The sequence below is a fragment of the Cervus elaphus genome, chromosome 5 (assembly GCF_910594005.1).
Source record: "Cervus elaphus chromosome 5, mCerEla1.1, whole genome shotgun sequence".
Lineage (NCBI taxonomy): Eukaryota > Metazoa > Chordata > Mammalia > Artiodactyla > Cervidae > Cervus > Cervus elaphus.
The window spans coordinates 124,025,567-124,593,661 of NC_057819.1; the positions used below are offsets into that span (position 1 = coordinate 124,025,567).

The 568,095-nt window shown below is 49.7% G+C and overlaps 12 protein-coding genes and 1 pseudogene across 32 annotated transcripts; 5 read left to right on the plus strand and 8 right to left on the minus strand.

The window, feature by feature from the left end:
• Positions 1–5,875: 5,875 nt before the first annotated feature.
• LOC122695419 (E3 ubiquitin-protein ligase RNF213-like) lies at positions 5,876–127,412 on the minus strand. Of its 5 annotated transcripts, none has more exons than XM_043905273.1 (69): positions 127,305–127,412; positions 124,909–125,100; positions 115,949–116,109; positions 112,119–112,268; positions 99,997–100,518; positions 99,603–99,725; positions 98,848–99,017; positions 98,148–98,306; positions 97,616–97,815; positions 96,530–96,813; positions 95,383–95,639; positions 93,875–94,072; positions 89,021–89,243; positions 88,448–88,503; positions 87,194–87,347; positions 84,148–84,324; positions 80,530–80,619; positions 79,413–79,535; positions 78,334–78,514; positions 76,568–76,741; positions 76,032–76,181; positions 72,956–73,545; positions 72,463–72,625; positions 70,617–70,834; positions 69,628–69,768; positions 69,355–69,522; positions 67,640–68,795; positions 66,781–66,974; positions 66,166–66,321; positions 61,928–65,533; positions 59,685–59,821; positions 59,184–59,279; positions 48,935–49,053; positions 46,785–46,904; positions 46,136–46,278; positions 45,447–45,582; positions 45,039–45,177; positions 42,242–42,433; positions 41,354–41,499; positions 39,676–39,830; positions 38,284–38,490; positions 37,768–37,949; positions 35,421–35,541; positions 32,610–32,710; positions 32,319–32,501; positions 31,091–31,260; positions 30,895–30,994; positions 27,478–27,589; positions 26,670–26,883; positions 26,234–26,424; positions 25,295–25,417; positions 24,393–24,503; positions 23,182–23,421; positions 22,772–22,853; positions 21,910–21,944; positions 20,029–20,123; positions 17,808–17,967; positions 16,310–16,478; positions 14,786–14,877; positions 14,049–14,300; positions 12,933–13,065; positions 12,501–12,584; positions 11,915–12,095; positions 11,439–11,640; positions 10,307–10,384; positions 9,249–9,443; positions 8,730–8,819; positions 8,458–8,636; positions 5,876–6,897 (listed from the first exon to the last, which is right to left on the minus strand). In XM_043905273.1, the coding sequence occupies exons 2-69, from the start codon at positions 125,042–125,044 to the stop codon at positions 6,744–6,746; spliced, it is 15,699 nt and encodes a 5,232-aa protein (XP_043761208.1). In that variant the 5' UTR covers positions 125,045–125,100; positions 127,305–127,412; the 3' UTR covers positions 5,876–6,743. The 5 variants fall into 5 exon arrangements, with proteins under 5 accessions (XP_043761208.1, XP_043761209.1, XP_043761207.1 ...); XM_043905274.1 differs by lacking the exon at positions 127,305–127,412 and adding an exon at positions 126,893–126,971; XM_043905272.1 differs by lacking the exon at positions 127,305–127,412 and having other exon boundaries at positions 124,909–125,894.
• An 11,307-nt stretch (positions 127,413–138,719) lies between these two features.
• On the minus strand, positions 138,720–156,455 carry SLC26A11 (solute carrier family 26 member 11). The gene is made up of 17 exons (XM_043905291.1): positions 156,332–156,455; positions 155,033–155,256; positions 154,292–154,484; positions 153,867–153,952; positions 151,831–151,910; positions 150,616–150,758; positions 148,009–148,184; positions 147,495–147,567; positions 145,227–145,277; positions 144,115–144,175; positions 142,720–142,775; positions 142,385–142,525; positions 141,705–141,832; positions 141,275–141,374; positions 140,705–140,838; positions 140,324–140,396; positions 138,720–139,562 (listed from the first exon to the last, which is right to left on the minus strand). The coding sequence occupies exons 2-17, from the start codon at positions 155,252–155,254 to the stop codon at positions 139,471–139,473; spliced, it is 1,809 nt and encodes a 602-aa protein (XP_043761226.1). The 5' UTR covers positions 155,255–155,256; positions 156,332–156,455; the 3' UTR covers positions 138,720–139,470.
• A 30-nt stretch (positions 156,456–156,485) lies between these two features.
• SGSH (N-sulfoglucosamine sulfohydrolase) lies at positions 156,486–163,639 on the plus strand. 3 transcript variants are annotated; one of them, XM_043905292.1, is made up of 8 exons: positions 156,486–156,643; positions 157,763–157,923; positions 159,406–159,511; positions 159,720–159,870; positions 160,219–160,375; positions 160,736–160,817; positions 161,302–161,505; positions 162,303–163,639. In XM_043905292.1, exons 1-8 carry the CDS (start codon positions 156,547–156,549, stop codon positions 162,860–162,862), a joined length of 1,518 nt encoding a protein of 505 aa, XP_043761227.1. In that variant the 5' UTR covers positions 156,486–156,546; the 3' UTR covers positions 162,863–163,639. The 3 variants fall into 3 exon arrangements, with proteins under 3 accessions (XP_043761227.1, XP_043761229.1, XP_043761228.1); XM_043905293.1 differs by lacking the exon at positions 156,486–156,643 and adding an exon at positions 158,470–158,551 and having other exon boundaries at positions 157,786–157,923; XM_043905294.1 differs by lacking the exon at positions 157,763–157,923 and having other exon boundaries at positions 156,509–156,643.
• Positions 163,597–201,975, minus strand: CARD14 (caspase recruitment domain family member 14). 9 transcript variants are annotated; one of them, XM_043905282.1, is made up of 23 exons: positions 201,904–201,975; positions 192,422–192,558; positions 186,587–186,777; positions 184,318–184,545; positions 182,985–183,122; positions 181,741–182,066; positions 179,507–179,674; positions 178,432–178,551; positions 177,674–177,799; positions 177,047–177,202; positions 175,946–176,053; positions 174,905–175,047; positions 174,724–174,818; positions 173,021–173,081; positions 172,654–172,846; positions 170,970–171,096; positions 170,560–170,797; positions 169,454–169,517; positions 168,620–168,734; positions 167,403–167,576; positions 165,313–165,434; positions 164,493–164,608; positions 163,597–163,878 (listed from the first exon to the last, which is right to left on the minus strand). In XM_043905282.1, the coding sequence occupies exons 4-23, from the start codon at positions 184,526–184,528 to the stop codon at positions 163,683–163,685; spliced, it is 2,997 nt and encodes a 998-aa protein (XP_043761217.1). In that variant the 5' UTR covers positions 184,529–184,545; positions 186,587–186,777; positions 192,422–192,558; positions 201,904–201,975; the 3' UTR covers positions 163,597–163,682. The 9 variants fall into 9 exon arrangements, with proteins under 9 accessions (XP_043761217.1, XP_043761218.1, XP_043761223.1 ...); XM_043905283.1 differs by lacking the exons at positions 192,422–192,558; positions 201,904–201,975 and adding an exon at positions 188,895–189,596; XM_043905288.1 differs by lacking the exons at positions 192,422–192,558; positions 201,904–201,975 and having other exon boundaries at positions 168,620–168,731; positions 174,724–174,815; positions 186,587–188,340.
• A 64-nt stretch (positions 201,976–202,039) lies between these two features.
• On the plus strand, positions 202,040–213,907 carry EIF4A3 (eukaryotic translation initiation factor 4A3). Its single transcript, XM_043905295.1, has 12 exons — positions 202,040–202,301; positions 204,275–204,347; positions 204,969–205,035; positions 205,817–205,879; positions 206,695–206,827; positions 207,032–207,112; positions 208,322–208,463; positions 209,305–209,443; positions 210,067–210,182; positions 213,131–213,238; positions 213,336–213,463; positions 213,646–213,907. The coding sequence occupies exons 1-12, from the start codon at positions 202,133–202,135 to the stop codon at positions 213,660–213,662; spliced, it is 1,236 nt and encodes a 411-aa protein (XP_043761230.1). The 5' UTR covers positions 202,040–202,132; the 3' UTR covers positions 213,663–213,907.
• Positions 213,908–216,795: 2,888 nt separating this feature from the next.
• On the minus strand, positions 216,796–232,689 carry GAA (alpha glucosidase). Of its 2 annotated transcripts, none has more exons than XM_043905297.1 (20): positions 232,570–232,689; positions 229,296–229,817; positions 227,931–228,076; positions 226,825–226,990; positions 226,646–226,742; positions 226,028–226,147; positions 225,836–225,954; positions 225,620–225,751; positions 224,588–224,698; positions 224,003–224,116; positions 223,821–223,905; positions 223,258–223,375; positions 222,745–222,878; positions 221,490–221,641; positions 221,178–221,326; positions 219,861–220,005; positions 219,318–219,461; positions 218,723–218,887; positions 218,289–218,441; positions 216,796–217,887 (listed from the first exon to the last, which is right to left on the minus strand). In XM_043905297.1, the coding sequence occupies exons 2-20, from the start codon at positions 229,800–229,802 to the stop codon at positions 217,828–217,830; spliced, it is 2,817 nt and encodes a 938-aa protein (XP_043761232.1). In that variant the 5' UTR covers positions 229,803–229,817; positions 232,570–232,689; the 3' UTR covers positions 216,796–217,827. The 2 variants fall into 2 exon arrangements, with proteins under 2 accessions (XP_043761232.1, XP_043761231.1); XM_043905296.1 differs by lacking the exon at positions 232,570–232,689 and adding an exon at positions 232,303–232,507.
• Positions 232,690–233,861: 1,172 nt separating this feature from the next.
• CCDC40 (coiled-coil domain containing 40) lies at positions 233,862–279,208 on the minus strand. The gene is made up of 21 exons (XM_043905298.1): positions 279,099–279,208; positions 277,367–277,487; positions 275,814–275,877; positions 273,221–273,643; positions 270,169–270,301; positions 268,795–268,958; positions 267,946–268,029; positions 267,649–267,868; positions 261,374–261,531; positions 261,059–261,181; positions 257,890–258,011; positions 247,722–247,965; positions 247,460–247,642; positions 243,051–243,296; positions 241,864–242,077; positions 241,276–241,445; positions 241,082–241,173; positions 239,560–239,680; positions 237,321–237,509; positions 235,624–235,782; positions 233,862–234,667 (listed from the first exon to the last, which is right to left on the minus strand). Exons 2-21 carry the CDS (start codon positions 277,393–277,395, stop codon positions 234,422–234,424), a joined length of 3,384 nt encoding a protein of 1,127 aa, XP_043761233.1. The 5' UTR covers positions 277,396–277,487; positions 279,099–279,208; the 3' UTR covers positions 233,862–234,421.
• Positions 278,212–366,947, plus strand: TBC1D16 (TBC1 domain family member 16). 6 transcript variants are annotated; one of them, XM_043905302.1, is made up of 13 exons: positions 278,212–278,325; positions 291,148–291,287; positions 297,584–297,832; positions 300,107–300,704; positions 350,977–351,138; positions 352,210–352,357; positions 353,315–353,482; positions 353,965–354,113; positions 354,721–354,855; positions 355,625–355,811; positions 357,873–358,052; positions 360,633–360,779; positions 361,586–366,947. In XM_043905302.1, exons 3-13 carry the CDS (start codon positions 297,646–297,648, stop codon positions 361,832–361,834), a joined length of 2,310 nt encoding a protein of 769 aa, XP_043761237.1. In that variant the 5' UTR covers positions 278,212–278,325; positions 291,148–291,287; positions 297,584–297,645; the 3' UTR covers positions 361,835–366,947. The 6 variants fall into 6 exon arrangements, 5 of the variants coding, with proteins under 5 accessions (XP_043761237.1, XP_043761236.1, XP_043761238.1 ...); XM_043905301.1 differs by lacking the exon at positions 291,148–291,287 and having other exon boundaries at positions 278,256–278,325; XM_043905303.1 differs by lacking the exon at positions 291,148–291,287 and having other exon boundaries at positions 278,257–278,325; positions 297,588–297,832.
• Positions 291,311–291,995, minus strand: LOC122695431 (annotated as a pseudogene).
• Positions 366,948–433,865: 66,918 nt separating the features above from the next.
• On the plus strand, positions 433,866–440,138 carry CBX4 (chromobox 4). The gene is made up of 5 exons (XM_043905306.1): positions 433,866–434,144; positions 434,293–434,336; positions 435,488–435,553; positions 437,641–437,707; positions 437,952–440,138. The coding sequence occupies exons 1-5, from the start codon at positions 434,076–434,078 to the stop codon at positions 439,359–439,361; spliced, it is 1,656 nt and encodes a 551-aa protein (XP_043761241.1). The 5' UTR covers positions 433,866–434,075; the 3' UTR covers positions 439,362–440,138.
• A 35,578-nt stretch (positions 440,139–475,716) lies between these two features.
• On the plus strand, positions 475,717–478,546 carry CBX8 (chromobox 8). Its single transcript, XM_043905307.1, has 5 exons — positions 475,717–476,092; positions 476,463–476,506; positions 476,692–476,757; positions 476,887–476,953; positions 477,403–478,546. Exons 1-5 carry the CDS (start codon positions 476,024–476,026, stop codon positions 478,288–478,290), a joined length of 1,134 nt encoding a protein of 377 aa, XP_043761242.1. The 5' UTR covers positions 475,717–476,023; the 3' UTR covers positions 478,291–478,546.
• A 5,774-nt stretch (positions 478,547–484,320) lies between these two features.
• CBX2 (chromobox 2) lies at positions 484,321–493,756 on the minus strand. The gene is made up of 5 exons (XM_043905308.1): positions 493,595–493,756; positions 493,480–493,523; positions 492,360–492,425; positions 489,877–489,982; positions 484,321–488,698 (listed from the first exon to the last, which is right to left on the minus strand). The coding sequence occupies exons 1-5, from the start codon at positions 493,664–493,666 to the stop codon at positions 487,394–487,396; spliced, it is 1,593 nt and encodes a 530-aa protein (XP_043761243.1). The 5' UTR covers positions 493,667–493,756; the 3' UTR covers positions 484,321–487,393.
• Positions 493,757–528,133: 34,377 nt separating this feature from the next.
• On the minus strand, positions 528,134–535,399 carry ENPP7 (ectonucleotide pyrophosphatase/phosphodiesterase 7). Its single transcript, XM_043900974.1, has 6 exons — positions 535,147–535,399; positions 532,436–532,581; positions 530,693–531,319; positions 529,773–530,058; positions 529,061–529,175; positions 528,134–528,260 (listed from the first exon to the last, which is right to left on the minus strand). Exons 1-5 carry the CDS (start codon positions 535,397–535,399, stop codon positions 529,093–529,095), a joined length of 1,395 nt encoding a protein of 464 aa, XP_043756909.1. The 3' UTR covers positions 528,134–528,260; positions 529,061–529,092.
• Between the last annotated feature and the right edge of the window lie 32,696 nt (positions 535,400–568,095).

Consider the following 568,095-nt stretch of genomic DNA (forward strand, 5'->3'; position numbering starts at 1 on the left):
TGTTAAATAAAAAGTTATGCTAATTTCATGTTTGTTTTTATATTCTTTAATACTGTTACTTGAAACGTTAAAATGTCACATTGGGACTGCATCGTCTGTCGGACAGTGCTGTTCTACATCACCATCATCTGTGTAGTCAGGGCTCCACCAGCTGCTGTAACAGCAGACAGTCGGAGCTTACTTCTGGCCCATGTAACAATGCTGGCCAGGGCTCAGCTCAGGAGGAGCCCTCCTTCACTCCACTGACCGAAAAGCTTCACAGGCCTTTCTCTGCAGCTGTGGAGCCCCTCCAAAGGCCCTGATGGGATCTGAAAGTTACACTGAAAAACACAGATCTGCAGGAGAAAAGCATGTGTATACATTTTACTGAATTTCTACATGTACAAGGGACCTTTCACTGGAGAATGGAAACCTGAAGAAGTGATCAGAGCAGGAAGCTTTATATTTAAGAAAAAGAAACAATGAATTTTTTAAGGCAGAGATTGTTTGGGCTGTGGGAAGTAAATGGTGAAACCAGATTGAGGTTTGCTTATACAGCCTTCTCGGCCCTAAAAGCCCGCCTCTGGTGATAAGAATTTCCCTCTCCCTCCTGGTACAGGGAGGGGACCTTTCACCTGGAAGAACTGGAGTGAAAAATGGGAGAAGCGGGGCATCTCCAATGGCTCAGCAGGTCAAGAATCCACTTGCCAATGCAGGAGCCACAGGAGACACAGTTTCAATTCCTGGGTCAGGAAGATCTGCTAGAGGAGGAGATGGCAACCTACTCCAGTATTCTTGCCTGAAAAATCCCATGGACAGAGGACCCTGGTGAGCTCGAGTCAAAAAAAGGGTTGCAAACAGTCAGACACAACTGAGTGACTAAGCACACACTTTCGAGAAGCAGGAATGACTTTGCTGCTTCTGCTGTTGTCTCCAATTTCTCCAGCTTAAGATCAATAGGGCAAGGTGCCATTTTGGGGGGTAGTGTGTCCTGAATGCCATCACCAAGCATCTTCCATTTACATGATACCTTGATCTCAGTTTCAGTGACTGTTTTTGAGGACAGAACACAGTACTTAGTGGGTCCAGGCTCAAATTTGACTCTGTGGATCTTGGTGAGCAGAAGGACAAATAGGGACAACCTGTGGAGCACTGACCCCTGCCTGCCCATTGAGTGAATAGTGATTGCATTCTCTTTGTGCCAGGTGTTGTGTGAGATGATGGGGTTGCAACTTTCTGGTGGTAGAACTGCAGTTGTGTTAAGTACTGGCCTGAAAATAATACGGGAGCCTATTTAAACTGGTAGTAAGAGGAGACCTGATGGGTGAGTATGAGAGCATTTCAGGCAAAGAAACAGCATATGTAAAGGGCTGAGGCAGGAAAGAGGTTGGTTTATTTGATGTACTGAAAGGCAGCCAGCTAGGCTGAGGTGTAGCAATTTGGCCAGTGGTTTATGTTCTACTAGGGGAATACAGAGAAGTATCTGATAAGTAGTCTGAATATAGACCTCAAGAGGAAAATACAGGAGACTAGAACTGGAGTCTGAGTTTTGGGAAAGGCTTCATATGGCATTGACCACTGGTGGGTCTGGAGATGTAAGTTTTCAGCTGGGAGAGGGGATGAGGACTATTTCCTGAGCACTCAACAGCAGACCAGGCACTGTGTTGCGATTTACCCGCGCCCTCTTATTTCTCACCACAGAGCTGAGAGGTATTTTACAGATGGGGAAATTGAGGGGCAAAGAGGTCAAGTGGCTGGCCTGAAGTCAGACAGCAGACAAATGGGAGGGCCAAGAATTACTCTGGGGTCCACCTGGGCCTTACTGTGTCAGCCTTGTCGTGTTATAGAGCAGACAGGATGCAAAGGGCTTTCAATCTGGTAATCCGGAGCCATTCACTGGCCTGTGGAGATGGAGACAGTTCTGGGGTGCTGAGGAGAGAGCAGTGGTCTGGATGGAGGTTCTGATGTGCTTCAGGGTATAGGCGTGGTGATGGGAGGGAATGCTGGGGAAAGTGGAACACCCCAAGTGGGTCTCGGTGTGAAGGAAGGGGAGCGGGGTTAAAAGCAGGCCTTTATAGGATGTGCAGTCACAGGGGTGGTTTCCGTGTGCTCCCATTGTGGCCTTTCCTCTCCAGGTTCTCTCTGCTGTTGCCCCAGATGGCTTCCTGAAATAATCCCAGCTCCTCAGAAGGAAGCACAGCCCTGCTATCCTCAGAATACACTTCAGTCTGATGAAGTGTGAATCTTGTCAGCATTTGCTTTCTTGGGAGAAGGCACATTCCTGGTGTTTTTCCAGTTGGAAATGGGATTCATGATGTTTGAGCATGGGACTAATTAATAACTAGAGGAATTAGAAAAAGCGAAAAGCAATATAAATGCAAATCATGGCATGGATGGATGGTTCTTCAGTTCAAGGCCTCAGGCTTTCTTCTTCTATTCATATGTCCTCATCTAGTGTCTTTCCAGGTCCAGCTGATACAGCAACCTTATACTTGGCATATTAAGAGATGTAGCAGTGCCCCTGTGTGGGGCTGGACATGGGTAGCTTTACCTACTGAACAAGGCCCTTTTTCACAGTGATTGCTTATCAGTAGAAGTTTGTTTCCGAAGTGGAATTGCCTGAATCTGGGAGGAAATGAAATGGCTCGTGACTGTCTCAGTTAAAACACGATGAAAGCCTATAGTCATTACTGTTACTTAGTCGCTAAGTCATGTCTGACTCTCTGTGACCCCATGGACTGCAGCATTCCAGGCTTCCCTGTCCTTCAGTATCTCTGGGAGTTTGCTCAAACTCAATGTCCCTAGAGTCGGTGATGCCATCCAACCATCTCATCCTCTGTTATCCCCTTCTCCTCCTTCCCTCAACCTTTCCCAGCATCAGGTATTTTACAGTGAGTCAGCTCTTCCCCATCAGGTGGTAAAAGTATTGGAGTTTCAACTTCAGCATCAGTCCTTCCAGTGAGTATTCAGGGTTGATTTCCTTTAGGACTGACTGATTTGATCTTACTGTCCCAGGGACTCTCAAGAGTCTTCTCCAGCACCACAATTTGAAACCATCAATTCTTCAGCACTCAGCCTTCTTTTTGGTCCAACTCTCACATCCATATATGACTACTGGAAAAACCATAGCTTTAACTATGTGGACCTTTGTTGGCAAAGTAATGTCTCTGCTTTTTAATATTCTGTCTAGGTTTGTCATAGCTTTCCTTCCAAGGAGCAAGCGTCTTTTAATTTCATGGCTGTAGTCACCTTCTACAGTGACTTTGGAGCCCAAGAAAATAAAATCCACCACTGTCTCAACTTTTTCCCCATCTATTTGCCATGAAGTGATGGGACTGGATGCCATGATCTTTGTCTTTTAGATGCTGAGTTTTAAGCTAGCTTTTTCTCTCTTCTCTTTCACTCTCATCAAGAGGCTCTTTAGTTTCTCTTCATTTTCTGCCATAAAGGCTGTATCATCTGCATATCTGAGGTAGCTGGTATTTCTCCTGGCAATCTTGATTCCAGCTTGTGATTCATCCAGCCTGACACTTTGCATGATGTACTCTGTATATAAGTTAACTAAGCAGGGTGACAATATATAGCCTTGACATAATCCTCTCCCAATTTTGAACCAGTCCATTGTTCCATGTCCAGTTCTAACTGTTGCTTTGGACCTGCATACAGGTTTCTCAGGAGACAGGTAAGGTGGACTGTTATTCCCATCTCTTCAAAAATTTTCTACAGTTTGTTGTAGTCAACAGTCAAAGGCTTTAACATAGTCAATGAAACAGAAGTAGATGTTTTACTGGAATTCCCTTGCTTTTTCTATGATCCAGCGAATGTTGGCAATTTGATCTCTGACTCCTCTGCCTTTTCTAAATCCAGCTCATACATCTGGAAGTTCTCAGTTCATGTACTGCTGAAGCTAGTTTGAAGGATTTTGTGCATTACCTTGCTAGCATGTGAAATGAGCACAATTGTACAGTAGTTTGAACATACTTTGGCATTGCTTTTTGTTGGGATTGGAATGAAAACTGACTTTTTCCAGTCCTGTGGCCACTGTGGAGTTTTCCAAACTTGCTGACATATTGAGTGCAGCACGTTATCAGCATCATCTTTTAGGATTTGAAATAGCTCAGCTGGAATTCCATCACCTCCACTAGCTTTCTTCATAGTTATGCTTCCTAAGGCCCACTTGACATGGGTGAAAGGTAAATAATTTATACACATAATAAGGTCATAGAAAGAGAAGACAGTGATCAGTTGTGAAGCTTTTCAGGTTAAGTCACCATCATCCTAGTGACTGTTTCTGATTGGGCTGAAAGCAGAAGGAACTGTGCAGTATGTGAAGTCCAGAAAAATGAATATGAATGGAAACAAGAATGAGTAGGCTAGAGGGGAAGGTCAGGCAGGGTCAGTGGGAAGCAACGGAGGAAGGGAAGGTGGGTGGACTTGACAGACTGGGGGCAGCAGGGGGCACATCTGTGAACCAGCACCTCCTCTTACTATGGTTCCGGACCATGGGTTCTCTCCTGGAGGCACCCCTTCTTTTTAGAAGAGAAAATGCAGTTTTCCCCTAGTGCAGTGTTTTGCCAATTGAATGAAAGTGGGCTGCTGGAACCTTATTGTTTCTCGCTCATGTGTCTTAACTTCCTTTTCCCGAGGAGATGCTTCCCCAAACCACAATCCAGCTCCCTGCCAGAGTCAGCGCTTACTCTTTATTGGCTGGAGCTCTGCTTCCTCCTGGAAAATCCTGTTAGGCAGGGAGTGAGAGGGAAGCCTTCTAGGGTGAAGCTTTGGCTGCTGAGCCTGCAGACCAGGGAGCAGTGTGAAGCTCCACGTCAGCTCTGCTGTCATTTTCTCCAGAGGAAGTTTACCCTGTTACATTCTAAACCAGAGCATATGTTTTCTGTCCAGAACCTTCCACTTTTTGGACACCCCTGCAAGGACATTTCCACAAACACATGGAACCATTCCCCAAAGTCTCTTCCCCAGAGAGGATTCTTTAGCAAGTTTATTGAAACAGGTATGACAAGTATAACAAAATTTACATCTGCCTGTGCTAGACCAGTATATTTCTGTACAAACAAGATAGTGTTAGCTAATGACAGTTAATATTTTGAAAATATAACATACAAAACAACATATCTTCTTCACCACCCCCCCCAAAAAAAACCCTTCATAACAGCGGGGAAAAAAATTCTCCCCTGACCCCCAAAGGAGGTGTTCACGGGTTGGCCAGCTCCATCCCAATTCTGAGGTATCAAAGGAGTTCCAAGTGCAAACTGAAGTGATGAACAAGCAACTCCCCCACTCCCACATCCATTAAACACACAATCTAGGAAACAGATGTCCTCATGGAGTGCCTTTGCATAGAATTATTAGATAAACATAGGTTACTATATACAAGTGCATACGGTACCAGATCCTAGGTCCCTGTGCTCCCGTTCCTCAACCACAGTGAAGAGAAACCACAATAATGAAAATGGAGCACAGACTGTTCTACAGCTCCCTCCGGTGGTGCTGAAGGGCCTACGTTGTCCTTGGCAAGCGTTTTCTATTTTTTAGCTCTCACCATTCTGTGGCCTCATTTCAAGCTGACTGAGACATCATCTTATTCAGGATGTGTATGAAAGACATTTACCTCTGACTTGTAAACAACTGTTGTCTCAGGGCTAACAGGTGCCGAGCTACCCAGGAACAGGAATTAGTCCAGAGAGGTCAGAAGCACCAAGCAGATTTTGAAAAAACGACACAGCACTTAGAGTGAGAACAGCAGCACAAGACTGGGGTGCGCTGACTATTCTCTCTCCTTTATCAGAAACTTGACTGGCGTATATTCTGAGTCTGTTTCTGTGCCTTGACTGAGACCCAAAGAAAGGACCAGTAGTCATACACTTGGGGACATCAAGACCACGCTAAAAACTCACGTTTATTTAGCAGAATCCTACAGAAGCAAAAACTTCCCCCAGAAATGCCAGAATGCCAGAACCATGCCTTTGATCCAACTTTACACTGATCAACTTTCACTTAGAATTTACTAGAATACTAGAACTGGCAGGAAATCTGGCCTTCACTCCAGTCCCTTCATTTTGTAGATGTGGAAACTAAGTCACCAACAGTGTCCTTGACTCTTGGCCCAGCACTCTTCACAATGAAAGCTTTGGGGCTCTGACCCTTGAAATTTGGCAGTGAATCATTTGTGGGCATGGGTGAGGGCTGGTTAGTTTGGCATCAAGGCACTCGCAGAATGGCCTGACTTGTATTTGCATCTTCTTGGAGACCTAGAAGTACTTGTACAATTCTCTGAATTTAAAGGAATGGAACAAGGAAGAAAGCCAGCTTCTCTTTTGTGACTGCAGAATAAACTAGAAAAGAAGACAAAAATTAATAACCTTATTTTCCGGTCCCTCTCAGCACGCAGTGGTCTGAGGAAGAAGGGGCTGGTGTGCTGGGTACGCGCATGGTAAGACACAGGACACCTGGGGCACAGGTTGTATGTGTGAAGCTGAGAAGCTATTTTTCGGTCTCTCCCAGAGGACGGTGCTTTATTCCAGTTCCATATAATCTTCAGTTCTCACCTCCCAATGAATGGTATTCAGAATATGAGGAGATAAGTTTCTGAATGTTCCTGAAACAGTTTGGCTCTCAAGAAGCTGTCAGCCAGCACAGCACATCTTGGTCTCAAATTTAGTGCTGTGCCCACAGCTTTCTTTCTAAGCACCCACCCATGAGGGAAAAGCCTTCTCTGCCCAAGTTCCCTGTAGAGACAGGAAACAATTCTATCTCATCTGTCGATTCCGTTTCAGTTCAGCAGCCATTTTCCACACAGCGACACAACTGGAAAGCAGTATCTCTTCTGGGAACTGAGATTCCATTTCAGGAGGAATTTCACTGTCTTTAGTCTCCATGTAGCTCACCAGTGTATCTCTCAGGCTGAAAAACCAAGGAACAATAGACAGCGTTAAACAGTCATGTGACATAAGGAGTCATGTGATCACTGGTCAGTTTTTCAGGTCATCACAGGACTAAAGTGCTCATTAAGGCCGGTAATACTGAGAGTCAGTTTAAAGACAACTAACTGCTGGCTCAGTGGTTAAGAATCTGCCTACAATGCAGGAGACCTGGGTTCAATCCCTGGGTTGGGAAGATCCCCTAGAGAAGGGAATGGCAACCCACTCCAGTATTCTTGCCTGGAGAATTCCATGGACAGAGGAGTCTAGTGGGACACAGTCCATGCGGTCGCAAAGAGTTGCACACGACTGAGCCCGTGCAGCTGATCCGCTGAGTTACTGACCTGGCACTAGAATCCCGGCTTCAGGGATTTAGTGCATCCCTGCTGCTCCCCACCCTGGACTGCACATACTCTACAGGAAGGATCTCCCCTTGATAAGGGCCCAGCCAGATGGTTCTAAGAGCTCTAGTAATACATCTGCTACACAAAAAACAAAGCCTCACCATTCAAACAAAGCTTCTAGTCCAGTTCATGATTTGTTTAACAAAGATCATAAATTCTCTAGGAAGAGATATTCTTTCCTTACACTAAAAATTCTGGGATAACAAAGATTTCTTAAATAAGTTCAAAGAATACAAATATAAATAGGCATATGCTACATAGCATAATGGAGGAAAATGGCAATTATGAAGCCCTATGTCAATGAGGAAAACTGGAGTTTATCTATTTAGAAAAACAATAAAGTGAAAATCCCTTCCTCAGACCACACATTAAAGCACAAGGAAAAAACGAGGGAGAATATTTTATAACCTTGGGACAGGACCCTTAGAGGTACATCTTCCTAGAGTCCTCATAGGAAAAATCTCTCAGATTTGGCTTTATAAAATTAAAGACTGAGATAGAGCCTTTGTAACATACCAGATAAAATATGAAGAAAAATACACATAGTCCAAAAGAAAACTAATCAAGAGGCAGTTTGGAGGAAGATACACAAATGGCTGATAAATATTTTCAGCCTTACCAGTAAATGGGAAAATATAAGCAAAAATGAGATACCATTTTGGGGCCATTAGATTGTTAAAAATACGAAAGATGGATAATATCCAGTGTTGGATATTCTTTATACATTGGTGTAGCTTTTTCTATCAAAGTTAAAATGCACATCTCTCTGACATAGGGAGACCACTACTCATAATGCGAACATAGGACTTTTGCAGTTGATAATGGTTAATCTGACTTTCCTGATGGCTTGGGGTAAACAATCTGCCCGCAGTGCAGGAGATGCGGGTTCAAGAAGTGGGAAATGACAACCCACTCCAATAATCTTGCCTGGAGAATCCCATGCACAGAGGAGCCTGGCAGGCTACCATTCATATGGTTGCCAAAGAGTTGGACACGACTTACTGACGAAACAACAATGGTATATCAGCAGGAAACCAAATTCTGCAGTAAGACAACAATTTCCATGATTATGGAAGATCTTGGGAGACATGGCAGAATGTTGTATGTGTGCCTTGCTTGGCAGCCTTGCAAGCCCCTACCTCCACTCAGGGTTGAAACTCTCTGCAGTCTTGGGGTTCTTTAGCTTTAAGATCATCATTTCATGAAGCTCCAGGAGGAAAGCATCCAGGCCAATCTGATTTAGGAAGGTGTTGAGCAGCTTAGCATTTTCAGGGCTGAGATCAGCTTTGTACCTTGGGATGATTTCCCCAAATGGCTCCTGGAATGAAATAAGAACAAATGATACATGGAAGCCTGGAAAGGGAACGTGCGGCTCCCTGGGTCCAGGCGGACAGGAAGAGGCCAGACTCACTTTTCCCAGGCGAAGTAGCTGTTCAGACTTGTGGGCAGAGAGAAACTGCCAGAGGGCGATGGTATGTTTTAACTGGCATCTGTTTAAGGCCTGAAAGAGAACAGAACTCTTGAATATGAGGCCCTGCTTTCATTTGGCCCTGCACTGATTCCATCTCCTTCACTACGGAGGCCACCTCTGCTTCGTCCACTAATTTCCTGCCTCGACTCTGAAAGGTCTCTGAAAGCCTTCTCCCACCGCAGCATCTCAGGGTCCACCAGCAGCATGCAGTCTGCACGCACACCTCAGCAGACTTGTGCTTCCAAACTCTGTACATTCCGAGTACATCTCTGCATCTCCTGTCACTGTGTTCTGTTTACAATGTAGACTGGCTGGGGAACGAGGTATTTTCACCTCCCCTCCTTTTCAGGGGCTGCCTAGATTGGTACTCCCTGGGGCGTGGTATCCCAGTAGGAAGTGGGGAGACGCTAGAGGGGACAATGCTGATTTCCTTTGGAAGAGGCCAGACACGAGACCTACCTTTGAAACCAGTGAGGTCGGATCACCCATCTTCAGCATGTCTTGGATATACACATTTAAATGCATGTTTGGATCCCCACCAGCTGTGCTCAGAAACCCCAGCGTGACTTCTATGGCAGACAGAGCTTCACAGGCGTCACTGTAGGACTGCAGTTGTCCTCTGATGGCAGTGATGGCCGCATTGGGGAGGGGACTCTAGGAAGTCAAACGCAGGATAGGGTCCACAGTTGGGGCATGCTGTGCACCGCCACCCTGTAAGTCTTATCTTCATCACTGCCAAGGCCACAGAATGGGACAGGCTCTCTGACAGCAGGAGTCTGCACTTGGTGCTTCTTGAGTGTCAGCAACATTCAGGTATGTTACAGAGAGAGAGATGAACTCACTGAATGCTCAAATCAACTTCGTGAGGATATGCATGTGGACACACACATACACAGATACACAGCCCCCACAAACTCACACAACGCACATAAATCAGAAAAGCAGGAATAAGTAAGTTCTCTGGACCTTTGCCTCAGCATACACAGTCATGACAGCACTACTAAAAAACTACAAGCACAAGATTTCAACCTGTTAATGCTCAACGAGAAAACTTCTGCTGGGACTTCCCTGGTGGTCTGGTGGTTAAGAATCCTCCTTGCAATGCAGGGGATGTGGGTTCTATCCCTGGCTAGGGAACTAAGATCCGACATGCCACAGAGCAACTAAGCCCGCCTGCTGCAACTACTGACTGCGTGACAGGATCTCGTGTGCCACAACCAGTGAGTCTGTGCACCGCGGTGGGAGTGCCTTCATGATACGGTGATGGTCCCACATGCTGCAACTAGCACCCGAGGCAGCCAAATAAATAAATACTTTAAAAAGATTTATGGGAAAAAAAAAAAAACTTCTGCTGATCCTGTGTGCCCTCTAGAAATATCACGGTGCTCAGAACAAAGGGAAGCCCTGAAACTCTTTGGTGCTCATGGCAAATGCCCTGAGTGAAGGCGGAAGAGTCCTAATATGGATGGAAACACTCTGGTAAGACAGAGGCACACGCAAATAAGGTTGATCATCACCTGTTGCATTTTGTTCTTGATGTCCATGAAGAGATGCTCATAGTTCCAGTCACGTCTGTATACCAGAGTGGGTATTCCCTAAAGTGAGAAAGAAAAAGACTGGAATGGAATTCACCATGGAGGTTTCCATCAGATGACAGTATATGCCTGAGTTGAGACTTGGTTGTAGTCCCAGGGATTTCAGTGCATCATCGGCAAGGCAGGCAGCTCCTTGTTGCCTCGTGATGTGTGTTTACCCTGTAATCTATGGAAACAGTGACAGAATGAGGAACCCAGCCTGCCCCCCAGGACCAAGCAGATACTGTCACATGGTATTCTGTGGCCCTCAGACCACCAGTGGGAGCAGGCCGTGAGGACATCGTGCTGACACAGTGAGCACAGACCGTGAACGAGGGGGCACGCAGCTGACAGAGCAGAATGAATTAAGGCTTGAGCTCAAACAGTTCACCGCCTAACTGCAGGCAGGGAGGAAGCATAAACAGAATGAAGTGCCACACCTTTGGACGTGGAAGCAACAAGCACAGCGCAGGTAAAGAACGGAACTGCAGGCTGCATTCAGGGAAGGGAGAGTGATCCAGCCTGTGCAGTCATGGGATTCAGTGCAGGGAAGTGGATGGAGAGATGCAGATCTGGATGTCAGAAATGTGGGCTAAGGAGCCTGAAGCCGGGGACTGGTTGGGAGCTCCTGCAGCAGTGGAGCTTAAGGACAGATGCTTTGAACTAGAGCAGCGGGCTGGTTGGTGAAATGGAGGCGCCTGATGGTAGAGATGACAGACTATGTTTGCAGACTAAAGGAAAAGGGGGAAAACAATGAGGTTCAGTGTGGGTGGCTGGTGGTGCCATTAACTACGGCAGAGAAATGTGGACTAAGTCCACTGAGACCTGCAGTCACCCTTGGGGTGCTGAGGCGTGGATCGGACGTATAGACAACTCTGCAGAGCCCTCAGCCCTGCATGCAGGCGTGGTCACAGATACTGGGAGTGTGGATGAAGGGTCCAGAGCATCCCTCCTCATTCTGAAACTGCTGTGATCAAAGCCACACTTGAGGCAAATTTTTCAAGACAGACACACAGACCACAGACATGTGGACCATGGACACGTGGGCCATGTCAATACAGCAGGTCAGCCTTGCCTTGAGGGTCAGCCTGGGCTTGCCCTGCAGGAAGCGGCTGATGATCTGGCGCTGGATCTTCTCCAGGTCAAACTCCTGCAAGGTCTCCCCGCCCTGCTGCACGTGGTACTGGCAGTTGGAGAGAATCAGTGGAATCAGGTCCCGCTCCACTTCGTAGCTGATGACGTGCAGGTCAGCAATCTCAGAGGCATCGATGGAGTAGCTGGAGACAGACAGACAGAGTTCAGGGTCCCAGTGAGATGCACATGGCCTGTCCATGCAGAGCCAGCTCCTGTCTGATGCCGCAGGCTGTGCAGGTGAAGGGACATGCATATCTGTGACACTTGTGAGCGTAGCTGAAGGGGTTTCTGTTCAAGAAGGACCTGAAGCCTGGCTTGCTGTCTCTAGGTCTGGTGACCCTATTTCCCTGTTAGTTCCCCTCAGAAATGACTTCCTGCGCTGAAAGGGCATCCCCTGTTATTGGCCTGCATGCTTACCTGTTATCTTCTTTGGAGAACTTCTCCACCGCATAGACAATTTCATTGTGCAAGTTAATCAAGTAGCTGACTAAGGCGGTGGAGCAGAGGCCCCGGCCCTGGCGGCGAGGCAGGATGACTTCCAAGTCAGTGTCCAGATCAAGGTCGGAGCTGCAGTAGTCTTTAGGTAGCTTGATCTCACCTTTAAATGACAGAGGGGCAGTCACCTCCCTGCTGTTTCTTTCATAGCATCAGGACTGGGAGCCCACCACGGTGGGAAGGGGGGCAACGCAGAAGCCACCTCAACAGAACAGAGCTGGGAACCAAAAGTGCTTCTATCTCCCGCCTCTTTTATGTGCTGAGAAGTTTCAAATAGTCTCAGCTCCTTTTTGATACTGAATTTGTAGACTCAAGAGGACTGAGGGGTTGCTCTTTCTGAAATGTTATGCACTCATCTCAGACACCCTCACCAAGAGTCCACAGATCCAGCATTAGAGACACTCAGCCTGGTGCTGTGCACACACAGAACAGACAGAGTCAGGCTGGAGAACACAGGCCTGCAGAGAGGTGCTGCTGTAGTGTTGAGTATAAAGGGGATTTGACTTACCGTTGGTCTCCAGCGATCGCCTCAGCTTGTTCCATGTTGACAGAAAGACAGTGACTCTGCTGCGGGCTAACTTCTTCAGTCCATCTAGCAAACAAAACACTTTTTAAGAACTCCAAGATAACACCTAGTCCCATCTAGGTCAAACCAACAGAATTACTTGCTCTTTGACCCCCCACCTTCATATCATCACCAACACACTCTAAATGCTGTTTAAACTAAAGCTGAGTTTGAGGAACCAGAGAGAGAGAGGGAGATTCTGGACTGCTACAGCAAAGCCTCTAATGTGCCCAGGCATTCACAGCACCCACTGCTTCATGCTACAAACTTAGGGAACAGAACACACATTAGCCCTGACCTGGAGCCCCCGAGTTGGACCAATTCTTTGTACCACAACAGGGGTAGTCCTGATGCTCTGTGAGAGCAGAGCCTTACCTGAATCGTGACTGCTAATGAAACTTTGGATGGATCTGTATTCAGCTTCTGAAACATTCTGGAATCGTTTCACTAGATTCCTTTGCAGGGCCAAAATCTCGGGCAAGAATTTCACCAGTCTCAGCTCTGCCTCCTAGAGAAGGGAAGACCGCCAGGAACACTTTTTTATTTTTTTTTCTAGGAACACTTTTTAATGCACCTAAATAATGTTCCTGGGAATCAGACTTTGGGGCTGGCTCAGGCCATGTATTTGTAGTTTAATACGGTCAATGTGCCATTTTACATAACACATAGTACTTGAGAATGGTGAAAGGCAAGTACCTTTCACTTCCTTCAGCAAGTACTTAGCGACTGCTTACAATGTGTTGGCCAGTGTTCTACACTTCTTCAGTGTAATGGACCTGAGCACACCAGTGACAGATTACAGTGTTATCACGATGGCCTTCCCACCGGGAATCCATTTTCATTAACTGACCCACCAAAATTTCTGCATCATCTTACTTCTTCCTAGATTGCAAATACTGGTGCATGGAGGAAATGATTAGAAAATGTGTTTTAGAAAATAAAAATTCAAATGGATTAAAGTTAGGAAGAGTGTGTAATTCTGGCTCTGAAAGATATGATGCACACGTTACTGCTCTGTTCCCCTCCAATCCTACCACCAGCCTCACTCTGAATGGTTTAGGAACAGGGAAGACTTTTTGTTTGATTTCAGTTATGCATCCCCAACTGAAGTTTTTTCATTCAAGAGACACTCATTGGTGACTAACTGCTGCAGGCAGTGGGGGGGTGAAGTTGAACAGATAAATGAAAGATATTATTCTGTTCTTTCTTGCTGAGTGATTGGGAGAAACCCTCCTGGCCAAGTACTTTGCAGATTCCTACTAATTCCAATGCGTGGATATATTTCACCTGTGACTTTATGCTTCAAATGACTCGTACAGATGGATGTGTTTGGAGATCTCTACCCCTGGGTCTTCTGCCAGAGACATTTTATTCAAAAATCAAAGTAGTTTAATGGCTGTCCCACCCTCAGGACTGATCAGATTAAATGAGAGCAGGGTCTCCAGGTCTCCCGGGGACACGTAGGTGGCGGTCACAGTGAAGCAGCCGCACCTTCTGCAGAAACTTCCAGAGGATGGGCACTGACTCTTTGCCGTTCTTCTGCTCCACGATGTGCTGGAGGTGCTCGATGGTGATCCTTTTCCTGCAGCTCCACATCTTAGAGCAGTGAACCATGCTATTCTTGGGCAGGTGGGGCAGGAAGGTCACTGGGTCACCATACACGATTCTGGCCACAGGGTTGGAGCTGATGCGCTCATCTTGGCTGATCTGAGCGTTCACTGCCAGGAGGGTTTTATCTAGATGCTAGGTGAGGAAAGCGACATGGGATCTGAAGTGAGATGCTAGGTTTTTGTCTCCTCAAACAGAATAAGTCTCAGACATCTATATTTTATTACCGTTATTTTAAATACTTGCTGACTTATATTTCCCAATGGGCTTAGTTACTCTCAGTAACATTCTTATCTGACAGGGTTTATTTCTCTGCCTCGTTTGCACATTCTGCTATAAAAAGTAGTGGAGAGAAAATGACTGCCTGCGCCTTCTGGATTCCCAGTAATTCCTCAGCTTGATATACCAGCCTGCCTCGGGAGGGGACAGGATGGGGAAGGGGGCAACAGGAGGGTGGGGTGACTAAATAGAGAACACCTAAATCTGTGACTTAGCCTAGGGTTTCTTTCTCCAAGGGACACTTCCAGAACGGACAACAGAGCAAGTGCTCAGCAGAGGCTGTGGAAACCCCTTTCCGCACCTTCCCAGAGAAAGTAGCCCCATAGCAACTAATCACTTACCTCTAGTTCATGCAGAATAAGAGTCTGAATAAGCTGTTCCCAGCTGTTCCTCTTTCCCCTGGTTGACAATTCTGCATCAAAATCTAAAGACCCTACAAAGAAAAATGTGTATGTTACCCAAGAAACAAAAACCACAGCATTCTACATAAAACACTGAAGAAATGTTTAATTGAAAGAATGCTCCTTTTGGGAGCAGGGGTTGATATATTTTCCGAAAGTAACCTGAGCATTTAAAAATGTTTCCTGCTGCTACCACCAAACTCATGATCTTTGTGAAGATACTTCAAACTCTAAAATCTCTAACCCATGTAATTATCATCTTAAAGCCATTCTGAACAAAATTACTGAAAAGACAATACTTTAAATCAGAAGCCCAGGGGCAAAATAACAGTGACTAGTGGTACCACAGGTCTCAACTGCTGCCACCTGGGCTTGAAGACAGAGGCAGGACCCTGTGGGTGCATTTGATGCAGAATGCCATAGAAACTGTCAGCGTGCTTCTAGAATTTGGTCACTTTGTCAGTGTGATACTTGCTGAGCTTACCTAGTGTGAAACCACTCCAGAATGAGAAACTTAAAATCAGATTTTGCTAAATGAAAAATATATATGGATGCTGAGTGAGCGAAAGTCGCTCAGTTTGTCCGACTCTTTGCGATACCATGGACTCTACAGTCCATGGAATTCTCCAGGCCAGACTACTGGAGTGGGCAGCCTTTCCCTTCTCCAGGGGATGTTCCCAACCCAGGGATTGAACCTAGGTCTCCTGCATTGCAGGCGGACTCTTTACCAGCTGAGCCACAAGGAAGCCCATACGGATGCTGGTTTCTGACAAAAAAAGCTCCTGAAGAGGGAATGGATTTTCTTGTCATGTCACAGATCTTTTTATTGCCATTGTTATTTTAAATAACATTGTCATTAGAGTGGTAATTTAAAAAGATTTTTGCAGATAACCTAAAAGAAAACAAAACTATTCTTCCACCACTCGGAGACAGCCCTCTCACTAACTTGTCTTACAGACCTTTTCTTTCTCTGTGGACTTTAACTTTAAAACTAGAAAATGAGCTTAATAGTTGTTAGCCTACTTTTACATGTGACAAATTGTGGATGCATATACATATTAAGTCAGTCCACGAATGAAGTATTGTTCTAGGAAAAGAAGATGCTCCCCCCGCCGCGGGAAACAAACCAAAACAGATATCCAACAGAAAGAGACCAAGTTCCAAGCGCTTGTCAAACATTAGTCTCTTTGATGTTTCTTTAATGCACGTTGCTTCTTTTGGATGCCGTATGTTCCCCATGCAGTGGCTGAACTACATCCAAGGCTGACTTTTGAAACTAACGCCTCCCAAATACACTCGCACCAGCAGAGGGTCAGTGGAAAGGCCAGGCAGGGGCTCCCCTCCCCCACTCTCTGGAAAGTGCAGGTCTTCCTGCTTGCCCCTCATCTCCTCTGGGGTCGAGGAGTGCCCTGCTCCCCCCGCTGGCTTAGCCCCAGGCCCCCGGCCCCGGGCCTGGCTCCTCACCGCGGCCCTGCTCTCGGAGAAGGCGGCGCAGGACAAGGTGCACCACGCTGGCGGCCTCGTCCGCGCTCCTCCCCAGCGTGTCCGTCAGCTGCTCCAGGTCTCTCTGGATGTGCTGCTGCAGAAACCCTTTTGGGTCCCATACCAGAGGTTTGATGATGTTCATCAAGTCCTGTGGGGGCAAGAGGACAAAATGTCAAGCAAGGTCTTGTTTGTGGAGGGGACGGCAAGTTCAGGAGAGGTCAGGAGGGGTGAAGAGCCAGTTCCGAGCCAGAGGACAGTCTCTAGGAGGGATGTCAGCGTGATTCAAACAGTAGAGGCGACAGAAAACCGAGGAGCAGAAATGAATGTGGTCTGAAAACGACTGCCTTCTATATTGTCAATGTGAAATAAAGAACTTTAAAAACCTAAACTTTTTGCTCTCATGGTTAATTAACTTAGATAAAATGCAACATGCTATTTCTTTCTTCCCCAGAGTCACAGCAAAGACACAGGTAAAATCACGGTGATTTCAGCCTCTCCATTCTCAGGTGTGGACCGGAGACACTTAGCTATTCAGAAAAAACTGACTTTATATCATCTGACAAGTAGTTCCCCTTACCACCATAGGCCACAGTGGGAAAAATTAGGATGTGTGAATTTTACATTATGTTCTGCATTAGGTAACAACGACTTACTCAAAATCCACAGGGGGTGGCTAGGTCTTTTAATTTTATTTTTTCAACTATTAAAAATGATTTATTAAAATTTTTCATGATTTATTAAAATTTAAAAGTCAATGTACAAATTACAAGAATGACAAAAATTGAGACTAAAATGGTATAAATAATACTAAATTTTTGATTTCAATTTTTATTTTAATTAAACCTTTTAAAATATTTTTATATAAATTTGTAATTCTAATGTTTGATATCCATCTAATTGTCAAAGAATTGGTATCAGGCTTCAATACGTTTCATCTAGACCTACATGCACAAAAGTAGGTTAATAAGATTTGTTTTATATTGTAAAGCATTCTTCATTTGTTACTACTGCCAATACAATTACTAATTCATGAGAACCCTGGGAACCACAAATTGGAACTTCAAAGAGGAGTAAGAAAATAGTTCCTTATTTCTACTGGGAAAGGATACTTAGTTATCAGAGAAGCAATATATTCATACTCTCTGAAAGGAAAGAGTAGACAAATTCATTGATCTGTCTATCCCCTTATCCAAGTACTTCTGCATTCAGATCTTCCCCACACTCCCTAAGTAGTTTCTGCTTCTGATGTCAGTAAGGGCACAACACACAAACCTCACAGCATGCAAACACAGGAAGCAGTCTTGTGTTCCAAGGGGCAAAATCAGAGAACTCGAGCGGAACAGGGTTAGCCACAATGAAACCAAGCAGGACCCTGCAGGGCCTTCCCAGGAACTGGGTAGGGTTTTTTAGATGAAAGGATTCACTATGAAAAACTACCATAGAAACCAGTACATGATTGGGCAGTACAGTGCACTACCTGGGGACTCTGGGTGGCTCCCAGAAGCATCGCCAAATGAGTGAGTAGCCGGATGAGAAGGAAGACCACGGGGGACATCTCTCGGTCAGATACCACGGCCACACCTCTGGGTGGTGGGCTTCCCAGCACATGGCCAGTTTGAGTTCTGTCCGTGGTGTCACTGGAAAGGACAAGAGAAGACAGGATGAAGGCTGAAGAAGACCATTTCTTCTGCCTCTAGGGGCACACTTCAGAGTCTTAGGACCTAGAGACCAGGTTCACGGTTTTGAAGAAAATGATGCTGAAATTTATTTATTCTATTAAGCCTAGACCACTTTTCTGAGGCTTCTTCTTTATAGACAGGCCCTTCTGGCTGACCAAAATTCCACAACAGTGTAAAGTGTTTGTGACACTAGCCGGGGTGGGGGTGGGGGTGGGGGGGTGGGGAGGGGCAACATAATGGTAGGCGGTTTGAGGTACAAACTATTATGTATAAAATAAGCTACAAGGATATATTGTACAACACAGGCAATATAGCCAATATTTTATAACTATAAACGGAATATAGCCTTTAAAATCATGAATTACAATACCGTACACCTGTAATTTATATAGTATTGTACATCAACTTCAGTAAAAAAAATAAAATAAGCTTTTCTGAGAAGCAGCCCTGAGGTGACCTCTAACATTAGTTCAGCATTCACTTGACCCAGAAAACCCCACAAAATCATGCAAATCAAGATTCACTTTAAGAACATTGGTGAACCACCCCGACCGTTGAGGGGATGCGTATCTGAAAAGCCACCAAGTATCCGAGGACGTCACTTTACAGAAGCAGTGGGTGCCATCCCACTGTTACAGTGGGGGAGCTGGTTGGTGTGCAGAGGACAAACGGGCTGAAGGCAGGGTTGGTGGCCCAAAATCAGTGCTGAATTTTTACTGCACGTGCTCAAAAATGCAGAAAGTGATGCTGAACTGAAGGACTTAGATGTAGATTATCTTGCTTATTGAGCACAGCCAGGTGAACAAAACCCCCAAATGCGGCACAGGACTTACAGAGCTCAGGGTTGGATCAACCCCTCCATGAGCTCTCCCCGCCACTTTGAGATGATCCTTTCTGAAAAAGAACAGACTGTTCCTAAACCAGAAGAGGGGGTTGCACAGAAGAAAAAGATATCCCAGAAGAACCTGAAGAAACAAAAACTTAAGGTATGGGAATAAATGCTGCAAAAAATAAATGCAAATAATAATAGTGAAATAAAATCATTATCAAAACTGACTGTTTGTGCTATTCCTGGGGCCATATGTCAGGATGGCGGTCTGGACCTGCTTCTTGCCCTGAATCAGTGGGAGAGCGGCAGGCAGGCAAAGGACAGAGTCTGGAGTAGCTGACATTAACATGGAAATATATACACACTGGTCTCCTTCTCCCACATTAAAAACTAGGATCCAATCTCTGCAAAGGATTTGACATCACACCCAGATGACAGGTGCACTGTGATGGCTATGTTCAGTTGAAATGATACTGGAGATTCTAGGACATTCTAATAGTTTATGGAGATAACAGGTTAGAATATTTTAAACTGTAACAGCACCAAAATAGCTAGACTATAAGATCAATGTAGAGAGGTCACACCTCCTATTAAGGGAGCATTTACAACCATACTTGTCTAATGAGCAACTGTGGGATTATGAGATCAGACTTTTAGCTGGATTCTGAAGTATTTGATAAGATTGACTAGGTCTCCTCTATTTTTCTCAAAAGAAAAAAAAAGTAAGCTAAGACTTTGTAAGTGACAGATTTAAACTTCCCTCTGAATTTGGTCACCCTGTTTATGTCAAGCAATTTCTACAGGGGTTGTAACCAAGGTTCAACTGGAAGATATTTGAATCCTTTCGGGTGTATTTTGCTAAGTGAAACTTGTTAAATTTTTTTGTTAACTAAATTTTTTTCTTAAAATAAAAAGACTTTTTCACAAAAAAAAAAAGTAAAAAAAAAAAAAAGTATTAATATTAATAAGTATTAAGGTATGGTCTGTTTTTGCATTAAAAGCCCAGTTAGCCAGTGACAGATCAAATGCCTCACTACCGAATGGCCACAGAGACCTTGGCATTGATATCCAACATGACCCAGATCCAAATGTACTATCGTAATTGATAATATATTTAGTATTGATTTATCAGCTGGAATAGAAACAGTCGCAAAGTACATTATTTAGAAAGGAAATAGAAAATTACATACTTGATAACATGAAACCCCGCCTCCGGAATGTGATTAATCCCTCCAATTGGAGCATGACAGTCAATACAAAAGCTCTGTTCCATCGGCCTGCCACACTAGGAGAAACACAAATGTGCCCAGATCAGTTTGGACAAATCCCGAAGTATGAGCACATACTTACCACAGAAGGTACTAGATGCCACTAGGATTGCTTCCTTTGGTGTATGCATATGTCAGGTGGGGCTGCAGGAGCCCTGGGAGACAGGGCAGGCACTCCATGGCAACTGTGCTGTGTGTGTGTGTTAGTCGCTCTGTCGTGTCCATCTCTTTGAGACCCCATGGACTATACCCACCGGGCTCCTCTGTCCAGGGGACTCTCCAGGCAAGAATACTGAAGTGGGTTGCCATTTCCTTCTTCAGCCAACTATGTTGTGTGTGGGCAAATATAGACTTTTTTAAAAATAGAGGCTATTAAGTTTTATTCCCAGTCACTTTATAGATAAATATATAAAACTCAATCTTTTATTTTCACATTCATCACTGTTTTCCATTCATTCTCCTATGAGTTTAATGCTTCATTATCTAACACCAGGAATACTACAGAGCTTCCAAACTGATTTCCTTAAATGGCATTTCCTTAATAGCATTCCTTAAAGCCATTTAGAATTTTTTATTTTTAAACAATGTCACCATATGATTTACTACTTCCAAAGGTTCATTTTTCAAAATCAGATTGTGTGCTACTATAAATACACTAATAGTCTATAACAAACCAAACCAGTTTCAGATTCCTGGACCACAGAATTTCACTACTGGGAGCAGTCTTAGAAAGAATCTATTTTAATCCCATTTCATGGACAATGAAGTGAGAAGCTCAGAAATATACGGTGCGAAGCATGTCTCAGGTTTATCCTCCATGCTGCTTATTTACTGTATTAAATAACATTTGTCTCTTTCAATTCAATAGCCTGTTCTGAGCAGGTAGAGATGACACTATGAATGGCCCTGGCTAGATGCTTTGGGATTCAGAGATGAACAACACAGGCATCTTCCCCTCACAGGCTTACAAGGCGCGCATCTCCTTTTCCTATCCTTCGGTGTCTAGACCCTATCTTTGCTGGGCAAGTAATCCAGCCTACAGTCAAGTCAACACCTTGTCATCACATAAAGACCTGAGTCACTGACTCCGTACTGCAGTGGCCAGGGAGGACTGCCAGCATGGTTCCAGCCCTGCAGTTTTGTCTTGCAGGGGACCTTGAGCAACATCTGGAGGCAGTTTTATCTGTCACACTGTGCAAGACAGGATACTACTGCCATCTGGTGAGTTGAGGCCAGGAATGCTTGTAAACCTGCAAGAATGCCCACGCCAGCCCCACAATAAGGCCTTATGTCCACAGGGCTGAGGTCAAGAAACCCAGGCTGGAAAACCTTCATACCATTTGGAGGTTTAGTCAGAATACCTAGTGAAAGTGAAAGTCACTCAGCCATGTCTGACTCTTTGCAACCCCATGGACTGCACCAGAATACTGCAGTGGGTAGCCCTTCCCTTCTCCGGGGGATGTTTCCAACCCAGGGATCAAAGCCAGGTCTCCTGCATTGCAGGCAGATTCTTCACCAGCTGAGCCACAGGGAAGCCCAAGAATACTGGAGAGGGTAGCCTATCCCTTCTCCAGTGGAGCTTCTCGACCCAGGAAATGAACTGGGGTCTCCTGCATTGCAGGTGGATTCTTTACCAACTGAGCTGAGGGAAGCCCCATAGAACAGCTGTCAAAACGAGTCTGTGTTCTCCCCAAAGGTCCAGTCTCTCATTATCCTCCTCCCTCATGGGCCCCCTCCTCGGACCTGGAGGAGGAACACACATTCTGAACCCCCACAAACCCTATCCCAAATACCAAGACTCACCTCTCCTACAGCGCACATGTGACCATTGGGACATCCTGTTGAAAGAACAGGACACATGTTGGCTGGTGAGGCTTTGCCTAATGACCCACCATTAAACAGGAAACCTAACTCCCTGCTTTCTGGTCTAACCAAATAATGACGTGGACTTGATGTCCTGAGCATGTTACCAGAAATCTTAAACTCTGCTGGTTTACTAATAGATGTTTGACACATACCAGGAGCTCAACTTGTATCAGTGAAAAATAGTGTCTGCATTTAATTTCACAAAGCAGAGAGAAACCAGATTACAGGCTCATACCAGGGGTTATTTTTGGAGGCAAAATGGATAGTATTTTATACCCTCCTATTTATTCTCTTTGACTTTTTTTTTTCTTTTTGCTGTGAGCAGATTTAATAACAACTTTTAAAACTACTTTTAAAAGATTATCTACTCAAGACAATGGCAAAATTTACATCAGGTCATGGGTTATATTATTTCCTCCCTCAGTCCTATATTTCTAAAAGAACTATCTTTGGATCAAAACCTTGGTTGTATTGTGAGCTAGCCCTAGACTGAGCTTCTGATGTGGTTCCCAGTGCCCCCTTCTCCCCCAAAGGGCATATTCCAGGAAACAGAAGTGCATCTGAGAGGACCCTTTCCTTGGGACTACGAAAAAGAATGATGTGCATCATCCACAGCCAGCAGGTACCAATTCCCGCAAACTGTTCATGTTCTGCACAGGCACCCATGGCAGGAGGAGGCAGGCACCTTGGACCCTTCAGGCACAAACCCATGTACCCCAATTCTATACCAATGTTTCCTGTAGTTTTAGGTTGCTATTCAGAGCTCAGGAGTGGGATTCCACCACAGGCCAGCACTTACTGTACCAGAGGACTCCTTCCAGACCCTTCCAATTCTTAGCTTGAGCCAGCAAGTCTTCAGGCATCGTTGGAAGAAAGGCATTCTGAAAAGCCAAAAAAGCAGAGCTGGCTTTAGCTTAGTGAACACATCGATTCACTGTCGCTGCTCAGCAAGAGGCCTTGAGTAAGAACGTGACCTTGGTTTTCTTTCTTCTCGACCCCAAAAGCTCTCTATGAAGAACACAGAACAGCTCTCTGTGAAATGACAAAGGGCAAGGCAAGTTTTTCACCATGACTGTGGACTAAAGCATCAAGTGAGAAAGAGGATGATGGCAAACCTACAAGATAAACAGGTTCAACGGTTTCTGAGGTACCAGCTGGGTCTCTAATGTTTTTCCTGTGAATGCAGAAGAAATCATATCCCAGTCTTACCACCATGAGGTGTGGGAAGAAGGCCAAATTCTTCAGGGGTCCTAAGACTTGGCTTTGTCCACAGAGAAGGACGGTTGCAGCATGAACAGCCATTTCTATTACTGGCCCTTCCAGGTTGCTGACCCCAGGACCTGTCCTCAGCAGGGGTAGTTCATTGTTCACAAGGGATATTGCAAAAGGTCTGATATCAGGAGACAAGGTCTTGCTTTTCTCAATGAATTTCTCCATAGCCTCACATTGCTGACAGGAAAGAAATTAAAATACATCAAATAAAAATATTATATGAAAAAAAAATATTATATGAACAGCAGAAGAAAAACCAAAGGTTTTCTCTTATGGTAGTCATGCCTTCTGATCCCAAGAACTTATCAAATATCTCCTTAAGAGGAATTCTCTGGTGGTCCAGTATTAGGACTGCCACTTCCACTGCCGAGGACCCGAGGGCCAATCCCTAGTTGGGGAACTGAGATCCCTCAAGACACAGGGTGCAGCCATAAATAAATAAATAAACAAATAAAGTTAGTTGCATTAAAAGACTTTTAAATCAAGGTTAGAATGGCTAAATGATTACTTCCTGAAGGGGAATTATCCAGAGAAATCTCCTCTACAAACACAGAAACCACATATGCAAGCACTAGTTTTGATCATTCTGTTTTGGAAAACATTATTGTATGTCCTTTTTTAAGACAACTTTATTTTTATTTATTTATTTTAAATTTATCTGGCTTCAATGGGTTTTAGTTGTGGCATGTGGGATCTAGTTCCCTGACCAGGGATTGAACCCAGGCCCCCTGCACTGGGAGTGCAGAGTCTTAGCCACTAGACCACCAGGTAAGTCCATGAATTACTGTTTTGACTTTAGTTTTAACTGTTACTCTAAAAGCTTTGGGTGAAACAGAAAGTAGTTCCTCTTCATAAGAATGCTGAAAACCTCCATCCAAGATTTTTTAAAATTATGGGCATTATTGGTGTTCATGACTTTCTTTTTAAATAAATATTTATTTATTTATTTGGTTGCATCCAGTCTTAGTTGTGATATGTGGGATCTATTTCCCTCACCAGAGATTAAACCTGGGCCCCCTGCATCATGAGCACGGAATCTTAGCCAGTGGACCACCAGGGCAGTCCCGGTGTTTGTGAATTTTACCTTTATTCAAAAAGTCCCTTCAAATCGTGAGACTATGAACACAGCCCTGGAGGCTGATACTCACCTGTGGCTTAGGATGGAGGTCTGCATTGTCTGATCTGTACAAAGTGGTGACCTCTCTAAAAAGTGCTAACAGTAGGTAGACAGCCTTCTGAGTTGCGGAGCTCCTACAGTCCTGAAAAAGCAAGGGCATCAAGTGAGACTTTTAAAAGTTATACAGATATAGCTCAGGGCCAGAATCTCATGTGATCTGTATGTGAATAAAGAATGAGATCAGTACTAAAGCCTTGGAGAGGATGAGGGAGCCTTTCTTAATACCATAGGCACCTGGAACCCTGCACCTTAGGACCATCTTCCAGAAAACAGCTCTTCAAAAACATTCTCATATTAAATGTAATGTATATTTATTAAACAGCTTAGAGCAGAAGTAACAGGGATCACTATCTTTTCTCTTTCTGACTACACCCCTGGTCCCTTTAGGGAACTTTTGCTGAACTAAGATATTTATTTCCTCTTTTTCCAGCAAAGCGCCAAGGTAAATAAGGACTCGGAAAGAAAATAAGAATGTAACAATTTAAAGATTGTATTTTTAAAAGCCTGCATCTATTAAAATAAACACGTGCATGTGTCTCTATGGGAACTATGAGGTTTTGCTTCCCATGTCATCGTATCTCAGAGCAGAGGAATCCTGGAGGAAGCGGCTTTTCAGCAGGGTCTCAAAGAAAATAATGGACCTAAATAAATCAGAAAGGAGCTGCTGGTGTCCTCTCACAAACCCAGCAACCCAAATCAACCGTTGCCACTCCCCTGTTTGCCAGGCGAGCTCATGAGGCCATGGACACAGGACTTCCAAGGCAGGATGTCACCCTGTGGGGCGTCTCCCATTGCATCATTTGATCCTAACAAGACAAGACTTAGGCTGTGAGGGGCCACTGTGTACACAGAGCAGCCGCCAGCCTGGCCTACCTCCAGAGCTGTCTCAACAGCCAGGGGCTTGGATTCCAGAACGGCTTTTCCCACTGCATCTCGGACAGCCTTGTAGTCGTTCCCATGCACCAGATACCGATCCATCTGGCCTGGATGATCCCTCTGCAACCCCAAGAACACAGGGGTTAACCACGGTGGGTACAGTTTGGGAAATATTGAGCAAAGAACCTTCTTGATAGGGAAAGGAACCAGGCAATCACTGAAGGTTTAAGGGCAGTTGAACCAGGTTTCCAGGGTAGACTGAGGCATGACAGCTCACTGCTGTTTGGGAAGCACCTCCTCCTCACTGGATGAAGAGTGGGCGGAAATCTAGGGGAGGTGATACTGTAGCTACTTGCCATATGAACTCAGAGTAGAGCACCAAAGACTTACGAGTCAGGCCTAAGTTCCAGGTGGGAGGAAAAATAAGCAGGATTTTTAGTGCCATTTTTCTAACCTCAGGACAGTGAAAATTCATTCATTTCTGGGCTCTAGGAAAGGACAACTTAGTAGTCCTGGAGCCAAAATGACTGCAACTCTGTCATCCTTAGTCCTTTCCTGTCTTCCCTGCTGAAGATAAAAAGGGCTTATTTTACAGGATGAATGACTTTTAATTTGCTGAAGGCCGAAGCCACAGAATCATTCTTGTGCTTTTCCTGCGTTGAATACCATCAGAAGTGATGCCTACATATGCTTTGCAGGTAGATGACAAACCAGAAACAAACACAGACACACCTTTCCCCTAGGCAGATAACTGTGATCACAAGCTGGGTCAACTGAAATCCAGACAGAGGACCAGACCAGACCAGATGCAAGCATTTTCCCGGATGGATGTGGGAGAAAGTCAGGGAGGGATGGAGGAGCAGCAGCCCTCCTCCTGGGGTGGGGTCGGACAGGGGAGCTGAGACAGCACTGGGGCTGCCAGACTGCCCTTCTCACCTGCTGTGCGATGACTTCCTTAGGAAACACCCAGTGGGCCGGATGGCCCTCTTTGGAGAGGCTCTGCACAAACGCCATCCCCTGCTGGCTGGTGAGCTTCCTCACCAGGTACACTCGGTACCAGTCATTCTGGACCCGGGCACAGAAGCGCTTCACCTGCTGCAGGTAGTGATGCTTCTCCTCCGCCATCTCTGCAGAGCCAATGAGAAAGGCCGAGTGATGGCTGAGGGTACTTGTCAGTTAACTCTCTGCAACAGAGGCTAGTAAAAGCTCTGCACCTACCCTTCGGGAATTCACACTGAGAGAACTAATCTAGAAGAAAAGGGATATGGTACAGACCAGTATTATCCTGAGAACCAGCTTCCCACACTTCCTGAATTTCTAAATCATGGGGGCTCCCAGCCTGTGGTCAAGAAAGGTTGGGAAGAAGACCTGCCTGAGCCATCCTGAAACTCGGCGAGGATCTCAGATGCCTTGTCAAGACAGAGGCGGATGCGGGCCATCTTCTGTAGGTGCTCCACTGAGGCCTCACCAGCAGGCCATCGGCTGTATCCCACTGGCTGGTATGTCGTAAGGAAATGGCCTTCCTCTCGCAGGTATTTCAATTCATCCCTTATGAAGAAAGCATTATTCTTCTCATGTATTGAATCCTAGGGAACATAGAACCAGAAAGAAAGGACATTATTGTTTTTTATTTACAAGACCCCATCTTTGAAATTTCACCAGTGTGGTCATGGACAGTGTAGTAAGGATAAAGAACAGTGTTGTAGCTTTGAGTGGATATTTTGTGAATCATGAAAAACTAACACCTCTTTTTATTTTTATTTTAGGGAACAGAAGGAGGGAAAAAAATAAAAGGTATAATGAAAAAAAATTTTTTAACCTAATCTAACTTTTCATATGCATTGTAAGATTTTTGGAAGAAACACAAATACAAAGAGAATAAAAATTAGAAGTATTCACAACCTCAGCACCCACAGAGAGGCATCATCAACTTTGGTGGCATATTCTTCAATGCCTTTTTCCCCCTCATGCACATGTACATAATGCCAACATATGCAATTTCTGAGGACAGAAGTAACAATGTTTCTGAAACATTTTTCCCCCTAAATGGAGTACAGCATCCGTTAATGTCACCACATAAATTATATTCTGTAAATTTTCAGAAAAACACTATTCCATTGCATAAACCATGTGGTTCTGAGAGCCTGCAAAAGAAATGTAGTGAGTGATAGTCAGCTTACCTCCAGGCAGTTGCTAAAGAGCATGTACAGTTCGGTTTTATCTTCAGCCAGGAATGGTTTCTTTTCTAACTCGGACAAATAAGTCTGAATATACTCTTTCACATCACAGAAGCTAGGGAAGGAGAAATATTATATACACCTAGTTAGCTAAGGTCTGGAAACCCATTTTGTCAAAGCAAAGGTTTGAAGTATTTATTTGCCTATTATTCATTTCCTGCTTCCTGTATACTTATATATATACATACATACGTAGCTGGGAAGATCCCCTGGAGAACAGAATGGCAACTCACTCCAGGATTCTTGCCTGGAGAATTCCACGCACAGAGGAGCCATGGGGTCACAAAGTGTCAGACACTACTGAGCAACTAACACTTCCACTTTCTCACATACATAGATGTGTTTATATAGTTTATAACATGATTTTATGAAGAATATTTTAGCACCAACTTGGAGGAATATAAAATTCCATATTTTAGATGGGCTTCCCAGGTGGTTCAGTGGTAAAGAACCTGCCTGCTAATGCAGGAGACTCGGGTTTGATCCCTGGGTCAGGAAGATCCCCTGGAGGAAGAAATGGCAACCCACTCCAGTATTTTTGCCTGGAGAATCCCATGGACAGAGGAGCCTGGCAGGCTATAGTCCATGGGGTTGCTAAAGAGTCAGACATGACTTAGTGACTATATAATAACAATTTTATATCAGCTGTTCTCAAACTTCTGGCTCCAGGACTCCTTCACAGACTTAAAAATTAATGAGAACCACAAAGAGCTTTTGCTTCTATTGGTTATATCTTCTGATATTTACCATAATAGAAATTAAAACTAAGAAAAATTGAAAATATGTATCAATATTCATCATTTAAAATAACCGTACTAAACTCATCACATATTAACATAAATAATATTTAAAAAAATCTTTTCCAAGACAAAATTTCATTAGTTAGAAGGGCATTGTTTTTCAATCCTAGAAATCTTTTTAATGCCTGGCTTAACAGAAGTTCACTGGATTCTCAAATCTGCTTCTGCTTCTAGTTGGTTGCACTATATTATATGAGCAAAATCTGGTCTCATACATTCTGTAGTTGGAAAAGGGAGAAATATTTCAGTAGTCTTTTCAGGTAAATATGGATACTGTCTTTTGATGCTGCACCAAAAATGATAGACAATAATTTCTAAAGGTTAGTTTCAATGTGCAATCTGAAACCTTATCAATGTACTTTTCATAGTTATTTACATTAAAATCAAATGATCTGCCTTGCAATCAGATAGATTGCTTTTTGATCAATGCACAATTCTGACATCAAGAACCAGTTACTTCATAAATACTGGTTTGCTGAGCTGTGCAAATTTTGCAAACATTGACACATTTTTATTGTATATTTTACAAAACCTCACATTCATTAATATGTTATCAAAAAGCTTGTATTAGAAAGCTGACAAGCTCACAGTGGAGGATACAAGTTTTCCAACATTTTATTTTATTGTTTTTTAATTTAGCCATGCTGAGACTAGAAGGATCTTAATTACCTGACAGGGATTGAACCTGGATCTTCGGCAATGAAAGCGTGCAGTCCTAACCACTGGATTGCCAGGGAATTCCTCCAAACCTTTAAATATCTGCTTATAAGCTTGAATTTTATAATTAGCAACAAAACTCTCAGTTTGTGATAGGCTCACCTCACTTTTTTTCAGGAAAACGCCTGTCACCTAACTGCCCAGTTTTCAGTGTCATTTGTCAGCCATTCTTTCAAGTACAAGTGGTATTTCACAAAAAAAGCAGCCAGATCAGGACGTAACTCAAAAACTGCAGGAGTGGTTTTCCTTGAGACAGCCTTGTACCTTGGTGTGCTGCTGGAGGCTTTGGGTGTATCTCTCATTATAATACAACATTATCAGTCATATCCTTAAGAGTGGGGATTTAGTAGAATTAATAATTTTTATAGCGTCATCAAGGACATTATGTGAAACTGGCATTTTAAAAAATTACATGTGCACGGTGGTGACAGAAATAATGGCTACTACCAGGGTCTTTCTCATGCTAAGATGCTAGCAGCTTTATCTTTCATCACTTTAGTAACATCAGTGCAAACAAGTTGAAAAAGTCAGATGCCATCTTAGTGTTATTTGCAGTCTGGTCAACACTGTCCCATGCATGGGTCTGCCCAGACAGCAGGTGCCATAAAGAATGTAAGTCCAGTCTGATTCATTCTTAACACACAAAAGTACACGAAACACAAAGAGCAATGACAGAAGCAAGTATTTTTCAACCCAGGGAATAACCATTCATATTTTTACACCGTGTTTATGTCTCAAGTTTTTATTTCAAAATCAGTTCTGTAAAGTTTACTCTAAATATTCCAGAACAAAGCATTTACCTTTGAGTTTAGTTTATACTCATAATAATGTGTCTACACTTTATGTCAAGAGATATACATGTCAATGACACTTTTCCCTTTCTCTAAGCAAGGAGATTCACATGAATACAGATTTCACACATTTACCAAAATTAATGAAAATCACAGAATAGCAAGAGGCCCTTTTCATATCTCAAGGCAACTGTGTCTATATATGCCTTAAGAGCCATTTTCAGGTATAGTAAGAAATGTATTTTAAGAGTATTGCATTTGAAAATCCTGTTTGAAAAGGCTATTTCATAAATAATGGGGGGGGGGGGAGGCACCAAAATAAAATACAAGACTGCAGTGGATCCCTGTTTTAAACATAAATCTAATCTCTATCTTAAGTCACATTTCGGACATTTAAGTTGGAAGTAGTTGTGTCTGTTGGAACTTTCCCTATAGCATCTTGATTTTGCCATCACCTCAAGGTGAACTCTCTCAAGGTAGGACACAGGTTGAGAAACAGAGTATACTCCAAAAGACATCTTCTGAATACAGATCACCTTTCTAAGAATTGTTAAAAATAGCATAATTCGACAAGCCCATTGAGCTGAGGCGCCATATGGGCTTCCCTGTTCATTTATAGAATTGGAGAAACTTAAGAGCAGCAAAACTTAGACAACATCAAGTGCAAGGAGGTTGAGTGTAGATTCTGTTATGGTCCAAGAAACCACAAAACTTTGTAGCTGTGGAACTGAGATGAGAACTGCAGATTCCTGACTCCCGACTTCCTGCACCCACACGTCTCACAGCACTCTGTGCCCTTCCCTCAAATCTGTCTTCTTCTTCCTAAACACGTGCTTGTGGCCATACTGAACTCATGGCCAGCATGTAATATGCCAAGGATACAACCCATGCAGATAAAGGAACCAGGGCGTCTCTTGCTAAAGAAGCTTTCCCAGATACTGAGCTAGCTACCAGTTCTGTAAAGAATGCTTTGCGGCAAAGAAAAAGCCATGAGGAGAGAAAAAAAAGAAGTCAAAGTGTTTCAGAGGCAACTCCATGTTCATGGTGCTCACCTGTATTTTAAAAGCAGTTTCAATACCACTGAGCGGATCACGGGGGTCTTATCCACGACATCATCAAAAGGAGAAAGAGACTTTGTGTGTTCACGGCATCCTAAAACCAGGAGAAAGGCAGATCATTGTTCACATCAGACATAAAAAGTGAGATGAAGAACTGAATTTTTAACTCTATTGGAAGACAGCCACTCACGTTGGGGAGCCTCTCGAAGGAGCTCCTTCTCTACAAAGAGTAAGGATAGCAGGTCTTTGACCACTTCCTTCTGAGGTGGAGAATTGTCTTTGAAGCACATGGTAGAAACCAGGTCCACGAAGAAACTATTGCACATCTGCCGGAAGCGGGCATGTTTCTCAATGGCCTCCCTTGGGAATGGTTAAAAACCATGGTTAAAAGTCTTATAAACTGTGTTCCAGAATCCCTCCCTACAGAGTGCTTTGGGATTTGGATAGCTTTTTTTTTTTTTAATTAAAAGATGCAAGTATCTCCATATATTGATTAGAATCAGTCTCCAAAGACAGACAGTACATACATTTGGCTCTTTTGAGAAAGACCTTGATCATTTGGACCATCTAGTAACAGCCTTTATATCCCAAGAGTTTCTCAAAGCTCCCATCCACTGGACTTGTCTTGTGCCCCACTTTTAGAAGGCATCAGAAGGGAAGAAAACCACTGCTTGGGCTATTTTAGTCAGTGCCCTGAAGGCACTTAGCCAGACAAGAGTTAGCTTTATCCTCAAATCATAGAACATGGATGGCATTTACACATCAAGAGGATAAGCCAGTTGCATCTAAATTCTTTGGGTACTTGTGATGGCTTTACTTAGTTTACAACTTCCTGGGTTTTTTCCTCTAATTTTTCAATCTCCCTCTTCTGTACACATGCATGTCTTGGGGAAAGGATAATTTTCAGACACTAGGTGTTTATAAAGGTACATAAATAATTAGTTGTCTTTGTTAGGACACTTTGCTTTGAGGCTTTCTAAGGTCAATAGTATATTTTAAAAATAATTTTGTTTATTGTTGGCAGTGCTGGGCATTGCTGTGCAGGCTTTTCCTCTAGTTGGGGTAAGCAGGGGCTACTCTCTAGTTGCACTGCTCAGGCTTCTCATTATGGTAGCTTCTCTAGTTGCGGAGCACAGGCTCTAGGGTGCCTGGGCTTCAGTAGTTGCGGTACATGGGCTCCATAGTCGGGGCTCACAGGCTCTAGAGCACAGGCTCAATAACTGTGGTGCACAGGCTTATTTGCTCCGCCACATGTGGGATCTTCTCGGATCAGGGACCGAACCCACGTCTCTAGCATTGGCAGGTGGATTCTTTACCACTGAGCCACCAGGGAAGCCCAATATTATATTTTTGAATACTGTTATTTGCAAAAAAGGGAGAAAAAGGTGGAAGCTTTCTCAAGAGAAAGGCTGTTTTACCCGTGCTCCTGGGACACAGTTGCAGAGTATCTGTCTGGTAGGTCGGTTAAACACAAGGGGCACCCCATGTGCCCTTGGGTGAGGTTAACGTCAATGCAGCGCAGACAGAACACATGGTCACAGGGCAGGCAGACAGGATCCTGTGCGTCTCCCAGGCAGATGGGGCACGGCTGAACCCCAAACCTAGAAGCCAAGAAGGTGGTCAGCTCTAAAGCAGGGAAGTGGGACATGAGAAGCAAAAAAGAAGCTTCCGAATTCTCAACCTTGCGGATCCCTAACCCAAAATCTCACCTGGTCAAACTCTCGCTGACCTGGTCCTTACATTTACGAAGAGTAGTCATCACCGCCATGAAAGGCCTATGGGTCTTCATGTCAGAGTCCTCCAGTAGGCACTGAAGGAGAAAGGCGTTGGCAGGAGGGCGGTGGGGCAGAGAGGGAGAGCAGAGGTCAGCCAGGCCAGAAAACATGGCGTGCCCTCTGCCACTGGCGGAGCCAGACAGTTACGGCTCTGCTGTCTGCAGTGCAAGGCTTTTTAAAATTTTGTTTAGCAATTTCTTTAACTTTGAATGTCCTATGGGACTATGCTGTTTTGGAGAGAAGACCAATATTCTCAGCTTTAGATTTTTCCTTTCTTCCACTTTTTTTTTTTAAGGTCTACCCCCTCTTTCTATTATATTTCAAATTATAAATGATAATATAGTGACTATCTGTGTATCCACCAAGCTTTAAGTAATCTTGGCATTTGTTTGAATATTTGCTTTATCAGTTTCTGAATAACCAAATGCTACACGTATAGTTTTGACTTCAAGTATATCCCTTTCTACTCCCAGGCCCTGGGAACCATATTCCTGAATTCCCACTTCTACTAGATTTGCACGCATGCATGCATGCATGCAACTCTGTTTTAGGGACATCTCACTATACCTAAGCTTGGCAACTTCCAATTTTCATTGATAAACGTAGGTTCAGATCATTCATGTTTACTACTGCATGGTACTTCGTGACAAAGACACTGGTCACCTATTTTCCTGTTAATGAACAGTTAGGATGTTCCCAATTTCTTGCAATTACAAGTATTTCTGTACCCAACATTCTTCCATGTGTTGGAGTGGAAACAGGAAAATTCCCTATATATATATATGTGTATATACACACACATATATTTAGAGTATATATTTAGAGGTGTATATATATATATACTTAGTATATATTTATATATATATTTAGAAGTATATTTTTAGTATATATTTATATACTAAAATTATATATTTTATATATATTTAGAAGTAGAGTATATATTTAGGAGTATATATTTAGAAGTAGAAACACTGTATCTTAGGAAAGACATATCTTTAATGACATAAGATAGTGAGTTTAATTGGTATGCTTAGGGAATTTTCTGGTTAGATATGATGCTTGTTATAGGTGTTTTTAAACACAATATAGATATTATGTATACCCATGACATTATCTGCTCAAGGAAATTTCCTTTCTATTCCTAATTCAGCAAGAGTTTCTTTTTACCAAATTATATATTTTATGAAAAGCTTTTTTTGTATCTTTTGAAATAATCATTTGCAGTGTATTGTTTGATTTGTTATGTAACTGATGACATTTATAGGTTTTTTAACTTTGAGCTATCCTTGAATTCCAGGACTAATCTTACTTGGAAATTATGAGTTTTTAATACCCTGCTAAATTTGATCTGTTAAATAAAATATTCAAAAGTGGCCAAAGGACTTGAATAGACATTTTCCAAAGAAGTATACAAACGGGCAATAGGCACAGGAAAAAATACTAACATCGCTAGTCACTAGGGAAATACAAATCAAACCACACTGAGTTGGTGCTCTGTGATGACCTAGATGGGTGGGATGAGGGGAGGGGAGCCTCAACAGGGATACATGTATACATATAGCTGATTCATGTTGCTGTATGCAGAAACTAACAAGATTATAAAGCAATTATACTCCAATTAAAAAAACCCAACACCACAGTGAGATACCACTGCATACCCATTGGGAGGGTTGTTATGTTTAAAATGGAAAATAACAAGTACTAGTAGGGATGTGGAGAAATTGGGGCCCTGGGTCATTGCTGGTGGGAATGTAAAATGGTGTGGCAGTTGTGGGAAACCTATGGTGAGTCCTCAAAATGCCAAACATGGAATTACCATGTGACCCAGCAATTCTACTCTTAAGTATACACCCAAAAGAATTAAAGTAGTGACTCAAATAGATACTTCTATACCCAGGTTCATAGTGGCATTATTTACAATCACCAAAAGGTGGAAACAACCCAAGTGTCCATCAACAGATAGCTGGATAAACAGAATGTGCTCTATCCATACAGTGGAATCTTACTCAGCCTTAAAGAGGAAGGCAATTCTGACACCTGCTACAATGTGGACAAACCTTGAGAACATGAAATATGCTAGTTAAAAAAGGACATGTCAAAGGCTACACAGCAAAGCTGCTGGCAGTGCTTGTGTGAGGTTCCCAGTAGGCAGAGGCTGTTTTCCCTGTTTCCAGAGGCAGTGGCCCTGAGAGGCCATTGATGCTGAAAGGACGGTCACTTTTTCTGCAGGGTATTATTCTGTGTGGCACCAACTTTATAAAGGGTGTCGAGGGGCAGAGACATGGGCCTTCCTGTGCCCTTGGTCCCACCAACAGCACTGTGTTTGGAAGTCCACAAGTCCAGTGGCATTCCCTTACACTGCCGTCTTCCTGATCATGGCAGTGGCAAGCTGCTCCCGCTGTGGACCAGGCTGCTGGTCTTTCTAGGGCCACTGGAGGCCTGGTTGGAGCCTACCCTTCAGTCCTCCCAAGCAGATTTGCTGCACTGATAGTTCCTTTTCCTGCAAGAAACCCTAAATGACATACCTTGACTTACCACTCAGGAGAGGGTAAAAATTAAACCATTAAATGCCACAAATAGAGCAGCTTATGTGATGAAATCACTTTCCTTACTACAACCAGATAAAACTGTCAGAGCAGAAAGGGAATATACCACCTCGCTGACAGAGGTTGGGTCAAGCTTTAGTTGTGCTTCGTCTTACAAAGAGGTGGACCTCTGCCTGCTAGGCCGAACCTTTGCGCTCACCTTATTCAGCAAGGAGACATAGCCGGTCACCAGCTTGAGCAGCTCAGGAATCTGACTCTCCGTCTCCAGCAGCACGTGCTCCACGAAGAGCGAGATGGAGAAAATGCGATTCCAGTGGGTTCTGTCAAGAGAGGGGTTCCCTCACTCAGCTCTGACACAAAGCATCTGAGACAGAAGGCAGAGGCGCAGGGAGGTGGTTTCAAGGCACAGAAGTTGAAAGTTAAGAAAAGGAGCAGATCTTAAAGTATTGAAATTAGAGAGAGACTGTTCTCTTATCACTGTGGAATTACGTTAGAAATCCATATCAAAAGATATTTGAAAATAACCCACATATTTTCAAGTGCAATGTGACATTTATTAACAGAGATCTTTGACTTAGCCACTGAAAGTCTCAGTAAAGCTTGAAGACTGAAGAAACACAGGGTGATTGCAGAGAAGAAAAGATTTAAGTGAGAAATATCAAAGTGAGAAATTAATGTCAAAGATACTTTAAAGATACTTTAAAAAAAAAATTTCCATGTATTTGGAAATTAAATGTCCACTTTTAAATGGTAGGTGTATGCAAGAAGCTATAACAAGGAATATTAGAAAAGATCTGTGACATAATAAAATTGAAAAGAGAATTTCTCAGAATTTGTTGTATGCAGCTGAAGCAACTGAATACAATGTGGAATCTTGAATAAGATATGAAAACAAATAATGGATACTAACATAAAATTCTGTGAAATTTCAACAAAATCTGTACTTAAGTTAATACTGTATCACAACTTAATTTCCTGCTTTTTTTTTTTTACAACATGGTCTTTCTTTATATTCTCAGAATGGGATTAGAAGTTTCAAGCTTCATTCAAAAAAATTTAACTCACTAAGATAATAAACTTTCTAATCTTTAAGCAAGAATATTAGATGCCAAAATACATGGAAGTATATCAACATTATGGTGAAAATAAATTAGTGGAATCAAAATGTCATACATTTTTTTTGCTAAGCAAAAATTCATGTCTCTAAAATACATATTTTAACTATACATACTATGTTTATATATACATATACATATCTCTGTATGTACAAAAGCTTTCTCACTAGCCTAGATAAAGGCTTCAGAAAGAACAATAAACAAGAAACAGAAATTGGAAAACATAAACTAAATGAAATGGGAGCACAGAATATGAAATAGAAAAAGTGAAACAAACTAGACAAAAAAAAAAAAATCATCATACAGTCCAATTGTTTTTAAGCATGGATAGTCATTAGAAACACATCTGAACTCTGGAGAAAAAAAGCAAAATATGGGCATTTGTATTTTTCAAAAAATTCCAAGATAATTCTGATATGCCTCTGGATTTTAAAAACTATTACAGGTTTTTCTATTAAATGGTACTTTTACTGATATAGAACTATATTATTTTCTGTTGACCAATCATAACAATGGTATGAAGTGAATAAATAATAGTTATATAATCACAGTAGTAAAAGGTATTTACAGTTTTCATGTTTCAGTACCTTTAGACCATGAAGCTTTCACACCTTGCATATGTTCTAATGTCTCTTAGTTTACAGTCTATGCCAATTTGAATAGAACTTGTATCCTTCTGTTGTGTGAAAATTGTAAAAAAAACTTAATTATGTTGAATTGATTCATGGTGCTTTTCAGATCTACTGCATTTTTTTTTACTTTTCTGTATATTCAATCTATTAATTTTTGAGAGTTTGATATAAAATTACAACTAAAAATCTTAAATAATCTACTTAAGAAATAATTGTAATATATGGTGGAACTACATGTAACTCTGTTGGGTATCTTCCAAGTCTCCTGTAAATGTGTTATCATACTTTCATAATTTAAAAAATAAAAAAGAAAGAGGAAAAAAAGGAGCAGGAGAGAAGGTAAGTGAATTAGGTAGAAGCCCTTTATGATGTTCTCCCTGACCTCTACCCACTTCCGTCTTTCTCCTCCTCCCCACAGACTCTCAGCTCAGACAACTCAAGGTCGATGCCTCTGCCCATGTCTGGTGACTCCCACCTCGCCCGTGAAGGCCAGCCCAGGCCTGGTCCTCTGGGAAGTCTACCCCGAGTGCACGCCCTTTCTCTGTCACCCTGCTGGGGGCCTCTGCAGCTGCTCCTTCGCCGTCGGGATCACAATAATTTCTGGTCACCTCCGTATCACCCCCATCACTCTGTGCACTCCCCGAAGGCTCAGCTCTCGCCTGTTTCTCTAGGATCATTGAGATGCCTGGCGTTTAAGTAGAGTTCCACAGATGTTAAAGAGTGATGAGGAAAGGCCCACTTCCAGCGGTAGGAACATCTGCCCTCTCTCTCTGATGTACCTGGGCCTCCTGGGTCTTACCTGACACCCCTGATGACCTCTCTGGTCTTCATCCCACAGGCCTGCATGTACCCTTCTGAGCAGAGGAGCTCCAGGGGCATGGAAAGATTCTTCACCGTCCGTAACCAAGCTTGGGGACTGGGCTTCAGGAGGTTTTCCGTCAGCATTTCAGCACAGGCCACTGCTGCCAACACATCCAGACTCTGGGGAGCAGAGAACAGGCCCGTGACTGAGCAGTCTGTCCCCTGGCCCTCATTGGGCTGGTCTAAACCTTAAGTCGGAGGTCCTGGGTGTTTTTCTTGTGTCCCAGGCTTGGAGCTTCCTCTTTCATTGTCTTGGGATCTAGGGGGCATGAGTTGGATGTATTCTAACTGAGAAGCCGCACTGACGTGTGTGCTGGTAAAGATGTCTCCCAGTTGGAACAAGGCCCATAAGCTTTCCCTTGTCGGGGAGGTGGTGGGAGCGCCCCTCCCTCCACACTCGCTTGAGGAGGCCAAGCCTGCTACAGGCATGAGAGATCCCTAAGAGGGGCCATACCATCTCACGTCCAGCCCAGTTGTGGTTCTGTGTGCCTTTCATAAGGCTTGGTAGAATTGGAGGGTGGATGGTCAAGATCCTGGAGAAGTTCTGTAGCCGGCTTCTGAAGTGGTGGTAGGCGAGGTGCACTGATGGTAAGGAGGCCTCTTCCTCTGGCCTTCCTGCATTCAGCTGATTGACGCAGGACTGCAGAGCCATTTGCAGAGCCTGGGAGGAAAAAAAGCTTTTATTATATTGTTTGCAAAGTATTTTTTAAAAAGCTACATTTTGCTCGAGGAAAATGAGAACCATACAAAAATGACAAAAAAGAAAATGAAAAACCATGCACACTACTAGTATCCCACATTTACTTTTTGGTGTTGTCCCTTCTAGACATTTCTAGATCCACACCTCTTCTCCCAGTGGTCCCCAAATTAGGGTCACAATGCATTCCTGATCTTTTCCCACTTTACTTTACAAGCATTGCTCTATCACAAGCACACCAGAAGAACATTGTTTTTAATGGCTGCACAATAACAATCAAATGACTGTACTTTAACTTGTCCAACCCTTACGTTTTGATAAGTAAATTGTTCCTAATTTTCCATTTTTAGAAATAGAACTGAAAAGAACATTCCTGTGAATAAAGTATTTGTCCACATCTCTGATAATGTTCTCAAGATCAAATCACCAGTTCAGATTTTATTCAGAAGTTCTCCATTCACCCCGACGGTTTACAGAACCACCACACTGTTCACACCACCTTTGGCAGTGGAGGAAATTCTGGCCATTTTTTAAAAACCAGTTTTGCCACATGGACAAAAATGTCGGTAGCTGAAAGTTGTTCATGCCTTGTTGATTTACTAGTGAGGCTAATTTTCCTCTGTTTTCTGGACATCTGTATAATTATTCTCTTAATAGTCAACTTATAACTTTTATTCGTTTTTAAAAATTAGGGGATTTTCTTATTGATTCCTAAGAACACTTTATTAATCCTTAATCATGCTGGGTGTATGTTCTCAAATCTGCCAGTTTCCGTTTTTATGTACCAAAGTTTGAAACCTTCAATATTTCCACTGAAATTTCAGTTGCTCTTATCATTAACTTGCTGTGGTCAGTTAAATATTTACCTAGTTTTCTTCAAGAAAAACTAAACATTTAAAAAGAAAGCATCACAGGAAATTGGAGGTCTTCTTCCTGTTACTAAAATCTCCATGTTTTAGGGGTGCTGAGAGGCGGAGTAAGTGGCCAGCCTCGGGGGTTCTAAAGGTGTCAGTGGCATTTTCTCACAGCACTCTCCTCTTGGGACACATTCTGTTCCACAAACATTGCAGCTCCGGCAGTGGAGGAAGTTCCATGTTGGTATTTTGTCCACTTACGCCAGCCTTGCCCTGACCCCGAGTCAGTACTTACGTTTAACTGTTCCCAAGTGGACACTCTCATGGTCAAGAGAAGGAAATCTTTCAGGTAACACTGAAGAAGCTCCTGCCGCTGGTCTACTGTGAGCTGAGCAAGAAAACTGCCCAGTGGGGTCTTCTGAAAGAGTTCTAGTAACTTCTCTGCCAGTCCTGAGGGGCAGGGCAGGGGGAGGTGGGGCAGAGAGGGAGACAGAGATCCACTGGGGTGAAGATGTTGACCATGACTCCCCTTACTCACCAAATGCCTTTTTATTTTCAATTCTGGACACTTCAGATATTATCCCAGTGAAATAACAGAAACAAAGTCAGAAGGAATGCTCTACTCTGGCCATAAAAGCCTGCGTGTGTGCTAAGAAGTCGCATCAGTCATGTCTAACCTTTGCGTCCCTATGGACTGTAGCCTGCAAGGCTCCTCTGTCCGTGGGATTCTCCAGGCAAGAATACTGGAGTAGGTTGCCATGCCCTCCTCCAGGGGATCTTTCCAACCCAGGGATGGAACCAATTTCTCTTATGTCTCCTACGTTGACAGGTGGGATCTTTACCACTAGCGCCACCTGGGAAGCTCCCATAAAAGCCTAGCTAGCCCTAAAGAGAATACAATCTGAGATAGACCAATGTTTCCACAAGACATAAAGTGCTTAGGGAACCCAGAACCAACATGAACCAGGAACAAGTGGTCTGCCTGCCGGGAGTTGGGTCAAATGCTGCTCAAACCAAAAAGACCTGCCTTCTAGCAGATCGGGTACTGGCCCCCAAGTCATGTGCTACCATAGAAAAGTAGGGTCAGTTTTTGATAGGGTATGAAAAGAGAAATACACTCTCCTCAAGAGAGAGATTGTTTTGAGTTTGTTCAGAAAGAGTGGCAGAAAGCTTATCTAGAAATCTAAGTTCATCTTCAAGTTATTTTGACATGTATTTTTAGAAAGATGGTAACGATAACCCTATATGCAAAACAGAAAAAGAGACACAGAAATACAGAACAGACTTTTGAACTCTGTGGGAGAATGTGAGGGTGGGATATTTCAAAAGAACAGCATGTATACTATCTATGGTGAAACAGATCACCAGCCGAGGAGGGATGCATGAGACAAGTGCTCGGGCCTGGTGCACTGGGAAGACCCAGAGGAATCGGGTGGAGAGGGAGGTGGGAGGGGGGATCGGGATGGGGAATACGTGTAAATCTATGGCTGATTCATATCAATGTATGACAAAAAAAATAAAAAAATTAAAAAATAAAAAAAAAAAAAGACATCTGGCCTTTATTTAAAGATTGATCTGTAGTTGATGTACCATGTTACTTTCAATGATCTGATGTCTGCCTATCTTATGAAATGATCACCAAAATTAAAAAAAAAACAAAGCTATACATAAACTTTGAAAAGACTACTTCATGTATGAAAGATGACAGTCCCAAAAGTGGTGTCTGACCATTGGGGTTTTCCTGGAATGCCTGTGGCCAGATGACTTGGCATATGACAACAGAGCAAGGGAGGACAATGACGGCTCAGTGTGGGCAAAGGTACTACTCGGGTCACTGGCACTTGCTGAGAGGGGCTCAGAGACATCCTACTGTCCTAGTTTTCCAGGGGATTCAAATGGAGGTGATGACCTATGACAGGGTATCAGGGTCTCCTCCTGTAGAACACATCCCCTCCCACCATTGCTGGGCTCACCCGCATCTCCTGTGATGTACTGAGTGTGGACCCACAACTCCTCCAGATAGTCCTTGATTCTCCAGCTAAATGGGACACTATTGGATGCCTTCTCTGAGAGGTTCATGTAGTTCTGCACCACGATGTAGGACATCTCTCCTTTAGACCTGCAACAGGCCAAACAAGGACCAAGAATTAAGTGGTTAGTGAGATGGCACTCAAGATGCAAGATGAGATCTATTTCTGATGCCAATTCCTCTCCATCTTCAAGTACTGGGAGGTTAGTGGGCTGCAAAGACAGTCCCCTGGTCTACTGAATAGCTCATTTTTATACTAGAAAAGAACTGAAGGATGATCTTATATCATCACTGGGTTTCACAGACAAAACAAAAACAAACCACGGTTGCAAAACTGCTTGAAGACTTGGGCAGAACCAGTCTGGTGATGTCTGAACCCACTCTTGCCCTATACCTGTGCAGAGAATCGGAGCCACCTGAAAGCCAAGCAAGGTTTTGGCAGGCCAGCTGAGCTTGAGTTACATAAGATCGGGCCTAGGGACAGGCTCTGCGGTTCCCGCCATTGGCTGGAGGAACAGGAAAATCAACATAAATGCTCCCTAACATGCAGCTTCCCCAGTGCAGATGAGGTGGAAGTAGGCCATTTTAACTGCAAAGGGTGCTCTGAGCACAAGGAAGTGAAGAAAGTCAAGAACGAAGCAAGAATTTTTCAGAATTGTGTCAACACTTTGTTACTGTATTGTCATGCCCTTGAGGCTACAAAAAGGGCCAACTTCAATGTGATTCTAAAGTCCATACTAATATTTCTTCAAACATCTGGGAGGGCCTATGAAGTTTGCTGCTATGTTATGGGTTTATATCCCTTCCCAAGAAAAGAAAGTCTTCTATTCACCTTGTATCAATCGTCACAAGAGGAATGTTCAGAAGTTTAACGTCACTAAAAATAAACATCCAAAGGTCTCTCGCCCAGGACGGAGAGTGTGGGTTGACCAGTAGCTCAAGATTGCCATCCCTGTCGACACAGGAGATCATGCTCGCCAGGAGGGGAGTCACAGCGCCCTGGACCCGCTTCCAGAGGGTCTGCCTGTGTAGGGGAGAGATAGGTCCGCTCGGGTTAGAAGGACCACAGACCATACTGGGAGGCCCACATCCTTTTCACATTTTGTGCCTTCATGGCAGTAACAAAACATCTGCTCTACTATTCCCACATTACAGCTGTGTTTTTCATGTTTTTACATCATTTTTAAGGACTAGAAGAGATTAAATCAAACAAAGATTAGAGGCAGGTCAGGAAGCAACAGTTAGAACTGGACATGGAAAAACAGACTGGTTCCAAATAGGTAAAGGAGTACGTCAAGGCTGTATATTGTCACCCTGCATATTTAACTTATATGCAGAGTACATCATAAGAAATGCTGGGATGGAGGAAGCATGAGCTGGAATCAAGATAGCCGAGAGAAATATCAATAACCTCAGATATGCAGATGACATCACCCTTATGGCAGAAGGTGAAGAAATAAAGAGCCTCTTGATGAAAGTGAAAGAAGAGAGTGAAAAAGTTGGCTTAAAGCTCAACACTCAGAAAACTAAGATCATGGTATCCAGTCCCATCACGTCATGGAAATGAAACGGTAGAAATAATGGCTGACTTTATTTTTCTGGGCTCTAAAATCACTGCAGATGGTGACTGCAGCCATGAAGTTAAAAGATGCTTACTCCTTGGAAGGAAAGTTATGACCAACCTAGACAGCATATTTAAAAGCAGAGACATTACTTTGCCAACAAAGGTCCATTAGTCAAGGCTATGTATGGTTTTTCCAGTAGTCATGTATGGATGTGAGAGTTGGACTATAAAGAAAGCTGAGGGCCAAAGAATTGATGCTTTTGAACTGTGGTGTTAGAGAAGACTCTTGAGAGTCCCTTGGACTGCAAGGAGATCCAACCAGTCCATCCTAAAGGAGATCAGTCCTGGGTGCTCATTGGAAGGACTGATGCTGAAGCTGAAACTCCAATACTTTGGCCACCTCATGCAAAGAGTTGACTCATTTGAAAAGACCCTGATGCTGGGAAAGATTGAGGGCAGGGGGAGAAGGGGACGACAGAGGATGAGATGGCTGGATGGCATCACCGACACAATGGACATGGGTTTGGGTGGACTCCGGGAGTTGGTGATGGATAGGGAGGCCTGACATGCTGCGGTTCATGGGGTTGCAAAGAGTCGGACACAACTGAGCAACTGAACTGAACTGAAGATTAGAGGCAGAACTTGAAAGGTCCTTAATTTTACCTCTAATAAACTGGAATTGGTTCATTGAAAAGGCCCAGTAGTATTGTTTTATTTTGTTATATATCTGTTTTCCAGAACAAATCACCTATGCTCTATAAATAAATCAAAGAATGACCAAATTCACTTGAAAAGTATGATATTTGAAGAAAAAAAATCAGTTGTGAATAGAATATAATAAAGAAACCAAAGTAAATTCATTTCAGGTTACATTAAAAAAGAAAGCATGTCTTTATCTAAGTTACTTCCGTTGAGTATGACTTTTTGTGACCCTATAGACTGTAGCCTGCCAGGCTCCTCTGTCCATGCGATTCTCCAGGCAAGAATACTGGAGTGGATTGCCACGCCCTCCTCCAGGGGATCTTTCCGACCCATGGATCGAACCTGCATCTCTTATGTCTCCTGCATTGGCAGGCACATTCTTCACCACTAGTGGCACCTGGGAACCCCTGTGAACACCAGCATATGTAGTTCAGTAAGTGAAGGGGTGGTGTCAAGGACATAGAAAATATAGATTTTTAAGAAGCATTTATCTAAAATCCATACAGAGGAACCAAGAGAAACAAAAATAATTCCAGGTCCAAATCTGATCCTTCAGAAGGTACAACTGGGAAAGAAATGAAAAATTATTAGAGAAAAACACAGAAGCAGAAAAGCCCTACAGTTACAAAACCAGCCATCAGGAAGCTCACATGGTCCATTCAACCTAGATGTTCCCACATGTCCTTCTTGAAAACAGTGCGGAGATACATCCCCGCCGAATCCAAGCCTCTGGATGAGTTGAGTGTTCTCCTGGAGTCAAAGAAACTGAGGGCCAGACTGATGAAGTCTCAGGTCTTAGACGACCTTGCAGATGGGGTGGGCGGCATCCTCCACTGCCCACCGTGGGATGCAGAGCAACACCCTCTCCCTCAACCACACAGGTTGTCATGGGCTAGTCTTGAGAACAGCATCAAGGTTTGTAGAAAAAGCACCAGGGACAATAAGTGAATACTTTGGGTCTTATTTTCGTGGTTATCAAATAACTTCATGCAGGAGGTCTAGGAAAGCAGCTTTCTTCCCTCCCGTACATATTTATCACCTCTTTAATTTACCAACCTAAAACGGCACCCATGTCTATGGTGATGAACATGGTGATAAAAGTTTACATCTGACAAGAACAGATGTTCTGGGTTTTGTTTGTTTTGGTTTTCACTATGAAAAAATTTAAAACACACAAAAGTACAGAAAAGAGTCAAGCAAACCCCATACAACTGCCACCCAGACTATCCTGTGCTCTCCGGGCAAAAAAAGTCGATGGCTCTGAATTTCTCAGAGGTTTGGAAGGAAGCGGCCCCTCAGCTCGGAGAGCCATGCGCCCTGCCCCCAGTCCCCCACCGCCCCGGGTTTCCTTTCCTGGCGGTACCTGAACGTGCCAGCCTCCTGTAGAGCGTCCTGATTGGAGGCCTCCCTCACCACCCAGTCCTTCACATTGCAGATAGAGTTCTCTTCCTGCTTCATTAAAAGGACGTAGAGGCGCATCTTAGCGACCAGCAAGAAAGTGGCTGTGGAAAAGCAGAGCAGACGTGCATTCAGCACATCCCTGGGCACCGAGCGGTGGGCTCGGCATCCCTGACACATCCCAGCAGGAAGGGAAGCCCGTCTCCTTTGGCCAGGCCAAGTCTACAGAAATCCCAGAGGTGCGTGTAGGTTGCCAGAGAGCCAGCTGCTTCTGGGAGCCATGGAGACCTACAGCGGGGGGATGATTCATGGACCGAAGGAGAAGCCCAGGCTGGGGTGTGGACAAGAGGGGCTCCCACACCTCTGTACTCACCATCTTCCTCTAGGAGGCTGAGGAGGATGGAGACCCTCCGAACACTGCGCTGACAGTCCTCATTCTGGTCTCTGAGCATGCCCACGGCACCCTGAATACAGCTTTTCAGCAGCCTGGTGGTGTCCAGGATCTGCGTCTGTCGACAGACAATCAAGCCTTCCATTTCTGCCACTTACACGTCAAGAAAAGCCAGGTGATGCCAGGGACATAAGGTCCAGGCACTGCATGCAGGGGGCACAGTTTTCCTCCTGCCCAAGTTCCTACCACATGTCCTTGTCAAGTTCCCCTTAGAACCACTGTGAGGGAATTCCCTGGCAGTCCAGTGGTAAAGACATTGCACTTTCACTACCATGGGCCTGGGTTCAATCCCTGGTCAGGGAACTATTAACAAGACCCTGCAAGCCACGTCGTGTGGCCAAAAGAAAAAAAAAATCTACTACAAGACAATCCTATGTGCCTGGGGACCTTGTCAGGGGTCAAGCAACAGAGCAAAACTGACTAGGGGACACCAGGAAAAGCCAAGGTCAGATCTGCTCCTGGTGATCTCACCTGCACTCATAGAGGCAGGGAGAGGAGGGCTGGGCTGAGCCCTGCCAGCTGACTCCACTCCTCGGACCCCTGGGTGTAAGTCTGAGGAAGGGGAGCCCACAGCTCGAGGGCTTAGAGGGCCAGAAAGAGTGAGAACTTACATCATGTTCTGGTCCGAAGCCTGGGCTATCATTTGTCTCAGGACTTTCTGTCTCCATTTTTACCTCTACCACTTGCTGCGACGTGACCGCCTCAGTTTCCATCAGCTCCTCACCATCTTCTTGGGCTCGGTGGCCCACCTCCACTGCAAAGAAGTAAAACAATGGAGCTACTGTTCAGAGGCAGAAGTGGTGGTGGGGAGCGCTGGCAACATCGTGTGCGTTGTGTGCTGGGGATCTGTCTGGGTTTCCCTGGCACCAGCCCCAGGAAGGGGCCCCAAAGGAGAGACTGTCAGTCACATAGATCAGCCTCCATTTGCCCACTTGACGTGGTCCACCAGTGGCAACCCGAGCTTCCATCCTGGGTTCAGATGGCTGATCCGGAAGCCAGGGTAAACAGAATCTGACATGTTCCACAGGCACCTGCAAAGACCTTGTGGAAATACTGCCTTCTCCTGGCCTTGGAAGTAGGAGACAGTGCCCTGGATTCATCAATACTCAGTTCAGCAAATGTGTCCCAAGCTCTTGCCAAGGGGCAGGTGTTGGACTTGGGGGACAGTAGCCTGAGGACCTGTCCTCGCGGCAGAGTGCACTCCTCCTGGCTTCCGCTCCCACCATCCTACCTCCCCAAGGACCTTTTCTCCAGACTCACCCTTAGGGGGATCTTCTGGTTTAAACAGCTGGCTGATGGCCACATCCTGCAGTTTAGTTACGTCTGAAACCATGACTGTGGATCTCCGGAGGTCGTCGATGTGCACAGAATGCCACAGCCCTGGGAAAACAAGCCCCAGAATCTTCCCTGTGTCCGCTGGTTTCTTCCTGACAGTTGTAAGCAGGGATACACCACTGTCCTGACAGTTTAACATACTCTTGAATGAATGATTTGTATCCTAAAGTCTAATCCCTTGAATATATATGGGAAACATATAGATGTCACACTATAGATGTTAACAACCTTAGCATGAAAATCAGTTTTAAGAACTGACATGACTAACAAAAAAAGTATTTAAAGAAGGCTTATTATTCTTCTATAGCTGTATTATTAAACTTTCTGTATCGTAATCAGTAGAGGGGTGTGAGACACCAGCAAGGTTTGCCTCTTATTAACTACTAAATTATTAAACTAAATTATTATTTGCCCGTTTCTAGAATACCAATTTTCTCATACAGCAGATTCCTTGGAGATTCTTTAGGATCAGGTCCCAACAAAACAAATATTACAATAAATCAAATCACACAAGTTTTTTGGTTTCACAGTGTCTATAAAAATTGTTTATACTACACTGTATTTTATTAAGTGTGTAATAGCATTATGTCAAAACACGACATACATGCCTTAATTAAAAAATACTTGGGACATTCCTGGTGGTCCAACTGTAAACAATCCACCTGCCAAAGCAGGAGACACAGGTTCAGTCCCTGGTCTGGGAAGATTACACATGCCTCAGGGCAACTACGCCTGTGCATCACCACTACTGAGCCAGATCAGTGCTCTGCAATAAGAGAAGCCACCGCAGTGAGTCTGAGCACCACAACTAGAGAAAGCCCAAGCATAGCAATGAAGACCCAGTGCAGCCAAAAGTACACAAATAAAAATACTATACTGCACACACACAAAATAAAACAACCCAAAATACTATATTGCTGAAAAATGCTAACCATCGTCCTAGCTTTCTTCTAGTCGTAGTAGCAACACAAAAGGTCACTCTGATCACAGGTCACCACAGCACATATAATAATGAAAATGCTTGAAATAGTTTGAGAATTATCTCAAATACTTGAGACAATTCAGAGACATGACGTGAGCAAAGGCCTTCAGAAAAATGGCACTGAGAGACTTGGCACAAGCCTTCAATTTGTAAGAAATGCAGTATCTGTGGAGTGCAATAAAGCAAAGTGCAATTAAACAAGGTGTGCCTATGTAGTAAATATTTGGTGAGTCTTCCTCAGAAAAAAAAGAGAGATTTAAGATAGCATTTTCTGACCCCAGGAGCAGGCATTAAGTATCCACACATTCATAACAATGCCAGTGGGAAATATCTTTCTGCATTATCCATATAGTAAAAGGGGAGGAACCAGAGATTAATCAAGCATTTATCAACAAATACTGAAATGAAGTACTGTAGGTTGCAGCAGCCAGTCTGAAGATGAAGTGTTTTTGTTTTTCGCATCAATCAGCTTTAAGAAATCTAATTGCATTTGAAACAAACACAGTTGAGATTATGTGTGTGTGCTCAGTCACTCAGTTGTGTCTAACTCTTTGTGACCCCATGGACTGTAGCCTGCCAGGCTCCTCTGTCCATGGAAATTTTCCAAGGACAGAAATTTTCTGGAAATTTTCCAGGCAAGGAAATGGAGTGGGTTGCCATTTCTTCCTCCAGGCCATCTTCTGAACCCAGAGATGCAACCTGCATCTCCTGTGTCTCCTGCATTGGCAGGCAGATTCTTTACCACTGAGCCACCTGGGAGGACCACTGAGATTAACATTAATCTTCTAATATCAGACTTTGTACATCATAGGACCAAACAGTGGCTTGGGGAAAGAATCCACCAACAATGCAGGAGACTGTCTGCGATGCAGCAGATGTAGGTTTGATCCCGGGGTTGGGAAGATGCCCTGGAGATGGAAATGGCAACCCACTCCTGGAAAATCCCAGGGACAGAGGAGCCTGACGGGCTATAGTCCATGGGGTCACAAGAGTTGGACATGACTTAGTGACTAAACCACCACCACCGCAGGACCAAATTAGAAATAACTTAAACATTATTATACAAACATATTCACAAATATTTTGGTCCTACCTCCATGGAATCCTACATAGGACGTTCCACTTCCCATCCGAGACAGTTTTGTGATAAAATAGACCAAGATATGGTTCTTATTTCCTTGTATCTTGTTGATTTCATTTATAGCAGAATACCTATTTCAAAAACAAAAAAAGCAAAGACAGAACAAAACAAAAAAGCTAAGAAAAAACAAAATGAACACTGCAAAATGATTAAAGGGTGTCCTCAAAGAGGTCAAGTTTCATCTCACTTTGTTTTTTAACTGTACATAAATTTCACACCTTCATGCTTGTTATCCTCTCTTACAAGAGAACAGGGGCAAGACTTCTCTAAATAGTCTCATTTCTTTCCCCTATTCCTGTGTTCCTCTCCTTTGAAATGGCATTTTTTAATTGGTCAGGAACCCTCTCTTATAATGCTTAATAAGCTTGGCCAGATGCTACTAAGGGTAAGGGTAGTGCTCTTGTCCATTTCAAAAAACAGAGTTCTGTGAACAGACAACCAAAGGACAAAGATAATCATGATACTAAATATAGCTTCCAATGCTTTGGAAGGTCCAAAAATTACTTTTACTTTAACATCAAGTAATAAGGGGATGCAGTTAATTCTAAAAGCATCAAATTTCCACTACAAACAATTTAAAGCTGTCAAATAAATACAACTGAAAGCATTTAAATGCCATTAATGCCTCTGAACTTGCAGTAAATTCATATCATGTAATTTAAAATGAATAATGACCGGGAGGAGGAGCCAAGATGGCAGAGGAGTAGGACGGGGAGACCACTTTCTCTCCTACACATTCATCAAAAGAATATCTGAACGCAGAGCAAACTTTACAAAACAACTTCTGATCGCTAGCTGAGGTCATCAGGCGCCCAGAAAAACAGCCCATTGTCTTCAAAAGGAGGTAGGACAAAATATAAAAGATAAAAAGTGAGAAAAAAGAGCTAAGGACGGAGATCCTTCCTGGGAAGCAAGTCTTTAGAGGACGTTTCCAGACACCGGAAAACCCTCGCACTGGCGGGCCTGGGGGAAGTGTTTGAATCTAGGAGGGCAACCTGACTGGGAGGGAAACAATAAATAAAACCCACAGATTACCTGCCTAAAAGCAACTCGCAGCTGAAAAGTACCCCAGACACCCGCATCCGCCACCAGCAAGTGGGGACGGCGCGGAGAGGAGCGGGCAGCATTGCTTGAGGTAGGGTCCGGGCCTGAGTGCCCTGAGGACAATCGGAGGGAGCTTTTGTGAGTTGCCAACTTGAACTGTGGGACAGCAAAAGAGAGAAATTTAACCGGCCGGAACACGCTGCCGGCCGTTCGCAGAACAAAGGGACCGAGAAAGTCCAGAGAAGAGCTCGCAGACTGAGGACCGGCCCAGACACGCCGGAGGCGGGAGCAGGTCGCGGCGAGACACAGGGCGCAGGCACCTGACCGGCGCTGGCGGGGACTGGGGCTGGGGACGCGGAGGGCAGAAGGTGCATGCACCCGACTGGCGCCGGCGGACTGGCGCCGGCGGAAACCGAGATTGGGACCGTGGAAGGGAGTGGGCGCGCCGCACCCGGGGAAAGTGCGCCTGTCAAGCCCCTGGCTGCCTGGACCGCTCTGACTGGGAAGGCACAAGAGAGGAAGCAGCCTTTTGTTCCGCGCTTTTGTGGAACACCGGAGGGCTGGAGCTGCGCGCAGCGCGGGGCGCGCTCCATATGGAGCAGCCTGGAGCCTGAGCAGCGCAGACGGAGAAAGCAGCGCCAGCCTCTCCCCGCTGCGCCAACTCCTCCCCACAGCGCCAGCCCCTCCCCGCAGCGCGACAGAACTAGCTACCTGAATAAGAGTCCACCTCCGCCCGCCTGTGTCAGGGCGGAAATGAGGCTCTGAAGAGACCGGCAAACAGAAGCCAAATAAACAAAGGGAACCGCTTCAGAAGGGACCGGTGCAACAGATTAAAATCCCTGTAGAAAACACCGATTACACCGGAAGGGGCCTGTAGATATCGAGAAGTGTAAGCTGGAACGAGGAGATATCTGAAACTGAGCTGAACCCACACTGACTGCAACAGCTCCAGAGAAATTCCTAGATATATTTTTACTTTTTTTTTTTAAGTAAGAAAAAAAAATTTTTTTTTAAATCTTTTCTTTTTTATTTTTTCTCTTTTATTTTCCTTTAAAATTCCCTATTACTCCCCCATTACTCCTTAACTTTCATTTTCATAGATTTTTATGATTTTTTTAATTAGGGAAAATTCTTTTTTTTTCTCCTTTTTCTCTTCTATTTTCTATTTTTCTTTTTCTCTTATTTCTTTTAAAGTCCTCTAGTACTCCTCTACTACTCCTTAATTTTCATTTTCAATACACTATAACCTTACCAAAAAAAAAAAAAAAAAAAGAGAAGCCCTATTTTTAAACTGAACTTCATATATATTTTTTAAATTTTTTGTGTGTGTTTTGGTTTTTGTTTTTAATATAGTATTTTTAAGAGTCTAACCTCCACTCTAGATTTTTAATTTTTGTTTTTCAGTATATGATATAAATTGTGAACATTTAAGAATCCAATATTCAGTTCCCATTTTTATTCAGGAGTGTGTTGATTATTCTCTCCCAATCTTGACTCTCTGTTTTCTACCTCAGAACACCTCTATTTCCTCCTTTCCCCTTCTCTTCCCAATCCAATTCTGTGAATCTTGGTGGGTGTCTGGGCTACAGAGAACACTCTGGGAACAGACAACTGCATAGATCTGTCTCTCTCCTCTTGAGTCCCCCTTTCTCTCCTCCTGCTCATCACTATCTCCCTCCTCCCTCTCCTCTTCTTCATGTAACTCTGTGTACCTCTCTGGGCGTCCCTAACGGGGGAGAATCTTTTCACCATTAACCTAGAAGTTTTATTATCAGTGCTGTATAGTTGGAGAAGTCCTGAGACTACAGGAAGAATAAAACCAAAATCCAGAGGCAGGAGACTTAAGCCCAAAACCAGAGAACACCAGAAAACTCCTGACTACATGGAACTGTAAGTAATAAGTGACCGTCCAAAAGCCTCCATACCTACACTGAAACCAACCACCACCCAAGAGCCAATAAGTTTTAGAGCAAGACACACCATGCAAATTCACCAGCAACGCAGGAACATAGCCCTAAACGTCAACATACAGGCTGCCCAAGGTGACACCTAACACATAGACCCATCTCAAAACTCATTACTGAGCACTCCATTGCTCTCCAGAGAGAAGAAATCAAGTTCCACGCACCAGAACACCTACGCAAACTTCCCTAACCAGGAAACCTTGACAAGCCAATCATCTAACCCCACCCACTGGGTAAAACCTCCACAATAAAAAGGAACCACAGACCTCCAGAATACAGAAAGCCCAGTCCAGACACAGCAATCTAAACAAGATGAAAAGGCAGAGAAATACCCAACAGGTAAAGGAACATGAAAAATGCCCACCAAGTCAAACAAAAGAGGAGGAGATAGGGAATCTACCTGAAAAAGTATTTAGAATCATGATAATAAAAATGATCCAAAATCTTGAAAACAAAATGGAGCAACAGATAAATAGCCTGGAGACAAAGATTGAAAAGATGCAAGAAATGTTTAATAAAGACCTAGAAGAAATAAAAAAGTCAATTAAAAATGAATAATGCAATGAATGAGATCAAAAACACTCTGGAGGGAACCAACAGTAGAATAATGGAGACAGAAGATAGGATAAGTGAGGTAGAAGATAAAATGGTGGAAATAAATGAAGCAGAGAGGAAAAAAGAAAAAAGGATCAAAGAAATGAGGACAACCTCAGGGACCTCTGGGACAATGTGAAACGCCCCAACATTCGAATCATAGGAGTCCCAGAAGAAGAAGACAAAAAGAAAGGCCATGAGAAAATACTCGAGGAGATAATAGCTGAAAACTTCCCTAAAATGGGGAAGGAAATAGCCACCCAAGTCCAAGAAACCCAGAGAGTCCCAAACAGGATAAACCCAAGGCAAAACACCCCAAGACACATATTAATCAAATTAACAAAGATCAAACACAAAGAACAAATATTAAAAGCAGCAAGGGAGAAACAACAAATAACACACAAAGGGATTCCCATAAGGATAACAGCTGATCTATCAATAGAAACCCTCCAGGCGAGAAGGGAATGGCAGGACATACTGAAAGTAATGAAAGAAAATAACCTACAACCTATATTACTGTACCCAGCAAGGATCTCATTCAGATATGAAGGAGAATTCAAAAGCTTTACAGACAAGCAAAAACTGAGAGAATTCAGCACCACCAAACCAGCTCTTCAACAAATGCTAAAGGATCTTCTCTAGACAGGAAACACAGAAAGGTTGTATAAACGTGAACCCAAAACAACAAAGGAAATGGCAACGGGACCACACCTATCAATAATTACCTTAAATGTAAATAGGTTGAATGCCCCAACCAAAAGACAAAGATTGGCTGAATGGATACAAAAACAAGACCCCTATATATGCTGTCTACAAGAGACCCACTTCAAAGCAAGAGACACATACAGACTAAAAGTGAAGGGCTGGAAAAAAATATTTCACGCAAACGGAGACCAAAAGAAAGCAGGAGTCGCAATACTCATATCAGATAAAATAGACTTTCAAATAAAGGATGTGAAAAGAGACAAAGAAGGACACTACATAATGATCAAAGGATTAATCCAAGAAGAAGATATAACAATTATAAATATATATGCACCCAACATAGGAGCACCACAATATGTACGGCAAACGCTAACGAGTATGAAAGAGGAAATTAATAGTAACACAATAATAGTGGGAGACTTTAATACCCCACTCACAACTATGGATAGATCAACTAAACAGAAAATTAACAAGGAAACACAAACCTTAAATGACACAGTGGACCAGCTAGACCTAATTGATATTTATAGGACATTTCACCCCAAAACAATCAACTTCACCTTTTTCTCAAGTGCACACGGAACCTTCTCCAGAATAGATCACATCCTGGGCCATAAATCTGGTCTTGGAAAATTCAAAAAAATTGAAATCATTCCAGTCATCTTTTCTGACCACAGTGCAGTAAGATTAGATCTCAATTACAGGAAAAAAATTGTTAAAAATTCAAACATAGGGAGGCTAAATAACACGCTTCTGAATAACCAACAAATCATAGAAGAAATCAAAAAAGAAATCAAAATATGTATAGAAATGAATGAAAATGAAAACACAACAACCCAAAACCTATGGGACACTGTAAAAGCAGTGCTAAGGGGAAGGTTCATAGCATTACAGGCTTACATCAACAAACAAGAAAAAAGCCAAATAAATAACCTAACTCTACACCTAAAGCAATTAGAGAAGGAAGAAATGAAGCACCCCAGAGTTAGCAGAAGGAAAGAAATCTTAAAAATTAGGGCAGAAATAAATGCAAAAGAAACTAAAGAGACCATAGCAAAAATCAACAAAGCTAAAAGCTGGTTTTTTGAAAAAATAAACAAAATTGACAAACCATTAGCAAGACTCATCAAGAAACAAAGAGAGAAGAACCAAATTAACAAAATTAGAAATGAAAATGGAGAGATCACAACAGACAACACTGAAATACAAAGGATCATAAGAGACTACTACTAGCAGCTCTATGCCAATAAAATGGACAACTTGGATGAAATGGACAAATTCTTAGAAAAGTATAACCTTCCAAAACTGAACCAGGAAGAAATAGAAGATCTTAACAAACCCATCACAAGCAAGGAAATCGACTATAATCAAAAATCTTCCAGCAAACAAAAGCCCAGGACCAGACGGCTTCACAGCTGAATTCTACCAAAAATTTAGAGAAGAGCTAACACATATCTTACTCAAACTCTTCCAGAAAATTGCAGAGGAAGGTAAACTTCCAAACTCATTCTATGAGGCCACCATCACCCTAATTCCAAAACCAGACAAAGATGCCACAAAAAAAGAAAACTACAGGCCAATATCACTGATGAACATAGATGCAAAAATCCTTAACAAAATTCTAGCAAACAGAATGCAACAACATATTAAAAAAATCATACACCACGACCAAGTGGGCTTTATCCCAGGAATGCAAGGATTCTTTAATATCCACAAATCAATCAATGTAATACACCACATTAACAAATTGAAAGATAAAAACCATATGATTATCTCAATAGATGCAGAGAAAGCCTTTGACAAAATTCAACACCCATTTATGATTAAAACTCTCCAGAAAGCAGGAATAGAAGGAACATACCTCAACATAATAAAAGCTATATATGACAAACCCACAGCAAGTATCACCCTCAATGGTGAAAAATTGAAAGCATTTCCCCTGAAATCAGGAACAAGACAAGGGTGCCCACTCTCACCACTACTATTCAACATAGTGTTGGAAGTTTTGGCCACAGCAATCAGAGCAGAAAAAGAAGTAAAAGGAATCCAGATAGGAAAAGAAGTGAAACTCTCGCTGTTTGCAGATGACATGATCCTCTACATAGAAAACCCTAAAGACTCTACCAGAAAATTACTAGAGCTAATCAATGAATATAGTAAAGTTGCAGAATATAAAATTAACACACAAAAATCCCTTGCATTCCTATATACTAACAATGAAAAAACAGAAAGAGAAATTAAGGAAACAATACCATTCACCATTGCAACAAAAAGAATAAGATACTTAGGAGTATATCTACCTAAAGAAACAAGACCTATACATAGAAAACTATAAAACACTGATGAAAGAAATCAAAGAGGACACAAACAGATGGAGAAACATACCATGCTCATGGATTGGAAGAATCAATATTGTCAAAATGGCTATTCTACCCAAAGCAATCTATAGATTCAATCCAATCCCTATCAAGCTACCAATGGTATTTTTCACAGAACTAGAACAAATAATTTCACAATTTGTATGGAAATACAAAAAACCTCGAATAGCCAAAGTAATCTTGAGAAAGAAGAATGGAACTGGAGGAATCAACCTGCCTGACTTCAGACTCTACTACAAAGCCACAGTCATCAAGACAGTATGGTACTGGCACAAAGACAGAAATATAGATCAATGGAACAGAATAGAAAGCCCAGAGATAAATCCACGAACTTATGGACACCTTATCTTTGACAAAGGAGGCAAGGATATACAATGGAAAAAAGACAACCTCTTTAACAAGTGGTGCTGGGAAAGCTGGTCAACCACTTGTAAAAGAATGAAACTAGAACACTTTCTAACACCATACACAAAAATAAACTCAAAATGGATTAAAGATCTAAATGTAAGACCAGAAACTATAAAACTCCTAGAGGAGAACATAGGCAAAACACTCTCCGACATAAACCACAGCAAGATCCTCTATGACCCACCTCCCAGAATATTGGAAATAAAAGCAAAACTAAACAAATGGGACCTAATGAAACTTAAAAGCTTTTGCACAACAAAGGAAACTATAAGTAAGGTGAAAAGACAGCCCTCAGATTGGGAGAAAATAATAGCAAATGAAGAAACAGACAAAGGATTAATCTCAAAAATATACAAGCAACACTTGAAGCTCAATTCCAGAAAAATAAATGACCCAATCAAAAAATGGGCCAAAGAACTAAACAGACATTTCTCCAAAGAAGACATACAGATGGCTAACAAACACATGAAAAGATGCTCAACATCACTCATTATCAGAGAAATGCAAATCAAAACCACAATGAGGTACCATTACACGCCAGTCAGGATGACTGCTATCCAAAAGTCTACAAGCAATAAATGCTGGAGAGGGTGTGGAGAAAAGGGAACCCTCTTACACTGTTAGTGGGAATGCAAACTAGTACAGCCGCTATGGAAAACAGTGTGGAGATTTCTTAAAAAACTGGAACTAGAACTGCCATATGACCCAGCAATCCCACTTCTGGGCATACACACTGAGGAAACCAGATCTGAAAGAGACACGTGCACCCCAATGTTCATCGCAGCACTGTTTATAATAGCCAGGACATGGAAGCAACCTAGATGCCCATCAGCAGATGAATGGATAAGGAAGCTGTGGTACATATACACCATGGAACATTACTCAGCCGTTAAAAAGAATTCATTTGAACCAGTTCTAATGAGATGGATGAAACTGGAGCCCATTATACAGAGTGAAGTAAGCCAGAAAGATAAAGAACATTACAGCATACTAACACATATATATGGAATTTAGAAAGATGGTAACGACAACCCTATACGCAAAACAGAAAACGAGACACAGAAGTACAGAACAGACTTTTGAACTCTGTGGGAGAAGGTGAGGGTGGGATGTTTTGAAAGAACAGCATGTATATTATCTATGGTGAAACAGATCACCAGCCCAGGTGGGATGCATGAGACAAGTGCTCGGGCCTGGTGCACTGGGAAGACCCAGAGGAATCGGGTGGAGAGGGAGGTGGGAGGGGGGATCGGGTTGGGGAATACGTGTAAATCTATGGCTGATTCATATCAATGTATGACAAAACCCACTGAAAAAATAAATAAATAAATAAAGGGAAAAAAAATAAAATAAAATGAATAATGACCAAATCATGTCAGCTAAAATATGTTTCAAGGATACTCTCTTATATCCTGCTAACATTCTGTTATTTATACTTCTTGCATATGGCTATTTTTCCGTTCTTAAGAGCCTTTTCGGGACTGCAAGGAGATCCAACCAGTCTATCCTAAAGGAGATCAGTCCTGGGTGTCCATTGGAAGGACTGATGCTGAAACTCCAGTACTTTGGCCACCTCATGTGAAGAGTTGACTCATTGGAAAAGACCTTGATGCTGGGAGGGATTGGGGGCAGGAGGACAAGGGGACGATAGAGGATGAGATGGTTGGATGGCATCACCAACTCGATCGACACGGGTTTGAGTAAACTCTGGGAGTTGGTGATGGTCAGGGAGGCCTGGCGTGCTGCAATTCATGGGGTCGCAAAGAGTCGGACATGACTGAGTGAGTGAACTGAACTGAACTGAACTGAACTGAAGAGCTTTTTCTCTCTTTGCTTCTCTAGTCCATATTTAGGGGAATGAAAATGGAGAATAATTTTTATTTCTATGTTTATTCTGATACTATACAATTTTTAAAGAAAAAATTCTTTAGGAGCGCCTGAATAAATTTGGGGTATCCTATGGACATGGAACAACAGACTGGTTCCAAATAGGAAAAGGAGTGTGTCAAGGCTGTATATTATCACCCTGCTTATTTAACTTATATGCAGAGTACATCATGAGAAACGCTGGGCTGGAGGAAGCACAAACTGGAATCAAGATTGCCAGGAGAAATATCAATAACCTCAGATATGCAGATGACACCACCCTTATGGCAGAAGGTTAAGAGGAACTAAAAATCTCTTGATGAAAGTGAAAGAGGAGAGTGAAAAAGTTGGCTTAAAGTTCAACATTCAGAAAACTAAGATCATGGCATCCAGTCCCATCACTTCATGGAAATGATGGGGAAACAGTGGAAACAATGGCTGACTTTATTTTTCTGGGCTCCAAAATCACTGCAGATGGTGATTGCAGCCATGAAATTAAAAGATGCTTACTCCTAGGAAGGAAAGTTATGACCAACCTAAACAGCACATGACATCTGGCCCCATCAATTCATGGCAAATAGATGGGGAGACAGTGGAAACAGTGTCAGAATTTATTTTTTGGGAGGCTCCAAAATCACTGCAGATGGTGATTGCCGCCATGAACTTAAAAGATGCTTACTCCTTGGAAGGAAAATTATGACCAACCTAGACAGCATATTAAAAAGCAGAGACATTACTTTGCCAACAAAGGTTCATCTAGTCAAGGCTATGGTTTTTCCAGTGGTCATGTATGGATGTGAGACTTGGACTGTGAAGAAAGCTGAGCACCGAAGAATTGATGCTTTTGAACTGTGGTGTTGGAGAAGACTCTTTTGAGAGTCCCTTGGACTGCAAGGAGATCCAACCAGTCCATCCTAAAGCAGATCAGTCCTGGGTATTCATTGGAAGGACTGATGTTGAAGCTGAAACTCCAATACTTTGGCCACCTCATGCGAAGAGTTGACTCATTGGAAAAGACCCTGATGCTGGGACGGATTAGGGGCAGGAGGAGAAGGGGACGACAGAGGATGAGATGGCTGGATGGCATCACAAACTCGATGGACATGAGTTTGAGTAAACTCTGGGAGTTTGTCATGGACAGGGAGGCCTGGCGAGCTGCGATTCATGGGGTCGCAAAGAGTCTGACACGACTGAGCGACTGAACTAACTATGTAGTTTCTGAGAAAAAGAAAAAAGACATACTTTGCTGAGGCGATGAGCTGAGCACTGTGACTTCCATCTTCAAAATCTGTTTGAATAACCAGAATTTTACACCTGGCTGTGTGAGCTAAGCAGTTTCTGAAAGAAAAAGGAAATTATCCAAGTGAGTTTTCTGTCCTAAAAGTTGGTGATAATATTCTCCAGAGTGATGGGAACCATAAGGGCTATATAGGAAAACTATTCAAGTGGGATTTTCCTCTGAAAGGTGAGTAGACATTCCAGTGGAGAGAGAAAAAAGCACCAATAGATGCCTCCTAATGAGACATAACGATGCTTGAGTCAGAAAAGATGTTTTCAGAGAGGACAACAGAGATCAGGACACTTGGAAAAGTAAAACGCATCCTTTTCTGAGTCACATGTTCTCAAGGTTCACTAAGGAAAGCTGGTTAGAGAACACCAGTGGTTAATAGTCACACATATGAAATACAAAGTGGTTGATCCTAAGGAGGGAGAAGAGAGGGAGGGGAGGGCAGGGATCCTCACCGAACTTCCTTGAGGAAAGAGTACTCGGTGTCAAACTGTTGCAGTGACAAGACGCTGAGTTTCACAGTCCAGTTCTTTACTTCTGATTCTAAAAGTTCACAGTCATGACTGGTTAGCAGCCTGGAGAATGTAGTGATCTACAAAGGCAGGAAATTAAAATCATTCAGTGGAATGCAAGAAAGCGTTGTCTCCTAGATTTAGATCCTAGAAACATGAGGATGCTCAGCAAATAGCTTCTATGGGCTCATCATTGTGCAGTTGGTACACAGACCCAACTGGGAATCCAAACCCAGAGGAGTTTTCTAACATGAGGTGGTGCTGAGGCAAACAGAACCTACAGGATCAAAGGTATTGGAGAGAAGACTCATCCGCCCCTAAGATGCCTTTGAATCTTCTTCCTAGATTCCAACATCTTTTCTTGCTTTGAACCCTGCTTGTGATGATACCTTAGCACTCAGAACAAATACCATTTGTCCTTTGCAATCTTACTTCAAACTTTCCGTGGAGCCGGCTATCTTCCCCACAGCTGTTAACCAAATCTTCCCTGCTACTGGATCACACCACACAGTGCAGCCAGTACACTCTTTAAGGGCACGCTGCTAGGCCCTGAATCATTATCTCCAGGCTGGCCTTATCACTGAGCTTCCTATTCCTATCTCCAATTGATGACAGACTACCTAGATGTTACAGGAACATCAAAGCCCATCCCAAATGGAATTCATCATTGCCTCCACCAGACTTGTTGCTCATAACCAGTTTATCATTGGCAGGAAAGCTATGACAAACCTAGACAGTGTATTAAAAAGCAAAGACATCACTTTGCCAACAAAGGTCTGTATAATTAAAACTATGGTCTTTCCAGTAGTCACGTATGGTTGTGAGAGCGGGACCATAAAGAAGGCAGAGTGCTTTAGAATTGATGTTTTCAAACTGTGGTGCCTAGAGAAGACTCTGAGAGTCCCTTGGACAGCAAGGAGATCAAATCAGTCAATTTTAAAGGAAATCAACCCTGAATACTAATTGGAAGGACTGATGCTGAAGCTGAAGCACCAATACGTTGGCCATCTGATGCGAACAGCAGATTCACTGGAAAAGACCCTGATGCTGAGAAAGATTGAAGGCAGAAGCAGAAGGGGACAGCAGAGGATGAGATGGTTGGATGGCATCACCGATGCAATGGACACAAAGTTGGGCAAACTCCAGGAGATGGTGAGAGACAGGGAAGCCTGGCATGCTTTAGTCCATGGGGTCACAAAGGCAGACACAACTTGCTGACTGAACAACAACAGAGATGTGATTAACCAAACTTCTGGTCAACCAAGGAAGAAACCATGGAGTCATCCTTAGCCTCCTCCATCTCCCAGAGCCCCTGTACAAAATCAATCTTTATCTCTGCCAATATGAATCCTTACTATGTCTCAATTCCACCCATCCATCCTTTGACTGAACTGGTACTGCAGCCTCACTACTGGTGTATCTTATCTGTGAGTCTTTTATCAGACTTTTTCCCTCTTCCTCTCTCAGGTAGTGGGACACATTTCCACACACATTTCTCCATCACTCCCCTTACACAAGAAAGCAAAGCTCCTTGGTGCCACTGAAAAGACCCTCCATGAAGTCTGTCTGGCTATATCTCACTCCCATCTCTCAGAACTTAGGGCCTTGAGCTTTAGGCTTCATCAGTAATTAACTCCTGGTTTCCTGCAAAGACTGGGTTTTTTAAACCTTGACATCCTTGCTCAAGTAGGACCCTCTGCTTATAATACCTTCCAAACCATACTTTACAATCAGCTTGATGGTCACCTCTTAAAGATGAGTTCGTGAGCTCATCCTGACCTGTGTTGCTCCTCTTCACCTCTATGGATAACACTATCATAGGATATCAACAGTACCCATTCATGAGTGTCTTTCAACCTTACACTGTATGCTGACCAAGGACAAGCCCTATGCCAACTCATCTTTATATCCGCAGTCCTCAGAGCAGTACTCGAACGTGGTATTTCCCTGGATGAACGGAGCACTGTACACAGCACTGCCAAAAATGGGCACTCAACACCTGGTAACACTAACCGTCAAGATATGTAGGTCTCCTTGCCCTTACCACGCAGAGGAACCAAAAGTCTCCACACGTTCATTTACGGTTCCGATACACTGATTTGCAAAGCATCTTGAATTCTTTATGCTAGGAAGTCAAGGACCCAGAGGTGAAAGAGGAAAAGGGTAAAATACAGAAAGATAATAACCTCTGTGAAGATGGCATGGCGTTCTGAATCCATCGTGCAAAGGTGAGCCCGGAGGAAGTCTGCAAAGGAGTTATGCTGCTGCCTGTAATAGTATTCTTCCGACAGGGACTGTGCAGTGAACTGGCCGAGTGAGGAAGCATTCAGCCGCACCACAGCATCAGGGGTGGCACAATCCAGCAGCACTGACTTGGCCTGCGCAGAGACTTTCTGGTAAAGTTCATCAGTCAAGACCTTGTGCCCGACCTGCTCTATGACCTGGAGCACTACTGAGGCACATGTGTCTGAGTGGTACCCAATGAAGACGTCAGAAGGGCTGTATTTGGGTCTGGCTAGAAACTGCTCTGCTTTCACATCTATAAACTTCTCCACCCACACCTTGAGCTCTTCCACGATATTCTTCTGCCATTTCTCCAAAACGGTGTTGATGTCCAGATAGTGCTTCTCCAGCCGGTTAATGAGGGGGATGGGAAAATGTTTGTAGACGACATCTTTCTCCTCAATGACTATCAAGCGGAAGTCTGGGTGAACTCGACATTTGACCCGATGGGTCCCCAGACCCAGGTCCACGTACTTCTGACCGCCAAGGTAGACATAGTATTGATTGAGTGCGTCGTAGAGGCTCTCATAGAGGTTCTGCAGGTTGAGCAGCACCACCATCTTGCCGGTTTCCATGCAGATCTTTACTCGGTTGATATTTCGGCAGATCTGGTTGTACTCTTGATCTTTGGGAAAACTGGATCCAAAAATAATCTCTGGTTGGTCTGTAATGAAGAATGCCTGCTGGAGGATCTGCAGGGCCACGTAATTTCTGGTCAGCACAAGCAGGTAGCGGGACTCGGAGTCATCCAGCTCTCTGCCATGCATCGTCTGAAGATGGCCGTATAAGTTCTGGTAGATCAGCTGCATGGTGCTGACTTCCTCTGTGTACTTTGCCTCGGGTAAATTGGCTGAAAAGATGTCCAGGGCACGAATGTCGTCTTTGCCACTGAAGTTCCGAAGGACAGCTTGTGCGATGTCTCGAGGGGAAGGCTCCTTATTAGAAGCTTTGGCTGCAGCAAAGACCATTTTGATGAGGCTGTAGTAATCACGAAGCCCAAAGAATTCCTTGTCCTGCCTCTTACACACTGTTTCGTAGGCTTTGGCAAAGGATGTGAAGTATCCTCGGATTCTTTCTTGGACGAGGGGCTCTGAAGCACAAATTCCCCTGGCACTCTCAATGAGCTCTCTTTTATTGGGGCTACCACGTGACACAAATATACCCCGGTTCATCTTGGCAGGATCCAGGGCCCAGTTGGAAATGCCTATGAAGCCAACTTTTTTGTGGGGGGCAGGATCATCTTCAATGCATCCATCTTCCAGCAATGGGTGCAGTGCCTTCAGGGGCATTTTGGGTGAGTCTTCTGCTAGTCCAACCTCATCTAACACCACCACGGAGACATACTGCTCGAGGTCCTTCCCCTGCTGGAAACGGGCACACTGCTTGAAGGTGCCTATGATGCCCTGTGGGGTGGAATGTGGACTACACTGGAATGACACCAAATGGACCTCCTTCAGGTGCCGGAAGAGGTCCGAGTGTGCAGCCTGGCCTTGCATGGCATCTGCCACGATGGTCTTGGCGAGAGATTTGGAGCTGCCGGGCTTGCCCACCAGGAAAAGAGGAATCTTGAGCTCGATGCAGATAACCATCATGAAGACGTTCTCCTTCAAAGCCAAGTTCCTGGCGATTGTTTTCCTCAGAGACACACCATGCAGAAAAAGATCCTGGGTTTGCGTTATCTCATCCAGGATAACCCTGCTGTCATTATATGGTGCTGGAAAGAACCTGCAAATAGCTCTCCGATAAGATTCCTTCTCCTCTAAAGAGGCGTGGTAACAGACCCCGACGGCCAGAACCAGGGACCAGAGGACAGGATCTCTCTCAAAGTCATTTTGGATGACCCCAGGCTCAGAGAGAAAGGAATCCAACTTAGACAAGAGCATCTCACTGTGGTCGTAAAACCATTTGAAAACTTTCACACAGCGTTCTACATCCCTGAGGCTGACAAAGCTGCACTCATTTTGTCTTTTCCTCATGAAACCCTGAGAGGCAGAAAGCACTTCCGTGATTACATGAGTCTCACTCTGCACCATCACGATGGACTTCACCAGTCTCTGGACAATCTGATGGATGTAGAGTTTTTCTGCAGAGTCATTCAATTGTCCAAAGTCCCACACCAGGGGGATCAGGCTCGGCGGCAGAGCGTGGACACGGTACACCAGCTGCCTCAGGGGGATGGAGCCAAGCCTCTCGGCCGTCTCTTCTGCACTAACCCTGTACCCCAATCCGGCTGACTCCAGACGGCAGATCATCTCCTGGGTGTGCTTCCGGTAAGGGTTGCAGGCTGCAATGATATGCAAGCCAGAATCCTTAGCCAGGGGCTGGCCACCCACTGTGTGGTCGCACAGGACCTCTTTGATGCAACTTATGGCCTCCGTGGTGTTGGCTTCATCAAAGAACAAGATGGTGTCCAACTGATACTGGGCCTTATTGATGTGGGCCAGCTCTTCAGCCTCCCTGACCTTGGAGTAGATCATGTCGGCAGTTGTTCCTCCGTGGACCTTGACCAACTTCATGGTTTCAGCATCAGCACCCTGACGCCGCAGGTCACTAAGGAATTTAATGAGTCTGGTTTTCCCACAGCCGGTTTCTCCCATGATGATGACGGGGATGCCACACCGGAAACGCATCTCAATGGCAAGGATCTTAAGCATGTTATCTGTTGTAAGCTCATATGTTTCATCAGGGTCACTGGCCCACTGGATACCCAATGCCAGGCACAGTTTTTCAAGTTTCTCATGTCTGGGCAGCTGGTCAAAGTCAACGTTGAAGGGCACCCTCTGAAGCAACAGCCCCTGGTACAGTTGCACTGTCATAACATCCTTCTTGATTACCTTCCCACTCAAGCGGTCTATGGCATCAACACCACCGTTCTGGTTGGAATGGAAATGGAAACCTATGAACGTCATGGATGTGTGGTCACTGTTGAAAAAAACATATGGGTGGGGCTCCGACTCCCACCTCTTCCGGAGAGTGAAAGGGGCGAGGTCTTCTTCTTTGACCCCATCCATAGTGAGCATGTACTTTCCTGGACTTTGGTCAGATGTGAGAAGTGTAGGTGTGGCGAAATCTCGGGCCATGAAAATCATGAAGGTGACCACAAAGTTTTTGAAACCCACCAATGTGTCTCCAACAAAGGTGGGATTACAGAAGAGTGAGGCCTCACAATCTCGGAGCTGGTAGTTCAGGAACCGAGCAAAGTTCTGAAGTTCTGACCAGGACGGGTTTATCACCCCGCAGTAAATCAGGAGGTGCTGGATGCATTCGCCAGGGCTGCCCTCAACAGAACCTTTTTGGTACTGGAATGTGTCTAGGTTTTCTTTCTGATGGAACCGTCTTAAATATTGGTAAGGTCTCTGGAATATTTCACTACGGAATGCTCTCTGATCCATTCCTGGCTCTTTGTAGCTCTGCTGAGGATCCAGCTCCATGTTGATCACTTCTTTGGGAGGTCTGCAGGTCACTTTGGGGAAGATGTCTAGAAAATTGAACTGGGGGACAAGTGCATTCTGGAAAGGAGAGACACAAATGAAATGAGTTATGGCTGAATTTCCCAAAAAGTGCTTTTGTGTTTTAATCCTCAACATGGTCTAGACTGCATGGACCTTTATGAAAAACCACTTTTTATGAAGAGATTTCTGTAGATAACTCTTTGCATGAGGTATTACCTTCTGCACATTCAGGCATGGTGTGAGCTGCACTGTAAATAACAAAGCCCTTTTCTACTCAGCCTCTTGGAACTAAATCTCTCCATCAAGCACATACACGCGTGTTTGTCTGTGCATACGAGCATAAAACTCCCTTCAGTTAAGAAATTGATATAACGGAATTCTCTTTCCCATGTTGGCTGTCATTAAGAAAGATGGTGCTTCTCCTAGCGAGTGAAGTTCCTGCATTCCAATCACCACTGGCATTTAACCCAAACACACAGCACTTACCCCAAAGAGGACAAATCTAAGGTACTATTCATTAATAAAAGAATCTTTGTATTCCATATTCCATGCATTATTTAAAAATAAGCTTAAAGATTCTTCTTTACTAACACTGCACTCAGTTACTCTGCTAAGGCAAAAGTGGGGAGTCACAAACATGAATAAAAGCCCCTGCCCCGACAGCAGCATGAGAGTACCCTGATACACACCAGCTTCGAAGGCCTTCGTGGCAATGTCGAATTCCTTTCTAGGATTTCAATGATATATAAGTGGCAGGGGTTCCGAAACCACATCTTCCCATTTATGTCCATTAAGTAATGGAGAATGAGGAGTTTGAAGAGAAACACCCAAATACCAGTCCGCACCTAAGGATACAATCATGTGGGTCTGTTAATACTTACACAGAAGACAGCAGTCCTCCCAACCCTAAGGGCCTCCTTATTCTGCTCTATTTTACAATGATACTGAGTATCAATGAATGTAGAAAAAAGAAATTCTTTATACTGGGGATAGGGTAGGGCAGGATGTGGAAGCTGTGTCTTTCTCTACCCAGCCACTCAGCTAGAACCTGGGGGCAACTTACTGAAGTGAAAGTGAAAGTGAAAATGTTAGTCGCTCAGTTGTGTCTGACTCTTTGCGACCCCATGGACTATATATACCCTGTCAGGCTCCTCTGTCCATGGAATTCTCCAGAATTCCAAAAATACTGGAGTGGGTAGCCATTCCTTTCTCCAGGGGATCTTCCTGACCAGGGATTAAACCTGGGTCTCCTGCATTGCAGGCAGTTTCTTTACCGTCTGAACTATCAGGAAAGCTCGACTTACTGAAGAGGTCACGTCAAAGTGGAATATTATGGGTCTCCTCTGATACTGGGCATCCAGGAAAGGCAGAAGGGACCCCAGGACTTCATTCTCATCCACCTGAGGGTCAATCAATCGAATAACTTTTCGAGTCACTTTTGCTCCATTAAACTGCATTTTCAGCTGGCTGTGCAACCTCTTCACAAAGAGAGACCTTCCTGTTGACATGAACACATGAAAATTAGATGCCAGGGCTGAAGATCAAGAATGAGAATGTCCAGAAAATCACTTCTCTTTGTACAAAATTCAAAACTGATGCAACCTAACATCAGCTTAAAGAATACATACTTGAGCCATCAAATTTCCTTGCTGTCACCCACCCAATGGCCCTGCTGCTTCCTGGGACTAAGTCTGAGAACTAAGTCTGAGGTCAGGACAGCAGAGCTCGCTTCATGGGGGAGGGGAGCGAGTGTCGCTGGACAGAAGGGAGTACCAATAAAGGGATGCAGTCAACAGAATGGAAATCACGATGGCGACTGAAGGTGGAGGCATTGTTTCTTCTCAAGACACAGGAAATATACCTTGTCCTGCTCAGAACCCACATCAACCCCAAAGTAGTCAATGGACTTAAAAAAGAGAGAAAGAGAAAAAACAGCAGAGAAGCCAGTTTAAAGGAGGAAGATGGCTCAGCCAAGCTGGGACCAGGTGAAAAAAGTGTCCCGCTCCAGTGCGGGGCCTGATCTGTAACTTCAGGTGAGTCAATCCTCCGGAGACTCAGTTCCCCACCTGCAGAAGGGCTTATCTGAGCTCACCTCACTCCCCACTGGACAAGGAAGGGCCATCAGATGGTCCCTGGGACCGGGGACTCAGCAGCCATTATTACCTATGCCCGCTCTCTCCGAGGCTACGATCCCAACACACATGCGGTCCTGGAACACGGCGGCAGCTGATGGGGTCTGTTCCGGGACTCGGAAGTGGTGAGCCAGGTAGGCCTGGATGTCCTTGAGGGGCGCCTGGGGGGTGACGAGGACCTTGTGCTGGCTGAAGGCCGAGGGGAGGTAGCAGTGCTCCCGCTCACAGTCACAGACCATCACGAGCCGGTAGTGCGTCCGGTGGGGCTGCATGCACAGCCTCCGGAAGAGCGCCTCTGCCCGGCAGGCCACCTCGTAGCTCAGCTGGTCCGCATACAGCAGGCTATAGACCCCGAGTCCCTGGGAGCCTGGGGTCAGGCAGCGACGCAGGAGCAATGCCACCTCCTCGAATGTGGTTTCTGGGGTGCAGAGCAGCACTTCATCGTAGGTGGGCAGGGGCTGGTGTGGGGTCCGCATGTAGATGGCCAGGGCGGCTAACAGCACCTCAGAGTGGCCACAGACGATGAGGTTGGGCTGGCCCTCCTGTAGGCCGTGGGGGAGCTCCCGCTGCACAGGGGGTCCAGCCATCCTCGCCAGGTGGGCCAGACAGTGGCCAAGGGCGTCCAGGTCCAGGCAGTGAGGCAGGAAGGCACTCATGCATGTCATCGAGCATTTCATGATGACCCTCAGCTTGTCCACCAGTCTGGGCTCAGAGAAGAGCAGCAGTGGCAAGTCTTCCACCACTGTACTCTCCTGGTGGCTGCTGGCCCTTCCGCGGGGCCCCCTGCAGGCCTCCGAGACATCCCCTGGGGTGCAGCTGCCTTTGATGAAGGACAGCATAGTGAGGGCAGCGGCGCTGGGCGTCTGCCCCCCGAGCTCCGAGCCCAGGTAAACCAGCTGCTCAGCGGTGTAGTAGTTGAGGTAAAAGTGCTCAGCTCGCTTCTCTGCCACGAATCTCTCCCAGTGGCCCAGGAAGTCCTCCAGCTGCTGGCAGAGGGCTTCCAGCAGCTGGACGACTGGCCCGCCCTCCACCAGTGGGCCCACTAGCCTCAGACAGAAGTCCAGCCGGATGGAGACACCCTTTAGGGGGGTGCAGTACACCTCGGCTGACCAGGCCCTGAACAGCAAGTTTCCAGCAGAGTAAAGGTTTATAAACGACTGGACAAGCCTCTGAACGTTGCAGAACACCTGCAGAGAGAGGACATGTAGTCTAGAATAACACAAACAGAGTTATAATTTGAAGGGCTGGGCTTCATGGCCCTCCGTGGTTCACCGTGGGATCTCAAGCATGAGATTGATCATGCAAGGTCTCCCTTTCTTATTTCCATAATCTCTTTCTCAGGAAGCAATATGTTGTGAAGATAAAGGATATCATTTATAAAGCACAAATGAACTTTACAGAGTAAAAACTCATAATCAAAAGGAGAGACTTACATAAACCAATATGCCTTTACCATTGTGGTTAATGTGGATTTTGATGAACGATGTCCAACTACATCTTTAAGTATTTGGGGATGCTTGCTGATTTACGGAGCAAATGGACATCTCTTTGGGTCATGAATTCGAAATACATGCACTCTGCAAGACCCACTGGCTCTACTCCCCACAGTTTTAAAAGCAGAGTGATTCCTATGAATTAAAGACAAACTCAATCTCTTCTGACTTCCCAGGCACCTCAGCAGTGAGAGTGCTCAGCCCAAACAGATGGGATTAGGACACTTGCTCCAACATAGATACAAATCCTTACCTCGGAAAATACCTCTACGACTTCAGCATTGCTGTGTTCTTTCTTGCCAGACATCAGCATCAATTTGTTCAAAAGTTCTTTCAGCTCTTCTAAAGAGTACTCTCGCTTCTCCTCGTGGCCTCCCTGGCCCTCGGGAAGGATTAAACGAAGAACTGTGTCTGGGGAAATCTGTGGAACAGGGCACAGTCAGAGGTCGATTTGGGGAGGCAGAAACCCCCCGACGACAGCAGCCCTAAGAGCCTCCTGCAGCTGTGCCTGCGACGTGAGGCTCACCTTTTGGCCATGCGTGGGAGCCTTGATCACATAGATGCCTCTGCTGTTGATCGCTGTCGCCAGGGACAGGGACGAGAGCTCCACAGACCCATGACTCTCCTTCACTGTCTTCAGCCACTCGAGGTTCCGGGCAGAGTCACGCTGTCAGGACAGAAGGAGAGAAAATGGGCTGAAGCTTAGGCGTGATCTTCTTCCTGCCACTCTCCCCACCTCTGCCTCCCAGGGACAAACGCCTCCCCTTCTCTGGCCCAGAATGCCGTCACCCACAGGGGAGGCCTCCCTCATCTGCTGCCCACCACTGCCACGGGCTTTGGCTCTCCCTCCTGGGTCATGTGCTTTTGCTACAATGGACTGTTCCCCTGTGTTCCCACCCAGTGCCCTGGATCCGTGGATGGGGAGCGAGAGGCATGAACTCAGCTCTCTGTGAGAAGGTGGCTGTCAGCCGGGCCCTAACCGGGGTAGTGCTGACTGAAACAAGCATGTGAGCTGTGTGTGCTCCTGCCGTTCCTGTTCCCTCCCTCACCCCAGAGGGGCCTCAGCCATCTTGTTGGGCAAGTTATAAACTACAGGCTTACTGGAACCCTGGTGCAGCTGATTTATGTACATGGAAATGTTTACTTTTCTGATCAAAAATGAATCTGTGCCAATTGTGGAAAGTATGGAAAAATACCAAAATGTATAGCATATTAACTAACAATTACCTCCATTCAGAGAAAACCACTGGTAACATTTTAGCACATTTCCTTTCAATCTTTTTTCCCATATATTTCCACCAGAGAGATCACTCTTATTTACACGCAGTTTTATATCCAGTTTTCTAACAATAGGACAGAGAAAGTGCTTCCATATGGGAAGAAAAACTGTTTTCAAACATCCTTTTAAAAGGCTGCATTAAAAGCCTGCCATGTGGGTGTGCAGTCATGCCGCTAGTGTTTCTAAGTGACACTTTATTAAACTTAACCTGCTCTGGAGCCAGAAATAAGACTCACCAGTTTCGTGGGCAGGTTGTGGTCATTATCCAGAGCCTTCCACAGCTCTCTCAGGTGTTGCATGAACTCATCAAAACCCGCACTTGTGTCCAGCTCATAGAGCAGGGGCGCGTAACCCTGCACAGCATCGTGGAAGCAAGCCACCCGGTCCACGTCAATGTCGTTCTCCCCCGCAGAGATGGAGGCCAGGTCCACGAACACCTTCAGCTCGGTGATGCCTGGGGCAGGAGGGGTAGATGAATGCAGGGCCACCCTCTGATGCCAGGAGCCCCCAATCTGGAACAGTGCTCCTTACTGATGCTATACCTGGATAGTGGACTTTTAGGGTTTTCCCACTCTGCTTCAATAAGAACTTGGGCACTTTTTCTTTTGCCATTTATGTTGTTGTTTAGTGGCTAAGTCATATCCAACTCTTTTGCAATCCCATGGACTAGCCTGCCAGGTCCCTCTGTCCATGGGATTTCCCAGGCAAGAATACTGGAGTGTGTCGCCATTTCCTTCTCCAGGGGATCTTCCCGACCCAGGGATTGAACCCTACTCTCCTGCTTGGCAGGCAGATTCTTTACCACTGAGCCACCAAGGAAGCCAAATCATTTATGTTGATACTACTGAACAAGACCTGACCTTACTGAACAACACCAATGTCTGGGCATTGCATGGGTTTTTTTGTGTGTCTTATTTCACGCAATCCATGTAATATTGCCATTTCATTATTAAAAGTAAGCTTAGCTGGTGAATAACATGTTGACAGTCATCTACAATCAACAGCTGCTTACTAATCAAACGAAGCAGTGAAGCTGGGATAAGATAAGCATGCAGCCCATCCCCTGTCCCTGGACAACAAGACCATCCATCTTCCTTCTTTCCTGCCTCCTTCTTCCCTCCATGCATTAATTCTGCCAAAATCACCCAAGCCACAGAGCTAAAAAGACTGCCAAGCCTGTGCACAAGGATAAGTAGGTGCAATTACATCTAGAAGACAAGGCTGCCTTGGCTTCTAGTAAAAAAAAAAAATCAACCAAAGGAAAAAACTAAAGGGACATAATTTTTAAATGATCGCCTGCTGTTCACAGCATGCATCCAGAGTGAGAGGGGAAAAAAAAGTAGCCAAGAAAATGGCTTTTACACCAGCAAATGAGTGATACTATCTTGATATAAATTCTATGTACAAACCTAGGCACACTTTGCACATTTACCTAATGAATACAGATGAAAATTTGCTAAGAGACTAGATTTTAATCATTCCAATCACTAAAATAAAAGGAGAACTATGGGAGGTGATGGAGGTCTAATTATAGTTACAATGGCAATCATAAGATATAAATGTATTAAAGCAATGTGTCACGTACCTTAAGTTTACGTAATGCTACAAGGAAAATAGTGAAGTGAAAGTCACTCATTCGTGTCCGACTCTTTGCGATCCCATGGACTATACAGTCCATGGAATTCTCCAGGCCAGCATACTGGAGTGAGTAATCTGTCCCTTCTCCAGGGGATCTTCCCAACCCAGGGATCAAACCCTGGTCTCCCACATTGCAGGTGGATTTTTTATCAGCTGAGCCACAAGGGAAGCCCAAGAATACTGGAGTGGGTGGCCTAGCCCTTCTCCAGCAGATATTCCCAACCCAGGAATCGAACTGCGGTCTCCTGCAATTGCAGGCAGATTCTTTACCGACTGAGCTATGAGGAAAGCCCTTAGGTGTAAAATTCATTTCAATTTAAAAAGTTTGAATGTAAAAAATGCAGAACATGATCGAGGGAGTGACTGCCCAGAAGTTCAGGAAGACCACCCCGTAAAGATCTAAATACTCTCCAGCCTTCTGGCCACCAGAGTGATGGACTGTACCTCTGAGAGCCTCCTGGACCCAACTAATGAACTCCTTTCTCTGGGACAGCTCCTTCAGACACTGACACCGAGTCTCATCTATATCCTGCAGAAGCTTTTTGGCATGGATAATTTGCTGGTTGATACGGTCCAGTTTTTCGTGGCGAAAGTTGTCCAAGACAGTCTAAGAAAGTCATCAGAGAAAGCTGTCAAAGACAGTCTGCAAGACAAGGCAGTATGTGGGCTGAAACTGGCTTCTGAACCCCCAAACAGAACTATGCTGACCATCCCAATAGTCCCTCCTACCAAACTTCTAAAACTGACACTAGCAGTCACACTACTGGTAAGCAAAGGTAAAAACAAAGCCCTTGGCATATTCAGGCATTGAATAGAATACAAATAACCCTGAAGGAAGCTGTGAAATCATCTTGCCCAGTTTTTCAAAGCCAGAGATCTGGGATCTCACCCCTACCGCCCCACCCCCAACCCCAGGAGTCCCCAGTAAATGACTCACAAAGCTTAGTAAGGTGTGGAGAACACTGAAGTCACCAGTCAGGCCCAAAGTCTCTTTGACCTTCCAGATGACCTTGGCTGAGTCGACAGCCTGATGCAGGTGATGGTATTCCTTGATCTGCTGGACTCGCTCCTTGATCCAATCCTTCTGATCTCTGGGATATAGAGCACACATGGTCTGGAGGTCTTCAGTTAGGGCACTGTAGTTATTCACAAAGTCCTTGAAGATGTCATCAATTTCCCCAAAGGTGACCTCCCCTGACTTCAGATCCTGATACAGTTTTGTAAACCTTCTGAAACAAGGACAATATAAACATTCATACACCTCTTCAGGCTGAAATATCTCCCTTTCCAAGTTCTCTTCTGGCTCACTCAGCTTCTGTGCGGCTTCTGCCCAGAAGATCTGGAAGATGTGACTGTCCTTTAGCAAATATGCATTTTTGGCCATTTCTTGGACTTCAGGGCTCAGGTTATAATGTGTTGTCCACTTTGAGTCAAGGGAGGTGGCTGACAAAGTCACTGTCACAACTTGGTTTAACTTTTTCCCATGGAGGTCTTCCGAATGTCTTTCAGCAATCTCTCCAAAATCCACTTTTGAAACCATAAGAGAATGTCAAGTCAAACTCTACTCACAATATCATTTTGTTTTACTTTCCCAGTTTTCACTCCCCTTGCTGCTCTTAAGGAAATGCAAGAGAACACACTTGCTGCCATTTGTTCTCAGTGAGTGTCCCTAAATCTCCACCCTCACCTTGCTCATCAGTTTTCATGACAAAGAAGGCTTTGCAACTTCTGGGTGAAGATGACAGTTTGAAATCTACACATGTTTCCACTCCCTCCCCAAATCCTGCTGCAATGACAGAACTGAGATTGTTTTTCAAAAGCCATAACGCAACAGGGCTGGGAAGTATAGAAAAGGAGACCACAGCAACAAAACTTTGGAACTTGAAAAGCAGATGTGCTGGGGGTAAACAATGTTTCAAGCCTGAGAACTTGGGGTCTTAGCCCATAGTGGGGAAAGCTGAGATTCTGCCAGGTGTCTGTCATCACAGAATTTCCCACATGCACAGACCCTGGCTGCACAGATGCTGGAATTTGGGAGGTGGTGATGAGATAAGGAGGACTGGGCTGAAAGTCTGCATAACAAGTCATCCAACAGGCTCGTTTTCATCCCAACCCATTCCATCAGCAGGCTGAAGGCACCTCCTCCACCCTGGCATGCAACAGGTAGTTTATATTCTAGAGAGGCTCTAGAGGGCTCACAGACGGCTCTCTGGATTGGGGGGGGGGTCTCGGGTACACGGCAGAACAAAGGCATTTCCAGACACCTACCGTTCGTCAGGAAGCTAACGGTTGGTATGTGCCACTAAATTTGAGAAGCTAGAAAGGAGAAGAGAGGACACAGGGAGTAGAAGGAAGGACTGGCGCTAGATACGCATCTTAGATGCTGAGAACCCTCCAGCCCTCATTTCTGTCTTGACTCCTAGAGACCTAGCAGGCAGCCCTATATCTTCCAGGCAAGAGACTGGTGATCTGAGTAGCCCAAGAGAGAGGCGCTAAAGATACAGGCTATTTCAAAGCCTAGCCACCCCACCCTCAGAATCCCCCACCAGGGCATTAGTCCCCTCTCTTAATATAAACAGATCAAAAAGAATTCTAGACAGAGGGGCAAAGCCTTAAACATGAAAAATAGACATTAAAACATACCAAGAGATAAAAGCAACTTGGAGGAAACAGGAAACTATTTAAGAAAAAGAAAATCTCTAAATCAAAAATATAAAAAATCTCAGAAAGATATGATACTATAACCATGAACCAGAACAGAATAGTATGGAAAAAGGATCGCTCAAAGCAAAAAGAGTTCTTCTAAATTAAATACAAGTAAGAAGAAAAAGTAAAAAATTTAATGGCAAGGTTAGAAAGAAAACTTAAGAAATTGTTCAGAAAACAGAACAAAAGACATGGAAAATACGAGAGAAAATGTATGGACATTAGATGACTACTCCAGGAGGTCCAATATCCAACTGTGGATTCCAACAAGAGAAAAAGTAATCACTTAACTAACACAAGAAGTTTCCCCAGAACTCAAGGACTTAGATTTCTAGATTAAAAAGACCCACTTAAGTATGCCCAGTACAGCAGATGGGAAAGAGATCCATTCCAAGGAACATCATTATGACATTTCAGAATAAGGGGGACCAAAAAAAAAAAAAAATCTCAAGAGCTTCCAGGGCGAGAATATGTCATCCACAAAGGATTAGAATCCCAACCGACTCTAAACAGTGACCCTGCAAACACAATGGAGCCAGGAACCCCAAATCCTGAAGGAAAGATCTGCACCAACAACAGATCTCCTATGAGGGCAGATGTTTTCAGACAAGCAAGAACTCCTGGGCCCCTTACTCAGGAGAAACAGAGTGTGTATTTCACTAAAACACAGGAGTGAGAGCAGGGAGCCATGACAGCCAGGATACAGATCCAGCCGAGAAGAGAGGCAAGGTACCCCTAGGATAGCTTATCTCTGGTTTGGCGAGATTTTATCTGAAAAAGCAAATGGATCTCCTTTTGAGGAAATTCAAACAGTTGGTAGAGTCTGGCATTGAATTAAAAAAATAAATACATTGAAAACAAAGCATAGGACAAGATAAGAATTTTAAATCTAGAGAAGATAGTTTGCATAAGAAGTGGGAGAAAATAATGGCTCGGGGGAAAAGAGTGCATTTACATAGTTGTGACATTTAAACCCTGAGGGTTGATGAAATTATGATAAAATTGGAGGGAGGTGAGATTGAAAAGGCTATGTGTATAAGACAGAAATTGGAAAAACAAGGAAATCTAAATCCTAATTTTCCATAAATGATGTTTAAACCTAAAAAATCAAGAAGCAGGCTATTTACAGCTATGTCAGTAATTAACAGAAAATTTTTAACTTTATTAAAAATTAACACATTAGAAAAAGCCTCCCCCCTCCAAGATGAAGGGCTTCTATTCTGATATGTTTTTAATCATATTCTCCTTTGACCCTTCTCCCCTGAGGACCTTTCAATTTTGTTTATTTTAATGTTTTAGAATATCACCTTTTATCACGTCTTTTACCCTGCCACACAACTTCAGGAGAGAGTCAACATTTGTCTTCTCTTTCTTTAGAGTGAATAGTTCATTCTTCCTCAGACTCAGCACTTCCTTCATAGTTTGTTTTCTGTCTTGGATTAAAGAACTTTTACTCTCTGGGAAAAAAAAGAAAGGAAAGGAAGTCAGTAGAAATAACAAATACCCATTTTGTGTCAAGCCATTTCTCGAACCTCCCGTGAACGTGCTCCACATGCTGGGCTGTGGGACGGTGATGCCAGAGGCTGTATGCACGGCTACTCCAAGACGTCCCGTGTCAGTCAGGAGGAATAAAAACAACCAGTATTCTAACGTGGTCAGTATTTTATCACTTCCCCTAATTTTCCTGAGGATTAGAAGCCGTCCCATGACAACTTCCTGGAGAGAGAAGCCATCATAAAGATGACAAAGTTCACCTCTCTATAAGATACACAGGCAAAGAGAGACGCTTCTGAGCTTGCAACTCCTCAGGAGTCTGAAGTCCACATCTCAACGTGATACTTACGTAACTGCCAAATGTCGAGGAACTGATCCATGTGTTCTAGGATCAGCTCCAGGTGCCCAACTAAAATTGTTCCATTGATGAGGTCATTTGTAACTTTTGTCAACACAGAGTCCGCAGTGGCCATCAACTTCTTGCCTTCCTTGGTAATATTTGCTAATATTTCCTCGTTGGTTCCTGACCAAGGTAAGAAGAGAGTTAAAACGGTAGGTACCCCACTTCCTTCCCACATTAATGGATTTCCAGTAACCTCCTATTGCTCTGCCCCAACTTTCATATAATAAAGCAAAGTCATTCTGTATTCCTAGGTATATTTCTCACATTCTTTAGAGGGCAGGATTTTCAAACATACTTAGTTGAACCACCAGAAATTTTCTTTCCCAGTAATATTAGGATCATACATTTGGGTCATGTCATTAAAAGCAAATATAGAGGCTTTATTCACAATTGCAAAATCTTGGAAGTACCCAAGATGTTCTTCAGTAGGTGACTGGACAAACCATAGTCCACCACACAACTGAATGCTATTCAGTGGTTTAAGAAGTGAGCTACTAAAAGGAACCTTTGATGCATATTGTTAAGTAAAAGAAGCCAATCTGAAAAGGCAACAGAGAGTATGATTCCAACCATATCCCTTTCTGGAAAAAGGCACAACTGTATAGGAGAGGAGAGGGAAGTGATGAACTGCTGGAAAACAAGGAAGTTTGAGGGCAGTGAAACTGTTCCGTAGGATATGGTAATAGTGGATGCACAGCGTTATTTAAACATTTGTCAAAATCCACAGAAAGTACAGGAGTAAACCCTAATGTAAACACTGGACTTTACTTACTAATAACATATCAATATTGGCTCATTAGTTATAACAATGGTACTGAAGCAAGTCATTAATAATAGAGAAAATTGTGTGTGTTGAGTGGGTAGATACGGGAATACTCTGTACTTTCTGCTTAATTTTTCTTTTCTTTTTTTTTTTCTGCTTAATTTTTCTGTCAACTTAAAACTGCTCTAAAATATGAGGTCTGTTAATTTAAAAGACACAAATGGAATATTTTCAAGTGAGTAGCTTTTAACAGACAACAATAGAACAAAAAGAGCCAAGTCAATCTTCTTATCTGATCACTACAAAACTCTGGCATGAGAGGAACATGGGTATTTTTTTGTTTATTTTTTTAAGACCGTCTCAGTAATTTGATGAAATTGACACTCACAATAATCTGTGGTGCTTGTCCATTAGATCTGAACCTATGACTCACACATAAACCTGAATATAACATTTTTAGGGCAACACACGTTTCCCCTCTTTGGTCACAAACTCTGGGGTCATGGAGGGTAGGGGTGCAAGAATCAGGCAGTACTTAGTTTTTGCTAAGGTCACCAGTACTGGACTGGACATTTTCATGGATCTCAGAATAAGAAAGACAGGGCTTGAGATACAGACACACTGGGTTTGGATTTCAGTCCTTAACACTTATTATCAGTGAGACCTTAGGTAAATCACATTACACTCTCCACCTCAGCTCTTGGTCTGAGGTTACTATGTCAGCCCAGTAGCTGGAGTATAGCAGGTATTCCATGAATGGTGGCTTTCAGTGTTAGTTCTCAATTATAATACAAGATACTCTGAGCCTTCCTGGGTCTGTCCGTCCAAGCTGCTTCTTTTGACAAACATCAACCCAATCTAATGGACTAACAGGTCAAACACTCTGCTGCCACTCTTGAGTCAGGAAGTGCCACTGAACAGATGCTCCCAGCACCCTCCATGAACATACCATATAACTTGAAGAGGTGCTTGATGTCTGGCCATGTGAGCAGGTGATTCAAAACCCCACCCAAGTCGTCTACAAACTCCCCTCTACTTGTTGGCCAGGACTTGGTGATCACAGCAGACACAAGGTTGCCACATTTTTGCAAGTCATTATAAGAGATTTTCCCAAGGATACTGGTTTGAGACTGTAAAAACATGAATAAAGAGAGGGATATTTAGAAGGTTATATGGTTGATTTATTTTTTAACAAAGAAGCAAATTACCTACCCAACAGCATTTCAGAAGTCTCTCATAACTAGTTTTACAATGCCTCAAAAAGCCAAAAGAGTAAATAAAATACTTAACTTTTCTGAGGGCATTTCCATTTTCCTGTCCACTGTCTCCTTAAGATTGAACACTGGGGATGTGGAAACAGGTACCCACAGAGATACTGACACAACCCACAAATTACCCCCTTTTCTCTTGCTCAGTGCCATTTTTCTTGGAACTTTCACATTATTCAAAACATCAAACATAATACAAGTAACCATTAATATTGGTACTTTGGTATTATTAACTGTAATTATTTTATTTTATTTTTTTAATTTTTTATTAGTTGGAGGCTAATTACTTCACAACATTTCGGTGGGTTTTGTCATACATTGATATTTTAAAGTTGCCTACAAACGACACACACATTTTAATTCTCTTCCTAAGTGAATTGATAAAATCTTTTCAACTCTGAACATTTTTCTTCCATAATGCTTTGTTAACCTTTGGGGTCCTTTACTGCATGCTAACCAAGGGATAATACCAAGGGTGGGTGAGTGGCAATGATAATAATGAGGCATTTAGGAAAAACCTGCAAGATTGCTGGAGGTTACATGTGAGCTGCTTGATGCAAAACAATAGCAGGAAGCTGAGCGCACTTTACAGAATGGGTAGAGAACACTGGATTTCAGGGTGGGGAGGGGGATGCCCAGAGCCCATTCTTTGCTTGGGTGCAGAGTCTCGGAACCAGCAGTGCTTAATAGGCTTTGGTTGGTGATGTCAGAAAGCAAGCGTGCATGCAAATGCAGTTCCTGAGTGGGAAAGGTTGTTCACCTGGCAGACCGAGCCCACGGCTTCAATGGCACACATCTCAAAGCATTTCGCCACACTGTCTTCTGCACCTGCAGCAACCCAATTAGAGTTGCAGAAGGCAGAAATCTGGAAGAGAGGCCTCTCCTGCAAGACGGGAAGACGAGGGTGTGAGAGGTTAGGGGTGCCACACTCTCAACCCTGTGCAATGAAAACACCCTAGTAATTTTCACTTTCCTAGTGTTGTATCAGCTCCCCATTACTGTGGCCTTCTTCCCATCCCACGAGAAGCATGTCCTCCCCGCCTCTAACCATTAGACCAAAAAGGCCAAAATACCTACTTAGCAGAAAAAGCATCTGGCACAGCAGCTTGCAAAAAACAGGTGAAACTGAAAGTGAGAGTCCAACTCTTTGGGACCCCATGGACTACACAGTCCGTGGAATTCTCCAGGCCAGAATACTGCAGTGGGTAGCCTTTCCCAAGGGATCTTCCCAATCCAGGGATCGAACCCAGGTCTCCTGCATTGGAGGCAGATTCTTAACCAGCTGAGCCACAAGGGAAGCCGAAGAAAACTGGAGTGGGTAGCCTATCCCTTCTCCAGGGGATCTTCCCGACCCAGGAATCAACCCGGGGGCTCCTGCATTGCAGGCAGATTGTTTACCAACTGAGCTATCAGGCAAGCCCGCAAAACACAGGTAAACTTTTTGAAAAGATTTCTTCCTTGCTTCTCTTTTCCTAAAAAGACCCATTTAACAATTACACATAAGCCTCTCATGTGTTTTTAAAAAGCTGAATCTTCTAGGGTCACAGGCCTTAATTAAAAATGGGGAGCACTTTCGTGTTTCCCCCAGTTGTCACTGGGTTTAACAAGGCTCTTGTCACCAACAGGCCACTTAGAGCAAAAAGCACATAGGCTTAGTTAGTGCCTATCTGAACTTCACACAAGCAAGGGTTCCCCTGGTGGCCAGAAACTGTGCCCTTATTCTTTTCTGGGATACCATCTATGGTCAAACTATTAAGGCTGAATCAGAAACAGAGTCACCTGAACCCCATGCCCTGTCCATTCAAATGCAGGCATCACATGTACTAGCTAGTCCATGTGGTCTGGTTCCAAAAAGAACATCCCCTGCCTTTCAGTACCTGTTTGAGCCTCCCTGCCATGTCCCTCAGCAAGGATTCCTTCCAGTCATACTCCGTGGGGAAGTTTATTTCCACCAGTCGCCTCCAGACCTGCAAAATCCACAAATAAGGGACAACCACTAAGACACCTAGATGCCACCATGGATTTCTATAAAAGAAGGCAATTACAGTCAAAGAGCACAGTGCTTTGAGGACACGTGGGTTCAGACTCAGTTTTGTCCAGTTGTCTGCTGTGTCACTGGTAAGTCAGGGCAACCCACTTTAGCCCCATAAAACAAAGGGTCCTGAATGATCCAGGTCACCATTATGGTCCACTACTGCTCTTCATCCAGAAAGGATTTACCTCCATTGTTTTAATTTCAAAAAATTTCAAACTTAAGAGAAAGTTGCAATAACAGCATAAGGACACCCATATACTTTCAGCTAGACTCCCCAACATTTAAAGTGGCTGCTCTATCTCTTTCTCTTCTGTGCTCCCTTTAGTCTATCTAGAAACAGGCATTGTCTCCGCTGAACCAGAGTTGCAGATGCCGTGCCCCTTGGCCCATAAGTCCTGCACAGGCATTCCCAACCCCATGGCCCTTCTGCTACACACAGTAGTTCAGGTGTCACTCTGAGGCCCGTTCACTCGGATTGACATCTTTCTCATCTTTCTCCCTGCCCACATTTTGCCACTGTTCACTAATCAACTAACTGGGTACAGGGTCCAACTGAGGGACACATGGCATTATCATGTCTCCTTTCTAGGGAGTTCTCCAGCCTTTTCTTTCTTCCTTTATGACAGTGAAAACACTTTTTTGCTTTCCCATTATGGTTTATTGCAGGATACTGAAGATAGTTCCTTGTGCTATATAGTAGGATCTTGTTGTTTATCTGTTTTATACGTTAATAGTTTGTATCTGTTAATACCAAACTCTTTAATTTATCCTTCTCCCACCTCCTTTCCCTTTTGGTAACTAACAGGTCTATTCTCTATGCCTGTGAGTTTATCTCTGTTTAATAAATAAGTTCATTTGTGTTTTATTTTCAGTTCAGTTTAATCGCTCAGTTGTGTCTGACTCTTTATGACCCCATGGACTACAGTACACCAGGCTTCCCTGTCCATCACCAACTCCTGGAGCTTGCTCAAACTCTTGTCCATCCAGTCGGTGATGCCATCCAACCATCTCATCATCATCCCCTTCCCCTCCTGCTGTCAATCATTTCCAGCATCAAGGTTTTTTCCAATGAGTCATCGAATCAGGTGGCCAAAGTATTGGAGCTTCAGTTTCAGCATCAGTGCTTCCAATGAATATTCAAGTCTGATTTCATTTAGGATTGACTGGCTTGATCTCCTTGCTGTCCAAGGGACTCTCAACAGTCTTCTCCAACACCATAGTTCAAAAGCATCAATTGTTTGGCATTCAGCTTTCTTTCTGGCCCAACTCTCACATCCATACATGACTAATAGAAAAACCATAGCTTTAACTATATGGACCTTTGTTGGTAAAGTAATGTCTCTGCTTTCTAATATGCTGTCTAGGTTGGTCACAGTTTTTCTTCCAAGGAGCAAGCGTCGTTTAATCTCATGGTTGCAGTCACCATCTGCAGTGACTTTGGAGCCCAAGAAAAGAAAGTCTGCACTGTTTCCATTGTTTGCCCATCTATTTGCCATGAAGTGATGGGACTGGATGCCATGATCTTAGTCTTTGGAATGTTGAGTTTTATGCCAGCTTTTTCACTCTCCTCTTTGACTTTCATCAAGCGGCTCTTTAGTTCCTCTTCACTTTCTGCCATAATGGTGGTGTCATCTGCATATCTGAGGTTATGGTATATGTGTTCTATTTTAGATTCTGCATATAAGTGATAGTATTTGGTATCTGCCTTTTTTCATCTGACTTACTTCACTTAATATGATAATCTCCAGTATAATACTCTTCTGGCCATTACTCATTTTCATATTCAGATTGCCTCAGATTTGGCTAGTGAGAGCCCCTGCAGGCAGCTTCTGTTGCTTTTTAAAAAAAAAATGTAATCATCTTAGATGAACAGAAATATCGCAAAGATAGTACAGAGAGTTCCAGTTAACCCAAGTGCTAATACTTTACGAAGCCATAATACAGTTGTGAAAACGAAAATTAGCATTGATAGATTACCATCACCAAAACCACTAACTCTATTTGGATTTCACCACTTTTTCCCACAATCATTCTTTCGCCCTCCAGGGTATAACCTAGGACATCACCTGGGTCCTGTCTGCTTGTGAAATGTCACCACTTGGTTTCAAGTACTTTTACTTTATGATAATACAAGGTGTTTCAGGCTGGCCATGCACTTCTTCAGCCCCACCTTTAGAATCTGCTGTTCTTTCCAGAAGCACATGGATTTTTCTGTTTTGTTTTTTAGAGGGAATGGCATTTAGAAGTCATGGCTGGGTGTGCTCACAGACCTGGGTGTCACCATCTCTAGGCCCTTTCAGTGGATGGAGCTAGGAAATGTTGCTTTTAAAATCATGAGTTCACACTTCACCTCTAGCTCTTTTCAAACCATAGACCTCCTTTCCCCTCCCCTGCTCCATATGTTCCCTCCTCCAATGAGAAAGAACCCAAGCTTCCAATAGCAACAACACTTGCGTCCCTCTGCCCAGCCTTACAGTACACACAACATAGCTTCAGACTTGCTACATTCCACTGCCAGCCACAAAACTTCCAAATCAAGTTCAAGATTTATGTGTTTTCTCTGTTTTGACCTTAGACTCTGTCCCTGTGAGGGTGAGTGGTCAGAGTTCTGGGCTCTGAAGTGAAGTGTTAGTTGTTCAGTCATGTCCAACTCTATACGACCCCATGGACTGTAGCCCACCAGGCTCCTCTGTCTATGGAATTCTCCAGGCAAGAATACTGGAGTGGTTGCCATTCCTTTCTCCAGGGGATCTTCCCAACCAAGAGATCAAATCAGGTCTCCTACATTTGCAGGCAGATTCTTTACCATCTAAGCCAGAATACTGATGTTCTGGGCTCTGGGTGTTTGGATCAATGATCCTCTCCCCCTGGTGTGGACAGGTAATATGTCTGAATAAGACTGAGATGTAGTGAGAGTTATCTGTTTTTGTTCATGCACAGTTTCAGGGATGTGATTTTATGATGATCTCATTAAAGTATCCCTGGAAGACAACAGCCTAAGTCAGAGGGCCACATGCTTGGTTTGTTCATGTCATTTTCTAGAACTTTGTCCTGGAGCCAAGTCTTTAGGCCCTTCCTCCTCCTCCTTCCCAGCATAAGATTCTGTCCACATCTCAATTTCTGGAAGCTCTCCCTGCCTCCGTACCTTTTGGGTCTGATTTCTAATTTCCTCACGTTCAGATGCTGCTCGGCCCAGTTTCCCTTTTATGGAAGCCTTGTTCTTATCTTATTTTCTACGGTCAAATCATAACCTGAGCACCGCATTAGACGTGAATGCCCTTCCCCACCGGTCACCATGTCCCAACAAGCTCTGTCCCCCCATCCCGCTGCCTCACCACTGATGTGGGGACCACAGTCCACCCGCCAGGGAGTCCATGCCCTCAGTCCCCTCAGCTGTTAGGGGAGCAGCTGTCCATTCTGCAGAGGAGACCCCAGTGTCCCCTGCACTGGACTGGCTTACCTCAATCTCCTCTCTGTAAGTGAAGGTGACAGGTGAAAAATAAAAATACCCAGTCTGGAACATGCTCTTTTTAAAAATTTTCCGAAGCCAAGATTTTGTAGCAGCGAGGGTCCCCTGGAAGACCGTTTTTACTGAATTCTTCTTTCCAGTTTCATCTCCTGGCCCTCCTGCTGAATCCTGTCACCGCAAGAGAGAGACGGAGTTGAATCGACCCCACATGGCAGACCCAAAGGATCATCCAGATACTTCTCCACCCGCCTCCGCGGCTGATGCCACCTATGCACACGGCAGAGCCTGCATATTCACAGCACTTTCATTTCCCTGGCATTTCAGCTTCACTCTGGGTGAACAGCATGGGGGTCCAGGTAGGAGAAGCAGTGGCATGAACGCCCCCTCAAGTGACCCCAGGTAACTGTAACAGAGGCGATGCTGCCTCACCAACCAGTAACCTCCTGGTTTTTGAGCCGACAGACAAGGGAGAAGGGTGCACCACGGGCTCAGAGCTTCCAGCAGCTCAGAAAGCCAAGCTCATGTAAACCCTGTTCCCGAGTGACATGCTAGGGCCCGGAGGAAACCCAAATCCCTACCCTGGTGCTCTTTCCTTGCGGTTCTCCATTCATTCCCACCCCCTGAAAAGCCCCTTTTCCTGGGGGTCAAGGGCTCTAGGGATGGGGATGCCTCTTTCCTGCTCTCCTTCCCTTTCTCATCAGAAGCATCTTTACCACAAAGTGGATTCAGCCATCAGCCCACTTAGAAAGAGGCCTCTCCCAGTTCTGATGTGTATTCTCTTTTGCTTCAACCGAGTCCCACAGATTGTGTAAGTGTCAAGGCCCCCCAAACTGGATCTCTTGTGTCACTCCCTCCTTCCGGAGACGGTTGGCCCAAGGGCTAGAGACATCATAGTGAGGCGGCTGCCCAAGGAGCTGATCGCTAAGTGGGAGACCAGTACAATCAGTAAACAGGGCAAGTAACAAGATAGGAAAGGCACATAATGGGTGCTGGGGATTTCCCTATAGCTCAGATAGTAAAGAATCTGCCTGCAAAGCAGAAGACCCAGGTTCGATCCCTGGGTCAGTAAGATCCCCTGGAGAAGGAAATGGCAACCCATTCCAGTATTCTTGCCTGGAGAATTTCATGGACAGAGTAGCCTAGCGGCTACAGTCCAGGGAGTCACAAAGAGGCGGACAGAACTAAGCAACTAACACACAAAGGGTGCTGTACCCAGTCTTGGGTGTGTGTGTGGAGGGACAGGTTCTCCCCTGAAAGATTCAGGGAGCTCTGGGCAGAGTGTGAGGGGTAGGCTGGGTTATGTGTGGGCAGGGGTACAGCTATGCTGGCAGAATAGCACACAGGATATGGGTGGTATGGGTCAGCAACAGTTCTCAGCTGAAAATGGGACATGCTGGCCCAAAGTGAAAGTCACCAAATGGGCCAGCAACTTCTCGAATGATCCGGAAACTTTAGCAGGGTGTGCGTGCCATCTGCAGTCTGGCCTAGCCTAGACCCAGGCTCCATCTCCAGCCATGCTAGCCTACCTGCAGAGCAGCAGGATCCTCTCCTCCCTGACACGCACACGCTGCTCTCTCATTCTGTGGGAACGCCAGCCCCTCCAAAGGCCCCGTGTTCCCAGGGCACCTTATGGACACACCAGTTTAGTATTAACCCACTGTGCTGCAATTATGTGCTCACTGGACTGCCCCCTCCTATGCACCCCTGCTGCCACGCACCTCTCTTCTCCATCTGGGTGTGCCCTGCAACCAGCAGATGATGGGCTGTAAGTGAACAACCCAAGCCTAAAAATCTTCTCTAGAACTTTCGCCTTTCCTCCTTGTTTTTCTCCACCTGATATCCTGTCAATCCTATCAACCCTTTATGTTGGCACATAACCAAAAGCTTTTCAGAACCTCTTCATATACTTTGCTTTTATTTAATTTCAGTTTTGCAAAGCTTTTTCTTTTTATGGCACAGGTAGAGAATTTGGACCAGACTGTGGTTACACTAATCTGCGATCCCAACCAACATTCAAGATAGTTATTTCTGCAGGGACATATACCGTAAGTAACTAACAAATTTCACATTTCTTGAACACAGTTTATCTAGAAGTTGGCACCTGCATAGGATGGTTTAAATAATATCCACTTCAGGAAAAAGCAATCATCCTACCAATGTTTATTTTTAAATGTTCCCTTGGTATTTTTTTAAAAAAGAAAAGCTAAAAGGAACAAAGATAAAATACACACTTAATTATATCACTAACATCACAGTTATGACTTGTCAAATGGTCGGTCTAAATAGGAAATCACCTATCGCCTTCATGTGGAAGCTCAAACTCAACCGAGTGAAGATCACACAACAATGGGAAAAAATGAGCTGTGGACACATGCAACTGCACAGATGGATCTCAGAGATGCGCTGAGCGATGAAAGCCAGACACAAAAAAGGACAGAGTTCCAAGACAGGTAAAACTGACTTGTGATGGTACTAATCAGGAGAGTGCTTACCACTGGGAGGTATGGAGGGAGGGGGCACAGAACTCTGGATTGTTCCTACAGCTTGATTCGGGAGGTGGTGCTTGTGTGGAAAGGCTCTGAGGTGTGCACTGGGGTGTGTGGACCTTGCTACTGTATTTGAGTTTCAGTGAACAGGAAAAAGGCCCAGGTGGGAAAGATTAGGCATGAACATGCATTTGGGTGGGGAGATTCTTGCTTGAAGTCCTGGCCACTTGAGGGCTCTTGAATTTACCCAGTCACAGCTGATACTCTACACTTGAACTTCTGCACTGCCTCCTTTCTCCGTTCTTCCCTCTAACGTAAGCCCTGGGGGCAAGCATGCAGACCCTGGCTGACCAAAATAGCCTCATGAGCAGAACAAAACCCGCATCAGGTATGTACTGACACACCTGAAGGCGGAATCAGCCGTTCTGTCATCCCACAATCCTAGACTCAGCCTAGCTCCTTTTTTTTTTTCTATCTCCTTTTTGAATAGAGGATGCCTCAGGTTCCATAGTTCTGCTGGGTATGGCATTATGTGTACATGTTCCACTTACCACTACAGGTTTAAGTATAATAATTCTGCAAACAATCTCAGCAGATAAGGCAGGCATCTCATAAAACGTGTGGGCTTTTGATATTCTGCAGGTAGTTTCGTGAAGTTTCAGGCACACAGTCAAGTAGGACTGTATCAAGGGCTCCTCAAGAATCCTAACCCACAAAGAGTTGAGAGAAATGAATGAAGTAATTTAGGAGGAATTCGAAAACAGTACCCATTATTCATGACAAGTTCCTTCCCTTTAAAACGCCTACAAGGAAGGCATGTACTTGATCCCATATAGGATAACATCCAGAACATTTCCATTAATTTTGAATTTGTGACTAAGATAAAAAGGAAAAAAAGTCTTTTGGTATGCCTCCATGGTCTGAACTATTTTAACAAAAGCAAGTTAAATTATTTCCAAGTGCATTCCTTTGTTTGAAAATAATCTTAAGGATGGATATTACCAAAGATTCAAATACCATACAATTTTTAAAAAAGAATCAGTAAGCTACAGGGAGGGAAAAAAAAAAAATGCTAGAAGCATATGTCTTGTGCATGAAATTTCTTTCAGCTCTGAGTGGACCTGCTTATTGGCTGATACATGACCAGAGCTGAAAGGTAGGGAGCTGATCAGGAGGGTTTAGAAGGTGGCAAGAGACAGGAATTACTGGGGTGATTCTGTAATACACAGAATTAGATGGGGTCCATGAAGTCCCAGGTGCTTGGCGTTAATGCAGATCTGACACTCCCACCTCCATCCTGAACACTCTAAGAATTCAGGTGAGGCGATCCTGGCAGTGCTCTGAGAAGCTAAAAAGTTACCTCCCACATTTGTTCATTTTGTACACTGTGCCTCCAGGGTGTCAGAGCTCACACATATTTGCAGGAGCAAATGATTTCAGATCATTACGGAAAGCTACCTTTGTATTTATTTTCAGCTTCTCTGACTTGCAAAAAAAATCTGAAGACTAAATGCTGATAAGATGCAGGACACAAGCATGAATATGTAATATGACGATAATCACTTAAAAATAAATGACAAAAGTGCACAGGAAAAAAATCAGATGAAAATAAACTGAAATGTTAGCACCTGATTTCTATACTTTTCCCTTTTTAAAAAAGTAGGATGATTACATCAATACCTTGAAAAAAGAAGTGGAATATATATTAATTTATGGCCTTACATTAATGACAGCAACTATGGCATAAACCCAATCATAAGGGATAACCTTGTACAAGAGAGATTACCTTTTACTTTTCTACTTACTTTTCCTGATAAATTTCCAGAAGGCACAACAGCATTTTCAAAGTATTCTCAATACTCTAGGGTGGGGAAGAAAAGAAAAAAGGGAAGATTTAATCATGATGCCACTAATCTTTGTTAAAACAGAACCAAAAACAAAACAAAAACACACCCCAAAATAATAAGGCATAATAATTTTCTTTCTATAAACAAGCTTTAAGGGGCTCAAGTACTAATCTTATATCTCTTACAAATAAAACTTAGGATTTAAAATTAAACCATTTTTTCCTCCCCCAAATGGGAAAGGACAATAGCAATTCGGAAGTGGACCAGCATGCAGAATAACTTCTAACCCTGACTTGCACAATCTCACATATCCAAAGGCTGTTGTTTTATTGAATTTTGTTTACTGAAACAGAATAAACTCAAGTAAATTAACCCCTTACCCTAAGAAATATTGACCCTTCCCAGTTCTCTTATATCTAAGTGCTTTACCAGGTCAGGTTTTCAGAAAAGGAGAATCACAAACTCTGACTGATTAGTTTTTGACCTGCTTTTGTTAAGCAAGGTCTCAAGAGCTGATTCCAGACAACAAACCTCGAGGTTTCTTGGAGAGATTTCCTGAAGTCCGTCCAGACGGTACCAAGTCCCTAGAAGACAGTCCAGGACACGAGAGGGACACTGACTCAGGTAATCGATGAGGTGTTCCATGTAAGGAGCCAAGTTACTCAGAGGAAGCAAACTGAACCAGGATCGGAATAGATACTTATCCACATTCAGCAAATATCTGTTTTTTTCCATTAGCTGGAGTAATTGTATCCTTATAAGGGAAAATTGGAACAGAAAAAAAGGGCAGCAGGGAGATAGGTAAAAGAGACAAAGTTAATTAAAATTATGTTAGAAGGGATCTAGAAAGTTCTGATTTCAAAAATAACTGAAATGCCAACAACTCAATCAAATAAGAAGTAAACAATAATATACTAAGAATTCAGCAACATGGATGAACTCTGAGGACAAGATGCTCAGTGAAATCACCCACTCACAAATGAACAAATAATTTGATTCCACTTATGTGAGGTCCCTAGAGAAGTCAGATTCATAGAGACAGCAGAGTAGTGGGGACCAGGGACTGGTGTTGGTGGGAGAATAGACTACCGACTATTGAGAACACAGTTTCAGTTTTACAAGATGAAAGGTTCTGGAGATGAATGGAGGTATTGGTCGCACAAGAGAGTGAATGTATTTAACACCACTGTTGTGGTGGTGTACACTTAAAATGATTAAAATGGTAAATTGTAGGTTCTGTATATTTTACCACAATAATAAAAAAATTCAGCAAAAATTAAGCATTTTCAATACATGTATATGTATGGCTGAGTCCCTTCACTGTTCACCTGAAACCATCCCCACACTGTTAATCTGCTATACCCCAACACAAAATAAAAAGTTAAAAAAAAAGAATTAAGGATTTTCCAGCTTTATTGAAATATGGCATATGACACTGTAAGTTTAGGGTTGATTTGATATACTTACATACTGCAAAATGATTACCACAGTAACAATACTTGATACCTGCATCCATTGTGTCATATAGTTACCATTTCTTTTCTGTGATGAGAATCATTAAGATTTAATCTCTGAGCAACTTTTAAGTAAACAATATAGTATTGTCAACTAGAATCACCATGTTGTACATTCAGTTCGGTTCAGTTCAGTCGCTCAGTCGTGTCAGACTCTTTGCGACTCCATGAACCGCAGCATGCCAGGCCTCCCTGTCCATCACCAGCTCCCGGAGCTTCCCCAAACTCATGTCCATCGAGTCGGTGATGCCATCCAGCCATCTCATCCTGTTGTCCCCTTCTCCTCCTGCCCCCAACCCCTCCCAGCATCAGGGTCTTTTCCAATGACTCAACTCTTCCCATGAGGTGGCCAAAGTATTGGAGTTTCAGCTTCAACATCAGTCCTTCCAATGAACACCCAGGACTGATCTCCTTTAAGATGGACTGGTTGGATCTCCTTGCAGTCCAAGGGACTCTCAAAAGAGTCTTCTCCAACACCACAGTTCAAAAGCATCAATTCTTCAGCGCTCAGCTTTCTTCACAGTCCAACTCTCACATCCATACATGACTACTGGAAAAACCATAGCCTTGACTAGATGGACCTTTGTTGGCAAAGTAATGTCTCTGCTTTTTAATATGCTGTCTAGGTTGGTCATAGCTTTTCTCCCAAGGAGCAAGCGTCTTTTAATTTCATGGCTGCAGTCACAATCTGCAGTGATTTTGGAGCCCAGAAAAATAAAGCCTGACCTTGTTTCCACTGTTTCCCCATCTATTTCCCATGAAGTGATGGGACCAGAAGCTATGATCTTCATTTTCTGAATGTTGAGCTTTAAGCCAACTTTTTCACTCTCCTCTTTCACTTTCATCAAGAGGCTCTTTAGTTCTTCTTCACTTTCTGCCATAGGGTGGTGTCATCTGCATATCTGAGGTTATTGATATTTCTCCCGGCAATCTTGATTCCAGCTTGTGCTTCTTCCAGCCCAGCGTTTCTCATGATGTATTCTGCATATAAGTTAAATAAGCAGGGTGACAATCTACAGCCTTGACATACTCCTTTCCCTATTTAGAACTAGTCTGTTGTTCCATATCCAGTTCTAACTGTTGCTTCCTGACCTGCATATAGGTTTCTCAAGAGGCTGGTCAGGTGGTCTGACATGCCCATTTCTTGAAGAATTTCCCACAGTTTATTGTGATCCACACAATCAAAGGCTTTGGCATAGTCAATAAAGCAGAAATAGATGTTTTTCTGGAACTCCCTTGCTTTTTCGATGATCCAGCGGATGTTGGCAATTTGATCTCTGGTTCCTCTGCCTTTTCTAAAACCAGCTTGAACATCTGGAAGTTCACAGTTCACGTACTGCTTGGAGAATTTTGAGCATTACTAGCTTGCATTACTACTAGCATTACATCACTTTACTAGCATGAGAGATGAGTGGTACATTAGCTCTCAAGAATTAATTTTTCCTCAGAAATAATGACGTTTGTACTCTTTGAGAAACATCATCACTTTTCCCCACCTCCCAGCCCTAGTAATCACCATTCAACTCTCTGCTCTTGTGAGTTTCACTTTTTCAGATTTCACATATGTGATATCATATCTATAGTATTTGCCTTTATCTCCTTTATCCCACTTAGCATAATACTCTCAAGGTCTATCCATGTTTTGCAAGTGGCAGGATTCCCTTGCTTTCGTGACTGAAAAATATTTCATCATGTATTCATATACATGTATGTGTATATATGTATATATACACATACATATATATGTATACACACATACACACCAGTTCCTCTTTATCCATTCATTTACTGACGGACGCTTAGGTTGTTTCCATATCTTGGCTATTGTGAATGATGCCGCAGTGAACATAGGGGTGCAGATATCTCTTTGAGATAATTATTTCATTTCCTTGGGAAATACACCCACAGGTAGGATTGCTGGATCATATGGTAAAAGTTCTTGGTTTAACTTTTGATGCCATTTTCCACTGTCAGTGTAACAATTTAAGAACTAAGCATGTTGATGCATGATGCCCTGGATGCTACATGAACCCAGTTCAGGGAAGGTCTTTAAATTACTCTGTTCTGTAACACTGCCTGGACACCCAAAAAGATGACAATGTGAAAGAAAATACTGTACAGCAGAGTGCCACAACTGACAGAGGTTACGAGAAACACGTGGATAAAGCTTCACTACATACTAAAGGCCGCTTTTGCCTGAAAGGCACAATATTTAAGACCAACGCTAATGTTTGTCATTTGCCAGCAAGACTGTCTAATTTGGCTTTAATTTCAAAAGATCTCAATAATAGTGAGGAAGCAATAATTTAATTTAGCTTGCTCACTATTTCAATCCCTAAAATCCTATAGGCTAGATCCTATTGGATTGGGGAGAGCAGATGAGACTTGGAATAGCTTCTTTGACAAAAGACAAAGTAAATGGGAGATGGTATCTGTGCTTTGTAATAACTGCTAATATTAATTTTTGACTGAATTTGTATTTTTTATTTAATTTTTGTACTTAAATTTGATTTACCATTTTTCTTTTACAGACTGTGCTTTCTGTGTCTTCTCTAAAATCTTTGCTTACCTCAAAATGATACTTCACTGCATACCTACAGAGTGCAAAGCCACTGGTCTTTTTCAATTCCACTTTCAGGAATTTATCTTGAGGAAATAACTGGACACGGAAAACTACAAGAAGTGCATCAAAACATGCTTACAAAGCAAATGTGCAGAAACAATCCAAGTGTCCAGGAACAGAGAACTAGCTAAATAAAATTTGCAACACTAAGCAGTCATTATAATAGGTGTGTGTTTACTGACAAAAATAAAATCATTCATACAATTGATACAATACACTGTTAAGTGAAAAAAGAAAGTTGGAAAACAGAATGAAACAAGATAAATGATCTATTATAGAGGCAGGGAGTGGGGAACAATTGGACAAAACCAGACAAAAGGCACAAATTTCCAGACATAGATAAGTGCTAGTGATGTAACATATAACATGATAAATATAATTAACAGTACAGTGGACTGAACTGAACTGACAGTGGATTATACATAAAAGTTGTTAGGAGAGTAAATCCAAAGAGTTCTCATCAAAAAGGAAACATTTTTGTCTGTTTCTTTAATTTTGCACCTATGGACGATAGATGTTCACTAAACTTCAGTTCAGTTCAGTTCAGTCGCTCAGTTGTGTCCGACTATTTGCAACCCCATGAATTGCAGCACGCCAGGCCTCCCTGTCCATCACCAACTCCCGAAGTTTACTCAAACTCATGTCCATAGAGTCGGTGATGCCATCCAGCCATCTCATCCTCTGTCGTCCCCTTCTCCTCCTGCCCCCAATCCCTCCCAGCATCAGGGTCTTTTCCAAGGAGTCAACTCTTCGCATGAGGTGGCCAAAGTACTGGAGTTTCAGTTTCAGCATCAGTCCTTCCAATGAACACCCAGGACTGCTCTCCTTTAGGATGGACTCTCTAAACTTATTGGTCATCATTTCATGATGTAAGTCAAATCATTATGCTATACTTCTTAAACAGTGCTGTACCTCAATTATATCTCAATAAAACTGTAAGAAAAATAAATAATCTATCTTTTGTGGTTTATTTTTAAATATATAAAGCACCCACATATCCACATTTGGACACAACCCTGCAAATACATAGGCCAAAGTGTATGATTATCTCTGTGGTTGCAGGCCATTTTTGTAGCTTTCCATTTCTTGCATGTTCAAAACTTTTTAAGGAAGTAATTTTAAAGGAAGCAATATATTACTTCCATCACTAGAAGGAGAGGTAAGTGGACACTGGAAGTCCACTGGAGATCTTGGAAGCACAGTTATGATTCTAAAATTTACATACACAAGTGCAGGTCCAAAACTTACTGATCTGGTCTTGCTTCCCGAAACTCCGAGAAGGAGATGCCTTCAAGGGCTGCCCAGGTGTCCTCAGACTGCACAGCTGAGCCCGGGGCTGGCGGGGACAGGTCCATGCAGTGGTGCAGCACAGGCAGAGCACACACCCAGAGGTCAACCTTTTTGCCCATGCACATTCGGCACAGGTTTACCAAGGACACTCGCCAGCTAGAAAGGGAACAGAAACAGACATCAGTTCAGGATGGCCAATGTGAGGCCCACCTGGGGGTCTGACATCCATTAGGGAAGGGACAGCTCCTCGCACAGAGCAGGAGAACACTCTGGGTATCTGACCAGGGAGAAACCTCAGGGCCCACTGGGCACCCAAAAGTGTCAGGCACTGAACAGGCCCTCTTGCAGCCCCAGAGCAAACTCCCAAGGGCATCCTTCCATTCTCTATGACAGTGGGAGAGACAGAGGTTCAAAGAGGCTTGTGATATACAAAAGGTCCCTGGTGTCAGAGCTGGGGCTTGAACACAGGTCATCTGGCAACAGTAAATCTAAATACGAAGCAACTTTTTGCATGTAAGTGGGGAGCCTATAAATAATACATGCCATGTTCCTTACAAACACATGTACATTTGCCAGCATTTCTTTTCTCTTTCAAAATTTTATTAAATCCTGTACAGGATTTAACTGGATATTTAAAATTTGTAAAACCAGGAGGCAAGTGTCCGTTAAGACTGGCTGCTCAGAGAAGGCTACCCAATATTATTCTTGAGTTCAATTCAAACAGCTACAGAAAAAAGACCTGGGGATCATCAGAGTGTTCTGGGGAGGCGCCTCCACCCAGTGAAATATAAGTGCCTTCGGGACAGGCCGCAGCCTCCACACTACCAGTGCTCCCAGCCTAAAGCAATGGGCACAGCAGTGGCTCCTAAACTGGGAACGACAGTGGCCGAGGCCACAGTGAGGGCATCCACAGTGCTTCCACAAACATCCTCGAGTCCAGCTTCATTGTCTTACTATGACCCAGCCCCCCAAACACAGGCCCACGGGGTTAAGACATGATACATCTTGCATGTGTTCATGCTTAGGCGCTTCATTTGTGTCCAACTCTGCTACTGTATAAACTGTAGCTCACCAGGCTCCTCTGTCCATGGGATTCTCTAGGCATGAATACTGGAGTGGGCGGCCATGCCTTCCTCCAAGGGATCTTCCAGACCCAGGGATCAAACCCATATCACCTGCATTAGCAGGCAGATTCTTTACCACTGCACCACAGGGGAAGCCCATGATATACCTCAAAGCGTCTCAAAAGCAAGTATTCAATAGAATATGTAATAAAATGAAAAACAGTACATAGACTAGAAAAAGGCTAGACTGATAAACACTGAAATGACAATAGTGAGTGGTAAAATTATGGGTCATTTTTTTCTTGTATGTTTTCATCCATTCTATGACAAGCTCTTATTTTTATAATCAGATAAAACCCATTAGAGAGCTAGGAAATCTTTACACACACACACACACACTACCTCTGAGATGCTTCAAAGATGTGTTTCAGGTCCCGGCAAAAGGCATCTGGTGATGTGGCCTCTGAGTGAAGGAGGTGACAGAGTGAGGCCAGGTCTTTTTCCACTAAGAGGAAGTTGAATTTTTCCACTAAGAAAAGGACAATCATGCCCATTCCCAATTTACTCTTCACTGGGCAGTCCTCAGGCAGACGGTCCCCACTGGTTTCCAGAAATGGTGCCATTTTCTTTGTCAAGCACTCCCATAGGTGCTTCCTCACCTGGTCCCCAGAGAAAAGGAAAACACATAACCATGGCGTTGAACCCACCAGAGGTGTCAGGACCTGCCCATCACTGAGCTTCGTTTCCTGTGAGCTGGGTAGGGCCTGAGGAATGAGGGGCAGGGAAATCTTTGGGGAGCAGTCGCCCTCTACCTGCCTCCCCACTAAACCCTGAGTGTCCCCTTGCCCTGGGACTTTGGGAGGTACCACCAGTGGTACATCCAGAGGCCTCAGCATGCTGGAGAGGATCTCAGGTTGGGGTCCTGAGCCTTATAAGAGTTCACTAGTCATCTCAGATGTGGCTCCAGGTCTGTCTCAAAAATGCTTAAGCCATACGACACAGTAGCTGGAGATGACATGGAGGAGGATGCCAGTCTTCTTGTCGTGGAGGGAAAGGGCAGGTGAGGAGGTGGGACCAGGTACTGGAGGGAAAGGGTGGGACCAGTAATGGAGGTGGGTCTAGAGGAGTTGAAACTGAAAGTGTGAGTCCCTCAGTTGTGTCCTAGTCTTTGCGACCCCATGGACTGTAGCCTGCCAAGCTCCTCTGTTCATGGGATTTTCTTGGCAAGAAAACTGGAGTGGGTTGTCATTCCCTTCTCCAGGGGATCTTCCCAACCCCAGGATTGAACCCAGGTCTCCTGCATTGCAGGCAGATTCTTTACCATCTGAGCCTCCAGGGAAGCCCTGGTGAGGACATGGGAGGAGTCAAAAAATGAGGAGGACAAAGAATTCCCTAGAGGTGGCGCTAGGAAACAAGAGGCTGAAATAGCCTGCCCCCATCCACCTGTTCACTGAGTCTTGGAGTCATCTGGCCACTAGATGGTGAGGTGATGCTGAATGCCCAGGAGACAGAAAAGGGAGATGTTGCTGACACCCCTGAGATCTGGTACCTTCTTCTCTTCATACTGTAGAGCACTCCATGGCTGTTCTTCTCCTTCATAGATCATGGGCACACGAATGACATCATAGAACTGCTGGAACTGGATGAAAAAGTTCTTTAAATTGATGGCATTCCAGGTTTCAAGAATGCTGAAGATGCGGTCCAGCATGACTGCAGCTGAGATCTGCTTCCCTATCACCACATTTTTCCTCGTACCATCTGTTATATGATCCATCCATTTCTGAAATGTCCCAGGGGGCTTCATACAAATTATATCATCGTACTGATGCCAGTCTAAGAGTAAAGAGAACATTATACTTAGGGGCATCGGAACCCACTAGACCTGAACACTCCACCCTGGAAGGTTGATCTTGACCAGAAGAAGCAAGATGAAGGAGTCAAAGAAGGGAATGAAGGAGCCAAAGAAGGGATGAAAGACAGGAAAATTACAGAATGTGGGAAATAGAAGGCAGCCAGCACTCACTCCATCCAGGTACCCAGCCGCAGATGAGCAACATGGGGCCTGACCCCAGAGGTAGCACAGATGTTTAGGACAAGTAACCTAGACACCCCTCAAGTACCCTTAAGTACTTGAAACATGCTTTTGTTGAACCAGATGGCTCAGCATACTTGGTACGTGAGTTCCTTAGAAAATTACCACATGAATGCACCCCCAAAAAACAAATAAACAAAATAAATTACCTGGTCTTGGTGACAGACTGGTCCATCTCTCTCAAAAGCTGACAGATCAATCTTTTTAAATAAGAACTTTAATATTAGGTAGGCTTTATCTAATAGTAGCTCAGATGGTAAAGAATCACTGCTGCCTCTCCATGCCCCAGTCCTCTCACTTCTCAGCAGATCCACCCTCTCTTCTTTCCCTTAGAAAAAATCCACTACCCTGTTTACTCTTGTGAGTGCTTAAGTTACACTGATCAGAAACATGCTGCCAAGCTCAGGCTTAGAAAACATAAAGCCAGGAGGTATGGCAGGGCCAATGGCAAGCAAAGAACACCCACAGAGGACAAGGAAAGCCTTTGTTCCAGAGAGGAACATCCAGCCTCAGAGGCTGATCGATCAAGAGTCTTCGGCTTACCTGCAGAGTCCAGAAGGGAAGATTTCACCCGCAGACAGCGGTTCACATGCTCGCCTTTCTTTGACGGTTCTTTGTAGATGAACTCATACTCAGGGCTCCTGCCTCTGCAGATGACGTACTTGTAAGGAATGGGTTTATTCACGTGCTGCTTGGAAATGGTGGTGCTGCCTTCAATGAGGGACCCGTTCTCATGTAAGTCTCTGTGAATAAACAGGAGAGCAGCTGGATGTGTGAAAATCCTCTCCCAGAAATGCTCATTCTTCTCAAACACAACGTGGAGTGCAGACCTAATGCTGTAAATCTATGCTGAGAGAGAGTATGCTTCTAGAACAAGGCTCGCTTCCACACGGAGACAGAAAGACGACCAAGATGAAGTATGACAAAGAACTGCATTATAGGGAAGAGTTTTTTGAAATATTTATCTTTCAAAAGTTCTAAGAATTAATCAACTTGATCAGAATTATGATTTCAATATATTTCAAAGACTGGACATTCTGTACATTTCCTTATGGGCCAACTGGGATATACTCACTTGCTGTAGTGCATTTCACAAACATTATGATTCCATGCAGGCTTCCCGAATTCTTTTCCACCCCTGACATATACTTTGTGTTGATCAGGGTTGAATCCAAAATGTTTAGAAATGATTGCATGGAAGTATACCATGATTCCTTCCGTGGAGCTCAGCAGGCTGGGGGAAAGTCACAGAAGGAAACACTGATTAGATCTGGTCTCTCTACCCCCTGCCCATACACATACACAAGCATACATGTGCACACACGATCTTGTTTCTGGGCGTGCACTAACACACACACCAGCAAAGTGCAAAAGAACCCACACTTCAGATAGACTGCCCACCATGTGGGTCCCCTTGGCTCTCCCTCTACTGTGGAGGAGGACAGTGGGCACAGGCTGGGGTGATCTCTGCCCAGCTCCAAAGACCTGGGGGTGGTGGGAGGGGGTGACTGAGTACTCTGGGGCATGACTGCCTCTCTCCTGACTTCCGTAAGGTCCACGCTGCTCAGGTCCCCAGAGACCATGTGATGGCGCATTTCAACCAGTCAAGGAATTGGGACAGGTGCCCCTCCCTGCCTACCTCCTGAGCGTTGCCTTTTGCCCTGAGAGTCAACAAACAGGCAGCCTGGGAATCTCCTCTGGGGTGGCGTGGCCCTTCCCAGCCCCAGTGCTGGGTGGGGGCCCGGCCTCTGCCTCCCTGAGCCAGTTGCACCCACCTCTCCTTAGCTCGCTGTGTGCTCTGGTTCCTTTGCTCCTTCTCATTTTTCACAGGGGCGGCATTATTTCCGTTATTCCCCTCTGGCTTCTTCAGGTTCTTTGGCTTGGCTTTCTCATTTTCACCTGTTTTCCCTCCAGGAACAGCCGTCTGGTCCTTGGTTGCAATTTCCTGGAACAGGCACCCAAACCCCAACCTTTAGACCAGGCTCCATGCTTGCCACATACACGGGACGCTTGTCATAGTCACGAGACTGGTCACATCCCTTCCCTGCTCAGAACCTTCAAACGGTTTCTGGTCCACCCACCACAGGCTCCAAGGACTCCTGTCCCAACCCCAGCCTCTCTTCCCTTCACCTGCTCTTGGAAGAAGCAGCTTTCCCGCTGCCCCCTAAACAAGCCCACCACACTCTCCCTTGCGGCCTTTGCATGTCCCCAGATAGGCACGTGGCTTGCCTGTCACTCTTTCAGTTCTCCTTGGAGAGGCCCTGACTGGCACCCACTTCAGTCCCTTGCCCTATTTCTCTCCAGGGCACTTCGCACAGTCTGGCTTTGCATGTCTTTCTCCCCACTGGAATGTGAGCTCCGAAAGGCAGGAACTGGTCTCATTCATGGCTATACCCCCAGCACCTAACACAATTCACCAAATGACTAAGCCGTGGAAGGAACGGGACTAAAAGGAGCAGCCCATGGGATGGACAGCAAGGATGGGGAGGGTGTCCTGGAGAGGCGACCAGGCAGGCACGAGACGCTTTACCTGACGGTGGTCTCGGGAAGCAGGGATGCTTGTGGGCAGCTCTTTCGTTTCCTCAGTCTTATCTTTAACATCTTTCTCAGCTCCTTCCACTGAACCAGCTGGCTCAGCTGCAGCATCACTTGCCTGGAAGAAATAAAGTCCCCAAACATCAGGGCCAAAATGACAAAGTGCACAGGGAAACTTGGACTCAGTGGCATGAGGGTCAGGCTCTTCCACCAGCCCAGGAACAGGGGTCAGCGGCTCAGGGTAGAGGCATAGCCCCTCCCAGAGCCCCCCTCCCAGGAAGCAAGTCCCAGTGTATGCCCTGCAGACAGTGAGGTGTTGTCAGATCCGCACTGCACAGCAAGGTGCTGAGACCAGGCAGGCCAACCCTGGCATCACTCCCCTAACTCACCCCAGAGGCAGGAGCCCTGGCCAGCTGCCCGGTGGTCTGCAGCTCTTTCCTGGACTTGGAGGTGTCCGCCTTGGGCTCAGGCAGCAGGAGCTCCTGGGCAGTATCCTTCTCCCTAGGAGAGCCTTCGCTGGCAGAAGTGGGGAGATCTTCACCCTTGGAGGGGCTCAAGGACTGATGGTCATTCCCTTCTGGGAGGGCTCCTCCCAGAGTCTGGTCCTGAGGTGCTGGGCTGCTCAGAGACTCGGTGCCCGTGGCTGCTTCTGCCTCTCCTGCAGCCTCGCCTTGCAGAGGGTGGCCCATAGCCTCCAGTGGTATTTTGCCCACACTTGGAGGCTGGCCTGGCTCGTGAGAGGGACTACCCTGCTGAGCTGGGCTTTGGCATGGAGCTGTGTCCTGGAGCCCAGAGTTTGCAAGCGAACTCAGACTACAGGGCTCCAATGAGGAGGCAGAAAAGGAATCCAGCTCTGCAGATGTGGAAGTATTCTTCGAATTCCTTTTCTTCCTTTTACTCCTGCTACGCCGCTAAACAGAAAAAGAGACACTCATTTCATTTTGTTTCTCAGGTTTTCTATACTCTCACCAAAGGTTTCCTCCAATTTCCTTTCAATTTCTGAAGTACATCAGCATAGCCCAACCCAACCACCTTACAACTGCTAAATCTGCCATTCCTCTCTCTTGGAAAGAAGGAAACTGAGCACGAAGTGAACGGGGGTGGTAAACAGAGTTGAGGGACAAGTGGGGAGCAGTGATGGTCACACACTTTGCTTTGCCCAATCCAAGCTGAGACCCTCATGTGGAACACCTTCCAATGGGAGGGCCTTGTAAAGACGGCTTTCATATGTTAGAAAGTATGCACAGGCCCCGGCATGTTACACTCTTATATGGTATGTATTACATACAAAATAGAGATGGAAAAATGAGCAGAAATCTAAGCTGTTCCTTCCTGCTCTTGCACTGGCACATTATGCTTCTGCCTGCAGATCCTCACTCAAAGGCAAGAATCCTCAGCTTCGGAATCAGACGAGCTTGTAGAAGCAGTTGTGGCAGGCCCCTGCGAGGACCCCGAAGGGCTGAATGTCCTGCATGCAAGGCAATCTTGGTCTGCAGCAAAATATTGATTAGGTCCTTAAGTGCCAGTAACCTGTGATCCTCCCTGCCACTGAAGCCCAGTGTGGGCCTAGGGCTTGGCATCTTGCCCCTTGCCTGGGCTGAGTCCTCGGGAGAGGGAGATGGAAGACCTTGGGCTTTATCTGCACATGGGGTGGGACATCTTGTTCTGGGTCAGCTTCCACATTTTCTCTAAGAAACCTGACCAAACTTCCAGCCCATCTGCTTGAAACAAGCAGCACAATACACAGGCTGTCCTGAATGGCAATCTCCCAGTCTGACATCAATACCAGCTAACACTGTGGTAGAGAGAAGGAAGGTCATTCAAGGCGGTCACGTCCCCAACTTCCAGGGCATATAGATCTCTGAAGATTTTGCCAACATACTGATGGTGATTCAGCGCATCTGGGGGACCTCAGGTCCTGCATTTCCATGCAGCTGCTGCCAGTCCAGGCTTGCTCTGTGAGCACTACCACCAAGCAGTTCCCCACTCCAGGCACCAGCATCTCCATTAGCTTTCCTGGTGGTCCTGAAGTCTCACTGGGAACCACAGATCAGACCAGCAGGAAGCCTGACGTGGTTGTCCTGAAGTCTCACTGGGAACCACAGATCAGACCAGCAGGAAGCCTGACGTGGTTGTCCTGAAGTCTCACTGGGAACCACAGATCAGACCAGCAGGAAGCTGTATGCAGACCCCACAGCCCCAAGCCCTTTGCAGATTCTCTTCCTTTTCGAAGGCAAGGCTGGCTTAAATTAAGTCGCTTATGCTGATCTACCAAAAGGAACCTGGAACTCTGTCCTAAGCACAAGGAACAAGAAAGTAAGACGAGTTCCTCCCCCATAAAACTGATGGTTTACTGGGAGAGAAAGACTAAAACCAGATGGTTTTAGCTTGTTAGTAGGACTTAGAGGCTTACAGTGAAGAGGCTTAGGTTGAGTCTGAAAGTCACTGAGAGCCAAGAAGGCAGTTTCATCAATCAGCAAAGATTACTGGGACCTGTGCATCTGAATGTGGCCAAAGCCACAGGCCACCTTCTAGGCTGACCTGCCCACCCAGAATCAAAGCTCATGCTTGGCTGGAAGACCCCACATGACTGGCCCTCACTGTCCGTCAACCTCATCCCACCCTAGTCCTGCCCTGGCCTCCAGCATCAATCCTGATTTTTACTCTCTGTACTTTAGGATGTTTCGGCATTTGGGGGGACCTTGCTCATCCTGGAGAGACTGCCCCTCCCAGGGTTACTAATACCCAGAGAGAGGTGGTGACTCTCCACAAGCACATCTTTCATCTGCCAATCAACCAACACGGAGCTCCTCCCGCCACCCACCGCCCACCTCCTTTATCAAACGCTCCCTCCACGCCAACATTTCCAGCTCCAAATCACCACAGGGCCAAGTACAGGACATCTAGACCACCCTACCGCCCAGAGTCCACCAAGAGCATTCACACTAGCCAATTCTGAACCTCCTCAAACCTGCCTGCCCTGCCCCACAAGGCAGACTCGGGGCCACTTTCTCCCCTTGCTCCTTCCATCTCCCCTGCGGCCCTTCAGACATGGCCCCTCCTCCTGGGAGCTGTGAGGAACACTGACCTCCCATGTCATCACTAGGCACAGAATCAGGGAGCCTCAGGCTTCCAGTTCCCTCTTTCACCAGACACCTCCTTCACTTTTCACTTTGTCCTCTGCCCCATACCCCTCGACAGACCACCTGGACACTCCCAGTAGGAAAGCAAACGTATGTAGCCCTGCACTTGCTTTATTTTGTTCCTCAGAAACCGTCAACTAAACATGCCTTTTATTTTTTCTTCCCTCCAGGAAGGAAGTCTCTGTTTTCTTCACTGCTGCATCCACAGTGTCTAGAACAATCCCTGAGCCCCGGTAGGTGCCTAAATGCTTCTATCTCATTATATAAATTCCTCAGAAAGTCCCGTGTCTCCCTGCAGCACCAACATGTTCCCTCTTCCCCTGGGATGCACCCACCTCAGTCAGGTCTGTGATCAGACCCAAAAACAAAGGGTTTTGTATCAAACTATTAGTGAAATGAAAATCAAAACTACAATGAGATATCACCTCACACCAGCCAGAATGACTGTCATAAAAAAAAAAAATCCACAAACAATAAACACTGGAGATGGGTGGAGAAAGGGAACCCTCCTACACTGTCGGTAGGAATAGAAATTGGTACAACCACTATGGAGAACAGTATGGAGGTTCCTTAAAAAACTAAAAATAGAGCTACCATATGATCCTGCAATCCCACTCCTAGGCATACATCTGGAGAAAAACATGATCCGAAAAGAAAAATGCACCCCGGTGTTTACTGTGGTACTGGTTACAATAGACAAGGCATGAAAGCAACCTAATGTCCGTTAACAGAGGAATGGATTAAAAAAGCTGTGGTACATACATACAATGGGATATTACTCAGCCATTAAAAAGAATGCAATAATGCCATTCGCAGCAACATGGATGGATCTAAAGAGTGTCATACTGAGTGAAGTAAGTTAGACAGAGAAAGAGAAATATCATGTGGCATCGCTTATATATTGAATCTAAAAAGAAATGATACAAATGAACTTACAAAATGGGAAGAGACTTAGAAAACGAACTTATGATTGCCAGGGGAAGGGAGACTTAGGGAGTTTGGCATGGTCATGTACGCACTGCTATGTTTAAAATGGAAAGCCAATAAGGACCTGCTGTATAGCACATGGAACTCTGCTCAATATTATGTGGCAGCCTGGATGGGAGAGGAGTTTGGGGGAGAATGGATACATGTCTATGGATGACTGAGTCCCTTCAGTATTCACCTGAAACTATTACAACATTGTTAACTGACTTTACAACATAAAATAAAAAGTTCAAAAGAAAAAAAAAGAGAGTTTTGGTTTCTGATTTGCAATTTGCCTTTCTTCTCTTTATCTCCCTTTCTCGTTTTTTTTTTTTTTTTTAAATCCCTATTCAATTGTGCTTTTTATAAGCTGCTACAAAACCCTTAGAATAAGACTCAGATTTCACACAGGCAACTTAGTTCTCTCAATACACATCAATGGGGCCACACGAGTGTCTGGCCCCTCACAGGTCTACAGGCAAGGCACGAGGCTAAACTCTAAACTCTTCCTTGACAAAAATCAAGCCTATATATACATGTTACATATTTATGTATTCCTCATTACTGTGGTCTGTCACTCTGAACTCATTAGTCCGGAATATGTACACTAAAACTAAACATTACTGATTAGGAATCCAGACCTGGTCACAAACTCTGGGTGTGGGCAGTGGATGGGGGTGGTTGGGAGGAGACCCCAATACTTCTGATGATGTCTTTGTTGACGATGGATGGTAGGGGATGAGTATCCACTAAGATAATCCGGCATCTGTGTTATACATACTCTGTAGGGTGGGTGTAATACTTAATTAAAACATTTGTTAAGTGCATAGTTTATTGACTTGGAAGGGATGCTAGAGAACTTTCTGGGGACTGAATGTCCTGTTATTGGATCGGGTAGGGGTGACAAAGCGGTACACACAGCAGAACATCCAGGGGGCTCTACCCTGAAGGCCTGTGTATTTCATTCAATACCAATTATACCTCAGTTCAAAGGCTATAGACCAGCTCTAAATGCATACAGAAAGGCTACACCTATTTCTGCCTAGAGAGAATTAGTGAGAAAAAAGTAACAGTTTGCTACTTCTTGGAGGGAAGGTGGGTTAGTCAGAATACATGTCTGATTTTATATTTCATAATGAGGGTCCTCAGAGAGCAGAGAGATCTCAGTTCTGAGGAGGGCAAGGCAGCCCTGTTCACGCCCCTGAACACTGGGTCAGGAGCACACGGAGGGGTGGGGTGTGTGCTGGGGACCCTGAAAAGGCACATATGGCAGGAAGCGGGGGTGACAGGTGAGAACACGGACTAGTAGGAGAGAAAGTCTGTGAAGGTTTTGACAAAGGCTGAAGGGTTGGAGGCTAGCTGGGCCTGCAGCCCTGCCCAGACTCCCAGGGGTCCTCTGCCTCATTCTGCACTGGCAGTGATTGGGGTAGAGTAGGATAGTTAGTTAGTTTAGGAATCACTCTCGGGGATTAAGAATGTAACAGGAATTTTTGTAGGCTAATGATTACTCAAGAAAAGAATCCAGTAACCTAGCAACAATCTACACTATCTTGAAGGAAGACCAAGCATCCAAGCATCTGGCACATTCAGGCCACAAGTTCTGATGATTAACGCACAGGACAGTAGATACGGTGTCCGAATCTTGTTACATGAAGTCAGGGAGTTAACGGTCCTTAAAGAGTAACATTTTGTAGCTAAAATGGGAACATAGGAGAAGGGGGAAAGAAGCTAAGTGAAAGAGGACATTATACGGAAACTTAACCCAGCCCAAGCTCATTCTCCTGGCTGCACTGACAGGTCAGTAAATCAGGAGATGAGTTGTTGGAACAGGGAATAATGATTTTAATCAGAAAGTTAGCAGACTGAGAAGATGGCAGCCTAGCGTCTCAAAAAACCATCTTCTCACAGTTCAAATTGGGCTCCTTTTATACACAAGGGGGGCGGAACCCACTTAAGCACTGACCAATGGCTGAGCAGGACAAGTACCAGTCGCTGGTTTGACATGTGCTAAGTTATTTCACTTGTTGTCCAACTCTTTGCAACCCTATGGACTGTAGCCTGCCAGGATCCTCTGTCCATGGGATTCTCCAGGCAAGAATACTGGAGCGGCTTGCCATGCCTTCCCCCAGGGGATCTTCCCAACCCAGAGATTGAATCCATGTCTCTTCTGTCTCCTGCATTGATAGGCAGGTTCTTTACCAGTAGCGCCACGGTCACTGGTTGACAATTGCTCACTAACAGTCACTTGTTTCAGGGAGGGGCCCACTTTGGGGGCACTGAACAATGGCTGAGCAGGACCACTAACTGGTCCCTGATTGACCGTTTCTCATTTTGGGGGAGAGGGAAACCACTGAGGCACCAATCAATGGCTGAGTGGGGCTGCTATAGCTCCTGCCTGCCTCACCACTATTCCACCTTGAGTAGAAAGGTGCGACACCAGAAAGCAGCCAGGTCTGAAGAAGTACCTGGTGGCCCTCACAGTGGCCTCCAGCTCTCAGTGGAGTGAGACGCCCAAGCAGCAGAGACTGCGGTTGATGGGATCGTGGTCTAAGGTGGCAGATGCCATGGGCTCAGCCCACCACTCGCTTCAGTGGTCAGATTGTGCCCAATGAGATGACCTGGGAGCTGGTGCCCCAGAGCAGAGCTTCCACCTGTCCACTTTCACCGTAGATGGCTTCCCATTTGGCACTGGTGGTAAAGAACCTGCCTCCCAATGCAGCAGACATGAGAGATGTGGGTTCCATCCCGGGTCTGGAAGATCCCTTGGAGAAGGGCATGGCAACCCACTTCAGTATTCCTGCGTGGAGAATCCCTTAGACAGAGGAGCCAGGTGGGCTACAGTCCACAGTGTCACAGAGAGTCAGACATGACTGAGGTGACTTAGCATGCATGCATGGGTGGCAGGAACAGGGTCCCTTCTGGTGGGTTAGCGGGCTAGGTGTGGCTGCCTAGAAAGGTGTGGTGAGCAGTTCCTGCCTTAAGGGCACCAGGGAGACAGGATGGAAGGGCCCAACACACTTTGGGTTCCGGTTTGGCCTGCGGAGTCCGCAATTACAAAACCTGAGATGAATTGCCATATTTTAGTATATGTTACCACCCTTTTGCTAACATACATATGATTTAAATAAAGCCATGACAGTCCCAGCTAGGCCATATAGAGTCAAAGGAAGAACTAATGATGTAAGCCTTGATATCTACTCAAAAATGAGGAAGAAGGTGGTCTTCTCCCCTCCCCACTTTTGCTTTGATTATAAAAATGAAGCCCTTTTTGTTGTTGGGGCAACGCTCCCTTGCCTGCCTGCTTGTATCTGTCGTAAGTGTCCTAGGCTAATAAACTCATTCTTTGTCTATCACTTTGCCCTCACGCTGAATAATTTCAGTGATGAGACAAAAGAACCTGAGCTTCAGTAGGTCCTGACACAAGGTGAGGGGTTTTAGGTAAAAGACAGTGGGTTTGGACTTTTCTCGTGGTCCAGTGGTAAAGAATGCACCTGCCAATGCAGAAGATACAGGTTTGATCCCTGGTCCAGGAAGATTCCCTATGCCAAGTGTAAACTAAGCCCATGTGCCACAACTACTGAAGCCCACACACCTACAGCCTGTGCTCCACAACAGGAGAAGCCACCATGATGAGAAGCCCACGCACCACAACAGAGTAGCCACTGCTCGCCGCAACTAGAGAAACAGCAACAAAGACCCAGGGCAGCCAATAAAAAAAAAAAAAGAGTGTGTTCAAGTCCTCTCCTAAGTCAGGGATCATGGATTGAAGTCCCAGCCTGTGGATACAAGTCCCAATCCGAGTTTGGGTTGAGTTTAAGTCCCATCTGAGAAAAAGCATGGTTTCAATAGAAAGTACTGTGCCAGTTCAGGGAGGACAGTGTCACCTTTCCACTGGCATCTGATCAAGCACTTCCTTCTAGCAAACAGGCACTGTCCAAGCTCCCTTCTCTGCAGCTATCCTTCCTGCCATCTTTGGACCCAAAGAACCTTCCTCAGCTTCAGTTTCCTCTTTTGTAGAACTTGGATGACACACATGGACAGTACTTTGATGGGGGAAGAGGGATGGGGGGGGTCCATCCACAAACACAAGGCGGGCTTTGCAAAAGCAACAAGAGAAAAAAATCTGGGATGAGAACTAGAAATATCAAATTGAACCCCAGCCTGACACATTCCAACTAGCAGTGTCATCATTAGGACCAGTGCCAGCCTCTCAATTACACACTATACACTTGCAAAAGGGAACAAAGACTCCACAGTAGGGACTGCCAAGGAGGAAGTGAGGGGCCATCAGGAAAAAGATGTGGCAAGAATTTCACTAAGGGCACCACGAGATTCCTGGATTTGCTGAGAATGGGAGGTTCAAGGGATCCTGGAGTCTTGGAGAGATGCTCAGACCACCCCTTGCCCCACAAGCTGCCTGGCGCCCTGTTCCCACTCCCCAACTCCGGGAATGATGCCTTGAACCTCCCATTCTCAGTCGAGTGGTTCCAGCAGGATTAACTCTACTCCAGCTGCAGGGTCAGGACAGCACCCTGGCTTGTTAGGAATGGGGACGTGTCCCAATCAGAGCCACTGAGATTTGAGGACAGCTTCCCCTGGGAAAGAGATGCTTCCTCTTTCTTCTCTGGAAGCCCACCAAGAGGCATTCTCTTATTCCTCTAAACAACGCAGTGGGAGGTAGGTAACCTGTGGAAGCGTCCAAGGTGTTGGAGACTGTTGAGAGGCCAAGGAGCTAACTGACATGAGGAAGGCAGTGCAAAAACAGAGAGAGCTACCTGGACTTTGGGAATATCATCTAGGTGCCCGGATTAAACCTTGTCTGCAAGTAGATGCCCGGATTAAACCGTGCTTGCAGTTAGGTCTACCCAAGGACTTCTCAGTTACATGAGTGACAGATTCCCTTTATTATATTAATTAACCTAAACTGGGGTTTCAACTGTTGGCAAGCAAAAGATTTCTAATGGTTAAAACAAACCTCAAAGGAGATCGTTTCCTTTTTTATGGAACTTCAAAGTAGGTTGTTTCCTTTATACAGAACCCCCAAATAAGTCAAGGCAATCAATGTTCTAACAACTTTGGTGGCATAAGACGTCAGGCTCTGGTAGATACACCCAGGCCACAACATCCTCAGGGCTCCAGACCTCTACACCATGGCACAGTCCAGGAGGACCCCTCTGTGACACATGCCCACCCCTCTGGTCACTACAGAAGGTTTGGGGGCTTTGGATCCCATGAACAGGTACCAGCTGCCCTCTCCATGGAACCTGGATCATGTGTGCCTTCTAGAAGGAGTGCTGTCAGCAGGGTAAAAATCAAGAAAGCACACACCATAGCGAGGGAAGTGACCCTGCAGAACCAGGAGGGCCTGGGAGGTGTAGCTGTGTAAAGTGGCAGTAAATGAAAGATGGACCCCTGGAGAGACATGACCCAGTTCCTGGAAGACAAAGACTATGGGAAGGGATGACAGGATGATAATAGCCCAACACGTGGATCCCAAACCACATCCCAGCCCCCAGCAGCAGACTGGTAGACATCACCACACACCTGAGGTGACAGCCACCAGCCAAACCCTCTTTTTAATGGAACCAAACCTGGGAACCTAAAAACATAATAGAAATGAACTTATTTACAAAACAGAAATAAACCCACAGACATAAAAACAAACATGGCTATCAAAGGCAAAAGCGGGGAGGGATAAATTAGGAGTTTGGGATTATCAGATATACACTACTATATATGACGCAGATCATCACCAAGAATTTACTGAATAACCCAGGGAATTATATTCAATATCTTGTAACAAACTATAATGGAAAAGATTCTGAAAAAGAATATATATGTAATATATATATATTTTAACACATGTATAGGTGTATAGTATCACTTTACTATACACCTGAGGTATTGTAAATCAACCACACTTCAATTTTAAAAATTGTAATAAAATAAGTAAATAAAACCAAGTCCCACCTAACCGAGCGGCGACAGGGCAGTCTCTGGACGCTGATCATGTGCTCTGCTCTTGTCACCCCTCGAGGGGAACTCCCCCACGTTTGCTGCCCACTTATCCCTTTCTCATGGGAACTGCCTTTTACATCTTGCACCCATTGCCCTGTTAGTACATGGATGTCTTATTTCTTTGAAAGACTTACTTAGGTATTCCAGTTGTATACCCTCTGTCATCATATGTTGCAAATGTTTTCTAACCATCTGCTTCTCGATAGCATTGCTGAATGGTTTCCTCTAACCCAGAATCTGGGATATTTTATGCATCCCTATCCACATTTAAGGGGTTGTTTTGGTGAGGCTCAGGAATATCCACATAATTTTATAAATAGTCATCTATATTTTCTAGAACTCTTAGGGTGTCTTTTACATTAGTCAACCAATCTGGTATATATCTTAGTGTTTGCTATGAGTAAAGAAGGGCTTCCCTGGTGGCTCAGTGGTAAAGAATCCACCTGCCAATACAGCAGATGTGAGTCCTATCCTCACATGTGGGTCACATGTGGGACCCTCAGATGTGGGTTGGGAAGACCCCCTGGAAAAGGGAATGGTAACCCACTCGAGTATTCTTGCCTGGGAAATCCCATGGACAGAGAAGCATGGCAGGCTATAGTTCATGGGGTCACAAATGAGTTGGACAGGACCCAATGACTAACCAAAAACAAGAAAAAAATCGTTTTCTCCAAATGGTGAGCCACCGTTCAAACGCCCCTTACTTAACACAGTGTTACTCTCTGATACATGATACCACCTTTATCACCTGCTCAACTGGCATATATACTCACATCTGCATCTAGATGTTCTATGTCAACCTAATGGGTCTCTGTTACTCCATTAGGATGTTCTGTTGCTTTATATTGCTATGCTTGTAGCTTACAACACATTTTGATGTCAAATCTCCCATTTATTGTTGTACTTTTCTACATTCTTTATAGGAACTCTCACCAATTTATACTCCAGATGGACTTCAGTGTCTTTTATCAATTTCCAAAAACAAAACAAAACAAAGCCACCGGAAGCAATACTCCCTTTACACATTAATTGACTAAGTGGATGTACACATCTGAGGAAAGAACTGACATCTTTACAGTATTAAACCTTCCGTTTGGGAAAATCTATTTGCAGTTTGTTTCTTCTGTTTTTAGATCATGCAGGGGCTCTCCACATCCACTCAATATTTTCTATCAGTGCTCATGCACTGCTGTCCTCTGTGTTTACAAGGTGCCTTGGGGTTTCTGTTTTTTGTTGCACCACATGGCTGGTGGGATCTTAGTTCCCCAATCATGGATTGAACTCAGGCCCCAGCAATGAAAACACCGAGTCCTAACCACTAGACCGCCAGGGAATCCCCAAGTGCTTCTGCTCTGAACTAACCAGTAGATCGAAACCCAGAGGCAAGACCACACCTCATTTACAGCCTTCCACCCGGCACCCAGTGCCCCCACATGCAGCAGCTGCTCAATAAATCTTTGCTAAATGACTCAATGGCCATCTTACTCAGGAAAAAAGTCACCATTCTGTGAAAGGATGATAGTTAAACACCAAATCACTCTTCAGTGTCTGAAGCCTCACTGCTTTTCCTCACAAGCAAAACTACTTTCATTACATATATTAGCTAGTCTCACTTTTGATATTATTAGTAAACCCTCAAGACTCACAAATGCTATAGACAATGAAAGAAGTCAGGACTAAATTCAGCAGGCTTCCACGGCACAACCAGGGTTCAGAACATGAGCGCATAATCTCAGATGCTGGCAACTGCAGGGGCTGGGTGCATTCTCCAAGCCCCAGTAGAGGTTTAGCCTGGACCCCCACCAGTCTGGTCCCAGCCCCCAAGGGAGACCCAGGCCTCCCTGCTCTTCTCCATAAAGAGAATCTTGCATGGCCTGTGGAGCTTTCAGGGTAAGTTTCCCATGTGCCAAAGGAGATAGCTACACAAGAAATTAAAAGATGGATGGAAAAGTAGGGATAGGGGCCACAGGGGCTTCCCTGGTGGCTCAGTGGTAAAAAATTTGCCTGTAATGCAGGAGATACGGGTCCGATCTTTGGGTTGGGAAGATTCCCTGGAGGAGGAAATGGCAACCCACTTCAGTGCTCTTGCCGGGAACATCCCACAGACAGAGAAGCACATGGGGTCCCAGAGTCAGACACAACTAGGTAAACTGAGCACACACAGCACAGGGGACCACACACAATAAAGCTGAAATTCAACATTAGCAGAACATCCTCAGAGTCACAAGAGCTAAAACCCAAAGGCATGGCTACTGTGTCGACCAGCCTGAGTAGGAGTGGAAAAAGCCTCCCAGCAGCCACCTTCAGCATCAGAGAGGGTGTGGGGCTCGGTCCCATGCAAGCCTTGGCAGGGAGCATCGTGGGCCACTATTAATGCAAACTACCTGCTCAGAGTCTGGAGCGCACGTGTCAGTGACCTCAAACAGGGTTGCATCTTCTTTTCTTCTTTTGCAGGCAGAGTAACTAACAGCTTCCAGCTCATCAGATGTGGATGTGCCATCTGCCGCATCTACAAAACCCTCGGACACAACTCCCTGTTGAAACATGATCCCCTTCAGACAGAGCAGGGTGACCACAGGCACTGCTCCATCAGGGTCTAAGAGACCCCTAACAAACCCAAGTGGGGACGCTCTCGAGTGAGGATTGAACCAGTTCCCAAGGCCCCCTAGCATCCATGCTCAGCAGGCACAGGGTCCCTGGTGTTGGGGACAAAAGAAAGGGTTCTGCAGGTGGCAGGCAGAGCAAATCCATGCAAGCAAGCTGCCCCATATTAGAGTTGATGTCTGAAAGCCTCGGCACATCTGACCTTCCATACAAGCAGGCCTGGAGCCTGGTTTTCTAAGCTCCATCCCAATGCCCAGGCCGGTACTTCCACACAGATGCAGCTGTGGGGACATTCCTGGAGGAGCAGGGAGCCCAGCATCTGAGGCCAGTTCCCTGACCAGGAAAGTTCCTCCCTCACATCTTAAATATTTGGCGGAAATAACAGCTGGAGGCCACAGTACTTTCTGCTATATGGATGATACAAATGACACTCTCCAGGGTGGAATACTCAGGTGGATTCCAACATTTGGCCATAAAACACTAAGGCTGGGACTTCCCTGGTGGTCCAGTGGTTAAAAATCTGCCTTGCAATACAGGGGACACTGGTTCGATCCCTGGTCCAGGAGGATCCCACATGCCACAGGACAGCTAAGCCTATGAGTCACAACTACTGAGCCCATGTGCTGCAACTTCTGAAGCCCTAGAGCACATGCTCTGCAACAAGAGAAGCCACTGCAACAAGAAGCCTGTGCACCGCAACTGGAGAATAGCCCTGACTCTCTGCAACTAGAGAAAGCCCGTGCATGGCAACAAAGGCCCAATGCACCCAAAAGTAAATAAATAAATACTAAACACACAGACACACACAGACACACACACACAGACACACACACACACACACACTCTAAGGCTGTGATAAAATCCTCTACTAAACCCTCACATGCTTAAGGATATTTTCTTATAATGACAGCAGAGAAGCAGAACAGGTCAAAGGGTACCTGCTTTACTAGGGGTCCTACCACATGACACTCACATGTAGCAAAAAACCTACCCCATTGTTGCAAATGCTGACTTTTAATCCATTTTTTAATTTGATAAGTTTAATATAAAACCTTTCAGCTCTTTTAATTTTGAGTGTTTGATTTCAGAGGTGGGACAGTTGTATGTTTAATGGCCATTTCTATCTTCTCTATTGTGGACTATATCAATTGCTAGTCATCTTTCTATTGGGTAGGTTACTGTTTTCTATTTGATTTCTAAGAGCTTTTGACATATTAAGGCAACTCACTCTTAATTTTAAAATATTTCTATGTAAATACAAATCTTTTTATGTGCATGTGCATGCTAAGTCATGTCATTTCAGTCATATCCAACTCTTTGTGACCCTATGGAGTGTAGCCCACCAGGCTCCTCTGTCCATGAGATTCTCTAGGCAAGAAAACCGGAGTGGGTTGCCATGCCCTCCTTCAGGGAATCATCCCAACCCAGGGACTGAGGCTCCGTCTCCTGTAGCTCCTGCATTGCAGGCAGATTCTTTACTGCTCAGCTACCTGGAAAGCCCTTTTAGTTACATACAAATATGTAAACGCCTATTTTCCTAAACTGTTTACTCTTCATTTGTGCTCATTATACAAAGTTTTTAATTCTTTTAAGACTTTTTCTATAGTCAAATATACCAATCTTTTGTTTGTATTTTTACCCTTTGCTTTAATTACTAGAAAATCTTCCCCATTCATGGGTCAGATAAATATTTATATATATTTTTTCCAGCTGTCATTATACACATTAGGGTCTGTTTCTGGGTTGCATTTCTGGTACATTGACTCTTCCCAAGAGTCACTGTTTTAATGACTGGCTTTGAAACATGTTTTTGTTCATCTAATACAGCAAGTCCCACTTTAGGCATTTCTTTTTAACAGTTTTCTTGGTTATTCTTGCCCATTTTTCCTTCCAACAGAACCTTAAACTTACTCAATCAAGGTTTAAAAAAGCTCTAATCCTGCTGGGCTCAATACTGTTTTCAATCACAGTGTCAAATACTTCCTAATAGTGTGTATTCCTTGATACTCACTTTTAAAGTATTTACAACAGCCAGGATATGGAGATAACCTCTAGGACTATTGACAGGTGAAAGGATGAGGAAGACGTGGTAGAGATATACAATGGAATACTACTCAGACACGAAAAGGAACAAAACTGGGTCATTCCTACAGGTGTGAATGGACCTAGAGTCTCTTATCCAGAGTGAAGTAAGTCAGAAAGAGAAAAAGAAATATTGTTACATTAATGCATGTTATGTAGAATCTAGGGAAATGGTACAGATGAACCTAGTTCCAGGGCAGGAATAGAGACACAGACGTAGAGAATGAACACGGGGACACAGGTGAAGGGAAGCGGAGGGCGGGATGGACTGGGAGACTAGATTTGACAATAAATACACTACCCATGTGTAAAACAGATCGCTAGTGGGAACCTGCAGGCTAGAACAGGGAGCTCAGCTTGGTGCTCTATGATGACCTAGATGGGTGGGAGGGGGGTGGGTGGGAGGGGATATATGTATACATATAGGCGATTCCTTTCATTATACAACAGAAACTAGTACAACTTTGCAAAGCAATTATACTCCAGTAAAAAAAAAAATTTTTAATAAATAAAAAATAAATTTGAAAAAGGAACTACAAAAAAAAGTTTACCCAAAATTTGTGTCCCACGTGGCCCAGGCTCAAAGCTGGCCATCCTGCTCTGGACAGGATTAGTGTCCAAGGAGAATGAAACACTCACACACACTCACAATTACCACACACTCACAATTACCACACACACTCACACATGCATATACCACACACATACTTTGTGCACACACACACTCGAACATGTGCACATTCTCACACAGGCATGCACACACACCCACAAGAGGCCACAATACTGCCAGCTGCAGCACCTCCCCCACCACCCAACAACAAGGAACAACAAAGGACCACATAGGAAACTAGCCCAACTAGGCAGAGAGACAACGTCCCTCTCAGTCCTCCAAGAAACCTGGGAACAGAGCCGGCTGCTTAGGTCTGGACAGACTGGACTGTGGCGTGGGGAGCTCTCGCTCATCCAAAAGGATGAATCTGTCTTGAATCTGTCAGGCAACTCTCTGCAAGACTCACCTGGGCTCCTGCCTGGCCACTCACTCAGGAGACACTCTCTTTGGGTCTGACACTTATAGGGAGACAAGACGGCTCAGCTTCCCCATTGAGGAATGGCAGCATTTCCAGAGCACCTCCGTTTCCCCAGAGCCTGGAGGCACCTTAGGAGCTGTCTGGTCCATGCAAAAAGCCCAGAGCAGAGACAGACACCCACATGGCAGAAGCTCAGACACCCAGATGCAGCCCTGCCACAGCATCTGGGAGACACGACATGCTGGGTATGGTGGGAGAAAAAGGGAGGGGGATGCAGAGACCCTACACAAATCAGGCACAGAAGGGGCTCTCTGCCGCAGCCCAGCATGCAGGGGCCAACACCTGGGCAGCAGTGAAGTGAAGCTGTGCTGGAGAGGATGCTGTAGGGACACTTGTTCAGCCATTAATGAAACCACAGCAGGAAACAGCGTCCTTGCAAAGCTAGGAGATGGGCAGAACCACACCTCCCAGACCCACTTCCCCAGGGGCCAGACACTCACTCGCTTGGTTTGCCGTGAGTCATTCGAACGGGGCTCATCTGGGTTTTCTTGCCAATCACCTGAGCCCAGGGACAAGGAGGAGCTGCTTTCTTCCTTCAGCTCCTGTCCACACTCCATTTCTCCCTCTGGGGCCGATGTTTCCTTGAGGTTGCTCTGAGGACCTACAAAGGCAGATGCACATGGGTCACATCTCAGAAAAACAAGTGAAAGCCCCAAGGGAAAACTTGGACTCCTCCCATGACCGCTGTTCAAGATTAGTCCTCTCCCCACTCAAGGTGCTGTCTTGGCTACAGTGAGCCAAGCCTGGTACAATTTCTGCTGTCGGGTGGGCAAGAGTGTACACCATGCGAAATGCCAGGCTGGATGAAGCACAAGCTGGGAACAAGACTGCTGGGCGAAATACGAATAACCTCAGATATGCAGATGACACCACCCTTATGGGAGCAAGTGAAGAAGAACTAAAGAGCCTCTTGATGAAAGTGAAAGAGGAGAATGAAAAAGTTGGCTTAAAACTCAACATTCAGGTAACTAAGATGATGGCATATGGTCCCATCACTTCATGGGAAATAGATGGGGAGACAGTGGAAACAGTGACAGACTTCATTTTGGGGCTCCAAAATCACTGCAGATGGTGACTGCAGCCATAAAATGAACACTTGCTCCTTGGAAGAAAAGCTATGACCAACCTAGACAGCATATTAAAAAGCAGACAGGAGACATTACTTTGGCAACAGAGGTCTGCCTAGTCAAAGCCATAGGTTTTCTAGTAGTTATGTATGGATGTGAGAGTTGGACTATAAAGATAGCTGAACGCCAAAGAATTCATCCTTTTAAACTGTGGTGTTGGAGAAGACTCTTGAGAGTCCTTTGGACTGCAAGGAGACCAAATCAGTCAATCCTAAAGGAAATCAGTCCTGAATATTCATTGGAAGCACTGATGCTGAAGCTGAAACTCCAGTACTTTGGCCACCTGAGGAAAACTGACTCATTTGTAAAGACCCTGATGCTGGGAAAGATTGAAGACAGGAGAAGGGGATGACAGAGGATGAGATGGTTGAATGGCATCACTGACTCTATGGACATGAGCCTGAGCAAGCTTCGGAGTTGGTAATGGATAGGGAACCCGGGCGTGCTACAGTCCATGGGGTCGCAAAGCGCTGGACATGACTGAGCGACTTAACTGAACTGAACAAATATATTAAACATCTACAAACATCTAAGGTTCATCTACAAATGAAACTTAAGGCCAAAGAACTAAATAAAACTGGGAGGATATTTGTAACACACGACAGCGAGGGCCACTGTCCTTTGATAAACTGTGGGCATGCTGACCTCCTCTCTCTTCCACCAGCCTCCACTGCAGGGGGTGGGGCCCCCATTAGACTGATCCAATCAGAACCTGGCATTTCTCCAGTTCCAGTCATTGGCAGAAGTACAGCAGGGGTCCAGGGCTAGTTAATGTGGTTTCTGACCCATCAACTCCTTCCTTCTGGTCAGACAAACAGACCCTGTGCTTGGAATCAACTAGTTTGCCTCCATGAAGGCAGCAGCCTGAGGACAAAGCAGGGCCGCCGGGACCTGAGACAGATGCAGAGCTGTGCAGAGACCTGACTCCCTCAGTCTGGAAGTGAGTGTGTGAGGCCCAGTGCACGCATCCCGCTGAGGAAGCGGGGAGCTGGGTGTCCGGTCATCTCCAATACAAACAGCCCCAGTGACTGAAAAATCAATAAGAGTAACTTTAAAAAAAGGGAATTCCCCAAAGAACACAGGTAGTTCAAAGAAAAGGAATTATAAGTGAGCTCTTAACCTTTGAGAAGACACTTATTTACCCTACCAATCAAGGAAGTAGCAATAAAACCCAAGAGGTACCCCCTTTGACCAATCTGACTGGCCCAAAGCTAGACACGCTGGTGTGGCTGGAGATGAAACCTCGAAGAGCCTGCAGAGGAGAGGCTGGGGGAAGCCTTGTGGACTTGAAGGTTTCCATTGTAAATGCACAAGGCTGCTCCTTGGAGCTTGTCCTTGAGACACACTGGCACCAGGGGCAGACCCCTTGCCAGCATCCAGCCCAGCCATGTGCATTTATGGCAGAACAGGAGTCCAGGATAGGACTGGCTCCTGCGTGGCAGAGGTGAGGCCAGTCTCACTAGAGGCCATGGCACAGTGCCACATGATGGAAGCAGGGCGCATCAGTTTTCCACCACGTGGAGGAAACATCTGGAAGGTGACACACCAAACAGTTAAGTGTTGTGTTCATAAGGGTGTGAAGGATCTGGGCTGGGGGTAAGCTGAGGGGGTTACCATTTTTCATACCCTCCCGTCGTAACATATGGGTTATTCATACCAGCATGTATTACTTCTACACTTATCAATATAAAAAGGAAACTAGCCGGATTCAGTAAGAGCAAAACTTAAGAATCTCTTCTGAGCACTCTGCATGTTAACCCATCAAGTACTCACAGCCACGCTGTGACCTTCTCAGGCCCCCAGTTGGCAAGGTGGGGAGCAGGATTTGAATCCAGGCTCAGAGGCCAGGATAGGCCCTGGGGACAGTGACATGGCCACCGTCCTTTCCCCAGGACTGTGGCTGAACCAGAGAAAATTCCTGTCCCTGCCTCATGAAGTACGGGCTCACGGGGTGCATGCACATTAGGCAGCATGACCCACCCTGAAGCATCCCTGCAGACGGATGGGAACAGACACACAGGTGTCCAGACAGTGCTAAGGGAGTCAGATCCCCAAATCTGGTTAATGGCTGATCAACCCATGAATGGGGGAGGAGGGCAGGGACCTCATAGGCAGCCTGAACTCACTGCTACAGAAATAGTTCAACCTAAATCAGTCAGCTGCACAGACTCCACTTCTGGGCTCCCAAATGAACCCCAGCAGCAGCTCTGAGTCTGCTTCCCCCACCCTCCCACAGCAATCCCCACCCCTCCCTGCAGCTGCCTTGTCCTGAAGCCTAAAGAAAATTCCACATACCTCAAGCTTTCATATGAGGTTCCCTAGAGCAGTCACAGCAGAGCAGTCAAAGTCACAGGGACAGAAAGTAGGATGGCAGATGCCAGGGGTTGGGGTTGGGGGAGGGAGGTTAGTGTCTAATGGGGACAGAGTTTCTGTGTGAAAACAGGAAGAAGTTCTAGAGATGGATGGTGGTGACTGGTTGCACAACAATGTGAATGTGCCTAATGCCACTCAACTGTGTCAACTGAAAAAAAATATTCAAAACCTTGAAGTTCCCTGGTGGTCCAGTGGTTAAGAATTCACCTTGCAATGCAGGGGATGCAGGTTCTATTCCTGGTTGGGGAAGGAACATCCCCACGTGCCTTGGAGCAACTAAGCCCACACCACAACTACTGAGCCTGACACAGCCAAATAAATAAATAATCTAAAAAATAAAAAAAGTACTCTAACCTAAATATTGAGAGTTATGTGTTTTATTCAGTGGGAATTCTTAGGACTTCAAGCCCCTGAGACAGGATCTCAAGTTGTCCCACGAGAACTGCTCCAAGGAGGCAAGGGGAGGAGCCAGGTGACACAGAAACTTTGCAACAAAGGGCAGGGAGCCTCAACATCAAAAGATTATTGCTAATTAAAGAAAACCAGGTAACCCAAGTTAAGAAATTTAGCACTTTTCTATATATGGGAAGATGCAAATATCTGGGCTCACTGAAATCATTCATTTGATAGGTGACTCAGCATCTGGGGCCAGTATCTTGTTTTCACATCCAGAGTTCCTCAGGGCCCACCGCAGGGAGTGGCTACAGTCTGATGGCTGCTGTTGCTGCTGCTTCTAAGTCGCTTCAGTCCTGTCCGATGATGGCTGCTAGGTAGCAGGTATTCTTTCCTTCCTGGGTTCCCTCAGGGCTCACCAGCTCACCATTCACAGTGGCTGCAACTGCTGGTGACTGTGACTTCTTTATTTATGTCAGGAAATATTCCAGTCATATTTCTCAATTGTCCACTTAAAATATGTTTAATTTGGTAAATTTTGTGCATCAATGCAAATAATAATCAATCTATAATAAGGAATTGTTGTTGTTCAGTCACTACGTTGTGTGCAACTATTCTGTGACCCCATGGACTGTAGCCTGCCAGGCTCCGCTGTCCATGGGATCTCCCAGGCAAGGATACTGGAGTGAGTTGCCATTTCCTTCCCCAGGGGACCTTCTCTTCCCAACCCAGGGATTGTGAATCCATGTCTCCTGCAATGGCAGGTGGATCCTTTACCACTGAGCCACCGGGGAAGCCCTCTAGAAGAGAGTTTTATTCAAGCAAAACTAAGGACTACAGCCCAGGTGGCAGCCTCTCAATAGTTCTGAGGAACTGCTCCGCTGAAGCCTGGTCTTCAGTTTTACACCTTGTCAGAACAAAGGACATACACCAAATATGAGAGGGGACATCCGTGAAGGAGGTTATCACGTACACAGCAAGTCAGCATGACCCCGGTGTCTGTAAAGGGAACCTCAAGTTTGTGGGCATTGTTGACGTGGACACCACAGCACAGGGGGCATTGATCCCTATCTTCAAAGCATTGTTCCTAACAGTTAAAGCACATGTGTGAGGCATGTTTGACAGGCCATGAGTCAGGCTGTTCCAGTTCACACAGAGTTCAGGCTGAATCATGCATAAGCCGCAATGACTTCCCCATATCTCAGTTTGTGATCATCTCTCCCATCACTTGTTTTTAAATATTTTATCACACTTAAAAAAAATAAAACCACTACATAGAACAATGCAATTCTCCCAGCCCACCCACTCCTCCCACCACCTGACAGCCCCTGGGTCAGATGTGGTGGACATTGAAGGGGAGCAGAATTTCCCACCTCAAAACAAGCTACTTTAGCATCCAGGGTTATTTCCTGCTGAAGGCAATGAAAACTCAGCAGATTTAAGAAAAGCTCTTGAACTCCCCCTCAGTGTTTTAAATTTACATCAGAAAGGGGGTCTATAACAGGAAGAGAGCCATTACTATAGACAGCTTTTAACCAAGAAACTTATCTACATAACAGAGCAACCTCTATTTTCCAAAAGTCTCTTCTGCCTCCCAGTGAAAAGCCCTCTTCTTTGCAGCCCCAGATCCTAGCAGGCTCCTTAAGTCAGGATGTTATAGAAGCTCTAATTACCTGGCTGCCTTTTGGGTCTCAAATTTTTATGGGGCTCCTATACATATGAAATGTGAATCTGTCTCTTATCAATTTAATTGTTGAACAGCCAAAGAATTTAGGAGGGAAGAGGGAGATGTTCTGCTCCCTTGCAGCACAAATTCGACGGCCAGTGCAGGCAGCCACAGAAACCAAGTGTGGCCACATCTTTGGACCCACGAGTGGTGGCAGGCAGGTGGCTCTTTCTCTAACCAGTGAGCCCTCCACAGTCACACCCGAACCCCAAGGGACTGACCCTCTCCCACAGCGGCTGCCTCTGGAGCTTCCCCAGTGGCTCTCAACCCTTCCCGGACTCCTGTGGGGTCTCGGGCTGCTTATCTTGTTGTTTTCTGTTATAAAAACATCAACAAGAAAAACTTGGAAATGCAGAAAATATAAGGAAAAATACATTTCCCAGAAACCACGTCCCTTCCAAAAAATAATCTTTTAGCACTCAAGGAGGAAGTCGCACTTGCATACCCTGGGGCACCTGTGAGAACAGTGGGGAACTGGGGTGGTGGGGGCCTCCTGACCACCTGCTACCCACTGCCCTGTTGGACCTACTGACATTGGAAGCCCTCCACCGCAGACCAGATACACATCACCCTTGGCAAAGTCAGCCACCCTCCACCTATGCCCAGGGTGGCCCCGAACTCTTCACACACTCTCCTTTTGAGGCAGAAATTGTTAGACAGTATAAGACTTTGAGACCTCAATTTCTCTTCTCTTTTTTTTTTTTTAAATTTCAATTTTTCTCTTCTCAAGTACGCGTCTCACTCTTTGTTCCAATTTCCAGGCATTCAGAGGAATGCCTCCCTGGTCTGGAGGATCACAAAACCTTCAAATCCAGGACAAGACAATCATTAACTGCTGTCCAGTTTATTTAGAAGAAAAACTCCAGGTAGACAATTAGCTCGTAAACATACATCTAGCCCCTAAATAATGGTCAGGGGTCTTGAGAAAGGGTCGAGGGATGGTGCTGAAATGTCTGGAAAAACTGACAAACTGGGGGATCCAAGAAAGCTATAAAAATGACAAACTGGACACTGTGCCATTTAAACTAATTGGTCTGAAAGGACGTATATTAAAGTCATGAGCCAACAAAAAATGTACAGATCAATACTAGTAAAGATATGAAACTGCTGTAATCCTTGCCTTTTGGGAGGTTCTTCACCCCCTCTCAATGTCTATGATGAGGGCTTTGCATCTCTGTCTTCTAAAAATAAACTTTGCCTGTATGATTTTGCTAGTTTGCAGAATTCATTCTTTAGCTCCATGAACAGAACTTGGGTTTCATGTTTCACTTTCACATCCTTATCTAGGCGGCCTCTCACTCCCCTCAGATTCAGTCGTCCTGGGTACCTCCAGGAAGCTGCACCACAGCTTCTGGCTCCAAGCTCTGCTCAAGTTCGCGAGGAACTTGCACCCGCAGCACCAGAGGGAGGCCAGTGTCCAGGATGCCCAGAGCTCCCGGCCTGGCAGACCTACAAATGGCTAAAAGGTGGAGATAATCCCTTCAGCAGCCAAGCCTCCTAGCAGTGTGGTTTCAGTTTCCATTCCTGTATGTATGGAAGAGGCTTGGCTGGGTGAGAGAAGCAGAGAAGCCGGCAGGAAGTGGGTGGGGGACAGGAGAAGGAAACTGACAATCTCATTCAACACCCAGGTCCTCAGCCCTACTGTGTGCCCCACAAGAGTGACCACGGCCCAGGTCCTCCCCTCCCACCCCCAGCGATGGGTGAGGGACCACCCCCAGTGACCCAGCCCTAAGGACAATGGCCCTGTTTAGCACTCACTGTGCTCACAGAGGATAAGCAGGCAACCTAGAAGCCGACCAGCTCCCAAAAGCTCTCACAGCCTTTGCCCCTGGGACTGGCAGAGATGCCAAGCATCTCAGAGGTACGGGCTGTCCACTTTGGTAGTGACCAAGCCCTTCTAAGGGTAGGGGCTCCAGAATGACCTCTGACTGGGCCGAGGTGGACAGCTGTCTTGCCTGCTCTCCCTACCTGCCTGGATATGCAAGATCCTAGATGACCTGGTGTTCTCAGATAAGGCTTTTTTTCCCCTATTGTGTTGGAAAACACACCAATTGCTCTTAGCAGCCCTGTGAAAGCCCCTCGCACAAAATTGAAGGGAGGCCAGGAGGAGTGAGATTTCCTGTTGACTTTCCCAAAGGGGTGAGTCTCAGGAGGCGCCAGCCACAGGACTTGAGACTCAAAAGAAGCCCTAATTTTCTCCTGTTAATCCATCTCATATCAATTTAATTCTTAGACAAGCCAAAAGGACCTAGAAGGGAAGAGGAAAACTCCTTCCCCGACGATGCTAAGGCCAACAAGACCTCAACCACAACTTCCTTCTAGGGAACTGGCTCTGGCTCCTGAGTTCTAAATCTTTTCTCTACCAGTTGCTAGCTGTGGGACTGTGAACAGTTACTTAACCTCTTCTTGCTTCACTCTTGGCATTTGTAAAATGGGGATTGATGATAGCTCCTCCCTCAATATTGAGCATAGCACTGGGCAAATCACAGGTTAGCTGATTGGTATTGGTTTTATTTGTGCTTTTAGTTTCTGAGGTCCCAAAGACCCCTCCTCCCAAGACCCCCTAGTCAGGCAGATGTTCTAGTGACCAGGGTGGGGAGCTCTGGAAGGTGGGAAATTACAACTGGATACCAAAACTTCAGCCATGCCATGCCATGCCATGATTCAACATCTGGACCAGGAATTGATCAGAGTGAACACCTGGCTGCCCACCAAGCTCCTCCGAAAGGATTAGCAACAAGAAGAAATCAATTAAAAAGGCAACAACAAAAAGTGCAACAAAAAGTGGCCACCTCTCCATACCTCTCACAGTCCAAAGAGTGCATCTGTAACAGGAGCACTTTGTACAAATGCAGCCAAAACAGAACCAATTAAAAGAACTGGGGGGCGTCTATCTCACCCCTGATTCAAACTGCACCTTCTTCAATTCACTCAGCAATTATTTATTGAGCACCTACTATGTTCCAGGCAACATTCGGGAGACTTGGGAAAAAGCAGTGAATGAGACAGCAAAGGTCTCTGAAGACCCACCATGGTGTCATCCAAGTGCCACTGGGACAAACAGCCTGGGGAAGTGCAGTTCGGAGTGAAGGGGCAGGGCAGGCGCAGTTTGCAACTGGGTGGTCAGAGTGGGCCTCCAGAAGAGGAGACACTTGAGCAAAGATTGGAAGGCAGGGATAGGGGAAGCTGTGCTGCCCTCTACGAAAAGGTGTGTTCCAGTCGAGGGACCAGGCAGTGCAAAGGTCCTGTGGTCAGAGCATGTCTAGCATGTACTAGAAGGAGCAGGGAGACAGTCCAATGTCCCAGGCATCAAGAGAATCAAGGACCCACCAGAGTCAGCAGGTGAGGGCCACCTGACACGGGTCCTCCTTCATGCGCCCATGAGCCACCCCTCATCAGGAAGGCGCCTGTGCAAGCTGCGGGGGCCCCTCCCCCACCAGGGGGGCCTGGGATGCCACTTTATACAGCATCCTCTGAAAACCGCTAAGATCCCTCAGCTCAGCCCAACACTTGTCATTCCCTAAGGAGAAAGGAAACTCCAAGTTCTCTCCAAGAAATGAAACTGAAATTCTTTAAAAAGTGACAGATGCTTTCAGCAAAGGACTAGATAAAACTGTATTTCTAAGGAAAGTTTCCTCTAGAAACAATTCTCTATCACAGAAGACCTGCTAGCCTGGGCTGCCTGCTGGTCAAGGTCTCCACTTCTAGGGATGGAAGAGGGACTGAGCTAACTGCCCTCCCCACCACCTGCACCAGGCTCCCAGCCCCATCGGAGCCTTACCTGGTACTCCTTCGGGGGCTGCAGGAAGCAGCCTCTGTCCACACTCACTGCAGAACTTTGGGGCTTCCTCTTTGGAGATATGCCGACAGGAAGGACATTCCATACTTCCAGGGAGAGGAATTCCTGGGGCCGGCATGCTTCTGCAGATCTGGAAGCTAGAGGCTTGAGGCTGCCAGCTTTATACCCCGCCACCTGTCACGTGACCACAGCCTTGCTTCAGTTTCATTTTCTGAGAAAGTGAAATTGTGGTGGCCCAGTTCTCCGTGCTCAATTGAAACCTAGTCTGATCACCGCCCCAGGGGTTCTCCAGTCTGCCTCATCCCAACCTCCCCTTCCATGTGGCTGCAGCACCCACTTCCTTCTCTGCTGCCCCCACCAGGGCCAGGCTTGCCCCTCCCAGCCTCCTGACATCACTCAGTGAGCCTAAAAACGTCCCCATCCAGCTGAGACTGGGAGCCAGTTCAGCTGAGCCAAGTTGAGTGGAGACTAGGGGTAGTAGGGGAGCAGGCAGAGACTGCAGATACCTGCTGTATGCCCTAGGCAAGGGACTCAGACTCTAACTGGCTCACTGCAGAAATGCTGGCAGCAAATGGCTGAGTCAGAGCCTGCCAAAGGAACCAGCCTGCACAGGGCAGCCCAGGGCTACAGGGGATGGCAGTCAGGCCTCTTAATAACGGGGCCAGTGGTCAAGATTCCTAATAACAGGAATTGCCATCTACTAAGCCTACACTCTTCTTACGGACCATCTGGCCCTCTGAACACCCTCCGTGGGGGTGGCAGCAAACCATGGTCAGGGTCATGTGCAAGGTCAGGACTCAGGCTGAGAATCTCCAGCTTTCAGAGACCACTGAGTTCATCCATGGTGAGAGTGGAGACACGTATCTTGGTTCTTGAGGCACAAAGATCCACCTGTCACCCTTTTCTGTTGGCTTCAGACCCAAGAATTCTGCTGGAGCAGCAGCCCAGTCGGCTCCTTCCCCAGCTGGGAGGGCAAGCAAAGGGCCCCATCAGACAACAACTCCCTGTCTGCCAGCCTCCTGCGGCCCCTGCGTCTCCTCACTTCATCTGACACCACCAACTTGGTCTCCCTCTGATGGTGGGCTAGGCAGGGGGAGAGCAGGACCAAAAGCACCCAAAGTGTGCGGTTATCCTCAGGGTCCTGATCCCCACCTCCCTTCTCCCCCTCCCAACGCCCCCTGAAACAACCATCACTGTACTCTCGATGACTCCCCAGGGCCCAGTCCTCTCTCCTAAGGTGCTTTCCCTCTCTCCAAAGCTCTGCTTCCACACAGACCAGAAAACTCACAGCAGGGATCAGAATTCCTCACTCGAGTGTCCTACTGTTTCTCCCCAGCACCGCGGGCTTATGGGTTACCGCAGGTACCAACACTTCTCTATTCTCTGTTTCCTTTTTTCCTTCCCCCTTTTTCCAGCCACATCCCCCCAACCACCACCAAAGAAAACCAGGTGGTGGCCCCCACCTAACCCTCCCCCATTCTCAGCCTTCCCTGGCTTCCCCCAGGGCCACCTCCCACTCCCAGTTGTCAAGGCCATCACCCAAGAGGTGCCAACTTGGCCTTCAGCCCCTGGCCACAGACAACCCTGATGAGTCAGGCAACCCTGATAAGTCAGGAGCACCCTGCTCTCTGAACGGCCCGGTGATGTGGGCAGTGATCCCGGTCTCGTAAAAGTTACTGTGAAATAAAAGATAAAGGGCATTTTTCCCAACATCACTTTCCCGTTGTTGCAATTAGTGAAAGCCCAGGATTCAGTTCTGGGTACAGGCAGAGGCCCCCCCGGTCTGGAGGTCTCCGTCCGCTATCAGCCCCGGCCGCGCCCTCTCCCAGACTAGGGTGCTCTTGAGTTCAAAGCCGGAGCCCAGCACTCCCCCGCAGGGGGTCCAACCAGATGCTGGGCGCCCCCCCCCCCCGCCCCCGAACATCACTGGGGCCCGGGGAAAGCGCTAGGGCCCCGCCGCGCCCACCTGCTGCGCGCGGCCAGAGAGCAGGGTCGGCACTGTCCCGCGGGGCCGGGATGGACCGGGAACCCGCGGAGAAACCGAAACTTGGCGCCCGGATTAGGAGGGGGCCGGCCCAGACTGCGGCCGGACACGACGCATCAGGGCGCAAGCGCCGCTCCCCGGCAGTGCCTCGGGCCCGGCCGCCGCGACCCAGGACCAGACTCGGCGGGACCCCTGATCCGTGGGACCCTCTCGCACCTAGAGGAATGGCACTCTGACCAGTGGGACAGCTCGTAACCGGGGTAACTTGCGCCCTGCACTCACGGAAACCGGCATCCCTCCCTGTAACCCGCATTCCGCCCCTCGAGACCTGCAGCCAAGGTGCCCGCGCCCGGCCCTGCAACTGTGCACCCCAGCCCGGCCTGTCAGCTCTCACCTAGGCGGCTCCCGAGCCCACGCTGCCGCCTGTAGGCAAGGTTTCGTTTCTGTAGTCCTGGGTCCCGCCCCTCCCGCTTCGGCAGGCTCTGCGGAGCTCACGTGGGTGTGGCCGGAATTCCCGGTCGAGTGGCGCCCTCCAGTGGACCCGGAGCCAGGCCCTGTTCAGTTTAGTTCAGTTCAGTTTCAGTCGCTCAATCGAGTCCTTTTGCGACCCCATGGACTGCAGCACGCCAGGCTTCCCTGTCCATCGCCAACTCCCAGAGTTTACTTAAACTCATGTCCACTGAGTCGGTGATGCCATCCAACCATTTAATCCTCTGTCGTCTGCCGGGGTCCAGCCTCAGCAGGATCCAGGGGTACCCTCAGGATGAACGGCGTCGGTGAGAGAGAGACAGAGACAGAGACAGAGACAGAGAAACCAGACTAGGGGTATGCAGCAGGGTCTGGCTGTGCTTTATTTTTCAACATATACCCTAAGTTAGTACATTTCTAAGGGGAAGGTAGTTTAACATTACATCAGCTTGTCCTTCATGAAACCAGGGTTTTTCTGCATACTTCTTTGTTTATGAGAGTCTTGTACATTATCTTCTGGCCTGGAGGCCTATTGACATTTTATGACCTAGGTGAATGCAAAGCTGTTTTCCGTAATCTATTCTTTATTGAACACAAAGGTCAGTCCTTTTGCAGAAGTTCTCAGCTAAATTTATCTAAAAAGTTTACCACACAAACACTCTGCGGCTCCAGTGAGGCAGCCTCTGCTTAGCACTCTTGGTTAAAATTAACAATTCTAAACTCTTATTTTTCTAAATCTTTAACTATAACCACTTTTAGAATAATATTTTTGTGTTCTCTAATACGGCTTCCTCACCCCTGAAGGGCTCTGTGCCTATTACGGCCTTTTGTGTGATCAGGTTCTTTATGCTGTTTATGATTAAGGTGTTGTGAGCAGTCATGTGCATTAGTACGCATTTGCCAAGCAGGCTAGAATGCCAGCAAAGGGGTCTAAATTCAAACACTTGCTTCATCCTGGATAATCTTATAGGATACCACCGTCCGGGGGACATATTGATTAAAGTTCTAAGTTGATTCTGTTTGGAGAGAGATCGGGGAAGGCCTTCTACCTGTGTCACAGAAATTAGGGAGTAGTCTAATATAGCAAGCATCAGAAAGACAGAGATCATTTTTAAGGTTAGTGCCGGGGCAGCTTTTCGAAATCCCTGAAGTCCTGATCTGCCTTGCTTGTCAGGTCTTCTCCTCATGACCTTGTCATGGGTGGGATCTCGTGTGCTGGCTCCCGTTCTCCTCCCGCCTTCAATCTTTCCCAGCATCAGGGTCTTTTCAAATGAGTCAGCTCTTCCCATCAGGTGGCCAAAGTATTGGAATTTCAGCTTTAGCATCAGTCCTTCCAATGAATATTCAGGACTGATTTCCTTTAGGGTGGACTAGTTGGATCTCCTTGCAGTCCAAGGGACTCTCAAGAGTCTTCTCCAACACCACAGTTCAAAAGCATCAATTCTTTGGCACTCAGCTTTCTTTATAGTCCAACTCTCACATCCAGACATGACTACTGGAAAAACCATAGCCTTGACTAACGGACTTTTGTTGGCAAATTAATGTCTCTGCTTTTAAATATGCTGTCTAGATTGGTCATAACTTTTCTCCCAAGGAGCAAGCGTCTTTTAATTTCATGGCTGCAGTCACCATCTGCAGTGCTTTTGGAGCCCCAAAATAAAGTCTGTCACTGTTTCCACTGTCTCCCCATCTATTTGCCATAAAGGGATGGGACCAGATGCCATGACCTTAGTTATCTGAATGTTGAGTTTTAAGCCAGCTTTTTCACTCTCCTCTTTCATTTTCATCAAGAGGCTCTTTAGTTCTTCTTCACTTGCTGCCATAAGGGTGGTGTCATCTGCATATCTGAGGTTATTGATATTTTTCTCTTGGCAATCTTGATTCCAGCTTGTGCTTCTTCCTGCCCAGCATTTCTCATGATGTACTTTGCATAGAAGTTAAATAAGCAGGGTGACAATATACAGCCTTGATATACTCCTTTCCCTATTTGGAACCAGTCTGTTGTTCCATGTCCAGTTCTTTTTTTTTTTACCATGTCCAGTTCTAACTGTTGCTTCCTGACCTGCATATAAGTTTCTCAAGAGGCGGGTCAGGTGGTCTGGTATTCCCATCTCTTTCAGAATTTTCCACAGTTTATTGTGATCCACACAGTCAAAGGCTTTGGCATAGTCAATAAAGCAGAAATAGATGTTTTTCTGGAACTCTCTTGCTTTTTTGATGATCCAGCGGATGTTGGCAATTTGATCTCTGGTTCCTCTGCCGTTTCTAAAACCAGCTTGATCATCTGGAAGTTCACGTTCACATACTGTTGAAGCCTGGCTTGGAATCTCACACAACGTGGCCTTTTCAGGGTGATCTTCTTTCACTGTGCATCACGTTTCAAGTCCTATCCGTGTGGTAGTGTGTGTCGGGACTTCATTGTTCTTTATGACTGAATAAATATGTGAGAGTTGGACTATAAAGGAAGCTGAGTGCCAAAGAATTGATGCTTTTCAACTGTGGTGTTGGAGAAGACTCTTGAAAGTTCCTTGGACTGAAAGGAGATCCAACCAATCCATCCTAAAGGAAATCAGTCCTGAATATTCATTGGAAGGACTGATGTTGAAGCTGAAACTCGAATACTTTGGCCACCTGATGCAAAGAGCTGACTCATTTGAAAAGACCCTGATGCTGGGAAAGATTGAGGGCAGGAGGAAAAGGGGACAACAGAGGATGAGATGGTTGGATGACATCATCAACTCAATGGACATGAGTTTGGGTAAACTCTGAGAGTTGGTGATGGACAGGGAGGCCTGGCATGCTGCGGTTCACGGGGTCGCAGAGAGTCGGACATGACTAAGTGACTGAACTGAGCTGAATAGAGACACAAGAGAAAGAACTTGTGAACACAGGGAGGTAAGGAGAGGGTGGGGTGAATTGAGACAGTAGCATTGAAAATATATACATTACCATGTGTAAAATAGATAGCTATACAACACAGGGAGCTCAGCCTGGCACTCTGTGAGGACAGAGATGGGTAAGATGGGGGCAGGGGCTGGGAGGGAGGCTCAAGAGGGAGGGGCTATGTGTATACTTACAGCTGATTCACATTGCTGTGAGGCAGAAACCAACACAGCATTGTAAAGCATTTGTCCTCTAATCAAAATTTAAAAAAAATTTTTTAAATCAAAAAAGGGGGCCCAGGGTTCCCACCCATCTTCTCCTTTCCCACACTCAGCAGACACAGTGTCCTTCCTCTGGGCTGAGAACAGCAAGCTCTGTCCTTTCTGGGGTTCCCCTCCTGCAGTGCCTGCCTCCTGCAAGGTTGACTTCTCCCAGCCATTGAACCCCAGCATCTTTGTCTGAGCTCAGGCAGTGCTTAAGGATTTGGGGGAGGCCAGCAGAGCTTGGTTGGGCTGTCAGTGTGGGGACCGGTGAACCCTGCCGGTGCCCATAGCAGAACCCTAGGCCAGCCCCGAGGTGATCCAGGGCGTTTCTAAGGGACCAACAGAGTGGGCGCCACTGTCCGGATAGTGCACAGGTGAGGGCAGAGGGAACACATCACGTGGCCTGAGAAGACACATTTACCTGCCAGATGCAGCATCTTTAGTTTTAAAACCCAACTCAGGGACCTCCCTGGCGGTCCAGTGGTTAAGATCTCATGCTTCCACTGCAGGGGTCAGGGGTTCAATTCCTGGTCAGAGATCTAAGATCCTTACACAACATGTAGAGTGGCCAAAAATATGAGAGAATAAAACCCAACACAGTCTTAAGGAATTTGAATTCTTCCAGTGAGAGACCAAGCCCTACAAAGGAGTTGTCTTTAGGCCATTTGAAAGCCCTCAGAGTCATCTTCCCTCCACCCTCTTCTCCATGTTCTCGTCCATTCCTTACAGGACTCATGAAACAGTAAAGGGATTTTTAAAAATCCAGCCTTGGAGAAATGGGAGTGGGCTGGTCCACTGTTCTGCCTTCAGTTTAGTTTGTGGTTCAAGATAAATGTGGGACAAGCCAGCTGGAGTTTCAGGTCACCTCCTCTGGCGAGTCTTCCTTCAGCCTGGACAGTCCAGTGTTAGCCTGGCTGCTCAGGGCGCTCCCAGGCATGGAGTTCAGAGTGACATCAGAACACTAATCTCTCCAGCACAGGAAGCCACTTATAGCAGGAGGCCTTGGCTTCCTACTTTATGAGAAGTCAGCATGTGGGATTGTCAGTGTGAATATTCTGTCTTGAAGGTGTTCCAAAGTAGATCGAGGTTCTGGACACTGGCCACGTCCAGGTGCTGAGGACTAGTGGGAAGTGGCCCTGTCAATGTGTCAGCTAAACCAGAACGATGGTTAACAACCCAAAGAACCGAGTCAAAACACACAGACCAAATCAAATAAAGACAGAAAAGATGGAGAAGCCAGGTGTTAGGAGCCCATTTTGAATACTCACAGAGAAAACCCCTCACATTCCCTATTCTGTATCAATGAAATAAATGTAGGCATTGAAACGTGCACAGAATTTTTTTTTTTGGCTGCATCGGGTCTTAGTTGGGGTGCACGGTCTCAGTTGCAATGGGTGGACTTAGTTGCCCTGAGGCATGTGGGATTTTAGTTCTCTGACCAGCAATCAAACCCATGTCCCCTGCATTAGAAGGCAGATTCTTAATTATTGCTTTGGAAGGCAGATTCTCAACCATTGGACCACCAGGGAAATCCTGTACCGTTTTTAAAAGTAAAAAAATAATATAACTTTAAACAATGTGCAATATATGATTCAACAAAATTTGAAAATAAGGTTGTTGTTGTTTAGTGTCTAAGCTAGTCCAACTCTTTTGTGACCCCACGGACTGTAGCCTGCCAAGCTCCTCTGTCCATGGGATTTCCCAGGCAAGACTACTGGAGTGGGTTGCCACTTCCTTCTCCAGGAGATCTTCCCCATACAGGAATCGAACCCGTATCTTCTGCACTGGTAAGTGGATTCTTTACCACTGAACCATAAGGGAAGCCCAGAAAATAAGATAGAAAATAACAGAATATGAGAACAGTGGTAGGTGCGATTTATTTTGTGGGGCTGAGGCAGGCACAGAGAGAGATCAATTGGGTGGAGGAGGATGGTGGGGTGTTAGGATGAAGGAAGAAGGGGACGAGGAAGCCAGAGTACTTGATGAACAGTTTCAGATGGCATCACCTCCCACTTTGTCCCTAAAAGATGGTGCTCTGGACATTGCTGGCTTCAGTCTGGACATCTTCTCTTTCTGGTCCAGTGTTCACAAAGGGACTGGCTCCTCCACATAGAAGATTTCCTTGTGGCAAGTCTGCTAGTCATTATTCCCCAGGTCAGCTGCATGAGAGGGGAGCCCCTGGACTTAGCTCCACAGCCCACCTGGCAAAACCCAGTATAGAGTATCTTCCTGATCCCTTCGATATTGGATCATTCGAAATTTCCACTATCTTGTTGTAACCACCAGCATGTTTAGAATGGATTCGGTTGGGCCCCAAACACATTTTGGGGCTGGTCTTGCTCCTTGCCTGCTTATCTGATAATGCTGGGGTCGTCCGTAGGCAGGATGCTCTCCAGGGCACAGTTTGCTGGGAGGGTAAGTGTGGTAAGAGGTTGTAACAAGGGACCTTGTTGGGAAAGGTAGGCCAGGGATGTGGTTCTGCCCTGCTGAGCCGCATAGCTCCATGGCCCTGCTCCAGATGAGAATGTTCAGACGTCTCAAGAAGGACCTGTGTGACCGAGCAGGCGAACATAACGCTGCCAGTAAATCCAGAGCTGTGCAGAACAACAGGGGCTTGTGTTTCCTGGCTTCGCTTTGCATCTATTTCCCAGCCTCCCTTCCGATCTTCCTTTCAGCTGTTTTTCCCCAAGGAAAGACAGGAGCAAGATCTGCAGTTAAGTTTCTCTCGAAACAGGCTTTGGAGTTCCACTTGGTTAAGGCAAAGTTTGACTGATGGAAGTCAGTTTTCCGGGCCTGGGTATTCTTGCCTGAGGATCATGCTGTTTGGACCCCGTGGAGTAAAAGCTGTCCCAGGGTCAGGTGTTTCCCAAGTTAAAACAGTGAGGCCCAAAAGTTTGGTCCTGGGTCAGCACTAGGTTAGTTCATCCACCTTGGGCTGGCAGGCCTGCTCAGACAGAAGAACAGCCCATAAAGAACCGTGGTTCCTTTCTTATTTAGGGAGGCAGGAGGGGCAGAAGTGAGAGGAACACAACAAAATAACTTCATGGCTCCCAGGACGGCGCCTCCCTGTACCTGTGTCTCTGTCTTCTTATTAGGATGCCACGCAAGTCCAGTATGACATCATCTGAACCTGGTTAATTACATCAGCAAAGATCCTATTTCCAAAGAAGGTCACAGTCACAGGTGCCTATGATCAAGAATATAACTCTTTGTAGTGGACACAATTCAGTCCCCTACAGGCACCAGCTCCACGGGCTTTGCCAGAAGTCTCTAGAAGATTCAGCCATCAGCACTGCACAAAGATTCATAAAATTTAGATGAACTTGGGTCCTTTCAGAGGATTAAAATTAGTTTAAAAGGAGGGGAGGGAGAAACAGGCTCTTTGCCAACATCAGCAGCAGAATTTACAAAGGTAGATAAATCTATGCAAAACATATTTTATAAAAATAATCATACTTTAGGCAGCAAAGGGTTTGCTATTCACTCCCGGGTTATCCCAGGTTAGCTCTGCTCCTGGTTGACTTGATCTTTTTTTTTCTCTCCCTCTGGGAGGCCTACAGGATCCCAGTTTTCTGACCAGGGATTGAACCCAGGCCATGGCAGTGAAAGCATCAAGTCCTAGGTTCTGGACTGCCAGGGAATTCCCAGGTAGACTTTATCTCAAAAAAGACAGAGGTCCCTACCCGACTCCAGCACTAATGGGGAAGTCCACTGCTCCCGACCCCTATTAGCTCACAGAGCACCCTCAGCCTCCCCTGCCCACTGGGTGTGGGGTCTGCAGGGATGTGGCTACAGAGCCCTCAGCTGCTACCTTTTGGGGCTGGTGGCTCTGAGAGCATTGCTCCTGGACACCATGAGGCTACAGAGTGGGCTTGACTCCAGTCATACCAGATCCCCAGCATCATTTCATTTTTGAGTAAATGAATTACTGGGGCTTGGGCAAGACATGATTGCTGGCATTGCAGCCTGAGTCCTAAATCATTCCCCTTCTTCCTCCTATTCAACTTCCCTCCATCATCAGAGTTCTGTATCAAGCAGCTTCCTTCCGAGGTCAGTTTCCCCAAAACTGAATTTGTTTTTTATTCCAAAACTGAATTTTTAATAAAGCCAGACCCTGAGGGTGAGCTGCCTGACCTGCACTAGACACTTAGTTCATGTGGGAGAGGGTGAAAACAGAGGAGGGTCAAGCAAATAGAATTTGAGGAGGTTCAATTCATGATAGCAGTGACTACTTCTTAATTTGCCAATTATACATATACCCCAAGCCTCCACTCTCCTCTTCAATTTAACCTGTGCAACAAGCCTTTGGAAGATGTGGAAACAAAGGATCAGAGAGAGTAGACAAGTTACCCGAAGTCATGCGTTGAGAAATCAGGACAGCCTGGGCTCAAAGACAGTAAGTACGCTTTGTGCCCACCCACACCATGCTGCCTCCTCGGTCGTGACTTTCAGAGTTTCTTGCCATTATCTGCAGAGTTCCAGTAGAGACAGACACAGGCACAGGCTCCGGAGAACGTGAGGCTTCCTAACCATCTTAGATTTGAACATTCTAAACCCACATCATCAGACACAGCAGTCAGGAGGCATTGAGCACTCCACCTGTGGCTGGTTCGAGCTGAGATGTGCTGTGAGGGTCCAGGTCACACCAGGTCTCAACGATTTAGGATGAGAAAAGTAACATAAAATATTTCATTGGTAAATTTTACATAGATTTCATGTGGCACTAGGGCACTAGTGTTAAAGAACCAGCCTGCCAATGCAGGAGACGTAAGAGACGCAGGTTCGATCCCTGGGTTGGGACGATCCCCTGGAGGAGGAAATGGCACTCCATTACTGTATTCTTGCTGGGAGAATCCGATGGACAGAGGAACCTGGTGGGCTACAGTCCATGGGATCACAAGGAGACACTACTAAGTGTCTGAGCATGTTGGAAATATTTATTTTAGATAAATAAGAGGTATGTTAATTTCACCAGTTTGTTTTTACAGGTTTTAGTACAGCTACATGTTAAAATGGCCCAGGTGGCTCGCATGGGGGCTTCACTACTATAGTGCTCTATGGCATCGTCTGTTGGACAGCGCTGTCCTACATCACCATCATCACCACCATCTGTGTAGTCAGGGCCCCACCAGCTGCTCTAACAAGCGGGCATTCAGACCCTACTTCTGGCCCACGTAACAGTGCTGGCCGGGGCTCGGCTCAGCTCAGCCAGGTGCCCTCCTTCACTCCATTGACCGAAACTCTGCCACTCACAATATGTGGCTTGCACAGGGCCCCTAGAAGATCATCTCCATGCCAGCCAGCCAGAAACAGGGAGAGTACTTGCAGGAAGGAGAATGGAAGGCTTCTACTGGCCAAGTTAGAAATGGCACACACATTCCCCATGTACTGTGTTAGTCTGCTAGGGCTGCTGTGCCAAAGTGCCACAAATGGGACAGCTTTTTTTTTTTTTTTCCAATATATTATCTTGGCCATGCTGCACAGCATGTGGCATCTTAGTTCCCCAACCAGGAATAGAACCTGCACCCCTTGCTTTGGAAGCATGAAGTCTTAACCAGTGGACCGCCAGGGAAGTCCTGGAGCAGCTTAAACAACAGAACTTTACTGTCTCACAGTCTATGGGTCAGAAGTCTGAGATCAAGGTGTTGACAGGAAGAATCTGTTCTAGGCCTGCCACCTGGATACTGGTGGTTTGGTGATGGCTGGCATTCTTGGCTTGTAGAAGCATTACCCCAATCTCTGCCTTCATGTTCACATCATGGCCTCCCTGTATATGCATGTCTGTACCAAACCTCCCCACCCCTGTTTTCTTTAGCAGTGTTGCATGGTTTGCAGGATCTCAGTTCCCTGACCAGGAATTGAACCTGAGCCACAGTAGTGAAAGTCTGGAATCCTATCCACTAGGCAACCCTCCCCTTTTTTAAAGGACACAGCCATATTGGATCAGGGCCCACCCTACTGCAAGTATGAACTCATTTTAACTAAATACATTTGCAATGACCCTATTTCCAAGTAAGGGCTTCCCAGGTGGCACTAGTGGTAAAGAATGTGCCCATCAATGCAAGAGATGCAAGAGATGTAGTTCCCGTTCTTGGGTCAGAAAGATCCCCTGGAGGAGTAAATGGCAACCCATTCCAGTATTTTTGCCTGAAAAATTCCACATACAAGAGGAGACTGGCGGGCTACAGTTGATGGGGTTGCAAAGAGTTGGACACGAGTGAACACACAGTATAGCTCACTTCCAAATAAGGTCCCATCCTGGGTACTGGGGGTTAGGACATGACGTGAATTTTGTGAGGCAGGGGGCACAATTCAGCCCACAAGAGACACTATTGACTTGATCTTAGTCATGTGGCCACACTCACTACAGGTGAGGCAGGAAACTGCAGTGGTGTTGGTGATGTCACACCAGTCAATGGTGAAAGTCAAAGTGAAGTCGCTCAATCATGTAGACTCTGCAACCCCATGGACTGCAGCCCACCAGGCTCCTCTGGCCATGGGCTTTCCAGGCAAGAATACTGGAGTGGGTTGTCATTTCATTCTCCAGGGGATCCTCCCAACCCAGGGATCGAACCTGGGTCTCCCACATTGCAGGCAGACTCTTTACCATTTGAGCCACTAGGGAATCCTGTCAACAGTGAGGAAGGGCTTAATCAACTGTGCCATCAGAACAGTCACATGGCTCAGAGAGCTTATCTAGCTGATGAGCCGGGATGATGGAACCCAGCCCCGCATCTTCTGACACCAAATTCTCTCCATACCTATCTTTTTTAAAATTCATTTTTATTATAATTTTCAATGTGCTGTGCTGTGCTTAGTTGTTCAGTTGTGTCCGACTCTGCGACCCCATGGACTATAGCCCACCAGGATCCTCTGTCTGTGGGGATTCTCCTGGCAAGAATACAGGAGTGGGTTGTCATTTCCTACTCCAGGGGATCTTCCCAACCCAGGGATCGAACCCGGGTCTCCTACACTGCAGGCAGATTCTTTACTGTCTGAGCCACCAGGGAAGCCCTATAATTTTCAATATGTCAATGCAATGTTCTTTGAAAAATTAAACCACACAAATATAGTTACTTATCTACTCAAGGAGGAAACACTGCCATGAGTTTGATCTTTATCCTTCCAGGACTTTACAAAGTCTCATACATGTATCACAGAATCGTTTACAGAGTGTATGCACACAAATGGTTATCTCAAGATTGGTATCACTCTGCAACTTGTTTTCACTCAAACATCTGTTAGTATCTACACCACCTCATTCCTTTAACTTCCATGTGACCTTCCACAGTCTTCATGTTCTGTGGTCAGGATACTTAGGTTGCTTTCATTTTCCAAAATTGCTAATGAGGTTGTGATAAATATCCTTGGCCTGCTTCCCAGGAGATGGGCTTGTGTTTCACTAGAGTGGCTTCTGAGAACTGGAGCTGCTGAGTCATAGATGGTGAGGGTTTCCAATAAAATTGTTCCCACCCGAGTATATCAATTTGTTCAGCCCTGTGAATTGGATGATCTCTGGGTTCCAGAATGGGTGGGCTCAGTATGTGGGCACAGGCCCAAAAGGGACCACACCTCCATCCCAGATTTGGGCAAATGTGGTCCAGTGGGCAGCTTCAAGACACCCTGGCCTTCCCCTAGACGGGAGAGGTTGGGGGAGAATGGATACATGTACATGTATGGCTGAGTCCCTTCGCTGTTTACCTGAAACTATTACATTGTTTGTTAATCAGCTATACCCCAATACAAAATAAAAGTTTTTTGTTTTTTTTTTTTAAAAAAAAGACAGTTGGCCTTGTAGAAAAAGAGAAAGTGCCTAAGGTAAGGAAAGGTGATGTGTGGCTGGGAGTAAACCATTTAGCTGGCTGGTCAGGGGCCTAGAAGGAGAAACACCAGAAGATGGAAGACAAGGAATCTGAAAAGGATTGTGTACTATGAGCAGGCCTGGACCCTCACTCTGCTCAGATACTGGCCACGATGGCCTGGGCAGAACACTGGTGGCTCTAGAGCACCCCATCCAGGGCCATCTCACAGTGAGTTCTTTCTCAAACAGAGTCCAGGGACATAACCTCCCTCAGCTGGGATTTACCACTAAGGTAAATTGATGGAAGTCAAATTCCAAACAGGCAAGTCTGTCTAGACGGTTTGCTAGGTAAATTATGATGCATCTATAGAATAAGATACCATGGAGCCATTGATCATCATGTCTTCTCTATTTATTATCACAACGAATAATTCACAGCAATGACCGCATGAAAATGTGGGTCACAGAGCACCACGGATGAAATGATCCCATTTACATGACTGTAAACACACATCCACATGCTAACGTACACACATGTACGTGTACGGTGGAGGGAGGAGGTCGGGAGCTATCGCCAAAGTGGATGGGGGAGGGGAGGATTTTCGGTAGTTTTTACACTAAGCATGTATGGTTTTTACAAAAACACCAAAGCTATCACTTTTTTAAATTTAGAAAACACAACAAAGTTACTTTTCATAGACACTTTAAGTCTTTTGGCAAACCTTGGTTTTCCTCTCAACAACAGCACAGCCGCCGCCATCAAGAAGGGAACCCACCTGAGAGATGCCCGCCCTCCCCATTTCCCCGAAATCCAGGAAGGCGCTGGGGCGAGAAGAGGGCTCCTCTCCTAGACCAGGCTGAAATCCCTGCCCTTTCCTTTCTCACCTGGTCTGCCATTCTAGAAGGCTCTCTCTTAACCACTCTAAAAAAAAGAGTTTGCATACAGGGAAGAGCAGGGAGGTACCTTTTCAGTCACCTCAGAGGAAGGGGTGAGTCCCACCTGTGGACTCCACACCATTGCCCTCCCCCTCCTCCGGGTCACCTGCTCAGGTTTCTCAGATCCATCTGCAAGGCGGCATCCGGCATCACAGTGACAAGAACCTTCCGGGAGACCCTCTGATGTCGGGCGCCCCTCGGTGGCCCACTCAGGCCTTCAGCAGGGCAATCTTGTGTTCCGGAACAGAGTCTTCATTGCCGTTGTAGGGCTGGGTCCCTGGTTCTTGCTTCAGGTATTTCTCTGTAGAAAACACAAGGTTTTTAAACACTAAAAAAGCAAAGTGAGGATGGGTCAGTTCATGGAATGGGATTAAAGGCTGGCATTTTTGGGGACCCTGAGTGCAGAGAGTTAAGGTCCCTGGGCTGGTGCCCCAAGCCCTGGGCTGGTTTCACCTAAGTCTCCATCATCATCCTCACCACTCTCAGTGCCATGATAACCCTCCTTATTGCCAGGCGGGTTCCATGGTGTGGCTTGGCCCAACCTGCTTATCCAGCTCCTGCGGATCAGCTTCTGGCTGCTTCTAGCAGCAACATGGATGTATCTCACAGATACCAGGTTGAGCCAAGGAAGCCAGACACAGAATCCTTCGATCCCACTACACGAAGTTCTAGAAAAGGCTATGCTGACTGATGGTAGAAGAAATCAGAGCAGCACTTACTCCCAGTGGCAGTCAGGGGAATGAGGGAAATTTCTGGAATGATGGAGATGATCTCCACCCTAACTGGACATCCACTGCATTCATCTGTCAGGACTCAAACTCATACTTAGCTTCTGTGCATTTCATGTGAACTGTGCCTCACATACAATGCTAAAAGATAAAATCTCAGAGCAGAAAGGTCCCCTGACAACCTGCCCATTATCTCACTCTCGTTGGAGTGCTCCCCACTCTCAGACTCAAGCCCTGACCCTCCTGTCTCCCAGGGTTTCAGTCCTGTGGTCCTGGCCCCCCAGGGCGTGGGCAGTTGGGCTGCTGCAGCTCTATGATGACTGGCCGCACTCACCTGCTTCTTCCAGGGTGCAGAAGTATAGGACTCCCTTCAGGTCAGCGGACAGCAGGACACGGAGAACAGGGACCTGTGGGACAGACAAGCGGTGATTCCAGGTGGGAACACGCTGCCTCACAGCTCCGTGAGAGGAACACGCCCTAAGTGAATACTCTCTGGAGGACAAGGAGACAAGTGCTCTGCAAAAACAGGTCATAACGGATGCAAGCAGAGCTCTGCAGCCCAAGGCCACAAGACAGGAGGCTGGCTGCCTTCCTCGCTATGTGTCACTAGACAAATCACTCAGCTTCTCTGGGCCTCGGTAGCCTCATCTTGACGTGGGAAAGGTGACAACACAGACCTCACCAGGCTACTTCCAGAGTGGATGCCAACACCCACCTGCAGGCCGATGAGGGCAAGGGTGGCGCCCCGCTTGTGGAAGTCCTCCAGAAGCTCCCCAAGCCCCAGTACCACCGTGTAGTCAATGCTGCAGATGTGGGTGCAGTCCAGGGCCACGGAGCGCGGCGGGGATGCTGGGGGGAAAGGAGAGGTCACACCGGGTGCAGGCCACCACAGGAGGCCCTGGCCAGGGGCCTGGGGCCATGTAAGGCCATCAAGAGCACCTCCCCAGTGTGAATGGGAAAGGGAAAGGACAAGGACCCAAGCCATTAGCTGTTTCCTTCACAGGGCAGACAAACAAGCCCCTTTCTCCCCTAAATACCAACTCCCAGAAGCAGTGTGCCCTTAGGGGACACATGCTGGGGACCTGCCACCCTTACTGCATGCAGATAGCGGGGGTGGGGGTTTCACTGGACAAAATTCTGAAATGCCTGAGACTCCCTGGACCCAAGGGCAGGCGAGCTCCTTCCTGACAGTCGAGGGCAGGATCTGGGGTCCAGCAGGAGCCAGGCTGGGTGCAGAGAAGGTGGTGGGGAGCTGGGGGTGACCGCAGCCCATGTGGCCACGTACTTTCCAAAGCCCGGCTCAGTAACGCCTCTCGGAGGGTCTCGATCGCAGGGAAGTGCAGGCCGCTCGCTGGCTGCAAGACTAGCATCGGACCCTCTGACACCTGGGGACAGCAGGAGAAGCCAGTGAGCCCTGGAGGCTGGTTCCACAGGGCAGCTCTGCCAGGCTTCTGGTGGATGGGGAGTGCAGAGCTGGCAGGAGCCCGACCCATGGCCCCACCACGGCCCCATGCACTGCAGGAGGTTAATGCAGTTAATGCAGGAGGGTCACACCATCCACCAGGTGAAAGGTCACTCGGCAGTGCCTCGGGCCACAGTCACACCGAGAGCCAAAGTGTAAGATGGTGGGATCAAGGGGTCCACCCCACGGCATACTTCACCCCCCTGGGCCCCCTGAGGCAGGTGGGTCCCCCTCAGGGAGGCAGATGGGCTACCTGTATTTTGGGTCTGGCCACGGAGTGCAGGAGAATCAGCACGGACACCAGGGTGCCTGCCAGGATGCCGTACTGGACTTCCCAGAAGCAGAGCAGGAACGTCACGCAGAGGGGCAACAGGTCCAGCCCTGGGAGAGGGGGTCCAGCTGAGAGGAGGACCCTCGTCGGCGAGCCCAGCTCCTAGCTACCTGAGCCCTCCAATGAGGACGCCTCATGTATGGCTTTCATGTAATGAGTAAAGGTGTCTTGGACCCCAAGCAGCCCCCAAGGGACGCCCCCCCGCCAAGGACTTGGGGACTGATGATGCTGACAGGCCATGCCAGCTCAAGGATGTCAAAGGCAAGAAGTCCCTCCCTGTCTGGACGACCTGGCCCCCGGCCCCAGGAATGAAGCCACAGTGGGCACTTCTCAGGGGACCAAGGATAAAGGGATGCAGAAGTCACGTAAATCCCTCAACTCCTTTGAGAAACAAAATAGAGTAAAAACTTGTTATAGTAAATGAACTGCAGGTTCAGGGGACCTGGAGCTGAAATGACGGTGGAGAAGGGAGGCTGTGACGTGGGCACTGCTGGTCATCCCAAAGCCACCACCTCACCCCAACTGGGCTGGTGTGGGAAGCGGCTGACAGCAGGGGCAGGATCATTGATAAACCTCAGGGCCGACAGACAGGAGACACATACTCTTCACTCGCCAGAGCGTCCTGACGATCTTGGTGTCAAACAGGGGGACCACAGCCATGATAATGACGGCAGCCAGGGCAGACTTGGGGATGTAGTAGAAAAGCGAGGTCAGGTAGTCCAGCGACAGCAACACCAGGGCTCCTGTGGGGGTGTGGGGGCACCGTGACCTCGTGGCCCTGCCGCCCGACTCCCACCCAGCAAGGAGCCCTCTGGGGGCACAGAGCTGGGCGCCAGAGCCAACAGCACCCGCACCCCAGGCTCCTTCCTCTTCTTTCCTCCCATCTCACTGCCATGGACACAGGAGAACATGCTGTGTGTGTTCGAGGGGTGCTCACCCGTCATCAGGCCCCCTGCTGGGGTGCACACTCCCGACTGGGCATTCACGGCCGTCCTGGAAGGTGAGAGAAACCCATTAGTGGCTGTCAGTCAGACAGGGAGAGCAGGGGAGGTCCACACAGCTATGGCTGGTGTCCAGGAATGGGGGCTCCCGTGGCGGGAGGTGGGCAGTGGGGGAAATGGGAGCCCTCAGCAACGTCGCCACCTAGTGGAGAAACTTAGACATTGGCACACTGGGTCCTCTCACCAAGGGGGGACTCCTGGGCCTTCTCAACCCAAAATAACAGATAGGCATGTATGAGAGAAGCCTGGTTGTAAATCCAAATGTTCAACACTGTATTTGTGCTAGATATCAGGGGACATAAAATATGACCTTAACAGGTTCGCAACCCAGTTATGCCAACAAGAGCATATAAAAAGTTAACCTGAAAATTGGTTAGAGGTTTTACTTCATGAATGCTAGTATAGCACCTACGAAGTCACCAGCATTGTTCTACGTGATTTTCTTTAAACTCTCTAAATAATTTGCTGAGACAGGCCCTGTCATGATTCTACCTTACAGATAGGGATGCTGAGATGTTGGAGGTCGGGCCATGTGCCCTGCGCCTCCTTGACACAAGGGTTTGGGGTGTCAGGAAGGTTTAAGCGCTCAGACAGTATTGGGTTGGGTTCCAGGACTTGGCCTGAGGGCTGGGCACTGATGCCTCCTCTTCTCTTTCCAGCCACGGGCCACCCTCTCACCCTGCCCTTCTGCTCTTCGGGGGTTTGTATGGTGACCCCACCTGACAGTCTGTCCCTCCTCAGGCAGAGCTGCAGTCTTTCCTGCCCCCACTATCTTTCAGGAATTAACTCAAGCAACAAGACGCTAGGAACATTTCCATGCATGGGCATCTTTTTAATGTTAAACTGCAAAACTGTGTGTGCATGCTCAGTCACTTCAGTCGTGCTGACTCTTAATGACCCCATGGACTGTAGCCCACTAGGCTTCTCTGTCCATGGGATTCTCCAGGCAAGGAATACCGGAGTGGGCTGCCATGCCCTCCTTCAGGGAATCTTCCCAGTCTAGGGACTGAACCCATGTTTCTTATGTCTCCTGCATTGGCAGGCAGGTTCTTTACCCCTAGCTATCACCTGGGAAGCCCACAACACTGTGTACTATTGTAAAGAAAACCAGCCAAAGAGGTGAGGGAAGCAGATGGAGTGCCCCCATCCTGCCTCCCTGTGAACTCTGTCAGAGCTGACCGAGGGAGAGAAGACAGATAGGGAGAACCATGAAAACGGCCTCAGGACATGGGAAGGATTCCGCAGGGGAGCTGGTTCTTCAAGTCAGAAGACCTTCTGTCTGAGGCTGGGACATCCCTGGAGACACAGAGAGGGAGCATGTGGTCACTCACCGTCCAAAGCTGCCTGTGACCGGGTAGGAGGAGAAGAGGGAGCCCAGGATGTTGGTTAAGCCTAGGGAGAAAACAGAAGGAAAGGGTTCATGCAGGAGAAGGATCATGAAACAGAGAGGAAAAGGAGATATGAAGGCAGGACACAGAAACCAGAAAGAAACAGAAGACAGGAGGTGGGGGCAGCCTGTATCGGGCTGTCCCTTCCTCTAGGATGGACAAGGCAAACCACCGTCTGCCCAGTGTGCTGAGGTTGAGTCCAGCTATGAAGCAATTCTGCCCCCGGCCTTGCCCGTGTGAGTTAGATATGCCTTTTCCTGTGTTTAAGAACAAGGAATCCCACTGCTCAGAAGTGGGGGGTAGGCGGGCGGTGGCTGAACAGGGCAAGTGTGCACAGGCCCAAAGTGCCCAGTCCTGCTGGGGTCCCTCATGGTCTGAGTTCCTTCAAAGCCACACTCCTTTCGTGAGATGACTGGCCAAAGTGAAGCCTTTGATTAATCTCTACTGGACATACCCATGCCTGGAGCCTGGCTGGGAACTCAGAATGGAGTTAATCAGCCCACATTCATCACCCTGGCTTGTCAGCAGCCTCCTCAGCCAGTGGCCTCCACAAAGATGACCACAGCCTCCTTGGTTCCGCAAAACCCACAGCCAGTCATAGGTTCAAGGCCTGTTCTCAAGATAGCGCAGATGACACTCAAGATACAGCCCTCCACAGTCAGGAAGGCTGGGGCCAACTTGAGTCCTAACTCATCCACAGGGTGGAGCAAAGGCAGCCAAGATCCTGCAGGATCAGCAGGCTCACCTGAGATTGTATCTGGCCACATTCCTCAGCCATCTGATCCTCATCCTGGAAAGCCCCTACCCCCAGCCCAGGAGGAACATTCCAGGTGTTTCTCGACACAGAACAGGCCACGGCCCTCAGAGTCAGGTACACAGCAGGTGCTCAACGAGCCTCAGTCAGATTGGACACCAGATGTCGGTAGCCTACTCATAGCAATTAAACTGAATCACCTGAGATGGGTGCAAGGGCCCCACTCGGGCAAGCTGTGCACCCTGCGTGTCAGCTCCACCACCACCCAGCCCCCGAGAGCCGCCCGCTGCTGGAGTCTTACCAATGGCCAGCAGCTCCTGGTTGGAGTTAATTCGGTAATTATTTTGAGAAGCTAAAGAGAATGGACAAAACATTGTTACTAGATATATATCATAGGAAAAATGTTTGTGAAATGATAAAACAGGATACCAGTTTCTCCCTACAGCACTATGTTTCATAAATATAAGATATAAACACAGATAAAATATATACATATATGCAAAGGTGTATGTGTCTCTGTGTGTTTACAAAAAAAAAACAAAAAAGAGTAGAAAGACATAGAGTGAAATGTTACCAGCAGTTAATCGGGGTAGTAAGGGAGTTTATAAGTGATTCATCTTTTCTTCATCCATTTCTGAACTGCCAATATTTTGTGTGACAAATATTGCTTTTATAATAAGGGAAGGATGTTTTAAACTAAAAGCTCTCTGGTTACAGGTCACGATGACTAGAGAGTCTCAGATGAGGCCTAGAGAGATGAGCAGGAAGATTTAGGGAGAACCCATGGAGGAGCATGAATCTGAAGACAGCAGTTGGCAAACTTTCTGTAAAGTGCCAGACCGTCAATACTTCAGTCCTGTTTTAACATTTACTTATTTGGCGACATCAGGTCTGAGTTGTGGTACATGGGATCTTCTGTTGCAGCGCACGCAATCTCTAGTTGCACAGTGTGGGTTTCGTTTCCCTGTGGCATGTGGGATCTTAGTCCTCCAACCAGGGATCAAACTCATGTCCCCTGTATTGCAAGGCAGATTCTTAACCACTGGACCACCAGGGAAGCCTTCAATACTTTAGGTTTTTTCTTTTTTTTAACGCTTTAGGTTTTGAGGATCACACTCTCTGTCACACTGCTCAGCTCCTCACTGTAACACAAAGTAGCCACACACCATGAAACAACTGAGCAAGAAACCATCTTCCAGTAAAACCTTATTTGTGAACTGAAATAGGAATTTCATATACTTTTCATGTGTCCCCAAATCCTAATACTCTTTAGATTTTTTTTCGAACATTTAAAATGCAAAAGCCATTCTTAGGTGACGGGCAGCCGGCCGTGGCTTACTAAGCCTTGATTTAAGAGTGCGACAAGCTTTGCAAATGAGTACAGAAAATCAGCGGACTTGAAAAGGAAACAGTTTTCTAAGTAATAAACAAGATGAGTAAAAGTTGTCACATGCAGATTCCAAGATATGCTCCTCCAAATTAAAAAAAAAAAAAAGGATCAGAAAAATAAAAACTAAACAAGAAAGATGTGAACTGAACAGGTTACAAACTGAAATGTAGTGTGGTCTTGAGCGATTGTTGGCATTTGCAAAGGAAAACCCTTTAGAATGCTTTAGAGTCTCCTTGGAATGGTCTAAGGATGCAGATGCTGGGACTTCAGGGAAAGAAAGAAACAGAATCCTGGCACAACCTGGGCTGAGCAGTAAACACAGTTTAGGTAGTCATAACAACATACATGTCATGTATCTGAATTTTAACCTTTAGAGTCAAATTAGACCCAAAGACTTAACCCTGCTAGAGAACAGAAAAAGCACGTCATCCTCATGGACAATACAGAGCACAAGCCCAAGGACCTAAGACAGACACGGGGACACGTGAAGGGTTTGGCAGCCCCAGCTCAGGCAGAGGGAATCAGTATTGAGCAGCTAACACATAAGTAGATAAACATTTTCCAGCCTCTGAGCGGGTGTGGAGGGGACAGACCAGCTGTGTTCAGACACCTGGAAAGGGTACCTTGTTAAATTTTTACGAATTTTGCTAACAGGTTGTCAAATACAGCCATTATTACCAATTACATGAAAAATTTCAATTAAATCAATTACATTAAAAACAAAAATAATACTTAAAATATGTCCATTCCTAACGTGCTTTATTACCTTTCATTATGACCAATGAAATTACTTAGCTGTATGCGTACAATGGATAGTGGCTATTTCATATCTCATCACAAGACCTTAATGTTCAGACTCCACATTCAGCTTGAAATTAGTTGGCAGCGTGAGGGTGTATACCACACACAGAAAAGTTCAACTGGCAAAGGCTCAATGCAGGACCTTTTATGTCCACAGAGAGTGGACTGTCAAATATTTCCAGTTACTGGAAGAGATTTTTCATTTGACAATCCATTTTCACTATTTTTTTTTCAAAAAACATAAACATATGTTACTTGGATAAAAATTCGAAGTTTTAAAAATCAGAGCAGATAAAAGCAAGCAGGAGAGCAGGCAAGCAAGGCAGGCTGAGCTCCGGGTTGAGGTGCCAGGGAGGGCGTGGGTGGTGAGCATCTTACCAAAGGATTTGGCCACTGCAATGCTCTCCAGGAGACCCATCAGGGGTACCACGACCAGCCCGGCCCCCATTCCCTGGGAGAGGAGAGAGGGGTGGTGAGTGACCCTCCAGGGAAGGACAGAAGAGGTCTGACCAGGCAGTGACCCGATAAGGCAAGCACTGGCTTGTCCACGTCTGACGGAAGCAAACGTAACTTTAGCGGCAGGGCTGTGAGCTCACACTGCAAGGAGCACGACACAGAGCAGAACAGGACAAATTCCTGCTCTGCCAGCATCTGTGATGGCGGAAACGCCCCTGGGCTCAGGGCGGAAAAAATACCCATGGTGTCCCTTGAGGCTGTGCCTAATCAGGAATGCATTCACACCTGTCTCCATACCAGAGACGCACCTTCCTGAGGACGCAGCAGTCCGAGCTGAGGTCAGAGCTGCTGGTCTCTAAGCTGACGCATCAGGAGACAGAACCAGGGTCGGGGGCTGCAGCCTCGGCCAAACTGGCCGGGTTCCGTCTCTACCCACCTGTACCATCTCGGTGAAGGAGACGGTCCCGTTGGCAGTGGTCACTGAGAAGGGAGGGATGTGGGCATCGGGGAGTCCCTCGGGTGTCTTCCCAGTTAGAACAAAAGGTTGGTATCCGGTCACCTGGAAGGAGTATGCGACCAAGGCAGCAAAGGAGACCACCAGGGCGTTGCGAGCTAGGATAGACGGGGAGAATGAAGGACATTAGCAGGATAAGGAGGGTCATCTCCAGAGAAAATTATAATCCTACATATGTATGTACATACAAAGTTTGTTCTCTGACAATAATGGAGTTACATTAGAAATCAGTAGCAAAATATTAATTAGAAAATCACCAAATATTTGGAAACTAACTCCTAAAAGGCTCCTGGTTCAAAGGAGAAATGAAATAATCCACTCCTAAATAATCCACAATTCAAAGGAGATGTCAAAATGGAAATTAGCATTTAGAACTAAATGAAAGTGAAACTATAACCTATCAAAATTGTGGGCTGCAGCTAAACCAGTGCTGAACAGAGAAACTTATTATCCTGAACACTGTATCAGAGAAGAAGGATGGACTCAAAGACCTCAGCTTCTGCCTTAAGATTTTGAAAAGGAAAGGTAAATTTAAGATCAGCCAATGCAAGGAAATAATAAATAGCAGAGAAGAATCAATGAACTAGAAGAAAGCAATGGAGAGATCAATGTTGAGAGAATAGAGTTCTGTGAGATAAATAAAATCAATACACTTCTACATCAGTTGACAAGGAAAAAGGGCAAGTGACCTGGGAGCAAGTCCTCACTCTGCCTCATCCTTCCTACATGCCCTTGAGAAGTCTTATTTGGTTTGTCTGTTTTATCTTTCAGAGCCTTACTTCCCTCACTGGCAAAACAGGGGAAATAATATCCTATCCTCAAGGCTGTGATGAGAATCAAAAGAAGTGATGTTTGTGAAGTGCTTCCTGAGAGTCTGCATTTCCAACAAGTTTCCAAGCTGCTGGTCTGAGTCCACACTTTCAGTGTCAAACTTCTAGACAACAGAGCCTGTTTTCATTATCTTACAGATGACTATACTAAAGTGCATAAAATTTTGAAAACAACTCATGCAAGTGCCATGTGGCTAAGCTAGGACTTGAAGCCAGGAGTTTTGCTTTTTTCTTAAACAGATTTTTTTTTTTTTAAGTTACCTATAGATGGCTGGAGGAATACAGAAAAGAGTATCTTTGAAGCTCAGAGAGTTGTTTTTATTTTTTGGCCACACCTTGCAGCATGCAAGATCATAGTTGCTGGATCAGGAATCAAACTTGTGCACCCTGCAGTTTCCATTGAATCACCAGATAAGTCCCCAGGACTTTTCACTATAAATCCAGTGCTCTTCCACCCTCCCCACCATCTGGAGTGCTCAACATTAACCCATGGCCTTCAGGCTGCAGAAGAGGGTCTGGTGAGTGATTCTAGGGACTGAGAACCAGCTGGAGAATCTGAAAGTGACTCAAAGGCTAAGAATCTAGCCACCCCTTCTTCTCACATGTGGCTGGATTTCACAGCTGTCAAGGGGTAGGTCCAAGTGGGGTAATTTCTGTTCCCTTCAGCTCTGGGAAGGGCCACTAGATATCAGCACTTCCGTGCTTTGCTATACTTGCCATGCTATCTTGGTGTCACCTAGTGGCAGCTCAGTGGAGAGATTTCTATTGACACCCCACTCCCATCCCTCACCGCCCCACCCAGAGACGGCCCTTCAACCAGCCAATGGTCTCGTGAACTCTCCTCATCTGGCAGCCTTTCATCTCAGCCTTTCTTTACAGATCCTCTGACTGATTCCAGGCCCAAAGCAAAATCTTTACCCTCTGAAAGTGAAAAGTGAAAATCGCTCAGTCGTGTCTAACTCTTTGTAACCCCATGGACTATACAGTCCATGGAATTCCCCAGGCCAGAATATTGGAGTGGGTAGCCTTTCCTTCTCCAGGGGATCTTCCCAACCCAGGGATCGAACCCAGGTCTCCCACATTGCAGATTCTTTCCAGCTGAGCCACAAGTGAAGCCCAAGAATACTGCAGTGGGTAGCCTATGCTTTCTCCAGTGGATCTTTCTAACCCAGGAATCAAGCCAGGGTCTCCTGCATTGTAGGTGGATTCTTTAACAAGTAACCTATCAGCAATGCCCATACCCTCTGCAGCTGCACAATTAAAACAGGACCAGTTTGTCTCAGTGGAACTAGTTTTCTTCCCCAGAGACCTGCCAGGGTTTCTCAGCCTTCGCACTGCTGTTTTGGGTCAGATCACTCTTTGCCATGGGCAACTGTACACTGCAGGATGTTTATTGATGTCCCTGGTCTCCACCCATCACATGCCAGAAACAGCTTTGCCCCACAGGGCTAACCACAAACGTCTCTGGACATTGGCAAAAGTCCCACAGTTGAGGGGCAGGGGCATGGTGTACAGTCATTCCTGGCGGAGAACTGCTGCTGCTAAACCAGTTTCCAGGCTGACTACCTATCAGAACCACCTAGTGAGTGATGTGAGAATCTCGAGGGGTGGGATTCCGGTTCCTGGGGTGACCACAACATGAGCCCAGGTTAGAGAAGACAACTGTGGAAGTGCTCCCTCAGCCGGAAGGCTCCCTCACCTGTGGTGGCAGTCCAAACCAGCCCGTGGCTGAGCCGCACTCCAGTGGGCATCTCGGGATGGACAGGAGGCACGTGGTCCCGCATCAGCTTCAGCACCAGCAGCAGCACCATGCAGACCAGCCCCAGCACTGCATCGCCCACCCTGCAGATGGACACCAGTCACCGCCCAACCCCACCGACAGCACCGGCCTTCTGGCCTTTGGCTGCTGCAAAGTTTTCTCTCTCGAATGCTCTTTTTGCTTTTTTCTAAGAAATTTGTGTCCCTATTCCACTTCAAATCTTTATTCAAAACTTAGTAGGAAAGAGAAAAACAAACCTTAGTAGGTACGCAGGCCCTAGGGGTTGAGGGCCAGATCACAGGGGTAACTGCACTATCACTCCTAGTTTCAGTTTGTAGCTCTCTGGGCTACAAATGACTCGTTGGTTCCAGAAGACTCACTTCTGACCAGTCCATCTCCATCTCCACTGCCCCCTGTGACCCCCACCAGGTACATCTTATGGGCCTGGAAACCTCAGCAACAGATCAAAAGGGAAGAAGACGATGGTCACAGAGTTTCTCCCCGACTCCCTCCAGGTAGCTCCCCCTACAGCTTCCTCCTGGTCATTTCTTCCTCTTGCCCCTCCAGTGAGAGAGGGGTCCTGACCTGTGGCCAGGATCATCTCCTATTTGTCCCTTTAACCCACTGGCCCTCTGGGAGACGCAGTTCCACCTGAGGGAGGCACTTGCTAAGTGAACTGCCTCTACCTGTCGCCCATCCCTTGGGAACCTGCGTATCTGCCGGCCTCAGCCTCCCCCTGCCCTACGTTCTCCTCTTTGCTGAACTATAAATTCTTTGAGTGAGAGGCTGCCTGCCCTTCCCTTTCGTGGTCTCTTCTTACTTCAAACAACTGAGAAAGCCCTGCATGGGGTCATGCTGACCAGCGCACCAGACTGACTGGAGCAGAGCTTTTCAAGCTTCAATCAATATGCTGGCCAATCCCCTGGGGCTCTTGTCAACCTGACCAATTCAGGTCTGTGCCGGCCAGAGTGTGTATATCTTACCAGCTGCCAGGTGATGCCAATGGTACTGCTCATGGGACCCCTGTTTAAGCAGCAGGGCCCCAGAGGACTGGAATAAATGCCAACTGGGAGTGGAAATGGGGAGGGGACTGTGAGAGGGGTCTACAAGGAAGAGCTTACTAACGCAGGGGGCAGAAACTCAGCCGACCAGTACCTGGTCTCTCCGATGTTGTGGAAAGTGTAATACACTTGCAGGAAAAACTGCCTGGGGATGTGTTGCAGTCCCAGCAGGTTCTGTTCAAACAGAGATTGTGGTTAGACAACCTTCTGCAACATGAACCCTGAGGCCTCTCCCTTGCAGCGTCTTAATATCATTCTAAACCTGGAGTCCCCCACCCCCAAGCGCCCTTCCTGAGGGAAAACACTTGCTGGCTCTACCGGGCTGATCTAAGTCCATTCCCAAAGCCTCCCACGGGCAGATGGAAGCCATCCCTCCCCAAGGGAGAAGGGACGCGGAGGGCATTTCACAATGTTCACGTTGTTTCAGGCCTTTGCAAATTATTTTCCTGTCTGAGGAAAATCAGTATGGGCGACCTCCAGCCAAGGAAACTTGTTCAACAAGTGCCCTGATTAATGGTCCTGGGTCCAGAGTCCTGCGGCCCCAAACCCGCCCGCGCAGACCCGGCAGCCTGTGGCCGGCGGCCTCGTCCATCACCTAGCGGCCCGCCCCCCACAGCATAGGCCCCGCCGCCATTGGCCCGAGACCGCGTCCGTCACTCGGAGGCCCGCCCTCCGGGCACCGCCCCCTACCGGAGGGAAAAATCTGCGCAGGCAGGCAGAACTGCGCAGGTGGGGCCGGGACGGGGCGCCAAATCTGCAGCCCTCGTCAGGGAGAAGGGGCGCCACTCTGTGCTTTACTTCTTTATCTGGCTGGGATCAGAAGGGGCAGTCGAGGCCAGACTCCCAGGGTGGTCAGGCTCCAAGGACCCCACAACCCGCTGTGCACACAGCCATTGAAGGCGAAGGCCACCGAGGAGGTGGGACACACACGGGGGTTTCCGTCCTGGGCAGGGGACTCCTGTTTGGGCAGGTGAAGAGGAACCCCACCCCACCCCAGCCTAAAGGTTCTCAGAGGGCTGTCATGACCTAGTCAAGGTTTTGAAGACAGGGCCTAGGATTGTCGAATAGGATGCGTAAAGCAGCTACCCTCTCACTGTGTTATGAAAAAAAGAGCATTTTTGACACTAAAAATGAAGGATAATGTTTCCAGAATAAAGGACACAGCATCCCACGAAACAACATTTGCCAAGCTTACCCTGACATATGTGTGTACATAATCTATCCTTTGAATTTACCCACATTGTTCTAGGCTGTTTCCTCCCCTGTAAATGGAGATAATGACAAGCTTACCTCCCAGAGGACTTGTGAGAACTAAATGCAGGGTGCAGTCAGTCCCACACCCAAACGGGTCAGCTACCTTAGTCTCTCTCACATGTACCCCTCTGGGGCTTTGTGTTCTCACTTTCTTACTTGGCCTCCATCCTTGAAGACTGTCACCGGCCAGAATGAAGCGGAGCCTGACAGTGGGACTCACACCATGGAGAGCCTGGTGTGTGCATGTGTCTGTGACCCTGAATCTCTACGATTCAGCTCAGTTTCATTCTGCACAGCACAGCTCGGGACAGCCACGTTGGAAGCAAAACAGTCCCTGCCCTCTAGGCACTCAGAACCCAGTGGAAGGAGAACAAATGATATCCTCAGATGATGGATGATTACTGATTCCAATACTTGCCACAGATGTTTAAATGGAAACATAAAGGAGCACGATATTTGAAAAACACTGAATGAGAAGTTGGGGGTGGGGAGACATAAAAATGAAATCACCTAGCTAAACTAGCTTGGGGGAGCAATTTGCTTGTCAAAATTTTGGCAGTATGCTTGTGATCTGTGAAGACCTGATGGCTGAGTGTGTATTAGAGGCTGCAGAACTCTGTGAGGTGAACCAAGCACTTAGCCATGAAAACACTGACAAGTGTGGGGGCTGTCATTATTGGTTCCCCAAATTACCTGTGGTAGAACTTGGCCATCACTCAAGATCTCCCCCAAAGGATGGTTTTATTAATGGAGACTCAGGTCAGCACCACAGGCTCTGGACCCTCAAAGAGCAAGAGTATGACAGGCCCACACATATCAGGACACGGCCTCAGTCCTGTTAGCCAGTAGTGCCCCAGGGCCAACTAGTGTGCCTACCTTGATCTGCCCGAAGCCGATGATGATGGCAGCAGCCGAGGTGAAACCTTTAATGACGGGACAGGAGATGAAGTCCAGCAGGAGCCCTGGATAGCCAAGAGGGAACACCACGCTGGTCCCAGCCCTACTGGCTCAATGTGGGCTGGGAGAGGTGAGGGTTTGACTGGGGCTAAAGACTAGTGGAGGGCATGCCCTGTTTGGGCTGGTTTGGAGAGCAGGAGAGACTATGGACTGAGCCCATGGGCACTTCTCCAAGTGTCCTGGCTGAGCATATTAGGGAAGGGCTGAGTCATCCTTCCTTAGATATACACACACACCCACCTGGGATAGCCCTTGAAATGCAAAGAAGGAACTGCTGAAGGCATGGCATTGCCAGGAGAACTGTAGCCCCCCACCCTCATGGCAGGAAGGCCTGAGAGTCTTACCTAAGCGCAGTATCCCCATGCCTAACTGGATGCAGCCCGACAGAAAGGCCAGCAGCACAGCGTACGCAGGCTCGTGGAAGGTGTAGAAGGAGACCAGGAGGGACATGATGGCCGTGGGGCCCAGTGTCACATCTCGGGAGGTACCCAGAAAGAAATATACGAAGCACCCCATGAAGGCAGAGTAGAGGCCGTACTGTTGGGCAGAGAGAGCAATGAATACCCACAAGGCACATGGCACAACCCCGGGGTCCCTGGCGTAGCTGACTGAGCAGAGGAATCCGTGTTGTCTGCTGTGTATTCTGGGCACAGCAGTATATACAGGCGGGGCAAACTGCTTACCCTCTGTTACCCAAGGTTGTGGACCTACAGTGATTAGGGGCCTCTTTTCTACCCACACCCACCTGGGGCCTAGTGTTCTTATGTCTGAGTCCATGAGCCTGAGAAAGGGTTCTTAAAGCCAAGGTGAGTCATCTCGTTGGCCCCATCAGGCCATCCAGAGCTAACTTGGTGCCTGTGTGTAACAACTGTGACAAGAAGGGTTATAGGGGCACGTGTCTGCCCAAAGGCCATCACATGCTCTAGGTTACAAAATAAGGCTTTGTGGGACTGGAGCCCAGGGTGCCCCCTTGTCTGGAGGGGATACTATGCCTTTCTACTCTGCTCCTGGATGAGCACTAAGGCCTGGAGTGGGGTCAGGCTGAGGGGAAAGGAGGTGGGGAGCAGCAGGGGCAGACATCTCACCTGGGGAGGGAGTCCAGCCACCTCGGCATAGGCCAGCGCCTGGGGAATGACTGTGAGCCCGACTGAGATCCCAGCGATGAAGTCCATCTTCAGGGCATACCAGGTGTAGTCAGGCAGCCAGCCCAGGAAAGGCAGCCACTTCTGCATGGTCTCAGTGGACCAGCAGCAGGACATAGGGGCAAAGCCCTTGGGTGGCTTCATAGGAGACATAGGAGGCGACATGTCTGGAGAGGGGGTAGGACACAGACCAGCAGTCAGAGTCTGGGCTTCAGAAAACCCAGCAATAAGGGAGGAGGGGGTTGCCCAGAGACCTCAAGAGATGCGCCATTGGTCTCTCCCACGTAGAGGGGTGGAGCCAGACGGGTTAAATCTGCCCCCACCTTGCTGATCTGAGACAGGAAACCAACAGCTTATGTAGAGAAGCCCCCAATGGAAGATGCAGTGCCCCCTCCTCACCGACTGCTCTCGCTGAACCCCACCTGCCCAGACCCTAGGTGCCTTCTCTTCCGCCATCAACTCTGGCCCAGAAAAAAAAAAGAAAAATGATTTCTCAATGAGAAGCCTAAATGGTAACGAGACTCAACGTTTCGTTTCCCAGGAAAATTTATTTCCTTTTTTATTCCCCGCTCTCCCTGAAAATTTAACGGGGAGCAGTGCAGAGAAAAGCAGGTCCACGGGGACAGCCACAGCTGTCCGGCGAGGAGTGGGAGGGGTGACTGGGCATGCGAGCTTCCTGAGATTTTCCAAGTGCGCACCACAGCAGGCTCCACCCACTACGGCAGACTGCGGCGCTGTGGTGGGGGGGCTCTATCCCAAGGCTGCACCTCACCCCAACCCCCACCTGTGGCGTTTCATCTTTAGAGGAGCCCTAGGTATTCTAGTCTATTCTGAACGAACGTCAGCGGCTCCCCCACTAATTCGGGTCGCGCATTCTCTGGCGCCCTTGGCGCGCAAAGCCCGTCTCAGCCCACCCCCTACTCCCGGCCCTAGTGAGGATGTTCCAGACAGAACCTGCCCCCCACCCCCAAAGCCTCTTGCCCCGGACGCTGGGGTCTAAGTCGTGGGGATCCCACGCTGGCTGACCGTCTGTGGCCTGCTAGCCCCAGCAAGACGGAGTGTGTAGGGGACCTGGGTGGGGATGAAGTAGGTGGGAGCGGGGTCCCCGCGGGAGGCGCCCGCACTCTCGGACCCCATGTCGCCCCCCGAGTCAGCCGCCCACCAGCGATCCCGGCCAGTACCCGGGCGGCTTGCTCACCCGGTCCCGGTCCCAGGCCCCGCCGCCGTCCGCCGCGCACTCACCGGACGCCACAGCTCCGGGTCTCCCGTCGTCTCCGCAGCTCCGGGTCTCCCGTCGTTTCCGCAGCTAGTCTGCAGAAACTGGAGAGGGAGGGGGAGCGGGAGCGGGAGCGGGGGCGGGTCCTGGGCGGGCCTGGTGTACACATGACCGAGGGCGGGGCGGGGCGGCTCTGGTGCTCACGTGACCGCGGGACGGAGGCCAGGCCGGAGCCGCCACCATGCGAAGCTCTGGGCAGGTCTGCGGGGTGCTGCTGATTTCCGTGGGTCTCTGTTGTGTGCACCGGGCGCGCTCCCGGAACGTGCTGCTGATCCTCGGTAAGTGTTGACCCGCTGGCACACCGGGCACTGCCCTCTACCGCCGCCGGTTGGCTCTCCCAGAAGCGGCCAGTGCTAACTCTCAGTGCCCTGCAGCCCCCATTTCCATTCATTCCCCGTCTCCTTTCTTTGCTGGCCCCAGACTCTTTGTGATCAGCTCCTTGGAGAGGCAGGCAGAGGCAGCCCTGCCCACTGGAGGGTCTGGAGGGGTCGGGACCAGCGTTCACACTCCTCTCCTGCCCCGGGTTCTGACCCTGTACCCCGGAGCAGCCCGGGCTAGCCCTGCGGTCTCCGCCCCCCACCAGGGGAGGCTGGGCGGTTTTCCAGAGATTGCGGAGCGGATGCCAGAAGTGGGGGTTGGTGCCCAAGGCCCCAAAGACCAGTCAGGGTGCCCTCGGGCTCTCGTCTTCTTCCCAGCAGTGATAACCCCTGTTTGCCCTTCCTTTTTTAGACCCCAGAGCGCTGTAGCTCAGTTCTCCTCCTCCTGGCTGAAGAGAGCAGCCCCCCACCCACCTTCTCCACTGGCCTCCACCACCCTGAAACCCGAAGTTCCTCTAGCACCCCGCTGTTCACGAGACTTCCTGTTTGGGTAACCAGGGCCCAGCTCTCACAAGACAACCGGATTCTTTCCTCTTTTGAGGTCTGGCTGTCTGCCAGGGTCTTGCTTTCTGATTAACATTGTGGTCTTGGGCAGGCCCTTCAGCTAATTGTAACATAAACAGCCCTGCACTGAGGGACTCCCTTCAGCTCCCCCACTTTGAGGGGCATGGGCAGAGAACCTGCACGTGGATCCATATCCTCATGCATGTCTTCAGAGCCCAGGACTGCATGGGCATACCTGCCTGGAGCTCAGGCCTACCTGAGTTTTCGCTCTGCCTCCTAACATGTTCACCCACTTTTCAAACAAGTCTGTTGGCATTCTCACTCAAGTAACAGGCCTGCTGAATATCATGCCCAGCTGGGAATCACACCTGCTAGGTATCACACCTGCCCAGGTATCATAACTGCCTAGCCATCACTGGCCCAGGCCACTGCCGCAGGACCCAGGTCTTTCTCATTTCCATGTGCTGCTCCTTCTGAGCCCAGCCCACTTTGTCCTTTGTTTTCCATCTTCCTAAGCGGACGACGGAGGCTTTGAGAGTGGCGCCTACAACAACAGCGCCATCTCTACCCCGCACCTGGACGCCTTGGCCCGCCGGAGTCTTATCTTCCGCAATGCCTTCACCTCCGTCAGCAGCTGCTCTCCCAGCCGCGCCAGCCTCCTCACTGGCCTGCCCCAGGTGAGGGCGGCAGGGGGGCTGGAGGAGGGAGTGCCCCAAGGCCTCTGCTGCTGAAAACACTTCCCTTGTCTCCCTGGGCACTGTCCACCTTCCCTCCGTCACCCCCAGCCAAATAGTCCACGTGCAGCCCTGCTCCAGCACCCTGTGACTGTGAGCAGTCACTTACCTCTGTGAGCCTCAGTCTCCTCACCTGTAAGATGGGGTCACGATTATAGCTCACTCCTGGGATTACTATAGGATTGGCCAAGTTAACGCCTTGTGTGGAAAGCTCATAGTAAGATGCCTGGCAGTTATTTGCTCAGCCCATGTTCATTCTTGTCGTGATATTGTCCCAGGAGCTTGTGTGGCAGTAAACGCTGCCATTTAAGGCACTTACTCTATTTTTATTGAGCCGATATATATAAATACAGTTTAAAAATGTACTGTTTTAACTGTTTTAAGGATACAGCTCAGCGGCATTAAGTACATTTACATTGTTGTGTAACCATCACCACCATCCAGGACATTTTTATCACCTCAAACTGAAACTCTGTCCCCATTAAACAGTAATTCCTTCCTGCTGCACCACCAGCCTCAACCACCTGTCAACTTTCTGTCTCTGTGAATTTGGTTACTCTCAGTACCTCACGTAAGTGGAATCACACAGTTTTTGCCTTTTTGTGACTGGCTGGTTTCACTCAGCATAATGTCCCCAAGCTTCACCTGAGTAGTGGCACGTGTCAGTAACTCACTACTTTTCAAGGCTGAGTAATGTTCCATTGTGTGACAGAGCATATTTTGTTTATCGATTCATCTGTTAATGGACACTTGGGTTGATTCCACCTTTGACTTTTGGAATAATGCTCCTGTGAACCAGGTGTACATGGGCACTTACTCTTGATGTGTTACCTCACAACCTTATTTTATGGGAACACAGCTGTGGTCTGTGCGTTTCTTTCTGAGAGCCTGAGCCAGTGAGGAGAATGCCTACATAAAGAGGAGACTGTTAACTGAACACAGAAGCTTCCTGAAAGGTTAATCAGGCAGCTGTAGGCCATGCTCACCTCTGGACAGTGGGCTGCAGGAATAAGGACAGGGGTTTACCTTCTTGTATCTCTCTAGTTTGAGTTTGTAACATGTATGACAATTTCTTTCATGCCATAAAACGGCTTGCTGGGATGGCTTTCACTCAATAGTGTGTGGTCTTGATAGAAAAATTGAAAAGTATAGATATGCAAAAAGAAGAAAATAAAGGCTACTCCCTAATTTTGGTGTACATCCTCCCAGTCTGTTGTATTTCCTGCCAAAGTCCCATGGGAAGGACCTGTGGGCCTGTTGGGCAGGGAGTGAGAGACGGAGAAAACCTCTCCGAGGATGCTAAATCAGGGATCTGTGAAGGGCCAGGTTGGTGAGCCTGGAAGAGGGGGAGCGTTGCAGCGGGGGAAGAAGGGCAGGGGTGGTAGGACCAGGTGGCATCCTGCATCACAGCATCTCTGCTCTCAGCATCAGAACGGAATGTATGGCCTGCACCAGGATGTCCACCACTTCAACTCCTTTGACCGGGTGCAGAGCCTGCCGCTGCTGCTGGGCCGAGCTGGCATTCACACAGGTGAGGGGCTTCGTGTGGCCCCAGGGGCAAGAGAGCAACTTCCCATCCTGCCCCAGAGATCCTGACTGGGCTATGGGCACATGAGAACAAGGGCTCTGCTGCCCTCCTGGAGGCCGTAGCAAGATACAGGGTCTGGGGAGCAGAGAAGCGGGCAGAAGGGAATGGGAAACCAAAGGGCCTCTGAACAGGCCTGTCTCCCTGGCTCCAGGCATCATTGGGAAGAAGCACGTGGGGCCGGAGATGGTGTATCCATTTGATTTTGCGTTCACGGAGGAGAATGGCTCTGTCCTCCAGGTTGGGCGGAACATCACTAGAATTAAACTGCTGGTCCGGAAATTCCTGCAGACGCGGGGTGACAGGTGCGCAGAGAGTCCCTCCCCCCACCTCCCTCACTTAGCCAGACCTCTGGGCAGTTAATAATGGATGCGGTTCCCAGAGTCTTTGGTTGGGATTCTTGGAGTCCTCAGATAGCTAGGGTGTGGGTGGGGGAGAAAATTCCCTATACTCAAATTGATCTGGTCAGAGGAAGAGGAGACGTGGGGAACCTGAGGTGGCACGGATCACAGAGAGGTCATCAGTTGTAGGGGAGTAGGCAAAGCTGGGGAGTGTTCCTTCCTGAAGGATGAGGCTCCCCAGGGTAGAAGTAGGGTGATGGGTCAGCCATCTGACCTTGATCTTAGCGCTCAAGCCCATTCCTCCACCTGCAGGCCTTTCTTCCTCTATGTCGCCTTCCATGACCCCCACCGCTGCGGGCACTCCCAGCCACAGTATGGGGCATTCTGTGAGAAGTTTGGCAATGGGGAGAGTGGCATGGGGCGGATTCCAGACTGGACCCCCCAGACCTACAACCCGAAGGATGTGGAGGTAGGAGGGCCCCTCTCCACGTTTCCAAGAACTACCCTTCTTCTTCCACTTTGTAAATCGGGGGACCTGTGCCCTTCTGGTGGGTTTGCAGCCCTGGCCCCAGGTGTGTAAGAAGAGACTCTGACTCATTGGAGCCAGGTCCCCATCAATGGGATGGCAGAGAGAAGGGAAAAGACATGGATGATGTTCCCAGAAGCATGGATCTTCTGGATTAGTCCATTCAGGAAGGAAGATGATTTCGGGCCCTGGGAGGAGGGCTGGCAACTGTATCTCCCATGCCAATTTAAGGACTGACCACTCTGTCTCCTCCCCAACCCATCTGTTCTAACCTTGACTTTCCACCCGCCTGCCCCATCCTAGGTGCCTTACTTCGTCCCTGACACCCCAGCCGCCCGAGCTGACCTGGCTGCTCAGTACACCACCATTGGCCGGATGGACCAAGGTGGGTTCAGGGAGCCCAGGCGATGGCATAGGGCATGTCTCAGGCCCCCATCTTGGACCAGAAGCCAGAAGTCACAATGTTGCGGGGTTGTGTTCTCTTAGGGGCCTCTGAGGGAGAGTCCTTGCCTCTTCCAGCTTCCTGTGGCCCCACATGTTCCTTGGCTTGTGGCTGCTTCACTCTGATCTCTGCCTCTGTTATCATATGTCTTCTTCCCATGTCTTCTCTTTAGTCTTTGTTCCTCCTCTTTATATAAAGACACTCATCACTTGATTTAAAGACTGCTTAGGTACTTTAGGATTATGTCATCTTGAGATCCTTGACTTGGGATCTGCTGGGCGGGAGCCTTGCAGTGGGAAGGAAGGCAGGGGTGACTGAAGGAATCGATGGTGCAGGGTCTGATGAAGAAATGCAGGAGTGCACACACATTCCCAAGACTGCACGTCTGCCTGTGTCTGAGCTCTGCTGTCCCCTCCACACCCTGCAGGGATTGGACTTGTGCTCCAGGAGCTGCGTGGAGCAGGCGTCCTGAATGACACCCTGGTCATCTTCACATCCGACAATGGGATCCCCTTCCCCAGCGGCAGGACCAACCTGTACTGGCCAGGCACTGCAGAGCCCATGCTGGTATCATCCCCAGAGCACCCAAAACGCTGGGGCCAGGTCAGTGAGGCCTACGTGAGCCTCTTAGGTAAGACTCTACATCCCATACAGCAGGGATCGGGTGGCAGTGGGGGGTGAGGGAGGAAGTGAATGTTTAGTGGGACCACAACGTCTAGATGTTGCTCCTTACCCATTACCTTATGTGGTTGCCACTCCACTCCAGTGAGAAAGGGGTGATCACCCCCATTCTACAGTTGCAAAAATGAGGCTCCGAGACGTAAAGTAAGAAGTCCAAGGTCACACAGCTTGTAAGCACCAAACTTGGATTCTAGTTTTGGTCTCACTGCCTTCACGCCTATCATTTTTCCACTGGACCATTGGGGAGCATCAGTCACCTGGAGCACTTGCTAGGATCCAAATATCCCACTGCATAGAGTCTGATTCAGTAGATCTGGGATGGTGTCCAAAAATTTGCATTTTTGACAAGTTCCCAGGTGATTCTGATGCACCTTGAACCCTCTTTGAGGGGTCAGGGCAGTAGCATGCTTGGGTCCCCATGGCTCAGGGCTCACGTCTCCCTTTGGCTCCAAGGTCAGGGAGTGTTATAGCTGCAACACAGAGCAGGAATAGGTCCCTAGGGGCCTTCCTCAAGGATTTTAGAATTCTGGGTATCACCGAATTGGGGCCTCCTGTTATATTGGAGGCATCATAGCCCGGAGGGTGACGCAGCAGCAATGGGTTGACTCATAGCAGCTTCTCCCTGTTGGTGATTTGATGTGCGAGGCAGCCCACCAGCTTCCAGAGTGGCTTGGATTCACCCTTTCCAGGGGGCTGGACCTAGTGCCCTGGAGGGCCCGCCCTGCTGAGATGCCATCTCCTTTCCAGATCTCACGCCCACCATCTTGGATTGGTTCTCTATCCCCTACCCTAGCTATGCCATCTTTGGCACAAAGACCGTCCAGCTCACTGGGCGGTCCCTCCTCCCAGTACTGGAGGCGGAACCCCTCTGGACCACAGTCTTCGGCAGCCAGAGCTACCACGAGGTCACCATGTCCTACCCCATGCGCTCCGTGCTCCACCAGAACTTCCACCTTGTGCACAACCTCCACTTCAAGATGCCCTTCCCCATCGACCAGGACTTCTATGTCTCGCCGACCTTCCAGGACCTCCTGAATCGCACCACAGCTGGCCAGCCCACAGGCTGGTATAAGGACCTGCATCACTACTACTACCGGGAGCGCTGGGAGCTCTATGACAGGAGCCAGGACCCCCACGAGACCCACAACCTGGCTGCCGACCCCCGCTATGCCCAGGTTCTGGAACTGCTTCAGACCCAGCTGGTCAAGTGGCAGTGGGAGACGCATGACCCCTGGGTGTGTGCTCCGGATGGGGTGCTGGAGGAGAAGCTGGCTCCCCAGTGCCGGCCACTCCACAACGAGCTGTGAGGCTCTTCCTGCCCCTATAGTAGGGGGCCCGCTGTCCGGAGTCTGAGCCGCGTCCTGGCACATGAATTCCTGGGGGGTACCCAAGATGCTGCAGGATCCCCAACCTGTGACAACATGAGGATGGTCCGGGGACTTGCAGGGAAAAATGTGGTTGGGACATGGGTCTTCAGACGCTCTGGTTCTTTGGAAACCACAGACGTTCTTGTGCCCCTCACCTGAGAAGAGATGGGTTTCCATGTGCCACGAGGGTGGCGGGTGGGTGCAGACCACACTCAGTGTGGGGACAGCATCTGTCAATCCTGGTCTGGATAGGGAGCCTCTGAAGGACCTTTGGGCTTTCTTCTCCCTTCACTTTGCTGACAGTCAGGCTCCCAACCCCTGGGCTGGGTTTCCGTGAGACTGCTGATTCTTGGCAGGCTCCTTGAGTGATGGGTGTCATCCTGGGGTCTGTATGGACAGAGCTTGCCCTTCTTTTTGAGAGGGTACCAGGATGAAGATGCCACTGCGGAAGGCGTGAAACTGCCCCACTCACTGGGTGAATCCTGGATGAACACGAGTCTGTAGCATAGACAGCACTCCAGACCTACCCTGCCTCCGCCCACCTGGGAGCAGAAGCTCTGCCTGGGAGAGCCCAGAAAAGGGGCGTTCTCTCAAGTGGATGTACTCCTGTTGCCCTGCCCACCCCCATCATCTCCATCCTGGGGAATATGGGAGGGGAGTCACAGGCCTGAGCATTCTGTAAAAGCTTTTTATTTTAGTAAAATATATCAAAGTTCATTTTCTAAATTTGTTCATGACACAGGGGCCATCAGCAAGGCCTCTACTCTGTCCACACGACCTTCTTCTGTTCATCCATAACAGCCAGGCGGACACAGCCAAGCAGGGCATCCAGGTCACTCCAGCTTTCAGGGGCCAGGCTGCTATATAGACAGGGCACTTTATCCAGCTCAGCCTCTTCCTGCCTGGCAGCCTCCAGGAACTGGTCCTCTGTGGTACCTAGCCGCTGCAGAGCCTTCCTGCCAGGGCCGGAGATGGGAGGGTGACTTAGGGAGAGCCTTGCACTTGTCTCCCAGCACAGAGCCCCAGAAATCAGCTGCCAGCTTGGAATTCTAGGGGCCTGGATGGACTGATGATGCAACAGCTGTCTAGATACCCTAGACACGGGTGGCCTGATTGAAGGTAACCTAATGCCTCATGAAGAAAATACAACTGGGGCCCTAGATGATGTTGCACTAACGGAAGGTGGTCTAGTTTACAACTTCAGTTCTGAAAGTACAAAGGGAGCAGCAGGACTTCTGGGTTTGTCCCAGTTATGAACCAAGGAGTGTTTTTCGGTCTCTGTCCTCACCTGACATTGTTGGACTGTTAACTGTACCCCAGGAAACATGTGGCCTTAGCCAAGGTATGGTTCTAGGGTCTCACCTTACTGTCCTCTGGGTTGCTCCTGGGGGCTGGCTGCAGGACCTTTGTCCTGGATATTGTGGGGGAACTGCCCTGTGACACTCTGGGGCTGGCACAGGGTGAGATCCTGGAAACCCCGACACAGGCTCCAGATATGTTCACCATGGGCCTCACGGGGAGTTCCAGCGCCTGTTCAAACACCACCACCAGCCCCCAGGGGTTCACCTACTTGAATTTCTTTGCCATCTTCTCATTGACGGAGACATGGATAATGATGGGGAAGATCTCCATCCTGTGCAGGACACAGACACTGTCCAGTTGGATGTCCAGGAGGGCGTGGGTGTTCTGCGGGGAGTGGGGAGAGAAGTGAGCCTCAGCCTCAGAGGACATGAGGGGAGCCCACACTCAGGGAAGACATGGAGAGAAGGGTGTGGGTAGGACTGAAGTTTGCAAAGGAGATGGGGGAAAGAATTTGGGAATGCCCCTTTGTATATGAGCATGCTTGCTGTACAGTTGTAAAAGTTTTATCCATTTGACTTTTTTTTTTTCCATTTGACTTTTTACCTCTGATCTAAAAATCAGGCCACTGGGATTGAGGGAGGCTTTGTGTGGAGCTCAAACCCTAGGAGGCGGTGGCTCCATCAGCCTCTTTGGAGGTTAGAAGGAGACGGGGCCATTGTGCCTCTGGTTCACAGCTGTTCCTAACTGCTTTGTATCAACAGAAAATTTTATCATTCTCAGTGAGCTTTTCATATATTTGTCTAAGCCTTAAAACATGGAGTATTATCTCCATTTTATTCATTCACTTAACAAATGTTTATTAAACATCTCCTGTGTCGAGGAAACAGGTTCAGGGAAGTTAAGTCTTACTCAAGGTCACGTGGACCCCACATGGCAGAAATGGTTTGATCTTTCTGTGATGGAGCCAGAGATGAGCTAGGCACCAATCCCGGGTGCTCCAGGGGGCCCTGGAGGTTGGCCCTTCCTGCCTTCTCCCCCCACCCTCCTCTGGAGATGGAGTTCCTCCCAGCCCCCACCCCACCCCTTACCTTTCCCATGAGGGACTCGACTGCTCTGCGGGTGACACAGTAGAGGCCACCAGATGCCTCTCTCTCCTGGATGATGTCCCCTCTCTGGCTGGAGGTGTCATACTCCTCCTGGCTCAAGTACTCTGAAGGTGACAGTTGATGGGGATGTCACACACCCAGCTGCTCCCTGAAGAGCCCATGCTGAACACCCCCCACCCCCGCAGACCCCTGTGAGCCCTAGGGTTTCCTAGCTCTTGCTAGGGTTTCCTCTTTATAAACCTGACCCTGCTCTCTCTGCTTGGAGGAGTCTGTGCCCTGCACATTCACCCTGAACTCAGACACAGCGGGTGCCCAGTCAATGCCAGGATGTGGGTGAATGGATGGAAGGTTGGGTGGAAGGAAGGATGGAGGGAAAGAAGGAAGGATGGACAGATGTAGATAAACCCCTTTACCATCACTTCCCAAGCCCCAAACTTACACATGCAACTTCTTACACCCAGAAATCCCTTCAAGCCCTTAAATCAGTCATTCTCAACCAGGGGCAATTTCTCCCCCAAGGGACACTTGGCAATGTCTGGAGACATTTCTGACTGTCACAGCTTTGGGGGAGGGGCTCTGCTCCTGGCATCGAGTGGGTTGAGGCCTGGGTATGTTACCCATCTGCGATGCACAGGACAGCCCACAACAGAGAAGGACCCCGAATGTCATGCCCAGGCTGAGAACTCCTGCCCTGTATAAACATGTTAGAACACACCCCTACTTTTCCCTTCTTCCTGAATAGCACCCACTCTCCCAAGTGAGAACCGCATGTGCCATCCTGCTAGCTTCCACCCTCCGGAGCACCACCAGACCCTGCAGACAGCTCTTGGGACTACCCTCTCTTCCCTGCTGTGGCTTTGCTTTCCCTCTGGCCCTGAGGGTTCCAGTGGTCTTTAGCTTCTCCAGTCTGTCTTCTATTCTGCTTTCAAAACAGGCATTCAAAGATCAGGCCTGATCCCATCCCTTAGCCCTCAGCACTTCCAGGAACCCACTGCCTCCTCCCCGTCCTACCTCAGTACTTGGCACATTCTGCTTCTCAGCCTGGACTGCCTTGTTCTGCTCACAAACTCCTGCCTGTCATCCCCACCCTCACTCCTACCCCTCTCCAAAGAATTCCCCTCTGGGCCACTTGTGGAGCTTAGACAAGTCAGCCTGCCACATGCTTAGGTGTCTGTCTCCAGAGGCGCAGACTAGACACCCGGGGCCTGTAACCCTCTGCACAGAGCCTGGCACACAGTAGGTGCTCACTGCAGGAACCACACTTGCTCCCCTCTGTCCCCTCTGCGAACTCCAGGAGAGAAGGACAGGGCCCTGTTCACCCTCACGTTGTAGCCCGACTCTCTGGGGCAGTCACCAACCAGGAATGGTGGATGGAGGAAAGTGCCAAGGAGCCAACACCTGCCCTCCAGCCAGCTGAGCCACCTCTCCTGCAGAGCAGGGCCACGGGGACCCAGGATTCCCACTGGCCAGTTCATCTCCATGGCTCTACATTGAGTGGCTTTGGGCAGGTGGATGGAGCCCTTTGGTTGTATGACTCCGTGGAGTACAAACCAAGCTGCCAGCAGAACTACGCTTTGCCCCACCCCTCCCCCATCCCAAATCCATGTTCATCTGAAACCTCAGATTTTCACCTTATTTGGAAATAAGATCTTTATAGATGCTGTTAGTTAAGAGAAGGTTGTACTGGAGTAGGGTGGTCTGAAATCCAATGACTGGCTCCTCGTAAGAAAGTAATGTGAAGGCAGAGGGACACACAGATGAGGAGGCAGAGATCGGAGTGTTATAGTCACAAGCCACCATCAGCCACCAGAGCAGGGAGAGACAGGAAGGATGCCCCCCACCGCAGCCTTTGGAGAAAGGGCAGGCTGTGGAGACAACTTCAGACTTCCATCCTTCAGAACACTAAGAGAATGCATCTCTGCTATTTTAAGCCCCCTGGTTTGTGGTCCTTTGTTTAGGCAGCTCCAGGACCACTCCTCTGTCATCTACCCCCTTGAAAGCAGATACAGCGTTCTGCCAAGGCCTCGCCCCGCCACCTGACAGTTAGGTGGGACTCCCAGGTGAGAGCGTACCTGCTGGGCATTTCTTAAACCCTTGGAAGAGGCACAGCTTCTCAATCAGGATCTTCCCGACCACCCTGGGCACGAAGAGCACGGGCCGGGGCCGGCTGGGCCTGTGGGGGTGCACCAGGGTGTAGGGCACCAGGGTGAAGCAGCTCTCAGTCCAAAAGCACACAGTGGAGGGGTCTGTGGGAGGAAGGAGCCGTGAGTGGGCCGGGCGCCGGGCTGCAGCAGCCCCTGCCCCCAGGACGGCCTGTCTGTTTTGCTCACTGCTGCAGCCTGGCCCCTGCAGTAACACGGGCACACTGGGCTCCTGCATGACGCACCACGGCCTCCACACCTGTCCTGGCTGGTCTCTTTGTACTTGCTGATTAGGTGTCCTGCTTCTCTAGGATCACCTTTATAGACTACAGCTTAAACTCTTTTCCCCGTTTGACTCACAGGGAAGATAGAAAACCTGAGTTTATCCTCCCAAACAGTCTGGAAGCTTCCTGTGTCTTCTTCCTTAGCCTCATCCTCGGGGACACATGACCCCAGTCCTTCCCTCCCTCCCTGGTCCCTGATCTCCTCTCCTGGTCATTTCGGTAATATTAGATTCGGGTTGGGTTGGGAGGAACCCCTGGAAGAGGGCATGGCAACCCACTCCAGTTTTCCTTGCCTGGAGAATCCCATGGACAGAGGAGCCTGGGGGCCAGAGAGTCGCAAAGAGTCAGACACGACTGAAGTGACTAAGGACACAGGCACTCAAAGCACTTTTCAAGAAGAAAATAAACTCAGAATGATTTACCTTTCTCTAAATTAACTTCTGCTTATCTCGTCACAGTTTTACCTGCACAGGGATCTGTGCTGTGCTGGCCTCTGTCACAGCCACTGCCCCCCACCCCAGCCACTATATTCCCTGGGGCTTTTAAAAACAGCAGCCGTCTGAGGGCCCATTGGTTTGTGGAGTGCTGGGCATTTGGAGAGTGTTTAGACTTTACTATTTAAAAGGACTGCTGTTCAGATGACTGTACCAGTGGTTTCGGACCATCTCATTGGGGTAGATTACAGAAGTAGGAGCATCAGTTAAAGGTCACTAAGGGTGTATACCAATTGCTTTCCAGAAGGGCACATAGACATCAATTATGATTCTTAAAACACATTCTGGCCTAGATGAATGGTGTTATCCTGACCAAGCTGCCCAACCACTGCGGCCCCTGAAGACCCTCCACCAGCCCCACCTGCCTCACCTTCTACCCGGCTCGGGTCCGACTGGCTTCCCTCAAAGCTTGACCACAGAGGGCTGGCCTTGGTTCTGTCCATACTGACAATGCGGACCAACTTCTGGGCTCCCCCAGAAGGCTGCTGGATGAGGTAGAAGGAACGTCATACAGTACTGGGGGCCTGCCTCAGCCAAATCCAGGGTGATCTCTGGCCCCAGGCTGTGCCCACTGAACAGTCAGGAGGCCCAGGCCCCATGACAGGGGATGGGAGATGAAGGGTGGCCAAAGAGGGTCCTCAGGCTTAGCCCTCCTTAGAGAGGGCAGGGAGTGGGAGGCAGGAAGGAAGAGTAGGGCCCTCCCAGCCTAGCCCTGCGACAATCCTGGGGGCTGCCCAAGTGCCTTGCTCAGGGGCAGCTGAGTGTTCTATGTCGGGGCAACTTAATGGTGCCCAGCCTCAGTGGAGAATAAGAATGGGGTGCACATGGCGGGCAAATGGGGTAACCTGGAAGTAACAGGCAGGGAGCATACACGATATATCTGCACACAATAGATCTTGCAGGCTAGGCAGTACGCAGACCCAAGTGAAGGTTTGGACCGCGCAGTAAGAGACACACCAAGTCACCCCACCTCAGGTCAGCAGCCTACTCTCTCCACATGGGACCCTCAGTCAGTGCCCACAGTTTTCCAGCCCACCCCAGGTAGGGCTGTGATTTTGGGGGTGGAAGGAGGGATTGACTGGGCCCCTCCCTCAGGATGATGTGAGTTGGGAGAGAAGAAGGCCAGCAGGGGGAGAGGCAGAGCCCACCCGAGTGGGACCCCATGTCTAGGACCTGGACTGACCGGGTGAGCGCCCCACCTCACCTTGCGGGTCATGGTGCTCTGATGAGCCATGTCCTGGAGGAGGGCGATGAGCAGCTGCTGAGCCCTGTGAGGGGGAGAACGACCCCAGCCCAGCTGCAGGGAGGGCTGGATGGGAGAGGTGGGCCCCTGCACAGTGCTCTGGGACACCCCCCTGCCCCCACCACGGTCCTTCACCGCAGCAGCCCTGTAGTCCCCTGGGGTTCTTAAACACCTGCAGAGCCCCAGCCCACCCCTGGAGATGCTAACTGAATTGTTCTGAGGGAGGGTCCAGGCAACACAGTCTGAGCGGGGTGGAGGCCACCACTCCAGGACCTCACTAGTCCCAGTGTGGCCTGAGGATTTCAGCCTGGCCTCACCCAGAGAGGGCCTGGAAATGCAGGGTCTCAGGCCTCTCCCTGCATCCGCTGAGTCTGATCTCCACGTGGCAGAATTTGCAGTGAGGCTTGAGATCAGCCGGACGAGACACCCTGCTTGGTGCCTTATGGTTGATCTATTATAGAACGTGATTCTGAGCAGGGGTACTGTCGCTCACCCCAGGGAGGGTGACTGGCTGTCCCAGTTGGCCCGGGGCTGAGGGGGTTCCCCAGGACATGGGGCTTTCCGACAGTCCTGGACACATCTGCACGATGGGTCACCTTCCCCCAGGGCACACTGGCAATGTCTGGAGAGATTTTAGGTTGTCACCACTGGCAGGGGGCCAGGGGCACTACTTGCATCCAGTGTGTGGAGGCTGAGATGCTGGTCAGCATTCCGAAGTGCCCAGGACAGCCCCCAGCGACAAACGATGAGCCAGCCCCAAACGTCCACAGTGCTGAGGATGAGAAACTGGTCCCACATACCCTAGAATGCTCTAGGACTCAGGTCCATCCCTTTTCACAAAGGAAGCCCATCTAAGCAGTAAACCTGGTGGGTCGCACATTGGAGATTCCACTTCTTGGAGGTGCCCCACCCCATATCCCTGGGCAGTGAAGAGAGCCTTGGGAAGGCTGTTTCTCCTGGGCAGGAGGGGACCTCCTGGCTAAGCAAGACCAGGCAGTGTCCCCTCCCTCCCCCGGGCAGGTCCCCGGGCTCTCTCTCGGGGGTGGGAGCCCAGGACGACTGCTCACCGTGTGTAGTTGGGGATGGTGCCATGCTCCGTGCCCTTGGTGCTGTAGGGGCCAACGCGGTGGGCGTGCCAGCAGCTGCTGCCCTGGAACAGGGTGTCTGTGACGTGCAGGATGTCATTGCAGCGCACCTGAAGCTCTCCCTCCGCCCGCCCCTCCAGGGCCAGATTGACCCGGATGTAGAAGGAGTCCCCTGACGTGGCCACTTTGGCCTCCAGGTCCTGGACCAGCTTCTTATAACCTGATCAAAGAGGACATGGGGACAGGTAAGCCCAGAGCCGTGATGCCCCGTGAGGATGGTTCTGCTTTGGGGGCCACTGTGGACTCGGGGCACAGCCTGGCTCTGCAGTGGGCTAGGAGTGTTGGCGTCGGTGGCCTCTGGGGGAGGGTGGAGTGGATAGGGGAGTGTGTACCCTCCATGTTGACCTTCACTGACAGACAGCAGAAGCCATTCACCCTCCGGAGAAGTCTGACGGCCCGCTCCAGGGTAATGCCCTCCAGGACGGCCTTGGACGAGGGCTCGGTTGCCTCGTAATCCACCTGATGGAAGATCATGAGGGTTACTTCTGTTGACCAGGCTTTTGCAGCTGCGGTCTGAGTGCAGGCATGTGCCCTGCAGGAGACTCACTGCTTCCCAGACACCCATCCGCCCCCATCAGAGCCCTGTGTCAGGACACCCTGATGCAGGGTCTCCAAGCTAAACACATTCCCACCCCAGATCAGGTACTTAGATTGCCACTGGGTGCCAAGTTTCCGGTCTCCAACATGCTCCATTCTAGAGCATTCTGGAACAGAGTCCTCAGCTTGGGACTATTGATGTTTGGGGCCGTCCTGGGCCCTGCAGGATGTTTTGTACCTTCTCTGACCTCCACCCACCAGATGCCAGGGCACCCCTCATGTCACCCCTTCCCCAGCTGTGAAATCCACAGGGCTCTTATCCACTCATTTGTTCTCGGTGTTGTTTTGGTTTAGGAGAATAGACATGTTTATAATGAGAAAAACAGAGATGTTTTCAATGCTGTTAGAATGGAACTGGCCCTATTCGAGTATCAGGACTGTCTCATAAAGGGGATCTGTTGCTTTAACCACAATGTGAGCTGACAATTGCAAATCTCACCAGGACTGTCAGAAGTGTGACGAACGGCTTTTGTGTTGGGTGGGCTGATGCTTACGTCAGGAACTCTGTGTGTGATCATTCGAGACAGAGGAGAACTCAGCTCAGCCCATGGACAGTGGGGAGAAGCCGTGGGGTCCATGGAATCCTGATTGAGGGTGCAGCCCCTCCCTCCCCTTCTCAGCCCTACATCCCCCCTACACCCCCCTACCCTGGGAGGAATTGGTGATGCCTGTTTTTCAAATTTCTTGCTAATCTCAAAAGGCCTGATGCTTAATAATTCTGCTTTTGTTGTTGCTACTGTTCAGTCGCCAAGTCGTGTCTGACTCTTTGTTACCCTATGGACTACAGCACGCTGGGCTTTGGTATCCCTCACCATCTCCCGGAGTTTGCCCAAGTTCATGTCCATTGAATCAGTGATGCTTTTAGGTAACATCAAAGTGACCTCCCTGTCCATATGTTCACTTAATAATAATTAGGTTGTACATTTTTGTTTTCTGCAGTTTAATGGATATTTTATAGTAAAAAAAATTTTTTAATGTCCCCAAGGGTTAAAATGGTGAATTTTATTATGTGTACTTTAATACATACACATGAAGTATCAGTAAGATTATTACAATTTAAAAAAAAAAAAGCCCACATCAGAATCTTATGTAATCTCTATCAGAAGATTCTGGGGCCAAGATTGCTTCATCCCCAAAGCCCGCTCAGCTGGTGCATAGTCCAGCCTTCAACAGCTTGTAGGTCACCCTCGAGTTCAAGGATGTCAGGGTGGAGAAGGGCGCAGGGTTTTGATGACAGTCACCAGGACTCTCTAGTCATTGTGTTACTCTGTTTTATGTCAGCCCAAGAAAAGAGTATGGACCAATCCAATAATCCATTTTTGTCAAGTTGAATCCATGGCTGCCTGGGTTACCTGCCCCTCACGCTGACCCCACTCTCAAGAGGATGCTGGGGGCTTGAGGGGCTGATGCCACACTCACCATGACAATCTGGGTGCCGGGGCGCAAAGCCATCTCATCTGCCGCAGAGCCCGGGGTGACCCGATGAATGAAGATGCCCGTGAGGTTCCCGCCAATAACGCTTATCTGCTCCAGCAGCGCACCCCCCTGGAAGGCCAGCGCCGTGACCTGGCTCAGGATCTTGCGGGCCGGCCTCCGCCTCACTGGGAAGCAGCTGCAGGAAGGGAGGGGCCGGAGCTCAGGCGTCCTAGAGCAGGAGCTTGGGTCTCCCCCTGGGTCCCCTCTAGTCCCAACATTCTAGAATTCTTCCCAGGCCTCAAACAGGCTGACAGTGAGGACACAGTCCTCACTCTGCTCTGCCACCTGCTGGCCCCAGCCCTCTGCTCACCTGGTGGAGAGATAGAGGTCCCCAGAAGACGGCAGCAGGCTGTTCTCAGATTCAGGGAGGTCTAGAAGGAAGCCAGTGGCTCAGGTATGGAGCTGGGCCGGCCCTCAAGGTCACCCCACTTCTGAAGGAGTTTTGGCTCACCCGTGCAACCTCAGTGCCACCCTTGCCCCTGCCGCAGGCACCCCCCTGTTTGTTGTGTGTTTTGCTGAAGCTGAACCTTCTCTCGCCCCTCCCTTCCTTGATGCCCAGAACCTTGATTCACCTCTGCTAAAATAGGAGAGGCTGGTGGGGAGCTGCATTTGTCAGGGTTTAATCTACATTGTGTCCTTTTGCAGTGTTTGAGTTGCTAGCATTTTACAAAATAGGGAATCTGGAATCTGGATTTCTGTCTTCACTTGAGAAATCAAATCTGGCATAACTCTGGGCCTGTATTTCTGTGCGGCAGCCACCGCTGGCACTGGTCATCGGCTGCCTCTGTCTCCCGGGTCACCCTGCTGCCCAGCTGGCCACAGCAGGACTCTGAGTTGGCAATCTGCAGGGCTGGATGTCCTCAGAGTCTCCCCAAGGCCTATATTTTAGTAGCCTGTGAGGCAGATGGGCTGCCCCCAGCCCAGGTGTCAGCCTCCCTGCAGGTAAGGTTGCCCTTCTCGCCTCCTGAGCTACTCAGAGAACCAGAGGGCTCTCAGACAGCTAGTGGTCACCAGTTGCAGACAACCTGTGCCCAGCTCACAGATAAACATACATTCATGCTCACATTCAAAGCCAAGTGAAATTATACTCTCAATGTATTTGAGGTCAAAATACTCTCAATGTATTTGAGGTCAAAAGTAAATAAACCAGGACTTGATGCACAATCATGACAAAAGGGAAAAAAAGAGCATTGACTCATCCTGTTTGTGATCTCACATCCAGGTTGGTTACATCTGGGGTGGAGCCTCCGTTATAAATAAAAATGGCAATGAATTTGTTAGAGGCAAGGTTTCTGGTCATGTGACCCACAGAAAGCCCGAGGCCATCAGTCCTAAAGGGGCTGCCAGGTGACAGCGTGGGGATACACGCACTCCCTGGTGGACGTGAGGTGAAATTCAGACAAGATGCTAAGCTCCTGCTCTGTGCAAGGCCCAAGACCGGGGGCGGGGCGGGGGGGGGGGGGGCAAGGCAAGGAGGCTGTCCGTGAGGGGCCTGTGCCTTGAGAAGGAGACAGGACCAGTTAAGTGACAAATATGAGGAATAAGCCACAGGAGAAATGGGAATGTCTCAGGTGCCAGCATGCGGCAGAAATGTTCCCAGCAGGCACCTCAGCGAGGAGCAGTGAGGATGGAAGCCGGCTGCCCTCTAGTATCACTGGGAGGCCCAAGTGTCCGTGGTCAGAGCAGGGAGGGACAGAGAGAGGACGTGTGTGTCTGGAGATATCTGAACTTTATGCTGAGCTGGACGTGGAGGTGAACGCAACTCCTTTAGCCTCGAGGTAAAAACAAAAGGACACTCAGTAAATACAGCACATCTGGACACTGGTTTGAACTGCCAGGCTGTCTGGATTTTCCCAGAGGCTCAGGTCAGGGCAGCAGTCAGGTTCACTCCTCTCTGCCCCTCCCCTGGGGTGTCTCACCTGCCTCCCTGAAGATCCCTGTCTTTTCCTTCCTGTCTCTGCCAGCCCAGCCAGGGCTGGTGGGGTGGCTGCAGAGGTTTGGGGGTACACTCACCTGCCCGGTCTACAATCTCAAAATCCAAGTCTGCATTGCTCTTCTTAGCACCCAGGGAACCTCCCTGATCCACTTCCAGGATTTCTGGGCAGCTGCTACAAAGCATAAGAAGATGGAAGTCAATGTCCCAGGGAGCTAAGGGCAGTGGAGCCACCTGACCCTGTCCCCAGCCCCACTCTACCTGGAAGGCCAGGAGTCTTCCCAGAAGCCCTCTGTGGCCCGCTTGCATAGGGATTGCTGGCTGGGAGGCGCAGGGCTGCTGGAGCGGAAGCTGTCCACCAGCTCTCGGCTGGACGTGGCGCTCAGGTCAGACCAGAGCTGAGACTGGGGGAGGACACAGCAGAAGTCACCACGGGGCTCTCATGGGGATCCCTCAGGACCCTGCCCCTGCTGCCTCTACTGTGTAGAGTGTAATGATAATAAGCCACAGCCTCCCACTGACAGGGTAGAGGAGGCAAGAGGAGGGGAGAGAGGAGCAAAGAGCCAAGCCACATTAATTGAGCACCTACTATGTGTTGGGTATTCTATTAGCTACTTCTAGATTTTACGTTGCTTAGTTCTTTCTTTTTTAAGCTTTTGGCCACCCTTCCACATATGGGATCTTAGTCCCTGACTAGGGATTGAGTCCACGCCCCCCTGCAGTGGAAATGCAGAATCTTAACCACTGGACCACCAAGGAAGTCACCTGTATCCTTTAGTTCTTAATGATAAATCTATCTGGTGGGTAGCATTGTCCCACTTTGGGGTGTCCCAGGTGGTGCTAGTGGTAAGTAATTTGCCTGCAATGCAGACCCAGGTTTGATCCCTGGGTCGGGAAGATCCCCTGGAGAAGGAAATGGCAACCCATTCCAGTATTCTTGCCTGGAGAATCCCATAGACAGAGGAGTCTGGTGGGCTACAGTCCATGCGGGTCACAAAGAGTCAGATGTGACTGAGCATCTGAGCACACGTACTGCCCCACTTTACATATAAAGCAACTGAGGCCAGAGAGGCTAAGTTACTGGCTAGGGAGGGTTATGTGCTGACGGGGTGGAAACATGCAAGACGCAAAGCGTGGAACTGGAGGATGCAGGTGAAATGTGTAGATCCAGGTGTAGCTCCCCTGTTCACTTGATAAGCATTTCTTTAGCATCTTTAAGCATCTCCTACATGCCAGACCCTCTTCTGTCCCGATAGACGAGGTCTGGTCCGGCCCCAGCAGTGGTGGAGGCACTGGCCGTACCTCAGAGGAGCTGCCGTCACTGTCGTCCCGCGGGCAGAGGGCAAACATGCGCACCAGCCGCTGCTTCCCCTTCGGACAGGGCTCCCTGACCCCCGCCTCCTGCTTGGGCTGCCAAAGACCCAGACAGGCTGGTTAATTTAGGGAATATCCTAGGTTGCTCTTGGAGTTTCTACCGAGTCACAACCCCTGTATCTCCAGTTTCCTGAATGGTTTCCTTTCCTGGGCTTCAAGGCAAAACATTTATGTCCCCTTCTCCCAACCTGGGACACCTGGCACTGTGGGAGCTGGCCACCAATGGGACATGCAGCAACCAGCTTGGTGACTGCATTTTATCCCCTTTGGATAATACATGTTATTCTCTCCTGGTTATACAAATAATAGATACTATATGTATATATTGGTGGGGAGGAATAGTCCAGTTAGAGATGAAAGTAAAATTGACCCATCCTCCCACACTCAGAAATAGAGCAGCAAGCATTTGCTGTCTGTCTGTCAGTCTCTTTTCCATGCATACATATATTTTTTTAAACATATTTGATGTGGCGCTGAGTAGGGGAGGGAAGAAGGGCTGGGACCCCTGCTTAGGGAGGTGAGGGTCTGGCTGTGCCTCCCAGGTGTCCCTGGGCACCTCTGAAGAGGTGAAGGGACACCAGGGTGTCTGGAGCTGGAACTGCTGGCGAGACCATAATTAGAGGTTTTACAGTAATTTTAGTTCTTTGAGAATGCAGCTTCCTTGGTTTCTATCACTCAGCTCTCAGGTAGTTTACTTGCAAGCTTCCCAGGAAGACGTCACCCACTAGACCAAGTGACTACCTGCACAGCTTCGTATGCTTGCTTTCTTCACTGAGCGCCACACAGTCCAGGTTCCAGAACCTTCCACCAAGCTAACCCTTCTGTGACTTGCATAGTATTAGCATAAAAAGGGATGCAGAAACAGACTCAGCCTGCCCAACTGGGCACCGTCAACCTTTGATCACACGACACAGTCTGCTCACAGGAGCCAGCATCATGGACAGAGCTGAATCCGGTGGTGCCAGTGGGCCTGCGTGGCTGGCTCAGGTCTGCCCCGACACCCTGCATCTTCCCCCCAGCAGCGCTCACCCCTGGTGATGACTCGGCCTGCGCCTGCAGCCGCTGGACCTGCTGGCGCAGCTCGCAAACCTGGTCCGTCAGCTCAAACACCTTCCTGCGGAGGGCGTCCTTCTCGGTCAGGTTCTGAGAAATCTCCATCTGGGCTCCATCCCTCGCCGAGTAGGCCTGGGAGCCGAGATGGGAGATAGAAAAGATCGATGCCCAGAGGATAAAGAGGCTGTGTCGCAGGAGTCCAGGCAGAGAAAGCCCTGGACTCCCCTGGTGTGTAGCACACACAGCTCGTTCTGTGGCTTACCACCATTTATGATTCATGTAAAAGTGAGCCGTTTCAGTAACAGCCAAGAAAGGGGTTCACACAAACACCTCCTGCTAGAAATGAAAGGAGGGAAGATGATGTGCAGTGGGCATGGCAGCAGGTAACTGTGGCAGGGAGTTGAGAAACATCCCGGGGACCAAGGAGAGAGACCCCGAGTCTGGAACCTGCTGCCATTGAGATCAGGTGACCTGGCTAGCTAGCAATAAGCCACACCCAGAGTGGCCTTCCCGATCCTCCTGAGACCCCTTGGGGACTGCACCTTCGGTCCTCGGAGCCCCTCAGCCCGGCACCCCGGCTAGCCCCTCATTCCTCCTGGGTACCTGGTCTCGCTCCTTCTGCAGCTCGGCCACTTGGCTCTGCAGGGCGTTCATCTTCTCCTTGTAGATTTCACAGTCCACCTTGGTCTTCTGGAACTGGAGCAGGGTCTGCTCCTTCTCTTCCCAGTACTGGACGGAGGGGGACAAACATGGCCCACAGAGGTCAGTGACTCCGAGGGTAGGGCTGAGGATGGGGGTGGGGGAGCCTTGGGGTGAGGGAGGTGGTTCTCGAGAGGAAATAAGGTGAATTGACACTCATTTTTTAAGTGCTAGATTTTAGGTGCATCTAGAGTTGCTGTGTTGATTATATTTTAATTTGGTCATCAAAATATGCATGGGTCCTGCATGTCAAATTGTGTTTTGTTTATTCCATGTCCCAAAAGGCATACCTATTTTCCCTCTGCCCACCTCATTCTCTTCCACTGTCTCCTTTCTCTCATCCTCTCCTTGCCTTTTACAGCAACTAAATAAATCCCTGGCTCTCACCCCGGGGCCCCCACGAACTGGAAATTGCTCTGTTTTTTTTTTTTGCTCTGTGTTTTAATTGCTTGTTTGTCTGATCCATTTTCTCATCACCCCACAAAGTGGACATGGCCTTTAGCATTGGATTCTGAGTTGGTGCCCAGTCTAGTTTGACAAAGGAATAAGTGAATAGGCCAATGCATTTCTTGGGCAAAGTTGGTTTTAAGCTCAGTGTGGTTTAAAGAATCTGCTTCCTCATCCAGGCAGCCCAGCCCCTAAACACGGCCCAACAGCGTCACCTGCTTTCGCTGTCTCTCAGCAGCCACAGCCCGCTCCCTCAGAGAGTGGATGCGGTCCACCAGCTCCTGCCTGCTCTCCAGGGCCTCGTCCAGATTCTGCTCCAGAATGTCCTTCTCCGCCTGGTACAAAGAGAGGTCAGCCCAGGGACCCTGACCTCCCCGAAGGCCCCGGGGAAACATCCCCATCATCTCGTCCCCAGGACAGGAGGCGGGAAGCTTGGAGTCCAGGTGTGGGGATGGATTTAGCTTTATTACTGCACATTAGGCAGGAAAAAAGGCAAGGTCAGCAATCAAAATGCGGAACATGCATTTCAGCTCCACGTGAGCGTGGCCAGGAGACAAAATACAGGAAGCTGAAAGCCTCTGAGGGTAGTATAGCGCCTCCTTCTTTTAGGCAGTTTCAGCCTGCTCCCTCAATAGATCCAAAGGCAGAGGCTTCCAGGAGAGCGAATATCAAGGGGTGAGGCATTCCCTCTTCACGCTCACTTTTATGAACGATGGCACAGTTCAGGCCGGGGGACCCACACCCTGTGAATGTCTATTGAAGGACTAGTTCAAAAAATAGATATTTATTGATCGAAAGGGACCGGAGAGGAGAGACAGATGATTTGCATAATTTCAGGGTGCTGGTGACACGAACTTCTCTGCATCCTACAGTTCCCCACTCCCCCGTGCCTGCCTGGGCGGGATGGCAGAATATTTTGCAGGCAGAAAGTTTCCCCCACTTTCACAACCTTAAAGCTAATCGCATCAATTATAATCAGGCTCCATTTACTCCAAAACAACATAGCAGCAGCAAACAAGCTAAGACTTTTGAATACATGCGCAATAGCTTTCAATTTTGCCAGAATATGGGGTCTGGAAAGAAGGGGAAGGAGAGACGTAAGAAGGGGTGGTGAGGATGAGTCACTAGGTTTCATCTCACCGAGACCTTAGCCACACCTCAGTGGAACCACTTGTCAGAAATCCCACAGTCTGGAAGCCACTGGCCTTGGCCTGTGGCCACAGGGAAGGAAGCTGAGCCTTGAGGGGAGACCAGGGCAGGAAGTTGAACCTTGGGGGCATCAGGACCCACCAGGCTGAAGGTCAGGGAGCGGAGCCTCTCATTCTCCTCCTTCAGGCGGCTCAGCTCCTCGTCTCCAGGCTCCAGGTCACTGGCCATCTTCAGGGACCGCTCTCGAAATTCCCGCTCACAGGAAGAAGACATCTTCTCTCGCTGCAGCTCTTGCTTCATGAGATACAGCTGCCAGGGAGGAAATGGAGGAGGAGAAAGTCACTGCTGTTTCTCCACTAGACCAGGAGCCAGGTGTGGTCCTCAGCCTTTCTCCTTAATGATGTGCTTTTCATACTCAAAAAGGCCCCTCTCCCAAGATTTCAAAATCCATGAAAGGGTTTTACCTAACGAATAGTCCCTGTGGGATGATAAAAGCATTTTAGCTTTATCTTACCGGTGAGGTGTAGGGTTAAATCACTGAGCTGGGCCCCCGGGAACAGAGAAAGGAGCCCTTGCCATTGGCTCTTGGATCTGACAGCCAGTGCAGCCAGGGATGAATGGCCAGTAAGCCTCCTCCAGCATGGCCCTGCTTCTCTGGCTTTCCACATTCCGCTAAACATGTCAGATGAAGTAGGGGGCAGCAAGAAGAAACCCCGGGGGATCTACTGGAATTAGAGGTTTGGGTGTGAACTCATGATTTCTAAAACATGTGCATGTATGTGTATATGCATACTTGCATGCATATGTGCCTATGCATATTTGTAGGTGTATGTATACTTGTGTATCTATGTGCATGTTTCCTAGTCCTCTCTGCTAAAACGGCTGAGGAGCAAAGATACCCCAGTAGCAATGAGCACACCTAGAGCCCAGATCTTGGTCATTAAAAGGAACTGGGGCCCCTTGAAGAAATGGCTGACTTTGGAGCTGAGGTGGGCTGGGTATGAGATGATTCTGGAATATCTTGTGATGATGCAAAGAAAGTCAGTGTTAAGAAAACTCGACCTCATGTCATGTCCCAGGACACAGCATATTGAAGGGGTTCCCACTGCCAAATCTAGAACACTTTCAGCACCAAACTAAAGACAATAATATGTTACAGATTATTGGAAATAGGAATCCAGGCATCTGTGCCAATAACAGATGCACAAGCGGGGAAAGGAAAGGCACCCTCTCACGGTCAGGATGCTGAGGGCCAACTGGTCACCAGGGGGAGCACTGGAGATGGGGCTCATCATTTTGCAGCCACCAGATAAAGATGTGCTCAGGCAAGAATCACTGGTCAGGCTAAGTCCAGAGGGAGGTGTCAACATGAAGCTGGGGTGCTTGCTGGCCTCAAAACACCTCTCCCATACCCCACATTGCTTACCAGATGCAGGGAGCAATAAAGAGTACTTTGGCTATTTTGGTACAATACCTGATCCTGGACTGGAGGGAAAATGCCATAAAGAATGTACTTTAGGTCAACTATAAAACTGTAACCCATACAGCAGACTAAAGGATTATATCATTGTAATTTTATGAACTTGACAACTGCACCACAATTATATAAGAGAATATCCTATTTTTAGGAAATATACATCGAAATGTTTGGGGGTAAAGGGCCATGATGTGTTCAACTCAAGTGGTTCAGGAAAAAGTGTGTTGTACGTGTGGGGAGAGAAAGAGAGCACAGTGATAAAGAAAAGGTTATGTGGATGTCATTTGTATTTTTATCTGTATATTATTGGGTAAATTCAAAATTCTTTCTAAATAAAATTTAGAAAACTAAAATCAAACAATGCCATAGTTAAAAGCAAATGCCAAAATGACAAGGCATGACTATCCTCCATAAAGAACTCTTGTTGATCAATAAGAAGATACAATAATTATCCCCAACAGAAATAAGAGTAAAAGACTGTTGGGGTCTGAGGGGACCTCACTAGTAACATTCCTGTTCTCCCATCTGAATCCAGGACCAGCTGAGAAAGACAAAGGAGGAGCCAATAGAAGTCCACTGTCCCCCCGGTTACTGACAAGTCAGAGGGGAGCAGGGCTAGATGGGTCCACTATTCCGTCCACACCCAGAATAGCCAGGCAGGCCCCCAGAGATAGGACAGGGAGGAGGGCTCCCCATGGTGGGCACTTCACAGACCAGGCGATTGCAAGGCAGGGTGGACTTGAGGCCACATAGCCTATTCAGGGGGACCCTGGTGGAGGAGAAGTTTCCTGCAGGGGTGTTGCAGGGAGTGGGAGCAGGGGTTCCAGGAGATAGGCCAGCAAGTGCAAAGGCCCAGGGTGGGGAGCAGCAGGTCAGGACGGGCGCCCCGAGCTGTTACCTCTTCCTGCAGGCCACGGCAGCGCGTGGTGGCCAGCTCCTTCTCCTGCAGTGCATTGCTGTAGTGCAGCGAGAGACTCAGCATCTCATCCTTCAGCTTCAGCACCTCGTGGAAGTGGGCGCTGACCTCGCGCTTCATGCGGCTGTGGTCGGCCTCCAGCTGACGCAGGCCCTCAGCGCGGGCCTCGGCCTGGTCCAGGCGCTCCTGCAGCTGCTGGCACTGCCGCAGCAGCGCCTCCTTCTGCCCCTTCTCCTGGCTCAGCTCCTCCTGCAGGCTCCCGATGGCCCCGGCCAGGCACTCGGTCAGCTTGGACGTCTCCATGAGCCCTGCGGGATGGGGCAGGTAGGCCAGGGGCTCCTCATCCTGCAGGGTCTTGCTTCCTGAGCCCACACTCTCAAGCAGGGCCCCCACACTAATCTATGGGTCACCTTAAATGCTTCCAGGCTCAACAGGACTAGATATTTCGGTTAAATAAATAGCATGACAGGTGATTTTTGTCCCCATTCTTGGCTTCCCTGTAGGACCTGGCTGTTTAAACCTAACTCCCCATCCCCTGCCATCATCAGCTGAACCTTGCTCGATGTTCATTCTCATGTCATCCTAAGGAAAACATAACAAAGAACATGAATCTGTATAACAGAACCCTGAATCCCATAAATAGGGGCTGTGATGACAAATAGGCTGAAACACTTTCTAAACCACAGTTTTGAGTGATGTCGCCCTGCCCCTTCAAATACCTAAATCTCTCAACAGCTCCTCCAGAGAAGCCTAAAATGACTCAGTTAATGAACAAGACCTCATCTCCCACCTGGCTGGTATAAATCTTTACTTAACAGCTCCTCTCCTTTTTCCTGCCGTCGGCCCCTCCCAAGAGTCAGAGCTGGGCAGGACTGGGCAGGACCGAGTGGGAACCTGTTCCCTTCTGCCTCAAGCACCTCAAGGTAAAGGTTTTCTAGGAAAGGACACACTTCCTCTTTGCCTGCGCCTCTCAGATGCAGGTTCCACCCCCTGTGAGGGGTCTGCTTTTGGTGCTGGATAGTTAGGGACAAAGCTTTTCATTTATAACCCAAGGTCATGGGCTCTGCCTATCCACCCCGACTAGGGTTAATGTGTGGGGGTCTCCTCACCCCCCACAGTCTGGTGGGTTGGTTGGAGCACGGGGACAGGAATGTCTGCCCAGTTTGGAACAGCCTACAGTCAAGGAGGGACACCGCCTCACTCCTGGTTATATCACCAGATCTCACCACTGAAGTTTGTGAAGTCCACGCTGGGCTGCAGCCCGGTGACCAGGGTGTAGACATCAGGGTTGTGGAACTTCAGGCTCTCCAGCAAGGCAATGGCCCCATTCTTGCCTCGAGTCTTTAGCAAATCCAACAAGTACCCTTGGGAGAGAGAACAGTCTTAGCTAGCCAGGTACTGGGTAGGCTTCCCATGAAGGAAGCAGAGTATAACAGGATGGCGGTGGGGCAGGGAGGGGTCATCCTTGCACATCTAGGAATCAGGAGGTCAAAGCAGTTTTCCAGGGTTGATTTACTACTTCCATGATGGTGGTCAGACTCGAAAGGGGTCAGGCTGATTTTTATTGAGGAACTGCTACAACCCAAGTGCTAAGAGTTGAGAATAAAAGACTCAAAAGGATAACCGTTGCTCTCCAGACCTCTCCCAGGTGTGTTGTGGACACATGCAGACACACATATACAAAGCAGGTGGGAGGAAATAAGCAAATAGCAGTGCCCCCAGGGTCCAGTCCCAGGGAGGCTCGGGCCTTCCAAGCCCACCTAGATCCCATCACTCTCAGCTTGAATTAGTAGCTTGAATTAATTTCTCCCCTATGTAATGGTCATAAAGCAACAGGCACAAATAGTATCATATTGATAGCTACCACTTTCTGCCTGTTTTTGAAGGCCCAGGCTTTGAGATGAGTATCTGATAAAGAGTAACTCATTCCATTCTCCTAACAACTTCATATGATGAAGCTTTCCTGTTTTTGAATGAATAAACACAGCTAGTCAGACAATCAGAATCAGCTCCAAAGACATCTGGAGTGGGTTGAGTTGTGGCCCCCAAAGTTATGTCCACTCGGAAGCTGCCAATGGGACCTTGTTCGGAAAAGGCTTTGCAGATGTAATTAAGGTAAGGATCTCAAGAGGAGGTCCTCCTGAGTTATGCAGGTAGGCCTTAAATCCAATCACAAATGTTCTTATAAGAGACAGAAGAGGAGAAGACAGAAGGCCGTGTGATGATAGAAGCAGAGATTGGAGTGATGTAGTCACAAACCAAGGATGCTGGGGCCACCAGAAGCAGAAAAAGGCAAAAAGTTTTGCCTTCAGAGGAGTTCAGCCCTTCTGACACCTTAATTTTAGACTTTTGGCCTCCACAATGTGAAAGAAGATATTTCTGCAGTTTTAAGCCACCCAGTTTGTGGTCATTTGTGGTGGCATTTCTGGGGCACTAACCCAGTCCCATGACTTGACCTCAGGTCACCTCAAGGTCCTGCGCTCCCTCCCCTCACAGGGGCTTTCCCAGTGCCACCTGCGCTGAGCTGGCTCTGCAGTGGGCTGGGACACAGGTCCTCACCGACTCTCATGGCGGAGTTGTTGAACCTGGGGCTGTGCAGCACCTCCTCCTCATCCAGCTGGTCTAGCACCTTGGCCTGGCGCAGGTAGGGAGTGAGACGGCTGGGGCAGATGCTGCGTACGATCCTGCAGCGGTGGTCCTCCATCATCTCCCACAGCACCTCCTCGTCCAGGGAGGTCAGCGAGGAATCCGTGCGGCACAGCTCCGCCATGGCCCAGCCTCAGCACCCTGGATGGGAAGGGTGGCCACGGAGGGCTGGGGCAGAGAAACACAGCTTCCTGTCCAGGAGGTCTTTCCATCGAAACCCTCTTCCCCAAGTCAGCAGTAGAGAGGAAATGACCAATTCAGAGAGGTCATAACACCTGCTCCGGCCCGGGTGTCCTATGACCGGCAGGAGGATCCTGTCCATCCTTATTGTTGATATCAAGTCAATTCCTCAACCAGGAGCAGAGCAAGCAGAACAGGGTTTCTTTTGGATTCAGGAGCCTGGATTTGCCTTTAAATCTCAGGAAGCTGCCCCTGGCCTGGAGAATGGGTGTACTGAATGAGGGTGACATTACAAACTAGATGGATGGGGGTTTCCCTGGCGGTTCAGTGGTTAAGACTATGTGCTCCCAATGCAGGGGGCCCAGGTTCAATCCCTGGTCAGGGGACTAGATCCCACATGCCACAACTAAAGACCCTGCATGCTACAGCTAACACCTGGTGCAGCCAAATAAATAAAAAATAAAATAAAAATCTGTCTCATTGAAAAAACAAAACAAACCAGATGGATCTAGAACATGAATTCTTAACAGGTGTGACAGAGCCCCCAAGGGGTCAAAAACTGATTCTTGAGCAAGAATTCTTACTCTTCTGTGTACTGGAGTGGGTTGCCGTTTCCTCCTACAGGGGATCTTCCTGACCCAGGGATCGAACCCAGGTCTCTTACGTCTCTTGCTCTGACAGGCAGGTTCTTTACCACCAGCGCCACCTGGGAAGCCCATATAAAGCACAGATGTGCATAAATAGACAGTATATCTGTGAGGTTAATATCTCATGAAAGGGTGATTGGGGAAAGGGGAGAGGCAATCGCATCCAAGCACAAGACCTTGTGTTAAGAGGACCTCAGAGGACCCCCTGCCCAGACTGCCAGCCACAGAACCCACCCCAGACTTGGCTTTGTAATGAGTCACCTCCACAGGAGTGCCCCCACCCGAGCCCCTCTCCTCCCTCCAGCCCTGGCACAAATTCACTAGCCCACTGATCCATCTAAATACTCTAAGATGCTTTTAACCTGCAGCCTGTTTTAAGCATCTTAAAAAAGTCCTGCAAATGATATAAAATATCCATACACCAGTCACACAGATTCAACCCATCTTAACACTTTGTACCTGGTCTCCTTTTTAAGGACACGCAGTCAGAGACAGCCCAGTTCTGTTGTCTCCAGGTCCTGTCCCTCACTCTCTTCCTGCAGGTAACTTCTGGACCATGTGCTGCGTATGAGTGTGTCTAAAAATAACACAGGGCATCTTGCCATGTGCCCCCGGGAACCCCATAAACAGTGTGGTGCTGGGCATGGCTCTATACTCAGTCTGTTTATTTTTTTGTTGTTTATTTTTGCCACACCACGTGGCTTGTGGGATCTTAGTTCCCCCATCAGGGATCAGATCTGGGTCCATGGCAGTGACAGCCCAAGTCTTAACCACTGGATAGCCAAGAAAGTCCCTCAGCCTGTTTTTTGAGGTTTAGCAAATGGATACATGCAGCTTGATATGTTTTTAAACTGTGTACTGAATTCAGTTATACTAAGAAACCACAGTCGGTGCTCCTGTGGATGGACCTTAGGTCGTTTTGCCTTTTTCTCCAACACACATAGTGCCACAGTGACTGTAACCTTGGGCACAGGTGGGAGAGTTTCTCTCAGACCTGAGAGTTCCTATGATTTGGTTCTTTCCATTTGGAATGGCAAGGTGGAGCAGCTGGAGTCAAATACCTGTATTTTAAAAAAAGCTTTTGGCTGTACCACACGACATGTGGGATCTCAGTTTCTCGACCAGGGATTGAACCTGGCCCCCTGCTTGGAAACTCAGAGTCTTAACCACTGGGCCACCAGGGTAATCCCTCAAATACTTCTTGAAGAGGTCTATACATGAAAAATGCTTGAAAACCAGAGCAAATCAACCCTTGTAAACTAAGAAAACAAGGAGATGGTCACTGGATGGTCCTGTCCCCATGGACAGCCCCCCTACAGTCCACGCGAGGGGCCCCGTCTTTAGCGAGGACTCACCAAAAACTGCTCACATTCGTTTTTGCAGGCACTCCTCGCGGTGGGATGGGATCCCGGGTCCCCTCTGAGGCCAGTGTGGTGCTGGCAGGACGGGCCTGGGCGAGAAAAGCCTGAAAACCCGTGCTAAGATGATCTCATATCTATCTCGAGTCGCATGACTTGCACAGAAACTCGAGTTTCGGCACCAAAGACTAATGCAAGGGGGGAGAAAAGCAAACTGTTCCAGGAAACAATTCGACAGATCTTTGATCCCTACCATTTGCTCAGGAGCTATAAAAGCTTCCTTGGGGCTTGGTAGCAGGCTTGTAGAAGGAAGGCGAGCTTTGAACCCTAGGAGACCAAGGAGAGTGCGCAGGTGCAATAGTCACACAGTGTGTTTTTGTCACCAGGGGGCCTGACTCCACTGATACCCTTCCCCTAGGTCTTGTACTCAGAAGGAGGGATATGCCGACAGTTGTGGGTGGGAAAGGGGCGCGGGGATCTCACTGGTTGAGGAAGAAGAGGGAGCAAGCCAAGAATAGGAGTCCTGCCCTTAGGTGGTTCATTCCTGGTTTCTTCAGGGAACAGTTGATGGATGCTTAGGAATCAGGGTTTTATAGGTTGAACTGTGTCCATGAATCAGGGTTTTATATGTTGAAGTCCTCACTCCCAGTACCTGTGAAAGTGGTTTTATTTGGAAATCATGGCAGATGTGATCAAGATAAAGTTATCAGGGTGGGGCCTTGAATCCCTTATGACTTAGTGACCATATAAGAAGAGAAGCGATCCAGAGACAGACTTACAGGGAAAAGTCATGTGACAACCAAGGCAGAGATCAGAGCAATGCGCATAGAAGCCAAGGGTTACCAAGGATTGCGAGCAACACCCAAGGCTCAGAAAAAGGCATTGAGCAGATTCTCCCTGAGACCTTCAGATGGAGTCTGGACCTGCTGGCACCTGGATTTTGGATTTCTGGTGTTCAGAACTCAGGGCAAATACATTTCTGTCATTTTAAGCCATGCGGTGTGGTAATTTATTATGGCAGCCTTGGGAAACAAATACACACGCACAAAGGGAATTTGGAAACTGGCTCAAGTCCTGGAGTGCCCGGCCATGTCCAAGCAGTCAACTACACACTTGAATGGAAGGCTCGCGAGCTCCTGGGATCTCTACCCAGTAGAAGTCTGCATCTCTTTGGTGTGGCTCTTCAAATCAGGATGACCTACCTTGCATCAGGACCAGCTGTGCAATCCACAGAGCCCAGTACAAAATGAAAATATGGGCCCCTAGTTTAAAAAGTTTCCAGAAGTTCTAGACAGTGACAGCAGAGCATTAGACCAAGCACAGGGTCCTAGGAACAGGTTACATCCATGAAGCTGGCCCTGATTTGCATGATCAAGGGGTCTCCAGGCCCTCATTATGTAATTTATGCCTAAATTCCTATCTCAAACAAGTGATTCTCTTGTGATGATCAAAGCCCTTCTGTGAGGTTCTCTTTTAGATGTTGCTGGGGGAATAAGCATTCACTTCTTGGCACCTAGAGGTGGGTGGGCTTGTCAAGAGATGGAGGGCCAAATGAGATGCACCTTCTCCATGGCTGCCAGACTGGTGACTTGGGGCCAGGACAGGCTTCTAACTGTTCAACCACTCAAGGACCCAGGACAGAGGATAAACTCCAGGAGCAGTCCTTCCCAGCCCCATCCAACCCTGCCTCAGAAGGCAATAGTCTTTGTTTTCTCAGGCCCTGCCTGTCCTTCTGGAAACTAGGTGTGGCAGCAATAATACATCGGGTGCCCAGCCCCAGTGCTTGGCCAAAGGAGGCTAGGCCTGAGGCACCTGACAGCCCCGCACCCCCAGCCAAGCTCCCATCCCCTGCCCCGGAGGCCCCGATAGGGCTGAGTGCTTCTGCCCTCAGCCGGTTTGTGTTTCCTGCCGGCCTCCTCCATTCCACCCCTGTGTGTGCATGTTTAGTTGCTTTAGTCATGTCCAACTCACTGTGACCCCATGGTCTGTAGCCCAACAGGCTGCTCTGTTCATGGGATTTCCCAGGCAAGAATACTGGAGTGGGTTGCCATGCCCTCCTCCGGGGAATCTTCCTGACCCAGAGATCAAAGCTGTGTCTCTTGCATCTCCTGCACTGGCAGCATTGGCAGATTCTTTACCACCAGCGCCACCTGGGAAGCCCCCCCATTCCACCCCTACACTGGGTTAGTCCAGCATCCTGTTCCCCTCAGTCAACCCCTGTGGTACACGGGTGCCAAGGTGCCTAGGCAAGGGCTTCCCCTTGCGCCTTCTCAGATGACAGCCTCGTGAGTGCTGCAGTTCTCACCATGTCCAGTGCAAAGGCTCCGGGTTAGAGTCCACACATAGAACCAGTCCAAATGGGAAAGGTGCTGAACGAAGAAACTCACAGAGTCTCTCTTCGAGAGCCTCGCAAAATGAGTCAAAAAATGTAAACAAACAAACAAGAACAACAACAACAAAAATCCGCAGCCACAAAATGCAAACAATGGAAAGGTAAACAAGTTTCTCCCCAAAGTTTTGAGAAATGTTGGAATATTAGATGAGCCCCCAAATGGATGAAGTGGTGCCCAGGGGCTCAGGACTGCCAGTCACAGAACCACATCTCAACAGAAGCATGTAGATTTTATAAAGTCTCTACCTCGTCATGGTTTTCATGATCTCTTAACTTTAGCGGGGAATTTTTAAAGAAGTAATGGTTCTTGGAAACGTTTATACTGCATTTAGCAATTCAACCATAATCTTAAACGTAAGTAAAGTTACAATCTTGCTTTGAAAACAGGTGGGGACTTCCCTGGTGGTTCAGTGGTTAGGATTTTGCCTTCTAATGCAACAGGTTCAGGTTCAATTCCTGGTCAGGAAGATAAGATCCTACGTGCCTCCTGGCCAAAAGACCAAAATATAAAACAGAAGCAATATTGTAACAAATTCAACAGACACTTTAAAAATGGTCCACATTAAAAAAATGTGTAACATGATCTCATGTTTTTGGAATGATGTCAGTGTGTCTGTCTCTCTAGCACTCCCTCAATCTATATTTTAATTTATCCATCCATCTAATCTGTCCATCCTTCTCTCATTTGGGGTGTGTGTGTGTGTGTGTGTGTGTGTGTGTGTGTATGTGTGTGCATGCGTGCACATATGTGCACTCGAATGTGTGGGAGAGAAAGAAAAAGAGAAAGACGGAGAGAGAAATACAAAGAGACAGAGAGACAGAAACAGAGAAACAAGAAAGAGACACAGAAAGAGAGCAGGTAGATTCTGGAATGCTGTTCACTGATGCTATTTGTGGTGGTAGAATTTTAGGAAATCGTTTTTTTTAACTGATTAAACTTTTTAGAATGAGCCTAGGTTCAATAAAAACCATAAACTCATTGTTTCAGAAAATAATCAATTCAGTTGATCAAACAGAGAAGGAAATTATCACAGATAAGGTGCCCATCAGTCCCAGAGCACCCGGGACACTTCTTGCCTAAACATGATTCTTCATGGCACCCCCTGTTTCTCTCTCAAAATGACACAGTTCAGGTGACCAACAATCACAGACTAGCAGAGGCATCCCCTCTTTTGCTTTCCCTCAGTTCTAGGAGGAAGAGCCAACCCTTGTGTGCCGGGCACAGAGGGAATGGGAGCAGACCAGGATGGCAGGTGCTGGCTGAAGTAACTTCTGGAAAAGGCTGGGACATGGGGAAAGACTTGGTTGGCTCAGTTCTGCCTCAATGGGGAAGGAAACTGCTTCTTAACCCCAAAACAGGATTTCTTAACCTTCCACTTCATAAAGAAGAGTGGAGCACATTTATAAAATCTTGTGTTTCCCCACAAATTTCTTATAAAATATCCATCTTAATACAAATCGAGCCTGAGCCTGAAGGTTCAAAAACAGATGAGAAATAAATACACCAGCCCTGAATAATGACCCTAAATGTGCTCCTTTGATTGGAGTCAATGGCCTGGATTAGTTGGCTCAAAGGAGACAGTGACCAAAAAACTTGGGCTCGTGGAATATTGACTTCTATTTTTAGCCAATTACACCCTGGTGTGCTGTCTGGTATTATACAGTATAGTCGCCAAGGGTTGGGGCCGGGGGCGGGGGGTTGCCTCTCCAGATTGCAGCTCAAACTCTGGGAGCTCCAGATCCCCAGGTCTCCGTGGATGCCCTGTTGACAGGGACTCGCTGGAAGCCTTCCCAAGGCTGGGTCATAGTGGGTGACACGCTCCAGTCCTGGGAGCACCTTCTGGCTCAACTGCCACTCCTGCCCCCGCATGCCCATAGCATTGTAGGACTCCCAACCACTGTCTGTTCACAGAATCCCACTTCCACCAAAGGGATCTCGGAAAATCAGGGCCAGCTCAAGCGACAAGCTGCCTTACCAGAACAGCTGAAGACAGACCTCTCTGGGACTCTCTAAACCTCAAGCAACTGCCCCTGACTCCTGGGACCCGTCAGCCACCCCAGGGTGTGCGTATAAGTAGGTATAATCGAGTAGAAGCCATGCTAGTCCTTGCTTCATGCAGTGAAGCAGCTTAAGACAGGTCCCTAAACGGGAATTTAAAAGGTGGGAGTTTCCTGGCAACTTAGCCTCAAAGTAAATAGGGGTTAGTTCTAACAGTAAAGAAAATTTAGCTCAGAGATCCTTAAGGATAGTTTAAACTCTATAAAATCCTCTTTTAACCCTACAGTAATTCTAGAGGGAGTCTTAAATCACAAGAGCCCTAAGCCTCTAAGATGTGGGTCCTCCTATTTCCCCATGTCAATATTCTTCTCATAGCCCAGTGCACAGATTCTTGCCTGCCTGTGAAGTAGGGGAGAAGGAGCAGTGAACACATACATGTACACGCATATACACACATACACAGAGGCACATGCAGGACTCCAGAATAGGGGGAGTGGGTTAGAGGAAGCTTAAGGGAATTGACGACCCACAAACATGGTGAGTGAGGCAGAAGGTCACCAAACACAAATGGGGTGCTCCCTTGCACCCCTCAGCTAACATCCCACACCAAAGAGTCATTGTAAATTTCTGGCTTTGCCCTTACCACCAACAGGAAGCAGTTGGTCTTACTTTATTTGTTGTTGTTGTTGAATCGCTGAGTTGTGTCCAACTCTTTTATGATCCCATGGACTGTTGCTTGCCAGGCTCCTCTGTCCATGGGATTTCCCAGGTAAGACTACTGGAGTGGATTGCCATTTCCTTCTCCAGGGGATTTTCCTGACCCAAAGATTGAACCTGCATCTCCTGCATTGGCAGGAGGATTCTTTACCACTGAGTCACGATGGAAGACCTGGTCTTACTTTACATCTGAACTTAGAAACCTTCCTTTTCTTTCATCCTGGGCAATGACGCTGAGATAAAGAGTACTAAATAGAACACTTCTTTCATCCAGCATGGCCTGTATTTTCTTAGGTGGTACTTAGCAGCCAGAAGATGTTTAAGTAATTTAACCAAACAAAAGGCAACGAGCTGATTTCTCCTCTTGTTCTCAAACCTGGCACACCTCCATGCCTTATAAGGAGGAAGCCAGCCCTTCCCATTCCCCCTTGCCCCACAAACAGCTCTTGGATCCCATGCCTGTCCTGTCCACCCTCCCTGGGTATGCTGACCTGCTCTCCTAGAGGTAGACCCTGTACACTTGCCTTTGTCGTCCCTGAGAAGCGATAGCTGACCGGCTACAGTCTCACCTGAGCAGCAGCAGCAGCAGCAGACAAGCAGGTTTGACAGGTGCATCTGTCTGGGCCCTGCCTACAGAAGCAGCACCTCACTCAAGCCTACACGCATCACTGAAACTCCAATATGTTCCCACAGCAGGGAGGATGGGTATGAAGGGTGTGTTTACCTTTGCCAGAACCACAGGAACCTTCCGAGAACTGCCTGTGCATCTGGTCAACCCACAGAAGGTGGTGGTTGAGAAGATGATGAAAAATCTTGGGGTGGATGGAATCTATAGTCAGCCCATAATTCTCCAGAAAGATCCTAGGAAGTTTAGGGTAAACTCACATTAGCAATTCTGGGAAGTATCTAAATAGTCCTAATAGATCCATCTAAAATCAACATGGATACTTACTACTTAGATTTAAGTGAAAGTCTTAGTTCTTCTATGTTAAGATGTATCCAGAATCTGATCACTCTTGCCATTTGTACTGCTGTGATCTGATCAGTGCCTACCAGGATGGCTGCAATGACCTCCTAGCTACTTTCTCCATGCCCCTCATAGTGAGTTCTCAACACAGCTGGCAGAGCCTCCTGTATTGCTAGAGGATGAGTCAGGTTGTATCATTTCCTTTGCTCAAATTTCCAATCCTCAAGTCCTCACCCCGCCCCACATGCTAGGCCCTGATTTCCTGGTGCTTGCTAATCTCATTAGCATTCACCTGCTCCTCGTATGGGGCCTCCTTGCTAGTCTTGGATGGCTCCAGGCACATGCCAGCCCCAGGGCCTTTGCACCTGCTATTCCTTCTGTCTGCAGCACTCTTTTTTTCACCTCTTTCAGGACTTCACTCAAGGGCCACCTTCCCAGAGAGGGTTTTCCAGCCACTCTTTTTAAAATCATAGACTTCCCACACTACTTCCCCTCCCCATTTCCCTGTTTCATTTTTCTCTATTGGCCTCACTGCTCCCTGACATACTATATATTCTAATTATTTATCTGTTTTTTGCCTGACTCTCTATGAAAAGCCTGACCCAGAGGACAAGAATTCTTTCATTTTTCCTGCTGTGTCCTCACTCTGAGCGATGCTCCATGAATACTAGTTGGGTGAATAAATAAACATTGGGTGCCTGGTTCACACTGATGCAGATGATAGACAAGTAAGAAGAGACAAACATAGTTTCAGGGCCTATGAGTAAGAGGGATCTTGAGGGTCATCCTCCTGACCAGGCAGGTTCCCAAGGTCACACAGTTAATTGATGGAGGGACAGCAACCAGAACCCAAGACTCCTCCTCCTGGTGAGTATGAGAGCTGGACTGCAGCCGCTCAGGGCAGAGCAGGTAAGAACACAGATCTGAGTTCAGACAAGGACACAAGTTCTTGGGTCAGAGTCCCAACCCTGCTGCACATCAGCTAACCTCTGGGTCAGACTATTTAAACTCCTAAGTCTCAACTTTTTTATTTTTCCAGTGGAGAAAAATAGCAGTGGCTCCTGCTCATGGTGGGAAAGCACTTCTCTCCATGCCTGGTGCACAGAAAATTCTAGATAGTTATAAAAAAATGTCAAAATGTTGTCCTTCCAAGTAAAAGAGGCAGCCGGCTGATGGTATTAAGGTGGCTAAAGCCTCACTAAACCTCTGTTGAAAACAGGAATTCCTCGAGTTACAAGAACAGAATTGAGGAAGCCCCAGGCCCCCTAGGACTGTGAGCTTTCTGAAGGCAAAAACCATTTCTTAGTCACCACAGAGGCATCAGGAGGATCTGACTAAGAGTTATTCTGTATGACATGAGACCCTAGCTGGGTACACACTTCTAGGGTCAACCAGGTGGCACTTTGGTAACCTGGTTCAGTGGGAAGAGCATCTCCTGGAGGAATTCCCAAGGGCTGGGAGGCACCAGGAAAGCCCCACCTGGTGAGCAGGGCCCAGGGCAGCGATCAAGAAAGGAGCAAGGAGTGAGAAACAGACAGACATTGTGAATGTCCTGGTAGCTCTGTGGAGGGCCTCTGGGTGTCACCTTATCCACAGAATGTAGGGAGTTGGGGAGGGGGGGTGTTCTGGGTTTGCCTTGTAACGGAGATGCTGGAACCAGGTGCTACAGGAAGGGCCCTGTAAGAACAAAGGGCAGGTTTACAGCGCAGAGCACCCAAGGACAGGGCTTCAGGTTTAAGATGGGGACCTCCAGCCCGGCACCCTGCATGGGTAGCAGCCGAATGGATGACAAGGGCATCGTAAGTGGAGGGAAGAGATGCCTCTTTGCTCTTCAAGCTAATGCTCAGGAGGACCCCAGGGCTTCTGTGGTTTTCACTGTACCAGGTCTTACTTGTGGCTCAAGGGATCTTTATGGCTGTGTGTGGGATCCAATTCCCTGACCAGGGATCAAACCCAGGCCCTTGCGTTGGGAGTGTGGAGGCTTAGCCACTGGACTACCAGGGAAGTCCTGACCCCAGGATTTCTACTGAGGCATTCTAAGCAAGTTTTCAACAGGTGATCCGGCCACCTGAGCAGGCATCTAGGGCTGGGCTGAGTGTGGCTCAAAGGCCTCCGTGTGGGAGCACGGACCCCTCACCCCCACCCTGGCCCGCATCAATGCACAGCGTGGGCCAGGGGAAATCAGGAAGCAGCAATTTTCACAGGCACAGCTGACACTGCTCATTGCCTGCTTCTTTCTCACATTTGAATACGCAACTGCCTACCTAACAGTTTCCTGGATCCCTAGGCATCTCAGATTTAACTCACGGAAATCAAATCATTCTTTTTTTTTTTCCCATCTTAGAGTGGGGTCATGCTAAATTGCCCACGCTGGAGTGCAGTGGTTATTCACAAGCTCAGTCCCACTACTGACCAGCAGAGGAGTTTTGACCTGCTCTGTTTCTGACCTGGGCCAACTCACCCCTCCTTAGGCAACCAGGTAGTCCTCTGCTCTCAAGAGGTCACGATATTGATGCCAAATTTAGTGTGGACACTGTATAGGCATAATGTGTTACAGCTCAGAACTCCTGGGCTCAAGCACAGATATATTTTTTAAAAATGTTTGTTAATTGAGGTGAAATTCACTAACATAAAATTAACCATTTTAAAGTGAACAGTTCAGTGGCATTTAGTGCATTCACAATGCTCTGCAACCACTTCCTCTATTGAGTTCTAAAACATTTTTTCACTCCAAAAAAACAAAACAAAACAAAAACCCTGTGTCCATTAAGCAGCTCCTCCCTCACTCCCTGGCAACCACCAAATTGCTTTCTGTCTCCATTCAGTTCAGTTCAGTCGCTCAGTCATGTCCGACTCTTTGCAACCCCATGGACTGCAGCATGCCAGGCCTCCCTGGCTATCACCAGCTCCCAGAGTTTATTCAAACGCATGTCCATCGAGTTGGTGATGCTATCCAATCATCTCATCCTCTGTCATCCCCTTCTCCTCCCATCTTCAATCTTTCTCAGCATCAGGGTCCTTTCAAATGAGTCAGTTCTTTGCATCAGGTGGCCCAAGTATTGCAGTTTCAGCATCAGTCCTTCCAGTGAGTATTCAGGGCTGATTTCCTTTAGGATGGACTGTAGGATGGACTGGTTGGATCTCCTTGCAGTCCAAGGGACTCTCAAGAGTCTTCTCCAACACCAGAGTTTAAAAGTATCAATTTGTCGGCAATTCTTTGGCACTCAGCTTTCTTTGTAGTCCAACTTTCACATCCATACATGACTACTGGAAAAACTATAGCTTTGACTAGACAGACCTTTGTTGGCAAAGTAATGTCTCTGTTTTTTAATATGCTGTCTAGGTTAATATGCAGTTCGTGGGGTCGCAAAGAGTTGGACACAACTGAGCGACTGAACTGAACTGAACTAGGTTGGTCATAATTTTTCTTCCAACAAGCAAGCGTCTTTTAATTTCATGGCTGCAGTCACCATCTGCAGTGATTTTGGAGCCCCCCAAAATAAAGCCTGTCACTGTTTCCACTGTTTCCCAATCTATTTGCCATAAAGTGATGGGACCAGATGCCATGATCTTAGTTTTCTGAATGTTGAGTTTTAAGCCAACTTTTTCACTCTCTCACTTTCATCAAGAGGCTCTTTAGTTCTTCTTTGCTTTCTGCCATAAGGGTGGTGTCATCTTGTCTCTATGGACTTGCCTATTTGGGACATTTCACATCAATGGAATCATACACATGTGACCTTGGAGGTCTGGCTTCTTTCATACAGCATAATGGCTAAAAAATGTCCCATCATGTGGATGGACCACGTTGTGTTTATTCATTCATTTGTTTTGTGGACCCTGGGTTGTTCCCACCTTTTGGCTGCTGTGAGTCCTGTGGCTATGAACACATGGACATATGCTTGCTTGATCTGCTGGTTTTGCCCATGGCTTCCCCATCTCATGATGGTACCCATCCAGATGCTCACACCTGAAACCCAGGAGTCAATCTTCGTTCATTAAACCCTAACAGCCCCCTCTATCCCATATGTCGCTCCCTGTCCAGAATATCACCTGGGCCCTCCTCTCACATCTTTACTGCATCAGCTCCAGCAACCACTACTGCCTCTCCAGTGGGGCCCCAGCTCTCAGCCCTTCTCTGGCTCCTTAAAACCAATCTCTTAACCTCTGGCTGCAGCCAGGCCATCTTTCTACACTTGACCTTAGCCAAAAGAGTGAGAAGTGATGAGCCAGTTCACCTTCCCAAACTGGTTATCAGAATGAGTCCTCTCCCCGCAAAGAATGACCATCCTGAAGGGGCTCCTATGGCAACCATGATGCATTTAAAGTCTGTTTCATAATCTATTGTTGCTGTTGTTCAGTCACTAAGTTGCATCTCACTCTTTGTGACCCCATGGACTACAGCACACCAAACTTTCTTGCCTTTCGTTATCTCTCAGAGTTTGCTCAAACTTATGTCCATTGAGTTGGTGATGCTACCCATCCATCTCATTCTCTACCACCCCCTTCTCCTACCCTCAATCTTTCCCAGCATCAGGGTCTTTTCAAATGAGTCAGATCTTCAAATCAGGTGGCCAAACACTGGAGCTTCAGTTTCAGCATCAGTTCTCCCAGTGAATATTCAGGGTTGATTTCCTTTGGGATTGACTGGTTTGATCTCCTTGTAGTCCAAGGGACTCAAGAGTCTTCTCCAACACACGGTTTGAAAGCATCAATATTTCGGTGTTCAGCCTTCAGGTGGCACTAGTGGTAAAGAACACGCCTGCTAATGCAGGAGACATGAGATGTGGGTTCAATCCCTGGATTGGGAAGCTCCCCTAGAGGAGGGCATGGCAGTCCGCTCCAGTATTCTTGCCTGGAGAATCCCATGAACAGAGGGGCTTGGTGGGCTACAGTCCATAGCATCACACAGAGTCAGACACGACTGAAGCAGCTTAGCATGCAAGCATGCAAATTTCTTTATGGCCCAAATCTCACATCCATACATGACTACTGGAAAGACCATAACTTTGACTATACAGACCATTGTCAGCAAAGAGATGTCTCTGCTTTTTAATATGCTGCCTAGGTTTGTCATAGCTTTTCTTCCAAGGAGCAAGTGTTTTTTAATCTCATGGCTGCAGACATCGTTTGCAGTGATTTCGGAACCCAACAAAATAAAGTCTGTCACTGTTTCCACTTTTCTCCCTTCTATTTGCCATGTGAGTGATGGGACCAGATGCCATGATCTTAGTTTTATTTTTTAATGTTGAGTTTTAAGCCAGCTTTTTCACTCTCCTCTCTCACCCTCATCAAGAGGCTCTTTAGATCCTCTTCAATTTCTGCCATCAGGGTGGTATCATCTGCATATCTGAGATGGTTGATATTTCTCCTGGCGATCTCGATTCCAGCTTGTGATTCATCCAGTCCAGCCTTTTGCGTGATGTACTTTGCATACAAGCTAAATAAGCAGGGTGACAATATATAGCCTTGATGTATTTCTTTCCCAATTTTGAACCAGTCCATTGTTCCATGTCCAGTTCTAACTATTGCTTCTTGACCTGCATACAGGTTTCTCAGGAGGCAGGTAAGGTGGTTTGGTATTCCCATCTCTTTAAGAATTTTCCAGAGTTTGTTGTGATCCACACAGTCAAAGGCTTTCAAATAGTCAATGAAACAGATGTTTTTCTGGAATTCTCTTGCTTTTGCTATGATTCAAAGGATATTGGCAATTTGATCTCTGGTTCCTCTGCTTTTTCTAAACCCAGCTTGTACATCATAGTCTATAAGACATTTTATGATCTGGCTCAGCTCACCCCTTCTCCTACTCTCCCTCTGGCCCACATTCTGGATTCTGTAACCAGGCTGGCTTTCTGTCCCTTGATTGTGCCAATCCCCTGTTCACCTGGCAGTCTCCACCCTACCTGTCCCTTGTTCCTGGAACCTGGGGTGTCACTGTGGCCACCTCTTCTCACAATTCACGTGGCACCTTCTTCCAGTCACCTGGTAAATCCATCACCCACTAACTCTGCTACTTTGCCTCATTTTATTTGAATCACAGTAATTAAAAAACCTGTAACTGTCTTATTGCCCTTCTCTGGAACACAAGCTCTGTGAGAGCAGCACTATCTGTCCTGTTTACCGCTCAATCCAGCCACTGAAACAGCACCTGCATCAGGAAGGTGAGGCCAAAATGTCAGATGCCAGTCGTGTGGAGTCCCAGATCTGGCTGGGTGGAGACCAGGTGGTGTTTAGTCGGATGCCCTGCCTGGCTGGGTGGGTTAGAGATGCTTGTGCCTACAAAGGAACAGTGTTTGCCATTTCATACCAGGTGATAGGTGCAGTTTCTGGTAGGAAGTTGCTCTTTGGGGATAGTCCCTAGGATCTGGGACATCAACTCCTGTGGTGATGACTCATGGAAACCTAGCCCAGCCCAGAAGCACTGCACCCAAACCTCCACCTGTCCCAGACAAGACAAGCTGCCTTGATCATCTACACCCTGAGTCCAATAAGAGTTCAGGGAAGAGGCAGGTAGGCTTCTCAGGTGCAGCTGCTCCTGCCCACCACTCTGGCGTGAGCTGGGTGTTTCTGTGTTCCTCCTGCCCTCTTGGCCTGGACATCCAGGCACACCACGCTGGAGCCCTGGGGACAAAATAGACATGGGCCAGCCCTCCTTGAGATTAGTCTAATCAGGTGAAATAAACTGCCTCCCCCAAATTTGGAGACTGTGGGACGGACAGAGGGCTGAGCCCTAACCTAACAGGCAGGTCCACCTGGATGACCACTAGCCCTGGGACAAAGGGCATGGTAAGCTATATAAATACAGTTTTTCAGGGACTGAGTGGGGCAGCTTTTACCCCTTGCTGTGTTGGAGGTTACTTTAACTTAGCAGGCTGGGCCTTAGTTTTCCCAGCAGTAAAATGGTTAAGACAATATATATATGACTGCACTCTTTAGTTGAAATTGTGATGGAGGTTTCTGATAAGAATTGAAACATTAATCTGGACATTTAAGCAGTGAAATTATGTACTGACAGCTGAGCTGGGCTGTCAATTCCTGCTTTCAAAGTACAGTTTACTATTAACAACAGGACTTTGAACTGTGTGGGTAACATCTACAGTGTTTTGGATCATATACGACAATATTGATGTAGGTACTGAGAGACCAATAAGTCATCTTGTAAACATGTAAACCTGGGCTATCAATAATTACAGTACAGTGCTGGTAAATGTATTTTCTCTTCCTTATGATTTTCTTTTTTAAAAAAAATATTTATTTAGGCTGCACCAAGTCTTAGCTGTGGCACGTGGGATCTTTAGTTGCATCATGTGGGATCTATTTCCCTGATTGGGGATCTACCTTGGGCCCCTGCATTGGGAGCACAGAGTATTAGCCACTGGACCACCAGGGAAGTCCCCTATGATTTTCTTAGTAACATTTTATCTAGCTTACTTTATCGTAAGAATACAGTGTATAGTACATAGAAATACAATATGTGTTAAAGACTATATTATGGGTAAGGCTTCTGGTCAACAGTAGTTAAGTTTGCAGTAAGTCAAGTTATATTCAGATTTTCAAGTATACAGGGAGTTGGCGCCCCAACCCCCACGTTGCTCAAGGGTCAACTTGGGTGGAAGCTTTGGTGCAGCATAACATGCCTACGCAGAGCAAATATTTTAACAAGCATGAAGAGCCAGGCTTGTTCCAACACACTATTGCTTAGGTTATTCTCACCTTCTGGTGATAAAGCAAAGCATGTTTCAGGGAATTTCTTGGTGGTCCAATGGCTAGGACTCTGTGCTTATACTGCAGGGAGTGGGTGGTTCCAGCATCCTCATCAGGCACATTTAAAAGATCAATTATATGGACATATTCATACCTCAGGGCAAGAGCGTCAGAAGTAAGACCCCCTTTACTTGTTTGCTGTCTGTGTGCTATGCCTAGTTGCTCAGTCATGTCCGACTCTGCGAATCCATGGACTGTAGCCCTCCAAGTTCCTCTGTCCACGGGTATTCTCCAGGTAAGAATACTGGAGTGGGTTGCCATGCTTTCCTCCAGGGGATCTTCCCAACCCAGGGATCATTTGCTGTCAACATACTGTAAACCTATGCTTTCTTTCTACATGTGCCTGGTTTAGTGGATAAAATGATTACCTAGTGTTCACTAAATTAACCTTCACAAGAGGCCAGCAGTTCAAGCAGTTCTGGAAAGAGGCTGTGGATTAAAGATATGCCTAGTGATTGGAGGGGCTTCCTGGCTGGCTCAGCCATGAAGAATTCGCCTGCCAAACAGGTTCCATCCCTGAGTTGGAAGAAGAGCCTCTGGAGAAGGAAATGGCAGCCCACTCCGGTATTCTTGCCTGGGAAATCTAATGGACAGAGGAATCTGGCTGGCTACAGTTCATGGGGTCGCAGAGTCGGACACGACTTCGTGACTAAACCACCAGAGTGATGTGAGGCAAGCAAACAATGGTAACGGACAGAGCTGGCACCTAGGCAAGTGTAAGTTTCACAAAGTTAAAGACGCTATTCTTACACGACACAGATGAACCCGCGGCAGGTAGTGACGGTGGTTCAGAAGCTGATTCTGAGCAGCCGGATTCTTAGAGGCACTTAGAGAAGTTTAGGGTAAGATGCCATAACTGGTAATACTCTACAGGGCAACCGAAAGCCATCACCTCCAGGGCCATCTTTTCTGCAGGGCGGGATTTATTAGCGCCTCCATCAGACACGCGGAATACAGGGACTCAAAGAACAAGGCGACGCAGTCCAGGGTCACCAGACCAGTCCTGGAGGCCCTGGTGCTGGGGACATTCTCAAAAGCCTTACTCTCCCACACTCGACCCCGGGTAGGAGCTTTTTCATTAGCAGGTTAAAAACTGGCCTGGGGTTGGGATGGGGGTGTGGGGTGTGGTTAAAGTGAGAGCTGACAAGCAGCAGTTAGATTCCAGATATTTCAAAAGCAGACGATGTACAGTGGGGATTTCCATCAGAAGGCAGTGATAACGAGTAATAACGCGTGGGCCAGTGCAGGGTTGGGGACGTGCGCCCAAGTTCCCATTCGAAGCAGGGCCACCAGGGGGATTTCACCCGGAGTACGGGCGTACTGGCGCGGCCTGCAATCCCGTCTGCAGGGGCTACAGGTTTACGGTCCCGCACAGAGAATCCGGGAAACGCGGGGCGGGAGGGAAACCAATTCAGCCCGAGAGCCCACCCAACAGGGCCCCACGCGGTAGGCTCCTCGGCGCCCCGCTACCTCCGCACCGATTAATCTTAGGAGTGAGTAGAGTTTGGCCCTGTGAGATCCCACGCGAGCCGCAGCACCGCCTCCCTTTTCACGTGACCAGGAACGCCCCGCCCCTTCCTAGGCGTGGCCTCGACGCACGCTTGTACGCACGCGCGATGGCGTCACTTCCTGGCGGTGGCGGCGGCGCGGGGCCTTGCTTCCGCTTTCCGCTGCGGCGCGCGCTCGGCTCTCAGCCCGTTCGGTATCATGGCGGCTACGGCCACGATGGCGACCTCGGGCTCGGCGCGGAAGCGGCTGCTCAAAGAGGAAGATATGACCAAAGTGGAATTCGAGACTAGCGAGGAGGTGGACGTGACCCCCACGTTCGACACCATGGGCCTGCGGGAGGACTTGTTGCGCGGCATCTATGCCTACGGTAGGTGGGCTCGGGGCGCGGGCTGGGGGAGCCCACTGAGAGAGCAGGGGCCCGCCCGGGGGTGGGGCCCGAGACTGGGAGTCTAGCGGCCCTGGAGGCTGGCGGTCGGAGGTGAGGCCTAGCCCGGGGGCCCTACCCGCTTTTGTGTCGGCTGGTTCAAGTGTTCTCTGTGCAGGGCGCCGTGCTGGGTCCCGCGAGGTTTGCAGGGTCCTCTGTGCACTCCCAAGTCATTCATTCAGTGGATGACTGTCTTGTAACTAACAGGTGCTAGGACGTGCGCGGCTCTAGGGACTGAGGGCTTAGCAGTGAACCAGACAGGCCTAGGGAGCTTAAGTTGCATTTGGGAGAAAGACGAAGTGGTAATGGCTACGAAGAAAATAAAGCAAGTTAACTGGATCAAGCATGACTGGGGTAGGAGAGAGTTAATAGGGCAGTTAGGTTTGGGGCCTCCCAGGCTGGCATTTGACCTGAGATCTGGGACAAAGCCTGTTATGAGTAGATTATGGTAGAACCGGGCAGAGAGAGAAGCTGGTCCCAGGGCCCTGCAGCCTGAAGCCTTGTATATTTCAAGAAGAAAAAGAATCCCCCTGTCCTGGGAACCTAGGGGCGAGATTGGGGCGCGGGAGGGGCACAACCAACAAAGCGTGGTGCCAGGTGATGAAGAATTTGATTTTTATTTCTAAATCCAGTGGGAGGCCTTTGGAGGGTTCTAAACAGGGAAGTGGTGGGATCAGATTTACAGTTACAGAGGTGGTCCTGGATGTCTGAAAACGGGGGGGAGGCGAGGCAGGAGAGGAATCAGGGAATGTTAAGAGGCTTTTGTTTCAGTCCAGGGAAGCGATGATGGTATTGTGTTGGAAATGGAGTGCTGACAGGGTTTGATTATGGGTTGAATGTGAGGCTCAGAGAAAAGTCCTGGGTGTGTGAATAACTGGGTGGGTGATGATGCCCTCTTTTCTGGTGGGGGACACTGGAGGGAACTCTTACTGGATGAGTGGAGCTTGAGGGACCTGTGAACTATCCAGTAGGACATGTAAAGGAGGCAGCTGGGGAGCCTGAGAAGAGGTGGGGTTGGGGATGCAGATGGGAGTGATCAGCACTTGTGCTTAATGCCTGGGACTGGGACAGACGTCTTTTCTATCCAGCAGTCTCTGACACTGTGACAGTTCAGCACAGAGAAGGTGCTGAGAGAATGGGAGGTGAAGAGCCATAGCAGCCAGGCCTGGTAGTGTGGCTGACAGCCCTACCTGCCTCTGAGCACCCAGGACATCGCTGCCCTAGAAACACTGTTTTTAGTTTCCAATCCATGTGCTGGGTCATCATGAGGGGTTATATTTCCTTTTGTGTTAGATAGGAAAGTGTATTATATTTTAGAAAACTACCAGAAATTGAAGTATGCTGTGTTTATTTTCTTGCACAATAGAGGGATGGTGTTGTAGTTCATGTAGCTGCATCAAGCAGGAATATGATCCAAGCAGTAGATGAAATGGAGTTCTAGGTGATATGAACAACTTGCAGACTTACTACTGGTTGGGATTGGTGACTACAGTACTGATTGGTTTATCCTCCTTTTTTACCTTAAAAAGTAATGTCACAGAACCCCCAGCAGTTGAAGGTTATTGTAATGTAGCCAAACAACACACAAGTAATTGGAGTAGAGTGTGAGCCTCCCTCACCCCCATTCTCCAGGAGTAACCACCGACATTCTTTTTTTAACCTCAGGTCTCTGTTTTGCCACGATGTTCCTTAGAGAGTGTTTCTGTGTAAATAAGATTGTGTGTTAGTATGAAAATCCCCTTCAGCCTAGTACTTCATTCAGTAGCAGTTTCTTCCGGGCTTGGTATGTTGGACATTGGGTTATGAGTAGGTGGGGAATTTTAAAAAGATACCATCTTCCCCACAGGGAGCTCCAGTGATGGTTTTAAGTATGCTGTCCTAGTGGCTAGAGCTCATTTTTTTGTTTTAATTTACAGGTTTTGAAAAACCATCAGCAATCCAGCAGCGAGCTATTAAGCAGATAATTAAAGGAAGAGATGTCATTGCACAGTAAGTCTGCTCATGCAGTAGGAGTCAGGTGCTAGTCAGCACAGGAATGTGTAGTTCAGTGCTTCTCCATTCAAACACCTTTACCAGCTCTTGACTTGACTTCAGCTATAGGCTGTTTTTATTTTTGTGTCCTCCACTCTAGAAAGCATTCTTCTTTTTCTTTAAGCCAGTTTACTTACTTATTGTTTGGTGTATGAAACTATGCATTAGTACTCTTTTAATAGCTATATTTCTGATTTGCCTAATTTTTGAAGACTCATTTACCAAAAAAAAAAGTCTGAAATTGTAGAAAAGAATTATATAAAAGGTAATCTTTTTCTGCTGCCTGGAACACCCATTCTACAGATTCTGCAGTTCTGTAACCTTGTGATGCAAAGGCCACTTTTACTGTCCTTATCACCTGTGATTTAAAGGTCGTGCCTGAGTCTTACCCCCTTGTGGTTAAGATGTTGGTTAGGGCATTAGGGTCAGTGAAGGGGGGACTCTCCTTGGAAGAAGCTGCCTAAGTGCTTCTGCAGCCCACCGCCTCAAGAGTACTGCTGCAGCAGGGGTTACATGAATGGGAGCAGTGGCATGTAGCCCAGCATTCTACATCCCATTTATCTATGTTTTCTTTACTAGATCTCAGTCTGGTACAGGCAAAACAGCCACCTTCAGTATTTCTGTCCTCCAGTGTTTGGATATTCAGGTAATCTTAAACTTTAATCCTTGGAAATACTTCCTTTACCTTCTGTAACTACAGTGTTCAAGAAGTACGGTACTGAATAAGCATTTTTTAAGAGAATCTTAATTGTACACTAATATCTGAGCTAATATCCTGTCAGAAATTCCTTTTTATTTAAACAGATTTTAAAAAGTTTATTGAAATGCAGTTGATTTGCAATGCTACATTAGTTTCAGATGTACAGCAAAGCGGTTCAGATGTTTGTGTGTATATATATATACACATAGATATATACTTTTGAAGATTCTTTTTCATTATGAGTTATCTATTTTATATGTATAGTAGTGTGTATATTTTAATTCCAAACTCCTCTAATTTATCCCACCCCCCCACCCTTTCCCATATAATAACCATAGATTGTTTTCTATGTCTGTAAATTGGGAGGTTTTTTTTAACTAGTGGAAATCCTTGTCTGCAAACAAGAGTCCTGACTAGTATACCTTATTATTGCTGGTTATCTGGTTTAAGTAATTTCAGACTTGCTTACCTGAAATCAGATGTGTGGTTGACATGAGTTGTCTTATATTCAGAATAGATCTGAATCTGAATATGTGCAGTCTACCTGGAGAAGGGAATGGCACCCCACTCCAGTATTTTTGCCTGGAGAATTCCATGGAGAGAGGAGCCTGGCAGGCTACAGTCCATGGGGTTGCAAAGAGTCGGACACAACTGAGCAACTAACACACACACACACCTCTCAGAAATATTGAGGTTCTCTATTTTCTGACAAAAATTATTTTCCTAGGTTCGTGAAACCCAAGCTTTGATCTTGGCTCCAACAAGAGAGTTAGCTGTACAGATCCAGAAGGTGAGATGGTTAAAGATGGCAATGTCATATTTGCAAGTACACTTGATCCTTGAACCACATGAGTTTGAACTGCGTGAATCCCATTTATATGCAGGTTTTTAAAAATATATACATACTACAGTACTGCCTGATCTGGTTAGGTGGTTCCAAGGATAGGAAGGGCTGACTGAAGTCTTTGTGGATTTCTGACTAAGCTTAGGTTTAGGGGTATCTGAAGTCAGTATATAGGCGTCACCCCTAACCTCCCTCCCTGCCATTCATACTGGTCAGGCCAGCTGATTGATTTAATTGAATCTGTTTTTTCTCTTCTGTTGGGGTTTTTTCCCCCAATTCCTCATGTTTTGCCATAAATCACTGGTTTGTATAAAGTCATCTTTAGTTCTGCTTGTATGATTCCCCTTAGTTTTTTGCAGTCTTAGAATTATAATTTTTTTCAAAAAAAGTCCATCTTTAATAAAAATAATTGTAACTATTTTGTTTTTATAGTGTAAACACTCTGTGTTTGTTAAGATGTTAATATTGTCTCTGGGTGGTAGGATTGTGAATTTTGCATGTTTTCTTTTCTATAGTTTCTAATACATACTGTTTTTATAATAAGAAAGCAGTAAAACTGACTTCATTCTGGTGCAGAAAAGAGTAGAAAGAGGAGACTTGGGCTGTCTGTAGTTTTATGATAGAGGTAATAGCATAAACAATACCTGATGGTCACTTTAAATTAGAATAGAAGCAGTCTTCGTTTGGGGAGAACTCAGATGTATCTGACTTTAGAGTGATCTTGGGGCAGACTTTGGACATGAACCTGTGTTTTAATTCAGGGCCTGCTCGCTTTGGGTGACTACATGAATGTCCAGTGCCATGCCTGCATCGGGGGCACCAATGTGGGGGAGGACATCAGAAAATTGGACTACGGACAGCACGTTGTTGCCGGCACACCTGGGCGTGTCTTTGGTGATTAATTGCTTTTGTCTATAAAAAGTGCTTCACTGATAAGAGGACTATTTTCATTTTGATATGCTACCTGATAACTTTTTGCATTTGAGTAACTTTTACGAAGTGGAGGGAAGGTCTCTGAAATGTGATGAAAACTGGTTGAAATGACTGGCTCTTTACTTATAACCTGACCTCTGCTTATTTGGAAATCTAATTTTATAGATATGATTCGTCGCAGGAGTTTGAGGACACGTGCTATCAAGATGTTGGTTTTGGATGAGGCTGATGAAATGTTGAATAAAGGTATGAATAACGAGTTTTCTAGAATTGGGATGTATTTCATGTATTTCCACTAAAATACATGAAGACAAGTAAGTGAGGACCCCTAAGCGACAGCAGTTGTGCTCTTAATACAGTGACTGGGAAATGTGTAACGGCAGCTGTCACCTTGCTTCAGTAGCAGCTGTGACCAGTACCTCAGAGTCTTCACGCCTCTGTTCCCTGCACTCCCCTCCGCGGTCTTACTTCCACATCAGGGGCCGGGTGGGTCATCTCTAGATACTCCGGTCGCCCAGTGTAAGGGGAATAGTTTCCTTTTCAGGAGTCACCAGTAACTCATGGGGTTCTTCCCAGGTGTTTTTCTGGTCCCTGGTTCTTGAGCAGTTCTCTTAGAACCTAGAGGCTAATGCTGTCCCTCGGAGCTGCCCTCCACCCCACGTCTGTCTGGGGTCCCTTACCTGGAGGTCCTGCTAGTCAGCAAAGTTAAAGGTACAGTTACTACAAAGTGAGGTCTCCAGACCAGTGACATCTCTGTCAGCTGGGAGTGCATTGGAAATACAGCGTCTGGACCCCGATCTCAGCAGTCAGGGCCTCGCAGCTGCCTGCCCCCTTCTCATGTGCCTGTCTCCTAGCCCCATCCTGCAGAGGCGGTGGTGTGGTGACCCAAGGGTGAGGTCTTTATTCATTCATCCTGTACCCTGTGAAATAATGTAAACTGGTTGCATTATTTAATAGGGAGGTTTTTAAGTCAAGATATCATTGATATGTAACATTTTCAGGTGTACAACATGACTCAGTATCTCTGAGAGATTGGTATTGAATGGGAGGTTTTTTTTAATTGAAGATTTTTTGGTGAAAACCCAGATCTCTGGATTTACTTAAAATATGGCAGGTTTGGCCACCTTGGGTGTACATCCTCAGGGCGCCAACAGCTGGAACTGAGGTATGACCACCTGGCAGAGGCCCAGGGCTGTGGGCTCAGGTTTATGTTGCTTTTAACTGTCGGCATCCAGGACTCTTGGGTAGGACTCTTGGGTGGGATCGTGGTCGCCAGAGCATGCCAGGGAGAGAGGAGGGGTGTGAGAATTTGGTCCAGCTCTGTAAGAAGGTTGCTTGTGAAATCTCATACCTTAAAACCACAGTGCTACATCTAAGTAAATGAATGATTGATGTGCGACTTGTGTCAGAGTGTGCAGCCTTAAAAATTCCTGTGTGTCTCATTCCTCATCCCAGGTTTCAAAGAACAGATCTACGATGTGTACAGGTACTTGCCCCCAGCCACGCAGGTGGTGCTCATCAGTGCCACACTGCCCCATGAGATCCTCGAGATGACCAACAAGTTCATGACCGACCCCATCCGCATCTTGGTAAAACGGTGAGGATGCCCTATTTCTCAAGAGAGACTAAAATATAGCATAGTTGTATCAGGTTTTCAGTTTAGTTCTGTTGCTCAGTCCTGTCTGACTCTCTGCGACCCCAGGACTGCAGCACGCCAGGCTTCCTTGTCCATCACCAACTCTTGGAGCTTGCTCAGACTCATGTCCATCGAGTCGGTGATGCCATTCAATCATCTCATCTTCTGTTGTCCCCTTCTCCTGCCTTCAGTCTTTCCCAGCATCAGGGTCTTTTCCAGTGAGTCAGTTCTTTGCCTCAGGTGGCCAAAGTTTTGGAACTTTAGCATCAGTCCTTCCAATGAATATTCAGAACTGATTTCCTTTAGGATTGACTGGTTTGCTGTCCTTGCAGTCCAAGGGACTCTCGAGTCTTCTCCAGCACCACAGTTCAAAAGCATCAATTCTTCGGCTCTCAGCTTTCTTTATGGTCCAACTCTCACATCCATACAGAACATAAAAATTCTTTTGAAAAGCAAGCTTTTATATATTCTCCTTGGATTCAGTAATTTCAGATATAAAAATTTGCTGATAGTATTTATTTATCAGTGAGATTATTTGTCACTGGGAATAAAATGTGTATTCTATTCAATAGCCAAGCATTTTGTTTAGAACCATATACAAGATGTGGTTAAAGGTTCAGACAACCCTGTGCTTGGGCTCATGCAGTGGAAGTGGTGACTCCTGGGAGGATGTGGCTGGTGGGAGGGGTGGGGATCTAATGACCAGACCCCTGTGCTGCCGGGATTCAGACTGGCGCCTGGGCTGTGTGCGCCTTCGTTTGAGTTGGAAGGATGAGTTGACGAAATTGTCTTTGTCCTCCAGTGATGAACTGACTCTCGAAGGCATCAAGCAGTTTTTTGTGGCTGTGGAACGGGAAGAATGGAAGTTTGACACCCTCTGTGACCTCTACGACACTCTGACCATCACACAGGCTGTCATCTTCTGTAACACCAAGAGGAAGGTGCGTGGTTGTCCCGGCTCTTCAATGTCCTTGTGGCAAAACAAAAAGCAAAAATCATAGGACTTAGACTTTTTCTATTGAGGGCCAGAAGTACGTGTTTTAGGCTCTGGGTACATGGTCTCTGCAGCATACACTTGGCTTTGCCCTTTAGATCAAAGTTGCCATGTGTGATGGGTGGACAAGCGAATATGTCCAGGGAACATGTGTACAGGGTGTTGGTCTGGTTCCGTGATTGTAGGGTCAGAATCACTGGTTTGGATGGTACTGGAGCCTGCATTTTGTGAGCTCCCATGTGATGCTGATGTGCGGGTAGAGCTGAGAACCCTGGCAACTTTCCTTGGAAAAGGAGGATTTCGACTACATTCTAAAAAAGATGGGAATTTAAATTTCTAACGAGAACACTGACACACATATATATGAATTTTTTTAAAGAGAATTTTTGCCCCAATATTTGCTGGGCAAATTTAAATTTTCTACACATCCAGGGAAGATCGGTGTGAGTTTTAAGAACACTTGTTTTATGAGTGTTGTATTGGTCCTGCAGGTAATTGACATGAAATCCTGAATCCAGTCTCTGGTTTGGTTTGTGAGCTTACGGCAGCACCTGTCGATTCCATCTGTAGGTTGACTGGCTGACGGAGAAGATGAGGGAAGCTAACTTCACCGTGTCATCCATGCACGGGGACATGCCCCAGAAGGAGCGAGAGTCCATCATGAAGGAGTTCCGGTCGGGTGCCAGGTGGGTTGGCTGCGCCCTCTGCTCCTGTGCTAGGGCCACAGGCCAGCATTTACGGGGTGTTACCTGAGCTCAGGGAGGTTGCCGACATGCTTGGTGAGCGGGGCAGCCACGGTGGTGTGATAGACTAGGCTGAGGTGAGAACTAACCTTAACTAGAGGATCAGTTGTCTTATTTCGAAGCATATTTTTCTTGTTTCAAAAAAAAATGGGGATTTTCTGTTTATCCTTTTGTATTGGTTTTAGCTTAATCCCGCTGTAGCTGGTGAACCCGCTTTGTATGATTTCTTCCCCTCAGTGTGTATCAGACTTGCCTTGTGGCCCAGCGTGGGGTTGTCTTGAGACCATTTTCTGTGCTCGGACCGGATGGGTGCTGCGCTGTGCTGGCGCCGGTGTCCTGGCTGTGCCTGTTGGCTTTCAGTTGGTTAACTGTGTTTCTCAGACCTGCATCCTTACCCCTCTCCCGTTGACTCTTGTTTCATCTGTGTTGAGAGTGCTGGTCTTTCTCTTGGGGGTTCTGCTTGAGTGTCCAAGTTCAGAATCACTAGATGTCTGGAGGATTTAGCCGTTACCTTGGAAGTGCCCGCCTGCTTTACTCGGGCCTCTGTCCTGAGCCCTGCTCCGTCTGCGCCAGCCCCCCTGGTGCACGTTTCCTCCTGCACATCTGGTTTCCAGACCTAAGCTTTAGGTGAATTTCATGCAACCAGCATAGTGTTGGGTTTTGTTTTTCCTCTCCTTTAAAAAAAAAACTTAATTGGTTTATTTGACTGTGCCAGGTCTTAGTTGCAGCTTGTGGAATCTTTAGTTGCGGCTTGTGTGGTCTTGTTCCCCAACCAGGGATTGAACCCAGGCCCCCTGAATTGGGAGCTAAGAGTCTTAGGCCGTGGACCACCAGGGAAGACCCTGTTTTTCCTCTTCTTTTAATCTGATGATGATTGCTATCTTTTAATTGGAACATTTAGCCCAGTGTTGTTTAGTTTAGTGTAATGCTGTTTATTTACTGTTGTTTGTTCAGTCACTCAGTCGTGTCCAGCTCTTTGTGACCCCATGTACTGCAGCATGCCAGGCTTCCCTGTTCTTCACTATCTCCTGGAGTTTGCTCAAACCCATGTCCATTGAGTCGGTGATGCTATCCAACCATCTCATCCTCTGCTTCCCCCTCCTCCTTCTGCCTTCAGTCTTTCCCAGCTTCAGGGACTTTTCTAATGAGTCAACTCTTCACATCAGGTGGCCAAAATATTGGAGCTTCAGTTTCAGCATCAGTCCTTCCAGTGAATATTCAGGATTGATTTCCTTTAGGACTGACTGGTTTGATCTCCTTGTTACCCAAAGGACTCTCAGGCACCACAATGCTAAAGCATAATTCTTCGGTGCTCTTATATTTGTTTTTAAATTTTATAAGATAAAATTGTGTATCTTTAAGTGTATTTTACTTGTCATTTCTTTAGTTTGGATTTTATTCTTGTTGTTCCTTTCTTCACTTTTTATTTTGGAAGATTTTATATTTTATTTCTTTGTGTTATTTAACTGCTGATGATGCTGAAGAGTTATCAGCAACTGTGGTACTTTTACCGTCTCCCCTGAGGGTATAGAGAACTTGAAACCCTTGACTTTGGTGACCCCTCCAGACTTGTGTCGCTGTTTTCATGTGTTTTAATTTACATGTATTTCAACCCCCACAAGACGTTTTTGCTTCATATAACGAAACGGATATAATTCATATCATAAATGCTTTGTGCTGATCACACTCATTAGTCTTCTTGCTTTCCTTTATCTCCGAGCAGCTTCCGTCAGGGCTGCGTTTCCTTCTGCCTGAAGAATGTCTCTTATTGCGTTTGTGTCAACTGGTCTCTGAAAATGTCTACTTCATATTACAACATCTCCTGATGTTGAAGGAGGCACTCCAGGGGGATTGGTCCCAGGAGTCCCGTGGACATCAAACTCTGGGCACTCACATCCCTTATGTGAAGTGGCCCGGTGCAGTTGGCCTTCTGTGTTTGGTGTTTCTTGGTTGCCGTTGTTCCTGTCGAGACGCCACTCCTGTGAAAACTGTTTTTTCTGCAGGCTGCTCCTTAGGTCTGTTTCATTTGTGTTTTGTTTGAATGGTTTTCACCCTCATGGGTCCATGTGTGATTTGGTCTTACTCCTCCTGTTTGGAGTTTGTATGGCTCTTGGCCTCACCCCTCAGGTGGTGCTCTGGCTCCATTCTTTGCTCTCCCTCTGCAGCTCCAGTTACTAGTGATTATCTGGTAGCAGCAACACCTCTCCTGTTTTTTTGAACTTTTTTTCCTGTTATATTGTCCCTTTAAACTTTGAATGTTTCCAGACCAGTGATGTCCAGTAGAAATGTAAATCGAGTAAACATATGTTATTTAATCCTGTATATCATTTCAACATATAATCAGCATTAAAAATATTAATGAGGTTTTTTGCCCTTTTTTTTGGTACTAAGTATCCAAATATAGTGTGAATTTTACACCTTCAGGCAATCTCATTTCAGACCAGCCAGTGCTTTGGGAGCTGGTGGCCTCAGCATTGGATAGTGTGGGTCTGTGGTGTGTCAGATTCTGTCCTTTGTGAAGGACAGGGTGGTGTGAGTTGCACTTCTAATTAGAAGACACTGTGTTTGGTGTGCACCAAGATCAGTGAGGCTGGTGTACTTGATTTTTTGTTAGAAGTAAAATGTCCTCAAGTAGTGGTGACTCTAAACGAATTAAATGTAGTAAAGATACACACACACACACACACACACATGTATTTTTTTATTTTAATGAGATAAGCACATAACTTAAGTAACTAAGTAAACCAAACACGCCTTCTGAATGGGGCTTTCTGGTGCTGCCCCGCACGCTTCAGCCTGCAGAGAGACCAGTGTGAGGAACCCTAGTGTGCTTGTAGCTGGTCTGACCCTTTTCTGCTAGGTGATTGCCTCAAATGCCTTTCTTTCTGCAGCCGAGTGCTCATTTCTACGGACGTCTGGGCCCGGGGGCTGGACGTGCCCCAGGTGTCCCTCATCATTAACTATGACCTGCCCAACAACAGAGAGCTGTACATACACAGGTATGCCATGCAAGCTTTTCCTTGGTTTCATTCTTGTTGGTGGATGTACTGAAACCTTTGCTATGTTTACTAAACTGATTTTGCTTTATTCTTGAAGAATTGGGCGATCAGGTCGATATGGCCGAAAGGGTGTGGCCATTAATTTTGTAAAGAATGATGATATCCGCATCCTCAGAGACATCGAGCAGTATTACTCCACTCAGATCGATGAGATGCCCATGAACGGTGAGACCCTAAGTCTGTCTGTGATTGTTGTAGGAAGAACTTCCTGGTTCCTAGTTTGGGGCACTTGAGGTTTTTCCCGTTTTGCTTTGTTTTTATGAAGTCTTTTGTGAGCCTTTAGTTAACTTTATAAATTTTCATTTTGTTTGTATTATTTCTTATTGTTTATCTTTCTTCACTTTCAGTTGCTGATCTGATCTGAAAAATCTGCTCACTGGAGCCTCTTCACCTATTTTGTATCAGTTTGGATTTTGTATCAGTTTGGAAATATTTAGAGGCGGTTTCTATTTAAGGGGGTTTGTGCGAACTCTATTCTCAAGGAATCTCCCCCCTCCCCACCTCACCCCAGGATGAACTCTGGAGATGGGGCCACCTTTTCTTACCCATGTGTAAATAATGCATTGCTTTAAGTCTTTTTCATTAAACATTTAAAACTTTTCCCATAAATTCTAATTTGTATTTCTTAAGGTGGACCCAGCTTTTCTAGTGACCTACTGTCTGTCTGATCTCCTTTTATTCTGACTTTTGACCTTTAAGATGGTGAAATAGAAATGGTAAGCTGCTTGGTCTCTCCACACTTTCCCAGATTGGTACCCGGTCCCATTTCTTAAGGATGACAGGTGGAGGAGTCAGACCATCAGTACTTTTCTTTGGGTTGGCCTGGGTCTGTGTGCCTGGGTGCAGAGGGCAAGATAGGATCCCTGGGCGGATAACTGTAAGGAACTGTTCATAGCCAGGCTTCTCTGGATTAATGAGCCCATCCGTCATGGCTGAGGAGAGGCCACACATAAGGCACCATGGGTGATTCAGGGAGGGGCCGACAGGAAACAAGCCACAAGGGAAGACCCCTTAGAAACTCAGCCTAAATCAGATGTTGTCAAGTAAGGGAACAAATGCAGGTGTCCATGTAAGTAAGTGTACCCTTGGGGATGATTCAGAAGCGGTATGTGATTACCAAAGGTTTCATAACCATTAGCCCTGAGTGAAGTTGGCGAAGACGTGGGTGTGTGATGTTCACGTGAGTAGGTACAGACTTTCTGGAAAGCAGCTGGGCTCTTGGGCAGTGGGAGCCACTGGAATGATACTTCCCTTTGAGGGAGTCACTCTGCCGTCAGCAGTAGTCTGGAGTGCAGGCTGCAGAGGTGTACTCACCAGTGTCCCCCGGCACCAGGAAAGGAGGCCTGGAAAGGAGTGTGCATCACTAGGGGCTTGGGGAGGGAAGTGATGTCCTATTTGCACTGATGCACATGGGTGGGGGTTATTGGGTGGGTGTCTGGGGCTGCTAGTGTGACAGGCCAAGTGGGTTCATCTGTTCTCCATGGGCTAAGTGTTGGAGTTGGTGTGGAAATAATCCAGATGCCCACTGAACTGAAAGATGCAAGCACACCTGATGGATATTGTTTGGCAATGGGAAGGAATGAAGAGCTGGCACATGTTGCAGTTTGAACCTTGACATGGGCTGAGTAGAACAAGCCAGTCACAAAGGGCCATACAAGTGCTTCTATTTCTGTTAAATGTCCTAAATTGGTAAATCCATAGAGACAGTGGGTAACCAGTTTTCTGGGGGCTGAGAGGGAGTGAATGCTGAAGGCTACAGGGCTTCTTTGGGGGTGATGGAAATGTTCTGGAACTAGAAGTATGGTTGCAAGATTCTATGAATATACTAAAAGGTATGGAATTGTACATTTTAAAATGGTAAATCGTGTGGTATGTGAACTGTGTCAAAAATCAGGTGGGGAATCTAACACTTCCTCTAAATTATACTTAAAAAGGGCATGGGCAAGGGGGGAAATACTTGTAAAGCATGTACTTGACAAAAGACAAACTGGAAAATATGAAGAATTTTATGTGTAGGTAGAATGTGTGCTCAGTTGCTTAGTTGTGTCCAACTTTTTGTGACTCTCTGGACTGTAGCCTACCAGGCTTCTCTGTCCATGGAATTTTCCAGGCAAGAATGCTGGAGTTGATTGCCATTTCCTTCTCCAGGAGATCTTCCTGACCCAAGGTTTGAACCCATGACCATGACTCTTGAGTCTCCTGCATTGGCAGGCAGGTTCTTTACCACTAGCGCCACCTGAGAATTGGGTTCTAACATGACAAACTCGGAACTGAGGGCTACTAATTGTTTATCAACTTCCATTTTTTTATTAGGACCTCAGACAATCGTGAAAATAAACAAGGAATTATGCTGTTAGTGCTGTGGGCAAGAATATGTCCTAGATAAGGAGTCTCTATTAAGAAATCCATCTGAGGGCTTCCCCGATGGCTCTGTGGTAAAGAATCTGCCTACCAGTGCAGGAAACACAGGTTTGATCCCTGATCTGGGAGGATCCCACGTGGCTCAGAGCAAACTAAGCCTGTGCTCTAGAGCCCAGGAGCTGCATGTGCTCTGAGCACAGAGCCCATGTGCTGCAACGACTAAAGCCCATGCTCCCTAGAGCCCATGCCCCCCAAGGAGAGAAGCCACCGTAATGAGAAGTCACGCACCACAATTAGAGAGTAGCTCTCACTCAGAGATTAGAGAAACCCACCTACCCCACTCCCAAATGCCCACATCTTAATCCCTGGAACCTGTGAATATCCCACATTAAATGGCCAGAGGGACTTTGCAGGTGAGATTAAGTTAAAGAATATGAGATGAAGGGCTACCATGGGTCAGAGAGTGGTGTAATGGAAGAGGCGGGAGAGAGTCTCATTGGCGAGGAGGGTTCAGCTCACCGTTGCTGCATTCGGTGCCCCGAGCTATGATCTGGAGTAGCCCCTAGAAGCTCAGGAGGATGTGTAGGCGACAGCACACCTCAGACCTGTATGCTCGGGAGACTGAATTCTGCCAACAACCCGAAAGAGCAAGGGAGCCTCCAGAGAGGAAGCAGCAGCCCTGCTAACACCTGATTTTAGCCCAGTGAGACCAAGTCAAACTTCTGACCTACAGAACTGTGATAGAATAAATCTCTTATTTTAAGCCACGGAGATTGTGGTAATTTGTCAGTAGCAATGGAAAAACTTTTAAAACTCAAGGGGAACAAATCCAAGTAAAAAATAGGCAAAATACCTGAATAGATGCTTCACCAAAGATTTATGAGTGACATAAGTCCAGGAAAAGATGCTCACCATCTTCAGTCATTAGGAACACAAATCACACCCATGAAATCCACTGTCTGGAATGGCTGAAATTGAAGAGACCAGACCAAGCCACAGCGAAGCTGGTAGGAGCACAGAGCAAGTCACTCACTTTGGAAAATAGTTCAGTCACACACACACCCCCTCCATATGACCTGACTGTATCATGCTTGGTGTCTGCTCAAGAGAAGTGAAAACGTCCATTCACACTGGTCCACGACTGCTGACCACATCTTTATTCCTAACAGTAGAAGGCTGAAAACACTCTTAACACAATTAAAATTTGATAAACCATGTGGCACCTCCGTACCATGGAAAACTATTTGGCAATGAAAAAGCACACATACAACATGGATGAATCTCAAAGTAGTTAGATTAATATTAGCCCCCCCTCCCCCCAAAAAAGCTGTATGATTCCATTTATAGAAAATTCAAAAAAATGTAAACTAATTTATAGTGACCAAAAGCAGACCAGTGGTTGCCTGGGAACGGAAGTGTGGGCGTAGCAGCTTTAGTCCATAGAGCCCTTGAGCAGGGTTGGGGAGGGCATGCATCTCCCACCAGGTGACTGACACCAGGCCTGGCTGGCTGTTCTCCAGTCACCTGAGAGAGGATACTAGGGTGTGAGGTGATGGGCTGTGAGGTTGCTGCTCAGAGTGCACAATAAAGCATACACACTCTGCCCAGAAATGTCCAGGGGCCCATCAAGGATGGAGTCCTACTTCTGTGTCAAGACCTTCAGGCGCATCCTTTTGTTGAAAATAATTGCACTTCAGATTGAGGGTTCCCTGAATCCTGTGAACTCTGCTGAGTTGTTGGGGGCAGTAGCCCCCAGTTCTGTGCTTTCATCGGGTCCCAGCAGCAGGGCCTCCCGAGGTGGGGGGCCTTGCGATGCAGGTACCACCCCGTCCAGGCACCACTTCTGCGTCATAGGTGGGCAGTGGTGGCTGACAGTGCACACACATTGCAGTGACAGGCTACAGAGGAGCAAAGCTTCCAGTAAACATTACCAATATAGGGCACCCCTCAGGGCATTGATACTGGCATCTGGGCAGAAGACTCAGATGAGCTGCTGGCCCAGAGCCCGGGACACAGACTCACAAGCAGATCTGGGTGTTCAAGGACGTCAGTGCCATGTGACTCGGGGTAAGCACTTCTGACCCAAGGCCCCTACTCCGCCGACTGAGGGTGCACATGCTGGGCCACTGGGAGGTCTGTAAAGGAGCAGCATACCACTGGGCCCCGGGTTAAGACCAGCTGATGACAAACTGCTCTCCCATGGTCAGCGAGACAGGGATGTCCAGAGTCTAGGGACAAGAAATAGGAAAACTGGGTTGGCAACCGAAGTGAGGCAGACTGGAGCCTGCAGATGCGGGTGGGCGGTGGACATGGGGCCTGGCCCGGCCCTGGGAGTCTTGCTCTTCCCTCCCAGCACTCCTGGCAGTGGCCGCCTCAATCTGCTTTGGAAATGAGCTGCCGTTTAACCAGGGGCCGACAACGTGGACACGGGCAGAGGAAAGATGTGAAGTGTAAGGGGCTATGCTCCCCACTCTTCCGTGAAGTTCCGCTCCCTCTCTGCCCGTGTAACACTCAAGTGTCCTCTCCCTGCTGGACGGGGGTCCCGTGAATGCCAGCTCAGCGGGCACCTCCCACCCCCTCACCCACCCTCAGAGACAGGCCCTCTGGCCCCAAGTGTGGGCTCTCTTGCCTCTGTGTCAGGGCTGAAGGTGAAGTTGGAGACAGGAACGCTGTTGCAGAGGACCTGATGAGGGGCTGTGGCCACCCCCAGGACGGTCACATTCCTCAGCTGCAGGCTGGCCCCCTCACTGCTCACATGCACCAGCTTGTTCACAATGGTGTTCTGGCCGGAGCAGAGAGACAGGACCAGAGGTGTGAGCAGATGGTCTGGGGCAGCAGGCCCCACTCGGGCAGGGTCTCTGGGCAGCACACCCCCTGCAACCCCTGGGATGCTGGCACAGTGCAGGGAACTCTGGTCAAGGCACTTGGCCCACGGGCTCTTCTCCTCTTCAGTCTGGTTGAGCCGGTGGTAGGTGGCCATCCCAGGACCCCAGGCCTCGCTACCCTCACCGAGTCAGGATAGTCACCCCAAGATGGCCCCCAGCCTGGGCGGATCCGACTCACGTTCTTGGCCAGGAAGATGAGCTGCGTGTAGTCCCCGCCGTCCAGCACTCCCAGGCTCTCCCCATCATCCCAGAACAGCTCCCCTTGGGCCTCCCCACTGGCGGTCAGGGCCACAGCCAGGGCCATGGGTTGCTTGCGGGACTCTGTGGTCGTGAGGGCAGGGCCCTGGGAGGGGGTGGCCCACGTCACTGTCCCAAGCCTGGTGGAGGCCTCCAAACCCAGGTGTGAGGGATGCTAGGCTAGGACAGTGCCGTAATGGAAGAAACCAAGATCCACAGGACAGTCTACAGCCAAGTAGCCTGGAGGCCTGTGGAGACCACTCTGACCCAGGGGTCACCTCAGAGGACACAAGGCCCATGGAAGTTTGCAGACTGACTGTTTTCTGAGAAGGGCCAATGAAGCTCTAGAAGGCCTCCCCCTCTGCCTGGCCTGGGAGCAAGTCAGTGCAGGGATGTGTCCTTCCCTAGCCCAGGTCATCTTCACCCCTCAGAAGCATCATCTCTCTCTGGGGGCGGACCTCCAGCTGGAAAGAGGCATGTAGGGGCCCAGCAGCCCCAGGGCTGGACAAATGGGCTCAAGGGCCCGGTCCACATACCTGCATAGGGATGATGTGCCCAGCCCGGAGGTGGATGTTGATGGTGTCCAGCGGGGCGGACAGCGTCACCCACTGCCCCTTGCTGTGGATGGTAGATATGAGGGGTGCAGGAGGTGGGAGGCTGCCAAAGGCCTCCATTGGTACCTGGAGGGGGATGTCATGTCACAAAGGGTCCTGGGCAGTGCCAAGACCCTGTGCTGTCTTTGGGAGGCAAGAGCGGAGACTGGGCCCCACAGTGGGGACAGAGCATGAGAGGCTGGAGCCAGGGCTCGGGTGGGGCTGCTCAGAGGATGGGATAAAGGGCAGGAGTGTGGAAGCAGGAGAACTGGAGTCCTGGCTCAGTTTGGTGGCAAGTCACCCATCCAGCCTCAGTTTCCCCATCTAGAAAATGGGTCCTGCAAGGATCTCACAAGATGATGCTAGTGGAGCAGCTCCAGGTGAGGGCCCTCATGTAGCCAGGACCCCTCCATACCAACAATGCCAGAGGGAGGACCTCTCCACCATCTCCCCCATCCTCCCAGGCTTCAGGGCCCCAGGACTCACCTGGGTCTGCAGGTCGTACCATGTGCCCTGGGGGAAGTAGCCAGTGACTTCAACCTTCTCAGCCTCGAGCACCGGGGTGATAAGCAGAGCCTCCCCCCACAGGAGCTGGCGGTCCACAGTCCAGGTGCTGGGGTCCTCAGGGAACCTTCAAACAGGAAAGACTGGCAGGGCGGTCTGGTAACCTCTGAGGTCAGTGGGCTCAGGGGGCCCGTGGGGAGGTTTGGAAAGGAGCTGAAGGACCTGGGTTACATGTGGCAGGGCTGGTTCTAGCCAAATGGAGTCAAGGCAGGAGCCAAGAGTAACCGCTCCTTGCCTGATTATCCGGGCATGACCTGTTCACATTTCCTACTTGCAAACTGTGCTCTTGCCCATGTGTTTTATTTGGTTCTTGATATTAGTCTTACACTTGGTCTGAGTTTCTGTACATTAGGGAAAGTGTCATTTTATTGACAAGTGAAAGTCACTCAGTCATGTCCGACTCTTTGTGACCCCATGGACTATACAGTCCATGGAATTCTCCAGTCCAGAATACTGGAGTGGGTAGCCTTTCCCTTCTCCAGGGGATCTTCCCAACCCAGGGATCGAACCCTGGTCTCCTGCATTGTAGGCAGATTCTTTTATCAACTTAGCCACGAAGGTTTTCTGCTATTCATTTGCCTTGACAATCTATGTTCAGAGCAGTTTTCTGTTTATTTTTCTGTTTATGTTCAGAGAAATGTTATTTTTTTTCCTCTAAATTAAACCTCCTTCCTTTGCTTTTTGCTTTTGATGCTTAGAAAGCCCTTTCTTGCCAGAGCAGAGGGAAACATCGACTTCTGTTTTCCTGGGGCTTTTTCTACAGCTTAATTTTTGACATTTAATTCATCTGGAATTTAAGTTTGTATGAGATGAGAGGAAATAGATTTTTGCAAATAGCTTACTAACTACCACACTACTGAAAAATCCTTTAACCCTCTGATTCAAGGAGCCATTTTACAGGATGGTAACTTCTCAGGTATACTGAGTCCTATCTGGGGGATAGCTATTGGATTTCTTCGGTGGTCTTATTACCTTAAGCCCCAAACGGATTCAATCATGGTCGACTTACAACTTGTTTTGCCATCTGGGAGGCCTGGTCTGTACTCAGTGTTCATCATGGGATTTTCTGTTATCGAGGGCTCCTAGCCCTGAACTGCTGGTGCAGGGGTTACCTCAGTGGGGAGGGCCCAGATTTTGCTGCCACCTCCCTCCTCTTGGTGCCTGGAACACCCAACGCAGGAGGGTGGCTGTCCTGGGGTCAGTGGGCCTGAGGCCATCGCTCCCAACCCAGGCACTCACTCCAGGAAGAGGGGCCGGGCCACCGTCTCGCCTCTGACGTGGGCCCCGTGGAACAGCGTGTAGAGATAGGGCAGCAGCACGTAGCGCAGGGTGAAGGCCTTCCTCATGGCTTGTTGCGCCGTCTCACTGAACCTGTACGGTTCCTGCGGCTGTGGTGGAGGGCGTGGCGGAAGCATCTGGGATCTGGGGTGGCAGTCCCCCAGGCTCCCCCACCCCAGGAGATCCGGCACTTTGGGCCAGCCAGGGCTGGGATCCCTGGCACAGAAAGCGGTGTTCCCCAGGGCACAGCCTCCCCTGCCGTCCCTGCCCTACCTGGCTGTTCAGGGCATTGTGGTTCCGCATGAAGGGGTAGAAGGCCCCCAGCTGGGTCCAGCGCACACACAGCTCCTCTGAGGTGTTGCCCAGGAAGCCACAGATGTCGGCCCCTACCAGGGGCACCCCCAGCAGATTGAAAAGCAGGATTTCTGGAGGGCAGAGTCAGACAGGTCTGCAGACGCCACAGCTGGGCCTGTCCAGGAGCCTGACAGACATTGTCTGTTGAACTGGCGAGGAAGGAGGATCCCTCCCGAAGACCCTCCCACTCAGCCCCCACCCGACGGCTGGCGCGTCCTGTACTCGTGGTTTCAGTAGAACAGCCTGCTGTATCTGCTCCCTAACACCTAGGGTGTGCAGGGCAAACTAGATCGGTCGGGGATGAATTGAATCCCCTCCCCACCCCACAAAGGTTAAGTCCTAGTCCTAACCCCCAGTTGCTGGGAATGTGACATTTGGAAATACGGTCATTGCAGACATGATCAGGTTGAGGACATCAGGGTGGGCACTGATCCACCATGACTTGTTTCCCTATCAGAAGAAGGCATCAGATACAGGAAACACAGAGGGTCCCAAACAAGATGAACTCAAACAGACCTACACCAAGACACAATTAAAATGGCAAAAGTTAAAGAGGATTCAGGCCTGACCCGCCACGCTGGCCCCAGGATGAAAATCAGAGCCAGTCAGCACCTGTGGGCAGAGCCAGCAGCAGCTTTGTGAAGGAAGAATGGACTCAGCTCGGCAGGACGTCACATACACGACATCACATATGCATCACACGTGAAAGCGAGCCTGTGACTAGGAAAGCACTTCCAGGCTGGAGGGTTTAATGGAGGCTCTCTTCAGCTGTGACTTCAGGGGGTCACCTCTACCCTCTCCCCAGGGCTCCTGAGCCATCCCTGGGCCTAAGACATCTGCAGCATCAGAGCTCTTGAAACAAAAGTCAAAATTCTCTCTGCAAGGTGGAGCCAGGCACTGAGACAACAGCGGTGGGGGCGCCCTTTGGACTGAGCTCAGATATAGTTTTCACGCAACTCAGAATGTGGTCATCAGAAGGGATGTTCTAACAAAGCATGAATCCAAGATGGGATGCTGGGAAGAGGGGCACCACAGGTGAGCCTACTCACAGGAGTTGGCGGCAGGCCCCACCCCATCCCAGCAGCATCTCTTTGAGGACCTGGCTCTGGACAAACTCCCCTGGAGAGGGGTCCACCCTCCACTCCTCGCCCCACCTCCTGACAGGTGTGCTCACCTGGCACAGAGTAGGAAAGCTGCTCCCAGTTGCTCCACACATCCCCTGTCCAGTGGCCGGAGTATCGGCCGTGGCCGGCAAAGGTTGAGCGAGAAATCACGAAGGGACGCATCCCTCGAGCCTTCACCAGGGCCCTGGGTGGAAAGAGCTGTGCTGAGCGGGGTCACCAGGAACCTCGTCACTGCCAGCAAGAGCGCCTGGCAGTGCAGCAGGGAGGGTGGGCTGGGAACAAGGAGCCGGATAGCTGAGGGCTCTGCCTGTGTCTGCCAGGCAGTCAGCCCTGCCACCCAACTTACCCTCAAAATGCACGTGTCCCAGGCTGGACAAACATCCCTTGAAGCTCAAGGAAGCCAGAGGTCCTGACCAGCCCTGGCTTCCCTGTCTCGTCACTATGCCCTTCCTCTGAGGCACCAGGCATGGAGCCGGAGGGTAAGAGGGGTTAGTATAGGGGTGGCAGGGGCCCTGGGGGGAACCTGGGCTTCCTTCTCTCCTTCCCCCACCCTGGCCCCTCACCTGTAGGAGGCTAAGGCTTCAGTCAGGCCATACAGGTTGTGCAGGTCATAGTGTGTGGACAGGAACTGGTGGCTGGAGGCGCAGATGGTGGCTGCCCGGAGGGTCCCGCCAACCACCCCTGGAGAAGAGGGGGCTGTTTCCTTGGAGCCTCCGCCCAGCAGGCTGGTGCCCCCCACATCCTGGAGCTCCTTGGGACCTGGGTACAGTCTCCACTTCTCCAAGGACAGGACGAGGTGGTGCCACAGCCTGGCCTCTGCAGACCCAGACTTCACCTCTGCCTGCTCTTGAACCAGCTGCGCCTGGAGCACCCCCTCTGAAGGGTCTCGCCTCAGCAGCACATGCCCGGTCAGCATCACATGGCTGGGGCCTCCCCACATGAACCTCACTCCTGAGGCTTCACTCACATGCCCCGGGCTCCTGCTGTCCATCAGCTTCTCAGAAACCAGGGCTTCAAGCCTCCCAAACCAGAGAAGGGAAATCCCTTGATTTGAGCTATTAAGTCCCCAGCTGACTAGTGCTGGGAACAGGCGGGTGGAGGCAGGCAGGGATTGGGGACAGCTCACCTGGCATGTAGGGCGGGTTCTCCAGGTTGTTGTCCGGGCAGCCATCCACTGAGCCCCTCACGAAATTGGATGGCTCATTCATATCCTGTGAGAAAGGACCGGGGGGTGGGCATCCTACCTGGTGCAGGGCATGGGGCTGGTCCCCAAGGCCACAGGACACCCAGGGGCAGGGCCACACTCACGATCCACATGCCATCGAAGGGCACTTGGGCGTGGAACTCGGTCACCATGTCCTGCCACCAGTCAAGAGCCTCGGGGTTGGTGAAGTCGGGGAAGGCGGTGAGTCCGGGCCACACCTGGACAAGAGGTCAGAGGGCAGACGGGGCCCCTGGAGCCTGCACAGAGGTCCTGGGCAAACCAGCTGTGGGCAGGGCTGCAGCCTCACTCATCTCCCCTGGGGGTGGGTGGACTGCAAGGGGGAGGAGCATGGGGAAAGGCCCCAGAAGCCACACTCCTGGCAGCCTTCTTCCTGGTCCTTGGCTTGCCCTGGGGAAGAAGCAGGGACTCTTCTGGATGCACCCCTGCACCCCCCCCCCTCACCGCATGGAAGCCCCTGGGGACCCAGAGGATGTAGAGGACTCTGAGGTCTCCCTGAGGAGCTTTAGAGCTTGCGTCTGAACTGCCTGCAAACAAGGGCCCCTGACACAAGGATTCTAGGTGGCCTGCCTTGTCAGAAGCCACTCTCACCCCCAGCTGTGAACCCCGCCTTCAGTACCACTGGCCGGAGACCCCTCTTTCTCTCCCTCGCCCCCCAGGCCCCACTGTACCTGCCCAATCAGTGGCTGCCCAGTCTCATTGGTGATGAAGACCCCTCGCCTCAGACCCTCATCGTAGGGTCGGTAGGTCCCAGCAGGGCCTGAGCTGCTGATGGCAGGATCCTGGAGAGAGAAACCAGTCAGGGTGAGAAGGAAACGCCTGAAACCTTGGCCCCATTGCTGGGAAAATGCTCTCCCTAAATGTTAGCAAGGCAGAAGTGGATGCGGCTTCATGTGAGTCAACATGTGGAGGTGCACGCGACCCGCCCCCGGATGGCCAAATGGGGAGCACCTGGATGCAAGAGTTACTCTTGCTTGAAGGGCCCAGAATTTCACAAATGCTTTACAGTGACCATTTATTTCATTTAGAAATAAAAATAAAAGGTCTGCACCTGCCCTCCTTACTCTGAGTTAGTGGCCCTGGACACCACTCCCTTCAGAGGGGCCACGAGGATAGAAATGACCATCAGACCAATTCCAAACGGATTTCCTCTGCTGAGGGGCATCCACGGTGGCGACTACTTGGTTGTCTCAGCTCCCCCTCCCCACCTCCTCCTCCAGGCACCCCCCACAAACTATACCAGCCTGAACTGCATCCCTCTGGCTGCGGGGACTGGCCTAGGGAAGTGTGTCCTTGTGCTGAACCACTCAGAGCCTGCCCTGCTCCCCATAAGGCAGAGCTGACCACAGGGAGGAAAGGCAGGGGTCTCACGGAGCATTCCAGCTGCCCCGGCACACAGCTCCACCTGGCCTGCCCAGAGCTGAGTGGTGTCAGCTGAGTGATACGCTCACCACTTGCTTTCAGCGGTTCAAGCAACTTACAGCTGCAAAGATCCTGAGCAAAGACACGTTTCCAGGGACATCACTGGACCACAAAGGCCAAGTCTATAAATCTGATAGTCCCTCAATACCAAAGACCCTCAGAAATGTCCTCCGTGCCCATGGCAGGTCAAGGACGATGCCACTGAGAGTTGGAGCCACCAGACGCTGGGACCCTTGGCTTCCAAAAGAGCCCGCTCCACACAGGACCCAAGGGACACTCACCACGATCATGATGTACCGCCGACCGATCTGGTGGAGCTCCTGCACCATGGCCGGGAAGTCCCCGAAGTGGTCCTTGTTGAAGGTGAAGTCCCGTCTGGCATCCATGTAGTCGAGGTCATTCCACTGGACGTCCTGCAGCCACAGCACAGGGCGGTTGGGGCCCAGACTCGCCACCCCCACCCCCCAATGGGCCCCAGGCCCCTCCCCAGCACTCACCAGGGGGAAGTAGGCCCTGGTCATGTTCTCCACGACCTGGCGGGTGATGGCGGAGGTGGAGTAGCCCCAGCGGCACAGGTGGAAGCCCAGGCCCCAGTACGGCGGCATGAACGGGTAGCCTGGGGGCCAAGGTGACTGTGAGTGGGCAGGAGGGGCTGGGGAGGGAGCAGCCGGGACCGGGGCGAGGCCTACCCACGACGTCCAGGTACTGCTGCACCACGCTCTTGGGCTCCGGGCCCAGGAAGATGTACACGTCCAGGATCCCGCCTGTCGACCTCCAGCTGAGGGCTGGGCTGGGCTGGAGGACCACATCTGGAGGAAGCAGCCTTGGGGCTCAGGGACAAATACTCACCCCCCTTCCCCAGGGCCTTCAGCGCTGCACCAAGCACCAATGGGCCAAACACCTGCTGGAGAGGTCCTCCTGCAGGGAGCCCGGGGTCCCAGGGCAGTCACTGTGAGCCCAGCTCACTGAGAGACTTGGAGCAGGACAGGAAGGTGCTGAGCAGCCTGAGGCCCGCCCCCCCCCCCCCTTTATGGCCTTAGTCCCCTTCCTCACATCAGAGGTCTCACCTTAGGGGCACTGAAGGATAGAGCTGGCAGAGGCCATGGCCTACTGCTCATTTCTCAGAGAATGTACAAGGCTCAATCCCCTGCCCCTTCCTCTGAGACCTGCAACCTGTCAGGCAGGTACAGAGAGTCCCAGCCCCCTCAAGGTAGGAGGGGGTGTAGCTGCATCAGGGAAACCCTGGCTGGGGGCTTAGAAGCAGAACTGGCCAGAAGATGGGGAAGCCCCAGTGCCCCCATGCTTACCCATGGCGTTGCTATTCAGCAGGAACACCCCGTGAGCCAACCCACCATCCTCCAGGACCAGGTAGAAAGGGTGAGATCCGTATAGGTTCACGTTGGGCTGGGACATGGCAGACACCCCACTTTACGTCCTGGCCCATGAGGCCCCTCTGATCCCAGACCCCCTTCCGCCACCCCTTTACCTCAGGGGCGATGTCCCGGTTCCAGAGGGTGATCTTGGTCCAGTTGGTGCTGAGCATCAGGGACCCAAGATGTTCGGCAAGGCCTGTGATGTGCTGGGATGGCAGGGAGGTGGACAGCTGCAGAAACTGGTCCGCAAAGAACAGGGGGGCCACCGTGGTGTTCAGCCTGCCAGAAGAGACCAGGTGGCCTCGCATGAGAAGCTGACAGCCCCTTGAGCCCTGACCACAAGCGGCTGCTGCCCAAAACCTTCCAGTCCTGGGAGTTGTGGCTCTGAGTACCACCTCCCAGGAGGGCCAAACTGCTCCCAGACTTCATGGAACTGCCCAGCCAGAGGCAGTTAGGGCACTCCAAGGTTCCATAGGGTCAAGAGAAAGGATGAGACAAGTTAATAACTGCAGTGTCTGATAAATTGATATGTGCTGTGCTGTGCTTAGTCACTCAGTTGTGTCCGACTCTGTGACCCCATGGACTGTAGCCCGCCAGGCTCCTCTGTCCATGGGGGTTTTCCAGGCAAGAATACTGGAGTGGGTTGCCATGCCCTCCTCCAGAGGATCTTCCCAACCCAAGGATCAAACCCAGGTCTCCCACATTGCAGGCAGATTCTTTACTGGCTGAGCTACTTGGGAAACCCATATTGATGTGTCCTGTGTGATAAATAAATAAATAATAAAGCAGAGTATGGGGTGCTGCCTGGAGTGATGCAGCTCCTCTAGACTGGATAGGGTTTCTCAGCTGAGGCCCTGCTGATGTTTGCGCCGATCCCTCTGTGTTCTGGGCCGTCCTGTGTGCCGTGGGGAGCTGAGTGGAATCCCTGCATCCCCGCCTTGGTGGTGACAATGTCTGCAGCTGTTGCCAAGTGTCCCCTGGGGAAAATCACTCCCCATGGGCCTCCCTGGGGTGGACAGTGTGGGTGGGGGACCTTTGAGAAGGGGCCTTTGAAGGCTCGGGTGCAGGGAACAATGAGCACCAGGGCCCCCGGGGGCCATGAACAGCAAGGAGGCCAGAGCAGGAGGGTGGACCACAACAGGGTCAGGGACAATGCCCTCCAGCTCCCTGGCCCTCCCACCCAGGTTGGGGGCGGGGGGCACAGAGACTAGGCACTCACAGCACCCGTCCGTCCAGCTTCCGCCGCACGACCACCCCAAAGGGCTCCTCCGAGAACTCCACGCTGTACAGTGTGAACGGCGCCTGGCTGCCGACACGCGGGGTCTCCAAGGGTACCTCATAGCGTCTGTTGGCAGGATCTTTGATCTAGAGGACGAGAATAGTGTCATGAGGCCCTTGGTGGGTGGCCGCCCCTAACACCTGTCCACTCCATCCTTCACCCTCCAGAGGAGGGAGGAGTCAGTTCAAGTCCCCAGGGCGGCCGCACAGAGCATGGAGGTGTGGACAGACTAGTCCACACCCCTGAGCCTCAGTTTCCTATAGAGCCAGGAGAGCACCTCCTGTGGGCTGCCAGGTAAAATATAGAACACCAGGAAATCTGGGTTTCAGATACACAATTGTTTTTAGTATTAATATGTCCCAGATATTCTATGGGACATACTTATGCTTAAAAAAAAAAAAAAAAAAGACTAATTCCTCGGTTATCTGAAATTCAAAACTGTATTTTTATTTCCTGAATCTGGCAACATTTTTCTGCCTGGCATTCCTAGTCATATGGTGAATGCGAAAACATAATTAGATCACCCAACCATTGTCTGGGTACACAGTCATCACTCAGTAATTCATGGCTGTTGTTAACTACTTTGTTAAAATAACTGGGCATTACTGAACTGTGTACTACAGGCTCTCTCACCTTTGTGTTTGGACATTCATTCAGTGGACAAATTTTTACTGAGCACCTGCTATGTGCCAGACACTGTCCCAGCAGCTGGGAATAAATTGGACAAGAGGCCCTGCCCTCAGTGGCTGGGATCCCACCACCCACTGCCTGGAACGTCCCCCTTCCTGCCTCCTACTTTAGGTCCCAGCTGGGATGTCACTTCCTGGGGGGGCGAGAACCTAACCTTCCACCACCTCACTTTAAGCCCTGCCCTCTAGAACACTCCTAGAACCTCCCAGTCACTGTCTTAGTGACCCACTACCCACTGAATGTAGATGCCATGTCTGCTCACACCCAGACTCTAGGTGAGGGTACAATACACATCTATGCATTAATAAACACCCCACAGAGTCCGTCTTCAGGCTTCCCTGGTGGCTCAGATGCTAAAGAATCCACCTGCAATGCAGGAGACCTGGGTTCAGTCCCTGGGTTGGAAGATCCCCTGGAGGAGGGCATGGCAACCCACTCCAGTATTCTTGCCTGGAGAATCCCCATGGACAGAGGAGCGTGGCAGGCTACAGTCCTTGGGGGAGGTCTCAACGAGTCGGACACGACTGAGCAACTCAGCACAGCAGAATCCGTCTTCATCCACTGTCCACACACCCACTCTGCCCCTGCCCAGCCCCTGGCCCCCATCCTGCCCACCGTGAAGTGGAGTCGGCTCTCGGTCTCCATCAACACATCCAGCCTCAAGGTCATGATGTCCTTGGGGAAGAAGGTCGGGACGGCACGGGTCAGGGTGGCTGTGTACCCTGTCTCAGTGGTGGTCAGGTTCTCCAGCCTGTAACTGGGGTAGCTGGGAGGGAAGAAGCACCAGGGCTGCCCCATCTGGGCATCCGGAGGCCACTCTGCAGGCACGTAGCAGCAGCCGCGGGCCTCACATTGCTGCTGGGTGATGCCCTTGTCTGGGGCACAGTCGAAGCGGCTGTTGGGGGGCAGGTCGCACTGTGTGGGCGCTGCCCTGGGGCTGCCACGGCATTCTGGGCTGCTGGCTCCTGGCTGGCAAGCTTGGTGAATCTCGTCTTGGGAGAAGCCTCGTAGTTCTCGGGGGACCACCTCCAAGTCATGAAGCAGGATGTTCCCCAGGAGAGCCAAGGAGAGGAGGGTGCAGACCCCCAGCAGGGAGCGGTAGCAGGGTGGCCACCTCATCATGGGTGGGCAGTGGATCTAGGAAGTGGGCAGACAGAAGAACCAGGCTCAGTGGGACAGTAGGAGGACCAGGACCTCAGGAGACTCTCAAAGCAGCTTCCAGACTTGAACTTGGGGCTGGCCCAACAGTGCCCAGGGCGGAAGTGAGTGAGGGAGGGCAGACCTGGGGCAGGGAGGAAAATGGGAGAGGAGAGAAAAGTCCCAAACAGGGAGTTGCAGAATTCTGTGCATTGTGAAGTCTTCTAATATGTCACAAATTAATGCATCTAGAATGTCTGTCAAAATGACTTAATAACTTAACAAAGACAAAATAACAAAACAACTTAACAAAATGACAAAATGACTTGACAAAGACCCACATGACAGATCAAGCGGAACAAGTTCCCACAGTAGATGGAGTAAGTCCTGCTCTTGTATGAGGATTGTGGCCGAGGTGATTAAGTCTTGGCCAATGGGGCAGAAGCGCGCCCTCTCTCTGTCCCTCTCTGCTGACCTGGATGTGGATACAGCCTCTGAGGGGTCTTGGGCACCACAACCCAGGGCAACACTCAAGGATGGCTGAGCAAAGGAGAGAGGCCTGGCCCCCAGGACTTGGCAGGCGTAGCCCCTCCTGGCCCCTGCCCACGCGGGGTCTGGTTGTGGGTCTCTGCCACAGCCACTGCACCGGAGCCTCATTCTGGTGACTCTGGTGCTGACTGTTATTACCTGCATCTTGCTTATCTTTATGTAAGGAACATTGTTCAGCTCCTCTGAGGAGCAGCAGCCATGGATATGGGACTAAACATGCCAGGATTTTACTCGGGGAATCCTTTTTATCTGCTTGAGAGAAAATGCGGAGGTTGGCAAAGAGGCTGAGACCACCCACACGTACCCACCCTCCTGATCCCACAGGAGGCTGGTGGGTCCCAGAGCCCCAGACTGTCATGCAGGTTAAGGAAGGCTGGTGAAGGCAATGGCGCTGGGGGTCCTCAAGCCAAAGCTGGTCCTTAGAGGGGTCCAGGTCTCCCAGAAGAAGCCTGCCCTAGTGTTAAGGGCCAGGAGGTGGCCCCTTGCAGGAGATGGCAGTGATGCTGTCAGGGCACAGGAGCAGAACCTCTGTCAGCAAAGCTCCTTGTGGCAAGATGTCTGTGAGCTGCATTCTCACGGCCTCTGGAAACATGCAGATACTGGGGGGGAAAGTCACCCACCGCAGAGGTGCACCCACGTCACTGAGAGTCTGAGCCTGCCCCAAATAGACCAGTCAGTCACCTGGAACATTCTGGCCACCATACTTAACCAGTATGTTAAGTGTGAGAGCAAACTGTTTTCATTCACAACACTTCTGACACCAAAAGCGTGGGACTTTTTCACACTCAATTCAATTCAATTCTGACAAGAACTCCTGGATTAGCAAAGACCCTACATGTTGAGGGCTCAGTCCCATGAACTTCCTCCATCTCAGACACTAACTATGAGTTCCAGATTGTCACTTCCACTTCTGACCACGTGGCTATAAATTCCAGGGTTCACACAACACCCCTCACCTCAGGTTCAGTAACTGGCTAGAACAACTCACAGAACTCAGGAAAGCACTTTACTTGTTTATTATAAAAGATACAACCTAGGAATACCCAGATGGCAAGGTATGGACAAGGGGTGCTCAGCTTCTATGCCTTCTCTGGGCTGGCCACCCTCTGAGTAACAAAATGTGTTCACCAGCTTGGAAGCTCTCTAAACCCCAACTAAATGATGAGATCACTGACCACTGGTAATTAACTTAATCATCAGCCTCGCTCCTGGGAGTGAGGCCAGGTGAAAGTTCCCACCCTGGAATCCTGCCTTGGTTCTTCTGGGGACTAGCCCCCATTCTGAAGCTGTTTACAAGCCCCCAGTCATCTCATTAGCGTGAAACAGACATTCTTATCACCACCAAGATTCTAGGGTCTTTGGGGGTTGTGTGTTAGGAACTGGGGACAAAGACTGGGGATAAATATCTATTTTTTATACCACACAGTGTCCCAGCTCCACTTGATTCTGTTAGACACATCTGTGATCGTGATGATTCAGAAACTTGGGGAACTCAGAGTGGAAGGTCTTGGCCCTTCCCACCCAGACTTCAGAAGCTGAAGAGGTGGCCAGTGGCACAACCAGGGCAGCACCCCATCCCTTCCCTGTTTCGATTGTACAGACAGAGAAGACAGCCTAGAAGGGGGAAGAGATCCTACAATGGGGAAGCGGCACACTCACAGCGATCGACAATTTGGAGAGAAAAATGGGGAAGGACGGACGGTCAGTAGGTCAAGTGGTGCCCCGGAGGGCCTGTCGCCCCATTTTCTGGGCTGTGACTTTGAACCACTGCTCCCCAGGCCACGGTGGTGGTACGGACAAGCTTGATTCAGAGCCCAGCTCCACCACCTGCAGAGGCAGCTAAAGGGTTTTTAAACCTCCCGTGCCTCAGCTTCCTCCCTGTGAACGTGGGCAAGCACAGCCTTCCTCGCCCAGCTCGGGGGCAATGAATGGGTACCGTGGAGCTTCCGGGGTCCTGAGATGTTACTGAGGTCACTGTCGTCACTGCTGACCTCTGGCGCGCGGCCCTGGCACGATGCCCTCAATTCCTCTAAAAGGAAAGTACTGCCGACCAACCCTTCTATCGATCGACCCCTCCTTTCTCGGGCTTGAAGACTGCCTGGATCCGCCAAGCCTCCAGTCTGTGGGGTTGCCGCGGACCGCCCTGGCCCTGCCACTCGCTGGGACCACCCGCAGCCCCAATCCAGCTGTCAGGCCGGCTCACCTCCGCGCACGCGCGCCGGCCGCAGCAGCAACCTCGGGATCCAGCGCCCGCGGCGCAGTGGCGGCAAGTCACGTGACAGTCCCCTGCGCAGGCGCCCTTGGTGAGTGCTTGTCTCCGGGCGTGCGCCCTCTGGTGGTGGGGCGCGCAGGGGAATCCTCGCCCTCCTGGCCTCTGCGTCCCTGGAAAGTGGGAGGGGCCCAGGGGCCATGCGCACTGCAGGAGAGAGGCCTGGTTTCGCCTTTTGCGATCCGGGGAGGGTGTGACGGCCCCGAGTGAGCAGCTCTCCGCATTCTAGAGCCCTCCAGGCCCCTCCAGAGGCCTGACTGCGAGTTTAGCACCCAGAGGCCGAAAATTTGGAAGCAACTTAAACTTCTTCTGAAAGGAAAATGTTGTCATAACCCATAAAACTGTCATGAAAACATTCAATGACAAGGTACTTTTCATACACTGAGAAAAGGCCCATGTTAAGAGGAGCAAGCTTGTACTGCAAGAAACCAACACAACATTGTAAAGCATATGAGCTAAGTTGCTTCAGTCGTGTCTGACTCTTTTCGACCCCATAGACTGTAGACCACCGGGCTTCTCTGTCCTTGGGAATCTCCAGGCAAGAATACTGGAGTGGGTTTCCATGCCCTGCTCCAGGGGATCTTCCTGACCCAGAGATCGAACCTGGGTGTCTTCCATCTCCTGCAATGGCAGGCAGTTTCTTTGCCACTAGTGCCACCTGAAGTGAAAGTGAAGTGAAAGTGAAAGTCGCTCACTTGTGTCCCACTCTTTGCAACCCCAGGGACTATACAGTCCATGGAATTCTCCAGGCCAGAATACTGGAATGGGTAGCCTTTCCCTTCTCCAGGGCATCTTCCCAACCGTGGGATCGAACCCAGTTCTCCCACATTGCAGGTGGATTCTTTACCAGCTGAGCCATAGGGGAAGCCAAAAAATACTGGAGTGGGTAGCCTATCCCTTCTCCAGGGGATCTTCCTGACCCAGGAATCCAATCCAATGCAGGTCTCCTATATTGCAGGCAGATTCTTTACCAACTGAGCTATCAGGGAAACCAGCACCACCTGGGAAGCCCAAAGCAACTATACTCCAATAAAAATTTAATAATAATAATAATAAAAGAGGAGCAAGATTTTCAAGTGAAAAGTTGGATCCTGTGACCCTGTCAGGTGGAATCGGGCACAGAAAGCCCCACACAGCAGTGTCAGAGTGGGATTGAGGGCTTCCCTGCTTCTTTGTGGGGTTTGCGTTTCTGAAATATTTTAGAATAAATACGCTTTTTCTCGCACAGTCAGAAAAAAATTTTATTTTCCTGCTGAAACATTTAAAATTATCTTGTAGAACATTTTCCCTTTAAACTGCAGGGAAGGCATAGGTAGCAGGTGCTTGGGAATCATAGTGTTGGGGGAGATGCCCTGGGTAGACGAGGGCTGTGGACAAGTGGGCAGACAAAGGGAGGGTCTGTGTTTACACAGCTGTGTGAACTCACCTCAGGCTTTAGGCCTCCAAACACAGCCAGGGATTCACATCCCCCTGGACTTGCTCCCATAAATTGGGAATCTGGATTTAACCCATGCTGAAGGTGGGGGCAGGAGCAGAGGCCTGTATTTCCAGTTTTACTAGAAGTTAGCCCAATGTGGGAATGCAGGTTTGTGTTCACTGACACTGCCTTTGCAAGTGGAAGACTCACCAAAATGGAACTGCAAACGCAGGGATTTCCTACAAAAAAATTCCTACAATGCCCTGTCTCTCTTAAGTGGTGTCACTCTCTGAGGGTAGGAAGATTCCAGTTCTGATGACACTCAAGACTGGCCTCCTCCTTGTGTGTGGGGGTGTGGATTGGGGCTTTCTAGGACCCAGATGACTCCAGCCTTTTGGCGATGGACTGGCTGACCTTGAGCAGGGCCTCTTGGAACTGGGGGTACTCTTCCTTCACGTGGTGGAGGATGGTGCCAATGCTGACCAGCCTGTCATGCAGACGCTTGAACTCCATCATGAGTGACTGCTTATTGCGGAGCGTGAAGACGTACCGCCCGTCCTTCACGGCCTGCAGGTACTTGAGGCGCGTCTGCAGGGCCACGAGCTCAGAAAGATTCTTGGGAGGGACAAGTGACCCCATGTCAGGCTATGCGTGTTCAAAAGAGGACACCCGCTGGCCTGGCACGAACTCCGACTTGAGGATGCGCCAGTGGAGAGCTTGGCAGATCCAGGGGAAGGGGCTGATGGACCCGCCCTCACCCACAGTCCAACCTGCCAGGTGCCCACCACACCCGTCTCAGTTGATTGGGCCCAAACACTGAAGCCCTGAGTGACCCCTGTCTTCTGCTCACACCATATTCAATCCAGCAGAAAATCCCAGTGGGGCAGCTTTGAAATGACACGTGGAGTCTAATGACTTCTCGCTAGCCTGAGGCTACGCCTGGTCTGTGCATCCTTCTTAGGAACTGTGATGGCCTAAGACAGGCCCTGTGTCCACTCTTGGCCCTCACATCCCACACTCATCATGAGAACCAAATGATTGCAGTGATCCCAAGTCACTCTTCCCCACCCCATCCCTGAGGGAGCAGCCCATGGTCATGGTACTGCCCCCTCCAAGCCTTGGAAGCCCGGGGCCTTGGGCAGCCTCCACTCCTGCTGTACCTGGGGGTGCTCACTCCCTTGCCTCCCCTTCAAATTTTGACTCAAATGTCACTTCTCCTGTGTGGCCATCTCAGACCACCCTCCTTCCTAGCGCCGCCCCCATCCCCCCGACACCCCTTCTCTGCTTCCTCTTTCTCCAGAGTATCTGTCACCATCAGATATGAAGTATCAGTTTGCTTATTAGTTTGATTATCTGTCCTCCCGCCCTCAGAAGGTGACCTCAGGGAGGGCAGGGGTTGTCATCTTTTCTGATCACTGTACCCCTGGCACCCAGGAGAGTGCCGGCCTGTGGAGCCTTCATGAGCAATGTGAGGTGGATGACAGCAGTAGGTAGTGCTATGATCAGCCTGGGCTTAGCTGGGCCAGAGCAGGCCTTGCTGCTGGGTTCCTGTGGCCCTGAGGCTTGCCTACCTGTCGCTTGAGGGTCGCCAGCCGGTCCAGCTCAACTTCGAGCTCGTCGGCCTCAACCTGCGTCCTCGACAACTGCTCCTGTTTCTCCAGGAGGGAGTCACTCATGGATTTTTGAGATTCTTCCAGTTCCAGGATGGTTTGGGTGCACTCCTCGGTGGCCTGGGGTGGGAGCAGGGTGAAACAGGAACATCCTGGGACCCTGCCCCCAGTTATTCAGGGGACAGAGAAGAGTCAGGCAGGGAGGAAACCCCAGGACCCTCTAGGCACATAATCTGGGAGGAATTCCAAAGCTGGGGTGTAGGAGAGTGCTGCAGGTAGGGAGGCCAGCGAGGGAGCCATGGCCAGACCCTCTGTGGCAGTAGGGAGAAGAGGAATCTGTCGCCAACCTGGGCAGAGGAGGCCCCTGGGGAGCCAGGAGGGGTGGAGAGGGATGGACAAAAGAAAGTCCAGGACAGAAGAAAGTCCAGGAGTGGCCAAGATGGCAGAGAAATGCATAAACCAAGACCAGAAAAGACCCTCTGCACCTCCAGGAACGTCCGAATAAGCAGTTGGATCAACTCTATCATTTTCAGCTACCCTTTCCTCATGCAGGACTCCCCCGACCAGGGCTATCCCAACATTCTCCATCTGGTCCTCTGGGTGACACCATGAGGTAAGGGCCCATTTCACAGGTCAGTAAGCCAAGGTACAGACAGGTTGGACAACATGCCTGAGCCACAAGTAGAAGAGCAGGGCTGGGACCCATGGTGGGGCTCCAAGGCCAGGTTCTGTCTCGGGTAACCCTCGCCTCTCTGGGAGGGGTCACTGCTCCTGTCTCCACTGACAGATGGGGAACTGTGGGGGTGGGAGGTTTCTCACCCACTGAGACCACACAGCCGGCCAGTGGGGGCCAAGAGAAGTCTGAGCTCAGAGCCCTGCCTGGCGATGGCGAAACGAGGAGGTGCGGGGCCATAGCTGGTCCCCTCCCAGGGCAGGCACACACCGCATGGCTGGTCAATGTGGCCAGGTGGATGGGGACATGGGCTCGAGCGGGTGCCCTCCATGTTCCCATCAGCCCATCCCCAGCACCCACTGGGTGTCAGTGACACAGGGGCTCACACTCGTCACCAACACTCCGTGCTTCTCTGACGCCATTTCTGTTAGAAGAGGGGGCAGAAACGGGGCCGCTTCCAGCCCTGAGCTGCACCTGCCTCATGGCTCTTCTGTTAAACCCAAGACAAACTCCCAAGCAAAGGCCCGATCAGAGCAGGGCATTAGGGACACCCGGGAAGCACCTGTGGATCTGGCCGCCACTCTGTCTTGACCCAGAACCAGCACGTGGGGTGTGGGGCTCAGACTTTTGTCCCTCAGCGCAGAAGAAAGTGGCTTGTCTGACTCAGGAGCCGAGCTCCTGCCATCCCTCAGCCCCCACTGTCACTTCTCTTTCTCATAAAACAGCCCCGACAGCAGCTGGAGCTGCAGCTCCAGGAGTGAGGGCCAAGAGAGGCAGTAGGGCGGATGAGGTGGGGAGGGACCCCCCGAGAAGCAGGCTGGAAGGACCGAGTGAAATCGCAGCCCACATTGGAGAAAGTGCCTCAGAAACTCAGCGCTGGCTGGCCACGCACGGACGCCTGCCAGTGGGGCGGATGACCCACGCCGACCACCCGTGGACAGGTGGCCCGAGGTGGGGCCCCGTCCCCATAGCCCGGCCCCCACACCTTGTGAACATCCCTGATCTTCCGGCGGAGCTCGGCCTGCTTGTGGTGGAAGTCTGTCCGCGTGAACAGCTTCTTGTCCATCTTGCTCTGCCCCTCAGCCCGGGTGGAGATGGTATCTCTGCGGGTGACGGCCAGCTCCATGTCCCGGATCATCTTCTCCTGCTGCTTCAGGAGCTGCCCGTGCTTGACCTGGGTGCACAGGGCAGGTGACTGGGCAGGAGAGGGGCCCGTGCCACCTCCCACCACACCCAGCTGAACCAGGGGGGAACGCATGAGGGTGATGCCCCAGGAAAAAAGGAACTTGGGGGCTTTGTCAACTGGTCAGAATGATTTCAGTCCATGTCAGGATAATCAGGTCAGCAGGGCAACACTGAGAAACTGACAGAGACAGGGGTAGGTGGGGGCACGTGAGGACATGCAGCCAGGGGTTGGGTCCCGGAGTAGAAAAAGGACATTAGCCAAAAAAACAGTGATCTCTGATTAGAGTTCATAGTTTGGTTAACTATCACACCAAGGTTAATTGCCTTGTTAGGGAAAAGGCATTGTGGTTTTGTGAGATGGTGGCCTGAAGGGTCTCTGGGGCCTGGGGCTGGGGGCTGGGGTGTGGTGGGAGTGGGACTGTGAGGGGTGTGTGAGAGCTTTCTGCAGAGGAGGACATGGTCCATGTCTCAATGGGGTGGTGGCCACATTATGTACACTGGACAGTTAAAGTAAGTTCACATTACTGCATGTAAGTTTGTTTACTGTTTAGTCGCTAAGTCGTGGCCAGCTCTTTTGCGACCCCGTGAACTGTAGCTCACCAGGCTCCTCTGTCCATAGGATTCTTGGCACAAGAATACTGGAGTGGGTTGCCATTCCCTTCTCCAAGGGATCTTCCTGACCCTGTGATCGAACCCATGTCTCCTGCATTGCAGGTAGATTCTTTACTGCTGAACCACCAGGGATGCCCTGTAAATAAGTTATTCCTCAATAAAGTTGATTTAAAATAAGACGGGGACTCCCCTGGCAGTCTAGTGGCTAAGACTCTGCGCTCCCAATGCAGAGGGCCTGGGTTCAGTCCCTGGTTGGGGAACTAGATCCCACATGTTTCAACTAAAGATCCCATGTGTTGCAACTAAGACCCAGTAAAGCCAAATAAATAAATATCAAGACAGTGTGGATTTGGGCTCTTGGATCAGTGGACACAGAAGACAGCCCAGAAAGAGACCCCCCAAAAATATGGATGCTGATTTCCATGAGGATATCACTGTAACATTGTTTGTCATAACAAACATCACCACAATGGAGACAATCAACATCTTCACATCAACCTGGGAAGGTTTCATTAAACTATGTTGTATCCATAGTATATTCTGCAACTATTATAGAAAGTTAATGTCTGTATCATTAAAAAAAATAAGTTGCTGAGTTATATGTTTATTTTGGTAAAGGAAAACAAAACCGAAACACAGCTAGGAGGGAGGGGGCTGGCAGCCCCATCTGTGTGTGTGTGTGTGTGTGTGTGCACCTGTGTATGAGTGTGCGTCTCTGTGTATGTGTGCCTCTGTGTGTGTGTGTAAGCTTTGTGGTACAGTGTTTGACCTGCTGCAGCCACATACATGGCTTCTGTGGTTTGAAAAGTCAATTAAATGGAGTGTTTATTAAACTTATCAGTAGTGGATGCATTTGATCAGAATTCCTCTGGACTCAGCCAGTGGGGTTATTATTGACCATGTAATCGTAAGAGTGATGTCATATTTCTTTTTATGACCTGCTGTGATTTGCCTTAAGTTCCTGAACCTTTGGCTCAGTGACAGCCTGTGATTTAATTACCAGCCTTTTTTTTGGTAATGAAATCCAGCTAAAGATGACAGTAGAGAGAAAACATGACTCGACGGGGAAACGTGGGTGTGTTCCTTGCACTCTGTTACTGAGTGAGTCTTTTTGGTCCAATGGTGGGATACATCTCACAAATGGGTCATGAGATTGGGTGGGGATTGGTCAGAGTCAGCATTTAAAAACACTGGAGTACGTTGATTGCTTGGAGTGAGGGTAACATAGTGGTTTGTGACTCCCGTGCAGATTGCTGTGTGTCCTGTGGCCATTCTGGTGCAGTAAGAACACGAACTGGACAGGCGCTGGTGGAGAAAGTCAGCAGGGGGAACAGCGAGTTTCCTTGGAGTGCAGGCTGCTGTGCCAGAGTGGTTTCTTCCCAGGACCCCAAGCTCCAGGCCCCCCACACCTCCCTCCTTCCACCCACCTTCATCCTGTGTATCTCTGCCTTCATGGCCCGGATCTCCATCTGGCCTGTCTCAGAATCCACAGAGGCCCGCATCTCTTTTGCCAGTTGGATTTTTTTCTCCCAAAGCATGATCTGGTGTCTTTAAGGGAAGGGGAGGCAGTGTAAGAGCTGAAGAACAAAGGGGTTTTCTTTCTGATGCTCCGATGAGCATGGTGCACTGTGCTTGGGGTGTGCTGTGCTTGGAATGGGCTCAGAGCACAAAGAGCAGGGTCTGTGATGGGCTCTGGGAGACCCTTGCCTTCCTGTCCATGACAGGGTGCCCTTGCTGAGCAGGTGGCATGCACCCAGGCAAGGGTTTAAATAGAAACAAATGTCTCCCATTTTGGGACCAGAAGGTAAACTCAACTCCAGGGCCCGCCACCCTCACCTAGAGAGAGGGGGACAAGGGAGAAAGCAGATATGTAGCTTTAGGAGAAGCTGAGTAAGTCAAATATAAGTGATAGAAGTTGACATAAGGAGAAGTCAAAAGCCTAAATAGACCAAGAGCCTGAAAACTATTAAAATGTTAGCAAAGACATATGCCTCCCTCACCCCTGTTGTCTGAATGTTTGTGTCCCCACCCCGCAAATCTACATGTTGGAATCCTCATGCCGGGTCTTTGGTGGTGGTGGTGGGGGGGTGATGAGGTCATGAGGGTGAAGCCCCCATGAATGGGATTAGTGCGCTCATAAAAGAGACCCCAGAGAGCTCCCCTTCTCCTGCCACCCTGTGAGGACACCGTGAGGAGTCTGCAACCCAGAAGAGAGCCCTCACCCAACCTCACAAGTACCCTGATCTCAGACTTCCAGCCTCAAGAACTATGAGCAACAAATTCCTGTTGTTTATAAAGCCCACCCTGTGGTGGTGAGTTATAGCAGCCTGGAGGAACTAAGATCCCCTGAAAAAGTTCCAGGTAGTGTTATGTGTCAAAACACGGGGAACGGATGGTCCCTTTGCTGCTCGGCCCCTTGGAGATCCCATGACACCAGTGAGGGTGTGTGCGCACCGTGCAGGCTCAGGAGTCCTTCCAACTGGAAATGCAGACCCGTGCACCCCAAGGGGGAAGACATCCACAGAAAAATACACTACAAGGCTGCTTCAAAGGCAGACAGAGAAAATTGCACTACGGTTTAAAAAAAAAAAGAATGAAAGAAAGAGAAAATGGTAAAGGAAGAGGGCTGGATTAAGTGTGATTCTCCTTTCTACTCTGCACTCATTGCAATGGTTTACAATGCTTACCGTTGGGTCTGGATTACTCTTATAATCAGGCACCTGAAAGATCATACAGTTTTTAAAACGTCTGTCCTGAAGGAAGCCACTCCGCTTCCAATGATCACCATCATGGCTTTGCAGAAGGGCTGCCCGGAGGCACAGGACTCCGCTGTTCCCAGGGATCCGGCTCAGGTTCCAGGGCCGCGCCTCCCCCGCCCCCTCCCCCGCCACCAACCGGTTTACGTGAACCGTGGGCAGCGACTCTCCGGACCCGCGCCTGGGCACTCACTCCGCCTCCACCAGGCTGTTGAGCACGGCTGCCTTCTCCTCGCTCAGCTGGTTCAGCTTCTCCTGCATCTGGATGGTCTCCCGCTCTGAGGCCTGAGGGGGGAGGAGAGAGGGGGCGGTGGGCGGGGCGGGGGCGGGGCCGAGGGCCGCGCGCACCTGCTTGCCCCGCCCATCCGCTCTGAGCCCGGAGCGCACCTTGAGCGAGAGCACGAACTCGCCCTCCGTGGCCCGGTTGTCCTGCTGTAGCTCCTCGGAGCTGCACCGGTTCTGGTTCATCAGCAAGTTGAGCTTCTTCAGATCGTTGTCCAGGTCCTTCATGTGGCGCTCAATCTGCTTCTGCTCCTTCTTCTCCTGGTTGATCTTGTCTGTGGGGAGGGTGGTCGGGGGTTGGGAGTGGCCCCTGGGGGTTGTGATAGGGGGTCTGTGCCTACGGCGCCCTCCCTCCCCCTGACCTTCTGGCATCCCCACCCAGACGGCGGAGGCAGAAGGAGACAGGGTTGGCGCTCAGACACCGAGTCCCCAGCAAAGGCCAACAAGCTCCGGGGCAGGGGGTGGAAAGCAACGACCCCAACCTCGCACAAGCAGGTTTGGGAGCCCAGAGGGCCGGGCAAGAAGGCGGCAGGACCTCTGGGAAGAAACAGGCATGATGTGTCCAGGCAGAGTGGGCCCTGGACACCCGGCAGCATTGCCTGTGGGGCTGCAGGGCCTGGCTGACCCGGTGGGACCAGGTAGCACCAGAAAGCCTCAGCAGGTGCTGTGGAGGGGCTGGGCAGGGGAGCTCACTTTCTATCCGTATTTTCTTCTGCTCCAGGATGTGGATCTCCTTCTTGGACATGTCCAGGGAGACCAGGTGCTCCTCGCGCTCCTGTGTGACCTTCACCATCTCCTGCTGCAGCCGCAGCCAGGTCACCTGGGCCTGCGTCACGTTGGTGTTGTTTTCCTCAATCAGCTTGGTCAGCCTCTTGATCTCCAGCTCCAGGGGCCCCAACTCTTCGCCCTGAAAGCGATGTTCACCAGAAAGCAGACTGAGTCCCTAAAGTCAGGGTGGGCTGCAGAGGGCAGGGACACCTGAGATCATGCATCTGTATGCTGAGTGGGGGGATCTTTACTCAGAGGGCCTAAGGACCCTGTCATTGTGTCCCCTCTTCTGTGGTCCCAGGTCATATGGCCTGACCTGCTGTGGGAGATTCTGTTCTGGTGATCTGCCTGTCTGCCACCTCCTTCCCTTCCTCCACTGGCCTGGCCTCACCATGCCCCAGACTTGTGGGGCTTCTGTTACCCAAAAGGACTTGGCAAATTGTCTTTTCACAACAGACTGTCATAGGTTAGGGTCTTTACTCCCTTGGAATCCATTTGGGTTGCAGCTCTGAGACCATGCTCTGGTTGGGGTCTACCTAAGTGTGCCCACCAACTGCCCATGCTGCTCTGGGGTTTGAGGCTGTTGTGGGGTTCTCAGGTCAGGGATACTGGATAACCTGTAGAACTTCAAGCCTCAAACCCAACAGACCACTTCACTAAGAGCAGCAGTGAGTGAGATCCTGCCCGTTGCCTGTCTTCACATAGTCCAAAGGACACACAAAATATCAAAAGAAGACAATTTCGTGCCAGGTGGGAGTTATATGGAATCCAGACTTCAGGGGCCATAAGTAAGGTTTCATTGCACGTGGACACACTCGTCTGTTTACCTATTGCCTCCTTGTGGCTCCTCCTTGTAACCGCTAGGGTGAGGGGTTGCAACAGAGACTGTATGGTCCATAACACCTGAAATATTGACTATGTGGCCCCACAGAGAAGGTCTGCAGACAGCCCCTGAGTCAGCATTCTACACAGACATGCGCATTTCACCCGTAAGATGGGTAGGGCGGGAACGCCTATGTCCTACATGAGTCCGTTCCTGAACAGATGCAGTTTCTGAAATGGCCAGGCACATATATCAACCCAAGTGACCTCTCCTGGTCCCCGGGTCCTACCCCAAGTTCAGAAACCATCTGCTCCAGCTGCTTGTTGAAAAAGTTGATGAGGCCTTGCTTTCTTTCAATGAGGATTGTGCGCCTGGAAATTTCACTTTCACTGTTGGTGATGAGGTCGTTGACTTTTTTCACTTCCTTATCCAGCTCGGCCAGCACCTTCTGATGCATGTCCAGCCTGCAGTTGGTGTTCGTGATGTCCAGGGTGGTCTGAGCAATGTCACCGTCAATTTTGGAAAGATGTGTCACCTGAATTAGCAGAAGGAAACAAGTCTGAACTTTTTTCCTCTTTCTGAGAGGCTCCACATGAGCTGGTTGGTTTCATGTTTTCCTTGGTCTGGGTATTCATCTGGAGAAACAGAGGAGGATGTTGGTTTTCTCCCCACCTTATGACCTGTCAAAGGACTTCCTTGTTTGAACCCTAATGATTCCTCACAAAAAAAGAAAGCTGACATTATTATCTCTTATCAAACAGTAACATATATTGAAATGGGGAAATGCGAAAATACAGATGATTGCCCGTAAATCTGCCACACAGTTAGCCAGCATCACTATTTAGAATCTATCCTGCCTTCTTGACTTTGTATATAAACCCTCTTCCTCCGTACCCAAACAAAAACAGGGTCACACTCTACATATAGCTTTGCAAGCCACGTTTCAATTCAACACGTCATATCATGTCATTTTTAATGGTTGTATAGTAGTCATATTTGTAACAGAGATTGGGAAGCAAGTCACAGCTGTCCCTGGGAATGTCATTTGTTCCACAACAAGCAGAGGGGCCCTGCTGTTGACAGCTCAGGTGCTTTTGGTGAAGAAACCCAACATGCCTGCCCTCTTTGAGCTTGTCATCTGTTATCAACATTCCTACTCGAAATAATGCTGTGACAAATGCCAACTTCTAACTGTGGAAAATTCTGAATGAGATGGGAACACCAGACCACCTGACCTGCCTCTTGAGAAACCTGTATGCAGGTCAGGAAGCAACAGTTAGAACTGGACATGGAACAACAGACTGGTTCCGAATAGGTAAAGGAGTACGTCAAGCCTGTATATTGTCACCCTGCTTATTTAACTTATATGCAGAGTACATCATGAGAAATGCTGGGCTGGAGGAAGCACAAGCTGGAATCAAGATTGCCGGGAGAAATATCAATAACCTCAGATATGCAGATGACATCACCCTTATGGCAGAAAGTGAAGAAGAACTAAAGAGCCTCCTGATGAAAGTGAAAGAGAGTGAAAAAGTTGGCTTAAAGCTCAACATTCAGAAAACTAAGATCATGGCATCCAGTTCCATCACCTCATGGGAAGTAGATGGGGAGACAGTGGAAACAGTGTCAGACTTTTTTTGGGCTCCAAAATCACTGCAGATGGTGATTGCAGCCATGAAATTAAAAGATGCTTACTCCTTGGAAGAAAAGTTATGACCAACCTAGATAGCATATTAAAAAGCAGAGACATTACTTTGCCAACAAAGGTCCATCTAGTCAAGGCTATGATTTTTCCAGTGGTCATGTATGGATGTGAGAGTTGGATTGTGAAGAAAGCTGAGTGCCGAAAAATTGATGCTTTTGAACTATGGTGTTGGAGAAGACTCTTGAGAGTCCCCTAGACTGCAAGGAGATCCAACCAGTCCATCCTAAAGGAGATCTGTCCTGGGTGTTCATTGGAAGGACTGATGCTGAAGCTGAAACTCCAGTACTTTGGCCACCTCATGCGAAGAGCTGACTCATTGGAAAAGACCCTGATGCTGGGAGGGATTGGCGGCAGGGGGAGAAGGGGACGACAGAGGATGAGATGGCTGGATGGCATCACTGACTCGATGGGCATGAGTTTGAGTAAACTCCTGGAGTTGGTGATGGACAGGGAGGCCTGGTGTGCTGCGATTCATGGGGTCGCAAAGAGTTGATCACGACTGAGCGACTGAACTGAGCTGAACTGATGCAATAAATGCTGGCCCAGGACTCTTTATTGCCCTCATGTGGACACGAATAGTAGTACACCTACTGCCCACAAAGCGAGCCAACAAATGCTGGTTCAGGACTCTATACTGCCATCCTGTGGACATGGGTGGTAGTACACCTGCCACCCACCAACTGTTCCAACAAATGTTGGCCCAGGACTTTACTGCCCTCGTGTGGACACAGGTGGTAGGACATCTGCCACCCACCAAGTGTTCCAACAAATGCTGGCCCAGGACTCTTTACTGCCTTCCTATGGATATGGGTGGTAGTATACCTGCCACCCACCAACTGTTCCAACAAATGTTAGCCCAGGACTTTACTGCCCTCGTGTGGACACAGGTGGTAGGACATCTGCCACCCACCAAATGTTCCAACAAATGCTAGCCCAGGACTTTATTGCCCTCCTGTGAACATGGGTGGTAGCGCACCTGCTGCCCACAAATTTTTGCAATAAATGCTGGCCTAGGACTCTTTACTGCCCTCCTGTGGACATGGGTGGCAGTACACCTGCTGACCATGAATTTTTGCAATAAATGCTGGTCCAAGTCTCTTTACTGCCCTCCTGTGGTCATGGGTGGTAATACTCCTACCCCACGAATTCTTGGAATAAACGCTAGCCCAGGACTCTTTACTGCCCTCCTGTGGACATGGGTGGTAGTACACCTGTATCCCACCAAGTGCACCGACAAATGCTGGCCTGGGACTCTTTACTGCCCTCCTGTGGACACGGGTGGTAGTACACCTACTGCCCACCAAGTGCTCCAACAAATGCTGGCCCAGGACCCTTTACTGCCCTCCCGTGGACATGGGTGGTAGTATACCTCCTGCCCACGAATTTTTGCAACGCATGCTGGTCCAGTACTCCTTACTGCTGTCCTGTGGATATAGGTGGTAGTACACCTATCATCCACCAAGTGTTCCAACAAATGCTGGTCCAGGACTTTACTGCCCTCTTATGGACATGGGTGGTAGCACATGTGTTGCCCACACAGGTGACTGGGAAAGGGGGACACCTGGGAGTCTGGGGATCAGCCTCTGTGATGTTGCATCAGGGCTGGGCAGGTTTATTTCACACTCACCACACTGCATAACTTTTCCAGTGCACACTTGGGCCCAGTTGTTTTGCTCCCACCAGGTAGTCTTGCCCCCACTTCCTGGAATAAGAACTGGTAGGACTCCACTAGCATCAACCAGGACATCTTAAGGAGACCTGGGCATCCACAGTCTTGGATCCAGCCCCCTCTCCTCAGTTCCTTGGCACAATCAAGCCAGGAGCGAGCTGGTCTCCTCCCAGGTATCTGGGAGGCATGAAGTGCCTCCGGCTTCTAGCCAGGTAGACAGCACCCCGAGGCAGTCACACAGGAAGAGCCAAAGAAGAAACAACCTAAGTAGCAAATTGCTTTTTTCAGGACGTAGGGACCCCTGCTCAGAGAAAGGCAAGACCCCTGGGGGAGCAAAAGGGAGCTCATGCCAGGGATAAGGGTTGGGTCCTTAGTCCAGAAGGGCCAGTCACACTCACTCAGGACCTTCAGGCACATCCTGGGAAAGCAGAGGATCAGGCTACTCCATGATTCATTTTAAATGCTCCTACCAATTTGACCAGGGTCTCTGCTGCAGCGATTTATCCTCAGACATGTGGACAAAGATGTGTGAACAAGTATGTTCAGTGCTGAGTTATTTCTAAAGTTTAAAACCTAGAAACAACTTTAAGTGTCCAAAGAGAGATTAAAGAAAACATGTATATTTGTAGGATAAAATGTGATGCATAAACCAACATGCACTTTTTCTAATAATATTTATGGAAAATGTTATGTTAAATATGACCAATAATGTAAAATAAAACACTACACACATAGTGAAAAATAATGGACTCCTACACTTGTTGTTTGTGCACTTTTTGCTCTGTGTTGTATTTCTGTAAAATTAATGAAAATGGATTAGAGTGGTTTAAAGACTGATATATAGTAAGAGTCCTATGTCCTCTCAGGTTGTGTGTGCATATGTATCTTCACATGTCTGTTCATGTATGTGAACATGTTAAACAAATGTGTACATGTGCGTGTGAATCTGTGTGCTTGTGTTTGCTCATGTGTGCATGTGGGGATGTGTATGTGAATGTGTGTTTCTGTGTGTCTTTGTGTGTATGAGTATGACCATGTGTGTTTAGAAAAATTTCCAGAAGGAAATACACCACAGTTTCAGAAGAGATTATCTCTGGATGGTGGGATTGCATCTGTCTTATTTTCTTCTTATGCCTTTTTGTATTTCCAGGTTTTCTGCAATAAAAAATGCATTACTTTTACATCTAGAAAAAAATGAAAGGTGAATGAACATGCTCAGTGCCCTTCTGCCACATGTGATCTGTTCCCCACTAGAGCTGCTCCAATGCTTGAGCACCATGAAAGCATCCACCCCTTGGGGCCCAGGTGTGTGCAGCTGGCGTACCAGGTTAGTCTTTTCCTTCTGGAGCTTCAGGATGAGCTGGTGGAAGTATTTGGTCATCTTGTTGGAGGTCATGTGCTCCTTCAGCTTCTCCATGATGGAGGCATCCATCTTCCTCCTCAGCTCCAACTCATGCTGGATGGCCTGGTGGAGAGTCTGCAATTCTCCCACGGTTGCTGTGTATTCCTAGAAAGGAAGAGTCAGAGGGTGGATACTGGGAAGCAGAGTGGGGAGGCTTGCCCTGCTGGTGGGGACATGACCGTACCACATGGGCCTTGCCCAGTGCATCCTCTGTGTCCAGCAGGGTGAGCCTGTAGGTGTTAAACTCATTCTGCAGGGCCTCCTCCTTAGTCAGGCACTGTGAGGTCAGTTTCTGCATTAGGTTGGCTTCTGTCTCTGCCCGGTTCAGGATGCTGGCCAGCTTCTCATTCTTTTCTTCCTCCTTCACGATGGATTTCTTATAGGCTTCAAGCTCAACATCCATGGACTTGACTTGATGCTGGCATTCACTGCCAAAATTGAAAGAGCAAAGCCAGGATATCAGAACACCAATGTGTATGGTGGTACCCAATGGGAGGAAGCTCAGAGAGTGAAGAGAAAGAAATTAGGAAACCAACTCTAATAGTATTAGTCAAATATTTTAAAAAATTTTGCATGACTTTCAAATATTATTTATTTTTTTAGCCACACTACACAACATGTAGGATCTTAATTCTGCAACAAGAGATCAAACCCATGCCTCCTGCAGTAGAAGCATGGAATCCTAACCACTGAACCACCAGGGAAGTCCCAACAGTGGTTGAATCTTGAATACTATTTTATAATGTGTTGGAACTATTACCCTTCTCAACCCAAATCTAAAACTCTTTTAATATTGTGATGATAGGAGGAGGAAGGACAGGAAACTGTTGGCTTGTACTTAGTGGTGAGGAGTGGTCACTGCCAGCCCATCTCCTTTAGTCGTGACCATAATCTTGGAAAGAAAATGCTTTTATCTCAGTTTAGCACTCTTGAACATGAAGCTCAGGGCATTTGAATAAGTGAAGTGGCTGGGAGGAACACAGGTGGCTGTCTCTTCAAATTCCCTCAGCATACTGGCCATGGACATGCCCATAAGTAATGTCAAGTTAAAAACTGCAGATCCTGGATAATGGAATTTGAATTTTTGTGTGTGAGACATTTTTTCCCTTAATTATTTTCAATGACCAGATAGAACTTTAAATACCTCATTGGCATACAGTTAGACTGTATCTAGTTTTGTGGGATATTTTTTTTTCTCATTTCATCAGTGTAGCAGTAAACATCATTAGTCAGTCAGCTCAGTTGCTCAGTTGTGTCTGACTCTTTGTGATCCCATGGACTGCAGCATACCAGGCCTCCCTGTCCATCACCAACCCCCGGAGCCTGCTCAAACTCATGTCCATCGCATTGGTGATGCCATCCAACCATCTCATTCTCTGTCGTCCCCTTCTCCTCCCACTTTCAATATTTCCCAGCATCAGGGTCTTTTCAAATGAGTCAGTTCTTTGCATCAGGTGGCCAAAGTATTGGAGTTTCAGCTTCAGCATCAGTCCTTCCAATGAATATTCAGGACTGATTTCCTTTAGGATGGATTGGTTGGTTCTCCTTGCAGTCCAAGGGACTCTCAAGAGTCTTCTCCAACACCACAGTTCAAAAGCATCAATTCTTCAGTGCTCAGCTTTCTTTATAGTCCAACTCTCACATCCATACCTGACTACTGGAAAAACCGTAGCCTTGACTAGACGGGCCTTTGTTGGCAAAGTAATGTCTCTGCTTTTTAATATGCTGTCTAGGTTGGTCATAGCTTTTCTTCCAAGGAGTAAGCATCTTTTAATTTCATGGCTGCAGTCACCATGTGAAGTGATTTTGGAGCCCCCCAAAATAAAGTCTGTCATCATTACACATAAAAACCTGCACTCTGAAAACTAAAAGATGCTGATGAAAGAAACTGAAGATGACACAAATAGATGAAAAGATATACTGTGTTCTTGGGTTGGAAGAATCAATATTGTTAAGATGACCATACTAGCCAAGGCAATCTACAGATTCAATGTAATTCCTAACAAATCACCAGTGGCATTTTTCACAGAACTGGAACAATAATTTTTAAAATTTGTATGAAAACACAAAATATTCTGAATAGCCAAAACAATCTTGAGAACGAAGAACAAGCTGGAGAAATCACACTCCCTGACTTCAGACTATACTATGAAGCTACAGTGATGAAAACAATATGGTACTGGTGCACACACACACACACACACACACAACACAAGACACATAGATCAATGGAACAGAATAGAGTCCAGAAATAAACCCACACACACAGTCAATTAATCTAAACAAAGGAGACAAGAATATACAATGGAGAACAGACAGTTTCTTCAATAACAAGTGCTGGGAAAACCAGACAGCTATTTGTAAAAGAATGAAATTAGAACATTCTCTAACACCATATACAAAAATAAACTCATATGAATTAAAGACTTAAATATAAGGCCAGATACTGTAAAACTCCTGGAGGAAAATATAGGCTGAACACTCTTTAACATAAATTGCAGTAGTATTTTTTTTTTTTTTTGACCTGTCTCCTAGAGTAACAGAAACAAAAGCAAAAATAAGCAAATGGGGACTTCCCTGGTGGTCCAGTGGTTGAGGATCCACCTTGTAATGCAGGGGACACCAGTTGGATCTCTGGTCTGGAAAGATCCCACGTGCCAGGGGACAACTGAATCTGTGCAGCACAACCACTGAGCCTGTGCTATGGAGCCCACTAGCTGCAGCTGGAAGCCTGCATGCCTAGAGCCTGGGCTCCATGATAAAAGAAGCCATTGCAGTGAGAAGCCCGCACACTGCAACTAGAGAGCAGTCCCGACTCTCCACAACCAGAAAGCACACGCACACCAATAAAGACCCAGCACAGTTAAAACATAAAACGGGACTGAATTAAAATAAAACTTAGAAATAAACAAATGAGACTGAAAAGCTTTTTCTCAGTGAAGGAAACCATAAACAAAACAAAAAGATGACATACAGGCTGGGAGGAAATATTTGCAAATGATGCGACCGACAAGGGATTAACTTCCAATACATACAAGCAGTTCAAACAGCTCAATATAAAAAAAAAAAAACAAACAACCCAATAAAAAAATAGGCAGAAAATCTAAACATACATTTCTCCAAAGAAGGTATACAGATAGACAACAGGCACATGAAAAGATGCCCAACATGGCTAATAATTAGAGAAATGCACATCAAAACTACAAAACCACACACCAGTCAGAATGGTCATAATCAAAAACTACAAATAATTGGGACTTCCCTGGTGGTCCAGTGGTTAACAATCCGCCTTGCAATGCAGGGGATGTGGGTTCGATCCCTGGTTGGGGAACTAAAATCCCACATGCCGCAGAGAAACTAAGCCTTCGTGCCAAAACCACTGGGCCCATGTGCTCCTGGAACCTGTACGCTACAACTAGGGAGCCCATGTGCCACAAGGAAAAACCCCCACACAATGCAACTAAGACCCAACTTACCCAAATAAAGGAATACTTCAAAAAAAGTACAAACAATAAATGCTGGAGAGGGTGTGGAGAAAAAGGAATCCTCCTACACTGTTGGTAGGAACGTAAATTGGTGCAGCCACTACAAAGAACATTATGGATGTTCCTTTAAAAACTAAAAGTAAAAAAAAAAAATAAAAAAAAAATAAAAAATAAAAGTAAAGCTACCATATGATCCAGCAATCCCACTCCTGGGCATATATCTGGAAAAGATGAAAACTCTAACTCAAAAACATACACCCCAGTGTTTATAGCAGCACTATTTACAACAGCCAATATATGAAAGCAATCTACATGTCCATTGACAAATGAAGGGATAAAGAAGATGTGGTATATATAAGTGATTACTCAGCCATAAAAAAGAATGAAATAATGCCATTTGCAATAACATGGATGGACCTAGAGATTACTAAGTGAAGTAAGTCAGACAGAGAAAGACAAATATATGGTATCACTTAAATGTGTAAACTAAAAACATGATACATATGAACTTATTTACAAAACAGAAATAGACTCATAGACATAGAAAACAAACTCAAGGTTACCAAGGGGGAAAGGGATTGGAGGGATACATTGGGAATTTGAGATTAACAGATACACACTACTGTATATAAAATAGATAAACTAGCTCAGAGAACTGTATTCAATATCTTACAATAAATTATACACTTTTTGGATGTATATACTTTTCCATATATATATGTGGGCTTCCCAAGTGACTCAGTGGTAAAGAATCCACTTGCCAAGCAGGAGATGTGGATTCGATCCCTGGGCTGCGAAGATACCCTGGAGAAGGAAATGGCAACCCACTCTAGTAGTCTTGCCTGGGAAATCCCATGGACCGAGAAGCCTAGCAGACTATAGTCCATAGGGTCACACAAAAGAGTCAGATATGACTTAGTGACTAAACAATGACAACACACACACACACACATATGATAGACCTGAGTCACTTTGCTGTATACCTGAAACACTGTAATCAACCATACTTCAATTTTTTAAAATGAGCAAAATATACCTCATCAAAGAAGATATGACAAATACATGAAAAAATGCTCACTATCATTAGTCATTAGGGAAATCAAATTAAAATCTCAACAGAACACCACGACATGTCTACTGATGACTAAAATGAAAATGATGGCACTATTAAGTATTGGTGAGGATGGGAATGACTGGGAATCTCAATGCTGTGTAAGTGTTTCCCAGAGTGACCCGTTCCATTTTGCATTCCCACACCAAGATCTGCACACACTGTCACTGCAGCTCTGGTCATGCTACCCTCCAGACTGGAAACAACCACATGTTGATGTATCCACATGAGGGAATACTACACGGCAATGAGAAGGAACAGACTTGCTGATCCTGAAACGTCAGGAAGACTTTCAAAGCACTGTGCAAGGTGAAAAAAAAGCCAGACAAGTAAAGCTGTATATCATGTGATCCCACTTATATGAGATACTGGAAATGACAAAACTACAAAAACAGCAGATCAGCATTTGCTAGGGGCTGGAGGTGGGAAGGGAGAAGGCAATGGCACCCCACTCCAGTACTCTTGCCTGGAAAATCCCATGGACGGAGGAGCCTGGTAGGCTGCAGTCCATGGGGTCGCTAAGAGTTGGACACGACTGAGCGACTTCACTTTCATTATTTACTTTCATGCACTGGAGAAGGAAATGGCAACCCACTCCACTATTCTTGCCTGGAGAATCCCAGGGACGGGGGAGCCTGGTGGGCTGCCATTTATGGGGTCCCACAGAGTCGGACACGACTGAAGTGACTTAGCAGCAGCAGCAGGAGGTGGAAAGAGGTACTGAATTTGGGGTTGCAGTTAATATCTGATATCTTGAGAGTGTAATGGTTACTTGCCTCTGTCCATTTGCTGATCTGAACTGTGCTCTGACAAAATATAACTTCTTATGTAATAATAATGGTAATTGACATAATAAATAATTTACCTAACAATAATACTTTACATAATAAATTTTTACATAAATTATCTTCAATAAACCAAAGCTTTAAAAGTTACTTATTTCCTTACACTTCTTTAGGAAGTAGAAGCCTTATAAATATCTAGAATTTGACAATAATGATAAGACATCCAAATTTTTTTGTTTATTGTTTTTTTTGGCCACACAATCAGCACACAGAACCTCCCCGACCAGGGATCCAACGGTGCCCCTTGCAGTGGAAGCGTGGAGTCTTAACCACTGGACCACCAGGGAAGCCCAAGACGTCCAATTTTTATGACAGAAATTGGAACACTCAGTAAGACATGCACAAGCAAAGAGACACCAGAATGCTAGCTAATAAACTATCACTCTCACAAAAGGACAAAGACGGTGGTATTTTAAATCTTTATTTCTGTTTTTCTAATTTCCTGTGATGTGATCACTTATCCTGGATAAAAATTATTTTTTAAAGAAGACACACTTGGGAATTCCCTGGTGGTCCGGTGGTTAGGACTTGGGGCTTTCATGCCACGGCCCAGGTTCAATCCCTGTGGGGGAACTAAGATCCCAGAAGCCACACGGGATGGCCAAAAAGTAAAGTAAATAAAGAATTGAAAAGACACACTTTAAAATTGTCCTTCATAGAGAACAGACTAGTGGTTGTTGAGCAGGGGAGGTCAGAGGAGAGATGAAGTGGGAGGCTGAGGTTAGCAGATACAAGCTTTTATAGAGAGAATGGATAAACAACAAACCCTAATGTATAGCACAGGAAAACTATACTCAATATCCTATAATAAACCATAATGGAAAGTAATATTTAAAAAAGAATACATATGTGTATAACAGAATTACTTTGCTATACAGCAGAAATTACTACATTGTATGTAAATCAACTACTTCAATAAAAATAGATTAAAATGTCCTTGATTAACAGATACCAAAAGAAAAAAAACAAAACATAAAGAACCAGTGGAGTCTGGAGTATATCTGAAGCTTGACCCAATCCATCTGAGGATTAACAGGGAACCTGCTGCAGGACCTCAAGGTGATGAAGCTGACAGATTAACACCCGGCAGAGGTGCCGAGCCCTGCCCGCCCCACGGGTTTCCTGTCGGAAAGTACGGCAGAAGCAGAAACCCGGGCACAAGGGGGCCTGTTTGCGTCCCTGACCCTGGGAGGGTGTAAATTCTAGGCGGGGATCCTCCCTAACCCCAGGTGAGCACCGTATAGCCTTTGTATTTTCTGGCTTGTTCTGAGATGTTTCACATGGAAATGACCAGTTTGCTTTTTTTTTTTTTAACTTTTATTTTTTATTGGAGTACAGCCGATTAACAATGTTGTGATAGAGTCAGGTGGGCAGCGAAGGGACTCAGCCATACACATACATGTATGTATCTATTTCCCCCCGAACTCCCCTCCCGTCCAGGCTGCCACATAACATTGAGCAGAGTTCCCCATGTAGGACCTTGTTGGCTATCCATTTTAAATGCAACACTGTGTACATGTCGATTCCAAACTCCCTAACTAGGCTCCTGGGCTTTGAATGTGTAACTTTCAGTGTTTGCTGCAGCCTCATTGTGATTCTTGGCCTATGGTTGGGACCCCTCCTGATGGGACTTTGTCACTAATGGTAAAGAGTCAGTGGGAATCTTGTCTTTCAAGTCTTATTGTAGCGGAGACCCATGTGATCTCAGGTCACCCTCTGGGTCCCAATCGACACGACATGCCCACGAGCCCCAGGGAGCGAGGGCCACTTGGCCTCCCCAAGTGGGAAGTGGGGATGCGACATGGTTTGTCATCAGGGCAATCCCCAAGGGCCTTGCCCATGCCCTGTGTCTGGGAACATGTTGTTAACCAGCTGCTCTCTGGGCCTGTGGCGGCTCCGGATGTCCAGAGCTGCAGGCCTCCCTGGGCTTAGGGCACGTTGGCGGTGGTGGGGCACTGCCTCCCAGACCCCAGGCCTGACGGAGGTCAGCCGGCGCTGAGGGGGCAGCACCTGCCTCCAAGTCCCACACCACCGTCCCCCTCCCTCTCTTCTCCCACAGCTCAGGCACTTCCTCAGTGCCCAGACAGCTCCCAGGAGGGCTGGGGGCTGGGGGGGCGGGTGTCTAGCTTCATGTCCAATGTCTGGACCATCAGCCAGGAAATCACCATTTTCGTTCATTTTCTAAAATGGTCTACACGCTACGAGCCGGTATTTGGTACTTTGTTCAGCCGCTGAACTGGCCTGGAAGTCCCAAGCAATGCAGTGTTCTGTTTTTGCCACACCTTGCCTTTGGTTAAACTGCCTCAGATTCCCTCCTTCACCCCTATCTGGATGCAGCGCTGCAATCATGGTTCACAGTTCTCACAGCATCCTGTGCGGTCAACACGTTTGAAAGGAGGCCTCCATGGCTGATGTATCTGGAGTCACAGGAAGGCCAGCTGAGGCAGAACCAGTGCCTTATGATTTGTTGTTAGGGGAGGTGTGCATTGCTAAAATGAGCATTCGATGGGTGCCTGTTATAAATGCATGATGTCATTTTTCTCATCAATGACATCGGCACAGTCGAACATGTGCTCAGCTGTCAGGGACGGGACTTTGGAACACTGCTGGGGGAGGTGTTATCATCTCAGCCCTCCTGGGAAATCCCTGTCCAGCCTGCCGTGTGCGTACCCTGGAATCCAGAACTTCCTGGCTTGATAGGGAACATAATACAGAATGATATAGACTATAATAGCCCTGGATGTGACTCTGTACAGAAACGCTGTGACGGGAGAGGCACGTGGATAACCTCGAGTCCATCAGAAGGTATGTGGCAGGAAAAGAAGAAACAAACAACGGTATGTTTTGATTTGGGAAGATCTCCAGGACACCCAGTTGAATGAAAAAAGCAAGGCACAGAACATGGCACAAAAGGGAAAGTGAAGGACGCGAATTTGTGTACTTTCTTTTGCTGTCGTGGAGGACCTTGGGATGGAGACCCAGGAAACCAGGAAGAGTATGTGTGTGGGAAGGGGCACCAGGTCATGTAGGACATGGGCGTATTCACCTCACTGAATACGAGTCTACAGATAGTTTAGATCAAGTCACTGTGTTACCTATTCAAAATACTGAGTTTCAAAACAAGAAAAAAGAAAAGGAGTGACCGTTAAGCCACGTCTCGGAGGACAGTAGGAGCAGCCGGTGGGAGTGGGGGGACAAGGTCAGGAGGAGGGTTTTAGGGGGACATCCAGGTTAGTCCTGGACACAGAGTGCTGGCCCAAGCGGACGGTGTCCCCCTGAACCCTGGGGGTCCCTGTGTGGTGGAGCCCACAGGCCATGAGACTCTCAGCCTTGACCTTACTCAAGGTCAGTGTTAGGCGAGAGGGAAAAACTGCTCACTAAGCTAAGGTCTCTGCACACCAAACATGGGGCAGCACTCAGTCAACAGACACAGAGGGAGCAGGTAGACCAGCAGCCCCGGGGGGCCGGGCAGGGGGCAGCCCAAGTCCACAGCCCTGAGACAGCCCGGTTCCTCACCTGCGTGTTAAAAGGGAAGGCAGATTTTTAGCCGGACTTCGCCTGGATAATTCTATGATTCTCCCTTTGGCTTTCTTTTTTTAAAAGTTTATTTATTTATTTCAGATTTTAAACATTTATTCATTTAGTTCTGGCTGTGCTGGGGTTGTTGCTGAGTGGGTTTTCTCTAGTTGCAGAGAGTGGGGCTACTCTTTGCTGCAGTGCACGGGCTTCTCATTGCGGTGGCCTCTCTTGCTGCGGAGCATGGGCTCTAGGTCACATCGGCGTCAGTAGGTGTGGCTCGTGGGCTCTAGAGCACCCGCTAAATAGTTGTGGCACATGGGCTTAGCTGCCCTGAGGCATGTGGGATCTTCCCAGAGCACAGATTGAACCCATGTCCCCCACACTGGCAGGTGGATTCTTAACCACTGGACCACCAGGGAAGTCCTCCCTTTGTCTTTCTATCATCAACTCAGGGAAGTGAAGGAAATGAGTATTTTTAAGCTGGCATTACCCACATAAACATGGCTTGTTTTAAAAACAGTCATAGATATATGCCTCTATTTTTGTTTTTCTTAATCACAAGACTGAGAAGGAATGTCTCTCCTAGCTGTTGGGCTACCAGAGGCCATGCCATGGGCCTGGCAAAGCAACCCAATCCCTTCTCCCCCTGGTCAGCAGGCCTCCCCTGGGCACGGCTCACTGCCAGGCTGCACGCTGAGGGCTGAGTCAAGCTATGATGCGTTCCCTCCAGGACCTGCTTTCACACCTGGGCCCCAAGCATCCTGCTGGTTTGGGGAACTAAGGCAATGGTGGAAGCCCCAGTCTCCAGCACCCCACCCAGGGTGCACGTCCAGCCCTTGCTAGAAGTGAGAGGGGAATGCCAGGCGGGGCCTCTTCCTTCCCTTTTTGGGGAGATTAAAGCAGGATTTCGGTTGGAACTCAGCCCTCGGCAGAACAATAGAGGAGGGGTGAAGTTTCTGCACACAGGTGGTGAAACTGTGAATCAAAGGGACACCTTCATCTCCCCAAGATAAATACCCCCTTTTCTTTCCCTCTCTGCCTCACCGTTTCTCCTTAATCCTCCCAGGAAATCTGAGCATGAAAGCTTTGCAGCTCCCGGTGCCACGGAAAGTTTGAAGGGATTTAAGAGACACTGAAATCTGGGTGAACAATAAAGGGGGGTTTCAGGAACGGAAATTGGGGCCGCAGGGCTGCAGGTGCACCCCTTTGTCCCAGGAGAGCTGGGGATGGGCGCTCCGTGCTCACCTGGGAGGAGGCAGGCATGGAGTCCACTTTGCACCTGCCTCCGAGTTCCCACATGTCACAAGTTCTCCCACCACTCCAACCAGGGCCCTGCCTACGGCCCTGAGTCACCTGGCCCGCCTCCGTGGCAACCAGCGGGGCTGCCCGTACCTGAGTGCCTCCTGGATGGTTCTGTGAGCCTCGTCGCGATGTTTCATGCCCACCAGGCTGGTGGCCCACTGCTGCAAGATGTGCTTCTTCTCCATGTTGATGGCCTCTATTTCCGTGCAGGCCTGCAGTGGAGAGTTGAGGTTATGTGGACGTTGGTCTCACATCATTAAGCTCAGAGCCCCCAAGAGGACATTGGAGAGCCCCGAGCTTCCCAAGTCACCTTCCTTCTCCGAGACCCTAGCTTTTCTTTATATGCAGCAACAGAAGGACACACATGAAATTAAACATGGCTCAAAAGGCCCATCCAACACTTGCCTGAGCCTTGAGCCCCAGCCGTGACATGGGAACAATAACAGTACCCACACGCTGGGGCCATCAGATAGACGGGATGGTGCCTGTAGGCCCAGCACTTGGGGTCGAGCTTAGAGCGTGCTCTTAGCTCGACCCCAAGTGCTGGGCCTCATGACTGTACTTATGTGTCATTCCAGGGGAATCACTGCACTCCTAGCAATTTGGCCTCATGCTGATCCTTGGAAGGGGCACGGAGTGGGGCTGGGTGAGGCCCTCATTGGGCCACGAGCATCTCAGTGGAGATGCTGAGTCCGATCAGCCTCTGCTCTTGCTGGACGTGCATGGTAGACACTGGAGGAGGTCAGAGCGGCCTCGAACACTCACGGGGATGATAGGAGGGCAGAGTTGGACGTTTCATCGCACTGGGGAATCCCACTCCCGTCATCAGGGCTTTAACAAATCACCTATTCATTACCATTACAGAGCATAAAGTGGTGTGATTTATTATACCATGACTGCTGAGACATTTCTGGATTTGGGTAAGTTATTAACTGAGAAGGCCACTCTGTGCCATGGACCAGGTTGTGCGCCGCCCAGCGGTACCCGGCCGAGGCAGAAGGTGCCAAAACTGCTGGGCTCCTCCCCAGGCTGGGCTGAGCGGGGACGGTCAGCCAGAGGCAGGTGCCCTCCCACGGAGCTCCCCGATCTGCCGGACAAGGGCTTGTTGGCCAAGGTACAGGCTGACATGTAAAGACTGAGCTGAATTCAGTTTTTAAATGTTTTAAACACAGTCCCCATTAAGAAAAAAAGTGTTCATTCTAAGCAAATTAGAATATGTAAATAAGCAAAAAGAAAATTAAAAAAATCCCATTATTTAAAGTTGACCATTTCTATCACCCTGGTGTTATCTTCCTGTGTGTGTGTGTGTGTTGTGTTTGCCTGTGTGTATGCAATCACATTGTATTATTGTTTTATAACTTAGTATTTAAAAGTAGCATATTGTGAATGGGCTTCACAGCAAATATTTTATTGGTGAGATAGTCCTCCACTGTATGGATATATCATAATTTATTTAAACAACGTCCTCTTCTTGGGACTTTATTTGTTATCACACACAGCACTGTGTCCCCAGGGACTCTCTATTCATTTTGTTCACTGAATATTTAATGTACAAAAATTTAATTTGCATGCCCATTTTCCCTGGAATGAAGGCCGAACAGTGATATTTTGGGAGAGTGCACTAGGGGATGGGGTGGGTGCCCGTGACACGTGGTACAATATCATCCTTGAATAAAGGTCCTGATGAAGGCACACTGCACCCCCACTATCAGTGTAGAAGCCCTGCTTCCCTTGTCTTGTTCATCTTTGCCAACTTGGTTGGGAGAACCCCTGTCCTGCCCTTGGCTGTCATCAATGTCTGTGGTGCACCTGCCATGGCCCCCCAACCCTCCCCCCAGCCCCCCGGTTCTGGGTGCAGAAAGCCAGGATGAACAAACGTGGGATTGGCCCTGTCCTGGCAGGACACAGCCAGCAGGGAGCGGTGGGAGACACAGAAAGACGGAACGGAAGAAAACGACAGTGTTGTGTGTGTGTGTGTGTGTGTGTGTGTGTGATCATCACAGAGCAGAAACGCGCACGGCAGATTCTGGATTGATTTTCAAAATCTCTTTACACCACCAAACTTACTGGTATTATGCTTAGAAAGCCCTCTTCAACCCAGGACTCTACAAATATTTCTCTTTTTCTTTCTTCTGGTATAGCTTCCCTCATTTCAATAGTTGATCCCATGTGGAATTTGTTTTAGTGTGTGGTATGAGGAAAAGATGTGATTTTTTTTTCCCCCAAATAATTAACCAAATATCCCAACACCACTGGGTGCATAACTCACTTGCTCTCTATTAATTTACAATCCATGAAATTTCTATTCAAACGTTTCCTTGATTCTGGGCTCTCTCACAGGCTCCCACAGCCTACCTGTCTGTCCCTGACTCCAGTAAGTCATTATTTTAGCCACTTGGGCTTTCTAGCATTTAATGTTAGGGGGGACTCATCATCCTGGTTTGTCCTGGACCCCCCTGGTGTTAGCCCAGAAAGTCTCATGTCTCAGGAAGCCTGTCATTTCCAGGCAAACAGCCTTCATGAACTTTCCTCCCTGGACAATTCTTTGCTAGTCCTCTGAATTTATATTTTAGGTAAACTTCAGAATTGCTTTGTTAACTAAAAAGCTTCCCTCTGCCGAGATTCTGATGGGCATTCATTCTAGATTAAGTATACTCATAGGCTGGTGAGAACTGGGCACTGTCCAACATGGACCCAGGTATGTTTGTTTGTTCAAGCCCACCCATTTGTCTTTCCTTCAATGAAAGTGTGTTGTTTCTTTCATGCCATCACTGCACGTATGAAGATAGATGGTGATTCACAGATTAAAACAAAAAGCGACAGTGATTTTGGTTTCCAGTGCCAGTCACTGAATTTGGCGTTGCATTGAGCCTGGGCTCTCTCTTACTCGCTATGGAGTGGAGATGTGGGCACTGCCCAGGAGTGCCAGTGGTCCAGGCTGAGAATGGTTAGGGAAACTTCAGCTCTCCTTGAAAGAGGTCTGCTGTTGCTAAGAAGCTTGCTAAGGATGTCCCAGCAAGCAGGACAGAATGTCCCAGCTCCTGAGAGGCCTTCTAGTCTATCACTGCTATGGTGAGAGTAAGAACACCGGCCATCAGTCAGCTGGGATCATCACCGTGGTTCAGGCAGATGCTCTGAGATGCTTATGAGGACAGACGGATGTGCAGGGGGTGGGCCAGCTAACTGAGGGCTCAGTCAGTCTCTCAGCAGGCATGCAGGCGCTTCCCAGGCGCTGCCAGATGGCATGGGTGATGCTTACCTCACTCACTGCTTTCCTGAGCATCTGAGTGTCTTTAGCCTGTGCGTGGTACTGGGCCTCAAACAGGGAGGTTTGTTCTTCCAGCTGGTTGGCTCGGGTGGTCAGCTGGTCCACGTGCAGGTCCTAGAAGGGAAGGGATAAGATGCATGGTGAGACAGGTCCCCACCAACCCAGACCCACGTCAGCGATCCCAGGATGGACACGCCCCACCCCCCCCCCCCGCCCCACAGAGCTGTGGTATTCAAACAGGAGCAAGGCTGATTGGGAAATCCAAGGTGTGGCCATTGTCATGTGGGCATCATCTTTGCAGAATACCTGCTGCTTCTTCTCCAGCTCAGCCCGCATGCGCTGGGCTTCTGACTTCTTCACGACTTGCTTCATCACTTGGATGTCATCACGCACGTCCTGGTCTATGTTCTGCATGTAGAAGAGATGCAGAGCCAGGGTCTCCATCTCCGTTTGCAGAGCTGCCACTGGGAAGAGAGGGGGAGGGTGTCCCAGCATCGCACACAGGCCAACACGGACACAGCACCCCTCCCCTAACTGTGGGATGGGCCTGAGAAACAGCCTTAAAACTACAAAGACCCAGACCATGCCATCAAAGATCTTACAGTCTATTAATAGGTGGAGAGACAGAATATATGATCAACCTAGACAGCATATTAAAAAGCAGAGACAGTACTTTGCCAACAAAGGTACATCTAGTCAGGCTATGGTTTTTCCAGTAGTCGTGTATGGATGTGAGTTGGACTATAAAGAAAGCTGAGTGCCGAAGAATTGATGCTTTTGAACTGTGGTATTGGAGAAGGCTCTTGAGAGTCCCTTGGACTGCAAGGAAATCCAACCAGTCCATCCTAAAGGAAGTCAGTCCTGAATAATCATTGAAGGACTGATGCTGAAGCTGAAACTCCAATACTTTGGCCACCTCATGCAAAGAGTAGACTCATTGGAAAAGACCCTGATGGTGGGAGGAATTGGGGGCAGGAGAAGAAGGGGACAACAGAGGATGAGATGGCTGTATGGCATCACCGACTCGATGGACATGAGTTTGAGTAAATTCCTGGAGTTGGTGATGGACAGGGAGGGCTGGAGAACTGCAGTCCACGGGGTTGCAAAAAGTCGGACACGACTGAGCAACTGAACTGAACTAACGCCCATCAATTGCAACACTCCCTCTACTCCCACCACACGTTAGAGATTCTTCATGTTCAAGGATGTTCTGAACAGCGTCAAGGTTAAGAGGCCTTGTGTGAATTTTACAGATTTCTTACCACATGGAAGTCGGCAACGTCAGGTTCGGTCCTAAATCCCCTGGGAGAAAAACCAGCCTGAAGGGTGGGCTGATCATCACTGAAGTATGGGTTCCTTGTAACAAAACTCTCATGAGATTTATTTATAAGCTAGAACATCAGCTTACTTAGGGAAACAGACTTCCACCAGTAATTGTTCACTGGTGTAGAGCGTTCCTTATTCAGTGCATAGATCCAAACAGAAAATCGATTTATAGATCAAAAGGCTGATGGGTGAATATCATATTAGAGTCAGGTGTTTCTGAAGGATGGACTTAAACTTGACAAACACATTTTTTTTTAACATCCAAGGTGATTTAAAAACTCTAACACTAGAGAATTCTTTGGGTCCCCTGGGGGGGAACAGAGGGGGGTACAGGGAAAAGAGGGGGGAGTTTTGTAGAAAGAGTGGTTGCTGGGTGGACTGTAGGAGTGTATCTGGGGAGAGGGTCTTTAAAGAGGTCATTAAGGTAAAACGAGGTCACTAGGGTGGGCCCGAACAACTGGTGTCTTTAGGAGAAGAGGAGATTAGGACACAGACACACAGTGGATGAGCCCTGTGTGGACACAGGGAGATGATGACTGTCCATAAGCCCAGGAGATTGGCCTCAGGTAGAACCACCCTGCCAACACCTTGATCTTGTACATCTGGCCTCCAGAATTACAAGAAAGCAAACTTCTATTGTTCAAGTCGCTCGGCCTATGGCCCTTCGCTATGGCAGATGGCGCTGAATAACCCACCCCACCTGAATCAGGGAGTTTGCCCACCCTTCCTCCAGGGCACTCACGTCTGCCCCCTCTTTCCTTCTTTCCTGGATGAGTGACTGAGAGTCAATATTTCAATTTTTTTTTTACTAAAAACATTTTTTTATTCATTTATTTTTGCCTGCTCTGGGTCTCCGTTGCTGCAAGCAGGCTTTCTCTAGTTGTGGCGAGTGGGGTCTGCATTCTGGTTGCGGTGGTCGGGCTTCTCATTGCACTGGCTTCTCTGTTTCGGAGCACCGGCTCTAGGGCCTGCGGGTTCAGTCGCTGTGGCTCAGGGACTAAGTTGCCCCGCGGCATGTGGGATTGTCCCAGACCAGGGGTAGAACCCATGTCCCCTGCATTGACAGGCAGATTCTTCATCGCTAGACCATCAGGGAAGTCCTCAAATATTCTTTTAAATTTGTATTCTTTCAACATTAGTGAAATCAAGTCTGTTTGCACAGTATGAAGACCGGCTGTCCTCTTCCTTCTTTGACGTGCCTGTTCATACTACCACCCCTTCTTCTATGGCAGGATAGTAGTCTTTTACCTATTAGGCTTTGAGGGGTCCTTCATGTGATAAGACAGGGTGGGCAGAGTCCTGAAAAGCTCCCATGAGCTCTGCCCCTGGTGTCACTCCTGAGATCAGGTGTGTTTGTGCCAAAAAGGGTAAATATCAGATGGGCCTGACCTCTGCAGGTAAGCCCTCTAGTAGTAGAGTTTTCTTGACCTGGTGTCAGAAGAGGAAGTCGGAAAGATATGCAGGGTCAACAGGCTTTGCTTAGCATGAAATAGGAATCTAAGTGTTCCTTCTTGGATGGTCAAATGAGCGAAAATATTTAGTGATTTTAAAGTGCAATCTGTACATTCAATTTGCAGTAAATAGATAGATTCCAGAGTAAACTTCCTGGAACTCTCGCACCATTGATCTATTTGCCCATTTTTTTCCCTTGAGCCATTTTGTTTCTATTGCTGTAGATTGATACAGTGCTTTGATATTTGTTAGGAAATATTCCCTCAACACCTTTCTTTTTCAAAACTTTCTTGGATATTCTTATGCATTTAGTGTTCCAAGAGATCTTGAAAATCAATTTGTTGAGAATGGAGAGTTTTTAAGGTATTGCTCTGGAATAATTTTTAGCAAGCATCGATAAGGGGGAAAAGCGAGGAACAGAGTGGTGGGCATAGTATACAGCTACTTGTGTAAAAAAATAGAAAAAAATACCACACCCTTATAACTTTGCTTTTCTATACAAAAATATCTTTAAAAGAAGACACAAGAATCAATAATACCATTGTGACTCTGCAGAGGGTGCTGGACTAGGCCAGAGGGAGACTCCAGAGAGCTTCAAATTTGTATTATTACTTCTCAAAAATAATAAATAACTATGTTAAATAAATTCAAGCTCACTCAAACATCACATTTGTGGATTTTAACTGGACTTGCTGTGAACTGCTTGTTAATTTGGAGAAATGACATTTATATATCGTGCATCCTCCCATCCCATTACACGACTGTTCCATTTATTTAAACGTTTTATGTCCTTTAGTAAAATTTTATTGTTTTTCTTCAGGCAGGTTCGCTTGCTTCCTTTTATTTATTTATTTGGCTACACTGGGTCTTCCTCGCTGTGTGAGGGCCTTTTCTAGTTGTGGTGTATGGGTTTCTCATTGTGATGGCTCCTCTTGTTGCAGAGCACAGGCTTCAGGGCGTGCGGGCTCAGTCACTGCGGCACAGGCTTAGTTGCCCCACTGCATGTGGGATCTTCCAGGGCCAGGGATCTAACCCATGTCCCCTGCCTGGGCAGATGGATTCTTAACCACTGGACCACTAGGGAAGTCCAGTTCACTTGCTGCTTATTAGACTTATTCCTAAGTATTTTATGGCTGTTATAGCTATCATGGATGAGATTTTTAAAATTACGTTAATAATTCTTAATTGGATATGACTGGTAGAAAAGAAAATTATAACTCTAGTATTGTTACTTTATAGATTTCTTATCACTTTTATTTGCTTCTTTTTCAACAGTAATCTTGAATCTTCTAGGTAAACAATCATACCATTGGTGGAGAATGAGTCTCAAGACGTCATATCCAGAATCTATACTTCGTTTATATTTCCTGTTTACTTTCATAGCTGGAACGTCCAAAACAGTGTATCCTCATCTCATTCCTTACCTTATCTATGGTAAGGGCTTTCTACTGAGTAAAACTGTCTTATTAGTTCCTGATAAACACTTACAAAGAAATTTCCTTCTATTCTAGTTTAGGATGAATAATGAATTTTATTCAAACATCCACTGGGCATCCACCCAGAAAATCTTTTTGTTCTCTCTCCTTTAAGAAAAAAGTGCAATGAATCAGTAGATTTCCTAATTTCAAATTATCCCAGAATTAAGCCCTTCTTCACTAGGAGCTATTTTTTTCTTTTCATATATTGCTAAACTTAATCTTTTGTTGATGAGCAAAAGTTTAATATTTAATAATATTTTATTTAGGATTTTCATATCTTGTAAGTAGGATCACTTTATGTTTTTGTACACTGTAAGCTTTTTCCAGTAAGGATTATACTGAGAATTATAAAACAAGCCTGGGAAGAATTTCCCAAAATTTCCACCCTCTGGAGGGTTGAATAACATAGGGAACGTCTGGTTTTGTCCTGTCTGTAATCCTATGGCATTTCCCTCCCTTTACCTTTGGAATTTAAAAATTTCACCAAGTATGTCTGGGCATGTTTATTTTTTCTTCCACCCATCTGGCCCTACATGAGTCTTTACACCTGAAAATTCATCTTTCTTGAACTCAACGCAAACATTTTCCTCTGATGTCATTGGTTAATGCCCCTAATCTCCTGGAATTTCTATCTTATGGATGCTGACTTTACCAGACTTATGTCCATGTCTTTTATCTCTTTCTCAGAATGTTCATCACTTTGGGTTTTTGCTCTGAATTCTGGATAGAATTCCTCACACTGGACTTTTAGTATACAAATTCAGTTGTTCAATTTTCAGCAGTGCTGATTTAGCTATTTTGTACTTTTTTGGGGGAGGGGGGATGATGATTCTATTTTTTAATTCTGAGTATCCTTTTCCCTAATAGTTGGTTTTCATTTGACTGGTGAGATAGCCTCTAAAATCTCACGTCAAACACCAGTTGGCAAATGCTTAGTTTTCAGAACCCAATGTTTGTCTGTGGAGAGGTCTGCTCTCCTGTCTGGGGACTGCTGCTGCGGACTCACACTTGGGTGTAAAGGTTACTGACTGGTGGGCTTCACCTCCCTCCCAGGTAAGGTGGGCAACCATAGACATTGTCCAGGGGCAAAGGCCCATGTTTCACCTACAGGACAGGGCCACGGCAGCACCTGGTAGGCAGGGCTGGGACCATCACCCAAATCCTTTAGTTCAAAGAAGCGAGGAATGGTGCTGTGAGGTGGGTCCTTGCTTGGTGGAACAAGCTCTGCTTCCGCTCCCTGATGACCTCCAGAAAGGACATGTTGTCCATAAACACAACTGGATCTTTCCAGAAGCCCATCCGCGCCTTGAGCCTCTGAGGAAGGGTGCTCTGGTGGGCACTTTCTGCTCCTGTGGCGGGGGGGGGGGCGCCGGGGGACCTGTGTCCTCTTTCAAACTGGTCTAACTTCTGTTATAACTGGAGGATGTGGCTCCACCATTCTAGTGTGAGTGCCCTGCTCTTCTCTTTTTGGTAGATTCTGTTAATTTGGTGATAATCAGGGAGGAGTGCTCCCTAAGGGAGCACTTCCCTAACTCTGTCTGGAAACCTCTCCTACATTTCTCAGGGTCCAAAATGCTTCTTTCCATCAACAGTTGAGATACAGGTGTGATTCTGTTTTCTTCCAAATTCTTTTAGGTTACTTCCCCCATTATAATATCACACAGAGGTGATGGAGAAAGTCAGAAACATGAAAAACACAAAAACTGAAACAATCTGCTGTGACGACGCTGTTCACTGTGGCCCACCGCCTCCACTCTGTGCGGGGCTTTGCTCTAGGAACAGTGACTAGTCCTAGCCCCATGGCCTCTTCTGCTCCAGAGTTACCTGCTCCCCTTAACCTGCCACACAGCCTGGGGCTTCAGGGCTCTGGATCATGGGTCCCTGCACTTTGGATTGGCCTCACCTATACCTCCCCACCTGTTTAAACCCTGCCCATCCCCACTCTTCCCTGCTTTCTGGAGACCCTATCTTCCACCCCAGCAACCCATCAGCCTCTCCCACTTTTGACTCCATAAACCCAACCTGCCGGCTTTCAGTGTTTGCTGCTTTGCCTAATTAGGTGCATTTTAAGACATGTCTTTCCTTCCCTAAAAGGTTGGGAATGCCTCCATGACATGAACACATCTTGTCTTTCATGATGTCCCACAGTGGCTCGGGGTCACGACAGCACATGGGGATACCCCTCGGGGTCATGATGGCACTTGGGCCACCACCAGGTTGCAAAGGTATTCAGGGATTCGATGGTAGGTGAGGATCCCCTTGGGGTCTCTGTGGCATGTGGGGACACCCCCCGTGGGCACCTGCAAGGACACGGAGCAGCCTTACGCTTTTTGCGCTCCTCGTTGGCGGTCTCACAGGTCTTGGTGTAGAGCAAGCGCACCCTCTGCAGCTCCTCCTCCTTCTGCTGCCTCGTGCCCGCAGCGATGGAGTGGCGGTCGTGACTTTTCTCAAGCTGCATCTGCAGGCGGGCCAGGTGCTGCTGGACCCCGTAAAGGTTCACCCCCAACTCCTGCCGTTGGACTCGGCTTTGCTTGGTGGCCACGCTCTGCACCAGAGAGAGAAACTGGGTCATGGAGACGCAGGAGGGAGCACAGCTGAGTGGGAGGTGGGACAGATACGCACCAGTTCTTGAAGTTCCAGCCTCAGTTTCTCTATCTGCCGGTTAAGATAGCTCTTCAGGGCAGCCTGGAATCTTATCATCAGGGGCTAGAACAATGGAAGAGCACAGCCAGTTACCGTCCTGTCCCCTCTGGGGCTTAGCCACAGCTCTTGGGGGGGTGGAGACAGAAATGACTTTCATACTGGGTGCTCCCCACTTCTGCCCAGGATTCTTACTTCAGAAGTCACTTGTGGTCTCACTGTAGGCACTGAAGGACCTGAGTGCATATTTTGGCAAAATGACAGGATAAGCTGGGGCAGTGGTGCTGATTTAATCCCCGGAGCTGAAGGGCAGTGATGAGCAGAGCCTTGGATGCCAGCACCAAATGAACCTTGAGCCCCATTTCCCACTGCAACCTTAGCACCAGTCAAGACCCGTCCTCCCCACTTGCCAGAGGCATGGGACACGCAAGATGATGTCTCTTAGTGGAGGTGACCTAGCCCCCACCCAAAGTCTGGAGACATTTCTGGCCATCACAACCAAGATGGCGCTGCTGGCATCTGGGGGGTGGAGGCCCCGGGAATGCTTCTCAGCACCCTTCAGTGCTCAGGAAGCGCCCACCACAGTGATTGGCTTCCAGTGACTAGGAAACGCTGAGTCTGAGTGAATGAACCTGAAGGGAGAACACACTTAATGAGGTGGCAGCCCAAACCCTGCAGGTCAACTATTCGGGGAGCAGATGAAGCAGAGCGCAACATTTGCTGGTAAAAGGCGGGCCGTGGAGGCTCCAGGCAGAACAGGGCAAGTGCGGCAGTGTCTCTAAGTCCATCTTCGTCTGTGTGGGGCAAAAGCAAAACCCCCGAATTTCTTACGTGGTCTGGGTCCAAGACCACCAGCTGAGATTTGTCTTCTTCCGCCTCGTCGCTGCCCTCAGATTCTACTCTCTCCACCAGGCCCCTTTCCTCCACCATGCTTAGCTGCTGGATCCTGTCAAGGAAGGAGGATGCGGCGCCCTCCCTGGGGTGGGTGCTGGGTTCTAGGGGGACAAGTAAGGGGGGAATGGCAAATGTTATTGAGCAGTTAATAGAGAGAGTGCTTCTCTGGGGGGAGTTCATCAGAAAGCTAAACACCCAGCCTCGTGCAACAGGAGGGAAAAGAGAAAGACAAAGCCCCTCTTGGGCTAGGGTTCACAATGCTATTCACAGGGTCTTCTGCGCATGAATTTTCTACTAGCTAATTCAACGTATTTTGTAGAAAGACTGAACTTTAAAGGTAGACAAGAAGCAAACACATTTTGTGGATACCTTTTAATACATAAATAATGAACAGAAAGGGGGCTTCTTAACGATGGATTAGATTTTTTTTTTTTAAAGGAAAACAACTGATACGATTGAAAAGCAATCAGTGAGGCTCAAGTTTCAGCTTTTCTTCCTTCCTGAGCTGGAGAGATCCTGTTTTGTTTCTAACTCATTTAGATGAGTGTTGTCTGCATGTCACTTGTAGGTAAGGTGAAGTTTTGTTGGCTGGATCATCCGCACACCACCATCAAATGGAATATTTGTTGTTGTTGTTTAGTCACTAAGTCGTGTCCAACCCTGTGACTCCATGGACTGCAGCATGCCAGGTTTCCCTGTCCTTCACTATCTCCCAGATTTTGCTCAAACTCATGTCCATTGAGTCGGTGATGCCACCCAACCATCTCATTCTCTGTTATCCCCTTCTCCTCTGGCTCTCAATCTCTCCCAGCATCAGTCTTTTCCAGTGAGTTAGCTCTTCCCATCAGGTTATATATAATATAAAATAACCCAATCTGCTTTCTCATGTACTCAACACTAGGATACCAGAACCAAGTGGAAAGATAGGGGTATGCCTGAAAGCACCTTGGAAAACTCAGCCCACAGGCACATGTTTAGGGCCGAGCTCCCCTCTGAGACCAGAAGGCAGAGAGGGATGTGTGGCCAGGGCCATGTCACCGGAGTTCGGTCCAGGCTTGGTTCTGCCACTTCATGGGTAAATAACTTAATGACTCTCATGGTCTGTAAAATGGAGAACAGTTCCTACCTCACTAGGTAAGTGAAAGGATTAAATTAGATAAAACAGAACAAATGTTCCAAGTGTCTTAACCATTTCTGTTAATGACATTTTTATCTTTAGACTCATAGACCAACAGGAAATGAGGTAACAGGGGGCGAAGGAGTGGGAGCCCTCGCACAGAAGGGGACGGGAAGTGGCTTGTCCTGTAGTACCTGACTCCGGGGTGAAGGGCACCTCTGTGCTCGGAGGCAGCTCGTCAAGACCCAGGGATGTGTCGCTGCTCTCGGGGCTCTGTCTGAGGTGATGCCCAGGCTCCAGAGGAAAGACCTTCTGCCGGAGCGCTTCCTGGGATTGTATAGAGCAAAAACAACAAAATCTGAATTTATGAGGGTTTAGTCAGGACTGAGGCGTTATTCAAATTTGCTTATTACAGTGTTCAAAATTCAACACGGTTGTTAAAGCAATAATGCATATCATTTGGCTTTTGCAATCATCAAAACAAAAAATACCTACCTCCACCCCCATGAGGGATTTAGGAGTGGTCTCTGCCCGACTAGATCTGTAGCAAAGTGTAAACACTGAGGCACGGGCATGTGCTGGACGTGAGCTTCTTTATTCCCAAATGCTGCTCTCCCCGAGGCTGGTAAACAGCATTTCTGAAAGCCTGAGCCCCGGCCAGGGTCTCCCAAGAGGGCTGTTTCTTCTCTTCTTTCAAACGGTTTCACTTTGGGGACATTTCCAGAAGAAAATGTTTTCCCAAACACCTGGCTCCGTTTTAACTCTAAAGGGGACTCTTGCAATGATTATCACTGACAACAACTACTGCTGCTGATGAACTGGTGAACATGGGTAAGGGCAGACAATGACCCTGCACAGGACCCTGCAAGGTGGATGCCAGTCATTTCTGTCTCCTGCAGGGGAAGCAGCTCATGGAAGCTGAGGCCCTTGCTTAAGTTTGCCCAGTTAGCCAAAAGCTGTCTCAATGCCCAGCTCCTGCCTGCTCTTTCCAGCTGTTCTTCCTCAGGTGATGCTGCTTCTAGAAATGACTTCTGAGGCATCCAGAACCACAATGATATTCATGGGAGCCCAGAGTCAAAAGTATACCTCTGGGGGGTCCAGAAAGGGCTTCTCTTAATGACCACACTGATGACCCAGCAGCTCCCACTCCACAGTTAAGTTACCTGAGAGCTGGGAGGAGGAAAATAGGGTTCTCTCTTAGGGTTTGTCTCTGCCCTTCTGGTTGATCAAATTTGCAGACTGTTTCCCAGTGAGTTTTCTTTTTCTTGTAAAGTAAGAGGTTTTACTAAGATACCAAACCATACTGTTTTTTTTTCTCTCATTCCAATCTTTTTTTAAAAAAGAATTATTTATTTACCTATTTATTTGGTTGCTCTGGGTCTTAACTGAGGCATGAGGGATCTTTAGTTGCAGAATGTGGAATCAACTAGGGATTGAACCCAGCACCCTCGCATCGGGAAGGCAGAGTCTTAGCCACTGGACCACCAGAGAAGTCCCCCAGTGAGTTTTCCAGAAACTAGACTTGAGGATGCAAACTGGGTTCATAGCTCAGCAAGTGACCTATACTTCAATACTCCTGGCTGTCTGTTTGGCCCTGTTTGTTTTTTCAGCTGTGCCACGTGGCTTGTAGGATCTTAGTTCCCCAATCAGGAATTGAACCCAGGCCCTTGGTGCTGAAAGTGCAGAGTTCTAACCATTGGACCATCTGGTAATTTCTGCTCCTGGCTATCTTATAAAGGAGGGCACTGTTTAGTTGTTAAAATCTTAAAAGTGGTTTTGATATGCATTTGTCATTTGTAGTCATAAAGCTTAATTATAGTGCATCAAATATTGAATCATGTGATTCTCTAAAGTTATTATCTCTTTCGGCTTTCACAGGGTGGGGAGGAACTTCACAGTTCAGAGCAAGTATGACTGCCATCATAGCTGCATGCCTCTGAGTAAGGAAGTCCTTTGGCTCCTCAGTTTCCTAATCTGAGCAATGGGGATAATAATAGTTCCCACCTTATGGGGTTGTTGTCCCTGAGACAACACATGTAAAGGGCATGGAAGTGTCCAGCCCAGAGTACATGATGAATAAACATAATGCCTTCTCTTCCTGCCCTGCCCCTCGCTTCCTTTCTAGAACAATCAAACCTAAAGTCAACAGGTGGAGTTGACCCAGTGTGGGGTGATGAGTCTGGACAAAATGAGGAGGGTGGGTTCCAGAGACTGTCCCCAAGGTGAGACACAGGTATCAGGCCTGGGCCTGGCGAGGAAGGTCTTGGCATGGAGAGTTACAGCCCAAACATTTGCAGGCTTGCCCATCAGTAATGGACAAACTGAACTGATGTCCCGCCTGATAGAACACCAGAAAAACATGGCATCCTTCCGTGACATTCTAAACCTGGAGACCTGAAAATACCAGGCAAAACCAAACTGAGGGACATTCTACAAAATAGCTGGCCTGTGACCTTTAAAAGTGTCAAGGTCATCAAGGTCAAGGACAGATTGAGAAGACTAAAGAGACGATACAGCTGAAGGCAGCAGGCGATTCTGAAGTGGAACTCTACTGTAAAAGACATTACTAGGACATTTGGTGAAGGAAGCCTGAGGTGTATTTGGTAATGTAACACATTGATTTTGATAATTATCACATGGTTGTTTGCGGAAAACATATACGAAAGCATTGGGAGGCAACTTACTGTCAAATGCTTTTAAAAAACATTCTTAAAACTTCTTTAAGGTACTCCAATTTTTCTGTGTGTACTTGCTTAAAAATTAAAAAGTGAAAATAAGCCTATAACTATTATTATCCACAGTTGCATTGTCCAGTCTGGTAACCACTTATAACAGTTGGATATATACATTTAAACTAATTAGACTCCTCAAAAGATTAAAAATTCAGTTTCTCCATCTCCTTGGCCACATTTTAAGTGCTCTACAGTCACATGTGACTAATGGTTACCATATTGGACAGCGCAGATAAAGAGCATTTCCATTATCATGTAGAGTTTTACTGGACAGTGTTGCTCTAGAGACTGGACACCTGGATGCCCTTATGTGGAATGTTTCCAACTTGGGTTTGGGAACACAAAGGAGGGTCCAGAAACTCTTGGCCTATGATGGTGGCTCCTGAGACTTAAGTTTGCTAAGACATTCCTAATAGGCATTGCCATGTGAATTATTTATAGTGTACCCTGAGTTCCTCACATAGATTTACAAACCTCATGAACAGTAAAACACTATAGACCTCGGGCTACTCACCTGGCTCATTTGCTCAGATAGGCCTAATACTTGCTGGGAGCGCATTGTGGCGATAAACCCCATTCCGCTGGATTTGGATGGGTAGGGGGCCTCTCTGTCCTCAAGACCCACCTCCCTCCTTGTTCCTTCATACGGGTGTGTGCGGTCAACTTCTTCTTCGGGCCCGTCCCCAGGACTGATGTCTGAGGAAGCCAGATCTGGAGAACTGACTTCCCCTTCAGGGGACGTGGCTTCCAAATCAGATTCTAATTCCTCTTCTAATTCAAATTCCTCTTCCATTTCCATTTCCCCTTGGCTTCCTCCATAGTCCCCCTGGGCTGTGACTTCCCCATCATTTTCAATTTCCCTTTCGGAATGCTCTGTAGCACCCTCAGCTTCTTCATTTCTCTGGTCATTGCTCTTCTCCACTGGCGATACCTGTAGCTATGAAGCAGGAAAAAAAAAATCAGGAGACAAAGTGTAAAGGATCTTGTGAGATTTTGTTCTTAATAAGGTAATTATACTGATGGGAAACAACAGAATGGGAAAGACTAGAGATCTCTTCAAGAAAATTAGAGATATCAAGGCAACATTTCAGGCAAAGATGGGTTCGATAAAGGACAGAAATGGTATGGACCTAACAGAAGCAGAAGAAGAGGTGGCAAGAATACACAGAAGAACTGTACAAAAAAGATCTTCATCATCCAGATAATCACGATGGTGTGATCACTCACCTAGAGCCAGACATCCTGGAATGTGAAGTCAAGTGGGCCTTAGAAAGCATCACTACGAACAAAGCTAGTGGATGTGATGGAATTCCAGTTGAGCTGTTTCAAATCCTGAAAGATGATGCTGTGAAAGTGCTGCACTCCATATGCCAGCAAATTTGGAAAACTCAGCAGTGGCCACAGGACTGGAAAAGGTCAGTTTTTATTCCAATCCCTAAGAAAGGCAATGCCAAAGAATGCTCAAACTACCACACAATTGCACTCATCTCACACGCTAGTAAAGAAATGCTCAAATTTCTCCAAGCCAGGCTTCAGCAATATGTGAACCGTGAACTTCCAGATGTTCAAGCTGGTTTTAGAAAAGGCAGAGGAACCAGAGATCAAATTGCCAATATCTGCTGGATCATCGAAAAAGCAAGAGAGTTCCAGAAAAACATCTATTTCTGCTTTATTGACTACGCCAAAGCCTTTGACTGTGTGGATCACAATAAACTATGGAAAATTCTGAAAGAGATGGGAATACCAGACCACCTGACCTGCCTCTTGAGAAACCTGTATACAGGTCAGGAAGCAACAGTTAGAACTGGACATGGAACAACAGACTGGTTCCAAATAGGAAAAGGAGTACGTCAAGGCTGTATATTGTCACCCTGCTTATTTAACTTATATGCAGAGTACATCATGAGAAATGCTGGGCTGGAAGAAGCACAAGCTGGAATCAAGATTGCTGAGAGAAATATCAACAACCTCAGATATGCAGATGATACCACCCTTATGGCAGAGAGTGAAGAGGAACTGAAAAGCCTCTTGATGAAAGTGAAAGAGGACAGTGAAAGATTAGTTTAAAGCTTAAGATTCAGAAAACTAAGATCATGGCATCTGGTCCCATCACCTCATGGGAAATAGATGGGGAGACAGTGGAAACAGTGTCAGACTTTATTTTTTTGGGCTCCAAAATCACTGCAGATGGTGACTGCAGCCATGAAATTAAAAGACACTTACTCCTTGGAAGAAAAGTTATGACCAACCTAGATAGCATGTTAAAAAGCAGAGACATTACTTTGCCAACAAAGGTCCATCTGGTCAAGGCTATGGTTTTTCCAGTGGTAATGAATGGATGTGAGAGTTGGACTGTGAAGAAAGCTGAGCACCAAAAAATTGAGCTTTTGAACTGTGGTGTTGGAGAAGACTCTTGAGAGTCCCCTAGACTGCAAGGAGATCCAACCAGTCCATCCTAAAGGAGATCAGTCCTGGGTGTTCATTGGACGGACTGATGCTGAAGCTGAAACTCCAATACTTTGGCCACCTCATGCGAAGAGTTGACTCATTGGAAAAGACCCTGATGCTGGGAGGGGTTGGGGGCAGGATGAGAAGGGGACGACAGAGGATGAGATGGCTGGGTGGCATCACCGACTCAATGAACATGAGTTTGAGTAAACTCCGGGAGTTGGTGAGGGACAGGGAGGCCTGGCGTGCTGCGATTCATGGGGTCGCAAAGAGTCGGACACGACTGAGCGACTGAACTGAACTGAACTGATGGGAAAATTGTATCTATACATTCTGAGCATTGCTAGGCGATTATCATGTTTCATAGTTTAGCTTATCTGCTCTTTTTTTTTTTTTGGTAATTATTTTGCATCCTTCGTTACAGGAAATGAGCTCTGAAAAACTCAGGGTGACCTAGGTGTGGGATATCCAAGGCATTCTTGATGAGCCATCAACACTTCAGAAGGAGGTGGAAAGAAATTAAGTTTCTCTGCAACTGAACTGAGTCTGTTCCAGAGCAAGGTCATAGGATCATTGTGCAATTTTCTTAAACAAATCTGAACTCTAATTCCTAGTAAATACAGCCTAGACTAATTCATCCCATAAGGAACTTTATTTACCCTGCCGCCTTCAACATTCTGGTCCTCTTCTCCTTCAGAAGACGATTTGCCTCCCAAGTGAGACCTGGTGGCGGAGAAACAATTGAACAGTTTCAAATAACATCTTTCTTTTTCTTGGCATTTATCCCCTCCTCACTGTCCGTATATCTAGTTATTATATTTACTGTTGATTGTCTGCCTTCTCTCTAGGCTGATGGCCATCACTTTGTCACTAACACCAGCACTAGATCATGCTTGTTGCATGGCACAAGAATCACTCCAAGAATGAATGAAAAATGCAATGATTGAAACATTTAAGGAACAGTACAAGTAGATTATGCTAGAAAAGTCACCTTAAATATACTTGTTTGTGACAAAATGGGGAAAATAAAAAACAAAATAAGAGAAAATTGCACAAAAAGGACAAATATTCCAGAAACTTTTAGTTTCCTCATGATTTGGATAGTACAAGAATGTCACATTCTTAAAATTTTTTTTCTAATTAAAAGTCAAACTAATACAGCAATATGTGACACAAACAATGAAAATCCCCTGTGACTTCTCTCTTGCTCAAGATAACAAGATGTAGTAGTAAGAGATTTAAGGATATCTTTTTATGTACTATATTTTATTTTTTAGATATTTGGCTGTGCCAGGTCTTAGTTGTGGCACATGGGCTCTTTTTAGTTGTGGCATTCCAACTCTTTACTTGTGGCATGTGAGGTCTAGTTCCCTGACCAGGGATGGAACCCAGGCTCCCTGCTTTGAGAACATAGAGCCTTCGCCACTGGACCACGAGGGAAGTCCCAAGGATATCTTCTTTCAAATATCTTTCTGTGCATTTAAAGCCACCCATCCACCAAATTAGAGATCACGCTATATACACTGTTTTGCATTTAGTCTTTTCATTTATTGTATCTGGACTTTTCCATGTCAGTAGATGCAGACCTACCTTAAAAAAAAAAAAGAAGAAGAAGAAAGAAAGAAACAATACAGCGGTGTCCAATGTGAAAGGTAAAATTTTAAAATAGTCTCTATCCTTTTAAACAAAGTGTAGGAGAGCAGAGGCCAGGTGGCCCTGTGTTTACCTGACGACAGCCTATCTGTGTGCTCAAGGCATTCACGGTGGGGCTGCCTGGCCATACCGAACCCAGTCCATCACCTGCCACCTCCAACCCCGGGGAGGTTGGGCTGGTCTCCCTCTCACTGACCTCGCTGGGCAGCATCCAGCACAGAGACCCCTGCTCTCAGGGCTCTGCGGCAGGGATTACCAAGCATCGTGGTTGCCATGGTTACTGTGGACTGAGCAAGTCCCGGGTTTCAGAGAAAGGAGCGCCCAGAAAAGGGGAAAAAGGGAGGGTACGGGAGAGGACAAAGGGACGCGAGGTGAGAAGGCAGAAGGGCGTGCAGGAATGTGGGGGTGACCGGGGAGGTCAGGAAAGGCCTTGAGAGTGGGGAGGCAGGGATAGAGGAGAGGGGGAAAGGGCATGGAAAGGAAGGGGTGCCTAGGGGGCTATGGGAAGGGGGAGGTGTGGGGGGCAGTTCCGAGGCCCCAGATCCCTAGGCCCGTTTACCCGCCAGCGCCGCCGCCAGGCTCCGCCATATCCAGTTGCTATGCGACGCCGTCAACATCCGGCGGGCAAGGACCACGCGCGGGGCTTGCGGGGCAGGCGGCCTTTGTGCCGTTTGTGTACACTAGAAACACAGAATATTTAACTCTGTAAATGTACTAAAGGATAAACACACATATTCTCCATCTCTAAGTCCGAACTCTACCCCGCCTGACTCAGTTCTGTAAAGCGACAACCGTGTCAACGTGCGTCCTGCCGGCCACTCTGGCGCCCCAGGGGCTCGCGCAGGGCACCCGGGAAGCCGGGGACATGGGACGGCCAAGTGTCCTGAGGATGGCAGGAAGAGGCGGGGGCGCGACGGGGTCCGGAGCCAGCCGCACCTTCGGGGACCGAGCCCCCGCCTAGTGCCTGCCTGTCCATCTCCAGACCTGGGGGGCTCAGTACCCCCTTCCCGGGGTTCTTGCGAAGAATTCATGGCGGGAGAGGGATGCCTTGTGGCCTCCTGGTGGGTGTTGTTCTCTTCCTATCTCAAAATAGGAAAAACAAAAGCAGAGGGTGGGACAGAGAGGGCGAGCGCGCACGTGGGACGTCCCAAGGGTTCTGCCTTCACTCCGGGGGCGCGGGGCTTCCCTCTAGGGCAAAGTCCCGGGTCCGGAGGCCCGGGCGGGCGGCGAGGCCCGGAATAGGAAGGGGGCGTCCGGGCCGGGACCTGGGGTCGGAGAGCGGAAGGTGACTGGGGCAGTTCCGCGACACGGTTGGGGCCGGGTTGGTACTGGGGCTGGCGGGGGTGGGGTGGGCGGCGGGTCTGATTGGGCCGGGGGCCGGGTTGGGCCGGGGGGCGGGCCGGGGGCCGGGCCTCGCCGCGCGTCCCCGCCCCACCAAACCTCACTGGCGGCGGAGGCAGTGGCGGCGGAGGCGGCTCCGGGAGCCGGCGCAAATCCGGCCCCGGGTGCGGGACCCGGGTGGGTATCGGGGACCTGCCGGGGGCCGCGGGGGCGGGGCCTGAGGGGCCAGCGGGGTACCGGGCAGCGCCCCTCGGCGGGACGGGGTGGGGGCGCGCGGGGCGCGTGGGCCTGCAGCCGCGGGGCCCGGGAGGGGCCGGGGTCTGGCCGCAGCGCAGAGAGTGCGTGCAGGGCCAGAGCAGGAGTGGGGCGGCAGGATCACGCGGGGAGCTCTCTGGGGACCCCCTCCACGGTGGGTTCTGGCTCCCCGGGCAGGGAGTGTGGGCCTAATTCGAGGAGACGCGGTCTCTGGCTGTCTGCATCTTTGGTCCGGAGAACTTGCGGTCTTTGTCTGGCTGGATCGTCAGAGCACGCGAATGAGAACTTGTAGGGGCCCGCCGTTTGCCGACACAGCCCCCAAAGTATGTGTTTCACCCGCACGGGGCGCGTGCTTAACATTCCCGGCCTTGGGGTGGGTGGTCTGGCTGTTTAAGAGCCGCAGGTCATGAAACTCACACCCTTTAGGCCCGAGCTCTTCCTCTTGATCTTTTCTTAAATAATAATAAAAGAAAAGAAGAAAAAAAAAAATAGAAAGAAAGAGAAGAAAAAGGGAAAAGAAAAAAAAAATCGGCAATTTAAGATTTCTAAATATAACCTAAGGCACGCTGCCAGAAGCCATGAATCTTGAAATCCTGTTATTCCCACACTCGGAAGTTGGTGTCATATGTTGGCCACAACCTAGTTCAGATTCTATTCAGAAACAGAAAACGGCATAATACGTTCACTTTCCTTACCGTGAAGTTTGTTTTACTGCCTCCTCAAGTTCATAGGAGAAGCTGGCTTGGTTGGCCAGCCCCTGTGACTGGTCCCCCTGATCCTTCTTTACCACCTGCAGGCACCAGTTCCCATGTCTGTAAAGAGGGAACTGGTTCTCAAAATCCAGCCATGTGATGAAGCGTATTATCAAAGGGCAGGGGGCAAAGGCCCAGATTGGAGAATTACTTTCTAAATCTGTCACAGATTGATTAGAGAACTTAAAAAAAAAAATCTGTGTGTTTGTTTTAGAAATTCCCTACTAGAAACATCTATATTTAGTTGACTAGCAAACATTAAACACTTTTAAGAACCAGGAAAACTTTTGCAAAGAAAAGATTACTAAAGTGAGGAAAGCCTGTTAGTATTAACTGTGAAACTCATTCACGGCCATGTGTTGTTGGTATCAGAAGGCTTATTCTCTGCTGAGTGCACTTGGCTTGTAGAGCGTTTGTGGCGAGCAGTCTCAGAATATGACTAAGGAAAGTTCTTATCAGCGAAATTTTTTAATCCTCCAGCCATGATGATCGTTATGTAAATAGATTCTGATTATCTTGTATGAATTAAACCCACAAAATCAGGAACTGAGGTGATCCCCATTTTACAGGTGGAAACACTGACACTTAAATTCCCCAAGTTCATGCATCCCGGAGTGACAGAAATACAGGCCTTGGGCCCAGAATGTTCCAACTCAGGAAAACCACTGTAACACCCTCCCCTCTTGCCCCTACCACTCACATGCACACACTCTCCCTGCCCTAGGGACTTAGAATAACGTGGTTCACTCTGCCAAGTGATTCATAAACATTTGAGAGAGTGGGGACTAACCGATGTCACCACTAGCTGCTAATATCAATTCAGTTGAGTCTATAAAAAGCCCCCCAGGCCTCAGTGTAAAGGCATCTGAGATCATAGCCTCGCGGTTTGCAGAACCCTACCTACAACTGTGCTGGTCTCCCGGGCTCGGGTTTTGGGTAGCTCAGTGCATGGGTTTAAAACATGGCCTCCAAACATAGATTGCTGGATTTGAATACCAACCCAGTACATAGTACTGACTTAATGCTACTGTGCCTTGGTTTCTCCATCTGTAAAATGGGAGTAATACAACCTGTCACAAAGTTCTGTTGCAACAGTTATCTAAAGCACCTAGTACCTGGCTCATTCAAAGTTCCTGTTAATATAAGTGTTTAATTATTATTAATGACCATTGTTTGGATTTTTCACATTTAACTAGATTGGTAAAAATATTTGGTTTTGTTTTTTGGTTCCTTGTATATGTGGTCCATCAGGTAGAAAGCTGATCATAAGCAGAAGTGGAATTCTCCATTTAGATATATTTACAGTCTCTCTTTTTTTTTAGTTTTAAAATGTGGACATTTATTATTACCAAATCAACTGGTTTGATTTAAAAAAACTGCTATATTTTAAAATAATACAAATACAAGTTAAAATAACTGTAAAACTGTGATTCTTTTGAGTTCAAAAAAGTGGTTACCGAGAGAAGAAATAAAACCTCCTTGTGTGCGCAGTTGTTAAGTCATGTCCAACTCTTTGCAACCCCATGGACTGTAGCCTGCCAGGCTCCTCTGTCCATGGGATTTTCCAGGCACGAATACTGGAATGTGTTGCCATTTCCTTCCCCATAGATATATTTACACTCTTTATAATTTTGTGGGGTGCTGGGTCCCCCTGGGCTGACCAGGGTGACCAGGTTGCCTGGCAACGCAAATCTGGAGTAGAGATTTTAACTTGTCCCCCCACATCTGGCCGAGGGTCCTCAGTTTTCTCCACAGGCCTGAATCCTCTCCTATAAAGTTAGTGAATTAGCTTCATACAGTGGTACAGTTGGGGAGGATGACTTTAAACATGAAGGATTTGTAGCAGTGGAGGTTGGTTTTATTGGTGTACATTGTTACTGTACATTGTTCTGTTGTATTTGTATTAGATTGACGAATGTTGATGAGGCCATTGCACAAAGAAAGCACATACTTCTCCCAGCCCACCCCCACCTCCTCGCAAATGACATAGGGAATCTTTTCCCACTCACTTCCGTGTTGGTGGTTTTGATACTAGCAACCACCCACGTGTCCTCTGGGCACTTGGTCTTGCATCTCTAATAAATCTGCTTTGATGAACTGCCTGATGCTATGTGATCTGAGGCATGTCCTTTACTCCATCTTCTCAACCGATATAGCCATCCTCAGAGAGGAGAAATCAGGCACTTAAGACTTGTTAAAAAAAAAAAAAGATCAAGTTCGTCGTCTGCCTGCAGTAGCCTCAGGTGTATGGCTAGCACAAGCAAAGAACTGAAATAACCCAAATGCATTATCCAGTCTGAATGGCATGCCCTTCTCTGCCTGAGCCTCCGACGGAGAGTCTTTCCCGGTGTTTAGAGCTGATGTACAAGATGAGGGGCCTGTATGGACTCACCTGACTGCATACAGAGATGTGGTAGTATCTTTCCCATGCTCTTTCTGGATTAGCTCCTATAGAAACCACCATCACCTGGGTGCATCCTGAGCCTGTGTCTGAACCTACTTGCACACTTTGGTGTTTGCTCTGGTTTTCCACTGAGTGACCCTGAATTCAAGTGGTTGGTAAATTGGTTGTTACACTCTCTGGCATTGGAATCAGAACAAAGGACATATCTATCAGGTGGCATTTGATACCTTTACGATTTTTCAACTTCTTCTTCTTCTTTTTTAATATTTATTTGGCTCTGCTGGGTCTTAGTTGCAGCATGTGGGATCTAGTTCTCTGAGCAGGGATCGAACCCAGGCCCCCTGCATTAGGAACACAGAGTCTTAGCCACTGGACCACCAGGGAAGTCCTGGTTTTTCAGTTTCTGGAGCTAAAATGCTTTCCGTGAGTAAGATCAAGTGTGGTGCATTCCGGGGGTGTTGTCAGTATGTTTCCCCCCAGTTTGATTTCTGTTTTGTGGCACATTAGCTAGGACGGAGGAGCCTGGTAGGCTGAGGTCCACGAGGTCACTAAAAGTCGGACACGACTGAGCGACTTCACTTTCACTTTTCACTTTCATGCACTGGAGAAGGAAATGGCAACCCACTCCAGTGTTCTTGCCTGGAGAATCCCAGGGACAGGGGAGCCCAATGGGCTGCCATCTATGGGGTCGCACAGAGTCGGACACGACTGAAGTGGCTTAGCAGCAGCAGCAGCAGCTACTCCTTTGCCACAGACACTGAGAACCTCTCTGGGTTAAAGTTTATAGGCACAACATAGAGGTCAGATGCCCCTCATCCACTTTGGGGTTGGTCAGTGGTTTCCTGGTTGGCTTTACCCTTTCCCTTGCTTTTTGGGTTTAGTCCTTTCTCAGTATGAATCCTGACCCACCTTTAAGTTTGTTTCTACTTGCAGGCCCCCCTTCCTTGGCGCATTGCGGGAGGTGGTTTGGGGGTATTTTCTGTCCAGGGGCATGGGCAGCAGATGGTTTTTCTCTGGACAGGCAGAGGCTTTGGGGTTTTCCAAGGAGTGGGTGATCATCGAAGTGACAACTGGACAGTTGGGAGAGGAACAACAACCAAGCAGGCCACCAGATCTTCCCGCACCCTTGTTTCTTTAACTGTCTTCTCCAGTTACGGCCTCTTGAGGGTCCTTTTTCCTTATGGCAGTTGCCCCAAGGCCCCAGCTCTAGGATTTCTGCCCTAAACTTTGTTCTTTTGATTTAGCTGCAAGTCGATTGTGTTGTCCTCACTTCCACACAGAGAGCCCCACGCACAGCAGCCCTATCTTTGGCCCACAGTCTTTTCCATGTTAATCCTGAATGCAAAATGCAAGTGCAGCAAATATATTTCTCTTCTGCAATGATCCCATAATTTGAACTTAAATGCAAATAAGAAGAGGGGTGATATCAGCTCCCAGGTGTCTTATCTGGGCAACGAGACTGAAGGAGACCCAACTTCCCCAAACTGTGCACTCCAAAGAAAGGGTTTCTGATCTGTAATATTTATATCACCCATTGAACCACAAAACTTGATATTCCCAAAAAGACTGCGATGCATGTGCCTGGTTCTGGGAAGGTAGAGGAAACTGGGGCCTCTTGTGAGGTGTGTTAGCAGCAGATGTTTTATGAGAGGAAAACAACCCTTGTTTGCATGTGTCTGGCTCGTGTTTAAGATGGTATTACCTTGTCCCTGCTCTGTGTTGATTGGTCTTTGAGGGCAAAGCAGATAAACCAGTTTCTTCTGGTCATCTGGCAGGTGACCAGAGCTCAGGGCAGTTTGCTCCTGAGCAGTGTTATAGTGACAAGGTCGGGGAAAGAATCACCTGTGGGCTTTGCCGCACAACACATCCCCCTAAGGGTTCATCGGCCCCATTCGCTACCTGCTTCCCCCTTGCTGCAATGGACAGCTGTCACAGTGGACATGGGCTGTGACAGGTATGCAGGAACTGCCAGATCACGAGCTGCCAGGACCACACTTGTCCTGTTGACCCAGGGTGGCCCTGCGGCGGGGGCATGGCACAGAACAGTGAATGGGAGAAGTCTGGGCAGAGCGTCTCTCCTATGGGCTCCAGGCGGCTCTGTTTCTTTCGTCTTCTTAGAAAGGTTCAGGAGGTGTTTCCACCTTTGCTTTATTTGTTTTCCATTTGAGAACTGATGCAGCCTCTTACACCAGCACGGGGGCTTCCCTGGTGGCTCAGCAGTGAAGAATCTGCCTGCAATGCAGGAGAGGCGTTGGGTTGGGAAGATCCCCCTGGAGAAGGAAATGGCAACCTACTCCAATATTCTTGCCTGGGAAATCCCATGAACAGAGGAGCCTGGCGGGCTACAGTCCACGGGGTTGCAAAAGGGTTGGACACGATTTAGTGACTGAACTACCACCACCAGCAGCAGCAGCACCGGAACCAAGGCTCTGGCGCTTGTCTGTGCACAGCTTTCCTCTGTCCTGTCCAGCTGGCACAGAGGCTGGGTCTCCCCTCTGCAACGTCTAGGCCCAGGTTCTCATCATATTGCTTAAAGGCTAGTTGCTCTGAGTGGAAGTTTGATGGACAGTGGAGATGGAAAGCCCCCTGGAGAGTTAGAAGTCAGCTCTTTACAGTGTCCTTAATGTGATGTGGTTGGCAGAAGAGCAGTCCCCAGATGTCCAGATGTTACTTCCTAGTTCTGGGAACTTGTGACTGTATTGGGTCACATGGCAAAGGGGATTCAAGTTGCAGATGGAATTAAGGATGCCTATTGGCTGACTGTGATGTGGAGAGATTGTCCTGGATTATCCAGTGAAGCCATGTCATCACAGGGTTCTTGAAAGTGGAAGATGGGGCCAGAGTCAATGTCAGAGCGATGCCCTATGAGAAAGACTGCACCTGCACTTCTGGGTTTGAAGGAGGAGGAAGGGGCCACGAGCCAAGGGATGTACGTGGATTCTAGCTGGAAAAGACAGGAGAATGGATTGTCCCCTGGAACCTCAGGAAGGAACCCAGCCCTGCTGACACCTGAGGTTAGCCCAGTGAGACCTGGGTTGACCTCTGGCCTCTGGAACTGCAAGATAATACACTGTATTGTTGTAAGTCTCTATTTTTGTTACAGTAGCCACGGAAAGTCAATGCACTGGGAATAGAAGCACTTCATGAAGGAAGCAGGAGGGGAGACTTGTGTCTTTTCTAAAGGATGTCATTTCTGCATCTGTGTTTTGCTCATTTCTGTCTTTTTTGATGACTTTACCTCCCTATCTAGGAGGACTCTCGCTGGGTCTAAATCACTAAATCTTGGGAAATGAATTTGGGGTAATAGTTTCTTTTTTAAAAAAGAGTTCTTCAGGTTTATTTTGGCTGTGCTGGGTCCTCATTGCTGTGCTTGGGCTTTCTCTAGTTGTGGCGAGTGGGGGCTACTCTGTTGCGATGCACGGGTTTCTCATTGCAGCGACTTCTTTTATTGCAGAGCACGGGCTCTAGGCACACGGGCTTCAGTAGTTGTGGTTCATGGCTTAGTTGCCCTGGGTCATGTGGGATTTTCCCAGACCAGGGATCAAACCCATGTACCCTGCATTGGCAGGCAGATTCTTAACCACTGGGCCACCAGGGAAGGTAATAGATTCTTAACTTTACCCTGTAAATATTAACTAGAGGAGAGCCCCACCCCACCAGTGCCACGTGGAGTTACAAAAGCCTCGGTTCGTCTGGGCCAAGTGTCAGTGGCCACGTGGTTCCTGGGGAGGGAGGTGGGAACATGTGTGGTTAACAGCAGGCCTGCTGCTGCCCACTGGCTACAGCCCAGCGTGGCGGGGCCAGTTCTGAACAGGACTGGGAGAGAAGAAATCTGCTATCCTTCCCAGGCCCCACCCTGCTTCTCTTGGGGCTGCTGCAGTTTCTGACATCTTTCTTCTATAGGCACCCTCTCCCCACTCTCCAGCCACCTCAAAACCTCTCTCCTCCTGGAAGCAAACTTGAGTTACCTTCATCACCAGTGTGACTTATTCCTGCAAGTCACAGAGGACCAAGAACAGTTCTCAAAGATGTTCTAATTCTTAAAGAGTTGCAGGTTAATAGGAGAGAATGACTCCCTAGTCGAGGAGTTTCTGCAGAGTCTTTTGTTTCATGAGTGTGTGTGTGTGTGTGTTTTCTGAGGAGAGGCCAAGTTGATCTTTCCTTTCAAATTATACAATAGCCTATTTTGTAAAAAATGTGGTCCTACCCAGTGGTTTCTGATGGCTCAGAGCAGCACAAAATTCAACGTGTATTCATACATTGATCAGAGATAGTTAAAAGCCAACACTGGCATTTTTATTTTATATCTTTTAAAATCATAGCCTTTTTTTTTTTTTTTTTTGCACACTCAAGCTAATGCACATTCCAGATCTTGGCCTGACTCCATTTCTGTATTCCTTGTGCCAACTGCCAGGTTGGCATCGCTCTCCTTTCCATCAACAAAAACATGGCATTTGGAACTCTACTGAAGATGGCCCTTCATAAAAGGAACTTCTCAGAGATGTCATGGACTCAGGAACTTATAATCTAAGGTCAAGAAAACTGATAAGAACAGAACCATTTTAAAAGTAAAAATATTAAATGAATGCATTCAAGGAGAATGAGATTTTGTTTTGTTTTGTTTTTTTAAATCGTTGTCACGGTTCTACCTGGAGCTGTTTCTCTATCCACCCTTCATCTCTCAGGATTTGGGGAGAGGATTTACAGTATTGTCAAAGTGCTTTGAGCATCTCAAGCTGCTTTTTTATTTCAATTAACACTCAATCCTTAGTAGAGATGCAAAAAGTCAGATAGCTGTTTCTGACTATGGGCATCACTGGTTTTGTGTGTCTCAGGATCCTGCTGGTGGCGTTTTTAGATTGTATGAGAGGGCCCCCTTGTACAGGTCCTCTCTGTACACCCTCTCCAGGTCCCCACCTCTATCCGGATAAGGAGGAGAATCAGTCTGGCCTGTAGAAAGACCCCAGATCTGTGAAGGGGACCTGGGTGTTCTGCTTGTTCCAGGTTCTGTAGCTGGCAACCTTTCCGGAGCACAGTTTTCTGGTTTCCCAGTGGGGTGGGAATCTTTGTTCCCTGCAGGACTCTAGGTCCCAAAGATCCCAGGTGTAAACTGCTCTGCACATCTGCTCAAGAACTGTTCAAGGTCATACATCTTGTGGATTCAGGGACATTAGAAGATCTGTCATCGGGTTGCTTGGTCTTTGCCAGGCCCTGGCTTGCTCCTGGCAGCCTGCCCGCAATGCGGGGACCTGAGCTCCCTTTGTCACTGGCCTCAAGCTCTCTGTCCTTTTCCTTGCCTCCATCCACGCCATTCCACTTCAGCCTGGTCTCTTTGGCTGCAAGCTTCCTGGTCCCAGATGTCTTTTTTAAAAATTAATATATGTTATTTTTTTTAGGGTGGTACGGAGAATCCATGCACCCTCTCCAGGTTCCACTATTATTACTATTTTTTCATTGTGATAAAGTACACACAGCAGATTTTGAATACTGAACACTTTGAAGCACATAGTTCTATAGCTTTAAACGCATCCTCATCCTTGTGCGGCCGTCACCCCCATCCATCCCCAGGACTCTGCCCTCCCCTCCACCCGGGCCACTCCTCTGGCAAGCTTTCCTGCATACCTGCTCCTGCTCCCCTCAATGGCTCCTTCCAAACAGCCCCTGTCATCCCAGCCTGCGGTGCAGGGGTCAGGCCCTTAAATAGCTCTGTGTCCCTCCCTATCAGTCTCTCCTCCGTTTTATGGGTCCCTTGGAGGCATCAGCCCCTCTCTGGCCTGGCCGTGACCCTCTTCTTGGCCTGAGCTCCAGCCCTGATGTCTTTGAAGGATCGCTTCCACTCTCTCCTTCAGAGCCGTGACCCTTGTGTAGTGCACCCCAGAAAAGTTCCAGCTGCCCCTCCTGTTGGCTGTGATGTGGACCCTGCTGTGGAGCAGTCATGTACCCTGGAGGAGACGGGGGCCCCTCCCAGGCTGCCCCCCTGTCCCGGCTTGGCCCCAACCCCTGCCCCGCCCCCAGCCTGTTGAACCCTCTGGGGGCTCCCAGTTAGGACATAGCCTCAGGGTCAGGAGAGGATGGCAAGTGTTCAGAGGGTGCCCATGGGAGCTGTAGGTGTGACCTGAAGGTGGGATTGGCCCCAAGGCCAAGACCTTTCCTCTCTAAGGCCAATCACTGAAGCCTGAGAGCCTGCGAGCAAAGGGGCTGGGAGAGGGATGTGATGTGGGCTCCACCGGGAGACAGCTGGTCAGGGAAAGGAGGGGAGCAGGTGCTGGGGCAGGCCCTCCTCGTCCCCACCCTGCCACCGAACCCTCCTCCCAGCGCTCCCCCAGCCTCTGGCTTTCTAACTCCCCACCAAGCCTGTCGGAAGCCCAGGCCTGTGCTCCGCTCCGGACACAGCTTCCCCTTCAATGGTCGACACAGAGGAAATGATTCTGGCAGTGAGCGCTGAAGGGCCAGGACAGCCCGACCTTAGAAATCTAGACGGGGGACTTAACACTAGTACAGAGGGGCCCGCTGCTTCCCAGGGGTCTGGTCGGGTGGATCTAAGGACCCTAAGGGAGCTGGATGCTGCTGTGCACACGTGTGGCTTATCTGTGAAGCAGGAGCCACATGACTCTGACCATAAACCTTTCCACCATCCTGGGTTCATAGGGATACCCCTGAGGGACAGGCGGGGACACCAGGAGCTGCTCCCAGCCAGCCCACTGTTCGTCAGGTCTCGTTGCCAGAGCAGTGGGCACTGAAGCGCAGGAGCCTCCTCGCAGGAGGTCTCTGAAGGCCATTCTCCAGGCCGGCTCCTTCCAGTTCGCATCCCTGGACACAGAGCTGCACGTTCCTGTAGTCTGGGTGACACATGGGCCCAAGCCATGTTTACTAACCCAGTGACAGGTGCTGGGCTGCAGGCGGGGGAGAGGCCTTCTGCAGTCTTGGATCCACCCAACACTCAACATCCAACTGGTGACAGACCAGAGGAGGCGGTGGGGGAAGGCTCTGGGCAGCCACTGACGTGTCATTAATTTGTGCTGATAACAGCACAGCCTGAGCGGCAGAGGGGCTGGTCTGCCTCCTGTCAGAGCCTGATTCTCTGCCTTCCTTGGGGGTTCAGGGGAGCAGTGAGTGAACGGTTCCCAGTCTCACATGATGATGGCGGCACCTGGGCACCCCCTCCCCCAGACCCGCAGGGTCAGAGTGTAGGGATTTGCCCTCCGAGTTTCTTAAAGCCCCCTGGTTTGGAGAAGCACTGCATCAGGTCACCTTAGAGCCCCTGGACATCAATGCTGTTCTGGCCGAGCCCTGCTTTTAGTGGCTCCGCTCGATTTGGGGCAACTGCACCCCAAGGGCGCTGTCCTGAGCTTTGGGTGGGGAGGGCCTCCATTCTCATCTGGGAGGTGGAGGCCTTTCAGCAACTGTGCTCTCTGGGATTCTTTTCCTTCCCTCTCTTCCGACAGGGTAGGGGTAAACTCAGATTTATGTTCACCAGCTGGAAGCCTTGGATAGAACTGCCAAATTAGGATGCTGCCAACTCAGATGGTGGGAGCAGAATAGAAATTCACACCAAGCAAGGAACCCAACCTCTGCGGACTTGTGTGTTGCCTGGCTTCCCCACGGTGGTCGGCCACCAGACACAAGCTGTGACTGTGGAGCTGAGGGCCCTATGTGATAGGCGATTGTCACTCTTGGCCTGGGCGCAGGTGAGGGGCCCCTGGCAGGCCCCGCTGGGGTGTGAGGCATTCTGGATACATGGGCCTTGCCTTCTAAATAGCAACAAGCCATCTCTTTCAACAGAAGCAAAATAAGGCAGTAAGGGGGATTCCAGGGGAAAGGACTGCAGGGGGTGGGGATGTGGGCAGGGAGGGCGTGTTTGGAGAGCTTGCTCTGGACTCCTTGCTTTGGCCCAAATGAGGAAGCTGTGGCTGGCGGATCCTGAGAAGGACTGCACTGGCTGGATGCAGTCACCATGTCAGTTTCCTATGAGCAGAGCCTGGTTTACTGTACACCCGGGGGGCTGCCAGTCCCCACAGAGGAGAGGGGCTTCCATGATGGTTGGTGCGAAAGGCAGACCATCAAGTTTCTGAAATTTACTGTAACAGTGGTGCTGCAGTGGAGTGGGGGTGGTTGCTGGGGAAAGAAGTTAACATGACCCTCCCCTTCCCCCATATCCCCCCTTCCCCCCATTTTTAAACATTTCTCATAAGATTGTATATGACAAGTATCTGAGTTTTATTAAGCTGTAATTGATCTCCCTATTTCTTAAAATCAAACAATAGTATACAAAAAATAAATAAATAAAGGGAAATAGTGATAAAAACAATACAAACACTCATTCAATGAGTTGGTGAATGCGTGGCTTTTTCAGGTAAATGTATACTTTGAATTAGACTTTTTGAAATATCAGAAGTAGTTCATTGAAAATGGAACCATAAGAAAATTAGATGAAAATATAAGCCAACATTAATGGATTTTTGGCTTGGGAAGAATGATATAAAGTGTAAAATTGATAAAAAAGAAATCACTAAGGGAAAGTTACCATCAGTTTGCCTAGATGTTTAAAACGTCTGTATTTCTGATGTTGAAGCTGAAACGCCAATACTTTGGCCACCTGATGCGAAGAGCTGACTCATTTGAAAAGACTCTGATGCTGGGAAAGATTGAGGGCGGGAGGAGAAGGGGACGACAGAGGATAAGATGGTTGAATGGCATCACCAACTCAATGGACATGGGTTTGGGTGGACTCTGGGAGTTGATGATGGACAGAGAGGCCTGGCGTGCTGTGGTTCATGGGGTCGCAAAGAGTCGGAAACGACTGAGCAACTGAACTGAACTGAATGCAATTTAAAGGCAAACTAGGGAAAATATACAAACAGCAAAAGATTCAGATTAAGATCTTTGCTATATAAAGATTTCTTTCCTATTAATAAGGATTCCGACACCCCAGCAGAAATATTAGCAAAGTACACCAACAGACAATTCACAGGAAGAACACAAATGTTTAATACAAATAAGGCAACCCACTCAAGCAAACGGATTATCAGAAAACCATTTTGCAATGACCAAATTAGCAAAAAGTCAAATCCCTTAAAACTCTGATTTTTAGAAATCAATGGATTTTTAGAAATCCACTGGACATTATATCAGTTTGGCCTCCCAAGGAAATAGGAATTCCAGAAATTAACCTAGGAAAACAGGATACAGATGAAGATTTCTGCATAAAAATGTGAAGTTTATTATTTAGGTAGCCACTATTTGGAAAACAAATATCTAGTGATGGTGGCTAGTTCAAGAATGGTGCATTCTTGTAATATATTTATAGATGTTAAGATGGAGGGTTGACATTTTGGATTTTTTAATTAATTAATAATGTGGTGTATTAGTTTTCTGTGACTGCCATAAAAAGTACCACAAACTGGGTGTCTTAAGCAACAGAAATCAATTTTCTTACAGTTTTAGAGTCAGGAAACCTGAGATTTTGAAGGGTTGGTTCCTTCTGAGGTCTCTCTCCTTGGCTTGTAGAGAATTGTCTTCATGTTCACACTACATTCTCCTTGTATACCTGTAACTATCTCCAAATTTTCTTTTTTTAAATGACACCAGGGACTTCCCTGGTCAACCAATGGTGAAGACTTCAAGATCCCAATGCAAGGGGCCTGGATTTGACCTCTGATCAAGGAACTAGATCCCACGTGCTGCAACTGAAGACCTTGCGTGTGACAACTAAGACCTGGTGCAGCCAAGTAAATAAATATTTTTCAAAATAATAATAAAATAAAGGACACCAATCACTGGATTAAGGCCTACCCTAATGACCTAATTCTGACTTGATTATCTCTATATAGAAGCTACTTTCTTTTTTTTTTTAAAGCTGAAAATTTTTTAATATTTCTGTCATTTCACAAAACATCTTTTGTTGACATTCTACAAATCATACCATCCAATAATGTTCCAATACTTTCTTCTTGTGAAGATAGTTTATATACCTTTTTGACTTCTGTAATATTTGTTGTTTCGGGGAGATTTTTCAGAGGAAACTGATGACCTTCTACCTGAGATATTAGCTATTCTTGACTTATTTGTTTTTTACCCTCTTCAATATAAGCAATCAAAACTGAAGTATCATTTGCTGAGATACCAAATTTTTTCAAGGCCTCTGAAATATTGTTATTTGGGGAAAGATTGAAAATAACTTCAGTAGATAGAGTTCTTGTCTTCATTTTCCCCAGTTTGTAGAGGTGAACTGCTTTGTTAGCGGCCACAATTATCTGAAATGGATCAACAATCACTGTAGGGTTTATTAATGAGCCATCAATGGCACCTTCCATGGCCTTTTTTCTCAAGCCCGCAGCATTTTTTTACATCTTTAAATAACAGAAGGGTCACCCTGTATTCAGGGAATAGGTCCAGCTGATGTGTTAACTGCATTTCATAGATAAGCAGGATGCTACATCACGTCCCCGTCCCTAGAAGCTACTTTCAAATAATGTTGAATTATGAAGTGTAGGGGCTTCCCTTGTGGCTCAGATGGTAAAGAATCTGCCTGCAATGCAGGAGACCTGGGTTCGATCCCAGGGGTCTGGAGAAGGGAATGGCATTGCACACCAGTATTCTTGCCTATAGAATTCCACAGACAGAGGAGCCTGGCGGGCTACAGTCCCTGGGGGTGCAAAGAGTTGGATACGACTGAGCAACTGGTGTGCACACACACACATGAAGTATGGGGGTGAGAACTTTAACGTGAATTTTGAGGGGACAAATTTTGGCTTATAACACGTGGAAAAATACATTATAACAGAAAGCAAGATATGATATAATTCTAGTAGGTGGTTTTGTTTTGTTAAGATAGACACAGAAGATAGTAGAAAATACACAGATATTTTTGGGTTGTGTGAGTTCAGGGACACGTGTTCTTTATATTGACACTTCTCTGAACACGTTTCATAATTAAAAAAAGAAAAAGCTTTAAAAAAATAGGTCAAGGAATCTCCACTTCTAGTTTGAAAGAGAGCAGAGATTGGGAACCAGTTTTAATTGAGGTGAAATAGGTTCATGAAGGAACAAATACATTGAAAAAAATAAGTGAACATTGAAGAGAGTAAATATTCGTGGCTAATGTTTAACAGACGTGTGGGATCTACCAAGAAGCAGATTATCTCCCACCCTTGAACAGCCTTGGGGGTGGAGCTGGGGGATTGTCCTTGCCTACCCAGGTTGGGTGGGGGCGCCTAGGAGCCAGAACTCCAAGCACGGAGGACAAAGTTCTCACGTCCAGGTGTGTCCACTCACTGGGGTGTGCGGACTTGGGGTGTGCAGTACCTGTTTTCTCGTTTGCAAAACTGCTGCTAGGACTTGCTTTCCAGGGCTGCAGTGGGATTTCACAGCCGATGTGGGGAAAATGCTATATTGTGAACACTTGTATTTTGGAATCCCCTTCAGAGCTTTCAGCACATTCTTTTGATTACCCTCAACAGTGGCAAACCATCTTCACTTAAAGATGGTGTGGTTTTTAAAATCATCTGAGTGTTGTTTGCAGCTCATTCTGGCAGTTAGTGCAATTAAACTAAGTATTAGTAATACCATTTGAGGCTCAGATGGAGGTGGGGCCCCAGCCCCGCCCTCGTCTTGCCCACCGGAGGCCATGGGCCCCAGGAGGCCACTAAGCACCTGGACCACGGCTGATCTGAACTAAGGTGTGCTTATGTTCAAAATATAAACCAGACTCTGGAGATGTAAAGAATGTAAAATAGCTCATCAGTAATTTTTTCATATTGATTACATGCTGAAGTAATACTATTGGGGATATAGTGGCTTAACTAAAAACATATTGTTAAAATGAATTTCCCTCATTTCTTGCTTTTTACTTTTTAAAAGTACAGCTACTTGGAAATTTAAAATTGCATATGAGGCCTCACATTGTATGTCTCCTGGGCAGTGCTGATCTGGAGAGGGGAATTCATTTTCTTGTATGGCTCATTAACTGATTTTGTAATTCTGGAGTGATTCTTGAATTCTAAAAATATTCCAGATGAATGAAATGAAGTCATCATTAGAATTGGAGTATAGCTTTATCAGGTGATTAATTGGAAAGAACACACATACTCTGATGTGTAGGTTCCAGTGTGATTTAAGTTTCGAATCTTGGTCAGATGTCGCGTGTTCAGACAGGAGAACTCGGTGATTAAGATGGGGGAGACACCCCCTCGACCTGGGGAGGCCAGAAGGCTTCCCCAAAAGTCAGCCTGGAGGGGATTTGGGTAGCGAGGAACAGCCCTGCTCTGAGTCCCCGAAAGTGGTCTGAGCCAGGGGTTGGTCATGTGTAGCGCATGAACCAAATCCCGCCTTCTGCCTGTTTTGTACAGTGCACAGGCTAAGGCTGGTTCTGACATTTGTTTTTCATAATTTTATTAATTGATTTTATTTTTGGCTCTGCTGGGTCTTTGTTGTTGCCAGGGCATTCCTCTAGCTGCAGTGAGCGGGGTCTGCTCTCTAGTTGTGGTGCGTGGGCTTCTCGTTGTAGTGGCTTCTTTTGCTGTGGGGCACGGGCTCTAGGGTGCTCGGGCTCCAGTAGTTGCAGCCTGTGGGCTCAGTAATTGTGGCTCCCAGGCTCCAGAGCACAGGCTCAGTAGTTGTGGCACACAGGCTTAGTTGCTCTGTGGCATTTTCCCAGCTCAGGGATGGAACCCATGTCTCCTGCATTGGCAGGCAGACTCTTTATCACTGAGCCACCAGGGAAGCTTGGTTATGACATTTTAAATGATTGGAAAAAATTGAAGGGTTTTCCTGTGTGACATCAGAATTATATGGAACTGGCATGAGTGAAGTGCAAGTGTTAGTCTCTCAGTCATGTCTGACTCTTTGTGACCCCATGGACTGTAGCCCACCAGGCTTTTCTGTCCATGGAATTCTCCAGGCAAGAATACTCGAGTGGGTAGCCATTCCCTTCTCCAGGAAGTCTTCCAAACCCAGGAATTGAACCTGGGTCTCCTGTATTGCAGGCAGACTCCTTACCATCTGAGCCACCAGGTAAGCAAACAGTCCGGTGGGAACAGTCACACCTGCCTGAGTACTGCCTACTTTCTTTCGTACAACAGGGAAGAGTTGAATAGTCTCCACAGTGACCTTTGGGTCCACAGAGCCAAAAATATTTCCTGTCTGGTCCTTTACAGAGCCTGCTTACCATCGCTGGGGCTGAGGGGTCAACTTAATTCTGTAACCCACATTGAAAGTGGGGTCTCAGGCTTGATGGGTGCCAGAGAAGGGGTGGATTCGGGACCCTCGACATGGCCGAGATGGAGGGGCTTCTGTGGCTCAGGGATGAGAAGGCAAGGACCCCAGCTGGTCCTGGGTCCCCAGGGCTGGTGATTGTCAAAGTCATCTTGCCCTTAGGAACCTCAGCAATGACAGAGAAGAGAGTGGGGGATTTCTCTAGGTAAAGGTGCAGGATGGGAAAGGTGGCTCTGGGGGGCCCCCATGGAACTGTGTTTGGGAGAGTTAGTAGCCCCGGACACGACTGGAAATATGCAGGTAGAGGAGAGGTCGGAGCAAGGGGGCTCAGAGGGGCAACCAGAGAGCCATAAGGGGCTGAGGATCCAGCCTTCAGCTACCCGGTCCCAAGACATTGAAGGAAATTAGCGCCGAGACCACCCCTTCCCTGCTGAGCCAGATGGCCCCCTAGTCCCTTCCCTCTGCCCCAAGAAACTGTCCAAGCACTGGACACAAAGAGAACTCCATTTAGGGAACATCCTAAATCAGCCCTGGATTTAGGGGTAAGTGTACAAAATGCAGAAAGTACGAAGAACAATGTAATTTACCCTGAGAACCTCCTCCAGTTGACAATTAAAAAAAATTTTATTATGGTAAAATATACATGACATAGGGAATTCCCTGGTGGTTAGGACTCTGTGGTCTTAACCATTTTCAAGTGATAGTTCAGCGGCACTGGGGACATTTGGGTCCATGTTGTGCAGCCATTAACAGCATCCATTTCCATAGCTTCTTCATCTTCCCAAACAGTAACTCTCCCCATTAAACACTAACTCCCCAGCCCTCACCCAGCCCTGGGCACCCACCCTTCTATTCTCTGTCTCTATGAGTTTGACTGTCCCAGGTACCTAATGTCAATGCAATATTTGTCCTTCTGTGACTGGCTGGTTTCACTGAGTATGTCCTCAAGTTCCATCTACATTGTAGCAGGTATCAGAATTTCTCTCCTGAAGGCTCAGTAATACCCCATCATATGGACAGACTCTGTTTTGTTTATCTATTCCCAGTCAATGACTTTATCATATTGGCTTCAAGTCTTTTCTGTTTCTTTCTCCGAGAGTTGGAATTGCAGCCCATCTGCGACATTCCCATTCCAGCCACCTCGCCCTTCGAGGCTGGCCTGCACCCTGCCCAGAGTGGCCTGGCTCTCAGACATCTATGATCTCTGACCAGGAACCAGCTTTTCACACATCTGTTCATTTATACAGCCGACATCATGCCCATGGTAGGCACTCCCAGCTTGGTAGGCAGCCCTCATGGGCCCCATGGACAGGAACATTTGGTTGGTCCACATAGCTGCTGCCAGGGCTTCTGTTTCATTTTTGCTGGAATTAACATTACTTTTTGCCAGTGTATCAGATGTTGGGTTTTCATTTCATGTTCTCAGTCCTTCCATTTCCTCTTCTGTGAATCGCCTGCTTTTTCTGTTGGGATATTGCTCCTTTTTGCGGGGAGTCTTTAGGAGTAGGAGTTCTGTATATATTCTCAAGCTGATCGTTTGATTCCTAGCTTATTTTTTTTTTAAAGAATGAGTTGGGTGTTAATTCGAGTCCTTCACCTATGCCTTGTGACTCCTTCTCAGCAGAGGTGGCCAGCATGTGTTAGGACAAGAGGCTGGGCTTTGGGATGATGACACACGGGTCAGGTGAGGATGGAGAAGACCTGGAGGGGTGGGAAGGAAGACAGAGAACCAGGACATTCCCTGGGAAGCAGAGGGCTGAGAACCTTAGGAAGGAAGGGACACAGTGGTGAACCCTAAGCAAAGAGAAAGTCTGGAGGTTTCCCTGGTGGCTTAGATGGTAAAGAATCCACCTGCAATGCAGGAGACCTGGGTTTGATCCCTGGGTTGGGAAGATCTCCTGGAGGAGGGCCTGGCAACCCACTCCAGTATCCTTGCTTGAACTGTGGTGTTGGAGAAGACTCTTGAGGGTCCCTTGGACAGCAAGGAGATCAAACCAGTCAATCCTAAAGGAAATCAGTCCTGAATATTCATTGGAAGGGCTAATGCTGAAGCTGAAACTCCAATACTTTGGCCACCTGATGTGAAGAACTGACTCATTAGAAAAGACCCTGATGCTGGGAAAAATTGAAGGCAGGAGGAGAAGGGGATGACAGAGGATGAGATGGTTGAATGGCATCACCAACTCAACGAATATGAGTTTGAGCATGCTCCGGGAGTTGGTGATGGACAGGGAAGCCTGGTGTGCTGCAGTCCATGGGGTCACAAAGAGTTGGACATGACTGAGCGACTGAACTGAACTGCTGTGGGAACAGATTCCTCTAGACTGGTCCTTTTGTAGGAGGTGCACACTTTGGGCTTGTGGGATCTTAGTTCTCAACCAGAGATTGAACCTGGGCCTACAGCAGTGAAAGTGCCCATTTCTAACCACTTCACTGCCAGGGAATTCCCTAGACTGGTTCTTAACAGGGTGATTTTGCCTTCGAAGGATATTTGCAATGCTGGAGACATTTTTGGTTGTCATAGTGGAAAGGGGTGCTAGTGGAATCTGGTGAGTCGAGGCCACGGATGCTGTAAAACACCCTACAAGGCACAGGACAGCCACCACCACTAAGAATGGCCCAGCCCTGAGTATCTGTAGGGCCACAGTTGAGAACCCATTTCCTCTGTATGGCCTTGTGCTAGCAGGACCCCTTCTGTGGTTGCACAGCTTCCGTTTGCAGCTTACCTGTGTGGGACACAATGCTGCCCCAGGGATGCCCTGTCCAAGTTGATGACCTTGGGCCATGCCTGTCCTCTCTCTTCCTCCCCTAGGCAGGTCTGGAAGAGCCCCACCTGGGCCCAAGTGTGCGGAGGATGGAAACACTGCCCCGACAATGTCTCTGGGCCGCCTCCTTCGCCGGGCCTCCTCCAAAGCCTCGGACTTCCTGACCCTCACCCCGGGTGGTGGTGGCGGCGGCGGTGGGCCCCCCACCGTCCTGGATGGGGAGATCATCTACTCCAAGAACAATGTCTGCGTGCACCCGCCAGAGGGGCTGCAGGGGCTGGGGGAACACCACCCAGGTGAGCCCGGCGCGGGGAACCTGGGGTCACGGGCTGGGAGAAGAAGGCTTGGGGTGACAGGCCTAGGGAGAGCTGGCTGATCTCTCTGAAGTTAGCAAGCTTTTGTGTCACTTTCCCGTTTGCCCTAATTTCCCCATCTGGGAAGCACATCACTGGCCTTTGACTCACAGAGGGGAGGCAGGACGGTCGAAGGGGAATTAGCTGTGTTTGCAATGGAAGAGGGCATTCGTGCATACAGGGCTGCTGAGAGAGGGCTGCTGGGAGGCGGGAGCCCCCGACTGCAGGGAGGGAAGTGGGGCATCGTCTTCTTCAGGAAGCTGCCTGGTGGGGGGATTTCCCCCAGGCCCCCTTGAATGTGTTCGGGAACATAGCCCTCAGGTCAGGCTTGGTGGTTTCATCCCTTCCTGCAGCCCAGAGGGTGGGATGAGGACCTAGCAGGTTGTGAAGTGGGCCTGGGACGCTGAGGACATGGAAATCATTAATCCTGTGCACCCTTTGTGCTTAAATTCACTGTTTTGAAATGGGGGGAGGAAGCTCTCAGCCTCTGCACAAATGGAGATGGAGGGTCCTTTCCTGACCCTTCACACCAGAACCTGGAGTTACCCTGGGCTGTTTGAGGGACACTACAGCCTGCGGCTCTCCTGAGTCCCAGGAGTGGGTAACTTTTCCTGTGGTGACAGTGACTTTGCTATCTTTTGCCAAGCTGCAGAGAAAGAGACTGCGTTTTTTCCAGGGCTCCAGTTGTATTCTGAGCCCCCAAACAGCAAGCTCTCCTGTGCACGAAGGGAGTGGGCACAGATTCTCTTTGCAGGAGTGTCACTAACTGTGACTCTTCTTGGGCAGGGAGCTTAACTCTCCGGAAGTATTCTTGTCCTTCTGCCTTGATAAGCATATCTTTACAGTGGACAGTTAGCTACAGATTGAGAGTCACCAGACCCTCCAGGTTTCAAAGCAGGAGAGCGGACTTCCAGTCCCAGCTCTTTCCTGGGTTATGAGGACCCTGAGCCTTCTCCAGGGGACATCACAGCCCCATCCAAAGCCCCCACAGATAGGTCAGGTGGGAAGCCCTGAACAGGTCTTGGAAGCAGATTCTGAACTGTGAGGGTGGGGGATTCCAGGGTCCTGGTCCGTGAACTGTGCTCTAGAAGGCTGAGTGGCGTGTTGCCTTGCCCCTGTGGATGCCTGACCATGGGCCCAAATTCCAAGGACTCAGGGGGCCAGGAGCAGAGGTCCTAGGCCTGAGTCTGAGGGTGTTGCATGTTCTGGGCATAAAGCAAAAATAAAAGCTGCAGCCTTTGAAGGGCTTCTGGTATCATCCTTGCCTGATGGGAGGCAAGGGAGAGGGGGCCAGAGGTCTCAGGCTCCCTTCCCAACCCAAAGCCATGTGGAGACATTTGACCTCACCTGAACGTTATGCTTCTGGACAACTGGTTGACAACCCCCGAGTTCCCTGCTGTTTTGGAAGTGGGAGCTGGGCTAAGGATTCTGGGTTGAGTCAGAGCCCTGGGGCATGAAAGGGGCCCCAGCTCCTGCCCCAGGGGCTTCTCAGAGACCCAGAGGCCTGGGAACCTGGGTGCCATAGGCCTAAGAGTTAGGACATCCCCAAATGGCAGGTGTCTCAGGAGGAAAGGCCACCTTCCTCCCAAACTGAGCATTCAGGGGCCCTAAGAGCCCACCCATGTGCCGCTGGCCTCAGAGAACTGCTCTTCTCTTCTTTGTCAGCAATCCGGGACATGACATTGAAGATGGCCCTCCTTCCAACAAGCAGTTTTAAAGAAGAGATGCTGAGAAGCCTCAGCCAACAGGGAGAGGCCCAAATGCCACTCATCTTGGATTTATCTTTTGTGTGACGTAGTGATAAAGTCTGCAGCCTGAGTCCCTCCTAAGATTGCGATGAAGCCGGTGGCATTTCTGGGTCCCTGGGCGCCTCCCCAGCCACCTGGGCTCATCCAGACCAGGAGGCTGATGGAGGCAGGGGAGCCCCGGGGCCCCTAGAGCGGTAGACAGGGTGGGGCTCTGAACAAGAGGGAGAGGGAAGGCACAGGGTATCCTGCTGCTTGAGGGCTCGCCCCCGGATCTGCTCAGTGTGTGTGCTTAGAAAATGCCCTCGACTCTCGTTCATCCTGAGTTCAACTGTATCCCTCGGGGTGCCTTCTTAGGGCTGGGCTGCACAGCCCCACGGTTTTCTCGCCTGGGTGTGGTTCTGGGAAGAAACCGGCTAGAGGGACTTGGTGCACGGCCCTCCTTACCATCTGTGCTCCTGACCCCTCATAGGCTACCTGTGCTTGTACATGGAGAAGGATGAACTGCTGGGGGCCACCCTCATCCTCGCGTGGGTCCCCAACTCCCGGATCCAGAAGCAGGACGAGGAGGCACTGCGCTATATCACCCCCGAGAGCTCCCCCGTGCGCAAGGCACCCCGCCCTCGGGGCCGGCGCACCCAGAGCTCAGGGGCCCCCCACCAGCCGTCCCCCACGGAGCCCAGGTCCACCCTGATCCCCAGAGACGAGGACATCCTGGTGGTGGCCCAGAGCATCCGAGACACCGAGTGCGTCAGCCCTTCGCCCGAGGATGGGGAGAAGCTGGCCCCGGGCTTGGGGACAGACGGCCCCCTCCCAGCCTTGCCACCGGCCCATAGCGACTCAGGAATCTTGTCAGCGGTCAGTTCGCAAGACGGGACGGAAGAGGGCCGGGAGCCCCGACCCGAGGTGGGCGAGGAGGAGGGTTCCTTGGAGCTGTCGGCCGAGGGTGTGAGCAGGGCCAGTTCCTTCGACTCGGACTCAGAGGCCTTCTCTTCACCCTTCTGCCTCTCGCCCATCAGCGCCGCCCTTGCTGAGAGCAGCAGCTCCGTGTTCCTGGAGAGCGAGAGCGGGTGAGTTCCCCACTGCCCTCTGCGTCTCTGGGGCCAAGAGCAAGGGCCTGTGTCCCTGCTCTGCTCACTGAGCACGGAGGACGCCTGCATCCCATTGCGTGGGCACCAGAGTGCCTTCACTTCATGCCACCCCAGGGGGTTGTGAAGGACATGTAGCCCGGGCTGGGGGGCTGGGAGTTCCCTCCCCCTTCTCTCCCCTTCCCTAGGACTAAACCTTCTCAGCCAAGTCTGACCAGCCCCGTACACCAGTCCAGACCCCCCGGGGCCAGGCCTCAGCATCCTGGCGCCTTCTGTGCTCATCACTGGAGGGACTGAGATGGTCCGTCAGGCAAACTTAGGGAGGCCGGGGTGGTGGCAGAAGGCTTGTGGGGGAGGCCTGGTCCCCAGCCAGGCTCTGTGCTCTGCCTGGGGCCAAGCCAGGCACAGGGCCTGGCCCGCCAGAGGGGCCCTTAGCCTTTCTACTTCTGACACCCTCAAGCTGTAAGAGGCTGGAACGCAGCCCCAGGGGGAAGTTGGCAGCATTTACTGTACAGCCGAGAGCCCAGGGGGACCAGATGCCTGGGCATATTAGCGGGCTCACTTTCCTTGCCACACACACAGGGGCTGGGAGGAGCAGCAGTGAGATGTTGCCTGAAGGGGGAGGGTTATCATAGTGTCACATGGCATCGTTGTTAGGGGGCCTCGGGGCCTCCCAGAGGTGGGCGCGCACAAGGCTCATGAACCACAGGCTTGGGCTAACTCAGAGCAGCCGGGGCAGGCGTGGGACTTGTACAGCCCCTTCTCATGCTTGGCTGTGGTCCGTGTTCTCATTAATTTCCAGGCTAATGATGGTGATGACAGTAAGTGCTGACGTTAGTCAGTCAGCATGTAATTCCTGAGCTCATGATGTGAGCTGGGCATGTGATCAGTGTGGATGTCTGAGTTTTGCCTGGGTGCAGGGCATGTGGGCCATGGATTAATTCTTTTAAGGTTCATAAGAACCCCAAACCCTGTGAGGTAGGTGCTCACATCACCCTCTGTGTATCGAAGGGAGAAGTGAGGCTCAGAGAGGTTAAGGAACTTGCTGGAGTTCACCCAGCCAGTTCAGGAGCTGAGCCAGATTTGAACCCTGCTGGGTTTACAACAGACCTAGAGCAATAAGATCACAGGAACTGATGTGAGAAAAGGAACAGGAGGGAGGAATGTGGAGCGCTTTGCTGCTTTCAGAGGGAAGGAATTTGGGACGAATTCTTTCCTGTTTTCTTCCCCAGTAAGATGTGGTCCATTAAAGCCTAAGGGTGAACTGATGACATTCTTCTCGCGTACTGAAGGGTGCATGTAAGGGTGAGGTCAGCTGCAGCCAAGGACTCCAGTGCCCCACGAGGTTCCCTGAGCCATGCGCCTGTTCCCCACTAGGGAACCAGGCTCAGAAGGAAACTTGAAGCCCTGCCTGAGTCCCGCCGCCAGTGGGGCTCTGTCAGAGCTCCCCCTGCTGGTGCCATGCTGCCAGTCACTCCCCATCAGCCCTTCTCAGCCACTTTCTGTCTCTATGGATTGCCTGTTCTGGACATTTCACATCAATGGGATCATGCAACTTGTGTCCTTTCGTGTCTGCCTCCTTTCACTGAGCACAATGTTCTCAAGGTCCATCCAAGCGTGTCAGGACTCCATTCATTTTTATGACTGGCTAATACTCCACTCCAGTATTCTTGCCTGGAAAATCCCGTGGACAGAGGAGCCTGGCAGGCTACAGTCCATGGGGTCGCAAAGATTTGGACACGACTGAGCCACTTCACTTCACTTCAATACTCCCAGCAATTTTCACCTCCTGTTGGATTTGGGAACTACGTGCAGACTCCTAACCTGAAGCTGGGTGCCATCTGTCAGGTGTGGGAGTTTGGCTGTCCCGTCATGAGTCCTTTTTGTGGTCATGCTTTGGAAACCCAAGTTACATCTTCCAGACCCCGGTTCCACCCAATTTAGTTTAAGGTTCATGTTTCTGCTTAGAGCTGCAGGGCATGTTCGGAAGGAATACTGTAGTGTTGTGAGGGAGATCCCTCCCTCGCCGTGGAGCCTCAACAATTCCATATTGCTTGCTTTTCTGGCTCAGTCTGTCCAGTTCCGCCAAGGCTTTGGGCTGGGGCAGGATCTCCATGAGTGAGGTCCCCCTCCTTGCCTCCCAGGAGCATGTGCTTCAGTCAGGGGCTGATGTGAAAACAGGCTGTTTTTGAGATGCAATGTGAGAGATATTACATGGAGGCATCCTGGTTCCTGACCCAGCCATGCTTGACAGGTTGCTGGAAGTTTAAAAAAGAGAAAAAAGCAGCTATGGATTTCAAGAGGGACTGGATGGGCCCTGGGCTCTGCATTTTCTGCCAGGCTGCTCCTGCTTCTTTGTTCCTGGAGTTGAGCTGCAATTTTGTCTCCCCACCACATTCGAGACCTGAAAGCAAAGCTGGTGTGTCTCCACTCCCTCCTGCCTCCCACCCCATTACAGCTCCCACCCAGTGATGGGCCTGGAAATCTGGACTAAATGGTCAGTAGTGCTGGGTGCTATAGAGCAAGGCTTCCCAGCCCAGTGAAAAATGAGAATGCCCCAGGCAGCTTTGAAGGCCCCTGATTCCCAGGCCTACCCAGACTGATTGAAGCAGAATGACTGGGGTGGTCCCTGGACATGGGCAGAGTTTGACCTTTCTGTCCATGGGTCTCCAAAGTGCTGCTGGGCTTGAGAACCACAGTTGTGATGTGGGGAGCATCCCTCATAGCTCAGTTGGTAAAGAATCCGCCTGCAATGCGGGAGACCCCGGTTCAATTCCTGGGTTGGGAAGGTCTGCTGGAGAAGGGATAGGCTACCCACCCCAGTATTCTTGGGCTTCCCTTGTGACTTAGCTGGTAAAGAACGTGCCTGCATTGCAGGAGACCTGGGTTCGATCCCTGGGTTGGGAAAATCCCCTGGAGAAGGGAAAGGCTACCCACTCCAGTATTCTGGCCTGGAGAATTCCATGGACAAAGGAACCTGACAGGCTACAGTCCAAGGAGCACAGAGGCATGGACCTTGTAGAGAGGGCATCTGGAGTGAGGTCCTGGAGCACCAGCATCTGCTGGGCCAGACTCCCCACAGGGAGCTTGTCTTTGAGGATTTGAACGTGCCCGTAGTGGCTCCAGGAGCAGAGGCTCTTCATTTAACTGGGAATTGGGTCCCCTCGGGGGAGCAGACAGGCTGGCTCACGGGATCCCTCTAGTGGCAGAACCGAAGAACTACATGTGGAGACAGCGTGTGGCTGGGCAAGGGTGGGAGGAGCAGCCCCCCATCTGAGAGCCACTTAAACGTTTTGTGACGTGGCAAATAGTTTAAGGAAGGGTTGAGTGGTTAAAATGACAGTGTCCATTTGTGTGCTACCTGTGGGGTTTAGCCAGGCACAGCCTCATCCCTAGATGAGGCCACCTGCCATGCCACCCCAGCATAGTGATGGCTGGAAATTCTTGACCACATGAGTATCCAAAGACTGTTGGGAAGTGGGTGGACAAGGAAGGCTTTGTGGCTGACTTGCCATCATGGGCCCTTCTCCCACTGAGGACTGAGTTCTACAAACAGGGGTTAGGGTCTGTGGCTGTCTCAGTCCTGTACTTTCCATAGTGTCAGAAATCAAGGCTTTGGGTTGGGATGAAGGTGAGAATAACCACCAGACAAGATCAGTGGCCAGCCCGTCATTCGTTTATGTCCTGAGAGGTACCTGGTCCAGTCTCTGGGGCTAGTTGGATGAGGATGTCATATAACAGGACCCCCATGTGGACCCCTATGTGGCATCTCAACTGCCCCCCTGCCTGGGGAAGTATGTGGTGACATTTATGAGCTGAAAACACAGCTCCCACTCCCTAAATCAAAAGGTGTCTTCTGGAACTCATCCTAAGAACCAATCTAAATTACAGAAATAAAGCATATTTGCATGAAGATGTCCATCTTGCTCTTCTTTATAATGGAGGGAGAAAGGGAAGAATCTACAGAAAGAGTTGCATTCATTACTGTTCATCTTCCAGGTTAAGGAGTTTTAATGGGGGCCTGTGAGCCCCCTGAGGTCTTCCACCACTTCCTGTATGTGTGCTCATGGGTGTCTGTTTACCTGAGGAGGGGGCACTTCTGGCTCCCCCAAGGGTGCAGAACCTTAGTACTGCTAGAAGATTATGCGGTATTAGTAAAGGTTATACAGCAGTGTGGAAATTTATGGTGTATCAGAAACAAAGCAGGTAGCAAATGATGTACACATTTTGACTGAAATCCATGGGAAGGCCTGATGCATGAATGAGACCATCCAAGCAGCACTGCCCACTAGAACTTTCCTGATCTGTGCCATTGCGACAACGTCACTGCCTTGCTTACCTGGGGAATACGTGAAAGGTGGCTAGTGTGACTGACAAGCTGGGTTTTTAATTTTACGTGATATTGATTGAGATAAATTTAAGTGACACATGTGAATGCCCTATTGGACAGCACCAGCTGAGAGGAAGCTGTGCCAATATGTTAGGATAGGGTGGTCATGAGTCATTTTTTTTTCTTTCTCATGTTTCAAAGATGTTACAGTGTGACTGTATTAATCATATGATGAAACAAAGCTTTAAAACTAGATAGCCAGGGACTTCCCTGGGGGTCCAGTGGTTAAGAATCTGCCTTCCAATGTAGGGGATGTGGGTTCAATCCCTGGTTGGGGAACTGAGATCCCACATGCTGCAGCTAAGAGTTCTCATGCCGCAACTAAAATATCCCACATGCCCCAACTAAAGAACCTACACGCCGAAATTCAAAGATCCCATGTGCTGCAACTAAGACCTGATGCAGTCAGATAAATAAATATAAAAAAAAAATAGATCACATAGCTGATAGCCACTGCATAGCTCAGACCAGCTCACCCCCGTCTGCTGTCTTGCATGCTTGTTAATGAGAAGGCCCCTTAGGACCCCGTGACCCTCCTCCCCAGAGTTGTCATCGGTGCCCCCGCCCCCAGGGTAAATGTGTGCCATGTTTCTTCTCTCTCATCCCCTCCTCTTGTCATTCTTGGTGAGTGTTCTGGGGACGGCTGTCCTGAGTGAAGGGTGGTGTTCAGCTTACAGAATGAGCTGGGTGGCCTTGCCACTTTGAGGCTCTCACCTTGGCATCACTGGGGCGGTGGTCCAGCCAGCGCAGACACAGGTCCAGGAGAGTCGGGTGCAGCCATGAGGGGTGACAGCTGCCTGTCCCCGGGTCCTACCTGGATGCTCCCCTGCCTGCCTACCTCTCCTCTCCTCTTTTCCCACACATGCTGTGGTTTGGCCAGCCATTCCCCACAGCCTCACCCTTCCCCAGCCTCCCTCCAGCTGGAATGTGCTCCCCTCCCCTGGTGAAACCCCAGCCAGACTGTGGCCTCCTCCATGACCCCGGCTGGCTCCCCAGAGCTCCTGCCGCTTTCCCCAGGCATCCTGTTTATGTGGCATTTAACATGTGCTGCCTCCTGCTGTTGCTTTTCCTTGAGCTGTACCGTCTTCTGGACCAGTGCCGTCCTATAGGACTTTCCATGGTGATGAACGCTGTCCAGCGCGGTAACCACTGGCCATGTGTGGCTGTGGACTCCTGGCAATGTGGCTCTGGAAACCAAGCAACTGGATTTTTAATGTTTTCATCTTTAATGAACTTAAAGTCCAGTAGCCACAGGCGCTGAGGGCTTCCATGTTGGACAGTGCAGGCCCAGAAGAAACTGCTTCTGGGGGGTGGGAGGGGGAGAGTCGTAGTCACCATCCTTGCAAAGAGGAGCCCCTCAGACTTCTCTGTCGAGAGAGAGAGAGAGAGAGAGAGAAAGGGGAAAAGGCCAGAAAAGTGAACAGGTGTCCCCGCCCCCCACCCAGGGGCTGGTTTCCTAGGGGGTGGATGGCAGGAGGGGTCACAAGCAGAAGCCAGTGAGGAGGGAGGGTAACGATGGAGCCAGCCCTGAGGGCAGTGACTGCGACAGCATGACGGCGCCCACCCCGCAGAGGGAGCCAGGCTGAAATAAATGGCATCTTAAGTGCTTTTTGCCTTTAGGAGGAAAAGGCTCTATGACACCAGAGTATCAGCCGTAAAGGCTGAATTATTCATACCGGCTCGATGTCGCTGGTGTAACTGGCCTTGCTTTTCCTGCCCTGCTCAGGGGAGAATCCAGCCTCAGAAGGACATGAAGCCTGTGAGCTGGGTGGGCCAGGGCCAGGTGCTGTCACTGATTGGGGGGCTGCCAGGAGGGACCCAGAGGGTGTCATGCTGGTCACCCGAAGCCTGGTGAGGGGGCAGGCTGTGCGATGCCATGAGATTCTTCGTTGCTTTGGGTGGTTTTCATAAATAACCTTGCTGTTCCTTTTCTGTCCAACCATCTTGGGGCAGGCAGGCAAGCCTGCAGGAGGAGAAACTGCAAGGGGTGGGGGGTGATATAAGCAAGGAAGACACTTTTCACCCCTTCCCACCCAGAGTAGCTAAAGCAAATAAGAACCCTCTCCCAGAGGTGGGAGATGAAGAAAGAAGAGGAGGAGGGGCCAGAAGGATGGGATCCTAAAGAGATGAAGAAGGGGAGCAGCAGAGAAGGGCCAGTGGATGTCCTCGGAGGCCATTCCAGCAGCAGTGGGACTGGGGATGGGGTGAGGGAAGCTTCCAGGGCTGTGCTGCCCAGGAGAGGAGGGTAATGGTCAGAGAGCATGAATGTGGGTCCTGGAGAGATTTAAGAGATGGAATGGCCAAGAGTTGGTGAGAGGTGGGATGGCCAGGTGCTAGGGGGGCACACCCCCAAATTTCTGGAAGATACCTCTGGGCTAGCTCAGTACTGGGCCAGCCCGGGTGCCCCGGACGCCCCGAGGATGCTCCTGGAACACCCACCCTCACCCCCTGGGGGCCCCCAGCAGCAGCCTGGCAGCCGAGAGGCTGGCAGCTTCCAAAGATCTGTTGTTTGGGTTTGTTTGTGCTTCTGTAACCGGGAGCTGAGATTTATTTCTTTAAAACATCCCATCTCCCGACACCCTGCAATCTGTTCTGTGCGTCGTTAAGACTAATCTTGTCTTATGTTTCTGTAGCACTCGGCAGGCTCTGTGCCGCATCTATCCCTCCACACCCCCCCACACACATCCCTGCTCCATGTGCGGCCCCCCAGCCAAGGTGGCAGTCACTCACCACTCCCCTGCTCCATGCCTAGGGCTGGCTGATAGCAGGGCTCCAAAGGAAGCCTATTTGAGAAGGGCAGCTGGTGGGACTGAGCCCTTGGACCAGCCTGGGAGCCTTGCTGCCAGGCAGGGAAGCCAGGCCCTGCCTGGGGCGGAGGATGGCCCTTCAGCGTCTACCCCGCAGTTCTGGAAACGCATTGGCGGCCAGCTGCCACTGGCTCCAGGAGCTCAGAGGGGCTGCCAGGGAATTCAGGCTGGGTCTCGATGGTGCCCAGTCATTTGATGTGAGACTCAGGGCGGCTGTTTGGCTCAGACACGCTGTCTGGGGAGGGAAGGGGCAGGCCATCTGGGCTGGGCCAGGTCTGCCATCAAACGTAAACCAAGCCCTGTGTGATCCCCGGGGCATGAGCTTGTCAAGGTGTTTTAGTCTCTCTGTCTCAGTTTCCTCATCTGTGCGGTGGGGCCACTGTGAACACAAAGGCGATGAGGAAAAGTGGTTCCAAGAGGCTCAGCACAGAGTAGGCAAATGGCAGTCATTTACCAGGACGCTAAAAATAAAAGTGGCATTTTTATGGCACCTATCAGGGTGCCAGCCCGATCCTAAGAGCTTTGTGTTAGTTTCTTGGGGCTGCTGTAAGGAAGGATCGTAAACTGGATGACTTAGAAAAGTAGAGAGAGGTTCTCATGGTTTTGGAGGGTGGGAGTCTGAAATCAAGGTGTTTGAAGGTCCAGAGAGGTCCTCCCTCCCCTTGCCAGCTCCTGGAGCTCCAGCTGTCCCTTGTGGCCATGCCCCTCCGGTCTCTGCCTACATTGTCACGTGGTTTCTCTTCTTGGGAGGACAGCAGTCCTTGGATTTAGGGCCCACTCTCAATCCAGGATGAGCTCATCTTGGGATCTTTAACTAATTACATCTGTAACTTGTTTCCAAATAGGGTCACATTGGGAGATGAATTTTGGGAGACCCTATTCAATCCATCTTAGGCTTTGTGGGCACTGACTGTTTAACGCTTGAAACAATGCCCGAGGTTGGGGTATTCTTCTCCCATTGTAGACAAGGTTGAGGCACAGGGTCACAGAGCGAGGCTTCTAGCAGAGGTACCAGCTATGATGTTAAAAACAGAAAAACAAAACAAAATCCAGCCCTGTTTCCGTCATCACTTGGCACATGAGTCGCCCTTGCCGGCCTAGGCTTAGTCCTGTTGGCCCCTTGGGTCTGTTTGGAACCCCTCCCTCCCTCCCCCCTGGATAGGCTTGTGGGGCTGGAGCAAAGATGCTGTGGAAATCTACCTGTGACATAAGTAATGTTATGTCCACTTTGGAAATTTGGGAGGAAAGGCATAAAGAAAATATTTATGGTCATCAATCCTTCCAGCATTACTATTATCATTTTGGTTTACTTCTCTCTGGCCTTTCAGAGATGGGGATTGTAATCGCCCATCTGAAGAGTCAACAGATCTTCTCTATAAAGGGCCACTTAGTGAGTATTTTTGGTTTTTTGAACGGCACAGCCTCTGTGTAGCTTCTTAACTCTGTCCATAGAAAACAGTCACTAGCAATATGAAAGTGATTGGGTGTGGCTGGGTTCCAGTAAAATTTGATTTATGGATTCTTTGTATTTCATATAATTTTCATGTGTCATGAAATAGTTCCTTCCTTTTGTCTTTTTCAACATTGAAAAATGTTCAAACCCATTCTTTGCACAAAAACCTGCATGTGGATGTTTGTAGCAGTTTCTTTCATAAATGCCAAAACTTGGAAGCCACCAAGATGTTCATATTTCCATAGGTTAAGGGAGAGATAAGCTGGAACAGGGAATTCTAGACAAGGGAATTCTACTCAGCACTAAAAAGAAATGAGCTATCAAGACAGGAAAAGACATGGAGGAAACGTAAATGCATGTTGCTAAGTGAGAGAAGCCAATCTAAAAAGGCTACAGACTGTGTGATTCCAACTATATGACTTTCTGGAAGAGTCAAAGCTATGGATACACTAAAAAAAGATCAGTGGTTGCCAGGCATTAGGGTTGAATAGAGCACAGAGGATTTTTAGGGAAGTGAAACTATTCTGGATGGTGCTGTGATGCTGATACATGTCCTTATGCATTTGTTAAAACCTAAAGAATGTACAGGGCTTCCCTGGTGGCTCAGCAGTAAAGAATCCACCTGCAATGCAGGAGACACAGGTTCTATCCCTGGGTTGGGAACATCCCCTGGAGAAGGAAATAGCAACCCACTCCAGAATTCTTGCCTGAGAAATCCCATGGGCAAAGAAGCCTGGCGGGCTACAATTCATGGGGTCACAAAAGAGTCAGACACAACTTAGCAACTAAAAACAATAACAATATAGAATGTACAGCATCAAGAATGAACTGTAATGTAAACTATGGGCTTTAGTTATTAATAATAATGTATTGATATTGTTCATCAATCACAACGAATGTATCACACTAATGCAAGATGTTAGGGGAACATCTGTTTGAGTGGAGAGGTATCTAGGAACTCTCTGTACCTTCTGCTCAGTTTTTCTGTAAACCTAAAACTGCTCTTAAAAATAGGCTATTAAAAAATTCTTAGCTCATGGATTGTACACATAGCAGGCCATTACGTGCTGACTCCTGGTCTAGGAAATGTAACAGGTCTACTCCTGCTCAGTAGAAATGTAGTGAGCCTCATGTGTGATTTAAAATTTTCTAGTAGTCTTGTTTTTAAAAAACTCCATCTTGAAATAACTACAGAGTCACAGGAAGTTGCAAAATATGTACAGGGAAGTCCCATGCATCCTTCACTCACCCTCCCCTGATTGCAGTATCCTGTGTAAAACCATAATACACATTCCGGACTGGGAAATGAAGTTGGGTACAACGCACAGATCTTGCTGGTCTTTCAAACTCCATTTGTGTGCACCTGCATATAGAATCCTGTGCAATTGTGTCCCATGTGTAGCTTTGTGTAACCACCACCGCAATCAAGGTACAGAACAGTTCCATCGCTGCATGGCTCCCATATGCTCCCCCTCAGAGTTGCAGCCACACCTGTATTCTCTGTCTCTAGAAGACTTCCATATAAATGAAATCACATGCTCTGTCTCCTTGAGATGGGCCTTTTTCACTCAGCATAACTCCCTTGAGCCCCATCTGAGACACTGTATGTACTTGTAGTGCTTTCCTTTTTATTGCTAAGTAGGATTCCAAGGTGTGCATGAACCAGTTTAACTATCCACCCTTTGAAGGAAGGATATTAATGGGTTGTTTCCAGTTTGGGGCATTTACGAATAAACCTGTTGTGAACATTTCTATATGGGTTTTTGTCTGAATGTGGCTTTCATTTTTCTGGGAGAAATTCCCAAGAGTGTAATTGCTGGGTCATATGTATGATGGTTGCATGTTTTGTCTTAAATAAATTGCCCAAATTTTTTTCCAGAGTAGCTGTGCCAGCTTATATTTTCACCAGCAATATAGGTGAGTGGTACAGTTTCTCTGCATCCTTGCCAGCATTTGGTGTGCTCAATGCAAGGAGATCCAATCAGTCCATCCTAAAGGAAATCAGTCCTGAATATTCATTGGAAGGACTGATGCTGAAGCTGAAGCTCCAATACTTTGGCCACCTGATATGAAGAACTGACTCATTTGAAAAGACACTGATGTTGGGAAAAATTGAAGGTGGGAGGAGAAGGGGATGACAGAGGATGAGATGGTTGGATGGAATCACCGACTCAATGGACATGAGTTTGAGTAAACTCTGGGAGTTGGTGATGGACAGGGAGGCCTGGCATGCTGCAGTCCGTGGGGTTGCAAAGAGTTGGACACGACTGAGTGACTGAACTGACTGACTGACTGACTGACTGACTGTTTCATATTTTGGCCATTTTGGTATGTGTGTGGTATCCCACTGTGGTTTAATTTGCATTTCCCTAATGATTAGCGATGTTGAGCATTTTTACATGTGTTTCTTTGCCATCTTCTTATTCTCTTTGGTGAAATGTCTCTTCATGTCTTTTGCCTATATTCTAATCTTCCTGCTGGGCTTTCCTGGTGGGTTATCCTGGTGGCTCAGATGGTAAAGAATCTGCCTGCAATTCAGGAGACCTGGGTTCAATCCCTGGGTTGGGAAGATTTCCTGGAAGAGGGCATGGTAATTCACTTCAGTATTCTTGCCTGGAGAATCCCCATGGACAGAGAAGCCTGACAGGCTACAGTCCATGGGGTTGCAAAAAGTAGGATATGACTGAGTGACTAAGCACACAGCACACACAGTCTTTTTGTTTAACTGTTATATGTTTGAGAGTTCTTGTTTTTCACATACTAGTCTTTTGTCAGATATGTAATGTACAAGTATATCTCTGAAGTTATCTTTTCATCCTCCTAGCAGAATCTTTCACAGGGTAAAATATTTTAATTCTGATGACACCCAATGTATCAATTTTTCCTCTTGTGACTCTTGCTTTTGTTGTCAAGTCTAAGAACTCCTGGCCTAGTCCTGAATCCTAAAGATGATCTCCTATTATTTTCTTTTTTTTTTTTTAAGATGATCTCCTATTATCTTCTAAAAATTTTGTCATTTTACATTCTATGTTTATGTCCATGATCCATGTGGAGTTAATTTCAGTATAAGGAATGAAATTTAAGGCAAGGTTTATCTTTCAGCCTGGGGATGTTTTGTTGCCCCAGAATCATTGAAACGGGGTACCCTCCTCCATGGAATTACTTTTGCACTTTTGCCAAAAATCAGTCGAGCATAAACGTATGTATCTAATAGCTGTATTTTAATGAGTAAAAAAGATATGTAAAATCAATTTGAATAATTACCCAGTATACCCAAAATATTACCATTTCAACGTGTGATCAATATTAAAAGTTGATGGAAGATGTTCAGTGTTCCATCTTTGTATTTAGTTTTAGGGAATCTCATGTGAACTTTAACCCTAGAGCACATCTCAGTTTTGTTTTGCTTTTTTAAAATTTACTTTTAGCTGTGCTGGGTCTGCGTTGCTGCACGGGCTTTTCTCTAGATGTGGAGAGCAGGGGCTACTCTCTAGTTGCAGTGTGTGGGCTTCTGTTGTGGTGGCCTATCTTGTGGAGCATGGGATCCAGGTGCATGGACTTAGGTCATTGCAGCACGGGGGCTCAGTAGTCGCGGCTCCCAGGCTCCAGAGAACAGGTTCAGTGGCTGTGGCACATGGGCTCAGTTGCTCCTTGGCATGTGGGATCTTCCTGGATCAGGGATCGAACCTGTGTCTCCTGCACTGGCAGGCAGATTCTTTACCACTGAGCCACCACATCTCAGTTTTAATTTGCCACATTTCAAGTGCTTGATGCCACGTGTGGCACAGGACCATGGAGTTGGCCAGCTCTAACCTCTACTGGCTGGTGTCCTGATATGGTTTTATTGGTTTTTGTCTTTTCTTTTTTTTCCCTCGTGTTCTCTGGCCAGCCCTCTTCCTTTGTCCCTGATGGCTGGGCAGCTTCTGGGGGGAAGTCTGATGAACGTTCTGTTGCTCCTGCCTGGGAGAGGTTCTGTAGCCCTAGCCCCTCCTTGGCTTGGAGCAGAGACTCTGGAGAAGTCACCAGTGTTACCCAAGGAAGCAAGATTCCAAAAAGACAGATGCCTGGTGGAGCCCTTGCATGGGTCGATCTTCTTGAAATCATGATATTGTTGACTGTCCTCTCAAGGGCTGTCAGCTCTCTAGAAAGCCAGCCTCTTTCTACTAAAGCTGTCAAGACAGGGAGGAAAGAAGTGCATCAACCCTCCAGAAGTGAAAAGAAAGTTCAGCCTCCAGGGGAGGCCACACCCCCCAGGGAATTGACAGTCCCACTGCAGGATGACTGTTGAAGGACAAGGAAATAAAACAGTTGTCAGCCTCTCCCCCTCAGCTCACAAACCACCACAGCCCCTCTGGGGGTCCTTGATGCAACCCTCACTGATTTGTTGCAGAGGATAGTGGGGATGCTCTCCAGGGCGCTGTGTTGCTCTGACTGCACAGAGCCCCGCATGGGAGCAGGAAGCCAGAGGCCCTGGGGACCTCGGCTCTTGCATCAGCAGCCCTGGCAGAGCCTCTGCAGGGCCCACGTGAGCTTCTGAGAGCTTTAAGCTTAAGGTCACAGAGTAATGACGTGGCAGTGTCTCCCAGGTGAGCCATCCTCTGACTTTGGGGAACCCCCCCCACTTGGCTGTTGCAATGTAACCCAATACCTGATGAAATCCTCCCCCAAAGCAAGAGGGAAGTGACCGATGACCTTTGTCATTTGATGGGAACGTTCCTGTATCCTCTGCTGTTTGCCTTAATGTTCATTCCTGGCAAAGTAAACAAAGCATTTTTACTTGGATTTTCCGTTCAATTCAACCAGTGTTCCCTAAATGCCTGTGGTGTGCTGGGGAGAAGGGGCTCCTGGCAGCCCCTCCACCATATCCAGAATGTGCTTCCTTGCTTCAGGAAATCTGTTTTGGGAACCTGAGAGTATGGTTTCCCTGACGATCTAACAGCCAAAGCCCAGCTACACTGGTCATCGCAAAAACGCCTGCCCTTTGCAAGTCATGGGCCAGTGGAAGCAGGCCTGACCTCTGGTGCCAGCAGGTGGCCTCGAGTAAATTCCCGACCCTTCTTAGCAGCAGGCAGTGACACAGATGGTCCCTAAGTGTGGCCACCCTGCAGCCCAGCCCCTGGCCCCCTCCCAGCTCTGCCCAGCTCTGCCCTCACACGTGTCCATCCTCATTGTCCCACCTTTTACCCCACACAGTGACCGTCCTTGCCCACCAGACCATCACAGGCGAGTGGCTCCTAAGTGCCCTGGAGGTCCCCAGGAGGAGGCGTGGAGACGAGCCTTCAGGCTTAGATGGCCACATGCCTCTTCTGTTACATTTTATTTGATGGTTTCCAAGATGGAGGGCAAATCCTCTAAAGATGGGAAGGAGCTTTCCTGAGGGGCTTTGGGGCCAGCAAGGGTGCTTGCCAGGGTCAGGGTAACATGGAGCTAAGAAGCCAGAAGTGGAAATGTTCTGGAAGGAGGGAGGGTGGCTGTCTCATGGGTCACAGAAAGGGAGACCCGCGCATGTCTGGAAAGGAGAGGGAGGGGAGGAGACCTGGGACCCAGCAAAGGGGCATAGATGTGGCCTCTCCCTGGAGCCCCCAGGCTGGCGGTTAGGGCTGGACCCTGTAGATGGTAAGACATCAGGATCTGTCTTGCTTCTGTAAATATTTAAACACTGGGAGGATTATTTTTGGTAGCTACGGTCTCTCTCTGAGCCTGGCGGGCTGCCGGGCTGCTGGGAAGGGTGTCGAGTGACAGCGGGCTCTCTGCATACTCCCCTGCGCTCCGCGTGCTCACGGGCACAACGGCCACGACTTAAATGGGTTCACGGTTCTCCTTTCTGGGAGAGCCTGACCAGGCACGGGCTCACAGGCTTTCACGTTCTGGGTAAGACCGACGTGACCAACACGGATGTCAGGCCTCCAAAGTTTCCCTGACGGTAGTTGAAAGTGACAGTGCCTTGAGCTTCCAAACCGCGAGCAGTGAAGTAGTAGGGCCAACCGCCCGGCCGGGCACCCCCTAGGGAGGTGGCCACGCTCCACCAGACCCACCTGGGGTGAAAGGACTCATTGTGTGCCCCCGCCGAGCACGAGGGGCTGTAGAGAGCCGTCTTTGTCAGATCCACGGGGCTGACGTGCAGAGGAGCCTGCTCCCGCGGCGGGCGTGAACGTGGGGTGCCGAGGGCCACTGGGGCCCGGCTCTCTGGGAGCGGTGGCCGGTCTCCCCCGGCCCCACCATCAAATCTGTCTGGGCATCATGGCCCTGATTCTTCCCCATGGAACACGAGGCTGGCATACACCCTGCCTTGAAACTCCATTTTCCTGGAGGTGGCACTTCAGCTGAGGAGGGCTCTGTGTGTGCCCAGCAGATGGCAGGCTTCCCCCAGATCAGCCAGGGGTGTGCCCTGCCCGCTGAGCCCGCCCCGCCTCCCACCCAGAGAGGAAGTTCCATCTGCCTTTTGTTGCTCACCTGTCCCCCCTCCCTTCTCACTGCCTGTTCCTGAGGGGCTGCCTGGGGGTGTGCTGCTGAGGAGGGGGACACAAGCTCAGACACAAGCCAGACTCCCTTGGCTGTGGGACCACCAGACACGCCTTCCCTGGGTCCCATCTCTATTTTCAGCCAGCCTCTGTCTCCCCTGCCAACTTTCCATCTCCTCTTTTGGGGGTCTGATAGGTGGAGAGTTGCCAGCATGGTCCCCCACCACCACCCCAGCCTTGTGCCATCCACTGCCTCCCCAGAGACCAGAAGGGCTAGACAGGCTTGGCCTCTGGCCCCAGATCAGAGGCACACGGCCAACATTAGACCTGGGATGCCAGGCAGTGGTCATCCCAGGATGCAGACTGCTTACTGTCCTTCTCACTGCTCCTGTGGACATGCTGACCCCTCCCACAGCCCAGCTGGGTCTCAAGGGTGGCCTTGTTTGGGATTTACTTTGTTGGACACTCTCTCTTTTAAAAAGAAAAGTTAATGGTTTTTATATAAATAATATGTAGTTAATACAGACGTGTTACATATAAAGGAGTTATACCCCAAGGAATTGAAAGCAGGGACTCAAAGAGTTATTTACACACATCTTCCATGACTTTCAAGAACCAACTTTTTCAGATTAGCCATAAGGCTGTGTCGATTGTTCCTCACCCTAACATTGGTCTGGAACTCCAGTCACACTGCTGTGGCCCAGGACTGCTGGCTGCAGGCATCTCTGCACCAGCTTTGGTGCAGCAACCATGCGTCTCTGTCTGGGTTGGACGCAGAGGCCGACAAAGCTAGCCGTGGCACCATAGCCAGGGGGCTGACCGTGGCCTGGGCTCCCACCACCTGGTCTCCTCCTGGTGAACAGGGCCTGAGATTCATCACCACACACACCTCCCTGTAACAGGGACCTATGCCTTGTTCAACCCAGATCTAAGGTGGTTGAAAATAAAATCCAGGTCTACGCCCTGAAAGCAGGTTCTTCAAAGACTCCGGGGGGTGGGAAAAACTGGAGGAAGCTCTGGGAGGCTTGTCAAGGTCAGATCAGGAGATACCTCTGACCCAGCCTTTTCCAGAACTTAGAAAAATAGACTCTCCCTGTTGTCTTCTGGGAACTGGGAAAATGAACACACCCTTCTGAGTGCCTGTCACTGAAGGGAGGGCACCTAAACAGGACACTGAGTCCCTGGCACACCCCCCCACCCCCAGAAGATGGGAATTGACACTGGGAATCCAGGAGGGGGCATCAGGGAGGGACTAACTGGGCATGCCAGCCATGAGGGTCCCTCTGCCTGCCCCCAGGAATCTCTACCAGTAATCTGTGGTGAGATTGGCCAAGGCCAGTGTTTATACCCCTCCTCTTGGGCCCCCTGGTAGCTCAGACAGTAAAGAATCCGCCTGCAATTCAGGAGACTTGGGTTCAATCCCTGGATTGGGAAGATCCCCTGGAGAAGGGAATGGCTATCCACTCCAGTATTCTTGCCTGGAAAATTCCATGGACAGAGGAGCCTGGCGGGCTACAGTCCATGCAGTCGAAAAGAATCGGACATGACTGAGCGACTAATATTACTTTCTTATAACAAGAGCACTGGTTTTTCTATTAATGAAGCTTCTAGAGTCCTCCCAGCCTGCAGCAAAGCAAAAGGCAGCTCAGGTCACAGGCAAAATGAGCAAGGGTCACTGGGGAGGAAGGCCTGGCTTGTGGGAACTGGGCTGGTAAAGCTGGCCTGCTTTCCTCTCCCTGGCCCCCTTTAGCCTGCTGGGCCCTGCGGGCCGGCTACTGTAGAAGCCCAGAGCCCTCTCCTTCTTGCCTTGGGCCCAGGTAGCAGGAGGTGGCATACCTGTTGGGGCTGGTCCCCAGGCCAATGCCGACTGGACTGCCACAGAAGGCATGCCTGCCTTCTCAGAGGAACCATACACAAAGTCCAGACCTCCAGAAACAGCTAATACATGGAGTGACCTTTGAGTTTGGCAAGTGCTCAGCCAAAGCGCGGCATGAACTTGGCCCAAATGGCCAGCGTCCCTAATGGCAGAGGTCAGGACCTCCAGGCTGCCCTGGGGCCCATGCCTGGGGTCATCACTCACAGGATGGCCTAGGCAGAGTCTGAGCCCTGATGACTCAGCACCCTTCACCTCTGCCTGGACAGGGCCACATGCAGACAGTTCCTGAGCAGACTTGCCGGTCGGCCCAGGACGAGAACAGCCCCGCCTACCTGGGGATAAGCCTTTAAAACAATCCTGAACTCTGCACAGGCCCTTAGCCCTGGCGAGGGGAGGAGGACAGTGAAGATAGCTATACTTATTCAGACTTACTCTGCAACAGGCAAAAAACCATGTCTTTTCATCCTTGAGAACACCCAGCGCCACATTTTGGAAGTGCCTCTGTCATTCAAACAAAGCTCAAAGCCAAAGGGTCACCTGCGCAGGGCCACACCGTTGGAGATGACGGGACCTGGTTAAAAGGCTTTGGGCGTTTAACCGCTTCCAGAGCAGTAGCCCCCAGCTCTGAGGACTCTACTTCTATTGTTTAAAAGGCAAAGTTCACTCCTTGCTCACTGCGCCTCTTCATCAGGGGAAAGCAGTGCTGCTTGTGAGGGGTCTTAATGGTCCCCCACATTTGGGGTGCCCTTGGGGCCACCTCGAGTCCCGCCTGTGAGTGGGATTGCAGTTCACCACTCCCTGACTGCTCACACTGTGCTTTCACCCAGAGCTGGTGTTTGTGTAATGGACGGAAAACATTCCCACTCATCCCTATGCCTTTTCCCTCATTTTTAAAGAAAAGTCCTTTGGGGAAACCTTTTTCTCTCTTATTGACTGAAAGACTTTTCCTTGGCGGAACTGAGGGTACCGGGTCCCCAGAAAGGGCCCGGCCTGGGGCCAGGTGTGGGCTAGGATTTGGTGACACCGTGCAGCCTGGCAGGAGAGGGAGGCATGGCTATGCCCAGGCTTTTCCATGGGGCTGGCCAGGGCACACTTCATGGTGCTTGGCAGAACTGAGCTTTGATACTGAGAGGTTTTAACTGACAAAACAAGCAGGGACCACTAAGTTTTGCTTCGTGGCTGATTAATGATTAAAGGACCAACATTCCACGCATAAAACCTTCCAGGAAAGCTCTCTTCATCCCTCAAGTGAGTGCTTTGGGGCTTGTCCTCTTTGCAGTGGAATGGGTGTGTTGAGATGCTGGCATGCGCTGACAGAACTCTTGGTTTGGAACACAGGGGAGCAGCCCCAGCTGGTGGAGCCGGGAGCAGGCGAGCTGTGCATGTCTGACTTTCCACCACCATCTAATGATTGAGCAGGCCCGGGGAGCCCCATCGGGTGGTTCCCACTGTACTCCTTGGTAGCTGACGGTGTACAGTTTGGATTTAACACACAGCTCTCTGTAGTTGACAAAGAAAAACTATTTCCAGTTTGCACTAACTGGCCACAGCCGTTGCTGAAGCCGGGAGAGGGGCTGGCTGACTGGTGTGACTTCTCGGGTGGTAGTGTTTTGTGACTTTGGAAAGAACATGAAAGACTAGGCAGACGTCCACTTGCCAAGGAGCCCAGGGCTGGTGGCCAGGCCAGCACCTCCCTGGTAGGTGTCAGGGAAAACGTTCAAAGTAAATAAACACTGTGATTTCTGGGCCTGCATAATACCTTTCCCCTCTCTTTCCTAATCCCAACACCTGGGGCTGGAACCCCACAGGGGAAGCTCTTGTCCTTTCATAACTGAAGGTTGAGCTTGGCCTGGATGGTAACAGGGATCCTGACTTAAGACACACATTCACACACACATAGTCACATGTATGCAGACATACCGTGTATATACAAACACACATACATATGCCACACACCCCACATACATACACACACAGTTTCAGGGAGAAGAACTTGAGAGTATTTTGCTGGAGTCAGAAGAAAATATTCAATGACCTCTCATTCTCCTCTATGTGTTTAGTTTTTCCTTTTTTGAAAAAATCACTTTCAGAATTGCCGGGCTGGTTTTTCCAAATTTGAGTCAGCCCTTTATATCCACCAGTTCAGCATCTACTGATCAACCAACCTCAGACTGAAAAAGCTTGAGAAAAAAATTTCCAGAAAGTCCCAAAAAGCAGAACTTGAATTTGCCACATGTGAGCAATTAGTTGGGCTTCCCAGGTTACCCAGTGGTAAAGAATTCATCTATCAATGCAGAAGACGTGGATTGGATTCCTGGATCAGAAAAATCCCCTGGAGGAGGAAATGGCAACCCAATTCTTGACTGAAAAACCCCATAGTCAGAGGAACCTGGCAGGTCACAGTCCATGGGGTTGCAAAGAGTCAGACATGACTGATTGACTGAACACACACAAGCAATTATTTACATGGCATTGACACTGTAGCCTTGCCATTGCATTAGACATTATAAGTCATTTAGATATTATAAGTCATGATTTAAAGTTTATGGGAGAATACATACACCCCATTGTTCATGGCAGCACTATTTACAATAGCCAAGAATGGAAGCAACCTAAGTGTCCATAAAGAAGATGTGGTATATATACAAAGGAGTATTACTCAACCATAAAAAAGAATAAAATAATGCAGCAACATGGATAGACCTAGAGATTATCATATTAAGTGTAATAAGTCATATAATGAAAGGCAAATATCATGTGATATCACTTATATGTGGAATCTTAAAAATGATACAAATGAATTTATTTACAAAACTGAAATAGACTCACAGATATAGAAAACAAATTAATAGTTACCAAAGGTGAAAAGAAGGGAGGGATAAATTAGAAATTTGAGATTAACAGATATACACTACTATATATAAAATAAGCAACAAGGACGTACTGTATAGCATAGGGACCTATGCTATATTCAGTCTCTTGCAATAATCTATAATGGTAAGAGGATCTATATATATATATGCATGCATGCATATATACATATATTTATGTATATAGGGCTTCCCAGGTCGCCCTAGTGGTAAAGAACCCACGTGCTAATTCTGGAGGCGTAAGAGACACAGGTTCGATCCCTGAGCTGGGGAGATCCCCTGGAGAAGGGAATGGCAACCCATTCCTGTATTCTTGCCTGGAGAATCCAATGGACAGAGGGGCCTGGTGGGCTATGATCCATAGGGTCGAAAAGAGTTGGACACAACTAAAACAACTTAGCACAGTTACACACATATGTATATAATTGAACAATTTTCCTATACACATGAAAATAACACAACATTGTTAATCAACTATACTTCAATATAAATAAATAAATAACGTATCCGGGAGGATGTGCGTAGGTTATATGCAAATACTTGCCATTTTATACAAGGGACTTGAGCATCCTCGGATTTTTGTATCCTCGGGGGCCCTGGAGCCCACCCCCCACAGGTACTGAGGAAGGACTGAATACCCCCTAGATCTCATACAGACATAACATCTAAGACCCTCAGAGGGTTCCAGACAAGTGGACCTCCAAACACATGTGTTTGCCCCATACTGAAAGCTCCCCAAAGGAAAATCCCTCCCCGCCTGTAAGCCAGCCACTGTTGAAAGAGCCCCCAAACCCCTCTGAACCCAAATCTCCTATTCCTACTTTACATCCTTTCTCCTAAACTGGCTTGCATCAGTGCCCAAAGCTCTCCCTGTAGAGTGAGGCCACAACCACAAAACTGGGAGAAAGTACTTCCCAGGGGCACTCCCGACCTCAGCCTCCACCCTCGGAGAGAGTGATGGCTCCTGGTCACCGGGCACATGCCTGCACCTGTTTGCTCTGTTTTTAAAATAGCCATCCTTAAAGAAATGCTTGTTCATCACCACACCCAGACCAAGATGTTCTGGACAATTCCCTCCTGGTTGGGTGAGGCCTGCGATCCTGCTACTGGCTGGAGACCTGATTACTCCCTGGACAATGCTGCAACCCCCAATCACTCCCAGTCCTGACTTTCTGCTGCCTACGGTGGAGGTGCCTATGCCCACCTCACATCCAAAGGCCTCTGTGTAAACAAAATACCCCAGATGACTTTGCTGCAAGGCAGCTGCAGGAAGGGAGCCCCGGAAACACAGCAGCAGAGCCCATAGGATAAAGGGACAGTGACCTTAAGCCCAGCTCCTCCCAGCGGTCATGACAAAGGCAGCCCAGGTTCTATCTGGACAGCCCCCAACCCAATCCTGCCCAGCTTGCCCAGGAAGGGCCTCGGACACTGGACCAGCTACAGGCTTCTCACTCAACCAAACCTTCCCATTGACCTAACGGGGGTGATGTGTCCCACTGAGGATGCAGGACACAGGGCTCAGTCACAGCCTCTTTCAGAGTCAGGTTTGCCAAGCCATTCCTTGTGAATGGGAAACCCTTCTGGGATGCTGAGGTTAAACCCACTGACTCACTGGAGGGGACCCACCCTTTTGTAAGATGCAAGGAATAGGGGATGAGGGATATCCTCATCCTTCGAAGCAGGAGTTGCCACCCAGAGCCCTGCTTTCTCAGGTGGCAGGGACAGCCTTTGTCCTCTGACACAGACCTCGGAGTGAGGATGTCCTGCAGGCAGAGGCTCCGGAAAATGTCCTGGGGGCTGTGAAGCCACGGGGTGGTGTTGAAGACTTGGAGCAAAGGGGCCTGCTCTTTAGCTCTGATTCGAAACTCTGTGTATTTGTGACGATCAAAAACATCTGCTTGGGCTGGACGTCCATCTGGGAGGACGATCAGAGATCTCACATTCAAGACACGAACATACCCTTGCAATGTGGAGCGCATGTGCAACGTGCCCTCAAAGTACAAGGCCTGAGACCCATGTACAAAGCTAGTGATGACTTCGGACCTGAAGTGGGTGGGAGCGAACCCAAAGGCATCATTGCTGCCTCTCCCCACCCCCACTCCCAGCACTGGGACCGTGCAGTAATTGGCACTGCGGTGATTTATGCAAGTGCTAATCAAAAGCTTTTATTTTCTGATTATCTCTCCGTTTGATGGATGGCAGATGCCAATGCAGTCAAAATATAAACACGTTCCAGTCGGAATGTTTCAAAGAAGAAACTAGCCGTTCCAGAGAGTAGAGGAGGGCACCCCTTATGCTGCCTGGCAAAGAGTTTCATTGGGGAAAATTATTTTTCATCCCCTTTTTGCTTTCTATTTAAATTAAGCTTCACCAAGCAAGTTTGGCAGCAGCGGAGGCTCCTAATTTGGTCCCCCTTGACCTCTGCTGCCTTGATTGGCAGTTTGTTGCTGGGCGGGAAGCTGTGCCCGCGAGGTAGGAACAGCAGAACAAATGCCCTAGGACAGCTCTGTGTCCCCCGAGGACCCCAGCGGAGCAGGGAGAGCGCGCAATTAGAGAGGTCTTCACACAGAAAGTTAATTAGCTACTAAATAGCATTTAGCACAGTTTACGATGGGAAATGCATGTCTGAGAAGCAAATGGAGACCAGTGAATAATGGTGGCCGCAAGATGGGGGGTCCTGGCCGCTGACGCTTTACTCCTCGGGCCTGACTCAACGCCAGGGTCTCAGGGCACCGGGCCTCTGTTTCCTCGAGGGTGGAGGGAGGGAAGGAACCTGAGATGTCCTGGCCCACGTGCCCAGGAGTTGTGCCCCCAAGAATGAGGGCCAGGCACCCCAGGACCAGGCAGGGCAGGAGGCACGCCAAGAATCCGCCTGGCCTTGGAGTGGCTATCCTGCCTCCCACGTACTGTCCGGCTTCTCAGTTGTAGAAATGAGTTCAATATGCCTTCAGTTACTGGGAACCATGTGTGTGCTGGATTGAAGGGCATCCCCCAAATTCATGTTCCCCCAGAAGCTCAGAGTAGACCCTTATTGGGAAGGGTCTTTGCAGGTAGAATTAAGGCAAGGATCAAGATGAGATCATACTGGATTAGGGTGGACCCTACATCCCAATATGTGTCCTTATAAAAGATAGAAAAGGACACCCAGATGGGGGGCAGAGGCCGTGTGACACAGAGTCAGAGATGGCAGTGATGCAACTGTAAATCAGAGAATGGGAAGGGTTTCTGGAGCCACCAGAAGCTGAGAGAGGCGGGCAGGATTCTATACTGGAGCCTTCAGAGGGAGCAGCTCTGTGGACACCTTGATTTTGGAATTCCGGCCTCCAGGACTGTGGGAGAAGAGATTCTGAGGTTTTAAGGCTCTCAGTTCACAATGGTTTGTTACAGCAGCCCTGGGAAACCAGTAGTGTAGCGGCCACATGACAGCCCCTATCTTAGCCCCTGGGAGGCCCAGGGTGGGTGCTGGTGTCTGAAGCCAGATATGGGTTGGTGGCCAGGAGAAATCCAGGGAGCCCCGGAGGGCTGGCAGGGAGCAGGGATGGGTCAGGGCCTTTGTGTTCTGTTACCGTTCCAGTACTGACTCTGGTGTGCTTGTTTGACCTACTTGATTCATTTGCCTGTTGAAACGGCGGGTTGATTGCTTGGGGCAATTTTTATTTTTGCTTTTTGTTTGTCTATTTGGGTTTTTTTTTTTACCTTTAATGTTTTTAATGATTTGGAGGGTGTTTTCTTTTTTAATTATAAAAGTAATACCTGCTTACTAAAGAAATTTTGGAAAATAGGAAAAAGATAAAACAAGGGAGTGAAATCCTACCTACAGCCAACACAGCCATTGTCAGCATTTTAGGGTATTTCCTCTAGCCTTGCGATTATTTTTTTGTTTGTTTCTGATGCTTAGGTTATTTTACAGAGTTACAGACACACTGTAAAATTTGGTTTCTTGGTTTTTAAAATAATAATTTAACATTTTTAACATATATTTTAACTTTTTATTTTATATCAGAGTATAGCCAATTAATGGACTTCTCCGGTGGCTCAGCAGCAAATAATTTGCCTGCAGTGCAGGAGACCTGGGTTTGATCCCTGGGTCAGGAAGATCCCCTGGAGGAAGGCATGGCAACCCACTCCAGTATTCTTGCCTGGAGAATCCCACGGACAGAAGAGCCTTTCGGGCTACAGTCCATAGGGCTGTACAGAGTCAGACAGGACTGAAGTGACTGAACATGCACACACACATAGCTGATTACAATGTTGCCATAGTTTCAGGTGGACAGCAAAGGGACTCAGCCAAACATACACATGTATCCATCCTCCCCCAAACCCTCCTCCCATCCAGGCTGCCACATAAAGCTGAGCAGCTGAGCAGAGTTCCTTCTGCTATACAGTAGGACCTTGCTGGTCATCCATTTTAAATATAGCAGTGTGTACGTGTCGATCCCAAACTCCCTAACTATTCCTTCCCCTCATAAATTCTGTTATAATTGATACATGCAAAAAAACATATATAACACGTAAATGATGCAGCATAATAATAAAATGCACCCACATTACCCGTTGCACAGCTATCTGACTGAATTGATTCAGCTACTGGGCTTCCTCCCTCCCCTGGAATCCAGGCTTCAGAAGGGAATCACTTTCTGGAATGCTGTGGGCATCATTTCCCCCCCCTCTTTTAAGGCAGGCAGTCCACATTAGTATACCTTTCCCAACAATACGTGTTGGGTTCAGTCTGATTTTGAGAAGTATTAAAATGGCAGCATCCTTTGCCACCTTCTGTGACCTAGGTCAGTGTCTAAGATCACATGGTTCATTTCTTATAACTGTGGTGAGGTACCCCAAGCTACGACTACTCCGCAGTTTGTCTATCCACGTTCCTGGCAATCGCCACTTGGTATGTTTTCGGGAATTTTCTCTATGGCAATCCTTGTGCCTGTCTTTGGTACATGGAGAGAACCCCCTCTGGGATATGTATGCTCAACTCCACAAGATGCAAGTGTTGTTTCACACCAACGATGGGCTAGGTTAGGTTACACTCACCCCCACCAGGATTGTGTGAGTTCTGTCTTGCTATTTTTCAATTCATGCCCTATTGTAAATTCTTCCCATGTCTTCTTTTTTAAAAAATTTTATTTATTTATGGCTGTGCTGGGTCTTTGTTGTGTGGGCTTTCTCTAAATGCGGCAAGCTCTACTCTCTAGTTGTGGTGTGTGGGCTTCTCATTGTGGTGGTTTCTCTTGTTGCAGAGCATGGGCTCTAGGGCCCACGGGCTCAGTATCTGTGGCACATGGACTTAGTTGCCCTGCGGCATGTGGGATCTTAGTTCCTGAACCAGGGATCCAACCTGTGTCCCCAGCATTGGCAGGCAGATTCTTAACCACTGGACCACTAAAGAAGGCCCTTCCCATGTCTTCTTAATAGTGATCATTTTTAATGCCTACTAAATATCCTATGGGGTAGATATACAACTTTTCACTGGTCCATCTACCTTTCATGCATATTGAGTTTTTTCTAATTTTCTGCTTGTCCTAAAGAAACCTCATTGGGCTTCTACTGTGCTGGTGTGCAAATAGGATTATTCCTCCAGTGGGCTCCCAGAAACAGAATCAAAGAGGGGAATCTTTTCAATTCTTGAGACACGTCGCCAGTTGTTGCTTTAAAGATTTGAGCCTTGGTTGTGGAGAAATTGACAGATGTGGACAAAGGTATAAATATTTGTGTACATACACACAGAGATCCTGCATATACTTGTGTACAAAGGTCCGATGTGTAATTTTGTGCATGCACAAAGGTTTAATGCACACAATTGCACTGAAGTTTGGTGTGATATTATTTTACAAAATAATAAAAACAGGAACCATCCCAAGTTTTCATCTATAGGAAATGTTTAAATAAATACACAGAACCTGAAGCAACCCTTACAAAAAAGTGTGATTGACCTAATGTACTGCCAGGACAAAGGCCATGAGTAGGGTAACTAAGAAAGATCCAACTGTAACAGTATTGACAGCATGCTCCTATTTCTGCTTTACCACATGTGCATGTATGTGCATATGTGTGTGTGCACACACAGGACACCCCCACTGTTACCCGGAGTTACCATGGAGGAGCGGGATTGAGTCTGGGCTGAAGCTGGTGAAGGAACAAGGACTTTGCAGTTTTGCTTTACACGCCTCTGAGTGCCTGAATTTGTATCGAGCGCATTCCTCTTCCCATGAAAGAAGGGCTCGTGGAGAGGGCAGACATTTGACTGCTCACCCCGCCTGGGGCAGGAGGAGGAGCTGACTTCATGGTACATCTCCCAACATTGGCTTCCACCCCTTTGGAAATAAATTATTGCTGATCCATGTGCTAAAAACCATGCTCATTTGCATTTTTTTATGATTGAGGATTTTGCATATATTTCTGTATGTTAATTTACATTGTTTCTTCTTTTGTGAAGTATGTGTAATTGGCCCATTTATCTCCTGGGGTCTTTGACTTTATGGAAAAGCACATCAAGGAGAGAAGGCCCTCATGTGAGGGTCCCCAAAGCTTCCTGCCAGTACCACCATGTGGGGATTACATGGAGACCAAGGGGCAGGAGATATACCACCTCTCCTGGATCTGCCCCTCATGATGTTCAGTGTCTCTTGTACCCTGTAAACCAGCTCCAAGGAGGGACAGTTGCTCGGCAGTCAAGGCTGACAGCAAGCTTTGGGGTTGAGCTGAGCCAGACTGCTGGAAGATGGCTGTTTCATCCCAAGAAGCAGAGTTTCCTAAGCCTGTCCTCCCCCTGTTGGTAAATAGCCATTTTGCTCTAAGAAAATTCTGTCAGCCAGGATCCCAACCCTGGTTGGCCTTAAATGCCCTGAGTCAAGCAAGCAATGGCTTGGTGCCAAAGGATGCTCTGGGTCAACCTGGAACCAGGCCCAGGGGACAAAGAAATAAGAATGATGTGCGAGGGGCGTCGTAGAAAGGGAGGAAAAGGATCCAAAGCAGTTCTGTTTTGACATCACTCATGGGATGTGGTGCTCTGAACAGAATTCAAGTATGTGGGGTCCGCCATGTGGATGGAATTTCAGTGAATGTAAATGAGTAGCTAGCACCCCACCCAAGAATGCAAGGGATTTTTAATTAATTGTCATTATGATTTGTGGTTTGGGGTCAGGAGTGGTAGAGAGTGGCAACAAACATTTCCGCCGAGGCCCCTCAGCACCCAGGGCCCAGTCATCGGCCCCTACCCTTAATACCAGCATCTGATGTGAAGTCCCGAGTCACCCACGGCTCCCCTGCCAGCCTGCAGAGACTGAGGTGCCGGGCCAGACACAGGAGGGCACAGCAGGGCTATCCCTGGGCCATCGTCAGTCTGAGTGTCCCAGATGGCATGTTGCGGAGAGTCTGTCAGGACTGGCTGTCTCTGCTCTGGGGCTCCTGGATGGTTCATGGGACTGGCTGAAAAATGAGAAGGAGCCACATGGAGGGTGCAAAGCCCAGAGCTCAGAATCCAGAAGGTTCTGGCTCCCAACTCCTCACTCCCTCCCACCAGCTGTGCCTCTCAGCTGATCCCTCAAGTGTCTGTATTAGGAAAATGAACCCACTGGCTTCCTGATCTTTGAGGTGCTTCTATGACCTCAAGCTCTTTCTCTGAAGAAACCTTACTTACTTTGATTCATGCCGCAACACTCCAACCCCCCATTGCCCTTCCCCCAGAAGCCTCTTTCTGGAAGGACAGTCCAGCCCAACAGGTACAGGCCACTGATTCATGTGATGGCCAAGCAGTCCTTGCCTGAAGCTGAAAGAGAAGGCGAGCTTGGGCTGAAAGCCTGAAAAAGAGTTCATGAAATTTAATCAGATGCCTAAGGGGAACACCTAAATTTAGTCAAATTATTATTAGTATTCATTCCATTTTTAAATTGCCTAGGGGAACGTCACTGAAAAAGTTGGGAACCACCAGCCTGAGTGGTGATGGTTTTGTTCTGCAGACCTGGGGGACCTGCCAAGGGACTGCAGGGGTCCCGACCTACCACACGGCTGCTGCCCCCAGCACCCAGACTGTGAGCCATTTTTGGGGGTGCAGGGATACATGACCCAGAGGGTCCAAGTGGAGCAGGTGCCCAAGGTGGGGTCAGGCAAAGCTTCTGTATTTAACCATGATAGACACATACAGACTCACAGGGACCTAAACTTCATCAGCCCTAGGCTCTGGCCAGCAGAGCCCCCCTACCCACCCATAGCAAGGTCCCTGGTCAACGAACCCCTAGCCCCCAAGAGTCTGCTTCTTTTTACTGAGTCTCTGGCCTCCACCTCTACTGGTTCTGCAGGCTGGGCTGGATTTTTGGAGGAGGATCATAGAGTTCCTTCCCTGTGTGACTCGGGCCCAATAGATGGTAGGTGACTTTTGGAGGGTGATGGCTAGTTTTGGGAGTTTTTGCAAGAAAACCATGAAAGATTAATGTGATGCCTTTTTAAAATAAAAAAAAATTAATTCAAGTATAATTGATTTACTATGTTGTGTTAGTTTCACATATACAGCGTAGTAGTTCAGTATTTTGCAGATTATACTCCTTTATAGGTTATTACAAGACAATGGGTATAATTCCCTGTGCTGTACAGTATACCCTTGTTGCTTATGTATTTTATATATAGTAATTTACATCTGTTAATTCCATACCCCTATGTGTCCCTTCCCCCTTCCCTTTCCTCTTTGGTAAACACAAGTCTGTTTTCTATGCCTGTGAGTCTATTTCTGTTTTGCATATGCACTCCTTTGTATTATTTTTTAGATCTACATATAAGTAATAATTTGCCGTACTTGTCTTTCCCTGATTTATTTCACTTAACATAATATTCTCTGAATCCATCCATGTTGCTGCAAATGGCAGAATTTCATTTTTTATAGCTGAGTAATATTCCATTGTGTGTGTGTGTGTGTGTGTATGTAGCTCATATCTTTTTAATCCAGTTGTCTGTTGATGGGCAATTGGATTGCTTCATGTCTTGGCTATTGTAAATAGTGTTGCTATGAACGTTGAGATGCGTGTATATTTTTGAATTAATATTTTTGTTTTTGTTTCTGGGTATATACCCAGGAGTAGAGTTGCTGGATCATATGACACTTCTATTTTTAGTTTTTTTTTAATTGAATGATAATTGATTTACAGAATTTTATTGTTTTCTGTCAAATATCAATGGAACCTCTGTACTGTTTTCCATAATGTCTGCACCAATTTACAAGGTGGCTTTTTTTTCAAGGTGCCCTTTTATGGCACTAAATTACCTGACCCTCGAGGTTCTTTCAACCCCCAGCCAGCACTTAGATTACAATTGAATGTTGGTCCCATAGAAACGACACAGGAGCATTTCTCACACCCAGGTGTTTGTGACCACCTATGTTTCCTCTCCTGTCCTCCCCGCTCCCCCCCCATCTTCCTCTAGCATCACTTGGTTGGTTTGGGCTGGTGTCGTAGTTTCACTCTGAAAGGGTCACGTGACTGGCCATGAGGACTGGGCTGGGCCTGACAGTGAGGAAGCCCCGGCCTGTGAACGTGTGTTCTCCACCTGTCTCTGCAGCTCAGGGTGTTGTCTGGGTGGCCGCTGTGGGCCTTGCCTTGATCAGGGTCTAGGTCTTACCGGAACTTGTGTCACTCATAGTTTTCTCGGTCCTACAAAACTTCCCAAGTGCAACCATCAATGGGCTGAGCATATGTGCCTAATAAGAGCACTTTGGTTTAGAAATACCTTCTTTTCTTAGCCATGTGAAGTTCCTGTAAAATCTGGGGGAGATGTGTGACTCTGTTTCGTCCTTTTTGTGTTCAAAAAGCCGTCTCTGATGTTGTCTTCTCAGTGAAGTCTGTCTCCAGGATGAAGTCAGTTGGGAATGAAACAGAACAATTGGTTCTCAGAAGCCTGGTTCGGGAGCAGCTAGGAATGGTCTCTAGGCTGCTTGGGCTATTAATTATTTTGCTTTATTTATTAGAGGTACCCAGCATCCCTTAGCCTCCAAGCATATTTGCAAAATGCCTTAAGGGAAAAAGAAAAACAAATGATTCCTGCCATCAGAGTCTCCAGCCCATAATGAATGATACTGTGTAATAACGTTAAGTGGGAAAAGCCCCACACAGAATCCCGTGTACGTCCTGAGTCTACCTGTGTAACCATCATAGATGCATATGATACATGGATGCTTAGAAACTCATGAAAGCAGTCGGCTTGGCTGAGTGAAATTTTTCTTAGTTTTACTTACAAATCTGATGATGTTATGCTATTTGACTCAGAAAAAAAAATTTAGAAGAAAAACAGCACCCAGAGGACTAGTGGCTTTTCCCCTCCTACCTGCCAACACCACTCCCCCTGGCTGGCCAAAGAAGAAGAGAGGCCTAGCCTGGTTATCTTTTCCTAAACTGTGTTGGTAATAAACCTGAATAACGTGCCTGCTCTCCTCCTCCCCGTGATTTACACCTTTCATAATTAGCCCTGCGCAGCATCAGAGTCGCCCGGCAGAGTTAATGGCCTGAGCTCAGCCACTGCCCTCCCGGCACCCAGCAGAGAGCTGAGCTCTCTGCACCGAGAACTGTGATTGAAGTTGGGCCGACCCGTCCTTCCTGCGGCTCTTGAGCCCCTCGAGAGGGACGGGAAAGCTATGTTGGTCTCAAGTGTGGCTGATGACACCCCAAGCTCAGCCAGGGCAGGTTCTGGGGGCTTGAAATAGCAGGATCCAGGGCTTCTATTCTGATAACTTCCCATTTCCACTTTTGTCAGAGATGACTCCTTGAGCCCAACAGAACTGAGTTCCTGTGGTGATCATCAGCACCAAGGTCTCCTAAAAGATTGGGAAGGGAAGTTGCCACAATCGCTAATGTTTAGTGCTCTGGCTGGCGTTCCGGAAGTGACATTGATTGACTGTCTCTGGGTGCACAGCGGGTGGCAGGGGGGATCTGCCAGCAAACCCCAGAGCAGGGCCCCACACTGTCCAGGGTCAGTGGAAACCAGGCAGAGTCCATCCCAGAGGGTAGATTCAGCTGCCATTATGTGTGTGTGTGCGTGTGTTTGTGCGCACGTGTGTGTGATGTTAATCACAGCAGACGGGCCTACAGTTTTGCTTGCAACAGTCAGCTTAGAAACTGCCAGAATTTGAGAGCCTAATAGGGTCTCAGAGATCAGAATCCAGCCACTGTCACCTCCATTTTACAGAGTGAGGAATTAAGGTGCAGAAAGTGAGACTTCCTTTGTCATCCATCTGCAGCCTCCTCCGTGCCAGGCCCTTGTGGGGTGAAGGTTACAAAGACGGTTAAGACAGCATCCCTGCTGGAGGGCATGACATGTCAGGAGTGGCTCAGAGGCTGGGAAAGGACTCAGGGCCAGGGGGATGAGGGGTCAGGGAAGGTGGGCTCCCTGTCAGTGGTGGAGGGCGGCTGCCCCACACCCACCGTTGCTGCCCCATCCCTCCTCCTGGTTAACAGAGTCCTAGTGAGGCTCCCAGAGTCAGGCTACAGGGAACACAGATGACAATCTCTCCCTGAAGTCGTCACTCACGGAGGACTCCGCCAGACCCCAAAGAATGAGGAACAGAGAGGTGCAGGGGACATAAGGGTGCAGAGGAGGAGGGTGTGTGTGTGTGTGCGTGTGCGTGTGTGTGTATCTGTGCATGTGTGTGCATGTGTGTGTGTGTGCGTGTGTGTGTGTGTGCGCTTGCTCAGTCATGTCCGACTCTTTGTGACCCCATGGAGTATAGCCCACCAGGCTCCTCTGTCCATGAGATTTTCCAGGCAAGAAGACTGGAGGGGGTTTCCATTTCCTACTCCAGGGGATCTTCCTGACCCAGGGATTGAACCCGCGTCTCCTGCTTCGCAGGCAGATTCTTTACCACAAGTACCACCTGGGAAGCCCGTAGGGGAGGGGACATGAGTGCAAAAGCCAAGGACTCACGTGTGGGACTGGCTTTGGGAACAGCAAGCACTCTGGAGCCTGAATTTGCTAGGAGGTGACTGGGCTGGGGTGTTGGAAGGCAAAGGACATCCCGCCCAGTACTGACCTCCCAACAGCCACAGGCCGCTGGCAGGACGGCAGGCTGCACCTAACAAGCAGACAGAACAGCAATGTCCACTCCCTGTGTCTCGGGCCCTCAGCCCTGTCCCAGTGCTTTCCTCCCCCATCTCCCCACTTTATGGCTGAGAAGGCCAGGGCCCAGTAGAGGAGATAACTGGCCCAAGACCACATAGGCTGGCTGAGGAACCAACCCAGGACTGGTCCCAGGTCTTCCAGGCTCCACGCTGAGCGAAGGGAGAATTTCCCATCCAGTTTGTCTTTGGCAGGAAGGATGTAGCCACGCCCCAAACATGCCTGATGCGGCCATTCATGTTTCAGTACTTAAACACACATGTGTGTGCGTGCTGCCGTGATGTGTCCTCCAGTATCCTCAGTCTCTTTAGAACTCTCCTTCCTGTATTTTTAGTTGGCTGCTTGTCAGTCAAGCAACATTTGGAAGCCCTATGTGAGTAAATGCCATGTGATTGGTACGTGATAGAGGATAAAGAGATGCTTTCTGGGGACTTCCCTGGTGGTCCAGTGGCTAAGCCTCTGTGCTCCCAATGCAGGGGGCCCGGGTTTGATCCCTGGTCAGGGAATTAGATCTCACATGTCACAACTAAGACCTGCACAGCCAAATAAGTAAATAAAAATAAATATTTTTTTAAAAGAGAGAGATGCTTTCTACTGCTGCACAAGAGATAATTTAGTATAGTGGTCAGGGCACAGCATGGCCTTGAGCAATGACTGGGCCTCTCTGGGTGTCAGCTGTCACATCTGAAAAGTGGGCATGCTAGCAGCGATGTAGTGGGGACGCTGTATCTATCTTTAGGACCTAAACTGCTCTGTACGTGTTGGTTCTTACTTTATCCTGTCCTCTAGGCTTTGTCTGGGCAAGGTACAGTTAGTAAGGTCAAGGTAACAAGTTGACCTATATGTAGACTGGTTAGCTTTTTGGAAACAAAGCAGAACTCAGAAACGCCCAGTGTAGTGAAGCTGGCTTCGTGGACCAGCCTGCATGATGTCCCCCATGCCCTGGCTGGCTACCTGGCTTAGGAATGGGCGGAGACTGTGGGGGCGCAGGACGTTAGTCCTCGTGACCAAGCGAGCAGCCCCTGAGGCCACTGTTGCCCTGAGACCCAGAGGCTTAGCCAGCTCGCTGCAGAGCTCTGTCCAATCTAAAGTGGCTTTGAAACAGCCCCTCGCTCTCCGTGGTCCAGAGTGGCACTCATCTCCCCATGTGTGGGCAGAGGCAGGCTTCGTCAGAAGCTGCATCTGTGCTGAGGGCTCTGTGGACAAAACTCAGCTGCCAGTGGCAGGTTTGGGTGGTTAAGGGCCTGAAGCTGGTGACATGCAGACGGAGTTGGTGGCAGACTAGGGTAAAAGTGATCTTTGTCTTCCCCAGTCACAGTGGACCTGTTGTGGCCATGGCTCTCTGAATGCCCCCTCCTACGTTATTCATTCTTTAAAATCAGGAGCCTGGGGCTCCCAGAACATCCTGGTTGCCCAGGTTTCCTTCTTTTAAGCAATCTTTTTGTCTGACAATCAAGGAGTCTTCACAAGGGCTTGAAGAGCACCTGGCAGCACTTTAAGTAGGCGCCACAGGACGTGAGAGTTCTGAGGAAACTTCGCTGCTAGCGGGGCCAAGCGTGTGACTGTGCGGGGCAAGTGCCACGGCTATGCCAGCTGGCCGACGCTCCCACCGGGTGGATTACACAAGATCGGCTTGTTTGTTCTTCCTCGAACCCCTCAGGCAGATTTCTGGACTTCAGCTTTACCAAGTAGGAAGACAAAAAAACAAAACAAAAACTTACTTCCCTGAAACCCGAAGCCCTGTTGGTGGGGAGGGAATGCTGCCCAGATGAAGGGGCCTTTCTGGGTCTAATGTTGGTTTCTTTTTTAAATATTTATGTATTTTTGGCTACTCTGCTCAGCTTGCGGGATCTCAGTTCCCTGATCAGGGATTGAACCAGGTCCACAGCAGTGAAAACCTGGAATCCTAACCACTAGGGCACCGGGGAACTCCCGTTGGGTCTTTGTGGGCTTTGCCTTCTCTCAGGGTCCCTGAAGACAGAGCATATCACGTCGTGAAGCAGTGGAACAGCCCAGCTTCTCCCAGGGGTGACTTTAATGAAGAGGCAGTAGATATGGGGAGGGAGGTTGCCCCAGGTACAGTACAGAGGTCACCCCCGCCAACCAGGTCAGAGATGGAAATAGGACAGGAATTCCACAGGGAGACGTCATGAACAGGCACTTTGGAAGCAAAGCGGCCAGCCTTCTACCCACTCTATTGATGTTCTTAAACTTATTCCACAAACTCTTCATTATCCTCAATAATGCAGCTCTGTGGCAGGGTTTCCTTCCTTCCCACCTGATGGTCTGCATGGCCTTTGCAGGGGCTGGCCAGTCCTACAGCTGATCCAGCATGGGCATCCTGCCTGATGTGAGCCAGGAAGATGAAGGAAAGATAAGAAAATATCATTTGGAGTGGGGGGAACTGAGAAATTCTAAGTCAGAAACCCATTGGGTTTTTTTTTTTAGTATTATTACTGGGATAAAACACAATTTACTATCGCAATCATTTTTGGAGTTTTTAAAATTTTTTTAATTGGAAGAAAATTGCTTTACGATGTTGTGCTGGTTTCTACCACACAACAATGTGAATCAGTCATAATTATATATATATATCAGTCATGATTATATATATATTATATATGTATAAATATATTATATATATATGTTTATATGTATATATATATCCGCCCTCTTGAGCCTCCCTCCCCTCCTGCATCCCACTCCTCTAGGTCATCACAGAGCGTCAGGCTGGGGCTTCCCACGTTATATAGCAACTTCCCCCCATCTCAACCATTTTTAAGTGTACAGTTTGTAATATGAAGTACATTCACACTTTTGTGCCATCACCCATCTTTAGAACTCTTTCATCTTGTAAAACTGAAGCTCTATTCATTAAACTCTTAACTCCACATTCTCTTTCTCCTCCAGCCTCCAGTAACCTTAATCTGCTCTGTGTCGCAATGAATTTGGCTCTTCCAGGCACCTCATTTAAGTGAAATCCTACAGTATGTGTCCTTTTGTGGCTGGCTTACCTCACTGAACAAAAAGTCTTCATGGTTCATTCACACTGTAGCCTGTGTCAGGATTTTGTTCCCTTTTAAGATGGACTAATATTCCATTGTATGTGCTGACCACATTTTACATATCCATTCATCTGATGATGGGCAATTTTTTTTTCATATATTTTAGAGACGTCAGTATTATGAATAATGCTGTTATGAACATTGCTTGACAAATATCTGTTTTGAGTCTCTGCTTTCAATTATTTGGGACCACCTGATTAAAATATCAATGAAAAAAGAAAAGTGTTGGTTGCTCAGTTGCGTCTGACTCTTTGCGACCCCCATGGACTATAGCCCGCCAGGCTCCTCTGTCCATGGATTTCCAAAATATCAATGCCAGGGCCCTTCTTAGAATGGCTCCAGCCAGCCCTTCTGGCTTCCTTATTATTCCTTCTGCTCGTGCCCAGGCTCTTCCTTCTACCCGGAGACACTCAGGACCAACCCCTGTGGCACTGCGCTGGGACTGAACCTTTCCAGGGGCCGCACCCCCTGCTCTGGGTGATGCCTTCCTCTGACACCCCCAATGCTTTGTGACTCTCTGACAGCAGCACCTGGTCCATGTGGTGTTATCATCCACGTGCTCACGGTCCTCAGCTTAGCTTTCCTGAGATCCCCATCCTCTGGGGGGCAGGGGACTGGTTTCTTCATGTCCTCCTTGAATGAAGTCAAGTGTTGTAGAGAAGAGCGACTGATTGACCATAATGAAAGTGAAAGAAAGTGAAGTCGCGCAGTTGTGTCCAACTCTTAGCGACCCCATGGACTGTAGCCTACCAGGCTCCTCTGTCCATGGGATTTTCCAGGCAAGAGTACGGGAGTGGGTTGCCATTTCCTTCTTCAGGGGATCTTCCCAATCCAGGGGTCAAACCTGGGTCTCCTGCGTTGTAGGCAGACACTTTACCATCTAATGATGCTTTACCCACTTTACCATTAATGACTTAAGTCATTAATGAGTCCAGGTGAATAAATGATTACACTATTCTTTTGTAATTGTGCCTCAGTCATTCTAAAATGATGTCTGCAAGCTACTTTTTAAATACATGAACACATGAAGCAAGGTAAGAATCCCCAAGCTGTCAACAAAGACGGCTTCTTTGAGGGCACACTGGTAGGGAGGTGTTGGGAGGGGTGTTTCCACTGCTGATTTTGCACACTAGTATTTTTTAAATTTTTAACCAAAAAAATGAATTTATTTATTGCTTACAATATTAAGTAATAAAAAAGCAAGGAGTATATTTTTAATGTAAAATTATTTATAGTATGAGATCACTTCTATTCCTTCGCTAGGAGGAAAGTTAAACTCAACAATGTAAGAGCAAAATGAATTTCTCTTCCCAGGGTGGTGCCATTTTCCCCATAGTGATGGGTGCCTTTTTCCAGCGTGCATTGCTTACTTGACCTATTAATGCTCTCTGCACTCTTTACTGGCTTTTCTCCCCTCCTCAGGCCTCACCCAGGCTCCCCAAGACAACCCTCAAGAGTGTCTGCCCCCAGCCCCTCAGCCTCCCACCTCTGTGCCCACGTCCCATGACACAGTCACTCCCTGACGTGTCTGCCCCTCGTTCTCCACCAGAATGAAGGTCCAAATGTCTGGCAGCACTCAGCTGTCCCCAGAACAGGGAGGCACTGAGAACTTTGTGTTGAATAAACAAATATTGGCTGAGGTCATGCTTTGTGCCTTTGCCAGGAGTTGTTCAGGCTGAATCAGACAGGGGAGAGAGGGGACACAGGGACTTCTTTTTATTGAGATATCATTCACGTAAAGTAAAACTCACCCTTTATCTATTTTAAAAAAATATTTTATTGTACATTTTGCATGGATTGAAAAACAGAGATCTTTTTTACTTTCTGGCCATGCCACTTGGCATGAGGGATCTTAGTTCCCTGATCAGGGATCGAACCTGCGCCCCCTGCAGGGGGTCTTTACCAGTGGGCCACCAGGGTAAATTTCCAAAATTCACCCTTTAAAACTATACAAAGCAATGGCATTTAGTTCATTCACAAAGTTGTACAACCAGCCCCACAATCTAATTCCAGAATATTTTCATCACTCCAAAACAGAAACTCCGAACCCATCACAGTTAAAACTCACTCCTCCTCCCCTTGGCCTGTAGCAACCACTAATCTGCCTTCTTTCTATGGAGTTATCTGCTCTGGATATTTCATATGAAAAATGAAAGTGAAAGTTCCGTCTGACTTTTTGCAACCCTATGGACTATACAGTTCTCCAGGCCAGAATACTGGAGTGGGTAGCCTTTCCCTTCTCCAGGGGATCTTCCCAACCCAAGAATCAAACCCAGGTCTCCCGCATTACAGGCAGATTCTTTACCAGCTGAGCTACCAGAGAAGCCTAGGTGTGTGGCCTTGTGTGACTTGTTTCTCTCATTTAGTATGTTTTCACTTAGTATGTTTTCAAGATTCCTCTATGTTGTAGCACGTATCAGTATTTCACTAATTTTATGCCTAACTAATATTTCATTGTATTATATTTATCATAATACTGCATTATGTTTATCCATTTTTCAGTTGATGGACATTTGTGTCATATCCCCTTTGGGGCTACTATGAATAATGCTACTATGCACATTAATTCATATACAAGTTTTTGTGTGGATATATATTTTTAATTTTTTAGGAGTGGAACTGCTGGGTCATATATGGTAAATTTATATTTAACTTTTGAGAAACTTCCAAACTATTTTCCACAGTAGTTGCACTAATTTTTATTCCCATCAGCAATATATAAGGGTTCTAATTTCTCCACATCCTCACTGACACTTATATTTTCCATCTTCGGTTTTTATTATAATCATCCTAGTATGTGAAATGGTACAATATTTCACTGTAGTTTTGACTTGCATTTCCCTCATGGCTAATGATGTTAGGCATCTCTTTATGTGCTTATTGGTCATTTGAATATTTTCACTGGAGAGACATCTATTCAGGTAGATCCATTGTTTAGTTGGGTCAGTTGTCTTTTGGTGTTGTGTTGTAAATTTTTCTTTTTTTAAATATAGTCCTTTATCACATATGTGATTTCAAATGTTTTCTCCCATTCTGTGGGTTGTCTTTTCATTTTCTTAATAGTTTCCTTTGAAGCTCAAAAGCTTTTAATTTTGACGAAGTCCAATTTATCTCTTTTTTTCTTGGATTGCTTGTGCTTTTGACGTCACTGAATAAACCACTGCCTAATCCGAGCTCATGAAGATTTATGCCTATGCTTTTTCTAAGAGTTTTATAGTTTTAGCTCTTCCATTTAGATCTTTGATCCATTCTGAGTTAATTTTTTGTAATGGTATGAGGTAAGGGTCCAAATTCAATGTTTTGCACATAGATATCCAGTTGTCCCAGCACCAGTTGTTGAAGACTATTCTTTCTCCCACTGAGTTGTTTTGGCAACCTTGTTGAACACCAATTGACCATCAATGTATGGGTTTATTTCTGGACCATCAGTTCTATTCCATTGATCAATATGTCTTGTCATTATGGCAGTACCTCTTTATAGTGAGTTTTGAAATTGGGAAGTGTGAGTCCTCCAACTTTGTTCTTTTACAATATGGTTTTGGCTATTCTGGGTCCCTTGCATTTCCATATTATGTTTAGACCAGTTTGTCAATAACTCCAAAAAAAGGCAAGTAGGATTTTGTTGGGGACTGTGTTGAATCTATGAATTAATTTGGGGAATACTGCCATCTTAACAATATGAAGTCTTCTAATCTGTAAGCACGGGATGACTTTCCATTTGTTTCAGTTCAGTTCAGTCGCTCAGTTGTGTCTGACTCTTTGCGACCCCATGGACTGCAGCATGCCAGGCCTCCCTGTCCACCACCAACTCCTGGAGTTTACTCAAACTCATGTCCATTGAGTTGGTGATGCCATCCAACCATCTCATCCTCTGTCATCCCCTCTCCTTCTGCCTTCAATCTTTCCCACCATCAGGGTCTTTTCCAATGAGTCAGTGGCCAAAGTGTTGGAGCTTCAGCTTCAGCATCAGTCTTTCCAATGAATATTTAGAACTGATTTCCTTTAGAATTGATTGGTTGGATCTCCTTGCAGTCCAAGGGACTCTCACGAGTCTTCTCCAACACCATAGTTCAAAAGCATCAATTCTTCAGCACCCAGCTTTCTTTATAGTCCAACTCTCACATCCATACATGACTACTGGAAAAACCATAGCTTTGACTAGATGAACCTTTGTTGGCAAAGTAATGTCTACTTTTTAATATCCTGTCTAGGTTGATCATAGCTTTTCTTCCAAGGAGCAAGCGTCTTTTAATTTCATGGCTGCAGTCACCATCTGCAGTGATTTTGGAGCCCAAGAAAAAAAGTCTGTCACTGTTTCCGTTGTTTCCCCATGTATTTGCTGTGAAGTGATGGGACTGGATGCCATGATCTTAGTTTTTTGAATGTTGAGTTTTAAGCCAACTTTTTCACTCTCCTCTTTCACTTTCATCAAGAGACTCTTTAGTTCTTCGCTTTCTGCCGTAAGGGTGGTGTCCATTTGTTTAGGTCTTTTAAAATTTGCCTCAACAATGCTTTTGCAGTTGCTGTGCCAGTCTTTTACTTCGTGTGTGTGTGTGTGTGTGTTGTAAATGGTATTGTTTTCTTAATTTGGTTTTTAGATTGTTCATTGCTAGTGTATAGAAATACAATTAGTTTTTGTGTATTGATCCTGTATCCTTAAACTTTGCTGAATTCGTGTATCAGTTCTAACAGGTTTTTGTGTGTGTGTGGATATGAATTCCTAAAGATATTCTATGTACAAAATCATATTATCTGCAAATAGAGATAATTTTACTTCTTTCCTTCAGTCTGGATGCCTTTTTGCTTGTTTGCTTTTCCTTGTCTAATTGCCCTGAATAGAACCTTCAATAAAATAGAAGGGGTGAGAGCAGACATCCTTGTCTTGTTCCTGATCTAAGGGGGAAAGCTTTCAGTCTTTCACCATAGAGTATGATGTTAGCTGTGGGTTTTTATAGATGCCCTTATTAAGATTGAGGAAGTTCCTTTCTATTTTTAGTTTGGTAAGTGTTTTCATCATGAAAAGGAGTTGGATTTTTGTCAAATGTTTTTTCTGCTGCTATTGAGATGGTTGTGTGGTTTTTGTTCTTTATTAATCTGATGTATTACATGACTTGATCTTCATATGTTAAACCACCCTTGCATTCCTGGCATAAATCGCACTTGGTCATGGTGTATAATCCTTTTTAGATGTTGTTGACTTTGGTTTGCTAGTATTTTGTTGAGAATTTTGTGTCTGTCATGAGGGATATTCACTGGGGCCTAGAATGCCATGTTCTTGTGAAGTCTGTCTGGTTTGAGCATTAGAAACTGACTTAATGCAAAGTCCAAAGCAAAACACACCAAAGAGAATGATAAATTTCTAAGGATTTTTCAAGAAATAAAGGAAAATCAGCATATTTTAGGTACCTGTGATACATCAGATACTCTCCTTAGCAGCTTCCCTAAAGTCAAGGGGAAACAGGGAAACTGGCTCTTGGAGAGTGAAAAGAACAGAAATAGAGGCTAGAGAGCAGGTAACCCAGAGGGAGGAACCCAAGAAGGCAACTGCATGGAGAGAGGGCCTTATAAGATAGAAAGGATGTGAGTTGTCCAGTTTGCCTGAGATATAGTGGGAACATATAAAGGGGTATAACTTGATTGAATAATGTCCTCCTAAATCCATATCTGCCTGGAACCTCAAAACTCGGCTTTATTTATAAAGAACATCTTTGCAAATGTAATTAGTTATGATGAGATCATTCTGGATTAGAGTGAGTCCTAATCCAATGACTGGTGCCCTTATAAGAAAATAAAACAGAGACACAGAGATCCACACCCAGAGGGAAGAAGGCCATGTGAAGACAGAGGTAGAGACTGGAGTGATGTGTCACATGCCAACGAAAGCCAAAGACTCCACCAAAAGCTGGAAGAGGCAGGTAAGGATCATCCCCAAGACCTTTACAGGGAGCTTGGCCCTGCTGACACTTTGATTTCGGACTTCCGGTCTCCAGAACTGCGAGAGAGAAATTTCTGTTGCTTGAAGCCATACAGTGTGATGCAGTGATACAAGGAGGTGTGGGCAAAAATGAGATGATATTACCTTGCACCAAGTTGAGGACTAGGGCTTCACTGGTGGACAAAACCTGATTGCTGGCAGTTTCAGATTCAGGAACATGGGGCAACAGGGAGCAGTAGGTATGTTTTCAGGGGCATTCTTTAAGAGATAGTTTTTAAAATAGGGTTTTGTTTTCCTCTCTATCTTCCTTTATTTTCTTTTTAAGTCATTGCCTTTGTCTCTGGAAGTCACATACCATAGGAGTCAGGAATTTGAGCTTTGGATGAGCCATGCCTGGTCCATCCCTGCTCCGCCATTTACCACCTGTGAAATTTGAGGATGATGCTCCTGGTCTCAGTCTTCTTCGCTATAAAGTGGGGTTAATAATATCTCCTTCATAGTGTTAGTATGAGAAAACCTTTAAAGCAATCAGCAGAGCTCCTGGCACACAGGAAACCTCAAATAAATGGTAACCGAGATAATGATTGGTTATTGATACCTCACTTTTTCCTTTTTTTCTTTTCAAAATTATCTTTATTGGTTTTACAATATAAAGGCTCATATGGACTTCTTGTTTAAAAAAAGATGGACGATCAACTTATTATTTCTGAGTATCAAAGTGATACATTATTCTTTTTAGAAAATATGTAAGATAAAGAACAAGATGAAAACAAACTGTAATGCCACCTAGAGATGATTTTTATTGTCATTTTGGTGTAGTTTTCTATTTACCTATTTATGTAGATATAAAATATTTATAAATATACATTATATACAAAACTATGTTGTATCATATTTCATATAATTTTCACCCTACTTTCTTGATTCAACATAATAGCATTTTCTTTCATCATTAAATACTTTAATAAAATGTTTCATACTAGCTTAATGGTATTGTATCATATGCATGTACCACAATATATTAAAATATCCCTGGGACTTCCCTGGTGATCCAGTGGCTAAGACTGCACACTCCCAATGCAGGGGGCCAGTTAGGGAACTAGATCCCAGATGCCACAACTGAGAGTTCATATGCCGCAGATAAAAAACCCCATAAATAAATAAATAAAATATTTGTAAAAGCTTAAAAAAATAAAATATTCCTTATTGTTAGAAATCTGGTAATCATATTGAGTATTGGTATTTTTTACAACTTTATTGAAGTATAATTGAGTTACAATAGCTGCATGTATTTAAAGTGCACAGTTTGCTGAGTTTTGACATATGTGTACACACTGAGGTTTCCATTTCCATTTCTCTTGTGATCAATAATGTCTTATTTGCCACCTTATTTGGCGAAGTGTCTTTTCAAATCTTTTGGCAATTTTAAACTTGTGTTGTTTGTTTTCTTTTTACTGGGCTTTGAAGGATCTTTATATATTCTGAATATAAATCCTTCATCAGTTATATATCTTACAAATATCTTTTCCCAGTCTCTGGCTTGACTCTATTTTTTTAGCAATGTCTTTCAAAGAGCAGAAGTTTTTCATTTTAATGAAGTCCAATTTTCACTTTTTTCTTTTATAGATCATGCTTTTGGTATCACATCTAAGAAATTTATCTAACAACACTATTGAATTTTAAGAGGTTCCTCATACATATTCTGAATACAAGTCTTTTATTGGATATGTGTGTCATGAATATTTTCTGCCAGGCTGTGGGATGCATTTTTGTTTTCTTTAATGATGTATTTTGAAGAAAAGAGTTTTCAGTTATCTAATCTATTATTTACTTTATGTTTTGTGCTTTTTGTTTTTTAAGAAAACTTAGCCTATTCTAAGGTCACAAAAATATTCTTTTATGGATTCTTCTAGTTTTACAGTCTTAAGTGTTATATCTAGGTCTGTGATCTATTTTGAGTTAATTTTTGTTTATAACATGAAGAAAGTGTTGATGTTAATTTTTTCATATATTCGGGTATCCAGTTGATCTAACAACATTAGTTGAAAAACTGTTCTTTTCTCCATTAAATTGTTTTTGCATTTTTGTCTAATTTTTTTTGTCGATTATATTTGCCTATTTTTGGGCTCTCTGTTTTTTTCCATTAATTAAAAAATTTGCTCTTTAACCAATACCAAACTAAACTGATTACTGTAGTTTTTAATAAGTCCTCCAACTTTCTCCTCTTTTTGTAGTTGTTTTGCTTATTCTAGGACTTTTGTGTTTCCATATGAATTTTAGAGTTAGCTTGCCAATTTCTACCCAGAAAATTTTTCTGGAATTTTGATTGGAATTGTGTTGAATCTGTAGATCTGTTTGGCAAGATTACCATCTTAACAATGTGACCGTTTCAATCTATGGACATGGTATATCTCTTCATTTATTTAGTTTTCCTTTAATCTCTTTCAGTAAGGTTTTATGTTTTTCAGTGTAAAGGTCTTGAATGTCATTTGTTGCACTTATTTTAAATATTTTATATGGGCTTTTTGCTACTGTAAGTGGAATTTTTTATTTATTACATTTTCCAACTATGTGTTACTAGTCTTTAATAATGCAATTAATCTTTCTACAATAACCTTTTATTTTTTTAACTCTGTTAAATTCACTGATTAGTTCTGAGTTGCTTTGTAAATTCCGTGGGATTTTTTTCATGTAAACAATTATATCATCTACATATATGGAGTTTTACTTCTTCTTTTCCAATATTTATGAGATTCAGTTTCTTTTCTGTCTCTTACAGAGCATCAGTTCAGTTCAGTCGCTCAGTCCTTTCTGACTCTTTGCAACCCCATGAATCATAGCACGTCAGGTCCCCCTGCCATCACCAACTCCCAGAGTTTACTCAAACTCATGTCCATCGAGTTGGTGATGCCATCTAGCCATCTCATCCTCTGTCGTCCCCTTCTCCTCCTGCCCCCAACCCCTCCCAGCATCAGGGTCTTTTCCAATGAGTCAACTCTTCGCGTGAGGTGGCCAAAGTACTGGAGTTTCAGCTTCAGCATCAGTCCTTCCAATGAACACACAGGACTGATCTCCTTTAGGATGGACTGGTTGGATCTCCATGCAGTCCAAGGGACTCTCAAGAGTCTTCTCCAACACCACAGTTCAAAAGCATCAATTTTTCGGCGCTCAGCTTTCTTCACAGTCCAACTCTCACGTCCATACATGACCACTGGAAAAACCATAGCCTTGACCAGATGAACCTTTGTTGGCAAAGTAATGTCTCTGCTTTTTAATATGCCATCTAGGTTGGTCATAACTTTCCTTCCAAGGAGTAAGCATCTTTTAATTTCATGGCTGCAGTCACCATCTGCAGTGATTTTGGAGCCCCAAAAAATAAAGCCTGAAACTGCTTCCACTGTTTCCCCATCTATTTCCCATGAAGTAATGGGACCATGCCATGCCATGATCTTAGTTTTCTGAATGTTGAGCTTTAAACCAACTTTTTCACTCTCCTCTTTCACTTTCATCAAGAGGCTCTTTAGTTCTTCTTCACTTTCTGCCATAAGAGTGGTGTCATCTGCATATCTGAGGTTATTGATATTTCTCCCGGCAATCTTGATTCCAGCTTGTGCTTCTTCCAGCCCAGCGTTTCTCATGATGTACTCTTCATATAAGTTAAATAAGCAGGGTGTCCTTACAGAGCATAGAGCCTCCCAATCATAGGGGGAAAAAATTCAATCTCCTACCACTGAGTGTGATGTGAACTGTAGAATGTCTGCAGGTGCCCTCTATCAGTTTGAGATGTCCTTCAATTCCTAGTTTGCTGACAGATTTTCTTCTGAATGAGCATTGGACTTTCCTCAGAGGCTTTTTTTGTGTCTATTCACATTAAGTGTTTTTTGTAGGTAACTATGGCTGTTTTCTTAGGATCAATACCTGGAAAAGAAAGTAAAGGGTCAAAATACATAAACATTTTTAAGGCTTTTGCATTCGATTTCCAGATTGCCATTGAGAGAAATTTGGCCAGCGTACAGTGCCCCCAGCCATGCAAGAGTACTTCCCCAAATCCTTACCTACACTATATTTTATAACCTTTTAATTATTGCCAACTTCATAGACCTCCCCCTAAATTGTATCTTGCTTCCATTTGCATTTATTTCATTACTCTGAGTATGAAGATGTTATTGGTTATTTATATTTATTCTCTAGTGATTGTTTTTCATGTCCTTTTGCCATTTTTTTTCCTGTTGGGCACTCATTTTTTAAATTTTTACATACCTTTTTTCATACTAAGGATATTAACCCTTATCATATATATGTCTTAGTTTGTTCTTTGGGTTTTCATTTTTTTATCAGATTTTATTTTTTAGAGCAGTTTTAGATTCATAACAAAATTACGAGGAAAGTACAAAGATTTCCATACGCCCCCTGCCCCAACAACATGCAAAGCCTCCCCATCACCAACATCCCCACCAGAGTGTTATGTTTGTTACATTTATAACAGTGACACTTCATTATCCCCCATAGTTTACATTAGGATTCATTTGGTGTTGTACATTCCATGGGTTTTAACAAATGTATAATGACATGTATCCGCCACTATAATATCATACAGAGTAGTTTCACTGCCCTAAAATTTTTGTGCTCCACCTATTCACTCCTTCATAGTCCCAATCTCTGACAACCATTGATCCTTTTACTACTATCTACATAGTTTTGCCTTTTCCAGAATGTCATAGAGTTGGAATCGTATAGTGTGTACCCTTTTCATATTGACTTATTTCACTTTTCTCCATACCTTTTTCATGGCTTGATAGCTCATTTCTTTCTCTTGCTGAGTAATATTCCATCATCTGGATGTACTGGTTTGTTTATCCATTTATCTGCCAAAGGACATCTTGGTTGCTTCCAAGTTCTGGCAATTATGAGGGGCCACCAAAGGGCAGCATTAATTTCAACCTCCCTCCCCCAGTCCTCCCCACCTCTACTCCACATGCACACAGCAGGATTTCTAAAATCACATGCCCTTCCCAAGGCGCTGTGTCCTGCGCACCCCATGGGACAGGCTAAGGTTTACAGAAACCAGATCCAGGACGGACACTCACTCTGGCAGAGTCCAGGGTGAAGGCTTCTGCTGCCCTGCTGTGGTGGAAGGACTGGGGCCCTAAGGGGAAGAACCCTGGAAAGAGGGCCCCACACACACCTTCCGGCAGCAACTTGCCTCTAGGCAAAAGTCTGCTTTAAACCCTTTTACAACTCCTGCGGGGAAAATTATTTGCATTAATTAATTGACTAATTAATTCCAGTCACTATACTTGGAACCTACAGCTGGGGTTCCATTGACATACTGTTCAACTGACTCAAAAGGCTTAGAAGGAACAAAAGCAAGAGCCAACTTAGAAGTTTGGATATTTAAAAATGTTAGAGTCTGGCCGCAATGTCTCTTTGACCTTGAGAACCACAATTCAATAATTTTGGAGGAAGGGAATTCCCAGGCAGTGGTTAGGACTATGCTTCCACTGCAGGGAGCCTGGGTTGGATCTCTGGCTGGGGAACTAAGATCCCACATGCCTCGAGGTACAGCCAAAAAAACCCCCAAAATAATAATTTTGGATGTTTCTTCCCTCCTGTTTGAGCTTTTTCTGAAAACAGATACTTCCCGTTATGTATCAGTTACCTATAGCCCTATAATGGAGGACTCCAAAACTTAGCAACTTAAAACCACTGCGTTTAATTTGTTCGCAGTTCTTCTGGCTGGACTGGGCCAAGTCTAACCATTCTACTGGGCACTCTGGGGCTTTCTCAGGCAGCTGTCACCAACTGGGGGCTCAGCCAGGTACAGGGTCTGACATGGACTTGGTCCATGAGGTTAGGAGACTGTGGTGTGTCAGCTGGATCTCTCTCTCCTTGTGGTCACTCATTTGTACCTGTGCTTCCTTACATGGTGGTTCAGTTCAGTTCAGTCGTTCAGTCGTGTCTGACTCTTTGCGACCCCATGAATCGCAGCACACCAGGCCTCCCTGTCTATCACCAACTCCCGGAGTTTACTCAAACTCATGTCTATCGAGTCAGTGATGCCATCCAGCCATCTCATCCTCTGTCGTCCCCTTCTCCTCCTGCCCCCAATCCCTCCCAGCATCAGGGTCTTTTCCAATGAGTCAACTCTTCGCATGAGGTGGCCAAAGTATTGGAGTTTCAGTTTCATCATCAGTCCTTCCAATGAACACCCAGGACTGATCTCCTTTAGAATGGACTGGTTGGATCTCCTTGCAGTCCAAGGAACTTTCAAGAGTCTTCTCCAACACCATAGTTCAAAAGCATCAATTTTTCGGCGCTCAGCTTTCTTCACAGTCCAACTCTCACATCCATACATGACCACTGGAAAAACCATAGCCTTGACCAGACGGACCTTTGTTTGGTGGTAGGAGTGTGCCAAGCGGGAGAATGCAGAAGCCTCTTGAGGCCAGGCTTTGGAGCTCACAGGATGTCACTCACACCATATCCTATGGATTAAAGCCACTCAAAAGACCAGCTCAGACTCAGAGGTGGAGGAATGGACACCACCCTAGGAATCTGAGGCGATATTTAAACTCCCAACTCTGTGCCTGACATTGCTGTGATTGTCAGGTAGACAACACATCTGCTATGTTTTGTGATGACAGAGTTGAGTTTTCTTGTTCGTTTCTGTTTTTGCATGTCGGTGATCCTCAGAAAAAAAATGCTGTATTTCTTAGAGTTTAGCATCTTCTAATTGTACCTATAAAACAGTTTTAACTTCTAGCATATTGAGAGTTATTGCCCTAAATAAACCTTCCTTATAATTTTAATGTACCACACATAATAATTTTATGAACAAGCCAGGTTATATGCAGCACATATGAATATTCTTAAAACCAAAGTGCTTTGCATGTGTAAAAAGATAAAAAAATAAAAATTATACATATTTCAAATTTCCCAAGATTTTATTTCCATTTTTTTCTATGACTTTAAAATTCCCAGACATTTAAAATTTTCATCCCAGGTATGGGTATTAAATCTCTGTGTCCTGTGCCAGGCCTGTGCTGGGAGCTGGAGATGCAGAAGAGCAAATGAGATACAGCCCTTAACCCCATGGCAATGGATCTTGAGGCAGAAACAGATGTGGCCCTTGGTGACCTAGATGACTGTACAGACATCTGCTACTACAGGCCCGAAATAACGAGAACCAAAGCTTCCATCAACTTTGCTCCAGTTTGAATGGTGGAACCCCAGCTGTAGGTCCCAACACAAGGTCTTGAATTAATCAATCAATCAATTAATTAATGCAAATAATTTCCCCCACAGGAGTTGTAAAAGGGTTCAGGCAGACTTCTGCCGGGGGGCAAGTTGCTACAGGAAGGTGTTGTGGTCAGGCAGCCCTCTCTCTGGGGCTCCTTCCCCTCAGGGCCTCAGTCCTTCCACCACAGCAGGGGAGCAGTAGCTTCAGCCAGGACTCTGCCAGAGCCGGTGTCCATCCTGGATCTGGTTTCTGCAAACCATGGCCTGCCCCATGGGGTGAGCAGCACGTAGCATGTTGGGAAGAGCATGCAGATTTTAGAGGATCGTGCTATGTGTGTGTGTGTGTGTGTGTGTGTGTGTGTGTGTGGAGTGGCGGTGGGGAGGGCTGAGGGAGGGGGGCCTGGAAATAATGCCACCCTTTAGTGGCCCCTCTCTGGCTGGGCTTGGAGGTGAGCCCGGATGGGCCGGCCCAGTCGGGAAGCATGCCAAGCACATGCTCTCTGGCCACTGCGGCCTCATTGTTCAATAAGCAGATTATGAAATGCTGCGAGAAGCTGCATGGTGGGGGGCTGTCTTCAGCCCTGCGGCCTGCCTTGTTTTGCAAACAATCATTGCACAGTGCAGCCCGGTCAGGGTCCCCTCGGGAGGACAGGGAATCCGTCAGCCTTTTTGGGGCTGAGTTTGTCGTGTGGCCGCGTGCTTCAGCTTGTCTGCCTTCCTCCCCGTCCGGCTGTCTGTCTTCACCTGAGTCTGTTTCCTGGGAGACCCCGGGTGCCCCTCAGAAATGGGAGGACTTGGCTCCACCCACCTCCTTAGGCAGGTAGGGAAGAACAGCACACCAGGCCCAGTGCTATTCTAGAAGCAGCAAAGGTTCTAAGGCCAGTCTTCCTCTTTGAGGAGTTTCCGAATTAGACAGATGGTGCGTGAACAATCCCGAGTAGCTTCCTTTGGAGACCTGGTGCCCATCTGAGGAAGAGGTGCCTTCAGATTAATTGCCTCCGACACTTTTATGTTCTTGGCTTAAACAGGAAAAGCGGGATAAAGCGACTGCAGTCTTAGCTCTGCAGGATGTTGGGGTTGGACCGATGTTTGCCTTTACTCTGACTATATTTTAGCAGTCATCTGCTAGAGTTTACTATGAAATCTCAAGAGACAGCATTTTACCTGCAGTGTAGCTGATTCCATGAAATAAAATATTTTGCAACCGAGGGTCCAAATAAAACAATGAATTTTTTAAAGAGGCAGAATAAAAGAATGGGGTGGTATTGCTGAACTTTGACCTGAGAGGCCATTGAATACACTGGTGACTATGTGCACCACAAAGCTTGGGTTCAAATCCCAGCTCTACCACCTGCTAACTGTGTGACCTTGGACAAGTTACTTAACCTTTCTGAGCCTTAGTTCCTGTTCTGTACAATGGGGATAATAACCACTCATTTCCTAGGATTATTGTGAAGATTATATGTGATAAAAAGCACGGGCAAGTGGTTAACACAGAGCCAGGCTCAACTAAGTGTTAACTGTTAGTATTAATAGCATTACAGCCGAAATGTTTCCTTATGGAACCAATATTTTTTCAGGAAAATACTGAACCAGTGTGAACCCAAGTGGAAGACCCATGCTGTCTAAAATGGTCATGAAACAGGCTTCTTTTAGCAAGCCTTGAAAACCAGGGTGCCCAGCACCAAGCACTGTTCATTCTACTAGAAGGCCTGTTATTATCTTCACTTTGCAAAGGAGGAAACAAAGGTTCAGAGAGGCTTGCTAACTTCCCCCAGGGTCACACAGCAAGGGCTCAAACCCAGTCAGTAGGCCCTCAACTGTCATTATGACAGCCTAGTGCCTTTACAGAGGTAGGACAGAATTTGGTCACAAAAAGTGCTGTGATGGGATTCATTCATTCATTCATGGCTGTTCATGGAGAACCTCTCTGTGCACGATGTGCTCCGGTTTGTCTCTGAGCAGACACACATGTTTAAACGGTTTCCCCAAGCCCTCCCTGCCCTTCCCCCCATGACTGCACGACAGACACGTGTGGCCCTCACATAACTTGCTCCACCAGCTCCCCATCCAGCGTGGATGCCCACCTGCAGTTCCCGGATGGCAGCGGCCTCCTGCAGCCCCCGCGCTGGGATGAGCCGCAGAGGGCCGGCGCCCTGGAGCAGATCTGTGGCGTGTTCCGAGTGGATTTGGGCCAGATGCGCTCCCTCCGCCTCTTCTTCAGGTGAGGCCCTCTTGGCCATGTCCTGGAAGCTGCCTGTGCGCTGGCCGTGTTCCCAGGGGTCCGTGCTTGGGTCTAGGAGCCTGACGTTCCCAACCGTCTGCTTCCCAGCATCATTAGTGCCCTCTCGGCAGTGCCCCATGATGGCTGCCCCGCGGGAGCCGGGTCTGGGTAGCTCCCAAACTCTTTCCTCTGCCTTCAGCGTGATGGTAGCAGCTGTTGCTTGCAGCTCTGGTTTCGGGGAAGATGACAAACCAGGGCTACACAGACAGCAGTAGCTGCAGGCAGCTCCCGGTCACCCAGTCAGAGGCCCAACTGCTCCATGCATGCTCAGGACAGGCTATGGCTTTCTAGAGGGAGGCACCATTTCCTTCATGATGGGGGACCATCCCTTTCAGTCCCCCGCCTAACGGCCACCTCATGTCTCTCTTCCTGAAAGCTGCAGGACAGCACCAGCCAAAGACCAGTGCTTCAAAGAAGCAGTTGTGTCTCTGGGTGGGGGGGGGGGGGGGTCCCAGGCCCAGAGCCCCATCCCGCCTTTCAGGGAAGGGCAGTCAAGGTCGGGCGATGGCCCCGAGGCATATATAGTGGATTTCCCTGGAGGATTTTCCCAGAGTGACTTCTATGCTCGATGGAAAGCCCACTGGAGGGGAGTCCCTTAGTGCCCACCCATCTGGGTTCCAAATCTGATTCCATGTCAGGGCATCCACCCCTAGGAGATGGATGATATGATATCATGATATCTCCATGATATCCAGGACAGAAGGGAGGATGTGACCTGGCCAGCAGGGGTGGGGACTGAAGGCTGCTCTGGCAGATCTCCCGGGGGCGAGGACAGTCCCACCTGGAGCCTCCCCAGGAGGGAGCTGCTTTGCCTTCTTCAGCAGAGGGTGATGGCTTCTGTGGGGGCATAATTCTGTCTGCTTCCTGCCAGCAGCCAAACTCCTGGGGGACTTTCTGTTTCCTGCCTCTGAGGTCAGGTGATAGCGGCCTCGATTATACTTGGAAATAAAAACCCATGTTTACATATTCATGGGTCTGTTCTCTTCCCCCCCCCATCCAATGGTCGCTCAGCGATGAGGCCTGCACCAGTGGCCAGCTGGTCGTCGCCAGTCGGGAAAGCCAGTACAAGGTGTTCCACTTCCACCACGGTGGCCTGGACAAGCTGCCTGACGTGCTTCAGCAGTGGAAATACTGCGCGGAGACGCACCTCAAAGACCAGGTAGCCAGGGAGTGGGGAATGGGTGCTGACCTCCCCTCATGAGGAGGCCCTGACGCCACCCAGGAGACATCTGGCTGCTGAGACCACCCCCGTCCCCTCCCCTCCCTTCCTGCCTCGCCTCCAACCAGGCCCAGGACACCCACTCTCTTCCTTGAAGTCCCAGGCCTCAAGGGTGTGACCTGTGGTCACTGGGGGCCAACAGAGCAGCAACTTTGGGTTTAAAACATGTGCCCAGGCTTCTGGTAAATGCAGTACTCCGCACTTGAAAAATCATGTTTTGACAAGGCTTCCTGCCATATTTTCCTCAATCTACATACAAATGTAATAAGAGCTCTTTAATTATCTGTTTAAGATAGTGTATGTGCTTATTAGAAACGGGCTGACTTTAAAATTCCTTTCCTTCCCACAGAGCCTCCTGCTGGCTTCCCTTATTACAGTAGCATGGCTTTTTTTTCCCCCTACATTGAACAACCTTTGATTTTTGAATTAAATGTCAGCTGCAGTTTTGCCCTGGATCCGTGACTGCCCGTGGAGACAACCTGACAGGCGGGCTCCCCGCTCGCAGAACAGCCATCCCTTTGTATGTGGCCAATCACATGTAATTTATTGCAGGCCCTCCCGGCAGAGGGAAGTTGGCCGTCCCAGGCATTAATTCCGTCTTTGCGGCGGGGCCGGAGGGAGAGTGGGGGGGAGAGGCGGTCGGTGGGAGTGGGCCGGGAGCCGGGAGCGCGAAGGGGGACCATGGTAAGCGGACGGTATTTTCATTTTAATTGCGTCTAATTACACTTGCCATTTAGGGGTTTGTATGCGGGGGAGAGGCGTCCCTCTCCTTTCAGAAGAGGGGAGGGGGGGAAGGCGTTGACATCCCGCGAAGAGCGCGGGCTGGCTTCGAAAGCCGAGCGTCTGAGCAACTGATACACACCCCCGACCCCCCGCCCCGACGGTCCTCGCGTCCAGCAGGTCGCCGACGAAAAGACGTGTATGCAGTTCTCCATCCGGCGTCCCAAGCTGCCGTCTTCCGAGACGCACCCCGAGGAGAGCATGTACCGACGGCTGGACGTGGCGGCCTGGCTCCGCCACCTGAATGCTCTGGGGCAAGTGGAAGAGGAGTACAAGCTCCGCAAGGTGAGGCCCGGCGCGCCGGCGGGCCCAGCGGCTTTGAGGCCAGGGGTCGGGGGGACGGTCCGTCCGCTGACGCCAGCGCCTGTGTGAACGCGCCGGATAGAGCGATCAAAGCCGCTGCGATGAAAAAGCAACCTCCGGAGCGGGTTCTGGGTACCCCGCGACAGCGTGTATAGAAGAGCTCGCAGCCCGCGCCCGCGATTCCAAAACCGGGATTAAGGCCCTGACGTGAGAACGACAGGTTAATCTGAGCGCCGCACCAGGGGGGGGCATTGACATTGAAATGAGCCTGGTTTGTGTCCTGTATGGGAATGGGGGGCCGGCACTTTCCCCTTCTAAACATGTGCAAATTGCAGCGATCTGAATCAAGGCATCAGTTGTCAAGAAGGCGCAGCAAAGCCACCAAAACACAGATCTCCGGGGACTTGGGGGTGCTTTGAGCGGTCCTGCTTTGGCCCCTCCCCAACTTTTGCCGCTTCCTCCAGGCCATTTTCTTCGGCGGCATTGATGTGTCAATCCGAGGGGAGGTCTGGCCCTTCCTGCTGCGTTATTACAGCCACGAGTCTACGTCGGAGGAAAGGGAGGCGCTGCGGGTGCAGAAGAGAAAGGAATACGCCGAGATCCAGCAGAAAAGGTGACCGCGGCGCCCGACCGGGGCCCCCTCGAACCGCGGAGGGGAAACCCACGCCCCCCCCCCCCGGAGCCGCGGAGGGAAATGCCATTTGGAAAGGCAATTTGAGGTGCAATTCAGCATTGATAATATGTTCCGTGACCCATAGTTTCCTTGGAAAATGGGTCTCCCAGGACCGTGAGCGATGGGTCTGGATAAGTGCAGTCATTACCCCGGGACTGGCTCTCTTTAGCTCGCATGTCAAGGTTTTAGAATTCTTTTTCAACATACTTAACGAGGCGCTGACATCCCACCACTGAACGCCGGGGTGGCAGCGGGGCGGGGGTCGAGGGGAGGGCAGCCGGGAACTGGGGTTGCTGAGGTCTGTTGGACCTCCCTGACCCTGTAGTTTCGGTGAGCTCTCCCCCAGACGCTGGGACTGGTGAGGCCGAGTTAATCTGTGAAAGCCTTGTGCACAACGCCCCTACGCTGCCCGGTGTCAGTGGCAGCTGGAGGGTTGGCCAGCGACCCCAGTTACCATCTTCGAGCAGGGCGGAGAGGGGCGCCTCTGGCGGCCTGGAGCGGGTGGGACGCTTGCTGACCCCCCAGCTGGCTCTCTGCTCCGTGCCAGGCTCTCCATGACCCCTGAAGAGCACAGAGCTTTCTGGCGGAACGTGCAGTTCACCGTGGACAAGGATGTGGTTCGGACAGATCGGAGCAACCAGTTCTTCCGAGGCGAAGGCAATCCCAACGTGGAGAGCATGAGGTACCGCCTACCCGGTCAGCAGGGTTCCTTCCCAACTGGGTTTCACTCCCATTTGCTGCCCCGGAGCCTCATCTCACCCCTCAGGTCTCAGCTGACCCTCTGGGAAGTAGACCAGCCGCAGAAGCTTCTGCAGGGGTCAAGGATCTTCCTTCTAGGTTCAGTGCCCCAGAATCAGAGAGTCCTTAGCTATTTCAGACAATGTCAATGGGCCCCTTATTGTCCTAGTGACCCAGGGGAAGGCCTGGAAGCCCCTCCCAAATGTACCAGCAAAGGCCCCACCCCCTGGGCATCCACCAAGCCTAACCTTGCTTGGCCCACACCAGCTGTGAACCCGCCTCTCCTGAGTGTCTCCCTCTCCTGTTGGGTGGTCCTCTGGGAGATCAAGTCTCACAGGAGCTGAAGCTGGCATCTTTGACATTCTGCTGCCTCCTGGCAAATAATTGCACAAAATTAGAAGCCCATAAAAAAATGTCCCTGCCAGCCCACCCTTTGTCACAGGCAGTCGACCATTAAGAAAATCAGATCCACATTTCTCCTTGCTCTGCTCTAGAGGATTGGGGCTGGTGAGTGCCTAAGTGCAGCCCCTTACCTTTCCCCAAGCTCTGGAGATGATGCCGGGAGCTGCTCTCCTTCCTCTAAGATCAAGGTTAAGGATGGGGTCCAGGAGACCCCAGAGTCTCCAGCCTGGGGTTCTACTGGCCTGGACAACACACTGCTATGTTATGGCCACCCTCCACTGACCTCCCTGCTCTCTGCACTGCATCTCCAGGAGGATCCTGCTGAACTATGCGGTGTACAACCCAGCCATCGGCTACTCCCAGGGCATGTCGGACCTGGTGGCCCCCATCCTGGCTGAAGTCCTGGACGAGTCAGACACCTTCTGGTGCTTTGTGGGTCTGATGCAGAACACAATCTTTGTCAGCTCTCCTCGGGACGAGGACATGGAGAAACAGCTGGTGAGGCTCTCAGATGTGTGTGGCTTGGCTGCTGTGGGTCACCAAGCAGCAGGAAAGCCAAGGTGGGCCTTGCTGATGGACTATGGGGGGCTTAGCCCTGGGCCCATGGACTAGGGCCAGCTCCCCCAGGAGGGACACATGCTGTTCCCATGTCCCAGGACATATGCTGCCATCCCCACCTCACACTCCTGCAGTCCAGAGGCTCCTCATGTGGCCTCCCCTCTCCCTGCATGTGGCATCCTAACCCAGGTTCCCAGGGGGGGAAGGGGTCACTATCACACCTGGCCCTGTGCTTTATAAAACATGTTCTCAGGTGCATCTGGGTCCCCCACAGGGGACATAACCAGGGTTCCGAGGGATGGGAATGGGAGGGGCTCTTGAAACCACCCTGAGCCCACTGGATAGTCGTCACAGCCCCACCTCGAGGGCAGCAGGCCTGTTGTGCCCAGGCAGTACTCCTCCCACCATGGCCCCCGCTAACCTACACAGACCAGGCAGCACTGAAAATTGGGAGTGAGGAGGCAAAACTGGGTGAGGTGGGGCCAGGAGGGCCCACTCTTCCCTTCCTTGTGCCCTCCAATCACCTGTCAGGTGCTGCTAGCACTAGGACGTGGTCTCGGGTCCCCAGTCTGAGAGATTCTCAGCCTGGAAGCTGATAGTGCAAGGGCAGGATGCTGGGTATGCTAGGGAGTGATACAGAAAGAGCTCTGGTGATAGAGAGGGAACCAAGACAGGAGTCCCAGTGTCCCCTTGGGCCAGGCTGACTCCACGGCACACGGGGTCTGGCCCTGAGCATTGCCAGGCCTGCCAAGACTTGGCTGAGCAGGGCTTTTTGGGCAGCGATACTGGGTGGCCCGCTCAGTTTGGTGGCTCACATGCAATGAGGCTGGAGCTGAATGAAGGGCCTCGAATGCCAGACCAAGGAACACTACTGTCAACTAGCCATTGGGAAGCTGATGAGGACTGTGGATGGGAGAGCAGGACACAGCAGGGGGATTGGAGGAAAGGGATCCAGGAGCAGGGAGATGGGGATGAAAGGGGAAGGTAAGGGGCACCAGAGTAGGGGTGGGGGGCATCCATGAGGGAGGGAGGAAGGGGGTCAGCTGCTTGCGTGGACTTGTTGACCCTGCTGTGGGCCACTGGGTGAGGAAACTGGCCAGTCTGGAAGGATCTTCAGAATCAGTTTCTGTGCCACCCCAGTGGCAGTCTCAAGTAGGAACAATGAGCTGTTTGTGTGGGAAGGGGCCTGTGAGTCACCAAGACCCCCCCCCCCGCAGGATCCCCCGGCTGCGATCTCAGCCGAGCCTGCTCACTCCCCGCTCTCTGTGTCGGCCCTGTGATGTCAGGTTTCCACGGTACCTGGGGAGGCAATTACGGGCTCTGACGTGATTCGCCGCTGACGGCTCCGCAGCACATGGCCCCGTGACTCGTTAGCTGCTGGAGATCGATTTTACAACAGTGCTGGTGAAGTCAGCAGCCCAAGCCAGGCGCTGCCAGAAATAGCCTTAATCTGGTCCCACGTCACTGGGTGGTGACCTGAAGCACAGGAATTGAGCCTCTCGGGGTTCAGAAACGCCCCCACCCTCTGCTCTGAATCAGCTCTGGGAGATGATGAATCTAGGTGATCAGAGCGGAAGGTGGTTGAGTGGGTGAGGGGGAGGGGGCATTGTCAAAAGGATGCTTTGCTCGATATCTCAGGAAGGAGGGGGCGTCAGAAACGGCCCATATGGTGCCTGAGAGCCAAAGGTCTTCCTAGCCTGACCTGCCACCCACCTTCTGGGCCACAGCAGGTTGCTCTTGCTGTCCCTTGCTACAGCCTCCGGGACAGTCCGAAATCTGGGCTAAACCGACCAAGACAGATGTGAGTCGGACTTCCAGGGACAGAACAGAATAAGTGGGTGCAGACCCATGAAGCAGATAGAGACCTCATGTGTGGCACACCTGCTCTGAGGGGTGGTGGGGCCCCAGCGGGGAAGGGCCTCGGCAGGAGGGGGCTTCTGGGGCCAGGCAGGCAGGCCTGCTCAGGGCTAGGGGTCTCATTCCTCTTGGCCTCGCCCCCAGCTGTACCTGCGGGAGCTGCTGCGGCTGACCCACGCACGCTTCTACCAGCATCTGGTCTCGCTGGGTGAGGACGGCTTGCAAATGCTCTTCTGCCACCGCTGGCTCCTGCTGTGCTTCAAGCGGGAGTTTCCTGAGGCCGAGGCGCTGCGCATCTGGGAGGCCTGCTGGGCCCACTACCAGGTGAGCGAGGCGGGGCGCCCAGGGCTGGGGGCTGGGACAGCGGTCCCGCACCTGGCGTACGAAGAGGGCAGGGCGCCCGCATAACTGGGCACCTCCTCTGGGGTACCCTTGCTCCACCATCCCTGGCCCCTCACAGGCCACATTCAGCCCCTCACACGGCGACTGCCTTCTAGTCCCACGTGGCCAGCCTCCGACCCTGCATCTCGCCTCCCAAGTAACTGAAATCGATGCAAATTGCCCACTGACTGCGCTCATTACCACGTTCTAGGGCTGAGCACGCTCCTGTCACAACCAATCAGCATGAAAGACATTGCGGGACCGAGCAGGGCGCTGGTGCCCACATGCCAGGCCCAGCACCCGCCCGCCTGCCCACCTCGGGATGGCTCAGGGAAAGGGCCCCGAGATCCTGCTTCCCTGCCAGCCCCTCTGAGAGCCCAGGCCCCACCCACTGTCGCCTCGCAGGGACGTGATTTCCCCTTGCCGTCCTTCGTTATCAGCATCTCCTCAACAAATTCCCCTGAGAGGGCCTCGCGCTGGCCCTGTCACACGGCTTTAACGCCCAAATTAGCAACAAGCAGGCCATGTTAAAGGATAGGCAAGTCTCTCTGAATCCATCAGCCTTTAAAAAAAAAAAATAGTACTGACGCATCTGAGAGGTGGCCAGGACCATTTCTGCAAGAGCGGCCTCCATCCTTCATTCGGCAGCTGGTGCAGCTTGGATTAGACAAACCTTGCTGATAGATGCGCATGCCCACCAGCCCTCAGAAATGTGCATCAGCGTCTGCCCTCCTTACTCGTGTCGAAGAAGGATTATGTCTGATAGAAGTGAGTCTGAAGAAGCCTGCTGCTGGTGCCATGGGCTGTTTTGTATTCATCCATCCTCGCCCACCTCCTCTCCTGCTCCCTCCCGGCCCAGGTCTGGGCTGTGTTTCCTGTGTGGATCAGCCTGCTCTGTGTGTACTGCAGAGTGGAATCTAGGAAGCACTGGCAAGGATGGTCCAAAACACTGGATCATATTTTTAAAAAATTGTGTCCGCTTTGCGCAAAGCCTCATTGCGTTTTTTTCTAGCAGCAAATTTGCCACCTTTGGGACATCACATTTAGGCTAATGTTACATGTGAACCCAGAGCATCACCCAACAGATGGGGCCATTTCTTAGGCTAAATTTAGCCTCATTTGGCCACACCCCTTGATCAAATTAGTGGCAGGAGGTTGAGGCGGGGGACAGTAGGATGATGGTAGCGGGGGTAGGCTAATTCATTAGAGTGAGCTCTGGCGGGGGGTGAGGGGTGGTCACTACCAGCTGGTTTAACTTTAAAGTGTCCCCAGAGTGTGAAGGGCTCTGTTTTATTCATTTTTATACTTCCAGTTTGCCCTTGGGGGATGGGCTGCCCTGGGCCTGGTCCAGTGAACTGGGGTTAGTCTGGTACTGCTGTCCAGCCCCCTTTAGAATGTGCTCCACCTTTTCTTCCCCATAGTCCTCTCCCAGAGGAGCTGGACATGAACCTTCCTGGAACTCCTCCGCTGTCCCCCCTACCCCACCCCACCAGCCCCAGCTGCAATTCAAATAGCTGCAGAAGGATCGTTCTGAGCCGCAGCAAGACCATTCCAGATTAATTCAGAGGAAGGGGCTGGGCAGTCTGGGAATGGCCTTTCCAGAGTGGATGGGATGTGGGGTGTTTGCTGCCCGTAACCTCTGCCTGCGCATCCAAGGCTCTGCCTGGCCCTGTTTGGGAAGGAACAGGGTTCTGTCTGGCTGGGTGGCAGATGTCAGGAGACTAAACACAGGCTTCCTGGTGGTCCTTGTCCTTCCTCTGCCCCCGGGAGCTAGTGTGACTCAAAGGCGGTGTGCCCTCAGAGCATCCGGGCTGGAGAGCACACAGGATGTACCCCGTGAGGACCAAGCGCCAGCATCCTGCTGCAGGCCCGGCCTTGCTGGGTAGCAAAATGTGAGGCAGCCTCCAGGGAAGGCAGCGGAGTCCTCAATGGGCCTGAAATCTGGTTAAAGAGGGTGGGCTCATTGTAGGGAACTATGGGGAGCTGCTGTGCTTGGCTCTGAGGCTCTCTTCCCCACTTTTCTTACCAACAAACCTAAGAGTCATCTCTGGGGCACAAGCTGGGACATTTGGCCTCAAGGCAGGAGCACAATGACCAGTGGGTGGCTGCTGGAAAGTTCTTCTTCCTTGATAGCATGTTCCACCACCCACTAGAGCGTGTTCTGACTCATCATCTCTCAAGACCCCAGAATGGGTAGTAGCCAGGCTTCAGAGGAGCATGTTCTTTGCCCATGTGCTGGAGAGGCTCCTAGAGGGCTCCCCAAAGGGGACCAGCAGCCTGTTGGTGACTGGCCCCAGCATTGCCCTTTTGCGCATCACAGCAGTCTTTGGATGTATGTGCTGACACTGGCCCATTTGCAGGTGGGGAAACTGAGGAGGCTGCTAGGCTTGCCTAGGGCCACACGAACCCAGACGGCCTCACCTGGGAGCCCTTGACCCCACAGCTCTGCTTGTCACCTCTACCGGCAGTCAGGACCCAGGGCTGGGTCAGGGGCCTTATCTGAACCCACTCTCTACCCCCCAGACAGATTACTTCCACCTTTTCATCTGCGTGGCCATCGTGGCCATCTACGGGGATGATGTCATAGAGCAGCAGCTGGCCACTGACCAGATGCTTCTGCACTTTGGAAACCTGGCCATGCACATGAATGGGGAGCTTGTTCTCAGAAAGGTGAGTGTGGCCCCCCCAACATGCAGCCCTGCCCTCCCTTATACAGAACCCCACCTCTACTTCCAGAGCTCCACCCCTACAGGGCCCCCTACAAGCTCCACCCCCAACATTTGTAGATTCCTGCCCACATGCAGAGCCCCGCCCCCACTCTCCATCCTGGGAGCTCCCCACCAAGGTCAGCATGTATGACATCTGTTCAGGGCACCCATCAGGCTGACAAAAGAGGCCCCTCTCCTCGTGGAAGGAACAGATTACCCATTTTGACAGACAGGTCCTCCACCATGAGGCACCTCACTCATAGCCCAGAGCTGAGAAAACTAAGCAGGAGGCTTAGGGAGGGGAGGTGGCCAACCTTTCATTCAAGGTTAGTGGGATAAAGGGGGCCTTTGCCACCTCCCTACTTCCCAGGCTCCTGCTTCTTAAAGCTTTCTGGTGTTTTCCAGGGGCAGCGAGGAGGGACTGGGGTCAGGGGTGGAGTGGGCAGGAAGAGGGCTTGAAGAAGTCCTGCAGGGCAGAGAGGTGGAGCCATGGGGCCAGGCTGAGCCAGGGAGGGACAGGGTGGGCCCTGTTCACCTTTCATATGAAGGCCGTTAGGGGAGCCGTCTCTGGGTCGAGCTGCATGGGAGCGCGGCTTGTGAAACTTTATAGCCCCTGCCTTCAGCTGGATCAGGGTGTTGAAAGGGGTGAGGCAGGCAGAGCCCTCGCCCTGACCTGGCGTAAGGAGCACCTTCGGGTGCTGACTGTTGTTGCTCTTGGATCACTAGCTGCCTGCTGTCCCTCATCATCACTGTCCTCTCTGTTTGCAGGCGAGGAGTTTGCTGTACCAGTTTCGCCTCTTGCCGCGGATCCCCTGTAGCCTGCATGACTTGTGCAAGCTGTGTGGGACTGGCATGTGGGACAGCGGTTACATGCCTGCCGTGGAGTGTACGGGCCAGCACCCAGGGTCGGAAAGCTGCCCGTACGGGGGTACCGTGGAGACGCCTTCCCCCAAGCCCCCCAGAGAAGGCAGGAAGGGTCCAAAGACGCCCCGAGAAGGCTTTAGTTTCCGCAGATAGGTTGGGCTCCCTGCGCTGGACGAGGGGTGAGGGGACCTCTGCCAGGTCCCAAGCATGGGGGAGGGGGTGGGGATGGGCGTGGAGGGGACAGGATGGTAGAAACGGAAGGAAAATGCCCTTGAGCAACATGAAGGGAAACTTTTCGTATTAAGGACAAAATTGGAGTACGGAAGTGCCAGAAATAAAACCCGCCAGCTGCCCAGAGAAAAGTCAGCTCCCCAAACAGCAGGACCAGGATGCACAACCACCCTACCTGGAGATGCAGGCTGGCTGGGTTCTCGTGTTGCCCACCTTTGATGGATCTCAACACAACCCAGGAATTCCTCCAGCTTCGTCAGCCACCAAAGGGTCTTATTGCGAGGCATTGGGAAAGGCAGAGACAGAGACAGTGGGAGAGAGACAGCACTGGGGAGCCCAGAACAAGAGGGTCCCATCCAGGCCAGAAACATCTTTGCAAACTGGGCACACCCCCTCATTAGGCTTCATTCTTTGAATGAATCAAACAGACTCCACAGCTTCTCCAGCCACAACTGCAAAGCTGATGTGAAGACATCTGCCCAAAAAAAAAAAAAAAAAGGCCCCACTGATTTCAGGGTAGAAAGGTTTAAGAGCAGAAGGCTGGGGGCTTTCATACTGTCCATTTCAACATCTGATCCTCTTGGTATGTGAAGGAATACGCTGCCCATGAGCCTGCATACGGGCTGTTGAAGTGTTGAATTCTTCTCCCTTAGTTGAAGAATCGTCTACATTCGGCAGTGTTGAAGGCCATTTTCACCAAATACTGCGACCAACTTGGGGTTGGATGGGTCGAGGTGTGTATGTGTGTGTGTGCACGCAAAATTCTCTGAAGGGAATCTGCAGTGTTTGAGGGAAGGGACACAATGTGAACTGACCAACCAAGACAAAGGCAGCTGAAAGTGCCAGAAACACTCCCACTTCCCTGCGGAGTCTGCGTTCTGCCGTGACTGCAGGTCTTCTGTAAGTCAGCGTCTCAGGTGGTCAGATGCGCGAGCAACCACTGTACAATAGCCGTCACTCAGGGCACCCCTGCTTTCTGTGTGGGAACCAGGTCTTCCCAGCACACTCTCCCTGCTCCCAGAGCCTCCCCAGCTGCTCCTTCTGGGATTTAGAGGAGGACAGACAGGACACAGGAAGACTCCCAGCCAGCATAGAGGACTGGAGCTATTTGCACGGGAAGCCGCCCTCTTGAACTGACAGGAACAAGGAGCCTGGAATCGTTGTTCCTTGAATCTTCCTGAACATCCTTCTAGGGAGAAAAATCCTTGAAGTGCTGAGAGTCATCACAGAGACACAGCCCAACCAAGGCTTCTTCCTGCCCTCAGCTTTTCTCACAGAGTGGACGCTGCTGGATGGCGCCACTTTAAAAAGTTGTTTATCAACAGGAAGGAGGAAGTTATCAGCCTCTTCCCTTCTCAGCTTCTCTATGAACCCATGTCCTCCAGCGGGCAGAAGACTGACACTGGTACTTCCAGGTTCCTGACACCTCTGTCCAAGAGCCTTTTGGGGAGACTGTCCTGGAGCCCCATCAATGCCCAGATCTTGGGGTACCGACCATTATAGTCCAGCAGCAGGGTCCAGGCTGGATAGACTTCTCATCTGCTCAGCTTCTGGGAAAAGAGGATTGCCTTTCCATCCAGAGGATGGCTCCTGATCTATTATGGAGGTGGCTTGAGTTACACAGGCACTGTGTTGACCCTCCTCTAGAGACCACATCTCCATGAACAGGCATATCAGTTACCCATTGCCACAGTAATGCTGCATAACAAATAGCCCCCAAACATGGCAGCCTCAAATAGCATGCACTTAGCTAGCCCTTGGGTCTGTGGGACAGCAGCTCCAGCTGGGCAGTTCTGGTCTGGGTTGGGCTATTAAGTCCCAACAGGGTGCTCACACATGTAGAGGTGTGTAGAGGTCAGATGTGGCTCTGCTCCATGCCTCTTGCATCCTTCCCACAAGCCAGTCCCGGCCAAGGCAAAGGTGCAGAATCAGAAGTGTGTAGGCACCTTCCCAAGCCTTGACAGATGCTACCCCTGCTCATCATCCCATTGGCCAAAGCCAGTCACATGGCCAGACTCAGCATCTAAGGGTGGGGAAATGGACCCTCCTCTGCAGTAAGAGAAGTCACATGCCTAGGGGCTAGGGATTCAGGGAGGGATAAGGAGCCAGGTAGGGAGCTGGAACAGTCTACTATTACCACCACAAAATCCTGGTCCAGATAACAGTTTTGGAACTCGCCTTTTACCAGGGGCATGACTTCCTCCTGAAAGGACTGGAGATGTCTAAGCGGGGAAAGGAATGCTCCCCTCCCTTCTTCTGTAGCCAGAGTGCATCTGCACATTTTCTGATACCTTGTGCCTTTGGGCTGCTGGGTGGGGTGGAGGGAGAGGGGTCCCGGGTTCCCTTACTTTGAGGGTCCTGGGTGGAAAGCACTCATTCTGAACCTCCCAGCTCCCACAACCCCTCACCCTCACAGCTCCCCAAGACCTTGTACCAAGTGCCACCCCCGCCTTCACTGCTCCCACCTCGCACTCTGTGTGCTGGGCTGGGCCCCAGTGTGGTCTGGGCTTCGTGGAGCAGCCAGGACCTCAAAAAGCCGAAGACCTGGGTATATGGGCTCTGTGAGGTCCCGCTGCTCCAGAGGGATGGAGAAAGCCCGCCCTTATACGGCTCCCTTAATCTGGATGCAATTAGAGGAAACCAGCCAAAAACCCTGCGGCAGCTGTTGCCCCAGGATTATTCCCAGCCAGCAAAAGGCATTAGGGTGATAATTCAGTCATTAGACTTCTAGCCTTCCCACCACCAGAACGTGCAAATTCGGGATAATCAGCCCGGCACGGCCATCTTCCGCGATGCTGCTTATTTAACCCATTTTTTAAAAATGACACTTAATGTTATTGGCTGGTGTGCGTGTGCACGCATACTTACAAGTTTCCCCACTGCTAATGTCTGTGCTGACGTTACCTGGTGTCGTCGGCGCCTCTGGGAAGAGAGGGCACCTTTGATGCGCACGTGCTGGCCAGGAAAGGGCAGAGGGGCACAGACTCACCAGCCAAGTGTGGGGTTCACCCTCCCAAGGAAGGGGAGACAATGGTAGAATGAAGGTGGGCGATGCACAAGCTGGAGAAACAGTGGGATTGGGGTCTGATTAAGTGCAGAGGGGAACAGTGTGCTATTCCAGAAGGTTCTGACTTAAGTCCCAGCAGGGAAGACTTGGAACTCACAAATCAAGGGAATCGGTGTTCTTGAGCCAATTAGAGAGGGAGGGATGGGCAGGCTGGGGAGGACCCGCCTCCAGCCCAGTTCACCTCTGCAGAGGAGGAGGGTCTGCAGTCCAGAAGGGCAGTTCCATTGGCAGCCATGGTCTGGACGCTATTAGCAGGCAGCACTGTGTTGTCTTGATTGGACAGGACAGTGTCAGGCAGGACAGAGGTTTTTAAATCCAGGACCTTTGAGTTTTCCGTCAAAGCCTGCTGGGGGCAGACAGCTAGATAGGATGAAGATTCTGGTCCTGAAATGAGGGCAGAAGTGGCTGGCAGAGGTCCCCCAGCTCTGACCTTTGATTCACAAATGGGGCAAAATCTGTGAATGGTAGTGGGGGGGCCTCTGTGGCTCTCCCCGGTGTTTTGTGAGGTCCCTCTGAGCTCTCTTGTCTGCGTCTTGTTTGGTAGAAATAGCTGGGAAGGGGCAGCTATAATAGAGGGAGACTGGGTGGTGGCAGGAGGACCTGGGTTCACCCTGCCGAGGGAAGGAAGCCTCTTCCAGTTTGTCTGCCCAGCAGAGGCCCCTAGAGGCTGCCCTGCCTCCGAGGAAGGAGGCGGAGTGTCCCCGGGAAATCCCACACACACGTGCAGGGGTGTGGCCAGCCTGGGAGCTGTGCCATGAACCCACAGCAAGGGGAGGGAGCCTGTGGGTCTGGCCTGAGCCTGGGCACTTCCCCTGGAGATCCTGGGGAACCAGATGGCCCAGGATCTGATTAGCCTTGGCTTTCTAAGCCAGGCTGCAAGGCCTTCCCTCCGAGTGAAAGCATTCTGTCCTCAGCCATCCCTGGCTCAGAAGAGGGAACTGCCCCCACAATCGTGACGCCTAAGAACAGGGCTCCCCTACTGAGGGTGAGCAGTGCTGTGTGGAAGGAAGACACTTACCTAGGGGTCAGGAACCTGGTTCCCGTCCTGTCTCTGACCCTTTCCAGGTGCATGACCTCCCCACCCTGAGCCTCGGTTCCCTCATCTGTAGAAAGGAAACACTGCCTCTGGCTTAGCCCACCTCACAGGACTAGTGCAGGGACTCTCCAGGTGAAGGTGTCATGAAGATGGTTTCCCAGCCCCGGGGGCCTCATCTGCCACTCAGGGAAGAGACCACTGACCTTGGCCTTGCAGCCTTGGCCAAGAGGCAGCGTGCTTCAGGAGTCAGCAAACCCCCTCCCTTCCACACGTCCGCCTGACTGCGCGTCCCCAGCTGGGGGGACTCTGTGCCTCTTCTGTGAAATTCACCCCATGCCACCTCACTCCTGCCACGGGGAAGACCCACCGTGAGCCATGACCTTGGTGACCCCGAGAGACGTGTCTGTGTGCAGCGTGTCTAGCTCGGCATCAGGACGTGGCCCAGGCCTCAGGGTCCTCCCCTGGAGCTGTGAAACCCACTTGAGCCTGGGAGCGGGGAGGGGGCTGTGGCCCTCTGAGACAGGCTGTAGAGATGGAGAGGGATGTCCCTGGGCCTCTGGGGGGCAGAGCGGGCATGCAGACAGCTGCAGGCATCTGGTCGTTAAACACATTGCACTCAATTTCTAGGTAGGAAAGTACGTTTCCGGTTGAGAGATCAAGTCACTTGGTCATCTTCTCTCCAGCGCCTTGGGTTAGTCAGAGGGCAGGGTTTCTGTTGGGAAAGTTTAAAGAAATTTCCACCATTACCAAGAGATCACTGATGTCTGTGGCAAGCAATTCGTTCTCTGTATTTTATTTTGTTTTTTAAATGTGATCGCCCGCTGCCCCAGGCTCGGGACTGGCCACTCTGACCGCTGGGGCCCCAGCCCCCACAGTGCTTCCGGCTCTCGTGGATCCCACTGCAAAGTAAATAAAATCATACTGACAACAAACGTGTGCTCTGCGGCGCCTCTAAGAGGTCTGACAAGGTTTGTTAGGTCCAAATGTGGCAGGTTCTGGTGCTGAGTGAAGAGGGCCCCCATGGAAGAGTAAGGAGGGCCGGAGGGCTGGCCAGTGGCAGGCCCCACTCTGGGGAGCCTGGCCGGCGGCCCAGGGGTCCATCAGGCATCTGAAGGGGACAGGCGCTTGGCCTGCTAGAGGGGGTGCAGCTGCTTACCTCCCTGATGGAGAGTTAATGGGCAAGCGCCCATGAACCTCAGTAACTGGGGGCCCTGAGACCGGCCCCAGCACCTGGAAACACACAGCGTTTTATTGAGAAGTAGCTGCTAGGCCTCCAATTCCAGGAAAAGCCAGAGTCTTGCATTTGTAAACTTTTTGCGGAGGCAAAGAAGATGAATTTGACCTTGTTAAGGGTGGGATTCAGGCATGGGGCTTCTCTCATCTCCATGCCCTGGAGCCCTACTGCAGGGAACATGCCCCAGAGATTACAGGGAGGTGAGCAAGGGGGTGGGGGCCCATCTGGTTCTAGAGCGTGCTTGTGGGTTGCGGGCTCTGGGCCCCAACACAGTGCCTAGGGAGTTGCGAACATTTTCTGTGGTTTTCTATGTGCCTTTCTGTCCTTTTGCCTGAGAGGGGAGGAGGGCTTACGTGCCACCATCCTGAATGTTGGCACCACCAAGGGTCTTGTGTCTTCAGGGTCTGTCTCACCCTCTACCCCCTTGGCCTTGGCTGAGACCACAGAGAGCTTCATCACCCCTTCTCTGCAGGCATACCCCTGCCTGAGGCTCGCTGACCAAACAGCCAGGAGGGGCAGCAGGCCCAGGTGATGCTTCAGCTGCCGTGCATGGCTGGTGGCTCCACTTAGAGAAACCTTTACCTGTCCTTTGGGGGATGGGAGATGCCACTTCTCCCTCATGTCCGGTTCTAACCTGGGATCTGAAGTCACAGCTGATGGCCGAGTGCAGACAGAGAGGGAGCTTGGAGTTCAGGGGCGCTGACAGTCCTACCATCACCACCCTCCAGGGCATGGCTGTGGGTCAGTTTGTCCTCAGAAAGGGGTGGTCCCAAACCCACAGAGCAGCCCTGCAAGAGGCCCATTGTGGTCCCCACCCCCACCCACCACCTTGGGCCATGGCCTTTCAAACCTGTCTGGCCGCTGACACCCTGGGTCTGCTCCAGCCAGGAGCTCCATCAGGTGTTTGTTCTGCTCTAATTATCCCTGAAATAACAGCCATGTAGTCATGGCCACAGAGATGTGCCACCCGAGAGCCAGACTCTTCAGGGCAGCCTCTGGAATGGCCTAGCCTCTGTTGTCCTGTGGTCCTGAGGATTGCAGTGCGCCTGGGAGTAACTTGTCTGTTGCAGCACGGATGGGCAATCTGCATGACTGGCAGTCTTTACACTGCTGCTGGTGGCAGAAACTCCCCTGGAGTCCATTCACTTCAGAGATAGCATCCTGTGCACCCTCCAATCCCATCATGCCTCCATGCATCTGTTCAGCAAGTGTTCAGCGAACCCCACCAGGGAGACTGGTACCATTGTCCCAGGACCTGCTCCAGGGCCCCGAGGTCGAGCACACCAGGTCACTGGGGTTTCCAGGGCAGCGGTATGTACACTTCAAACCCTCCATGAGCATAACCGCCTTGCCAGCCCTGGGAGAAGCCACTCAATATCTGCACCTTTGGGACCCCCAGGGTAAACCCTGAACTCCCCAGGTCAGAGTGGCCTTTGGCTTCAGAGACCCAGAAATGTCACTGACATGATTTTCTTTCAGTCAAGTTGAATCCCATTATGAGCCCTATCAACCCAGTTCAGTCTCAGTTATTATTGATGTCTCTCCTTACCCCCAGCACCTACCTGAGGACATTTCATGGCCAAGGGTGGGAGCAATCCCACACAAAACCTGCAAGGGGCGGTCTGCTCTTGGCCTAACGTTGCCACTGAGACACCCTCTGTCCAAACCCAGGGAGTCCGTGAGGTCTGGCTCTTTCCTTTAGTTGGACCCTAATGCTCAGGCACACTGCATCTCTATCCCCCTTTGTCCCTGCGCTGGGAAGCCACTACCACCATACACACACACACACACATGCACACACAGCCAGGAGGTCTCAGCCAGCCCTCCTCCTCCCCGGTTCAGTTAAAGCACTGGCTGTTAACACCAAAAACATTTCGTATTGGGGTATAACCAATCAACAATGTTGTGATGGTTTCAGGTGAACAGTGAAGGGACTCAGCTCTACATATACATGGATCCATTCTCTACCAAACTCCCCTCCCATCCAGGCTGGCATATAACATTGGGCAGAGTTCCATGTGAAGGAGCACTGGCTTCTAGAACAGAACTCACAGGAGGTTGGCTGCAGGCTCCTTCCCACCACTCAGCAGAAACCTGGAGCACCAGGGCTTGACAAGCCTGGGATACCCTTGGAAGAAAAATTACAGTGAGATCAGGGTCCCAATCATCTCTACGAGTTATCAGGGTGCACGAGTGATCTCACCATTGAAGCAAATATGTCTTCATTACCACCCCCCACCTCCTTACAGCCATCCGGGAGGGTCCCACCCAGTCACTGTCATGCTCTCTGCAGACTGGAGGACACCTGCCAGTGGCCTCATGGACCACATTCAGATGACCCCTAAAGTCATCCCTCATCATCAGTCTATCCCCTCCCTCACAGGTGAGGCCCTCCTCTCTCTGCATCTCAGGAGAGCAACCAGATCTCTGGGCTCCTGGGGCATGTTCGTGTGATTTAGACAAAGTAGTTTGAAAATATGCCATTATTCTCCGAATATGATAATATATCTGCTGTGATAGGTCAAATGCCACAAGCTCTTTCATCAGGATTTTGACAATGAACAAAAGAAAGCACTTTATATTTTGAGTTATTAGAGAGGATTGCTTAATGATTTTCTAAATGGACATTTGGATGCTGAAATTAATATGGTGCAACAGTGGGATGGTGCCACAGGCTGGGTATAGCAGCCCCTCAGGAGGAAGAAGCGGTTCAAAATCCCCTCAACCAACAGGAGACATGTGCAGTTCAACAAAGTGGGAAACCTTCACCAGGGACCAGACACACAGTTCACTGAGTTCATTGACTCCTGTCCATGAGTAAGCACAACAGAAAAAGACACTGAGGGTCCTAGTGGCCACAAGTTTATGATGAGTGAGCAAAACAGCCTGGCAATTTTAAAGCCTAAGAGTAGAATACAGCAATGGACAAGGGCGAGGCAGCCTCCTGGAATAAGATGTCAGAGCTTTGGATCAGTTCACTGGAGAACTATGGCCAATGCCTGTTGACACCAGCTACAGGGGGATGGGTAGAAGATTCTGAGAGGCACAACAAAAGACTAAACAGACCTCAAAGGGTAGAGGACAGGACCCTGTCTAAAATAAAGACTGAAGGATAGTAAATGTTATCAAGAGTTTATGACTTAGTGACAAGAATGCCAACTAGGTACTCTCCACTTTTCTGGTGGGAAGAGCTGGGCAGAACCACCTGTGGTCACAGGAGGCAGTGCTGAAGGGCTGGGCATCAGAAAAGTGAAAATGAAAGTCGCTCAGTTGTGTCCGACTCTTTGCGACCCAGTGGACTAAACAGTCCATGGAATTCTCCAGACCAGAATACTGGAGTGGGTAGCCTTTCCCTTCTCCTAGGGATCTTCCCAACCCAGGGATCAAATCCAGGTCTCTCGCGTTGCAGGTGGATTCTTTACTAGCTGAGCCACAAGGGAAGCCAGGAGCTCACTCTCAAGTCACCAACCTCTTGATGTCCCATCCCCTCTGCCCTCCAGGATGCTTGGTGTGGACTTGCCCTTCATGGGAGAAGCCCCTCACTCGCAGGGTTCCTCTCTCTGTCCAAGGTGCATAAGTACAGGGACTGTGAATGAGTGGAGCATTCTGGCCTTTCGTATAAGCTCAGCTGGGAGCCTGCTTTCTGTGGGGTCTTAGTGTCCTTCTGTAAAGGAAATCCAAGTGTACTTAAAGCAACCAGCTGGGACAAAGAACCAACGAAGAGCATACACAGTGCGGGAGGGGGTGGGAGGCGGACGGCATTACCCTGTGATCACAGTCCTCCCGGGCCTCTCAGGTATCCAGGCCCTGCCCTCTGTTATGCCCACCTCTCATCCCTGTTGGAAAACTTTAGGACTTTTAGAAGAAAAACGTCCCTGGGACCCTCAGACCTCTGGGCAGATGTCCTCTGGGGGAATCCCACCCATCTACCCAAAAGGCAGGGTCCGTTCTATTTCCAGGAACATTCTGCCTTTCTCCAAAGCCCAAGCATCCTTTGGGCTTTCTGATAAATCCCCAGGTTCTGTCAAATGATTAATTTAGATGGGAGTTCCCCGCCCCCGTTCTTGGTCTTACTGCTCCATGGGGCCACATGACTGCCTGAGCCGTGCTGATAAATAGCAGTGAACTTTTAGGGCTCAGAGTCAGCAGCCTGAAGCAGAGTGGCAAGGAGGAGGTGGGAGGTGTCCAGTGCTCAGGGACGTGGGGGTGAGGGCATTTCCAGTGGAGGTGAACTGCTGGCTTCAAAATGGTGTGAGATAGAGCTCAGCTCTTCCCCAGTTTCCTGGAATGCAACTTCAGAGCTATTGGTGGTGGGGGCGGGGGAGTGGTTCAGGAGGATGAGATCCAGGAACTTGACTCAGGCTAGTTCAGGTAGGAAGAGGCACTGCCCTCACAGGTGTGAGCTGGCAGGTAGGAGAACACAGCAAGGCTGGGAGTTGGTCCCCTACTCCCTGACTTCTGGCCTGCAGCTTCTCCCAACCGCTCCGCAGCCCTCTGCATCTGCACCCTCCCCCATGGAGTGGTTGAAGGATGCTGGAAGTAAGGGGTCTTACCAAAAAGACCACTGCCCCTCAACCCACTGGACCAGAGTGCAGTCACCAGGCCAGCCCCAAAGAGCTTACTGGGTCCCCAAAATAGGGTGAGGCCCCCAGGGTCTGAAATGGTTCACCAAGCTAGCCTGGTCTTCTGGATCCTTGCACAGAACTCAACTCCCATCACAAGCCTGAAATTGACCCAGAACACCACGGTCTGCTTGTAGAGTGAGGTGCTGAGCCCACAGAATGTGGCTTCTATTAGAGGGGACACCCCACCAGAAAATGTCCCACCAGTTGATAGGTACAACTCGTGTGGCTCCTGCCCTGGCTAATTTGGGCACCTAAGAGACTGCAAAAGCCTGGATGGGACTGAACTCCCCAGCAGGTTTTCCTTTCCAGAAAGCAGGTTCCAAAGTTTGGGTGGGGGCGTGCTGGGTATACCCTGCCCCCTAGGCCCGGGGGCACCAGGTAGGTTGCATGAGGCTGGAGGTGGGCTGCATGGGTCGGCTGCATGGGTCCCCACTCCTGTTCTCAGCTGTCCTGCTGGATCTCAGACACAGACTTGGCTGAGGGATTCAGCAGCACAGTGGCGTCTCTGCAAACCCAGGGCTTCTCACCAGGAACTGGTCTTCCAGGAGGGAGGGAGGCTGGTGGATGCTCCCATCCCTGCCCTGCCACAAGAGGCCTGGGGATCGAGGGTTCCCACACCTGGGGCCCCACCACGGTCTGGTCAGAAGGTGGCGAGTGTGGGCACAGTCCCCGAGTCCTCAAAAATAATCCTCAGCACTAATTCCCATTTCCCCAGGAAGAGGGCCAGCATCGCTCAGATCCATCCCATTTCCTGCAAAAAGGCTTTTGATTTCACACCCAGCGGACCTTTTCTCCGAGTGGGAGTCCCGTCCTATGCCTGGCACACGCCTCAGGGGCCACTGTGTGGATGGGTTTCTGCCCATGCTGGGGACAGGGAGAGGCACCAAGGGAGAGAGGCACACAGGACAGGATAGTAGCTGGGGCTTCGAGAGGGAGGGGACTCAGGGCATGGAGGGGGCACTGGGGCAGGAGACTGGGGTAGAATGAGGGAGAGGGAAGTGCAGGAGGGAAGGGAGAAGGGGGGCAGCCCCCTCCAGCCCTCCCGGGCCCACTCATCTAATCATATCAGGTGTGCTCCAGATAAATATTAATAACCCGGTGACAGAGGGAATTTGGGAAAATCTAATTAAAAGGGCACCATGCAAGCTGGCAGCTTTACTAAGGAATCACTCCCGGTGAAACACATGCGCCGGAAGAGGACACACAGTGAGCTCCCGAGAGGACCCTAAGAGGGAGATGAAATTCGCCCCCCTCCCCACAGCCTCCCACCCAGGGCAGCGCGGGCAGGACATGACCTTTGGAAGGGCGGGCGCCTGGCTCCTGTGCCCTCCAAGTGCCCCCACCCACAGGGCCCTGGCCTGTCACTCCCAAGCACCAGCCCTGAGCGCCATCTGGAGGCTAGGGCACCTGGCCGCCCCCTCATCCCAGCGCCTTCACCCTCAGCTCCTCAGCTCCCCATCTTTCTGCGTCCAGCCGATGGTCTCTCTTGACAAAACCTGAACAAGTACCCCGTGTCCCCCACCCTCCTCCAAAGGCCAAGAAAAGGCAACCTCGGGCCTCAGAAGGGCTCCCTGGGTACCTGGGTTTCCCTGGTGGGGGCACGGGGACCTCTCAGTAATGAAGACCTGACCTCCCCAGCAGGGTCCTAACTCACCCCTGAGAGCTGCCTATTCTTACCTCAGACAAAGCCCTCACCCCAGGGCCAGAGGGGCTCCATGCCACAACCCCAGAGCCCGGCCTGCTTGGCAATGTCTGTCTGCCTGGTGGGTCCCTTATCATGGGATTCACAAGCTCCCAGGGCCCATTTTCTCTGGAAATCAAGATTCATTAGGGCCCCCCCGTGTGAGTTAATGGCTCGCTTCGCCCTTCATCAACTTGGGAGCTGAGATCCCTCCTGGGCCCTGCCGTCCGGCAGCCCGGCCCCCACCCTCCCCGGCCCCTGGCCCCAGCCCTGACAGACGGATGGATGGCCTGTCCCGGCAGGTTGCACAGCTCTTGGACCTGAACAGCAGCATCGCTGGCGCTTTAATCTGTGTTCAGGGTAAACAGATCTCTCTTTCCAGGCCCCTCTTTCCCTCTAAGACTGTCTGCAGCAGAAGCCCCTAGGAGGGGTGGGTCACTGCTGACTGTCTGCCTGGCTGGGAGGAGGCCACCTCGGGGAGGCCCAGGAAGAGAAGGGGTTACTTCATCCAGTACCACTCCAGACAGGGGCTCCATCCTCCCAGCCATGTCCTGTCATCTGGAATACCCACCAAGGTGGAGAACTCACTACCTGTCCAAAGAAGCTGCTCTTTAGCCAGGAGCCTTGGGACCTCTATGCAGACTAGGCAGGCCTGAGGGGGAGGCCAGTGAATACCAGGGAGGGGGTTGTTTGGGACGCTGACCCTGCAGGGCCCTTTCCACTCACTATAGCACTCAATACTCGCCACAGCCAGATGGGGCCAGTGCTGGGTTTATCCTATTTCCTAGAGGAGAAAACAGAGAGGTTAAGTAATTGGCCCAAGGTCACCCAGCCAGTAGATGGCAGAGGCAGGACTGGTGCCCAGGCCTTTCTGATTCTCTTTTCCCTGTGCTTGGACAGTCTCTGGCCAAGGGCTTGGGGCCATCCTTCTCCAAGGGAGGGGACATCTGAGCACTCAAGTGGGCACCTTGAGTCTCAGTTTACCTGACTCTGAACTGAGCTGCCCCTATTCTCCCTGGTTTTTCCCTCACTCCCACCCAGGGAATGACAGGTAGGACATGTGAGCTGGCATTCCTGCGTGACCCCAAGCATGATGCCTCCCCTCTCTGGGCCTCTGTCTGGGGGCAGAAGGTGTGTGATACCCGGCCAGAGAATGCAAGTCTTCACCCCCTCTAGGGGCTTACCGGCTTCACCCTGCCTCACCCCTTCCACTGGGACCCCAGCGCCCAGCAGGGAGGAGCCAAGGTCACCCAGACCCAGGCTGCCAGGAGATGCACCCAGGAGCCAGCTCCCGGAGCTCCACCCCCCGCAGGCTGGTGAGAAACGCAGATTATGCTGCCTGCCCAGCTGGGAGCCCACAGGGTAGAATGACCTGAGTCAGATGCACCCCTGGGCTTGGTTCTAAGGTAGAGGAGGAGGTGGGGGCAGAATGGAGCAGCTCTGGGATGGAAGGAGGAGCCGCTAGTGTCTGAGTCTCCCTTGAGGCAGGGAAGGCGGTCCCTTAAAAAAAGGGGAAGCGAGGCCAGGTGGGAGCTTCTCCTCTGGGGGCAGAAATGGGGAAGGGCAGGGCTACAGGGCGTTGATTCTGAAGTAACAGAGGCCCTGCCTCTCCCCCACTGCAGGGTCCAGCCCAGACCTTTGCTCAAGGGGTGCAATGGGGAGTGGGGGAGAGTAAGCTTTGGGCTCTGTCCTAGTCTCCCCAGGTTGACAACTCAGCTGCAAAATGGGGCTCTTTATCTGCCTTCCAATGCAGGGGATGTGGGTTTGACCTGGTTGAGGAACTAAGATCCCACGTGCCGTGGAGCAAGCAAGTCCATGCCCTGCAACTTGTTAGCCCATGAGCCACAACTAGAGGAGCCTGTGCACCAAAACGAAGACCCAGCACGGCCAAAAAAAATGGAGCTCTTAGTGCCCTCCTCCCGGGGAGAATAGTAGCTACCATGCATTGAGCATCTGTTCCCCGGTCCAGGTAGAGGATGGGCTTTCAGGGAGAAACAGGCTGAGGGAGGGGAACTGCTGGAAGAGTCACAGGCAGATTCAGCACCAGTGGGGTGGGCCCTTCACAGCACTCTGCACCCCTCTCTTCCTCCTGCCTACTTGTTCCGCACTCATAGGGCTGCTTCAGGGGGCCACTGGCCCCTGCCCATGTAGGACACTGTCAGGTCCGCTGTGTCCATTGTCTGGGGCCAGGAAGAAAGAGACCTGGGCCAGCCTGAGAGGTGGTCATCACAAAAATCACAGAGAATGTTTAGGGAGTGTGACAAGCTCCACTGATGGCACAAGGGCCCAGGGAAAATGATGTGTGTGAGACTGGGGGCCGGAGGGCCATGATGGAGGGTGCAGCTTCTGCACTCTGGAAGATGCCTGCATCCTGCATCCCTCCCACAAAGTGGCTCAGCTGCCCGGAGTCACCTCTTCCAGCCATCCGGGAACAGAGGCACGCACACCTGCCTTTAAGCGATCCTGCATCCCGGGTACCAGGAGGTATTAATACCAGGGTTTCAGGATCAGAACACAGGAAAGGTGATTGTGCTCCCTGGTCATGTCATTCTGTGGGGTCCTCACCCTGACCAGACATGAGAATCACGTGGGGACTTAAAACCAAGGGAGCCTGGACCCCTCCCAGCTGTGCAGGGAAATGGGGGAAGCCCTATCTGTTTGTTTGAGGGGCTTCCCTGGTGGCTCAGCAGGTAAAGTCTGCCTGCAGTGCAGGAGAACTGTGTTTGATCCCTGGCTTGTGAAGGTCCCCTGGAGAGGGAAATGGCAACCCACTCCAGTATTTTTGCCTGGAGAATTCCATGGACAGAGCCTGGTGGGCTACAGTCCATGCGGTCACAAAGAGTCAGACACGACTGAATGACTAACACTATCCGTTTGAAGGTCCTTTGGTGCCTCAGAGTGAATGCCCCACCCCTGCCCTCTAAGGGGGCTGCTCCCCACTAAAGCCTAGTGCTCCCTCACTGCCCCTCCCTCCTCCTCCCACCCACGCTGACCTTTGAGGCTGCATGGAAGTACCCACCCTTCTCCCTAGGGAGGTACAGGGAGGGAGTATCCGGCACCCAAGACTCCCTGGGGTTCTTTTCTTCTCACCCCACCCCTGCTTTTCTATCCTGGAAACAACAGAAGTAGAACCTCTCTACATCTGCAAGCTTAGATCTTAAATCCACAGACTTGCTGACTTTCCAAAGTGCTGAGCTGGTGTGACCACACAATGCTTCACCCTTGTTAGACAAGAACCAGCCGCTAGTGAGTCCTTGGAGGCCCCCAGGCCAGGCCTGCCGAATCTGTCCTGTCCACCCCCGCCCCTTCTCTGGGGCCACTGATGCAGGGCTCCCAGATCAGAGCATGCCTGGGGAACCAAAGCTGGACCAGGGGATGCAAGGGGGCATTGAACTGCTCTCACCTCCTCCCAGCTGGGCATCAAGGCCCAGCCTAACTGTCCCGCATGCCCCCAACAGCAGGGGCCACTTCTCTCAACCGCTGTGACCCCACAGCACCCCAGATCTTCAGGCTCTGGTCCCCATGAAAAGGAGAGCAAAGAGAGACTGGGTTTCCAGGGGTACCAGCTTTGGCTCTGAGGCCGTCTTTTGTGGGGGCTCCCAGAGCCCCATTTCTAGGCAACATGGGTCTCCCCTAATTTGGACTTTGAGTAAAAGAGTGGATGGGATCCACATTCTTGCATCCAGCTGTGGGAATGTGGGCACATCACATGAACTCTCTGAACTTGAGTGCCAGCAACCAGGACACTGGTTCTACTTCCCGGAGCTGGCTCCTTCACCCCCACCCTGTAGGCCCTGGACTTCCCACTGGGACCCTCACCCTCAGCAGTGGGTCACTGGCATGGCCCCGAGGCCCCCACATTCAGCATGGAGCCTGGCCAACAGCAGCCGCGTGGTCTTTGAAGATAATAAATTAATAAACAAGGGCCCCTCCCTGACGCTCAGCAAATATTGCCAGAATGAAGGCACGTCACTACCAATATGGACGCATGTCAGAGTACACAGACCATAAAAGAGGCCGTGACAAGGGCTGATGGAGCGATAAGATTAGATCCCAGACGTAGAGGCCAGCCCAGCAGGTCACTGAGGGGTGCACAGGGTGGAGTCTGAGAACATTCTCGCTGCTCTCTGGAATCCTCTGTGTACCGAGAGACCTTTGGTTCCAATCCAATATCTCTCGCTGTGTGACTGGGCAAATCGCTCAGCTTCTCTGAGGCTCATTCTGCTCACCTGTAGAATGTGGACAGTAACGATACCCACTTGTTTCAAATTCAGTGAAAAGCATGAAGTCCCATAGATCATGTCCCACGTGCCTGGCCTGTTAGAGGCCCTCAGACTGCAGCCATGTCATTGTGTCTGCCTCACCTCACGTGGAGAGCACAGCTCCAGGAGAGGCTGAGTGGCTTTTTCCCGTGTCCTCAGTTCTGCTGCCCTGCGCAAGCCCCCTGTTACCCACGACACCATTTCTGGGCTTCACCCACCAAGGTCTCAAAGGTCTCAATGCCTGCCCCACGGCAAAGTCCAGCACACTGCCTTGTGGGCCCAGCTCTCTGTCTACTGTTTGTCCAGCCTTCATGGCATCCTACAGGCAGGCAGATCCCAGACCATTTCACAGATGAGTAGACAGGCCCAGAGAGCTGTGGAACACGCTAAAGTCACTTGGCCTGACTGGGGCCAGCCCAGAGGGAATGGGGTGGGGGTGGGGAGTGTGAACACAGAGGGCCAAAGGAATGGCTGTCCCCAAGATGGGAAGGCCACCTGGACCTGACCACAGCGTGGGGCTGCTGCAGACTCATGCTCAGCCCTGTTGGTTGGGGCGGACCGCTGGGATGTTCAGGTCTCCTACTCCAAGGCAGCACTGGTGCTTGGACCCCCATGGGCCCTGCTCTGGGTGAAGGAGTGAGGGTCCCAGGAAGCAGAGACCATCTACAGCACAGATCAGCCTCTGCTGGCTGCAACCCAGGGCCGGGCAACTAGCAAAGGCTTCCCACAGTCTCACAGGATTTGTATCTTTCACAGGCTTTGATTTCACCTGAGGGACAGGTATGTCAGAGCATTTTGACGGCGGTGGTTTGGCCTTACCAGGTGGTGGCAGGGGAATGGGGGTTCCTGGAGCTCCACGGAAGGGTGAGATTGTCAGAGAGGAGCACCTCCTCAGGAAGGTCTCATATCCCTGGGGGGAGGACCAGAGAAGCTGGGCCAAGGCCTCTGACCTGGGGGATGGACTCAGTGACACGGGGGGTGACAGGGTTGCTGGTCAGGAGCTACCATGCTGGGGGAGGGGCACTGGGGTCCTAAATTTAGGAGGCTAGTATTGACCTAAAACAATAAAATAGCCAGGAATTTTAGCAGCAAAATGGGTTTCTTTGGGAATAGCAAAGAATTGCAATTTGGGACATGTTGTCCATGGCAAACCACAGGCAAATCAGGAGAACAAAGCAGGGGCACTTTCTTTTATAGAGGAGAAAGGGAGTTGGGAGGGGCTGTTATAACCAAAAGAGCTCATTGGAGGAAACTAGGAGTTGGAAGTGTTGTGGCTTTTCATTGGCTGAGTTGTGGCAACCTCTCAATGGCTGGGTTGTTGCCAGGCTGAGAGAAATTCTTCCTTCTCTTGCTGGATAGAAAAGTAGTAACCTTCTTGATGGAGATGTGAGATATTCTCTTCCTATTGGGTCTGCAACTGATACTGAATGATAGACTATGAGAGCTCCTGCTCTGGCCTCCCAATTCCTTTTTTTTTTTCCAAATTTTTTTGGCCTCACCTTGCGGCTTGCAGGATCTTAGTTCCCTGACCAGGGATTGAACCTGTGCCCTTGACAGTGAAAGGCTGAGTCCTAACCCCTGGACTGCCAGGGAATTCCCCCAATTTCATTTTAAATGAACCTTCTGTTTATTACATTTCATACCATAGAGCTGAGGAATGATGTCACAAGGCTTGACTGGAAGTGCTCTCTCTGCCCCTCTTCAACCTCTCTACGCGCAGTGGAGGCCTCCCACGCTGTGGCAGTTGTCTGGGGACCCCAGCTGCTTCCCACTTCCAGAGGGAGGTTTGTGCCTGCCAGGGGAGAGTCAAGAGCCTGGCACGATGTGATGGCAATAGCACAAGATTCAGAATAAGGGAGGCCCTGAATTTCTGGGCCACACTGGTTAGTTAGTCTATACGATGACGGGCTTAGGCTGAAGTGAATGCTTTGGGAGCCCCCAAAATGAACAGGCATCAGCCAGGCACCTTCTGTTATTCCTCCTAGTGGTCATACAGGGTAGGGCTATTATTATCCCCATTTTTTCCATTAGGAAACTGAGGCACAGAGAGGTTCAGCGACCTGCCTGAGGTCACAGCTGCTAGTGACCAGTGCTGGATCACTGCAATTCCTCTTGCCCTTATCTTCTGCCCTCTAGGTTGCTAATGCCCATGGGAGGATGACAACTCAAAGACAGGTGTCCCAGGGAAAGACTGGCCAAAATCAGCTCCTGGAATGGGGGAGTGGTGGCTCTCACCAGAAAGCATTGAGCAGGAAGGGAGCATGGCCCCCCTCTGTAACCTGGCCTGGGCCTCACGGATACCATTAGACAAAGTCCCGAGGGAGAGAATGCACAAATTGGAAATGACCTAGGACGCTCAAGGAGGAGTTGGTCCTCCCCACAAATCTGAAGGCACAGGCTTACAGGATAAACGAGAGGCAGTGTAGTGGGGTTCAGATCCCAATCTGTGTGCTTCGACTGCCTGCCCATCCAAGTTAGGAGGGCGCTGCCACCTTCCACACATCATGGGTGTGAGGGATGAGATGTGCCAAGACGTGTCCGACTCTGTGCAACCCCACTGACTGTAGCCTGCCAGGCTCCTCTGTCTATGGGATTCTTCAGTCAAGAATACTGGAATGGGTTGCCATTTCCTCCTCCAGGAAATCTTCCCAACCCAGGGATCGAACCTGCAACTCTTAGGTCTCCTGCATTGGCAGGTGGGTTCTTTACCACCAGCACCACCTGGGAAGCCCTGAGAAATGAGATAATGGAGGTAAATACAACAGGTGCCTGACACCAGGCAGGCCCTCAATGGTACAAGGCTGCTTTAGAGAATTTCTACAAAACCCTCAGAGAAGAAGCAAGCTCTCTGATGTCCTGGTCCCCCTGGGAATGGGGGGGAAGGTGGAGGGGGATGATTGAACTAGGCCCCCCTTCCTGTTGTCAAGGGGCTGGTCAGCCTGAGGCCTGGGGGCCTCCTGGAGGGGCTGCTCCCTGTTCTCAGCTATCTCTCAGCCTTGAACTTTCTATTCTGTTTTGCAATCCGCTCAGAAAGCGGCATTTCTAAACTCCCTTCTTATCACCGGGAAACTTCTGATACAACAATAGTCGATTGTACTGCTCTCCTGGGTGCGGCTAAATTCCTGGACCCCACCATCCTCACCGTGCCCCCCCCTCCAAGATGCACACCTTTTTTTTTTTTTGGTAGCTTTGGAACTATAATGATGCCATTGTGATTGGTGTGTTCAGGTGACTGTGTGACCCTTGAGTTTAGAAGCATGAAAGAGGGGTGGGGGCTGGGGAGAAAGGAACAGAGGAAGAGAGGGGACCTGGAGGCAACCCGTGAGACAATCTAGGGAAATCTTCTTAGAGCCACAAAAGGACATTATCTTGCATCAGTCACCTGGAGATAGCAGAGCCTGGACTGGCTGGATTCAAAAATATGTACTTACTTGTCAAAATACCAATTTTTTTCAGTTATTATAATTTTCTCCTTCTCCTTGAGCCCAGCCAGTAGGACTCAGCTGCATAGAGTTGATACAGATTCATCTGAACAGAAACTAATAACAGGCCATCAGATAACAACCCTTGGTTGGCCACATGCTGCCATGGGGAGTGAGTCAGTCCCAGCCCCTGGCCTGCGTAGCTCTGTGGCCCTGGGGACGCCACTTTCCAGAGCTCAAGGTCTGTAAATAGAGCAGGTGGGGAGCCCTTGGATCATGGATAGGTGCTGGCCACTGGCAGGAGCCCCAGGACTAGGACTCACACTCCTGCCTCCAGTTCACTAGCCTGCACCCCCAGGAGACAGCCCCCACCCAGAGCGCAGGTGCCATCTGCTACCACCTCAGCCCAGGGGACTTCCTGCCTCACCCGGGCTCCCAAGAAAACCCCCGGAGGCATTTCTTAGAATGTTCGGCAGTTGCTACACATTCAGAAGGACTTGGCAGGGGCCCAGTAGCCGGAACAGAGAAGCAGATTGAATTTTGAGACCTGGAAGCCAGGTGCACTACAGGGAGACTGGCAGGGCCAGTATGGTGCCCACATGGACACTAGGACCTGTCACATTGTGGGAAGCTCAGGAACCCTAACTTCCTGCGATGCTACCCCCTAGGGCCTCTATCTGCAAAGTGGCACCTCCAGGTCTAACCCTTCCTTGGCTGGTTGGTCCAAGGAAACAGGTAAACGGTGAGTTGGCATTCAACACCGTGAGTGAGCTCACAGAAGGAAGTCATCATCTTTGTTAAAGAAACAAATATGCTTAAAGACATTGGTATTTGCTCTCTTCCGAGTATTTCACTAGCTTTGTCTACTCAGCCTTCCCCACAGGATCTGACTGGGAAAGAGGCGCTTGCCCATGGCAAGGCCCTGGTGAGTTGCCTGGCCAGTTTCATGGCAGGGGCTGAATAGGCATCTGGCTGACTCCAGGGACACACCACCAGGGCTCATGCATCCCAGGCTTTATTTCTGCCTTGAGACCCCTTCTCATCCTGAGTGAGGCTCCCCAAAGCCTGTGGGACAAAACTTGGACATCAGAAGAGAGACCTAGCTCAGATTCATCTTCTCAAGTGGCTGGACTGCCCTGCCCAGCAGAGGGCCTTCAAGGGTTTGGGCTCCAGATGGATGTGGCGTTGGAGAGCAGAGAAGAAAGAGTAGCCAGGCTGGGAGGGGCTCACAATTGGGAGGAGCCCACGTTAGGGACATTCGGAGATCACTGCAGTGGGGGCGACGAGCAGTCTTCACACGTGTGCCTGTCTCTCCTGGAGAGAGGAGACATGGCTTGTTCTTCCCTGGGCAGGGTGGGCAATTTAATCCCAGAAAGGATTTTCAGATGTCCTGTGAGGGGGGTCATGAGCTCTCTGTCATTGTGCCATGCAAGCGAGCCTGGAGAGGGCACTGGGTAGCAGGCTTGGGGGTCAACCAGATGACCTCTGAAGTCCTGAGAAAAGACCAAAGGTTCTGAGAGCTTAGCTCAGAGCTGGGGCCGAGGGACAAGGGAACGGGCTCAAGTCAAGGAAGGATCAGGGGTTACGGGAGCCTCCAGGAACCCGAGGGATGTTGGATTTGTTTGTGCATGGGTCCTATCTGACAGGGAGCCAGGCCCACACACACTCTGTGTGCTATAAACAGAGCCCTGAGCCACAGGGCAGAGCCACGGGGTAGGACCACATGAGAGAGACAGAGGCCATGGCAGTTGGGAGGAGCCGTCTGAGCAGGTGAGGTCAGCCAGGAGGGCTTCCTGGGAGAGGTGACTCTCCTGCTGGGCAGGAAGGACATCTTTGAGTCTCTCGTGCTGTCATACTTTTCCCAGGAGAGCAGAGGCAGGCCACCCGGCCTCTTGCCAAATAAGTGGCAGAAAAACCTAAGCCGTTAAAGAAAATCAAATTATTGACGCTTACATGACACAAAACCAAGCATTTTAAAGTGTACAGTTCAGTGGCATTTAGCACATCCATTATGTTGGGCAACCGTTCCTTCTATCTAGTTCCTCAACATTTTTATCACCCCAGGAAACACATGCCCATTGACCAGTTCCTCCTCATGCCTCTTCTCACAGCACCTGGCAACCATCAATCTGCCTTCCACACCCACAGATTTGCCATTCTGGATATTTCATATCCTAAGCCATTTTTAAAAGAGCAAAAAAACAGATAGTTGGGATCTGGTCCCTCTGCATGTTTCTAGCTGTGTGGTCTTGAGCATAAAATTTTGTCTTCCTCTGCCTCAGTTTCCTTATCTGAAAAATGGGCATAAGAGTGTCTCATAAAAAGGTTGTCGTGGGCAAAAAGGGGTCATCTGGGCAGTGTGTTGAGTGCAGGTCTGCCCCTGGAAGCCTGGGTGCATTTTAGGTGCTGTTGCCACGGGCATCAGATGTTAGGATGGTGCGGGACAAGACAATTGGGGGGGGGGAGGGGTAGAAGGGCAAAGCCGGAAACAGCAGATGTGTTTTCCACTGGGCAAGGCTCGTGTGTGTCCCCTGGACAGGTTCCAGACCTGTTTCCAGTCTGCATCTACTTCTGTGATATTGGGCCTTAGTTTTCCCATCTGGAATGGCAGGGCCTCACAGAGGGTGGAGCCTGGCATGATGCTGAGTGTTGGGAGATACTCAGGAAGGAATATTCTGTCCACGGGCAGGGTTGCAGTGGGGACCAGAGTGGTCTCGAGAGGAAAGACCTGGACTGGGCGACAGCAGGCAGGTGCCCAAGGCGACAGTGATGGGGGTTGAGAGCAGGCAGCCAGGGCCCTGGCTCCTCTGGCGTGTCCTCTGGAGCCGAGCTTTTGAACAAGTGGCTGGATGCTTCCTGTCCTGGCTCCCCTTACAGGCGATCCATCAGCTCAGCTGTTACTGTCTGGGCCAGCGAGTGGCCATAAATGCACCCGCCACCTCCCATCGGCCCCCACCCCCCCGCAAGTGGGCCAGGTTTTATGTTGTAAGAACACTGTGGGGCGTCTCAAACACACCGCTAATGACAGGCATCATGAAGCAATAAAAGTGATGGGGCTGGGAGGGGGCTGGCGGGAAGGGCGGGGGGCCGCCAGTCCCCGGCTCCCCTGGCGGTGGTGGCAGGAGCTCTAGGAGAATTGATTAGTCTTGGACGTGCTGACCTTTTTGTTCTTGAAAAATTGCTTTTGAGCAGCTGAGGCAATAAAAGTAAATTGATTCAGAGAGTACGAGGATGAAATTTGCGTTAGGCAGGGAGGGGCAGATAAACGCCTCTTGACGTCAGCACTCCTCCCCGCCCCCCAGCCCCAACCCCTGGGCAATACAAGAGCAGAACCTGAGGAGCCTGGCAAGGTGGTGCTGGGGGCCGCCGGGCCTGGCACACACTCAGCAGAGGTCACCAAATGTCTGGACGGAGAAACGAAACTGATAATGAAGAAGAGAGGGCTGGAGACGAAACAAAGTTGGACTGTGGGGAGGGGAAGGAGGCAGAAAAGAGAAAAACACCAAGGGGAAACAGCTAGGGGAATTCAGACTAGACAAGAAGAAGGCAATGAGGACCCAGAAGGGAGCCAGGGAAAGGAGAGACGGGATGAGACTAGCCCAGGCTCTCCTGAACACTGCCTGTGCCTGACTGTCTCATTGAATCCCCACAAAGCCTTATATTTGTCCCCATTTTATAGAATGAGGAAACTGAGGCCCAGGGAGTTCATGTCACCTGTTCAAGGTCACTCAGCAGGAAAGTGGTAAAGCCCAGATAAACCCCTCTGAGGCCAGGCAGGGGGATCCCAAGGGTGGACCCGTTACTGAGTCATTGTCAACACCAAGGAGGCCCCCATTGCAGGGTGGTGGGCTGGGCATCAGTCGTCCTGTGTGCGCCTCATTTATTTCTTCACCGGGAGCCTTGGGGAAATGGCATGAGTCCGTGTTCATGAAATCCAGAGCTGGTTGCCCAAGATGCGCTGGGGAACTGACCTCAGTAGCTGGCTAAGAAGACATATTTGATCTCTGCAGTAGCCCAAACCACCACCCACTAGGGTATCTCCACCTTCATGAGCCACGATCCTGGATTTGGGTTTGGGGGTTTGAGATATGGGATCCTGTGACTTTTGGGTTGGAGTGTGCAGCTTCAAATGGTGACTAAACACCAAATCAGGCCCGTGCAGTAAGTGGTTGACGTCTCTCTAAAATGCAGGCACCCCACGGGGTGAAAAAACCTAAACACTGTCCAGACTGTGAGTGATCTTGTCCTCAGGCTGCCCTCTGCCCCCAGCCGGCCCCAGAGGGACCAGCCCCCAGCTAAACGTCATCTCAGACGTTCTGGATTCCACACCCTGACATGACTCTCCCACCCGCGGGCACCGCACCCTGCTAGTGCCTTCTCTGTCTATGTCTCACCAAGCACTCACACCTGCGACCTTCGCCCTCCTCGCCCAGCCTCGGGAGAGGGCCAGGAGGCTTTGCTGCCTCGATATCCCCGGAGGGAAGGGGCTTGCCAGAGCCTCCGCGAGGTCTGGTTCTCCAGCCTCCCTGGATGCCAGCACGGGACAGTCCAAGTGCCCCAGCCCCCACGCGCAGCTCCAGCGAGAGGCGGCCGGGGTCCGGAGTTGGCCGTGCGGGTTCGCGCTGCGGATCCCAGGAGGAAGGAACTGCGCGGAACCTCGGAACCGCGGGGCGCCCCTCCCCCTCCCCCTCCGGGCTCCCGGGGGGCGGCGGGCCTGGGGCTCACGGGTTGCCGGGCGACCGCCGTTGCCAGTGGAGACGCGCACGCACACTTCCCCTTGGGCTGCAGACAGAACGCAGGCTGCGGCTGGGCGGTGGGTGCCTGCGCTGCGGGGCGCGCGGAGGAGGCTGCAAGGAGGAATAGCGCGGGGGATCCTCCAACCCTCATGGTTCGGGGGTGGAGGGCGACCTCTGGCCCCCATTACCTAGTCGGATGCGGGAGGACCGCAGGACACCCACCCCAGCATCTCCTGGCCTGGGTGCCAAGCCTCCCCACGCCCACCGGCCCTGAGCGAGTGCAGGAGAAAAAGCAGCACTGACTCCATTCATGCTTCCCAACCGGACTGCCATCCGCCTGGCAGTTTGCCTGCAAAGATCCCAGGAGGATGGAAAGGGAGATTTGTCGCGGGAGATGGGTTATTTCCTTACAGGGAAACTCTGAGTGACGGGGAAACTTACCTGAGGTTTTAACTGCTAGCGATACGACGGGCTGTGCTAGGATTCGAACCCACACTCCTCACGCTGCCAACTTTGTTCTGAAGATTGTGGGTGACCGTGGGCGGCGCTCTCGCCCTCTCTGGTTGCCCTCTTCCTGCTGTAAAAAGAGGTGGTTCCTGGATACGGGAGTGCAGCCTAGGGTGCAGGCTAGGGCTTGGCGCTGGGCCTGGAAGCCACTGGCCCCGCCCCCCTCCCGAGTGGTCCTAACACTGCCAGCGCATGAATAAGGCCTGGCAAAGCGCCGGGGAGGGTGTGCAGAGGTCAGCCGAGAGGGCTGTGCAGGCAGCCTGCTTGGGACTTCATGCCAGGTGCAGCCAGGCGATTCTGCCTGGGCACAGCCTGTTTCACTTCCTCTGGAGCAGGGGGGCAGCCGGGAGCGAGTGGTGTGGGCTGGAAACGGGGGACCCAGCCAGCCACGTGCTGGAGCTGAGAGCCGGGAACTTACTGAGGTCAGGTTTTCACCACTAGTCCCCCCCCCTGAAGACCAGTCTAGGGGAGCTGGCAGAAGGTCCCCTCCAGTGTCTGGACTGGTGGTCCAGCCTGTGGCATCCAGGGCTAGGCTCCACAGCAAGATTCTTGCATGGCTAAGTTCTAAAAGACTGCAGGAATCTGTGCCCACAAATATGGCTAAAGGCCTACCAAGTGTCTAGTCTATGATTATTCATTCATCAAGATTCACTCAGCATTATTCAGTCATCTAGGTGCTATTGTGATCAAATGCAAATTCCTCTGAAAGTGTTTTGGACTTCAGAGTAGCCTTGTTCAATATTCAATGGGCCATCCCAAGCAGTTCAGTGACTATAACATTGAAAGGGTTCCTTTCTGGGGAAAAGGGATCACTGCTCACTTGGATAATGTACCCACCACCACCCAAATTTTATCTCTCTCCCCAGGACCTGAGGCTGATGGAAAAGGAAAGCCTGCTCTGCAGGGCTGTCCCCGTGGTGGCCCGTGAGCTGTCCACTCAGCACGTGTCCTGGCTGTGCTGGAGAGTGGGCAGGAATGCTAACTACACAGGCCAACTTGCTCTGCAAGGATGGGAAAGGCACTTGATGTGTGTGCAGCAAGGCAGGTGGTAGCGTGAACAGTTAGGGGAAGCGTGCCTTCTCAGAGGAGCCACCACACATCTGTGGATGATGACTGGGGGGTGGGAGTGTGTCCGTGTGTTCACCATCTGCAGGTCCATAGTGTGCAGTGTGCACACACAAGGCAACACCTGGGTGAATGCCTTTCCCAGGGAGTTGGTGGCACACTTAGTACCCTGGAGGGAAATGACTTTTCAGGGACTCCGAGCAGTGTCCATGCAGAGAGGCAGGTACTCCCTGCCCCGTGGCCAGAATTGTTGTCTTTGTTGCTGTTGTTCAGTCGCTAAGTCGTGTCCGACTCTTTGCGACCCTGTGGACTGCAGTATGCCAGACCAGAACTGACCAACCGCCCCCCCCACCCCACCCCGACTAATCTGCAGGAGGGAAGTTATCACGGAACTCAATGACCCCAACTTCAAGTTCCCCAGAAGTTCAACACTTTGGGGAGATCTGCTGAGGCTTTAGTGGCCTGCCCTAGCTGAGAATATCTGGGTAACTGCCTTTTAGAATTAGTGGACAAGACACGTGAAAACTCCACTCCCGTTACTTTGCAGCCTCCTGCAGGCTTTGTCTTGGTTTGGCTTGTGACTGTCCAGCAAATTCCAGCAAGTTGGATTGTTCACTTTTCCCACCAGATCTGGGTATCTCCTAACAGTCATCTCCATCATCCGTGAATGGAGATTTCATGCCCGAAAAGCCATCCATCCTGGTAGCATCGGTTGGGTTTTGAAGGGGAGCCCACCCCTGTTCCTGAGCATGGGCAGTGCATGACACCACTCAAGCAAAGCCAGGCTTACTGGAGAGGCGACAGCCCTGGTCTGTGTGTGGTCAGCCACCATCCATTGTGTCCCTCTATGGGCGGGTCCTGGCAGCACTGGGGGTAGCTGTGTGAGCCTGGAGGGGGTCCCTGTTCTCTGGAGAAAGCCGAGTGACCGCGTGCTCCTCTCACAAGGTAACGTGCTGTGTACAAAGACAGGAGAGCAGCTCATTCCAGCTCAGCCTTTATAATCCCACCTTTAGATCCTCCAGTGGGGGCAATGGGTGGTCTTTTTCAGTGCAGAGAAATGTTTGAGACAACTGAACTTCCCCACAAGGAGACGTGGTATATCCCAGATCAGAAAGCCCAACACCCGTTTAATTCGGGGCTTCCAAAAAATAGACCTTCGTGTAATTCTGTTTGCCTGGAATGTCCAGAATAAGTGCCTCCATAGAGACAGAGGATTAGTGGTTGTTGACTGGCGGGAGGGAGCAGAATTGGGAGTGACAGCCAATGGGCACAGAGATCTTTGGGGTCTAGGAAAATATTCTGAAATTATATGATGGTGGTGGTTGCACAGCTCTACATGACTGAAACCATTGAATTTTACTCCTTTCAATGAGAGAATTTATGATATGTTGATTGTGTCTCAGTAAACCTGTTAAATATTTTAAATAAGTCTCATGGGGAAATGTTCCTGATGGTAGTAACCAGTACGTACATAATTTCACCTTTATTTTTAAAATATATGCACAGGTGTATGTAGTGAGAAGACAGACAGGAAATACACTAAAAACACCAGCAGTGACTTTGGCTGGGTAAGGGGATCAGAAGAGGTTTCATTTTTCCTGCACAAACAGCCAGGGGGCAGGATCCATCTAGCCTTGGGGGTGATGCCAAAGCCCCAGAGCCAAGACCCTGGACCAGCCCATCCCTGCACACAGCAGACCCTGTGACTCACCAGCAGAGGCATCATGCATCAGGCAGCTGGGGGTCAGCTCCTCCCTGGGGAGGGAATGCTGCAGGGCCGGCCGGTGAGATGGGCGGGACGGGCGTGGTGGGCAGGCTGACTCGTGAGCCCCACTCTGGCTGTGAGCTTCAACTGGTTCCCCTCCAGGCAAACAGGCAGGAGAGATCAGGCAGGAGACCAGCAATAATCACCCGCTGGGCAGGCAGGCTTGGCACCCCTCCTTCATTCCCAGGCAGAGAGGTCACCCCTGGCGCCCGGGCCTGCCCTGATGCCACGGCCCAGCAGCAGAGCCGACAGATACTCTCATGACCTTCCAAGACAGTTCAGGCAGTTCCCCAGGAGGGAATCCAGTAGGGGGCCCATGTCAGGGCCCTGGGCCTGACTCTCATTCTAGGTTCCCAGCAAAATCCTTAGCCCCGCATTTGGAGCAACTGTAGCCCTGTGTTTTGCAAAGGAACTGGCTCCATAAATAGTGGTAGATGAATGGATGGATGAAGTGGGACAGCAGCCTGCGTGTCACCTCCGGGTGGCCGGAGGCGCACCCGGCCTTGTAGGGAAAAGTGCCCAGGGAGCAGGGTCAGCGCCACGGGCACTGCCTGAGTCACTTGGTTATTCCTGGCTGCGGAGGAGGCGGGAGTGGGGCTGAGCAAGGAAGCCACCTGGCCGCCCGGGGGCTTGGCGAAGCTGCTATCAGGGAGTTCAGCCCTGGGGTAAGTCGAGCAGGGGTGTCTGTGGCCGGGGTAGGAGGTTTTCAGAAGGCTGCTGGACTGGGCTGGAGGTCATGTCCAGATTAGGGCCTGAGTATATGGATGCACAAGCTGGTAGCTTGGTGTGCTCAGCGCCATGCAGCTGGTCAGTAAGCGCTTCCTCAGGCCCTGACCTGCTCAGGGGACTGGGATGTGACCATGAATAAAGAGCCACAATTAGCCCTCCCTTTCATTATCTTGATGCTGGCCTGGCCGGTGCTCAGGGAAGCAGGGCTGCCTTTCAGCGCTTGTTGCCTCCAAAGCCCAGGGAAGCCCAGAAGATCACAGGTGCGGCCCGCTGTGGGTGCTGGAGCAAGGGAGGCCGAGCCGATGGAGAGCTCACGGCATAGATGGACCATGGGCTCCCCGCAGCACAGAGAAGCCACACGAGTTAGTGCCAGACACCAGAAACCCAGGTTCAAGGCCCAGCTCTGCCTCTTTCTAGCTGTGGGCCTCAGGCAAGTTACCTCATCTCTCTGAGCCCTGGTCTCCTTCACTGTAAGATGAGATTAAAAATAATGGGTCCCAGAATCCATGCAAGGGCCCGGTGCAATAAACACTATATACAAAGGGCTTGGCATATAGTCTGTACTTTAAAAGTGGCAGCTGTTGCCATCCTATAATTTTTCTATTATTAATAGAATTAATATTAATATCATTACCATTACTGTCCAGTCTTAATATCTTTAATCCCAAGACGAGATCAGTCCCCAGGGCTATCCCTCCGTTGTTCAGCCTCCTCCCCTTTCCACACACCTAACTCTGGTGACTTAGGATATGTTAAGCTATTTCTCATGAATAGGAAAGATTTTGCCCCAAAAGCTCTTCTGACTTTGCAAAAGTTCCAAGTGCCCATCCTCAAACTTGTCCACTTGCTTTGTGACCATGGGTGTCCCTTCCCTCGCTTTAGTGGCCTCTAGCGTGGCCTCCACTAGTGCCTGATGCCTCGTACCCTCCCCAGTCAGCAGGGACCCAGAGCAGGGTTGGTGTGAGAGGGGGTACTCCAGGCTCTGTCTGGGGGCCTGTTACACCCTGGCCAGGCCCAGCCAGGCAGGAGGAGGCAGCAGGAGGGGGTTTAAGAAAAGGCCAAGGAAAGAGGAATCTCGGCCCTGAGAGGTCAGCCTGTCTATTTTTACATCTCATCCCTAAAGGGGCCAGGATGGCAGGCCCGTGGCCGTCACTCAGCATGAATGTAATCCCCAGGGAATCGGGTGTCTTTGGGAAATTGGACCCAGGCCGGGGATGCTCAGAGGCCCTCAGTCCCCCTGGGGGGCCTGAAAAAAGGGAGATCCTGGCCTCTGGAATCAGATGGCCTGGCCTAAGCTGAGGGTGGGGCAGGGGCTCCACCTCTCCAGACCCCAGCAAACCCTCTGTGAGATGGGCCTCACCCTCCAGGCCTGTTGAGAGCTGAGGGGGTGGAGCTGCAGGAGGGCTTCTCGTGGGGTCTGCCGGGAAGCAGGCTGAGTAGGCCAACGGCCGCAGGCCTTCTGGAGAGGACTCGCCCTGGGGGAAGGCCCTGCTCCCCTGGGGAGGGCCCTCTGAGGGCGTGGGTCAGGGGCCAGCACAATAGTTTGCTCAAACAGCAAAGGCCTCACAGCCCGACCGGTGGAAGTCAGGGAACTTCAGGGAGCTGGGGGGAGACTACCCGGATCTGCCTTCAGGAATAACGGGCTGATTTCCGGCAGACAGCCTGGAGCTCTTGGGCCACCGTGGAAGGTTTTGTCACTCAGTGGAAGAGCGGGCCACAGCCAAGGGCACATCCTTCCCAGGGCAGCAGGCATCCAACGACAAGAGAGGCCCTGCCAGCCCCACCTAGCTGGGACAGCCCTGGGCCCAGGGGTGGACTCTTCCTCGGGGCTCCCCGAAGCTCTGCCCCTTCCTGCTCCCACTCCCTCCTCAGGTGTGACCCCCAGCTGCTATGCCTCCTCCTGACCGCAAATGAGCCACTCAGCTCCACACAGAGGGCTGGGCAGGTTTGACGTCCTGAGAAGACCCCACGCCTCCAGTTCCCCAACCACAAATCCACCTCCAGGACTTCTGGAATGGGCTGAACTGTGTCCCTGCAAAATTCCTGTCTATTCAGAACCTCAGAAGGGGAAACGCAGGATTCATGCAGGTGTCGTTAAGGATCTTGCCATGAGAGCCTCCTGGATTTGGGGTGAACCCTAAACCAATGACTTCCATGAAGAGCAGAGACACAGAGACATGCAGAGGAGACTGAGGGAGACGGAGGCAGAGACTGGGGTGATGCAATGAGGGAACACCAAGGGTGGCCTGCGCCCCCTGGGAGACAGGGTGCCCCCTCAGGGCCTCCACAGGGAACTGACACTGCCAACTGTGAGAGAATACATTTCTGCTGTTGTAAGCCGCTCAGTATGTGGTGATCTGTTACAACTACCATGGGAAATGAATTCAGTTTAAAGACAAAATGGTCTAAAGGCACAGGGATCGGGGTCTGTCCCTTGCAAGCTGCCTTACTCCCCAGGTGCTCAGGTGCTGTGCGGTACTTTTATTCTGAAGTCGCTTTGGTGTCTCAGCTGAAGAGAAATGAGATGAGATTTCAGTTAAAGGAACAGGCTTGTAGTTGTTAGGGAATATTTGTTGGAGGGGAGCTGGTGTGCAAGAAGGGACACAATTGCAGGGTGACCCAGCACCCCGTTTTAGCACTGAAAGTCCCGCACCCCAAGAAACCCCAGTGCTGGGCGAGATGTGCCCAGCACTGACCCAGTGCTGACCCAGCGGGCCAGCCTTATGGCCTGCAGGCCTTTGCAGTCCACTTGGGTGAGATAAGGAGGTCAGAAAAGGAGGGAGCCGGTCTGGGGATGTTTGGGGACAATCGGTGGGTCTAAGAGGCGTGCGGACAGGAGACGACACGGCTGAGAGGGGCCAGTTCTCGAGAAGACATGTTTCCCTTAGGATGTGTAGGTTGACGTCTCAGTAAGTTGTCTGGCCTGGGAGCTGCTGGGCGGTCCTCCCAGACCGGCTAGGAGGTTAGTGTTAGAAGCAGAAGTGAGAGACCAGGACACCAGGGGACTTTGCTCCAACCACGTGGAGAAATGCCCCAGAGCTCTGAGGGTCGGGGGTGATGACGGCAGGGTGGTGAGAACCTTGAGACCACGGGACCCAAATGCTGGACACAGTGGACAAGGCCAGTGGATGCAGAGAGGAAACCGCAGCTCGTTCACCCTGTTAAGAGGGACGGCCGGTGACAGAGAGACCCAAAAGCAGCAGAGCAATATGAAGAGGGGAAAGAGTCAGGTCACACAGAGAAACCTGATAAACACGACTTCAGCCCGGTGGCCAAGGTCGACACCGGCTTTGATGGTCAGATGCCCTTGACATGACAAGATGAGCAAGGCCCTTTATCTCTGCAGTCTTCCTCCCCTAAACCCACCACCCAGTCCAGTCCAGAGAACAACATCAGACTCGTCCCAGGAGCTGCGTTCTGCAAGGTATCTGAGCAGTGTTCTCCCAAAGCACCAAGGTCATCCAAACAAGGAGAGTCTGAGAAACTCACAGCTGAGTGGTGCCTGAGGAGACATGGCCAATAATGTAACGTGCTTCCTGGATGGCATCCTGGAACAGAAAAAGGACATTAAGGAAAAACTACGGAAATCTAAAGGAAGCACAGGCTTTAGCTGGTCATAATACGTCAATATTAGTTTGTTAACTGTGACAAATGTGCCATCCTTATGTATTAATACTAGCAGAAATCAGGGGTGAGGTGTATGGGAACTCTGCACTGGCTTGGAAGCTTTTCTATAAGTCTAAAACCATTCTAACATTAAATGTCTATTTCGAGGACTTCCCTGGTGGTCCAGTGGCTAAGACTCCATGCTCCCCAATGCAGGAGGCCCAGGTTCAATCCCCGGTCAAAGAACCAAATCCCACTTCTCCAACTAAGAGCTTGTATGTCCTAACGAAGATGGAAGAACCCAAGTGTCACAACTAAGACCCAGCGCAGCCAAGTAAACATATAAATGAAATATTCTTTAAAATGTTTAGTTTTTAAAAAAAGGAAAGAAAAAAATAAAAAAATAAAAAAAGGAAAGGAGCAACATTCAAAGAGTACAGATAATCAGATTACAAAGGAAGAACTACAAATGGATGAATAAATATGAGAAAATCCTTGATCTTTCTGATAACTAAATAAAAGTAAACAACAATGAGATATTTTTGCCTTATCCTATGGGCAAAGATGAAGACTCTGATAGTACCATATGTTGGTGAAGGAGTACTGAAACAGGCACGTGTTGTTGAGAGCAAAGAAATTGGTAATTTGTCCCAACCACATAAACACAAAGGGAAAAAAGATAATTTGTTGATGTCTATTATAATATTCACATCTTTGTATACTGTGAACCAGCAATTCCAATTCTAGAAACCTAGCCTCCAGAAACTGTGGTGAAAAAACATTTGCTTAAGGGCACAAAGATATTTGAAGCAGTATTGTTGGTAAGGGGGAAATTGAGGGGAAAAGTTTATGAATAGAATATTGATTAAATATATTTTGATACATTTAATGGATTTTCATGGATCCACTTTAAAGAACTACATACATTTTTATAGAATATATGAAGTTTATAGAGAAAGTTTTCCAAGATAGATGATTAAATTATAATGCAAAGGATTTCCCTGGTGGTCCAGTAACTAAGACTCAACACTCCCAGTGCAGGGGCCCCATGTTCAGTCCCTGGTAAAAGAACTAGATCCCACATGCCACAACTAAGAGCTCACATGGGGCAACTAAGACCTGATACAGCCAAAGAAATAAATACTTTAAATCATGATAAGTGAAGTGAAGTGTAAGTCACTCAGTCATGTCCAACCCTTTGGGACCCCATGGACTATATAGCCCATGGAATTCTCCAGCCCAGCATACTGGAGTGGGTAGCCGTTCCCTTCTCCAGAGGATTTTCCCAACCCAGGGATCGAACCCAGATTCCACCCATTGCAAGCAGATTCTTTACCAGCAGAGCCACAAGGGAAGCCCAAGAATCCTGGAGTGCGTAGCCTATCTCCTCCAGGGGAACTTCCCGACCCAAGGAATTGAAACCGGGTCTCCTGCATTGCAGGCAGTTTCTTCACCAACTGAGCTATCAGGGAAGCCCTTAAAACACGATAAGGCAAGTTGTAGAATATTTACATGACTACACATGCACACACACACACAGTACATAAACACAAACAGGGCTGGTTTCATGGAGAACTACTTCTGAAGCCACACAGGGCCGCATGCTCAGAGGGACCTCTGCTTGGATTAAGGGTCTTAATAATTTTGTTTTTGGACATGTGTTTTGTAAGTGAATTCTGTGGGATGTTAGAGTGTGTGCATGAGCAGATATTTGGATATATGCCCCCTTGCATATGGCATTGGCAATGCCCCACGAGCACGGAGTTCTGTGGACCTGAAGGATTCAGTGAGATTGAGTGTGAGAATGAGGCTCGTGCATGATGCCTACAACCAGTGAGAGGGGACACTGATGACTTCCAAAGTCCACACCTTCTGTTCAAGCCAGAACTTACTTTGAATGCAGAAAGAATGCAACGTGGTTTTAAGAAATTGAATGACCAGGAAACCCTATCATCTACTTTCTGACCTGTGTTCCTTCCTTGTATAGGTCAACTACTCATGCTGAAACAATGACATGAAAGGCAAAGGGAAAATAGGGCACCCTATCACTCCTTTTCCTCCCAGCCCTTCTCTACTTATTGACCTCCCAGAGCCCCTTTATCTCACCCACCACAGGGGACAGGACTGGCCAGCTGTAAAGCAGTCAGGTCGAGGGTGCGCAGGGCCCTTGACGAATCCAACTGTTCTGTTGGATTTTCCATCAGTCTCAGTCAGATGCAATAGAGCTGGGTCCAGGACTGAGTTTTGTGTCCCAGCCACCCTGGGTAGGGCATCACTTTCTTGCAGAAAGTGGTGAGGGGAAGAGCAGCGCGGGCAGGCTGTGATGGGGCTGGCACCCATGCAAGGTCTCAGAGGACATCCCTTGCATAGACCCTCCTCAGGAAGTGGCTTGGATAGGCTTAGCTCAACAAAGGAGTGCCAAGAAGTAATGAAGCTTCTTCCAGCGGTTACACAGGGAATCACCCATGACCCAGTAAGTCCACTTGCAGGTGTGTACCCAAAAGAACCGAATACAGGGACTCGAGCAAATACTCCTACATACATGCTCATAGCAGCTTCACTCACCATCGTCAAAAGGTAGAAACAACTCAAGCGTCCATCAGCAGATGAACAGAGACACAAAATGTGGTCCACCCATCCAATGGAAGAGTATCCAGGCTTAAAAAGGAAGTTCTGAGCACGATCCAACCCAGATGGAACATTGAAAACACGACGCTGAACAAAGGAAGCCAGACGCAGAAACCATGTAGAGTAAAATTCTATTTCTATGAAACGTCCAGAATAGGCAGAGTCCCTGGAGGGAGAAAGTAGAGCAGTGGTTTCCAGGAGCTGGGGGAACAGATAAAGAGGGAGTAACGACTTAATGAGGTCAGAGTTTCTTTCTGGGGTGAAGAAAATTTCTGGAACTAAATAAAGGGGATGGTTGCCCAACATTATGAATATACTAAATACCACTGAATTGTAGACTTTAAAATGATTCATTGAGACTTCCCTGGTGGTCCAGTGGTTAAGACTCTGTGCTCCCAGTGGGTTCTATCCCTGGTCAGGGAAGTAGGATCCCATATACTGCACAGTGCAGCTAAAAAAAATTTAATAAAAAATAAAATTAAATCTCAGGCATCAACTTATAAAAAATAAGTAAATAAAGCAATTCATTTTATGCTATGTGAATTTCACCTCAATTTAGAAAAAGCAGAAATAGTAGTGCTAATTAGCAGTAGGACTGGTGGTGGTGCTAGTAGTATTGTAATACTAGTAGTACTAGTACTAGTAGAACTGGTAGTGCTAGTAATATTGGTAGTATTAGTTAGTAGTAGGAATAGCTGGGCCTGGACTCTTCGATTCTACCCCAGATGAGGCATGAAGGGAGGTCATCCCCTGGATGCCAGCTGAACAGTGGCACCCATCAGCAACCCTCCCAGCTAGAGCAGGAGCAAGAACTCCAGAGGATCTTCTCCCTAACAGAGGCATTCCAGCGACTTCATCTGTTATTGATGAGTTGGAGGAACTCCAGCATGAGATAGAGGCAGGCAACGCCAGCAAAAGGGAAGACAGTTAGAGGCCCAAGGAAAACACCAAAGTCGTAATCATTATACGCCACTCAGCTGTGCACTGAATTTTTATATACAGTCATAATAATATAACATTATTGATCTTCTACTTTTAGTACCAACCTATAAAGAAAGCACCGACTGTGAGTGGCTACAGAGTAGACGACCAATATCAGCAGCCTTGGCAGTGCCCAAGAAGCAGGGCTGTGCGGTGGGGTGTGTGGGAAGGGGAGCCCCAAAGGGCAGGGCAGGAATTCTAATATCCTTCACCTTCCCAGAGGGAAGCTGAAACATGCTGGAACAGTCTTTTGTGGCTCTAGAAATGGAGTGGGACAAAGTGACATGGATAAGGAACAGGGGAGCTAAAAGCAGTGGTAGAACTAAAGGATCCGCAGCAATAGGAGACAGAGGACTTCACTCATGCCTGACATTGATGGGATGCATATCTGCATCTTTGAAAGTCTGCAACTTGGAGGTTTGTATGTAGGGGACTTACCATAAAACCAATTGTACACAAGCTTTTTCAGAAAACTGAAGCAAGAGAACATTTGTCAATTCATTCTATGAGGCTTGTACTACCCTGATACAAAAATCAGACAAAGATGTTACGAGGGGGAAAAAAAAAAAGCAGACTTGGGAATTCCCTGGCAGCCCAGTGGTGAAAACTTGGCACTTTCATTGCCATGGTCTTGGGTTCAATCCCTGGTCAAGGAACTAAGATCCCATAAACTTTGCAGCATGGCCAAAAAAACAAAAAAACACAGATCAATACCCTTCACAAACAAGGTACAACATCATTAAGCAAAACTTTAGAATTTTAATGATTTATTAAATTTATTAAAAATTTAATTATATATTAAAAGAAAAGTGCAACATGACAAGGGGGAAACCCAGGAACAAAGACTGGTTCAATACTTGAAAATCAATCAATGCAGTCCACCATTTTAACAAACAAAAAGAAAAGCTATATGATTATCTCAAAACAGAGGAAGAAAAAAAGCACTCGACAAATCCAACATCCATTGGTCACCCCCCAAAAAAAGAAAATTCTTAGTAAACTAGGAAAAGAAGGGAACTTCCTTAGTCTTATACAAGGCATCTATAAACCCCGTAGCTAACACTAAAATAAATGATGAAAGACTAAAATTTTCTCTCTAAGATCAGAAATAAGACAAGGATGTTCGCTTTCCCCACTTCTAGTCAACATCATACTGGAGGTTCTAACCAGTGAAGTAAGCCAAAGGGAAAAAAAAGCATTCAGAATGGGAAGGAAAAAACCTAAACTGTCATTATTTGCGGACCATACTAACCATCTATGTAAAAAATCTCATGGAATCTACAAAAATATCTGCTAGAACTTATAAGTGAGACTAGTAAGGTTACTAGAGAAATATCAATACATAAAAAAATCAACTGTATTCTATATAATAGTAATGACCAGAAATTTTAAAAGTTTAAATATCATAAATAGCATCAAAAATACAAAACACTTAGGAATAAATCTGACAAAAAGATGTCTAAGAATTGTACGCTAAAAGCTACAAATCACTGCTGAGAGAAATTTAAATGATCTAAGTCAATGAAGAGAGACACTTTGTTCATAGCTTAGAAGACTCAATATCATTAAAACTATCTCTTCCCCCCAAATTATATATAGATCCAAGGCAATCCCAATCAAAATCCCAACAGGCTCTTTTTGGTAGAAATTGAGAAGCTTATTCTAAAATTCACATGAAATTATAAAAGAACCTAGAATAGCTGAAACAAATTTGAAAAAAAAAAAAGCATGAAGTTGGAGGGCTAACATTACCCAATATCAAGACTTACATAAAGCTACGGTAATTGAGGCTGCATGGTATTAGTGTGAAGGGGGCAAATAGATTGATGGAATGGAAATAGATATGTACATTCCTGTACAACTGATTTTTTACAAAGGTGCAAAAGCAATTCAGTGAGGAGAGTAGTCTTTTCAACAAAAGAAACATTTGGACATCCATATGCAAAAAGAACACTCCAATTCATACCACCCACCACTACAGAAAGCAACTCAAAATGGATCATTGACCTAAATGGAAACCAAAAACTACAAAACTTCAGAAAAAAAAAGAGAGAGAGAAAATTTTGTGACCTTGAGTTAGGCCAAGATATCTTAAATACAGAAATACATAAAAAGAAAAAAATCAATCGGAGTCATTAAAGTTAATAACTTTTATTAGGAGTTGCCTAGGGCTTAGGGTGGGGTGATTGCTAATGGGGATGAGGTGATGAAAATGTTCTACATGTTCTATGACTGTGGTGATATTTGCACATACCTGTGAATTTCTAAATATCTTTGAATTGTACACGTAAGTGGTATTGTATGATGTGTGTGTGTGTGTGTGTGTGTGTGTGTGTGTGTGATCAGTTGCTCAGTAATGTCCTGCTCTTTGTGACCCCATGGACTGTAGCCTGCCAGGTTCCTCTGTCCATGAAATTTTCCAGGCAAGAATACTGGAGTGGATTGCCGTTTCCTTCTCCAAGGGATCTTACAGACCCAGGGATTGAACCCATGTTCCCTTGCTTCTCCTGCATTAACATGCAGATTCTTTACCACTGTGCCACCTGGGAAGCATTATGGAATGTGAAGTCTATCTCAATAAAGTTATCATAATTTTTAAAAGAAAAAAATTAATACTTTTGCTCTTTGAAATACTGTTAAGGGAATGGAAAGATGCAAACAAGGAAAAATATTTGTAAATCACATATCTAATGAAGATTGCATATGAAGAATATAAAAGAAACCTTCAATGCTATGGAACCTAGGAAAACAAACAACCCCTTTCCCCTGGCCACCCAAAAAATCCTCATATATGACTTGAACAGACACTTCATCAAAAAAGATATGTATGGAAAATAAGTACATGAAAAGATAGTGAGCATCATTAGTTATTAAAGAAATGCAAATTAAAACCAGAGTCAGATACCACCACACACCTATCAAAATGACTAAAATTAAAAATCTGATGACATAGAGTGATGTGGAGAATCTAGACTTCCCAACACTGATGGTGAAAATACAAAATGGCACAATTGCTTTGGGAAAGTTTGACAGTCCTTAGAAAGTTAAAGTATATCACATGACCGACCCATCCCATTCCTGGGCAATAAAAGCATGAATACAAAGGTTCTTAGCAGCTTCATGTGTAATAATCAAAAACTGAAGACAACCCAACAACAGGTGAATGGATAAAGAAGCTGTTATTTCCATGTACTGGGACACTGTTTGGCAATAAAAAGAAATGAGCTATTCATACACACAATGCCGTGAACCAATCTCAAAACTAGGCTGAGTGAAAGAAGGAGAACAAAAAAAGAGTATGTACAGTATGATTCCATTTATATAAAACCCTCCAAAATGCAAACGAATCTTTGGTGACAGAGAGCAGATCAGGGTTTGCCTAGGGAAGGTATGGGTATGAGGAGGCAGGGAGTAGGGAGGAAGAATAGACTGGGGGAGTGTTCATGGATGTGTTCACTATCTTGAATACCTATGTTGAAGTTTATCAAATTCTGCCTTTTAAATATTTGTGTGCATTTTTATATGCCAATTATGCATCACTAAAGCCATCTTAAAAAAAGTAATGTATCTTCATTTTAGCAAGTGAAACAATGCAAAGATAAATAAAGCAAACATAATTACTGTCCCCTCCTTCCCTCCATTCTCTCTTCTCTAAGGTTTCCAGTGGGCTTCCCTGATAGTTCAATTGGTAAAAAATCTGCCTGCAATGCAGGAGACCCTGGTTCGATTCCTGGATTGGGAAGATCCACTGGAGAAGGGACAGGCTACCCACTCCAGTATTCTTGGGCTTGCTTTGTGGCTCAGCTGGTAAAGAATCCACCTGCAATGCAGGAGACCTGGGTTCGATCCCTGAGTTGGAAAGATCCCCTGAAGAACGGAAAGGCTACCCACTGCAGTATTTTGGCCTGGAGAATTCCACGGACTATAGCCCATGGGGTCGCAAAGAGTTGGACATGACTGAGCGACTTTCACTTGTCACGTGTCACTTCCCTGATAGCTCAGCTGGTAAAGAATCGCCTGCAATGCAGGAGACCCTGTTTTGATTCCTTGGGTCGGGAAGTTTCGCTGGAGAAGGGATAGGCGACCTACTCCAGTATTCTTAGGCTTCCCTTGTGACTCAGCTGGTAAAGAATTCACCTGCAATGAGGGAGGCCTGGGTTTGATCCCTAGGTTGGGAAGATCCCCTGGAGAAGGGAAAGGCTACCCACTCCAGTATTCTGGCCTGGAGAATTCCATGGAATTTATAGTCCATGTGGTGCAGAGTCAGACTGAGCGACTTTCACTTTTTCAGGACTGCTCTGTAAGCCATGGTGTGAATTTACTACAGGTTACATAATCATCCCTCTAAAAGTTGCCCATTTCAGTTGTTTCCAGTTTTTTGTTTGTTTGCTTTGCTTTGCTTTTGCCTACCACCACCAATGCTGAAAAGCATTCTTTTATGTCGATTTTCATAGACTATTAATTTTATTTCTGTAGAAGAGGCTCCCACAGTGGAATACTGGGTCAGAAGGTATGTGAATTATTTTCTTCTCAGTAGATATTGGCAGATTATTTCTGCCAGGCATATATGAGATGTCTATGTCCTGCATGGTTTGGCTCAGTGGATCTTAGTGTTTTGTATAAAGAGTGAGCAATATATCATTTTGAATTTTCCTATCAGTGAGGTGAAATATTATTTAATTTTGCCCACTAGACATAGTGTGGTCATTGTATCCATATTCTTTAATATGGTTTTCTTTTGTCAGGGTTTATGTGTGCTTTAAATTCAATTGACCATTTAAATTTTATTTTCTATGAATTACATGTTTCTATCATCTTTTTTTCTGTTGGGTTGTTTAGCTGTTTTTTATCAAATCATATTAGCTTGTTGCATATTGAGGAAATTGAACGTATGACACACATCTATATACACATACATTATATACATGCAAGCACAAAATGCACATGTCATGCATGTGCACAACCATGTATATACATACTTGTATCACACAGCTACATGTAGGCATGCCTACATATGTGCACATGCATTATACACCAATATATACATATACATAAATGTATACACAGAGATACACACATGCATATATATACATACACATGCACCAGTATCCTATTTACATATACACATACACATGCCCATACAAGACATATATACAAATACATGCCTGCAGGAGTTCCCTAGTGGCCTAGAGGTTAAGATTTCAGGCTATCATTACCCTGACTAGGGTTGAGTCCCTTGTTGGGTAACTGAGAGCTTGCAAGCTGGACGGCCTGACCAAAAAAAAAAAAAAGTCTGCATACACATATATAACACACATGCATAATAAGCATATACACACATACACATGCATCACATGCACACCATGGAGAGAAGGGTGGGTCCCAGGGCCATTCCAGCAGGAGGATCCAGAGCCTGGACAGGATGAGCGATGGAGCCACAGACAAACAGGGGGCAGACAGATGGGCCGTGGGTGGACTAAGCAGCCACCCCAGCCCTTGGAACGGGTTTTGAGAACCACTTGTCTCTCTGTGACAGCCTCCGCCACCTCTTGGCACCCATATGGTGAGGCTCTGGGGTTCCTGCAGTCCACACCCCAGCACCTCCAGCTAATCACACCTCGATTCCACCCTCCTCACCTCCTACCAAGAAGATTGCTACAGCACTGGGTGAGCAAGTGGGGCTAGGCCCTCTGAGGAGCCTCGATGTGGACTTCTTCCCTGCCTGATGTCTCTTTGGGGTGTTTTGGGTGAGCAGTTTTTGACACGTTAAATGAGAAATTGCTTTTTTTCCCCTCCCGCTCATAAGACTCCACTCTTAAGACTTTAATTGCAGAGGCTCTGGGCTGACAAGTGCTTGTCTCAGCCTGGCAGGTGCAGGTGATGTAAACTTGCAGAGTCTGGCAGAGCTGAGCCAGGGGGCCTCGGTGAGGATGCCAGCTTCTCCTGCCGCCACGTGGCAGCTCCAGGGGCAATGTGGGGCAAGGAGGGTCCCTCAGGTGTGGAAACTGTTATGTGCCAGATTCACACCATCATCTAATTCCTTCTTAGGTTCTCAGACCTCCCAGCCCATCTAGAAAAAATTTTTAAGTGAGAAAAGTAAAGGCATCTAAACAGGAGGGAGGTGTCCATGCTTCACTGAAAGTATTAAAATGTTTTTTGTTTTTACTTTATTTCTGTTTATTTTTTTAATATCTATTTATTTATTTGGCTGTGCTGAGTCTTAGTTGCGGCAGACAGGATCGCTGAGGTATGCAGGATCCGGCATGCAGGATCTAGTACCCTGATCAGGGATGGAACTCAGGCCCCCTGCCTTGGGAGCACGGCGTTTTAGCCACTGGGTCACCTGGGAAGTCCCTAACATGTTGACACTTTTAGATAAATTATGAGTGTGTGTTGTAATACCCAGAGCAAACACTAGGAAAACCACACATATAGACTCACCCAAAGTGAAGTCGCTCAGTCATTTCCGACTCTGCAACTCCAACTCCATGAACTGTAGCCCACAAGGCTTCTCCATCCATGGGGTTTTCCAGGCAAGAATACTGGAGTGGGTTGCCATTTCCTTCTCCAGGGGATCTTCCCCACCCAGGGATCAAACCTGGGTCTCCCGCATTGCAGGCAGACGCTTTACCCTCTGAGCCACCAGGGAAGCCCAGACTCACCCAAAATCACTATAAATAAATCAAGATGGACTCCTAATGTTCAAGTAATCCACAGAAAGGCAAGAGAAGAGGAGCAGAGAAAGCAAACAGAAAATCAACAATAAAACAGCAGACTTAACTTCTAACATGTTAATAATTTGCCTTAATGTAAATTATTTAAATACACCAATTAAAAGGAAGAGATTGGCAGAGTCTATTTTTTTAAGTGATCCAACAATATGCTGTTTACAGGAAACTCACTTCTAATTCAACTATGACATTTCCCTGAAAAGGATCCACAAATGGCGAATGAGCATAGGAAAATACCTGCAACACTGAAAGCCACGAGGCAAATGCAAATACAGATCACAATGAAATGTTGCTACACATCTATCAGCATGGTTCAAATAAAAAATAGTGACCATACCACACACTGGCAATGATGCAGACACACTGGGTCACTCATGCATTGCAAATAGGAGTGCAAAATGAGACAGCCCCTCTGGAAAACAGATTGGCAGTTTCTCACAAAACTAAACATGCATTTGCCATATGACTCAGCAATTGCACTCTTTAGCACTTACCCTAGAGAAATGGAGGCTTATGTTCACACACACACACACAAAACCTGTCCATGAATGTGCATGGCAGATTACTCCTAATAGCCAAAAATTGGACCTTCCACAGGCAAATGGTTGAACAGTATATCCACACCATGGAATACTACTCAGCAATAAAAAGCACTGTTGATTTGCTCTTGGATTAATCTCCAGGGAGTTATTTTCAGTGAAAAAAAGCCAATTCCAAAAGGTTATGTAGTATATTATTCCATTTATTCCATTCCATTGAAATGACAAAATTATAGAAAATAGAGTGCAGATGAGTGGATCCTGGGGGCAGGGTGGGAGGTGCATTGGAGAGTGGAGGAGAGAGGTAGTAGTGGTTATAAAAAGGGCGACATCAGAGATCCTTGAGGTCATGGAACCGTTCAGTATCTTGACTGTGGTGGTAGATATATGAACCCACACAGGCAATAGAATTATTGAAACTAAATACACACACAGATGAGTACAAGCAAAACCAAAGAAACAGTAAGATGGAGCATTTATATCAACAGTGATAACTTGGTTGTGACATTGTGCCATAGTTTCACAAGATGTTACCACTGGGTGACCCTGGGTAGTTGTGCTACACGAGATCTCTCTAGGTTGCTTCCTCCAACAGCATGAGAATCTACAATGATCTCAACATAAAAAGGTCAACTTAAAAAAATAAATGAACAAAAATAAACAAAAACCAAACCAAATTCCCTCCAGACTGCCCTGACCTTCAGTCCTGTCTTGTGACTCCCCCACTCCTCCCACCCTCATCGCTCCCCAGCCACTCCCAGTTCGCTCCTCCAGCCTCCAATGACCACATTACGTCACTAAATTCAAGGTTATAGCTTATGCTCGATTCTCCCAAACAAAACGCCTGTCATGGGGTTGGCTCGATTTGCAGGTGTTTTCTTTGGAAAAGTGATCCAGGGAGCAGGAGTGAAGAGGAGAGAGCGTGAAGCAGGGAAGGCTGTGACCCAGGGAGACGATGCTTGACGGAGTTGCCATCGCAACGGTGCCTGGCCCTGGGGGCCCAACCGAGCACAAAGGGGAGAAGCATTTGTTTGCCGTAGACACTTTGTCTGTCGAGGATGACTCTGAGAAATGTACTCGTGGGGTGCACATGTGTGGGTGCCAAAAGGGTTCCTTTGGATTCCCCCACCTTGGACAGATGAGAAGCACTGGGATTGAAAGTCCATCTCTGGCCTCTGACCCATCCGCCTCTCGTGGTGCCCCTGGAGCCTCAGCACACGGCATATCTGGCGAGCTCCCCCATAGGCCTTCCACCTATGGTCAAGCTCAAAGCCAACAGTTTCTCTCCCCATAGTCCGTGGCTCCAGGGTCTGGGGGTGGGCTTTACCCCACTGCTGGTATACTCCAGGGATGGAAAGATGTGGGGCCCAGCTGAAATCTCTGTGTGCCCGCCTCCCCACTCCCACACTGGCCAGCACATGCCCAGCTGCTCTGGCCACCCAGCTCAGATAAAAGTTCACAGAGAGATCAAAAGTCACCGTGCGCCTAGCTGGCAGACTGCCTTTTAAAGAAACCCAGAAGGCCTGGCAGAAGGAAGTCACTGAATCAATGCCTGTTGAAGGGCTGTGTTCCCAAAGCACATGAGTCAAGGATGAGGGTGGACCATGCTCTGGCTGCAGCGCCGAGACCAGAGCTTCCCCCAGGTCATGGGTCACAGCCCCATCAGGGAGGCAGCTGTGGCAGGTGTCTGGCACCGAGCAGGATGTGGGGTTTCTGTAACTGATCTGTCTCTTCACTCCATGGCTTTCAGACTCTGTGTCCTTCACAGCATAGCAGCCAGGACCAGGAGTCCTTGGTGAAGGTTACCCTAATCCAGGATGCGTGTGTCCCGAGAGAAAGGAGGGGCCTCCGCTTCACCCCAGGCCCTAAATCACTCCAGGGTTTCCCAGGCATCTTTCTGCAAATTGAAGAAGAAAGGGTGTGTGGAGATTGTAGGCCACTAGGTAACTCTGGAGTCCTGCCCTGAGGTCACCTGGGGTCATCTAGACTGCCCCCACCCCTTTCTTCACAGCAGGATGGGGAATTTGTTCCTCTGAATCACAGTTCACTGCCCTGGCTGTCATGAGAAACACCTGGGCAATTCTGTACCAAAAAAAAAAAAAAAATCCACTTAGATTCTGAAGCAGTTGGTCTGGTCAGGACCCCAGGGTGGTATTATTTTAAAGTTCCTTCATTTCTACTGTGCAGCCTGGGTGTACAGTCCACTCCAATCTCCGGGGTCATCACAGTGAAGGCTACTGGTACCACGTCACTGACATCTCAAGGCATCCATGTGCTTATCTGCAAAATGGGAGCATGATGCCTACCTCATAGGTATGTCATGAGGAGTAAACGGGAAAACCCTGGTAGGTGTCTGGGTCTCAGCAGGGACCCCATCATGAGTGTCCCTCTCCCGAAAGCCCAATTCCTGTGTTGTCCAAGTCCCAGCCTCCACTATGCTGTACTGGAACTGGAACTGTCGGCCTTGAGTTCAAATCTTGTGATGCTGCTTCCCAGCTGTGTGACCCTGGGCAAAGACCACAGAAGGCCCCAAATCTATAGAGTTCCTAAAATTATGAACCTCACATCACATCACAGACCTAATCAGTAAGGACTCTCTGGGACCAGGATGCTAGCATTTTTACTTTAACAGAACACTAGGCACTGGAGACAGCCAACCAGACGCCCATGCTTAGGGTCCACAACCTTAGAGCTCTAAGCCTTTGTTTTCCCCTCTGGGAAATGGGGTAATAACAATGATCTCATTTTTCACAGCTCTAAATAAGACCAAAGGAGTGAAGGGCCTCGACAGTAAAAACATAGAAACAGGTGGGGACCAGCGGGGTTCTGCTTCCTCCCCTCCCCAGGTTCATGATCCCTCTGAGGCTACACCTGCATCTTCCAGGTGGCCTTCAGGCACGGTTAGTGTCAGCGGCTGCTCGGGCCCCACCGTTTGCTAGATGGTCTTTCCGCGGTAACTCTCCTGGCCTCTGGCCTGCCTTCCCCTCCTGCAGGTGGTCTGGCTGGTGAGTTCGATGAAAAGAGAGAAACACACGACTCAGCCTCCCACTTCCCTCCTTGGGACCCACCAGCTGCGCCAGCCACACAGGAGCCTCTGCTCCCCAGGCCAAAAAACAGGCAGGGCCCCCAGGGCAGGACCAGCTGCTAGTTTTGAGGGACCCAGAGCAAATGAAACTTTGGGGCTCTTGTTCAAAAATTATGAAAAATTCTAAGACAGCAATTGTTGTTGTTTAGTCATAGTTGTAAGTCGTGTCTGACTCTTTTGCGACCCCATGGACTGTAGCTCGCCAGACTCCTCTGTCCGTGGGATTTCCCAGGCAAGAATACTGGAGAAGACAGTGAGGGCAGAGCACTAAACCACGGGTGGCGAGGTTGGGAGTGTTTGTCCCACTGGGCAGATCACCTGTGGTGAAGCCACCCTGCCCCAGGGGAGTGGCAGGGGTCCAGCTCAGCTAATGACACAGTGGGAAGCGAGTGGCAAGCAGATTAAGCCACCTTCTTCCACCCAGCATACCTCCCTTGGCCTTTCAGAGCCTTGGCTCTCACTCTCCATTCATGATATTTAAGTGGAGCTAAAAGGAGCTGTTCATTCACCCACTCAGGACACTGACAGTCTTCGAGGAGACTCGACAAGGATAAAAACCACACTCAGAACCTGTCTTCTAGATACACATGGTCCAGGAGGCAAGGCCTGTGCTTGATCCCACTCAGATCCCTCTTGCTGCCTTGTCAAACTTCTCCTCTGGCCCAAGAGGTGGGCGGGGCTTTCTCAGAGGGCCAGTAACACCACTTAGTCCGGAGCCTGGATCTGAGGTCTCGGAGCCTCCCCGGCACAGAACAGCCTCACCTTCTGCCCACGGTACACGCCCAGAGCAAGGGCGCTGTCACTCCTGATTCCTCCCTACCTTCTCATCAGCAAACCCTGCGGAAGAACCCACTCCCTGGACTTCTGTCCACCCCCTGCCCTGGTTCCAGTCACAAGATTCCCAGGCTGAGCTGTTGCAATATTAGCCTACCTCCCTCCCTTGCATATCTCTCTAGAATATTTTTTTTTTTTCCTAGAATATTTTTCAATAGAGCTCAGGCCCCAAGCAGTTTGGCACACCCTGTAGGGGACAGACCCCAATTTCAGGCCCCTGGATTAAAAGCCCCTGGCTGCTGCAGCTTCTCAGAGATCTGTGCCCCCAGACCAAAGGGACCAGTCCCCCATGCCCCCACCCCATGCTGACCCTCAGTCAGAGTTGGGCTGTTTGGCTACTTGGTTTCCAACCCACTGATGGTCCCTCTTGCCCTGTACCTCCAGACTGAGGCTGGCAGGGGGCCAGGGTCATGCGTGTTACTGAGGGGCAGGGGTTGGTGGAATTAGACCCCCTTCATCTCCTTCTCTTTAGTGGTTGCTGAGAAAAGAGGAAGAGAGCCGCCAGATCAGGGTTTCCTTGGGAGGCACCCACCCTGCCAGCCTGCTTCCCCAGAGACCTCCAATTCTCAAAATCAGGTGGGCATCTCCCTGAAGGAGGGAAGGAGGAGGATGGGCTAGTGGGTGGAGGTATATGGTAAGCTCCCCTGCCATCCCCCAGAGCTGGTCTACCAGGCAAGGTCTCAGGGACAAACGCTCAAAGAGGCTATTCTTCCCCACACTGTATCTGCCTCTCTGCAAGTGACCCACAGATACACCCATGTTTAAGAACCTTGGTGAGGACCAGAGAGAAAAAGGTACCAGGAGTCTACCTGATGCGGAAAGCAAGGTGAGGGGCTGCAGGGGGCGGGGGAGAGTTGGGAGACAGAAAGACCAATTCCAGAGCATTCCAAAGGCTTGCCCATCCCCCAAGCGAGCACTTAATCCTCCACCTCTGCTACTTAACCTCTCCCACCAGGGGACGGGCACTTTAACTCCATTTAAATAAGCCCTTGAGGGCCCAGAAGAAATTGTTGCCAGCAATTCAAAAGCCCTGAACCCTGAGGGCAATCAGTGGCTTACTGTCCAACTGCCCTGGGTTCCAGGCTGTCGTGAGAAGCCTTCCCATGGTTCAGAGGCCAGGAGGCTCCCCCACGAGGGTGATGTCGGTACCCCAAAGCCTGGTATAGGCCTTGCAGGCCCCACTGTCCACCTGGCTTAGCTTCCTCTAATTCTCTTCAACCCAATCTAAGGAGACCCTAGTTGGGCATATCTGATGCAAATGCCCTTTCTGGTTGAAGAAACCTGGGCAATTACTTCCTTTTCTGCAAAACAGGCTTCAGAGCTCTTGTGAGGTTTCAATGAATGATACATGGGCTGGTACCTGGAAGGTAGGAAGGTACAAGGCCAAAGCAAAGAGTCACTTGGAATTAGGTGTGAGCAGAATCAGTACCTCCAGGTCTGAGCAGACTCAGTCTTCCAGGTGTGAGCCGACTTTCACTCTAAAATGCTTGAACACCCAGTGTCTGAAGCCACCCATCACTTAGAAGTTAGGCTACCAGACAAGATATAGAACACAGCTAAATTTGAATATCAGATACACAATAAATCATTTTTTAGTATACATATGTCCTGGACTTGCATGGGACAGTCATTATTTATCCTAAATTAATATGTAATTCAGTGTTCTGTGCACCCCCATGAGGGTGATGTCAGTACCTCAAAGCCTGGTATAGGCCTGGCAGGCCCCACTCTCTGTCTACCTGGCTTAGCTTCCTCTAATATTTTCAATTGCAAAATCCTCTGTATTTTCATTTGCAAAATCTGTCAGTTGTAACTGAAGTTTATCCTGTAACAAGGAGTTTGGTTTCAGTTTATTAAATCCCCTGATGGGAGGAGGCAAGATAAGAAAGTTAGTGAAAAGTTGGATACAGATCTATAAACACACTATCATCATTACTTGTTTTTAAATTTTAATGTATAGTCACATAGAGAGGAACCCAAACATAGACACTGTCCAAGCCCAAGACAGAAACAGAGGAGATGGACAGACATGGAAGAAAGGGTGGGAGGAAACTTCCAGCAGGTTTAACGGTGACCATGTCTGGACTGCAGGTTCCTTGCTTTCACTTTTGAAATTTTTCCAACATTTTTCAGTAAACATGTGTTACTTGATAAAAAATACATTTTCAGTTCATCACTTAGGTGGAGAGTCTTTTAAAATCTCTAGTGGAGGGGGGTGGGAGGGGTGGCAAAAAAAAAAAAAATTGCTAGTGGATTGTTGGCTTTCCCAATGGCTCCGTGGTAAGGAATCCACCTGCACTGCAAGAGACTCAGGAGATATGGATTCTATCCCTGGGTCAGGAAGATCCCATGGAGAAGAAAACGGCAACCCACTCCAGTATTCTTGCCTGGAGAATCTCAAGGACAGAGAAGCCTGGTGGGCTACAGTCCATGGGGTCACAAAGAGTTGGACACAACTGAGTACATTGTTAATGGCCAAGTGAATAAAAGATAGAAAAATATTCACATACCATCTTTTCCCCATCTGCAACACCCCCCCCCCCACACACACACACATCCTAAACAGCCTTATAAAATGCACAGTGTTTCCCCAGCCACAGGCACCAACACTCTTTATCCTGCTCTTGCTGGGTCTTTGTGATGGGCACCAATAGCACGTCAGGACGGGGCCCTGGTGCTGATGACCTCGGGGTCCACAGAGCAGGGGCTGACGGGGCAGGGGGTAGCTCGCCCTGTGCTCACAGCCCCTGCCCCTCCTCCCCACCCCTGCCTATGCTTTTTGAGCCTTGCACTTTCCTTTGTTTTTATAGTTTTCAGTTTCCTCGATCACCGTCAACTGTCATTACTCACTGCCGTCTGCACGCCTGCCCCCAGTAGCCATTCTCACTTCTGTGTTTTCCTTCCAACCCTCTGTGAACACCAGGGTTGATACTGTGTGAACAATTTGGGCAGGCAGGCTCAGAGTGGAAGCATAATTGCTCTCACACACACACAAAAAATTGGGGAGACTTGAGGGCACAACTTCATGTGTCCTTCTCGGCTTCCATAGTCACACAGCAGAGGTAACAGTCCACAACGCTGAGCTCTCAATGGTGTTGGGTTATTGCGCTTTTCCAGAAGCATTTGCTTCATAAGCGTACATATTGAAAAGATTTTTTTCTAGGTCCCATCTCAGAGTCTACACTTATGTGTATCACCAAATCCCACTACCGTGAAAGCACATGGACATATCCCATGGAGCTAGGGGTCCAGAACCTGGACGAAGGTCACAGGACATGGAATTTGATGTGACCAAGGTGAGAAAGTGTGTCAGTCAGGGTTCAGATGAAGACAACAGAAGCCACTCTGGCAACATCTGGCAGAAAATGAAACTAGGTGCTTATAAAAATCCTTGGAAGGACTGGAGAAGCAGGCTATACCTTGCTTCCAAAATGGGCCCTAAGACACCACCAAACTGGCCCATCAAGAAAGCTTCCCCTCCCTCCCCATCAATAAGGTGGGAGACCAAGAGGACAGCTCTGGGACCACTGGCTTCAGAATGCCTGGAGCAATCAGAGCACCCACTGGACCCACACTGACCAAAAACTAGGCCTCAGCCTGCCTCTCAACACCCCCAGGGCTGGGAACCAGCCCACAGAATGCTGCCTCACATGCCCACCACTAAACATGACAAGAAAAAAAGCAGAAGTGTGGCCTTTCCATTGCTTCCTGCTTCCAGATTCCCAAGAAGGCATCTAACTGGCCAAAGTGAGTGGCAAAGAAGTCTTGGAATAGCTGGGTTTTGCCTTCCTCTCTGAGACAGAGGAAGGTGGCAGAATGGCTGCTGAGTGCCGGCCTGCACATCCTGCACAGAAGGTTCAGAGAAGGAAAAAAAAGAAGAAGAAGGTTCAGAGAAGGACGCGCGGGCAAGAACCGGACTGAGAGATAGAATTGACCACCTGCCAGTCTAGGAAATGTCCTTCAGGACGTAGGGGTGGTGGCCCTGAGCTACTGCTCAAAACACCTGGGCTTGGGGCTGCTTCTATAATCCATTTGCTATGTGATCTTGCCTGGTTCCCATCCATCACTGAACCAGGATCCAGAGAGCATTGCAAGTCAGCTCAGGGGAAAGACAGGCCACTGGGAAATCCCACCCCAGAGGTTAAATTTTCAGGAATTTGCTGGCTGGTAAACTTCATGTTGGGAGCTTGAAATTGGCCATGTGGGAATATTTACACCACAGAAATTGGCAAATGATATAAATTGGGGGTTTTGTCCTCATCACCCAGAACTGATTATTAAACACTTATTGGCATGTCATTGATTCAGGCAATAAGGATGAGTGAAATGTCTAGGAGGCTGTGAGTTTGGTAGGTCTGCACCCCGACTGCAGGTGACGATCACCTGAGGAGTCTTTGTCAAATCCCAGACCCCAGGCCCCACCCTAGACAACTTGAACCAGAAGCTGGAGGAAGCAGAGGAACAAGGCAGTTGGCCAGAAAGAGTTATGGGATGACAGGAGGAGACACCCAGAGTGGATTAGCTGATGAACAGAAATCCTCCTCCTGGGACTTTCCTGGTGGTCCACTGGCTAAGTCCCTGTTCTCCCAAAGCAGGGGACCTGCGTTTGATCCCTGGTCAGGGAACTAGATCCCACATGCTGTAAATAAGAGTTTGCATGGGGCAACTAAATATCCTGCATGCCGCAACTAAGACCTGGCACAGCCAAATGAATAGGTAAGTATTTTCTTTAAAAAAAATCCTTCTGCTGGAAGGAGCTGTTGATGCAGACAAGGGAGAGCAGGCAAAGGGCAAAGTCCTCAAAGGATTGAGAAGGAAAGAGATAGCAGAACCAGGCAGGCTAGAGTGGGTGCAGAGCAGGAAATGGGGTGGGCAGGTGTGCAGGCAGTGCAGCGTTCCTGCCCAGGACACCTATTTCCCAAGGAGGGGGCATTTTCATCTAGGAAGCGCTGGGTGGAGAGTGTAACTTTCAGGGTGATGTTGACTGCCCCCTCCTCCGAGTTCACTTGCCCACAAAGATCCGCGAGGCTCCAGAGTCCCTCAAAGGGAACAAAATGTGTAATAATCAGCAGAGGCAGGAAGGTTCACCTCCCAGCTCAGTCCAAATGCTGGGACCTGAAGGGGAGGTCTTAAACTGTTGTATCGCTTTTTTGGGGGGGAAAAAAAACAACAGTGCATGGTGGTTGTGAACTAAATTCAAAAGTGCAAGAGAGGGAATTCCCTGGCACTCCAGAGGTTCGCACTCTGCACTTTCACTGCCAAGGGCCCAGGTTTGATCCCTGTTTGGGAAACTAGGATCCCACAAGCTGTGGGGTGAGGCAAAAAAAGAAAAAGAAGCCACTTTTAAAAAGTGCAAAAGAGAAAAATAAAAATAAAAATCGTTAGATGGCACCGCCCAGAGGTGATGACAAAGGGTGACCATCCCTTCAGGTATGTACCTCTTTGTGTGAACACACACGTAGACAATGCTACCCGCACTCTCCACAGAGCTCAGCCTGATTGCTCTGCTGGCAGCCTGAGTCCCAAACAGGCAAGGAGAGGAGAGGAGAGAGGGAGCAGGGCCCCTTCCAGCCCATCGCAGTGACACCCAGGCTCCTGGCCCCTTGCACTCCAGCCTGACCAGACCATTGTTCCGACCTGCCTTGTCCACTTGGTCTGGAGGGCGCTGGTCTTTACAGGGGGTAGTGTACTATGTATAGATTCCAGCTCAGCCCAGCTCCCCTGCTGAGCAGGGAGTCTCCACCTAATCTCCTTGTGACCCTGACTGCAGCCCCATTTCCCCCAAACCACCCCACAGATGATCTTATCTCCAGTTTTTCTCCCCACCCCATCCCAACACCCTCCCCTCCCCAATACCCTCCCCTCCAGGAGCTCCAGAACGTCAGGCCTCACCCTCTCCCCTTTTAAATAAATATTTTTAAAAATATTTATTTATTCATTTGGTTGTGCCAGGTCTTAGTTGTGGCATGTAGGATCTTTAGTTGCCCCATGCAAACTCTTAGTTATAGCATGTGGGATCTAGTTCCCTGACCAGGGATCAAACATGGGTCCCCTGCTTTGGGAGTACAAGGTCTTAGCTAGTGGACCACCAGGAGAGGTGGTCCTCATCCCCTCTCCCCTCTCCCCACCAGTCTCTGCACTGGCTACCCTTGTCCTCTCCCAGGTGGACCCCCACCCGTGCTCCCAGCACCGCTTTCCCCTGATCCTCGATGCCTCCTCCACTCCCACCCCCACCCTCTCTCCTGCCATGAAACACACACACCTTTGTTTGGCCCCTACTGGCCGCTCCAGCCTCAGCCCTTCTTTCACGTTCTCTTAACGGACACTGCCCTGACTTGGTCAGTGGTTGAGCTTGCCGCCTGTGTACATGTGTGTGTGCTCGCGCGTGCAGTCTCTCCCATCCTGCTCGACCTACGTCCATCTCAATGGAGACAGCCCATCCTCCGGCATCCCCCCAAATAGCAGGCATCAGCTTCTCTTTCCATGCTTTTAAAAAAAATTATTTTTTATTTATTTAGCAGTGTTGGGTCTTAGTTGTGGTACTTGGGATCCTCTGCTGCGGTGCACAGACTCTCTCCAGAGCACCTGGGCTCGGTACTGCAGCCGGTGGGCTTAGTTGCTCCCCGACAAGTGGGGTCTTAGTTGCCCCAAGGCATATCTGATCTTAGTTGCCTGACCAGGGATTGAACCAGCTAGCATCCCCTACATGGCAAGGTGGATTCTTAACCACGAGGGAAGTCCCATCTTCTTTCCTTGCTTTTTGAAGAGTGACCCAGTCTAGAGCTTCAGCCTGTTCAGGAATTCTGACAACAGCACCGTCCCTAAGGGCTGATCATCCTCCCATTTCTGACTTGCCCAGATTCCTGGGAAGTGGGTTCCCTCCCATCCATTTCACAGAGAAGGAGCCTGGGGTCAGGGACCCCCACCTGTGGTCAGGGCAGAGACAAGACTCTGGCCCACATAGTTCCTAACCATCCTGCCACACAGCCTTCCTCGCTGGCTACTGCTGACTGCCTGGTCACTTCACCTCCCACCTGCACAAGACCACGTGCTCTCTCAGTGACCTCTCTGCTCTGCCGGTATTGCCCCATTCTGCTGATATTGTTCCCGAGGCCTGTTACCTCTACCCACACTGTCACCCAGTTCAGCAGGGATGGCTTTAGTCTGTACTGTTGCAATAGTCTGCTCTTGTCTGCCTATTCTTGTCCACCCCACCCTCTGCTCCCAATTAATCTCCTGAAACACTGTCAAGGCATTGATTGCATCACTTGTCAAGTGTGGGGTTGCGGCTTGGCTGTGGTCAGCGTCTGGTGAGCTCAAAGAAATCCTTTGGAATTCTGAAGCCATTATCCCCGAAACTGTGTGTGAAGCTTGAGGCTTCTGCAGACAGAGCTGAATGTGAGGGACAGCCTGCTGAGGACTGGAGCCTCAGCAAACCCAGAGTAGGGTCAGCCAGAGGGATCCACCTATTTTTCTGGGGTCTAGCCCAGCAAACAGGCCGGGTGAGTGTCCTAGGACTGCTGTAACAAAGGGCCACTCACTGGAGAGCCTGAACAACAGAAACTGCTCCTCTCACAGCTCTGGGGCCAGAAGTCCGAAATCAAGGTGTCAGCAGGGCAGGGCTCTCTCTGAAGATTCCTGCCCCTTTCAATTTCTGGTGGCCTCCAACAAGCCTTGGCATCCTTGACTTCTAAGTGTGTTACTTCAAAGTCTATCTCCATCTTCATGTGGCTTTTGCCCCAGTATCTCTGTGTCTGTGTCCAAATTTCCCTCTTCTAATAAGGAATCCAGTCATAGGGGGTTAGAACCCACTTGAACAATCTCGTTTCAGGTATATTATATTTGCAAAGATCCTCTTTCCCAGCAAGTTCCCATTCTGAGATTCTGGATAGAGATGAGATGGGTGGGGTGGACTATTAAACTCAGTACTGTGACTGCCCCAGCAATAAACCAGGAGGATCCAAACGAGGCACACAGGCACAACCAGAAAAGTGCCAGGAAAGGAAAAGGCTGGAAAAGAATCAGAGGAGAGTGGAGCTCCTGAGTGGAAGGCAGAGAGAGGAGGAGAGAGGATAGAGAACTGTGGGAAGAGGCCAGAGGAACGAGGACAGACAGAAGCTGCCAGGGACAGACATCCCGGGGGCAGAGTCTCTGCCTGGAGACCGGAGGTCAGCACCCACCAGGACTGCCTACTGATGTCACCATCCCTGAGAGGAGGAAATGTCTCCATCTCCAACAGATTAGGCATTTTTATCCCAGGCATCTGGATGCAGCGAATGGAGGCCCTGCCCAGAGTCCCAGACATTCACAGCTCGCTGAGCAGCTGATGGCCACCAGCCCCGCAGGAGACACATGCGCAGAACCATCCTCAAGGACGAAGCCCCATAATTACCTTCAGCTGCCAGCAAACAGCATCCACTTAAATGATAAGCAGATGCTCACGGCCCCTCCTGGGTCTGCTCCAGGCAGCATCCCACAGACACCTTGGAGGTGCACCCTGTCCTGCTGATATCAGTGGCTTCCTGCCTATAACAGAAGCCCAGACCAAGCACCCAGGAAGAAGACACCCTTCTCCAAAGAAACTCCAGCTCCAGCTGCCCCCTGCCAGCCAGCCAGTCTCCTAGGCTGTTGGAAAACTGCTGTGTCCCAAGAAGGCACCTTTGAAGTGAGCCGGGTGTACAGGGGACACATTATTGATGTGAATGTCCCGTCCCACAGATGTCTGTAAAGGCCACCACCCACCCTGGCTCTGATCTCACTTTTTAAATCAACCTGGGTGGGCCTACAGGGGGAGGTGGGCTGGAGGCAGCATTCTTGGTGGGCACTTGCTTTGGCCCAAAGGAAGCCCCCTCGCCAAGACTGATACCAAGCCTGACCACACTGAGCACACAAATGACCATACGAACCAAGACACTGGGTCCAGCCACTGGCCTGCCTCAGGCCAGCAGGGCCGTGAGAGATATAAACCAGGGACAAATCATAAAGCTCTCACAGGTCAGATGCCAGAGGGGTTTGCTCAACTGGGATTTGGGAGTTATCCCATCCAACCCTGAACCTGCTGTGTAATATGGGGCCACAAAGCCACATGTGGCCTTTAACGTGAAATTCACCAAGTGCCAGAGGGGAGTCACCCAAAGTGCAAAATCCACACCCGATTTCCCAGACTAACAACAACAGACATAAGGTCAAATACTTCATTAATAACTTTTTATTGGCCACAGGTTGAAGTATTTTGGATATGCTGGGCTAATACACTAAATAAATTTTATCTGTCTCCTTTTACTTTTTTCACGTGGCTACCAGAAAACGTAAAATTACAGACATGTCTCCCATGACATTTCTTTTGAACCGAACTGCCCTAGACCCTCATGGTAAACAGAAAAGTCCAGGGGCCCACCTGACCCTCACAGAGCAGCCAGCCTTCAGTTTCCTGCCTGGCCACCTGCTGAGTGACACTGAGCGTGGGCTCCTCCAGTCCTGAGAAAAACGAGGAGTTTCATGAGATCCTCAGCACCCAGTACCGCGACAAACCCTGTAAAGGCATTTGGGCCTGAAATCCAGTCCTAGAGGTCAACGGCACTGTTTACTTCACGGGGTGTGCATTCCTTCAAAATGAATCGCCACATGCTTGCCTGAGTGCCTGCTAGGGACACGGGAGATGCTGAGGAAATGCAGACTTGTCCCACCAGCTCCAAATTTATAGTCGAGCAGGAAGATAAGACCTTCTTGTGCACAGACACGAAAGCGTTACGTCACCATCCCACACCATGTGTTGAAGTGTCAACACAGAGCTACAGATGTGAGGGCTGACAGAGAGAGCACAGGGTCTGTATGGCCCCCTCATGGGGGAAGGGGCGGTTTGCAGAGCAGACAGTACTGTGCCTGACTGCCTGGCTTGCGATAGGCACCCATCAGAAGCACAGATCTTGGGTAAGTGTTTGCAATCCCAACTCTGGCACGTAGCAGCTGCATGAAGCTATTTAGTCAGCATCTGAGCCTCAGTTTTCTCATCTGTGAAATGGGGATAAGGTTACCCATCAGGGCTCTCAGGAGGAGCCAGCATGCAAGCGAAGGGTCTCATGCCAATCCTGGGATGAAGGGAGTACAGGAGTGCTTGGTAAATCTTTGTCCCCTCTCTGCTTGCGCCAGAAGAGAAGAAGCAAGGCCTGAACAGGGCAGCGCCTGAAAGGAAGTGAGGGAAGACTGCCCATCTGTGACAGGGATCCCCAAAGAGAGCAGGGTAACAGATGGGGGAGAGGAGGAAGCGTTAGGCTGCAGGTGGGTGCCAGGGAAAACCTCTGGTGCTCCAGTGAGAGGAATGGGGGTGATTCGGATGAGAATGAGTAATGAAAGAGAATCTGAGGGACTTACCTGGTGGTCTCGTGGCTAAGACTCCATGCTCCCAATGAAGGGGCCTGGGTTCAATCCCTGGTCAAGAAACTAGATCCTATATGCCGTGACTGAGACCCAGTGTGGCCAAATAAATACATTTTTTTAAAAAAAGGAAGAAAGAAATGGGAATTTGAGAATTTGAGGCACATTGGGAGGGAAGACAAGAAGCAGAGAGGCCAGAGTCACAGTGTTTGCCATAAATCCAGACATTTGGAGATGAGGGTGGGACCCAGGGCTGGAGCCATGGGAAGGGGAAGACCAGTAACAACCCCAAGAGGTATACCTTTCCAGATCTTTCCCTGGGCACAAGTGTTTAGGGGAAATTATGGAGAAGGAAATGGCAACCCACTCCAGTTCTCTTGCCTGGAAAATCCCAAGGATGGAGGAGCCTGGTAGGCTATAGTCCACGGAGTCGCAAAGAGTTGGACATGACTGAGCAACTTCACATTCACATGGGGTCATAACAGCATCATACTGTCTACTTAGTGACACTCATCATATCTTGTACTTGTAGGGACATTTGGTGGAAGCAAAGGACAGCTCTTGGGGTCAGAGTCCTTCTTCTGTGAGTCTGGTCCTGAAAAGGGGGGCCTCTCATGTATAAAATGGATTATAACAGGGCCCTCTCACGTGTAAAATGGATTATAACGGAGCTGACAGGCTGGGCATGTCAACTGTGTGAGAAGACATGCCCCAGCACTCAGCCCATAGCAGGAGCACAGAGAGACTAGCAGTCCTCCTCTTTCTACCAACAAGAAAAGGACACGGGATTCTGACGCCGGGATCTCCCCTGGGCAGCAGAATAATGGAGAAATGAGGCTTTGTGGCAGACACACCAGACTCAAATCCAGGCTCCACCCCAAACTGAAGGACTTGAAGGAGCCGTTCCTTCTCACAGCTCTAGATCCCAGAAGTCAAAACTCAAGAGGTGGGCAGGGCCGTGCCCCCAGCTCCTAAGGTCTAGGGGAGGACCACCCCTTACCTCCTCCAGCTTCCGGAGGCCCCAGGCGTACCTTGGCTTGTGGCTCCATCATCACATGGCGTCCTCCCTAGATGTAAGGAGAACATCTTTGTGTATCTTCTCTTCTTCAGTCTCTTTTAAGGGCACTTGTCCTTGTATTTCACTCTAATCCAGAATGATCTCACCTCAGGATCCTTGCCTTAATTACACAAAGACTCTTATTCCAAAGAAGACTGTGTTCTGAGTTGTCAGGTGGACATAGCTGGTGCCAGTGGGGGGCTACTACTCAACCCATTACAGTCTGCCCTTTGCCCCCCCTCCAAGTTCACATCCATCCCATATGCAAAGCACACTACCTCTCTTGCATATCATTACCTTCTCTTTGCCTCGGTTTCCCCACAGAGCTGAGGATAATATGACCACTTTATGTGGATAAGGTAAGAGTGTGTTCACCAATGTACGGCAAAAACCACTACAATATTGTAAAGTAATTAGCCTCCAATTAAAATAAATAAATTAATTTTTTAAAGAAAAGAGTGTGTTCACCAGGACCCTGACCCAGAGCTTGGTGGGTCCAAGTCACCGGAGCCACCTCTGTCTAGTCCTCAGCCCCTACTACCTCTCCCGGCTCCACCTTCTCAAATGATAAACTCCCTGATAATGGGGACCTGTGGCCGTTTAATTCACTCCAGTCCTCACCACAAACCCCAGGCCCTCCTGAGGCCGGTCACCAGGTGTACTAGGTGTGAAGACCCAGGGCCTGGTCATGACTACGAAATGAAAATGGCCGTGGAGTACAACTTCTGGCTGGAAGCGTGGTGGTTGGGGTAGGGTCACTGTGGGCAGGGTCCCAGCTCTGCTGCCACTGCATAACCAGTTAGAACCTTCCTTGTCTATAAGTGAGGGACAGGGCGTCACCTCTCAAAATGAGCTGCCTGACAGCCCTGACGTGCTGCCATCGCAGGCACGTAACTCAGCGGGTCCCTGGTCCCACACACAAGCCAGCAAGTGGCTCCCCTGGAGCTGGGTAGCACCCTAGTCCTCTTTTCATGGCCTCCTAGCCCCCTCCTTTGTCTTCCAGCCACGGCCGGGTATGCATTAGCCCAGCCCCTCCCAGGTGAGCCACCCACACCACCCCCAAGTGTCCAAGGCAGGCACTGGGCTTGGTGTTCAAAGACCCTCTCCACACGCAGTGACCCAAAGACCCAAAATTGACAACACAGATGCCAGGATCCTGACGCCAATTCTCAGAGAAAGCCGGTCCCCCTCCACACCTCTGAGACCCAGCTCAGCTCGGCCCCTACCCCCTGGGCTAAGACAGCTCATTTCCCTGCACAGAGGACTTCTTAGGGCCACACAGACCCAGTAAAGCATTCAATTCAAACTGAGAATAAAGGCCTGCTCCCTGTAATCCACGGTCATCCATTGAAGCCAGCAGGAACAGAGAAGTCCTATGTCTTGAGGACCCAGGAGTTCCAGGGGCTCTATGGGCCCTGAATGTGAGGCTTCTGAAGCTCGTAACACCTGCTTCCACACCTCATCTGTAGTGAAAAGTGTAGCTTCAAGCTCACCTACCCACCAGTCAGCATAACCAGCTTCCACGACCCCAGGCGTCCTTGTCCTGAGCTGGGGTTCTGACCTGGGCTTGGTTGCCTGGTGCCTTGGTGCCTCTCTGTCTTGACAGCAATCATGAAAACAATAAAAATAACAATAATAGCTAACATGTGTTGTGCCTTCCGCCTGGCAGGCGCTGTGCAAAGCTTTGCCTATTGATCCAGTTAACCTCCAAGACTACCAACTGTTTTATCATTAGCCTCCTTTTCAGGATGAGGAAACAGGGGCAGGATGATGAATCAGTTGCTCAAGGACACGGGGCAGTAAATGCCCCACCTCCATGAAGACCTATGCAGCCTGGTTCCTGGAGTCTGTGCCTTTAGCCCTACCCTCTATTTTTAGTGTTTAAGTCTTCAAATCCATGCTGATAACAGGGGGAGAGCTGGTACTTCTGTGATGCTTCTTAAAAGATGACCTGGTGGAGAACAGGTCATCCAGGAAAGCTAAGCACGCGACCCCTTCTCAAGGCTTGGGAACTTGCTCTGTGTCTAGGCCTGACCTGGTTCCCCTCACTTCCCTGCTTAAAACCTCCAAACGACTTCTACCCAATTAGAATCAAGTCCAAACTCGTCATCACAGCCACTAAGGCAAGGCCTGACCTGGTTCCCTTCACTTCCCTGCTTAAAACCTCCAAAGGAATTCTAACCGATTAGAATCAAGTCCAAACTCCTCATCACAGTCACTGGGGCAAACAGCCTTCATCCTTCTCTCATGGCTCTCGAAGCCCAGTCCCCCAGCTCACACTGTCCCCGTGTCCTGCCTTCCTTCTGATTCTCAAACACTTCCGGTCTGCGCTTGTCCCTTTGTACATGCTGCGCCCTCTCTCTGGAGCAACATGCACCCCCCCACCCCATCTTTACCTAGTTGTCTCCTTCTCAACATATAGGTCTTAATTCACCTGTGACTTGCTCAGTGGGGCCTTCTCTGACCACCCACCCCCCGCAACCTGAAGCATACTTTATGCAAACACACTTATAGAACAAAACAAAAGAAAAGAATAATTCTCTCCCGCCAGCAAGAGGAGGGCCAGGGTTGGAGTTGGATCAGCCCCTCCTTGGGTTTAGCAGATACAGAGGCCAGGAATGGACACAATCAGTCCTAGGACACAAGGTCCCTTAACAGGCTTGGAAGACAGAGAGAGCGGCATGGGGCAATCCTGAGGATTACGGGGCCTTTGTGTGGGAGCCTGGCCCATCTACTTTTAGGACAATGACTTAGGGGGGTCTGGGATCCTGTGCCACCTACAAGAGAGAGCATCTTTTTTTTTTTTTAAGAGGGAGCATCTTATTTGGGGATGAGAAGCACAAGGATGCTGTACTGAAAGGACTTGGTTCACCATCCACAGGCCTTCCTTCATTAAGATCCTATCAATATGGGACTTGCCAGTGGTCCAGTGATTAAGAATCTGCCTTGCAATGCAGGGGACACTGGTTCGATCCTTGGTTGGGAAACTAAGATCCCACATGCTGTGGAGCAACTAAGCCTGTGCGCTCCACAATTACTGAGCCTGTGAGCTCTGGAGCCCAAGTGCCACAACTAGAGAGCTGGTGTACCACAACGAAAGGTCCCTCATGATGCCATCCCACATGCCAAAACTAAGACCCAACACAGCTAAATAAATAAATAACACATTAAAAAAGTGCATTCTAAGGAGAAAAAAAAAACATCCTATCAATATGCCAGGTGTCCCTGTATGCCTCACCCCCTCCTGGTCCTACCATGGTGTCCTAGGATCCCAGTTCTTACTGTCACCTGTCCCAGGCCTGGGGCTCTCCTCCAATGTCCTGGCCTTCTTTAGGGCTACAAACAGTTGAATCAGTCTCTTCAACCCCATTTCACTAAACATATTTCACTTACTTACATTAATCTAAATGCCTCCTCTGGGCTGGCCCCTGTGTGAGTTGCTGATAAACGTTTAGGACTGTCACCTAGCGGGGTGGGGGTCAGGGTGGAATACATATGATTTTACTCATATAAAGGATGTGTATCATAGAATTTACAAATATTCTTTACTGTAAACTCTATAACCAATTGATTCACAGAATGCTTTCATTGATTTTTTTTTTTCCAAAGTCTTGGATCAGTGGCCAACAGATGTCTGCCACTGATGAATGAGTGTAGTTCTGACAAGAATGTTAGTTGATATTGAAGCGAACCAGTAAAGTGAAAGGGAAACAACAAAGAAGTCAAACCTCACTGGTTCATAATGATGTGAGTGGCTTCTTCACTGAATCAGATAAGAGTTTTTCAATATCAAAAGAATATCCCTTCAATTTTTTGTGGTATTCACAATGTAATGGCTGACAGGCCATGCTTTTAAATTTAATCTGCATCATTAACATTTTTTTCCATCACTTTCTCAAGTCTAGACAACCAGCGAAACAGTAACACAAGATGTGATTTGCAGTGTTTGCCAATTTCTGTGGTATAAATACTCCCACCACAGCTGATTTCAAGCTGCTGGCAGGAAGTCACTGAACAGGGTACTGGGACAAGAGGCACAAGAGCCACCATTGTCCAACATTTCCACCATCAGATACAATAGAAGTGAATCACCCCCAAGAACATGGTAAGCATCAAATGGAGTGAAATCATTAGGAAGAAATGAGTTTTAAGCATGTATTACCTTTGTAGTATAATCTATGTCATTATAAATTTAGTTAAATTTTTAAAAATATAGCTGTGCCAGGTTTCAGTTGCAGCATGTGGGCTCTTAGTTGCCAGGTCTTAGTTGAGGCATGTGGAATCTTTGATCTTTGTTGTGGCATGTGAGATCTTTCTTCATTTGCAGCATGCAGATCTTTAATTGTGGCATGTGGTATCTAGTTCCCTGACCAGGGATTGAACCCAGGCCCCCTACATTGGAAGCACTGAGTCTTAGCCACTGGACCACCAGGGAAGCCCCTGTTCATAATTTTTAAATGAGGGGCCCCGAATTTTTGTTTTGAAAACTGGACAAGCAACCCACTGGGCAAGCCTGGTGAAGGACAGCAGGCCTAGTGCATTGACTTGCTTTGTGCCATTTCAGGTCACCCATGTAGGAGAAAAGAAACCCAGTTTTCCTGACTAATGTGTCCCCAGGAGAGGGACGTGCTGGTGAGTCTTCTGTCCCAGGAGACTCCTGTCCAGCTGGGATCCTGTCTGCAGTGCTCCGGGCCATGCGAGGAGGGCCAGAGGCTGACTGTTTTGACAGAAACAATTCTGTCCACTGGATAAGCCTGTTCAATACTCTATTGACAGATTCACCTTGGCAACCTGAAGCCTGCTCTTCCAGAGGCACCTCTCCCTCACTGCCTGTCTTTGGTCTTAAAGGCACACCTCCCTCTCCTCCCTGCTGGTGCGGGACCCAGGGGGAAGGGACCTGGTCGAGCACTGGGTTATGACATAAGCAGATGTTGGGGGCACTCTTTGCATCCAACCAGAAGCCCCACTTGCACTCTGCATGGGGACCTCCTCCTTTACATCTTCTACTCCATCCCGGGAGAATGACAAAGAAGCCTTGGCTCCCTGGAGTTGGGGTGACAGAGGCAAACACTCTACCTTAACCCTTCTCTTCTCTAGAAGGTGCACTTAGGAACCCTGAAGTGGCAGGAACGGGCAGTCCTCTGTGGGGTTGAAGGGTTTGAGTTTAGGGGGGAATCACTGGTGTGCAGCACAAAAAACCAGGCCTCTAATGAGCTCTGTGAAAACAGCATAATCAATGCGTCTGAGAAACAGCAAGCGCCAGCTCTGCAGACTGTGCAGACACTGGCCTGGACCTTCTGAAAGCAAGAGCTGCCCCAGTGCTGGGACCTGTCCTCCAGGGCACACACAGGTCCCACAGAGGAGCACAGGGCTTCTTTGTCATTCCTGAACGATGTGCAAAGACTGGTCAGCAATGAGTCAGGCTGAGAAGCAAGTGGGAAGTGACCAGGGGACAAATTACCCTTGGTTCAATAGCTTCAACACCCACAGCATTGCATCTGGGTCCATCTGTCTGTCAGTCAGGGCCTACCGGAGAAAGAAGGCAGAAGGCAGGCTCAGTGTAAACAGGAAAGCATCACTGCCAGTGGTGGGTAACTGAGAGGGAGATGAAGCAGTTATATCAGCAGAATGTGTGGGAGAAAGCAATCCCCAGCTACTCCATGCACAGAATAGCTGTAGTTGGTTTTCAAAATTCTGAGAAAGACATCTCTCCCACCAAGGTTTCTGCGGCAGAATTTCTCTGGTCCTGTGCAGTATTTCTTGGCTCCCATGGCATTTGTTTTGGTCTCCAGGCCGAAAAAGAAACCTATAATCCCTAATAAGTTTAAAAAGAAAAGGACCCTTTCTCTATATGGATCTTCTTTCATGAGACTCTGCTATTTCTTTGGAATCAAAGAAAACATCAGTGTCAAGCAAGGAGATGGGGGTGGGAGGCACAGGTCCATTTCTGAACCTTTCGATCTGAATCCGTCAAAGAATACAAAATCACCCCATTATAATCATTACTGTCAAATTGCGGGCAATCAACTCGCTGACACAGGCCAGATGGACATCCGGGAGGAATCCATAGAGCCAGAGCTGGTTCTGAGCCCTGCAGAACTGAACCCTTTAAATCAAAGAAGGAAAGAAAGGCAGGCCTTGTGTTTTTATTTCCTGGTGTTCCCTGTTACTTTTACATGTTTGTTTTATCTTTTTCAAGAGCGTCAGACAGAAACCTGCACTCCAAACCGAGAAGTGGCCCAAGGATGCCTATAGATAGTAGGCCACAAGTGCAGATCAATGTTCTGAACTCCCCAGTGCCATCGGCCCAAAGCCACAACTGAGGCAACTGAACCCATCCACAGAGAGAGCTGGTAGTTCCCATTCACCAAATCTCCCCAGAGACGCCATTCTTGAAAGTTCTCCCAGAAGTAGGACCACATTCTAAGAGCCCTGGGGGCTTTTGCCTTTTTGGACTCCTTTCTCCGTTAAAAAAAAAGAAAGTGTTAAAAATTATACTTTATAACTGCATTGGTATAAAGAAGAACACATTAATATTCTACATTAAAACAGTTTCTTGAACTTAAGCTTTTTTTCTTTCTGATTTTAAAAGAAATTAGATATACATACAGTGGAATATAATTCAGCCTTTAAAAGGAAGGAAATTCTGATGCATACTAACAACATGGATGAATCTCAAAGACATTATGTTAAATGAAGTAAGCCAGACACAAAAGGACCAATAATGGATGATTCCACTTACATAAAGAACAAAGCAGTCAAATTCACAGAGACTGAAAGTAGAACAGTGGTTGTCAGGGACTGGGGGGAACAGAAGGAGGAGTCGTTGGTTAATGGTTAGGGTTCCAGTTTGGGAAGAACAATTCTGGAGATGGATGGGGGTGATGGCTGAACAACGATGTGAATATACTTAATGCCACAGAACACTTAAAATGGTTAAAATGGTAAATCTTATGTTTTTACACATATACATAAATATACATGGTATATTTTACCACAATTTTAGGGCTTCCCTAGTGGCTCAGATGGCAAAGAATCTGTCTCCAGTGCAAGAGACCCAGATTGGATCCCTGGGTCGGAAAGATCCCCTGCAGAAGGGAATGGCTACTCATTCCAGCATTCTGGCCTGGAGAATCCCATGGACAGAAGAACCTGGCAGACTATAGTCCATGGGGTCGCAAAGTGTTGGACATGACTGACTGACTAACACTAACTACAATTTTAAAACAACAACAAAAAGAAATTAGAATACCTTTGCAGACCCCTAAAAGTATTGTGGGCCCTGGCACTGAGCCTTCCCAGCCTTATGGAGAAGTGACCCTACCCAGAAGCACGCAGCTGGCTGGCTTGTGTGGGCCCACTCATGCCCTTCATTAACCCCATATTCATATAGCCACCCTCCCCATGTTCCTTCTTCCATCAGTCTGTCTAAGCCCAGAAAAAATGAAATACAGAACTTTATTTGGGACTTCAGTGATTATAAATAATCTTGACACATTTCAAGTCAGCTCCTGTCTTTCTCAAGGCTATTGTCACCATCAGAGGAGAGAACTTGAGGTTCCTTCCCCCTTCCCAGGACATCTCTTGGGGTTTTATTCTCTTTCCCAGTCAGCAACCAAGGGGAGTATCCCTTACAGGGAAGTGTCAGGGCACTTTTAAGAGGTGGCATTTGTCAGCCAAGACAACTTTTTAAATTTTTTACTGAACCTCAGTTTAAGGAAGAGAGTTCCTGGTGGGGTTTCTACTCTATCCCCTCACCGCCCCCAGGCCAGGTCCTACATGAAGCCAGCTGGCTGTCTGGGGAAATCTGCACTGTAATATCAGTTTACTTCTTATTAGCCCTTTGATAGCAGATCAGGGGCTTTGTGATGCTCTTGACCTGAGATTTCCTTTAAAAACCTCAAATAGCAAAAAAAAAAAAAAAAGTAAATATTCTCCTCTCGACTTCTGTGAGTGAAAGGGCATTGAGCAAGGGGTCGGTTTGGGAAACAACGGCCTTGACCACTGAGTAGTGTTTAGTCCTGAGTGTGCAGAGGGTGTTCCCAAAGCTTAAAGTCGTTCTGGGGCCGGTTGTTTCTGGTTGGGCAGGCAGCAGCCTCGCAGCCCAGCCGGAGTGAGGGGAAGGGGTGGGGCTGTGCCAGAAGCAGAGGGCGCGGGGCTCCTCTGCTCACCCCCTACATCAATGAGACCCGCACCTCGCCCCAAGAGGTGCATCTCCATCCCACTCCAGGGGAGGTGGGGCCATGGGGGCGGGGGGAACAGGGCGGAGGGCTGCCAGCTTTGGCAGGCCCCATCTGCCAGCCAGCCCAAGGGGAGCCCGCCCCCTAGGGGAGGGCGTAGCAAGTGCAGGCTCCTCGGTGCCCCTGCCCCGGCCCGGCCCAGGCACCTGGAGCAGGCAGGTGAGGCCGCGGCCGGGGTCTCCCGGAACCGTAGGGGACTCCTTAGGGGTCCTCGGGGACAATCACAGGAAACGATCCTCCGGAAGAAGCTGGACAGGAGGACTTCTTGGACAAACCCGGGGGTTCTTTCTGGAGGTGGGGTCGCAGAGACACCCACCGTTTTCTACCAGGATTATGCAGGGCGGGGCGAGGAGGAAATGGACTAGGTGACCACGTCCGACGACCTTGTCGTCGGGAGTGGGGGTGGGGTAGGAACCCGGACGTGGAGGGACCAAGTTTCAGGGCAGCCACATTCAGCTCCGGAAGTGGCCAAAGCCGGCCGCGATACAGACAATACGGGATTTGGGGGGTGCCCGAGGCGTTACCACCCGCCCCCAGCCCTTGGCCCTCGCAGCACAGACAGAACCGTGCTCTGGCTGAGCCCTCCCGGCCTCCATCCCACGGTCACCGGATCCCTGAGCACCCCCTCCGTTCTCCCTTTGATCCTGCAGGGACACCCCCGCCCCAGGTGTCCAGCGGAGCTCGCCGCGCTCCGGCCCCTGGGGATCGATCGGCCGGCTGGCGACGCGCGGCCGCGGCTCCGGAGCCACCGCCCCCTCCCCCGCCCGGGCTACGCAGGACGCGGCCTCGGAGCAGCGTCCTCGCGGTTGCGGGCCGCGGCCGGACCCGGCTCCAGGCCAGCCGCGAAGGCGGAGACCGACTGGCTCCTTCCGATCGCTCCGGCCTCGCCACTCCAGGGTTGACGGGGGCGAGGAGGGGGAGGAGAGCGAGCCCAGCTTCCCCGGCCGCGGCGCTCGGCACCCCACCCCCGCTCCTCCTCCGTCGCCAACTACCCACTCCTGCGCGCGCTTAACCCTCAGCGCGCCGCGAGGCCGGGACGGGGGCGCGCACTGGGCTGGGGGGAGGGTGGGGTAGCAGTTACGCTTCGGCTGACTACTACTTCGGGGTGCGCCTGGAGATTTTAATTTTATTCCCGGGTTTGCTGCAGCAGCTCTTGGTTGGAAAAAGGAAAGAAAGAAATCTGCCTTGTGTGTGGGCCCCGCAGGGTTTGGGGGGCGCAACGGAAGCACCCGAGAGCAAAACGCAGGGGCGAGTGTGAGTGGGGAGAACCGCTTAGGCACAGAAGACCGGCGGGGAGTCCTTGGGCAAACGAACCCCAAATGAAGAACACACAGCACGCAGAGGCCGTTGTGTGTGCGCGGCGGCGGCGGCAGGCGGTGGAAGTGACACCAAAGATTATATTTGAAATATGGATCCTGGGGGCGCCTATCTCCAGGCGGGCGGGAGCCCTGCGACCGAACTTGAGACCGGGGCTGAGTGGGCTTCTGCTAGCGAACCTGGGAAGCTGCCCTGAGGTTGGGAGGGGGTGGACCAGCCGACGTCGTAGAAAACTACGCGTCCCGCTTCGGCGCCGGCGACCCCCGCGTGCCGCAATGCGGAGGCGCGGCCCTGAGGCGGTCAGTGTGGCCCCAAGGCTTGCCCCAAGGGGCCACGACCTTGCAGCGCGCCAGATCCGTTCCCCGCCCGTTCACCCTGCCTGGCCCTCCCACCTGGAGCCCCAGCTCCAGCTCAGAGCGGCTCTCTGCCGACGGACGCGGGGGCGTCAGGGGCTTCAGCACCGAAATGAAAGCCGACCCTTGGCGGGCCGTGCGACAAAGAGCAGAAACATGGGTGTGGGGCCTCAGAGGGCGGAGGGGCGCCCTTAGGGACAAAGTCATCCCTCGGAGAAGGTGCTCGGGTCAGCGTTCCGGGCTCCCACACAGCCTCCCTGCTCTCCTCGCCGCCATCAATACCACCCCCCCACACACACATACACAGTCCCACCAGGCCAGCTCCCCCAAAGCCAGCGCTAAAATGCAAAATTACATATGCCAGAGCTGAAGTCAAAGACAAGTTCCCCTACTAAGAACAGAAGAGAGAAATGAACTCTAGTCAATGCCTGGGCAGATGTTGTAGACGTTGCTAGTAAATTCTCCCTCAGCTACTCAAAATCCACCTCGGGGGACCTAAAAAGTCACACTAACTAGAGGGCTTTCTTAGGGGGGGACTTAGCTGGGGAAGTCACAGGCGGCCCCTTCCGGGCAGAGCCCAGACCTGGGCTCCGTGGGGGGGTAGTGGCATCTCCTGGCAAAGAGTGTCCATTCAGAGAGAGTTTCTTTAAGAAGTCGTTTGTTTCCCCGAGTTGACATGGGTCAGGCCCCTTGGGGACCCGAATTGTCAATGACCACCCTCGGGTCCAGGGCCGTTAAAAATTTCCTGACTGCTCCAGGCTCTGCTCTTCCGGCCCTCTGACCTCGGGGCGGGCTCCTGAACTCCTCAAGAAAGCACCGCTCCTCTCTTGGGGCCCTTGAGGGCCCCTAGGGGCCCCAGCCCGAGGTGGCACTCAGAGGACTTCAGCCCTTCAGGGGAACCAAGAGGTGCGATCTACCTCCGGCTGGAAGGGGGCAGCGTCAAAACGGCAGGCCGACGACCCTTCCCCGGGGTTCCCCGTGGGCTCGGGATATCCCGGGTCGGAGGCAGGGGCCCCAGCTGAAGGCTCTGGGAATCCCGTATTTAGAGCTCCACTTGTCTGCGACTCCCTCGGAGGGGCCAAGACAGGGTGGGATGGTAGGGGAGGCCCCACGGGAGATTTTCCAAGAGGGGCTTGCAGGGCACAGCGGGGGAGCTTCGAGGGCTCACCGTTTCCCACACCTCTGTTTCTGTCCGTTCTTTCTCCCTGCAGCCCATTCACAGCCCCGAGAACCTGAGCTCCGCCCCCCACCCGCCGGCAGGCGAGCGGTGGTCTAGGGCCGGTCTGTGAGACAAGGCTCCGGCTCCGGGAGTCGGCCTCTCTCCACGTTGGCCCACCCACCGCCAGGACGAAAGAAACAACCACGCGAGTTCACGTGTTCGGCTTGTGTATTTCGGTCACTTTCTAAGCCGGGAGCGGGGGCGGCCGGGGACTCCCGGGGCTTCCGAGGAGCTTCTGGGCGTCCCCTCCCGAAGTGTTGGGGAGACTGCGGCTGCTCGCACGGTCACACCGGCAGCTCCAGAAAAGACCCGCCGTGTTAGCCGGGTCTTCCCACCCATCGTCCCCAGCTCGGCAGCAGAGCCAGCCCGGCTCCTGCGCAAATTCGCCGTCGGGGCACCGGGTGCCACCGCGTGGCCCCCGAGATCCAGAGCGCGGGCCCCGGAGGGGCGCGGGCGGAGCGAGCTGAGACGTTGCCTGCGGAGTCCGACGCCCCTGGCGGTGCGGAGGCTGCAGCGGCCGCTCGCCCTCCCTCGGCGCCCCTGCCCGGGACGCCTCGGAAACACCCATTGGAAAAAAATTTCGGGGGGTTTTCTAGCGAGGGGGCGGGCGGAGTGTCGGGAAGCTCAGACCCTCCCTGGACGAAGGGACTGTCCTGGACGAGGTCGCTCCAGATCTCCCGACAGACTGGCATTGCCGACGGCGTGGCAATTTGGTAGGCTCAGTTCGGAAGACTGACTGTCGCGCTGACAGCGCTTCCTCCGCCAACTTCAGGGACCCTTCCCCTTCTACGGTCAAGTTGTCCCACACGAGAGCTCCTCGCCCTGGACACGAGGGTCAGGAAAAAGCTCAAAACAACAACAGGAGGAAAACCTTTTCCTGCGTCCCCTTCCCAGCTTCTATAAACCCCAAGAGCCCCCTTTCCCCAGGACTACAGGAAGGCTTCGCCCCCACCCAGGCAGGCGCGCCCCCCAACACCTTCTCGGGGAAATCTTGTGTTTGTGCCTCAAGCTTGTCAGAGGGCAAACGCTGCAGACCGAACCCCTCTCTTGGGCAGCCAGAAAGGGATCCCCGCCCCCCCACCCCTACAGGCTTGGGCAGCGGCCGCCAAGACAGCAGAAGCCGCCCAGCCACGGGAGCTGCGAGGTGGTGGTGAAATGGTGGAGTCCATGTGTGTGTCCTGAAACACCAGACCATTTCCAGGCTTCTCCTGGATTCCTGGGAGAAAAGGAGCCCAAAACAGGCTTTGGGGGGTTCGCTTCCGCACCTCGCCCCTCCCCCCGCCCGCTCGAGCCCCGGCGCAGTCCCCACCCAGCATTCTGGGACTTGTGTCAGGGCGGGAGCGGAGACCCGGATGGCTCTTTGCCCGCCCCCCTCGCTCGTTCCACTCTCGCTCTGCTTTTGCTCCTTTCCTTTCTTCCACGGACGCTCAGCCAAGAGATTGCGCAAGCTTCCTGCTGCCGGTCCTTCAAGGGCCCGGAGCCGGGGGCCCGGACACACCCCCAGGCAGGCGCGCCCCTGCCCCTGTCACTCGGGTCGCCCTGCCCCCTCTCACTCCGACCCCACAGAGCTCGCGGCCCCGCGGGCGGCGCCCTCGGGAGGCCGCGTGGGGCGCAGCAGCTCCCCCAGCCGGACGCCTGAGCTGCACGCCGGAACGCGCCGTCTCGCCGCCGGAGGTGCTAAACTTCACACTCGGCGGCTTCTCCGGCCGGGTCGGAAGGGCCTCGGCTCGGCAGCGCCTGCCGGCCGGGGACCAGGGAGCGCGAATTCGTGACCAGCTCTTGGCTGCTCGGCCATTCCATTCGCCTCCCTTGCGTGCGGCCCCGCTGTGCCCGGCGCGGTTTCAATCCTTTCTTGGCCTTCCCTGCCTTCTCTTTTCGAAGCCCTTCCCGGGACCCCACCAAGTCCTCTCGGGCCCCCAAGTAGTCCTGGACATCCTCTTCGTCCCCTCTTTGTCCTCCCTGCCTCACGCCGTGTTGGCCGCGGGGTGGGGGTGGAGGGTTGCTGCTGGAAACTGGACCTCCCGCCCTCACCCAGCCAAAGACAGTGTTGAGGGTAAATGAGGAGCACAGCAGGATTCGGGGAGGGATCGAGAACGCTTTGGTAGGGTTCTTGAGCTCTAGGGCCCCAAGCTGGCTGCTCCTCTATCCCCTTTCTCCTCTCGGCGCTCTTCTCCCTGGCGATCCTTTGCACCCAGTCCTCTCTCTCCTCCCTATCCTTTCTCTTCCATTCCTCGCCTTCCTAAATGCCCTCAGCCTCGTGGGGCGGGGCGAGGCGGGGCGGCGGGACCCGCCGGGCCGGGGAGGAGGGGGGGTGCGGCGCGAGCTGCCCCGGCTCCGATTCCGCCCCCTGCCGGCGACCCCCTGGGAGTCTGCACATGACGCAATTCGGTGCAAATGGAAACTGCAGTGGATGCTCCCGTGGCCCCCGGCAGGGGTCCCCGGGCAGTGTACGCTGAGAACGAGAGGCGAAGGGGGCAGGCCAAAGCGCTAGGCCCCAGGCGAGGGGTCGCAGCCAGATCCTTGCGGCCCCGCCAGCCTCTTCACCCCCGCCTCGGCCCCCCGCCGACACACCTCTGTCCAGCCCGGTCCCGTTCCCTCCCTCCAGCGTCCCTCTCCCAGGCTCTACGATCCCTCCCCCTGCACCTCCCCGACGCCCTCCTCCTCCTGGCCCCCTCCCGCTCCCTTCCTCCTCCCTTCCCCGCCACCCGCCCCGCCCGCCGCCCAGGCCCGGGGCCTCCGGTAGGCCGGGCTGCGCCAATCCCGGCCGCGGCCCGCCCCCTGACGCCGAGCAGGGCCCAGCGAGGCCCCGCCCGCTGACGTCCGGATTTGCATGAGTTCTTGTGCAGCCGCGGCCCGGGCTCAGTTGTCTCAGCGAGCGCGAGCCGGGAGCCGGGGCGGGCGCGGGCAGCGGCGGGCGGCCGGGCTGTGCAGGACGAGCGGCGGCAGCGGCGGCGGCGGCGGCGCGGGCGGCAGGGGCTCCTCGGCCGGGGCGGCAGCGGGGCGCCGGCGGGAGCCAGCAGCGTCTGCAGCCGCGCCGGCCGCCCGCGCCCCGGCGCGCTCCGGTTCGGCCATGGAGCTGCCAGCTGTTGGCGAGCACGTCTTCGCGGTGGAGAGCATCGAGAAGAAGCGGATCCGCAAGGTAGGGCGGCGCGGGGGCGGCGGCGAGGCGGCGGGGGAGCGGCAGCCGGAGCAGCCCGCGGGGAGGCGGGGAGGGGGGTGGGGAGGCTGCGGGCCGGGGCCGGGGATCCCGCGGAAGCTGATGGAGTGCTGTCTCTTCCCCCCCTCAGGGCAGAGTGGAGTATTTGGTGAAATGGAGAGGCTGGTCCCCCAAGTAAGTAGCGGCCGAGGGGCGGGGGAGCCTGGTGCCGAGGCGCGGGGCTCCCGGGCTCCGGACCAGCCGGGCTGGTGGGGTGGTGGGGGGAGCGGACGGGAGGCGGGGTGGAGGTGGGGTGGAGGGAGGAGGGGGTGGGGAAGTCGGTGGCAGGCACTGGGGAAGCCGAGCCGCCGAGCCCGAGCCCGGCGCCCTGTGTTGTACTCCGCTCTCCGGGAAATGCCATCACTAATTTATGCACTAAAAGGAGCCGGAGGAGCTGGAGAGACGCGGGGCCGAGCCGGGGAGGCCGGCGGAGGGAGGGAGGGCGCAGGCACTGACTGATGTGCAGCAGAAAATGGCTCCTTTCCCCTTTCCCTCCACCGAACGGCTCCATATTGCAAAACCAAAAAAAAAAAAAAAATTAAAAAGCGACGAAAATGCAATTGTGTGCCTCTTCCCTCCTAGTGGTGCAGGGAGAGGAAGAAAAAAGGCAGAAAATGTTGGGAACTGTCACTGCGGCGCTTTTGGTGGGGAATTTTTTTTTTTTTTAATTTGAAATGCGAAGGCACCGGATGGAGACAGACGCGCAGGCACACGCACACACACACACACACACTCACACACACACACACACAGAGGCATATTTTTGTGTTGCTGAGTATTTGGGGGTTGCTTGCCCGTGACAGCGGGGTCCAGGGCCGCGAGGGGGTGTGGGGGGGGGCGCGTGGCTGACGGTGATCGGATTAGGGGTCAAATGGAGAATGGCTGAAGCCCTCGCGGAGACTCGGGGCTGGGGAGAGGAGGAGGGGACTGCGACTTTGCATTTTGGCTGCTTTGCACGCAGGGTTCCTGGTGAGCAAAGTGGCTTTGGAACATGTCGCAGTAACATGCTTAAAATTCTTGACAACTGCAAAATAAACTGCTAGTTTCATTTTCCTTACCCCTCCCCTTTCTTCCTGCCCTTGTGTGTTTATTTTGACTTGGGGAGGGTGTATCAGGGACCGTGTCAGGCCTGCAGAAATTTACTCTCCACCCCCCACATCCACAGCTAAATAGCTTTCAGTTCATGAAGACAGAGTAGGGCCTTATGTCATTCCCCACCTGGAGGCCACAAAGCTGGCTCGGTTTTTTTTTTTTACGCCGTGTCCCCCTCCCTTTTCCCTTGCAAGATATAACACGTGGGAACCCGAGGAGAACATCCTGGATCCCCGGCTGCTGATCGCCTTCCAGAACAGGTGAGCGTCCCCCAAGCACCCGCCGCCGGCAGCCGTGACCGTATATGGGAATGGGAGAGTGGGCCAACGCTGCAACAGGACAGGGGGAAAGGGCCGGGAGGGGGGCTGGCAGGAGTCCCCTCCCCCGGGTCTGAACGGGCACGACTGGGGCCTCGGCTCCTCTAACCAACGTCCTTGGCGGTTGCTGCAGCTTGGGGTGGGGGCGGGGCAGGCCCGGAGAAGGAGAGGCTTGTGTTTGGGGGAACTGCGGGAAGGGCGCTTGCGGGTGGCCCTACAGCTGCGCGGAGGAGTTGGGGCTGCGCCTCGGTTCCCTACCGGCCCCTCTCCCGTGGCTACCGTAGAACCCCACCCCCGGAGCCTAGGTGTTTCTTTCCTGCTGCCACTGGCCGCTTGGCACGGGCAGCTCTGGGGCAGCTCCAAGGGAGCTGGCATTGTGAAACCTCCGGACGTCACAGAACTGAACTTAACCTGTTGGGGACTGGAGAAAAGTTTACAAGACCTTAAGCCGCCACCCTCACCCCCCAGGGAGCTTGGGGTCGACGGGGGTTAGATTCTATCTGGCGCTGTGTGCCCTTCACACCTCCCACTAGGCTACTTGGTGGGTCTGGCCCCCATTCTCAGGCAGGGGGAGCTTGGCCCACCCGCTGTGGGGTGGGCACTGCCTGGTGGTGGAGGGGTGGCTTCTGACGAGGGGTTCGTCGCTCGCACAGATGCTTGTCACGCTGCAGCTGCTGCAGCTGGATTCACCACCGGTGGCTGTGGTTCTCTGTTTCGGGAGGACAGAAGGGGGAAGGGCGATCGAGGAGGGGCGGAGCAGCAGGAGCCCGCGGAGCTGGGCCACACCGCGGCCTTCCATTCCCCCTCCCCCTTTTATTTTGCATTATTTCCTGTAGCGCGTTTGCCTCTAAAACTGTAAACTCTGGCCCCTTGGAAGGAGCGACCATCAGGGAAGTTGCTCTCCTGACGCAGGAGGGCGCCGAGAAGGGATCCTGCCCGGGTTCCACCTGGGAGTTCACCAGCCTGTAACCATGTCAGCGGCTGATGCCATGTTGCATAATGGATCCCCAGAGATTTAAAATGCAGGCTGTTGCAATGCCATGCAACTTTGGAGTCAGGCCCCCGTCCGGGCCCCCAGGCATGACAGAACTCTGGGTTAGCCCAAGGGGAGAGTGGTGCCTAGGATCTGGAATGGGCTGCAACTTTGGCCTACGCTGGAGAGGCACTCGCTTCTGCCATGGAGGGCTGGGCAGTGCTAGGACCACCCTCCTCCCAACCTCGGATCATCCTCCACCAGACTGCCAGCGAAAGGCTGACAGCTGTATTGACCAGCGCCACCGCCCCCGGGCTTTATTAATAATTTGGAAATGAAGGGAAGCTGGGAACCCGGGCTCGTCGAGTAGGCGGGGCTTCTGTGCGTCGCCCCGCCCAGCAGCTCCGCCCCAGCCGTACCAGAGCTGGTTCACCTGGTGACTGCGAACCTGGCCAGGCCCTGGCCTTGGTGTCCGGCCCCCGCCCCCAGCCCCTAATTGGCTCATTTGCCGCTGTGTAAACAAGGGCGCAGCCCCTCCCCCTGTTTAGTGCCTGGCCTTTAAGAAAACGAGTCCTCCCTTCTGCCGGCGTCACTCGTTATCTGAATCTTAATGAGGTCATTAGCATCCCGTGCCTCTGACGGGGAGGCACCCGGTTGACGCTCACCTCATTTGGACTTGTTTTCATCCCCTGGACCCCCGAGCCCACTGCGTTTTGTGCAGGGCCACGGGCCCAAGGCTGTGTGCACCAGTGCCAAGCTGCCCAGTGTCAAGCTGCAGGCAAAGATTCAGGGCTGTGGGGGGCCCCATTTTAGGTACGGACATCTGAGGTGGGGGAGCCCTTCGGAGAGGGCCCCTTGGGCAGATAAGGGTTGGTGCTGGGGTAAAGTGGCACTCTGGAACCGGACCGAGGCGCCCAAGTGACAGTGGAGGCCACCTTCTGCCCTGAGCCTTGGCTCCCTCTGGTTCTGGCTGGCCCCACGGCTCACCACAGTGGGGGCTTAGGAGGAGGGGAAGTGCCTGAGGCTAACAGCACTGCACTCTGTCCCCTCTCCGCAGGGAACGGCAGGAGCAGCTGATGGGATACCGGAAGAGAGGGCCGAAGCCCAAACCGCTGGTGGTGCAGGTGAATACACTCCCGGGCCCCAGGGCCAACCACGACTTTTTCCTTGATGTTGCCACCTGAGGTGCCTCCAGGCTTGGAAGTCGGGGGGAGTTCCTCTGAAGCACCCAATTCCACTTCATCTTGACTTCCCACACCCTTCCCCGACCTGGTAGGGGCTGGGACACACCTGATGCTGGAGGCTTGCTCTGGGGCTGGTCTTATCCCTCCTCTTACCTCCCCCTCCATTCCCATCCCGTCCCCCCAGGTACCTACCTTTGCCCGTCGTTCCAATGTGCTGACCGGACTCCAGGACTCCTCGGCTGACAACCGCGCCAAGCTGGAGCTAGGCGGTCAGGGCAAGGGCCAGGGGCACCAATACGAGCTCAACAGCAAGAAGCACCACCAGTACCAGCCGCACAGCAAGGAGCGGGCGGGCAAGCCCCCACCGCCAGGCAAGAGCGGTAAATACTACTACCAGCTCAACAGCAAGAAGCACCACCCCTACCAGCCGGACCCCAAAATGTATGACCTGCAGTACCAGGGCGGCCACAAGGAGGCGCCCAGCCCCACCTGCCCGGACCTAGGCTCCAAGAGCCACCCGCCCGATAAGTGGCCCCACGGCGGGGGGGCCAAGGGCTACCTGGGAGCCGTGAAGCCCCTGGCCAGTACGGCCGGGGCTCCAGGCAAGGGCTCCGAGAAGGGTCCCCCCAACGGGATGACGCCGGCCCCCAAGGAGGCGGTGACGGGCAACGGGATTGGGGGCAAGATGAAGATCGTTAAAAACAAGAACAAGAACGGGCGCATCGTGATCGTGATGAGCAAGTACATGGAGAACGGCATGCAGGCGGTGAAGATCAAGTCCGGGGAGGCAGCCGAGGGCGAGGCGCGCTCCCCCAGCCACAAGAAACGGGCTGCTGAGGAGCGTCACCCCCCGGCAGACAGGACTTTCAAAAAGGCCGCGGGGGCGGAGGAGAAGAAGGCGGAAACGCCCTCCAAGAGGAGGGAGGAGGAGGCGCCGGGGACCGGGGACCCGCAGTCCCAAGAGGCCGGCTCCCGCAAGCTCTCCCCGACCAAGGAGGCCTTCGGCGAGCAGCCTCTGCAGCTCACTACCAAGCCTGACCTGCTGGCCTGGGACCCGGCCCGCAGCACACACCCACCCTCCCACCATCACCACCACCACCACCACCACCACCATCATCACCACGCCGTCGACCTAAATCTCTCCCATGCGCGCAAGCGCTGCCTCTCCGAGACCCACGGCGAGCGAGAGCCCTGCAAGAAGCGTCTGACGGCGCGCAGCATCAGCACCCCCACCTGCCTGGGGGGCAGCCCCACCGCGGAGCGCCCTGCGGACGTGCCCCCCGCCGCCGCCCTCCCGCAACCGGAGGTCATCCTGCTGGACTCGGACCTAGACGAACCCATAGACTTACGCTGCGTCAAGACGCGCAGCGAGGCCGGGGAGCCGCCCAGCGCCCTCCAGGTGAAGCCCGAGGCGCCCGCGACCGCGGCGGTGGCTGCTGCGCCGGCAACAGCGGCCGAGAAGCCCCCGACCGAGGCCCAGGACGAACCCGAGGAGCAACTGAGCGAGTTCAAGCCCTTCTTTGGGAATATAATTATCACCGACGTCACCGCGAACTGCCTCACCGTCACGTTCAAGGAGTACCTGACGGTGTAGCCGAAGGGCGTCGGAAGAGGAAGCGCTTCACCCTCTGGGGCTTAACACCTGGGGCCTGGGGGCGGACTCCTCCTCTCTGCAACTGCGGGAGCTCCCGGCCCGGCCCCAGCGCGAAAACGGCCGAAGCCGCGGCAACCGCGTCCCTCTGCCGGGTCTAGGCTGGAGCGCCCGGCCCACACTGGCACCTTCCACGCCGTGCCTGCGGGTCTCGCCCTCATCTGCCGCACCCCCTCTCTCGTGGACCTCCGGGACTGACAGGGCAGCCACTCGCGGCGGTCTAAGAGTTATAGTATTATATTTTAACCGTGCTAACTTGTCAAGTGCAGACTTTACTCCCGTTTGTACGTGGTGTTACATTGAAATGTATTGTTTGAGCTCAAAAGGCCCACCACCCCCTTCGGGCTGATATATATATATTTATTTGTAGGTATTTATATATTGAAATATAAAAACCTAGATTTATGGAGTTTCCTCTAGATCACGTTATATTCTATATCAGACGAACTATTTTCTGTTGGCCTTTCTATCCGTTCATTCAGTATTTCGGTTGATTTCATTTCCTCCCCTTCCAGGAACTGCAATACCAGTAACCTTGGTATATATTTTTTGATACTGTACACATCGATGTGTTGTTTCTATGTGCAAAAGAAAAAAAAAAGTTTGTTAAAAGGCTAAACGAGCTCTCTAGAAACTGCTGCTACTAGAAATGTCTAAACTATAAGCTTCCAATTATTACCTGCTTGAATGTAAATATTAAATGGAGATGTTGAAGGTGCACTTTCGCTGTTTGAGATTAGCTAAGAGGGAACGTCAGAGACGGGGGTGGGTGGGCAGCGGCTGGACCCCTCTCCACACCCTACTTCCGCCTTAGGTCGGGTGGGGGGAGGGTGGGAGTGGGAGGACCTATCGCATCCTGCGATAAACTTTTGCAAAAGCAAAGTGAACTGGTTTCACGAGCAGAGGCGCCCGCACCGGGGAGTGACCCCGCTCCCCGGAAGTCGAGAGGCTCTCCAAAGGAGAGGGGAATTCCTGCGGGGGGGCTGTGCTGGCGTCGCCCCCGCTCTCAAGAGTCTTCGGGCCTTGGCTGCCCACCGCGCGGGCAAACTCGGGATCTGCATAGTGGGGGGAGGGTTGCACGGGTGCTCGACCTGCACGGAGACGTGGGTGGGGCTAACCTCCCCCCCACCCCCCGCGCCTAGCCCACCCGGCACCTGCTGATTTTTGCCCCCCACCCCCCAGGACGCAACACACCCTGGAGCTGGCCCTGGTGCGGCAGGGGTGTTCCTTCCTAATAATCCCTGCCCGGCAGGGCAGGTTCCGCAGGGAGGGGACCCGCCCACCCTCTCCAGCGTCCCTTGCTGCCATCGCTGGCCCCGCCCCACCGAGGAAGCTGCCGAGGCTCTTTCTCTGCCAGGCTCTCTCCCCGGAAACCACCAGGCCAGAAGCCGCGACTGGAGGCGCCGCGAACTCGGCCAGGGCAGGGGGCGGGGGGCTTCCCGCGAGGTGGATGGGTTGTGGGAGGGGGAAAGGGCTTGCGAGAGCAAGGCCTTGCCGGTCCCCGCTTCCTGAGTGAGCAGGAAAATGTGGGACCCCATCTCACCCATCCTGCTTTGGGTGGCTAGGCAGTGGCCCCTGGTTTCCCCACGCAGGAAGGGGTTAAGGGTCCCCAGGGAACGAGGGGAGTGGGCCGAACTCGAACTCCGAGGTGCCGCTCCCCCAGGCCAGGAAGCCGAAACCCGGGACTGCTGCGGCCGGCCCTGGCCAGCTATCTGCAGACGCAGCGATCTTCCTCCTGGCTGGGGTGGCCCGAGCAGGGCCAGGGGCCACGGGACTGAGGGCCTGGTAGGCGCGAGGCTGTTGCTGGCCCCCAAGTCCCTTGCCTGCCAGCCTGGGACTGAAGAGCCTAGCCTCTGCTGGCCGCCAGGGCGGAAGAGGTCAACGCGGTTCATAATGGGGGGTGGGAAGGGGGGGGGGTGGAGATGTGGCGAGAGAGCACAGTGTTGGGAAGGCCAGGGGAAGAGATAGAGGGCCGGGAGGGCGGGAGGCCTGAATGCGGACAGTGTGGCCAGTGTTGGCTGCAGGCCACCAAGCGGCTGGAGGTGGGGGAGGGGAGCCTAGCGGGGGGGAGGGGAGGGAGGGAAGGGAAGCTCTGGAAAAAAAAAAAACCGTTGGGAGTTTCTAGCCCTGGCTTTTGTGAATTGTCCCTCCCACTATCCCCATCACCCCAGCCCCCTTTAGAGTGAGTTAAACGCTCCCCCTCCCCCCTCGACGTAATGAATGCCCTTTGCCACCCTGGGAGTGGAGGGAGGGGTAATCTTGACTGCTCCTGGCAAACTGCCTGCTCAGCACTAGAATTGGGCCTGTCCTTCACTGACTGGTACACAAAGGCACATGCCAGGCGTGGATTTCGTCTCCCTGTTTTTCTGGTAGAGGAGAACTAAAAAATCGGGAGTAAGAAGGGGAACCCCTTGTTCACGTCTGCACAGGTGGTGACTTGGGAGTGAGCCTTAGTCCCTAGGGGTGTCCCTCCTGCCCAGTGGGTGGCCTCTGCGAAGCTGAGCCTGGGCAACAGGGGAGGGGAGGTAGAGGATGGCACTGTTGGTGAGCAGAGAAGGAAACTGCTCCACTACAATTTGCAGAAAGGTGTGTCCTGCAGGTGGCTTGAGGCCTTGAAAATGGCCTGGTGGTGGACCTCCTGGGGAGATCTTCGAGCAGGGTGGTCCTTGGAACAGCCTGGAACCTAAGTTCAAAAGACCAACAGTAGGACAGAGGCAAATGGATAGGTCAGGAGGGGCAGCAAGATGCCCAACTGGCACGAGACTCAAGAGTATCCAAGGTCCCTTCTGGCCCAGGAGGGACAGGACTCTTGTTGGCTGGGGCCACTTAAGCATCTTGTTCCAATCAGACCCCACAGAGGTCAAGTGTCCCTATGGGATGAGAGTCTGAGGTTCTGATGGCTAAACAGCTTATCCAGCTCACCAGGCCACTGCCCAGTTCTGTACTGACTCTAGAATCAATCAGGCGGTCTGCTGTCACCCTGCAGAGAGGTACGCCATGGCAACTTGCTCCTCCCTGACCTCTCAGACATAGATGTGTCCAAGGCTCAGGAACACTCAAAGAGGGCCAGGGGCTCTGGCACCGGGACAGGGGAGGAGAGCCCAGTGGCCCAGATGTAGGCTTTGTGATAGATCTTTGTCACAGATGTAGGCTGCTTCTTCCTAATGGAGGGTAGAGATGTTTATCAATGCCTAACTTTCACAAGCAAGGGGTCCTAAGCCCTCACTTTTCCTAAACCCTCACTTTGAGCCCATGTTCAGATGATTCTGGGATCTTAACCTTGCACACTAGGAAACCCAGAGTTCTGTCTTTTCTCCAAACAAACCTTTCTAATGGGGCTGAGCCTTGAGCATAGTGCTGAAGCTGACTCCTTGCAAAGAGAGGGGCACTTGTGTATCCACCCATCCCTCAGAGGCTGGTCCCTCCTGCACCAGCCAGGTTCCAGATTCCAACTCTGGTCTCCCTGTAGCCTGTACCACTGCCACCAACTCAATTTCACAAGAGCCAAGTTTCGCCCTTCAGTGTTAGCTCCATCCTTGGATCCTACCAGGGTACTTAGGAGCTAGGGTTGCCAGGCTGAGAATATAAAAATCTAGGGTGCTCAGTTAAATTTGAATTTCAAATGGACAATGAATCATTTTTTAGTGTGTCTCATGAAATATTTGAGATATATTAATACAAAAAAATAATAAAATGCTTTGTTTATGTGAATTCAGATTGAACTGGGCATCCTGGAATTTGTCTGGAACCCCACTTGGATCCTGAATAGTCTACTTAGTCAGTCCCTGCCCACAGGGAAGTTTAAGTCCAATAGGAGAGAGAAACTGCTGAGAACTGAACCACAAGGGTCCTAGTGAGTGCGGTGATTGTAGTGACATCGAGTATGTTTGGCACGGCACAAAATGGTTGCTGGATGTCCAGGGGCCTTCAGCTGTGATTTAAAGGGGAAGGGAGTGGTGGAGTGAGCATGTGACAAGACCTAGACAAGTAGTGATGGAAGACCAGACTTGGTCGCTCCATCTGTTGGCCCACCTCGGGCTCCTGAGTTGAGTCTCTTCCCCATTCCCACTCACCCCAACAATAAAGTCTAGAACATACAAGGAGGGCAGAACAGATCCAATTGCAGCACCCACTGTGCTTAGTCATGTGGGACTGTTTGTGACCCCATGCACTGTAGCCCACCAGGCTCCTCTGTCCAGGAGGATTCTCCAGGCAAGAATGCTGGAGTGGGTTGCCATCCTCCAGGGGATCTTCCCAGCCCAGGGACCGAACCCAGGTCTCCTGCACTGTAGGCAGATTCTTTACCAGCTGAGCTACCAGGGAAGCAGTACCCACTCCCCCACCAAAACCCTTTTCCTTTCTACACCTCAGTTTCCTTAGCATCTTCAAAGACATGCCCTGACAGTGAGGATGAACTGGGTCGGGAAAGAGCCTTGAGCACTTCTGGAAAACTCCCCAAGTAAACACACGAGTTAATATTTTTTTTACCAGGGAACATTAAACATTTCATGTCAGATTCAAATGCCTTCTAACGACTTCTGGCTGAGAGTCTCAGCTTGACCGAGGAATAGATACCCAGTGATGTTTACCTCTGAACTGACTGCTATGTCTCCCTCCCCTCGCCCCCACGCCCAGTGTGCACCACCAGCCTTTTGCATTCTGCCCTCACTACTGGCTTGGTAGATAACCCATTGACCTGGAACCTCAGCCTCAGCCTCTCCAGCTTTATCCTGGTTCACCAAGGCTGGCATTGGGACAGGAGAGAGAGAAGAGCTGCGCCTGCATTTGTACAGAACCAAATCCTGATGCTTTTTAAATCAAGTTGCTTCTATGGTTCCATGTTATGTTTGCAGCTCATCTGAGACGGTGACGACTCTAAAGAGGAAATAGTACTAACGGCGGATATTCGGATATTCTCGGATGCAAGTGTCCATTTCCTGTGGCCATAGTTCAGATGCACCCCCGCCCCCTGCACCCTCCTTTTCCTCTCTTCCCCTTCCAGTTGCTGTTAACAGCTAACATGGAATGAGAGCCCACCACCTGTGGGGGGTACTTCAGTAGGTCATCTCATTTAATTCACAGTCTACCATGAGGTAGGCCCCATCACTGTCCCTGTCTCACGGATGGTAAAATGAAGGCTTAGAGGCTCAAGTAACCAGTCCAAGGTCAAACATCCAATAAACAGGGGAACAGGAGTTCTGGGCTAGCCTTGTCTGTCTGCAGAGGCTATGCTCCCAGCTTCCAGGGTTCTGTGGGTTCTTCAGAGGTGCGTTCAGGTCTCATCCCCTCCCTGAGGTTGTTCTAGATTATTCCAGCCTTTACCAGGGCCTGCTGTGCCTGACCTCCTGCAGTAATTACTGCGCCCCCACCAACTCATCAATCAACTGCTACAACATCCACGTGTGCAAGTGCCTCTGTTCTCCAACTGGACAAAGCCCCGCCCGTCTGGAAGGCAGCGGACTTGTCTTGGGTATTTCATGCAGTCCCACAGTGTGCTCAGTTCCTAGGTAAATACCTCGGAATTGGATGCCTCGTGTGTGTGTGTGTTGTCCTGTGTGTATGTGTGTGTGTGTGAGAGAGAGAAATGGGACTTTCAGACAGTGATGCTGATCACTGCACTGCAAGCTATTAGCAGCAGACACAAGGAAGGCCCCGTGCCGCCCCCAGGGGCTCAGCCCCCATGACCACGGGGCTGCACAGCAGACTGGGGCCTCAGGCTGCTCCCTTCTGCCCAGCCACCGGCGGGCGGCAGACACTTGGGCACTGAGCTGCTCCAGGGTTCTGCCACCCCCTCACTTCTCACCTGATCCATCTGTGTGAGTTTCAGGAGACTCCAGGTAATTATGTGGTAATTGAATTTAGGGAAACAGACCCTAAGGATAATCCTGGAGTCAGTTCCAGAAGACTCATGGTTTAATTTCCATATTTAACTAGTGGTACATGTTATACGGTTCCTGATAGCACAGCAACCACCTTCTCCTTATGTATTTAGTTTTAACGTGAGGTTCAGAATAGTACAGATATAGGCATGTTACTCCAAAACACGCAGAGTTAGCAACAAGCAGAAGACACAGTATGCACCCCTTTTTAATTTTCATATATGGTCTTCACGTAAGCTGGGTGGATAAGACCTCACACAGTCAAAAACTCACCAAATGCTGCCTGTAATTATTATTTCACTTAATCAATGATCTGCAAGTTGTAGGGGCAAAGAGCTGCCATTACCAATGGATGTCCAAGGTGCGTGTGCATGCCTGCATGACTGTGCATGTGGGTGTGCATTTATGGCCGGGGAGAGAAATGGCGATGCAGCCTGTACCAGCAGGAACGCCTCTCCTTTGCTGCCTGAATGAAGGATCCTTTCAAGCTCACCCTGGAGTTTAATATTGCCAACGACTGGCCCTGACTCCTTTCAACCTGCGCCAGGTGTAATGTAAACCTCTCTGCATTTCCTCCCTTTCCTGTTTCATCTGAGAAATTCTTCACTAATTCCATGGTATCTGGTTTCTCATTGTTTTCTCTGCTTTAGACAGCCCCTTGGGGTGGGCTTTAGGAAGGTGTGCTTAATACTCTCAGCCTTCCAAAGTGACACCAGCTCTTCCCTCACGACCACTGCCATCCTCCAAAACCTCTTCCAAAGGACGTCTCTGGTTGTCAGGGCAAAATAAGCAATAACGTCTTGGGGAGATGAGCAAGCACCTGTCACAAAATCAGAGGACGGTCATGGGCAGTCTATACCGCAGCATCCAATGGAGAAAACAGGACAGTCATGGTCAGCTCCTTTGTATTATAGCGTTAAGTTTATATTAATGTTACAGTGTTAAGGTTATATTAATGGTGTGTCTTCCATTCTTTGTTGAAGTAGTGCTGTTTGGGGTTGAAGACAAGGAGGAATACAGCCGGATGGAGGAGGCCTGGGCTATTCCAGATGCAAGCAGGGGACCATACATTTTCCTGTGATTCTCTAAAGGAGGTGGGATTACAAAATCATGTGAATGTTGGGGGTTGGAGAGAGAAGAGCCTGGCAAGCAGAATCCCTCCTATGAACAACGGAAGTGAACATCCTTATAGCCATTTCCTGCTTTGTTTTTTGTACTCCCCGCTCTCCCTTCAGTGCTGGGTCGGGGGGAGGGAGGGGGGGGAGGGGGGAGAGGAAGCCCTGGGCAGGGTGAGGGAGACTCAGGTCTGGCCAGATTCTTCTCAACCTTCAATGCGTCTTCCTACCGTCTCCTCTCCTGGCATGGGAAATTATTTATGTTTGCAAATTGCTTTTGACTCACATGAGTTATTCTTCTTGCCTGCCAACAGGTCTGGGGATGGGAGAGAGTTATTGAGCCAGCAGCTGAGAAATCCAGGGGCGATGGCAGAAGGAGCACTGAGGCGGAAGTCACGAGCCTTGGGATTTGGTCCCAGCTCCGTCACTGCCATGCCATTACTTCCCCTTGCCAGGCCTCGGGCTGCTCATCTGCAAAATGAGAGGGCTGGGTGACCTCTGAGTGCCGAGGGCCTTGGTGGCTCTGACATCCCTTGGGCCTGTGACCCCCGAAGAGGCACAGACAGGGTTGGCGCCAGCCCCTGTACTACTCCCTGATGTGGGCCCGCAGTGCTGCTGCGGCTGCTGAGCGCTGGAGGGTGGAGAGGATGCTGCCCAGCCTGCCCTGGCAGGAAGAACTAGACAGGGCGGCAGGGCAGCCAGTAATGTTTCCTCCCTTAGCCTTTTGCTTCATGCTGGTCCTTAGTGAGGCCTATTTCCATAGACTAGGATGAAAACAAATGTCGGCAGAGGAACCACCAGAGCAGAAAGTCCCTGGGGCTGGTCCAGGAGAGAGATACACACAACCAGAATGAGCATCCTAGACATGATCAGGGCCAGAGCAGGATCAACTTCATGACAGGTGGATAGGGGTCACCTGGCCTTCGGGGAGGAAGGGGTTGGCCCACTGATGATGGAATCATCGGCTTCTGGAAGCCCGGAGCAGAGAAGGGTCCTGGAGTTCCTAATCCAAGTCCTTCACTCTACAGATGGAGAAACTGAGCCCTCAAAGCCCAAAGCTGACATCAAGGTGAATTATCGATGATTCTCTACCCACAAGTGGATGTGTATGTTCCAACAAGGAGCAGTGCTCCCCCAATTCATCCACCATAAAGTTGGATTTAATAATAGTAATAATTCAAAATTCAACGCCATGGCCATGACGGATTGGCCGCGTGGCTGCTCTTGAGAGCCATGGTCTGGCCTCTATTCTCTGACTGTGGTTTGGGGCCTAACCCAGAAAGAAAAGAAGCCCGGGGTCTGGGCTTCTTCCAATCCAGTGACCACCAAGTGGGGATGAAGGCTGTTGTGGGCTCAGCTCTCTGAGGTGGCAAGAGACCTGCTAACCTCAGAGCTTTGAGTTGGCTCTGCCTTGGTATTTGCTCAGTCCTGGCCAAACCACAGTGAACCTCAGCCCTGGGTCTAGAGGGGAATTTGGGGTCTGTGCACTCCTTCATGAGAGATGACCCTTTGGGTGGGCAGAAGGCAGTCAGGCAGCAAGAAGAGAAACTTTTCTGCAAATCCCTTTTCTTCTTCTGCTGCTGCTGCTGCCAAGTCACTTCAGTCGTGTCTGACTCTATGTGACCCCATAGACGGCAGCCCACCAGGCTCCGCCATCCCTGGGATTTTCCAGGGAAGAGTACTGGAGTGGGGTGCCATTGCCTTCTCCACCCTTTTCTTCTAGAGCCTGCCTTTTCTCCTAGGCCCAGAGATGAGTGCCCAGGGCCATGATACTCCACCTGAGTAGACTATAATGCCTCGAAGATCTAGCTTCTCATCAGTTCCATATGGTTACTCTTAGGAATGCAAGGATGCACCCAGTCTTCAGCTGTGAGTCAGCCTGGTGGCAGGTCCAAGTGGTCTTGCACACCTTTCAGTACTTCGGAGAGAAGAGGGTGACACAGGACCAAAGTCAAGGGGGGCAGAGGCAGCAGCAGGGAGAAAAGGAAACCAGAGAGGACCAGAGATAAAGAGAGAGACAGACCCAGAGGTAAGGAGACCAAAAGGACCAGGATCAAAAAAACGGAAAATGAACATAAAAGAGAAAGAGAGCAAGACAGAAGCAGATGAGGAAAGAAACCCACACAGATAAGGAGACACAAAAGGCTGGAAGAAATCAACTGATTGAAAAACACTGGGTTGGAAGGGATCAAAGTCAGTGTCACCAACATGGGGACAAACTGATTTGCGTCTCCTGATACGATGCACTGAGGATACAGCAACACTCCAGGGCATTTCTCCCACGAATGTAGCACCTGAATCTAACCATGTAAAATGTCAACACCAATGTTGAAGAACCCAGAGAAAAGCAGAGGCTCTGTCCCAGCTTGTTGTTGCTGTTCAGTTGCTAAGTCGTGTCTGACTCTTTGCAGCATACCAGGCTCTCACGCCCTTCACTAGCCTGTCCTGGGTTAAAAGAGACTAAAAAGACAGGACCCCACGGACTCTGCAGTCCATGGAATTCTCCAGGCCAGGATATGGGAGTGGGTAGCCTTTCCCTTCTCCAGGGGATCTTCCCAACCCAGGGACAGAATCCAGGTCTCCCGCATTGCAGGTGGATTTTTTACCAGCTGAGCCACAAGGGAAGCCGAAAACACAGGACACTCAATGCAATTCATGATCCAGGTTTCGCTAATGGAAAAGGAAAAAAACTTGGCTCTAAAGAGCATGACTGAGGATATTCACAAAATTTGTCTATGGACTCAAGGTTAGAAATAATATTGGATCCATGGTAAAAGTCCTGATTTTGATAACTGTACAGTGGTTATGTAAGAAAGTGTCCTTGTTCTTAGGGAAAACACATTATTTAGGCATAAAAGGGTAAAAGTCTCCAACTTACTTTCAAATAGTTCAGAAAAATATGGGGGGGAAGGTGGGGAGGGAGGGAGGGAGAGAGAATGATAAAGCAAATGGGAAAAATGTGAGTAACTGGTGAGTCTGGATAAAGAATACATGAGAGGGACTTCTCTGGTGGTCCAGCAGTTAGGAATCTGCCTTGCAGTGCAAGGGACAAGGGTTCAATCCCTGATCAGGGAAATAAGATCCCTGGGGCAGCTTCACTGCAACCAAGTCCAACACAGCCAAATAAATATTAAAAACAACAACAACAACAACAATATATGAGACTTCCTTTACTATTCTTGCAAATTGGAGCCTCCTCTTCGGGGTTGGGGACAAGTGTTGGTTGACACCGGAGGCTCATACTGGATCTGGGAAGAACCCGATGCGCCTCCCATGCGAGCGAGGCTGAGGCCCAGCTCTCCAGCAGCTGAGAACATCTGGGCAACTTGACCGTCCCTTTCTGCCTGCTTGAAGGCCTGTTTCCCAACCCTTCACGCCCTGACCTCAACACAAATGAGTTGGGTTCCAGGACAGTGGGCCCATAGCCATCAAGCCCCACACCAGGAAGTCGAGGCGCCTCCAGCTCAGCCTGGCTACTCACACCTCACAGCAGGGCCCACCGTCACTCTGTGGCCATGGGAGGAGCATCCGGCAAAAGGGGGAAGGATTAGGCCGGGCAAGGCTCCAAGTGTCAGCCACTCTGCACTCACCGGTTCTGGGCCCTGGCGCTGGCAGCTCTGTCCCCTAGAGCTCCCCAAGCCTGGCTTATTCTTACCATTTTGGTCTCCTAAATGCCACTTCTTGAGAGAAGCCTTCCCTAACCAATTACTCCATTTATTATCCTGTTTTTCTTCTTTAGGGGCTTCGCTGGCGGCTCAGACGGTAAAGAATCTGCCTGCAGTGAAGGAGACCCAGGTTCAGTCTCTGAGTTGGGAAGATCCCTTGAAGAAGGGCGTGGCAACCCACTCCAGTATTCTTGTCTGGAGAATTCCATGGACAGAGGAACCTGCTGGGCTACAGTCCATGGGGTTGGGGCACAAAGAGTCATGACTGAGCAACTAACACTTTCTTCTCTAGAGCAGGCCTCCTTAGCTGAAATTTGGATTTGTCTGTTCCCCTCTCCCCCTCATAGAGTGTAAGCACCCGGAGAGGAAATCAGTGTCTCTCTTACTCATTGCTCTAGTCTCAGCTTCCAGAACTTGGCAGGTACACCAGAGCTATTTGTTGAAGGGAGAAAGGAGGGAAAGGAGGAAGAAGGGATGGAAGGAGTTGGGGGGGAATCTCTGAACCTCTCTGAGCCTCAGTTTCTTCACCAGTGAAACTGGAGGAAATTGGTGCAGGGACTGCTGAAAAGTTTGCTTGGATATAGGATTAAGAATGTCCTAAGGTAGTGTTAGACCCAAAGAGGCAGTAAGAAGCTTCAATTGTTAATATGACTGTCTCAGGCCTAATCACAGCAACCCCAACCCTCTATCACCCCTGCCTATATCCCTGTTCAGTCATTTGGTAATTAATCTGGCAACCTGGTCATTTTTCTTTTTTTGGCCATACCAAGCAGCTGGTGGGATCTTAATTCCCTGACCAAGGACTGAATCCGGGCCCTCTACAGTGAAGCATGTAGTTCTAACCGACCATTGGACCACCAAGGAATTCCCACACCTGGTCATTTTAAATTCATCTGGGGGAGGGTAGATTGGAAGGGGTTGGAAGGATTGGATTTATTTTGTCATAGTTTGTGTTTTAGGTTTTGTGTGTGTGTGCGTGCATGATTTGATTTGATTTGATTCAGTCCTATGAGCTGGGCACAGAGCTAGAGCCGAGATCTCCCCACCTCTGCCCTCCAGACCTGACAAGCCAGGAGTCCTGTGAATGCTGGCAGGATGACAGGCGAAGTGTGGGTCCAGCTCCCAGTTTCTGCATGGGCTCCAGAAACACTTAGCCACACTTCTCATGAAGAGATTCTTGAAGTAAAGCATCCCTGGGCCCCCAGATTGCCCTACTCATTCTGACCTGGGGATTCCCATCTTGATTCAGTTGTAGAACATGCTTGAAAAGAATCTTGCCTTCAGTTCTCTGATTTGCCTCTCAGTAATGGAAGAGAGACAAAGCCAACAGAAAACAGGCAATAAATGTTGCCTGGCTAGCCAAGTTATGAGTGAAAAGTGAGTGAGTGAAGGAAGGAAGGAAAACCTCTGGGAGTTTTAAGTTAGTTTAGCTCACACTTTGGTTTCTTTCCTGGCACATATGAGACTCTGGAAACACTGGGAAGATTCCAATCTAGGCCCGAACATTGTCCCCACCCAAAGCTGGCATTATTTGGGACCAACAAGCTTGTTGAGGTGTGACTGGCATCCCAAATGAAGCTGGTTCCTCTCCCAACCTAATTAGGGCCCACATAGAGAACCCTAATGAAATGCAAGCCCCAAGGAGACAGGAAGTAGCTCAGAAGGGGTAAGAGAAAGGTTTCAGAAACACATCCACTGAAATCTGTTTACCATTGTCTAGCTTCCCTTGTGATACCACTGAAAGATGCAGATACACACTGTGCATTGCGGGGAACACACCACACATGCCAGTTCAACTGAGCAAATCTTGGCAAGTCAGCAAGGAGGGATCACGTGCGCGCTCAGTAGCTTCAATGTCCGACTCTTTGTGATCCCATGGACTGTGGCCTGCCAGGCTCCCCTGTCCATAGGGTTTTTCAGGCAAGAACACTGAAGTGGGTTGCCAAGCCCTCCTCCAGGGGATCTTCCTGACCAAAGGATTGAACCTGTGTCTCCTGTATCTCCTGCCTTGCAGGCAGATTCTTCACTGCTGCGCCACTGGGGAAGCCCCAGTAGGGACCACATTGACATTTAAAACATTAGAGGCGATCTCCTAGTCTGGTTCAGCCACCTCTCAAGCTGCCTGGAGAAATGAAATGTGCCTCCAACTCTAAACCAGCTGAGTTTCTCATAGGCAAGCCATCTCTTTGTGTTGTCCAAGCCTTGTATGAAGGGTGTGGGAATTGCCATGTTGAATGGACTGCTGACAAAGGAAGAGACCAGCTTGTGACCTGTTCAATCAAATTCCCATCATCAAGATAAGAGTGGGCAGGGACTTCCCTGGCGGTCCTGTGGTTGAGAATCTGCCTCCCAATGCAGGGGACGTATGCTTGATCCCTGGTTAGGAAACTAAGATCCCACTTGCTGTGGGGCAACTAAGCCTGAGCACAGCAATTAGAGAAGCTCACACACCTCAACAAAGACCCAGCACAGCCAAAAAAAAAAAAAAAAAAGGAGAGAGAGATAAGAGTGGGCAAACGGTCAGGTCTATAAATAAAGCTTTCAAGAGGGGCTCTTCCTGAACCATCTCACAGATTTGGCAGGTGTGAGCTGCCCATTTCTTTCTGTCCCAAATGCAGAGCTGGCCAGCTCTATCCCTGGAGCTTTGGAAGCTCATCATGTAAGAGCCCCTCTCGTCTTTCTCTACCCAGCACTGAGCCAGGAACATGGAATCTTATTTAGCGACGAGATGGTTCTCATCTCTCCACCTGCCCTGCAACCATGCCACTGCCTGGAAATTAACTCAGGTGGTAAAGAAGCCTCCTCCAGATTTCCAGTTCCCAGTTAGGGTGAGGAATCTCCACCAGCTGACCAAAAACGTGCCCAGAAACCCAGGTCATGGCTGTGTTCTGTGTCATGTCCTGCAGGGATCCCTGTGTCTCTGCCACTCTTGACTGATTTCTTACCTGCTGAACCTTAACCTCTCTCACTAGGAGGGACTGTGTCTTTGTCACCATCATTCCCCAGCACAGCGTCTGGAAGGCCTGGATAAATATTTACTGAATGAATGAGCTGTGTTTACAAGGTTACAAGTCACTGCTGCTTCCTCTCTTCCCATGTCCCCCAACTGAAACTCAGAAAAGAGTAAAAATTCAGGCAGAGGCTTTCTCGGGGGCTGTCCCCTGGTCCCCCCACCCCCTGCTCCCCAAGTCAGCAGGATTTCCCACCTGCTCATGGGATGGGAGCAGAGGAGGTATCCCTTTCTTTCTCTGTGTATCTAAACAATAGCCAATAGTTATTAGATTCAATCTTTGTTCTTTACTCTTCTCTCTTTTATGAAAGACATTGCTTTTGTCATAGCTTGTGAGGTATTTTGTTTTCTCTCTCTCTCTGACAATTTTCATCATCAACTTGAGTTTAGGATAAATGCCTAAAGTGACACCAGCTCCTGAATAAACACCACTGCCTTGTGCCCCCATGACCTAATAATGACAATAACTCACAATTATAGATTGTTCACTGAGCCAGGCTCCATGGGAGAGCCCTTACATGCTTTTTCTCTTTTAATCCTCACAATAACCTGATGCAATACAAACTATTATTACCCCCAAGAGGAAATGGATGCTTCGAGGGGTCAAGTACCTGGCCTGGGGTCACAGAGCCAGTGTGCAGTGGAGCCAGGGCTTGAATCCAGGTAGCCTGGGCTTCTAACCCTGGTGTCACACTGCTGTCCTCAGGAGTCTTTGCACACACAGAGTGTCTGGCCAGGATGTCCCTCTTCAGGAATGGCAGCATAGTGACAACACATCAGAGGCACCAGCTGTGAACTGAGATGAACCCTACAAAGTGAACCACTCCTGGGACCATAGAGTCATCACAAGGCGGGAGCTGGAAGAAGCCTCTAAGAGACCTTAGGAGCCACCCCCTCATTTTATAGACAGATACAATGATGCTTGGGGGCCCACACTTCAGTTGGTGGAGCATCCAAGATCATCCAAGAGTGCTTCTGCCTTTGGCCCCCGATTTGTGGTCCACTCTCAATGCAAACTGGACAAGAGACAGTTTGAGATCAGATTTGGCCTGCTCAGTTCTTGGTTCAAACCTAAACACCCTGGCTTGTTTCACAGCTGACTCAGCCCTCTGGAGGCCCCCCAAGTTGAACATGGTTTTAGAGTAGCCTCCAAAATATGAGGCTGCTGGTTACCACATCTGCTCTACAGACCTGGCAATAAACTCTCTGCTCCTTGTGCCTGAGTTTCTTTGTAGCCTCCTCTCTTCCGTAACTGAGAACTGACAAAGGATTTTTATTCACAAACCTCACATCATGGTCATTCTATTTCTATGGCTACTCCATTAATTAAAAAAAATTTATTTATTTATTTGGCTATGCTGGGTCTTAATTGTGGAGCGCAAAGTCTTTGATCTTCCATCCAGCATGCGGGATCTTTAGTGGCAGCTTGTGAACTCTTAGTTGTGGCACCATTAATGCTAAGTTTTGGTCACATCCTCATGGGATGAATGGGCAACCCTCAAAGTCCTGAACCAGAAGCCCAGGTTGTTCAGGCAACTTCCATCCCAGCCTTGGCTGCAGCCCACATCCCCAAATGAAAGTGTTATATGCTCTCAATAGCACCAAACACTTTCTTCCCCAGTGCTTATCAAGGTTGTAAATTACATTAGGTGTGTGGCTTTTCTATTACTGTCTTCTCTCATCCCAGGCTTCAAACTCCATGAGGTCAAAAGCCAGGTCAGTTTTATAGTAAAAATAACTCTAAGCACTGGGCTTGATCAGCATGGAGCAGGTGCCTAGGAAATCTTTGTTGAGTGAACAGGTAAGAGGATGGGTGGATGGATGATGGATAGATATTGAGAGAGTGGGTTTAAAAAAAAAATGTCTAGATGCAAGATTACCAGAATGGCACCTGAAGCTGAGGGAGGTCCCACTGTGCACAATGATGAGGCTAAGGAGGGCCAGAATAGGTGCAATAATTCTTCCCCCACCTTCCTTCCCCACCTGTAGTCTCTCCAGCTACTACCTGGAGACCTACCGCAGAAGGATGTCCCCTGTAACTGGCAGCCCCTGGGTAAATGGCAACCTCAGGAGGTTGGTGAATGGGACTACATTCTCTCTTCTGTTTATTTGGATTTTGCCCCTTTCTTCCCCAGCCTGCTGCTCCAGGGAAGGTATTGGGAATATTCTAACAGATGTGAGGGGAAGCAGATGAGTAGGCTGGAGCAGATAACCTTCATGTACTTCCTGAAGTGGAGCTGACATCCCGCACTTTATATGGGGATTCCCCTACCAAGGAGGGGAGGTGGATGGGGGAGAGGGAGGACAGTCCATTCTTGGAGACACTGGTTTCTAACTGCTGCTGCCTCCACTCTAATGACACATGGGACTTCATAGGCTCGTGGGCACCTCCTTCATGCCCTTGGTGCAGGGCTTAGGGTAGTGCTGGGAACAGGTGCATTTGAGGAAGCATCTCTATAATCATAATGGCAAAGAGGACCATAATGGCATCAACACTAAGATGCAGATTAAAGACTAACCTTTCCTCTGCTTTTCTAATCAGGGCACTACTAAGTACCAGGCACTTCCCATGGTATTTCACAGGGTCCTGCCATGATCCCATGCTATAGACAGGGAACTGGGAGGCCCGGGGAAATTCAGCTCCAACAGAAGTGTGCCCAGTTGGGGGCCATGGTTCTGTTTTGTCTGTTCCCTGAAATCTAATAGGTGGAAACCCTAGAGGTCATTCAGGTCACCCTCAAACCTAAGCAGGAATTGCTCCATGACTTCCCATGATAGCACAGTGGGCCTACCAGTCCCAAGCATCCTGCTCTGCCAAACTCTAGGGGTTGCTAATTGTTGCCTGCTCCTCCTTTAGCAACCCCTAGAGTTTAAATCCACCTTCTCTGCAGCTTCCTCATGTTTCTTCTGGGCTGCGCCCTCAGGGGCAGGCAGGGATCCAAGTGCTGGGAGCTCTAGGGGACCCAGCCTTGTCAGGAGGGTCCCCCCACCCCGCCCCGCCAATGGGACTGACCCCCAACCTCACTCTGCCGCGGTCTGTTGAACCTGACCTGTACCTTTGCCCTTGGCTCCTACACACGAGCGCGCGCACGCGCGCGCACCCACACCCACACACCATGCTTTCAGAAAGGAGACAGCCTCTGTCTAGCCTGGAGTGAAAGAGTAACTAGTACATTTTCCTGGTTCTTCCCATACCCCACCCCACGCCACCCCCACCCTGCTCCCACCTTCTCTTTTAAACCTTTCGGACGGATCTAGAAGGAATAAGCCAGCTATGACGCCGGTGGTGGAGAGGCGGGAGATGCTCTCAGGGCAGATAGCTCTGCTCAGCCCCTTCCCCAGGTTAACTGCGGTGGGGGAGGGGAAGCATCTTAGAGCTGGGAGGGGTGGGCTTATCCCGGAGGACACCCAAGCACAACCCCAACACTGCGAGAGGGTTTTGATTGCTCTCTCCTTCCCCCTAAAAAAGCGCGATGGGGATGGGAAGGGGCGGGGCTCGGGGAAGGAACGCACCGGCCACACCTCGACCCTGCTGACTCGGCAAAGCTGGCTCCGCCTGCCCCAGCCCGGCATTAGGAGTAGCCGGAGCCGCTCGACAAAGCTGGGGAGTGGCGCCCCTCCACCTGGCATGCCTGTCTGCCCTTCCGCGGCCCCGGCCCGGCGGACGACGCTGGCGGCCGGCCATCTTCCCTCCTCGCCCCCGCGGCCGCCGCTTCGCAGCTCCGCACCCGCGAGAGACCGCAGGCCAGCCGCCACCATCCCGGCTCCCGGCTGGGGGTTAGCTGGCGCGCGCCAGCGCCGTCGCCACGTGGCGGGTGGGGCCGGGGCAGCTCGAGCCCTGCCCTCTAGGGGGTTCCCATCGACAGGACCCGGGGGCTGGACGTGGGGGTGCAGTTGCTTTCTTAGGGGCATCCTGGTGAATTGTCGGTGAAGCCTTTGAAACATTTGCGCAGGGCAGGCTTCGGTGCCACATGTCCACCCTCCACTTCGGTGGGACTACTCTGGCCTTTCCCGCCCGCGGTTCCCTCGAGGTCTGCTGTCCCTCCTCTGCGTCCTCGGTCGCATCGGGCAACACTGTGAGCCCACGCAACAGCCACTTTCTAAAGGGTTGACATTCAGTCCTAGGGCTCATTTCGGTGTCCCGACCCGACTGTAAGCGCCCCCAGGGCAGCCGAGTCCGGAACAGTGTGCCCGGGGCCGGTCTGGAGGCGGCTCTTCGCCGGGATTGTCTCGGCCAGTGACTGATCCAGCAAGTGAACAGCGATCAGGCCCGGGAGTGGAGTTTCCAACCACGTGGAGTTTTCACGATAGGGAAAGACAGGGAGGGGAGCGACCTGGAAGCCCCCAGAGTGTGACCGGGTGTGTCCCTTTGACGGTAGCCTTCTGGGCAAATCCATTCGTCGCTGGGGCAGTGGAGGCTGCGGACGAGCCGGGTTCACCCCACCCTGGGAGCGGGCGGCCCGCCGCCCGGGGAGGCTTGGGAAATGGGCGAAGTGGTCAGACTGGTTTCCGGAGCTGGGCTCGGAATCCACGCGGGCTGGCAGGCATTGGTGGGGGAGGATTGAGCCCCGCCAGCGGCGTTGGCAAGGCCGCCCTGGGATGCTTTGTTTTCCATCCTCGAAGGAGACCCTGCAGAATGGGGGTGGGAGGGACAGCAGACGTCCGGTTGGGAAACCCAGTTTCAGGTATGAACCAGCAGTCTGGCAGCTCCCCCACCCCTCTGGTGTCCAGCTCCCTTCTGCCCGGTCCGGACTTTAGCCAAGAGTATTTGGAAGATTGAGCTCCCGGTCCACAGCGAACATGGGCTTTGATCTCGGTATTTGAAAGAAACAAGGGGAGGGTGGGGTGTTTGAAGAAGAGTCCAGCTCTGCCACTAACCTCTCCCAGCCTGTTTCCTCATCCATCACCATCCTTTCCAGTCAGACACTCCTGGGGGTCTGGGTGCACCAGGAGATGGGGACTCAGAACCCCTAGGGAGTCGCGTGGAAAGAAAAGCAGGGTGCAGAAGCTGATGGCCACCCGCTCCCTCCCAACCTAGGACGTGCAGTCGGGAGGAATCAACCAGCAGTTGGAGACCTCGGGTGCCCCCACCTCATCCCCAGGGGCTGGGGACTTGGGGACGAGAAAATGGAGTCTTCAGGCAGAAAATTCCCTACCTAGGAACAGTGTGGCACTTGATGGAGCAGGCTGCCAGGAGCCAGATTCTCCCCCGGTCTCAGGGGTGAGGAAGGGGAGCCTCACCTTCCCCCCCCCCGCTCCCCCATCATAAACCCCCAGGTCAGGAAGTCCTGTGCAGGGGAGGTGAAGGAAGGGGCTGAGCAGCAAGCTGAGGGTTTGGGGCGACAGCACTGCCGAATGGAGAGCCGAATCTCGCGTTTGCAGCAGCTGCTGGGCAGCTCGGGGGGGTCTAGAGAGCCGCCCACGCTGCGGTCTTCTTTGAGGTTCCTAGGGGGAAAACGGGGGCGTGAGGTGGGCACTACACGAGGTCGGTGGGGGCTCGAGGATTAGTGACACCCCCCCCCAACCAACCCAAGTAGAAAAGAGAAGGAACTCGAGGCTAGAAGAGCACCCAGCTCTTGCCACCCGCCCAGCCTGCGGGGGACCCCACCCCCCTTCCCGCAACCAGGGTGGGCTGCGGCGAAGGCGCGCGTCCAGCCCGGTAACCGAGGTGGAAAGGAGGTCCTTGCTGACCCTCTAGGGCTAGGAGAGTGGCCGTCGCACGCGGAGCCCCCCCCTTGGGAGGGGCTGTGCCTGCTCCCCGGGAAGGGCGGGGCGAGGGCGCGGGCCCTGGAGCCCCCAGGCCGCCCAGCCCGGGTGGGCTGCAGGGGCCCCCGCGGGCCCGGGGCGGGCTTTGTCTGCCGCGGCTCCTCTTTGGGAAGGCGCCAGCCCGGGTACAAGATGGCGGGGAAAGGGTGGGATCGCAGGCGCTCGCCACGCGGATCGGCCCCGCTCTGCCTGCAATGCAGCAGGGGGAGGGGCAGGAGGCGGCGGCGACACTGCGAGCCCCCCGCCCTCGCCCCGGCCACCGAATGCGACCCCCCGCCGGTGACCCCGCGCCCCTCTGGCCCCGCCGCTTCTGTCTGGCGGCTGCATCCTCCGCCTTACTCCGCAGAGCCCCGGCCGCGGCAGCTGCAGAAAATGGCTGCCAAAGCGGCGCCAGTCGCCACGCTACCACGGGCGGGGGGCGGGCTCCGCGGCCGGCCCGCAGCCCCGCTCCCTTCCGCGTCCCGGGACTCTCCGCCCGGGCGCCCGGACCCTCGTGGGCACCGGGGAATCTGGGGCCGCAGCGGGGGGCGAGAGGGAAGGGGGAGGGGCGGTTACCTGCCAGAGGAGGGGGCGGGGGGTGGAGGGTGGCAAGGGGCCAGTGCTAGGAGGGCGCTGTCTGTCTTAACACCCCCCCCCCAATTCCGCATGTCCCGTGCCCTCGCGAGGTCGCGGCGCCCGGGTGGGGCAATGCTAATGGGCTGTTGACCTCGGTGACCGCTTGCAGCCCACTGTCCGCACCGCCACCCCTCCCCCGCGTTGAGGCTGGGCTGGTGAACCCTGACGCCCCCTCAACCCCCCGCCACCTTCGGCGAAAAATAAAAAATAAATTAAAAAGCCGTGTGCGTGCTGACTACAAAACGACCCAAGCCCGGAACTCCGCGGAGAAGATCCGGGTGGATCCTTCGGCGCCATGAGCCGAAGCGGCGGCGGCAGCTCAGCAGGTGCCGCGAACCCACCCTCTTCTCTGCAGGGAGCAGACCCCGACCCCTGCCTCCGCCCAGCCTAGGGCCGCCGCGGGCGCCTCCTTGGCGCCCGCGGCCACCCTGCCTGACACCCGGGCCCAAGCACGCTTCTCTGGCCGCCAAGAGGAACCCGGGGCTCTAGAGAGAGGTGTCCAAAGCGATCTGGAGAATGGGCCGGGGGGCGCACCAGGGAGGGAGGGAAATCGTCCCCCGGACCCCCAGGGCTGGTAGTGCTGGGGAAAAACGAAAAGTGCGAACAGAGGACTTGTGGGTGGGGTTAGGTTCTGGAGCCCGAACCACTTGACGCAGTCGAGCGGGTCTGTAGCCCCCTCTTATTCCAATCGGGAGAAATCCGGGGCGTAGTGAGTCCAGCTGGCCAGGAAGAGGTGTTCCTGTAAATTGGGACTTTATTTTCCCCTCTCTGCAAGTTTCTCTCACCCCTCCCGCCAACTGCGTACTCAGCTCCAGCGATTTCACCACTACTGGCTGGAAACTTCAAATTCAATACATAAAGAGGGCAGGGACCAAGAGCCAACAGGTCAAGGAACGGGGTTTCCAGATTAGAGAATGGCTTCTGCTCTTGAAGTTTAAGAAAAAAGAAGCACACGTAAGGAGACACCTCCCCGTGACGGGAGAACATCTGGGGCCCTCCTCCCTCCCCTCTCTGGGCGAAGGTATCCATCCACCTACCTAAGCACGCAGAAACTTGGGGTTGGAGATTTAATATGAATGACCTGGCTAAATGGGCGTGGGCAGGTGCGGGGCAGGGATGGGCTACGTGGGAGTATCAGGAGGCTGCACCCGGGCATCCACGGATTTTTCCAGGGCTCAGAGAGGTCTCCATGGCAGAGGTCCAGCGTTGGGCGCAGACCCACACAAATCCTCTGCCCCGAGGGCATCCCCAGTCACTGCGCGGGAGGGAAACTGCTTTCTGCTAGGCTAGACACCGCGGCAGAAAATCTCAGCCAAGGTCGGGGAGGGATATGTGCTGGCACCAAGGGCTGCTGCGGCCGCAGCGCTTCCTTCCGCAGAAACAGCGAGGAGGAGGAGGCGGCCAAAACTAACTCCATCCAGCAGGCAGCGCCCTCCTCAATCTCGCGCCCGCGTTCCCTGGCAGAGCCCGCTTCTGCCACCTTCCCCGGGGAGGGTCCAGGCTGGGGAATTTGAGTTTTGGAAGAGAAAGAGGGCGAAGGCGAGGAAGGATGCCCAAGACCGAGCAGAGGTCACGCAGGTCATCGTTCTCCGTGTCCCATCCCCCACCCGAGCCAGGTCTCCTGTGCGACCCCCACCTGCGCAGGGCTCCAGGCACAGGCTTCCCAGTAGAGGGCATCGCTCAACGCCTGGGCTAGGCGGCGGCCCTAGAGGCAAGCTCTGTCACAGGCAAAGTCCCAGGGCGCTAAGGTGCTCATTGTCTTAGCTGTCCCCTTTGGTTCTCCTGGGGACAAGTGCGAGTCCCCGAGAGGGTAGCTCTGGTCGCCGCGGCGTCGCTAGGAGAACACGCGCTTCGGAACTGGTTACCACTCGGGAGGGGTCAGCTGGACACCTGTGCGTGCGTGCGCGTGCGCGCGCCTCTGAGCGCGAGGGAGGGGCCGAGGGGAGCCCCGGGAACCGCTGTGCGTTTACTGCCCGAGTTTGAGGCAAGCCCAAGCCTCAGGTCCACGGGAATAGGGACGTCTTCTTCCTCCACTGGCTCCCGTCCAGCGGGTGGGCTCAACGCTGAGCACCTGGCCTGCATCCCGCAACCTCCAGTGCACTGCGTTCTGCCTGAAAACCCGAGGGTGGCTCTATCAGTGCATTTTTCTCCCTCACGCAGCTTTCCCTCCACAACTGGCAGTTTTTTAAAACAACCTTTAAATGAGACATCGATTTATTATTATGATTGCATTCAGAAATCCAGCCCGAAGGGACACCCTGGGAGATAGTAATTTGGTGGTACCTAGGGCGGTTTGTGGTTTAGCACATGCCTAGTTCCGTAACCACATTTCTTCGGCAGCTAATTGCTCTGATTACCTTTGGGGCGGGAGAGGTGAGTATGTTGCTGGCGGAGGGGAGACTTGGACTGTTCCCAGAGCCCCGTGCGTGCACACCGTGGACCTGATGCTGCAGCGGCAACCGCAGCAGCAACGCGCGCGCACACACACACACCCTCCAGCTCCCCTCCCGCATCCGGGCCTTCCCGCTCCTCCGTCGCCGCTCGCAAGGGTTTGGGGAGGGGGTGCGTGGGGTAGAGGTGGAAGCGTGAGCGGAGGAGGCGAGAACAGGCTGAGCGGGAGGAAGAGAATGACAACGAGGGCGAGGGGGAGGGGGAACAGCCGCGAGGAGAAAACTTGGGGAGGGTCAGGCAAAAATGGGGGTAAGCAAGGAGAAGGGTGCGGAGACGAGAGGCGGGGAAGCCGCGGGAGAAAGAAAGGGAGGTGGTGGGAGCGGGCGGGGGCGGCTGGCTCGTTTCCACTCGTGAGAGCCGGTTGCCGAGAGACGCGCGGGCCAATGAGCTAGCACCAGCTCAGCCCGGCGCCCGCCGCGTGCCCTTATATGGTGCGGCCGCTCGGCGGGCGCTCGCGCACATCGCCATATAAGGGCAGGAACCTAAATACAGGCTATACCTTGTTCTTCGCTCGCCCGGCCGCGGCCTCGGCGATCGATGAGCGCGCCGCCGAGCGGGCTGCGGCGCGCGGGTCCCGGGAGCCGGCGGGGAGGGGGCTGCGGCGGCTGCGCGGCTGGGCCAGATGTGGCTGGCGCAATGGCAGCGCGAGCCAGCTGTGGCGCTCGGAAGGTGTAACCCGCCGCCTCCGGTCTCCCTCTTTCCTTTCTCTCCCACTCCCACCTCCCACTGTTTCCAAGGTGCAGATGCAAATGAACCAGAATTGACATCTAATTGCTTTTGTTTATAATAATAATAATGTGAGCGCGTCTGTGTTAAGTCTGAGCAAAGGCCCAGGATCACGAGAAACCTAGCCCCACGCTTGGGAGCTGGTACGGTGGGGAGGAAAGAAAGCTGGACTGTGATTTGAAGGTTCGAGCTCCCCTCGGCTTTCTCCTGAGGCCTGGCCCATGATGCCGTCAGCTGAGATCCAGCGCCCCTTTTTCTCCAACCTCCTCGGCGCCAGGCCTGGCGCAAGTGCCAGGCCGGGGCTCGAGAAGCGGGAGCTGCGTGTGGCCCGAGCGCAGAGGACTCACGGGCTCGGTGCCCGGGCGGCCCAGGCAGCCTGGAGCCAGCGGAGCGGCGGGAGGCAGCGGTGAGAGGCGTTGCCGTCACACCTCTCTCAGCGTCTTCTCTGTACCTGCCCAGCTCCTGGACGGCAGGCTACATGCTACCCGAGGTGACAGGCCTGGCAGGTCCGCGGCCCAGCAACGCGATTGGGCTCAAGGAGGCGAATTCAGACAGCTGCGAGGAAGAGGGCCCGCAGGAGGTCTCTTTGAGAGAGGAGGTTGGCCAGAGGGTAGCCTCAGAACAACTGGTCAGCCTCAGACATCTCCGGGCTCCTGCGTAACCCTTTGACCCCAAAGTCCTGTCTCCAGCTTGTTGCACTGCTTGCCTTCTCCCTTCCCACTTATGACCAGTTTCCTAGCCCACCCAGAGAAGACTTTTGGCCTCCTCCAGGCGAGGGTCTGGACCAGGAATGGCCCCTGGCCAGGATGCCTGCCAGCCTGGAAGGAGCCTCAGTGGTGTGATGACATAGTTTTCCTGCCAGCGGAGTGGGTGGGACATAGCTTTGCCAGTGAATATTGTTGGAGACCCCACATAGCTTACCCATGGCTCCCCACTGTGTACCGGGCTGAGGCCTTTTCTTCCCACTGCTGGCGGACATGAGAGACTCCCAAAGAGTCTTGCCAGAAGGCTGATGGTCCTGAAGAAACCTATGCATCTGGGCCAGTGGCCCCCAGAATCTGAGAGACCCATTCCCCATCACCCAGTGCACCGGTGCTTCAGCTGCCTCTCTCCGTGCAGTTTGCACTGGGGTTGTGTCCACCTTGCCTTGGCTTCCCCACTGCCTGGAGATGCCACAGAGAGCCTCTTCCCTCTAAGGAGGCCATTTCCAGTAGCATGATGCCACCTATAGAGTGTACCTGGAATTAGTCCCAGCTGCGGCTATGCCTCCAGCAGCCTGGTGCTGTACTGGAACTGGAGGGAAGATAATGCTCCCTCCTTGTCCCCAACAGGTTGGGACTGGAGAGGTAGTCTCGTCACCCAGTGCTTCCTCCAGGACTCTTCCTCTTGCCTTCTTGGACCCCCCCCCCCCCCGCAGCTGTTTAGTAGTTCTGCGCCTGGCATTATTTGAGAAACTGAGACCAGAACCTGGCACAGCTGGGGCAGGAATCCCCGGCTCTCCCCGGGAGTCCCTGTGATTTCCCAACAGTCACGAGCTCCAGGGTGGTGTGCTGGCTGAGGCATCAGTGGCCAGCTGTCAACGGTGAACAAGTATTTTCTAAAAGTTTTGGAAGCCCAGTAAACCTGACCACAAGACCCCGAATGTACAGAATGGGGAAACTAAACAGGCTATTCTAAGGCTACATGCTCCAAATGACCCTTTTACAGGACAAACTGAAGTCAAGAAGGGGGGAAAATGACTTATCCAAGGCATCTCAGCCAGTCAGGGGTGGAGCAAGCACAGGTCTGAATCCAATTTTTTTTTTTCATTCCCCATCCACTGTTGTTTGGATTATCCAGGCATGTCTCGGCACAAGCTTCCATGTTTGAATGGCTTGGTGGTCCTGGAACCCTGGAGCTGGTGCATGAAGTCCCATGTGGCTGCCCAACTGATTTTACCTGCGCCTTGGAACTGACTGCCTTTGATGGCAGCTAGTGGCTCTTCCTGGATGGCTGGGGAGGAGGGGGGCCAGAGGCAGGAAAACTCTGTTGGACCCTGACCTCAGGCTGTTGGGCTGCTGGTCTGGCAAGAGTCTGGGAAGTCCCAGGGTCAGTGACCCCAGCTGCACCCCAGATGACTCTGTCATGCCAAACACCATGGCTTGGAGCAGCAGTGGGGCGTGTCTAGCTTCCTGCTGTGCCTGGTTCCAGTACCATGACACCTCCTCTTAGGCACCGCAACTCCTGGGTGACAGACCTAAGTCAACCCTGTCCTCAGCTTAACTTGGTCACCAGTAAGTTACTTAGCCCCTATGAGCTTGTTTCCCCATATTTAAATGCGATTACTGAATTCTCCCTCTTAGGACTGTGATGAAGAATAGAAGAGTTCAGAAGCTTCCAGCGAGAGCTTAGCATGGAGCAAGCAGCCATTGCTCAGCAGATGGAAGCTACATCTATCCACTCCCACCACTCCTGCACACCCTCTTGTGCCAGGCTAGGCACAAGGCTCTGCTAGACAAATGACCATAAAGCTTCATGTACATTTGAGCCCATGTAGAAACATGGGAAACTCCATGTAGAAACTCCCAAGCACTCTCCAGTGGGCTCCCTTGGGCAGCTAATTTGTGGGTGTCAGCTCCAGCTTCCACCTTATCCTTGTATAAATTTCTCCAGTCAGTACTCTCCAGTTCTAGCCTGGATCCATCCTCTGCTGCAACCCAGAATCCAGCGATCTAGCCCTGGGCTGGCTTTCCTGAACACCCCTAGGAGCTCTCTGGTGTAGACTGCACCAGGATCTTTCCCTCTGGGGAAGAGAAGTGCCTGAACCCACAGAGGCTGGAAGAAGCACTACCTTACTGTAGGAATTTGAACCTAGGACCTCTTTCCTCATCTTAGAAAAACAGCACGTGTGTGTGTGTGGGGGGGGGGGGTCCTGCCTTCCTGGGGTCCAAATTACTCTCCATGTGGGTCCACTAGAGGTACCTATCATAGCAACAAAATGGGAAAGACCCTGCCAATTTGGCAGTTGGGAATACTGATTTTTCCAGAGAGGAGGGAAGCCTGCTGATCTTGTGGGGCAAAGGCTGAAGGCACTTTCTTGGATTCCCCTGAGCTGGAAACTTGGGCTGGACAGCGGTTGAGAGCCTCAGGTGGAGGAAGCACGGGGATTAGCCTACAGGTTTGGAGTACCCTGGGGTGGGGCGGGGGGGGGGGGAGGCTCTGTCTGAGGCTCCAAGCCATCTCCCCCAAGCCACCTCTCCTCCACTTCTGCCCATCTTTCCTTCTCTTCCCTCACACCTGCCTCTGGCACACCCTCGCTCTCAGGATCGGATCCCCACGGTGGATATTGGCTCACTAGTCACCTGAGACAGGCCACTGCCCCACTCGCTTCTGAGTGGTCCAAGCGCCTCTAAAGCCCAGCTGGCTTGCTGCGATCCCCGCATCCACTGCCCTCAGCCTCTCCATTTCCACTGGACCAGTCCGCGCTGACCCGACTAGTGCAAAGTGGGGTGCGAACTTTTCGCCTAATCACACTGGGGACTTTGCTCTTAGAAGCTTCCGCCTCCCGGGAGGAAAGCTCACCACCTCGCTGCCCCGCACTGAGGCTTGCGACAGTGACTCGGATCCCGAAGCCTGGCGCCCGGCGCCCCCAGGTCGCGGGCGCCGTTCCAGCGGGGTGGCCAGTGCCTCTTTCCGCGTGGGCCGCTCTTTGTTCTCGGTCGGTTGGGCCCGGCTTGGCTCCGGTTCTAGGGTCAACGAATCTATTACTCCGGACTTTGCAGGCTGGATGGCGCCTCCCTCAGGAGGAGAGGCTGCTCGCGGGCTGGAGAAGTTCGATCCCTCCCCTAAGCTTGCGGTGGGGGGTGGCGGTGCGGTAGTGGGGAGGACTGTTTAGGGACCCACTGCCCGGGGCTGCTAGAATACTTGCAGCGGCTGGAGAACGAGGTCTGCTAGGGACCTCCTTCAGACTTAGATTTCGGAAGCTGTTAAACCGGCAACGCCCGGAAAGTCGGACTCCTTTCTCTACTCTTCATTGGGTGTCCACCCTACTCTCCCCAAAGGAGAAATTGAGGCTGAAACCTGGATCTGGGATTGGGAGGCCAGGAGCCCCAATTCTCCCCACGTTTCCCAGCTAGGAAAAGACTTGGGGGAGGCTAGAACCTTTGCTCCGGTATTCCAGGGGTGCCCTTTCCCCAGGGCACCCCTCCCCCTAGGGAAGAAGCTGTGCTATCACACCCACCGCCAGGGGGAAAAAAAAAGAATACCTCTGGGGTCGAGCTGCGCCACCCAAGGAGGTGTAAAAAAGGCAGGATGGAAGCTGCGTCCAAAAGGCAGTGAGAATAAAAGCAGAGGAAAGAGAAGGATGGAGGGAGGGCTAGCTTACTGTCCCAACCCAATAGTCGCGACTCTCAGCGACACCCTCTCCCGCGCCGGGAGGTCTGTTGGCGCCCTCCTTCCTTTCCGCGGAAACAGCCAGTCCCTAGACCGTGGGCTAACCCTCCACCCATTTCCCCTCTCGCTTCCCCACTTCACTCTGCAGGTCGCTTCACTCTCAGCAATTCCTAATCCTGCTTTCCCTCTGCAACTCTGATTTTAAAAGAAATATAAGAACTACTTCAAAAGGAGTGACCGCAATGGTGGCTTTTTCTGCCACCTCCTTAATTAAACATAAAACTTCTGTCCTTTTGGAAGAGATAGGGAATTCCTGTCCACAGCGCGATGCAGGGAGGCGGCGCGGGGTTGGGGGTGGGGGTATGGATCTCCCACCCTTATGCACTGTGCTGTCTCTGCGTGGTTTGCTGGAGAAGACAAGACTGACCTTGGAGGGAACAAGTCCTGCTGAAAAAAATCCTCTGGAGCCCAGAATAACCCTGAAAGTGGCCCCACGATTACAATTCTGGTCCAAGTCCATTTACCATATTTATTTGTGGATTTCTCCCTCCCACTCCTCTTCATATTAAAAAAGATCAAAAAGACGTTTTAATGTATAAAAGATGTTTCCTCCACATAATGCCCTCATCACCACCCACATACCTTTTTTTTTTTTTTTGCTTTGAATCCAAGGACTTTTGCTGCGCCAGTCGTTGCGGCGACCGTCCCAGAGCAAGGAAGTGCTTCCTCTTGATCTGTCCAAAGGGTGGGGAACTGAGCCCTAGAGGGGCCAGGCCAGAGGCCCAGAGCTCTGATCTGCCGGATACCTCCTTAATCCTTGTCGAGACGCTGGTCTACCTTGTCTCTGCCCAGCGCTATTTTCAATGTCGACCTGCTTATATCCCCAGCAACAGTACATGCTGTCCCTGTTTCTTGGGCCACTGAACCTCCCACGATGACTGGGGTAATAAATAGTGTTTTCCAGGATTCCCACGGTGGCTCAATCCTTCACCCATTTGGCCAGAAAGTAGCTAAACTTAAACTAGATAAATAACAAGCTCAGCTGTGAACCTGACGTTTCCACTACTTTAAATTTCACCGCTCCCTGGTCCTGGTCAAGAACCCCATACTCTCAGCAAAATCAGTTTTTCTTGCCGTAAGCCTCTGTTTTCAGGATCTCAAGGACTAACTGAAGAAATTAATTTTGCAAAAAAAAAAAATTAATTTTGCCTCTGATTACTGTGTTATTCTAGATAAGCTATTATTATGCAAATGAGAGAGTGCGGCTTTCAAGTTGAATAAGAACGACGCCGGGTAGCGGCGCAGGACTGCCCCAGATGTTTGCATAATTACTTCTGCCCCAACTTCGAGAGTGCAAAATGTCAAGGGAGGAAGTGGTGCGGGTAAATACGGTACCACTTCCCTCAATTTGATTTCTTAGAGAAGGGCGGGGAAGCAGATCTGAGGCTTTCATCTGGAGCGAGAGAAGGCGTCCCGACTCTCTGGCGAGGGTGTCCCAGCCCGAGTGGCCGTCGACGCCCTCCCCCTCGCGGGTGAGCCATCCCGCAGCCAAGAGTAGCCGGAGAGACCCGGGTCTCGCCGGGGCAGTGAGGCGCTTGCGCGGGGTCTGAGCCGCCGCTGGCCGCGCGCTTTCCGGCAGCCCGGGAACCGGCAACTCGGCTTCTGGGCGTGCGCGGAGCCTGCGCGCTCTGGACGCTCAGCCTCGACGCCCGTCCGACCTGGTCTGGTCCCCGACAGCGCCCCCTCCTGGGGCTAAGGCTGGGGGTGCACCTCGGGAGCCCCGGCGCGGGGCTACAAGGAAAGGCACTGATCAGGGCCGAAAGGACGCCGAGGTTCCATCCACCTCCATCAGAGGCAAGAAGTCCGGACCCTCCCAAGAACCGTCGCCTTTTCTCCATCGAATCTCAAACGTCTGCTCCTAGGGTTTTCCGTATGCCCCCGCGAGGGCGAACGCGTCGGCGGAGCTCGGCCCGCGGGGGTTCTGCGGGAGCACCCAGACTTATCCCCTCGCCCCCGCAACATGTGCCTTCTTGAAGGACCTGGCCGGCTCTTGGTCTTTCTGATCTCTGAAACGGGAGACTGGACGTTGGCACTTCTCAGCGTGAACAGCCTCGCGAGGAAGTGGTACTGGCCGAGGAATCTCGAGTTTGGAACTAACTCGAGGTCCCGAGAGCACCATCAAAAAGTCACTTCAATTCCTTCCGCTTGGGGGCGGGGTAGGAAGTGAGCCTCAACGTGAAGCACCCGATGGAGTCCGAGGCATCCCTGCAGATTCCCTGGGGGAGGGAGCGAGCCTGTGGGGTTGGAGAGGGCAGTGCGGCGACCAGTTGGTCGGCATTGCTGGCTACCGAAGTGCCTACCCTGGCAAAGGTCGGATTCTAGGGAGCCCAGACCTCGCTGAGCGTAGGCTCTGGGGCTACCAATCTTCACCCGGTGTCTTCCCTTGGGAAGTGTATGTTCCCTGCCTCCTGATGGATGGGGTCACCAGCGGGTAGTCAGCACAGACACACGGACCCTGCCTAGTCACTGCAAGGCCAAAGCTTTCCCCGTGCAGACAGAATCTGGAGTCAAACTCCCCTCCTGGAGCATCTTGAATCACAGGCTGAAGTCAGTGAGTCAGTGAGCCCTCAGGCCAAGGCTGACGCCGCAGGGGAGTTCTCGAGTCCCGGGAATCTCGGGGCTAGGAGGCTTCGGATAACACCTTCCTCTAGGATGGGGCGCAAAGGCTTTGACCCTTAGGCTACCCATTTGTCTCTTGCGGCTCTGCCACTCCTCCATGCCCTCTTCGCCTCTCCCACTCCCGCCCCGGCTTAGGCCCGTCGAGTTTGAGCCCCTTCTTCAGGGCCGACGGAAACCGAACACCCAGACCCATCTGTTTTCGGTCCCCCTTCCATCCTGCGGGACAGGCACGGACATGCAGTAGCTCAGGTCTCCCACCCACCTAGGACCTATCTCCCCTTGCACCCCGCCAGCCCCAGGGTGCCTCCGGGCTCCTGGAGCGGGACTTCGCACGCAACACGAGGCTGCCTTCCTGGAGAAGATTTGGGGGATTTACCCCGCGGCGCGCGTGAGCGCATGCGCGCCAGCTTCAGCGCTGTGCGCGTGCTCCCGCTACACCGCACCCGCACGGAGCTGGGCCTCCGCGCTGCCGGAGTCGCGGTTTTGGTAGCGAGCCCACCTGATGCGACGCCTCCCCGGGCAAACATCCTAAGAGGCGAATTTAGACTTCGTCTAAGGAGTCTAAGAAACAATTTCCCTGGGAGGGTCAGTGAGCACCCAGCTCCCTCTTTGTGGGTGCCCCTCATGGGAGGCAGGGACTGCTCTGGCTGATACTGGATTCCTTGAGGGAAAATCACCCAATCCAGACCCACCAAGTCTCATTAGCCTGACCTGGCCCCAGAATATTAAGAAGGACAAGTGTTACAGTAATAATGAACGTTTAGTTGAGCATTTACTTATGCCTGATGGTGTGACAGTGCTTACAAAAATTTTAATATTTCTTTAAAAAAATAAGAATTATGGGGACAGAAGCACAGAGTGGCTAAGTAACTGGCACAAGGGCACACAGCTATTAAATGAATTTGAACCACTGGCCCTGGAGCCCACAATTTTAGCCACTGTGCTCTGTGATGAAGGAAAAATAAAGACTTCCACCATCATCCAGCCTCCAAGTGGGTTGATTGGGCTCCTAGAACTTATCCTTCACTCTGTTGTTCCAGTCTGGTTTTTCTTTCTTCTGATGGCCCAGATCAATATTTCTGCTTAGCATGGTCAGGTTGCTCACTCTGACAATGAGACCACTGTCTTCTATGGCCAGTTCCATTGGCCCCTTCTTACCTTGAATAATTTCCATAAGCCAGGAAGAAGTGAAACATCTAGAGGGTCCCAAACTCCTGTCCTACAGTATCAGAGAGCATTGGGCTTGGGACTCCTCACACAGAACCCCTGCTGTGTGCCCCTGGGCAAGTTATTTGGCTTCACCGTGTCTCAAGTTTCCTCATCTGTAAGATGGGGATTATGGCATTACTCTCATCTGGTTGTTGTGAATGTTAAGTGGGATAATGCAGCTGCTCAATAGATGCTGCTTGCCCTGTAGGGCTGCCATTCATCCTGTGATTTCGGGGGGGGGGGGCGAAGTCAAAGGTTATGTTGCTTCTAGAGTATGTGCAGGCTTGTGAGAAATGTGCAGCATGGTCAGCCCTTTAGTATCCTCTGCAAATTATTCTAGTGTTTCTCTGACACCCATTGAAAGTTTACTCGGAAGAAGAAAATGGGACAGGAGAGGTGGCAACTTCTTGATTCTGGGAAGGACTAAAGGCTGGACACCTCTAGTTAGGTTCCAGGCCAGAAACCTTGGCAGCCTCCCTCCAGTCACCATTCAGCCTGTCCCGGGTCGAGTCTTTGGGACTTCTTTGCAAGGTGTTGGATCACCTCTGCCTTTCCCCCTATAGCGGGCGAACAGCCTTCCCAGAGGCATCCGGCCCTGGCCCAAGCATGGGGGCGGCAGAGTCGGAGGACGCCTGACGGGCTCAGGGGCTGCTGGTGGCAAGCCACGGGCCGCAATCGCCGCACACGCGGCCACGCTCGGAGCCACCCGTGCTCGCTTCACAGCCTGCCCTGCCGTCGCGCCGGAGGCAAATGGTTGATTTCTAAATCCGCCCGCGTCTGCGGCCAAGACCGGGCAGGTCCGACACCAGCCAAGCCGCAGAGCTGAAACGCTCCCAGTGAACTAGCCGAGGCCCGGCCGCATCCTCCAGCTAGAGGACGCGCTGGGGCTTGTTGGTTTGGCCGGCGACCCAGGAGCCGAGCCCGTCACCCCGGTCGCCCTTCCCCTTTCCTTCCCTCGGACCGCGCCAGCCTCGAGGACTCCTCCCCGGGGCTGAGTCCGCGGGCAGCGGACACTGGGCGGCCTAAAAGGGCCCTGGACTGGGGGCGGCCCTCAGGTGAAGGAGGCTGGCGCGAGGGGCACGGGATCCGGACACCTTCCGGAGACTGGACCGAGGGCTGGGGCTGGCTTCCAGAACCGGCAGCAGGTTCTGGGAGCACTTTGTCGGGAAGCGAAGTGGCAGGCATGTGCCCAGTTCACCGAAACGAGTGCAGAATCGGGCAGTAGACCTAGGGGGTCGGGAAGCAGGTGGCCCGATGTGGGCGGGCGTCTGTATTTCTACAAACAAAGGAACAGGGCAGCTCACCCCGGAACTAGGGGGTGGTGGGAAGACTGCTAAAAGAATCGCCGACAATTTCCTTCATAAAAATGCGATCTGAGAGCATTTGATTTCCACTTTCACTCCCCCTCGCCCTCCGCTCCGACACACGCACTGTCTCCAAAGACACTCAAATTGCAGCCATATGGGGCTAAAGTAATAGGAAGCAGTTACCTTATTTACTGAAGTGGCAGCGCACTCAAACTTGACAGCCGCAGCCGAGGACCGCGGGGCAATGAAATTAAGAGCAGAAGGTTCTTGTTCTTTGAAACTTTGTTTTGTTTACACCCAGGGGTGCACGCGGGAAAAAGTTATCTGACTTTGAAAGATAAAAGAGGTTGTGTGGAGGAAAGAAGGGAGGTGGCGAGAGTTGAGTGATGAGGAAGGCAGGTCCAAGAAAGGTGGGGAGCCGGGTTCCTTCTTACCTTGGTTTCTAAGTGTCACCGCCTGATTACTTTGAAAGAAGGGGTAGGGACTCAGCGGGAAGGATGCCTCTACCCACCCCCAATGCTAGCATCCTCCATTGCAGGTACAGGCAACCTCCCTCGCCAACCAAGGAGGCCCCAGCTCTGGGTTGCACAAAGACTACAAGCCCATTTCTCAGACTTCTCAGTCTCCAAACTGTCGGGGCGTCGAGGTCACTCAGTGACCGGTGTTCACACTCTCTCCAATCCTGCTGTCTTGCAAACAGATGGCAGCAGTGCGCTAGTCAGGAGTGAGACACCCCCCATCACCAAACCTGGGGTTTATCCCCCCACACCGCGGGACTGAGTTTCTCTGCAGCGGACAAGAACGGGGCTTGGTCTGATTGTTCTCAGGTTATTCTATGCCTCTCCTTTTCTTCAGGATCGAGTTCCACCTTTGCTGTGGGCGCTGTAGGAACCCCCGACGTTTGCAAACTCAGACACCTCCAAAGCGCTAATTTTGTTCAGGAACAAGTGTTTTCACAACCAGGCATAAAGACAGGCAGAATAATGCGGGAAAGCAAAAAAAAAAAAAAAAAATTACTAAATACCCTCTGGAGGAGTGGCCGTGCACAACAGCGCCAGGGTTTTCATTTCCCACTTGAAGCTTCGGAGGCGCTTAAGCAAAGAAGAAAGAAAAGGGAGTGAGAGAGGTACGAAGGAAGAAAGAAGGGAAAGAAGGAAGGAAGGGAGGGAGGGATGGAGGGGAAAAGGAGGAAAGAAGAGAAAGACAGGGAGGGAGGAGCTGAGCTAACTTTTTCAGCGTGAAACTGAAACCATCGACCTCTGCACGCCTCGAGCAAACTCTGGGTCTGTAAAGGCACCCAACGCAAACACAGCTCGCGGGAACAGCGCTCCAGAAACCCTATCAGAAGGGAAACCACCACTCTTTGCGGGCGCGGGCCGACTCGCGAGGGGTGGGGGAAGGACGGGGGTGAGGGGGGCGGTGGCGAAGCCCCTCCGTTCCTCCAGCTAGTTCGGGACAGGCTCCCTCCTTCCGGCTCCAAGGTGGCCCTGAGGCTGCCAGGGGAATTCAAGAGACCGGTGCGTGGCTGGCACAGCCGGGCAGCCGTAGCCCACAGGGGGCAGCGAATTCCAAGAGGCTGCGGGCGGGGCGTGCAGAGCGACCCGGGCCCAGGGCGGAGGGTGGGCTTTCTCTGGGCGGGGAAACCAGACACTTACAGGCGGCTGAGGCCGACTTTATTTTTACTGCCCAAACTGTTGGAAAGTATTTAAGCTTAAACAGAAACAGCTGTATCGCTGGCACCGGCCAACGAAACTATTTGTTACCGGGAATGACTTTTTATGATTAAGGACCCGGCCGTCGGCGGCCTCTCGCGGGCAGCCCGCGCGGGTCGCCAGGGCTATCTAGGCGTCGCCAACTCGCTGTTCGTTAAGACCGAACGGCCAGAGAGATGAGACTGTTCACCCAGAGCTCACCTTGTAAAGTTTGAGCAAGGCCAAAATCTGGACCCCCGCCCCATTTCCAAGGTTGGGGGCGGGGAGTGCGGGAGTGGGAGGGTAAGAGTGGGGGCGGGAATCTCTCCCGTCCCTCGCACCCAGGACCGCGCCGCACCCGTCGCGCACCTAACTTTGGACAGGAGGCCGGTTTTCCGCTCTGGGCTTCCTGCCCTTTCGAGTCAGACTCCTTGGCTCGCCTTTCCTCCTTTCTCTTGTTCTCCTTTTTTCTCTCTTTCTTCCACCACATCCCTCGCCAAGGGAAACTGCTTCCAGTCAAGTTTATCACCGATGTTTTAACTAAATCGTGGGTTCCGAGGAGTGGGTGCTGTTACTTGCAGCTTGGGCGGTAAGAGAAAAAGGTCGGGGATTGCTGGGCCCAGACTGGGGCTTCTGTCTCTGTCGCTGCCACCCCAGCCACGGGTCACCGCGAGCTGAGCAGGAGCGTGCAGTTTGCGTGTGTGCAAACGCCTGGCACGCGGGACCCGGTCCTCACCCTCTTTGCTGGACCCTGCCACCTTCGCCCCTCTTCGTCAACCCTCAGTGGACACTGTGAGGCTCCCCGGGTTTTCTCGCAGTGTCTGCCACGGGCATTGGAACGAGCTGCCAACAGGAAGAGTGAGGCACAGGCCCAGCGGGTTGCCCGGGTACGGGTGAAGCAGGGAGCTCCCCCAGTCGCGCTCCCCAACCCCAGCCAAGCTCCAGACTCTGCTTTGATGGTCGTCCAAGCCCTCCCCAACATACCCCGGCCTGGGGCAAGGAGCGGCTGGTCTGGGGCTAGCGACACTTGGGGCCAGGGACTGGCGTGGAACAGCAACGCGGGCGGGCGGCAGGGGCAGGTGGCTGCGGGTGTCGGGGACAGGTCGGGGAGGGGGCAGGAAGAAGGCGCGCGAACTCCCCCACTGGATCCTGGGGTGTGGGAAGAGTCGGGCGGCAACCGCGGGCCGCCACTGGGTCTGCTTTCGGCCTCCAAGCTGGGGGCGAGCGCTCGAGCCCAGCCCGGCTCGCAGGGCCCGGAGGGTGGCCGAGGGCAGGGTTGCGCGACCGGAGGAGACACAGGCACATTGATTTGTTAGCGGGATGGGGCTGGCGGCAGCGGGGGCAGGCCGTTGCCATGGAGACCGAGGGTCGGGTGTGCAAGCCGGGGGGAGGGGGCCGGGTGGGAAAGCTGGCGAGGGGCGCGTCGCCGGCACTAGGGGGTTCGGGCGCGGCCCGCGGCGCCCCAGCACCTGTGCATTGTGCATTGTGCGGCGCGGGCGGCGGCGGGGGGAGGGAACAGCGCGAGTCCTGGCGGTGGGGGTGGGGCGGGTTGGGGGTCGCCAAAGGGGCGGGGCCTGGCTGACACCGCCGCCAGCGTCCCAGCGAGAGCTGTGGGGGACGCTGAGCACCGGGGGGACATCTTGGCGGCGGGGGAGGGGGCCCCGGCGGGGACCGAGGGTGGACGGCCCCCCTGGCAGCCCGACAGACTGACAGCGGCCGAGCCCGCCTCCACGCTACGCCACTTCCGGCGGCGGCCCCACCCCCCTCGCTCTCAGTCTCCGGTGCGCCTCGGACTCCGCCCCCTGGCGATTGGAACGCGGGTCACGTAGCAACGCGGGGGAGAAAGCGAGAGGGGCGTGGCCCGGAGTTCGCCCAATCAGAGCGCGGGAGAACTGGCTCTGGCCGCTCGGCTTTAGCAACGTCGTTAGCAACACGTGGGGCGGGAGGAAGCGCGGGGCGAGCGGGGAGGAGGGAGCTGCGCGAGGGAGGGGGCAGGGAGGGAGCGAGCGCGCGGGAGGGGGAGGAGAACTGACGTCAGCGGGAGAGTATTATGGTCTGTCGTGCGCTGGCTGCTGCTTTTCTGCTCCTGGAAGCGGCCAAGGGGGGAAGCGCCGAGTCAACATGGAGCTTTCAGCGGTGGGGGAGCGGGTGTTCGCGGCCGAAGCCCTCCTGAAGCGGCGCATCCGGAAAGTAGGTGCCCCCGGGCCTTGGGCCGAGCCCTCCCCTCCCGGCCCGGGTTCCCTCCCCCTGCTGCAACCCAGCTTCCCTTCCCCCAGGTCCCAGCAGCGGCCGCGGCCGCGACGGCGGCTCTGAGCCCAAGCGCTTTCCTTAGACTTGCAGCGATGCACAGATTGCATGGGTGGGGGGCGGGGTGGGGGGAATGAATGCCGGTGCATGCACTGTGTGCAGCGTTTCGTGCAGGGGGTGATGCAGCGGGCGCGTGCCTTTCGCGGTGGGATTTAGCGCATTCATTCGGTGCATGCATTTTTTGCATGTATTTCTCGTGTCCCCGTCATGCATTTTTCCCCGTGCACACACAATTTCCTTTTTGCATCTTCAGGGACGCATGGAATACCTCGTGAAATGGAAGGGCTGGTCGCAGAAGTAAGTAGGTTCTGTGCAATTCTCAACCCCAGACTGTTATTCCGGAGCTTTCTTTCTTCCTCTTTTTCCCTTTACATTGAAATACAATACAATGCAACAAGAAAAGTTACAGACATACACATACACACCCGCGGTTCTTTCTCTGCTCCCTGGACTGACGCCCGCTTCTTCCTGATTTCCTTTAGGTACAGCACATGGGAACCTGAAGAAAACATCCTGGATGCTCGCCTGCTCGCAGCCTTTGAGGAAAGGTACAGGCCCTTCCAGGCTTCAGCTTCTCACTTAGAAACACGAAGGGTGGCTCCTGTCCAGCCTCAACTGGAGGCGCACTTGGTTTCTTCACTCACGCACCCTCTTTCCCCCCTCCTTCCTTTCTGCAGGGAGCGAGAGATGGAGCTGTATGGCCCCAAAAAAAGAGGACCCAAACCCAAAACCTTCCTGCTCAAGGTAGGGTGACAGTGTCCAATGGTGGGCATCAGTGTTCTGTGTCAGTTTGTGGGAAGCAGGCCATGAGGGGTTATGAACCAATGGGGTGTGCTGTTTGTAATCCAGGAGGGAGTCCCTAGACAGGCTGTCACCAAGTCACTTCACCGCTAAGGGTATCTGAGAGGAGGGGCTTAATCAAATTAGAATTCCTTTATCAGACCCCCTCAACCATTTCAAATAGACATAATCAAATATAAGAAGGGTGCTTGTACAAATGACTGCTTCCTGACAAATCTTCTACCCCTTTGCTTCCAGACAAAGTGCTACCCCTACACTTCACCTCTACCCATATGGGAATTCCATGGCATCAGAGGGTGACCCTGGGAGGCTGGGGCTGGAAGAGGGGTCGAGGAGGTGGGGGCGGGGCAAGGGCCCTGCTCGGTTCTTGACACTACCCTCTTTTCTTGAAGGCCCAGGCCAAGGCAAAGGCCAAAACATACGAGTTCCGAAGTGACTCGGCCAGAGGCATTCGGATCCCCTACCCAGGCCGCTCACCCCAAGAACTGGCCTCTACTTCCCGGTCCCGTGAGGGCCTTCGGAACATGGGTCTTTCCCCACCGGGAAGCAGCAGCAGCACCAGCAGCACCTGCCGAGTGGAGCCCCCTCGGGACCGCGAGCGCGACCGGGATCGAGAGAGGGAGAGGGAACGAGAGCGGGAGCGTGAACGGGGCACCAGCCGTGCGGATGACAAACCCAGCTCGCCAGGTGACAGCTCCAAGAAGCGAGGTCCAAAGCCCCGGAAAGAGCTCCTAGACCCCTCACAAAGGCCCTTGGGAGAACCCAGTGATGGCCTCGGAGATTACCTCAAGGGCAGGAAGCTGGACGATACTGCTTCCGGGGCAGGAAAGTTCCCAGCTGGCCACAGCGTGATCCAGCTGGCTCGAAGGCAGGACTCGGACCTGGCCCAGTGTGGTGTGGCCAGCCCTAGCCCCACTGAGGCCACAGGCAAGCTGGCTGTGGACACCTTTCCAGCCAGGGTCATAAAGCACAGGGCTGCCTTCCTGGAGGCCAAAGGCCAGGGCACCCTGGACCCTGGTGGCCCCCGGGTCAGGCATGGCTCAGGCACCCCTGGCTCTGTGGGGGGCTTGTATCGGGACATGGGGGCGCAAGGGGGAAGGCCCTCCCTCATCGCCAGAATCCCAGTGGCCAGAATCCTGGGGGACCCAGAGGAAGAATCCTGGAGCCCTTCTCTGACCAACTTGGAGAAGGTGGTAGTCACCGATGTGACCTCAAACTTTTTGACCGTCACCATTAAGGAAAGTAACACGGACCAAGGGTTTTTTAAAGAGAAAAGATGAATATCTGGGTGGGTGATCCCAAGACCAGGGAGCAGGAGAGAGAGTGAGAGTGCAAACTTGGCATAATGCTTTTTATTTCTGGGTGGGGAGGCGGCCTTCTGGCTGGCCCTGTCCGGTCCCCACCTTCACACAACCCCTTTCCTTTCATCCCTCCCCCTCAGTTTTGGTTGGAAAGATTATCTCTAGAGTTATATTTTCTATTAGATGTAAATATGTTATTTAAGAAAAATATCTAAATATATATATTTCAACTCTTGAAGTTGTTTTATTTAAACAAGGAGAGAGAGAGACTGTGGTTTAGTTGGGGAAGACAGGCTGAGTTGGGGCAGGAGGGGGTTGACAGCCACCCAGGGCAGTAGGGAGGATGAAGACCTGGGCACTTGGCCTCTGTAGGTGTCTGGAGGGACTCAGACAGCCCACCTCACCCCACCTCTTTTTTCCCACAGCCCCAGGGCAGACCTCTGGAACCAAGACAGGACCCGGATTTTTTTCTCTCTTCCCATTGGTTGACCAGGCCAACAAAAGATTGGCTCCCCAATCAGAAAGGGAGGAGGTGGGGTCAGTCTTTTTCCTTTTCCTATTTTTTTTTTTTTTTTGGTATGTTTTAAGATTAAGAAATCTGTTGGGGGAAAAGCAAAGTTTTAACTGGAGTAATTTTTGTGTGTGTGAAGTTGAAGGTAAAAAGTTGCGGGTGGGTGGGGAGCAGCAGAGTCCCCCCAGGACCACACCAGGAAAAGCACTTTATGGGAGATGTGTGTGTTGTACACGCAGATCGGATCGTAGGTATGTCATGTGGACAAAATCTCCCAGTTCCCTCGATTCCTTTCCTTATTCCACAGAAAGAAAAGAAATCCAGCGAATCTGTTTACATTCCCGAAATGCCAGGATAAATTGGGAGGATTGCATGTCGGTGCCCAGAGTTCGAGACAGTTGCTGTTTTACGAGAGAAGTGTTCGGGGGTGGACTTTTCTTATTCGCGTCTTCTAGCTTCTCCAGGAGAGACGGTGACCCCCACCTCCCAAGAAGAGTTGGACTAGTCCCCTTCCCTCGGGGAGGGCGGGCCGCCAGCTCTCCGGAGAACGCCGGGCCGGACAGGCCCACCCTAGGGGACCCACGGGGGTGGGGGGCGGCTGGGAGGGGGCTTCGCACCCAGGCCCTGGTCGCAGCTCGGCTGGGAGTGCGGAGGAGGTCTGGGCTCCAACTCGGAGCTGGGCAGGACTGGCACCCTGGCGGCTTTGGCGGGGCGAGGGAAGGAGGGGGCGAGGGGAGGTTTCCATCCAAGAGAGCGCATCAGAACTTTTCCTTTTTTCTTTTTTTTTTTTCCCCCCTTTCTTAAAAGCAAAAGCTATAATTTATAGGCCTTTTCGATTCGCGGAGTGTTCTCTATTTGAACTCGACATTCAAACTCCGCCAGAGGGGGAGGGAGGAGCGGGAGTTGGAGAAGAGACGGCCGGCGCGGCTGGGGAGGCCTGCGCGCGGCGGCGGGTCCCGGGACGCCCCCGCCCCGGCCGACTCGTGACCACGCTGTGTTCCAAGGACGCAGGACGCGCGCCCCTCTTTTGACTCAAAAGCACAAATCTGCCCCCCTCACATCCCGGTCCCTTCGAGGACTGGTCCTGCGGCCTCCTCGCCCTCCCCCACCCTTAAAGGGCCAGAGGGAATCTAACTTCCCATTGCTAGTGGAGGGAGGGGCGAGGGGGCCCGGCGCTTAGGGAGGAAGCACAGACTCCCGGCGAGACAGGCGGGGAGCCGGGACTGAGGGGGAAACTTCTCGATCCTGGGGGGACTGGGCGGGGACCCCTGCCTGGTTTCTCTTCCGCACTCCCGTATTCCCACTCCCTCTTCCCAGCCTCTCTCTCCTCCAGACTTTCTTGCCTTTGAAGTGAGGGGATAAAAACAGGAAGACGGAGTACATGATTTTTCTTTTTTAATTATGAAATTGCGCCTATAAAAAGCCCGTGGAATAGGGATTTTTATCTGCTCACATTTGTAAAACTGGTATTTTAGACTTTGTATAAAGCGCCGTTGACCAAGTGTATCTATTTAAATATCGACGCTATTTTCAGATGAAATTTCATTGAAGGGACATGTCTGTTACCGAGTGGACGGTCACTCTAGGACCCATGCCTTTACCTGGCTGCTGCCTTCCCTCCCTCCTTTCCTGCCTTCACCCTCATCTCCCTCCCTTGGGACTGACTTTGCCCCTTCCTTCCGACCTTCCCCGGCCAGCCTGGTTCTGCCCTACCGCCTATCTGTCCTGTTGTCTGTCCGTGGCCGTCCGCGTGTCTCCTTTGCTCGCTCTTGCGACGCTGACCTGGGGGTGGGTGGGCAGGGCAGGGGCCGCGGGGCTGGGCGTCTGCAACCGCGCGATATGTGCGGGTGTTGGGTTTATTTAATTCTAAGATTTGTACAAATCTCGAATCGATCTCCGCCTCAGCTCGAGTGAAGCTTGGCACGTATCTTCTGCGGTTGTGAATGTCTGTATCCAATACCGCTTTTTACGTGTTTAAATACATACTTTGTAAATAGAGACGTGTCTCGGGTTTTGTTCCTTTTTTCCGGCCCTCGAGAAGAGGGAACAGGCGCCCCGGGAGGAGAGGACCCTTCCCTCCTCGCTCATGACCCATCCCACCAGCCTCTCTCGCCCCTATCGGCCCTGGACGATTCTGTTTCCAGTAGGCCATTCCCCAGCTGGGGGGATGCCAATCCGGCGGGGCAGAAGAGTAGGGTTGGGAGGGAGCGGTAAGTGACTCTTCTTAGCCTTCTAAAGGGGAAGGTCCTGGCTTTCCTCACCTACAGACTGCACTTCTCTGCGGTCTGGGCAGAACTCGGGGATACCGGGGAGATGGGCGCGACCTCCGGGTTCCCATTTCTCCTGGCGGGACTCCCCCGGCGCACCCCACCCCCAGGCCTGATGTCCTGGTCCCTGACGCCCCGCGCCTCGGCGCCAGGCTGCTCAGGCTTCCCCGCCTGCTCACCAGTGCTGTCCTGGGACCCGCCCCCCAGATCCACCTAGCCTTGCCAGCGCTCCCCGAATTGCAGCGCCTCGCGCCTATTGATTGAGGAATTGAGTTCGCGGGTATTGCTAGGCAACTGGCTGCTCCGAGCCGGCGCAGAGCTCGCTGATGTGATTAGTGAACCCGGAGCTGCCGAGGCGCAGCCCCGCGCCCCCCGCCCCCGCCAACCCCCCCTCCCCAAGCCTCTCAGTCCCTGGTCCGGGGGGGCAACAGCCCCAATACTGGGAGAGAAATGGTTCGGGGTAGCGCAGAGCACAGGGTGGGGTGGGGGTTCCTTAGATTTTCCTGGCCCGAGACTTTGCAGCAATGGGGTGGGGTCGTGAAGCCTGCACAGGAGAGCCGCCCTGGGGACCCCAAAGGGGCCACCGCACTGAGCGCAGTTTCACCCCCCAGCGATCTAGCAGACGTCGCCACCAGGAGAAGCGCAAATCTAGGCACACTTGGCAGAACCGGAAGGGAGGGGTGTGGGCACAAGTAGGCTGGCGCATCTCCTATTCTTGCCCATTGAGTCGGTGACCGCGCCTCTGCCGGAGCTCTCCCGCGTTGTTCCTCTAGTCTGCGGCCTGTATGTGGACCTGGGAGGGAGGGAGCGGTCAGGCACCTAGCCTTAGGGCCATGGGTCAGCCTTCCGACGTGAGGGGCTGAGACGCCGGCAGAGTCAGAGGGCCGGGAGTGGAGTGCAGTGGCTTGGGGAGGGTCGCAGCGGGTGGCCAAGCCGTTGCCCCGTCTCTCCCCAAAGACTGTCTCCCGCATTGGGCAGCCCAGTGGGCTCCTGCTTTGGGAGACAGGGAGATGGGAGGGCACCGACTCTGCCCCCTTTCCCCGGCTGTCTGGCCACCACCAGCCTTGGCCTTGATCTGGTGCTTCTCCAGCGGGTTTTGTGGGCAGATGCTCTGGGAAAGACACCAGGTGTGGAGGCCTGGGCCTGTGATGCTGCCTGGGGCAGAGGCATTCCTCTGCCTCCGAAGGGCAGGGCCATCTAGTGCTGCCGTAGCCAGCAGGGAGCTTGGCCCAGCACACACACTGGTAGAACTGGAATTTTTACGGCTCTTTGGAGAGAGAGCATTGGGTTGGTGGTTTTTTTTTTTTTTTTTTTTTGGTCTCCTCTTTGATGCTTAACTGTACAGATCCTAGTCGAGGACCCGGGCTGTGTGCGGGAGATTCAATAGTGAACAGGCCTGCCCCAGGACTTGGGGGTGGGGGGCTCATATTCTTTTCCGCTCTTCTCACCCCAGAATCCCCCAGGGCCAGAGGGTGCCTGGAATCCAACTGAGGTTCGAGTTGGGGGCGTCTCAGTGCTTGATCGGTCTCTACCTCTAGCCTTCGGAGTCTGGACAGGAGGAAAGAGGCTTGGGGCCGGGGCTTACTTCCTGAAACTTTGGAGACTTTTGGGGGTGTGTGTGTGTGTTTCAGAGCAATTGTGTGGCGGACCGTGCAATTCGGTTCCCTTTGGCAGCTCGGAACCGGGGGTGGGGAATATTCCTCGCGCATCCAAAGCGCCAGCGGCCCTATCTTCGCGGGTCGCGCGCGCCCTCTAGAGGCGATGGCCTCAACCCCGCTCACTGGCGCCCACCCACTCCCGGAGGCGATGCCTTTCTGGGTCGCCAGCGGAGCAGGGAACGCCTCGTCTCTCCATCCCAAAAGTACTCTAGAGTGGGCCACCGTGGGCGCCCCCTCCACGACCTCCCTTCGGCCAGGCCCTCCAGCCACAAAGGTAGGGAAGAAGGAGGTGTCCAGCGGCCGGATCCGCCAGGCACCCTCGTGCTGGATCCAGCGGCGCGGGGCTGAGCCCCAGGGAGGCCGCGGGCCGGGCCCTCGGGCCGGGTCGGGCCCCTTGGCAGCCCAGCCCATTCTTCTGGGAAGGCGGTGGATTAGGCGATCAGATCAGCAGCGCAGAAACTAACAAAGGCCAGTGTGGGTCAGGGCCCCCCCTACACGTCTGGCTGTCGCTCTGTACAAATGGGCTCGCGGGTGCCGCGCGGGTTGTTACTCTTCTAGCTTGTTCTTTCCTGGACATCCCCAATCCCTTCTGCTGCCCTCAAAAGCCAGAGGACAGGACGGCTAGGGTCGTCCCTGCCCATCTTCTCCAAAAGAAAACAACGCCAGCCTCCGAAGGCACAACAAAAGAAAACATGCCAGTCGCCTTCCCCGCAAGAACGATTTCAAATTCGCAGGCCTTTTCTGGAGCCGGCCAGAGCTGGGGGAAGAAGCATTTTTGTAGTGGGAATCTCTTCCTGAACTAAAACATTCAGGCCTTCGCCCCAGCTAGCCTTTCAACCAGTGGTGGCCAACATCCAGGCCCAAGTTCTTCTCTTTACTTCAAAGGGAGCTTCCTTCTCCCTGGAGGCTGAAATTTATGAATAAATTCATACTGAGGGTAATGCAAACCTTAAAGGACCAAGGAAGGTTATATAATAAGCAAATCGTCTCTTTATTATGAGCCATGGGTTAGGAGTCACAGAGGAACCACTGATTCAAAGCTTCTTGTGCTTCATGGCTACTCCCCTGAATTTTATAGCTGTGTCCTTTTAAAGTGTTACCACATGTGGTGAATTCAAGGGGTTGAGTAGCTTTCCAACACAGGATCATTTGGATACTGGGGGTGGGGTGTGCACATGCACAAGTGGAAATTTTGGTTTGTTTTAAAGTATTAGTTCCTGGGAGATGTCTCAAAGTGAGTTTGACTTGTGCCATACTGCAGCATCCTTGGCCTCTATCTACTAGATGCCAGTAGCAATAACACTCACCCCTGCGCCCCAGTTGTGACAACCACAATCGTCTCAACATTGCCAAATGTCCCCTTCAGTGTCCAATTGCCCTCTCTGGGAAATTCTGGTGTAGGGACTCATAATCAAACCCACCCCTTTGCTTAGAAAAACATTTTTTTGACCCCATTAGAGTGGCTGAGACTTTTGCAAAGCCCTTAATTTTTTCACCCCATGATTCAAGTTAAGTATTTTGCCTCAAGAAAGGTAAAGTGAGACTGATGTTTCACTCATGACACACACCAAGCTGAAAAGTTAACAATTTATTGATATACTAAGAGTTAACAAAAAGTTAAGACAAAAACCCTGACACCATCTGCTAATGACTCTCCCCTACAAAATAAATTAACATCCATCTAAAAAGATCAGCAACCTATGGCTAGTGTTAGTTTTCCAAGAAATACTAGAAAATCCACAGAATCTTTAGATGCACGTGAGCAAAGATCTGGTCCTCTAGGCACTACCTTCCTCTCCTCCCACCCTTCCCCCACCAAACCACTGTGAGTTTCCTGGGGGAAGTTTTTCCTTTTAACTGGTTGGTCCTGACTGAATATGGGGGCTGGGCTGCTGTGCTGTTTCAACAAAGATCTTAAGTTTCCCAGGGCAATAACATATCCACTTTTGTTCTCTTTTAAAAAAGCAAACAAACACCCATAGTTTAAAGTAATTAGAAGTGGCATACATGAATGATTGGGCTTTTTTTTTTCTAAATTAAAAAACACAAATCAAGCCAGTGATTGGCAATGGTCCAAAACTCTGGTCCTCCCCCAAAGTTCTCTTCTAATGAAACCTCTAGGCCTAGAGCCCTCTTAGTCAGGTCAGAATTTTGAGTGTAACCCCAAACAAGGAACACTCTTTTTGGTATGAAAAATATATATATAAAAATATGCCAAATCCCCTATAGAAGACAAGACTGGCCACTCTTCCTATCCAATACAAAAGCAAACTGACAAAACAGGATTAAAACAACACTCAATATACACTGTGATGCAGTTCAGCATAGGAAACCCTGCAGGATAAAGAAACCAGTTAGATGTGTGACCAATGCCTAGCCACACACACACACACACACACAGCAGCAGCAGCAGCAAATGAAAAAGTACTGCTTTTATTTATTGGTAAACATGACAACCAACTCTGAGCATCTGTCCAACTCTTCAGCGAAGGCTGTCACGCCTGCACGTGTGTATACACACACTCACACTTACAGACATGAACCACTTGGGCTCACAAGCACCAAGAAAAAACATGCAACACAGCAAGAAGGCAAAGTGGCTGGGAGTAAGATGTTTACAGATTCAAACTTTGGGATTGAAGTAGCTGGTAAACAGAAAGGCACCTGGTCGGGGTTTGAAGACCTGGCAGCTGGAGCCTTGTAGTCAGCCCAGAAAGGGGGCGCCCTGAGGGCGGGAAGGGGAGAGCTGCTGCCGGCCTGGCTCTGCAGCCTCTAAGGCAGCACAACTTGAAGGTTATGAGCTCCTCTGATGGGGAGGCAGCCCAGGTCCCTTTAGTCACACCCAGGGGCATCTGGGGACAGGAGTGAGGCTGGTGCCAGGGGCCCAGTGCGCTGGCACCCCTTCCTTACAGACGGGGCAGTGCACTGGCATCTCTCCATCTCCTGCTGGGGTAGTGGAGGGGGCACTCTTCCCCTTTATGGCCCATTTTCCAGTTTCAGCCTAGCTGTCTGGGACCCCCAGCCCTCCGGTCTGCCCAAGTGGGCACCATTCCAATTGCAGATAGCATGGCTATCACACAAGAGTCAGAAACTGCATCTGGACATCCCTCAACCAGGTCTTGGATATGGATCCGTCCCCAAAGGCACACTGCTGAAATTGATTTGGCTACACAAAAGCCGTATCTTGCTATTTGGCGTGGAGGGTGAGGGACTGGGGGGAACTGGAGTCCTGGGAGGCCTACCCTCAGACACTAGAGCCCACTGTGTCCCCTGCCCTGAGGGTTATGGGAACAACAGAAGACTCTACACCTGCTGGCTGATGTTAACTGGTAATTGAAGCAGAAATAAAGTTCCCTGCATTCCCACTTCTCTTTTTGGCATCAAAGACCAGTGACTCCACTCACTGATGCACCTCTCTGCCCCAAGTCAGTAACAGCAATTCTGTTGTTGGCTGGAATTGCCAAGACCACTTCTGGACTCAGCCATCTCTAGGGAGGCAGTCGGGCTGGCAGCTCTGGCCTTTCTGGAGACACTCTGCCAGGTGGACCACTCAGATTTGTCCCACTTCCCAAATGGTACAGATACAGCTTCTCAGCTGGGAAAGAGAACATGGAACCCCCCGAGGTGCGGCGGTGGGGGGGATTGTCAGGAGAGGTAAGTGGGAAGTGCGGGAAGCCAGCGCAGGGGAAGGGAAGCCTACTTCCAGCAGCTGCCCACATGGCCCAGTTTGCGGGGCCACGATTAGGACTAAGGCAGTCCTTGTTCCAGGTGGCAGAAAGAAGGGCAGTGGAAGGACATCCTTCTCCTGTCCCCCAAGCTTGGGAGGTTTGGGCTGAACAGCTCTGAGACCAGTCCCCTCCCTGCCCGTGTTGGACTCTGGGTCAACATGTGGGGGCTGCAGCTGTTAATCTGAGTCAGCGTGAGACAGCACCCACACCGACCTCTCTAGGGTTCCTGATCCCAACTGCCACGCCTGATGGCTAACGTTAAGGCCACAAGCCCTCAGCTTTCCGAGGTGAGAGCAGAGACAAGGAGGCCAACAGTGTCCTCACCCTTGCCGGCTCAGGCATTGTGCTGAGTGGGGGGTTCTGACCAGCATTCCCCCTTCCCCGCTCCTCCCACACCCTGAGCAGAGTCCTCCCAGGAGCGGCAGCCCCCAGGCCTTACCTCCCTGCAGCCTTAAGCAACCCTCTCTTCCAGCCACTGGCCAGAACAGCCAAGCTGGACCTGGAGAAGACCCCTCCTCTTAACACCCGTGCCCAGGGGACACGGGGAGGCAAGCTGACTACCGCTGTCATCACAGACCACAAAGGCGGTTCAAATAGCAAACGTGGTTGGGCTTAAGAAACACAGGATGCTCTTGGGAACATTTCACTGAGCCCCAGGCAGCCACCCAGACTTCCTGAGGCAAAAGGGGAGCAATGCAAAGGCCCAGAGGTAGGAACAAGGGTAAAGGCCAGGCAGCAAGGCATCATGGTGCCTCCCCTGCTAAAGTCACAGGGAAGGCCAGGTCCAGGGGAGTTCCCACTCAAGCCTGCCCTTGAAGGAGGCCACTGGCCCCTGGAGAGGATTTGGGATGCGAGCCACCAATCAAAGCAAAGCCAGAGGCCAGAGACGGGCAGGGGAGCCGGGGCAGCCAGGCGGCGTCAGTAATGTCTCAGGTTGAAGAAGCCCACGCTGGTGGGAGACTCCTTCACTGTGACGGTGATGAGGTTGGCGGTGACATCAGTGACGAAGACGTGCTCGATGAGGCTGCGGGTGGGTTTCCAGTCCTGGCTGGTCTGGACAGACACGGAGAGGTTCTGCCCGGCGCTGGGCAGGGAGGCCGAGTCAGGGTCCGAGTCGGAGCTGCTGTTCTCCTCACCGGTACTCATCTCAGAAAGCGCGGCTGTCTTCCGCGCTTCTCCTGACGTCGGGTGGCCCTCCTGCACGGGGGCCGTGCTGCCCTTCCCACAGTCCCTCTTGCCTCCAGGGGTGGGCACAGCGGCCGCCCTGGAGGCCAGCTTCTCACCCTTGCTGGTGTCGGTGGGCAGGCCAGTCCCACTTCCTGCAGTGGGGCCGCCCCCGGCACCCTTCCCAGTGGCTGGGTTGGTGGCAGGAATGCCCTTGGTGGCTGGGGCGTGGCGGGCAACCATGCTCCCTGCTGGTGTGCCATTCTTGACACTCTGTAAGTCCAAGACCTGGAGACTTAGCTCCTGGGTGGGTGCAGGCTGGGGGCCCAGGCACCCAGCAAGGACCTTGCTGCCACTGTGGATGTGCGGGGGTCCTCCTGTGCTCCCCGTTTTCTGCTCCACAGCTCCACTCGGGGCCTTTGGGACTTTGCTTCCTGGGGGGCTTATCCCCAGCTCCCCTTTCTGCGTCCTCATCTTGAGGTCCAGCCCGAGGCTGCACTTGCCGGTCGCTGGGGCCCTGAGGGCCAGTCTGCCGGCAGCCTGGGCCTGGCTCTGGCTCATCCGGTTCATGTAGTGCACGATGGAGCTCTGCCAGCTAATGCCCCCACGGCTGGGGCTGCCGGCCATGCCCTTCATCAGGCTGGCCAAGTTCTCTGGGGTGGCCATGGCACTGGGACCACTGCAAGCCTCCTTGGCATGGGCCTTCAGGGCCGCCAGGCCAGCCACGGGGGCGCTGAGTGGAGGGGGCAGCTTGCCCGCGGGTGCCCCCAGGTCCTTCCGGGCCGTCTTTAGCACCTTGGCCAGGCTCACAGGCCTCCGGGCCGCCTTCTGCTCCGGGGGCAGGGGCTTCCGGCCCCGCTTCTTCCGGATGGGGTCTTTCAGTTCAGGCTTGGCTACCAGGATCTGGGCCTTCTTCTGAGGCACTGGGTGAGTCTCGCGGCCCCGTGGGCCCCTCTTGGCGTCTAGGTCGCTGTCCTCCTCTTCCTCTGAGGAGGAAGAGGAGGACGTGGAGGAAGAGGAAGAGCTGCTGGATTTAGATTTGGAAGGGGCGTCAGATTCCTGCAACGACAAAGGATGAGGTGTCACTTCTAAAGCCTGGTCTCCAGGGGCATTCATTGGACACCTTGGAGCCAAGCCTCTCCTGCGGCTTCCAGACCAGAGAGGTGGCCAGGAAGGTGCGATCTCACTGTCTGGTTCTGATGTCCTAAGCAATGCAGTTAGAAGTGAAACAGAACAAAGAAAAACAGGTGGCTCACAAAGAGAAGCCCGAGTGATGGACAGAAACATTCGCAGGCCGACACTGGGCCCTGGGCCTTCCAGGGGCCTGTGAGAAGCTCCCGGCCCTTGGCAGACACCTGGCACAGGGAAATTCATAACAGCACGATTCACATGTCTCAGAGGGGCAGGGTGGAGTGAAGCAGTATGTGCAAGGGCTCTGCGACCAGGACATCTTGCTTCAATCTCTCCATGTCCAAAGATGATCCCTTCAGACCCTTCCAACACACAGGAAAACAAACCACTGCCCTCCACATCACCTGGGTGTCATCCCAAACACTAATTTGACACACCTTCCTGGTTCTCAGGTCCCTGTGCAAAAGGGGTGCTTTAGGGAGACAGAGTCAACAGCTGCTCTTAGCCACAAAGCTCTTCTGCCCCGAACTGGGGATGATGGAATCAAACCCAGGGAGTCTGGGGCCTCCTTGCCTGGCAGGCTCCCCACCTTGCTGCTGCTTCTCAAGCCAATGTGTGCATTCAGGCCTGGAAGGCAGTGCCTTCAAGAGAGAAATCAAAGACACATCTGTTCTTGCAGCTGTGCCATGGAGCCCAGGTATGTGCGCAACTTTTAGCTGTGCCTACTTGGCATACCTATGAGCACCTACTGTATACACGTGTTCTGTATTTGGTTCCTCGTAAGCCACTGGAGGTGAGAAAGTAGCACAGAGTGGACCTCACTGGGGTAGGAAACCAGCTGGGGTGGGGGTGGTGCTCAGTAACCCCAGAGGGACAGGGCAGGAGGTGGAGAATTGAGGTTCACTGTTGCCCCCTGCTGGCAGACCCTCAGAGTGGCAGTCCAGAGGGAAGCAGAGCCAAGGTCTTCTGAGCAAGGCAAAGACTTGGAGATGCCAGCTGGCCTCCTTCCCCCAAGCCCGAAACCCTCCTGCCACCACTTTTCACTGGGCTGGCAGAAAGCCAGCACTTGGGGGTAAGCCGCCAAATCCAGGGCAGCAGCCACCCACCTTGAGCTTGGAGTGTCGGCTGCAGGAGGACATCACAGTGTGCTTCCTTGGCCTGCCCCTCGGCCGCTTGCCTCTCTTCCGGTTCTGCACCTCCTTCTCGTGTTCCCTGAAGACAATCAGCAATCAGAGTCACATACTTTTCCTTCGGCTATCCTGGAACCCTAAGGTTTCAAATCCCCCCAGGTAGCTTATCACCAGTTTCCCTGCAAAAACATACCCTGTTAATGAACACATCCAAGTCAGAGGTGCAGATTTGTTTCATTTACGTTTCAGTAAAGACAAGTCAAGAAATTCAAGCAAAGCTAGGAAAGCAATTATTCCCAGTTTTCTCTGACTCCTCTTAAAACAACCTTGTGCAAACCTGCAGGGAGATAGTCCAGCAGAAATTCTACAATGCCACTAGAAGGAGCCTTCATGGTCACGTGGTCCAACTTTCTCAATCCAAACAAGAGAGTCCAGGGCCAGGGAGGTGAGGACCACTGCCCTCCACTCCCCACCTCTCTACCTCCTGCACAAAATCTCAGTCATGGGAGCACCGGGGTAACCAAGGGGTCCTCTTCCCCACAGTCTTACCCAGAGCCAGTGCCCAAGCACATATTTCTTTCCCTGTTTCCTTTTCCTAAGTTCTTTCTGTTCCTAGACTCTGCTCTGATGGAAGTACTGGCGGCATCTGACTGTATGGTGGCTGGGGCTCAAGGCGGGACAGTGTTAACTAGCTCCATGACTCGGGGTCAGAGGGCCAAAAGAGCCACCCCCACCCACAACCCCGAAAGCATGAATTCCAGGCTACCCCAGGCGAAGAGGCTCTATCTGCAGTAGTTTCCTGGTAATTAAAATGGGCAAACACCATCTCATTGGCGCCTGTAAGGTGATCTCTCAGAGCAGCCCCAGCCGGTCTCCTAAAAGGACAGGAGCACTCTGCTGACATATTAACCTGTGCCCATAGGCCCAGAATCTGGACTTCCCCCGACAGTCAAAGACCACATCCCCACACCAAGCAAATAACCACCAGTTCTTAGATTCTGGGAGAATTTCTGGGGGTGAAGAGGACAAGGCAGAGCACCCACCTCCCAGTTTTCTCTGCCCCGTGATGTAAACCAGAGCACCTCATGGTTCTTTTAAACTCTTGCATCTATCTCTGTGACATCTACTAACCTCAGTTCTTGCCTGTTGTGCTTTACGGAAAAGTGAAGTGAAAGACACACACTCTCTGGACAATCAGGACACTTACAGAAAAAGGTACTAGCTCCCACCCCTTGGGACCTACAGCACTTGAGTTATGAATTAAATAGCAGACAGCAAGCTTGCTGGTAAGTTTTTTCAAAGGTATCGAGGCAAGCATATGCTCATTGTCTTCTCTCTCAACCCACACCAAAATCTCTTACTTTTCCCCCCATTGCCATGGCCCATCTGAGAAGGCCCAAAACATCTTGCTAGAGCAAAAAAAATGGTGGACATAGGTTGAACCAACAGAGAACAGCTGGCTGGACTGACCCCATCTGAGAAAGCTCTTGGGCACTTAATTTATCAGCCTCTACCAACAGGGCAAGGGGTTTCCCTGGTGGCTCAGTGGTAAAGACTCCATCTGCTAATGCAGGAGATGCGGGTTCACTTCCTGGGTCAGGAAGATCCCCTGGAGAAGGAAATGGCAACTTGCTCCAGTATTCTTGCCTGGGAAATCCCATTGACAGAGAAGCCTGATGGACTACAGTCCATGGGGTCCCAAAAGTCAGACACGACTTAGAGACTATAAACAGCAACAACCAATAGGGCAATTCCCACGCCTTACACCCACCAGCCTGCTCTGGAATTCCGTGGAACCTATGCCACCACAAGCCACTCGCCACACTTTCCCCTGAGTATCTCAAAGAGGCTTCTCTTAACCCAAGTCTCCTACCTAAAAATAGATATGACATCTTGAATTACAGAAGCAAATTCAGCCCGAGACTGGTGAGGGGGCCCCCATGGTGCTCACTTGGGACCAGCTGTTTTGCAGCACAGGAAAAAAGTAAACGTGCTGCTGTTGGTCCAGACACACCATAGCAGGCATAACTTTCTGCTGTGTGTTCCTGTTCCCCCGGTGAGCCTTCTTTTGCTCAATCCATGCATGAGGACTGGGAGGCCAGGTCTGCATTTTTTAGGGCAAACCTGCCATCCTTGTTTTTATTAAGGCTGTTTGCAAACTAGTCAACAGCAAAGGCCAAGAAGAGAAGCCAGAACTTTTCACAAAGGATGTGCAAGAAGGTTCATTTTGGCAAGTCTGTCACAAAGACCAAAAGCAGCACTTACTCAGGGATTCCCAAGATCTGGACACAGTGCTGGCCCTCCGGGGGGAGGGAGGGAAAAGACGACTCACCTAGGACTTCAAACCACAGCCTAAGCCCAGGAACTCTGGAGGGCCAGCACTGCCCTGAACGACCGTGTGACAGGCCAGGGTCCCCCCAACTGGCTTCCCCCTCCCACAGGTTGGTTAACTTTCTCACTTCTTCTGGAAGGCCAAGAGCAGCCTCGGGTCCAGGATATTTTCCTCTGGCTCCCAGCTGTTGTGTCTGGAAAAGCAAAGAACAGGACATCTTAAAGTTCTAGGCAGCGACCAACCACTTCCTAAACCAGCCCAAGTGGGGTTGCCCCACTGTTCCCTGATGCCTGCTGGCAGCCAGGGAACCGGGGTACTGGGGAGAGTCCCCCAAGGTCTCACCCACGACAGGATGAACTCCTGGGACACTGAGTTCTGAAGCCAACACCTTGTCCTCAAACTCAAAGGGAAACCATTGCCTCCACCCCCAATTAACACCCGGCCTCAGGAGAACTCTACAGCCTCCCACGGGAGGAAAACAAATCCCAATAAAATGGAAAGTTGCAGAAAGGGAAGACCCCAAACCCTGGCCCGGAGCCAGGGAGGGAAGGGAAGGCTCCTTCCTGCAGGATGCAGAGAGGGGGACGCTTAGGGGCACAGAAACGCAGCCCAAGGATTAAGAACAATGTTGCTGGCATTCAGGCCAACACCGGCCGGGGCACCCGGAGGGGAAAGCAAAGAAAGAAAAGTGGGGTCCGGGAAGAATGGGGAACTGGGTCTGCGCGAATCGCCTGTAAATACAGCCCCTTCCGGGATGCCAAGTTCCCTCCCTTCCATTAAGAGGGGGAAAAAAAAAGAGAAGCCCTACATCCATGAATAGAAAGCTCAGGTTACAGCCGGGGAAAATACGGACTAGAGGAGGGGGGCTGGAGTCCCGCGGGGACTGCTGAGGCGGGCGGGGACGCATGCAACAAATGGGCGCGGGAGGAACGCGCGGCGCCGGAGGGGCGCGGGCCGGGCGTGGGGAGAGGCGGCCCGGGAGCCCGGACCGGAGCGGGGCGGGCCGGAGGGGGTTCCGGGGAGGCCGCCCAGCCCCGCGCCCCGCGGACTTGTAAACAAAGGGCACCCCGCGCACGCTGGGCGTCCCCTAACCGCCAAACCCGAGAAGCCCGCGGAGGCCCCCGCAAACTTCCCGCCGGGCGCGCGGACGCCCCCCGACGGCGCGGGCGAGGAACCCACGCCGCCCTCCCACCACACACCGAGGTGGCGCGGGCGGGAAGACGGGCACCGCATTGTTGGGGACTCACTTGGAGGACCAGCCGCGCCACTTGACCAGGTACTCCAGCTTGCCCTGCAGGGAGAGAAGAGGCGCGTGAGCCGGGGTGGGCGGGCACGGGCGGGCGCGGGCCGGGCCGCACGCACCTTGCGGAGCCGCTTGCTCAAGATGCACTCGGCGGCGAAGACCTGCTCGCCCACGCTGCTCAGCTCCTCCATGCTGCCGCGCGCCCCGCCCCGACCGCGGCGCCCGCCGCTGCCCGCACAGCCACAGCCGCCGCGCGCCCTGCCGGCTGCACACAAAGCACCGCCCCCGCCCCGCGCAGGCCCGCCCCGCGCACGCGCACCGCAGCCGCACCCCGCGCGCCCCAGCCCGCCACCCGCCCCCGCGGGCCGCCCTGTTCCGGAGCGGGCCAATGAGCGCGCGGGGGCGGTGCCAGGAGGCGGGGCGCGCATTGTTCACGGCGGGCTCGGCTTCGCGCCCGGGGCGGGGGTCCCGCGCGCGCTTCGTCTGGCTGGGCCGGGGGCACGGGTGGCGGGCGGGGGTCCACCGAGCTAGGGCAGGTCCCTAGCGGGGAAGAAGGAAGCGCCTCCCTTCTTCTGACCTGGCGATCACCGGCCGAGTCCCGTTTGGTCTGCGGGGCGCGCCCGGCCTCCGCCGAACTTCGTTTTCCGGGCAAAAAGCCATTGTTCTGGCCCGAATGGGGGGAAGTTGGGATGAGGCGAAGGCGGCTGCTTCCTGCCCCTGCCCCCGAGGGGCGCTGCTTGGAGCGCGGAGGGCCCAGGTGCCCTTCGCATTTTTGAACTTGGTCTCGAGCGGTCGGACTATTTTGCGCGGGAGCGAAACGGGCTGGAAAGGGGGTGGGGAAGGAATGGGAGACAAAATACGAGGCGAAGAGGTGAACAGCAAAAACGGAGCAGCCCAACTTTCCCCCCCAAAGGCAACAGAGGAAAATGAATCAGCTGAAAACGAACGGCTCTTCCTTCTTAATTTGTTAAGAGTGGCACCCAACCCCCAAGTTTTAGGGCGCATGTATCGGGAAAGCAACTGCACCTTTTACATATTTTGTTTCATAATTTTAAGAAAATGAACGTGGGGGGGAAGGGGTCGAAATTTGAGGAGATGGTTCTAATCTAGGACTAAGTCATTAATGGGCCCGCTAGGATTTGGCAGTGGGTATCCGTTGGATCAGTTGCATGCGACAGAGAGGAGACTGGACCGCGTTTAGAGGAAGGGGTGCCCTGGAGTCCTGTAGGGCCATCTTTGGCAGTGACCCTTTTATGCTGTTGAGAGCAGTGTTCCATGAGCAACTTTCCTTTTAAATCATTTAGCTGTTGAATCAGAGCAAGTCAAATGAGTAATAAAGGTAGTGTTATTAAAGTTAATAAAGTAATACATTAGTGCTAACTTTTTTCACATCAGTACAATTTAACTCAAAATTCATTTTCTGGTTTTGCTTTTCCTTTGGACGCAGCTGCAAAGTACTCTGTTGAGCAAATCGAAAAGTCGTTTCTTGTTGCAGTAGACTGTCAATGTAATTTTGATCATTAAAACCATATTTATAAAAGATTCTGCAGGAGAAGTGTACTTTTGTTGCTGTTTTAATGGGAAAGGCCTACTGTAGAAAATTTGGAACTGCAGGAGCCCATCTTTCATTTTTTGGCATGTTCTTCAGTTTATTTGGTTAAATAGGTTACAGTCCTTTGATAATCCTGGAGGGAACTTGGGTAACATTTTGAAAACTCAGATATTGTTTGCAAAGGAGGTGGGGAAGAGGAAGATTGCTTGGGGGGTGGGATTTGATTGCTTACTTTGGAGGAGCTGCAGCCTGGAACCCATCTTTTGGGGGTAAAACCTGCACTCCTGGAATAAAGAGAGCTGTGTATAATTTCTAGCTCTTTTTGTATCCTCATCTTCTGGAGCCAGGCAGTAAATTGTGGGGCTGATGCAAAGGTGTATTTATTGTAATCCAACAAATAGCTGGATCAGTTTCAACTCACATTTCTTTGCAGAATTCATCTTGGGTGTGAGGTTTTTGCCCTGGAAGTTTCCACTTTCCTCTTGATGATATATGGTATCCTGGGATGCTTGCTTTTTTTTAAAAGAAAACTTAAGAGAATTCTTTCTTCCTCTGAGAAATAAATTTGTCTACAATTTGACCCCAACTCACTGGGGAAAAAGAAAAAATCGATTTCCTGGAAGATTTAATACATATATTGTCTATCCAACTGGGGCCACCCAGTTTGGGTCAAATAATGTTTAGGTGATTTATTGGGAGAAACAAATATGACAGATTTGACCAGAATTAAATTCTCAGATAAATAGGGTGAGGTATGATCCAAAATTTGTAAAGTGTTCCTTAAAAACAAAACTGGAAGTTGGCAGAATCAAGGAATGATTCCAGCTAATCCAGTTGTGTCAAAACATGGGTTTGGGCTAAAGCTGATTCTGTTTTGACTGTCATATTTAAGAATTATTAAGACAAATTAGAGCTAATTATTTTCTTGTTCATTCAACAAATGGTTCCCCAGCATTTGCTGTCATCTAGACATGACTGGATATAGTATAGAGTCTGTAACAGTGCTGTCTAGTAGAACTTTCAGAGAGGATGGAAATGCTGCAAATGCCTTATGTTTGTGTGCTTCAGTGTGTTACTCACCAGCCATCTGTGGCTAGTGAACACTTGAAATGTGCTGCTGAGGAATTATGTTTTAATTTTAATTTTTATCTTAGTTCCATGAACAGGGCTTGAACCTGAGCCCACTACATTGAAAACGTGGCATCTTAACTGCTGGACCGCCAGGCCAGTCCCTTTATTTTATTTTAAATAACTTAAGTTTAAATAGCCACGAATAAACTAGTGGTTAGGGCTTCCCTGGTGGCTTAGACGGTAAAGAATCTGCCTGCAATTCAGGAGACCTGGGTTCGATTCCTGGGTTGAGAAGATCCTCCGGAGGAGGGCATGGCAACCCACTCTAGTAGTATTCTTGCCTGGAGAATCCCCATGGACAGCGGAGCCTGATGGGCTACAGTCCATGGGGTCGCAAAGAGTTGGACACGACTGAGTGACTAAGCGGAGCGCAACACAGCGCAGCTAGTGGTACAGTGCTGGGCAGTATACATCCTTAGGAATGCAAGCGCTATAAATGTATTTTCTAAGAAAGTAATTATTTACTTAATCCTGGAACATGAATAACTTATCTACATTCCCATTTATGCTTTACTGTCTAAGAATGTTTGAAACACATACAAAAAAGATTTAACAATACAGACATACAGGTAAACATACATACTCCATTTAATGCCATTTTTTTTTAATGCAAGTGACGGTGTCAATGAAAATTATTAACTAATTAATGTCAGAAATACCACTATGAAAAGTTACATATTTTCATGTTGCCCTTATGGATCTGAAAGCAAAGAGACTGAGGCACGAAGTGAATGACGGACGTGACAGTATTATTCTCAAGTTGATGGAAAAGTCAGGAATTGAGATGAAGCAAATACCCTTGACCTGTCAGCTTTGGTAGTTAAAACTAAAGAACACTGGGAACATCTTACAAAGGAATTCCCAGGTGGCTCAGTCAGTAAAGCATCTGCCTGCAGTGTAGGAGACCTGGGTTCAATACCTGGGTCAGGAAGATTCCCTGGAGAAGGAAATGTCAACCCACTCCAGTATTCTTGCCTGGGACATGTCATGGACAGGGGAGCCTGTCGGACTACAGTTTGTGGGATTGCAAGAGCAGGACACAACTTGGTGACTAAACCATCAACCATCTATGGTAAAGAACCTGCTTGCCAATGCAGGAGACACAAGAGATGCAGGTTCAATCCCTGGGTTGGGATTGAAGGAAGGAGGTGGCAACCCACTTATCCTTGCCTGAGAAATCCCATGGACAGAGGACCCTGGCAGGCTACAGTCCATGGGGTTGCAAAAGAGTCAGACACTCTTGTTGACTGAACAAGATCAATGTCTTACAAAACAGTTTTGGAACAGCTCTTAGTTTTTCTACAAATACTGTCTCGTTACTGTAATCAGAGTTGACTGAAAGAAGTAACACCATCCACACCAGATACATGCTCAATGGTCTGCATGGGAGAAACTCAGGATATATATAATACATTGCATGATCTTGAATTGTCCCCCAACCAGGTCCCCTCACATTTGCAAGACGGAAGTAACTTACAGGCGAGCCGGGTTATGTGATGCTGACTCTGTATATGCAGTGGATAAATATTATACGTATGTGACACACAGTGTTTATGTATGAGAACTCAAGTTAAAATAAGCACAGTTAGGGCCCTTGCAGAAGTTGTCAAGCTTTCAGTTTGCCTAAGAATCCCCTGGGCAAACAATGCAAATATTGACCTTTGGGCCCCACCCCCAGAGATCCTGACCCTGGAGACCCCAGAGGCCTACTACAGTTCACAGTGCTTAGAACACTTCTTACAAAGGGCAGCCTGTCCCAGTCCTGATTTTACAGGAGGAGAAGGAATCCTAAATTGCTTCAGGTCATGCGGCCATGAAGCCCATTCCTACCATTTCCTACACACGCCTGGTGGGGGCGGGCAGGCCACATCTGGAAGTGATGAGGCAGCCAGGCACAAAGTAGGCCCCCCAGGGCTGAAGCCTTTCAAGCACCTGGGACTTGCCCCAGGCCCCCTAACCTATTTGCATGGCCCCTAAACAGGAGCACAGACTGGACTCACCTGGATCCTGGGGCCTGGGGAGGTTAAGGAACACTGTTGTAGGAGGTTCAGTTCAGTTCAGTCGCTCAGTCGTGTCCGACTCTTTGCAAACCCATGAATTGTAGCATGCCAGGCCTCCCTGTCCATCACCAACTCCTGGAGTTTACTCAACTCATGTCCATCGAGTCGGTGATACCATCCAGCCATCTCATCCTCTGTCATCCCCTTCTCCTCCTGCCCCCAATCCCTCCCAGCATCAGGGTCTTTTCCAATAAGTCAACTCTTCACATGAGGTGGCCAAAGTACTGGAGTTTCAGCTTCAGCATCAGTTCTTCCAATGAACACCCAGGACTGATCTCCTTCAGGATGGACTGGTTGGATCTCCTTCCAGTCCAAGGGACTCTCAAGAGTCTTCGCCAACACCACAGTTCAAAAGCATCAATTCTTCGGCGCTCAGCTTTCTTCACAGTCCAACTCTCACATCCATACATGACCATTGGACAAACCATAGCCTTGACTAGACAGACCTTTGTTGGCAAAGTAATGTCTCTGTTTTTTAATATGATATCTAGGTTGGTCATAACTTTCCTTCCAAGGAGTAAGCGTCTTTTAATTTCATGGCTACAATAACCATCTGCAGTGATTTTGGAGCCCCCCAAAATAAAGTCTGACACTGCTTCCACTGTTTCCCCATGAGGTGATGGGACCAGATGCCATGATCTTAGTTTTCTGAATGTTGAGCTTTAAACCAACTTTTTCACTCTCCTCTTTCATTTTCATCAAGAGGCTTTTTAGTTCCTCTTCACTTTCTGCCATAAGGGTGGTATCATCTGCATATCTGAGGTTATTGATATTTCTCCTGCCAATCTTGACTCCAGCTTGTGCTTCTTCCAGCCCAGCGTTTCTCATGATGTACTCGGCGTGTAAGTTAAATAAACAGGGTGACAATATACAGCCTTGACGTGCTCCTTTTCTATTTGGAACCAGTCTGTTGTTCCATGTCCAGTTTTAACTGTTGCTTCCTGACCTGCATATAGGTTTCTCAAGAGGCAGGTCAGGTGGTCTGGTATTCCCATCTCTTTCAGAATTTGCCACAGTTTATTGTGTTCCACACAGTCAAAGGCTTTGGCATAGTCAATAAAGCAGAAATATATGTTTTTCAGGAACTCTCTTGCTTTTTCAATGATCCAGTGGATGTTGGCAATTTGATCTCTGATTCCTTTGCCTTTTCTAAAACCAGCTTGAATATCTGGAAGTTCATGGTTCATGTATTGCTAAAGCCTGGCTTGGAGAATTTTGAGCATTACTTTACTAGCGTGTGAGATGAGTGCAATTGTGCGGTAGTTTGAGCATTCTTTGGGATTGCCTTTCTTTGGGATTGGAATGAAAACTGACCTTTTCCAGTCTTGTGGCCACTACTGAGTTTTCCACATTTGCTGGCATATTGAGTGCAGCACTTTCACAGCATCATCTTTCAGGATTTGAAATAGCTCAACTGGAATTCCATCACCTCACTAGCTTTGTTCGTAGTGAAGCTTTCTAAGGCCCACTTGACTTCACATTCCAGGATGTCTGGCTCTAGGTGAGTGATCACACCATCGTGATTATCTGGGTCATGAAGATCTTTTTTGTACAGTTTTTCTGTGTATTCTTGCCACCTCTTCTTAATATCTTTTGCTTCTGTTAGGTCCATACCATGTCTGTCCTTTATTGAGCCCATCTTTGTTGTAGGAGGTAGGAAACAGCAATTAACCAACTCCTTTATGATTGTACTTTGGAGACCAGACCGCAGCCCTCTGTAAGAGACCTCCGTTGTATGTAGATTTTGTTTTTAAAGAGTGTCATTTATTAATTCTGCAGTCATATAAGTCCATGATTCTAATTTCTTACAATTAGTGCAGTGAGAACATCTTTATTTTTTGAAATTGAAGTACAGCTGATTTTCAGTGTTGCATTAGCTTCTAGCTAACCGATTCAGTTATGCATGTGTGTGTGTGCGTGTGTGTGTGTATTTTCTTTTTCAGATTCTTTTCCATTATAGTTTATTACAAGGTTTTGAATATAGTGCCCTGTGCTATACAGTAGAACCTTGTTGTTTATTTTATTTCTTAAAAAGATTTTGTAGCTGTGGTGGGTCTTTGTTGCTGCACGAGTTTTCTCTAGTTTCGGAGAGCGCGGGCTACTCTCTCGTTGCAGTGCATGGGCTTCTTGTTGCAGTGATTTCTGTTGTTGAGGAGCACAGACTTCAGTAGTTGTGGCTCTCGGACTCCAGAGAGCAGGCTCAGTAGTTGTGGCACACAGGCTTGGTTGCCCTGAGGCATGTGGGATCTTCCCAGATCAGGGATGGAACCGGTGTCTGTTGTATTGCAAGGTAGAGTCTTAATTACTGGACCACCAAGGAAGCCCCTATCTATATTACATATAATAGTTTGTATCTGCTAATTTCAAACTCCTAGTTTATCCCTGCCCCCTCTTTCCCCTTTGCTAACTGTAAGTTTGTTTTCTATGTCTGTGAGTCTCTGTTTTGGAAACAAGTTCATTTATATCATTTTCTTTTTAGATTTTCCATATAAGTGATATCATGTGATATTTGTTTTTCTCTGTATGACGTGACTTCGCTTAGTATGGTAATCCCTAGGTTTATCCATGTTGCTGCATATGGCATTATTTAATTCATTTTTATGACTGAATAATATTCCATTGTGTATATGTATCACATCTTTTTTATCCATTCATCTGTCGATGGGCATTCAGGTTGCTTCCATGTCCTGGTATTGTAAATAGTGCTGCTGTGAACACTGGAGTGTATGTATCTTTTTGAATCAGAGTTTTCTCTGGATATGAGATTTTCTCCAGGAGTGGGATTGCTGAGTCATATGGTAACTCTATCTTTAGTTTTTTTTTAATGAAACTTCATAGTGTTTTGGAGAAGGCAGTGGCAACCTACTCCAGTACTCTCGCCTGGAGAATCCCGTGGAAGGAGGAGCCTGGTAGCCTGCAGTCCGTGGGGTCGCTAAGAGTCGGACACGACTGAAGCGACTTAGCAGCAGCAGCATAGTTTTTCCATAGTGGCTGTACCAGTTTACGTTGCCACCAACAGTGTAGGAGGGTTCCCTTTTCTCCATACCCTTTGCAGCATTTATCATTTGTAGACTTTTTGAGGATGGCCATTGTGCCTGGTCGAACATCTCTATCTTTGCACGTGCAAGATGCTAGCACATCTCTGGGATAGCATGCCTAGATGCTGTACTGAAGGACAATGAATCTACATGTTTTTTGTTGGCTATTGCCAAAGTGTGTCCCAAGGGCCTGCACTGGTTTACACTTCCACCCCAGGTAGATAGGGTTGCTTCTGTCCCCACATTCTCAGCAACTCCAGGAGGTGTAAGTCATCTAGGGCATTTCTGAAAGTGTTTAATGCTTAGCTGGTTTCAGTGGCACTTGAACATAAATTAGTCACATCTGTTGCGCATCCCACATCTGCTTTTTTTCAAGATCTTTGCCTGGTACAGGATTGTTCGAGTGTAAAAAAGATTTTATGAGTGCAGTTTCCCAGGGTGAAGTACATCATTTTCACAAATTAAACAATAACTTACAGTTAAAAGTTTTAAAATATAGTGTGAAGCCCTTACTTAAAAATCAATAATTAGTTTGGAGATTCAAAGTGGTAAATGGATATACATCATGAGGCTTGCTAATTGTTCTCCCTGGGTGCTGGAGGTGATCACGAACATCCTCTATACATCCTTTGGGTACCACTGATAAAACCCAGGGGTTTCAGGAGTGATGGATCTGAGAATTGGGTTGCAAATCCCCCCCTGAATCAAATGTATGCTCTATTTCACCCTCTTTGTTAGCTGGGTTACTTCTTGTCTAGAAGAACCCAAACAAAGAAATGTTGCTCAGGTCTCACAAGACAAGAGATTTACGTTTCCATCTTTAATCCTATTGCTTTGGTGAGAAACTATGAAGATAAGTCCAAAAGACACACAGTTTCATCTTATTAAAAAAATTTTAGTATAAAGTGTTTATTTATTTACCTGACTGCACTGGGTCTTAGTTGTAGCATGTGGGACCTCGTTCCCTGACCAGGAATTGAACCCGGGCCCCCTGCATTGGGAGCCTGTAATCTTAGCCATTGGACCACCACGGAAGTCCCCAGGACACAGATTTTTTGAAAAAGCCATTTTCCTCCTTCTTGTTGTCAGAAATCTCAATGATAACCAGAGGAATTGCATTTGGAGGCTAGGAATGTTAAACCAGAACGCACCGAGAAAATTCCACATTGCAGGTGAGCACAGGGTGGCCCAGAGGATGACTGGAATATCCAGTTTGATGTGCCCAAGGATGATTCCCTGCTTTTGCTGGGCAGCATCTTGCCAAGCCCCCAGCCTCCAGCTCTGTTCCTTCACCACTGTGGACCTTCATGGCTGTCGACTCAGCAAGGAGAGTGAGACATTCCCTGCTGCCAAAAGGTTCAGAATGTGTGTGTGTGTGTGTGTGTGTGCATGCGTGCTCAGTCATGTCTGACTCTTTGCAAGCCTCTGGACTATATAGCCTTCCAGGATCCTCTGTCCATGGGATTCTCCAGGCAAGAATACTGGAGTGGGTTGCCATTTCAGACAGATACTGAAAAAGCTCCCTTTCTCCTTCCTGTCCCCAGCAGTCTGATTCTTCACTCTGGAAGCAACAAACTCTACCCTTTCCTAGGTTTTCTTCCAGGGGCACCTGAACCAGCAAGGATGTTTGGAGCATTTCCTCCTGCCCCAAGGTCCTACTGGTTTCTTTCGACCACACGGATGGTAGTGCACTAAGGCTGTTCTTCACACTGCTTTTCCCACCCCTCCTCTTAGCTGTATGACTTGAAGGTTATAGGCCCCATCAAGTGGATAGGTCTACCTGGCTCCTTTGAGTCTCTCCATGATATCCCGTAGTTGGAGGTATCGTTGATAAAACTAGATCCCGATTCACAGATGGTGAGTTGTCCCCATGTTTAGCTCTTGCAGCAAAGAGTAGCACTTTGTTTAAAGAACTGAGTTTTTCTGTTTGTTGGACTGTGAGGGGGATGCAGGCCTACAGCAGAAGTGTCCACGGTGACTGCAGAAACAAAACATGTTGAAATGCTGTTAATTTAATCGCAATGCACAGCCATGTCCTTTGGCTGGGCATGTTCTCACAGGTTCTGAGAGCATTTCAAATAACTCTCAGTGCTGACGGTGGTGGCCACTGTCTTTTGAGGTATTTTTATAGGCTATTCCTCTTTGGGGAGGAAATCTATTTTACATGCCCAGGCTGTTAAGTGAAAGGGGCTGCTGTCAACATCGCTGTTTCATATTCCCGATTCGATTCCTGGGTTGGGAAGATCCGCTGGAGAAGGGATAGGCTACCCACTCCAGTATTCTTGGGCTTTCCTGGTGGCTCAGCTGGTAAAGAATTGCCTGCAATGTGGGAGACCTGGGTTCAATCCCTGGGTTGGGAAGATCCCCTGGAGAAGGAAAGGCTACCCACTCCAGTATTCTGGCCTAGAGAATTCCATGGACTGTATAGTCCATGGGGTTTCAAAGAGTCGGACACGACTGAGCAACTTTCACTTAATACAAGTGCTTTCTAGGGCCTCATGTCCTAGTGTGAACGTTGCTGGATGGGAGCATGTGTCCCAGAATGAATGGCACATCAGTGTACCCATAACTTCAGTAGACAGTACCCACAATACCCACAAATTCAATATCAACAATCTCAGATACACAGATGACACCACCTTTATGGCAGAAAGTTAAGAAGAACTAAAGAGACTCTTGATGAAAATGAAAGAGGAGAGTGAAAGAGCTGGCTTAAAACTCAGCATTCAAAAAACAAAGATCATGGCATCCAGTCTCATCACTTCATGGCAAATAGATGGGGAAACAATGGAAACAGTGAGAGACTTTATTATCTTGGGCTCCAAAATTACTGCAGGTGGTGACTGCAGCCATGAAATTAAAAGACGCTTACTCCTTGGAAGAAAAGCTATGACCACCCTAGAAAGGATATTAAAAAGCAGAGACATTACTTTGCCAACAAAGCTCCATCTAGTCAAAGCTATGATTTTTCCAGTAGTCATGTATGGATGTGAGAGTTGGACCATAAAGAAGGCTGAGCACCAAACAATTGATGCTTTTGAACTGTGGTGTTGGAGAAGACTCCTAAGAGTCCCTTGGACCCCACAGAGATCCAACCAGTCCATCCTAAGGGAAATCAGTCCTGAATATTCATTGGAAGGACTGATACTGAAGCTGAAACTCCAATACATTGGCCACCTGATGTGAAGAACTGACTCCTTGGAAAAGATCCTGACTCTGGGAAAGATTGAAGGCAGGAGAAGGGGACGACAGAGGATGACATGGTTGGATAGCATCACCGACTCGATGGACATGAGTTTGAGCAAGCTCCAGGAATTTGTGATGGACAGGGAAACCTGGCGTGCTGCAGTCCATGGGGTCACAAAGAGTTGGACACGACTGAGTGACTGAACTGAGACTGAGACTCAGTAGACAGAGTAGAACAAAATAGTGAGGATGCATGCAGATGGGAATTTGCAAGGTGAATTTTGGGTTCAGAAGTGGTTATGAGACCACACACAGCAGATATTTTTTGAGTGGCTTTCTTGGTCAGGCACTGTGTTAGGCCACCCTGAAGGAGCGGGGAACAAGGCTGGCAGGGACCCCAGCCAACAGTGACACCAGAGCAGGGCCCACAGCCTCATTTGGGATGGGGGTTAGGGTTATTAGTGATTTTTTAACCCCTCAAGTCCTCAATTAAATTAAAAACCAGTTTAAAAGGCCCTGGTAAAAGTTGAGTGGGAATGTGAAACCAGCCCTCACGCAGCATGGGTAGGGATGCAGATGGTTTCACTGTTTCTGGAAAGCAATTTGCCATTGTGTTTCCAGATCCTTAACACCATTTATGCCCTTTGATTAACATCTGCCTAAACTCAGACAGTAAAGAATCTGCCTGCGATGCAGGAGGCCCAGGTTCGATTGCTGGGTCAGGAAGATTCCCTGGAGAAGAATGGCAACCCACTCCAGTACTCTTGCCTGGAGAATTCCATGGACAGAGGAGCCTGGAGGGCTACAGTCCATGAGGTTGCAAAGAATCAGACACGACTGAAAGACTAACACACTTACACTCACCGTTGTAGCAAGTGTGACCAAGATGCCAGGTGGAGTCACATCTCTGATCTCTAAGAAAAAAAAATCAGAGATGCACTGAAACATTTATTTATGTCCCGATTTGTTCAATACAGTAGAGCTTATAAGTAAATTGGAAATAGTTCAATATCCATCAGTGGGGAGTTGAGTTAAATGGAATGTACTGTGCTCATGCAAGGAGATTCTCTATGATTCTTAAAATCCAAGTTTTAGAAGATCTTTTTAAATGACATGGTGGAAGCCATGTGTAATGTTAGATGAAAAATGCAGATTAGATAAACACATACAGTGTGGTCTAAATATTATAAAAATATATGTGTGCATGGAAGAAAGTAGAGAGAAATAAAAATACTTTGTGAGATTAAAATTAGTTTTTCTTTTAAAAAATAATGTTTATTTATTTATTTAGGCTCTGCTGGGTCTTCATTGCTGTCTGTGGGCTTTCTCTAGTTGTGGGTGATGGGGCTACTCTCGAGTTGTGTGCGGGCTTCTCATAGCGGTGGGTGGCTTCTCTTGTTGTGGAGCACAGACTCTAAGGTGCATGGGCTTCAGTCATTGCCTCACATGGGCTCAGTAGTTGTGGCAAATGGGCTTAGTTGCCCTGTGGTATGTGGGATCTTCCCAGATCAGGGATTGAACCAGTGTCCACTGCATTGCAAAGCGGATTCCTAACCACTGGACCACCAGGGAAGCCCTTTTGTCCCTTCTTATACCTGTCTATATTTTCCAAGATTTCTGTGGTGAGTACATAGTGTTCTCATTGTTACCATTTCTGAACTAAGAGTCTCAAATCTGGACAGGTGGGTGGTGAGGGTGAGTGGGGCAGACTTGGGAGGAACAGACCTTTTGAGCAAGAGAGGGAGAAATTATGAGAAGGACGAAAAGTGAAGAGGTGCTGGGTTGATTTTTCAAAAAATCCTTAAAAAAATCTCTCACTGGGACAAAGAAAACTGTTGCATCCTTATTAAAGTTACAGCCTAGTGAGTTTTTCTCTTTATAAATTTGAATGCAGAGAGGTAGCTTTAAAATGCAGCAAGTAGGGACTTCCGTGGCCGTCTGTGGTTAAGTTGCCATGATCCCAATACAGGGGCATGGGTTCTATCCCTGGTCAGGGAACTAAGACCTCACATGCAGTGGCCAATAAATAAATAAAATGCCACAAGTAGTGTCACAACTAGAAGTTTGAAGGAGAGAACAGTTGCAGCTGAGACTCTCATGCACCTTTCTGAGAAGTCATAGACCCAGGGGGCATGAAGGGGTGAGGCCTTGGAGGACCACACCCTCACTCTTTTGATGTCTTGATGGAACATCTTGTTTCCCCGGGCAGGATGTATTTGTATACTTTGCTCTCTGACTCTGGTTATGTGGAGAACACCCACCTTCCTTTGGGGTGCTGACTCTCACCCTCCCGGTGTGTGTTGGCGGTGGGGCTGGACATTGGTCCTGGGAGCTTATGCAGCTCAGTCCTGGGGACAGCTGTGACTCAAGCTGGGGCTGTTACAGCCCTCCCCTGGCCTTCCCCTAAGGGTCCTGCGGAAGGATCTTGCTTCCTCTGAGGTGGCTAAATTGGAGGGATATCCATCATGTCCCCTCCCTGCCCACCCCCCACCCCCCGGGGGATAAATGCATCTGCTGAGAGATACTGAAGTCAGCACACAGAGAGAAGGATAAGAAGGAGAGAGCAAGAAATAGAGAAAAATAGCGGGAAACTTGGGACAGACTTGGAGGATCGGGATCCACCTGGGTCTTCCTTACTCGGACATCCCCTTGGCGGCCTGCACTAGTATGGGTTGGGTTTCTGCCCCCTCCCATCAACCCAAGACTCATTTCAACTTCCCGTCAAACATTTGTAAAACTTGATGTTCTAGGCCACAAAGAATATCAGATTCCCAAAGTGGAAACCATATGGGCCCCATTCTCTGATCACGAGGTAATAAAACAGGAGACTAACGCAAAAGGGGGACTGTCTAGAAAGAGTCCAAACAAACACATCCCAGAAGCAGACATCAGCATGTCAACAGGCACCTCCAAAGATGCTCCATGTCACAGCTCATTAGGGACACACAGGTTAAAACTACACCTCCACCGAGCAGATACAGTTCGGAGGACTGCCAATAGCAAGTTCTGGTGAGGCTGTGGGGAAACTGGAACCCTCACGCACTGCTGGTGGGAAGGCAAAATGGTTCAGCTGCTCCGGGGATCAGTTTGGCAGTTTCTTAAAAGCTACATAGACACTTACCATATGACCCGGAAATCCCCCTACGTATCTATCCAAGAGAATTGAAAACATATGTCCACATGAATTGCGTACCTGAAAGCTCATAGCAGCTTCATCCAAAATAGCCAAATGCCCGTCAGCTGGTCAATGGATAAACAAGTTTTGGTAGGGCCATTCTAGGGACGGCTGCTCGGCAACTAAAAGGAAAGGATTACTGATGAAAGAAACAACGTGGACACATCTCAGCGTCTCGAGCTCAGTGAAAGAAGCCAGACACAAAAGACTACATATATATATATATGCTTTCATTTCTATGAAATTCTAGAAAAGGCAAAATTTACAGACACAGGAAGCAGATCAGTGGCTGCCTGAGCCAGGGGTGGAGGTGGGGGTTGTCTGCAGAAGGCACTTCGGGAGTTTTTTTGGCAGGATGCTCCCCAAACTGGACTGGGAATGTGGTCCTAGAGTCTTTCTTTGCTGTTCTAGGGATTTCCTCCTCCCCTCTCATGGGATGGCCATACAACAGAATGCCTGATGGTCATAAAAAGTGCTGTAGAATTTTTTTTTCTTGTCCTGGGCAGATAGACATATTAAGTTGTTTTTTTTTTTTTTAAAGTAGGTTATAAAGCTATATACACAAAATGATTCCATGTTTGTTAACTATGTCCAGAAAAGGCTGGAAATACATTTGTCTAATTCTTGCTTATTTTATAAAATAATGTCTGCTCAAGGAATGTGTATGGTTTACATAACGAACAAATAGAAAAAATATTTGTAAGAAAGCCTTGGGACCCTTCACTCTGGTCTTTTCCTTTATCATTTTCTGTATCCTAAAACTTAATAATGGTGGTGGTGGCACAACTATATACATTTTCTAAAACTGATAGAATAGCTGTTTAAAATGGGTGTATTTTGGGACTTCCCTGGTGGTCCAGTGGTTAAGACTCCCTGCTTCCAATGCAGGGGGCAAGGGTTAGATCCCTGGTCAGGGAACTAAGATCCAACATGTCCCGTGGTGTGGCCACAGAATAAAAAATAAAATAAAATGGGTGCATTTTATTGTATTTAAGCTATATCCCCCAAAGCAGAAACTAGTGAAACTGGAGAAATCAGAAAGGGTTTGTGGACTATACCAATGTCAATTTCCTGGTTGTGATATTGTGCTATAATTATGCAAGATGTCAACTTTGGGAAAAGCTGGCAATCACCCAAAGCTGGAAGAGGCAATGAAGAGTTCTCCCCTAGAAACTTCAGAGGGGATGTGCCCCTGTTGACACTTTGATTTCAGACTTCTGGTGTCTGTAACTGTGAGAGGGTGAATCTCTGTGGTTTTAATTCATGTAGTTTGCCATACTTTCTTACAGCAGCCCTAGGAAACTTGTAGAGAGGACTGTGAGCCCCTGATGGTAGTGACACTGGAATCACTGTGGGGGGGTGGTGAGGCAATGAGAGGTGCCAGACTAATTGGTAATCTTTTAGGGAAAAAAGTGATAAAGTTATGCACTTTGTGTTGTTGTTCAGTTGCTAAGTCGTGTCCGACTCTGCAACCCCATGGACTGCAGCATGCCAGGCTTCCCTGTCCTTCATTATCTCCTGGAGTTTGCTCAAATTCATGTCCATTGAGTCAGTGATGATATCTAACCATCTCATCCTCTGCTGCCCTCTTCTCCTTTTGCCTTCAGTCTTTCCCAGCATCAAGGTCTTTTCCAATGAGTTGGCTCTTTGCATCAGGTGGCCAAAGTATTGGAACTACACTAAACTAAAAAAGTATCAGATGGATAAAAGGTTAAATTAAAAAAAGGTAAGGCTATCACAGGTAGAAGAATTCCAGTGATTTCTTCTATCACAGAAGAAAATATAGAAAAGAGAAATTTGTTTACTCATGGGAAGTCTTTTCTAAGCATAATACAAAATCCATTTCCATTAAAGGAAAAAAGCTTGACTGGATTTAGACTTCTATGGACCAGAAAACACCAAGAACAAAGGAAAAAACAAATGACACTCCAAGGATGCATTCTTGCCAAAAAGATTTAATCTGAATCTAGTGGAGCACCTGGATCCCGTTCTCAGTTTCAGAAAAGACAGGTAACCTTGGAACAGGTAAAATATCCCTGCAAGGAAGCCATCAGACAAAACCAGGATGTGGTACACTCCACAAGACCATTGACTTGGACTTGTTGAAAAGGCATGGCATTAAAATAAAAAAGCTGAATAACTATAAAGATGCATTGAAAAGCAAATGCAGTGCTGAAGCTTGGTTGGGTCTTGGTTTGAAAAGGAAACTTTGAGGATAGCTGGGAAAATTTGAACCTTGATTGACAGTTAGGTGACATGGAGAATTTTGTTTCATTTTATCGGGTGTGATTACCATTTTCCAGCTGGGTAGGAGGTGGTTCTGGTTCTCAAGTGATGTATATTGAAGTATTTAGCGGCAAAATGCCATCTACACTTACAGTTTCTTTTTATATGAATCAGCAAAAACAAATTGACATAGCAAATGTGGCAAAATGCTGAGAATTTGGTGGAGAGTACCCAGATATTCCTCTGGAGAAGGAAATGGCAACCCACTCCAGTGTTCTCACCTGGAGAATTCCATGGACAGAGGAGCCTGGCGGGCCACAGTCCTTGGGATCGCAGAGTCAGACATGACTTAGCGCCTAAACACCACCACCACCACCCAGATATTCATGAGCTCTTCTTTCAGCTTTACTGTATGTTTGAAAAATAAAATAAATGGATGGTAGTGGTTTAGTTGCTAAGTTGTGTCTGACTCTTGGGAGTCAGACTCTTGGGATCACTTCCGTGCTAGGGACCATGTCAAGACTTTATAGAGGTGATCTTGTTTAATCCTTGTCTCACACTAATCCAAGAAGCAGGTATTAATAAAATTATTATTCCCACTTTAGCAACTTTAAATTTCCTGTTCTGGCTTGTAGCCCCTTCCTGCATCTTCTGGGTCAGCCTTGAAGCATTGTCTGTTGCTTCCTCTGACCTCTGCTTCCTCCATCACATCTCCTCCTCTGACTCCCACACTCCTGCCTTCCTCTTTCACTTATAAAAACCTCTATGATCACATAGGCCCATTGGATAATCTGGGACCATTTCCTACCTCAGGGCCCTTAGCTTTATCACATCTGCACAATCACTTTTGCATTGTAAGGCAGTATATTCACAGCTTAGGGCTTTCAGATGTGGGCATCTCTGGGGGCCATTATTCTACCCACCTCACTTGCCCATATAATACCATATAAGTGATGGAGGCCAGGCTCCTCTTTGCTGACAGCCTGTGATCTATTGGATCTCTGCATATTGTTGGCTGGTTAGGTTATTTCCAGTTATTTTAACATTGAATAAATAATGCTGTGACAAGCATCCCTGAATAGAAAACATTTTGTAATTTGAATTATTTCTGTATAGTATGTTTTTTGGAGGGAATCTTAGGATCAAAGGGTACAATCATTTCTGTTCTTCTTGGTACTGAGTGCTTTCCGAAAAGGCTGGCCACTGCCCGCCACCAAGAGCACCGTATCAGAGAATTCTAGCTCACACTTTTGTCTTAGAGCTGGAACAGCAAAACGTGAATCCAACTGGCACAAGTGCCTGGGCAGGGGACTTCTGCTTAGGGTAGGGGCTGAAAATTTCTGCTGTCAAGTGGGACCTGGCCCATAGATCTCCTTTATTTTGCTCGCACACTTTAAAAAATATGTACAAAATTCACCAAGATAAAATTCACCATTTTAAAGTGTTTATCTTTTTAGTCTATTAATAAGGCTGTACAATCAGTTTAGAGCACTCCCATCATTCCCCAAAGAAACTCTGAATCTATCTCCCTTCTCCTCTCCCCGCCAGCCCCTGGAAACCGCCAGTCTACCTTCTCTCTATGGAGCTGCCTATTCTAGAATTTCATATAGATGGGATCAGACAATATGTGGCCTTCTGTGTCTAGCTTCTTTCACTTGAGCATTGTGTTCTCAAGGTTCATGTTTACTGTGTGATGTGTCAGTGCTTCACCTCTGCTTATGGCTGTGAAGGTGGCTTTATTTGAAAAACAGGGTCTTTGAAAAAAGATGATTAAATCAAAGATCTTGAGATGAGGTCCCCCTGGATTTCATCTGGGCCCTAAATCCTATGTCAGTGTCCTTATATGAGCGGAAGGAGAGGGAGATTTGAGGCACAGACCCAGGGAGAAGGCTGTATGCTGGCAGTGTGGAGACTGGAGTGGAGTCTCCCAGCCACGGATCGCTAGTAAACCCAGAAGCTGGACAAGGCAAGGACGGACTCTCTCTCTCTCTCAGCCTCCAGTTAAAAAACAACCTTGCCAACCTTGCCAACCTTCAGACTGCCGGCATCTAGAGCAATAGGTTTTTGCTGTCTTAAGCCCTCCGGATTGTGATAATTTGTTAACAGCAGTCCTAGGAAACGAACACGGCTTGTGTGAGAGCCTTTCAGTGCTAAACCCAGGAGAATCCGGCACAGAGAAGGCTTGGTCAGTCTGACACTGGAAGTACCCGTCGTGTGTCTAATTTTTTTAAATTAAAAATAATCTTGCCATTTAAAAAAGAAGGTTTATTTAGATATTTTTGGCTGTGCTGGGTCTTTGTTTGCTGTGCGGCATTTTTCTCTGGTTGCAGAGAGTGGGGGCTACTCTCTAGTGGTGGTGTGTGGGCTTCTCAATGCGGTGGCTTCGCTTGTGGAGCACAGGCTCTAGGGTGCGTGGGCTTCAGTTTTGGGGCTCAGTAGTTGCGGCTCCTGGGATCCAGAACACAGGCTCATTAGTTATGGCGCCCGGGCCTAGTTGCTCCGCAGCATGTGGGATCCTCCCAGACCAGGGATCGAATTCATGTCTCCTGCCTCTGTCAGGTGGATTCTTTACCAATGAGCCACCAGGGAAGCCCTAAAATTTTTTAAAATTTATTTTTTACTATGATGTATTCTTTCTTTGTTTTTATTTATTTATTGGCCACACCACATAGCATGTGGGATCTTAGTTCCTCAACCAGGGATTGAACCCATGTCCCCAGCAGTGGAACCTGCGTCCCCGGCATTGGAAAGTAGATTCTTAACCATTGGACCACCAGGGAAGTCCTCCCACCATGTTTTTTTAAACTCAAGTCAAAACACATGAGACAGCTCTGGCTCAGATGGCATGTTGAACTTCTCTTACTTAGATCAGGACGGTCATTCTTCTACATCTCAGCTCCTCCTTCTGTCTGTCTCTCTGGTGTCCAGCTTTTGGTAGCATAGGTTGGCCATGGCTTCCAGGGAGTAGGAATGGGCAGGGGGAGCCTGTGGTCCCCTCAGCAGCCCTGCGTGTCTTTGGGAGTATGCAATCCCACCGCATCTCAGCTTCCCTCCTTTGAAAAAAGGAGATGCTTCCGGTCTGGGTTATATAGATGATCTGGCTTCCAGCTGAAAGATGCAGCAGATGACAAAGTGCCAAGTGGTCCTCACCTTCCCGGGGCTTGCTTCTGAGTGGAGAGACACTGGTGGTTTCATTTAGGAGTGAAACAGCCAACATCTGGTGGCAGCCGGAGCTCAGAAACCCTGTACTGGGAAGAGAGCTGAGCTTCCTTTTTCCTATTTCCTCCTGTATCAGATCAGCAGACCCACTGATTATCTAACCAGTGAGACAGCCTGAGAGAAAGGAAGAGCTCTGCACTTCCCACCACCTAGACCCGATCTTCCTGATCGTCCACACAGGTGCCCAGGGAGCTTCTCCCAGGCTCCTCTGGGACTGACTTTGCAGTTGTAAAGAATAGCCAGGAAAATCATTTTGATCTTAACACAGCTGGGGTCTCTCCTGGATTCATCCTGAGCTCTCCTGTCCTTCCAACTGTAGTGGATCACCGGAAACCTCCTCCGACGTCCTGGAAGCCTCCCAGGAAACCCCCAGAGCCGTTTTCCTCCGTCTCCAGCAATGCAGAATTGTGTGGCTGAGGCCTGCCCCTGGACGAGGCCTCTGGAAGAACACAAGCAAGAATTCCTTTTGATCTCACAATTTCTCAAGTGCAAGTATTTAGAAATGACTCTCGCCCTGAAGCTGGTGGCCAAGTGCCAGGAGGGCAGGCTAGATGGAGGAGTGGGGCGGGCTGAGGAGTGGTGCGGATCCTCCAAGGCTGGGCACAGAGGAGGGAACCAGTTTGCACATCGGGGGCCGGGGTGGGGGCAGGATGCAGAGCCTGGAGGAGCTCTACTCAAGAGTCTGGTCTTCCATTTTCCTTTCAAACTGTATTGTCCATATACATAAAAGTAATATTTGCTCACTCTAAAAGAGGTATTTCTATTTTGTGTCTTTAATAATATACTTAAGAGATTTTAAGATGTGTTTTTATATAGTGTTTTCTATATATATGTGCAAGTAATACATGCTCATGGTAAAACTATATCTATGGCTTGTCTTTTTGAGTATTTTTAATATATTGTGGTTTTTGTGCATGGAAAGTAAGATATGCTCACTAGTATGAGCTAGACTAGCAAAAATAACTTGTAAAATTGAGATATAACTTACAAATCCTAAGTACAGATCTTAAGAGTACAGATCTTAAGAAATTTGCTCAGTATATTTTCACATTATATATGTATCTATGTAATTATCACTCAGATAGAGGATACCATGGCAAAGGCTCCCTTGGACCCCTCCAAACAGGTCACCTCTATTTCAACTTCTAACACAATAGATTTAAAAAAAATAATTACTTATTTAGGCTGCTCTTTGCAGCATGAGCTTAGTTCCTTAGGGATTGAACTTGTGCCCCCAAAGTAGAAGGTCAGAGTCTTAACTCCTGGACCACCAGGGATTCCCTGTCCGGCTTATTTCACTCAGCATTAGCCTGCAAGGTTCAGATAGTGAAAGTCGCTCAGTTGTGTCCAACTGTTTGCAACCCAGGCCAGAATACTGGAATGAGTAGCGGTTCCCTTCTCCAGGGTATCTTCCCAACCCGGGGATGGAACCCAGGTCTCCCACATTGCAGGTGGATTCTTTACTAGCTGAGCCACAAGGGAAGCCCTACATTTTGCTAGATGAAGCCAAATTGGTCTTCCAGAAACTTTCACCAATGCCCATGCCAGAAACTTTCACCAATGCCCACGCGCACCAACATTAGGTGAGAATGCTTTTATTTAACTTTAAAATAGATGCCCCCTCCCACCCCCTGCCACCGCCAATGGCATCTCACTTTGCTTTGTGTTGCTTTAGTTGGGAAGCTAAGCACCTTCTCTGGGATTCACTGACCTTTGATATGCTTTAGAAAATTCTTTCTTTCTTTGTTTTTGGTTGTGTTGGGTCTTCGTTGCTGTGCAGGCTTTTCTCTGGTTGCAGCGAGAGGGGGACGGCTCTCTAGCTGTTGTGTGAAGGCTTCTCATTGTGGTGGCTTCTCTCGTTGCAGAGCATGGGCTCTAGAGTGTGCAGGCTCAGTAGTTGTGGCTCCTGGACTCTAGAGCACAGGCTCACTAGCTGTGGTGCACTGGCTCAGTTGCCCCATGGCATCTGGGATCTTCCTGTGCCAGGGACTGAACCTGTGTCTCCTGCATTGGCAGGTGAATTCTTTACCCCTGAACCACTATGGAAGCCCGATGTACTTCTTTTTTGAGGATTGTCTAAATATTTTATTAAAATCCTTCCTGTCATTCATCTTTTTAAAATTATATTTGTAAATTCTCTTTATATATTGCAGAAAGACCCTGTATTTGAAAGGCATGGAAAGGAAATAATTTTATACCTACAGCAAAACAGAGGTGGTTCCACTGATGTTAGCTTTTTCTTTTTGCTGCTTGGACTGGGGAATCAAACCTGTGCCCCCTGCTGTGGAAGCGCAGAGACCTAACCACTGGACAACCAGGGAATTCCCTCTGGTGTTAGTTTTGAAACTCAACTGTCCAACCACAGTCTTCTTCTTTTTTTTTTTTTAATGTCTCTGCTTTTTATTTATTTTTTTCCCAATTATTTTAATTAGTTGGAGGCTAATTACTTTACAACTTTGTAGTGGTTCTTGCCATACATTGACATGAATCAGCCATGGATTTACATGTGTTCCCCATCCTGAACCCCCCTCTCGCCTCCCTCCCCATCCCATCCCTCTGGGTCATCCCAGTGCACCAGCCCTGAGCACTTGTCTCATGCATCCAACCTGGACTGGCGATCTGTTTCACACTTGATAATATACATGTTTCAATGCTGTTCTCTCAGATCATCCCAACCTCGCCTTCTCCCATAGAGTCCAAAAGTCTGTTCTATACATCTGTGTCTCTTTTTCTGTCTTGCATATAGGGTTATGGTTACCATCTTTATAAATTCCATATATATGCGTTAGTAAACTGTATTGGTCTTTATCTTTCTGGCTTACTTCACTCTGTATAATGGGCTCCAGTTTCATCCATCTCATTAGAACTGATTCAAATGTATTCTTTTTAAATGACTGAGTAATATTCCATTGTATATACATACCACAACTTTCTTATCCATTCGTCTGCTGATAGGCATCTAGGTTGCTTCCATGTCCTGGCTATTATAAACAGTGCTGCGATGAACACTGGGGTACACGTGTCTCTTTCAGATCTGGTTTCCTCAGTGTGTATGCCCAGGAGTGGGATTGCTGGGTCATATGGCAGTTCTATTTCCAGTTTTTTAAGGAATCTCCACACTGTTCTCCATAGTGGCTGTACTAGTTTGCATTCCCACCAACAGTGTAAGAGGGTTCCCTTTTCTCCACACCCTCTCCAGCATTTATTGCTTGTAGACTTTTGGATAGCAGCCATTCTGACTGGTGTGTAATGGTACCTCATTGCGGTTTTGATTTGCATTTCTCTGATAATGAGTGATGTTGAGCATCTTTTCATGTGTTTGTTAGCCATCTGTATGTCTTCTTTGGAGAAATGTCTGTTTAGATCTTTGGCCCATCTTTTTTATTACAACCACACTCTTCTTTTGCTTGTATATTATACCTTGATCACACAGTATCAAAATGAGGAGTTTAAGTTTGATTTTGGTAAGTGCTTTGGAATAAAATAAACCCAGAACTGGGAGGCACCATTAATTCTCCATTTTGACAGTATGCTTTCCTTCTGAGCCTACATTGGGCCTCAGAATCCTTCCTAACACAAAGCTCCATGTGGCCCATGGTGACTTGAGTGGGTATGAATTGAAATCTCTGTGCCTCCACGATGGAATGACTCCTGGAAGTTACCTGAATGTAGTGATGCACAGTAGAGATGGGATGGAGGAGCTAAGGGTTTGTACTGCTTTCATCAGGCTGAGGGCAGGACGATAGAGCTCCAGGCTGGGACTGCAGGGATTCTGCCCAGAAGATCTTGCATGGCCATAGTAGGTTCTCACTGAACAGTTGATGAAATGTTGGTGATGAGGTCGTGTCTGGATTTTGCAGGTGAGGAGAGGGAGAAGGGGATATTGGTGGCCCAGGGGGTTTCAAGATAAATGTAAAGGATCCAGTTTTGGAACAAGAGGTGCATTGACTGTGTTTGTCTTTGTTCATGCTTGTTGCCCCCACAGGTGAGTTCCCAGAACTGGAGGGAAGGAAGCCTGGACGGCAGTGGGGGACAGCTCCAACTTCCCTTCTCCCAAGTCTTTGCTGTCCTTGTTCTAGGCTGGGCTGGCCGTGTCTCGAGTGTCAAAGGTGGACTTTTTAAGTGCCTTGTGTTTCAGGCTGGAGATCTTGGGAAAGAAAATGTATTTGGGCATTTTGCCTATTCCTTTTCCTGCACAGAGAAGCCTCCCCCATCTGCCTCCAGGTGGCTTTGCAATTTAAACTTGAAAATGCTGAAGTCTTTTCCCACAGCCACTTTGGGATGACTTCGTTACTTTCCACATCCTCCCAATTAGTTCTCTGGCTTCGTGTATCCCTCAACAGCCTTTCTCATTCCACTGCGAAATGAAATGCTTTTATGCAATCTGAGGGAAATATTTTAACATCTAGATCACCACAGGTACCCTGTCTGGGCTTCTTCGTGGAGCTAAGTGGATGGTGTTAGGTAGCTTGAAAGTACCTCCTTATCAACCCAGCCCTCTGTGTATGCATGCGCGTGCACGCATGTGTACAGGCTCACACAATTCTCTGCACATGCAATCCCTTTGTATCATGTATACTACAGACGTTGCGCTGAAAAACCAAAACATCAAATGACATATGTTAAACCTACTTGGAGATAGGTAGGCCGGGTGCCAGTGAACACCTGGCAATCAGGGTTGCTGCTGTCAAGGAACTTTGCTCAGTTTCTGGCCTGGCAGTCAGTGGGCTTCATTTGGCACCCGCACATGATGGGTGCATGTGTGCTGAGTTGGTCAGTCATGTCCGACTCTTTGCAACCCTGTAGATTGTACCCTGCCAGGCTCCTCTGTCCATGGCATTCTCCAGGCAAGAATACTGGAGTGGGTTGCCATTCTCTTCTCCAGGGGATCTTCCAGACCCAGGGATTGAACCAGCGTCTCCTGCTTTGCAGTCTGATACTTCACCATCTGAGCCACCAGGGAAGCCCATACTGGTAGTATGAGACCTTTAACTTTACTACTTGGCCTGTGATGTGTGGCCCATGCTTCATCCAAGCTGGGTCTTTTCAATAATTTTAAAAGTTCAGTAAGATGTACATAACATGAAATTTACCCTTTGAACCGTTTCCCCCCTTTTAACTATTTCTAAGTGGATGATTTTGTGGCATTAAGCACATTCACATCATTATGTGACCATCACCACCATCCATCTCTAGAATGTTTTCATCTTCCCAAACTGAAACTGTGCCCATTAAACACTAACTCCCCATCCTTCTCTTCCAGCCCCTGGTACCCACCATCTACTGTGATCTGACTCCTGGAGGTCGCTCACAGGAGCAAAATCAGAATATTTTCCTTCTGTGACTGGATGATTTCACTGAGCATCGTGTCCTCAGGGCTCATCCACATTGTAGTAGGTGTCAGCATTTCCTTCCTTTTTAGGGATAAGTAATATTCCATTGTATGGATAGAGCACATTGTGTTTATCCATTCATCCATTGAGAATACTTGGGTTGCCTCCACCCCTTGACTTTAGAGATAGTGCTTCTGTGATCATGGGGGTACAAACTGCAAACAGGACTTTTTCATATGTGGAATTAATTGTCAACATTTAATAATTGGGAGATTTCGCCCCCAGAACATCTGCTGTCCAGTTTCTTGTGAAAAACAAGGCGATCTGGCCATACTGGCCTGCCGTCCTGAGTGTCAGGCACTGCAGAGGAGGGGAGGTGGGAACAGCTCTTGATTCTGGGACGATATCATCCAGAGACTGAATCCAGAGGCTGACTGCTGTATGTTATTGGGCTTTTGCTGTTGTTTTTCTCATAGTCGAGTTACAAAGAAAGCAAAATATTTCCATTACTTGTGTCTCTATCAAAAGTGGAAAATAAAAAGCAGCTGGAGAGGTCTCCATGTTCTGGGGAAAGAGGACTATTCCTACTTATCAAACATACGGATGGGGTAGATATGTGGGCAAAGAGCCCAGAGGATTCGTTTCATGTTATGAAATAAGCTAGCCCCTTCACCCATTTCAGGTCCCTGCTGGGCATGCTAGCTGATCTCTGGCTGGGGTTTTAGGAGTGCTGGCTAAAACCAGCTGGTTTTTGGAGTGTATAGCTCTGTCCCTATTAATGGGTTGGTAATCCCTCTGGACAACCATACCCAGTCACCTCCAAGGCAAAGTTATTAGATGTATAAAGTAAGCAGGTCGAAAGACGTGTTCTAAGTCCTAACCCTTGGTACCGCTGAACGTGAGCTTTAATGGAAAAAGAGTGTTTGCAGATGTGATTAAGGATCTGGCGAGGAGAGGAGGTTATCCTGGATGAACCAAGTGGGCCCAAAGTCCAATGACAAGTGTCCTTATAAGAGACAAAAGAGGAGAGACGCGGACGGAAGGGAAGGTCACGTGATGATGGAGGCAGTGACCAGAGTGAGTGGCCACAAGCCAAAAAATGCTGGCAGCAGGAGCTGGAAGAGGCAAAGGAGCCGTCTGTCCCAGAGACTTCAGAGGCAGCCCTGCCGACACCTGGATGTCAGACGTTTGGCCTCCAGGATTGTGAGAGAATAAATGTGGGTTGTTTGAAGCCATCCAGTTTGCTATGCTTTGTTACAGCCACCACGGAAAACCCAGGTAGCTGGATTGTCTCTGTGGGTGAAAGGGAGCTTACTCGTCAGTAATTTCAAGATACAGTTGAAGGACTTCCCTGGTAGTCCAGTGGCTAAGACTCCATAGTCCAATTCAGGGGGCCCAGGTTCGATCCTCAGCCAGGGAACTCGATCTCATTGCTGCAACTAAGAGTTCAAATGCTGCAACTAAAACTAGTGGGAAGCTGCTATATAACACAGGGAACCCAGGAGGTGCTCTGTGATGACCTAGAGGGGTGGGGTGGGAGCGGGGAGAGAGGCTAAAGAGGGAGAATATATATATATATATATATATATATATATATATATATATATAAAATTATGACTGATTTGAGTTGTTGTAGGGCAGAAACCAACACAATATTGTAAAGCACTTAACCTCCAAAATTAGATTTTGCATGCCACAATGAAGATTGAAGATCCCGCATGCCACATCTAAGACCCAGAGCAGCCAAATCAATAAGGTAATTAATTAATTTAAAAAGATACAGTTGAAGATACAAAATACAGAAATGTTTTTGGCTTCACACTGGCCTTTGTGGTCAGAATAGCAGGAGAGTCAGGGTCTGGTTGGTCTATGTAGCTTGCACTCCCTAAAGTGCCAAAACCACAGAGAACCCCATTTTAAAAAGAAGAAACTGGGCATGTAGATGTGATGATTTGCCCAGGGTCTCATACATAACTAGTGGCAAAACTCGAGGCAGAGCAGAACCAAAGAAAAAGTGAAAGGTGGGTGATGACTGATGCTTCTCATCCAGGCGAGTAGTGGCAGGACCCTCGCTTTGTGTTTTATCTTAAAAAGCATTAGGCCCAGATATTAAAAGCATCCCTCTGCTGTTGGAACTTGTGGCTCTTTAGAAAGGATGAACATCCTTCCCTGTGCTTGCTTACCGGTGCTTTAAATTTCTTTGCAGAATTTATTTACCCACGTTTCATAGGAGAAAAGCAAACCTCTTTTGAAAATGACGTAAACAGAAAATGTCAGTTGTCTAATAAAGTCTGAAGAGTAGTCATGGTAAGAAATGAATGACCAGAGCCTTTCCCAGGCAGATCCCCCCATAGGGGAGGATGGAGGGATGAGCGTGCTGTAAAGACATGGCGTCTTTCCTGTTGCCTGGGCTGGATGTTTATAAATTATGTGCTGTTGCCCCTGACCTGTTTCTTTAGCTGAAGTTTCCATGTAAAACATTGGATTTCCAGAGGGGTTTTCTCTGTGGTGTGGTTTGTTCAAAAAGGTTGGCTCTTGTATTTGTTCTCCAGAATGACTTTCTCCCCAGGAACTGCCGGTGAAGAGAACCACTTCCCCAATTAATTCCAGATGTGGAATACATCAACCTGCATCTTTTCAAAATATTCACAAGCTTTTAAAAAAATTAATAACTTTTTTTTGGTTGTGCTGGATCTTCGTTGCTGCACGCCAGCTTTCTCTAGTTGCGGCGAGTAGGGGTTACTTTTCCCCGCGGTGCCCAGGCTTCTCATTGCGATGGCTTCTCTTGTTGCCGAGCACAGGCTCTAGGCACACAGGCTTTGGTAGTTGCGGCACGCGGGCTCTAAAGCGCGGAGTTCCCTGCATTGGCAGGCAGATTCTTATCCGCTGTACCACCAGGGAAGACCAAGCTGCATTTTTTATTAAGACGGTGGGAGTATTTAAGTTGTACTCTGAAAAAACAAAAGCAATCTGATGATGGCTTGAATCTGATGATTGAAAAACATCATTTTCCATGTTGAACCATCAGGCATCAATTCACCTGGGGGGATTTGGCTGACACCCTACAGCTGGAACCCAGAACAGCCTCAAGTAGGAATTCCCAGGGGCTCCTTGGAGCATCCTTATCCACCGTCCCTGAGCTTCTTTCACAGAGCAACCAGGGCTACAGCCAGGTTCTGGTGGGAGTTGGGTAGATTTCTTCAGGGTGGGGACACCCCAAGCTGTTCTTCCTGGCTCCCCCATGGGTGCCTGCAGCAGCACTTATTTTATTAGCCAAGCAGGACACTGGGACAGTGGGAAGCCAGCTAAGCAAACAGGATCCTCTGTTTAGACCTCATGGCCTGAAACATGAACAATGTGCAGTCTCTGTGCTTTTTTTTCTTTTTTGGTGGAGCCCCAGAATCATTTTGTTTCCTAAAATAAATATAACATAAAACATATCATTTTAACTATCTTAAGTGTATAAATCAGTGATATTTAATGCATTCACAGTGTTGTGTAACCATCACCACTATTTAGTCCCAAAACATTTTCATCACCCCAAGAGGGAACTTGCACTCATGAAGCAGTCACCCCTCCCGATTTCTCCTTCCCCTCAGTCCCTGGCAACCACAAACTCCTTTCTGTCTCCAAGGATGTGCCTGTCCTGGACATTTCATATAAATGGAATCAGGTAACATGTGGCCTTTTGTGTCTGGCTTCTTCTACTTACCATGTTCTCAAGGTTCACCTGTGTTCTCACGTGTATCAGTGCTTCACTCCTTCGTGTGGCTCAGTACTATTTCACTGTAAGGCTACATCGAATTTCATTTATGTTCTTCTGTTGATGGGTATGTGAGCTGTTTCCACCTTCTGAAGACTGTCAAGAATGCTGCTCTGAACATCTGTGTACAAGTGTTTGTTCGAACGTTTGTTTTCAATTCTTTGGGGGTATATACCCAGGAGTGGAATTGCTTTGGTAATTCTGTATTTGACTTCTTGAGGACCCAGTAAACTTCCACAGTGGCTGCACCGTTTTACATTCCTACCAGCAATATATGAGGGTTTCAACTTTTCCACATCCTTACTAACATTTCTTATTTTCCTTTTTTTAAAAAAAATGACAGTCATCCTATGGGGAGAAGTGGTGTCTCGGTGTGATTTCGATTTGATTTCTGTGATGATGGTGATGTTGAGCGTCTCTCCTTGTGCTCCTCAGTCGTTCGCCGAGGCTCCCTTGCATTTTACCAATACTCTGTGCAACAGCAGACAAATCTGTCCAGAAGGGAGTTGAACTGGGTGAATGGCCTTTAAGCTACTTTGTCCACATAACTCCTAAAAGAACTTGGAAAAGTCGTGCCCCTGTGGTACCTCTTTATTAGGTTGGTATCTCTTGTTCTTCATCACGAGGTTTGTTAAGGTTGCAAAGGGTGTGATTTCTGGGGTACTGTCAATTTTGACTCTAAAACAGTTCCACACTCTAGAGAAGCAGAACCTGACATTTTGTCTTGTTTCCAAGATCATCGAGCAAGTCATGTTCCTTTGCCAAAAACAAACCAACCCAGCAAGCAACTTCTCACCTTAAGATAAAAATCATAGTATCCAAATGATCACACCTTGCCTATTTCCTGTGAACCTTGACTCTATTGGATAATAACAATATTTTTAGCCCTGACCTTTGCTCTTCCTGTCACGTGTCCTGACGTTTAGGATTAGCAATACCACATGAGAAAGCAGTTGTTGGCCCACTCAGGACAGACACATGTAAATTTGGTGACCTTGGTTTTCTTGTGATTTTTCCTCCTTTTAAATACTTGATGGCTCTTTGGATTTGGTGAGCTGGTACTTCTGAAGTCTGCCTTTTCTTTACTCTTTGCAAGAAAACTTTCTTTTCTAAATGCATCTGCCACCGGATTCCTTGGGCGATTCTTTTAAATATATCAAACAAAATGTAATTTAGGTAGCAGTGTGGCGTCATGATACCAAAGTTGTGGGCAAATTCTCCTTGGTTCTTTTCTCCTTCACTTTTCACTTCTTCCACTGAATTTTATTTTAATAAAAGCATTTTTATGTTTGACAGTAATTCACTAATCACTCAAGCATAGGTCTGTGCAACAAAAACATGTCCATAATTTAAATTTAAAATATTTTATTTCCTGTGACTCTAAGACTCTCAGTATTAAAAATTACTCTGGATTGATTGATTTATACAATTAATCGACTCCTCAAACCAACCAAAATATATTAAAGTTGTGGTATATATTTATGATATACATATAAAAATTAGTTGCTGGACTGCATCTCTTAATGAGATGAACGGGGCTGTATGTTTTCAAATGGTTCATGTGTTGTTGGATGAATATTACTTTTTATCTCAGACGTGGTTCAGAATCAATTCCATCCCTGTTTTTCATTTTTACTGGTCTAGACCATGAGAAAACTTGTTCATATAAAATTTATACATGGTAACGGGATAGTTTTAACTTCTTGGAGATTTAAGCCAAAAGTCATAGTGATTTATCATAAAAAACATAACAGGACAAAAATGACTAGATTAAATTCTCCTCCCGATGTTAAAGACTCCGGGCTTTAGCGACTTGCTGTCTTGACAGTGGGGTTATGCGAGTAGCCTGGGTCTCTCTCCTGCCGGGAGATTCACCACCTTCCTTCTCCTCTTGCCTTGTGGGATGGAAGGAAGGACAACCTCCGGAGGTGTGATGAGGTGAGGAGGCGGCGTCCCTGTACTGGTGGTGGTGGGGGGCCCCCAGGCTTAGCCTCTGCCAAGCTCTCTCTGGAAACGCGCCCCCGGGCGGGCAGACCCAGACAGCCTCAGACCCGCCCGCTGCGCTTGGCTATTAGGAGATGCGGGGGCCAGGGCGCTCCGGGCGGGATAAGGAGTAGGGGGGTCCGGGGTCGCCGCGCAGACCGTCCCACCTGGGGTGCACGCCCCAGGGTGCTGCTCTGCCCCTGAAGTGATCCTTCAAGGTCGAACTGCAGAGAGAGTCGAGGAACCCGCTGCCCACCGATCACAAAGGGGAGGGGCGCACCAGCTTGCTGCGCGTGCGCGGGCAAGGGTGCTACCCGGCCGCGGGCTGTACATGCGGGCAGCGGGGGTAGGGGGCGCCTTTTGGGAGTGCGTATCCTCTGATGTTCGGGCCCCGAGCGAGTGTGGGATGTGTGTGTGTTCGCGCGCGCGCGCGCGTGTGTATGTTGTACGTGTGTATGTGGCTGGGATGTGGAGTAAGACGGTGTTTTGTATGAGGTGCATGCAGTGTGCTCAACACGTATGGAGTGTGTCCGCGTGTGTGTGGCGTGCATTGTGTGTATGTGGGGTGTGTGGAGAGGGTGGGGTATGTTACATGCGGCTGCGGGTGAGATGAGTGTGGAGCGTCGCAGTTGCTTGTGATAGTGTACAGCGAGCATTTGCAGCGCTCCGGGTTCGCGTCCCGTCTGGTTTGGGCTGCGCTCCCAGCTTGGGGCTCAGCGGACCTCCGCTTGCCGCGCGCAGGACCACCAGCTCGGGCTGGACCAAGTGCGGCAGATAACCATGGCAACAGATGCTCCCGCGGCGGAGGTGGGCGTGGGGCGGGTGGGGGAGGCATCTGATGAGGCTCCCAGGCTGGGTACTGGACACGCCGCCCCCTCGGTTCCCCGGCATGCCTGGGGGACCCGGGGTCCTCACTCGGGCCCTCGGCAGGCCTGGGGCGGGGCCCAAAGGATTCCTGCTGTCTCACCTCGCAGCGAGTTCTGTTCACAAAGCCCTTGCTGCTTCCAGGTGTGAAGGCGCAGCAAGTCTTTGGCGCTTCGGATCCTGCTCAGGGGAGACACCCCCGTGTTCTAAAGGTGGCCGGGAGCCTCACAAGCAGTTATCGGGTTTTATGACCCGCAGGTGCTCCTGTTGGGTCCCAGGACAAATGAAAAAACCTGGGAAGGGCTGAAGGGAGTTTGGCACAGGCTTCTCTTAAGCGGAGAGGGGAGCAGCTCACAGGTTCTGGAAAGCAGACTTCACTCCCATCCAGTAGAGCCTTTGTGGGAAAAGACTGGCCAGGCCTACCAGCTCTGATATACCTGTGCTCCCCTCCCACCTCTGTTCAGAGCCAGCCGGTGGGAGATGCCACCTTAGTTCTTATCCTGTGTAACGGGAGGAGGTTGGTCTAGATCACTTTTCATTCATTCATTCATTCATTCATTCATAACCTTTATCTAGTGCAAAGATGCTCAAATGTAGTGCCAGGGCCAGCAGTATCAGAATCACCTGGGAACTAGAGAAATGTAAATTCTCAGGCCCATTTCCAGACCTACCAATGTGAGAAGCACTGATCTGCGGTGACCCTTGTGCTAAACATGGGGCTACATGACCCCTCCCATCATGGGATTCTAAAACAAACCTAGTGGGGAAAGTTCTAGCTCTTTTTTCTGAACATCCTGTGTTTTGCTTGGGGATCCATCTAAAACTAGATGAAGCATAAATACTTCTTGGCCACATCCCCAAGGCTGGTCTGAGAAGGAGTGTGGCTATTTCAGAGAAGGAGGAGTAGAAGTTGGAGTGAGAGGAGGTTCTGAATTCCTCTCAACTTCAGAAGCTGCTTGAGAAAGACTTCAAGGGGTGTTGAGGAGCCCAAGAGCGCCGCCTCCTGGTGACAGTGTGCAGGACTGACTCTAAAGAATGGGGCTTCTTGACAAAGGGGGCTTTCAGTGTCCCAATCATATACCCAGCCAGGCATGAACTACCCGGTCATTACTCGGGAACGTTTCATCCATTACTGCCAGCAGCTGGACTGGCCAAATTCAACAAAGGCTCTGAGAAAACAGGAAGTTGTGTGTGGCTGATATGTAAGAGAGTCCCCAGTCATGTCCACGTGGCTCGAGAATGCAGTGCATGGCTTTGTTTCAGCTGGGGTTTTCTCCACACCCTTTTAGTCAGGCTAATAGTAAAATGAACTTTGTACAGAGAACTGCAACATTAGTTTTCCATGGAGTCCTGGACTCCTCTGATAGGTACTGAGAAGGGTGCAGGGCATGGTGGAAATCCAGTGTACTTTTGTGGAGGGGTTGGGGGGCAGACTTTGGACACTGGCCTTGGGGAGGCTGAGAGCTGCCCTCCAGAAGCATCCTGGGCTGGCCACCCCTGGGAAGGGAGGGGAGGGGAGGGGAGGGGTGTGGACAACTAGTGTGGTTATCCTGACTCTGGAAAACCTCCTTTATTATTTTTGTTTTGTTGTGTCTACCAGTCAACATTTTTCTTTAAATCAACTCATTTTTTTTTCATTTAAGTTACTTTTAAAAGGAAAAAACTTAGAAAATAACAGAACACAATGGAAAATCAGTAGCATTCACCCAAGCTGAAGGTAATCATAAAAAGAAATATAAGGCAGATATCTCTCTTTTCTCTCTCTTTTTCTTTTCTGTTTGAGAAAGCTGATCGAGAGTGATTCTCAGAATATCTGTTGGCTCGTCCCTGGAAAGTAGGCTAGCCTGGCCATGGTCGTTGTGGGCTCTTGGTGAAAGGTTGGGTGTCTCTTAGAGATGGGGGTCATGGCGGTTATGCTGACATCTGTGAGCGCTCACTGCTCCATGTACATGGATGCAAAGGGATACCTCACCCACTGGTTTCCTCCAGCCTGATTTGGGCCTGTCCAGATTCAGAAGCCAGTGTGGGCAGCCAGGAGGGCCTGGGTATCCCAGTAGGGCTGCGGGCGGTGGGGGTGGGGCAGTCCTTCCAGGACAACTATGGGATGCAGGGCCAGGGAGCCACAGGGCCTTTCCGGTCAGGCAGGACTCCAGCTCCAGGCCAGTGCTTAGGCAGCTGTGGAGGGCAGGTTGGGATTGATCCTGCAGATGGAGATGGGGCTCAAGCTGCAGGTAGAAGTAAGAGGCCCACGGAAGGGAAAGGAGGGATTCATAGACAGGGAATAGACAGATCCTGACAAACCCATCCTTCAAAGAATGTGTCTGTCATTGTTATAGCTGGATTTATATGCAAGAGCTGAATTTGACAACTTTAGCATCTCCCATAGTAGGGTTTTAATTATCCCCGTGGCTACTATCTAAGAACCACCTGTCTCGGTGCTTCGTCCTGGGGTAATCTCAGAGACATGGACACTCCTTATTATCCAAATTTTCCAAATGAGGAAACTGAGGCTGGGGGAGGTAAACTACTCCCCTCAGGCCATGGGGACAGACTGGAGCAGTACTTGGTCTGACTCCAAAGTCTATGCTCTTGAAAGCTGTTGTGAGTGCACAGTCCTTGAAGTGGCTCAATACTGACAATGTCCAAGGCACTAGGTGGTGGACATGGCCCCCTGCTCCTGGCCTGGCCACCCAGGTCCCCTCTGAAGACAGTCAATACTCACCTTTTCTTGAAACTTCTCCAAGTATACGTCTTATGTGTAGATTTATGCCCCCCCCACCCCCCCTCCCCCACAATGGCATTTTACCATTTGCAGCATTTTCTTTTTAGCTGAGCAATGTGGCAAAGAGTTCTGGTTTCCTATCAGTTCTCATCCCCCCCTTTGCTTTTTAATGGGGAGCCCAGCCTTTACCAGCTTTTGCTGGCAGTCCAACCAGGGCCTGTTCCCAGCAAGAATGGGTAGGTTCCCCTGTGTTTGTCAGCCTCCTAAGAAACTAGGAGTTTATTATAACCTGGATCCAAGTGGCAAGACTATAAGAAACCAGCAGGCTTTAGAATAAAAAGTTGCACCCACATTGGTCACTGTGTTTTGGTAACAGCCAGTGGGGTCCTTTATTCCCATCCGTGCTTTCTGCCTGGCGGTGCACTCCTGGTGCCTGCGGGCAGGACCTGGTCCTGGAGATGGAGATGGCCGCTCAGCTGGAGGTGTGCGGATTCAGGGCTGGGAGCTCCAGGGCAGAGCCTCCTCATCGCCCACTGGAGATGGAGTTTGGGGTGTGAGTGTTTGAGGCTTCTGTCCTAGTACAACCACCACCAAGCCTGCTGCACCTTCCCAAGAGGGCACTCAGGTACCCCCTTCCCATCACTGTGCACTCGGTGACTGCCCTTCCCCATCCCTGCCCCCCGCCCCATGCTGTCATGGGGGTGGTTCTGCTTTGAGAGGAGAGGAGGAGGTGGAAAGGGGGGTTGAAGGAGAAGGAGAGGGAGGGAAGGAATGGGGGCATCTTGGGAATCTGGGGGCTGTGGACCAGTGAACTAGATTATGCCCCCAGAGATCTAAACTTGGGCAGGGGTCAGATTGCTAGCATGTTGATGGCAAGATTGCTTGGCCATGATGATGGCCAAGCCTAGGCTGGGGCTGTGGGGACACGGAGGCATGTAGGCCTGGTCCCATGTCTACTGAGGAGACAGGCCCATCCGTATCAAGTAGATCATCACAGCAGGAGCAGGCTCAGATCCTGTGCAGCTTCTGGAGGCTTCCTGGAAGAGATGGGCCTGGAAGGACAGGTGTGTGTTGGGTTGGGAAGAAGGGATGGGGCAGGGGAAGGTGGAGGAGATGGAGCAGGTGGAGGAGATGGAGCAGACAGACCTGGAGGGAAGGAGTAGAGGGCATTTGGGTGGGGGCATGGACAGTGCATGGAGGCACCCGTGTCAAGTGGAGACTGAGGAGGGCCCTATGGGAATTCCTGACCCTCAGCTGGACCTGGGAGGGCACAGGGTGGGTGCAGGTAGGGGCACGGGGGTGCATAATGACTCCAACTTCCTCACATCCCCACCTCCTGGGCCTCTGATCCTTGAGCAGTGGGTGTTATGCGACCTTGACCAGGAGAGTTGCAGCCACCAGCAGTCCCAACACCAAGGGAGGCCAGCCGCTTGGCAGGAGGGCAGACCCTAAGGAAAGTCAGAGGATTCGTGAATGAGAGAAGTGCGAGCATGTTCCTCACCCTGACTCTTTAATGGCAGGCGAGGTGTCCCCAGGCCGCCCCCACATCTCCCTGGTTTCATCATCACCCCACCCCGCCGCCCTGTTCACCTGCCCCAGCTGCACTGGCCTCCTGGCTTGTGTTCAGTGTGATCCCTCACAGCCCCTGCCCAGCGAGGCCTGCCCATCCCCAGCCAGGTGCCCCCAAGAGCTGCCACCTTGCCAGCTCCCGGGTGACCTTTGCCCCTGAGATGGGTCAGGGTGGGGGCAAGGATGTGTATAGGGGAGGCTGACAGAGGAAGGAGTCCTCACGTGGCCACGGAGCCTGGAGGTAGCGTGTCCAGTGGGCAAACCGCCAGCTCCTCTGGCCCTCAGCCTCCCCATCTTAAACAAGGCTGCACCTGTCCACCGGCTCTCCAGCCTGTGTGGTGCCAGGTGCCATGGGATGTCAGGGACTCCAGATGTTCCCAGGCTCCAGGGACAGGAAGGAGCAGGCGGCACCAAGTGGCTGGCGGGGCACCCTGGTTACGGCCCTGCAGGCCCCCGTCCCCTGCCTGGAGGCACACCTGAGGGGGTCGTGGTCAGCGAGGGGCTGAGTGTGGGTGTCTGGGTGCTCAGGACACCGTCGTTGGTCTCCTGGAGAATAGGCAGCAGGGTGCTGAGGAGCCCATCGTTGGCCTCTGGCACGATGCCCAGCAGTTTGCACATGAGCTCATACACGTGGACGCTCTCGAAGGGCTCCACTTCCAGGCCCTTCTTGAAGCTGGGGCCCACCGCCCGGAAGATGGTCTTCATGTCCATGACCTTATTGTCGAAGCCATGCTCCCCATTGTTGAACTGCACGTTCACTCTCTGCCAGGAGGGAGGGTCCTGAGTGAGTTTGTGCTGACCCTTCCAGCCCACCCCACCCTCTCCAAGGAGCACCACCTGCCGGGCCGCGGGTTGCAGAGGACGGCTGGAGGGAGTTCAAATGGGGCCAGGGTGGGAAAGATTCTGAGCCTCTGTGTCTTTGAATTCTCAGCCCTAAAGATCAGTGGCCCAAAGAAGGAGCCTCAGTGAAAACCCAGAAACATGAATGGAGACCCACGTAAAGGGGGCGGAGCTTCAGCCAAGGACGCGCTCCTTTCCATGGCTGGGCGCCCACTCGTCAGTACTTCCTTTCCTAGAATCCTGCCCCTGCTCTGCATGTTGCTTCCCTCTCAGCCTCTCTGAGCTCTCTCACCTCTTCTATGTCACTCTTACAGCTAGCCTTCCCACTTTACCCTATACACGCACGTGCACACACAAACACATGTATCCATGCACACCCATGCACACAGGTACGCAACGCATGTACACACCCCAACTCCTGTCGCATAGTGTGGGTGTGTCCCTTTGGAGGCTGACACGCCTCAAGTTGGGGTCTGACTAGAAACAGGGGAGTGATTTTTACAGAACTGGAGAGAGACTCAGCAGGACAGAGATGTGCCTGCACCCTGGAACTCACCCCGTGGATGACGTAACCCGGGTCACTGTACATAAGCAGAGGGGTGACCCGGGAGTGATTGGCGTAGTGGAGGGGTTTGGGGAAGAACTCCTTCTTGTAGACGTGGAGTCTGGGGTGGGCGTCCTTGAGGGCCTCGTACACCTTCTCCAGCATTCCTTCCTTGGGGAGCAGCATCCCGTTTGGTCCATAGTCTAGGAGCTCAAACTCAATGTCCTTGAAGCTGAAGTTGGAGACCTTGTGGAGCTCCACCAGGTCGCTGGCCATCTTGTTGACGGTGGTCATGCCGTGGTCGGACACGATGAGCAGGTTGAGGTTGCTCTCCAGGCCGCTCTTCCTGATGCTGTCCCGGAGGTAGCCTACGGTCCTGTCCACCTGCATCACTATCTCCTTCCTCTCCTGGGACTCGGGGCCATACCTGTGGCCCGTGGAGTCCGGCTCTCCGAAGTAGAGGGTGACCAGGTCCAGGCCCTCGTCCGTGAACCACTTCATCACTGTGTCGATGTTGGCCCTCCACTCCACCTCATCCTTATAGTTGTGTAGGATGCCTTCCTTCCGGCTCAGCGTCACGGCTTCACCTTGGTAGGTGACGTTCCCGCCGGGGTAGAAGAAGGAGCCGGTCTTCAGGCCCTGCGGGGGGTAGGTGGCATCAGAGCCGAGGGCCGCCTCCCGCTTGTCCCCCACTGAAACATCTGCCCCGACCGCCTTCCCCCCAGTCTGCCCGCTCAGCCATCCCTGCTCCTGACTGCAGCAACGGGCCTTTGTATTTTCTGAAAGACCTTTCATAGCTCTTATCTTGTGTTATTAGGGCTGATACTGATTTTATAGAGGAGAGAGCAAGGTGCCCAGTGGACTCAGCACTGATGAGATAGTGGATATAGAAGTGTCCCTAGATATGCTGTGTCCTCGTCGTCACTGTGGCTGGAGGTCACAGCGCTGCTCTGTGAACTCTCCCTTCCAACCTGCAGCCCAGTGTCTCCTGCCATGCGTCCATCAGCCCCTCCACTGCCTGCCCTTCTAGCCTTCAACCCGGCCATCCGTCTGTCTCTCCATAAACCAATTGCTGTTTTGTTGACAGATCCATCTGTCCTTGCCACCAGCTGTCCATTGCCTCAGGTCATCATGTCCACCTTGAGATGTCAGTTCTCGGCTACGCTTTCTGCAAGGGAGCCTGGTGTCTGTAGCTCCTTCTGAAGTGAGGGGACTCAGATGTGAGTGGACACCCTGCCTGTGAAGTTTATTCTGGGCTCACCTTGAAATCATCCATTGAGTTTGTTGTCAGGAAGCCCAGAGCATTGCAAGAGGCTATGGTTCTGGGTTTTTCACTGGGATGACCCACCTCTTACTTTTATCTTTCACCCTTTAGAATTTGACTGCCAGGCCTTGAGAGGGGAACCAGGATGAAGCCATTTCATTGTTCCCTGCCTGTTAGTGGACTGACATTATTTTCCCTGAGGCCCCCTTCTCACCAGCACCGAAGCCCAGTTTTCCATCCAGTCAGGAGAATGCAACAATCCCTCTGGGTCCCAGGGAGGACAGGGCAGCCTGTGCAGCCACTGGTGGGTCCCCATAGGCGCCCGGCTCCCATCTCCCATGCGGCCCCGCTCAGCACCTCTCTATGCTGGGAGCACTGAACTCCCGGGTCCTGCCGTGGATGTCACGTGGTCATGCCGTGGTCACGCCTGCTCGGTCAGGTCCCCCTCCCGCCTGCTCCATCTGTCCAAGTGGGTGTGGGTGCAGCGTTACCTGCCTCTGGGCAGTGATCCAGATGGGCAAGCTGCCGTTGTCCCACCATTTCTGGATGCCCAGTGTGGTGTGGTAGGGCCACTTCAGCTTGCTGCTCGTGTTGTAGAACATGTTGTGAACCACCCCGTGATTCTCGACGTATTTGCCTGTGGGATGGCAGAGGGGGGTGGTGGGAGGGAGGGCACAGCCAGGGCAGGGGGCAGGGAAGCACCTGTGGCTCTGGGAGCCGGGCTGGGCCACCACAGCCACGTACCCTGGCCCAGAGATTCTGCTTCCACATTGAGTAGCTTATCCTGCCGCTGAACTCCCACAAAGGCATAAATACACATGTTCTAGGATATCGTTTGCAGCCTCGTTGGTTTTAGCAGAAGATTGGGAGCAACCTGGCTGGCTCTCTGGAGAGAACTAATTAAATCAATTATGGCCCAGCCATGAAATGGAATCTCAGGCAGGAAGATAAATGAACCAAGAGAAGGTGTCTTTTTTAACTTATTTTTTTCAGGACTTCCCTGGTGGTCCAATAGTTAAGATTCCGCCTTGCAATTCAGGGGGCGTGGATTTGATCCCTGGTCAGGGAACTAAGATCCCACATGCCGCAGAGCAGCTAAGCCCGTGACCCGCAGCTACTTGAGTCACAGCTAGAGAGCCTGTGTCCGGCGACAAAAGATCCCACAAAAGATCCCTTTGTTACATGACGTAACAAAGACCTGGTGTACAGCAACTAAGACCTGACATAGCCAAATAAATAAATTTAAATAAATAAATAAATCTTTAAAAACCACAAAAAGCCCCCAAAGCACTATGCTCTATTGGAAACCTTGTGCACTGTTGGTAGGAATGTGAAACGGTGCAGCTGCTATGAAAAACAGTATGGTGGTTCCTCAAAATTTTTTTTAAATTTTTTTCATGGCAATGCCTCCATGTGAGTTCAGAAAGTAGAAAAAGAGGGATGTTGAAGAGTCCACTTCCTTCCTTCATATTCCCCATTGTGATGTGTTAAGTAAGGAGGTGACATGCAAAAGGGAGCATCAGGGACCTCTGCTTGCATGTGGAAGGGGCCTTGGTCATGAAAATGCTGGTGTGAGAATAAGCTGTCTGTATGAGTGACATGCCTTAAAGTCATGCTTCCCTGGCAGCTCAGATGGTAAAAAAGATCTGCCTGCAATGCAGGAAACCCTGGTTCATTCCCTGGGTTGGGAAGATCCCCTGGAGAAGGGAATGACAACCCACTCCAGTATTCTTGCCTAGAGAATTCCATGGACAGGCCATATGGTTGCAAAGAGTCGGACATGACTGAGCGACTAACACTTTCACTTTCAAAGTCATGTCCACCCAGAGCCTCTGAATGTGACCTTGTTTGGAAATAAGGTCTTTGCAGATGTCATTAGTTTTGTTAAGATGGCTGCATCCTGGGGACTTCCCTGGTGCACAATGGTAAAGAATCCACCTGCCAATGCAGGGGAAAGGGAAAGTGAAAGTCACTCAGTCATGTCTGACTCTTTGCGACCCCATGGACTATACAGTCCATGGAATTCTCCAGGCCGTAATGCTGGAGTGGGTAGCCTTTCCCTTTTCCTGGGGATCTTCCCAACCCAGGAATCAAAACCAGATCTTCCGCATTGCAGGTGGATTCTTTTCCAGCTGAGCCACAAGGGAAGCCCAAGAATACTGGAGTGGGTAGCCTATCCCCTCTCCAGGGGATCTTCCAGACCCAGGAATTGAACCAGGGTCTCCTGCATTGCAGGTGGGTTCTTTACCGACTGAGATACTAGGGAGGCCCTCCAATGCAGGGGACATGGGTTCAATCCCTGGTCAGGGAAGATCCCACATGCTGCAGAGCAACTAAGCCTGTGTGCCACCACCACTACTGAGCCTGCGAGCCACAATTACTGAGCCTGCATGCTGCAACTACTGAAGCCTGGGCGCCTAGAGCCTGTGCTCTGTAGCGAGAAAAGCCCCACAATGAGAAGCTCACGGCACTGAGTGAGGAGTAGCTCCTGCTCACTGCAACTAGAGAAAGCCCACGTGCAGCAATGAAGACCCAGTGCAGCCACAAATAAACAAATAAAAAAAATGGCATTCCGGATCAGGTGGGCCCCAAATTCGATGACAGGTGTCCTTAACAAGAAGAGGAGAGATACACAGAGGGGAGATGGCCGTGTGACAGGGGGCAGGGATTGGAGAGCTGTGGCTGCAAGTCCAGGATCGCCTGGGTCCCCGGAAGCTGGGAGAGGTGGGAAGGATCCTCCCTTCCACCCTCTGGAGGGAGTGTGGCTCTGTGACACCTGGATTTTAGGCTTCCGGCCTAAATAGAGCAATGGTGGGTTTGAGGGTGGCTGGGAGCAAGCAATGGAAAGAGCAGGAGCCTCAGGCTCAACTCTCCTGCCTTTCTGAATCCTGGCCACACTCACCTCCACCAGAAGCCCTCCCGGGTTGCCGCCCTGGGTGTGGTCCCCATTTAAGATGAAACCTCCAGGTGTTTTTTATCTGCCTTCTATCTCTTGCCACCGACACTAAGGGTTCCTGACACCCCCTGCAGCCGTGTCATGTCTGCCCAGTCAGGGTGTCCCCTCCTTGGCCTCACCTTTGTCCTTGCACTGTGTGCCTCCCGGGTCGAGGCTCCTTGCCTGCACTGCGGTTCGCTTTGTGGGTTCCCTGGATTCTCAGCTGTCCCCCCACAACCCCAAACCCCATCTGAGGCCAACACTCACCAGTGACCAGAGTGAAGTGGCAGGGGCTGGTCAAGGTGATGAAGGCCGGGGTCATGTAGCGAGCTTTCACCCCGTCCAGTGCCATGGCATCCAGGTTGGGGGTGTCCACGTCCTGGTCATAGTTCCAGCGGAAACCGTCGAAGGACACCAGGAGCAGCTTGTTCCGGGAGGCCTGCTGGCGGATGGGCGCCCCTGACGCTGGAGCCAGGAGGGTGGCGAGGGCCACGGCGAGGAGGACAGCTGGGGCTCCCATGGTGGGTTGGCCAGAGAGACAAGTGCTGAGGGAAGTTTTCTGCTGAGGAGCAGAGCAAAGTCCCAGGGTCACTGGGCAGCTCTTATCCTGCGCGTCTTTGAACCGAGACTCTGCACGAGCCTCAGACAGTGGCCCCTGGCTGCTGTGTCCGGACCACCCTGGGCCTGGCCCTTGGGCGCATCGGCCTTTATCGACAGCGGCTCTCGATGCCCCGCCCCCTTCGTGCACAAGTGTCTTTCCAGGGAGGATGGGGACCATTCTGGAAGGCGTGGCGAGCAGAACCGACTCATTCCATTGGGAAAGCCTGTGTCCCCACCCCAGCTCTCATAGCAACTCTGGGTCCCTGTGCTGCGCTCACTCCGTCCCAGAGCACCCAGATGGGGACCCTTCCTCCAGACCATAATATGGGGAGGCCTTTGGGCCAGGGCTGTGGGTTCAGGGTTCAGGAGGCTGGCCTTGTCTATGGGGACCCCCCAGCCTGGGGGAGCACCTCTTCCCCTTCCTGCCCATGCTAAGGGGGCTCCTGCAGTGGGGCAGGCAGAGCTCTAACCTGGATTAGTGCCTACAGTGCCCTCCCTCTCGGGCCTCAAGGACCCCCAGAGGGTACCGGCATGGGCAACCTCACTGTTGGATTTCACCAGCAAGATGGTCAGAAGTGTGGCCTCCCTGTTACACTGTGCTCACGGAGAGGGCGGTGTCGGGAGGGACCACTAATTTCATCATGCAGTTTTCTGTCTCTCTCACTCACTTTCTCTCCAGCTGTCTCTTTATCTCTGTCTCTCTTTCTCACTCCCTATGAAGCATGTTCTGCCAGCCAGGTCCCATTCTAAGTCCTGGAGACACGGCAGTGAAGGAGACAGATGGTGTCTTGGCTTCTTTCAGTTTGGTTGGGGACACACAAAATGAATCAACAAGTAAATAGTGAGAGTCAACAGAAAGAAAGAAACCAGGGAGATAAGATGGAGCGTCTGTCTGGCACGGGGGCACCAGATGGGTGGTCAGCCAGGGCCTGGTGAGAGGATGACTGTGAGGGAGTGATCCTGGGGGTCGTCAGTCGGGGGAGTGGATCGGGGGCAGGCGGGAGGGTGGCAGGGCGGGTCCTGGGGCCTGGGCTGTGGTATGGAGTCTGGCATTCTTGTGCAGTGCAGGGGGGAAACGCCATGGGATGGTTTTAAGCATGGGAGTGACATAAACTGATCGAGCATTAAAAACAAGAAACTTCACTCAAGCTGTTCCATTTGCAGGACTGTCAGCTTGACAAAGGGAGTGGGGGCGGTGCTCCACAGGGAGGGGACTGCTGGTGTCCAAACCAGGATGGAGGCTGTGGGAGTGACAGGTGTGGGTAGTTTGGAGGTTCTCCTGGAAGGATTTGCTTCCAGACTGCATGTTGGGGAGACAGAAAGGGAGCAATCAAGGGAAATGTCCAGGTTTCCTGCCTGGAAAGCTGGGGTGATAGTGTCTTGCAGCTATCCCATAGGGTGGTCAGAGATCAAAGGGCAGGTCGAGGTCAGAGCATTCTATCTTGGCCACGTCTAGTTGGAGGTGCCCACGAGAGATCTGAGGGGAGGTGTCAAATAGTTGGTATGTCCCGAGTTAAATTGTCTTCAGCTGCTGACCTGCCGAGGGCGGTTCCACCTAGGACTCTGCTTGGCTGGTGAGAGGGAGTCTTATCAGGTGATCCCCATGGTCTCAGGACCACCCACAGCCTCCTCTGCGGTGAGGCAGTGAGGCACCCGGGTACAGATTCTTGGGCCCTTTCCCCCATCTGAGGGGCCACACCCCAGAGGGATCCACACACAGTGCCGCCCCTCATGAGCCTTTCAGAGGCTGGAGTCCGAGAGATGGACATGGTCCCCTGCATGGACTTCTACAACCAGGATATGTAGTGACTGCCCTGTGCTGGCTTTGTGCAGAGCTGGGGCACAGAGGGCAGGCTTTCCTTCACTGAACTTATGGCCCGTAGCTCCACCCATGGTCCTGTGTGAGGAGCTGCCAAATGTACTACGGAGGAAGTGTGGGTGTCTTAGGAGAGGGCAGTGGGGACCACATTCATTCTAGTGCTGGAGTGAGGACCTGAAAGACCATCTGAGGATTCAACATTTCACGCTGTGCTGTGCTGAGTTGCTCAGTCGTGTCCCACTCTTTGCGACCCCATAGGCTTCTCTGTACATGGGGATTCTCCAGGCAAGAATACTGGAGTGGGTTGCCATGCCCTCCTCCAGGGGATCTTCCTGACCCAGGGATCGAACCCAGGTCTCCCGCATTGGAGGAGGATTCCTTACCGTCTGAGCCACCGGGGAAGCCCATGACTACTAGAGTGGGTAGCCTATCCCTTCTCCAAGGGATCTTTCCAACCCAGGAATCGAACCAGGGTCTCCTGCATTGCAGGCAGATTCTTTACTAGCTGAGCTAACAGGGAAGCCTGCATAGATCTATAGGATGGGTTTAGCTGGGAGATGTGTGGGCAAGAAAACCTTCCAGGTAATGACGGTGATGAGGTGGAGGAGGGGACCGACCAGGCTTGAGGCTGGGAGGCAGGCCTGGGGGATGCTGGATTTTATGTTAGTTATTCTAATGTCTGTTCTCCTAATATATTTTAATGTGTATTATTCTTCCTTTCGTCTATAATAAAATGTCTGCCAAGGATAAAGACTACATTTCCCAGCATACCCTGCAGTACAGTTTGGCTATGTAAGCATGTCCTGGCCAATGGGTTGAAAGAAAAAATGTTATGTGACAGCCCTCAGTCTCCTCACAGTACCAGCTTTGCCCCTCTTTGGATTCTTCCTCCCTCTGGTGCCTCAAGCTCAGAAGCTGCCCAGAGAACTGATGACAAGGGGCGCTCTGAGAGAGGTTACACAGAAGGAACCTGGTCCCCCAAGGCATCCTGGGCAGCGTGGCCGGGTCGCCTTGAATGGCTCAGCCCCTGGGGGACCCTCGCAAGGGAGAGTTACACACACTCTCTGCTTCCATTTCCGTTATTTGGGTTTTCTGTCACTCTCAGCAGGACCTAATCCGAGGCGATAATAGGATAATGGCCCTGGGAGGCACTGCTGGGCTTTAAGCAGGTGGAGTGACATGATATGCTGGCTGCTGCGTGAGGGTTGGGAGGTGGGAGGTGAGTAAGGGGCTAATGCAGTGGCCTAGGGGTGAGACCGGGGCCAGGGGCAGAGGGGCACAGACCTGGGGTGTGTAGGTGGTGGGTGGGTGCCGGATGTGGGGAGGGAGGGGTCGCTGTTCTCACTCTGCGCTTCCGCCTGCTGGTCCCCATCAGGGATGTGGAAATTCCCTGTCTTGTTCACCCTCTCCTGCCGCCGTGGCTTTCTGGCCTGAAGGTGGCATGAAAGATCTGCTTCCTGCTCTCAGCCAGACTTGGGGTAGTTCCTCTTTTTTTTTGACTCTGTACCTCACTCACATTTTGTCACAGGGAGCTCCTTAGCTCACCCCCTGTTAGTTTCCTTTTTATTCCCTGGTCTCCTAGAGCTTGTCAGCAGAAAGAGAGTGTGTTGACTGTAGCTAACAGTTATAAGGTATCTCTGCAGACCAAACCCTGGGCTTCATTCATGATCTTGTTCAAGCTTTGCAGCATTTCTTGGAGGCAGGAGTTAGTAATAGCCTCACTTTATGCGTGAGGATACTGAAACAGAGAGGTTTAAGGTCACTGAGCAAGTGGAGGAGGTGAGACTTGAGCCCATGTGGTGTTTTGCCTGCAGAATCCCCCTTGGAAAACTACTAGATCCCAGTGACCCCGGTGACTTACCAGACACTTGGGATCTTCTCATCAGGCTTTGGGGCTATTGATTTTTTTCTTTAAAGAATAGTGCAGCTGTGAGTATCTTGGTATCACTGACTTTTTCCTTTTCTTTCCCATTTACATCATTTCCTTGGGGGACAGTCCTTAGCAAGGGGTTATCAGACAAAGGATGTAAAGGCTGCTTGTTTCTTTTTTTTTTTTTTTTTACAATTGAGGATGTCTTTTATTTATTTATTTTTTTTTAATTTTTTCAGTGGGTTTTGTCATACATTGATATGAATCAGCCTGCTTGTTTCTTATAATCAGATTGCCATCAGGATACTAGCAGATAGATGCTAGTACTGCCTCTGGCCCACTGTTTTCATTGGATTTTTTTTTTTTTTGTTCCTTTTGGGTGACTTAGCAGATGTGTAATGATGTCTTAACATATTAAGCCAGAAAGGCTTAATCATGTCACGATTTCTTATCTTGAGCTTTCCACGTACAGATGCTTTATCATCTCTGACCGTTGATCCAGTGGTCAAGTGATCACTGAATCTTAGGGCTTTATTCTCTGTTTAATTTGCAGTGTATATTTTGGGGAAGATGCACTTCTGGATTCTATTTTCCATAGACTTCCATCATTTATATTAATATTTGTCACTTGTAACTTTCCCTACCCTCTTGTGTGCTGGTCATTCTTCAGGTAGACTCAGAGCTCCCTGCAGGCAGGGGCTGCCACATTGTTCTTTGCTGGTGTATGCCAGCCCAGAGTATGTACTCAATGTATATTTGTTGAATATGAATAAATGCATTTAAAGGGAAAAATTATGCAAGTATCTACCATACTTTCTGGTTAGACAAAACCTTTAAAAATACAAACTTATTTTATGATAGTTTAGGCTATGGAAGAATTGCAAAGAAGTAGAGAGTTCAAAAAAAAAAAAAGAAAAAAAAGAAGTAGAGAGTTCCCATATACACCATGCCCAGTTTCCCCTATTATTAAGATCTTATATTATGTGGTATTTTTGCACAGTTAATGAGCCAATATAGATTAAGTCAAGCCCTGGTTCCTTGAGAGACTGGAGGATGATATTAGATCTGGGTGGTGGGTGTGTACCTTGCTACTGGGGTATTGATAAAGCATTTAAAAAGTCACCATCTCAGCTGTTCTTGAAGCCAAGGGCTCCCCAGCTGAGTCTGGTGCACGTGCAGCTTTGAGAGACACGGCTGATATCTCCTCTGGGCGCAGCATTTATGGGCAAACCAGGATCCATGGTGGAGAGAGGTCCTGAAGGGCCCCTATTTGGGGACACAGAAGGAAGTATGAGGGGGGTTATTTGCTGCTTTTCTTGTTTGGGGCATCGTTGGTGCCCCACAGGACCTCACGCAGAGGCCTCATCGGCCTGGGGACCGGGGAGATTTGATACGTTCAGGTGGCCGTGTGCAGCACACAGGTACCCTGGCCAGCAGAGCAGCATGTGGGGCTCAGGTTGGGACAAACCAGCCTGCCCAGCCCTGTGCTTGGTTTCTGCTGGGAAGAGGGACATACCAGGCATTGTCCCCATAATCTCATTTATGACCTGGTATGAGTGAATTACGTAGAGTTCTTTCTGTCTCCCCTGTTAGGCTGTGAGCGATTCTTTATCCCCGCCTCCTGGCACACAGAAGGCATTGTGTGACTCCTGATGCCTGATTGAAAGAGTCCATGGGTGACATTAGCAGGTTGGGACCACTGCTGTGGCCTTCTGCTCCCGACCAATCTCCTTGTTTTTCTTTTGTCTCGTTCTGAGAACGGGAATCTCTCTCTCTCTGGCCACTGTGCCCTCTGGGCTGTGCTGCCTGCCAGGGAGCCCCAGATGCCCTGGTGGGGAGTGGGTGTGGAAGCAGGGCCCCTCCAGCCGGAGGCTGTCCCCTTTGTTGGAGAAGCCTTGAAAGTCAGGGGTCCACCTCCCAGATTTCTACAGTGATGAGTGCAAAGTTGGGTCTGGCTGGGTCTCTCTCAGCTGCCAGTTCGTGCCCTTTCCTGGGGGGTGTGATGTTGCCGGCACACTGTTTACTTCTGGGGATGCTGAATGAAGAGCAGCATGGTTATACAGTTTAGCTGGAGCAGTGGGCCCCAGACAAAGAAGAATTTGACTTGGGGACATGGTGATGACCCTCCCCAAACAGAGTCCAGGATGCAGGCCCTTGCATCTTGGGAGGGGGTCCACATGAACTCCTGACTTCGGGGCTGGAGTGGGTGCTTCATCCTTGTGTCCCTGGGTGGGGTGGGGCACTGAGCCTGGGACAAGTGCCTGGGGGGCAGTGGGAAGCCACCAGGAGCCACACAGAAGGGCCTGGGCTCCTCCGGTGTGCCGCCAGGAGGGGCCACAATCTTTGCGACCTTGGTGGTGTTCCCTGAGGGGGAGACCCTGGTCCAAGGATGGCCAGTCCTTCTCAAAGGGCTGCTTCGGTCCAGTGGTGCTGTGGGGAGGAGTAGCAGAGAGAACTGGCTTCCTTCTCTCTCTGTCTCCACCATTGGCCCCCTCCAGTGTCATGGGAGGCGGTCACCCCTGCCAGCTGAGGCCGGGACCTGCCTGCTGATGACTGCTCTGATTACTGGGGCCTGACTCTACCTTCCCGACTGGGATTTTATTAGTGCAACAATGATCCTCTTTATCAATTGCTGTTGCCTTTTATGACTTCTCAGGGCCTTTATCTCAGCGGCTACCTCGCCTCCTGGCTAAATGAGGATTAATATTTTAACAGGATTATGTGCTGCGGGTTAGCAGTACTCTCGGGGAACGCTCGGCGCTCCCCTCCCCTGCCGCCTCGTTCCTCCTCGCAGGCCTCCTTCCTGGTGTGCAGGGGAGGTCTCCCCAGAGATGGGGTCTCTTGTTTCAGAGTCTGGGATGGGATGGAGGGGTGGGTGGGAGGGTTGGGGACCTGGACTCTGGGTGGGGGACAGTTTGTCTGAAGAGTTGGTTAGTCCTAGGGTAGGGACAGCCCTGGAGGGCAGGTCCCTGTAGAGACCGCAGACTGTTTCCTGGGATCAGCGGGCTTGACCACCTGGTCAAGGGGAGAAAGGAGGAAGATGGAGTCAGAGCTGTGGAGGAGGGAGACAGAGACAGCGTCAGAGACAGAGGGGGAAAGAGAGGGTGAGGGAGAGAGGGAAGGAAAAGTGAGTCTAAATTCAGGCCCTTCAACTGTTGAGTTGAGGGACACCACCTTCTCTGCCCCTTTCTTACTTTCCTCTCCTACCCAGTCTTGCAGATGTATGGAGGGTACAGTTAACAAAAAAAAGATTCGTTTTAGGTTTAGCCTTTTTAGGTTCACAGGGAAATCGAGTGGAAGGTCAGAGATCTCCCTCATACCCTCCCTTCCCACTCGTGCATGGCCTCCCCCATATCAAACCCTGCCCCCTCCCCGCAGGGTGGCATGTCTGTCACAGTCGATGAACCTGCATAGACGCATTATCATCACCTAAAGTCCGTAGTTTGCATACCACTCTCGGTGTTGTACGCTCTATGGGTTTGGACAAATTTACAACATGTATCCACCATCAGGGTATCGTACAGGCAGCTCGCTGCCCTCAGAATCCTCCAGGGGGGAAGCTTTCATTCCAGTTCCTATAGGCTGACTCCTGCCAAGAGGGCCTAGGCTCCTCCTGTCCCTTAGGCTGGCTGCACCGAAACTGAACGAAACAAACCAGGGAACAGCAAGGATTGGTGAGGATGCGAAGTGGAAACCCTGTGCGCCGTTCTTGGGAATGTGGAATGGTTTGGCTGCTGTGGAAGACAGTATGGGTGGTTCCTTAAAAAGTTAAAGTAGAATTCCCGAATGATCCAGCAATCCCTCTTCTGAGGATGTATCCAAAAAAGAATTGAAATTAGGATCTCCAGGAGATACTGACACACCCGTATTCACAGCAGCTTAATTCACAATAGTCAAAGGGTGGAAACAACCCAGGTGACCATCAGTGGGTGAATGGATAAACACAACAGGGTCCTCTATTCAGAAATAAACTTAAAATGGATTAAAGACCTAAATGTAAGACCAGATACTATAAAACTCCTAGAGGAAAACATAGGCCTGACATTGACATAAATCGCAGCAGTATTCTTTTGGATACAGTTCCTAAAGTAAAGGAAATAAAAGCAAAAATAAACAAATGGGACCTGACTAAACTTAAAAGGTTTTGCACAGCAAAGGAAACCATTGACAAAATGAAAAGATAGTCTACTGAGGAGGAGAAATATTTGCAGAAAGATATGACCAGTAAGAGATTAATATCTAACAAACATAAACAGCTCATATAACTCAACACCAAAAAACCAAACAAACCAATTAAAAAATGGGCCAAAGAACTGAACAGACATTTTTCCAAAGAGGAAATGCAGATGACCAACAGGCACATGAAAAGATGCTTAGCATTGCTAAACATCAGGGAAGTGCAAATCAAAACCACAATGAGACATCACTTTACACCAGTCATAATGACTATCATCAGAAAGAACACAAATATCAAATTCTGATGAGGATACAGAGAAATGGGACTCCTCATACCCTATTGGTGGAGATGTCAATTGGTGCAGCCACTATGGAAAAAATATGGAGATTTCTCAAAAACTAAAAATAATGCCATAGGACCCAGCAATTCTACTCCTGGGTATATGTTAAAAAACAAAACAAAACACTAATTTGAAAAAGATACATGCACTCCAATGTTCATAGCAGCATTATTTACAATTGACAAGATATGGAAGCAACCTAAGTGTCCATAATGAATGGATAAAGAAGACATATATGTATAGATATACAATGGAATAGTACTCAACCATAAAAAGAATGAAAATTTTTCCATTTGCAGCAACACAGATGGACTCAGAGAGCATTATGCTAAGTGAAATAAGTCAGACAGAAAATACACTGCATGGTACCACTCATATGTGCGTGCATGCTAAGTCGCTCAGTCGTGTCCAACTCTGCGACTCCATGGACTGTAACCCACCAGGCTCCTCTGTCCATGGGATTCTCTAGGCAAGAATGCTGGAGTGGGTTGCCATTCCCTTCTCCAGGGGACCTTCCCGCCCAAGGATCGAATCCGAGTCTCTTATGTCTCCTGCATTGGCAGGCAGGTTCTTTACCATTCCTGCCCCCTGGGAAGCTCACCCATATGTGGAATCTAAAAAATGCAACAAATGAGTGAATGTAACACAAAAGAAGCAGACTCATAGGTGCAGAGAACAGACTAATTGTTATCAGAGATAGGGGAGGGATATACAGAACTGGAGGGGTAGGAGATACAAGCTACTGGGTGTAAGATAGGCTCAATGATGGACACCATGGGGAATATAGCCAATATTCTTGAATAACTGTAAATGGGAAATAACCTTTAAAAATTGTATAAATTTTTTTAAAATATAAAAAAAAATAAAAAACAAAACATGGTCCATCCACACGGTGGACTCTTATTCATCCCAAAACAGGAACGAAATTCTGACATCTGCTACAGCATGGATGAATCTCGAAGGCACTATGTTAAGTGAAATAAGCCAGCCACAATAGGACAGATACTGTAGTATTCACTAATATGAATGCCTAAAGGAGTGAAATTTATAGAGACTGAAAGTAGAAGAGAGGTTACCAAAGGCTGGAGCAGGGGAATGGGGAGTTATTGTTTCATGGGGATGAAATTTTAGTTTTGCAAAATGAAAAGACTTCTGAGATGGGTTGCAGAAAACATGAATGTAAATTTTATGTTTTGTGTGTTTTACTCCAAGTGAAAATTTTTTAAAAATCAACTTTTAATTAAAAGTTAAAAATCAATTTTTAAATTAAAAATTTTTAAAGTTAATTTTTTAAGTTAAAAATTTAAAAAGATTTAATTAATAAAAAAAAATAAAAGGAATCCTAGGACCTTTCAGGGATGGCAAGAATGTTAGGGGTGATTTAACACTAGGTTTAGAGAATTCTGCTTCCCTGGTGGCTCAGAGGGTAAAGAATCTACCTGCAATGCTGGAGGTCTGGGTTCGATCCCTGGGCCAGGAAGATGCCCTGGAGAAGGAAATGGCAACCCACTCCAGTATTCTTGCCTGAAGAATCCCATGGACAGAGGAGCCTAGTGGGCTACAGTCCATGGGGTGGCATAGAGTTGGACACACCGAGTGACTTTCACTTTAGAGAATTCTAGATTCTGTCTTAGAGGTAGAGTGACAGTCTCTAAAACGTGGGAAGCCTGCTCTGTGTTGGGGACTTCGATACAAAGATAAAAAAGATGGGGTCCCTGCCCTTGCTGGAGGGCAGACAAATCAATTGAAATCACAATAATAAAAGCTGTGTCCCCTCAAATTTAAAAATAATTAAAACAATTTTAAAAGTTCAAAACCAGCTTAGAAGATAATTTTGAGAAGAATTCAAATGTATTTCAGAAAATTTGAAAAATACAGAGGAGCATAGAGAGGGAGTTAGGAGTAATTTTTTTAATAAAAATATATTTTTGGCTGCAAGGCATGTGGAATCTTAGTTCCCTGACCAGGGATTGAACCTGGGTTCCCTGCACTGGGAGCCTGGAGCCTTAGCCACTGGACCACCAGGGAAGTCCCTGAGGTTGCTTCTTTTTTATTTTTTTTGTTTTTTCCTGGGGTTGCTTCTTAAGCCTCCAGAGTCCAGCACCGTTCCCCCTTCCCCCATAGACCTCTGCCCGTCTGTGACCCTCACCCGGCTCGTCTTCCACTCCTCGGCTCCTCGGCCCCCTCCCTTTGTCAACCCTCTCCCTGGACTCCCGCTGTGCTAGTTGGGCCCATCCCCTTGCTCTCACCTTCCTCCTGCCCTCCGTTAGCTATTCCGCACCACGCTCCTCCCTGCTCACGCATCACTCCAATGTTTATTCCATGACAGCAGCTGCCCATTAAACAGGAATTAACTTCCAGGTCCTGGCTGATGGAGGTGCTCAGACAGTGAGGGGGGGGCTCACCTTGGAGAGGTGTCTCGGGCTGGCGGGCCAGGTGCCCAGACTCACCTCTGGGATCCTCTATTCAGGGGCCTGAGGAAGCAGTCAGGAGCCCCTGGGTGAGGGTGTGTGCCTGAGTCCTTCCTGGTGATGTCCTGGTACCCTTCACCTGTTGAGCAAGCTTGCTTTCTGCGGTTCTGGTTGGCATAAAGGAAACTCCCGTGTTTGTGATTCCTTTGAGAGCCTCAGCAGAGCCCGGGACACTGGCCGGGCTTGGGAGCTCGCCTGCTGGGCTGTTGGGAGTGACTAGCGTCTCTTTATGCATTGGAGAAGGAAATGGCAACCCACTCCAGTGTTCTTGCCTGGAGAGTCCCAGGGAGGGGGTTGCACAGAGTCGGACACGACTGAAGTGACTTAGCAGCAGCAGTAGTGGCATCTCGTTAGAACAGTCTAGGTCCTCCTGCTCCCCCCTGCATCTGTGAGGAGAGGGGCAGCTGGGGGTCGTTTGCCAGCCAGGCACTTCCCACTGAGACGAACCAGCAGAGAAGGACTCAATTGCCCCGGGAAGATGCAGGTGGGACCTAGGGCGGGTGGCCCTGGGTCCAGCGCTAGGGCCCAGCCCAACTCTCCGGGCTGTCGGTCAGCTGGGCGGGGAGGAGACTCTGCCCTCTAATGCAGGCTTCTGGCCTCCGTGGCCTCTCGGTCTTGGGAGCAGAGTCCCTTCTGGGCATGTTTTCCAGTAAATCTGCCTGCTGCCGCCTTCATCGAAAACTGCTGATTTGGGGACTTCCCTGTGGTCCAGTGGTTGGGAATTTGCCTGCCAGTGCAGGGGACATGGGTTTGATCCCTGGTCTGGGAGGGTCCCACATGCTGCAGGGCAGCTAGGCCTGTGCTCCATAACGACTGAGCTTGCCAGCTCTCTGGAGCCCGCGGGCTCCTACCAGAGAAAGCCTGTGCGTAGCGATGAACACCCAGTGCAGCTCTCTACCAAAATAAATAAATAAATAAAAGTTACAAGTGAAAAAATCAGCTGGGGAGAGGGGAGCAGCTGAGGTGCTCAGCCTGTGATCTGGGTCATGATGGGATGGGCTGGTCTGGCGGTGGACAGCTAGCTGGGGACGAGCTCTCTCTCCACCAGGGACCCTGAGGCTGCGGTGTCCCTTCAGCCCCAAGAATCTACCACAGGGAGGCCCCTCTGGCTTGCAATCCTCCCCCTGGAGCTAGCAGCCCCCCGGGAGACCCACTGCAAGAAGGATGATGAGACACAAGTGTCTCCTGCCTGTGCTGAGGGGTTCCTGAGTCAGTGTCCTTGGAGCAGTGGTCTTTTCCCTGGGCAGCAAGGCCTGAGTGGGTCTCTCCTAGCCTTCCTCCTCCTCTGGGTATGAGTACCACCTTCTCAGAGCACCCCCAGGAGAGGTATCAGGGTTATGGGGGGTGGGCAGGGGATCCGAAGCAGCCTCTGCTAATTGGGGAAGGACATCGGGTTTGCTGGCATCTCTTCCCACCTGGATCCCCGCCCCCCACTCCCCAACCCCAGGTGACCCTGAGGTCTCTCAGCTCCTGACTGCCTGGGGGACAGCCAGGACTCTACCTTTCATGACCCCACTGGCCAGGGGTCATGTTTGTTCTGTATTTGGCTGAGTCCCCCCCTCCCCCAGGAACCCATTGCGTGGTACGCCCTCCTCTGAAAGTCACAGCATCATTCAGAGCTCCTTGGTCCCCACAAAGCTCACCTACTGGTGTTTTTAATTCAAACTTGCTTTGTCATTGTCCCCTTGTTTTGGGTATAAATCTTTTCCCCTCTTCTCTTCTTGGAACTGCAGCTGGTTTGGTCCTCTGCCACCAGCCGTGGTCTCCAGGGGCACTCAGGACTCAGGCCTGGAATTTTCCAAAAGGGTTTTTTCTTGAGTGCGTTGGTGTAAACAATTTCCCCTTGTTCCAGCGGCTGAGTTCTGATGGGCAGGGGAAGAGAAGGGGCACAGCTCCAGGGGGTTAGGCCATGGGATAGTGTCTGAGGTCTCTTTATTGGTCTCTTTATTCCTTCCACTGGCACCCAGAAAGCATCGGGCACCTTGGTGGGCTGGGGGCTCTAAGAGGCACGAAGGTGGTGGATGGGGATGGGAGTGGTGGGTCCTGAAGGCCAGAGCCAGTGGTGGACTCTTCCGGACACTGCAGACAGATGACATCTCTGTTTATTGCAGCATCTTCTCCCTTGAGACTTTTGGATGACCCGCTATCTCCAGAACCGTCTATTATATAACTATTTGGATGCAGTTTATATGCTGATAATGAAGAAGGAACTTTCCAGGACAGATAAGGGACTACCTTTGACCCTGCTGAGCAGATAGGGGGTGTCTAGCATGTCACTGCCAGGCCTGCTTCTCCCAACTCATCATCCTTATCTGGGGACAGGAACGGTGTCCCTTTCGTGCGATGAAATGCCTTGGGCAGGTCCTTAGGAATCCCCACCTGCCCGCCTGTCTCCACAGCATTGTTGATGGTCACAGGCTTCATGATTCAGGAGGCTGGGTGACCCTCGGAGGTGTGTGGAGTGATCTGGGGCTGCGGACAGATAAAATTAAGAACTTAAATTCCCGGCAGGGGGGCAGGAGCAGGGCTGAAGTGGAAGAGAGTGTATGTGGGGGCCCTGTCTCCCACAGGCTGCTCAGGCTGGGCCTCCTGGGGTCGGTGGAGGGGCTGGTGAAGGAGCAGCTCTGTCTCAGAGAATTAGTGCAGCCTGCCCAGAGGGACTGGTTCACTGCGGGTTTGCCCTTGCTCCCTGTCAAGGGTGGAGGCCAAACAGGAAGGGAGGTGAGGCATGGAGGGACGTGGCTGATGTATCATCTGCCCCCACACCACCAAGGTGACCTTCTCAGCCCCTGTAGCTCCCCGGACTCCAGCATTCAGATGAGCCTTGCAGAGTGCACGAGCGTCCTGTGGCTGCTGTAACAAATGACCGTAAACTCGGTGGCTTAAAATAACACACATTTTTCTCTACAGTTCCGGAGGTCATCGTCTCACTGGGCTGAAATCAAGGACTTGGCAGGGCTGCCTTCCGTCTGGAGGCGTGAGTGAGGTGGCCATGGTCCTGGGCCCAGGGTCCCCAGCTCTACTGCATCCTTCCAACCGCTGCTTCTGTCGTCACATCTTCTCTGACCTCCCAGTCTTAAAAATGCCTTTGTGATGGTGACACTGGGCCCAACCAGATAAACCACCCTCCCAGGCTTCTTAGTCACAGGTGTAAAGTCCCTTTTGCCACATTAGGTACCATATTCACAGGCTGCAGGAATTGGGATGTGAACATTTTGGGGGTCATTGTTCTGTTGACCACAGAAGAAGTGTAGGGACTACAGGACCTCTGGGGGAGCTCCTTCCCCAGCACAGTGTTGCACTGGGTCTTAAAGTCCACGAAGGTTGTGGAGGGGATGAAAGGCATCCAGGATCCTTGGTGGGGACCCAGTAAAGACTCCCCCCAGGTGCCCAGCCCTGCAACAAGAGCCCCATGGGCTTTTGGGTACAGGAACCATAGAAGAGTAATGATAACACCATAGACTTTCTCTCCCCCAAATGAATATTACCAGAGCAAGAGAGATGAGGCTCAGGGATATAAGTTGAGTCAGCTTCTGCAACTTCTAAAACTTCTACAATGTCAGGTGAGGTTTGTAAGAGACAGGGCATGTCTTTCTTAAAGTTTTTTTTTTTTTTACAATGAAACTTTTCAAAATCCTTTAAAGACAGACTAGCACAATCAATTCTCATGTGTTCATTATCCCAATTTGACAGTTATCAAAATTGTCACATTTACTTCATCTACTGCTGTTTTCTTGTCCTTTGCTATTCTCTGGCTGAAGTACTTTCAAGCCTGTTAGCAGATATTCTGTAACTTTGCTCCTGTGAATATCAGGATGCAACTCTCCAAATATGGGGAACTTGGTGACATAATTACAGCTCCACTAGCACAATGTCATAGTTAACGGTGATTCCTTGGTATCAGCGAATGCCCTATTTATAACCACATTTCTCTGATCGTCTCAAAGAGAACTTTTTGCAGTTGGTCTGTTTAAATCAGGTTCCAGACAAGGTCCACAAGTTAATTGTTGTGTCTTTTAAAATTTCTCTTAATCTAGATCAAGACCCTCCTCCCCATTTCCCTCCAGCCATGACTTGCTACAGAAACCAGATATACTGTCCTGCTGATTGTCACCCATATTCTGGATCTGATTGCTTCCTTTTAGTGGTTTAGTCGCTAAGTTGTGTCCAACTCCTGTGACCGCACGGACTGTAGCCTGCCAGGCTCTTCTGACCATGAGATTCTCCAGGCAAGAATACTGGACTGGGTTGCCATTTCCTTCTCCAGGGGATCTTCCTGACCAAGGGATCGAACCCTGGTCTCCTGCATTGCAGGCAGATTCTTTACTGACTGAGCTACGAGGGAAGATTGCTTCCTTTTGTTGTCACTTCATCCTCACTTTTCCTGGAAATGGGAATTTAGCTCTAGAAGCTAGATTCAGGCTCACCTTTCTGCCAGAATCCTTCACATCTGGGGCTCTGAGTTGGATTCTTAATCACTGGACAACCAGGGAAGTCCCAAGAAATAATTATTTCATGAGAGCGTGCAAATATGGTGCTTTCCTCCTAGAATCATTGTTTTACAAGTGAAGTTGCTCAGCCGTGTCCGACTCTTTGCGACCCCATGGACTGTAGTCTACCAGGCTCCTCCGTCCATGGGATTCTCATGTTTTACAAGGAGCAGTGAGAATTCTGTTAAACAAACCTTCCCTTATCAATTGAGTTATCAGGTTACCCTGAAATAGACTTAAAAAGGGAAATCACAAATTGTCTTTCTTTTAGTGAACAATTTTTTTGAATAAAGAGTTAGGACTTACTTACTTTCAATGAGTTTCCCATGAGGTTTTGTTTTGGTTTGTTTATTCTCCCCTTTCTGTTTTTATATTTCATGTATTCTGTTTGTTTCAGCCAGTTGTGTTCACTGTTCTTTCTTGGGCTTGATTTTCCTCTTTGGCCAGAGATTTCTGATTTTTTCCCCTCAAAAGGCAGGCCACGGGTGCCTATCACATCAGTGATGGGAGGAAGGGCAATTCCTTTGGACAGTGGGTGACTGACAGGCTAGCACTGGAGAGGGGGCTTGCTAACCAGAAGCTCTTTCTTTGGGGGATTTATTTTCCTGCCTTGTTTGAAGTGCCTGGGTTGGGCCCTCTGATAATGAGCCGTATCTAAGCAGAATCCGATTAAAGGGCAGTGGATTCTGATAGTCACAGAGCCGCGCTGGGAAAAGCGGAAGAAATCTCAGAACCGAAACAACAAAAAAAGACGCCTGGCTCTGTAGTCTCCGACATGTCCACCAGGTGGTGCTGTTCAGCCACGGCTCTGTCGGCTTTGGTCGCAGCGGCCAGCTGGTGTCTCTCACACTTTGTCTCCACTCACTGCCACTGCCCGCCCCCTCCAGCCAGCCTAGGGGAGCCAAGGGAGGACAGACACTGCGCCTTGCGGGGCGTGCAGTGCCCTGCGGGGCGTGCATTGGTGGGTTCGGTGGTGCTGACCCCAGCCTCAGCAAGCTCCCGCTGGCGACGGTGACAGCTGCAAAGCTGGCGTGGCTTCCTGGCCCCTCTTCTCCGGCTCAGCTGACTCGGGCTCTCCTCCACCTGCCCCGACATGGAAAGCAGGCGTTTGTGTGGTTATCCGACGGAGGCTGGGGGAGGACAGATGGGTGTCACTGAAGGAAGCTGACCAGTGGGTGGGTGCCCTGGGGGTCTGAGGGTCCAGGCCCAGACTCCTGAACCTGAAGGAAATGGGGAGTGGCCCAGCGTGGTGGGCCGTGGGCCGTGGGCAGGGCACCCACCCGCTCCAGGGTGCCTCGTGGTGAATGGTGCGTCAGCAGGAAGGATCACGCTTGGTAAATGGACGCTCTTCCTAGGGGAACCCCTCAGGAGGGCCGTGTTGGGGAGGCAGGTGGGGAAAGGCCCCAGGGGCTGCTTGCTCCTGGGGTTGGAAGGGGACACAGCACAGTTGGGGGGTCCTGTCCTCCAGGCTCCTGCCATCCTCCTTGTTGCGTGCCACCTGGGGGCTACTTTCAGGTTGGGCAGTAGGGGGGATGGGACCAGACAGAGGGGGCTGACCACCTGCAAGGCTGCTCCCTGAGGCTTGCAGAATGGACCGGCCTCAGCCTGACCCACCAGGAAGAACCCAGGCACATGAGGGGTGTGCCGACAGAGCAGGTAGATCCCTACATCCAGGGAGGGAACCAGCCAGGGAGGAACCAGCCAGGGAGGAGCCAGCCCCTCTCACCAAGGACGACTCATGTGCCCACTGTGTCATCTGTGGAGGAGCAATCACGTTACACAATGAGGGGGATCCCGGAAGGAGACAGGGGTGGAGGGTTCATGGACAAGGGGGTCGTGAGGTGGAGGTAGGGGCTGAGGGCTCATGTCATCGCCCGACCTCTTGGGGGTGCTCTTGCTGCAGCTGACACTCCTGGGCTTGGCTGCCACCTCCTGAAGGCCTGAGAGATGCCTTGTAGCCAAGGTGGGTCCCCACGGGAGGCCCTGGTTTCCTCTGGGCAGACGGCAGGGGGTCGGCAGTTTGGGGTCGCCAAGGTGGGGCCTGCACTTGACTGAGGGCCTTGGAGGCCGAACTGGGACTTATGGTGTCCTGCTTCCTCCGCAGCCTGGCCTGGCCTGGGCCCCGGATAAAAGTGGCTCTTCTTTCTCAGGCCATGGAGGTCCTGGGGAGAAGATGGTGATGCCCAGGGACCTGGAGGAGCGAACTGAGTGGGGGTTGAAGGTCTGGGTGAGGGCTGCGGTCCAGGCGTTTCCAGCAGGGACCCCTCAGGAACTGGACCCCCCACCCAGGCCCCAGGGGAGGAGGAGGAGATGTGTGGTTTCCGCCTCCCCCAGGGGCAAAGCCTCCTGTCTTCCCCTCTCTGCCCCCCTCGGCTGTGAGGCAGCGTCTGAGAGGTGCCTCCAGCCCTGGAGGGGCCGTGCTGTCCCCTCCCCCTCAGGAGTGCCATATGGGGCCCGTCCAAGCAGCCAGGTCTGGGCTCTGGCTCCTGCCCGTCCCTTCCCGAGGGCCCCGCTGGAGCCAGGGGGAGGACCCAGTGGGCCGGGCAGATGGTGGGCTGCGAGGAGGGGCTGCCCGGGCAGACGGGCCGACTGTCAGGACAGATGGTGGGCCGGGCAGGGGTCCGGAGCCCGGCCCATCTGTTCCAGGCCCCTGGCGGGGCTTTTCTCGTCCACCTGGGGCGGAACTGGGATGAGGCCCAGCAGTGGCTTCTGCCCAGGTCCACTCACGTCCTCCTGGGTCATCTGTCCCCGAGGCTCAGGGCTGGGTGTCCTTCCTGGGGCTCATCCTCCTGGCAGGTGGCATGTGGCTGTACTCACAGAGTTGGAGGGGTTCCCGAGGGTCCCGGGGGTGCCCACCAGAGTGTGCGGCACACCCTGGGGACAAAGCCACCCATGGCAGACCGGCAATACTGAGAGGCTCCCGGAAGCCACCAAGGAAAGTCGCGTCTGTGCCCAGTTGTCATCATCAGCCAGCCCCGCTCAATGGAGGGGTGGCTGGTGGGAAGGGGGCCCTGCAGGAGGAGGGGCTGCCCTGGTCGGGGGTCAGGACTGCTCCTCAGAGGAAGGGGTGGTGGGACCCATGCAGGCTCCAGGATGAGGGGGACAGCAGGCAGATGGGCAGGCGAGAGGGCCCCCGGTTGAGGGAGCAGCCAGGCCAGGGGGTGGAGGCTCCACTCAGGGGTGGTGGGTGGGAAGGCCCTGGTGTCCTTGCTAAGCGGTGGAGTCACCTCCCATGGCTTCAGTCCTTAGATCCCTGGGTGGGGGTGTCACAGCTGTGTCCTGGGGCCTGAGCACACTGGGAGAATTCATCCCATTATAGTCTTATGTTGATAATGATAATCCAAAAATATCTTCGTCTATCTTTTTTTAAACCAATTACAAAGAAAAACCTCTGCGGCCACTGTGGGCCACCCGTAGCTGTGTCCTCAAGCAAGACAGGGCTCTGCTTTTGTGCTTTCATCCCTGTAGGGGAGCTGCTCCATTAAAGGCCGAGGGCAGGGACCAGGGAGGGGCATGCGGGCCTTGGGTGAAGGGCAGGGGTGTTGACAGGGTCAAGATTGCCCTCCAGAGGTCACTCTGGATGCCAGATGGAGAGTGGTCCTGGTGTCTGCTCCAATGACTCTCCAAGAAGCCAGAGGAGGGCCCAGGGTTTGGGGAGTGCCTCCTGCCCAGCCAGTGGATGCAGTGTCCTTCTGTAGCCAGCTCTGGGGGCCCAAGATGACCCTTCAAGGCTGGGGCCATGGCAACTGCTTGCTGTCTTTTGCTGGCTTCCCATCATCCTCTTTCCTGATGGTGGTGTTAGTCACCCAGCCATGTCTGACTCTTTTTGACCCTATGTACTGTAGCCCGCCAGGCTCTTCTGTCCATGGGATTCTCCAGGTAAGAATACTGAAGTGGGTTGCCATTCCCTTCTCCAGAGGATCTTCCTGACCCAGGGATCAAACCCGGGTCTTCTGCATTGGCAGACAGATTCTTTACTGTCTGAGTCGCCAGGGAAGCCAGTTCCAGGACAAATGCAATTGTCCTGGAGCCAGAGTGTGGGATTCAAATCACACTCTACCCTTACTGGCTGGGTGACCTTGAGTAAGTCACTCACCCTCTTTGAGCTTTGATTCCTTCAGCAATAAAAGGGGGATAGTAGGGTTCCCACTTCATGGGGTCTTTGCGACAATTCACTGAGCTACACCCTGAGAACCCTGCCCAGCACATAGCTGGCACTCGATATTATTATTACTGTTGTGGTTGTTGTCTTATTTCATTGAAGTAACACCCACAGAACCTTCAATAAACCGTTTTAAAGTGAACAGGTGAGAGGCATTTGGTGTGTTCACAGTGTTGTGAAACTGCCACCCCTTGATCATTCCAGAACATGGTCATTGTCTTGAAAAGAAACCATGTGCCCATTATGTGTCACATCCTATTTATTCCCTTGCCCCCCTGCTACCCCAATCCCTTTAGAAGACCACCAACCCACTTTCTGCCTCTATGGATTTGCCTATTCTGGGTCTTTCCTATAACAGAATCATACAGCATGTGGCATTTTGTGCCTGGTGCTGTTTTCAAGGTTCATCCATGTCATAGCATGTGTCAAACTTCCTTCCTTTTTTTCTGACTGAATAATACTCCGTTGTATGGGTGGACCTCATTTTATTTATTTCATTCATATACTGATGAATGTCTGAGCTGTGTCTACATTTCAGTTCAAGGTTTTATTTGAACACCTGTTGTATTTTTTCATGTGAAGCCCTTCACAGATTTTGGAGTCCTCCTTGCAGGCTGATTTCTCTGCATCGTCCCAGTTTGGGCTTATGCACTGCAGAGGTGAACACCCGCTGCGTGTTTTCATGTTTATTATCTGGGCCCTTAAACATCCAGGGCAGGATCCAGGTTGCCGTGTTGCTGTGAGGCTTCCGTCTTGTGGGCTGACTCCTTGCTGCCTTGTGCTGCGGATGGGGAAACTGAGGCCCGGAGAGGCTCAGTCACCACCAACCGTCCTCTGCTTTCCCTTGGTGTCTCTGAGCCCTGTCCCCTGGGCATGGCCCTGCCCTCCTGTCATGGGCTCCCCCGCTGGGCACAGTGGCCCTGGATCACCCTGTGCCTTCTTCCTCTCCTGTCTCCACCTCTGCTCCGCTGCATCTTGTCCACTGTCTCCTTTCTCTCCCTCCACCTCCTGCTTTTGCTGAGACCTTTGCGGTCATCCTGGAAACCCCTGTAGGTGTCCCTTTGAGATATGAATGTGACCAGTTTCTCCTTTAGACCTTCGGCTTCCAGAGCAGGTGCAGATCCTTTGTCAGGCCTGTAGATGCTCCAGTAAGTCCAGACGCCAGGGAGGTGTTTTGTCCCCACAGGGAGAAACCCCAGAGTCCCCTGTGCCTGGAGAACTCTGCGGAGCCTTCCCTCTAGGGGACAGTATGGGGACAAGCTATCTGGTGCTCCTGTCCCGTGGCCTTGCTGTAAATGTAACTGCCGTGATGACCCATGTTATTAATAAAACGAGGACCAGAGTGGCCCAGGATCTCTGTAAGATCCTCACAGTGGGCTGGCACCTGACACAATCTGTGTGGTTCCAGGCCTGGGGGAGGACAGAACTGAGACTTTGAAAGTGCTGCCTGGGACTCGGAGGGACCCAGTGGGGGCCTAGAGTGCGTCCAGGGGAAAGAGCCCTGGGGGACTCGGCCGGCTCTGCTGGGTCTTCGAGAGACAGGGAGCCATGTGGACAAGCTTCACTGGTCACTGTCCCCGATCTCCCTGTTTCATGCTGGACTGAAAGGAGGGTGACACGTTTTTCTTGCCGAGATCTGGAAATCCAAGTGTAAGTTCTCACTTGATCACGAGGGTCTTTGCAGTTCCCTGGGGACAAGAGAAACATGCATACAGTCACTTGGACACCCCAGGTGACAGGGAATACCATGCTTGCTGCCCACCAGGCTTTGGCCACACCCTGTGTATATCACCCACTGCACGCTCAAGGGACCCCCCTGGGGAGTCTGCCTAGAGAGGTCACACGCTGGCATGGGCGTTCTTGAATCTGCAGGACTGGAAGCTTGGGGGCGCCATCTCTCCCATCATGGATGGCCCCTGGTTCTCCGGATGGTGGGCACTGTTGGGATCTCTCCAGTGGGCCCTGATCCTTCTCGTGGATTCTGAGTCTTAGGGTGGCTCAGATGGGAAGTAGGGCTGATTGGTCTTGCCGTGACTGTGCTCCTTGAGCCTGATTCCTCAGCTCCTCCGTCTGGGAGCTCACGTCCCCCGAGGCGTGCCGCCTTGACTCCCACCGTCCAGCGCTGCCGCAGGAGTGGGCCTCCTCAGGACACTCTCATGCCTCCTTCCTCAGGCGCTGCCCCACACGTCCACCCCCGCAAATCCCCAGCGTCCGGCCATCAGCAGTCCTACTGGGTCACAGGGAGCCCAGACCGTGGCGGTGACAGCAGGCCCCTGGAGGGGAGAAGGGACACCCTGGCTGCCACCTGGGGTCGAGATGTCCCTTGCTGGCCCTGGTGTCCTCTGCCAGGCCCTTCCCTGTCTGTCCTGCTCACCCCGCATCGATTGCCAATTGGGCCCTTCGCTTCCATCCCTTTTCGCGGCTAATGGCTCTGCTGCCATTGATCTGCGTAAGGGAGCATCTCAATCAAGCATCTCCTTACGGTGCCTGATGGCTGCTGAGACGTCCCGGTGCTGGCCCCCTCCCCCTCCCTCCCACCTCCACAAGCGCCCCCCCCATCCCTCTAGGCCTGCCCCCGCCTCCCTGGCTTTGCCCTCCCCCACGCTCTGCCCCCTCTCTCCAGGCTCCTAGAAGGAAGGAGTATCCACTAGCGCCTCCCCGTCCCAGGGAGATGACTTCTCCCTTCCTCTCTCTCATCCAGCTGGTAGGAGGACCTTGCTAGTGGGAAGCCTCAGGTTAGGGGGTGGTGGTGTCATTTCACAGACCGCCTTAACCTTGGCCTCAGGTTCCCACCTACAGACTTTGCACCCCAGTCTGACCTGGGAGGGGAGACTCTGCCTGAGGCCTGGCTCCCGGAAAGGCCCCCCCTCAGATGCCCCCTCACAGGCCCCTGGGGGAGGGTAGGGAGGGCCTGAAGATGGCACCAGGGGGCCATGGCCAGCTCCTTGCCAAAGCTGCAGTCCCTGGACTGGCCATAGCTTATCCATGGGCCTGTGGGGCCCCCTCCTGTCCTGCTTTCAGTCTAGGAAAACTGAATTCTCTGCCCCGAAGGAACAGGCAAGGAGACTGTTACTGAAGGATGATGTCCAGTAAGAGTGTCCGGCCAGTGGAGGCCTCTGCTCACTCCCACCTTTAGCCAGGGCTCCCTGGCCTGCCTTGCCTTGCCTTGATTCCAGGGCCCGAGATGGGCTCTTGGGACCCAGGGAGTCAGGAGGGGCAGTTGGGGCCCCCAGATTTGGGGTTACAGTTGCCACCTGGCTGTGTGAAGCTGTATACCCTTGGCCCCTTCCAGAAGCCTCTCTGCAGCTTTGGCAAGTACCCCAGCCTGTGGAACAGCCTAAACACAGCAGTTCAGGGAGATCACCCCTGGCACTGCCTGCAGCCAACCTGCTCAGTCCAGTTCAGACAGGGAGAAACTGCAGAGAAACCTGTGTCTCCGAGAGTCCAAGTGAGTGTGGCCCAGAGTGTCGGGGTCGTGGGTGGGGCCCGAGCGCCCACAGGGGACTCTAATGCTTCCAGGGGACCCCACTTTGAGGACCACATTAACTGAACTCATAGAGTCTGCTCATGGAAAGTTTTGCCTTTTAAGGAAAGACATCAGGTTTCAGGTTTTTCTTGTTCTGACTTCAACCGGAAACAGGCCAGTTCCTAAGAGCCGTTGGAGCGGGCAGCAGGGGTGTGGGTGGGCCCCCTGCCTTGGGGAGGCCCGGGGTCTCGCCCTCACAGGGAGGCTGAGAACCGGGGGTGATCCGTTTGCTGCTTGCCGGGACCCCCTCGGTACCCTCTGCACATTCTGTGGGGACTGCTCCCCTCCCACAGGCTGCCCTCACACAACATCACCAGCCTTCACATTAATGGGCATAAAATATTTACTTAACTCAGCTTTTTGCAAATATTCCTTCAGTTATTTCCCCTCTGCTGGGAACATAAACTGTGCGGCCGCGGCACACGCTGAAAGGGTTGGGTGTTAAATAATACAATATAAAGCCTGTGAAGCCCAGACAGCTCTGTGCGGACCGGGGCTGCCAGCATGGTCGCTGCACCGGCAGACAGGTCTCCTCGGGAGCTGGACAAGGGCTCCCTCGAGCCGGGCGGGGAGGGGGACAGCCCTGGGTGTTGTTTAAGAGACAATTAAACTCACGTTTCCAAAGCCTCCCCTTCACCCTTCCAGAAGCAAGTTGCAGGGGCCTTGGGGAAAACCAGTGAGACGTGTTTAAAAATGTATCATTCCTTTATATTTTAATACCCTTTATTGAAATGTTTCCTTTTTTATGGCTTTTTCTGACAGCCATTTTGCTTCCCGATTCTCCTGGAGCTGTGGCTCCCGGTCCCTGAGGCTTTGCCGAAAAGCCCCAAAATAGAAACCTGTTCCAGTTGGTCCAGGGACCGTGGGCTTCTGTGTTATTCATGACTTGCTACCCGGCCCCATCGTTCCTGTGAAGCTGCTGATCTGTCAAGCAGATGAAGCTGGAACTCAAAGTTCGTGGGAAGCCGACTGGGGAAAGGGGTCTTACTGGGAACTTGACAGCTGTTCCTCTCTGACTCAGGAGGGCATCTTCCTCCTTTCCTGACACTCCCCTGTGGACCGAAGCATGTCCGGCTTCTAGAACCCAAGGGGCTACCTGAAGGGGGAAGACTTAGTCACTGTGTTTTCTTTCTTTTTTTTTTTTAAAGACTGATTAATTGGTTGATTTTGCTGCTCTGGGTCTTCATGGCTGCAAGTGGACTTTAGATGTGGCAAGCGGGAGCTATTCTTTGCTCCCATGTGCGGGCTTCTCACTGCAGTGGCTTCTCTTGTTGCAGAGCACAAGCTCTAGACACGCAGGCTTCAGTAGTTGTGGCCCACGGGCTTTGTTACTCCACGGCCTGTGGGATCTTCCTAGACCAGGGATCAAACACGAATCCCCTGCATTGGCAGGCAGATTCTTAACCACTGGACCACACCAGGGAAACCCCTCATGGTGTTTTTTCTTATCATTCCAGAAGATTCTGACCCATGGGAACATGCTGGGGGCAGGGAGGGTTGTGGGGGAGATGGAGCCAGATAGAGAGATGGAGAGAGACAGGGAGACAGCGAGGGATAGAGAGACAGAGAGAGACGTGAGACTGTGGGAAGGCAAGGGATTAATCTGAGATCACCAGCTGCCAGGTGATAAATGTGCGCTGTTCAAACAAAGCAAAACAGCAGCCCTGCTTCCGCAGTAAGATGGCTCCATAGCATGTGTCACTTCCAGCCATGAAACAACAAGGATTCATAGAGTATTTTAGGTCTTCATTTAAGAGACATCATGGATTGACTTTTCCCTGTTGTTCTTCTGCCTGTGGACCTGTCACATTCAGGAGGCCTAGGGTCCTGGGCAGCTTGAAGACTGGGGCAGACGTGGAGGCCAAGGAGGGGTGTTCCTGGAATTGTTGATGAATTCTTGGGGTCCAAACCAGGTTGAGGGCGAGTGTTAGGAGCCAGGTGGCAGCAGAACCCATTCCTTCTCCTTCGCCTGCCTCCTCGCACACCAGGCGGCTGTCGGGACCAGCAGACTGGTGGAGGCGTTGTCCCTTTGCTGGGGCAGTGAGTGGCTGTGGACCAGGCTCTAAGCTTGTCCATTTCCCCTCCTTGTCTGGACTCCAGTAGAGCCATAGTGGCTACAACAGGCAAATAGTGTCTGAGAGAGAAGAGGTTTCCTTTTATCCACTGACTCTGGGCAAATAGCCCCTTTGTGCTGGTGGCCCTTCCTGGTCCTGCTGAGCTGGATCCAGGGGGCTGAAGGGGCAGCAGAACTGTTGCCTGTAACATCCCCACAGGGCCAGACAGGCCTGTCTGTGGCGAAGTCGTACGTACAAGAATGAAAGGAAGGAGCTGGTGAGTTTACAAAAAAAACCTGAAGCCAAGTGTAAACAGGCATCTCCTCACACAACTCCCGCCTTCTTTAACTCCCCGGTGCGACGGACTCAGAGCTCTTTGGCATGGACCCCAGTGTCCCCAGCTTGAAGTCCGGCGGATGCTGTGCTGGGTCTGAGACCTCCGTGAGTGTTACGTGAACTTCTCAGAGAAGTTGAGGCCGAGGAGAGAGCAGAGGGTGGTCAGGAATCACTGCAGCCCCCAGGCCCTGGGGACAGTCACCTAGATGACCTGCAGGGTCCAGAACTTGGGCAAGGTCTGACTTTAGGGAGGGGAGAGCCTGTACGCTTGGGGTCCCTTTGAGTGCACGCTCTCTTGAGAGTGTGGTGACTCTCAGCCACGTGCCTGTGAAGTTTTACCTCTCCAAAGACAAAATCAGCGGGGAGAGAGCTCCGAGGTGGCTGAAGCCCAGGAGAGAGCGGGGGCGAGGGGGGCGGCTCTCAGATGCCCCCTTTCAGGGCTTCAGCCTGGCTAGGTGGGAAGCAAAGCTCTCCCCACACTGCCACGGCTTGCATCACTTCTGCCTGGACCAGAGTTACCTGCAGGGACACACAGAATTCATCACCCTGCCGTCTGGCGTCTTTGCTACCCTGCCCCTGTGTGCCCCCCACCCCCCCATGCCAGGACACCCCTGCCCCTTTCTGCCTGCCCAGTTCCTTCAGGGTCAGCTGACATCTCCTGTCATCCCTATACCAGCTCCCAACTGCTGGGTCCACCCTGACATCTCCCCACTCTGCCTTCTGCCCCTGCACCTCGGGGACCACCCCGTGTCTGCCTCGGTCTCAGTGAGGTGACGAGGTCAGTGAAGGGCACGGCTCTGTTCCCCACAGCCCAGCACAGCCCTGGCCTCACGCTCAGGGTCACAGGATTGCATGTCATGAATGTATCTTGCCTGCTTGTGACCTCTACCTCTACCTACGTGATTCGGGGACAAGCCACCTCCAGGAGGGAACACACCCACTTATCATTTATTATTTAGCCACCGTCTGTGGCTCTCACTGTGTGCCTCACAGATGTTAAACCCTGTGATCCTTGCAGTGACCCCGAGGAGGAAGATGCATTTTACAGGTGGGGAAACTGAGGCCTAGAGATGGTTTGTGAGCGGCGAGGATCATGGAGCTGGGGAGGTTTCAGGGGAATTTGAACATGGCCAGTCTGTGCCTCGGTCCTCTGTGATCCCAGGGTATCTCTCCTGAGAGCAAGGACTAAAGAACGTCTTCTTTATTGTCTTGGCTGGGCATCTTTCCGATGCGGTTCCTTTTTTTAATTTCCTGCTTTCTCAGACGAAGCCTCTGTGCACCCCCCTTCTCAGAAACACGCCCTCAGCCCAGGGGCACCAGCCTTGACAGTCGGGGCCCTCAGCTCCCCACTCATCTGCAAGCTTCCCTGGGTTTGCAGCCAAAACCAGGAGGGCGCTGTCTAGAAGAAGGACGGGCGAAGCGGAGGGCGCCCGGCTCCTCCACACAATAAAATGCAGATTTCCCATTAAAAGGCAAAGCTTTTACTTCAAAAGGTTGAATAGGATGCGACTTGAAAAAAAGATTTCCAGCTGGTTAAATTTAGGGCAGGGGACGAGGTCCAATGCGCCAGCGCTCCTGGCCGCCGGCCCGCGGCAGAACCTTTGGACGGGAAATTGGAGCGTTTTCACTTTCAGTGCTTGCCTCTCCGTATTTTTTTCTCTCTCCCCCTGAGTTAGGCAAACAAATGTTGATCGCCGTGTTGGCTGGGGCTGTGCTTACTTAAAATAGGCTGTTTCGGTTGGGTGGTGGCCAATTCGTGATGGGCCTCATCCCAGCCCACACCCTCGCCGCATGGAGGGCAGAAAGTGTCCAGCGCCCATGGCTTTCTCCTTCCAGTGACCGCCAGCACCCTGACTCTGCTCTGTGCTTCTCACCCACAGTCATGTGTTCCTGGCCCGTCAGGGGTCCTGGGGGCAGGAGGAGTTGGAGTGTAGCTCCTGAACCCAGTCTCCCAGAAGGCCCATGACCATGGGCAAGTCACGGGGCTGCTTGGACCTTGCTACTCAGTCTGATGGCAAAAAGGCTGGATAACTCATCTCCAAGGTGCTGTCCACCTCTGACATGCTGAGTGGGCCTCCTTCATGGGGTCAAGCACAAATACCAGCCTGCAGAACCCCAGCAGTGGAGGACGGACTCTGGGAACCCCAACTGTTCCCAGAACCCCAACTGTTGGGCCACGAGGCAGGCGAGGCTGTGTGGATGGGGAAGCCAGGGTAGTGTGCATGTGTGTGCATGCATGTGTGTGCGTATGGGGGGTGTGTTTGGTGATGTGAGAATGGGGGCAGACTTGCATTTGAGGGTCTCACAGTCCAGACTCTCAGGAGTAGATTGAATGAGGAAGAGTTACCTGACTGGGGTGTTGGGAATAACACAGCCTTTTCAGAGCGGCCAGCCAGAGGAGACTGGCACGGCCTTGCCCATGGGTGGCTTTTCTCCCTCCTCTCTCTTCTCCCCTTTCTCCGCTCCTCCCTCCCCCGAGTAGCACTAAGTAGCAGCACTCTGCGGGTTGGATTAGACCAGCCTCAGAGATGGGTAGTAAAGCTGCTCAGTCCTGTATGACTCTTTGTAGTCCCATTGACTGTAGCCTACCAGGTACCTCCATCCATGGAATTTTCCAGGCAACTGTACTGGAGTGGGTTGCCATTTCCTTCTCCATCAGAGACTGGAGGCTCAGCTCAAAGGTGTTCTGGACTCTGTCTGGGTCTGGGTCTGGGAGCCCCACCCTCTCCAACGCCCCCACTGCTGAGTCATGCTGGGTTTCTCCTGGGGTGGGCGGCGGGGGGCAGGCCTTTTAGTCCCCACACCTTGTCTCCCCTTTCTTATTCCCTGGACTGGAAACTCCAAGCCTCAGCCTCCAGCCCCCACCCCTCCTGGCCCCTTTCTTTTAACTCCAATGCTGGACATGAAAGCAGACGCATGGGCAGAGCGTGATATTAGCGCCAGAACTTAATTTCACAGCATTTCTGTGGAATACTCCATAAAACTGAACAAATGAGCTGTGGTCCAAATCCATCTCATTATGAGAACCAGGCGAGCAAACGCAGCCGAGCCTCCAGATTTGGGGTTGCTGCTGAGTACTGGGGCACTGGGAGCATTGTCGAGGGGGTTCAGCCTGAGATTGCCAGGAAGCAGAGCTTGAGGGGCAGGATCCCGTGTTACCTGAGGGACAGGTGGTGGGTCAGGAAGGGAGCCACAGCCCATCAGGCAGACTGATGGCTCAGCGCTCAGGACCACCTGCAAGGAGCCCTGTCCTGGGATGGTCTGTCCATACAGAGAGGGGAGACTGGCCCATGACGCCCTCCTCCCATGGCCAGAGGCTAGCCATTCTGAGCCTATGCACTTGTGGGTGCCGAGTGGGGAACCCAGGATGTGCTCCTGAGTCAGGTGGAGCGGGGCAGCCAACAGGGTTTGGCCGAAGAGGACTGGACAGCAGCGCCACGTGCCCCTCATCCTCTGGTGGAGGGCACCATGCCAGGAGAACAGGTCACTGGGAGAGGAGGCGCCTCCCCCTTAGGACTGGGGCTACGGCTGCTCCTCCACCGGCCACCCATGCGGAGGGGGCACAGCAGGGAGACCAGGGTCAGGTGGGAAGGAGGAAAGGAGGGAAGAGGGGAGGTACCGTGTAAGGAGGGTGAGTCCAGGTCCTGGGAGAAGTTGAGTGGCTGACGAACCTCCCCATAAGCTCCTGGATCACACAGCCCTGTCCAGCCCAGGCCGACCCAGGGGAGAGCAGGGTGTCCCCGGCCATGTGAGCCTTCGGGCGGGAGGACAGACCCAATAGCTTGAGATGTAGGTCAGATGTCAGACCCAGAGTGGGTCTCCTCTGCAGTACAGGCCTCGAGGTGAAACTGGGCAGGTTGGGTGCAGAGCCCCAGCAGCTCGATGGGGGGCACCTTCCCGGCTCTGAGGACAAGTCAGCCGCCCACACCCTGCCCTTCCCCTGCCCCCTCAGTCCCCTCTGTCCCATCGCATTAGCGTCTTGCCTTCTCTGTTTGCTCCTTTCTTGCGTGATGAAATATGCATAGACATCGAAGTGTAAATAATAAATAAGCAAAATGTGCCTGTGAATCCACCACCAGCCCGGAGCATAGACGGGTATCCTGGATCCCATGGGTCCCACTGCTCCTCCTCTCCCCCTGTTTTATTCCCCGACCCCAAGACAAGAACTCTGCCTTGCATTAGGAATTGTTCATTCTCTTGTTTTTCTTTGTGGTTTGAACCCGTCTGTGTCTAGGTCTAAGCAGCATATCATTTCGTGGTGGCTTTTTGAGCTTTACTTGAATAGAATCTCACCGTGTGATTCCTCTTCACCGTGGCTTTTTTTTTTTTTTAAACTCCAGTCGTTTCTGAGATTCAGGCATAAACGCAGTCCATTTCTTTTCAGAGCTATGTAGAATTCCAGTGAGTGCAGCACGACAAGCCTCCGTTCTCCAGGTGGTGGATGTGTTTTTAATTATTTCGAGCTGCGTTGCTATAAACATTCACGTTTCCTGGTGAACACGGGCAAGAGTTTCTCTAGAAAAGCGGCTAAGAAGGGGATTTCTCGGTCTCAGGGAGTGCGTTTTCTGCTTCACGAGAAGAGGACGGATTGTTTCCAGTGTGGTCGTGGCACATCCGTCCATCAGCAGGGTCAAGTTGATCGGTGATCCACACCCTCGTCTGCTCTTGATACTGTCTCATTTAAAATTTTTTACTGATCTGATGTCTATAAAATGGGGTCTCGCTGAGGTTTTAATTTCCATTTCCATTACTGATGAAGTTGAATACAGTGTCACGTTTTAATTGACAGTTGCATTTCCTCTCATGAAACACCTATTTTTTTTGTCTTTGGTCCATTTTCCTATTGTCATGTGCTTTTCAAAAGTTGATTTTTGTGAGTCCTAAACACATTCTGCCTTGGAATCCTTTGTCACTTATTCATGGTGTGAACACTTCCTAGATTGCTGTTCCTTTCCCCACTTCCATGTCTTTTTTGTATAACATTTAAAATTTTAATGCAGTTAAAAATCCTCAATTATTTCCAATTATTAGTCCATGAAATTCTTTAGGCCAGAATACTGGAGTGGGTAGCCTTTCCCTTCTCCAGGGGATCTTCCCAACCCGGGGATTGAACTGGGGTCTCCTGCATTGCAGGCAGATTCTTTACCAACTGAGCTATGAGGGAAATGCTTTTATTTCCTTTAGGGATTGCAATTTTTTGGAAAAGACCTCTCATTGACTTCAAGATCGTGAGTCTTTTGCACTTCCTTTGAAAAATTTTAAAGTTGTGTAATGCATACTTGTGATATGGGGTAGGTGTTCAATTTCATGTTTGAAATAGGGTAACCAGGGGAATTCCCTGGTGATCCAGGAGTTAGGACGATGCCATACTCTCACTTCTGAGGGCCGAGGTTTAATCCCTCGTCAGGGAACTAAAATACCACAGGCTGAGTGGCATGGCCAAAAAAGAAAAAGAAAAGAAATAGGGTGACCAGGGGTCCATGCTTGATTCCTGAAGAGCCCATCCTTCACAGCTCAGCTACTCATGAATGCTCGTGACCAAGCTTGTATCAGTGTGGGTATTGCTCAAGCTTGAAGGCATCTCCTGTGCTTTGTCTGGTGGTGCTGGGTCAGTGTGACAACTCTCCTGTTTCCACACTGGGAGGGTCTTACCCTAGGGGCAAATATGTGCATATTTGCTTTCACTTATCTTTCTCTCTCCTTGTTTCCCTCAACTCTCCTCTTTCTGTCTGAATTTCTGGCATGCATTTCCACTCTCTCTGCCTCTCTCCTTTATGCTTCATATGTTTTAGATCCCTGTTTAAAATCAGAAGTCTGTTTATTTTTATTGTTTTTTTTTTAGAGTTATGTTTTATTTGGCAGGAGTTTTTAGGACTTCAAGCCCAAGAGACAGCATCTCAAGTAACCCTGAGAGAACAGCTCTGAGGGAGGCAGCCAGCTTATATAGAAGTCTTACAACAAAGGGCAGGTGGTCTGAATGTCAGAGGATTATTGTTAATTAAGGAAAACCAGATAGCTCAAATTAAGGAATTTAGCACTTTTCTATGTATGGGAAGATGGAAGAGTCTGGGCTTACTGAAATCATTCTTATGATATGCACCTCAGCTATCTGGAGCCAGTATCCTTTTTAGATCCAACTTTGGAAGCCCCAGAAAATTTCCCATCCCATTTGTAGGAAGCCTGCTGTCCTGCAGCCTGGAGTCTAGCTCTTGGGATATGCAGCCTAAAGCAGAGTTGCTCTGCTGAACCATCTTCAACCAGCTTCCTGAGATCAGCCTGTAGACCCATCAGAGTGTGAACAAATTCTTTTGTGGGCTGCTGACTCTGGAGGTATTTTGTTACGCAGCATTAGATCAGCAGCAGCTGACTTATGCACTGGGTCTAGAAGAGGGTTGGCATTTTGAGAAGCTGATGTTAGAGAGAGGGATGAAGTTGTTCTAAGGAGCTGGGGAAGGGAAGGATAATGCAGAGGTGCAGTTGTAAGGAGATATGAACTCTGGGTGGGTGTTAGGAGGTAGGCTGGAGAGAGTTAAGCAGGCAGTGGTGGGGGGTTGGGAAAGCACATTGGAAGAAGCTGTAAAAGACAGTGGTGGTTTCAGAGATGACTCCCGACCTTGGGCATCCTCCTTTTTTTAACCTTTTATTTGAGCTTGCTCCTTAATTGTCATAGTACTTGGGAGCTAAATATTTCTTCTGAGGTGGTTACGGGCACCTGCTACTTGCACCCCATGGAAACACCTGGACTGTTTCAGTGACAGAGATATTCTGGGCACATCCAGGCTCCAGGCTTTAACTTGGTTCTGGTGCCTCAGCCTTTAGTTCCTCTCTATGGGACCCATTCAAGTGGTCCCTTCGGAGCCCCTGCTTCCGAGATGCCTCCACTAAAGAGTGTGAACACAGAGGCAGGTGCCAGGATTGGTGAATTGCCTGGAGGGAAGCAGGAAAGGCTGGAACTCTGGGTACGTGGCCTGTGGAACCATGACTGGTGGGGACAGAGTGACTGGATGCCCCTGGACTTCAGTGTGGGCATGTATCCTGGGTCAGAAGGTTGGTTGAGTGTGGGAGCTGGGGGTGGAGGCCCTCCCTGAAGGATTATGTCAGCCAGAGAAGAAGGCTGGGAGGTGGGGGGAGCAGGAGAAGCAGCTTCTTTTACTCCCTGTTTCCCAAGGCTCCTGATCCAACCTGAACATCATTAACCCAACAAAGGCAACAACCGACACAGTAAAAAGGTTCCAAATATAAACAGCACACATTCCCATCAACATGTTAATTAGGGCTCATTAACTGCGAACAAGCCCCGTGCAGCCCGAGGAGGCAGCAGCCGCTGGAATGATGTCTCCGGAACCTTCTGTCTGCCCCTGGCGACCTGAG

What these genes read in the sequence shown, in the direction of transcription:
- SGSH (XM_043905292.1), top strand. Translation starts at nt 156,547, where the DNA reads ATGCGAAGCTCTGGGCAGGTCTGCGGGGTGCTGCTGATTTCCGTGGGT. An exon ending in TCCTCACTGGCCTGCCCCAG is followed by an intron (nt 157,924 to 159,405) that starts GTGAGGGCGGCA and finishes CTCTGCTCTCAG; the next exon opens with CATCAGAACGGAATGTATGG. An exon ending in CTGCAGACGCGGGGTGACAG is followed by an intron (nt 159,871 to 160,218) that starts GTGCGCAGAGAG and finishes CTCCACCTGCAG; the next exon opens with GCCTTTCTTCCTCTATGTCG.
- CBX4 (XM_043905306.1), top strand. Translation starts at nt 434,076, where the DNA reads ATGGAGCTGCCAGCTGTTGGCGAGCACGTCTTCGCGGTGGAGAGCATC. An exon ending in AGAAGAAGCGGATCCGCAAG is followed by an intron (nt 434,145 to 434,292) that starts GTAGGGCGGCGC and finishes TCCCCCCCTCAG; the next exon opens with GGCAGAGTGGAGTATTTGGT. An exon ending in TGGAGAGGCTGGTCCCCCAA is followed by an intron (nt 434,337 to 435,487) that starts GTAAGTAGCGGC and finishes TTCCCTTGCAAG; the next exon opens with ATATAACACGTGGGAACCCG.
- EIF4A3 (XM_043905295.1), top strand. Translation starts at nt 202,133, where the DNA reads ATGGCGGCTACGGCCACGATGGCGACCTCGGGCTCGGCGCGGAAGCGG. An exon ending in GCGCGGCATCTATGCCTACG is followed by an intron (nt 202,302 to 204,274) that starts GTAGGTGGGCTC and finishes TTTAATTTACAG; the next exon opens with GTTTTGAAAAACCATCAGCA. An exon ending in AGAGAGCTGTACATACACAG is followed by an intron (nt 213,239 to 213,335) that starts GTATGCCATGCA and finishes TTATTCTTGAAG; the next exon opens with AATTGGGCGATCAGGTCGAT.
- CBX2 (XM_043905308.1), bottom strand. Translation starts at nt 493,666, where the DNA reads ATGGAGGAGCTGAGCAGCGTGGGCGAGCAGGTCTTCGCCGCCGAGTGC. An exon ending in TGAGCAAGCGGCTCCGCAAG is followed by an intron (nt 493,524 to 493,594) that starts GTGCGTGCGGCC and finishes CTCTCCCTGCAG; the next exon opens with GGCAAGCTGGAGTACCTGGT. An exon ending in GCCGACACTCCAAGCTCAAG is followed by an intron (nt 488,699 to 489,876) that starts GTGGGTGGCTGC and finishes TTGTCGTTGCAG; the next exon opens with GAATCTGACGCCCCTTCCAA.
- CCDC40 (XM_043905298.1), bottom strand. Translation starts at nt 277,395, where the DNA reads ATGGCGGAGCCTGGCGGCGGCGCTGGCGG. An exon ending in AGAATGTTGAAGGCGGCAGG is followed by an intron (nt 273,644 to 275,813) that starts GTAAATAAAGTT and finishes CCTGCTTCATAG; the next exon opens with CTACAGGTATCGCCAGTGGA. An exon ending in CAACGAGGAGCGCAAAAAGC is followed by an intron (nt 261,532 to 267,648) that starts GTAAGGCTGCTC and finishes CTCTCTTCCCAG; the next exon opens with TGGCAGCTCTGCAAACGGAG.
- CARD14 (XM_043905282.1), bottom strand. Translation starts at nt 184,528, where the DNA reads ATGGCGGAGCTGTGCCGCACGGATTCCTCGCTGACCTCCCTGGACGAG. An exon ending in TGAGATTGTAGACCGGGCAG is followed by an intron (nt 173,082 to 174,723) that starts GTGAGTGTACCC and finishes GCTTCCTTCTAG; the next exon opens with ACCTCCCTGAATCTGAGAAC. An exon ending in AGTGAAGGTCAACATGGAGG is followed by an intron (nt 170,798 to 170,969) that starts GTACACACTCCC and finishes CTCTTTGATCAG; the next exon opens with GTTATAAGAAGCTGGTCCAG.
- CBX8 (XM_043905307.1), top strand. Translation starts at nt 476,024, where the DNA reads ATGGAGCTTTCAGCGGTGGGGGAGCGGGTGTTCGCGGCCGAAGCCCTC. An exon ending in TGAAGCGGCGCATCCGGAAA is followed by an intron (nt 476,093 to 476,462) that starts GTAGGTGCCCCC and finishes TTGCATCTTCAG; the next exon opens with GGACGCATGGAATACCTCGT. An exon ending in TGGAAGGGCTGGTCGCAGAA is followed by an intron (nt 476,507 to 476,691) that starts GTAAGTAGGTTC and finishes GATTTCCTTTAG; the next exon opens with GTACAGCACATGGGAACCTG.
- TBC1D16 (XM_043905302.1), top strand. Translation starts at nt 297,646, where the DNA reads ATGTCTCTGGGCCGCCTCCTTCGCCGGGCCTCCTCCAAAGCCTCGGAC. An exon ending in AGGAGTACAAGCTCCGCAAG is followed by an intron (nt 353,483 to 353,964) that starts GTGAGGCCCGGC and finishes CGCTTCCTCCAG; the next exon opens with GCCATTTTCTTCGGCGGCAT. An exon ending in CCTGCTGGGCCCACTACCAG is followed by an intron (nt 358,053 to 360,632) that starts GTGAGCGAGGCG and finishes TCTACCCCCCAG; the next exon opens with ACAGATTACTTCCACCTTTT.
- GAA (XM_043905297.1), bottom strand. Translation starts at nt 229,802, where the DNA reads ATGATGAGGTGGCCACCCTGCTACCGCTCCCTGCTGGGGGTCTGCACC. An exon ending in GAACCCGCCCTACATGCCAG is followed by an intron (nt 223,376 to 223,820) that starts GTGAGCTGTCCC and finishes CCTCTTCTCCAG; the next exon opens with GGGTGGTTGGCGGGACCCTC. An exon ending in CCTTCAGCCCTGACACAGAG is followed by an intron (nt 217,888 to 218,288) that starts GCAAGAGAGCCC and finishes TCTTGTCCCTAG; the next exon opens with ACTCTGGACATCCCTGTCTC.
- LOC122695419 (XM_043905273.1), bottom strand. Translation starts at nt 125,044, where the DNA reads ATGCCGGCCCCAGGAATTCCTCTCCCTGGAAGTATGGAATGTCCTTCC. An exon ending in CGAGTTTCAGGATGGCTCAG is followed by an intron (nt 26,425 to 26,669) that starts GCAGGTCTTCTT and finishes TTGGCTCTGCAG; the next exon opens with AGATGGCGGAGGAGAAGCAT. An exon ending in TCTCCGAGAGCAGGGCCGCG is followed by an intron (nt 14,878 to 16,309) that starts GTGAGGAGCCAG and finishes TTTTCTTTGTAG; the next exon opens with GGTCTTTAGATTTTGATGCA.
- ENPP7 (XM_043900974.1), bottom strand. Translation starts at nt 535,399, where the DNA reads ATGGGAGCCCCAGCTGTCCTCCTCGCCGTGGCCCTCGCCACCCTCCTG. An exon ending in CGGGTTACGTCATCCACGGG is followed by an intron (nt 530,059 to 530,692) that starts GTGAGTTCCAGG and finishes CCCTCCTGGCAG; the next exon opens with AGAGTGAACGTGCAGTTCAA. An exon ending in GCTGACCACGACCCCCTCAG is followed by an intron (nt 529,176 to 529,772) that starts GTGTGCCTCCAG and finishes GACTTTCCTTAG; the next exon opens with GGTCTGCCCTCCTGCCAAGC.
- SLC26A11 (XM_043905291.1), bottom strand. Translation starts at nt 155,254, where the DNA reads ATGTCGCCTCCTATGTCTCCTATGAAGCCACCCAAGGGCTTTGCCCCT. An exon ending in CATGGGGATACTGCGCTTAG is followed by an intron (nt 153,953 to 154,291) that starts GTAAGACTCTCA and finishes TTGGCTATCCAG; the next exon opens with GGCTCCTGCTGGACTTCATC. An exon ending in CCAGGAGCTGCTGGCCATTG is followed by an intron (nt 144,176 to 145,226) that starts GTAAGACTCCAG and finishes TTTTCTCCCTAG; the next exon opens with GCTTAACCAACATCCTGGGC.